The sequence below is a fragment of the Phaethon aethereus genome (assembly GCF_964289735.1).
Source record: "Phaethon aethereus genome assembly, chromosome: 14".
NCBI lineage: Eukaryota > Metazoa > Chordata > Aves > Phaethontiformes > Phaethontidae > Phaethon > Phaethon aethereus.
Window position 1 is genome coordinate 11858605 of NC_138590.1, and position 576716 is coordinate 12435320.

At 42.5% G+C, this 576716-nt stretch overlaps 2 protein-coding genes across 11 annotated transcripts; both read left to right on the top strand.

Annotated features, from left to right (window-relative positions):
- Positions 1-2367: 2367 nt before the first annotated feature.
- RNF145 (ring finger protein 145) lies at positions 2368-37660 on the top strand (the record flags this gene model as incomplete). The annotated part of the gene is made up of 10 exons (XM_082006022.1): positions 2368-2569; positions 14150-14258; positions 19951-20042; positions 24817-25052; positions 28529-28704; positions 31369-31509; positions 32877-33059; positions 34869-35016; positions 35713-36069; positions 37232-37660. The coding sequence occupies exons 1-10, from the start codon at positions 2386-2388 to the stop codon at positions 37658-37660; spliced, it is 2055 nt and encodes a 684-aa protein (XP_081862148.1). The 5' UTR covers positions 2368-2385.
- Positions 37661-55868: 18208 nt separating this feature from the next.
- Positions 55869-334042, top strand: EBF1 (EBF transcription factor 1; the record flags this gene model as incomplete). Of its 10 annotated transcripts, none has more annotated exons than XM_082006218.1 (16): positions 55869-57188; positions 58563-58719; positions 59014-59077; positions 59289-59344; positions 68547-68620; positions 75668-75736; positions 231743-231824; positions 239347-239488; positions 261767-261900; positions 269673-269799; positions 303163-303251; positions 322054-322119; positions 322721-322898; positions 324417-324596; positions 328284-328478; positions 334011-334042. In XM_082006218.1, exons 1-16 carry the CDS (start codon positions 57055-57057, stop codon positions 334040-334042), a joined length of 1779 nt encoding a protein of 592 aa, XP_081862344.1. In that variant the 5' UTR covers positions 55869-57054. The 10 variants fall into 10 exon arrangements, with proteins under 10 accessions (XP_081862344.1, XP_081862345.1, XP_081862346.1 ...); XM_082006219.1 differs by having other exon boundaries at positions 261770-261900; XM_082006220.1 differs by having other exon boundaries at positions 239347-239464.
- Positions 334043-576716: the final 242674 nt, after the last annotated feature.

Here is a 576716-nt window from a genome sequence, read left to right on the forward strand (position 1 = left end):
GAAAGACTGTGGATGTTGTCTGCCTGGACTTTAGTAAAGCCTTTGACAGCGTCTCCCACAGCATTCTCCTAGAGAAACTGGCGGCTCGTGGCTTAGACAGGTTTACTCTTCGCTGGGTAAAGAACTGGCTGGATGGCCGAGCCCAGAGAGTTGTGGTGAACGGCGTTAAATCCGGCTGGCGGCCGGTCACAAGCGGTGTTCCCCAGGGCTCGGTTCTGGGGCCGGTCTTGTTCAATATCTTTATTGATGATCTGGATGAGGGGATCGAGCGCTCCCTCAGTAAGTTTGCAGACAATACCAAGTTGGGTGGGTGTGTTGATCTGCTGGAGTGTAGGAGGGCTCTGCAGAGGGATCTGGACAGGCTGGATCGATGGGCCGAGGTCAACTGTATGAGGTTTAATAAGGCCAAGTGCCAGGTCCTGCACTTGGGTCACAACAACCCCATGCAACGCTACAGGCTTGGGGAGGAGTGGCTGGAGAGCAGCCCGGCGGAAAGGGACCTGGGGGTGCTGGTTGACAGGCGGCTGAACATGAGCTGGCAGTGTGCCCAGGTGGCCAAGAAGGCCACCAGCGTCCTGGCCTGTATCAGAAATAGTGTGGCCAGCAGGAGTAGAGAAGTGATCGTGCCCCTGTACTCGGCACTGGTGAAGCCGCACCTCAAATACTGTGTTCAGTTTTGGGCCCCGCACTACAAGGGGACATTGAGTTGCTGGAGCATGTCCAAAGAAGGGCAACGAAGCTGGTGAGGGGGCTGGAGCACAAGTCTTAACGAGGAGCGGCTGAGGGAACTGGGGTTGTTCAGTCTGCAGAAAAGGAGGCTGAGGGGAGACCTCATTGCTCTCTACAGCTACCTGAAAGGGGATTGTGGCGAGGTGGGTGTTGGTCTCTTCTCCCAACTAACTAGTGATAGGACGAGACGGAATGGCCTCAAGTTGTGACAGGGGAGGTTTAGTTTGGATATCAGGAGAAATTTCTTCACCAAGAGAGTGGTCAAGCATTGGGACAGGCTGCCCAAGGAGGTGGTGGAGTCACCATCAGTGGGAGTATACAAAAAACGTATAGACGTGGCACTTTGGGACATGGTTTAGTGGACATGGTGGAGTTGGGTTGATGGTTGGATTTGATGATGTTAAAGGTCTTTTCCAACCTTAGTGATTCTGTTATTCTGAAATAATTAGGATTGGGAGTGTTTTCTTAAATCTGACCTCATCGGGGGACTGATCGTGCTGCAGGTGATTGGTTTTACTTGTTTGAATGGCTGCTTGTGGATGAAAATTTGCTGGGTCATCCACACCTTGGCCTTGAATACTTCAACTGCACTTCTGTAATACAGTGTATGTAATTGGTGGCTCATAAATACAGGCTGGGGTGAATGCTGTTCCTAGGGTGGGCAGGTGGCATGTGGTAAAACCAGCACGTTTCATTTAGGAACAACTGTCAGTCTCAGCTGAAGGCAGTGCTCTGACAGGATGTGGAAACTGATTCTTTCGCTCTTTAAAATGGTCATCTTGGTGACTAGATCTCTTTTGAGATGCTGTTGTGGACCGGCATTTTTTTTCCTGTTTAAATAAAAAAGAGTCTTCTTCATTGTCTTACGTCATCCGTCTTCTCTGATTGCAAGCTCCAAAAATTACCTTCTCGTACTCTGGAGTGAGGGTATGGTCTTTTGTTTATATGGCTTCTTGAGGTGAATGACATTAAAATGAGCAGAATAGTGGCATTATTGGTCCTAATCTTCAAAACACGGCCTCAAATTCCGTAACTGTATAAATACGTAGAGGTTACTGAATACCGTAAAGGATTTTTTTAAAAGCTTCGTTATTGGAAAATGATTTATTTCAATTTACTTTGAGGAAGTGAATTTAAAATGTTTTAAGAACTCTTTTAGTTGGTGGTTATTTCATTTGAGAGGCATAGAAATAGTGTTAAGCTAAGTGGAGGTAGTGTCTGCATTTTGTTGGTGTTTGCTTTCTAAAGCTTATCGTGTTAATGTTTATGTAGTACCTAGTACATTGTGGTCTTTGGGCTGGGGTATTGGATACTAAATTAGTGCAAATAAGAATGCAGATTTATTTGGTGCACACCCTTTGACCATTTTTACGTCATTAATCACCGCCTGCCCCGCCGCCCCCCCCCCCCCGCCCCAGCAGTATCATGGTGGAAAAATTGGTAGCAAATTGACCTTTATGTAGCAAAAATAGAAGCTCTCCTGTCTGGGTTTGAATTTAACTCAGTTGATTCATTCAGTCGTTTGTGGCTGTGCAGGAAGCCCCATTCATATGATCACAAAGCCTAATAGCTGTTTGTACAGTGAGATTGATCTGATTACTCTTCTCTGTCTTGCGCTATTTACAGTCTACTGCCAATTCACAGAAAGGGAAGAGAATGGCTGCAAAGGAGAAGTTGGAGGCAGTGTTAAATGTGGCGCTAAGGGTCCCAAGCATCATGCTGTTGGATGTCTTGTACAGATGGGATGTCAGCTCATTCTTCCAGCAGATCCAAAGAAGTAGCCTGCACAACAACCCTCTCTTCCAGTACAAGTACTTGGCCCTTAATATGCATTATGTGGGTAAGTGTACATGTATTCAAGAGAAAACACTACTGTAGTAAATACCATTTTGTTCACTACAAGAATTTTAAGAATATGATACCATGATAATATATTGATTACAACAAATAGCATGATAATATATTCATTACAGTTCTGCTTAAGGGACTGTTTATGTTAGCAGTAAAGAAATCCTGTGTAGGGTCTTCTACTGAATTTTGTTATTTAGCCTTGATATGTAAATAGAGTAAGCCTGTTGTCTGGGAAGATGATTGATGCCCTGAAAGAATAGCACAGTGACTTTGGCCTGTGTCTGATGAGAAAAGCTGCTGTGAAATGCTGTGCAGTCAAGTATTTTAGCTTATGTTGTTGGCATTAAACAAGAGACTAGGGAGAAGGTTGCCTAGTTTGGACAGTGGCCACAGCACCAGAAGGTTACCTTTCACTGCTACATGGATATGGCTCTTCAGTTTACAACCTTGTGAACCATATATATGCTCTGAGTGGGTTAGAGCAGGTAACAAGCCCTTGTGTTGCAGATAAATGGACAAAATTACTAATATAGTTCAGGGAGCTGAGGTTTGAACCTTGGTCTGCACGTCTAGCTCTGGAATGCTAGATACCTGTTTTTAGGAGATGAAAGGATCGGTGTTCTGGGACCTGCTCTCCAGGTGAGTATGTGATTCATCTGGTGACTGCACATGGGGTTAATTATGGTTTGGATCCAGGCTGTTGGGGTTCATAGCCAATGATGATCTGCATGAGTACTGTCTACCTTGGAGAGAAACAGCTAGCATATAATTTTCCCACTCTGCAGTGTTTTTTCCTTGTAGATGGCTTTGGAGGATAAAGACATACTGCAGTCAGCTAAGGGAAACACCCTTTATTTAAGTAGTTAGAGGCCTGTGGCTTTTTGAAGTAGCATGTCCAGATTTTTAATCCTGACTGCGGAAGTGTTGGCATGTGATTTTTCTTTTTTAATCTGCTAAATGTCTATTGTCTGGAAATTACTTACTGCCATTAAAAACACATGTGTCTTTATTATGGCTCCACTATGCTTATGCTGGGAGAGCACTGTGCTTTTAGTGCAAAAAGCTGGTGTTACAGTTCTATGCCCTTTTCATATGTTTGTGGGAGAGAGTACTTGTTTGTTGCTGGTGACAGAGGACTGTGGTGGCATGTAACTGCAGCTGGCTTTCTCATGCACTTGTATGCACACAAGTACCTTTTAGGAATTAGGTTATCAGGTCAGTTTCTAATAGGGAACTAACAGTTGTGTAGTAGGCTATCAAGATGTCAGTGGGTAATTTCCAGCTGTGACACAGGCCCGCTTTAGAGACATTTGATAACCTTGTCGTCACTTAAGTACGTTGACATGCACCAATGAAAAGCACTACAGAGAGGTAGGCATTGTTACCAAAGTGTTTCTCACCTGGATGCTACTTTAGTCCTAAACCAGTGGATTCTGACTTTGTGTTCCTCATACAAGTGGTGCTTTTGTGCTGGCGCACAATCAGTCAGCAGTTCTTTACTTTTTGCTTTTGCAATATTGTTTGTACTTTTACTGCTCCAACTGGTAGTTGCTGATCAGGAAAGGCTTCTAAATCATCAGTTGCTTGTTTTAAAAGATATTCAGACAGTTTTTAGTGACAAAACTTTGCTAGTACTTTTCAAATAAAGTTGATTTGTTTCAGTTCCTTGGTTGTGTCAGTGTGAGGCTGGGCTAAATCAATTTGCATGCCTACACAAGATTTTTTATAGATTTAATTGCATCAGTTTACAGTATGACATGACATATCAAAATATATGAATTGGATTTATAAGGAAAACAAAGTACTTTTCCACCAGCTTGGGAAATGAAGATTCTTTGAAGCTATGTGGGGGGAAATTAACTGCCAGTGTGTAACAAATAAGTAACAACTTAGCATGTATATGTTTCAACATGCTAATCTGTTTTATTTAGGGAAAAAATCCACTGTTCGTATTTGCAATTAGGAAACACAGTATCAGCAAATGCTGTGGCAGCTTTGCAATATCAAACAATTGCTGAATTTCTTACATGGGCCATGTAAGACATCGTATCATAGAAGTGCTTCTAGAAGCTTAGGAGATTGGGTGCATTTATCTTGGGCAGGTGCTCAAGGAATGATTAATCGATTAACTCTACCAATCTTGATATAGTGAACCTTTCCCCAGAACTAAGGATCCAAAGTTGGAAATTTGCTCAGAACTGGGGGTTACCAGCAATAGCTTGTCTGTTTAAATGCACTCTTTCTTCCATCCAGTTGACTTAAAGTTTGAAAAGCCAATTGGTTTTGATCAGTTGAAGTGATGTATGTTACAGCGTGTTTCATGTTCCAGGAAGCAGTACTGGGAATGTAATACAAGCCTCTAGGATGCAATTTGTCCTTTGATGCAGCTTTTCCCTTTCATATCTTTTAATGAAACAGCCCTTATCTGCTTTACTGAAGGAAAATACTCAGTCCTGATAACCACTCAACCGCAAGTTCAACTGCATGAAATTTAACTAAATATGCATAAAGCAATGCAAACAGTAAAGATAAAGTTCTGGTTAGACTTGTTGAATGTAAGCAGATTAATTTCATATAGGAAAAATTGCGAAGTAATTGTGTGCATGAACTTTATCTGTCAAATGGCACTGCGGTTACTGTTTTGGCAGGCGTAAAAGCCCTGTGAATGCCCTGCGGTAGTCTTCAGTGTGTGCTTTAGCTCTTGTGTATAAAGTTTGTTTATTTTTTTATATTTGCTTTATTTCATGATACTGTTTTCCTGCATATGAATTATCTTCTAGAATCACAATTAAAACTGTGTTTCACTTCTGAAAACTTTCCTAGGTTTGTCAAGTGTGTTTAAAAAGACAAACATCAAACTTAGTTAAGCAACAGTTCAGGAATGTCTCTGGCTGAGGAAATTTTTATTCTGTGCATGTGGAAACTCATACTTGCTGACCACAGGATCTCCTCAAGCTTAAAACTTGATTCATCATGCCCAGTGTCTTTCTGGAAGTACTTTTGGTACATCTTACAGGACATTTGCCATTTTTGTTTTTAGTTTGCCATATCTACTGGATATTTGTAAAACCAGACAAGAATTGGATATAATGGAGTTGCAACCCAAATGCAAGTGCATGTACTAGTGATATTTAATGAGAATTTATATTAAAAATAGTAAAAATTCTTTTGTCCTCTGAGAGAAGTCACATGGAAGGTTTTGTTCTATAATCTAACTCTTTCATGCCATCTCTTTAAATACAATAAAATATATGTATACTTTTTTTTTTCTTTCGTGAGTATTGAAAAATCCTGAATTATAAGCCTTATTTGCAAATGTGATCTGTGAATGCAAGTACATCCTGTAGTTCTTTCTGGAGTGTTTAGGAGTATCTTGTCAATAAGCAGTACTGTCCCAGACCCTTTCACAAATACTCCAAGTCATCCTATTTTTTTTTTTTTTTTAATAACCCATGCAGACGGTCTGGCTGAAGAGTAGCGTGTGATAAATTTGTGTGCAGTGTGCTGTATTACCCGATACAATTCTTACAGTTGATAGCTGTCTGTTACCAGATATAAGGATCTGGGGGGAAAGAAGCTTAGAGAGCAAATCAGCTTTTTTGTCCACAACTCTTATAGGCATAATGTGGTTTCATTCTTAATGAAAATTGTTTTCTGAAAATTTAAAGTAGCCTGTGATTCAGGAAAGATCTGTGCCAGCTAAAATGGCTTCGTGTCTCAAACCTTTATGTAGGGTACACTAGCACACTCTGCTACTGCCAGACTTCAGTGTTTTCTTCTGTGCTGTAGAGTACCTCTGAGAAGACAGTCACTTCTTTTTTTCCTTCTTCTGATGAAGGAGGTGGAAACAGTTGAAATGACTTAATTTCTTCCTGTGAAGGGCGAAGTAATGCTATTTGTGCTAACTGGTAAATACTTTGTGCTAGATTAGAAGACGAGAGTCATGAGCTTAACCTGTAATCATAGTCAGACTTGGAATTTAAGTACCTGTCCTGATAGAGGCACAGAAATGCACTAAATACATAGTATTTTCTTATCTAAGAATAAAAATAAGAACAGTTTCCTATCTTAAACTGTATTCTTTGTCCTTACAACAAAAAAAAAAAAAATTGGGGGGAAAAATGTAAGGAAACTGTTTAAATACTTGGAATAGGTGGAAGGTGCATCATATTTCACAACCCTGTTTGTAATCACAGTTTCTTCAAGTGTGCAGTTATTACCTTAACCACTTGGTCACATCACTCACAAAGTGTGAACTACTTGTTATGAATTCTGCCTTTAAAAAGGAGACTTGAGGGAAGAGAAAACTTCTGAACTTGCTGCCATCCTATGTATGCTGATTGCTCTGTACTTTGGTCTGCTCACTTTTCTTTAAGCTCTTGTGCATTAATTAGAAGATCTTTATTTCGATTGCTTTTTTTTTTTGTGGTGGTTTTTCTCTTAAGAGGAAAGATGCAGTACTTTACTTTCATATAAACACAGTAAAAAGTGCTATGCAAAGCTTCAATGTGAGAAGAAAGCAGCAGTCGCTTCATTCCAGAAGCAAATTTCCAAAAACTGTGAGAAGATGATGCATGGGTAAATGTGTAAATGCACTTAATGCACACAAAGACAAAGTGCTGCTCAGATTCAACATCTCTGGGTTTGCTGTCCCATGTCTTCTGTCTCCCTCCAGCCAGCAGCATTTAGATAAATGGCTAGTAGAACTATTTTCTGGGTGTTACTATTTTAAACTGTAGCTATTTTTAACCAAATGCAATTTTATGACTTGAACTTGGTCTTTATTTCTTAAAAAAATTACTTGCTATGTCGTCTTATTCTCTTCTTGGATAAAATGCAGTGTATGCTGCAGTTGGTAGACACACAAGAGGGTAGAGAGTATTCCATGCTCAAAATGTAGAATACTGTTTTTTCTCTTTCCAACTCTAGAGACTGCTGGTTCATATTCTGCTTCTGTAGTGTCATAGGCTTTTACTAAGCAGCTTTCTCAGAATATTGATATTTTAGGTAACTTTTGTATATAAAGCTTGTTACCTCTTTTTTGCAACCTCAGTTTGCTTGAAAGGAGACGCTTAAAATTTTGAGGTTCACTTGACTGAGTACCAGTCTTATGACAACACAGCAATTTGTGTTCATAATTTAGAATACATTGTGACTGCGTATATTTTTACAGTTTCGCTTTTATGTTCTTTTCCAGTACTCTTCAGGTTCTCCATTATTGTAATTAGTCCCGGAATCTTCTGATCATTAGGTATGCTGTATTATAGAAACAGCCTCTGAATCATATGGCAGAACTAGAACCAAAAGTCCATTATTTCTTCAGAGAATACTGCAAATCTCTGTAAGGAACTCAGTTCCTGGATTACTTATACTTAGAGTGCCCAATCTGTTACGCATTTAGAAAGTTAAGAAACGGCTGGTGGAACTGGTGGCAGTACCCCAGTAATGAGTAAACTGTTTTGTCAGCATTATTTTCACTGAGGTGTGCAGGTGTTGATAAAAGGATTTCTGATCTCTGTTTGTAGTTGCACTGTGCCATGACTGGGTAAATACCAATTTCCTCGTGTGCAAGTATGTTTAGATGTGTGCTTTCTCAGTTTAGAACTAATATTTCAACATATTTTCTGAGGAGCAAAATATTTACCATGTTAGCTCAAAGTACAAAACTTCTTGGAGTGAGTAACATTTACTTGGTCAGCTCTGGCTGAGTGGGAGGGTGAGGAAGAGGTGTGCATTGGCACTGCCATGCAAAAACATCACTCCCCGAAAGTGCAATACATCTTAAAGCCCACTACGCTTACGCTGCTTTGACCAGGTATTCAGTTAGTGGTGAGACAGGCTGGGTGGAAGCTACCCTTTGTGGTGCTAGTTCTGGTGCCTTGGTGGCTGCTTGAGACTGGTAGGGATTTTGGCATTAAGTGGTCTCTGAATGGCTTGGCTTCTAGGTTGATTTCAGTGGAGTGAATTTTGCATGAGTTGTGTGTTGGAGCCACCTCTGATGCAGGAAAGGTGATGCTGCATGGTGGCAGAGGTTCTGCTGCCTTTTTTAATAGAGCAGATGAGGAACTAGTCCTGCTCTCAGGAGGACAGCGTAGCTATCCCAGTCTATTCAGAAGACCTTGTTTGGCTGAGTTATGCTTTAAAGGATGCTTAATATGAATTGAGGATGTACAAGAGCTTTTTGTCTCTCCTTTTGTTTCTCCTCTTAAAAGTAAGTGGCTGTTAGGGTTCCTTGTGGGCTTGAGCTAGCCTCCAGTGAACAGGCCACAGAATCCTCCTGGTAATTGCTGCATCACGCCTTTAAGTACTCTGAGCTCTAAAGTGTATCTTTTTAAAAATCATCCACTCATAGATAGATGCTTTGGACGTAGACAGTTTATTAAATCTCTGTGTAAATTGTTGTGTAACCAGTCTTGTGACTGGTTATCCTGAGAATTAAACACACTGAAAATAAAGGCACCAGTTGTTGTTGGACTACTTCTGCCTTATCAAATACAGTCTTTCTGAAGTCTGTCCTGTGTTATTTGTACTTATATGTTGTGGCCAGATAGTCTTCTGAATAAACCGGAATGAGGACAGTCAAGGGTTAGGCTGAAATGAAATGACTTAGTAGTGCACTGACGCTACGTTGTGTCAGGAGAGACAGTTTTGGTGGTATTCTGTGGCTCACGACTTGTTGCTTCACAGCAAGTTGCTTTGCAAGTCATTGTAAGATGAACCCTTCACATTCAGAGGGTATGGGGGAGTGGAAAGTTAGGGCCCCCCCGATTAATTTCCTGGTATTCTACTATTGTACTGTTAGCAGTGTTTCCTTGGCAAGCCTCTGCAGAAGCAGTATCCAAGAGATGGTGTGGTTTTATTAAGAAACATTATGAACTCTGTTTCATGTGCAGAGTTCTAATTTTTAGACTAAACCTGCAGGAAACTTTGAGTAATAATGTGAAGTGGACATGAGGGATCTGTAGTCATGCAAATGAGCACTAAAACATTTCATAAAGAGGATGGGTTGCAACTTCGTTCATGGTCCAGAAGCCTCTGTTGTATGCAGCATGTCAATAAAACTCAGACACCTGAGTCGGCAAAGAGGCAATACAGGGTGAGGAGAGAAGCTGGGAAACACCTTGGTGGTACGCAAATAGAGATTGCTGAAAGGCAATCTGTGAGCTGCTGCTTACTGTAACAATGAGCACTGCACAGTGAGAGGTTTTCATCTAGCTGAATCAACAAGTTGTAAATGAGGTCATGAGCTAGTTAATACATGTGTTCTTGTCTAGCAATGTTTAACTTAGCTTTTCTGCTTATTACTGTTTTCACAGTATATTTTTTCCAGTGGGACCTAAATCCGTACTGCCTTCCACGAGAGGCAGGGAAGTTCTCTGCTTCCTTGTGTTCCTGAATAGGTACGGAGTGGTGGGTCTGTGTATTTGTAAGGTTGGCAGAATGGGTCTTCTCTAGTGTTTCTTACAGCTGGAAGCCTAAGGGTGCAATTCTGTTTCTTGGTGGCCTAGCACTAGGGCACTACTACTGTATTCAGGAAAGAGTTTATTCTCTCTTGTCTTTATTTTTTTAAAAATGTGTGTTAGAACGGTTTCTTTACCATGGCAGGAATTGGCCTTCACTGACCCTGATGCTTACACTTAAACAGAAATGTACTTGGTGAGTTAAAAGGGAGGATACAAGAAGTCCCAAAAGTGACAATAGCATGCATGGCCTAAACCAAGGGAGAGGAGCGCTCATTGTAGATGTAGAGCTTGTAGAGCTTTGGATGGAAGTGGATGTTAGTTACTGTGAACCCATGCCAAAAGGCTACCTGGTAAGATGACTGTTTCTCAAACCCTTAAATCCTTGTGTATGGAGAATCTCTCCAAAGGGATGTATGTTCTCAACATCATGTTTTCTTCTGACAGAGGAGGTGCAAATGAAAACAGAATGTAATGATTTAGATGAGAAAGCTGCTGTGAGAAATTTCATTTCCTGGTCCTTTGTTTTGAAGTAGAATCTCGTTTATGCCATACACTAATTACATCATTTGTCTGTCGAGAACAAAGGGAATAGAATATTGCTGCTAGTATGTCTGAATTTGATCTTGTCTTCCTTTTCTTCTGCAATGAGGCACTTGGTAATGAATTATTTGCCTTTTTTTTTTTTTTTTTTTTTTTTGGCAGAGGCTTTGTTGATAAAAATGAGGTTGTTACCATGTTGGGAATAGGGCATCTGCAGCAAAAATGCAAATATTGCAGTATGAAGTGTGTCGAAATATCTCTCTTATCAAGTCACAAGAGGGAATTATAAATAAGAGTGAAAGGGAACTACTTTAAATGTCTCTCACTCCTCCCCTCTTCAAAATCTAACAATTAGAGCAAACAGCTGCTTCAAAGTGAACATTTAAATTCCAGCCCAAACTCATGAGCGGTGGAGTTCATTGCTCAAGCTTCTGCAGTAACCTTGGCTGACTTGTGCTGTTTCCCTGTGCAGTGTTACAAGCATCTGTGTTGTTTGGAAGCCCTCTGTTTGAAAGGCACAAATGTGATAGTATTCTTCTCATCCTTTGATTTGTATTTGGACATTTTTTTCACTCCTTCGATGTATCCTGCTATATTTTAGTTAAATTTCTGATCATGCAGAGAAGAATGAATTTAAATCACTTCTAAAATACTCCTATGTAACATGGCTGTGTTGGAGTGCAGTTACTGCCCTCTAAAATGTCTTCCTTTTACAGAAATTGTCCTAGCACGGCTCAAGTACATCATCATTTGGTCAAGGAGTAGACTTTCATGTGATAGAATAAGGTAAAGATGGCAGAGCTTAAATGCAGATACAATAAACAGGTATTCTTAGACTATTTATAGAGTAATAGAGGAATAAGAGAGTGCATAATGAACTCCATTTAGTTCTCCACCTGAAGGTGAGTCATGGGCTACAGTGAGAAGGAAGAGTTTAGAGAGATTTGACTCAAGTGCTGGTTGTGCCATGTGGGTTGGTCTGCAGAGAGAATTGTCCCTAACTAAGCAATCAAGGGAAGGTGGTGAATACAGCAGAGGCGAGGTATTAAGAATGTCTGCAAATAGCATGAGAGCTGGTGGAGCTGGCTCATGATGCTGTGGTGTGATGCAAGCTAGTTAAATGTCTTCATGGAGATTCTGCTGAAGACCACCTCCTTTTGTCATCCGTGTATCTGGTAGAAGGAAGGTGATGAATAGAGAAGATGAATTCCATAAAATACAAGTGTTTGCTAAGAAAACTGATGATGTAGAACATCTGCTGTGTTGTGTTAACTAGACGCATGTTATTCTGTATAAAACAGTTGCTAAAAGGAAACTGTTTTAGTGCTGGGTTTCAGGCCCCTTTAAAAAGCTCAAATTAAAAATCATTGAATCATAGAATGGTTTGGGTTGGAAGGGACCTTTGGTCACCTAGTCCAACCCCCCTGCTGTGAGCAGGGACATCTTCAACTCAAGCAGGTTGCTCAGAGCCTCATCCAACCTGACCTGGAATGTTTCTAGGGATGGGGCATCCACCACCTCTCTGGGCAACCTGGGCCAGGGTTTCACCACCCTCATTGTAGGAGAATTTCTTCCTTATATCTAGTCTAAATCTACCCTCTTTTAAAAACCGTGACCCCATGTCTTGTCACTACAGGCCCTGCTAAAAAGTCTGTCCCCATCTCTCCTATAGGCACCCTTTAAGGCCTGGCAGGCTGCAGTAAGGTCTCCCCGGAGGCTTCTCTTCTGCAGGCTGAACAACCCCAACTCTCTCAGCCTGTCCTCATAGAAGTGTTTCATCCCTCTGATAACTTCTGTAAATGATCAAATGGATACTGTAAATGATTAAATGGATACTGTACAGAAACTAGTGATGGTGACTAGTGTGATACTTCATTTTAATCAAAGAAACTATGAATTATTTCAACTTTTGAAAAAGCTCATCCTCAGACAAATGTGCAACTTGTCACATCTACTTTATGAAAGTACTGGAAAAAAATTATTTTTAATGTTAAATACGTAAATTGTGTATTTGTGTTTTTAAAAAGGTAAGTACATTGGCTTTGTCTGTCTGTCATCACTCGTATTGCCTGTCGTATCCGAATTGACCTTTGCTTGGCATACTGTGGGTCTGATGCCTTTTCTCTAGGAGCATGTGGTGAGTTACCTTCTTGAAGACCTAACTACTGGTAGAGTTTTACAAAGATGGCTTATTGAAGGTGGCAGATATTAAGTAGCCTTGAAGTACTTCTACGTAAATACTGACTGACTCTGAAATTGTATCTTTTTCAAATATTGGAACATATTGTGTTCCCAAGCTGTTTTATAGTAGCCGGTTGTCCCACTACTTAATGCTTAATCTAAAGTTACATTATTTTCTGAAGTATTTTTAAAAAGCCCAAGGTATAAATTAACTCAGTTAAAAAGGCTGTGCACAGTGTTGCTGAATAGATGGACGAAACTTTAAATGTAATGTGACTAGTATAGCTGTAAGTGTCAGGATGAGTTCTTCTATAATGTTTTGTTCTTAGCTGCAGGGAAGTTGTTAGCTGTTGCTGGGTTTTTTTCCTAAATGGATTTCAGTGCCAGGCACTTAAGCTGACCTTCACAAAGAGCATGAGTGCACTGTGCTGTGATGGAGAGCTCGGAAATAAAGATTAGTAAGGGCACCATGAACTGGGTTTTTGACCTGCAGAGTCTGCCTGGGAAGGAGAGGATGAGCATGTACCACCCAGTTGTGAAGTGGACTTCAAAGTACTGCTTTATTTAAGTACCCTAATGAGAGCAGGTATGAAAAAAAAGATCAGTGTTCTGCTTGTTGGAGAGGCTGCTGAGCAGCCCGTCTATGTTCTTGAAGAGTAAAGCTGTGCCTCCAATGGCTCCTTTTGCACAGTCTTACAGAACGCTAACAAGAAGTGAAGGAACTGCCGGTGTAAATGCCTACAAATCCCAGGCTGTGCCGAGTCTTGTCTTTGATTTATGCAACACAGATAGCTTGAATGTGCTTTAATATTGCCAGTATGCAGAACAGCCTGTGTGTCCCCATCTCAAATTATGGGCATGCAAAGTGTCTTTAAACCATGACGATACAGTGGAAGAATTAAAATGTGTAATGCTAATCAGCATGGAAGGGTGTTCTCTGTGTCCTTTGCTTGAAGAAAATTATTTTTTACATCAATTGACTGAGTTTATTAGATGGATAGGCTTTGTTTCCTGTGACACTGAAACTTGCTTTCACTTGGAAGAGGAGGGAGACCTAGGCCTGTTTTCCCTGTTAGATAAGTTATGTTAGTTAAGTCTTGTTAAAATCCTGTGGATCACATCCACTTCTTGACATATAGATGTAATCTTGCAGAAGCTGATAGACCTATTTGGGGGGGGGGGGGGGTGTGGTGAAGAAAAAGTGGCAGGTTTTTTGTGTGCTTTGTGTTTTGATGAGAGGAAAATGTAGGTACCTGAATTTTAAAAAACAAATGAGGACAGAGGTGGCTAAAGAGATCTGAATAACGTATTAATTCATATTAAGAACTTTGGGATTAGATAGTGGTGTTGTTTTTTTAAATTTCAACCTCTGCTTTTTGCTACAGGTTACATCTTAAGTGTTGTGCTCCTAACTTTACCAAGACAACACCTGGTTCAGCTTTACCTGTACTTTTTGACTGCACTGCTGCTTTATGCTGGGCACCAAATTTCCAGGTAAGAATAAATGGATTAATTTTGTTAGCTTTGGTTTGGGAATTGGAAAAATTACTGATATTTTGTTAATATCTTGTATAAATGGGATAGGTTTGGTTTTATGAGGCCTTTCTTCTGTGCCAGTCACCTAAATTTATCTTGCTGTTCTTTGTCTTGAAAAAGTTTACAGAATTAAATATGCAGTCAGGTAGTTCCAGTATATTTTCATTAGCTTAAAAGAAATTTCGAGCTACATTTCTGTGGAGTGTAATGTCTATTAATCTGAGGAGAGAAAACACCACAAGACTAAATGTGGCCTCTGATGCAGTAATCTGAGTTATTCAGTGGCTCAGCTAACATGCTTTCAACACTGGAGCTTTCTACAAAGCAGACAGGACATTACTTTTAGTTTCCTGGCATCTACGATGAGAGAGAAAATAGAGATATGGAAGGTGATAAAAGTAAAGTAATAGTGGAATTTATTCTTAAATTAATCTTTGTTTACGTAATGTATTTTACAATGAAAACAAAAGAAAAGCAGATTGGATCTAAAACACAGAGCAAGAGGCTGAAGAACTCTTGAGTCAGATGAGACAGAGGTGATCACCTTTGTCTGGCTCCAGCTAAAACTGTTGAAAGCCAATGTGAACTGTCATACCGAGAAGAAGTTTAATTGGAACCAAAAATAGTGCCATCACATTAATGGCTTTACATGGGAAATCTTGAAAATAGGGACGTGAGCCATTTTGGTGCCTATTGATGGGAAACATTTAAAAAAATGTGCTTTTGATTGATTCAAGTGAAGTAATAGGTTTGTTATTTCTGCATCACAATTGTTGCTCTAAAGCATTCGCTGGAATATCTCTTACTCAGTATGTTGCAGTTCAGGGGAGTGTTAATGAAGGTTTTGTGGTGACTTGACATGTCGCTGTTGTGGCTGTCAGAGTTGCAGTTAATGATTTCCTGAATGGATGAGGGTGCAAGAGAGGAATTACGGCCTCTTATTGCCTGGGTAGGAAGGAAAGAGGGTTTTTTATCATCCTCAGGGGAGTCCTGAGTGTTTATAGATACAGTTTGTGGGTGTTTCTTACAGGGTTGAAAGTTTACTTATTAGAAAAAGCAACCTAAAACATTATTTAAGAGCTTGTGTTGGAATAAAAATAAAGCTAGTAACAAATACCCATCAGATACAGGGCTTTGGTCCAGAATGCTTACAGCTAGAGATCTTGATGCAATTCTGGATCTTCAGATTTTTTGAAGAAAGGGAGTGGTATGGATTTTCATTGATACATTAAGGGATAGCACTGTGTTTGATTTTAATACCTTTTTGTTTGCGTTTCTATGTAACGTGAATTGTGACCTCTATGCTCGGTGAGGTTTGAGACTTTACAGGCTTCATTGAAATATGTTAGACAACTATTGCATGCACTGTTTGGCGTATTCATACTAAGCTTTCTCTATTTGCTGCTTCTGAAGTGAATTAATAAAGACTTTAATTAAATCTTGCATCAACTGGCACAAAAATATATATTTAATTAAAAGATACCTTGGATTCAAATAGTCCAGCAGTATTCCCTAGCTATTTTGCAAAGCAAAGGTAGTTGCTAACACTTTACAGTGAGCTTACCCATTCCCTAGATCTAAGATTGACTTGGTTCGGGGGGAGGCAACTGTGCAAGGCGTTCTCAGCAGCAGCCTTTGTCTAATGTGGGGAGTGACACTTGCCTTAGCTTTTCAAAAGAATTTTTGAATCCTGTTAGTTTTCGTATTGAAAATAGTAAAGTGAAACACACAAATGTAATGTTAGTGGAGCTATTCCTTTTATTGCCAAAACTATCCAATTCCAGCTGATGTTTCTATTTAGCAGACTGATCATAGAGTAGTCACATGTGCAAACTGTTCCTGAGTGGGTTTTTTTTGTTAATAATTCTGCTTACAGCTGAAAACTTCCAGTGAATTGCTTGCAGGCACTACCAGTTGGGATGCTATTTAAGACAAATGAAGAGGTCTCATATTGAGGCCAGCTTGGTTAATGGAAATTATAGAACAAGACCAGAATCAGCTGGCACTTGTGACTGCAATGTCCTGGAAATTCTGAGCTGTTGAAAGTCTTCAGCTTTCAGTGCTTTTTTTCCACCCCAGAAATAGCTTGCAGTTCAGCTGCAAGTCTGGGAATAAGAAGATCTGAATTTTATAGTTAAGTTCTGACTTCAGACTTCCAGTTCTATGTGACCTTGACAAGTCACTCAACTTCTTAAGCATGTGTTTCCTCATCTGCAAAACTGAGAATTACCTTAATGTGTAAAGATTGATTAGCTGATGTTTGTGAACACTTGGAGAGTCCAAGAAGATGCTACATTTGTATGTGGCATGTTAACCTGGCAATTTGGGTGGAGATAATACACCATCTGTTTATGGAAAAAGGAAGAGTCAGCTTTCAAAAAATAAAATCTTGCTGTTCCTGACAAGGAAAATGGATGCTGGTTTTATTTTATATGTAGCTGCACAAATGTCTTGCTTAAAAGGATCACATTTCTTTTCCCCATTTCCAGGAATAAAACTTGGGAAAATAAATGATGCAGTTATGCAGAAAAGAAAGGATGCAATTAAACACACTGTTAAGGCTAAAAAATGGAATCTATATCATTATCTTTTCTCATGTTTTGCAGTTTTGTTGAGATTGTATTCCAAGCGTTGAGCCTTGCAGAGCTTAGAATGAGAAAATAGGGGGGAGCAAAAGACTGAACTGTTTCTTACAGATAATCTTAAAATACACTTAATTTTAAGGTTGTCTGTAGATGTTTAAAACCTATGAGTGTGTGTGATGTTGATGGCGCAGATTAATCAGCCAAAGTAAATGTCAGCATTATGAGTCAATTAGGTCAAATAACCACTGTGCCTTATGTCAGTCAATTACAAAGCATATTTTTAATAACAGAAGACCCTTCTGCACTTCCAGTAACAAAAAATGTTCATGTGTGGGGCACTGTATCTGTTTACCTTTTTAGAGCAATATTAGTCATGACTGTCTGAGTATATGTTAACAGGCCAGCAGTTTGATTAAATGAGGCCGGGAATGCATCCACAAAATGAACAGCAGGCAATCTGAGCTAAGCTTTATTCTTATATCCTAATTTTCTAAAGTAATAATGTAGTTTCAGTCATTTCATTAACTAGTAAATAATGATTTTAGCATTCTTGTTTTCTTACATTGCTGCAGTAAAGTGAACAATTCTCAAATATAAAAGCTGCAGCTTAATGCAACTTTAATTAATCAAAATTGAGTGCAGGCACTTGCTCTTCTCAGCATCTTGTATGGCACCGCAGCTGTTCGAGGCATCTTTTGATTGGTGTCTGTGCCAAAAGATCCTTGTGTTTGTACTGATAATAAGAGAATCATTGCTTTGACTTTCCCTATTCAGACATCATCTACAAATACTGTTTAAAAAATTTAGGAGATCTTAAAACATTGCTTTTCCAAGCTGGTAGGCCTAAATCTCAATTAATGAGAGTTACGTAAAGAATTAAGCCAAGTACAGACGTCTGTGCAGATGACTGAATCAGACAATGGCAAGAAATGTAGCTTGAAGGAATTTGGGTCATCTCCAGGCACGTTCCTGGTGTTGCAGAAGGAACTGTAAGTGTGGTTTTGTTGGTATGTTTTAGCAAAGTTGTGTAAGGTCATCTTGGTACAGTTGGTATCAGGGATAATTTTGTAACCTGTTTCCTAACAGATCTAGAAGAAACTTGATGTATTCCCTGCTTTCCTTCTAGCAGTTTAGAAATAGCCAGTGTTTTAACCCTAAATTTGAGGATGGAGCATGATACTGCTAATACAAAAGCCATCTTCAGCATGTGGCAAATGGTGTTATTTTTTTTCTCCCTTTTTAGCTCTAATGGATTATCCTGTTTGTGTTGCTGCTGCTTTCAGAAAGTGCTTTCTGCAGGTTCATATGAAATAAATAAAAAACCCCAAACAAACCCAACTTTGTCCCAGAGATTATATCTGTATGGATGTTGGAAGGTGGAAAAAAGTGTTGTGCTTAGCTATGCCTTGATAACAAGGGGGAAAGTTCTAGCAAGAATCATTTGTCTTGGGCGTCTTTTCAAGCCTCATGTGTTTTTAATTGTGGGTTACAGTCTAAAGAGCCCATTTCAACATACCTTGCATATACTATGACACTTGAAAAGCTGACAACCCTGCCTACTCACTGCAGCTATGAAGAACAGGCTTTGAAGTGTTTGTTTTAGTACTTTTGAGATTTATGTCTTGGATTCCAGAGATTTTTTTGCAAATGAAAATGTCAATACCTTATCTTGGGGTGGCAAGCTAATAGTAATGTGGTATGTTTCCCCATTTCTGGGGAGAAGTGAATGCTTCCAGTAGCACTGAGCTGCATATTTTTCTGCACTGAAATAAAACGAGCAATTCTTGTATTGGTGGTTGTTTCTGGTGCTGTTTGTCTTTGACTGCCTCTGTTCCCAGCAAGCATGGCTTGCCTCACTGATACAAGTAAATACATAATGAGTGAAGTGCCATGCCCCTCAAGTAAACAGACTCTGCTAGCTCCATGCGGGGTCAGACCAAGTGTGTCTGTCTGGCATTCCTGGGACGTGATGCAGCTGGACATGAATGATTGGACAGTGTCAGCCAGACAGGAGCACAGGCTTAGCTGTGCTGCCGGTGGCAGAGTTGGTAGTGTCACAATAAGGGTGCAGTAGCCACCGTCCTGGGACTGGAGAAGGAAGGGTCACAAGGCAAAGCAGAAAAAGGGGCTGGAGATCTGGATGCAAAGGTTCATGAGTATTGCCTGCTGTCTCATGGCAGAGAATTAAGGAGCCGCTGGAATTACTGCTGTGCTGTTCCACCATTGCCTTCTGAAAGTGCAAAATGATTGTGCTTAGCGTGAAGTTCAGGTTTGAGTTATATTGCTTGAAAGCAGAGCTGGTGGATGGTCACCAACAGCAGAAAAATGCCCAGTCTTCTCAGGCTCTTACCTTTTTCTTTGCTTGCCTGAGCCCACTCTCCTAGCCAGCCTTTTCTGAGAGAAATTACAAATATCCTGTCTGATTTCAGACTATCTCACTGTATCTGTCAATAGCAATCTATCAGTTTGAGGGTATCTGGTTGGTCCCCCAACTTTTCCAGGATAGAGTAAACTTGTAAATCATGTTGCATAAAAGGGTTATGAAGCAATTCTGTTTCTGACTCTAGTTCATGAGGGTCGCTTTTTCTTCATACATTTTTAAATTCAGTGCAGAGATTGTTAGGTGCAAAATACTATAAGCATTAAATTGGAAGACCTCCCTGTGAAGCTCTTATATTTTTTTTTTCTGGTATGGAGCTGGTGGGAAAAGATATTATTATTAGGAAAAACACCACTTAATAAGGACACTTAAAAATGGAATGGTGCTTAAGAGGCTTTGTCAATAAGCAGTTTCAGGCCATGCTCTGAAGAACAGCTTGGATGTCCCAAAGGATTTTTACAGCTATGCCAGTAAGTCTAATTGCAGATAATACTTTCCTTGCTTAAGTCATGCCTCAGTTAGATCCTTATATCAGTGAGGCTGCTGTAACAGTAGTGTTAATATTGCTTTTTGTAATTTGGTTGACTGACTGTGACATACACGAAAGTTACATATGTCTAGAATGAGTAAGTTGCTTCTTGTCTGATCAGATGGATCTTAACAGTTTGTGGATTTATTTTTTTAGGGATTATGTGAGGAGCGAGTTGGAATCGGGATATGAAGGGCCAATGTACTTGGAACCTCTCTCTATGAATCGTTTCATGACTGCTTTAGTAGGTAAGTACTTTAAATATTTGTGTTGCAGGACAGAGCTCTGCCTAAATCTTTTCATTGAAACCTATGCATGTTTTACCTCTTGGTTTCAAATTTCTCGTATCACTTTTAAGTAGCTGTGATTCTCATTAATATGCAAGAGGCATGGGAGGCTAGGTGTATCCTGCCTGGCTTTTTCTATGCCACTGATTTATCAATACTCCCGCGCTTGCAGCTTTGAAGTATTTTCTGGGTCTGTCATGCTCTGCCTCTATGTTCTTCTCAGACTCGCAATCTGATTCAGAAGGCCTGGATTGTCTATAATAATCTTTGGGTGGAAAGTACTCTAGAAATCTTACAAAATAACTGGTGAAATAGATGTATGGGAGTTTGCATGGCTACTTTCTTTTAGAGGAGTCCCAGGGATATTTCTAATTAAAGAGTAACAATTCAAAACTACGTTTAAATTGTGTTTGATTAATGACAGAGATTACTTCTCTACGTAAAAATCCCAAATAAATCCTGAAGAATTGTACTTTCTAGACTGCTCCTTTACCCTTTGAACTTCGACTGGAAGAAAGTAAATTCACTGTTAAGGTTGCTATGCCATACCGTATGTTCTTCTGGGAGGATATTGGAATACACACACACCATGTGTATTTTAAAATTAAGCCTGAGACAAGCCTGAAAGAAAAATCTTCCTTAATTCCTTTCACTAAGATCTGTGGTTTTCATCAGATTATTGACAGATTTAGTCAGCCATGTACTGTTGGCAAAACTCAGCTGCTTTCTGTTTACTTGCAGCTGCTACTGGCAGATTTAAATGGGTTTACTTCTTTGCAGTATGTCAGGTCTACCAGAATATATACATCATCTGTTTGCCTGCATCCTTCTTTCAAATGTGGCATTTGTCTTTGCTTTTAATATTTTCTATAGAAATAACATTGATATTTTTCAAAGAAAGGAAATCTTTAGAGATCATTTCTTCTCTCTTCTGAATTTCTAGATATATTTTGCTGTCTTGTGAAATGACGCTGAAGTACAACTAAAGCCTTTAGTGTGTTTTTATGAGAAAATGTTTGTCCTTTGAATCTCTCTCAGGTGCAATGCAGGGTCCCATGATAAAGCAGAATCCCTCAGAGGGCTTCACAAAGCGGCAGGCAGGCCTGGGCAGGAAGATCAGAAGGCATTGTGTCATTCAGTAACATTTAGACGGAAACTGAACTGAGAGTCAAACCCATTATGCTTCATCCAGACCTTAATATGGATTAGAAATAAGTGAGAAAAAGATAGTACTGTTTTTATCCAATACAGTTTTGGGTTGTACTGGATATCAGACTAAGGCATCCCCTAACTGTAATTGTTTTTCAGAAGTAGGTACTTGACTATACTAGCAAATGTATTTGTAGTTAGTATGTTAGCATACTTAATATCCCCATTATTGATTTCCCCTGTTCTTTTAAAGCCAACTTGAAAATGTAATTCTAATTTCGATGGCAAGCGGTTGTCTTTGGGACAGCCTGTGAAAGTGGGCTATGAGGCTTGACAGTGTTTTTTATAAATATGAAACACTTTCTCAAATTTGTTACATACAAAGGTATTTATCCAGTGCGATCTGCCATGTCACAGGAGTGTACTGCACTGAACTGTGTCCTCTTCATAGGAAAACAAATATTCAGGTGCTTGGCTCCTTCTTTTTCTTATGTGTTCTTACGTGTTCTGCCAGAGTGGTGTGCTGCAGCACTGCTGACAAAGGCACGGAGGCAGGTGCATGGGGGAATAATTGTGGTACTAATACAGCTCTGGTTCCTAAAAGTTCTGGTCAGAATTAAGGGGATGATGTACAGTACACCAGCTGGTTCACAAACTTAATCTTTGTTAATGCTTTTATTCATTAGTGCTTTTTGAATGGACTCTCATAGTCCTTTCTTCCCCTGGATCTAATTCAGTCTGATGACTGTTGACTAGGGTTACTAATATGCTGGATGGAAGAAATAGATGTCTTTGAAGACTGGCCCTTGGATGAGTGTGCCACTTTGTGAGCATGTCAGCTGTGAACATTACAAAGCTCCGTGGTTTTGGAAGTGATGCTACCATGAAGACTTGCTTTTTCTTAGTGCACAATAATGGGATTATATATTAACTTTAAGACATCCTGGTTTTGCATAAGTTAGTGACGTAGCCAGGGAATGTGTTAATATTTAAAATTGGAGATGAAATAAAGACGGTTCCCAGCTCTGTGAACAGTGGCTGTACCGCATAGGCTTTCTTGTTGCACATTTTACATTAACTTACTAGCTGGGAGGCTTTGGCAACCTGTCAGCAACGTTTAATGTATTTGTGGAGGTTTTAGGAAGGGAAAAGAATGGGCAGGAACTTAAGGCAATAGATTTCTTCCTTATTGCCTCATTCCCTAGCAGAGGAGCCTGGTGTCCTACAGGAGGATTCCAGCTGTCGGGTTCATTAGCTGTGTCTAGCAGTTTTCAGACCATGTCATTTAAGTTTACAGAGTGCAAACATTCAGCTGGATTTGGAAGTCTTAGCAGATAGCTAGAGTGTTAAAATATTTTTATGATTTGATACGAAGTACAAACTAATTTCTTCTGACTGATCTTGCTATGTTATGTGTGATGACAGACGGTGTACAGCCCCACTTGGGGATAAACAGTGATTTACTGCAGAGGGATATTGTCTGTCCTGTACTAAGGTTCTGCTACCCCAATTTAAAATGGGAAGTACCAGTCAAAGCTGGTAAAAGCTCTACTGGGGACATTTTCAGCCCCTTCCTGAGGGGATTGAGAATTGACAAGGTGCAGACTTCAGGAAGGAGATCGAGGCCTCCGTAGAAAGTGCTCCATGTATTTCCTTTGATGGTATACAGTGCTCCTTCCCGTGATAAGTAACTTTTGATCTGTGTTTACATCAAAAAGGTGGTAGGGTCAGAGTGTTTAACAGGGATTACCAGCGTACTTGACACATCACTGTTGGAGGAAAGCAGGTTTTGCTGTTGCATGAGATTAGACTGGACTCAGAGGTCCTGTTTTGTTATTGGGGAGCTCTGGAAGAGCACTGGATTGTTTAACATTGTGTTGTTGCAGTATTTTATTTCAGATGCCGACAGTCTTACTAAATCCTAAAGAATATATTGGATGCTGGTATTTGTATCCCTTTGTGTGTGAAGCTGGGTTGCCTTAGTTACCATGAGTTGCAGAAATTCTCACAAGCTGACTGTGCCAGGCTCCTGAATATTACAGCACAGCAGTGTGCTGGTGGTATCTTAAATAGGGTTGTAGCAATGTGTATGTGGGCAGAAAACAACAAAGCAGAGGGAGAATGCTTCAGAGCTGGAGTCTGTTGAATTTCTAAAAGGATGAGTAGAGTAACTTTCTCTGAGGCTTATAAGACCCCGTATGCTGGTAGTACCTTGCTGAGAGCAAGGTTGCTTGTTCTGAAAAGACCATCTGCTAATTCAAGAACACATCTATCAGATTGACAATAGGACTTGAAAGAGGACAGTCTGAAGGAGGAAGAACTTTGTATGCTTGAGTAGTAGAGATTAGAGATTGCTTTCAGCTCAGTGGCAGTTATTTGGAAAGCAGACCTCCTTTCCTAGGTAGGGGAAGCTAGGCAGAATGAAAGCAAAACCCTGGTACTGCTATTTCTCCTCTTGCAGCTTCCCTCCCCAGTCCATCCAGAAGGGCTTACAAGGTCAGTAAGCTTATGGGAACACATGGAGTTAGCGCTGGCCTAGAGATGTTAATGGCCTTGATTTTGTTACTCTGTGTTTTGCTAAGGCTAACTCCTGGTTTTGGCAAGAGTTGTGAAATGCAAACATTAATGGAGGTAGCTACAAAGCAGAGCATAAGCACTTGGGTTTAGCACCACGTATTGTGGCTTTCGGATGTAAGCTGACGTAGATGGTGAACAAGGTTCTGCTTTTAAATAATACGCAGTAAACTTCTTCCTTACTGCAAAATGATGAGTGAGAATTGTTCTTATCCAGGCAATGTGCATTTTGCCCCATTCCGTTTCTTCTGAGATAACAGGTACAACGTCCAGCGGCTCTGGTGTTATACTGGAGTGGTCTGCTCTAAAAATACCACCTTCCAAATCTCTCTGGGTGTGTGGGAGAGATGTGCTCATGCTTGTGGCCCTGCCAACTGTTAAAGAGAATTTAGTTGTTAATTATCTGTCACTTGCAAGCTTCAGTGATAATTTTGAGCCAGTGCCTCAGGGCATTATGAAATTATTGAAGTCTCGACTGCTGACCTGGCTGTTCTCCTGTTGCTGTTCATGGCAGTAATTCCTCTTGATAGTGTAAATATTGTTGCTCCAAAAGCCATTTGGGACCTCTGATTACTTTTTTGTGTAGATTGGGATGAAATAGTAGTATAGCTGGGCTTCAGAAAAGCTACTGCTGTGTATACAGCTACTGATGGGATTTAAGTTGAGCTGGGGCTGTTAAGGAAAAAGAGGGATGACTTGTTGGGTTATTCTCTGCATGTTTTATTCCTGGGACATCATATTAATCTGTGTATGATTCTGCATGTGTTTTGGGTTTTCATCTCACTAATCTGTAAGATGAAAGCATGCACTTTGCATAGTTTGAAAATGGTAACTTTCGTGACCCTGCAGAAGATGCAGAGGAGCCTGGTTTCATAACAAATATGTCCTAGTTAGAACTGTCATAATATGCTGGATGTTGATAACTGTGTTATGGAAAGATAACGTATTAAAATACGTTTTTTCCTGAAGGGGATAATCAGCTTGATTATAAAATACTGTGTTGTGTTTTCAGGTCAGCTGGTGGTATGTACGCTCTGCTCCTGCGTCATGAAAACGAAACAGATCTGGCTTTTCTCTGCTCACATGCTCCCTCTGCTGGCACGACTTTGCCTGGTCCCTTTGGAAACCATTGTCGTCATCAACAAGTTTGCCATGATTTTCACTGGTTTGGAAGTTCTCTACTTTCTGGCATCAAATCTTCTGGTGCCGTATAACTTGGCGAAATCGGCATACAGAGAGCTTGTCCAGGTAAGGCAGTGGACGTAACAATTTTCTTTTCTTTGGCCTGAGCCTTTTTTTCAGGAAAGAAATTAAAAAATATTTCATCTGTCTTCTGTGCAACTGTGTGTGTGTGTGTGTGTGAACTCATGCTTTCTTAGCAATCCAAATGTGTTCCTATCCATGGCATCTTCTTTCTTTAATTTATGGTATCTTATAATTTGTATAGTTGCACAGTTAAGACACGAGCCTGAATTATGCTGCTGGCCAGGTGAGCATGTCCACTTTGCTTAGATCTTCCCAAATAATAGAATCATTAAGGTTGGAAAAGGCCTCTAAGATCATCAAGGCTAAAAGACAAGATTGTGGCAGAACGGACATTTATTTACAGCCTCATTAAGCAAGGTAATCCTCATGCATTAATTGTAGTAGCTGTTCATTTCAAGGAATGCCGTCTGTATGAAAAGCATTTGTAACTATAGTAGTGTTAAATTTGGACTAACACTAAAGCTGATTTTGACTGTAACTTGCAGACAGTGATTTGAAAGGTCTGTAGAAATTTTCTTTAGAACAGCAACATTCCTGAGACATCTAACAAAAGAGTTAGCAGAAACAGAGAAGATTCATCTGACATGTATCCATTTTGTTAACGCTTTGACATCTGATATATATTTAGTTGGAAAGGCAGTTTGTTAGTGGTACAGAAACATCACACCTCACATTTTTATATAAAAACAAAATACATGTGCATATGCATCCTTCTATATATTTCAATGTGAAAAAGGTTGATGCTTGCTTGACTTTTGACTGACCTGCTATTTTGGCGCTCGCCACTAGCTGGATTTTTTTTCAGACCAAGCCACTGGTTTTCTGCCTCCTGCTCTTCAGTCCAGAAGCAGTCCGAAAACTAACTTGTCAAGCTCTTTCTTGTCTTCCTTAAAGCTCTTCTTTGCTGTCATATCTGTCATAGACAAACAAAAACTTGGCAGCAGCAGGTGTCTGGTGTGCCAAGGTCTCAGCCTGCCATGTTGATTGTTACTGTCTGGTTATTTATTTTGTGTGTAATTGGGTCTTTGGAGCAGGATTATCCTTCTGTGTTTGTAGAGCACCTAGCATGGTCTGATCTTGTCCATAACTAGCTTGTAGATTTGCTGATTAAAAACTAATTTGGAAGCTAACTGGCAAAGCTTCAGTATCCTTGTTTTCCAGTGAGAATAGAAAAATCATGCTTATGTTCATTTAGAGCGCTAATGTTTGGAGTAAAACAGTTCCATCTCTTTGTACAGCTCGAAGACTTGCAACAGATTGGAACCAGCACTTCCATTTTCCATGTGCATAAATGGATGCAGAGTTTAGCTCTCTGAAATCAAAGTCAGATCGGATTCAGATTTGGGAGTCATGTATCTATTTTTTATTAGACATTTATGTTTAAAACACTTCAACATCGTACGAATGTTTTAATTGCAAATACATTCTGGAGTGAGGAGGAAATAGTTGTTTCTTGCTGATTTTTTTTTTTCTTTTTTTTGGGGGGGAGGATGCGTGTCAGAATTATATTCTGTTACACAAGTCTCCTTGTCTTTAGGATTGCTTGTGTGTTGTGTCATGTCATGTCCTGTCCCATGTCCGTTCCCTCCGGGTCCACCCTCCTACCCCAAGTATTTGAGATATTTGCATGCCAGGCTGTATTACAGTGTTGTAAACAGCGGGAGAAGTATCCCTTGTACATGGCCTTTAGACACTGGTCATACTTTCTCCTGACTATTTATGCACAGGGAATAAAGTTTTTCCTTGGGAATACAGAGAAAATGGCAGAAACTTTGTAACATGGTACTGGATTTATAATAGTGTTGTATGCTGCTTTTCTAAATGCATGTAGTAGAGATTGGGTTGGAATGAAAAGCTGTGTGTGAGTGGTTTTTGCATTGTATTTACAACAGGAGAAATTAGAGGGTTTGTTCTTAAAGAGCTTGCTGATCTTTGCCTATGTTCCTGAAACAGAACAAAAAAACCCATTTGCTTATAGTGTGTTCGTATAACTGGTTGCCACTCCACTACAAATCAAGCTTAGTATGCTTATTCCAGAGGAGGATATTGCTGTTTTGTCTTGAACGTTTTCCTACTTGTATTCCCATGGCTGTAACTTGTGCAGTTGTTAGTTTTCAATGATGCCTTCATCCTGGTGTTTGTGAGTTACTACTGTTTTAGGCTGGATTTAATTGCTGTTTTGGTATCAGTGGCAAAACTTAGTGAATATTGGGATGTTAAACACCAGGAGTGTTTCCTGAATGCAGCACCATAGGGGAGACAGCCCTAGCAGGTGGGCCAAGGCAGCGCTTCGTGTGTGTGTGTTTCAGACTGTGGCTAACTATAATTTAAAAGCAGGTCCAGAACCTTGGCTGCCTACTTGCAGCAGAAGATGCCAGAAATACCTCATGGTTATGGATCGGCATTATGAGCATAGCATGACCCTTTTCCGATGTGGTGGAGAGCTCTGCCAGGAGCTGCACAGGATTGCTTGCATTGGCCCCAGGCCAAGGGAGTCTCCTGAGGGCAGATGCGCTTCCTTCACAAGTCTGTGTGCAAAGCGAAAAGCGGGAGCTTGGCGCCGTGTCCCTGCCAGCAGCGTATTGCCTGCCGATCAGCCGCCGTACGTGCGGCAGCAGGTCCTGTGAACGTAACATCCCTCACGCTTGCCGTGAAAGACTAAGTAGGCAGCTGTTTTGGCGTTTGCTAAAATCTGCTACCCATTGTGGATTGTATGTCCTTGTGGGAAGCAGATGATGAGGAAATAGTAGTTACAAGCGATTTCCTTTTGACCTTTTGTATTAAGTCCAGGTATATGAAGGTCCAGCTTCTTGGAAACGACTGCGTTGTAACTTAGTCTTATCAATACGAAAGAAGTAATTTGAGCTTCAGAAATAACTCTTAAGCACGAATTTCAAAACACTTGGTCAATTAGGAGCAGTCAGAAGTCTGGTACATGTTCTTTTTTGAGATACTTAAATCATACTTAAAATGTTTGAGGTATTAAGTTTTTCCTTAAAAACAGGTCAGCAAAGCAGATTTAGTGTGCTGAAGTGATGTGGCTCATATTTCAATATCTAGTGTGTGTAGTGACTTGGCAGTAGCTACAGAGAAAACAGTGTTGCTGTGACTTAAGCTGGGCAAAAGGGTCCGAGTGGCTTGTGCGTGAACTGGAGGCACGTGTCCTTGCCCCTCTGGCTGTGAGCAGGTTGCAGTCAGCAGCTCCGAGCCAGTTATTCATAGGAAGGGGCATTCAGCTGGTCTGATAGTTTGCTGCAGTCAGGTACTTCTGCTTGCCAAACCTGGGCTCTCTCTTTGTCAAACTGTAGTTTGTTGTACCTCTTCTTTTCCTTTTGGCATTACTAATGCTGTGTGAATTAGCCTTAGCTTCCTTGTGGCTATAGTGTTGACTATGCTTTTGTTATCAGATCACAGGTGCTGTGAACCAGTAACAAACTGCCTTTTTCTGTCTTGCCCAGGTGGTGGAGGTGTATGGTCTCCTGGCTTTGGGGATGTCTCTGTGGAACCAGCTGGTCGTCCCAGTTCTTTTCATGGTGTTTTGGCTTGTCTTATTTGCTCTTCAGATCTATTCCTATTTCAGTACACGGGACCAGCCTGCCTCAAGAGAGAGGCTCCTCTTCCTCTTCTTGACAAGGTAATGAAGTAGTCTGCAAATACTGGTTTTCTATTTTGATTTTCTTCTGAAATGAATGTTTGTGCTCTTTTAGAGACTAAATGTGTTGATTGGCTTTATTGCATTTGGATACGTAACAAATATTTGTCCTTATTGCAGTGACCATGTGCGTAACCCTGTTAAGCTTGTCCTTCAGAGGCACGGATCCCATTCAGAACAGACAGCATTAGCAGAACTGTGGGAGAGTTCGCAAAGAAAGCAAAATATTCCTTTGATGAGGGAATAGCTATAATTAGAGCTTTTGTCCAGAAGATGTTTTCAGTGTACAAATTGGTTTTACATCTGAGATATTTCAGCTGAAGTTCAGTCCAACTGATATTTTATTCATGATTGTGTTGCTTTCTGAGCCCTGTATGTCTTGTTTCATCATTCTGCTGTGGGACACATTCTTGAGTTCATCTAAGCAGCCAAAGTACCCAACTCGCAAAGTAACTTTTGAGCCCAGTGGTTAATTTGGCAGAGGTGTAAAGATCTTAGAGATACCAAATTCTGAAAGGCTTTGTAAAAACTGGTTGTCAGATAAAGGAGAGAGGCCTGTGTTAGTGCTGTTGTTGAGAGAAAGACAGCATTTGAGGGATTCTTCTGGCTGGAAGCTAAGTGCCTTTGCTGGCTGTTTAACTAGAAATCAGAGCATACAAAAGGGAGCAAGAGGGCAAAGAGGGTGTGTTGCAGAAGATGGGTTAGGCAAATTAGTGTAATATTGGGATGGGGAGAAAAGAGGTAATAGTTGTCTAAGCACACAGGTAACACAGGACATACTCTTCAGAGACTGTAGGGCTGTACTGGGTTAGACCAAATACTGATCTAGCCTAGGATCCAGTTTCCAGCAGTGGCAGTAAATGGGTATCTGGAATGAGACCCACCCATAATGCGACAAGCAGGACCCTTCCTAGTACTCCTCCAATCCCAGATCCAACTTCAGATCTCAGGCTGTATTAGCTGGATATGGTTAATATGTATTCAGTAGCCCTCAAAAGATTTATCTTCCATCTATTTGTGCTTTCTGCTCTTGAACCCGTGTATACTTGTGGTGTTTGAAAGGTCCTGAGGCAAGGAGCTTCACAGCTCAACTTGGTCTGTATGAGGAAAAATCCATTTTGATTGTTTGAATCCATATAGTTTCATTCAGTGCCCCTTGATTCATGTATTGGGCAGGGGGGAAGACCAAACAGTTCTGCTCTTTTCTTTAAAATTGAGAGTAGCACAGGTCTATTCTTCCCAAACTAGAAAACTCTTCTTGCATGTTTGCTGTTTTAAAACTGTTCTGAACCTTTCGTTGTTCTTGTTCCTCTCAAAGTCTTTTCCATGGGTACGTAACTGCTGTGATTTTTGAGAAGCCTTGAAGAGTTTAGCTCTTTGGGACAATTCACAAACTTGTGCTTGACACATAAACATAACACTGAAAGCTCCCCAGGCTTCTCTTTGAGCTCTTAAGCTCCTCTGGGACCCTTGCATAGTAGATCATTTGGAAGTAAGTTTAAGAAGGGTACTAAAATTACTCTGACAGAAAGGATTGGGTATCAGGCAGAAAAGCCAGGATTCTTGATTTCTGATAATTTCTTTTGAAGCAAAACTTAGAGTTCCTCAAATATCCTACAGAAATAGCTGCTTTAAATACTGTGTTTCTCACTACCTTGACCAACAGGAACATTTAGAATTTTCAGCCCCGCCTAGCTTGGTAAACCGGCAGAATTTGAAGGCTTACCAGAAACACTGCCAGTAGTGCATGTAAACACATCAACATTTTCTGCTGTGAATGGCTTTCAAAAGAGATTTCCGGTTACAGTAGTCATTAAAAGAGACAAAGCAAATGTCTCTTGGATGAGCTTTGTTTATTTTTAAAGTATATGCTTCCTCAAAACTCTTTTGTTTTGTCAGAGTGCTGGACTGGTTTACTCTTCAGTCGGTTAATAAGCATGGCATGTTTTTGACTACCATAATTTCTCTCACAAAACTACTATCTTGGTGAACAAGTGAAGATTTTTTCTTCTTTTTTTCTTTTTTTCTTAAAATGAATGGGGGTGTCAGTGCATTACTTTGGATTATGCATGTGAGGTCTGAGCCATTTGAAAGACAGGTGTTGCCTACCTGAACCTGATGCAAATGCTGCCAAAAAGCCCCCAGTCTCCTAATAGTATTTATCAGTTTGATGTTTTGTTTGCGCTATTGTGGATCCGAGTGGAAAGTGCTTTAGTGAATCCATCTGCTTTAACTCTGTGTTTCTGGTAGCTGGCTGAAATTTCAGCAAGTAACCTGGGTGCGTTGTGGCTGTCAAATTGACTTCTGGTTACGAAAACCCTACGCAAGCAGGACAGTGCCACCGTGTGGCACAGCGCTGGAGAGGGAGCGGAGAAATTCCATAGCACAGCGCTAGCTGCAGCCTGACCAGCATTAGGGGAGCTGAGATGAAGCTGTGTCTTGGAAAGAAGTATCAGGGTACATCTCATCTCTTTCTTTTTATAGGAGGATTTCATGGAGGTGTAGAACTTTTAATATTTTTCATTAAACCAACCCAATTTTGCTTTAAAACCAGCTTGCACAATTAACAGGGCAAGGGCAGAGCTCATCACATTGCTTTTAATTGATGGACCTTTTCTTTTTGTTTCTTTTCCCCTCTCCTCCCAGTATTGCCGAATGCTGTAGCACTCCATACTCGCTGCTGGGCTTGGTCTTCACAGTGTCTTTTGTTGCTTTGGGAGTTCTGACTCTCTGCAAGTTTTACTTGCAGGGTTACCGAGCATTCATGAATGATCCTGCTATGAACAGGTAAGTGCCTTGTTGTGTCTAGGGTCTAAAAAGAAGCAGACAGAGAAGGGATTTTTACAGAAATATACGGGTTGCATTGCAATTTTTTAACTTGGGAACTTTTGGGTATCCTTGACAAGCTTTCTGTATGCCAGTCTGTGTGTCCATTGGAAGGATTTGAGGTGAAAATACAGCTTGTCACAGACTTCTTGGGAGATGGTTCATTTCTGTAACAAATTTGGGGCTGTTGGAATTTATAATTGCCCAGTTTGATTGTCTTAGTGCTTTCATTTTCATGAATCACTGGAAAATTTTCACATGCTTGGATAATATAAACACTTCATATTTCCATTTCCTCATTTACCCTGTAGTCATGTGTGAAACATTACTAATCTGTGAGGCTTAAAATACAGCATTGTATGGACTGCCTGTAAATTGCTATGGGAAATAGACAAAATACAGAAACTGCCTTTTCTTAACACTTGTCCCAACTTGTCTAATATCAAGTTGGCATCCTAGGTATGACACTACCTTTCTCAGTTATTCCAGCTCTTAACTCTCAGACCATATACAAAAGAATGTTTCACATTTTGGATTCCAAGATGTGAAAGCAAAAATAGTATAAATCGGGGTTGGTTGCCCAGGAGTAGTTTAGGTAAAAGCATCTTCTGGGGAAGCATGCAGTTCTGGGTGATCTGTTCTTTTAACTGCATCAAATACTGGTGCTGAATTGTGGTCCTTGGAGATGCTGAATTCAGTCTGAGGTTCCAAGCCAAAAAGAAGTGGACGGCTGTATTTGGTATAGGTACAGAGAAAATAAACTGAGAAACGGCTAAATTACTGATTTGCCTACACAGGGCACCAGGTAGGGTGTTGAGCCAAGGGTGTTTCCCTGGGGCCAAGGACTGACCGGAGGGTGATGATGGGGAAATAAAACAAGTGGAGAGGGATTTCATGGTGATTTAGGAAAGAGGCTGACTGGTGCCCAAGTGTAGACATAGCAGGGCTGCTTCAGGCTTGTATAGGCACCGCTGAGACTGGTGGGTTCCTTCTCTTAAGGCACAACCTGGGTCCTTAAAATGCTTTGTGCTGGCAGGGACTCTGTCATTGGGAGGTGTCTGCTGGGCTGGATGTAGCCCACATGCTGCTAGTCAGGAGCAGGGTTCTGAAATCTGCTAGTTCCTAATCCCGAACACTTCAGTGTTTCTGAAAACATTCCTCTCTGGTTCAAGCCTTAGCAGGGACATCAGTAAAAGCTGAAACCAGTGACATTTGAAAGGTTGTGGCAGAAACAGACAGCTTATTTCCTGGTGTTTCTAGACGTATTTTTGAAACAACATTGACACACAGAAATGATTGATTTTTCTTTTGATTGTATTGATCTGCAGGGGAATGACTGAAGGAGTCACACTCCTGATCCTGGCTGTGCAGACAGGTTTGATTGAGCTCCAAGTTGTGCATCGGGCGTTCCTGCTCAGTATTATTCTTTTCATTGTGGTGGCATCCATACTTCAGTCCATGCTGGAAATTGCTGATCCCATTGTCTTGGCATTGGGAGCCTCAAGGGACAAGTAAGAGACTGGTTTCCTAAACTGACAGTTACTCAATGCTGTTTTAGGAGGTGATAAAATAGTAATTGATGGCCTGATTTGGATCTTCAGTAGCTTGTAAAGTTACTCTGTCTTTTCTGTATGCGGATTTCTTTTCTAGTCTAAATTCTCTAGTTTTTCCCTCACTATCCTACTCCCTCAAGGGCACACAGTAATACTTTTCACTATGCTGTATGCTGGCAAACGTGTGACTTGGTCACCTGCTCCTGCTCAGGACTGTGTCCATCCAGCCTATGCAAGAGTGTCAGTGCACTGTGGTCTCACTTAAGCAAATCCAGGAGTCTGGTGCCTGTGCTCTGCCCATGCACGCTCCGTCGTGTGGGTTTGCAGAATGGCTTTTCTTAACTTCCTCTGCAACTGGGTTGGTTTCCCTCTAATGCAGTGGTTTGACAGCTATTGAGGATGGGAAGTTTCTAAGAGGAACCTTGTGTTACATATTGTACAACCTATTTTTTTGTGAGGCTGTGATCCCAAAATGATAGGGTTTACTGGCAGAAAATAAGAGGTGGAAGGCTTGTGTTACTGTACCAGATGCTCCAATCATGTGGGATTGTTGCTAAGTTTAATTTGTATTTTGAAGAGCTGTATTGGTATCTGGTGTTCTGGTATTAATCTGTTTGTATCTTTGTTAATTGCTTGTGTGTTTTCCCTTTTTGTAACCTGTAAGAATACAAGAGGAGGTCTGTTTATGTGTAGAGAGTTTGTTTTAGCTTAGAGGCTACTTATAGCCAGTGTGTTCTGCCTGCAGCAATGTTAACTTCAAATATAGTAACAGAGAAAGGGAGTAGAGCCAGGATATGAACATCTGCCCAGCTTAAACAAGCAGTCTGTGGTGATAGCGAGTTTTAACTCTCTTCTGCGAAATCTCCCAGGCAGTTTAAATCAACTAGGATCAGGATAAATTCTGCTTCAGCTCTCCCTTTCTTCCTCACCCACAGACATGGGATTGCAGACCTCACACTAGTGTTCTGATGTTTCTTCAGACTGTATTAAATTAGCCAGCTTCTGCTGCTATTCTGTTCCCCCAATACTTTCACTTTTTCTGTACCTCATTTCCAGAGGCAACTGAGGTTAAAACACAACCTGAGGAGCATGTAGAGGTAGTATAGTAAATTACTGGAGATACTCTGAAAGCCTTCACAAATGGGTGGGTGTAAAAAGATTGATGGTGTGTTTAGGTTGGGGAGGAGATTAGGAAGTAGCAAATGATAGGAGCAGAGTAAGGACTGGCAGAGACGAATGTTCAGGTCTTGCTACATTTCTTCTTTTGTGATCCCTGAGTTGGGGAATATATTTCTAAAGGCAGCAGGGTTAAATCTGGTGCTGAAAGGGAATGCCTTTGCTCTGTGCATATTAGCAAAAAGACATAGAAGAGTTGTAATAAGCATATAACCTGGGAGAACCCTGTTTATATAGAAAAGTGTACAAACTGTTACATGCATACTTAATAATTTTATTTTAATGGAATTTTATCTGAAACATTCAGTCTCTCAAATACATAATTTGTCTAACCACTGACTTGACCCATTATGATAATTATTGTGGGTGAATTTTTGAAAATAGCAAAGGTCAGGCGAGAGGGGACTTTTCATACTGTATGTGTTGTAGGCATGCTGGGAGTGAGACTGTGCCCAGGTAAAACAGAAACTCCTTTCAACAAGTTAAATCCTTGAGCAAACATCTAACGTGCCAACATCCAGCAGTCAGGCTATTCTTATTCTGACACTCAAATCTGACTTAAAAAATAAAAACCTATTGTGTTGTTTGCAGGAGTCTGTGGAAGCACTTCCGAGCAGTCAGCCTCTGTTTATTCTTACTTGTGTTCCCCGCATACATGGCCTACATGATTTGTCAATTTTTCCACATGGATTTCTGGCTGTTGATCATTATCTCCAGCAGTATTCTAACCTCTCTTCAGGTAAGAATGTTAGCCCTGTAGTAACTGTGAAGCCCTGCGTTAATCGTTATTCTAGGGGGGAAATACATGATGAGAAAAGAGCAGGGATGATAGAAGGGCAGTAGTACAAGATATGATATAAAATTTCTTTCTTTATCCTGTATCCGAGGCCAAGGAGCTCCTAGGGGTGGGCTGAGAACATAGGTGAATGGAAGCCTATTTTAAGTTGTAAAGCCAGAAGGCTTTTGAGGGCATAACTATGATAGTAAAAAGTTGTGGGGTTTTTTTTTTCCCCCAGAATACTCATTTATGTATTGTTACTTAGCTATGGCTCTTTGAAAGCAATTTGATCATCAAAACACAGTAGTGTAAATACAGGAAATGTTTTGTACTATGAGTATTTGTTATAACTTGGTTTTTTTGTGATTAAATTTATAAAATCACCCCTCATGGTGCTCAGCACTTTTGTTTAATCAACTCAGCTATGTTCTGGACTGAGGAACGTACACGAGGGGAAGTACTTGGGAACAAGCTTAAATGCTTTGCAAGAAAGAGTGACTTTTTATTTGTCTTGAAGTTCAGCAAGATTTTTACTACTTTGGGTCTTGCTTGCCCTCTGTCTGATTTGTGTGTACAGAGCTCGATGGACAATGCTGAATGACAGAAGCTCCAGTTCAGGGTTAAATGCTGAGCTCATGGTCTTGCACTGTGTTACAGGTGCTTGGGACACTCTTCATTTATGTTTTGTTTATGGTGGAAGAGTTCAGAAAAGAACCAGTAGAAAATATGGATGATGTGATTTATTATGTAAATGGCACGTACCGGCTGCTGGAATTCCTCGTCGCTCTCTGTGTGGTAGCATACGGTGTCTCGGAAACAATCTTTGGTGAATGGACCGTGATGGGTTCTGTGATCATCTTCATTCACTCCTATTACAATGTGTGGTTGCGGGCCCAGCTGGGGTGGAAAAGTTTCCTTCTTCGCAGAGATGCTGTGAATAAGATAAAATCGCTGCCCGTTGCCACGAAAGAGCAGTTGGAGCAACACAATGATATCTGTGCTATCTGCTACCAGGTAAGAATGGAAATGTCAAAAGATTGGCTTGAATTTAACTACCTCTAGACTGTTGAGTTCAGTCTGCAACTAGTAAAGTAAGTTACTTGAGTTATATTTAATCAGTAATATTGTGCTCAATAAGTTACTTGACTTAGCCAGTTTTCTGTTTTGTGCGAATTGATTTGGAGTGCTGTTACCAAGACAGTTTTTATGAATAAAGGAAGAATTTGGATGTGTTTAAATTTTTTTTTTTTTTTTCCCCCTGAGTTACGCAATAAACCGTATCCTTGAGCTTCTTTGAAACCTCTCATGTTTGGGTTGAGCTGGTCTCAATAGTAACAGCAAATGTGCCCTTTCTTCCTTAGTGGAAGATCTTGTTACTGAAAGACAACATGTACTCAGTAGCTGATTCGTTGTTATTCTGTAGAAGCAGCTCAGTCTATACGGACATCACTGCTTCCGCTTCAGGTGCAATGCCATTTTTACGAGAAACTGAATTATCAAAAGATGAAGGGTCTTTCAAAGGAAGCCAGCAGATGTAAGGACCTTAGAAATTAATGGTGAAAGTAATATCTTTATCACACCTCTATCTCCAAAGTCTCTTTCTCTTGGAAACAAATTGTCATTACGTATGACAGTGCAAGAACCACCCTAAGATTAGTAGTGTGCAGTTGGAATGCAATTGGATTGACTCCAAACTTGATACAAATTCTTTGAAGAGTAAAACTACTGGTGCCAGGTTGAATGACAGTGTTTGAAACACCAGACTAGTAGTGTGTAGGTCTCAGCTGACAGCGTTAGGCTGTTACTTCATTTTTGGTTTGCTGCTGTTACATGTTGTATCTGTAAGTGTGCTGTTTTTGACTTGCACAATTGTTTCTTAAGCCAACTAATCCTGTGACTCTCATCCTACGAAAGCTTTTATTCAAGTGTAATAATACCTTATAAACAAAGCTTTCTGCCTAATTTCTAATCCCTGTGTAAACAGCCAGACCTGGCCCGTGTTTGAATTGTGTGTGTATGTGAATGTGGAGGCTTGTTGATATGAAGGAAGGAACATTCTCTTACTTGCCTGTGGACTGCTTCTGTCTCCTCTGTGGCTAGTAGACCATTAGATGTATGGGGTGAGAGGAGAGGAACAGGATTACAAATAATATTTCTTTTTTTTTGTGTCTTTCAGGATATGAAAACTGCTGTAATCACACCATGTAGCCATTTTTTTCATGCGGGTTGTCTTAAGAAATGGCTGTATGTGCAAGAAACCTGCCCTCTGTGCCACTGCCAACTCAAGAGCCCTTCACAGCTACCGGGACTGGGACCAGAGCCAGTTCAACAGCCAAATCCTAGTGCAGTGCAAAATACCAGGCCTGGAGATGCAGCTGAGCCCCCTGGTGCTGAATGTGACAATGGGCCAAATATGAAAGACAGCCCTAGCAAGAGCAATGGACAGGACAGCCTGGAGGCCTCTGCTGAGATGGAGGGGTCTCAAAGCATGGACAGTGACACAAGCCCGTGTGAGGCTAGCCAGGGAGCAGCTTGTGCTGCAGAACTAACTGCAGCCCCAGAGGGGTGCCCCGCTCAAGACCCAAGGGTTTGTGTCCAGCTCTGAGGTGGCAAAGGATGATGCGGGAACAAACACATTTCAGAGATCCAAGTTTGACTCAGAAGAAAACCTGTCCTTCCACAGCTGTGAAAGAAGTTTACCTATTAATGCTGGTCAAAACGTAATCTCCCATGCTGATTTCTGTGGGCTGCTTGGTAGTGGTAACTCCAGTGAGATGTAGTAGAAATGACTCCAGAAGCTCTGTGAACTGTGGGCATAGGAAAGATGTCTGGAAATAAATTGAAGGAGTGTTTTCAAGATGTAAGTGAGGGGTAAGGGAACAAGAGGTCTGTGAGAGGTTATAGACGAATGGACAGAACGCTAGCTTTTGTTCTGGTCAGGAAGAGGGTATCACAGACAGCCATGTCCCAGGGTACCTGAGAGACGTTAAATGCAGTGAGTTGCTAGTCTCTGACTGAGGTGCAGCTTTGGTTGCTGACATACTTTTTATGGCACGTAAGCAAAAATCAAAGATATAACAGCAGTGATAGTACTAGAAGATGGAAGCACTCTTAATACGTCGTGTATGCTTTGGGTGTTCTCGGTGGGGCAATTGCATTTGAATTCATGTAATCTATAGTGACTCTTGACTTTTATGATGGAGTCTTCAATATTTTGATGTATATGAAACTTTTGCTAATAATGGGCACAGTCTGGGCTGCATGAAGTAAGCTAAAGCTCTGATGAACACTGACCTCTGCTACCATGTGCAGGAGCAAAGTGGGATGAGTTTTAGGGCACGGATAGAGGCCTTGCAGTACTGTGCTGTGTAATGTTTAATTCTTGCAGCTGAATTAAAACAGTATTAAACTCTGGCGATATTTGCACTTTGGGAATGAGTACATTATTGTGTATGATCAGACTCCGCAAATGCCACTTTTAAAGCTGTTAATAGGTTTGCACCTTTTTTTTTCTTTGACAAGGACATGTCCATACTTAAATTTTTACATGCATCATGGCTTCAAGTAGAACTAGGGACAGGGGTGGGGAAATAGGTCGGAGTAGGGGGCAGGCAATTTTTTTATGTGAATTTTGATATGAAGAGAAATTAGTCACTTATTTATACGATAGGCTTGACTCAAGTGTTTTTCAAAGTCGGTATTCCTAATGTGAAATGTGATACTATTTTATTTTTAGCAGTCAGTTTGGATGTCGACTGACAGACATAGCTGAATGTCTTAATAAATTACATTTGAAGATTTTTACACCTGGTTATGTGATTCTTGTGCTGAAATTCCATGAGTTAAGTATGTGTTGAGAGGCTTTTCTGCAATAGTACATCTCTGTTCCCCTTGGAGACCAGTGGAACTTCTGATGAACGTCCCTGATTTCCATTTCAATGCTCTGTGTCATGGTGGTACCTCCTGGCCTCCTTTGGTCCTTGCCACCAGATCTCCACCAGTACAAACAGAACAGTAGCAGGACAGAGAGGCACATTTGCAGCTGCGTGCTGTTGCTGAGCCCCAGGCAAAACCCAAACCTATTTCTTTCTTACCTGACAGAGTGGGAATGTCAGTTGGATTATCCATTCTTGGATTCTGTATCTCTGTTTTGTTTTCTTGCATGTTGATCAGAAATTTGGGTTTACCGTGAGCTTCACTGATGATTGCAAAGCTTTTATTAACAGCTGGGTGAGGGTGTGGGGGGGGGGGACTGTAAGAATTTTTTTTTTTAACTCTTCTTAACTCTACTCCTGTTAATCGGTGGTCTGGGTCCTGCTCTTTCATGCCTGCATTTCTGTAGAAGTGAGTCTTTCTCAAAGAGATGTTTTGTATGTGTCCAGGCTTTTAACCTACATAATTTAGACTGTTTCCATTCTAGCCACACTTAAAAGTCTGTGGAGGCAGGAAATGGGAAATTTCTGGGCAGCACTGTTACGGGGTGCTCTTTAGTATTGTGAAACAAAGACTTTCCCTCAATTCATAGAATATGTTCTTGAAGGATACTCTGTTAAACTCTGCTTGCTGTCCCTGGATGCAGAAGGATGACCCCAGAAGTTCCTCTCACCAGTGATGGGAAGTTTTTCCTTTGTGTAAGATCACCTCTCTTCCATGTTGGGGAGCAAGCGGTACCCCAAGTGACTGGGAACAGGAGAGGAGAAGAGCTAGGCTTGGTCAGTCTTGGGAGATGCAGGCTGGAGGGGTTGTGGCTGCTCTACAGATACCTCAGGGTGAATGCAAGGAGGGAGAGGAACTTGTGCTCATCTACAGTATTCACATGAGGGCAGTAGGGCAGAAGGGGATCACGGGGGTCATCAACTCCAGTTCGTCGCTATCCCATACAGTATGTCACATCATCACTTTCATAAATACGGGAAGTGGTGGTATAAAAGCAACAAAAACAATAAGGTTTGCCTTCACTGCTTGTGCCGCCCAGAAGCTGTTTCTCAGCCTGGCTGATCTCTTGGCAATGAACCTTTTAATTTGTACCCTAAATTATTCATAGCTGATTGGTAATGCAAAAGCTAGAGGAAAGGATTATGGATTTACACCAGCGTCGGTAAGAGGTAAGTGTGCCTGGAGACGGCTCATTAAGAGTCAACAGGCCCACGGCAGATTCAACAGATGCACTGTCTGCCAGGACTGCGGGTTGGAAACGTGGATGTGGCACCGGAAAGGAGCCTGAAGGACTAGGAAGGTATGTGCTGTCGTTTAGGAGAAATGGTGCTGCAAGATTCCCACTGGAGTGAACCAAGAGCAACTCTTCTGTGTTGGAGAAGGTGCTCAAAGATGTGGGGGCTCAGGCAATCTTAGCTGCTGAGTTCTGCATCCTGGCAAGAGGGGCATGACGAGATGGAAACAGCTCTGATGCACCTGTTTTGCTGTGAGAAGGATGTTTTCAAGAGGGAGAGGAGAGAAAGGAGGGGAGGCCGCTAGCTTGGAGCGTTCACAGGAAAAGGGCTTTTCTTGAAAGATGGACGTTACCTCATGAGGTGCCAACACCATTGCAAAGACTTGCGTGTAGAGAGCAAGCCGAGGTGGAGTGTGTACATTCCTGCAGGGTTCATGAGTCCGAGGTAACCGGTTACTAAAATCTGTGGGCCTAGAAAGTTCAAAAGGGGAGGGGGGTGTGTGTTCATTTTTGCTTCATTTTTGTGTTTTCCAACTAAAAAACTGACAGAATACCATGTTCTGAAAAACTAGGGACAGCTAGCCTTAGCAGGAACTTAAAAAAGCCTGCAAGGAATGGGAGTGGGTGGGAAAGAAATACTGATAAGCCAAGCAGGGTGTCTTACGGGTCAGGAATTGCTGGGATGAAGTGAGAACTGCTAAAACTCAAGCCAAGTTAGATCTCGCAGAAGAAATAAACCATGTAGCTTGAAGGGAAATAGGAAAAAAGGGGGGAAGGCTGCTATGGGGGAGCAGGGATGTAAGGAATGAAATGAACCTTCTGTCTCAATGCTCTGTAGAGCATTTGGGCGAATGCTCCTGACCTCTGAGCTTTGCCTGGTGCAGAAATCCCTCTTGGACACTGCTTGCTCTGAGTTGATTTTCTCTGCAGCTGTGCATGAGTAAATGGGGGAAGAAAAATGCTTTTCGAGTGTTTATGCTCAGGATATAACTGTAGGCTGAGTCTTGAATTCATTTTCATGTGGACTCCTTCCGATGGTGGTGATTGAAGAACATTTGGACTCAAGAAGATGCTTCCAGCTAGGTGATACAATGGGAACAGCTGGGAATTTTATGGATGGTTGTTTTTTTGTTGGAAATGGGACCACTGATCCCGTGGTGTGATGGTGTGTGTCTAGTCAGTCCTATCAAGTATCCCAGCACTGCTGGTTTATGGGCCCCATTGCTCTGGGCTCAGGGAAATATGTTTACATAAGGTGAGATGACTTCATGAGAAGAGCAGACAAGCCTGTGGGTAGGAATTTGAGTTGAAAGCTTTGGTTTGAGTTGCACTGCTCTCTGCTCCCTTGCCTTTTGGCTATTTTGCAGCAGAAAAATCTATTTCCTTCCTTGTTCATAGTGAAGCACTTCATTTTATGCTATGGCAGAGAGTTCTTGAAAGGCACAAGTCTTCATTCCGAGTCTCCTTCTTTCCTGATCAACTTTAAATTCGGTTGCTAACTTACCTCAGTCCTTTTCCTAAAATAGACCAGAGTTTGGGCTTAAGCTATCTGAATGGTTGAGAACAAACTTGTAACATTTTTCCTAACTGCCAGGGACAGTTAAGGATTTTGATTTCAGTTGATTCAAAATTCAAATTATCTCTAGCAAATAAGATAGAAAATACAAGAAAGCTGATATCAATGTCTTAAAAAAAATCCCCCATGCTTGGGAAGGAGAACTGGCTGTTTGAAGCACGTCACGTTGTTGGGAAGCCAGCTGCTTTCAGAATGAAAGTAACCAAATTAGAGTGAAACTGGTGTTGCTGGATTTTGTTCGGGTCAGGAGAGCAAACGGCAGGAAGCCCGCGTGGTTTGAGGCAGGCAGTACGGCACGGCACGGTAGTTGCTGGGTTGGAAGTTCTCAAGAAGGAACGGCCCGTGGGCACCACTGCTGGTTTACGCTGCCCTGAGGAGGGCTGTGGAGGTGACTAGTGAATTGGTGCTGGCTTTTCTCCTCGCACGTGTTAAATTTGTATGAAGAGACCTTTACATATCTTCCAGCACTACTTTTTGGTCTCTGTAGCGTCTGGAGCTGTTGCATATTAGCTAAGTCTGTGCTGCAAGGATTGCTTACCCTAAGTCTTGCCTGTGACGTCACCCCACAGAAATGTTTGTGGGAAAGATTGACAAATACATTTCCCTAATAATCTCTTTTGCTTTGCTTGCACTTACAAAGGTGTCAGTAAATGGGCCCGTGTGAACCTCATGAGGTTCAACAAGGCCAAGCACAGGGTCCTGCACCGTGGGTCGGGGCAACCCCCAGTATCAGCACAGGCTGGGGGTGAAGGGATGGAGAGCAGCCCCATGGAGAAGGACTTGGGGGTCCTGGTGGGTGAAAAGTGGGACCTGAGCCGGCAATGTGCACTCGCAGCCCGGAAGCCAACGGTGTCCCGGCCCGCACCCAAAGCCGCATGGCCAGCAGGGCGAGGGGGGGGTTCTGCCGCTCTGCCCCGCTCTGGGGAGACCCCCCTGCAGGGCCGCGTCCAGCTCTGGAGCCCTCGGCACAGGAGAGACACGGACCTGCTGGAGCGGGGCCAGAGGAGGCCCCAGCAACGCTCCAGGGCTGGAACAGCTCTGCTGGGAGGACAGGCTGGGAGAGCTGGGGGGGCTCAGCCTGGAGCAGGGAAGGGTCCGGGGAGACCTTAGTGCAGCTGCCAGGGCTGAGAGGGGCTGGTAAGGAAGATGGGGACAGACTTTTTAGCAGGGCCTGTAGCGATAGGACAAGGGGTCATGGTTTATAACTAAAAGAGGGCAGATTCAGACTAGATCTAAGGAAGAAATATTTCAGAAGGAGGGTGGTGAGCCCCTGGCCCAGGTTGCCCAGAGAGGTGGTGGATGCCCCATCCCTGGGAACATCCCAGGTCAGGTTGCACGGGGCTCTGAGCAACCTGCTCTGGTTGAAGATGTCCCTGCTCACAGCAGGGGGTTTGGACTAAATGGACTTTAAGGGTCCCTTCCAACCCAAAGGTTCTATGATTCTGTGATTTTATGATTCTAAATGCAATTTTAAACTCAATTTTTCTTAGTGTTACAATACTGAGTTTAAAAATGAACCGGTCCCCATTTTTGTGATAGGTATGTTCAATCACATTAAAGACCCCAGTTCACTCCCCCGCACCCTGAAGATAATCAGTTTTCTTTCTGATAATGCCCATTTCTTTTAACTACGGCAATTTTACTCATTAGCACCTTGCGGGAGCCCAAGGCTAGAGGTGCGGTGCCTTCTCTCCTTGGAGCAGTTCAGTGCTGCAGCCTGGGAACGCCTAGTGCCAACGTGGGGAGGAATGTGGCCAGGGAAATTCCATCTGTTTTCCTAAAGGCAGTTATGATTCAGCTGATAAACCACTCAGCAAATGTATTCTGTGGCTCTAAGGTATTGATTATTCTCTGGAAAACGAACACTCCCTTTCAGACAAAAAGGTAGCCTGCAAAACTTGGTGAGCTCTCTGCAACTTGGAGTATATTAAACAACGCTAAGAGAGCGTATCTGGCACACGTGTGAACCTAAAGATGACCACAGTGGCTGAAGAGATAGGATGTAAAAGAAAAACAATTCGTATGCATAAGTAACCAACCCAAATTTAAAAAAAAAAGTTTCTATGTGTTACAAGTAATTAGATATGATTTTTCCCAGTGGTTGCCATTTCCTGGAGGTTTATAATCCACATTCTTAAATAAATCTGGTAGCTGAAACTCTCTCAGCTAATACAACAGCCAAAGACCAGACGATCTGCAGAATTTTACAGCAACAAACGTGAAAAGCCTGGGACTGTGATGTGGATAAATGACGATTCTTAGGAAATTAAAATGAAGAACTAACTTAACTGGATCAAAATAATCAATTGAATAGGTATCTGGTGTTTATAAATGAAATTATATACAGTTCCTTAATTGACCGTAGTCTGATTTTTCTTTACATTGATTGTTTGCTTCTAGCTTGGGGAAAAAATGCCAGCTGGAATGCAGAGAGATTAAGTTTTATTTATTTTCCTTGCTAAGAGCCACATTGTGCAATTTTAAAGGAAATGTCCTTGAAAGATGGGTTCCTTTGTAAACTGTTTCAGCCCTTGTTTGTTTTCAGATGGAAATTAATTTCTCAAAGGCCATCTGTGTTAGAAAGTGTGTGTTGATAAGTAAAGAAAGATGAAAAATTGTAACCTGCTAAGATACCTCTTGTTTTCAAGATAAAAATCTTTGCATGCATGTGGTTGGGTTTTGGGTATAGCTGGTCTGGTCACCTTGCTGGAAAAAAGGTTGGTAACGATCCTCATCTGCACAGGTGGTAGGAAACAATCAGTGGGAGAACCTCAGACCCAACTGTTGAATGTTACTAGAATTCCTTATTACGCTCTGATGTGCTTAATTATTAATGTCAAGTACTGTGGAAGAAGCAACCAAGTGCGTCAGCCCCTTGTTGAGCTCGATGGGTGCAGCTGGGGGGCTCTGGTCGGTGCCCGTTCCCGTGCCCAGCTGTAACACACGGCCGTCGGGACCGACCAAAGTGGTTAGAGGCATTTTCACAAAAACTGGTCCCGCGCAGCTATTTCTCACCAGAGTTACAGTTGCATTTAAGATGGCTCTGGTGACTTCCAGGTCCCCACCTTTTTTCTGAAGGTGTGGAGCTGGAGAGCAGCATTAAAGGAAGCTGCAGGGTCACTTTTTCCCTTGGTATGAATGAGGAATATAAGCTGAGTTCTGAAAACTGCCTGACCCCGGAGGCAGGCGCTAGGTCTGGGGTGATGGGCTGCTGGTGGGCTGCTGAAATCTTCTCCCCAGGCTTGTTCTCAACAGCAAACACAAGTCTCACCCTCATGGGGTTTTATTAGCTGGGTCTGTCTGAGCACTGATGGGTCCCGAGTTGTCCCCTCCGGTTTCAGACAGAGGTGGGGTCGTGCCTGCGCTGTGCGTCGAGGGGGGAGCGGGCGGCGTTCGTGCTCCTCGCAGAATGGGTTGGGTTGGAAGGGACCTTTAAAGGTCACCTGGTCCCACCCCCCCGCAGCGAGCAGGGACATCTTCACTAGCGCGCGTTGCTCCTCTGCTGTTGCTCTGTCAGACTGCGGGATCGACCTTTCCCTGGGCGGAAAACCGGCACTAGACCTGTGCCTCGCTCCTCCCGAGGATCCAACCCTCAAAGTCCTGAAGACGTTCGGACCCTTGCAAAAACATCTGGATGAAATTAAGCCCCGTGCTTAGACTTCGCCCCTCAGGGTCCCGTACAGCGGGACTCCAAACCTCCCGAAAGCCCGGACTTGCTTTCCAGAGGGTTCCTTTTTCTCCTTTCTGATTACAGATGAAGAGGATGGAGGCAGGAGGGAAACGGGGCTTGGGGAGAGGAGTGGGAGCCCGGGCGAAGCAGGGGTGGGCGCGGGCAGCCCCCGCGGTGGGGCAGTGCCGCCCCGCAGGCCGGAGGCACCGGGGTGCATGGCACCGGGGGGACCTTTCATTGGGGTTTTGCAATTGCAGGTAGTAACCACGGAGTTTTGGGGGTGGGGACGGGACGGGGGATAATAATAATAATAATAAAAAAATTCTACGTTTGAGTTCACCGACTAAATCCCGAGCGAAGTTGCGCTCCAGCACGTTCTCTGTGAGGCTGATGCTCTGATAATGGTTTGTGTCTGCAAACTTTGCTGGGAAAAATGGGATTTACATTTACAGGGCATCAGAGATCTCCTCTGACACCAGTATTTTTCTTTCAGCTTGAAAGACGGGGGGGTTTTGTCCCCCTTTCTTAAGAACCAGACAGCATAGTCGACTCCGTTCTCAGTGACAGAGCAATTAGGTGCCACGAAATATTCCTTTTTTTTTTTTTTTCTTTTTTTGAGCTTCCCACAGATAAATCTTTATATGATAGAAAAAATTTGATTGGGGTTAGGATTTCTGCTCGATATAACCCAAGGGTGTTCTGAGAATGGCTTGGATTCTGCTGAATCCCACTGGGTGCCAATCAACACCGTCCAGCTTCAATTATGGGTTCAAATATTTTTCCTCTTCCCTTTGCACAGGATTTTTAAGCCGAGATATGCAAACACAGGCCATTGTCAAATACTCCAATGGGAGACTGCTCTCCGCTCCTTGAATACAATATCTTTTGCCTTCTTGCATAAATATTTTAATTGCTAATTTGCTGGTCTCATTTAACACAGATTTGGCATTTATCATTTGAATTTAAACTTGTTAAAACTGACAATTTTCTTGGCTACCTATGTTAATAATTTAAAGGGAAAGCTCATTATTAAATTATTATGGGTAATTATTTTGTAACTAGTGTGGAAATTGTCATTTCTGCAGCCTTTAAAGATCCTAGAAGAAGCTTGTGTGGATCAATACGGATCAAATCCCAGAAAGTGCAAAGATGCACAGGAGCAGAGTCTTCTGTGTAAAACGTTATGTAGCTGGGGAAAAACATTAAAATTAAAATTAAAATATCATTCTCTATACTCGCAACTCCAAAGCCTTGGAGATTGCTGAAGCAAAGTGGTGTAGTTGGAGGGTCATAACAGCCTTTTTAACTCTGGGGTTTGATTAATTCTGAAGCCGTGGCTGGGAAACTGCTGGGATGGGATTTGGGTGACTGCACCTTGCAGAGCTCAACAGGAGTATTGCATGTGATGTTTTCTGCGTGTGTGCTGGCTATTTGTGGAATACAGATGCTGTGGGTCTGCCAGACCCACAGTACAGCACCCCACTGCCTTTCGCACGGCTAGCAGTTGTTTGTCCAGCACTTTCCTAGCACGTCTGAGGCTCCTAGGATAATGAAAAAAATTGTTTTGCCTTAATTTTTAATTTTTCCTCTGGAAAGTATTGAGTTCAAAAAAGCAACAACCCCAAATATTAAAGTATGAGCCCTCGTTCTGGCACAGAGTGAAACTGTTTGCAGAGTCTGTGGCCTCAGAAGACTGCACGGTGCACGAAGCGAGCACCAGCATACGTGGAGCAGGATCAGGGCTGCTGGTAGCACGTCACAGTATTCCTGGGTGGCACTGGTACTTTTCCCTTTGCAAGGCGATGTCAGGTGGTGGTTAATGCTCCAGATTCCTCTGAGGCAGTAAGTTTATTTTCTCTGAGAAAATATACTTAAGTGTAATGAATAAAATTTTCATTTCCAGATATCAAAACCAAATGCAAGCAAGTGAGGCAGATAATTTCTGCGCACCCTGAAAAAAGTGGCTGTCGGATCCGTTTTCATTTGTCAGCGCTCACCCTTGTTGGGGTGGTGTTTGCAGGCTGCGGTTTGGGATCTGTCACTCCAGCACTCCCGTCTAGCACGCGCCGCGCCTGCTGAAATGGCAGGAGGAGGTAGGCTGAGCCCCAGTCCTTCGGGATTTCCAGCGGTGGGGTAAATGCTGCTGATTTCGGTGAGTGGGTGCTGAGCTCTACCGGGCAGAAAAAGTCCCGCTCCCCATAAATGGTGCAGAGGAGCCTTTCCCTGCCCGCAGCACCGGACTGGCCGCCCCGGGTGGGTGTTCGTGCCGCAGTCAGCACCCTCGTGTTTTTGCAGGTACGGTGCCCGCCCCCCGCGCACCAGCCCCCGGCCCCAACCGCCGCCTCCATCGCTTACACAGAAGCACTCGGTAGAAGCGTCTTGCATTTTGGCAGTGACGTAGTCATCATAGACGTAATTCCCTTAAAAAGGATGTTTTGAGGTGCGGGGCTTGTTACCGAGGTGAGTGACGCCAGCATGGCCCCTCCGGCGTCCTCAGCATCCCGGCAGCGGGGTCCGCAGCTGGATTTAGCCCATGGAAAAGCGCGGAGAACAACGAGGTAAAGCCAAACCCCCTCCCCGCTCCCGCCAGATGGCCCTCACGCTTTTTTAATTTTACTCTAAACGGCTGGTAAATGCTCTGCAAGCACTCGGTGAGTTTACAAGGGACGCGAGTCTTTCCCGTCGCTTTATTTTGGGAACGTGCAGCGTGGGCTCCTGGATGGTGCCAGTGCCTGTGAGGGACACCCCCCCCGCCTTTGTCGGTGGTCCCCCCGTTTTCTGGGTCTGTAGGCGAAGGCGAAGCACTGAGGGACTTCAGGAGGGCACAGAGCAGGTCCTGGAAACGTGGCTCATCTGGACCTGGCGGCGTGCGTTCCGGATCGCATCCAGCGCGCGCCTGGCCCCGGCGCTAACTCGGAGGCAGGCTGGGCTCCGAAGGGCAGGCGGCCGTTTCTTACTCAGCCGTCAGCCCTGTCTCTGCCTGTCAGCAGCTGCCACATCCTGCCAGCGATGCTTTACGCTTCTTGAGAGCGAGGGACAGTTTGGAAGGTACTGAATCAGGGAATAACTTCTTTTCCTCTTGATCTCATAAAAAAAAAAAAGACGTTTACTAACTCCTTACCCATTACCTTGCCATTTGAGTTTCAACTTTATGGTGGTGTTACAATATTGAGAAATTCAAATGGAACTTGTGAATTTCTGAGTTTTGGCACTAGTATAAACCAGTTCTTGATCCTGGATTTCCTGATGTTTGCATCTTCCCCACTACACCAGGATCATTTTCCCTTTGAGAACAATACCGGATTTGGCGCTCTCATACTGTGCTGTTACTGCGGTATTTTAGTGCATTAACTAGTAGATTTGTTTATGCGCAGCAAGGTTCTGCCCGGACGTCGGTGCTGTAAGCTTTTCCATCTGCATGCCCCCATCCTGACCTTGATCTACCGGAGGGCTCGCTCACGCTCCAGCCTTGCAGGCTTTTCTATCGGGATTAGCTTTAAGGGGCTCAAGTTGTTGAAGGGTTTTTCTACTGATAAATGGATTGAGACCCATATTTTAATCTCACGTCATCAAACATTCATCGGATACTCTTGGTCGTTACTCACAGAGCCAGGTTTGAACTAGTGACCTGGCAGTAAAAGGTGCCATTAGCCATTTCCTTAAACTGTCAAGTCATTGCATAACACAAATGAAATGCGATGGGATTCCCCCCCCCCCCCCAGGTAAAGGCAGTTGGTTTCTACTTAATTTTTATTTACTAATGACTGCGTTACCAAAACACTCTGCGTTAAGGCCTTCGTGCTCCCACATAAGCCAGAAATACGAAGAAACACGAAGATGTGTTTCCGTGGACGGGGAGGGTGCTGGGGAGTCCCGGGGGCGAATCCCCCGTCACCGCGCCGGGGCAGCACGCGCGCCCCGTGCCAAGGCGCATCCGGGCTGCGGGGGTGTTGTTTCTATAAGCAATAAAAGCGGCGACTGACAGGCGTTCAGGAAAGCTTCTTTGCCTCACGTCACACTGCGCTGTTCTTTTCCCGGCGATTTTGGTATCCGAGTTCTTTCTCTCTTTACAGAATCGTTTGAAGAAATAATGGGGGGGGGGGGGGTAGTGGAAATTACCTCTGGCAGTCATGTTATAATGGCTCTTGTGCTGACAGCCCTCTGGGAACTGTGGCAGCAGCGGGGTAAGTATATATGACATCTTTGTAGTGATAAAGAAACAAATAAATGTTCCCATTAACACTCCATCAGGTCAACAGCTATTCCAGACCAACATGATGTTAGAGAAACCAGTTTGATTCATATCATCTAAGACACACTTCTCTTGCAACATATCTTCTGGAAGGCACATAAAACAGAGGTCCTGCTCTAACCAGGTGGAGTCATTAAAGAATCGGTGAACTTTTTACAAGTTGCTTGAAATACCCTGGCTAGAATCCAGCTTCAGTGCTGTTGCTGTGTCTGTTTAACAGTTCCTTCATTGCACCATGACAATGACTCTGTTTCAGTGCTGGAGGAGGTAATTTCTCCATGCAGTGTTTGTAATGCATTTTTGGGAGGCTTCTGAACGCTTCCTAATCCCTGCAGTGAGATCAGTGGGATGTGAGCCTTACCACAGCAATCTGCTCAGGAAGCATGAGCAGCACTTGTATATCATCCATAATGGATGTGTGTGCATATGGAACACACACAGATGCCTGCTCACACAGGCTGCCCTTTTCCTATGGAAGTCAGTGGGAGCCATGCTTGAGCAAGGACTACGAGGTCTCGTTCCCTGCACAAATGCTGAATAGTGAACAACAACTACCAAAAAAATTCTATTCAGGAGAATGTTTAAGCACACTTTAGCTCTGCTAAGATGCAAACTTTAAAACATAGGTGCAGGCTTTCTAGCTAATACGGGATAACCCAGAGCTACTAATGAATGTGGTGCTTCCTTCCCGTGTAACAGGCACTGTCTGGTTGTCTCTTCACCAGAACTTTTATTACTTTTTCACACAGGTTGAATATTTTTGAGAAAAGGTCCTGAGAAGGGACGTGAGAAGTCCGGGTGGATATCTTTGGTCTGCCTAGAGCCACACAGGTCCTGGACAAAGATAAAACCAAAGAAATCCCCTCTTCTGGATCACGCAAAGCCAGGGACTTGAACTTTGAGTTCCCCGAAGCTCTGGAAGGCACATATAAAAGTGAGTATCTCTTTTTATCTTAAATTTCCAAGCACTTCTATGCTCTCTTTTGGTCAAAGGTATGTCTCCAGCTCAAGGCAAAGTGTCTGAGCCCAGATGATGAACTTAGTTCTGCTTCTGCTGAAATCATAAAGCCTTCTGATGTTAACATGAACCTCAGAGAAAATGGGTTTCAAAGTGATCAGCAGAAAAAAAGCAGCCAAATCCTGAGCAATCAGGCCCTAGACATAGATAACCTGATGCTTGCCAGCCCATCAAGTTATGTGTCTCTCTTGTCACTCTCCTAGTTGAAGGAAGAGTCTTACATTTTGGAGTACACCCTTCAAAAGAGCTTGTGCACCTTTAAAGTCAAAATCCCAAGATGCAAAGTCCTCAGAGTTTACGTAAGTGTTTAAAAGGAGATATAGGTTCCCGAGTCACTTAAATACTTCCAATAATGATCAGTCTTGATTCAGCAAAGTGTATGACAACTTCAGTAGATGTTTAAATCCATTCCATGGAGTATACTTAAACTCCTCGTCTCAGAGGGAGGGAGTGCATGCCTCTGGGTTTCTCCCTTCCCTCTTAAATGCGAGATATGTACTTAGGTCTCCCTGAAGCCAATAGCAGTTGATTATATGTTTGCATGCTTTGCTGAACTGACAATATAAAAATCATAGCAAGATTTTGTGTGATAAAACAACCATAATCCGTCCAGCGGCTGCCAGAATAAACAAATAAATACAAGCTAGCCTTGAATGTATTGCAAGCTTGTGCGAGCACTGTAGGGAATGGAAATGTGCAGCTGTCTATAGCATAGCGCAATTTCCACCGATGTACTGAAGAGACAGATTTCACCCATTCTTATCAGTGAAAGACCAGGGTGTTTGCCCGGGGAAAGACCGTTTGCCCTTTTGGCAGGAGTAGGGCTGCCAGGAGCGTCCCACGAGGTGTGAGGAGTGGGAGGCCCTGGGGACAGAGCCCTCAGGCCCCTGTCGCTGACGGGCCATGGTCCAGCTGCACCTGCAGCCCTCTTTGCCCCGGGGTAGCAGCAACACTCCGGCGGATAATCTCGGCTGGACAAGACCCTGTGCCCTTCCCCACGAACGACGGCGGTACTACAGGCCTGCCAGCTCCCACGAGTGTTTAGGGTGGCCCAGCCAGCCCCCCAGAACCCAGGCGGGTAACTATGCTGTGCTCGGGATTAGAGCTGCAGTCAGAGGTGGGCTGGCGTGTCCCCCGGGAACCCCGCGGGACAGACGGGTGCTGGGATGCGGGGACGGACTGACTGTGGGAGCTACTCTGTGTGTCCCCCCCCCGCACCCCCCTTGGGTGCGCCCCCCCGATGCTGCGTGTCCCCGCGGCCGCGGTGCCGGCGGGAGCGGCTCGCCCGCGCGGCCGCCAGGTGGCGCCCTGGCTACGCGGCGCGGCGGTGCCCGGCACCGCCCCCTCCCCCGCGGCGGCACGGGGGGGGGGCCGCTCCCCCCGCGGCCGGTGAGAGGGGAGGTGGGGGTGCCCCCCCCCGCCCTGTAGCCCCGCCCCCCCCGACGGAGTTCCCGGGGGGGTCCTGCCCCAGGCGGTACCGGGGTGAGCTCGAAGAGGTGCGCCCTGTATCCCCCCGCCCCGTATCCCCCCGCCCCGTCCTTCCGACGACTCTCTGGGAGCGAGTCTGCTCCGCCGGGCTCTCACTGCCTCCCTTCCAGCCCCCTGCCCCGGAGACCCGCACCCTCCCCACACCCCAGGCACCCCGAGGTGCGTCTCCCCTTTCCACGCTGCCCCTTGCAGGCCAGGCGGGCATATGCTTCCCGCAACGCCTCACTGCTTCCGACCCGCAGGGGTTAACCCTGCCTCTGCCCGGCGGGGAGAGCCCCCCATCCCAGCCTGGCCAGGGGCAACCCCAGACGTCCCCTGCACCCAAGGGGCAGGGGAGGCAGGAGGAGGAAAAGTCCTGGATGAAATGCTTCCATCTAGGTCTCCTGCTACTGCTTCATGGCAGCTAGCGTAAAAGTGGGATCTCGTCATCACCGGGCTGTGGACAGACCCTTCTCCCTGGTCCCAGAGGCAGCCAGCCAGGCTCCTTCCTCCCGAGCCAGGCAAGCAGAGCATCATATCCCAATAATCAGCACCCTGACCCTTTTTCTCCTCCTCTTCTCCCCAGGAGCAAACCAGGCAGGAGGAATAAAACACTCCATACTTGGGATAACACTGAAGAGTGTCATCACCTGCCAGGTCAGGCATCAGATTTACCTGTGGATGGAAAGTCTTTGGATCACAAAACAGGAGCCTGTTGGCCATAAGGAAAAATACTCATGAAAAGCATTTTTGCTAGGGACGATACCAGTGCCAAAACCCTCAAGCTCCTTCTACCTCTGTGTCAGCAGAAAGTGTAGGTACGTGCTTGGACCCAGAGCTCTCTGCTTTCAGGCCCACCTCCAGAGGAGAGGTTGCTTTTCCCTTTCCCCCCATGGGCACGGGCCTGCTGTTCGTCCGACGCCTTCTGAGAAGGGCAGGAAGGAGCACGGTCCCTTTGGGGGTGCCTCATCCAGCTGCAAAGGTCAGGGAGGAGGGAGCAGAAGGCTTTTCTCTCAGAAATTCCCATTTCCAACCACTTCTTCCCTCCCTTGGGGTCTAGGCAGAGGGAAGCGGGGCCTGACCGTCCCCCGCTGCGCAGGGAGCCCCGGGGCAGAGGGAGCAGGGACTGGAGGCAGGAGGAGGGAGTTGTCCTGGATAAACTCCAGGTCAGAGGCGAGAGGGGCCTTGGGCCCACTTGGAAACCAGCTTAGGGAAGAGGAGAGGCCTTTCCCCACGCAGGAGACTCCTGTGTTCCAGGACCTCTTGTCTTCAGCCTCACAGGGACTGTGTTTGCCCTCGGCTTCCATGGGCCCCTTGTTCAGAGGCCCCAAATCCAGTTGTTCCCCAAGAGCCCTGCTTTCTCCTACATAGGACGAGCAAGCTAGGGCCAGCCCTTTCCTCCCTGCTTTCTCTTCCACTGGCATCTTCCACGGATCCCAGCACTGCCGCATCCCTGCAATCCGTCACGACGGGGGATGCTGTGACCGTGTCCTGGTCCTGTGTAAGCTGAGCTTGCCTGTGCTGAAAAAGTTGCCGTTTACGGGTTTGCGTTGCTGGGGTAAAATCCACAGCTCAACCGTGCGGCTCTCGCTCGCTTTGGGAGTGACGTGTTTACTCACCCTTGGGAGCAAATCGCAGCCTGCAAGTCTGTGTGTGTTTTATTCTGCATTATATGTTGAGAGCATTTAACTCAGGCTTGCAGGGAAGCCTGACTGCAGTGTGCCCGGGTTTCCCTCTGCAGCAAAACAAAGTGCCGAGTCCCAGCCAGCCCACCAAGGACTCCCCCGTGGCAGGCTGCGGAGCGTCCTCCCGCTCGGTTTGCATGCTGAGGAAAGGACAAACCCAGCTTCCCACATAAATATGCTCCGTCCTCGTAACCGGCGTGACAGCGGTACGCACGCAGGAGCGGCTCTGCTGCGGTCAGTGGAGCGTGGTGGTGTTGGTCCAGAGACCAGACCCAGGCAGGGTGGCGAAAGTGAGTGCTAAAGGCAACTGGGAATTCTTTAAAATAAAAGCCCTGGTAGGCTGTGGTTGGCCTCTGTGGGGTGGATGGAGCGCAGAAGTCTCCTCGCCTGCTGCCTGCTCTCCCCCCCCCAGTCCTGACTTTCTCACTCCCTCCTTGTTTCAGCTCTGCTTTTCTTTCACACTCCTCCTGGCGGGGTCGACCCAGTGTTTAACTCTTTCGTCCTTGCAGCAATTAGTTAGTAACAGCTTTGAGGCTCCCTGTAAGCCCCGGCTGGGGCATCTTCCCTGGCCCTGCAGCAGCCTGTGTTTGGGCCAGAGGTGTGGGTATGTGTGTACGAGGAGGAAAGTAGTGAAGAATTTGTAACTTTTGCTGTTGTGGCTGGCTGTCAGACTGCTGCTGGGATGCTGTTCCCTCCAGCATCCAGGAAAAGGCATGGAAATGGTCCCCTGATCCCCTGAACAGATTTGAAGGGCAAAATCTGCCAACTGCTTGGTCTATTGATTCAAATGCATTATTCCCTGCCCTGGGAAAGGAGCAATCAGTGCAGGTGCAAATAGCTTTTAATTGCAAAATGTATTTCAGTGTGGAGGCATTTAGGCTGGATATGACACAAGTGATACAGCAGCAGCCTGAATAAGACCAATACGCTAGAACACTGCAGGGGCCAAACTAATCTTATGCAATACCTATGGCCTAAATAGTCACGTATGGCCGTATGTCTGTGTTCTTCCCCATATCCCAGAGATATAACACAGCAGGATTATGTGCAGATTCAAATATCACCTGCAGGAAATGTGAACACTTGCTCCCTGTAACGGTTCCTGTGTGAGAACACAGCATAGTTCGATGTGGATGTTTTGTTGGTGGGCTCGCCTAAAGCCAGGGATCGGGCGCCGTTGCTCAGCGGGCTCTGCGCCTGCTTTTGAGACGGAGCTCTAGCCGAGATTCAGCTGTGCGCTCAGACGGCCGCTGCACACGAATTGATGTACAGGTGGGCTGGAAAAGGGTCCTATAGAGTTGTCGGACTGCCTAAGGGTGCCTATGGAGCTGTGTGCCGGTGCCTATACCGCGTTGTACCTGTGCTGCCTGTTCCTTGGAAGGGGCGGACAGCAGCCGCCCGCCCCGCCACTCCCGGGGGCGCGCCGCTCCCGGGACAGCATCTTCCGCACCTCGAGGAGGGATGGAGGGGCGCGGGAGCAGTTCAGGGGCAGACACTTCAGCGCTACCCTCCGCGAAGCGTGGCATCGCCCTGGGGAGGGCGAGTAGCCCGGCTTGCCGGGATGCAGCGGGGTTTGTTTTATTACATGTGCAAACGCCGGGCAAGCCTGTATGTGCGGAGGCGTAACCCACGCAGCCGGTACAGCGAACTCCCGCGGCAAAACCCCGGGGCGCTGGGGAGCAGGTTGCGCGGGGGGAAGGATGGGGCTTGATGCGGGAGCGCGCGGAGAGGTGCGCCCAGCGAGGGCGGGAATCGGGGTTTATTATTATTATTATTTTCCCTAGGAAAAAAAAAAATCAGGCTTTCTCCGTGACCTGTCCTGTTCGGGAATTGCGTGCTTCTGCCGCAAAGCAGCGCACCGCTGCCCGGGAACGGGGCGGCAGCCGGGGCGAGCCGCGGGCGTTCAGCGGGGAAGTTGGCGGGAGCCGGGGCAGGTCCGGCCCCACGCGTGTTTCTAGCGGCGCTCGCCCTGGGAATAATCCCGTTGCGTGAGGCGGCCTCTCCTTCCCGGGCTCGAGCCGGGGGCACCACGGGGCATCCCCGGCTTTGGGCAGTCCGTCCCGGGGGCGGCAGCGCGCTGTGCTCCCCTGGGTACCTGGCGCGGGGCCTCGCTGATGAACAAAGGCGCGATCGCGTTTGGATTAATGCCCCCCTCCCCCCCACCCCCCCGGGGGGGCTTCGGGGCGACGCTCCCCCGGGCCGGCCGGGGCGCCTGGGCGGGGCTATGCTAACGAGGAGGGGCGTGCCCTCGCCCCCGCGGCGGCAACTCGCGGGCGACCATTGGCGGCGGCGCCGCGCGGATGGGAGGGGAGAAAACGGTGACGCGATGTAAATGAGGGGGCGTGGCGGAGGCGGCCCCGCCCCCCGCCCGCCGGGGCTGCGGGGCTCGTGTTCGGCGGCGGGGACAGTCAAAGTGGCTCCCATAGGGAGAGACGGCGAGTCCGCCCCGGCGCTGCGGGAGAGGGAGGGGGCGCGGGCACCGGGAGCCCCAGGGTCTCCCTCCGTCCCTCCGTCCGTGCCGCCGCCGCGGGTGCGCCCCGCTCGCTCCCTTCCCGGCGTGCGCCCGGCCCCGGCAACTGGCTTCCTGCGCGGCTGAAGGAGGGAGGAAAGAGCGCTCCGGCTGGGAGAGGAGAAAGAGGGAGAAAAGAAAGAAAGAAAGAAAAGAGAGAGGGGAAAAAAGGGGGGGGAAACTTGCCTCTCTTGTCACTGGAAAATGACACTTGATGTAGCGGAGCCTGCCGCCGCTCCCGTTCGTCCTATTGTTTCTTAAACTGCCATCTGAGATTTTTTTTTTTTTTTTTTTGCCTGCTGCCATCCGAGGGGTGTCTTCATACAAAAGGGACTTCAAGTACTCCTCCGGCTTGCCAGCGCTGCAACAAGCCCCCAGCACCCCGCCAGCCCCTCCAAGCACCCAAACAAACTGCACACGCAGCAAACAGCAGCAACAAAACCGGGCTCTGATTGCCTTTGGATTTTTTTATTTTTTTTTTTAATGTGCGTGCCTGTGTTTGCTTTCTCTGACTTGCTTTGATTCCAGAGATCAGCTGCAGAGAAAGAGAAAAAGAAAGAGAAAAAAACCCTATATAACACTCCGCCTGGCGATTTTATCACTTTTTTTTTTCTGACTAAAGAAGGAAGATTTGCGCTGTTGTTTCTGATTCATGTTTGGGATTCAGGAAAGCATCCAGCGGAGTGGGAGCAGCATGAAGGAAGAGCCCCTCGGCGCGGGGATGAACGCGGTGCGGACGTGGATGCAGGGAGCCGGCGTCCTGGACGCCAGCACGGCCGCTCAGAGGTAGGCAGGCTCCGCGCCCGCGCCCCGCTCCGCGCCCCGGGGCGCACGCCGCCTGCAGCGCTGCTCCCCGCGGGCAGCGCCTTTCCCCCCGCACCAACAAAAAGCCGGCTCTGGAGCTCTGCTACGAGCAGTGAGTTTCGCGTAGATGTCGCCAGTTAAATATTTACCCCCCTTGTCCCGTAGGAATGATTTTTTTTTATTAAATAATAATAATCATAATGAAGGAAGCGGCGAGTTTCGCTAGGCAGGAATAGGTGGGTTTTAATCTCTCTAGCCCCTTGTGTTCGCGCGGAGGAAGGAGTTTTCAAAACTCTGTTTGCTGCTGATTTAGTCTTAAGATCTTCAAATGACACTTTCCTCCTCCGATAAGCAGCGAGTTGTGCACGGATGTATCCAAAATGTATTTCTCTACCTCGCTTTCTTATCCCCGTCAGGATCAGCAGCCTCCCTTCTTCTCCTCCGATAAGCAGGGAGTTTTGCAAAGCTTTCGCGAGGAGGAATTTAATTCGAAGTCCTTTTGTAAAACCACTGCTACTTATCTTAGATTTTTTTTTTTAAAGACATCCCTTCAAAGGGGAGGTGGATTTGGCGAAGCTGCGCCCAGCCTCGCTTTCTCTCTTATTTCTCCTTCGCCCCATCGTCTTCCCCGCCAAAAAACCAAAAACAAAACCAAAAAAACACCACCACCCTGATGCCGGATTCGCAGCCTGAGCCCTGGAGCCGGCATCAGTTAAGAAGTTTAATGTTGACATCTCCCGGTGTCTCCCACCTCGGCCCGCACCCCTCCCTTTGGAGCCCTCTAAGGAAGGGAAAGTTTCTGCAGGGACAACCCTGAGATATTCCCAGCTGCCTCCTGGGCTGCCGCCGCGGTGTTTACCCACCGCTCCGGCCCGGGGAGGAAAAGGCTGAAGGACTGAAACGGAGGGATAAGGCACCTGGATGCTGGGTGCCAGCTTCGAGCCGAGTTTGAGAAGCGGCGGGACCGTCGCCACTCCGCGGGGCAGCGCGCCGGCGGGGCCGAGCGCGGCTCCCCCGCCGTGCAGGGCCGGCTGCCAGCGGACACGGCCCCCAGGGAGGGGTGGTGGGTGCCGGGGGTCGCGGAGGGGTGTAGGGGGGAGCCTGGGGGTGGCCGTAGGGCGGGCTGAGGTCGGGTCTGTGCCGTGGTCCCGGCTCGGCGGGCTTCAGCACGCCTCTCCCCCGGCCCGGAGGGAAGAGCCCTGGGGCGACTCGGGTTTGGGATGCTCAGCCCCGGGGGAGCCCGGCCGGGTCCCGGCGGGGGAAGGCAGGGGCCCGGGAGCCGCCTGGCGGGGCTTGGGGGGGAGCGTGAGGCCGCGCCGTCGGGGCTGCCGCTAACCCACGTCTGTCTGGTCCCAGCGGAGTGGGTCTGGCCCGGGCTCACTTCGAGAAGCAGCCTCCTTCCAACCTGAGGAAATCCAACTTTTTCCACTTCGTCCTGGCTCTGTACGACCGGCAGGGGCAGCCCGTGGAGATCGAGCGCACCGCCTTCGTGGGCTTCGTGGAGAAGGAGAAGGTGAGTAGCCCGGCGCCCCGCGGGGGCTCGACCGCCTCTCCCGGGCCCTCCCCGCTCTGCTCCCCCGGGGCCGCGGCACCGGCTCGTCCCGGGAGCCTCGCTTTCCCCCGGCCCGGAGGGAAGCCGGGGAGGGGGGGTCTCCTCCGAGCCCTCCCTGTTCCCGAGGCAGGGGAGGGGGCTGAGACCTGCCCCGTCCAGCCCCGGGGGCACCCGGCGTGCGAGTGATGGAGAAGCTTCATATGAATTTTTTTTTCTTCTTTTCCCTCCGGCTTCCCGCGTCCTCTTTGGCTTCAGGAAGCCAACAGCGAAAAGACCAACAACGGGATCCACTACCGCCTGCAGCTGCTCTACAGCAACGGTAAGGGCTGGGAGCCCCCGGTGTCAGCCCCGCCACCCCCCGCCGCCGCCCCGGCTGGAAAGCCCACCGGAGGCCGGGGACCCGCTGCCCCGGCTCCCCTCCGCTCCGCGCATCCCCGCGCTCGGTGTCTGGGCGCAGCCCGGCCCCGGGTGGGACCCCCGGCGGGCCCGAGCCGGCCGGCCCCGCTCCTCACATCTCTGCCTTCTTTCAGGGATCAGGACAGAGCAGGATTTCTACGTCCGACTCATCGACTCCATGACCAAGCAGGTAGGTTGTCGCGGGGAGCCCGCGGAGGAGGAGGGGGGGTGTTTTGGAGGGGGTGGCAGACGTCGGGGCGGCCCCCGGGAGCGCGGCGGGGCGGCCCGCGGAGGCGAAACCCGCCCCCGCCGCGGCGCGGAGCGGCTCAGCCTCGGCGGGGAAGGGGCTGCCGCCGCCTCGCTCCGCGGCCGCGCTCCCCGCTCCGCGCCGCGTCGGGGGCTGCAGGGCCGAACCGCGGGGACCGAGCCCGGCGTCGTCGGGGCTGCGAGAGCGGCAGGGAGGGTCCCCGCGGGACCCTGCCCGTCGCCGGGCTTGGGAGCTCCAAAACACGCAAGGCGACCCCTCCAGCCGTCCTAGTCCGGGCTGGGGCTGGTTTTGCCGCTTAATTAATAAGAATTAATCTCCCAGCCCACCCAGCGCCGTCGGCAGAAGTCGCTGCCCAGGCGCCGTGGCCGCGTTTGTCCTTTCTTCACTCGCGCTGCCGCCGGGGCCGTGGGCTACAGGCGGAGCGATCAAATCGCGGCACATCGGCATCTCGGGATAGCCCCCGAAACGCGGCGAGCTCGGTGTGGGGCTTCGGGGGGGGCTGCAAGGCAGCAGACCTTGTCAGTGGATTAACCCTAATTTTAAGCTTGTTCTTTAGCTTCCTTAACAGAGCGATAACGTGCGTGCCTACCTGTAAAAAATACTTTCCTGTATGAAAACAAATTTTTACAAAGGGACTAGCTGAACAAATCGCTTCTCTTTTTTTTTTTTTAATATTTGTTACTCTAGCTTTTTCTTCTGCTCCTGTCAGAACATTTTTCTCTCATAATGCGTTTCTTTTAGATAGTTTGGATAGCTTTTAAGCCCTTTTATCCTTAAGATATGTTTTTTCCCTCCTAATCTGTTTTACTTGTTAAAGAAAATTCTTAAATTTTATTTAGGGAAAACATTAAGCTTTCTTTTTGCACCGATCGGAAAAGTCAGTCCCTGTATGTTGTCTGTAGGGGAAAAAAACTCTTGGCTTGTACTTAGGTTTCTTTTCTACAGCAAAACATAAAGCTCTAAGGGCTGAGTTTGTTTTAGAAAACTCTCTTTGATGGTCCCAAAACATCTTTTCCTGCTATTGAAGACTGTCTTTCAACAGAAAGGGGAAAAAAAAAAAAACAAGAAAAAAGAAACGTGGATGACTTTTACTAGACAACCCACTATGCATCTGAACTCTGTTAAACTATACACTCCCAGAGCCCGCTCCCTGTAGGAATTAAAACAGCAGCAACATACCCTTCTTCATAACAAATCTTGGAAAGCTTTTGCTGTCATTCCTTGTTTTGCAGGCACAAATTGGTTAGTTTGTGTTAAAAGTAAAAAAATCTTACTGATATACGAGATCTTTTTTTTAGTCCTTTTGGAGCTTATATATTTCGCTGCAAACCGTATGAGAGGGACTATTAATAAATATTATCTTTAAATAGCTTGCCTATCATTACGGAAATGCAAAAGCCTCTGTTCATAATCCTGGTGAAAACAGAGCCCTGAACTCATGTAGAGCAGCGGATTCAAAATAATTTTCTTAACAAAGGCATCTTGCATATGAAGAGTTCATCCTAAGGCACTGTTTGACCTCTTGGTCTCTCATTATTATCAAGTCATCAGAGGGTCTTTGGAGAGAAAGGGGGAAAAAAACCCCGAGATACAGTTTATTTGTAAAACCTACCGTGTAGCTTTAAAGCCCATTCACAATGAAGGAAAAAAAAATCTATCTGATTTCAGGAAGTCTTACAAAAACAAAGTTAGTGCAAATTACAGATTTTGGGGAAAGTGTAATGGAGTTGAGAAGCGAGGATTTAAGAACAAAAGCTCTCTGAACTTAGATTAGAAAACGGGGAGCGAGAGGCTATTTTAGACACAAACATGTTTGCTTACGTATTAATTTAATGAATATAATTTCTTTAGGCACGACTATAATTGCTTATGAAAAATAGGACATTGTCATACCCAAACTGTGGCATGTGCCGCTCTGAATTTTTTCGGGGGCCGGGGGCTAAATTCTCCCTCTTCTTTTTTAATTCTTTCTTTCTTTTTTAAAGCAAAATTACTTCAGAGTTGCGATTGCTTCAGTTACTGAATGCTTATTAGAAGCGAAGTGCAACACATGACAGAAGCTCACCCAAATGTTGAATATATCATTTATATTTTACGACAGTGAATTATATAGAAGATTCTCAAGTAACTTTTGAATCATCGAACTGTAATTAAATATTGCAAAGACTGTCTGAAAATCCTTCAATTTTTAATGAAAGTTAAATATATATTGTCAGTCTACTGGAAGGTGCAGTATTTTAATGTATGACGCTCAGAACAAATTGGATAATGAAATGATTACTTTTAAATGAAACTGTTGCAGAAGCGTACATGTTTCAGCTGGCAAGTATCTTCTCAATACTGACACACACACGTTCACACACTCAATAATTGTGAATTCCCAGACTGAAATTACAGCTATTCTGAGGTTTCTGGTGGCAAATTAAAAGTCCCACAGAAGCAAAGCTTGAATGAGTTCGGTTCCCCAGATCATACAGGAAAGTATCTGTGGCTCTTTTTTTATATTAAGTGTATATATATTTAAAACATGGACGCATCAGATTTAAATGTATTCTCTCTGTCTCCCAGTTATAAATAGCAAGGTTTTGTAAAGCCACGGATTACTAAGTTGGGTAAGATAAAATAAAATCCATTCTGCAAATCAGACCTAGATTTCTGTGTATAGGATCGCTGCTTATAGATTTAGCATAAATGTCCCATTAGCAGCATGCGTTATAGCAGGAGGCAGACAGGCAGGGCTTTGCTATGCTGGATGCTGTGTATGTATTACGTACAAACACAAAATCGACAACTGGTAGATATTCCTGCTCCTACAGAGTTCTTGATCTGAATAAGTCAGGGGTTTGCTTGCGTGGCTGTGCCCAGCTAAGGAACTCGTGGCACGAGTCGTGCCATAGGTGGAACAGGGGGGTCTACGTGTCCCGGTGCGCGCGTGTGCGTTCTCTGTCAGCTGTGATACAGTGTGGGCGGCGGGGCCGGAGAGTGGCGTTACTGAAGTAACCAAGAATTCAGTTGCAGACTACATCCCAGGGCAGCTGTGGGGCGTAGGTATGATCCGTGCATGCGCTGCCCCAAAACATGAGCTCTCGCTGCACGCGCGCTCCTCGGTAGCCGGGGCTGTGGGACTTCTGAATGGGAAACCCCGGCGGGATGGGTCTCAAAGGGCATCACTTCGAGTTATGTTCGGGATATCGTGCTTGGCCTTTGGCGGTGGCCCCAGAGAAGTGTTGGGTAAGATGGGGATTACATGCCTTTGAGGGGTCTCGCTACGTTTCTAAAATGTGCCCCCATCACTGAAAAATTGTGAACACTGCGCACAAATCGTGAACGTTGCGGGGAAGAAGTTCTATTCAGTTAGGGTAACAACATTCGGCGTCAATACTGGCTTAATTAAATTTTCTTTTATGTTATCTTGGCACCTCGTTTTATGTTGGGATCACATTCCTAATGCGTTCAAAACCCCGTAGGATCCCAAACTTTATAGCTGTTTCTTTCCGGAAAGCAGCAGCTCCTACCGCAGAAGGTCTGGCTCTAACAATAATGCATTTTGAAATTGCTTGCAAAATGTGAAATATGCCTGCTCCCATAAACCCGGAGTTTTTAGGCAAGTCTAAGGATTTTAATGTATTTACGGAGAAGAGATGCCTTCTACTTCTTTGGCTGTATTTTCATAAAGTTGAGATATCTCACTATTAGGAAAAATGGAGGAAATAAATCTGAAATACTTGTTCCCCACAAGTTTTTTCTTCAGCCATTCTCATCCATAAGATATAACGCATGCTAATATGGCTCAGGCATCTTAAAATCATAAGTTTTGCACGATGGCTATTGTCTGTTGCTGAGAGTCCTCATGAGTCAAAAATCCTTCCTTCAGACTTAGACTGTTTATATTTTGCTTTTTTTGCAGTCCTTTAACTCTGGATGCAAATGGTTTTTCTGTTGACTTCTCTATCATTCTCTGACGTCTGCAGATATTTGATCAGCTCTCTATTCTGTGCATAGCATGGCCCTTCTCTGGCAGCTACACGCATGGGAAAAAAAAATGTTATCAATAAGTTCAGAGGAGCCTCAGCAGACTCGGAGAAATTTCACACAAACATAAAACAAAACCTAACCCCTGTGACGGGGAAAGTTTACATTGTGCCAGATTTTAGCAGCTTTCTTGTGCCTTTGGTGAGATGTCAGAAGCGCAGGTGATTTTAATTTTCTTGTACAGAGAGGAATGGAGAAGTTTGGAATTTGCATGCATGATCAGGACCTGTGTTTGGGAAAATGTAAACTCATCACAGTGGAAAATGTGTTGTTTGGAGTCTGAGGGTGAAAACAAAGCTGAGGATTTTGGAGAGACTGCCTGAGCCAGATGGCCTGGTGCATTCCCAGTCTGGCAGCCCAACTGCTCCCTCCTGTATAATATACAGCCATTTGTTCTGGGATATTTACGCTAGAGCTGTTTCCATGTGAATGTTTGAAAACCATTAAAAATGAACATATTAGGAGAGATAAATTTATTTAATTTGTGTGAATACGTGGATATGCAGGCTGTGTATCAAAGGCAGAGGGAGAGCGGATAAAATAATTAGATGCTTCTGAATTGTGCGCTGAGAGACGCAGCAAGAACTAACCCTCCTCGCCCTGGGACCCCGCGCTGCGCTGCCGGTCCGGGATAAACCTCGCTGGGATGAGCTGCCTGGCGAAGGGGTAAAAGCTCGGGAAATTAAGAGTTAAGGATTCGAAGCCAAATAAATGTAATTCACAGTATTTTCTGTGTAGATATATAGCGGATACAAGCCTAATCCTCTCTGGGTGAAATTCTGGCCCATCTGAAGTCAATTGCAAAGCTCCTATTGAATTCGGTGGGGCCAGGATTTTATTTTCTCTCTGTGTGTATGGCTGTATACGTCATTCCAAATCATTTTAGTTGTTTTTGAAAAGACCCTCATTTTAAACGAGTTTTTCTTTCTCCTTCATTTCAGTAAAGGAGATAGTTTGTTTTGTGGAACTGATGAGGAATTTGAAAGCGAGTGGATTTAGATGCATGTTGGTGATTTCTCTCCTTCTCTTACTCTCTTAAAATCAAGGCCATGACATAACTGAATAATATAATGACCGTGATCTCATTCCTTCAAGATTGTTTTTCATCCAGTTCAGAAAGCAGGGTTGCTTGATTGGCAAACTGACACCACAAAACGATTCTGCCCTCAGTTGTACCAGCATAAATCTGGATTTATTCAGGAATAGTTCAGGACAAAATCTGGCTCTATATTTTTCCAACTTATTCGTCAGTTCTTTTACTGCTTTATCCTGCCGTCTTTACCGGGGAAGAAGTGGATTACATGAGAACTGCAGTCCTGACTTTTATATTACCCCCCCCTTTTATTTTATTTTTTTTTTTCTTTTATGAACTCTGTCACTGAAAAGTTTAGGCGAATTGTTGGACGCACTTGTTGTCCAGAAACGACTGCGCTGTGCTCAATTTAGTAATTTTTATTTGCTGGCAAGCAGTGAATTGCATTTGATTTAACTTTTTATGCAGCTTTATTTAAATGGAAGCGAGGAAGTCTTATATTTTGACACTAATTTTTCGGGGCCTGATTTTGAAATCCGTTTGTGCATGAGTGATCGTTACTCAGTGGGACTTCTTGTAGAAAGGTTACTTGGGTGAGTAATGGCTTACAAAATGGAAGATGAATTTTGTGGGGAAATATTTAAGTTGTTCAGGAGAAGAAAAGCTATTTTGAAAGGCTTACGAAGTAACACTGAGTTAAAACTACACGAAGGAAACAAAAAGAAAAAACCCAAAGTCTATAATTTTGCATTTCCTTTGCTGGTGTTTTGTTGTGCAACTCTGATGTGTATTTGCAGGCTTATTTTTAGCTCTGCTGTGGTCTAAGTTTATACACTGTAACTTTCACTTTATCTCTCATTAACGTGATCCCTATTCGACAAAATCACGACGACATTAGTGCGACAAGGACTCCTGCCGCAATCACCCCGTTTTAAAGCCCAAGCTTTAAAAAATAATAACAACAATCATAAAATTAAGATATTTTTGTTAAAAAAACCCAGCTTTCCAAATCTTACAGTTTAAAATTTTCACAACAGTAACACTGTAGACCCTTCCTGTAAAAATACTTCTGGCAGCTATAACGATCTGAAACCTTAGCAGTTCCTGTTTCCTTTTTGAAACTAATTGTAGAATTAATGCTTTAGAGCAGCGCAGCTTGCACGTCGGTAGAGTATCTGTAGTGCTCTCGGGCAGCCATTCATGGAAGTAAACAGTTGGCGCTTCACACACCCGTCCGCACCAGTAAATTGGGATGTGGGAATGGGAGTTGGGGATGAGTTGCTCAGAAACGAACTCAGCAATTCTCCCCGCTTCCTAGAATTTCCTAGAAATTCCTGCAGGAATAGGGTACGCAGAAGTATCCGCGCTTAATGCGGAGAAAACGAAATGTGCATGTGTACAACATTGGTAATTAAATGCAAATAAAGTGAAAAGCAAATCCTTAATGTAGAGGAAGGCAGCAGAATGTCATGCACGCAAAGAAGGGATCACTGATGCTAAACACAACAGACAAGGTGATTATGTACCACAGTGTTGACTCTGCCCGTTCATTATGGCTGTTTAGTTGAGTTATTTAAGCGGGTACCTGGAGGTTAAGTAAGCATAGCAGCAGGAAGAGAAGAGAGAGGGGAGGGGAAAAAAAGAAAGTAAATTTTGTGTCCTGGTTTGTCATTTCTAGTGTTTCCTTGGCTTCACTGGCAACAAGCTACTGGGTAAATTTATTTTAAGATTTGGAAGTCTAAGAAGAATGAGCCAAGTCCAGCCGTCGTCTCTCAGGCACCGTTCACCCCGTGTCATGCTGCGATTGTCTAGAGCTGGACGGGGACTGGAGGTGTTTGTCACCACTAAAAGCCTCGGGGGTAGATCTGCTCTTTACCCCCACGCTCCGCACCCTCAGAGGCCGATTGCTCTTTAATTATTGATTAAGTCCAAAAAGTGCCATGAGCAGAAAGGCCCTTGCCTGGCCTGTCCCATTGCCAGGTGGAACCTGATTCGGGGTTTTCTGGAGTCTTTGCGATGTCCCCACTGACCGACCCCATCGCTTGTCAGGGGGTTACTCTCATTCCCTGGTTTTGGCTGGAAGAACCTTCACCCCATCTTCCCCTTTCATGCACGGAAATGAGGATCTTCTGAATTTGTCCCACCTCCTGATGCAACACATGGATGACACTAGTGCCATCTTCCAGTGCTGCAATCCAGCTGTAGCTGTCTTGGGCGCTGATGTGGAAGTACCTGAAGGTGTGGGCGAGCAACCAAGCAGGGATGTGGGTCCCTGGGGGCCAGGGGGGTTTGCCGGTGGCTGTGCTGGAGGGGCTTTGCGCGTGTCCTGCCACAACTTTTGTGTCCCTTTGCTACCAGTGCTGGGTTCACAGGTTTTGTGCCTCGCTGGTGGAACGAGAGGGCAGAAGTCGGGTGAAACTCTGCACCCGTTAGCTGCAACGATGCCGGTGGCTTCTGTTTTATCTTATCAGCAAAAAAACCCCGCCGATTCTCAGGGTTTAGAGGAATGCACATAGCAAAACTGAAATGAAAAAAAAAAAAAAAACCTAACAAAGATAACACAGTCCCATTCATGATATTATTAAATATTTGTATGCATAATATTGCATATTACTATACAATATGCAAAATATTAATATTGCATATTACTATTAAAATTGTGTTAAAAATCAGCTCATGCTTCTTCAGATTTGCGTGTCTTGAGGTCCATGCCCCCTTTGCAGGTACACCACCTCTTACCCTTGGTGGGTTGTATTTGTAAGGACTGGGAAAGCTGTTCTTATGATCTTTCTTCATCATATATTAAGATAACTTTTTTTTTCTCATTTTCTATTTTTTCTCTTATTTCCCACGCTTCCATTTCAAAGTGGTCTCAGTCCGTAAAATGTATTTCATCCATATTGGATACTTTTGGGTTTTATTTTCAAGATCTACTTTATCGTTAGCTTTAGGGATACCCGTATCAGATGTCATTTTATCTGCAGAGTTTGTTCCTCAATTTCTCCTTTTTAAGTCCGTACTTTAGAGGCTGAAAAGGTCACACCGAAGTCAAGGGTAGAGCTGATGCTCAGATGCTCAGGGGTGGTGGCCCCTCCAAGGCTGGGGCTCTAACCGTTGATCCCAGCTCTGGAGCGGCACCCTCAAAGGTTTAGGAACCTCAGTGCTATCAGAAAATGCTGTTGCAAAGGCAACTTGGTTTCGCTCTTGTCTTGCCGCTGAGGGGCTGGTGCCCAGGACCGGGGCGGCTGGAGAACAGAACCCCGTCCAGATCAGGTGGACGCCTCGTGCTGAGCAGGCTGCGAGCGCTCACCTAGTTAGTGCGTAACGCCGGTCCCTCACCGTCGCCGCTGGTCCCGCTGGCGGGAGCGGGCAAACGTAGGCTCTTCTTGAACTGCGAATACACCGTCTTTCCGCAGTTCTGACTTAAAGGATTCTCCCCGTGCTACCTCAGAGTCAAATTTCTCAAGCTGCTTGATCCTCTGTTTGTTTTGGGATCCTCTGCTCTGGCAGGGTCTGCTTCTCACTTACTTATGTCCCTGTGACTCCAGAGTCGCTCTCCGGGGAAAGAGGTGGATCACAAGGTTCAAGGGGAGAATCAGGCCCAGGCGCTTTCTCAGGAGCTACCAGGAAAATGCCTGGGCTGTGCAGCTTTTATAATTAAAAATACATGAGCGCTCTCTTTTCTGTCTTTTTTTTTTTTTTTTTTAATGAATAGGACCCAAAGGATGCCAAGCCTTGCTGTTTTTTTTTTTTTTTTGCTTTTAATGCTATTAGGTTTATATTTTATTCTGAATTGAAAAGAAAATTGTGGTTGTCTTGACTACTAAAAAAACCCATCCTACACTCCACTTGAGAGACTTGCAACGGAAAGGAGGGGATTTAGCAGTACTCGGCTTGTGCTCTTTTCCACTGCAAGTCTCGGAGCGGGTTCGGTGCAGACGCGGTCTCTTTAGCCTGCGACTTGGCTTGCAACGCCGCTGCGCCTGCGGTCACTGCGATGCATTTTTGTTTTCTCCAAACTCAACTCGATGCACAGCTAAAAATGTGTTTTGTTTCTAGGCGATAGTATATGAAGGCCAAGACAAGAACCCAGAAATGTGCCGAGTTCTGCTCACGCATGAAATAATGTGCAGGTAAGAAATACCCCGCTTCCAGTTAATTAGCGATGAGAAGATGAATCTGTCTCTAAAATCTAGGTTGAACCTACAGCTATTTTCGGACTTAAATTTATCTTTCTTGCATTATACAATCCCAAAATAACACAGTTCAGTGTGTGTAATTAGCAGCAAGGTCTCCGTCGTCACACTAGTTTTCAATTATTTATAAAGAGTTATTCTTAACAGAACGCTACTGGTTTTCATTTAGACACCGTAGCCCACAAAAGGTCTCCTCACCGAAATTAACAGTCAATTATAGTCTTCTAGCAATAAACCTCTCTGCCCCCAATTCCCAACAAAACCTCCTTGGTAAAATGACAAAATAGTCTTTTTTTTTTTTTTCCTTCCCCCCCCGCCCCCGGATGCGCATTCAGACTAGAGGTCAGGAAGCCTGTTTTGTCCTGGTTGCTGTTCACACAAGCTCCCCGCTTGGCCAGCGTGGAGCAGGTAACGCTCCTCCATGCAAAATACATCGTCTTGTTGATTTTCTTTAAACTTCCCCGTGCAGATTTGGCTCTGCCCTGAGCTCTCTTCCCCTGAACGTGCCTGCCTGGGGTTGGTCACTTAGATTCAGGGCAGTCAAATATCTTCTCCCCTGAAGACGGTACGTCTGCAGCTGCTTCCTTCTCCTTTCTGGCCGAGTGAAATAGGTGAAGCCTCTTCTACTTCCTTTTTACTGCAGAGAAGGCAGCATCTTCTCGCAGACCCCTCCGACACCCAGGAGAGCTTGACCTTGCCGTCTTGTTAAAGTTAGTGGGTGTTTTTTGCATGTCTGAAAAAATAATTTGTTACATGTTATTCGATGGCAGAAAATAATTCCCTGGTGGAAGACGAAACGTTATTGCATAAGCTCATTGTTACAATCAGTTGTTTTAAGACTGTAAAAATGCCATTGCATGCGTTGTAACTTTTACAAAACACATTTACTAAAAAGGAGTAACTTGAGGGTAAAAACGAGTGCCCACTTCTGAGGGAATAAACTTGGATGAGGGTTTCCTGGTGGGGGAGAGTCTTAGACAAAATATTCAGATGGAAACTTCTCTGTTGGTTAATTTTTTTAAAGGTGGGTTTTTTTTTTTCATTCTCGGAGATCTGCATGTTTTGTCCTCCATGGCAGCTCCTCCCTGATAAAACCCTGCTCGAGGGCTGTGCCCTGTGATGCTGGCAGAGAAGGAGCTGCTCTCCTTGCTTTGCCAGCCTGGGCAAAATCCCACACAGCTCTCCCAAATTCTTCCTTGCAGGGTTTGGGGGATTTTAGTTTTCACGTTGTATTTTTCTAGGCTCTTCCGTTCAGCAGATTTGGCTTCTTCCAAGAGACCAAAGATAACCCCTTACAGCCCGAGAACGATCAGAGCAGACAGGTATCTCCAAGAGGAGCCTGAGCTTCTGCTGCCGTTGGGAGCTGCAGTACTGCTTTGCTGAGGACTCCTGGCCACTTCTCCCTTTCCAAATGGAAACCCAGTCGTGCTGACAACCCTAATTGCCCTAAAATTCATTGGCCCAATTAGCACCACTTTCACACTAGATACCTAGCTAGGAACAATTCATGGAAATATTGGAGGAGGCCCCTGACCTGATAAGGCTGAAGTGCATGTGTTGCTTTTCTCTAAGTAGACCAGTAAAACAGTGGGACTGTTCATGTGAGTAAAATTAAGCACATGCTCAAAGTGCCTGCAGCACCAGGGTCTGAATCTGCTGTTAGTCCTGGGTGATGTACTCTCCTGATTCTTAAACGGCAAGGTTTGGGGGTAGGAATTACTTCTGCCTGCCACTCACTGAGCCATCCATGCAAGAGTAAGAACCATCTACTTTCGTGTGTTAATTTTCTTACAAATACTTGGGAAACATAAAGAGTAATAACATAGAAACATAAAGAAGTAAATTGAAACTTTATATAGAGGCCTGAGTTTTAACCCAAAGACCAAATACCTGCATCAAAGATTTACGGCCATTCAATATACTTTGACTGAGACAAAATTATTTCCGTTCTGGGAATACGGAAAGATGTGCAGTCTTTCCCTTCAGTAAAGCACTTTACACTTTCTTTGTTCTTCAAATTCACCAGATCAGGACCTTTATTCTTCCCCTTGTATTTATTTACTGCTAGTCCTTGCTTTGTGTTTCATAACCATAACGTGGAAGGGTAGCAAAAAAAAGTAATATCTGACCATAGTAGGCAAATGTTGTGTGCCTGACAGGGTGGGGGAGACATATTCAAATTTCTTACAGCTCATATTAGATATTACCCATTTCCTTCTCTGCCTATACATGTGTAAGAGGGTGCTGTTTGTTTACCAGGCTGCTTGACCCTATTGCACAAATCTGTCATCTATTGTGCTGCTAGCACTCTTTTAAATTGCAAATCTGATGCTCTTTAGGGGTCTAGAAGGGGAAAAAAAATCTCTCTCCACACCATTCTGTTTCTCTTGATTTCTTGCCTGTTGTAAGTGGAAGTTGGGATGTGCTGAATTTGCACCAGGGGTGCAAATGCAGCCTCAATTATAAGCATAAAATTAGAGTCTGTTCCCCATTAATCAGCCCAGCTAATTGCTATGCACTACCATTAGCCATATGGTGTGAAAGACAGCTTGCTCTCCCTAAGATGAAATTTCTTCATTTCAGACATGAAATAGTGAGGGCTCTGTATTTTAAAATAGCTTGTTTTAGATATTTAATTTCTAAACAACTTTCAGCAGTGCTTTCTATCACGGCTAACTGCACAATAAAACTTTGCGTTTATGTGACAAAGCTGGGTATTTATAGAATACTACAACTATGGCACGGATAAGACAAAGAATTCAAATGTATAGGAGAGTCCTGGTTGCGGTAGGAAAGCGGGGCTGAGGCTTGCTTCAGGTGGCTCTTTATTTCAAAGGATTTTATTGTGTTGTGTCAAATATAAAAATCTACACTGTTGGCGAAAATGTTAATAGCTGGGGAGAATTCACAGCCTCGGTGGAATTTATTAGCATTGTAGGCAGCGTGGGGAGGGACATCTATAGTTAATATTGCCTCAACAATTTCCATTATGAAACCTTCAGTGGCTTACAGCTTTGCCAAACTTAAACTGTTCTGGCTGAAATGTCCTTTGCAGGGTGTCAGCCTCAGGCTGACTTTCTTTGGAAAGTTTCAGCTAAAATGGTTCAGTGATTTCTGAGAATGAGGTTGGAGTAAAATATGGGTTTTGTCTGTGTAAAATAAAATCTTACAGCTGTTTTGGCGAGAGGCTCCCGTACCTCCACGCTTCGGGGCGAGGAGCCTGTTTGGGGCAGGGGCTGTCCCGGCCGCACCGTCTGCAGGATGAAACCCACCTCGCTGGGAGCTTCTGCAAAATCTCCCACGCGGCCTCGCTAACGACTTGTTAGAGCCTGGCAGCTCAATGATCGGAAAGTCGCATTTGTGCTGGCCACGTGCCATCGCCCCGTAATTTCTCATTGTTCATTGTCCCCGCAGAAAGCCCGAGCACACAGATACACAAAGCAGGGCTCCTCTTGCGAGCCCTGCTCGTGGCCACCACGCCGGGCTGGGGACCGGGGGGTTGGGGGTGCCAGACATCGGGGCGAGGAGGCCACCTCCTGCGGGGCGGGCAGCGCCAGGTGGAGATGCTCCATTGCGGGGAAGGGAAGGGGAGGAGGAAGGTGCGGAGCAAGGCGGCAGGAGAGTGGCAGGTCCCCAGAGGGTTGGGGTGAGGACAAAGGCAGCAACAAAAGCTGGGAGTGGTGGTGGCCAGGGGACGGGGAGGCCTGCGGAGGGGCAGGATGGGATGGCGTGGGGCTTGGGCACGAGCCCTGGGGACGGTGAGGATGACAGGATGGGGGGACACCTGGGGTAGGCAGGAGCTGGAGCGGGTTCTAAGGGCAAGACACTTCATTACTACCAAGGACTACTTGTTTTAAAAACAAACATCCCCCAAGTGAAGCAGTTTTTGCAGGCTTTTTCTGCGGGCCAGCTTGACATTGTGCCCGAGCCGTGGCTCCTTGCCCCACTTGGGAATGGGTGTCACGGAGAGTCAGCGAGGACAAGTCCTTGCCCTCCTGGCTGCAAGAAGCCGGCGCTTGGCACCTCTCCCTGCACTTTCACAGAGCCTTGCTGGGAGCTGGAGGGTCTCTAGGTGACTTGGAGAAGCTCCTGAGAATTTTTAAAGTCCTTTGGGGAAAGGAGAAAGGGTGCCGAATATTTAGGAACCTTTTTCCAAGTGTTAAGTAGGCACTAGAAGCCAAAGCTTTCGAGGCAATTTGAATTAAAAGCGCTTCTCGTGCCACGCACCCCGGTCTCAAACTCAAGGGTTTGCATGGTGTTTTAATTCGTTGCATAGAAAGACTAGGGTAGACGAGGCCTCGGATTCTGCTGTTGGGGGAACAAAACACAAAAGGCAAGCTAAGGTTTAAAAAAATAATTATCTAGAACGTGAAAGAACATTTGGGGCCTCCTTTCATGCCACAGAGCCACCAGACGGTGGGGTGTGCCAGCCAGGCACCTCTTCCACATCGTCCTCAAGTTGCGGTGCAAGGAGGGAGGTCCGCTGCTGTTATTTGGGACTATTGGGGTGCGCTCTGGGGAAGCCCTGTCACCCGATGAGTTAAGGGAGCATTTCCCCCGCGCCCGAAGCCGTGCTGTCCCCGTCGGTCAGCGCCTGACTCCGTCCCGCTGGCGGCGAGAGGCGAGACCGCGGTGTGCCCGTCCCCCTGCGGCCGCCTCTCCCGCTGGGCTCGCACCCCGGGAAGGTGCTGGCCTCCGAGCCTGGTGGCGCGTGGCTGGTGGTATCTGCCCATCTCGGGCTGGGAGCCTGGGAACCTTTGCTCGCCTGAGTAAGTGTGGCAATTTCTGTCCCTCCAGTCTGCTGTGAGAATGTCAGGACTAGCCCTGATTCGCTTCAGTCACAAGAACTGCATTGTCTTAACTTGTGCCAACTCTGTTTCTAATTACATTTTAATCATTTAAAAATGATTAGCAGTTTTTATTGCCTTGTTTGTGGGTAAATTTTCTCACCCCACACATTCTAGCTGCACTCCAATGACAAGTCCTTTTATAGGCAAAAAAGCCCCCTGAACGTCCACATGACTATTTACCTACAGCATATTTTATTCCTTCCTAAATTTTAATACTTTCTGGGTGCCAAGGCTCTTGCATTTTCTGGTGGATCAATTGTGGTATTGTGCTGTAAAATTAAGCAGTTTTTTTTGGCAATCCCAAACAATGTAACTTCCACCGAAATGAAGATACCGCACATGTGTTAACTGTGAAAAGTTTCAGCCCTGAATAGTTGCCTTGAAGCTTTTTGCGGTGAAAAGAATTATGTATTTTCCTCTCTTTGAAAACAAAAAATTTTTTTTGAAACCATGTTTAAACAGGCTGTTTTTGTAAAAGGCCCCCTTTTTTTGTTATCTTTAGTGTGGTTAGTTGCTTTATTGCTAATCTTGGTGGGTAACTGTATATTATTCACTCTATTGTTCAGCAACAAAAGAGAACCTTTGTGATACTCCCAACAGGGCTATTTATATAGCGTGGCACTTCTGAGGGCTTCTTCCTGCCCTGATGTTCTTCCACTTTCTGGAGAAAAGAAAATAGTTCATCCGAGTGGGAGTGAGAGCCGTTGGTCACTCCTGCAGCCACCCAAAGCCGGCTGCTGAGATAAGGGTGATGCACAGGTCCCCGGATGCCGTTTGGAACAAGCTGGTTTCCAAAAAAGTTTCCAAAGATTTGCTTGCACGTGGCTGAGGCTTAACAGAAAGTTTGTTGAATGGAGACATGAGCTCAGGTCTGGCCGGGGAGAGCGAACGGGGTCGGGGTGGTCCTCACTGCCGCTCGCTTGGTGCCACCATGGGATGTGGTCCCTGCAGCCCTCGCCCCACAGGAGCTGCCCAGGCTTCCTCCAGCAGGTCCCTGGGGACCAAGGAGGGTTTGGGAAGACCAGGAGCATCTTGATTTTTTATTTTTTTTTTTTTTTAATTCCTTGGAGCCTTGACTTCAATGGGGGATTTTCTGTTAAGGGATGCCAAAAAACAGGAGCTTTCCTTGCTAGCTGGGTGTTTCCTCCTCGGGGCGGGCAGGTGGGCGAAAGCCTGAGGCTTTGCTCACCTGCTTAGCTGTGACTTGAGCTGGTGGGTTTAGAGGGGCTGCTGGGGAGCACGGCTGCCCTGCGCCGCTCTAGATGCCCCGCGAGGGATTCCCACCCTGAGCAGAAACGTATGCATTGCCTGTGAGCTTACCTGCGATATGTTTACGGCTCCTAACGGACAATAACCCCCGACAAGGAATCATCACAAACAACAATTTAACTTCTCTGCGGAAACAATGAGCCACCTTAGTTCAAAAGAATCCCAGCCTCGAGGTCAGCGATGGAGCAGGGCTTGGGGAGACGGAGCTTATATTTCACACGCCTGCTTTGTACCTGACGCGATGCAGAGCGCTGGCCGCCGGAGCTGTGCTCTGCGCGGCGTTAGCCATCGTTTACGTGCTCAGGAAACTCGGGGAAAGAGGCACGCTCCAGCATAAAAAGCTGCTGCCGGTGGCACTCGCGTTTTAGCTCCCCCATTAACAACGATGTTTCTCGGAGAATAATTGTGCTTTCAGATTTCGGGGGGAGGTTTCCCAGAGGCTGGGATTTCGGCTCCGTGTAGAGGCAGGAATATCTGGTGGACGTGTAGCATAAGCGTTAAGCAAATGTAAAATCCAGGCTCAGTGGGGGAAAAAAGCTGCCTTATTCTGTGTGCAAGCTTATGCGGGACAACGGCTAAACCCTATGGAAAAGAGGCTACAGAGGCAGGTCTCCCTGTTTTGGGTGATCCTTGAATTATTATTTGTGCAAGGGGCAAAACCCCTCTCTTTTTATATTTTCCGTTGCTAACCAGCTGCGCAAGAAGTTAAACATAGTAATTAACCCATATGTGACCCGCTACATCTGACTGATCTCCAGGCAGGGACCGAGCGGTAACTCTAGCCGGCAATTTGAACCTACCATGTTCGTAATGATGATTTTACAGTGTAATGGTCGCACTAAATCCTTTCACTTTTGCTCTGTAGCCGCTGTTGTGACAAGAAAAGCTGTGGCAACAGAAATGAGACTCCATCAGATCCGGTGATAATTGACAGGTAAGGACTGCTATTGTTTCCTTCCATTTTTATTTCCCCCCCCCCATTATAATGAAACACCTGCCCTGTGTTGCTAATGGGGAAGAATTAGGAGTATATACGGATGAAATTTTGTTTTTGATACCGAATTAGTTGTGCTTTGCAATTGTGATTGCCATGGAAGGGCCATATGGAGGGTAACGGAGCGACCTGCTCTTTGGAGGGCTCCGGTTCTTGTAACTGATTCATGTGCATAAAGAGGAGATTTTTCTTTCTGACTTTCTGTGGCTCAATTCACATGCTGTGCCAGGGAAGCTTCAGGAATAAAATAATAATAGTTTGTGATTTATGAAATGTGGTTGGGTGCTTATAAATATTTAACTTTTATTTGAAAAATGTTTGAATCGTTATCACTTTTAGCTACAGTAGTTCTGTTGGATGCAATCCATCTACATTTTAAGGTTTTTATTTATGCATAAAAACAGTTAAAAAATAGATCTGCAAAGTAAGGTTTTTTTCCCTCCTCTTATTTTCTTTGGATGGAATACTATTTTGACTGTATTGTCAGTTGATTAATTCATTTTTGCCTGTCTTAATTATTGTGTTTTTAAACAGATCCATATTGCTAATCTGACATCACCGAGTAAATCATTGTAGTACAATACATCTATTTTAGTTGTTCCGAGCCACGCGTAGTTTCTGTGCTTGCAAATTATGCAAAATGGTAGCCAAATAGTCATTTTTACATTTTAATTGTCCGAACTCATTGTACAAAGCCATGTGCGATAACCAGCTTATGATGCGGCATTATTCTAGAAGAGGTAAAGGGCCATGAAGTACTGAAAGTGTCTGTCATCAGCTGGGGAAAGCAATACCCTTCCTCTAATCCACGAACAGAGGGACCCTGAAGGGAAACTACCCATAGATACAGGGGCGAGAGCGTAGCACAGCGTGCTTTTCCTTGCGTTATTGTCTGAGTTAAAGTTTGCTATATGAAGTTTAAAGTGTCTCCTGTGCCAGTGTGTCCATTTTTATGAAAGGAGGTGAAGAGGGTTTGGTGTGTTGGGTGCCACACGCAGTGGCTCAGGGGTATGGCAGAGCCTTGCCTGGCGTTGTGCTCATCCTGGCTCCCACATTTACAGTTCTTGCTTGAATTTGGGAAGAAAGTGTGTATGTTGGAAGCTTACAGCAGGTGTTTTGATTAGCTACAATAAGTAATCCTGAGAATGTTTAAATCTCACCAGGTATCTCTATTTTAACCAGGCGTATTTTCATCTTCTGTGAGTATTAGGCAGTACCAGGGAATGTGGGGGGGGGAACCCCACAGTGAAATCTGTACAGAGATGTGTTTTATAAGCATGCTGCAGAGTTGAACACTATAAACACGGTGTTAGAGTGGCATTTTGAGCGACATGAAAGCTACAAAATTCACATGAATTTTTCATTGTACTGGAAAGTGAGATGTTAAGATGCTAATGGCGGGTTTACGGAAATATTTTGTTTAACTATCTAGTATGCAAAACTGCTAGTTGCAAATCATTTTAAATTATGAAAGCCAGAGGTGCTGTCTGTTAACATGCCTCCTGCAAAATGAGGAAAACAGTTGCATGAAAAAAACAGATTTAGCTTCCTAATAGCGATCAATTTATCAGTCTTCACGTAAATTGATGCAAAAGGTACCAATTCTGAAGATTATTTTTAAAATGCCAAGCTAAACACAATTTAAAGGTGGTAATACCAACCCTTCCTCACCACCCGTACTGAATCACACTTGGCTTGTGAATGGGTTAAGCTTTCAAGTTCTTCGCTTGGTTTTAAATTGTGACTTTGATACAGAAGGTTGATATGACTGTGGTTTGAATAACATTTGATTTTGACCTGTTCCTGTGGGTTGCAATGGTATAAGAAATTTGACTCAGCAGTACTGTAATTAGCCCTCCCCGTGTTTTTGAAACAGGATTGTGTTACCTGGATTGCATTAGTGTGGCTTCTATTGTTGCCGCTTCGCATCTGTCCCAGTAGGGTACTTAAAACCTTTCCTTGGCCGGGGCTAGTTCAAACAATTTAGGCCAAATAAGTATGTGCTTTATACAGTTAGTGGCTTTAGTGATGTTTCTTGTGACATTTATCCTATTCATTTTTCTTCCCCTTTGGTTTGGAAAGGATGAAGTGATCTATATGGAGCCCTTTTACCTTAAAACGAGTCCTTTAAAATTGTTCTGACATTAAAATGCCTGCACAAGTCAGAACATGTGTTTAGTTGTACGGCATTGTCACTCCTCCATGCACACGATTTTAAACTATTATGTCAATTGATATGCAAAACCATATTTAGCTATTTTTATTTGCATGTGAGCTTACAGAACTCATTTACCATTTGGGCTAAAGCACTCCCACATGCCTCACGCTCTGATAGTCTTGCCTATGGATTTAATCTAAGTCTTGCATCAAATCCTGCGAATCCACAGACTCTGACCTAACATAGAATTTAACGTAGAATCTATCCATGGGATTTCTGACATATGTACTTACATGGAAATGCTATCCTCTTCTTACATGCTGGAATACTATTTTGGATTGATTAATTCTCTTTGATGAGGCTAGAGAAACTTGGGATAGAGAGAGCTCCGTCTTTGTGGTGGTTTAGTGAACTTGGCGAAGAGGCTGTTTGGCAACTTCAAAGTTACATGTGTTGTGTTCTTCGTCAAACCCTAGATATATATGAAAAGTAAATCGTGTATTTTTATTTAATCAAAATGTGGGATTTAAAAAAGTCTGTAGTTGCGTTTGAAACAGGATACGACTTTATCCTTTATAAAATTGCTTTATATTTTTTCTCTATTATAGTATCAGCAGATATAGCAGTGAAAGGGACCTAGAGAAATTTATACTCATACAGCGATCTAAATTTTCTCTGGAGAACAAAATAAATCTATTATGCTTATAGAGCAGTCATTTCAAGGAAGTTTCTTGGAAACCTGCGTGCGTCTGAATCATCTTCTTAGCATAGCCTGTATATTTTATCGCTAATCCAGTTACATGTGTTGAGATGAAGCTCCGATGAACAGGAACTCATTTTAAAAGGGGTATTATTGTCACAGTACAAACGCACAATTCCTCCTACAAGTGCAATGGCAGGGCTGCATTGTAATCACACTTAAAGACAACACAGAGCACTTCCTGTTATTAAATTAAGTTCTAGATTGATTTAACTTTCAAATTGTAACTCGTATTTGAATTTAAAAGGTTTGCAATAAAATTCCTGTGAAGAAATTGAATAAATTGTAGTTTTATTACCACTCTGGATATCCTGGTGTTCTAACCTTTTTCCTTACAGTTATCTTAGTTCAATAAATAAAACCTCATTAGACTATTCCCATTTCAACGAGTTTATTAAATTTTACAGGAGTAATTAGCATAAGCTGTGCTAATTTTTCTGGAAGACTAATGAGAGAGCTTCCTAATTAGGTTTGCTTTGTAAGAATCAGAAAAGACGATAATGACAAAAGTCACATAGGGGAGAAAGTGGGGCTTTATGTTATTCCTTGGTTCAGGAAAGAGGCTCCTCTCTCGGCATTCTGTTCCAAACTTTCAAACCCAGTTTACCATCGTCGGGACCGATATTTAATGGTGTTACCTGTGCCTGCTGGGGCTTCTTTACCTTTTGTGGTTGCACCCAGGAAACAGGAGTCCTATTGCCTGATAACATAGGAATAACCACCGCAATCCCAAATAGAGCGGCAGAAAATCTCGGCACGTAGGAGCTATACCTTGTACCTCCCACGTGCGACGTTGCGCGGGCATGGGGCTGAAAACAGCCCGCTTGGCGGTTGCTGGTCCATCCCAAATTTTGCTTCTTTCCAGTGTACTCGAGCAGGCGGACGGCAGTGACCTGAAATCAGCTACGCTGGGATTTTCCAATACAGATGAGACCTAGTTAAGCAATCTCATGACTGTCTATCTTCCGGACAGATGAACTTTAGTTGTGGTGGAAGTGAACGGGCTTTGTGCTGGAGCTCTCCCCAGCTGAGCCTGTGTGCCCTTAGGTGGCGGGTCAGCCTGAGGATGACTAGGGTCTCTTCCAGCCCGTCTCTAGCAACACGCTGAAGCTCTTCACATGCTGCTTCGGATGCGGTTTCTGAGGAATGAGGCTCCCTCTGGCTTCGAAGCAGCGGCTTGTGCGTTTTCAGTGCAGCCAGAGCTGGCGTCCGCGGAGCAGGGGTGGGGACTCACGGGTTGGAGGCCATCATATTTTTTTATGCTTTATTGTCAGATGACACCAAGGTACCTTTTATATTTTCATGCATGACCTGCTACCAGTCTTTGAAAGGCCCGTTGCTCTCGACACCTGCCGTATGGGATGCTCAGCTGGGCTCTCTGCAGTCCGTCCCCAGCACACCCAGCTGCCGCGGCTACGGAGGGAGCCAGCTCACCTACATATGGTTTTGAAATCTTTCAGCCTTTAACCCCCCAAAATTTATGTTGGTGGGTAGGATCTCACTGTGCAATGACATGAAAAGAGGCGTGAATGACTTCCAATGTCTCCGTTCTACCGCTTTACAAGTTGACGCGTAGTGGATTGTATTTTACGGGCCTGATCATCTTTTCATCCTAAACACCAGGCAGGTGGAAAAATGACACACCGGACTGTATCATGCTCGCTGCACCCTCCCCACGAATACACTTGTTAGGCAGATGTGCCGATTAACGTACTTTGCAGCAGCTTCTCATGCCCAAGGGAGGGTGATGGAGATGCGGGGGGGCTGGCAGAGTGGGCCAGCTTCGGGAGAGGTGCCAGCGAGAGCACGGGGAGGGCATTTTGCTTGGGAGAGAGCTGCCGAGGATTGCTTTGCTGCAGGGGATGGGATCAGGGCCACAGCGGATCCCCAGCCAGACTTACGGGCACACGGGCTTGTCGCGGCACTGGCATCACGGCGAAGCGCGGAAGATGCCAGGCGCTTTGGCAATGTCCCGTGGCGGCAGTCCCAGTTCTTGGTCCCCCCGGCCATATGCAGTACCCGGGCCTGGCTGCGTGGGGTGGCCTGGAAGGTGTCCTGCTCCCCCCCGCCGCGTCGGGGACTGGGCTGCAGGAGGCCGCAGGTCCCACCCGTCCTGGGCCCTCGGGTGGGTTTTGCGCGCAGGAGAGCAGGCACGGCGCGCTCTGACAGATGTGAAGACGCGGGTGAGAAATGCTGCTGGGCCTGAATATTTGGCCGTTCTCTTGAGACTCCTACTGGAATTTGCCCACCTCATTGCTGTGCCCCTTCCAGAGCCAGATGGGCGTTACTGGTCCATCGGGGAGGGAGTACGGGGAGCAGAAACTGGGTGAGAGAGGACTACCCCCAGCACCGCAGAGGGATGTCTCCCAGGCTGTCTTTTAAGGCTGTGCTGCCTAAACACTCTGGGCCTCTAAGCAGGGTGTTCAGATGGGCAGAAGTTGGCCTCGAGCGTTTCATGCGAGCTCCCGGAGCCTGTGAACCCATACATTTCTGAGAGGGGAGGGACCGAAACACACATCCTCGAGGATTTGGTTGTGATTGATGCAGCTGAGAAGCATTACCCAAAACATTTCCCACATGACTTAGGCAACCAAAGGCATTTTGAGCCTTTGTGAGATAAATGGGAGGGTCTGATCAGTAGATGCTTCTCACACAGAGAGTCAGACATGCTCCCCCCTCTACCAGTGCTCCTAATGCATGCGGTGTCAGTCCTCTTTCTGGTGAAGAAATCACTAAAGCTGGGGGTAAATTTGCAAGGGTTCTTGCAAGAATCTCTTGGTTTCAGCCTATTGGGGTTGGCACATATCGCTGCTGCTTCAAAATTAATTTATTTTGCTCTTGGGGTTGAGTGAACTTGGTCAGGGTCAAACCAGCTCCTGCTTATTGTTTGTTTGATTTCAGTCCCCTCCGCCCCCAAGTATAAGGATTTTTGTATAATCTCAAAACTATTATGCAAAAACCTTAATTTGGTCTCAGCTTCACTCAGGAGGTTTGTGATTTTCTCAGCAAACCTGTTCTGAGTTTTCAGTTTGTTATAAAACCCCAAACCAGGCAAGTTTTATGTGGTTTTGGGTTTCACTGCAAACATTTCACACTAACAGTTACTTGCTTCTCTCAGCGATGCCTTTTGAATCTGCAGCTAGTGTTTTGGGCTTTATTTCACTGCGATCTCATGCCTGATTATTACTATTTAATATCATGGTGATATAACGGAGGCTCCTATTGCAAAGAAGGTTCATCGTGCTAGATGCTGTGTAGTCTCTAGGTGGGTAGATGTTCCCATTCCTGAAGAGAAGTGCTTCTCCCGACACAGTTTAAAAACTGAGATTGAGGTTTTTCTATGGAGAATAAAGAACTTGGACTTGCGTTGAATGTCCTAGGGATGAAGGAAACCGAAGACCAGTCTACTGTACTGTTTTTGGCATTTGACTACTATCTTTAGTGCCCACCTACAGCCCTCTGGGGCTTGGCTGGTTGTGCTGTCAGTTCAGAAAAGTGACTTGAGGGCACACATGGGATGTGCTGGACCTGCTGCCCCGAGAGCCCAAGGCCAGCGTGTCCGTGTCCATATAGATCTGCTCTGCCTTGGGGGGATGGCGAGCCTGGGGCAAGCAGCTCTGCACCTACTGCTTTCAGAGTCGCGGCTGCCGGCAGGTCAGTAAAGTGCCTTGGGCTCTTTGTGAAAATCTCGGTCTTGGTCAGAAAGGGTTAACAACTTTAGGAGACTGTGCCGGTTTGTCTAACTCCATCCTGAAGACCCATGGGTCTGCTTGTGCAGAGGAGCACCCTGAGGTCTAACTGAGACCTTGCGGATTGCCCTGCTGCTCCACTCGGACGGCAGGATTTGGGCAGCCCAGGTTAGAGGTGCTTTAAAAAGTTTGGCTGCCTCTGTGCCATGACCTCCTGCAGCATCGGGAAGGCTCCAAGTGTGCTGTGCTGGTCCCAAGAGGAGCCCAGGGCCTGGCAGGGCGATCCATCCCTTTGTTTTTGGTCACAAAACTTCAAATGCGCTATTCATACCTATCGATTTCTTAATATTAACTCCTATTTCAAAGCGTGTCCTACAGCAGGGAGAATGTGCTCAGCACTGTGGGCTCCCTGGTTCCACGCAGCTCAGTGCCAGTTCTTCTCTTTCTCAAGAGTGGTGATTTTTTGGGGGGGGAAAAATACTGGCTTTTTCTCTTATGAATATATATGTACACACAGTTTCTGGTGTGGATAAATTTCCTGTCCCATCTTAACATCTGATTTATTTCCATATTTGTTGTCACAGGGGGAATGCAGACATGAGTAAGAGCAATAGGAAAATGTATTTGCAAAGATCATCCTCAGTTTTAATGCAGATTAGCTAAAATTGTTCTGAACATGAAAAACGTATCTTAGCTCTATCCCAGCGTTTATTGGGTAAAAACATAACCCAAGCCTTATTCTGCAGAAGCTGAGGCGTATGAGTAGTTTTCTTCCTGTGAGTAGTCATAAATGTTTGCATGTTCTAGCCATCGAAATGTGTTCTTGTAAGGAATTGACCACACCTACAGAAAGAACTATGTTAAATTCAAATTCACTTCTGTCTGCTGGAGGTATATAATTTTAATACAACATCTAACTAATAAAGTTAAAAGAGAGTAAGAAACAATTGTAGGCTTCTGTGTAAATCATGACTGTATCTAGAAATGGATTTAATATAGTCCTCGGAGAGCAGCAGGTCTCTGTAGTAGTAGTGGTAAATACTGGTATGAATTTTTCTCTTTCCCTGTAGCATCATGTGGTTGTTTTTTTTTTTCCCCTGTAACAGTTCTGGAAAAGTACAGAAAAGCCATACAAAGTTCCCAGTGTGTCACATAAGCAACTTTGCATAGGTAGTTTGTGATCAGAATATATTACTGTATCAAATGAGTGTTTACTTTTTTTGCTAAGGACAGTATTTCAGAGGATTTTTTTAAAGCAGAACGAATAATTTTCTACCTACTTTTTAAAAATAGTGTTTGGAAATAGGAAATGTGAAAGCAAATTTTCTGGTGCTGTTAATATGCGAGTTAGGTTAAGTTAGTTATTAAAAGGCTTTATTTCAAGTCACTGAAATTATATACCGGACAGTGGTAAGGTGACCCAGATATAGAGCCTTTCAGGGCAATCATTGAAATGCTATGAACAGTACTGTTTTGTCTTTGGTTTCTTGCTGCCTCTAAAGGTGTAGGCAGATGAAGATAACTTTAAAAAGAGCCATTTCTCCAATTACAAGCTTTTGTCCCAGAGCACAGAAAGATTTTTAGACTAACAGCCTTCACTATAACAAAATTACATTCCCTTCATCTGACAAGAAGCTGAGTTTGGCAATAGTTTGGGATTTTTTGTCGGGGTCTAGCAGAAACTGCCTTCTCAACCCCCTGTTTTTCCCTGCAGCCGTGAGCCGGCCAGACCTGAAAGGCGGTGACCCGAGTTTGGGGGGAGAGCAGGGTGGGGAAGGGTGGGTGGGCGCTGGATGGTGTCACACACGGCGAGACCGGAGTGGCCACCAGTACGTCGATCGGGGGACGCGGATTTCCCCTCTGCCGGTGGAGCGCGGGTTCCCCTCGCCCGGGGGGGCGAGGGAGCAGCATCACCGCAGCTGCCCCGCCGCAAACCTCTCCGGTTTGTAACAACGCGGTAGCGTCCAAAATGGCACTCCACAACTATGCCATCTCGCTAACCGGCCGAGGCACAATAGTTCAGTAACGTAATATAAAAAGTAATGGTGTTAGCTAACACATCCTTAATAAGATATTGTCCGCTGCTCTGCCATATGCTACCGAGCAGGCTTTCCCTCTGTGGGGCTTTTGAGTTCTCTCAATAAGATTATTTCAAATACCCTAATCCTGAATCATTGACATGAATACAAAAGCCTAGTGACATCTAATAGATGCCTCTTAGCTTTGCTTTTCCTCTTGTTCCTTTCCTTTTTCTTCTCTTTTTACCTGACAAAAAGCTTACAGACACTTGGGCTCTGTCTCTCAGTACCAGCATGTGGGTCCCCTCATGAAATATAAAGGAGGAAAAAGGGCTGACATAGGGCTGATAAGCCACAGAGCAAAGGACCATAGATTAAAAGTAAATGCCAGTAAATCCTACCCTGTACACTCAGTTGTTCTTTTATTGTTTTCTTTAACTCTTCCAGTGCCACGGCGGGCTGGAGAGAGATGAAAAATGGGGTTAAAAAAAAAAGAAGCAATGCTACAGTGACATAGTGCCGGGGTCCTAAAGGCTTACTGTACACTCAGGTTTTCTCAGCTCTCCTCTCACCTTGACTTTCTAATCAGAGTTGCAAACTGTTTCAGCTAATCACGTCGTTCAATTAGCTGAATGTTTAGGTCTCAAAAAAAAAAGACTGTCCAAGTGACATGATTGTGACCCTGGAAAGGACAAATTTTATAAAAAGTAAGTGTTAGGGAGAATGGATATCCCACTGTGAGCATCTAGCAATAAAAAAAAAGGATCTTCCTCTTGTTAGTGTTTTCTCAGTGACTGTCAGAGACAGAAAATCATATTCTGTTCATCTTCTTCTGGACTTTGCCAAACTGTTCATCTGTCGGCTCCAAAATTTGCCCTTGCAAAAGTTATTGGTACAGGATACAGCTGGTGTCTACAGTGGGTTAAAAGGAAGCTGTTTAAAACATAATAATTTTCCTTCATTTTCTCCATGACTTTGCAGGGAGATTCTCAGGCTTTCCTGACCAGCATACCCATCCGCTTCCACCCAGTTGAGTCAGGTTTTCTTTGTAATCTCCCTGAATATAATCTTTCAGTTGGATTTTTTGGCATCTGCATCACTCCATAACCATTGGCTGACTTCCCAGATGTTAAGTCACTTCGATAAGTGGATGTTAAAAACCACTTTACCTAGTTCAGATTTTGTGGAAGGATGACACAAGAAGAGGAGAAATGTATTCTTTATTCATTAGAAAGTTCTTTCTTTGCTCTGAAAGAAGAAGAAAATTAGCAACACTCAGTGCTATTAAGACCTGATGGTAGCATCTCCTCCAGCCTGCCCCATGTGCCTCCGCATCGCTCGCACAGTCCCGCACGAGCCGGGGTTCAGCTGCAGATGGGAGCACGTCCCGCGGCGCGTCCCGCTCGGGGTGATGCAGGCGGGAGAAGGAAAGGACCTGCACGTGTTTTGTGATAGCTGCCCCACAGCTAGAATCAGGATTTGGCCCTTTTTAAAGACAAATGAGAGAATCCCACTGCATGACAGAGGAGTGCCCTGTGTAATCCTGGACTCTCCTCGGGTCTGGGGCAGAATTTGTTTCTCAGGCTGAGAAAGCAGGTCTGTAAAACTTGGGGTTTTTTCTTATCTCTGGGTCTCGGCTTCCCGTTGGCACCGTGCTCTGATGTTACTGGGCTCCAGCGGTCTCTTGGCTCTGGGCTGCTGGGCTTTGAGCACTGCTAGTGAGGGATGTACAGCGGCGTAGTCAGAGAGCCTCTACCCTAAGGAGCTGTTTAGCCAAGACAATCCCTAGGCTACATCTAACTTTTTTTTTTTTAAGCATAGTAAACCCCATAATAGCTCTGACACTCTGAAAAATGGAATAAACTGTACTGTGGTGTAGGAGGAAAACTTCTCGCTAAACCCCATTATGTGTACAAAAATTGTTGTCTGTTCTATACTGCGTGGCAGAAGAGAGGAACTTTTCTTTTTTCTTCCCTGAAGGATTGCCCCACTGTGACAATGGTAACTTAATTTGTCAAAAATTACAAGAACATTAATACATCATACCCTAACGCATCATTAGTGCATTAATACTTTCGAAGTCATCGGAGTTTTTCTAATAAATGCCTTCAAAGTCATCTGGGCATTCATAAATTTGAGTTTTCAGTATTATAATTGTAATTGAGACACCTATTTTCCCTTATTAATTCTTGGAGTTTGTATGTGGCAGTCAGCCTTGTTGACATTCGCAGCCATCCGCACTTGGAAGAACACCACGCTGTTAGTTAGTATGTGTGTTGTTGTACGGTGGCATGATTTGAAAAAGATAAAAAAAAACCCTAAAAAAAAAAAAAAGGGAGACTGTTCTCGGGGAAACAAAAGAGAATTTTGGGAATGCTTTTTGCCATGGTAACCCAGTTATCGCTCATTAATCTGTCACGTATGAAACAAGTTCCAGACTACAACATACTTAAACAAGGCAGCGTTCCCGGGGGGTTCGCCCCCTCGGCTGCTCTACCTCTTACCTGCAGGCAGCATCGCGGCCGCGCTCGGCGCGGCGCCGGAAGGGTTAATGATTGCAGAAAATCCCATCATGTGCCTGGTTGGCTCTGAAAAAGGGGGACCCCCTCCCCGCTTGGGCCACCTGGGCTGCCTGCCCATGCCACCCCAGAAGCGCGCCCCGGGGAGATGGGGGAGCCGGCCCCGATGGGCGCCGCTGCTCTGGCTTTAGGGGCCGCCTGGGTCTCCAGGAGGAAGGAAGTTTTTTCCTTCGTTTCCAAGATAAGGTGTCATTCATGAGAGCAGCGTGCTGAACTAATCAGGTTAATTGAGAGGCCCTGAATAGCTCTCATTGAGCGGATCCCTCCTTCCTGCTCAAGGCAGATAGTGCAGACCGAGAGATTACAAGTGCTTTAAACTCTTTCTCTCCATCTCTGAATTTCACACCGATTTCAGGATGACGAGGGTCAGAGTAGACGCGTGACACGGGGGTTGTACAATTTAGCTTTGCTGGGAGCAAGGCTTTTTTTTTTTTTTTTTAAATCACCATCATTATGGTTATTTTTTAGTGCAGCCGGAGCCTTCCTTGCACAGAGTGGTGTAAATTACTCCACTGTTTTGGAAAGATGTAGAGGACTAATCCAGTCCCATGACTGGCTCTAGATTGACCTGCTCTTGAGTGTTGTTAATATTAAAATTATTTCAGACCTAACTCGTGGCAGGGCTGCAGGAAACATTAATTTTAAAAAGATGTTTTCAGTGTTTGAAGCAGATAGCAGTTGGTTTTATTGCTTTTATGGTGTCATTTCCCTTTAAACCCTTCTAATCGAAGTGGCTGTACATAATTTTATTCAAGTTTACCAGAATGCAAAAGCATTTCCCCCTGGATGCTCTTGCCAAATTAGGAACATCCAGGCTCCAAACCTCACTGTAATCTTCCTACTCGCCACAGTCTATTACATTTTCTTTGCAAATATTGTAACTATTACAGTGCAGGAGAGAGAATTTTCAGGAAAACACATTCCCCAAAAGTAGTGCCAGTCCCCACCCCTTTTTCAAGCCAAGCCAGTTGCTTCACTTCAAACACGAGCATCCTTGTCCCTGTTGGTCCCTCTCCTCCCCCAACTTCTTTTCCTTGGAAGTTTCAGGAATGACTTTAATTATCTCTACAATCAAATTCTCACTGCCGTCCCTGTGAAAGCGTGTAGTCATGGATTGCTGGGATTATTTTCTTTAGCACTTGGGGATAGAGAAACTGGTTGTTTGGAAATGAGAACCAGCTGGGTTCTCAGAGCTGGCGTTCGGAGGGAGCCGCTTCGCACACCAACCCGGCGCTGAGCGGAGTCGTGAACTCAACCCCCAAATTACTGGCGCTTGGTTTGCCACGTGGGATTATGCAATATCGGGGCTGCTTGTTGTTTATCTCATTAATGTGCATCTTTCAGGGTGGCTGCTGCCACAGCTTGCTTTAACTCCTTACAAAACTTTACCGAGGCCGAGGTCCACCCTGCAGTGCCATTCCCGGGCTTCACCAGCCTAAAACGTAGAAAATAACATTAACCCCCCAATAGGAGATAGATAACTTTATATCGGACGCGTGTTCTGCAGATGACAGGTAAGCAGGTAAAAAGAGATTAGCACAACAAAAGAAAGAGCAGAGATAACTTCTGTTATCTGACATCTTTTGTTGCTCTAGAAGACAAGCTGCAGAAGTGATGTTCTTCCTTTCTTTCCAGCTTGGAGAAGTTAGTTATTTGTCGTCTCTTATTAATCTGTTTTAGTGCCAAATTCAATTTTAAATTAGGACCATACGTCCAGTCAGAAATTATATGACCTATGCTTTTAGCTGAGTATTTTGACATCGGGAAAGGTGCAGAAATCTTCTTCGTTTGGTTACGAGGATGTAAATCTGGAGATATTCCACTGGATTTAAGGCAGCTGCTCCAGATTTCTACCTTTCTGAGAGAGAGAAGTGTTCATTCTTTGGACTGCAAGAATTTGTGTTGATGGCTTATTTACATTTAAAAATAGCTACATAAAATACATATATTATCGATATAATTTCAACTTTAAGGGTTCTCTCACACCCGTGCACACTTGTACGCAGCCTGCGTTTCACTGCAGACTGTTGTTAGAGCGGTTTGCATTTGAAACTGTGACTTTTTAATGTCTGAAATGCAATAGTGACTAAATCAATAGCTCAGGTAAGAAGTCCAGAACAGAAGTCTTCCAGTTCCTTCATCAAAACAAAAAGTTTATGGCAAAGGAAACGATCGATTGCTCAGCTTTGAACAGATACTTTTATATGATTTGATTTCTTTAATGCCTGAAATATAATGACTTTGACTCTATTAATATTCCCTTTAGCCCAACTGAATTATTTTCTGAAACACGAAACCATTTCGCTCTGAACATGCTTAGATCATACCACGACCTAAATACTCTCACGTGTCACGCACACACATTGTTGTAGAGTTTTAGGCTGAAACAAATCTCCTTTAGCCACCCTGACTCTAACATTTGAGAGCTTTTCCACTCCTGCACGTTCGCTTCTGCTGATACATTTATTCAGTGTTTCAATTTATCATCTTATATGTATGTATACACATTCTCACACGCATACCGTGGTTTTGTAGTTTTGTTTTTTTTTTTTAATCTGGATTTTCCTTTTTTTTCCCCCCAACAAATAACTGCTGCATTTCCAGTCACTCAAATTTGGACAGAATTTTACTTCCTGTTTCAAAGGTCAAGGAAAGCTGACCTCCACAGCAGTGTGGAGGCTGCTGAATTATTCATATCATTGACTTTGTGTCAGCTTCCACATTTGTGCAGAGGGATGTTTTATTCATTTATCTCATTTAGGGACCTGCTCTGCACCTGTTTCTACCATTAAGTACCCTGTAATTTGCATTTGATGCTAATTTAGTTTCATATCAGCCTGGTCCCCCCTTGTTAATTTAATTTTCTAAGACCCTTTTCATTACAGTAGAAATGTTTCCCTCTTTAAAGCAAACATCTATACAAGTAATTGTATAAACTGCCTTTTAAATAATATCTTTTAGAAGATTCCATCGTTTAATTCCTTAATTCCTATAATTAGCCATGGTTTGATTAATGTTTCAAAGGGTTAAATTAAAATGCAGAATTACTCAAATGCATACTTGAATAATTTTCTCTCTGCTGATAACAGTTTCTGCATTGCTGCTTTTATTCTACTCGTCATTCTGGATATTACATGTACTAACAAGCACTAATTTTCCTTATGTAGTGATTTTCCTCTGCTAAGCGATAGCTGTTTTTAACGTATAATTGTTGGAAACTCCCTATTGCCAGTGGGATAGTTAATTTTTTTTCTTCTGATCGATTGTAAACAGCTACAGAGAAATGCTGTGACTGAGGAGCTGCTCTACGTTTCTTTCCAGATTGTAAGAAACTTAAAGGGATCCTTTATTTTGCCAACAAACATCGCTGCTGTGTTCGCAAAACCAGCCTGATTAGCGCCGCTACAGAGAATAATTCGGAAATATTTACAACTATCACGGATTTGCTTGTGTAGGTGAAAATTTACATACGGCGTGATCGTACAGGGCAAAACGTGCTGTGATCGTCACCTCCACGCGCATTTCCACACTTTCAGGGCAAGAGTACGGCACCGGGGTAAATAAATGACCAGAGGGGCTATAGCGGAAAATCCGAGTCCCGCCGCTCTCCCGCGGGTTTATTTAGAACCTGGTGGGATAATTGCAGCTGGGGGTGGGCGTCGTGCTCCCACCTCCCCATGTGCCGGGGCTGGGGGACGGACACCCCCTCCCCTCCTTCCCCACCCAAGGGAAAACTGAACGGCGACTCTGGGCTTCCAGAGGCATGAAACCCCCGTTCCTCCGTGGGTGTCGGGGAGGGGGACGGGGGAGCTCGGTGGCAACGCGGGGCTGGGGGCAGCGGGCAGCGGGGTTTCGTTACCCCAGCAAATGGCTCATGTGATTCCTGCCTCTGTTTACAACGGGGGGCGATCAGGACATCTGTCCCAAGGGACCGTCCCCCCAGATCCTTCCATGCCCTCCTAAGGATGGGAGAGGGGTAGAGATTCGGCCTTGGGCTCTGCGTCGATGCCTCAGTGAGGGTCTCCGGTGCCCGGCCGAGGCTCCGAGCCGGTGCCAGCCTGCTGTGGTGCCATGCGTGGCGGGAACGGTGCAAGTCCAGCGTGTAGGGTCAGCTTTGCATTAGCTTTTGTTTGGCCCCACCAGAAGGTGACACTCCTCTTCTTCCAAGCCCCCCTGAAGTCATGACGAGTTTGGGGAGAGAACAGCTGAAATGAGGCTGTTCTGCTCTTCTGCTTTCGGGTGGAGCCTGGGGGGCTCCCGCTGCGAACCGTGCCCAGGGCTGCACCAGGCGCCGGGTTTGGCTGTGGTGGTCCCAAGAGCGTCTCACGTGCCTGAGACTTGAGCTCTGGAGCTGCTAAGAGCACGAGGATATATGGGTCGAAACATTGCGTTGCTGTTAGGATGTTTTGCTTTTACTCTCTTTGGTCTTGTGGGCTCTGCTTGTGCCGGCAGAGCCCCCAAACGCTGGTGTTGGGGGTCCAGAGGGGGTTTGTGTCTGGGCTGTGCTCCTGAGTGCAGCCGGTTCTGGGAGTAACTGGGGGTGGCTGATGGTCGGGCATGAACCCAAGTACCTGCAAACACCACATCTCCAACCTGCCCTCAAATTCAGGTATTCATAATTTCTCCCCCCTTTATTTTATCATATACTCACAATAACGACCTCAGAGCTGGGCATTTCCTGAGTATTAATGACCAGCTGGGGTTAATGGCCCTTGCTTGTGCCTTCAGCCATCAGCTCCTCCCGACTGGTCATTAATTCCCAGGAAAAGCCCTCTGTGGAGGTCATTATTGCTTAATTATCTCCATACACTTTAATGCCAGTTTTGACAATGTACAGTCTCATACTTTGAGTTATAGGTACTTTATAATTCATTAAATAGCTTATCATTAAAACTGCAGATGATCTTGATTATTATTTATTAATGTTTTCCCTTTGATTTTTTTTTTTTTTTTTTTTTAAATCTGATGCTCCCATGCTGTAGTAAGGAGGGGACAAGGTGGATGGAGTATGGCTCTGGTGCTGAATACCGTCGTGCGGTGGCTCTTGCTGTCTGGAGGGATCTCCCTGGCTCTGAGAGGTCCCAAAGGCATCTGCCAGCAGAGCCCAGACCTCAGCTCTGAGCTCAGCTTGCTTAGCCCTCGAGGGCCAGCTCAAAGACTTGAGGAGCAGCGGATTGGCCACCTCCACTGGAGCTCCCTATGCCGGCCCCATGCTGTGGAAGCGCCGGCAGGATCTGGCCCGCAGGTTTTGGCAGTTCTTGCCTCACTTTTCTCCTCACCCTGGACCAGATGCAGGCTCGGGGTTTGCTCTGGGAGCCCTTTATCACCTTGGCGAGTTGTTCATGTGGTGAGCTCCTCTGGGAGTCATGGTTTGTCTCTTTGTCCAGCAGCATCGGGTTGGTGACGTGTTTTAGTGCAGTTAGGTGGTGTGGAAAATAAATGGGACAGGCTTAAGCCAAGTAGAGGCACTTTAATTTGTACTCTTTAATAAGAACGTGCATCTTGTCCTCGTGGGAGAAGCCTATCTTCCTGTCACTCGGGTGTCTGTCACCGTGTTCCTGTCACCGTGTGGCGTGACAGAGCTGCAGCTGCTTCTGGCTTTGCACCTGCAAGAGCGGAGGCTCCGGGCGCTGCCTGCGCGTCCGTGCTGGGAAAGGTCCCGTACACAGTCCAGCCCAGACAGCTCTGCACCGGGCTCCTCACCGAAATCACGACCTGTGGAAATGGCCAGAGGAGCACTGGCATGTTCTGGTGCCCTCACTCAGGTAACGCTGACTCTGGGGGAATTTACTGTCTTATTTACCCCAAATGGCCCAGTCCTGCAACCTCATCTAGTTCTCCCGTTTTTAATTTTTTTTCCCAGACTTTACAAGAGAAATAGCTGGATAACAGAATGCTAAACCCCTGTGTCTGCAGTTCCTCTGAGGGTTTGGTGTGCAGGAGCCCTGCTCAGCACCAAGGTGGGCTGTGACCCTGCTTGAGGGAGCCCTCCCGATGCTGCCCAGTGCTCGGGGGAGATTTGCAGTGGCCCGAGGGCTCCGTTAGCCAGAAACCCCATTAGGATGTTTGCTCCTTGTACTCAGTTATCACTTGTATGCGTCGCTCTCCCCTGACAACATCAAGTTGTTCAGGCAATAATAATAATAATAATAATACACATTTGGAGCTGTTTTCTCCATTACCGGTGTCTCTGTTGGTTTTGTGTTTGCTGGAGGAAAAGTTGTGTGTGGATGTGAAAATACTGGCCCCATTGAGCCGAGCCATCGCCTTCGGAGGAGGCCAAGATTTCACCCACTGTATTTGCTTTTCTACCTCTGGGCTGTGTTTGTTTACAAAACCTTCTTCTGAACTGCTATAAACCGCCCAACCGATCTGCCTCCCAGTCCCAGTCTGCTCTGGCCTTCTCCAAAAACCAGTCCGTTTTGATTAAAATCATAATGTCATTTGAAAGCAGGGAGACAAACAAACCCAAAGCCTTGCGCAAAGTTTGAAAGTAGCATGTTGCTGCAGAGAGAAGGGGGAAAAAAAAAAAGCCAAACACAACCGAAAAAACAAAATCCAGCCTCAACGGGTCTCCTGTGACCACTGTCAGGAAAAGTCCAACGGCTTGAAGCTTGAGAGTTGCATGCAAAAAAAAAAAAAAAAAAAAAAAGAGGGCAAAAGGGAGCAATGTTGTTTATTTATTTATTTAAGAGCCTAAAAGATTTATGGTAAAGCTAATTTAAGAGCGCGCTCTATTCTACATTCCTGCTGCCTGCGAAAGTCAGGGGCGCGCAGAGCGGAGGGAGCGGGTGAGGGTTTCAGAAGGGCAGCAGGGCCGGGAACACGCTGCTGCTTTTCTCCTGGCTCCCGGCCTCAGTGGCGGCATTGTAGGCAGGCCTCCGTCGGGTCTCGGACCGGTGGCTCCTCGCCGCGGGCCCGGCGGCGGGGCCGTGCTCGCCGCTGGGGCGGGTGTCGTTGCCGAGCCCCTCCCGAGCGGAAAAGCGCTGGCTCCGGGCTGTCGCCCGGGAAAGCCGAAGCCGCCGGTGCGGGCGGAGCGGGCCTGGCCGGGCCGGGCCTGGCCGGGCCGGGCCCGGGGGGCGCCCGCTGCCGGCGCGTGGCTCTGGCAGCGCGTGGCGCGGGCAGCGCGCGGCTGCGGGGGCAGGAGGGGGCCGGGCGGCAGCGCTGCGGTTGCGCTGCTCCCCCCGGCCCGGCCCGGCCCGGCCCGGCCCTCACTCGGGGTTTGCTGCGCTTTCTCGTTCTTCTTCATCTCGCTGCCCCCTTTCGCGTTCCCTCTCCGTTCTGTCTCCTTTTCCTCTTTTCTTTTCCTCTTCTTTTTTTTCCTCTTCTTTCTTTTTCTCCTTTTCCTTTTTCTTTTTTCCACTTGTCTTTCTCTTTCTCTTTCTCTTTCTTTCTCTTTCTCTTTCTCTCTTTCTCTTTCTCTTTCTCTTTCTCTTTCTCTTTCTCTTTCTCTTTCTTTCTCTTTCTCTTTCTCTTTCTCTTTCTCTCTTTCTCTTTCTCTTTCTCTTTCTCTTTCTCTTTCTCTTTCTCTCTACTTTTTTCTCCCACTTTTTCTCCTTTCACTTTTTTCTCTTTCACTTTTTGCTTTCATCTTCTCCTCTCCTTTCTCCTCTCCTCTTTTCTCTCTCCTCTCTCCTCTTCTCCCTTGCTAAAAGCCAAAGACAGAATTACAAATGCTGCTTTGGCATTGCGGTTTATGGCATTCTTTGGGGGTGCTTTCTTCTGCACAATGTGTTCTGTATCTTCCCTTTGGATAGTCATCTCTGTGAAAGAGAAAATACTTCTCTGGTAAGAGCGGAGAAGCATGGAAAAATTACGAAGTGTAAGGAACATACAATGCTTCTTCCCTTTCTCAACATCCATATAATTACTGCTAAGCCAAACCAAAAACCCTCAGGCTTAGATATCGCTAGAGTAAAGTTACATTTTGCAAGACAAAACCCAAACTCAGTACTTAAAAAAACTAATTGGTGACCAATTCTGTGTCATAGACTGTAAAAGCAGGCACGGTATTTTGCTAGGGAAAAGCAGAGGCATTCAGGTTCGTTACTGTATGGAATATAAAATTAGCTTTATTTACATTTACATTTCTTTCCTCCTGCTTTGCGGAGAGCAAATTTAGCTATTAAAACTCTTGATATGTTTGTTTTTCAATAAGAACAAATAGCACAAATAAAGAAAACATCGGAGGGGAATAGATGCGATGTACAGTGACGATGTTGCTTTTTTTTAAGTTTTAATTTCAGGGTGGGAGCACTGGAGCTGTGTTGGATGGGAAGTGTATTCATGCAATGAAAGGCCGCATTTGAATGCAGCTTTTTTGTTTACATTTTCAGCAAAACCAAGATGACACAGCTGGGCACGTTCAAAGCGAAATAAAAATAGGAACGAATAAATAAATAGTAGTAAAGAATAGTAGTAAATAGAAAAGAAATCAAGCGAGCGGCGTGCTGAGCCTCGCGGAAGGCGCCCTCCACCTGCCCCAGCGGCGTCGGTCTGGGAACGTGGCACGAGCCGCCGGCCGGGGAGGGAGCGAGGGTGGCCGGGTGGCCGGGGGAAGCCAAGGTACTGGGGCAGGAGCGGAGCTCGGCTCCTCCGCCGCAAGCTCTTCCTCGCGCGCTGCAGCCCCGCGGCTTCGGCCTGCCCAGGTAGCTTTGTGCCACTGAGAGCTATTTGCTTGCATGTTTTGGGGTGTAATGTTTAGTTGAGAAAGGGAAATTTTGGCTGCCTGTGTCAAATGCCATGTGGAAACCTCCTGCCTGCAGGCAGAGGGAGAGGAAGGGGTGGGAAAACCAGGGAGGCTGCTGGGGGGCTGGGAGCCGTAAGAGAAGAGGCTGGGAGACCTGGAAGTGGCAGGCAGACAGAGATAGATAGCAATTAGGATCTAGAAGCAGACTGGGAGATAAGGAGTCGCTGAAGATTTACTGTATGTGTATGGACAGAAAGAAAGAGCGAGTACATTGGGAGCAGAGAGGGAGGTGTGTACGCACAGTAAATCTCCAGTGATGCCGTATCTCTGGCTGCTTCTGCATCCTAATTGCTGTCTCCTTCGCTGTTGTGTTCTGGCCTCCAGCCACTTTCTCTCCATTTCCCTTCCTACCTCCAACGCCACCTTCGCGAGCCAGGATCAGCCCCCGTGTGCTTGCGGCTGGGCAGGGTGCTGCTCTGCCGGTGTGGGCTGGAGCGGTTTTCCTAATCCCGCTGTGATTTATGCTCCGCTTTCCTGGGCCTCCAGTGAACCCAGGGAAGCAGAGAGGAGCTGTAAACGCTGCGTGCTTGCTCCTTGTGCTAGGACTTTGGGGCACAGCCGGGTGTCCTGCATGGCTCGGCTGCCCTGGGGTGTTTTCCCTGGCAGACCCCTTTGCACCAGCTGACTGGGAGCCAGGCAATTACTTATGTAATGGGGGAACTCAAGAGGTGTTTGCGATCGTCACCCTGGGGATGAAGGGCAGCCCCAAGCGCCAGCTCATGCTCTCCGCGACAGCAATGATCTTTGCAGCATCAAGAGCGTTTGGTCACGGCCACCCCTCTTACATTTACTTTTAGGATCCTGTTCTTCACCCAGGAGCAACCTGGAAATGTCTGAGTGTTTGGGAAGATCTTTCCTCTCCTTGTCAACATTCATATCCGCGTAGTTTCACGTGTGATTTTTCTTGGGTCAAATTCTATTTGCTTTAGCAATGTGAGTAGCCCCAAGGACCCTCTCACAAGGAGGATTTACCTCTTTAGGTCAAAAGGATGGTGGTAGCTGCAGTATTGCACTGAACCTTGCGTGGCTTTAACTTTTATGGATTTCGTTTCCCGCCAGACAGGAATAAATGCCTCTTTGAAGTGGAGTATCTTATTCTTTCATGCATCTTAGACATCATCTCCTGATTTGTTCAAACTCATATTAGTATACCAGTAATGCTTAATTAGAATAGTTTTATATCCAGTAAATATTTTCTTAAATGCATAATTGATTGTGTAGGGAAGGAAAAACTGCAGGAATGGAAATCATACATCATTTCATTATTAATGGCAATGTCTAAATAAAATGCAGACCTTGTCATATTTAATGGATGGCTGAGTCCATTCTGCTTTAAAACACAAACTGTTTTTTTTTTAAGGTGCCTGCATAATTTCAGCCAGTTTAGGTGGAATTTAATATTTCCATAACTGTGTTTGAGAGGTTTTAAGTTTGTAGGACCTACACTAGGTTGTCTCAGAGCAAACCAATAAGGAAATGGTCTTGGCATAGAGTTGAAAGTTAATATTCTCTTAAAGAGATTTTTTTCCCAGAATAAATTAATTTAGGCATTTTCTTACAAACTGCATACCACTTAATGAAGGTTTTAGTTGTTACTGTATATAAAATTGAAGCTGGTGGAGCTCTGCAAATTTATACTCGCTGTGGCCACGGTCCAGTGTTACCAAAGGGCAAATTCTGTTTCTTGTCCTTTTATTGGCTTTGAGGGTTGACGAGTGATGCTGAGGCCTGAACGTGATACGTGCGGCACAAGTGAGCCTGCCCTGGCCATGAAGAGCCTGGGATCAGATGAAAGATAGAAGGAAAATGTGGTATAGGAGCAGTCCCTTAACATCAGTGGATTTAAGCATTAGAGGGAGGCAAGCAGGGGATGGGTTATAAGATGAAGACCAGATCTGCTGCTTTCTCAGTCCCTCAGCTTCTGGCTTCGGTGGGAGTGGGGACGCTTGGGGCTGTGCTGTGTTTGCCTCCATGTGAGGGGTTTCCTCTGCATGGCAGTCTGTATTGCAGAGCAAAGCTTGTTCACTGGAGACGTGGTCTCCAATGGACTGAAGTGGGATAAGTGCTCTGTCCCACTGAGCTCCCAGGGAGGAAGGTTTCCTGAGGTGGTTGCATGCTGGAGGCATGACGTATTTTCTCACCCTTCTTGTGCCTTGTCTTATGGACCAGATCCCTCAGGGTGGCATTGGAAGCTCCTTTCAGCAGAGCTTCCAGACTTTGTCTCAACGCCTTGCAAAGCTAGAAAAATTTCTCATATTATCCGCTGTGTGGATGCCAGTAACAACCACATGTTCCCGTGACACGTACAGGTGCCAGACCTGGCACGGGCTAATTTTCTTCTGGCAGGATCACTCGGTCTGTATCACGGCAGTGCCAGGACAGGAATGGATCAGTGTCTGAGTAATGAGAGTGATGCAAACTGTTCTTGCTTGGGACCGCTGCCTGTAGTTCAGGTGACTCCCAGCACCCACGCGCGGTTCCTGACAGCGGTGGTGGGAAGGCTGGAAGAGGAGAGCGGGATGACCGCAGGTGAAATGCAATGGTGGGAAGGAGAATGACTGAACTTGAAGTATCTTGGCAGCCCTGGGCAAACGCTACAGCTGGTGCTTGCATAAGGATGCCAGGGATTTTGTTCCCCAGCGTTTGGCAGAGCTGTTGTGTCTTCCTTGCCCAGCACAGACCACAGTGGCCTTTAGAGCTGAGCTGTGGAGAGCTCCAGCTCTTCTCATCTCTAAATCTTTAAAATATTGCAAATAGTTCATTTGTTTTAAAGCTTTAAACTCAAATCTTTGATGTTGCTTTTAGGAAGTTAAATAATAAAGCACAGTGTTCTCCAAATGACGGCTTTTGTCAGAAAACCTTGCTTTACAATGAAAAGAAGGAAAACATAAATAAATGATACTCAAATATTTATAAAGGCATTCAGCAGATCAAAATGTTTCATTCTGCCTTTATGTTGTTACTTCGTGTCTCCCTGTCTGAGGCTATTTTTTGTTTAAACCATGCGATGCAGAATGTATTTTGCTGCTTATATCATTAATTTGCAGTGTTTTACCGAGTCCTTTCTCACAGGGACATCAATAGGGCATTCGAGGGATATGTATGTGACTGTATGAATGTTATTGCTTTGGCTGTCAGTTTTGGGCCTTGCTGCTACGGATGGTGGGGCTGAGCTCAAAGCGGAGATATGAGGCTGCTCCAATGATAATATTAATTGTCCGCAGGCTGATTGAGCCCTGTCTTTGCGTATTTCTGTTCAGACATTGCACGTGTGAGAGATGCTCCTGCCCCTGACATGTATTACATGCCGCTGCCGCCTCCTGCGCAGGGAATATGGGATTCCCTGCTCCCGCCAGTGGCAAATCCCTGTCTCCAGCTCCCCTCGACCCAAGGGCAGGAATGCGTCCTGATCCCGGTGCTTGTGGGCAGGGAGGTCGGTGGCTTCCTGTCTGCTTTTTCACCCAAAATCCCTCTGGACCGATGGGGCAGTGTGGTAGGGAACACTGCTCGGGACTCAAAGAAGGGGGAGTCTCTAGAGACAGAAATTCCGGGAGCTCGTTAGGAGTCATAGGGGTTTTTTTCCAGATAAATGGTTGGCATCACTTCTGCCAGGATCTGATCTCCTTCAGGACCTCATCGCTCCACATTGCCCATGTACTGTATTGCCATCAGTAAGGTCTGGTCATGGTGTCATTGCCTGAAGGAAAATCCTTTCATTGTGTCAAAAGGATCTTGGCCAGGTCCTTGAAACTCCGTTAGGGTATCAATATGTGCTGCTGAACAGGAGAGGGAAACATTTTGGCATCCTGAGCCTGCACCGGGGTTTGTACGTGCAAGGTGTGCTTTTGGAATAGCACAACAAAGTAATAAACCCAATGCATTTTAACGGGAAAACAAGAGTCATTGTTCACATCTACGATTTGCCTGGCTGGGGGCAGGGACTCAGAAAAGTGTCCTGTGGTTATCTCTGGGGACTTTGAAGAGGTTTTCAGGTGTGGTTCTGAATCCGTACCATTTGTTGCTTCCTGCGACACATGTGAACCCTCTGAAATTTTCTTCTTCTTTAAATACAATTAAGGTTTATTTATTTATTTAAATATTAGCCAAGTTCTGTATTGTAGGTTAGTAAAAAACCCCACAATCAGTACTTGCTATTGAGCAACATTAATTCTGCTGAGACCTAAGCCTGAGTGAGTTGTAGCTTTTGTTCCTGGAAACTCAAGGATTCCTGGGATTCTCACTGGACAATGAGATTATCTATTTTTTTGTGGCTTTGAATTTAACATATTAATTTTCTGCTGCCTGTTGTCCAATCACTCACAGTTCAAATGCAAAAATAGAAGAAATCCTGTTGTACAAAGGGAATTTGAAATGGATTAGAGAACTCTTGACAAACTATGAAACGCGTTAAAGCATAAAGTTGTGTTACATTTGCACTTTGGTATTTTGATTTTCTTTGTGGATGATGTGAAGAGAGAAAATGTAAATTGACCCAACATACTGGCAGCTGGAGAAAGCCATTCTGAACCCGCTTGTGGATCATTGGCAGAAAATGTTGTCCTGAATTTCCAGAGCAACTCATCATCAGGGTGCTGGAATTTCTGGGGTACCCAGCTTTGAGTTTTGTGGGCGAGTCCTGATTTCCAGAGTAGAGATTTCATTCCCACGGTCAATATGTCACAGTTTGGCTTCCAAAGCCACTGAGGCCCCCAAAAGTGCAGGTCTGAGAGCTGAAGCAGCCACAGGCATCTCTGGGAAGCCGCACAGTACGGTGCAAAACTCCTCATGCTGGAGGAACCCCACCAGGACCGCGCCGGGGTGGTATCTGCTCCCCACCGTCGCTGCAGTCGATTAATGGCGGTGGTTGTTTCTTTCCCCCCTGCTGCGCTGTCGCTCACCGGGGAGCGGTGCCGCCGGTGCCTCATCTCCTGCGGCGCTGTGATCTGAGGGTCACGCAGAGAGTCCTCGGCAGCGCGTGTGATTAGGGATGCAGTCGGAGGGACCTGGACAGGAAGGTGTTCCCAGCAGCAATCACGTTGTAATGATGCAAGTAAACCTGTTTCCTGACTTCTTCATTCCGACGGCGCTGTAAGACTGCGGGGCCGCTCCGCAGCGCTTTCCATGTGCTTCCCGGTGTGAACTCGTGATGAGATTTCACCGTGTGCTGCTTTCCGCCCCGGATTTTTCATGGAAAGGGTTGTCCGAGAACTTTCCGTTCGTGAAAATATATGTAAAAAGGATGCTTTGTGCTGTTACGTGACTGTCGTGGGTGCTGTCGTGGAACTTGCAGTGGCCCTGGGCAGAGAGGTCAGGTGGGGAGAAGAAAACTTGGCCGGGCACCGTTATCTGTTCCCTGCCGGCAGCCTCCAGGGTAGAGGCCACCCGTGGGACGATGGAGAGGGGAGGAAGGAGAAAAGGGGGTCACACCGTTGGGTGTGCCCAGGCAGGGCAGCTCGTCCTGCTCGCTCTGAAGGGGGTGACGCTGTGCTGTCCCCATGGGACGTGCCCAACGTCGTGCTCGCAGGAGGACTGTGGGTGGCCTCCGACCTGTGGCATTGCCTGTGAAGGTGAGGACTTGAGGTTGCCGATTTCTATGGCAAGGAGTGTACTTGTTCTATGGTTATCTCGTCCCTGCTCTCAAGCTGCTGCTTTTAGTCGTGGCTCATCAGGCAGCTGGTCCCGTAAGGGCATCTGCCTGCCTGGCACCCCGGGGGCTGCCCTGCAGGTCCGCAAGGCAAGGGGCATCTCTGTGTGTCCGTCTGTCCATCCGTGCAGTGCTGTGGGGCTGTGCAATGGGGTGATTTAACCTGTTGGGCTTTGCAACCACGAGCCACATAAAGCCCCAGAGCCCCATGCTTCCAGCAAGCTCCGTGTGAGCCGGGGACGTGCCCGGCTCCTTCGCGCGGAGGCGGTGGGTGGGCGAGCGTCCATCTGTCCTGGGAGCGTCAGTCCATCCTGGGAGTGGCCCTCCGCCTCCGAAGTGCCCTGGGGCAGCGTTGCGTCCGTGTGTCCTCTCACATTACAGGGCCCTCTCTGTGGCTTCCTTGGCCTATTATAATACAAATAAATAATCATAACAAAAGCCCATGTGCCTCCTTGGGAAAATAACAGTTTTCACATGCAGATACTCAGGAAGTTAAAACTGGCAGCTCTGACTAGTCCTGCTGATTTGTCCACACATTTATTCTGATATGATGTTTAAATGGAATCAGCTTTCTGCGCTGGCACTCGCAAAACGCAGCTTTCCTACCCCCAGTCTCAGCATAAGAGGAGCAGAGATGGGAAACAAGGTCTGTTTCTAAATGAGTGGGAGAAAAATCAGGTATGTGACTCCTCTAATTCAGACAAGGCTGTCTCTTATTGTTTGGCAGTTCGACTATAGCTTCAGTACATGGGAAAAATTTCTCTTCCAATTACACAGCAGTTTTGTGGTGGCTGAGTGCTATAAATGGGAATGCTTTGCAGCCAAAGATATCTCATTCATAAATCCCACTGTTCCACTCTGTAATTTTTCTCTTTTGGATAGATCGGTATTCTGTGGTCATATCAACCACAATCATGCAAGCAAAAATGAGTAGTTAAATATTGTGACAGTCCTATAAGTCTTCTTAAGGCGCTGTGCATAGTACGGTTATTCAAAAGTGTCACTTGGTGCATGGACAGGAATTGACCCTTTACTAATATTTCCAGTAAAAGCTCTTGATTAAAAAAAAATGCTGAAGATATCTGATCTGGTTGGACAATTTATAATTTTTACTCTTAAGAGCCAATATTTTGACATACGTGTGTATAGATACACACAGATCCATTTGTGCTATAAAAATGCAGGTATGGTATATACGCACTCATATGTTATCTTTTGTATTGGGTTTGCGTGGCAAGGTTTTGGTAGTGGGGGGTACAGGGGCGGCTTCTGTGAGAAGCTGCCAGAAGCTTCCCCCGTGCCCGACAGAGCCAGTGCCAGCGGCTCCAGGACGGACCCGCCGCTGGCCAAGGCCGAGCCCGTCAGTGACGGTGGCAGCGCCGCTGGGGAACGGAGTTAAGGGGGAAGGGGGGAACCAACAACTGGGAGAAAGGAGCGAGAATACGTGAGAGAAACAACTGCAGCCCCCAGCCCAGAGCAGGAGGGGCAGGAGGCTCCAGGCACCGGGGCAGAGGGTCCCCGGCAGCCCCCGGGGAAGCCCACGGGGAGGCCGGCTGTGCCCCTGCGGCCATGGAGCTCCACGGGGGAGGGAGAGGAGCCCCGGCTGGAGCAGGTTTGCTGGCAGGACCTGGGACCCCGCGGGGGCCAGGCTGGAGCAGCCTGTTCCTGAAGGACGGCACCCGTGGGGGGCCCAGGCTGGAGCAGCTGGTGAAGAAGTTTGAGAAGTTGGTGTCTGCCATGGGAGGGACCCCAGGCTGGAGCAGGGCAGAGGGTGAGTCCTCCCCCCTGAGGAGGAAGGAGCGGTAGAGACCAGGTGTGATGGACTTACCACAACCTCCATTCCCCGTCCCCCTGCGCCGCTCGAGGGGAGGAGATAGAGAAAATCAGAGGTAAAGTTAAGCCTGGGAAGAAGGGAGGGGTGGGGGGAAGGTGTTTTAAGATTTGGTTTTATTTCTCATTACCCTACTCCGATTTGATTGGTAATAAATTAAATTAATTGCCTCAAGTTGAGTCTGTTTTGCCCATGATGGTAATTGCTGAGTGATCTCCCTGTCCTTACTTTGACCCACGAGCCTTTTGTGCCATTTTCTCTCCCCTGCCCAGCTGAGGAGGGGAGTGACAGAGCGGCTGTGGTGGGCACCTGGTGTCCAGCCAGGGTCAACCCACCACATCCTTATATGCTCCCTTACTTTCTACAGTGTATGTTTATGAATTTAACATGACTCTTCCTCTCTTATTTCTTAGCCCTGGGAACACCTTTAGCCAGCGAGCTAAAAAATGAAATACACATCTGAAGAAAGGCTCCCGTAAAAGAAAGAACTCTGATACCAGTGCTCTGCTCCCGTACCCATTAGCAGTCAGTGCGGCAGCTACTTTACACAGACCCCGTAGGAGAGACCCGGGGCTTTCGGCGCTGCTGTAGACCCTGTGTCACCCGCTTAGCTGGTGTAAATTGGGCAGTTCAGTGGAAATCATGGAGCTGAGCTGATTTACACCAGCTCAGAGGCTGGGACCAGCACCGAACCCTGGGGGGACTGAGCGAAGACTCTTCCTCGCAAGTGCACACGTGCTTGTGCATGTCTTTGAATGCATCCCCACGTGCTGGGAGGATGATGTACGTGTATGCAATTGCATACCTATGCGTGTTTTGTAGACGTCTATTTTTTCGAAGCTGCTTGCTGATCAAAAATGCACAGAATGGTACTTTTGTTTGCAGAACACCCATAATGGATTTTTCCCCCCACTGGTATCTTCTTCTTCCCCCTTTTTTTTTCCCAAACTTAAGCAGAGCTGTCTGTCTAGAAGTATATATTCACACTGAGAGGTCTAGTTATCCCGTAATAAGCACGTGTAACTCCCATTAGTGTCAATGAGAACTCCACATGCATATCAAAGGGGAGAATAGATTCATATGCTGTGAGCAGGATCTGAAATTCAGATTTATAGTTCATGTTGCGTTTAATGGATAAATTCTTTGGCAGAGAGCTAAAAACTCTGAGGTGTTTATAACATTCCAGGTTCCCTTCCTTTTTAGTTAAAAGCAATAGCAGAACAAAAAACGTAACTACCGTTCTGTTGTATTAAAAATGTACATATTTACAGGAGTACTTTTTTCCCCTGCTCTTCTGATTTTTCTGTAATGGCTTTCCTGTTTTTAAAAACTCACAGATAGTGACCTCCAGGGTCTCTGAGGGCTGGACACACTTGTGTGGCCAGAGACCAAACTAAAATGAAAGATTAAAGCAATTCTGAAAGATTTCCTGATAGGCCTCTGCCAGCGCTATTTCAGAAAAAAAGTCCCCTGTCATCTGGCCCTCAGCCATTTCCCTGGCCACCTCTGTGGGTGTAGAGCAGATAGTCATTTCAGAGCTGCGCTCCAGAGTTTTTGTGGAGCTGTTTATTCAATATTTAAGCTTTTCCTTTTTTCCCCTGCCTCTCATTCAGCCACGAGAGCAGGATTTTCAAAAGGGTGGTGTATCCTTGGTTATTGGGCTGCTCTAGTGCCGGATAACGTGCTTTTTGGGACGATGAACGGTGGCCTTTTGTAGAACAGACATGTTTTATCGATGGTTTAGGGCAGGCTTGCTGCTTTGCCTGCCCTGCTTTGCGGGGGTGACATGGGGACCGGCAGGGTAACGCAGAGGCTCTGGCTGGAGGGGGGACACAAACTTGGAGCAGGGCCACCGCGTGTAAGATGCGTCGTAATGCAGCGACGTGGGGTCCTCGGCTGCTTCAAAAGCACCCCACAGCCCTCGCTGGTCCATTAATGCTGTGTCTTATCCCTCCGTCGGCCACTTTTGGGCTGGGTTTTCCTCTTCTGGCATTTCCCTACGCAACCAGCTGCATTTCTCTCTTTTTGCCCACTCTGAAAAAATCCTGGCCCTGGGGCCGTGTGATTCTCAACTGTTTTTGTGTTTACGGGCAGTGGCACCCAGGCTCTGGCGCCGTGGCCGAGGCAGCTCGCCCCCGCAGCGCGGTCGGCAGTCGTCCCGCAGCGGGACAAGGGGTCCCCCAAGCTCCTGCCATGTCCCATCCCCAGGAACGTCTGTGCCGAGGCAGCCACGCCGTTGTGCTTTGCTTAGGTAGCACCCCATGGAGCCAGAGGATTTTAGGTTTTTTGGGCAAACAGCTGAATAAACAGCCATTTTCATGATGTTTAACTGAATCAATTGCAACGAGGTTGCCACTGAGAAGTGGCAGGATGGTTACTGTTGTCTATCAGCTGGGCAGGCAAAGGATTAATCTCTAAATAAACTCTGTTTCAGACCCTTTTCCACTCAGAAATAATCTCCTTCTGCATTACCCAGGATTGGATATTAAGAAACTCAAACAGAGCTAAACCTTTGGAAAGGGTTCCTAGGGTGAATTTTGGGGCAGGGATACGAGGTGAGCAGAGACCGGGGGCTGCCCAGCCCCAGACTGTACCCCAGTTTGCACCTAGGACCAAGAAGAGGCTCACCCCCATACTGGGGTGAGGGGTGGTCCCAGCCTGCAGCCTGCAATATGCTAATAAAGCCCATTCACTGGCTTCGTGTAGGAAACATACGTTTTCTCTACTATTTTAATTAGGTTTTAAGTGGAATCAGTGGCATAAAGTTGTTTAAAAAAATTGCATAACAGAAACTCCAGCTGATCTTTAAAAACTCTTTCGGAGGGAAATGGTGATTATAAATAAGGAGGCAGTTTTATAGCTCAATTACTTTAGTAACTTGATTTAACAGCTTGTTTTTTAAATCTACACCAAACCTAAGATAAAGGATTGGTAGTGTAATATGTAGACTACATTCAGCATGAAAACTGAAAATCCTACATCATACCATTGGAAGAGAAACATAAATGCATGCCGAAGTCTACAGTGGTTTTATTTTAACTAGTATAATATAACAACATGACATGCTGTGAAAAATAAATAACTTTTGATAATGCCTTTTCCAGGAATGAAAGTAATATTGAAAAATGACTGAAGTAATCACTTTTGTATGGGTTCTGAGAGCAAAAGAGACAAAAAGAATAATTCAGAACTCAATGCAGTGTTATATAAAAGCATATAAGGGTTTTATAAAATACGCTGCTCAAGCCTGTGCTGCATATCTGCTTACAGTCAGATGCGGTGAACTTTGAGTGGTCCCTTTTTCAGTGAATAGTCTCACTAAAAGTGATGTACCCTGCTCTGCATGCAGGCTTTATTCAGCCTTGAAGTGACAGAGTATGACCTGTAGACAGAGTACATGAGCTTCTGGACTCTTACTAAATGCCATTTTTGCTTTGATTTTCATTGTTTGGTGGGGAACAGACCAGCTACAGTGGAAATCTAATCTGGTTCCCATTAGCCTCAATGGGAACAACATCATGTCTTCACTTTTTATTTTGGAATTGATTTCTCCCTGAGAAATGTCTCCTTCTGTTATTTGCATACAATTTGCTATTATATTTTTTAGCTCCCAGTTCATAATACAAATGGGATGCAGTACTTGCAAGTCTTGGAGTATTTACCTGTCGTTTAAATCTTTTTAGTATCGGAACAGTAATGGAACCTGATTTGGGAATTTTGGGATCTGAGTCTTCTCTCAACTATGCCAGTGTAAATTGGGAATAAATTTCATAGAACGAGGGAATTGGTTATATGTGATATAGAGAGTATTCGAACAGCTGCAACTCCTGCTTATTTGTATGGATAGTGCTGAGAAAGTAAGCAGACTAGTACTTTGGGTAGGATACCTCACGTAGGAGCCCCTGTGGGGCTGCAGCGCTCATCTCTCCAGTTAAAGGCACCGAAAATAATGTTTTTATTCCTGTGCTTGAGGTTGGGTAAGATGGCAGTTGTTACAGTACTTTTTCTGTGTGCTTCTGCTAGTTTTTTGGAAAAGGAGATGGTGCATCACTTTCAAAGCCTGTCAATGATGTGTATAAAGGGGACCAGAGGCAGCGGGGATATTAAGCAAATGCTTGTTGGGCAAGGAAGATGTTTTTCTTTGCAGGGCTTGCTTTTCCACTTGGAAGTTTGGGCAGAAGGTAACGGAGAACTTTGGTGGCCACAGCTGGACAAGGGCTTTTGGTCCATGGCAGTGCCAAAAGTGTCCCTGCTGAACCCTTTGCATGGTGCAGAGGAAAAGCCTTCGCGTCTTACAGCTAAAATTGTCGTCTTCTGCATTGCCTTCAATATTCGCAAACTCCCACTGGGATCAAACAGGACTTTGGTAGGCAAAGGATACAGGAGTAGTGCCTATAGAGTTAAATGTCCAGAAAAGGCGCTTTATGTGGCTTTATGTTAGTTTTAATTTCCTGGTGGAAAATGCTGTTAATCTCTAGTGTTCTCCCTTACACTGTGTAAAACAGGATATTATACCTATAGCAATATTAACTCACTTTTATTGAGGAGCTTTTATTTTTGGTGCAAAACAGTGACTTGAGCATTGTATAAAGTTGGTAGCCGTGCGCAAAGGCGGGCATGAATAGGAGTGATTCAATGTCTGGGGTACACTTAGGACATTCTTTGCATCCTGTTAATTATGTTAGTTTTGGGATGGACTTGAAAACCCTATGCTGTGGCAAAAACCGGTGTTCTGAAGCTAGAACAAAGGAGTCTGTTAGGTTGGCCTTGCTCAGACCTACAGAGGAGCATTTAAATGAAAGAAGCCTGTCGTTCTTCTCCTTCTGCATTACTGTATGTGTAAAACAGTGTGCAGGCAAGAGGGGGTTAATTCAATAAAATAAATATAAAATACTCACCAGGCTGTTGGACAGAGCTGGAAGGGGTCAGAGGTTGCTGAGCTGCTTCACTAGCACACTAATCGATTTGCTGTCAAGGTAGTGGTGCTGGGGTTTCAAGTAAGAGAAGAATTGAGTGCCGCTCGGGCCCAATTTCCATAATTGCTCACTGCCTTTAGTGTACAACCTTTTATGAAACACAAAAAATATATCAGTGAATTGTATTGATTAGCCATTGGTCTGAATAATTCACTTAGTATTTATTACCTGACCCTCAGAGGTTAAATAAATCCACTATCTAACTTTGGCTTGTGAGAAATATTACTTATTCATTGAAATGTGGACTGATTATTACACAATAGGAGTGTAGCTTTGTTGTTCTTTCTATCTCCTCCTGGAAAACTTAGTCCCTGCTGCATCGTAATGGCAACAAGTTAAAAGAAATATTTATGGATAGTGAAGAGAATTTTCCAAAATAAACACTAGCGCATCCGTACTAGCATAGCTTGGCTTTCTTTTGTGAAGCTTTTTTTTCCTCACCCTGTAGTTCGGGTCACATTTCAGGGTCAAAATTCAAAATCCTCCAAAGTGAACTTTTATGCACGATGGTAAAATATATTCATACGCAAAGTTTTCACTGCAAGCATCAAGTCTGCATAACAGCTTTATTGCTTGTGATGGGATCTAAGTCTGTTTTTATAGCACTATTTTTGGATAGCTCCTGAAGACCATAAATCTTCCTATCATATTAAACACCCTCTGATAATTAAATTCTCAAAGAAAACAGAAACCTTTCCTAACATGAAAAGATAAAATTTAAACCAGTCAACCATGGACAGCTCACTATCATTACAATAAAAATGATTTCACATCACCTTAAAATGTTTTGGACATAATCTGCAGGGCATTTTATGACTTTGTCAAACATTAAGGCAATAATCAATTATTTATCAGAGGATGGTATTTACATATTGCTTTTAGCATAGCTAAACAGTCCTTCTTTTGTTGATGAGCTGATATACCTCAAACACAATGGCGTAGCTCTTAAATTTAATTATATACTCATTTACCATAAGATCTAGTCATCTAGATAAAATTGTTCAGTAGCTTGAAGTATTCCCTCCAAAAAAGATTTCCTAACTTTGTGTAAAGTCTTTCCTCAGTTTCCGGCCTGCATCCTCCAGCATCTCAAAGTATTGTTTTTGAAGTTTGATGGAATTTGTGTTAGGTCAAGAGGAGGAAACTATGTGAAGCTTTTTTTTTTTTTTTTGGCCTTTTTTTTTTTTTAATGAAATGTAAAGGGAAAACCTAATGTGGTCTCAGTGCTACCTTGTGTTTGTTGATAGCTGTGTGTGTCTGTATCCAGGATCTGGGCTTATAGTTAGCAGGAGCTCGAAATCCATGTTCTTGGTGTTATAATACTAAACCTCTTTTCCTGTATCGCATAATGGAAGGAAAAGTCTGTCAGAAAATAATGGGGATATAATATGTACAAGATCCTCTAACATTTACCCAGGTGGCCAACTTCCTGAGTCCTGAGCACGGAGAGATAGCGATAGTACTTAACAGCGTTTCAGACCCTTCAACTCAGAGACCTCGCAGTGTGTCCCGGAGCGTGCCCGGGGTCCCCAGCGCTGGCAAGGGGCAGTGCCGTGGGCTGCGGGGGTACCCGGGCACAGACCCCGACCCGGAGCAAGGCACGGCTGCAGGGGAGGGATAATTTTGCATCCATACGGACCTTCAATTTATAATGTGCCTGCTAAGGTGCCTGTGCGCAATGAACTGCCGGGAAGTCAATTATCTGCCTCACAGGCAGGAGCGGCTGCGAGCGGCACCTCGGTCTTGGGGAGCAGAGAACGGGGTGCTTCATCTTCAGAGGGATGGGTGTCCACGAGGGCTCGTCAGCAACAACTGAGTCCGGCTGGGCTGTTTAATTCAGCGAGGGTTATTCCCTGTGTTAAGACCAGCCGATAACTCGTGGCAGGACCTGAGCCCACGGCCGAGGCTTGGAGAGGGATTTAGCAGCTGGTAGTGCTGACGGGGCTTTCAAAGTGGCTGCTAGAGGCAGGAGTGCCCTGGCAGGCATTCATCCCTCTCTTTACGTGCCTAAATACCTGCACAAACTTGGCCTTTGGCTAAACCTCAGGCACACAAATTCTGCCTGATGTATTTATGCCACTGCTTTACACCTAGTTTGTATTAAAGGGCTTTATTTCTCTAAGGGATGTCCTAATGTGTTTTTCTGCTGTTAACTGCTGTCGTTTTGATGTTGCCCTCCCATTTCAGTAAGAGCAGGATTAAGAAATGCATCTTTCCGTCTCTGATAGGAAAAAACATATTCACTTCTTCCTGCACTACCATCCCTTTGTTCAGGTAAAAACTTCCTCGCTGGCATGTACAAATCAGTAGGGAAATGACTCAAAAAAGTTCATGATGGTATCTCAGGATAATTCTGCTGTGGGTGTTGAAAGAAATACGTTAGCTGCACGGTCTCATTTAGAAGGCTAATTATACAAATAACATTTTAAAGCAAGCTAATGTCATAATAAAGTCCATAATAACAGACAAACAATCTATTAGAAAGAGGATCCTAAACCAGCAGCTCTGCCCTCTGAAGAAAGGAGGTTTACATCTCAAGTGAAGCCCCCAGTTTTGTTCACTCTAGGAACTCTTCTACCCTCGGGCTCATCACTAGCTCCAAAGTGGTGATGTCCTCGTCCTGGCTCAAGGGTCTGTGGTCTGCAAAGTCACCCATGCTCCTCTCAGGTGGGTGTTCTCTACCAAGAATTGTGATATTCTGCCAGTTTATATTAAAACTGCGGCTTCTTTTTGGTTTTGCCTGCCTTCCCTGGAGAAGAAGAAAAAAAAAAAAAAAGAGAGCAAAAATAGAAAGAAAAGCCTCTTGGCAGTCGAGGGTGAGAGAGGCTGGTCCCTGCTCCCAGTTACATTTTAGGAAGCAGTGCAGAGGATCTGACTTTCTGACTTTATTCCAGTGCTGCTCCACTCCTAGAAAAACCAAACAAGCACACAAAACCCCCTCCAGACTGGCTCCCCGCCTCACCGCGAGCCGCTCCTGGGGAGGGAGCATCTCTTTCCAACCGAGCAGAGCGGAGCAGGGGTGAAGGGCTGAGGAGCCCTCCTGCCTTCCCGCGGAGTGCTCCTGCCCTGCCAGCGCCGCACCGAGATACAAGATCCTTTCCATTTCCCTCCTCCCAGGAGGGAATTGATGGGATGAGCTGAGATAGGGAACGCACCGCGCACGCAGGGTGTGCAGCCAGCGACTCCCCACAGCCGCTTCTCCCCGGCGCGGGTCGCCGGGCACCAGCCCGTGGTTTCCCGGGTGGTGTCTTTGGCCTGCGTCAGTCATCAGGCTGCGCGCCGGTGTGGGACGCCAAGGGTAGATGCGGCATTTCGGAGCTTTTGTCCAAGGAAGAGGGAGGGGAATCCGTCTCCTTGCCTCTCTCTTCCCCCTCGTACCCTTTATTGCGTCCTGAAACATACGTTTTCTTTTCCTTTTAGGTTGCATTGTACATAACATTTGCAAAGCTCTGTCGAAACAACTCATATGGAGGGAAAAAGTAATTGTCTTGATATGTGATGATTATCTAGAGCTTAAGCAGCAGCAGCAGAGAGGGGGTTATTTTGTTTGCAATTTAACTAGAAGTGCCCAAGATTTCCCAACTGTTCTATTTTTGCAAATGTAGAAGTTTCATAAAAGGGTCAGATTTAGGCCCTTGTGTGGGAAACAACTGATACTGCCAGCAACAGGGCAAGAGCACTGCTGTGTTGTGGTTTAAATGTCTTATTGCATTCCATGAATTGCTGAACTGTATATAGAATGGATGACTCTAAATCTCTAGGACTTTGTGTGAATTAGTAACCTTATGATTTTGTTTTAACGTTTATATATTATTTTTAACTCTAGATGTTTGTGAATTCTACCCTCCCCCCAGTAAATAGTCATAGTTTATAACACAGGAAATTATTGGGGCGGTTACAAACGACCCTTAGAAATGGAGGCCACTTTTCTTTCTCTTTTTGGAGTCTTATCTTTTTAATATTCTCATCTGGGTGGTTTTGGCCCAAAACTAGACGCAAATGGAGAACAGGGAATTGCCATGAGTGCAGAAAATATACAGATTTCATGTGCAATAATGATGTATCTCCATAGATTTAGTAAAACTAGAGAAGTCACATTCACAGCTGGTTAACATTTTACACTTGAAGTCCTCATAACATTTGTATATGTTTCAACACTTCTTTTTTTCTAACTTAGGACCATCTGTATTTCTCATATGTGACACTGACTGGGAAGCACAAACTTTCACAGAACCAGCAAACGACTAGTTAGCTCTACCAGATGTCTGTCTCTTCCCACTTTATCACTCTAGATGCCATTAAATTGAAATTGGGTGGGGGAAACTCTGGACTTCTGAACTAAGAACCATTCCCCAAAGAAGTTTCAAGTGAAGAATTTAGTTCCCAGGGTCTTTGCTGCACTTAGAATAGCAATAATAAGGATGATGGATTTGCACAGAAGGAAGACTTTTTAAATTTTAAAATAGATAATCGCAGACTAATCTAAGCAGGTATTACATCTGCAAGAAAGGCTGTTAAAACCTATTCTCCTAAATTTCGGTTTGTCCTCCATGTATTTCTTTGCTCAGCTATATAGATCTCATTGTGCTTTTCTTTTCTTTTCCTTTCCGTTTAGCAAAAATTAATTTCTCATGCTTGCAAAGCATAAATGCATGAAGAAAGTGCCTTCTTTCCTGCTGCTCAGGTCCCATTAGGAAAAACCTAGAGAAGTAACTGGTGTTCTCGTTGCATCTCTTCTGAGAAAGCCTACTGCAGTGAATCGTTTTTCCTGTCTTGGCTGCGGCCGAGACATACAGTACTTCAGGTATTTTGCACTGGTATATTGACTCCATCCTTTGCATTTGAAGAATCTTGTCATGGATTTTAGTGCGGAGTCAGCTACGCAGGCTGGGGAAAAAGCTCCAGCAGATCCAGTCATGAGGATAAACAACAGCTTGGTATTGTACAGTGCAGCGTGATGGGTGTCCCCTGAAGTCAGAGACCTAAATTAATTACATTTAATCAACCCATGCTGAACAACTGAGCTAGACACCTCACCCTTATCATGCTATCGCTTTAATGTCCTACTTACACTCAGAGCTGAGGTTCAGGGGACGGATGTGACCATGCCATTCTGGCACTTTGCTGGGAAAATCAAAGATCCCTTCAAATGGAAGATCTGTGGGTATGCCATTAAAAAGTGATACATAATGCTTGAAAAGAATATCACAAAGTTGTTTCAAATCACATTACTGGGAGCTTTCACTAAAGGGAAAATTTACTCCTATTCTAAGGTGTACATTGTCAGTAACTAAAGTTAGCAGGAATCTGATTCCATTTTTTACATTCAGACAGACCTGTAGAGACATATTAAGTAGAAAATCCACAGAAAAGGAGAACCACCTATAGGAAATCTTGCAGGGTTCAGACAAGGGCAGTTTCATGTGACCTCATAGATTGGATATAAAAAGGCTGCTATTAGTTCCATGTCAGTTCTTATAGCGAATGTTGCAGAGTAATGGAGGGTGTTAAGCTGTCAAATACTAGCAAGGGTTAATAAGGTTAAGGAAGAAGTAAAAGCAGGCCAACAATAAAAAAAAAAAACCCACGGATAAATATGCTGTAATAAATAAAGGACGGCATATCAAGGGGGAAACTAAAGTCATAACTTGGGAGCAAAGCAGTTGGAGAAATTCGAAGCAGGATAAAGCCACGTTTCTTTTGTGCTGGTGATATGGCAAACTCCACGCAGTGCGTGACGCTGCATAGCAAAGCTGAATCCCCCCATTTTCCACAGGCATTTGGGGAAAAAAAAATTATGTCGCTGAATCCCCTAAATGTTCTAAATATAAATGGAGGGATGCAAATGAGTGAATAAATGCATACATGGACTAAGTAATTAAGTAAGAGAATCCCAGAAACAGGAACAAAGCACCTGGAGTTAGATGTGAGCCATGTTTTGACATTGTCCTCTGAGATGACTTGGGCTTCAGTGCTTTTTTGTATCTGAATTCCAAAGTAAGTAATATCTGTGATTTTTTAAAAAAAGAAAAGGGTGGAACTTGACGCTCATGACATGTTATTATTTCTAGGAGTTTCTAGCGTTTGTCTTAATTTTGGCCTGTTAGAACATTATTAAGGAAGGAGTTTCAAAGCTTTTTTTCTTCCTTAGGAGTATTCTACCCATTTTATAAGTCAGGCCTGAGTTACATGCACGCTGTCCTTCATCTTTAGGCATGGTTTCTGTGAGCTCAGTTATTCCAAGGAGACCAGTATTGCCTTGTATAACGTTAAGGCTGAAGCAGCATTTGCAGGTGAGAGCTACTGGACTGCAAAAAATGCTTAGCTGTTATCTCAGTGGGCGTTTTGATTTTAGTAAAATTGCTGGCAGGTCTCACAAGCTGCTCTTGGGGTGATCTAGCTTTCTGTCGCAAATGCAGTCAGCAAGTTACCCCTTCTATTGGGATAGTTCATGGATTTGTTTTTTTGTTTATAACCAATGTAAAGAGCTCGAAAGCAGATTATTTTGCCTTTTTAAGTACTGGTCTTTAGTTGTAGCTCTACCTGTCTTATCTGGAAAAACTATTAGTCCGAAGCACCATCTTAAGAATTGTTGACAAAATGTTTTTATTTACAGCCAAGTACCAACCGGGCTAAACTTTGAATGTTTGTATTTGCTTTTGCTTTGCCCCATTCTGTTTGCTCATCAGCATGCCTGTGAAAGCATCCAAATAATTTTTATTTTTCTGAAAACCCTCTGTCAGCCCTCTCGCAGTCACTTGCAGACCACCAGCAGACGAACGTCAGGTTGAGAAACACTAAGAAAAGATGTAATGAGTCTTGAAACGGCTCTTAGGCTGCCGGCTTTGCCAGCAGGCGACGGTTGGATCTCACCTGCCGTGTGCTGGGACCACGAGGCTGCAGACAGGTTGTCCTCCTGGATGGCCACCTCCCTGCCAGGGGTAGGGGCCTTCCAGAGCGATGGGTATTTTTGCAGCTTTGTAGAAAAAGACTGTCCCCGTCCCAAAACACTTTGCGCAAGCCATGTCTTTCCTTTTGCCCAGGGAGATTGGTTCAGTGGAAGAGAGTTTCGGTAAGGAAAGAATGAGGAAAAGATTGTATTTATTTCCTCCGTGGAGGAGCTTCAGGATCTGCCTCATCCCAAGACATCTAATTAACAGCTCAACTGAAAGAGCATTGGAAAACGTTCACATCATTTATCAGTTTGGAGGAGGGAACTGAAAATAAAAAATATGTTTGTTTTCATTTGCTTCCCTTTTCTCCCTCCTCCACCCGTCCTCTCGTCCTCCAGTCCTCCCCTCCTCACCGCGGGAAAGGAAGGACGGCGGAGCAGGGAGAGGCGGTGAGGGCAGCCCTCAGCGCACTGGCTTCCCAAACACAATTACAGGAGTCATTGTTAGTTTTCAGCAGAAAATTGGAACATTTCAGCAAATGGAAAATTTTCTGTTAAGATGTTCTTTTCTATCCAAAACATTCTTTTCCAGAAAACTATTTTGATGAATAAAATTCTAGTTATTTCTGTCCTGGAAAACCTAGCTGGAGGTTCAGATCTGAGCTCCAAGCTGGCCGGTGTCTCCTGGACCTCTTACAAAAGTTACACGTCTCTCCGTGAGCTGCGCTATAGGATGCTTGGAGGGGAGCAGTATGTTTGTTTTTAATGATGCTGCTAGTTTTCGCTATAAATTTAAACAAAGTGGGCGGTATTGGAACCAGCTGCTAGATTTTTTTTGTTTGTTTGTTTTCATGAGAAAAATGGTAACGTACTGCAATAAATTAAACAATGTACATATTTTTACATAGCGCTGCCTCTGAGCATCCAGCTACTAGGAAATTACAGAAGCTGAGGGCAGCATTGGGCCCTGTATTCATTTCACATGCACTGAAGTAAAGCGACAAATGTTTCAGAGTAACTGGATTTCTTTTTAAAGTGACACTTTATTTGTGCTTGAAAAATGTAATGAGCCTTCACTAAGAGATTCTTCTGGCTGTGTTCCTTCTTTAATGACCTGCCCTTACAAAATAAGCTAAGGAAAAAAAATAATAAAAAAAACCAAACGGGGAACAAAACCCAAATCCATTTGGTCAACTTCTCTTTTCATTAAATGGAGAGCAGCAACGCTTTTAGATGGGGAAATAAAATGCAGAGCCTCGTAGGTTCCCATTAATTCCTCAGCCCATCCTTAATTAGCGTTTTACGGCTAATCCTCATCATACATCCTAAAGAGTTTCACTTGAGTTGGTTCCCCACAAGTTTTATTGCATGCGAAATACTCGGGGCGGCGGCGGGGCGGCGGGAACGGCCGTGGCCGCGGTGCGGACGGACAGCTGCTGCTCCTGACTGATTGCTCGCTGGAGCTCACCCCAGCTCGTTACCCCCAGGCCTGACTTTCCTCCATCTGCCTGGTGTCAAACCCGGGAAAGCAGCTGGTCACTCAGCTCATCCTGCGGGAAGTGGCGGGAGCCGGGGAGCGGCGGCACCGCCAGCCGCCAAAGCGTCTTTTGCTGCCGGTCCTGCAGCCTTTAACTGAGCCGCGCGCCGACGCCGTTCAGGAGCTATCGAAGTGGAGCCTTTGAGGAGATTTGCGTTAACAAGTTTTTGAAGAAACGGGGGCTTTGTTGGAAGCGTAATATGCAGCTCAGATGCCTTTTAGCATCGCAATATTCTGCCTCGTGCTGTAACCAACTGAAATAGAGCTGTAAAAAAAAGGCCCTTTTTAAAATGCAGTGGGGCTCTGGTGAGCACCCCCCGGATGGGCTGGTTTGGAAGTTAACTAAAGACACTAATTTTAATGCCCTGAGTGTATAAAATACAAGTGTTTTACAACTAGCAGCAGTAACGGGAGCGGACTAGACCTCTCCCAGTATCCATAATCGAAAAAACACTATCGGGTCCATTAAGGCCGTTTAAAGTTGCAATGCAGTCTAATGGTATTAAACTATTATAGGGATCACACACGTGGCATTAGAAATTAATGCCCACAACTGCGAGCAGCCACTGTGCATGCTTTTTTTTGTCAACACTGCAGTACTTCAAGGATATCTCAATTGTTTGTGATAATTTAGACCTAATGTTGTGTACTTTTTAGTAAAATATTACTAATACTCAGCGGAGGGGCTGGGAATTAGCATTTGATTAAAGCCAGCTTGGAAATAAATGCTGTTTGGTGGCCTCTCTCTATGCCATTCGGCGTAAGTTTATTTTGCATTCAAATAACCCGCGTAGAAGTGATGGGCTTCTCCCAGGTTTCAAATGATTTTCAGTAATTAAACCAAAGAAGAACGACTTGCTCCCGTCCACCCTCTCCCAGCTTTATGAGGACATTTGTCACCTTTCTACCTCTCGCAGGCTGCGCAGCCGGCAGGTATCCGCTGAGTAAGGCTGGCGGTGGTACAGTAGATCTTGCTGCCTTTTAAGCATTGCGGTTCGCTCTCGCGCAGAAATCAATCTGCCGGGGAGCTGTATGCACCGCGGGTGGAAATGAGAGTCTCGATTTCAAGGTACTAAGCAAGAAAGTTGCACGGGGCGGGGGGGTGGTTACCGAGGGAAAACCAGAATTCCTTAGCGTGGCCTTTGAGCTGGGTGATGCTGTGCCCTGAGCATCGGCCCAGGAGGGGAAGCTGTCAGAAACTTTGCTGTCTGTCCATCTACAACATGTAGCAGGTCAGATTTAAAAGGGTGAATGTGAAGAAGAGAGAAAGAGGACAAGTTCAGTTTGTTTTTTTTTTTTCCCCCCATCGTTTGCTGTTCTTTGGCAGCTTGGTTATTTTTCTTGTGCCATTGGATCCCATTCTAATTATTATAATTTTTTGTACGACACACCAAATATTTTTTTAAGCCTGTGACAGAAATGTCAGCATAAAGAAGTAGTACCAGAGCTCTGCCAAACGTATTAAATGATACTCAGTGATCAGAACTTAACAGCAAAGCAATATCTGTGTTGGAGGGAATACCCACAAAACAAGGGAGGAACACAAACATTAATGAGCCTGATATAAAACATTTTTAAAGCATTTTTATAGCTGCTATAGAAACACCTTGGCCTTCACTCTTGCTAATTAGTTGGATTTTTCACATTTTATATTTGAAAATGCAAATCGGATTTCATAAATTATTACTTATTTTTCATTTATATTTACAGTACTGTTACCCAGATACACGCAGGAAGTCTGAGGTATCAATTAGTTATATAACACAAATAAACGTGACATTTATGGTCACAGGACATCTCTTGTTTTAGATATTTGTCTGGCAAATGCTTGGAGGAATTGTGCAAAGATTAATGCTTGTGTAGGAGAATTAGGTAAATATAAATGAATGGGCCCTGATGAGTTTTTAATAAAGTGCATTTTTGGAGCAGTAGAACTGTAATTATTTTGGTCTAAGGAATGCAAGTCCATCTTTAAGTGGTTATGCAGGGCTAAGAATATTGCTCAGATTTTTCTCTTCTTCACCCCACTGGAAACCATCACCACTTACAGCGGGTGCAAGTCCGGGGAGGCCCCACGGACGAGACCAGCGTACGAAATCATGCTGCCAAGAGCCGCGTGTTTAGTCCTGTCTCCTTTACCTTCCAGAAGTGTTGTGCCGATCAATGTACCTTCCGACGGTGTATTCAGTAGTCCAGGAAATACTCCACATTCTTCCAAAACATACTCAGTACCCTTCTCGCAATTTTTCTTTCAATAAATGCCCCATTTGAGTTAGTGAGAGCTGAGCTGAGGAACAGGCTGCAAGGATCAGTAGAAGTAAGCACACACTTAAAAGTAAGTGCGTACAGATTTACCCGCTCGCAATGGATATGCGTTTGGAGACTCTCTGAAAATTGAGTTCTTCTTGGTGTTATTTGATCTGTGGATTTAGTAAACGAGCAAGAGCCTTTTTGCCTTGGTGGTCCAGTGGATTTTCTATTGTACTTCACTGATTCTACTGTACTGTTTTAGTGATAAGCAAGAATCGCCTGTTTTCCTGCATCTGTAGTTCCATGTAAATCCATATTTTTCCACATGCTGGATGCTAAATAGTTTTAGGAAGGCACTTGAATAAATATCTGAAAAATGTGGTTTGTTCATATGTTATCTTGTTAATCAGTTGACTTCCGTAAATGCATGTGTTCTGGACTGCACTCGCTAGAGTTTAAATCAGTTTATTAGCTGAGAAGATGAACAGCTTGTTCAAGTCTCGTCTGTTTAAACCATGTAAGTAAAATACTAAACAGATTTACTTTATCGGTTGCAATGAAAAAGAACAAAAGTTTGGAAAAGGCTTCTTTTCTCTTTTGGAAATTGAGACCGGTATTAGCAGCAAACACGTGCTGGTTCAGTCAGGGAGGGGGACGCCGCGGCGGGCGGCTATCGAAGCGCTGCAGACAATGCTAATGGAACAGCTCCCAGATCTCAGACCCTTTCTCTTGGCTATTTGATACTTGAAATGCCAGCAGCCAGCCAATCTGCAACGGGAAAAAATTACATTTCTGATATGTTACATTGCGTTAAAATGGATTCCGTTGTCACGCCACGTACTGCTGTGTCATTTCACCTACTGACTTTTAACCGGCTGGAACCATGTTGTTTTTAGAGATTGCAACGTGACAAAATCCAACCTGTGTTATTGAAAGAGCAGTCGCGATTTCTCTTTTGGGGTTCTGGAAGCCGGAGGAGGAATTCACTCCTAAGCATTTATGGGACGAGACGTATGGATAAGGAGTAACATTTTTGTGCTGATTACCATCTTTCCTGCCAAGCAAAAGGACGGTGCCTGTGGGAGCGAGGTGGGAAGGCAGCTACACAGACAGAGTCCCGCTCCTGCAAAGTTCAACGATACGGAGCAGGAGGGAGGGATTTTCTGCTGTACAGGGCTGAACAAAACTAGATGTGAGCTGTGAAACTTTTCGCCCCGCGTTCTTGCAGCAGCTTTTCCTGCCGCCCGTGCACAGCCGGCGCGCGTCCGGTGGCTGGGACGGTACCTGGGCAGGTCACGTGCGCCTCAAAACGTGGCGCTTCTCGCTGCCGTGGTGGGTGTTCCGGTGCGACGGGTGGCTGAGCACCCGCCGAGGCAGCTGCCCCGGCTTTACAGGGCTTGAGGAGTGGGCTAAAACAGGGAGAAGAACTTGCTCCCTTTTAATGAGCTCCCAAATGAAGCGTCACTGCATAGAAGTAACAATAAGGCCGTCAGAAATGCTTAGGTAGACAACGACACATTTTAAATCCTCAAAAAAAAAGCAAGAAAAAAAAAAAAAGCAGCCATGTAAATAGACGTTCGGTAACTTCTGCATCACTCAGGTAGGAGAAAATATTTGCAGAACTGGGACTCGGCCTTCTGTGAGCAACGCGCGTGAAATACGGTAATGTTGAACGTAAACACAACAAGAGTTAAAACGGGAACTTTGAGGCACAGGTCAGCGAAAAGTCCGGCGGGACGGTGTGCCCCGTCCGCGGGCCGGCACGTGGCCCCGCGGGCCGGGGTGCTGCCGCACGGGTAATCCTCTCGGGAGCAGACGAGCTGTTCCCTGTGGCAGCGGCCTGGGTTTCAGCTCCAAACTGGGAGAAGGGGCACGGGGACAGTTTTTATTTTGCTGTTTTCTTTTTATGGACATGGCCTCTTTTGCTCTGCGAGTCCTAAAAATGTTGTTTTTTTGGGATGGAATAAGCAAACGTCGTGGCATTTTTTTCTCTGTTTCTCCCCCAATACTTTTGCGTAGAAGGAGGGCGGGAGACAAAATGAAGTAAAATGCAGAAGTTTTCCTTTCCACTTTCTTTGCCAAAATGGAGGCAATGAAATCAGTAGTCCTCTCGGGACTTCTCTCTCTCCCTCGTTCAAGTTTTGGTATTTGTGACATTTGCTCCTCGGATGAGGAAATGCTCCCGAAAAGTCCCGTGCCGAAAACGTCAATAAACAAAGCAATAAAAGAAGGCGGGATTGGTAACAAAAAGGCATTGTTTTTCGGTATGTGGTGAACAACAGGCTGCAGCCTGCACCTCTCAAAATAGACTCCATCCTTCAGGACGAGGCCCCGCACCTCTCGCAGAGGACAAATTAAACAGCGAGGCATTTGCTGCTCCCCAGCCCCACCAAAGCAAACAAGCTCTTGAATTCAGGGCTGTCATCGGCACCGGGAAGGCCCTTGCAGGATCACAAAACAAATCGAGCAGCGGAGGGTTTCCGGGCAGCCAGCTAACAAAAATATACTATCAGAGGATGCAGTCCGCTGAGCCCCGCGTCCGACGCAGCGGTGGGCTGCAAACCTGGGCTTCCGCTGCACCGCTTCGCCCCACATCTGGAGGGGCTGCGGCCATCGGCCTCAGACCGTTTTAGAAATCAGATACTCGGGGTATCAGGAAGTTGATTCGACTTCCACTTCCTTAGCAAAACATGCATTAATATTTAAGGTTTTCTTTTATAAAGCCGTGTTCTGTCTCAAGCACAGGGTGAAATTATGCGCTGGGAAAATTCGCTGGGATGGAGCTGGAGCGTTCAGTGATTTTGGGCCCTTTTAAAAAAGCACAAGCTAATTGAATCCTGCTGGTTTGTTAGTGCTCTTTGACAGCTTTATATAAGTACTAAATAATATTTATAAAAAATAGATATATATGTCTACATGGGCATACATACACCTACAGAAAGAGGAAAAAAAAATCTGTAAAACATTTCCACACTCAGTTAGAAAAGAAATTGTGTTTATTATACTCGGTTCTGCACTGTGTTTAGCATCTTTCTTCAATTAGATGGCCAGATGACACAGATCTTCCTGTTACTTTCAGTAAGCACAAGCTTTACTATCAAGGTTGGACCTTTTGCTTTTCCTTTCTTGAAAGACAATTTCCCTTTAAAAAACAACCCCGTATTTTATTGTAACAGATTAATAGGGTGCCACAAAACTGATAACGCGATCTTAAATGCCGTGTGGAATTCCACTTCTAATCCAAAAGTCTCGTTTTTCATACATTAAAAAATGTTTCTTGGTTATGAAAGTTTCTTTTTTTTTTTTTCCTTTTAAATGCTGCTGGGATAAAAAAACAAACAGAAAAATAGTTCTTTAAGGGCTTTACTGATTCCGTGTGAATAATCTATTTTTTTGAATAAACAGCCTGTATATGTTAATGCTGGTTATTTGAAGTTTCATGGTCAACAGATGTTCAGTGGAATAATATGCCGAGGTTTATATTCAGGCACTGAATGTTCTTTCATGGGAAGTTTACCTTGTGGATCCAGACACGTTGTCTTGTTAGAAACGCTAAATCCTTTTTTCCCCTTTTTAATCAGAAATAAACGTAAATGTGCCCAATATACTCCCATATACCACTATTTAAAACAACAAGCAGAACTTTTTGACAGCGCTCTACCCACGCGCTGCTATCCGCAGATAAAACGCAACAGTCAAACCTCTGTCTCTCCCCCAAAATCGGGCTTCGGCAAATAGCTGAGACTTAAACTCAACAAACTCGCTCTCCGAAGGGCTGACGGTACAAGAGCATTCCAGAGCCGGGAGTCATGTATCGGCGATGGCCCGTTTCCCATCCCCGGTTGCTCCGAGCTGGGAACAATTAACAAGAGGGGCCACCGCTGATCCCCAGCGATGGGCTGACAGATTGGGAGTGAAAGTGATCTCCTGGGTGCTGAGCCCCAGACCGCAACCGCGGGGTCTCTGGCAGAGCCTGCCGGGCCGGGGCATGCTGTGCCGAGGGGCTCCGCTTCGGGTGCTGCCGAGGCGCTGCTGGAAAGGGCGTGCGGGTGCAAGCCCTGGAAACGCACCTCGGAGGTGAAGAGGAGGCGAGAGGGAAAGTGAGAGGAATAGAGGGTTTTGTTCGCGGGAGCAGCTTCCAGGTGGTCTCAAATTAATATTAGCAAAAGGGATTTTGTTGGTATTTAGGACATTTAATTAATAAGCTGCCAGAGAGGGAAAAGAGATTTGAAAGTTGGCGAGGCTTTTTGCAATACAGGCTGGGTTACCGTCCCCCTTTAGCTCATGTTTAGCAACTTTAGTTGTTGCCTGCTCCTCTCGGTGTGAGGAGCCTAGATTGCAAAAGCTTTGTTTTCAACATCCCTCTGTCCGTCTGTCCGTCCTCAGAGGTGCGTACCTTCTCAGCATTTTGCTTTATCTGCCTTGGCTTATATGAATCTGGCGCGTGCTGCAGCAAGGAGGAGCTGGGGCAGGCTTGAAAGAGGCGTGCGGGTGGGTGCACGCCGTGCTGGTGGCGTGGGGCTCCCAGCCCATGCCTGGCTCCCCGCCCCCATCACCAGCAGCCCCTGCAAATCCCCCCTCGAGCATCGCTGCGCAAGGACTGCAACCAGTCGCCGTATCAGCTCCCAGTCCCTCAGCTGGGACCCATCAGCCACAAACAAGGGGCAGTTGGCAGTGCTGAAAATTTATAATTTTCTCCCACGGGAAGAAGCTGACATGCAAACCTACCCACAGAGCCTGGGTTTGCTGCTGCTGCTCTACCTGGATGCTGAAGTGAGCTTTTAATTGGTTTTCCCCAGCCTGTTTTCCAAGTGTAATAACTGATTTCGGGTCCTGAGCAAGTGTGTGTTGTTATTGTTAGGGACATTGCTGTGATTGTCAAAGGAGGCTGAAGGCGTGAGGTGCCCGGGTCCTTTGAAAGTGTCAGCCTAAGCCCATTGTGCTCCCAGGCTGATAAAATTGTGTGTGTGTGTGTGACCCATTATGTGTGTCCCTGCGAGCAGGCTGAATCTTTAATGCAAGGCAGAGGAAGGGGCTTTCTGCAGGTGAGTATAAAAGAATGTTGAGGTTCTTTTAGAGGTGGCATCCTGGAGATAGTTATATGGGAGAAGTCAGACACAGCCTAGGGGTGCGTCTTTATTTTATTTATTTGTTCGTTTGGCCTGGAGCTGGACTTGTATGATTGCAGCTGCTGTAAAACTTACGTAGGGGCCAGTACTGCGAAGTACGATTGAGTGCCTTTCTGTGAATTCTCTGAGCATTCAGAGAACATTTTAATAGACTGAGAAAGCCACCGCTTCTTAGTTTTCTAAAATAACACCTTTCCCTATCATTTTTCTCTTAACCATTTTCTATTAAAACTTTTTGAGAGCAAAGTTAGGGGCACTGAATAATTTCGCTTTAAAAAGATGGGAATAATTTTAACAGAAGTGGTGGTTCTGGCATGGTTTTGTGCATTACAGGATTTACTTTCTCCTTAAACCTGTTGCCTGTGTCCTCACTGCAGAATGTTTCAATGAGTGAATCTTTGCCGGAGGAGGGCAAACAGGTGAGCCATGAGATGGACTCTGAGTTTTGACTCTGGAGGCGTCAGCTAATTCCAGCTCTAGGTTTTCTGCTAGGCTGCAGGTGGCTCTCCCCATGTTTTCCTGAGAAAAACTCAGCATTTCGGATGCCAAGTTCTTATGAAAAGGTGGGGAACTGAAAGTATTGAGAATTGCTGAAGGCTTGAGGTAGCTGTTGTGCCTGAGCACTTGGAAAGCTGTCCTTGCATTTGTTCCTCCATCCAGGGTGACGTCCTGGAGTGAGACAACTCCAGCTGCTTTCCAGAGAAGATGGGTCTCATGGCCACATCCACATCTCCGTCCTGCAGCCCTTTGCACAGGTGCTCAGCAAGTGACTTGTGTCTGAGCCAGTTTTCTCCTTTACAAACCAGGACTGCTGTGGTTAGAAGTTTAAACAAACCCAAAATACTTGATTTCCACCTGTGTTCAGCTTGCATAGGAATGTTACCTTGTAAGTTAGCACGTCCTCAGCATCCTTCTTTAACGAAGTAAGCTTCTTTTTCATTGTTAAAACAGAGATATTTTTTTTTTTTTCATTGAAGTGTATTTTCCTCTTTAAGGTATGAACGTTTCCTTTTATGCTCCTTCTGCTTTTTTTGGTTTATGTACTCCCTCGGGTACCAATGCAATGGCCATTTGGTCATTCAGGAGGAAAAATACATTTAGCAAATGCTTTTCTGACCCATATCTTGCTTTGAGATGTGCCGAAGTTGGATAGTCCTAATACATTCTGCTGTCTTCCTCAGACAAAGCTACCCAAATTTCATAGGTAGGATGTAGGTTTTCTGCGATGCAAAGTTGCAAATTGTATTGCCATCCAGATTATTGATGTTATCGTTGAGGTGTTGTAACTATGGGCATGGAACAGTGCAATCTGTGTATAAGACAATGCAAAATACCCCTTTAAATTATAAATACTCAGCACGAAAAGCTCTGTCATATTTCTTAAAAGCCTGCTGACGAATAGCTTTATGCTGGGAAATGGCTTCCTAGGCATGTTTGGCTGTGTATGTCTTTATATCTGAAAATGGGGGTATTTTATTTTAGCAAAGATTCCCGAGAGATCTGCATGTCTCTCACTCTTTACCCCTATTCTTCCTTGATTTGTGTGATGATGAGTGCAACGTCGCTTTACTGCGTTGGTGGGATCATATTTAGCGGCCTCATTGCTTGGTTCTTATGAATGCCCAGAAACTCTATTGACATTGATCATTTTGGAGCCTGTTATACTCCAAAACCTAAAATACAGTTGATTGATATAAAATTGTATCAGTCCTATGGCATTTGCAGAAGCTTTTCCATGGCACTGGAGTCTGAAGAGCTGTAACTTTGCAGAGATACACAAAGGTTGTAAGAAAACTGCATTCACTGCTCCTTTTTCCTGGTTATTAGAAAGTAAGGAAGAGCCCAACTTGGATGGCTTTTTTGTCATTAATTTTCAATGAGAATGTGATTATGCTTTAATTGATGAGCTCTCCTGTGAAATCTCACGGCGGAGATAAAGCTAACAGGTATCTTCCTGACCTGGGGAAAGAACAGGCTTTCCCTCTGTATAACCACAGTGCTAATGACACTTAACAGAGAACATCATTTCACTTTTTTTTTTTTTAATTCTGCTCCATCACTCACGAAGGACCACACTGTCAGCAAATGTGTACAGCTTCATATATTTTTCAAGATATGCTTGCTAACTGTGTGATATGCCTCATTTTATGCCCCATATTAGGCCCTCTTCCAGTCTGGGTGTTATTTGTTTGCTGGCCCTGGATTATCTTGGAGCAGGCGCTTCTGCGACACTGATTTGGCGATTATTGTTCTTGACATTTTCTCCATGGAAAAAGAAGAAACTTCCTTGTGACTGCATTTTACTGTTCCAGGTGTATGCACCGCACAGCATCTTTACTATTTACTGATGCCCTTTCTGAGGTTAATCTATTGTAAAATTAGATTGTAAAAATGGACACATTTTCCACATCTACATGCCAGCACTGAAGGACTTGTGGAATAATTCAAATACTGTACACTTCCTTTTGCAGAAATCACTGCAAAATTCATTTGTAAGTGACATGTAAACCATGCAAATTAGCATGGATTCTTCCTCAGTGCAATTCATCTTTCAGAGGTTGTTACCCTTCCCAATCTGATTGCCTTAAGAACACAGATTGTCTTCTCTTGATGGTGAAACTGCTTTAATCCCCTTTTCCAAAGGTCAACTAATCTCCAGTCTTAAGTGCAATAGATGCAAATACAGTTCTCTTGCAATGTTCCTTCTAATTTAATTCTCTCCTAAGCTTTCATGTATAAACCTCGTAATGGATCAAGTTTGGAAGGGGTCAAGAGGTTTCTGTTCCAGTAAAATTTAAATTGACATTGCATACTGATAATGGTTTGCTCTACTTTACTATAAACACCAGCTACTACTCTATTGGCATATCATTTTGTGCAACACCACAGTGATTCCAAACAGCAGCAGAACATACTCTTTGTTTTGGTGCAAGAGTTAGTGCCTGCAACCTGTGATACACGAGAAGCAAAAAGGTGTCGTTTTTAACTCATGGTTGTTATGCAGCATCTTTGGCCTACTTGTTTTATTCCATCATCCCTAATTGCATTTATAAAGCAAAAAAATGATGCAAATTGCACACAAATGTAAAATTAATTACCTGCCCATTGCTGAGACCTAAGTGAAGGCCAAAATGTGATTATTTTTTTATTACTTGGAAAAAAGGCTCGGAATTAGCCAGCTGTACCTAGTTGCTTTTTTTTTTTTTTTTCCCCTGGTCTGTGGTGTAGAAACCCCCAATCTTTAAAAGCGAGTGAATAAGCACAGTCCAGCGTCTGAGTGACTGCAGACAGGAGAACGGCAAGCACATTGTGAAATACTGACAACAGCATTTTCGTAGGCGGAAGGTACCCGTGACGTCCTACCGAGCTGGACCACGCTTCCTTGTTAAATTCGAAAAAAGGGCTGGTGTTATCAGCGAGGGACACTTACAGGATTTGATTGATAAATTTACTGCTCTTGTGGATTACCTCGTCCTTTTGTGCAGGACTGGCAGAGTGTCAGGGCTGGGTCTTGACAGACACCAGAACATATGTCCATACTAATTTACGGTGAGGACCGGGGAGCCTGGGCGTTGTTAGACACCAGGCCACCGTGACATGGAGTAGAAGGCCTGGATTTCGTTGGATGGCACTTTTTCCTCCTCGCAGGCAGCTTTTCCTATAACTGCTACGATCTCATGATGTACTAAAAGTGCTGCGTGGTCGTTAACGGGATACGTGGAGGGGCATAGAAATAAAAGATGGGGTTATTGATTAGCTTGCCTTTCAAAACAAAGGGTTGTACAGAGATGAGAGCTTTATGCAAGAAACTTAACATATTTTGTGTTCTAACCTTGTTAGAGTTTCTGGACTGCCTTTTTTCTGCGGTGAAACAGGGAAGGTACGTTGGTGTTGCAGCCGGGCTGCTCTCTAGGAAGCCCTAGCGAGTAGCTTTGAAACAAACCGCCGCGCAGATGCTAGCGCGTGAATTATACTTCGTGTGTGCATTTTTCACCAAGGCAGATAAGGCTGGGAGATAAACAAGGTATTAGACACTTGGGGGGTATTGTAATGTTCAGACTACCCTGGAAGGCGGAGGGGGGCTGCCTGGTGGCCCCGCGCGCCCCGCTCTGCCCTCCCGGCCAGCTCCCTCTGGCTCGGAGCGGGGGGCTGGCTGGGCAAGGACCGCGCAGTTCTGCTCTTTGTTCCCCGGCGGCCTGAGGTGAACGGCTGGGAAACTTCAGTGAGCATCCTTCGTTAGCTTTGCAAGAGGAAATAAAAAAAAAAAAAAAAAAAGAGGGGGGGAAGAGAAAGACGGGACCGATCCAGATGTGCCCTGCCAGCCTGAAATAGCTCGCCACGGGCTTGAAATCCATTTCCCACGATGGTAAGAATTAAAAAGCCACAAAAGCCGACTTGTACATTTGTGCTCTATGAGGATTGCTGATACACAGCAGAGCTGTCATTTTAGGAGGAAATCATCCATCATCTGCCTGCTAGTCCCCAATAATCACCTTCTATTACAGTCAGATTGAATCTTCAATCGGTGGTGTAATGCTCCTTTTTCCACAGTTCTCAGTATCCTGTTCTTCACAGAGGTGTTCAAAATAATTTGCCATTCAATTCTACAAATGTAGCACTTGCAGAGAATATTATTATTGTTAGCATGTTGCTTCTAAAGCAAATCTGTGCCGAAGCATAATTTGCTGAATTAATCATTGGTCACCCATTTACATTCCTCTCCCCATTTTTCCCCCCCACACCCAGTTACAATTTTGTAATCGTCGTCGTCGTTGTTGTTGTGTTTCGTACACTCTGATGCAATGTACAATTTGAAAAAGATGTTGAGCAATGACCCTATTGCTAATGATAAAAGCAATGACCTGATTAGAAAGACTCCATCAAGCAGAAAGCTAAAGGTGCCAGCGCAAGGAAAACTCGCAGAGATAACGTGTATAGTGAAAATGGCAAATGTTAAGACAGAGTTTAGGACGGGGTTTGTGGCATCTCCCTCTCTTCTAATTGTTGGTGTATGGGAATACAGAGAAGACAGTGAGGATGTCCAAGTCGTCTGCTCAGTAATCTTTGAGGTTTTGTCAAGATATCATGGGGAGTATTTTGAGGGTACTGAGGGCCCAACAAAACTTCCCTGTCTTTTAAATACTTTAAACGTATGTGAATTTTCACATCTCTCTCCTCTTCTCCCCAGTGTGAATTAAGATGCAGCCTTGTACTAAATTGAATCTCTGCCTATCTTTCGCGGTGCTTGTGATTGCCTCTGCTTTTCACATGTCATTTTAGTCTTCACCAAATAGATTTCTTTTAGCTTTTCGCACAAAATTGAAGTACTGTATTAAAGCAGAAGCCTTGAGGGCATACCATTGTTTTTTTCCTCTTGGAAAATAAATAATAGTAAAATTTAATTACTGTACCTACTACTTTACTAAGTAAAGTTTTGGTTCCTCTATCCGAAGTCCAATTTCCTACTTTGTGGTTAAAGCTCCAGTATATTTTGAGGGCAGTGTACTGTTACATGCCTGAATTCAGCAAAGGAAAATAGGAAATAATTCACTCTGGCTTGAAAAGGGTGGGGATTTCTTTGTTTCTTTTTATATTTATTCAGGAAAAGCTGACAATCGTCCCACATTAATGAACAACACCATCAATCAAAGTGCTGACAATGAGCGGAAAAGCGAGGTAGATGTCAGACTGACGGCATATTGCTTTTTTCAGCTAGGCCAGGGCTGTTTATAGCACTTTTCACTGGCAAAACTCTGGCTGCAGCTCGACAGGAATAGAAAGCAGAATCAGAAATTGCATGTGGAAAGTTGCTCCTGTGCTTTGTAATTTGCAATTAGCATTGAAATCCAATCGCTCCAGCGTCGTTTTCATGGGTTTGCTTTGCAAGGTGGCAGGGCTTTTCCTATCTCCTGGTGAAGAGACGGTGAACCTTGCTTCAACAGTCAAGAGCCAGCCCAGCCAGGGGCTGCAGCACCTTGTGCATAGAGCAGAGATGAAAACGTAACTTGGACTATAATCCAGTCTCTCCCTGGAGTCCCCTGCTCTGTGAAGGCAGAAAATCCTCCCTGTGGGAACCTTTTTCTTGCCTGCCTTTTCTTTCTGGGCCATTTGCTTGTAGCAGGGAGAAGCTGCCAGGTTCCCTCTGCTGCCTGGGACAGGGTTGCTGGTACCAAGAGGGTTTCTGCCCCGCTTTGCTGCGGGAGAAGGGTGATGGGCCACCCCGCTCATGGAGGACGGAGGGATGTGAATGCGCAAAGCTGTGTGGCTAGATGTCATGGGACCTGGACCGCAATGGAAATAAAAGCTGCGGCACAACAAAAAAAAGGGTATTTTGTCCACTGCCCAACCTGTCAACTCATCTTCATCCTCGCTTGCTCTTTCTAGAAGTCGTGGGTTACCTCCATCACCTCTTAAAATAGCCGCATAAATGTCTCAGGAGTCTCCCTCTTTTATTCAGGATCTGTAGTTTAAAACACACGTATCCATTCCCCCTCTCCTCCCCTCCCAGCTGAACGAATGCCAACTTTTGCTTATACGCTTGGCCTGACGCAGCGCCGCGTAACTCGCCTGTAGTTGCTGGGACCGTGGCGTCCTCCCCAGCAGCAGCGCGGGGCGGTGAATCAAGCACCATTTCTCTACAGCCTTTACAGCAACGACTGTGTTATTGGAAATCGCTTGAGTCATTGCGCCGCTGCACGACCTTGGGCAAGTCATTTCCCCTCTCCGTGCCGCCGTTTCAGCCCTCACCCCGCATCTGTCTGGTCACTATAAGCTGTAAGATCATCAGGGCAGGGCTCTGTCTCTCACAGACATGCACACAAGCATGAACGCGAGATAAAGCAGAGATTTCTGGCTCAAAAAATGGGGGAGGGAGTGGTGAATACAAAACCCAGGAATGTTTTGGTCATTTCTGCTTTGAGAATTTAATAAGAAAACAGTTTTTCCTACTTCTCTGCCGATGTGTGGGAAAACTTTAACTTTAAACTTTTTCATATTTGAAACATCTGAGAGTTTTGAGTTTCCCTTAATTGTCTCTTTCCCACCCTCACTCAGCACAGAGAAAGAGGAGGAAAATGGGGAAAAATGATTAAACTGAAAAATAATGTTGGAGGGCGTCAGAACTTAATGTTTCCTTTTAATGCTTTGGAACTTTCCAAAGACAAGGAAGTCATGAAAGGTTGGGGCAGCAATTAAAAACAAATAAAAAAAAAAAAAGAAAGAATCCCATGCAAGGATTTCATAGAAGGCTCTGAAGCTTCAGGAGCTTTAAATAGGAGATTTTTACAGCTGTTTCCCTTCCAGCGTGTTTTCAGTGGAAGGGCAGAACACAACCTCAGGGTAGGAGGTGCCTCCCATGACCAGAGAGCATCCCGGCAGGGACTGGCTTGGTCCAGGTGGGAGGGTTTTAGCCCGACATGTCTCCGTTACTAAGTACCTCATGGTCTCACGCGTCAGACTCTGATGTCCTCTGCCATGTGCAGGGATCGTCTCGGCCGGCTGATGTCTGGATGAGGGATGGCTGTTTAGGACTATGGCACACAGCAGATTTGTATAAAACCAGAGAGGGCTGGTTCTGTGTTAGGAAGAGCCTCGGAGAGCTCCTGTGGGTCAATGCTGACAATCAGCCTGGCACAATGGCACAACCCCATCTGGCTCTTGGAGGGGATGGGTTTAATCCCCCTCCTCTGCCACAGCCATCCTGCCGGGTCCTGGGCATGTCCCTTGATGCTCCCTGCTGCTCCCCTTGTAACGTGAAGGTGTTGCAGCTTCCCAGGGTGGGGTTAAAGACTGGGGACATTAGGGACGGCTGGGTGTTCAGGCGCTGCAGGAATGCCGACCTGGAAAGGCGCTAGCCAGAAAAGCACACGATCCATCTCAGACAGATAGGAACAACGCAGAGAAGCGAAAGACGCCCAGTAAACTTGAAGTTTAAAGTTGTCCCTTTGCTCCTCTTTTTACTCCTATAAATAATCAGTACTTCTGCAGCCTTCTGCCACTTTCCTGCTTATGCTGCAGTTGTACTCACATTTGGGACAAACCCAGTGCCAGCTAGAAAGGCTCTTTTCTTGGTGCAGCAGCCTCCAACGGCCCACGGCGGAAGGTCGGAATCGGCGCAGGCTGTTTGTGGGAGGGCAGAGGGGACTCTCAGCGGGTTACGGTGTGCAGGGCGCTCTGTGGGACGCATGGTACACCAGCATTCAGGCTCTGGCCGCCTTTTGGCGTCCCTGGAATGCCTTTCCCAGCACACAGCCTCTCCTGGTTGCTTGCACCCGTTTCCAGGGGTGCAGGAAGGGCCATGCTGCAGGAGGATGAAGGGACAAGTAAGGCGCTGGTACAGGGAGAAGCTCATGGTGGGGTGGAAGCGGGTGGAAATACTGACTCTGTTGAGCTTAGGGAAACGGCCGCCCTCACATCTCCTTCATCATCTGAAACAAATGAAAACTGGGCTGATAAAATTCATGATGCTATTCCCAGCTGTTTTGTTTAAAGGAAAGTTTCCTTACGTGCAAAGTAACTGAAAACTAGAGATGTAATTGCCACAAAATGTAACAGTATCTAGCGAAAATTACAGCTACTCGATGAAATATATATTTTCTCAGCATCAGCATAAAAGAAAGAACATTCTCATCCAGAAATGGTATGTAAATAAATAAACTCTAATTGGTTTGACAATGCCCCTTTTCCTGGCAGTGCCAAGAATCCTAGCATTGTAATTACACAGTTCTGGGCAGACATGTGGTTTCCATTAAGAAAGACTTGTGATTGACTGAGTTCATGAGGCATGTCAGAAAAAACACATCAATGTCTTTATAAAATGAAAAAATAGATCCAAATTTACTTCCAACTTCATGAGAAATGTGCATTTGTAAATGCTCTGAACACGGTACAAGAAACAGAAGTAAGGCAAGTCGCTATCGGGCAAATTTGCCAAATTCATGTTAGAGTATAAACTCAGACAACTAAATGCACCTACCTGTATTTTTGTAAGGAGAAATTCTTGCATTTTTGGTGAGCATTTAAAGTTTTCCTAACCCTTTTTTCCCAGTTGTTTCTATTCAGCACTGTAGTAACTGAAAATGTTTCCAAGGAAAATGAAAACGATATTCAAAGTCTACCACATTTTGTTTTACCTACATCACGCAAGAGCACTTAGAGCTAAGACAGAAGCTTTAAGAGCAAAAACTACACACTGTTTTTTTCTGTAAGGAAGGAAAACTGCCTAGTTAGGTAAGGGAAAATTTTATCTAAGAGTATTTTAAACTAAAATTCTAATGACTTGTTTTAATCACTTAAAGTGACTAAAATGTTGGATAGTTTATTTTCTGCCTTAGCATAAATACTTTTAAAATGACAAACATTTTAGGATGCTGCCAAATACTGTCATCTCTTGGCAACCTTAACATTTTATGCTAGATGTATTTTTCTTGACAACAAAACAATTCTGTCTGTTTCTCCTCTTCCCCCTTTTGAACGGCAGCAGTGGCAAATACATGGATTATATCTGTGATGACTTCTATATATAAGTACAGATTTAAAATCTACTGACCTAAAAAAAAAAACTTTTGGGGTCACAGAGTGTGCCCTTTTAGAATTGTGCTAAATAATAAGATTTCTTTCTTGACCCCTCCCAATATAAATTGGAAAAAACCCCCTTAATTCTGTGACAAGAAACATTGCTTTTATGGGTAGGTCACTGCACAGTGAATCCAACTGTCCTGTCTGTGACTCACTGCTCTGCCACAGGCTCCTGGCATGGACGTGGGCAAGTCATTTAATCCGTTTTGTGTCTCCATCTCATTATTGTGAGGTTAAAATCCACTAATCACTGTGAAATGCTTGCACAGCCCAGCGGGAGGATCAGAGAGGTACCTAGAAAGATACACCCAATCTAGCAAAGGATTTAAATTGTGCAGTATGTCTGCAAAGTGTCTTAATACTTTTCAAACTTTTAAAAAATACTTTTAAACGTTGTATGCATTTTAAATGCCTAAGAATGGCATTTCAAAAATGACTTGGCAGCAAAGGCTCTTCTGTTCAGGTAACTCCAGACAATGGTAACAAGGAAAAAATATAGATATGGTGTAAGTTGTTGAAATTGTACTGGAATAGGAGCGGAACCATGCACACTCAAGTTTCTTAAATGATTTAGAAGATCAAGCTGTAGGATGTTTATAAGGTTCATGGGGCAAAATTACTTGTAGGGAACCAAGTGTAAATCTTTTGGCTCAGGAAGAAGAGCACCCTATCGCTTGCAAAGACCTTTGGAAGTTAGTCAGTTTGTCAATGGGCTCCTTTAGCTTATTTCTTGCTCCCTAGAGTTAATTTGGAAGTGTGATTTATTTAGATCATTCTCCGTTGTCACTCCAAAAAGCCTACAGACTGGACAAAAGCGCTTCTCTGACGCCTTTTGACCAGCCAGTCCATGCTATTAAATTTGCTCAGAGTAGAGAACGCTGTCTTGCAGAATTGGCTTTTTCTATGTATTTTAAGGAATAGCGGGAACCACAATCTCAGTTTTTACGTGGGTCCTCAGCAACAAACTTCTCAGGAAGGAGAAACTATGGACTTTCCTCAAAAGATTGCACACCATAAAAATCTGTGTTCACTTGTTGGCTATAACCTTTGTACGCATGCTGTATTGATAAATGCTTTTGTAAGTAAGCTTTTAGGTAAAGTGTTTAGAAAAATGATGGTTTTCAGGGGATGTATGCAAATTTTGGAGATCCACAGTTGAATTTCTGATCCTGATACAGAATTTATAAATCACAGCAATTTGCATAGAATACCTAAATGCATCTGTAGTATATCACATCGACCTAAGAGTCACCGAAGGAGTATCTCTACTCACTTTGTTCCTTGGAACAGACTCCGAGTGTTTTAAAGTGTCTGGTCAACATGAAAGCAGCTTGGAAAAGTCCCCATCTTCACGTCGCCAGATGCGCTCTCTCGAAGGGGAATAACAGCACTGTGAGGGCCTGGAGGAGATGGGGAGGTTTTGAGCACCCACCGATTGCAGAACCAGTCTCTCCATTGCACGTTTTATTAAAAATGCTTTTTATAGAAAGAATATTTTGTTCATACTTTCTCATAGTACAGTTTCATTATGCTGTGCTTTTCTGCTCTGTATATAGTAATAGCATTACTGATCAGCCCTATTAGCAAGGTTTCAAAAGAACAATTGTGTCTCTGTAAAACCTTGGTACAGCAGTTAAAAATAAAACTTCCAGACTGATTACAAAATCAGCACCGTACTGATGGCAAGAGAAATGCTGCCTTCGCTGGAGTGTCTGCCTGTTTACATTTTGCTGTGAGTCTGGTGTCTTGGTTTTGGAGTCGGAAGGACGTAAGGACATTGGACTCTGCTGAGGTAGCCTGCAGTTTTGATGGGTAGTCCGGAAAGCTTAGAGCTACTAAAAAAAAAAAAAAGGAAGAAGCTCAGTTTAACATGAATGGTTTTGAGGTGGAGGGACCGGTTTAATCCTCCGTTTTTCTAGCTTCATTGCCAAACCTTGCCCCTGAGATTTGGTTTCTGGGGCTGATCACAAGCGCATCTAGCAAGTGCCCAGTGCATGAGTGATCCCATGGAAGTTAATGAGAAGTGTGAGAAGAAGGAAAGAGACTTTTTGCTGAAGCTCCCACGCAGGTTGCCTGCTTAGCGCTCTTATCATTTGTTGTTAGATGCTCATGAGACTTTGCAGCTTCTCTTTATCATGCAACTGAGGCATTTTTGGTGAATATAAAGTTTGTGTTTTGGTTAGCTTGCAGAGTGTCAGCAAAGGTAGAGATGAAATCTGTCATATTAGCGTCTGTCTGCTGGGGATGCTGGAGGTGATACAACAAGGTCCCACTTGTTAACAAAGCTATAGCACTACAGTGCCATCAGGCATGCGAGAGTATTTGGGAATCTTCTACCGGTAATTAAGCAGAGCTGTAGGAGCCTCGGTGCCTGCGAAATGTGTGCTTTTGGTTTGGATGTCTAGCTTTGAGCACTTACTTGCTCTGCGCTCAGTAAGTTTGTGACAAACTGGACATGTTGGTGGCAATGGCAGAGACAGAGCCTTTTCCTTCTTCTTGCCTTCTCTGTGGTAACGACCCCGAAGCTCTGCCACGTGGTCAGAGGCAGAGGAACGGGGGATTGCTGGCGTGAAATCTGTGCATGAAATGGGAGAAAACTCATAGCTACTGGCAAGAACCCGGGAATCCTCACTCTTGTTATAAGCTTCACAAGGCGTTGGGGGGACCTGGCCACCTCGGAGTAGCTGCTGTGAGACGCAGCGCATCCCCCGGGAGCTCCTCCACATAAAACCGTGCGGAGCAGTGTCGATCCAGGGTTTCCTCCCCGAAGAGCTGTGGGGGGTGGTTTCTGATGCCAGACAGCTGTGTGGCTGCTGATCCAGCTGCACTGCATTTGGGGAGCGGAAATTCAGGAGTCAGCACCACAGAGGCAGGCTTTTAGTAGCATCAGGTGTTTGGGGCTGAGCTGCTCTCTGCATCTTCCAGCTTCGCTTTACCAGGCAGCTACGCCTTTTCTGCTGAGCCGATGTTGCTAGTCTGTCTGTTCACAGCTCCAGAGATGGTGGCTAAGATGCTGAACGCTCTGTTAGTGAGTAACCTAATGCCAGGTTTACAAAAATACAAGGATCTTAGATACTCTGTAGGAGCCTGCTTTTCCATTGCTTTGAAAGTGAAGTTAAGCGCATAAACTAAAGTTTAGGTATCTAGATACCTTTATGGATCTTGGACTGAAGCAAGTCACTTAGGCGGTTTTGAATATGATATCTATAATATATCGCTTTTCTTCTTGTTTAAATATTTATGGGGAAGACTCAGGATGAGGCAAGGGGGTGATGAGGCTGAAGTGAGAGAGGACATTGGGCTCTCTCTCATGTCACTGTAGATGAGTCATTTCTCCACATTAAGACTAATCTTACAGTGGCTTATGAGCCACAAGAATTTAAAAGGAACGCTTTGAAAATATTTTTAAAGCCTTTAAAGTGCCTGGGCAAGTTCAGGAGGCAGCTTTTTTGCTTGTCTTTTGTTGATGACTATTTGGCAGGGAACTGGACACTAGAGGTTTTCACTTTGTTGGTTGTACCACCAGAAACCCGAATTCCCCCAGTGAGAATACTTGCTGTCCTCTAGAACAGGAGGATTCAGGGAGTTTAAGCTGCAAGAAGGAATTTTTGAGCAGATAAAGCCCCCCAAGTTCAATGGAAAAAATCCCCATATTTGCATGATCTGAGATCTCTCCCCATAGATTAAGTACTTCTCTGTATATGCTTCCTTTGGATTGTCCAGAGAGGTTAACCTTGGTGGGGTTAACACAGTCCTCCCACCCGTGCACTGTGATCCATTTTTCTGAATGGCATGTACCACGCCACATTGAAGGCACATTTAATTATTGTGTGGGTGCAGCGGAGACCACTGAAGACGGGCAGTCTTCAAGCTGCTTAATTGCTTTAGCTTTGTCACATTGCTCCCCATTGCCGCGCAATCGATATCACTCATTGATATTGGAAACAGATACCTGAAGGTATGGCCTCTGAGTGGCTTAGCTTATACTGTAAGATAATTTTAATAGGAATATACAGCCAATTACACTTTCAGGAAGGCTGATAAATGAATGTACCTTTTCAGAAAGCGCATTTATATACACGAAAACTCCTCGTGTTTCCTTTTGGTTGCCCTTTCCCCCCCCCCCCCCCCCAATCTTTCAATTTCCGGGAAAAATAACCAAGTAGGAGACAAAGCTTGTTCAGTGAAAATGCCAATAGAGTGCTTGTTTCATTTAAATACCTGCCCTGAAAAGCAATAATCTTACATTTAGAAAAAATTACAATGGAGGATAGAGAGTAATGAAAATGCAGAGTCTAGGTCTATTTGCCCCTTCTGAAAGCAGGGTTATGGAAAACCTTCTAATGAGGTGAGTATGTTCTAATGCACATTTGATTTTTTTAATACTCAAGCTATTTCTGCAGACTACTTTAAAGTGTTAAATTAAGATGTGATTGTTTTCTGCCTGTTGGACTTCCCCCTGCAGCTCCAGCCACCCCTAACTGCTTAAACTGTCCCATTTAGTGTACTCTGAGCAGCATTTAAAAGTAATAATAGCATGCAATATCCCATCCCCAAAATACATACATATTTTTTACATGTTCAGATGTGATACATGGACTTAAAAGCAAACTAACACGTGTGCCACTGTGGGTCTGCTGTGTGCAGTCTGGGATGTTAGAGAATAGAAATAATACAGTATTTAAAAAGGAAATGGTGGTATATTTGCAGGTAGTACTTGACTTCTATTTTCTAGGTGAATCTGGGGGCATTATGATGCCTCTAATGTATGTGTATTCTAATAGTAATGCATGCTGCAGTGATAATCTCCTGTACCAAAACAAATAACACGTATTAGAATACAGAATTCAAAACTTTTACAGTTGTTAGGTAAAGTGATTTTTGAATTAGTTTTTAATGAGTTCTAGTATTTTAATACAACACAAATTTTCAAGTTAGATATTATTTTTTTGTTGTTTTAGACAATGGGATACAATATTACTTCATGGGATAACATTTAATTAAAATACACTAATTTATGTATTTGTTTATTAGTTTTATCCCTAAAGCAGCAAAAACCTCTGTGTAATTTTTATGAAAAATGTAAATGAGGACTTTGGCATCACTAATAAAGTGGAATTAGCATACATTTAAAAAATGGCTTGTTTCACTTTAATAACATTAATAGCAATAACTTTAAAAGTACCGCTTTGATTGGGAGCACAATGAGTGTGCGCCGAGGCAGCAGAGGGGTCTTTTCGTTCCATGGACAGATTTTGCTGCCGTGGTTTATCATCCCGTTGAGTTTGGTGGGACCCGTGTGAAGTTTGCACAGCGCTTTGTCGCATCCGTGGCTTGTGCCCATGGTGTGATGCCGGCTTACGCGGTCGGTGGTTGGGTGGATGTGCTGGTGGGAATCTGGCTCGTTCAGATGGAAGGCATCTCTGATGCTGGCTTTAGCTGAGGCAGGGTCAGACTGCTCTGGGAATAACCTTCCATTTTCCTAATTTCCTTCTTAGCTTTATTAGGTTTTACCTGACGGGGTCTTGTCAAAAAGAAAAAGTTTCCTCTTATTACTTTCAGCATATGAAGAGTTGCGAGGCGAAAGCCCAGTCGGTCCCGAGACGGACAAAATTTCCATTGAAGTTTATAGGAATTTTGTCTGAGAAAAGATTGTTAAGATCAGGCCTCAAATTTTTATCCTGTGATATAATGCATCACTGCGAGACAAGCAGGGTTGCTGGCAATCTGCTAATGAGGCTGTTTGTGTTTGAGCTTCTTTGTTGTTTTAATCATAAGTATTTTTACAAGACCTTGTAGCTCGCTGCGGGCTCGATCCTTGGTGTCGGGGGGCTGCACCCCCCGGGGCGGCTCCGGCAGGCAGACATCCGCGGCGGTCAGCACGGCTGGGCGCAGCAAGCGGGTCCGGCTGGGTTTCCAGCGACGAGGTCGTGATGTTTTGTGCTTGTTCGGGAGTATTTGTGTGCGTATTTCAGAAAGAAAAAGCATCCTCCTCCCGCCTGCGCTCTCCTGGTTTCTCACCCCTGTCTTTGCCCTAAGGACAACGCACGGCAGCGTGTCCGAGCCACGTTGTGAGTGCGGTGCCGGGCGCCCGTTTCAGCGGCTGAAACCTGGCGCTCTGGCGGTGGGTGGCACAGGGGTTCGGGCAGCGGGAGCACCCGTCCTTCCCGCGCCCCCCCCCCCCCCCCGAGACCCCTCCTCGGTGCCCAGCGCGTGGGGCTCCTTGGCCACCCCGCTTGCGTGGAACGTGAAGGACCGTCTTCGACGCTCCTTGTTTAAACCTCCCACGGGGTTTAGATGCCCGCGGGGGTGCCCATCTCCCCAGCCCCACACCTCCTTCGCCCAGGAAAATACTCCCCAAACACAGCCGGCCCCTTCCCCCTCCGGCCCCCCCCCCCCCCCCCCGCTACTTATTTGGGTTCGCACGTCTTCGCTCCAGTGCGAGCCTGCGCGGGCAGCCTGCACAGTGGCTGCTTGTTAAACCGTCAATAAACATACGGTTTTGGGGAAAAGCGGCGAGTTTTGCACACTGGCCAGCGGGGCGGGGTACGGCTCCGCGTCAGGGAGCCGCGGGACGCTTGGGAAGAGGGGAGCGCCGTCGGCAGCCCCGCGCCGGGCGTCGTGAGGAAGGGGCTGCGGGGGTTCCCGAGCCGGCCGGCAGCGCGGCCGCCGAGGGCTGGCCCAGCCCCCGGCCCGCGCGGGGGCACGCGGGGTCGAGCTTTTGGGCAAAGCTTTCCCTCGCCCTCTCGGGGGAAGCGAAAGTGCCGCTGGCTCGCTCCCCACCCGGGGCGACTTTTGCAGAAAGTCATGGTGCTTGTTGCTGTAGTTGTTGTTCTTTTCTTTCTCCCCCTCAATTTTTTTTTTTGTCAATTATCCATGTCACTGAAATGTTTTAATGAGGAAATCCTGGCCGCGGAAAGGTCGGGAGATGAAAAGCAGAGCTGATTTTAAAAATAACGCCCAGTTTTACTGCGCAGCCAACTCCCAACGCGTTTTGAGATGAAAGGGAAAGAAAAGCTTCGCAGCATTTAAGCAATAAAAGTGCTACAAGGAAAAGCTCTTTCATAGTCTTTGGCTGGCGTGCCGGGGTGGTACGTATGCGGGGGAAAACCAAACAACTTCTTCAAAGCAGAGTAGGAGGTAAAAAGTAATGCACGCAGAATCGGTGCTCACCAGGTACTTGTATATACGTGTGACTTGATGTTACGTGTAGTCATAAGCGGCTGTAGGGCCTGATTCTTCAGGCACGTTATGCAAATGAGGAACTATTTTTTCATCAACAGTTGAGATGATCATAAATTGGACTGATTAAGGACGTGGTTAAACCTGAGCAGGATTTTGTTCACGTGCTTATTCCTGTATTCCTATAGAAGCCTATATTCCATCAATGTAAAACCAAATTACCCTAATGTGACATTAATGTCTATTTGCTACCATCTGAGATCTTTTAAAATAGTATTTAATTTCTTAATATTCTGAGACTTTTTTCCTTAAAAATTTCATGTATCATTGAAAAAAGTCTAGCCTAAGTCACAAATGCATCCTTTTTCTCATGTATATTTGATACCAGGCTCCAGTCTAATCTGATAAAGTGCACTTTGCCTGTGGTGTCTTACAATAAGCTGGCTGCATTAGTGCCGGGAAAAATCAATACCGATTTATAATTTACCATCGCAAAAACCTATCACTTTTTATGACCCTCCATCCTGGCTCATTAATATTACATTAAAACGCACCCCCCCCCACTGCAACAGGGTGAAGTTGTAAGCTTGTCAGGTTTGCAGTCATAAAGCAAGCTTTAATTGGTCTTAGTTTGGGAATTCAGCATTAGATTTTGTTTATTTGTGTGATGATTATTTTTTTAAAGTCTTCCTTACGTTTGGTGGATTTCTAAAATGCATCCTGGTAATGCATCGATTTCTCAGCCAACATCTCCTTTCAGTTTTTTTTTTTTTTTGTCTGCATGAAGACAGAGTTTTCAAATAATGGCTATCCCTCTAAAATTTCAGCAAGTTTAGGTAAATCCCTGGGAGGCATTACTTGGGTGGGATTTGCACCCTTGGTTGGAGGTAATAAAGTATAACAGTTTCTATCCACTGATAACATACTTATTTTTCTGGTTGATTTTTTGTTTGTTTGTTTGCTTTTCATGGGAGTTCTAGAAGACCGTTTTGGGGCAAAATACAGAAATCGCAGAATCACTGTGTGTTGCGTTGCTTATCTCGCTTATAAAATGCCTTTGTTTTCTGAGCTGGCGAGAGCGAAGTGATCAGTTGGACGTTGTTGGCACAATCCTGTGGGGTGCAAACGGCCCAGTGCAGTTTACAGAGCACCAGTATCTCCAGCTGATTTCAGCCTAATAATTTCCTCTCTTCAGTGCGCACAGAGGATGACAAGAACTGGGAAGTGTAGAACCAATGGTGAATTCAATTTTTTTCTTATGTATTTTAGAAACAAAGTTAAAAAAAAAATCAAAACAAACCAAAACAATACTTCACCCCCTGCAAAGAAAATTAAAACAGCTTCATACTCATATGTTTTTAGACTCCAAAACTCCTTATATCTAAATTCTTTCCAGATAATGTCAAAAATAATGATGTCAGTGTTTATATTGGCAACAGAAAGGTGCTCTTTATTTATTTCATACTATTCCCAGAGAGTTTCCAAGGATTTTTTTTTTTTTCTCTTGTTAATATCATGGAGATTCCATCCTAACAAGATGATTTGTTTGCTTTCTTCCTGCATAAAAGGTTAAGGAATAAATAGGTAAACGGCGTGTTAACACAGAAGTTAAAAAACAAAAAAAAAACACCCCAAACCCCGGGAAATTCAGTGTGTTCTCAAGTGTGCAGTAGATCCGCACCATGCAGCAAGTACATGTCGTGATTGGGTTTTTAAAAGACGTTTGCCTCCCCAGTGACTGACAGGGCCTATTGATTTTTTAGGTTTCTGCCGTCATCAGTTTTCAGCCTCACAGCGGCCATATGTCGAGGTCAGGGCGCGCGGGGGCTCGGGCAGGCAGCCTTCGCCACATCCGAAAGTGAAGGGCCGCTGAAAGAAAATCAATCATGTCATAAGTGGGAAGCATCAAAAATTTTCCCCCTGTATGGCCAGGGCCCATCAGGCTGTCTCCGCTCCCCAGCGAAGGTTTTAGGCGTCCGTCAAGCCGGGCCAGGTGAAAAGCGTTGGAAATGCCGGTTAACCCGCGGTACGGCCGAGCGGAGCCTCTGCCTTTGTTTGCCCGGGAATATGACAAGGTTAGCGTTTTCACTTAATTTTTGAGACAAGGGAGCTCCCTCCGCCCACCCCGGTTAACCTGCAGAACGTTCCGCGCTGGCTCGGTTTTTGGCGACCGACGGCGAAACGCGCAGGAGTCAGGCTGTGCCCGGGCGCGCGTGCGTGTGCGCAGACGCGGGCACGCGCAGGTATAAAATTCATCCGTTCACCTGGACGTTTTACTTTCTTCTGGGAAGTTGGCACAACCTGTTCATAAGGTCCCCAAATGTTCTGAAATGCAGCACCGTCACAGGAGCGCAGTTTTTTGAGCAGAATGCGTAAGTTTTCAAGGTTGGAGGTTTTTTTTCTGTTAATGATAAAACGATTTGCTCCTGCCCTGTGCTGATCTGGATGTTGCTTGACTCTTGTTTCAGAATTTCTTCACTGAATTGACAGTAAATATTTCCATTGTTCCGCTAATTGGGGAAAATATATTTCATGCACTCTGTGAAAGTATACTGCTGTGCTGTATGATTTTAATCTTTCTCCTCCTTGTTCCATTTAAAATCCATACAATTAGATTGTGCAATTATGCTAAATAATCGATCTTCTGTATCTTGTTTGCCACTTACATGATGCCTCTTGCAGAGAGGAAAACATATCTGACTATGTCCACTAAATTTGAAATACTGATTTGGTAATACACGGGGATATTTAAGACTCTGTTGGCCATCTTTCAAGCTTTCTGATTGCTGATCATGTGCCCTGAGGACTATTGCAGTAGGCTATGGATAATAGAGTGTGTGTGGATTTATTGTTAAGCAATTAGGCAAAACCAGAAAACAAATTTATCAGTACAAGAACGGGAGCAGAGCCTCTCGGTTTTTTTTTTTTAATTCTAGATGCAGAACAAAGTGCCACTTTCAGTGAAGGTAAATATGCTCATTTACTTTTTTTAAACCAAACTCATATTTTCCTACATTTGAGGCCAACTATGTATCCCATCTCCACGTGTGGGTCTTGTTGACTTAGTCGAATAGAAATATCTCTTCCATGAGTGATGATGCCAATTTAAGGTCCTGAGGGGGCTCTTCCTGCGAGCATGTTTCAGAGGACTGGAGCGGCAGCGTACTGCGGAGCTTGTCCCGTGCGTAGCAGATGATCCCGAGGAGATGACGGGATGGGGTCTGTGAATTAGACTGAAAGCTGTGCTGCAGCTCACCGCTTCAACACTGACTTTCGCCACCTGACCCGAGATGTATACTTCCTAATAAATGTTTTAGCTCTCTACACTTCAGTGATTACACTCTCCATTGAATACAGATAAAAAGACAAAATGTTTCTTTAATCAGCACTGTGATGTGAGACCGTTAAGGTAATAGTGCTTGAAACTATTAGAATCTTGAAGATATTGACTGGCTTGCTTTTGGCATTGCGATTATAATTGTATTTTTAGGCTGTGTTACATGGTTTTATAGTAGCTATTCTAACGCAGAAGGTTTCCCTGTCCAGGGACTTAACTGTAGGGAGATGCATAGGGGAAGAAATTTTGCAGTCCTGAGCTGCAGGTGCAGCTCGCAGATGACCTAATTGGGACTGATATAATTTGGTTTGAGAGTGTGCAAGGAAATCCAGGTCATCCCTCTGGAATCCGCAGTGAATAAACGTGGACAGATTTGAGGGGGGAAAAAAGTGTTTGAAACCTTCCTCAAAGTGTATTTTAAGCTCTTGAAGCTTTATGGGGAAGACCGGCGACAAAAGCTGTCTTCTGTGAGTTTAAGCCGGATAGGCTGCGTCTGGCCAAAGAAGTCTCCCCTCCGCAGGCACGTATCCCCCCGTTCCCTGGGGAGCGAGGGTCTCCAGGTGCAGAGCACTCCAGACTTCACCCACCAGCAACAGTTACCTTGACTCGTAGACAGAGAATTGAAGTCCAGAAGAGACCACGGGTGATGCAGTCTGACCTGCTTAGCACCCCCCAGGGAAACTCACCGCTGCACTATTACATCCAGCCTGTAGTATAGAGCCAAGCTCTCTCTTGGGAGGATAAGCTGGACTCCAGTGACTCCAGCAGGGTCACTTCCACCAGTGTACACCAGTGGTGGCCTCCTCCTCACCAGTGGTAATACACTAACGTGAGAAGAGGATCAGGCACAGAAATTCTTACTACACTGAGTTATGGATATCTAACTCAGAAGATATCATAGCTGGCATAAGAATGTTCAAGAGCTGTCCTGTCTTTATTTCTAAATCTCGTTTAGACATAGATTAAAATGGTTTCAATGTGTTGTGTTAGGCATTTGCATTAGTTTAGTTAAACTAATGCCCTTTGCAGTATCAGCAGGCTTATTGTGAGGTTAGATTTGATGACATATTTACATGATATAGTACAAACCATGTTTGTCAGCTTTTAGTTGGTACTTAATTCCGGCTATTAAGGAAAAAGAAAGTAAGGATGGCTGCTAGCATTTTAGAATTGCTGTAGGTTTGCTTCAGGGGCTGAGCCTCCTCAGCGCTCTGGTCGCAGATGTCGTGCCTAGTGTGGTGTTACTGTCATGGGCACTCGCCATCCGCGGAGCAAGAATTACCCTGGTGTGGATGAGCAGTGGATCTTTGCAAGAGGCAAGCCAGCAGGCTCCTGGACATTTCCATTTCTGACCTCTCTAAGTAGAGCAAAGCTGGTTTTGTCACTGAAAGGCTGCATTGAGTGAGGACTGTTTCTTGGTGTTTCAACTCGAGTCTAATTCACCTGTACCGAAATAGTTGGCTCCTAGCCCCAGGGTATCATTCCAGGCACAATATTTTCTTCCCAAGTGAGAATTAAAGTACTGAGATAAGCAAAATCAAAAGCAATGCCTCAAAGTCATCTGGTAGCACCAACTATGGCTTCTGGAAATCGTAGCGTGTGTGTATGTATGTATGTGTGTGCCTTTGTGCACGCACGTGTAGAACTTGCTATTTGCCGCAGGTTTTTTTTGTGCAGCCACAACTTGTCATTCTTTGAGGGTCTTTATCCCCTCCATAATTTCCTTTTCAGGGTTTCTGAAGGCTGCCTTTGAAGACCAATAGGTTAATGTCTCTGGTATTGTGCTTTGAAGATACGAAGCACCATGGAAGTGCTGTCGTTACGATTGCTCTTTATCAGCCAGAGAATTTTTCGGAAGAGTGTGAACCGGACCGTTCCCACGGACATGGACAGGCTACCGGCGCCTCCGATCCACCTGATGTGGGTCAGAGGTGGCGTCTGATGGTTACGCTCAGGCATGAGCGGGATGCTGGCCATGTTACTTCATTCTGGCTGTTCACGTTTCTCCTCTTACATCATTAGTCCACGGTACGGACCAGCGCGTGGGCTGGGTTTGCCTAGCGGGCACACAGGAGAAGACTTTAAATAGCCTTTGCTATTTAACCTCAAGGTGCTGTTGTGCAAACATTTACAGTATTTACCCAGTGTAGCTGTCAGCTCTGCAGTTCCTGCTCCCCCAAATCATCATTTCATTTCTTTTATTTCCTTCAGAGCTGGCATGCTGCAATGCCGCAGCCTGCGGGAGCAGCGCTTTCCCTTCAGCTGAGAATACTTCCCCCCGTTTCCTGGAAATTCTAGATCTTCTCCTCACTGCATCTGCTACCCGGTCTGTGGCTCTTCTGTGCCTGAGCATCTTAAGTTGTGTGGGCAGTTTCCCATCTTCTCATCTCCCTTCTTGTCTTCCTCTTCCATTTCCTTTCCTTCTTCACTTCTACTTACCTTTTTTCCTCTTCCTCATTTTTGTCTGAAAAACGTCGCTGCTCTATGTGCAATAACATTTTCCAAACTTCATTTCAGGCCTACCAAAGCAATAAATTCTGATAGTTCCATAGAAGCTGTTTAAGGTCTCTTGGGCCAAAAAAAAATTCCTTTTTAACAAAAAAAGTCCCCGAATACAGATTCACCAAATACATTTCAGAACCGTTACGGCCTTCTGGGTAAATAATGTTCATTTTAAAAAATGTCTTTATAACATGTATTTTAAAAGTGTTTTAAATATGTTTTTTTTTTAACAGTAGACCATGATGAGTTCTAAAGAGTTATTATGGTTTATCAGGGAAATCATATACTTTTTTTTAAAAATTGTCTTTTAAATACTCATTCTGGACTTGGTGCAACCATGATGCATTTCTAGATTAAGGGATATTTTCTGCACTATTTCCCCCCAACTAACATAAAAGAAATGAACATTTCTACATGCCTGTCTCTTTCTTAAACAAAATGTGATGGTCTGTCTTAAAAGTTCCAACGATCGGAAACTCCACCCTTAAGGTGCAATATGCTTTTCTAAAATCATCCATTTTAAAGGGCAACTGATGTATATCTCTTTCCAGAGACAGCTTTGTCACATTGTGTGACATTATCTATCTCGCAAGAGCGTGGCACAACAGGTGACGTAATAGGCAACATCTCATTATTTTTGGATTATTTTTGGCATTCATTGAATGGAAGAGGCTGAGCAGAGACTTCTCTGCATTGACAAGTCATTCCTGTATAAGGTAGGGGGGTGAAGAAGGCCTAAAAAGCCACCACAACTTCTCCAGAGTTCAGATGTTCGCCCGGGTGACTCTTCCAGCCAGTTCCTTGGCACATACAGACCGTGTTATTCTTGTACTCTGGAAGTCAGGAAGATTCAGGCGATGACTGGAGAGTGCCTCTCCTCCAGCAGCCTGTGGTGAAGATCAAAGCGGGGGTGGATATGTCATCTGATGGAATCCTGGTTCGCTAGAAAACGTGATTTGAATGCAGATTCTAGGCGTTGCTTTCGTTAGAGTCAGTACGTCAGAGAAGGGACCAGGAGGAGCTGAGGGGACGTGCTCACAGGCAGTGGGGAGAGGAGAAAGCTCCTGCCAAAGACTGTGTGAGATGTCCTCCGTTACACAAACATCTTCAGAGCAGTCACTTCCCTGCCAGTACTCCCCACTCACCCATATAAGCACAACGCATTAGGTTTATACAGGGTTTTCTGGAGGGTCAGACCTGAAGCCTTGTATAACCTTTTTCTTTCCTCCATCAGTTGACTGAGGCCAGGAGGTAACTCAGTCTCTCACCAGCCCTCCTGAATCTGTGTCACATCCTTACTTCAGTAAGGAAACGAAGGGAAAGGATCAAAGGAAGGGTCAGGCTGGAAAAAGTCCTCACAGCGCTGGAGGGAAGGGGTTGTAGCACTTCCAAAATTTGCTGGAATGAAGGGGCATTGCAAAGAAATTGGAGAGAGTGAAGTATTTGTACATGGTCACACCTGGGACACCAGATGAGTATTGAGGCCCTGGTGTGCCAGAGATTGCGCAAGCAGAGAGCAGATGCTGCGGGTGACCTGGCACTGGTGATTGCTGTGTCTTCCAGTGGTGCCATAAAGGGCACTACAAAGTGTAAGATCAAGACACACAAAAAATACAGAAAACCCATAATCCATATAAGAACGACTCATGGGAAAAGCACATTATCTTAGTTTACAAGCAACTATCTGTAAAATGAGATAATTGCCCATTATGTAATAGGTCTGTGCAATAAAGCTAAGGTATGTACATTTGAACAGTTAATGAATGGGCTTATTGCAAACTCAGATGTTGGCAGTATTATAGATAACCTGGTTAAAGGAAAGTTATTCTGTGAAGTAGACTAATTTTTTTCAAGGACATTGGATATTTGTAAAACTACAGCAAATTATTCTTCCCAAATGCAACTGTTAGCAGGGCTGAAAAGAATTGATGGGTTATTAACTAAGGATGCATGCACCAAAACAGTAGAACAGAATACAAAGTGTAATTAAAAATTAGATATGTTTTTGTGATCACTGCTACACTGATTGCAAAACAACAGAAGAATGTCTGACATAAAGTAACAGCAGCATGTATGCATGTTACCCTGAAATAACTGCAGTAAACTTCAAAAGGACCTGTTCATGGCCATTCAGGAATCAAAATGTGATGATGAGGATGATGCAGAATCTGAGCTTTCTATGGAATCAGTAAGGAGTTTCCAAAATAAAGTTCTGTAAAGTTGTAGACATGTCAAACAGTGCAAGGCTGGGAACAATCATCTCATTTTCAGAAAGCTAAACTGAACTGTTGTGCAGCACAGCGAGTAACTTTGAAATAATAGGTTGCTGAGACTGGATTTCCAGGTGAATTGATAGAAGATAATCTAAAGTTCGTGAGCGGCTTATTTCAGTAGCTCCCTTTGACATGTCAGGTCAAGAATGCAGAGCTCAAGCATTGACCTTCATATTGGTCAACTGAAAAAGCAGTACATTTTGCAAGGTCTTTAATCTGGAGAGAAGATGAAATTTCAGAGGGTCCAAAACATCCAAAACAAGCACATGATGCTTTCCTGATGCAGTATGTCTTGAAATACTTCATCACGGTTGCTAGTTTGGGGGCTTGTCAATAGACAACTGCTTTGATGGTAACATCTAATGATTCTTTGGGGATCCTGGTAGACCTGTGGAGCTACGGAGTAGTTGCACTAACTTGAGTATATGACTGCGATCATGTGCGTGTGTAGGCACATAGGAAAACTTGAAGAGAAGATACGGTGTGGTAAAGAACGTTCAAAGGGGACTCTCCTGGTAGGTGGGCATGTAAGGAGAAAGCAACTGGCAAAATTCCTATAGTAACAGCCACAGCGTTTGCTCTGTGGCCCAGCACCCTGACCTCATCTTGGCAGCAACCAATGCCAACGAGACTGAGCAGGATGCTGTTGGGTCTGGCTCTTGACCCACAGAGCACAAACGAAGCCTGATAGCCCGTTATTGGCAGTGGAGGAGCAGAAGCTGGGTACGCCAGCAGATTTCCTCTGCAGAAGGGTGGATTTAATGGTGTCCCCCACTGAACCTCAGAAAACAGAGTTGTGTTGAGTGGGCCTTGTTTCAGCCCATGCCAGCTCTGTTCCCTGGAGCTGCGGGAGTAATTTTGTCTGGTATCAGGGGATGTAAAGGGAGGGGGTGTGACACCTCTGTGGGGTCTTGGGATCTGTAACAGCAGCACTTTTCATGGTACATTTTTGGACCCCAAAATGCCTTCCACCAGGGATGAGCAACCTAGATTTCACTGGCTGAATTCTCCCTTCTCATGAGACCTCTCTCAGGGAGGCAGCAGTCAAACCTCGGAGCTTTTTATGTACCTTACAGAGTTTCCATCGTGCCAACCCATCTGGGAAATGCTCATAAAAGTAACGTCCTAAAACACTGTGCACGTCATAGGCAGTGACCATGGCAGCTGAAATGCAATACAACCACACTCCGAAGGATTTTTTTTTTTATGAGCCACCCCCACCTTTGCAGACTAAATTATCACAATAAAATGTAAGACAAGTAATTAATAATTGTGCCAGTGACCTTGAAAATTAATATTGTTTGTTATTCCTGTAAACAAACTGAGTTTCCCTTCCTTATTATATTTTGTATGGTAATTTGGCATAAACACTCCTTTTCACATAATTTCCCCAGTTGACTTTTGTCTCCTTGGTAATTTCCAGCTTTAATAAAGAAAACCTAATTAAGAAGGAGCTGTTGATTGGTTTGCTAGTGTAATTAACACAGGTGATGCTAATGAGTTTCAATGAAACCAATGGTTTATAGGGAAAAATAAACAGAGTTGTGCTGCATATGGTGTGAGTGATATCTGCACTTTGGGAAGATATTATTGTGATTTTCAAGCCTCATGCGAGTGGTTTGTGCACATGGGTGGGGGAGATAAAATGTTTTATAAGATTCATTAGTGGTGTTAGACCAAGTTGAATAAGCTTCATGTCTCGGGTGTATTAAAAATCAGTTTTTTCTGACCCCATTAATAGCACGTAAAACTTTATCTTCCCGAGGGAAGGAAGAAATGTTAACTTTTTCCTGTTTTGTCTGCGTGAAATCTGGAGTACGACTTAACGCACCGTGCAGCTGGGTCCTGCCTCTGTGGGGCTGAGCAGGTCACCAGCCCCCTGAGAGAGGTGGGGGGTGCGAGGGGGACCCGCACGGCCCCCTCCCTACTCCCTAGACAAAATAGAAAAGCCTGGGGATAAGGCTCTGCGAGGAGCTTTTGCTTTTTGTGATTTCCTTTCACCTCAGGTAGTTCGCTCAGTCGTCCCCCGACTGTGAGAGCAGGATTTTGCCCCGTGTGTTTAAGTCAATGCGAAATATGAAATCTTTGTTAGTGTGGGTCAGTGCAGTGGGATATTCTGAAGTTCTGCTAGCAATACAAACGCTGTAACGTCATGCTGCTACCGCTGTTGTGTGGCAGTTTCTTGAGGAGCCACTTGCTTTTGTGAAAACATTGACAGCATTTTATAGTTGGTCTATATGTCTAAGAGGCATTTGTTGATTCCTAATTTACATAGCTTCTGTTCTGCGAGGCGAAATACTTATGTTTTGTATTTCAAGGGTATGCTCTTTTGTTCATTCTTGTCCTGCCTTTATATCTGTCTTTTATTTGGGTTTTTTTTTCTTTTTTCTTTTCATTTTCATCTCATTTTTCACCATGATGTAGTTAATTCTTTTTTTCAGCTCATGCTACACTTTGTCTTGTCTATTGCTATGTGACAGAAAAGCCAGAGACATTCCATGTCTGGCAGTACACCTCCAGGGACATCTTTTGAACTCTCATAATTTGTATTTATTGCCACCCACTTTGTAAGTTCACAGTTTAATTTGCCAGCAGTGGCAGTGTTAGGCCGACACAGTAAAACAAGATAACGTTAAAATGTCAGAACGAGAGGGGGCATGAATGATGCATTACCCACTGCTAGAACTTGCACTTGTCATGCCTTTCCACCAAAGTGATGTTAACTACCTTTTGAGAGCCTTATCTGACTGGTATTACTCAGAAATAGGATCATTAGTTCACTGCTCTGATTAGAAGGTTGCTATGGTTGATTAACTCTTCTGGAACTGGGATCACGGTGGGAACATAACATGAATCACACTGGATTATGCATCTAGAACTAATTTTATAATTATTTTTTGCATTTATTTATAGTTGTTTACATATATATTTCCTTAATTCACTCGTGCGCTGACAGAACTGAGGGTAGAGGGAAAAAATCGATCGTATTTTAATGGAAACATTCAAGGTAAATTTCAGTCGAGCTGTTTCTTCTTCAGCACAGTGTGTTAATGGTGACCTGTTATGCAAATTACTATAAAATCAGGAAAAACTGCAATTTGATGTGGTTTCTAGAGTTGCACAGATAGTGTTAGTTAAAACCTCAGCAAAGAGTGACAGCCAAAATCAGACTGTCGTGTCAGGCGCAGAAGAACGCGTTGCTCAGCAATTTTGGGGTCGCAGAAAAGCCAGCCAGGGTGAGCGTAAGGGGGTCCCTCTGAGAGGAACGTCGCAGGGACCACCTGATGGTTGGTGCTGGTTTTCCAAAGTGCTTTTAAGGTGCTGCCTTGTGAATGATTTCCTGAATTTGCAAAACGAGCAGAAATCAATGCACTGCAAAAATGTTTTTAAAAAAATAATAATAAAAGAACTTTTCTACGGCAATTTTCCCATAACCAGTGTAGGAATTTATTTCTGAGTGTTGTTCCTTTGGCTTCTTCACTGTAGGGATTCCTTGCCCATTATGACTCCAGATTCCATAATGGACAACTAACATTAGTGTTATACTAAAAAAAAAATAATCCTTGTGATGTGGACATTAGCAAAGGTGCATTAGTAAGAATAATGTCTCTTAGCCCAGCAAGTGCATGTGCACAAGACGGCTCTTTATAATTTTGGTGCTTCCTTCTGCATGCAGACAGTTTTCTGTATCAGCCTGTCTGATGCAGGCAGTTTCAGACTGAGTTCAGGCAGTCCACCTGGAGACCCGACTGAAATACCTAATCCTCTACCGACGTTATGCAAAATGGCTCGGATCCAATCGTCTGTGTAGTCAAGGAGAGCTGGATCAGATCCTGAAAGATGAAGGGCCAAGATGGATACAATTTAATTGACTGAGTAGCATGACTGATTCCTACAGTTACATATCTGAGTAAAACGAGGAGGCTTTGGACAACAATTAGCTGAAAAATGTGGTTTGAAAAATACAATCACACTGTTGACAGTGACTTTGGAGAGTAGATTTTGGCTGCTAAAGAAGAGATTTTGCTTTAATGATAAGAAATAAAGATTCCTTTGTACCAGAAACATGTTTTAATGAAGTTGAGACATCTTGAGGCAGAACTTACACAATCTGTGGCAGGAGGCAACTGTGTGGGCACGTTAGAGATAAGTCCTCATTTTATATCCCTTACTCAGTTTTTCCTCAGACAATGATGAAAGAATTACTCAGACTTTGGTCATGACTTCATGGGGACTGTTCACAAGAGGATGGTCCTCAGAACTGGATCATGGCTCATAGTTAGCTTTTTCGTAGACAAGTATCCACCACTGTCCTGTCCTTGCCGGGTCTAAAAGGCAACCTGTAGAGGAACTGACAGTTGCTGGTTCTTTTCTGGCTACATCAAAATCAACCACAGTGTAAATCAATGTTGCGTGTCTGCAAAGGAGCTGGTGTTCTGCAGGGCTTGTCTTAGTAAGACAAGCTCAAGAGATGGAAAAGGAGATGTAACTTCTACCTGTTGCTAAAACAAGCCCCACGAGTACAAAGCCACAATTAAGGAGTGGCGCAGCACATAAGATTTTTAACTGTCACACTGAGAGTAGGGATGGAGCATGGTCCTGGCACTTCTAGTTTTGAGGGTGGTATTACTGTAGGAGCTTTTCCATGCATTGCGTTTGAATGGGAGTATCTATACCAGCTTTTTTTCATGGAATTGAGCCCATATAATGTAGTTTGGAAGGTTTTTTGTGTTGGAGGCTTTTTTTGTTCCCTCCTTTTTTTTTTTTTTAAATAAATATAATAGGTTTTCTTTGGCTTTAAAAATAGCCAGGCTGCCTTTTGCAAATGGTGAAGTTGGGCATGATCTGAAAAGACCTCTATTTTTATTAATATTAAATGAATTTCTGGATGACAGTCTTCCATTTTGGATGCATTTTAAATAAGTGTTGAGAAAAGGCTGTAAGGGCAGAGCTGATGTGTTAGGCTGACAAGACAGACCTGAAATTTTTCCTGATCATGGCAGAAGGTTTTTCAGGAACCAGAGAATCTCTCTGTCCTTGCAACACAACTATTGCACCTGAATTATCGAGTTGCTCAGCAGCCCCTCTCTGTGAGCTGCCTTCTTTCTGCACTTTGTGCGTTGCCCAAGTATTCTCATGTCTGTGCATTGCCTAAGTATTCTCATGTCTTCTGTCATATGGAAAGAGACAGACAACAAAAAAGAAAGTATCACCAATTTTTGCCTACCTTTTTTTTGCTGTGAGCCAAGGCTTTTGCAGCACCATTAGGATGTAGATTATCATATTTAAAACCTGTGATGACACCATTGTACCCATCTGAATGATTAATCTGCTCATTAAAAGAGTGCCGATGGGCTAGTCTAATTGGAACATGGATCTTCTTAAAGGACGTTGCAGGGTCGGGAATAGGAAATATTACTCATAACATAAAGTAGGGATTAATTATGCTACTAAATACTACTGTGTGAAATTTACATATGGGTCTGGTCATTGGTGAGGGGTTAGGAAAAGTGTAAGCATCCCATTTTTATAACCTTAAAAATGTAGGTGGTACGTTCACGGCAAATCTTAACCCCTTGTTATTTCAAAGGTAAGATCTGCTCAGATGCCATGGGAGGGGCAGGAACGCAGCTTCATATCAGTGAATCACTATTGCTTAAAGTGAAATGCTTTTCAACGCGCGGATCGCAGCAACACCTCTAGTACCAGCAATGGTTTCAAACCATGGATTGCTGTGAAGTGCAGCTCTTCATCTGCACCATCAGAGGCCATGGTGGTGGGGTGCTGGGGGCATGGGGCAGAGTGGGTGCTGCAGGGAGCCCCTCGGATTGCTGTCTGGGATTGCACTGGCCATGTGAGTGCTTTGGCTGCAGTCTTAGCTTGGAAGTGGGACTAATCATTTAATTGCAGGAAATAGGCATCCTTGCTCCAGTCTGTGATGGTAAATTTTGCCTCTTCTTGAGTAGTTCTTGGCAACTGTGTTAGGCAGTAGCATTCAGTTGCATGGACAGCTTTTACTGTGTGTTTCTGTCTCCCCGTGGTTGCTGTTGGGAGGTTGCTCTAGCTACGGGCCGGCAAATGCAGCTGTGGAGCTCTGCTTTTCCTGAGTGATCTTAGGCCAATGTATATTCTTGTTTAGAGTCACCGATCTCGTATGGCAGCGGTAGTCTATGTGCTCTTTCTGAATTAACAAATGTCTTTATCCTATAGCTGCACTGCCAAGGTGACCTTAATACCAGTTTGGGCAGAGATTTAGGAATCAGTGGAGTTTGGATATGCTGCAAATTGGGAAAAGAAGTGGTGAGAGTATCACGGATGAAACACCTGTGACTTCAGCCTTAATATAAAGTCAACCTGAGATATTTTAATGGATTACCTCTCCTCTGAAGTTGTGACATGTTATTTTATTGAGATTTTGCAGGTGAAATGAAACCAGTTCTCCAAAGAAGTCTGTATTTAAGCTGGGATCCTCTTCTACATCCCATATCTCTTAAATCCCTGGGCAGTTCCCTATCCACTAGATCTTTCTCTCTGAATATTAATCAACATTGCAGCCAGTCCTTTGGAAAACAGTTTTTTCCAAGTTGTTATTTCTTAAACCTCACAGGATCACTCTCCTTCTAATATATGAATACATAGTAAGGACTTCTTATGTGTCTGAAAAAGGGAGGCAAACCAATATGGTCTGTTTCCTTGGTGAAAAGCCCCTTGAACTGAACTTAAAGGACTAATTGCCCCAAAGTTAGCTTTGAACCGTATCATCCTAAACATTGACAGAATTTGAGGATCGCCCATTAGAGAAAGCGTGACAGAATTGCCTTTTTTTTTTTCCTAGCCGATTTTAACCATGATATCTTAAAGTCCTTTGAGAGTTAAAGATCCAGCAAACCTTTACTTAGAGAGGAAATTTCAATGGGATTCAAAGGGTTCTGCTTGGTGGCTGGCACGTCATCCATGCATTTGAGGAAGAGTCTGGGTGTGTGAAGGTAAACGTATAAGCATCTCTCTAATTCATTACTCCAGTAGCCGGTCACTGGATAAATATCCAATATATAAGACAATATGATGAAACTCAGGATGACTTTGCCAGTTTTACAGCTGGAGGAAATGAAGCATGGCAGGGCAGGGCTGGAATCACTTGTATGAGGTTACAGATGAATCTGTGGCAGAGCTGTGAGAAGTGAATCTGGCTATCAAGCATCTGTGCGTATTTGGTGAGCTGCCTTCCCTCTCTAGAGCTACATGAGCATTTAAGTGTTTTGTTGGATGGGAGCCTAGATGCTTTTAGGGTTTGTTTTGAGAGCTGTTGTTTGTTTTAAAGCACTTTCTCCCACTAACTTACAGGTCTGTTCTTCAGGTCTGCTATGGAAAGCCCTACCTTATGGAAAGGGGTTCTGTATGTCATAAGAGACTGAAAGACCTTTGGGGTCCACTTTCTGAGGAAAGCTCTTGAGGATGGAGCAAAGGAACGGGTCACTTGTCAATCAGCACAGGCAGCCCGTTTCCTAAAATCGTTCTTGCCCATACCCAGATACTCCAGGGGCTGGTTCTGCCCGAGGACGCCGATCGTGGAGGCAGGGATCCAGCCGGCTCCCCACATGGCCAGGATTCGCTGAGCACGCGTGTGGCGCAGAGCCACCGAAGGCCCTGGCAGCCCGCCAGCGGCTCTGTATACAGCGATTTGCTTGGGGGATGGAGACGGGGAATACCGAGCTGCTTACTGGCCATCAGAGTGGGAGCCGTTAAAAAATATTGGCTCCATAATTGCATTTGGCCTCCCCAGTGGCAGAGGCTGTAATCCCTGTGGAAGCTATTTTCAGGGTTTGATTTTTTTTTTTTCTTTACTAGAAGAGCCATTAGAAGAAAAATATGAGAGTTTTTCTTTAAAAATAGTCTGCTGGGATGTCGTAAGTGATGGTTGGCAAAGTAATCCTTGTATGCCAGGATTCCTCCGTAAAGTAATGAGATCATTTGGATCAGCATGGGAAAATGGGATAATCCACTTCTATAGTAAGTGAAAGCTCTGATACAAAGCATGAGTGAGCTTGTGAAGTATGTCACTGTATGTTTAGCCTCTATGCCTATAATGACCTTGTACTTGCTTCCTAATAGCTGTAAAGAATACAGTAATGCTAAAAACAAGCGTTCCCGAGACATTTGTCAGTGTTTCAGGGAACCCTGATGCTAGATGTCACTGGTTTGTGGCTACTGACAAAGAAACTTTTGAATTTTTTTCTTTTTCTCTGTCTGTCTGCCTTCCTCCCTGTTGTTCAATATTATCTTTTTTTTTAAATTTTAATAATGACTGTGTGAGATAGAGGCTGCATTTATTGATGGGCAATGTTGTTGACAATGTTGTTTACATATTTGGAATGACGCCGCCCCTCAAGCTGCTACAAGCTTATCAAATCACTTTAACTAACTCCCATGCTACCATCAACATTAGTCCAAATCTGTCACAACTGGCAACCTTCAGCGTTTGTTTGAAAAGACGGTTAACAGGTTTGAGTGTTGTCAGAATTGCAAAGCATAAGTAAATAAGGTTATTGCACAGTGTATTGTTAGATGCATTAAATGGATGAATCACATAGGCCATGTAGTAAATTCCTTGAATGTTTTATTGATAATGACACTCCCATGCGCTTTTTGGTTTTCAGGAAAATGGTTTTCAAGTTTTCTCTCCAGTAACTTTCTGAATGGTAGATATGCATGTATATATGGGTAATAGAAATAACTGACGCATTTTTAATTATAAATTAAAATCTCCACTTTTTCAGCACTATGAAGACAAACGTCTCACAGGAGAAAAGAGATTAAAATAGGGATAAAATAAGTTAGGCTAGGCTTAAATAAAAAATAGCGTGTCCTTGGCAAGGACCCAATTTAAAGCAAAAAGTTTAACTCCCATACTGCACTAAACCCAGACAAAATAGCTTCCGTGGCCTTTGTGTGACGTGGAAGGTGAACATAGAGCATCTTCTGTGATATTGCCCTCTTTGGCTTATAAAGTGTATTAAGTTACGTGAATGGAGAAAGTTTTGAAACAGGCCTTAGAGTTTGACATAATATCTCTCAGTTGGAACCGGTGCTTATTACAGTGAATACCTTTTTTCTTTTTTTTTTTTCATGTCCCTAAAAGCGATTGGGTGACTGTTAGCGAAGCCGTGATATTGGCAGTCTGTGCCTTGACCTGGGATCTGATGCTCTTCCCAGGGGTTCTTGCTTAGGAATGCTTACGGCAGCAGTGCTGCTAATCACGAACGAAGAGGCAAAACACCGCTGGCTTTTGTCTCGACGTTAATCAAAAAGTTGTCTGGACGGCTATGTGGACTGCCTTGTCCCAGAATGGTGGGGAAGTCATCTGTCACGGCATTAAAAATGTTGGCAACATGAAGGTGATGTGAACTCTGTGTGATGTAGGCACCATCCCATAGCTGATCTCTGAATTTAAAGGTGTGGCAAAGCAATCGGTGCCACAAATTAGAGTCATCCTATTTGCATAGATTAACGAGGGAAGGTCGTAGCCTGGTGACAGGTCAGGGGTGCCCCCAGGGATTTGAAGAAAAACTTTGATTCTTCCTTTTTTTCCTTTCCATGAAGTAATCATGCTGTTCTATTGTAAAAGGAGCTCTGTTACTTATAAAGGAAAGCTTGTCATTTAAATTCATCCAAGTTAGGACACCACTGAGCACTGTCAGATGTCAATCACAATACAGCAGGGAAATGTTTTTCAACAGATTTCTACCTTCATTTTTCCATAACATAGAGCAGTGGCATAAAGGGGGTCTCTGAATGTACTTCTTAAGGTTAGATTCTATTTCTTTTCATCTGCAAAGGACTGTTTTTGAAGGTATGTAGTAAAGAATCGTGGTCATTTCTGTGACAGGGAGGGAGGAGAGTGAGGTGAATGTTGTTTATAATATCTTTTCCATTTGGAAGATGTTAGTGGAAGGTTTTTTGTGTGTGCTGAAGCCGACATTCTTTCTCACTGGAATTGTTGATTGTGTCTCCTCGGCAGAAGTTGCTTTGAAATATTTTGGCTGGAGACTTAGGGTCTGTTCTTTTCAGCAAACCTCTTTCACCTCTGTGCTGCTGTCCTACATTTTTGTCCAAGCCTTGTGGAGATTGAATGTTCGCCCTACCTGACATCTGCTCAGGAATGAGATTTTGTACTCTGGCCAGTTCTGGCAGAAGCATCAATTTGATGCCCTTGTCATCAGTTTCATAGGGAAGCCGGGGACTGCATGATTTTTAGCACTGAGCTCCAGTGACCTGCCAAGCTTAACTGTTGGGATATGGGGCTGGTGGATTTGGGAGTGCTGGACTAGCAAAGGATTTAGGAGATGGCAGCAGGGCAATTCCCTCTTTTTGTGCTCTTTATTTTCGCATATCCTCAGTAAATTTATTTCGATCTGACTTTTCTCACTACCTGTAGTAATCATACAAAATTACAACATTACTTCCTGAAGAAAAATCTCTCTTTGGGCTGCCACGTGCTCTAAAAATAATCATCACAGTTTGTTAAGCCTGCTGTTCTTGAAGATCCTGGTTTGTCTGATGGCCACTGTGTAGGTCAAGGCTTTTTCTCTTGGAAGTGACATAAGACCACGCTGGCATCTGCCCCTAGGAATGAGAGAGGAGGACTGTGTCCATACGGCTCCCAGTCATGTTAAGCAAAGAACAGATGCTGGACTTGTGAGCAGCTTGGTGGCTGAAGACCAACTACAGGGGAGCTTCTGGCAGCTACTGGGGCTGACTGTGCCAGTAGGCGTCACTACTGTCAGTCAATGGTGATGTCTGCAGGGCACCGTCATTCACTGGTGGGCACTTTTTGCTCCAAGAGTCACTAAGTGAAACACTTTCCTGGTAAGGAGTAAATATAGAGATACACATAAATGTTACCTGCTGTTTAAAATATTATCACAAGCATATGTGTGGGTTTTTTTAAATTAGTGGGTTTTTTGGTTTTTTTTTTTTACCCAGCTGATTCTTTCCAGATCCTGCCTAAGTCCTTTTTTTTGGCCTTAAGTGAACCTATGTGTTTATTTAGATATGGAAGGATTTTAGGCTTGCAAGACTTTGGATCAACCATGCATTGATCTAAACATTTACTGAGTAGCAGGCAGTTGGACACAGAATACCCTGAGAAAATGATGTTTAATCATGCGGAAAACTTTGCCATTTGCATTAGCACAATGATACATAGATAAGTGTGCTTTCAGTTCCTCAAACAAAATAAATGCTGTAACTAAATGCTTTATGAAGTTGAACATCATATTGTATGCCACTTCACTGTAAAGCCATTAGAAAAAAACACTGCGAAAATCCCCTATTATGCAAAAAGGTGCATGCAATATTTCCTGAGTAAAATGAGATACTGTAAGAGGTATAACTTTATGGCTCGTTTTTTTTCTCCATTAGCTTGTTGTTTACAGAAATTAGGTGAAGTACCCAAGCATAAATCTGCTTGTAAATGAAACTGCACTTGGAATCAGCAGTATATGTAAGTTGGTATCTTAAGTTTAAACAGGTGAGTAGTCTCCTTGACTCATGAGCTTAAAGACAGGCATGTCTTAGTAATTGTACTGCACCTTGCTGAATGTGTGTCCAAAATTACAATTTTAGCCCCCTGCTATCCAGTCCCAGGCAATCTGAGCTCTTTCACAACTTTTTGCTGTTGGCTGATAGCTCTTAATCTATTTTATTTCAGGGACCAACTTCTAAAAGGAAAGTTTATGAAAAGATGAAGAATCACATTTGCATACTGTAATGGTAGCTTGGGAATACTGGGAAGAGACTTGTTTTCCCAGAGTATCTTTGTAGGGACAAATTCTGCTCTATGAAGAAAACCTGCTTTGACACTGTCAGAGAAAAGTGTTGTCTCTATTTAAAATAATAGTGTTGAATCAGTGTTAGGAAGAGTAGTACTGAGTCATAAAAACTAATTATCACTGTTCAAAACATTCTCAAATACACTTAAATGGAGGTTTGTTGCATAAACATACAATTAAAGAAAGAATTTGTGATGGATGCAGGAATCGCAGCTCACAGACTTACTGTTTACTGGTGCAGTTAACAGATGGGTAGGCCAACTGATTCACAGATGTGCAGCTTATAAATATAAACTAACGTCTTACTAGTGATGTATATCTGCAAGTGGCAACAAATTACTTTCTCTTTAACTCTTGGCTGTATAGGGGGGTAGATTTTAATAATACAGTAACTGTCAGTAGAGCTGGTGACAAACGATGAACAAAAATACACTGCACTTGCCGAGTCGTAGGGCACACCGCTGCAAAGTACTGGTAGGACTAGTCTTTAACATATTTGTTTTGGGTTTTTTTTTGGTTTTTTTTTTTTTTTTCTTTCCCAGATGATGCCCAAATCTTGTATACTGAAGTACATACCAGATATTTTAACTAATGTATTCCTAGCAGATGCTAACAAGGACCACATCATTTTTTGTCCTCGGGTTCCTTTGAGGGGATGAGAGCAGTGGAACAGTGTGCTGGGTTCACCCGTTGCAACCCAATACAAAGAGGAAGGGAAATGAATCTTTCTATGTTCCAAAATGTCGTTTTTCTCTTACTTAATAAACGCCTGTTCATCTACAAACGAATGCACTGATGAAAATACAAAGGGGGGGGGGCGACTGCATTCCATTGTTATATTTGCTCTTTAAATAATTTAGTTGCAAAAAAATCTGAAGGCTGTTTTAGCAGTAATTAATTATTCATTAATGACATGCTAATTGCATGGTACTTTGAATATTTAACAAAATGCAAAAACAAGCACTGTAGTTCCGTTTTTAATGTAGGAAGAGGTTTTTTTACTATATTACCTCTTTTGTGGAAAAAAATAGACCCTTTTTTCAATGGACTAGGGAAAGTCGTAGTAGTGGCCTACTTTCTATTCACTATCTTCAGTCACTCTTTGTACAGTGGAATATAATGTCCTTATCTAGACTTAACAATTGACAGGGTGGCAATCCCTTGACTTTTGTCCAAATGATTTCTCAACAAAAATGGGTTAATTATCGCTCTCCGTAGCTTTTTTGAATAACAAAAGGCCACGGTTCCTTTTCTTCTTTTCTTTCCTATTTACTGTATGGAAGCCTTTGAAATGCGATAGTTTAATCGGTGACACCTTCTAACCGGGGATTTCTGAGTGCTGGAGCTCTCTGCAATGAGCTCATATTGCTGTGTGTGAACATTACCATGATTAGGAGAGATGACCTTTATTATGCCAAAGCCACCCTGGACTTTAAGGATGAAAATAAAACCTTTCCAAACCTCTCCATGCACTGAAGTAGGTTTGGATTGTTTCACCTCATAAAAGCTAAGCAGTGTGCTAACAATGCCCTTTTAATACACAGACTCACTGAGCTACACTCTCTTGACCAGCTTGTTAAAAATATTGTTAGCTATACCTCGCAACCGTCCTTTGCTGAGCGTGTTTGAGCGAGCCAGATTAGAACTTTTCAAATCTTTCTCTCTGAGAACTAGCTTGGAGATTTTTCTGTTATGCAATAGGCTTTAATAACATGGCTAGCTATTTCCCTTCAAATATTTTGTTTTGTTGTGAGCTCATGGGTGCAAAATGTAAGGCAAATAGTCAACAGAATTTAGAGTCACTGTCCTTGATTTTGCTCTACTCTGTAATTCCTCAGCGGGAAGATAAGTGACACAGGCACTACTCCAATTTGCATACTATAGCCTAGATTTTGTTCTCCTTTCTAATTAGTTGGTAACTCCCATTAACGTTAATAGTACTTACAAATATGCATCAGTGAGAGAATAGATCCCAGTAAATCTGAACATTATTAGGGCCATACAAAACGAGCATCTAGTATACTTCAAGCTCATGCTGAATTTTATAGCTTGGCTGGTTATAAAGGAGTAGAAAGGCATTTAGTGACAAGATGAGGGAAAACCAGAACTACTTAACTAGAAGAAATAGGAATGCTCATGCATCCTGCATGTGATTGTCTTCCCAAATACTCTTTCAATTGAAGTAATGTAATTGTTTCAGAGCTGGCTCAGGTCTTTCTCCCTTTGTTCTGCTGTTTGGAGGATTCTTCTGGCATCTGTAGCAAAACTTGTTGTAACTGCAGACAGGCTGGGCTTAGACTGTGTAGATCTGACTGTGAACTTGCTTTCCTTACTCATGCTGTGGAGAGGAGAGGCCAGACAGGCTCTTCTCTTGGATGTTCCTTTCGCATTTCTGAGATTGAATCTAATGGCAGAGAAGGCCAGAAGTAATGTAATTTATTACTTGGGTATTTTTTATTCAATCTTCTGGGAGAAGCATTTGCCCTGTGCATGCTTGAAAGCATATGGATTAAAAAGTCGGGGAATATATGGCAATGAACTGGGGAGGAAAGTTCAGCTGGGCTTAGGAACTTTGACAGGTACCATTGGTACCACCTTCAGCATCTGCTCTCCAGGTGAGGTAACATGATTCCATGAAACATTAACCTGAGTGCTAAACTTTGCAAGAAGTCTTAGTGATTCCACAGCTACTGATGGCTGGCGTGAAGGACTAGCTACCTTATTTCAGAGCACTCGCAACACGTTAGAGCCCCAAACACTCCTCATTAAATAAAAGTAAGATGCTGCTTTACTTTGAAAATAGCTGAAAATTTACCTAGCTGTGAAGCTCTTTGTGCAAAAGTGGCAGAGGAAGAGCGGTTCACTAGGCTAAGATCTGCTCATTGCAAGACGTGAGCCATTCATGGAGTAAGTGTAATCAGGCTTCTGGGTTCTCCACCTGGGATGGGACATAGATCCATTTGAAGGGACAGACACATTCTGGGGAGTAGTTTCCTGTTTATTTTTTAGAGATACCTACTTTTAGCTGCACAAAACCAGCTTCTATGTTACATTTCTTCACCCTGTGGTTAGTGGTCAAAATGTTATCTAATGCATATAAAACATGTGGAAATTTATGCAGACGAATTAGGGCCACGGTAGAGAAAGCAAGGATGCATTATCCCAGATAAAGTATTCCCAGTCTTCCCTATTGTTATTATTTATTATTTGACACCACCAAAGATACATCCTTTTTATGCTGTTTGGTTACTGTACAATACAGTTAAAAAGATACGATCCCTGCTTGAGATGGAGGATAACAAATTTATTTCAGACATGACAAAGCAAGGAGAGGAAGGGTGTAAGAGGGTGAGAAGATAGAGGTGATCTGATGCCTGTGCATAGCACGAAGGAAGTGTTGTTTTTTTTTTTTTTAAATAAGGAACGTTGTACAGGGTAGAAGTGAGCCTTGCTGGGGATAATGTAGCTGAGGGTAGCAATGGCCTTTAGGGCCAGATGGCCAGACAGGAAGGATGGTTTGTCTTACTGATACGCTGTGGTAGAAGGAGCAGAGAGGTGGACTGATGGCATGCACTGGTTGGTGTCACTGGTATAAAGCACCATAAAGACTACCACAGCCAAACCCAGGCTTTGTGGGAGAGCACAATTCCCTCAGGCCCCGCACTGAGCCCTGACGTTGAGTCATGCCTTGTGCTGGCAGAGTGTCAGAGAGTTATTTTGGGTGTAAATGGAGGTGGTACCCCTTCTTGCCAGGACTGAGTGCGTTGCCACCGAGCACTGCATCTCAGCGAATTGCCCTTGTGTTGCACTTACATTGTGTGTCAGCCCAGTGCAAATTGAGCTATTCTACCACTTCCACCCACTCGCTTCTGGTTTCTGAATGAACTACACTTGCTGCGTAATTTACAGTGATGTGTCGGTCACAGAGCTACTCCCGTCACTCAATAGCACGTTTCTGCCACAGTCTTGAGGGTTTAAGGCCAAGAGATGCTTTGGTTGCATAGGTGCAAAGGAAAAGGGAACTTCTTCAACCTTACCTTGCAAGGACACTTTTGTTGCAAATGTGATTTTTAATACCAAATGGCAATTAAATGCCAGGTTTGGGTTCCTGATTGCAATTAAGTGTTTGTATTGTGAATTAATATTTGATAGATTTCATGGCATTAAATATAATAAATTAAGTGAGGGGAAGGAGCAGGAAATGAGAGGAAAAAAGGTCCTGTTGAAACATATTCAGACATGACATTTCCTGATGTCGATAACCATCAAGGGCTTTGCCTCTCCATCCATAAAGACAAGAATGCCACCTGTCAATCAAAGGGAGCGTCACAACAATAGATCAAGAAAGAATGAAACGAAAAAAGTCTTCTTCCTTTGGAAAAGCATTGGCTGCTTTTTTGCTGCTGATAATATTTATAATGCCCACATGCAAGCACAAGGTATATATAGGTGGTGTGTAGCTTATATTACAATGCTTCATTTCCTCTTAAAATTGTATTCACCCAGTGGGAGAAATTATACAAATAAGGCACTTCAAGCCACTGAAGCACAACCTGTATTTGTAAGAGATATTTTAAAATGCTAGGTTCTTACTTTTGGTGTGCTCAGTCAGAGGGCGCAACTTTTTATCAGTATTGAATATTCAGTTTAAAATAAAATCTACTTTTTGCTAAACCACAAAGCAGCTGTTTGGTTGCAATGTTACCAATCCTTATTTATAAAAGAGTTTCTAGTTCTTATAGTTCAGGACCACCCCCTCCCCCCTTGGAAATCATGTTATTTAATATTGGAAAAGTCTTCTGCAAGCTTTCGCTTTTAACATTCCATGATTTTTAAAGCCACCTCATCATGGACCCGCGCTGTTTGCATACAGCGCATCTGGAGTCTGAGGTATGGGGATTAGTAACACAGCTGCATTAGGTAGATAATCAATAGAACATTCTTTTTTTTTTTCCTTTGTCTTACATACAGTAAGGTTAATGTGAGTGGAAATTGTGGAAGCGGAACATGGTTACAGTGTAAGCAAGCGCAACATAGATCTTAAAGTTTGAAAAAATTAATAACAAAGAATAAAACATGGATTCTGAATACATCATAAAGTATGTTTCACATTTGAAAACTTTTCCTATCAAGAGTAATTTGAATTTCTTCATATTGCCATCCTTTGATATTCCAATTAAATTCTATATCCCTGGCCTATGGACTAGCTTTTCCTAGATGGAGACCAAGTGCAAGAGAGGGCCAAACAGCATCTTGTAGAATAAGCTTCAACTTTGAGTATCAACCCAGTGCTGATACAGCCAAAATAATGTCAGTCGGCGTAACTTTTACAGTTCAGTAAAAATCTCCTTGTAGTTTGTGAATGCAAATGGCATCCTGTCTTCTGCAAGCTGAGAGCACATGACAGGAAGTTGAGAGAAAATAAATGTTGAAAATGAGGGACAGGAAATTAAAACATGAAGCAATTAGATGGGAGCCAGCCATGCCTTTGTCTGGCCTGAGACTAGATTGTGACATTCTTTTGATGGGTGGGTCTGAACTTCCAAAAAGACTCACCATCCATGCCTGGTATCATAGTCTTTTAAGAGATGTGCATTTTTGAGCATATGTCTGACACTGAGAGTGGGGTCATAAGAGTTTCAACAGGAATTGAGGAGTTGTTGGTTCCAGAGGTCCTTGGAAAGGCTGGAACCAACTATGCAAGTTCAGTAATGCTGACTGAAAGCCAAGAATTCCAGTTTGCAAAAATGTGAAGGTTTCCCATTTTACTTTCTTCCTGAAGTAGAAGAAAATTAGCTTTAAATAAGCTCCGCCCCACCCCCCCAAATGAGAAAATAATTTCAAGAACAGATGATTCCTTTATGGTAGCAAACAGCTCTGGTGCACAGATCATCATGGTTCTAGTTTTTGCTGTGCCTAAGATCAAGTATTTGAGTCCAAGTTTTAAATATTTTTCTCACTTTTCTCTTCTCTCTTTCTAATTTACCAATATTTCTTGTCTAATCTTGCTGTCCAGAAGAGAACAGGGTGCTGTAGGTGCACACCCATCAGTGTCATTTGATCATTGCATGCTACCTTTGTACATCTGGCTCTAACTCACTGATCATTTTGTGGCCATATCACATGTTTAATTTGCTGTCCACCAGCAGTACAGTGATTTTATAGCATCTCAGAATTTCCTCTGGAAGTCATCTCATTGACAGTCATTCTGGGTAGGGACATCTGGGTGCACATGTGCATCAACTGCCCATCAGAAAATGTCATGAAACTTAACATATGGGATGTATTTACTGGCTCCGATAAGTGCTGCCATAGAAAGCTTCTAGTTACTGGTATCATGATCTGGAGTTGTGCTTCTCTTACTATCTACTTTTCCATGTCCACCTCAGTGTCATCATTTGGAGTTGTTGCTAATGGAAACCCGGTACTTTTCAGGAGGGTGCAGGGATGAATTGGTACAGAATGAGCACTGAGAATTTATAGTAAGCCTCTTCCCGTGGTTGTCATTGTCTCTTGTATTGCAGTACATGATGTAAGTTCACATTTGAGACTGTTATGTGTCAAATATAAGCTGAGGAAAGAACAGAACCAGAATTCGCAGCCTTTGATTTTTGCCACAGAGGTGGATCCACTCACATAAGCACAGTGATATCCTGGAATTCAGCTACAAATGACTAAACTTACGTGTCTTTGAAGACGTGGTTTGGACACCCCAGTGATGCTGCCTCCAGTGGTGCTTTCCTCTGTGCAGTGACTAAACAGAGCGTCATTTTTCTCAGAGAATCTGAATGTGCCTATAATCACATGGGAAAAAAAAAACCCCAGTGGGGCATTTGCTTGGTCGACATCTCATGTTTGCATTCAGGCTGAAATCCTGCCTCCTCCATGACCCATGGTTACTCTGAGTGTGGGCGAAGAGCTAACCACAGTGAAGGCACCTCTGCGCTCTGCAGGCTGCACAGCAGTGCTGTTCTCCTTTCTCGGCAGGATGGAGGTGGCAGGCAGAGGTGGGGCTGGAAGGGAGCCAGGCGATGGTTCGAGGGCACTTCAGAGGCAATGAAGCTCTCGTGTGTTTGTGGACATCAGGTCCACCTTTGTTCCACCAAGTTTTGTGCCATGTGGGAGAGGGGTTCCTTCTCCAGACTTTACCTTAGAAGTTGAGCACATGACTTTAACCCAACCAGCAAGTTTATGTCACAGGGTTTTAAAAATTCTTTAGTGACTTGGAGATGCCCTGGAAATGTGTCTGTGATACAACACTGTTCTTGTTGTTTTTATCAGCATCATCCTGAAATGGAGCAGCTGAGCACCCATTGTGAACAAGGGCATGGTTCGGACTGGTTAGAGCTGGCACCAAAGGATTTACCTGAAATATTTCATCTTGTCTTCTGTCCAAGAGTCTGGGGCTGTCCCCTTTGTAAAGGTGCTTTACCTTGGACCCCAGGCTCATCAACATCATGTGGCAGGGAGGCCTCACACGTTTGATGTGGAGGTGGAGGAAAGTTGTTAAGAGCCATAAGGCTGCTGATCAGTGCCTTGAGAGACTACTCTTCAAAGTCCTGCTTTGCCGGGATACCTTCTTTTACAGAGTTTCCTTGGTCCTCAGTTTCTTATCAGTAAAATGGGAAGAGTAGCCCTTCCTTACTAGCTGCAGTCTACTAAAATTGGCAGTGGCACTGCTGAAGTTGGATTTCTAGAGAAGTTGGATTTTTGGATGAGAACGTGCCTGTGATTTCAGAAAAAATATAGATCCTGAAGTGGCTAATCTGCAGAAAGAAACTAATGCCTGCTTTAAAAAGGTACAATTTAGGCAACCCAACCTATTGACCTTCTAACTTTAGACTGCCAAGACTGCTTGCTCAGTACATCTGTTTTTCTATGTTTTTGCCTGTAATTATGTTGTCCTTTGCAGTTACGATAGTGGTTTATCCTGCTTTAGAAATGTTATGTTTTGAGGTTAACTTTCCCAGGGGGTATGTTTCTTTCTTTATTTTTTCCCTTTCTTCTTTTTGTCAAAGCAAACAAAACATAAAATCCCACTTGGGAAACAGAGGCCAGGAAGAAACCTATTAGAAAGAGTTAAAGCACCTTGCACTGAGGGGATGCGTCTGTCAATGGGAAATACTGTATAATGTGGTTACTTGAAAATGGCAAATAGTCCTGCATCTTATTGAATGAAAAAGGACAAATGTCACAGAGTCTGATGGAAAAATAAAGATAAGGTTAGGGGTCATGTGACCCAGACGTGTCCCCTGCTGTCCACATGAAGGGCGGCTCTCCCTGCATCTTGCTGCGATTCCTGCTTTTTGCTCTGTGTGGACAAAATGATGATTTATGGCTCCTGCCGTGGGGGTGGGTGGGTGAGTTTGCAGGCAATTTCTAATTCCCTGCTCCTGACTGAATAGCAAAAATTCTTTTCATGTCTTACAAACAAGCTGTGAATGTTGGATGTGCCACTGTAAATATTATTTATAAAAATCACTTTGGGGACTGTTTATTCCTCATTAAAGGTCCAGTCCTATCCCATTGAAATCGATAGGAGTTTCGCCATTGACTCAAAGGAGGAAGGGTGAGACTCTTTTATTTCCAGTATATTCTGATGTGTCACATCGCAGTGCTAGCAAACGCAAGGGGTAATAACTGTGGGAATGAGTGGCTTTGCACTGTAAGACGCAAATCATATTCCTAGGATGAAGCATCGCTCTGCAACGTCATGTCAGGGAATGTTGTGCTCTTTGGGTTGGGTTGTCCAGAGGCTGAACACGGACCGATAGATGCAAATGGACCTGGCCATCTTTGGCACCCTCCAGGGAAGGGCCAAAGGACGAGGTGAATTTGGTGGCTTTACGCCACTCTCCCTCCAGCCAGATGGAAAGCAATACAGGATGGGCCAGGTGTTTAAAATGGGATCTGACTAGAGACCAAAGCTTTGAATTGCAGCTCTAAATTTGAACTGTAAGTAAAGATTTCCAGTACTAGGCCTGCATATGCCATGTTGTATTTCACTTAGCAATTGAGCAGTGTCCAAATGCTATTTATTGGAAACAGTGGACTTTTTCCACTGAAAAATATTTGTGGTGCTTTGGCTTTTCTGAATAATTTGAAGTTTGTTTGGTTTTGCCTCATCTGACTTTTAAAAAATTTTTCTTGGAAACAAACTGAATTTTTAAAAATTAATTTGGTTTAAACTGAAACAAACTATTGCCTCCATTCTTCAGTGAAGAAAAGGGAGACTTTTCCCATAGAGCTCATTTCTCTAGTTTTTTAGTTTCACGTTATTCTAAATAAGGAAAACTTCATAATCTTACAACTGTAGTAGTTTGAAAAGAATGTATTCACTGAAATTGCGAGCTATATTTTTACCAGCCTTAGTATTAACATGTACCTAGTTCCTTATTTTTTAGCATACAAGAGCAGAAAAGTAACATTTTGACCTTCTTAATCATATGAGTGAAATTTTGGGGTTGAAGCGGGTTGCCAGGAAGTACTGTGGTCTATACTATGTTCTAAGTAAAGCTGAATGTCTGCTTCTTTAACCTACTGCAAGGCTTTAGGACAGATGAAGCCCGTTTAAGTCTGCTTATTGCTCCATTACTATGTTGAGACTACTACTTGAGAGTCAGCTGTTCTTTTGAACATAGTTCTGCAAAATGAATTTAAGATTGGTATTTTTTTTTAAAATTCTGAAATGTATTTGTCAAGGAATCGAACAATTTGAGGATTGATCAGACCAGACGTTACTTTGATAGAAATGTTGTCTATTGAACAATGTCTGTCTCTACCAAAGGAAGATTTAGGACCCTTTGTGAATTTTAGCCCCTGCTCAAACCAACTTGTCTAGACATGAGTATATTCATTAATACTGCTTGCAGGATTAGTATTTTTTGTGTGTATATGTGTTTGTAGGAGCCATATCGTACTCACAATACATCTCTAGGTTTTTTTTCTGTGCCAATGTGGGGCCACACAGAATATTTCTACAAGGCCAATTCCTCAGTGAGGGAGAGAAGCAGAGACTCGTAACTACTGCTAGTTCAGACCCCAAGAAGAGTATGTTTCTTCCATCTAGTTCAGTTGGTCTAATAGATTACAACATCTCCTTACCAACTATGCCTTGCCTTACTATATCCTCAGCCTATCATGATCACAGCCCTGTAACTACTCTTGGATTTGCATAATCATAGTATTAATGTAAGTGTATCATAGTATAATAAAGTACAACTACTTTACAGTTATTTTGCAAGCTAGAAGTGATTCATTCAAACTGCTTGATTAGGACTTGCAAAATAGGCTGCAGTTGGAAAATTTTGGGATGCACTTGTGAATGGGTTGGCAGCCAGAAAAGCAGGGCTACAATCATTGTAACTGAGTAGGTTACTCAAAGCTAGCTGTTTCTGAACAAAACTCCACTTACAACTACAGCTCGTGCTACCTTTCCTTTTTAAGGGATAGTTTTAGATGCAAATTTATTTACAGAGGTAGAGGAGATGAAATGTGCGACAGACACACCTGACTAACTCGCATTTTGTCTCTCTAACACTCAAAAGTACAATGCTTATGGTAATGAATTTTATCTATTACAAGGGAAAACAATCACCTTTGATGACATTATAGAATAAACACATTTAACAGCATGCTGAATTGCTGAAGTATCATTTTCAACGACCTCATTAGTGTCACTTAATTAAAACTTCCTGCTCTTGACTTTGATGCTGGTGCAGGCAAAAACACAGAGGGAATTGAACAAACAACAAAAAAGGGAGGGGTATCTTCTAGTGATAAATAGCAGTAGTTGCTAATGAAACCAAATTATGTACCTTTTTCCTGCAACTCCGATAAAATAATATGAAACACACAGCAACTTTGCATCAAACAAATTAATCAGCCGTCAGCAGATTTGCCTGATAATAATCTCCTGCCCTTATTGATAATTTAAGAAAAAAAGTTGGTTTTTTCTGTACACAATCATTAGGTTGGTGATAATTAAAGCTTCAGCTTCAGAAATGCCATAATAACCGTTAATTAGCAGGATGCTATTTTCAACATAATTTGCTAATTAGGGAGGGAGCTTATATAGTGTACGTTCCTAATTACGAAAGGGTCTTGTGCTGTAGACTCATGTGACTGGAGTGTAAATGACACCATTATGGGGGTCTTGGCAAATTTTAATTATTTACTTTTAAAGTATATTTTATTCAGAAATATTTAGACAATTTAAGCATGCAGAGTAACTGCTTTCCCTCAAAATCCTTTTCGCTGCACTGGCACATTTTACCCATCAAATGCAAGATGCCAAGTATTTTGTTGGATAAACTCCACTAATTTCAATAAAATTAAGCTGGCAGAAAACTTAGCTCAATATATTTCCTTCATGTGGTTAGAGGACAGAGGCCAAATATTGCATCGATTGCTGTGTTCTGATGTTCTAATTTCAGGGCAGAAATTGTGTACCTGCTGCTTGAATAGGACAAATTTCACTTTCTCTGTTAGACTCAGTTTTTAGTACAGGACACAAATAATACCCACCATTTCTACCCCATTTAACTAAGGTGCTTGAGTGTCAGTGCCTTTTTTTTTTTCTTTAAAGAAATAAAACGCATTATATTTTCTGAAATAGAACTTGATTAAATATATTCTTTAAAGAGAGAGAAGTGCTAGAATATGAAAAAGGTGCTAAGGTAACAGGTAAAATACAATTTATAGAGATAAATTTTGTAGCAAGCTCTATATGCTGCAGTGTCTCACCGCCTTATAAAGTAAGCTACTTCATAGCCTTAAAATTAAGCATATGTATAGTTTCAGGATCTAGGCTCATAAACGTATTTGATACATGTAATCTGTACCTACAGTTGTAATTATGTATATTTCCAGATCTGTATGCATATATACACATATATATACCTAAAAGCAGACATGTACATAAACCATATACATCTATGCATTTATATTATAAGTGTATACATAATTTTTTAATTTACCTTTACACCAATGCAAAAACAAAATGCCACTGTCACCCACAGATACATATTCTTGCTTCCTGAATTGTAATAGTTGATTTCTTTGAACTGTTTTACCTTGTTTCAAATAAAACTGTATTTCCCTTTCCCTTTAAAAGAAATGAAAACTTAATTCAATAATAAATGAGCTCCAGCTCGGCATAAGAGTCACTTAACTTAAATCTTTTTGTAGAGGTTCCCACTTAAGCAGCTTGAAAGACAGTAAATCACGTTGGGGAGCGGACATCCCAGCTTCACTGCCACGCTGTGGAGCACTGAATTAATGGCCACCTCTTTAGAATGTATGGATGTGCCTCCCAGCTGCCAGGCCTGACAGTGTTATAGCTCAATTAATGTGATTTTGATGTAATTGCAGATAGGGAACATAGCGCCTAAAAATTATATTTTGCCATAAGAATTATATTTTATCATCCAGATGTGGGGATGAATATGTTAAGTAATGGGGCTTCTATCTATTTTTATTTTCTGGTAACTTATTTAACAGAAAATTATGTGGTTTAGTTGCTGCTAGTTGAAACTGCTCAAAGGTCTGCATGGGACACAAAACATTGTTATGGTTGCTTAGCCTGCTCGTGGCTAGTATGTCAACTGATTTTGTTGTCTTATGAAGCAGTGCTCATGAGATGCTGTAGGAATGTCATCTTGGCTTAGAGTAAGCAGGTAGGTGTTGGAGGTGGTTTTGTCCTAGCTGCAAGCATTAGTTACTGTGATTCTGCTGCATTCACTTGTTGACCATGAAAAGTCTTTGCTTCCCTTTGAATCAATAAAAAAGAAGGTAGGGAAGCATTTCAGATTATTTCTTAAAGCATGCATGGCAAAGAGATGGAGAAGGAAGATGCACGAAGGGTTACTGCAATGAGGTTGTATGGGACAAAGCATTTTAGACTGTGAGCCTTCTGGGGTAGAGGTTATCTTTTCTGTGCCCAGACAGGAAGGTTACAGGAAGTTACAGGGATAAGTGACAGTTGATTCCTGGATTGCCCTATTGCTCTGGAGGTAGAGAAAAGGTAAAGTGAATTCATATTCGCAGAAATCTGTATTTTCACACTTATTCATGTATTTTATTTAAAACAACATACATAAGCACATTAATTTGCATTAAGGAGATGGAACAGAGCAAGTACAGAATAAACACAGGAATGGTAAAAGCAGTACCCAAATGGCTAGACCAAGCTGGTGGGCATTATAACAGATTTACAAAAGTAAATGATAATAAAATTCAGGCTTCTCCCTTCAGATGAGCTCTGAGCTGATCAGTAATGCTCCTGCCGCTTGGTTATGAAGGCTGTTTAAGATGCATGTCACCCTTTCTGACCTCAGTAACATAACTACAAAGGTCTTCTTATCCTTTTATTACAAAGTGAAATAACATGGATTTGACTCAGACAGGTATGAAAAATAACGGAAGCTGACCCATTTGGTGTTTACCCCTTTTTAATAGTTTCTGTGCTATTTGACTCATTCACTTGCTGTAATTTCAGTCAGTCTCATTAGCATTGCACTTCAGGGCAGTCCTAGTACTTTGCTTGTCTATCGGCCACCATTTGCTAGTCAGAGTGTGGGCATTTGCACAGCACCTACAATTCGTTGTCAGTAACTGTTGTGACTGTAAATCCCTGTGCTCTGAGCAGCCACTATGGTGTCTCAGTTCCTATAGGCTCCAGGACTTTGATTTCTTGTGATGTCTACAGCAAATACGTTGACAGGGCTGGTTTTTCATCCACTTCAGCAAAGACAAATCCCCTGATATACCCTTGAAACGCAATTTTCAAGGTACTTAACCACCTAGTACTTTCAGAAGGATTCATTTTAGATAGGTTGTCTGTTTATTACAAGTAGAGCCTTATGCAGTGTCTGATATTACACACAACTTTCATGGGAGATGGACCAAGGCTCCACTTTTCCCTGTTTCTTGGTATGCCTCGTTCACATGTCACAGGGGGAGCAGAGGAAAAAAGGATTTTTTTTTTTGGTTAAAAAAAAAAGCACACAAGAGGAAAACGATTGTGAAACCTCAACAGCTGGCAGGGAGTCAAACTGTAAATCCCAAAGCCTCATTTTGTATGTGTACTTTTAAGCTGACTGGATTGCAACTTGACTAGATCCTTTTACTACCTGAACAGGCCACAGTAAATTAATGTGGAGAAATCTTGCCTGCTAATATCTTGACTCCTAGGCAGCTATTAATGGATGGTGCCCAGTTTCCAATGCATTTATTAAGAGATTAACAATAATGTGGCAATATTTTACCTTCTATTAATGCCATTACCTCACGTTATCAGCCTTTGGCCTTGCGCTGTGAGGTCCCCTGAGGCCTCAGGAGCTGAATGCAGTTGAGGAAGCCCGTGAGTCGGCCTGTGCCTACGCGGCCCACGTTTATAGTCTTTTCTTTTGTCCGGAACCACGGAAAGACAGCATAAACACCTCCAACCCTCGCCACTGCGGATGCCTGGCACTGGAGGGATGACAAAAATGTGTTGGTTTTTTTTTTTGTGTGGTTTTTTTTTTCCTCCGGAGACCCGGTGTGCGTGTGCGTGGGGCCGCGGCCCTCGCCTGTGAGCGGCCGGGCGCAGTGCGCGGCGGCGGCCGCCAGGTGGCAGCGCAGTGCGGCCTCGCGCCACGGCTGTCCCATTGGCCGCAGGGACCAGAACCTTCCGCCGGGCCTGGCTGAGGCGCCATGTTGTGGCGGCCCGCTTGCCGGCTGCCAGCCCCTTTCTCTCCGTAGCATCCATGCCTTTTGTTGTTTTTTTTGGTCTGCGTGTCCCCTGTCATCCCGTGTTCCCCCCCTCCACCCTGTTTTTCTGCCGTTTAGTCCCCTGAAAGCAGAAATACTTCAAGCCAGTGGGCCTTTTATGTTTTCAGGGCAGCTGTTGGCCTTCTCGCAAGTCCCTGAGCTCTGTGCAGGAGGCGGCTGCGTCATGGCAGAGCTGTGGGGATGGTGTGTGGTGCTACCATGAAGGGGAAGAGGTATGCAGAAATGCTAGGTGTAGCCCTTGCACACACGAGGCAGGGGCAAAGGAAGATATCTGGCACAGAGAAAAGTGAGGGCAGGGAGCCAGCACACCCCAGTGCGCTGTCACCTGTTTTGGATGGATGTGTTCAAAAGTTAATTCATAAAACTCATCAGTTGGGTAAGCACAGCTGATGCGGATGGGAGGTATCGGGTATAAACCACAACGTGGTGCATTGCTATCTTTGAGTTTCAGGAGCTGGCTGGGTTGTTTTAAAAAAAATCTGGAGAGTTTACACAGCTGCTGTAAAATATGTCAAGGTGTCCTTGGCTGCTATGGGCTGTCCTGGCAAATGGGGATGTGTAACCAGGTAGAGATGTACCCGCCAAGGTGCTGTTGTCACCTGAGAGTTCCCAGCTGGCCAGATCAATGGCTTTTTGGACACGTTTTTGTTGACTGAGCACATGCAGTTGCCATGTTGGCACTGCAAGTTGGATCCAGCATGAGCTCTTTCACTGTGATTTTTACTCACTATTGCACACCAACAACAGTAGAGAGATTTCAGATTATGCTAACATTTTGAGTAAACAAATTGATACTAGTAGTTAGCCATGGTCATAAACCATAAATCATGACAATTTCATGTTTGGTACCCAGGCAGACTGTGTTGTCCTCTTGCTTATCTATTTTTTAAATGTAAAAAAGGTGGTCTGAGGATTTTTGTGATTTCACTTAGTTTAGCTAGGTAAGATACCCCAAAGAGGAAAGCAGTACATGAGGATTAAATTTTACTATTAAGTGTAAGTTTGAGGATTACCTTGTACAGTCATCGCTGTGACAACAGCAACAACAATAAAAAAAAATAATTGTGTAATTGCCATTCCTTTTACCACAGACTTTTAAAAATTCCAGGCTTGCTCAAATCTGGTTGGATCTTCTTCAGCCAGTTCTTTGGAGTGAGAAAAAAGCATGGCATGTTTTAATCCAAGGCTGTTTTGGGACAATTGTAACTCACTGTAAGACACAGTTTCGCATGAGTGCTGTTTAAGCCTAGATTACACACAGTGCTTCCAGTTATGTTGTGGTCTATGTCAGATGAAATATTTCAACTGACAAAAGCCAGAAATGGCCGTCTCAAAAGTTTTCATTTCTTAGCTATTAACAATTTGCATAGGATGACAGGAAAAAAAGAGATACCTATAATGAAAACAAAACTAGGTTGTCTCCAGAGACTTTGATACATTTCATGATTTACTCAGCTGCAGGTTTTCATTTTTTCCCCACCACTTTCCATAGGCACATGCAACCAAACTTCACATTGCTTAACCTTCTGCTCTGATTGGTTGTTGCACCTAGTGAAATATATGTATGTAAATCTCTTCAGAGCTTTAGTAATTTTCATAGCTTCTTCAACCCCATATTGTTTCAAGAGCAATATTTTAGCCTGAGTCTTACATTAAGGGGCATTGAAGCTCCTGTTTGTCATTGATAATATTGGTCCTTATACCTCTTGTGTGGTCTATACTTAGAAGGCCAAACTGGGGGCTATGTGTAGGTTTTCATAATACACTGAAGAGGTGATCCATTTTCTGTAAAAGTGGTTTGAAGGGTTTTGACGGGGAACTGGATAAAAACTTGTTTTTTGGGGGAATTCCAGGAAAGAGTTGATTGTGACCTCTGATGCTCTGTAGTGTCAAGGACAGATGGGAAGATGGTATGAATCAATATATGTCAACTGCACAGATGGTACAGTCATGCCGTGTCCATATCCTGATCTCCTATCCCTTTGAAACAGAAATTAATAATCCCTTCATTATAGGCAATAGCTGCCAACCAGCTGAAAGATCAGACTGTGACTTAGGGTGAAATTCTCTGCAAGGTTTCTTTGCAACAAGGAAGCTGAAATGAATGTTGATTTTTACCAAGTGGGCTTGGGATTGGATTGACCTATCTTTGGGCACAGAAGGACCTGAGTGTAGAAGGGCTGCAGAGCAGGCTGCTGTGAGGAATGTAGGGAACACAGCACCAGCCACAGAGCATCAGTGCAGGGGAAGATTTGGGGCATGGAGGCCTGTGGGGTGAAAGAGCAGCCCCACCTCTGCCCCTGGAGAGATTCTCAGGCCTGAGGACAGTGGCTCTGCCTTGTGCCAAGCTGCTGGAGACATTAGCTGGTTTTCAATGCCCTGTACAAGATGATAGCAACACATGTTTTTTTGGAAATAAAATCTGGGAAACTTGGGAAATTTGTCCAGTAAACAGATCGTCACTGGAAGATGCTGGTGCTGTTCTTGCAATTTTATTGTGCTTTACCAAAAGGCCATGCTTTTGTAGACATGCAGTCACTTGAGAATTGCAGTTAATTACTGTTTATGCCTGCCTGTTTTTAAACCTTGTAATCCTTACAGCTATGGAGAAAACCAGCCAACCAAACCAACCTTAAAAAAAAAAAAAGGGGGGGGGGGAGGGGAAGGTCAAAATTTCTCTTAAGGTTAAAAGAGCAGAGGACCACTAAGACAGCCCAGTTTCTAAAGTTTCAACCAGTCTCCTGACTTGAGTGCAATCCAGCAACGATACCAGTTGTGGGAGTACTGGATGACAGTACCTGTGAAGTAGAAGCCGAATGAATGGGCTGACGTGGCTTCTTGCACACTCAGGGAACTCTTGACATGTAAATTTTCTACGTTGCACTATTCGGTGGGAAGGTACCAGTTTGTCCTTGTCTTTGCTTTTAGCAGCAATCAAGGCCTGATGTTAAAGGCCACACTTTGAAGGAGAATATGCAATGTAATCAGCTACTGCAACCCACCAAAATGAGTATTGGCACGCCTGCACAGGCTTCACTGGTAATGATGAATTCAGTATTCACCACATGGACTAATTAATGCACTATAACATCTCCCAGTGCAATTTGCAAGTCACAGATTGCATTAGGTGATACAAATGACTCATTTGTGAACCTGAAGGATGACCTTTGGCAGGACTAACTTCTGACCTCAGAAATATTAAAGAAAGGTTATTTCACCTTGCCATTGTCTCCAAATGCCAAAATAGCCCAATTAAAAACCTTGACATGGAACCATAGGAGCAGATGCGAGTCCTAAAGGGCATTAATTATTTTCAGTGTCAGCTGGTTGTGTAACTGAGGCCAAATGAGAGTTTGGAAAGCTATTAAGCCCCTGTCTTACATGGGTTGGGTCTAAGGTTTGAATTGAAAATAGTGTGTGGTTTTCATTTGGGTAAGATACGCTGCGTCTAAGGGCAGGTTGTCCCAGTGAGAGACGTGAGCTACCTTTCTATACAATAACTGTTAGATGATCTTTAAAAATGTACCCCTTCAGTAATAATGATCCGTCACAGCTTCAATATTTATGAAATAATTGTTAGTCACCATGCTGCGAGGTCGAAATCCTGTGCATATGTTCAGCATTGTTTCCTTGTGTGCTGTTCTCACCCTCCCTCCCTGGCCACTGATCTTGTTGTGTATGTGCTTTTTTCTAAATGCGGTGACAGATGAAGGTATTGCACCAAAACTAAGTTCCCATATGGCTAATTTCTACATTTGTTTTAACAACACACAGATTTAAAACAAATGAAAACACAAAGACTTGAGTAATCTTGGCGTTCTTTCCAGTGCTCTGTAATTTCTTCCTCCAGGTGGGCTTTTATTGACACATACTGAAATGCCTTGATGTGTCTTAAAAAAGAAACTAGTCAGACCATAATTCACTCAAAGACTTTCATTTGTTTGGGGCAAAGCCTTGTATAACACTCACCCTATTTCAACTCTCCTTTCCCAGTCTCAACAGTTTGAAAATTGTTCATTTTCCTAGCTCAGCAAACAGTGAACAAAAAAAAAAAAAAAAAAAATTTACAGGAGCATGAATAAATTTGTTATTTACATTCATATCCAGAAGGGTTTATGCCACTAAAATCTGCATTGGAGTTACTTTTTTCTTTAATTTTCTATTTCCTTTTGCCATGGTTGTTCCAGCATTAGTCACCAAGAACAAATGTTAATGGTTCTAGGCATAAAATAAGAATAGAGAGGTCCTAGTTGATAGAATGATTACTGATGTCACCCAGAGGAAAAACTTCCAAACCTCAGTTATTTTCTCAACAGATTTTTTTTTTTTTTACCTGCTGGGTGTTGCTCTTTGCTATTATAATTCTGAAGCTCTACCAGAGGAATGTTATATTTATGCCTCTCATTCATGTGACAGAGAATTAAATAGAAGCATTTTTCTGTCCAATGTGTTGGTATGTCCTTCAGTTATGTCTCTGATGTCATTGCTAATTGTTTAGTGGATGGTTCAGTCTTGCCCCACTACAGAACCTAGACCTATATTAAATGAAACTCTCCTATGTTGTGTGAATGAATGAAATAAGAGATTGCACTAGGAACTTTTAGCTGTGCTTTAGCTAAAGTGTTTCCCCATTAAGATGGGTCTTTATTGCTCCTATGAAATCATAAAGAACTCGCTTTCATTATATGTAGTAAAAGATACCGCAAACTCGGAATGGAAGATTTTCCCAATCATTTTGTGTGATTTTGTTTAGGCTAGTATTTACTTGTCCATATTATCCTGGTTCAACCTTCACATATCTAAATGGGTAATGCTATTTGGTCTCCTGCTTTTAGAATGGTAGATTTTAGGGGAAGGGGAAGTATGGTCTTGTGGTCTAGTCACAGGACTTCTTAACTTCACTGTTTGCATTGTATTATTAGTCTTGCTGTAGTCACATGGTGAGTTAGAGGCATCTTACTGCCTCATTTATCCTGTTCCTAAAGTGGGGTAATAATGCTCCCTTAGAGTTCCTAAAAACGGTTGCTGGATTCTTAAAGGACACCCCTTCATAAGAAGATTGGGGCAAATGTTTATGAGAGTTGGAAGAGAGTGAAAAGGGGCATGATGGAGTTGCCCATAGTTGCCACGTGCCATTAAGGAGTGAAGTCAGTGACATAGATGTAACCTTTCTTATGTTTACATGCATGACTGATAATTTAGCGTTTTCTTATGGGGGTTTGCTGTCTTACTGCTTGCAAAGGATGCTTTTCCATAGTCACAGTGAAACCAGCAAGAAAAAAAAAAAAAGGTAGTTTAAAAGGGCAGTGAAGGGAAGGTAGAAACAGAGATACAAAAAAGGACTATAGCTTTGTTGAAATAGGAGTTTGTTCCATGAGCAGTGGAACTAATGAAACTAAACCCTGTTTTTCTACAGATTTGTATTGTTTCCTGTGCTCCTTTATCACAATAACTCCATTCATCATGTCTGCTTGTCACCGTAATGCTCTTTGATCACTGACATAACCTTTATAGCCCTCACTCTAATATTCTCACTGCCTTCCTATGAACTGAAGTTCCCCTGCAAACATCCAGTCCTCTCCTGCCTTCCGTTGTAACTGTCCCTTAACTGTGCTTCTCATCTCCTGTGCCCCCTTCCAGTTGAGCTGTGCAAGGATGCACTTGCTGCTTCCTGGTTGAGTTGTGCTTGTCTTTCCTTCCATGGGAGAACTTGCTTCTTTTTTCTGGTAAAAGGCATGCGTTTTCATGAAAATACCAAAACGTTACTTTTTTGAGGCTTATGTAGAGAATGGACAAGGGGTTAAAACTCTTAGGGGGAGGGACACATGAGCAGACAATGTGATCTCACAGATCCCTGTTTCCTTAGGAAATGAGACTAAAAAAAGAGGCCCGATTCCCTCAGGGGAAGAAGACAGGAAACTGGCCCACTGGCCAATTATGGCATTGTTTTCTTTTGTAATGTGGTTTATTTGCCATACCGATGAGCACTGTACCAAGATCTGAGCACAAAAGTGTTTGAGTATGTCTGATTCTGCTCAGTGCTGTAGTAACTATCTTTTCTTCTTAAAATAGGCTAAAAGGACCACATAGGAATATAGGTCAGGGTGAGTAAAGTGAACTCATTTCTGGCTTTGCAAACTCTAATAATGTCTACCTATAACAACACCTGTGGCTTGGAGCATTTCAGTTCTAAAAAGCCTTTTCTAGATGCTTGTACTTTTGACAAATGTTACCTCCTGTGTTGAAATGTTCTGCAGTAGGCAAGATCCGAACATTATCGGAAAGCTTGATTAAAAAATGAGATATTGTTCTTGAGTATGTGAACGCATGCATTTTACTCAAGAGTTGTGGCCTTCCTGTAGGTAGTGCTGGTGGCTTGATGATTAGAGTGTATGAATCAGAAATTTAGCAGATATTTACTCCCTAGGTTGCAGAAGTGTCTTTCTATGATTTGTTGAAAATCTGTTTTGAGTTCTCAGTGCTGTAATGGTTTAAAAACATACCTTGCTCATGCACACTGGCTTTTGTTATACAATAGCAGGCTTTTACAAACTATCTCCCAGAATCTGTACCTGTGCTTAGACGAAAGGTAGTGTCATTCAATATGCAATTTCACCATTTTCAACTTGTGTTGTTTGCAAAATATAAAAGGCCGGATTGCATTGGATTCCATTTATACTGTGTGGGTGTATCCAGGATGTGCTCTATCAGGATGTTTGGAAAGAGATCATACTCTGAAGTTGCATTCAGAATTGTTCCATGGGCTGTGTGAGGGCGATGTGGAATAGTTGCATACAATAAATGCCATATGCAATATGTAAACTATGACATAGTTCCATAAGAGAGGTGTATGATGCGTATGGAGTCAAGCATGTTTTTAGAAGAACATCTTTGTAAGGAGACAGATTGAAGGCAAAATAAAAAAAATACCCTGATTTTACCCTGTCTGTTTTGTGGCAGGATAGCATATGCAGCTGAACTTCTCATTGAAAAATTAAGCTGAATTGGGGAACTTAATATCCTCAGGCATTGCCATGGATTTGACACTTTACTAAGATTCACCTGTATTATTCACATTTGAGCTCATTAGGTAGATTATCAGAATTGCAGCCTGTGTGTGGTGGTGGGTGTGCTGATTTAAAATGCCATTGTGGGCAACTTTTGCATTGGATTACATCCTCTCTGACCCCTGAAGTTAATGGAATTACAGAGGGAGTGGTGTATCAGCCCAGAGTTTTGGCCTAAAGTCATCTTTCAAATTTGTGGCAGAATGGCATTGATGTCAGTGAACATGTGGGTTAAGGGAAATGGTGGCCTCAGAGTTGGGGTTTTTCTTGGGTGTGTAGTGGCTGTGTTTTTAAAATTGCTTTTCTTATAAAACTGAAACTGATACATTAACATTCTCAAAGTGATACATTAACTTTCTCCTGCTTTCAATTAGCAAAAGCACATTTAAAAAAAATATTGCTGGCCAATTGCATGGTAGATGATAGGAAGAAAAAAGATGGAAAACCAGGTGTAGCGAGTGCTGATTTTTAACCAATGGAAATACAACATAAAATAGTGTCTGTGGTACGTTATATAAACTGTGTTCCACCTGGCTTGCATTGTCCCTTTCTTACATTTATGGTGTGAACATTTTTTCCCTCTCTGGAAGCAGCTGGAAAGTGTAAATTTCAGGTTTAAGTAGGTGTGTGTTGTTGCCTTTTTTTTTTTTTTTCCTTCTTCTTTGAGAGTGAGTAATGACATGACAATATTTTGGAAAGGCTATCATGACCAACTTAGTTATCACCCCACTGCACTGTCCCTTTAAATAAAGCATGCAGAGTTCACTTTCTGAAGTTCATTAGCTTGTGTTATCAATAATTTAGGATAATATTCCAGTGGTGCCTAAGTGCCTGGACCACCTTATTTTCCCTGTCAGCTTTCTCATACCCTAGCAGTCCAGTGAACTTGATAAGTGTCCCATCATCCTGTTAATCAAATTACTTATGAACCAAAATTGACAGTTTTCATTAATTATAAAGGATTATTCTAATTGCAATTCAAATTTATTCATTTAGAACAGACGGCATTCAGTAATATTTCAGGAAATTTGCATATTAAATGGAGAGGGTCGTCCATTAAGTATGGTAATGTATGCATATTTCCTTATTTTTAACTTCTGGGCCATATGCACTGCTGCTACTTCAGCAGGTGAAAAACCAGAACGTGCTTAATTTGTTCAACAAACACAGGGGCCATCACACATCTTTTGGCACTAACCACCATTGTCCTTCTTCCTTTTTATTCCTCCCTCTCTCACTCCCAAAATAACTTGTATCCTTCGAAGAAACTTTTGATAAGCTTGTCTTTAAATAGATAGATAAATTATATATATATTTTTTTTAAATGGTAAGCACAGCTGGTTGGGGTTGATTGAAATGTTTTGCCATCGAAGCTGTGTTCATTAATTTCTTCAAGATGCTGAAGCAGGCATTAAGGATGCCTGCTGGAGTCCTTCCCAGTGTCATGTGGAACAGCGAGGGGGCTAATCGTCAGCCTTGTAACATCAACTGGTTACCCCCCTCGTGCGATATGAACCTTTCCCCTCCAGTGAAAAATGAACCTGTCTGATACAAAAGCACAAACTATGCATGCAATGAGACAGTGTCATTATTCAAACCTATATAAGGCTGTGCTCCCAGATCATTAAGAATCATATCTTCATGATATTAATAAGCATCTACCTTAAATCTATGGCTAAAGTTACATGCAGGTATATTTATATCTGTCCCTTTATTGATGGTATTCTAGATTAGGTATATGAAAACTAGTGCATAGGATACTCACGATTGACTTTCAAACTGTTAAACTGCTCCTGCACCTCATATGAAAACTGTGTTGTCATGCATCACATGATCCAGCCAGCAATAGTTTAGTTAACATACCCAGAAATTATTGCCATCTTGTCTTAATGGTTTTAGTAAAACATCTGTCAACTCACTCATCTTAAACAAAAACCCTGAAAACAAAAAAACTTTTCTTGGAAAAATACATTGCCGATTTAAACTTGTTTTTAAGTAGGTTTCTTTTATTTTTTAGACTGAAATGAAAATCTTTGGTGTTTCTATTTTATTTTTGTTGGACGCATTTGCTCCAGACTGTTTACATATCACATTAAATCATTTTTTAAACTGCCATATTGGTTGAAAGTTACTCTAAATAGCAGTGTGGAAATTACAAGTGTGTTTTTTGAGCAGAAAGTGAAATTTAAATTAATGGAATGTGTTCTGCAAATGTTAATTATCCTGTGTTACCCTTCTTCTGCACTTCTTTTTGGAGTCAGGAAAAGCACCGGGTAGGAGTGCATCTTGAGCATGTGCATACATGCATTTCTAGGACAAAGTTTAAAGCACATGCTCAAATACTTTGCTGTACTGGGATCATGGGCAGGAAATGAAAATAGTATTGAAAAACTATTAACTTTGATTTTCAGCATGAAGTCTGAAACTCACAAGGGGGTATATTGTCGTTGTAAGAGTTCTTTGTTATTGGTGAGGTATCTGACAGAGGTGTTTTCAGGGATAAGGGGGGTTGCTGGATAGAGAGAGACACGGAAAAAATACTGCAACCTATTGGAGAGACTGCAGGTAGCTTGTAACTTACCAGTACAGTGTCTGGACTTGACTCCTTGTTCCTGGAGAAGTTTGGCTATCCTGTAAAGTACTCTTCAGTGCAGACTTGGGGTTCTTTAAACAAACGTTAGATTTTGTCGCCACTTCTGCTGTGCCCAGGACTTTCTATCCTTCATGGAGGAGGCATTTTCAGCTTTGGGAATGAGACTTGCTGAGAGGGGTTGTGCTCTGAAACAAAGTGTCTTGAACTCAGGAGTAGGGTTATTCTTTATGTTGTGTACATGGGCGAGTGCCTCACTGTATGCAAAATCCATATGCCGTATAATTTTTCCTGACTTTTTTGTGGCTATTGTGCACTCCTTGGTAAAGGCCACATGTTCCCTGCATTCAGTCTACCTGTGTGTGGCAAGTTCAACACAGTAGAGTTACAGCATGCATGCAGAGCAACTTCATTGCAGGATCAGCAATTTCAGCATGTTGGTCCTTGTGAACTTAGACCTGCACTTGCACTCTTTATCTGTCCCAGACTCTCTGATTGCAACGTTTACAGTCTTAGCCTTATCCACAGTTCCCTAGGCCAAATGTTCTTTCTGATCAGTTTTGTCAAGCCTTATTTGCCTTTCCTAAATGCACAAAGGAGATGGCATCAGCATTGTGCAACTCTCATCTCTGCTTGAGTTTTGTGCTTGCTGGGTCCTTCTTGGGTGGAAAGTCCAATTTCCTGACTGTACGTGTGTGTGTGTGTAAATACCCAGACCAAAAAAAAAAAAATCTTTAGACTGGTGTGACAAATTCTCTTCAGCAAAAAAACTAAAAAATGTAGTGGATTTCTCCAAAGATCTCAATTATTTTATCTGAAAATTGTTGAAAAACCCTATCCCTGATTAGCATTTGTGAAACTTCAACTGAATAGCCATGGCTGTTGTATAGACAGTTGACTATGCTTTGCAAATAATGGAGCCGTTGAAAATATTCCCCTCCTTTCTGTTTGTATTCTGATTTCACTCTTTGTTATTTGCTAATGTATTCACAATTATTAGAATTTAATTTAATTGAAAATCTGCAGGCTTGGGAAGCATCCATGATCTTAGCATTTGTCCTCTGGCTGCCAGTTTTTTCTCTGCACTTACGAGGCATTTGTAAATTGTAAATTTGTAAATTGTCCCTGGTCTTTACACTTTCCAGCCCAGAAGTGGATTTCCATAAACAAAAAACAAAACCTAAACGTGCAGTTATCTCAGGGCAGTATGGACTTCCATTTTTGTGTTAGTTATATGCATTTTTCTTTTCATCCCCTTCTTCTCTATATGTAGTGTTCTTTTTTTTATTTGGATGGTGTGTATATAAAACTTCTGAAAGTAGTGGAAGGTAAATATCCTGCTACAAGTGTACAAGTGTAGCAGGATAGATGGAATGAGCCAAGAAAATTTGGTATTCGTGTTGCTTCATTTTCTCAGAAAGTAAAAATCTTGTATGACCCACACCTCTGCATTTACGGGTGTGACTTAGGCCAAACTTTCAGAAATTTTTTTAGGTTGTGTAATTTTTTAAAAAGTCAGGAGAATACATAAGATTTGATTATAATGGGAAGGTTTTTTTCATTTAGCTGTATTTCTATAAACCACAATTTGCACCCAAGACCTTCCAGGATTTACATGCTATACCACAAGCTAGCTTAGACTTTTAATTAAAAGAGCAGAGGTTTTTTGAAAGGAATAATGTAAGCCGTTGCTGATGTATACCTTTTACAGAAGCCAGGTTTTTGGCCTCGTAACCAAGGTGACATTTTATTCTACACATCCTATAAAGACCAGAAATACTCTTGATACTCCACTTTTGATGCAGTAGACTTCTGCATTATGTATGTCCCTGTGTGCATCTAGTGAGCAGACCATTCAGAAGAACAGGGGCTGTGTCCATGCTTAGTGGTGCATATAAGTTACGGTATTAGCAGTGTGTCAGGAGAGGTACAAATTATGACAGGGCTTCACAACTGTTCTCGCATGCCAGAGTTTTAGAAGAGCTCAGTAAGATATAAAAATACATGAAGCTGGCGAAAGTGCTTGCCAGTGCCTCATTTTGCCTTAAGAATTAGAGTCTCTCTGATTAATGCCTGAAGAAAACTCTTGCCTGCTCAGTTTTTGGTTTCTATACATTATAAAGAGGGGAATAAAATGAACAGGTCCTGAGAAAGGAAATTTGGATTCTCAAATGAGGAACAGGACCATCTTCGCACTCATACACCCATGCACATGTTATATGCTAAGATCTAAGACCATTTGTTCTAAGAAATATTTAAAGATATGGGAAAATTACCAGGTATTGCTGAGTTTAGTAAGAAAGTACATATTAATAAATTTTTTATTATGAAAAGGAAATCATATTTAAATAAAATACATGGGTTTTAAAAAGTCATATCTGCCTTAGTGATTAAACATATACATCTTTACTCCTCTAATTTCATCAAGGTAGGTCAAGCTCACAGGACTTTTTGAGGCCAGTGGTAAGAAGCAGAGATAGCAAGAGTTTCTCCTTTTGCCTTTGCCTTTCCCTCCCTTCCTGTTCTCCTCCTGCACCTTCCTCTTCCCTTCTCTTAGTTTTCTCTTTTGATTTCTTTTTTATTTCAAATTTATTTTTTGGTTAATTATTGACAAACGGGTTTTGTGCAAAACACATCTGAGCAAAATGAGCATGTGGATAATATTTTGAATCTTTGGTTACTACATTTATGACATAGCAAATTCTGTGTTCCTAATGCAGACCTTGAATCTGCATAGTCTTACGTACTACTCACATCAGTGTGTACGAAAGTGGAGAAAAGATTATAGATATCCACATATATGTATGTGTGCTTCAAATATTTTGTCAAACTAAATCTCTGTCCATGAGATTTGGGTAGGAAAATCCTTGCCTATCTGTGTGGCAATCTGATTATCCCTGAAGCTTATGTGGTTTGTGCCTATTTTTAGCATGAAGCATCACAACTGATTCTATAAGTCATTAAAATTAACCATCCCTTTCTAAAATCTTGGTTTATGGTTTTGTGCTGTTTTGTGGGCAGCGCACTCTCTTGAAACACAGACGTTTGCTGATGAAACGATTTTGTTGGTTAAGTAAGCGTTGTAGAGAATTTAGGTGAAGAAGAGTCATGTGGTGTAAGATGTAGATGGGGTCTCAGGAGAGTACCTTGCTCCGGCATAGATTTCTAATGCGTTTTTGGAGAAGCCGTTTCACACTTCTGAGTTCTGACTCCTAATGCCCTGCTTGTAGGTTATGTATCTCTCCATCCTCCACCCAACTATCTAGATGTTAAGTTCTTTTTGACAAGAATTGTCTGTGTTTGTGTTTTTGCATGACACAGATTTGACTATTGCTTGCAGTGACTGTAGGTTCTTCTGTATCACCCTTAGCAGTAGCAACCCCAACGGAGGCACAACAGCTGAGGTTTGGACCCCTGGTTGTTGCATTAGTGCAACATAGCGGGTGACACATTAGAGGGCACAACTTTTTGGGTACGTTTAACTGTTCAGTGTCATGTATGACAAGGAGCATCATGTTTCACTTTGTCGTTTAGTTTGCTGCTACTGATGAGTTTTCTTTCCTAATGTGGCATAATATTAATGTTTCTGCCTGACAACTTCCAAGCCTGGGGGTCAGAGCTCATGTTTCACCACACGAGACACCCAGCTATAAATCTTTTTAAATAATACAGAAGGCAAGATGGGGTCACTGCAGAAAAAGCCAGCCAGTCTGAACAAAGTGGCATTGATGCATGGAAGAAAGTGTGTACATTTGGTTGGCATTGGATAGGCACCGTTCTGAAGAAGTTTTTCTTATGGAAGGATTATATGCCTGGTTTTCTGCTGAAAAATTCCTAGTCTTAATTCCAGTCTGTTACAAAGTTTATTAAGTCAGCTTGACTATGCCTTTTTATTATTATTTTAGGTGTTCAGAATACTGAAGGCATGGTATAAGATATTCATGCATGTATAATAGCTAGCTACAAGCTGGTAGCAAGCAATTGAAATGCATGAAATAGCTGCATGCTGTTTTGTATAGAAAAATCCAAAGGAAAAATCTGCATCTGTTGCGTTAGTAAATACGGTAGAAGCTAATCCCATACAGTGTCTGTAGATGCAAAACTGTCATAAATGGGATCTTCTGTTTGTGCAGCAGTTTCAGGATTTGAATCACGGATTGATAATAGATCTGCATTTTCTCACTTCACACTACATGTTTTTATACTGCTTCTTACCTTTGCAAGATGGATGTAATATGTACCTGTCCTTAATATAATCTGAGCAGTACTTGGCAGGTTATGCTACATTAGATGGTTGCTTACAGGATCTACACAAGACCGTGGGGACCAAGTGAGGCTTAAAACCACCAATGCACTTTTAAATTTTTTTTTTTTTGGGGGGGGGGGCAGTGGCTTTATGATTGTATATTCTTCTAGTTAAATGGAAATTGTTGGTTCCTCTTGTAATGACAATAAAAATAATAATCTTTTCATAGCATTATTGCCATTATTTCATAACATATTCCATATGTATGGAATGCAATGATGAAAAAACAGAACAACGTTCTTTAATAGAAGCTACTGTATTTGATGCTAAGGGTGTTATGGAGGCTATCTGGCTTTTGTCTTCCTCTGTTAAGGAATGCTGTAATAATTAGAACTAATGGCTGAGTTATGCGAGTTTTTCAGACAAATGGCAATTAAAAATTCCTAGGACAAAACTGGCTTTTTCTCTCCTGTATGCACACACATCGTTGCATTTTAATGCCGCTTCTTTATATGTCCTCTAATTTTCTGCAAGTGACTGGGTGCATGAGTTGATCTCTCCCCCGCAGTGCCACATCTTCCCAGACAATGAAAACGCCCTGCTGTATCACTTCTCTTTGTTGTTCAGAAGACCATCGGCCAGCCTGTGCCTTTTCCTGCTGGGTGCAACAAATCCCAGGTAGCTAGCACCTGTAAAAAATCTTTGTTGAAGAGAAAGAGAAATTCATTGACAGGAGGCAGCATAGGAAGCTTATGAGGCAGCATGATGGTAAGAACATGGTAGCTTGAAGGACAATGCTTGTTTTATAAGAGGAAAATGGGGAAATGGGATGGAGCACAAATATGAGAAAAATCGATAGACTGATAACTAACAGCTTTAGTTAATTGTTACCGTAATGTGTTTTGGCTTGTGGATAAGGAGAGGTGCTATTCTATCATCTTCAAGTGCAGCCAAGGAAAGTGTGACATGCTCATTTTGGAACAAATCAAGCACGGAAAAAGGGCTGTCAAGCTAAAGTGCAGGAGGGGAGAATGGTAGACAGCACTCAGTAATTCTTGTGTGCTTGCTTTGCTGGCCTGGGACCTGAAAGCAACATCACTCAGCTACACAAAGTAGGTACTGTGGATAAAAGGGAATCAAAGCAATATCTTTGTTCTAAAACTCTAAAGCACTTAGATTTATTTTGATGTCTCTCTTCCCATCATTTCTTGCCTCTTTTCTTTCTTTTTAATGGGAGGTGACTGCCTCATCAGGAGCAGGCCCTGAGCTAGGTTGTTGGTAGTTTGGGTCTTGACCCTGTAATATTCTCCTGTGTGGAATGCTGTATGCCCCAACAGCATCTCGGAACAAAACCAGATGGTGAGTCCTAAGCTCGTACATGACAGTGCACTGGACACAGTTTGGATAATGAGGGGATGCAGAGCTCTCGCCTTCACTTTGGGTTTTTGGTCTCTTTCTGGTTGATCTCTTACTTGGAATATCAATCATAATAGTTCCACACGTAAAGTATTTGCATAATCTTTTTCATGGAAAACAACACTTAAAACCTAGGTGTTTATTATTATGATCAGCTCTTGGTCTAACGTATTTCTGAAGATGAAATGAGAAACTCTCTTGAAAGCAGTTCCTTTCCCCCTTACCCCATTTGCTCAAATCAATTAACATTATGACAATGCCATTTTCTGAGTACACACTTAATAACCTCTGGAGAATAGATTAGTCTAATATAATTTACTTACAAAGATCAGTTTTGATAGGATTTTAAGTGCAAACACTCTTGCTTGTAATCAACAATTCGTGCTACTCCGAATTTTTGCATCTTTAACTAAGCATCTATTACATAGGCCACCTGTGGTGATAAGTGAATCTTGTCTGTGAAATTATTTTAAACACTCCTCAATTCACTAAAAATGTATATTTATTCTCTGCATTTGTAAGCTGCACACATCATTCCTCCCTCCCTATACTTCGTTGCTCTGTAATATCAAATTACTTCTAACCCATTTGTGTATGTCTGCTTTAGAAAAAGAGGTACATAACTGGAGGTTGTCTGTTTGTGTTTCCTCTTCTCCATCTCTTTTTTTTTTTTTTCCCCTGCTCCTTTACAGCACTTTATTTCATAGTGCAGGTGGTGATAAACACCAGGCAGGTGTAGAGCTCCTAAGACATATGTTGTAGGTGGGGTAGTGAAGATCTCACTTAGGACTTAATCTGAAATGAAGCATGAAAGAGCTCTCGATGGGTGGAAGTGGTCATTAGAGATGTGACTACTGAAAAGTAAAAACACCAGAGTCTGCAATGGTACAGGCAAATCTGGATTCATGGGTTTTAATACTGTGCTGGTAGGAGAGGAAATTTTTGCCAGAAGGTGCAGTCAGTAATGCTCCTGGGTTTTGCTGTGTTGGTGCTCTGGTAGTATGTGGCATGGCTCTACTTGCTGTTATCCCCAAATAATCTCTCTGATCAGGCTCTGTGCTCACCCTGTGTCCTAACCTTCTGGAGACAGATCTTGTTAGCTGGGCTGACAAGGTGGACCGTTTGCAGCAAGAGCTGTTGTCTGAGCTGAGAATTTTGGGTGGGAAAAGCTGAGTGTTACCAGAATAAAGAAAAGAGGCTAGCAGAAAGTCTCTCTTTGTCACTGAGGACTTGCCACACTGTTATCCCTAACTGCTGAAAGTGCTTGATCCGTACATCCTTTCGGGTCTTGCAGTCCCATCTGTGTTCACACTGATGGTGATGGGTGCATGCTGAAAGATGACAATTCCTGTGTGCAGGCAGCCCTCCAGAAGGCCAGTGTATGTGTGGCAGTGGCCTGGCCTGTTTCAGTACCAAGTAAAAAAAAAGGTTTTATAGTTGTTTAATAAAGCAGGAGACAAATGTTGCCCCTGTGCAAAGAGGCTGAATTACATACTTCATGAACCAAATTAGTATTACAATGCTTTGCTTTGTTCAAGAGGTGATATGCGTTTATGGGTCCATTTTTCAGCAAGATAAATATGACATACGCCAAGACTTCCCTGAAGTAAATATTGTAAATAATAAAAGACTCTGCCAAGGAAAGCTGAGAAATGACTTAATCCTCACCCATTTATACTGTAATGCCAAAATGCTACTGACCAAATTGTAGAACAAACTGCCCATTTAATCAACTCTCCCTGATGTTACAGAGCATGTTGTCTTCATTTTTAATGATATTCAGTATTCTTTCATTTAGTTATTAATCCTTTGACTTTAAACGTGTCTCCAGACTGGACTATTTGATACTGTTGGAGTACTGCTTTATTTGTAGATTTTTTTTTTTTTTTTGACGATTAGCTTTTTGGGTTAAAAACGTGAATTATTTTACCCTTTAAAAGCAACAACCTTTTATTAAAGGAGTTGTTGTACCTTACATATTTTTTTTCCCCCTTATTTTTATTTCTGCTTTGTGAAATCCTTTTCTTCTTTCTCTGGCACCCAGGGCCTGCCAGCCTGGACAGAAATGATTAAAAGACTCTGTAAACATGTAGGATGGGATTTTCAAAAGTGTTCAATATTGGCCTAACTGGGGAGCATTGGCATTGAACAGTTATGTGAATGTTGAGTGCTTTTGAAAATCCCACTCTTAAAGTATCAGTGTTTTAACAGAGAACCTCCTTTGACACGGTTGCTCATCACAGGGCACACTCTGCATGTGTGACATCTTTAGTTACTGACAGTCAAGCCTGTAACAATGAGACGTGGTCTTTGTTGGAACCCCACTGTGGCTTGCTTTTAAAATAGTCTAATAAGGGGATTGGAAAGCTGAATGTGGGGAACTTTAGATGGCAATTTGGGATTTAATCGGGAGAAGGATGATTGCCTTTGGTTTCCAGCCACTAACTTTTGTGGCTTGAGTTAAGCCTTTAGAGGTTGGGGACAGACAGCCAACAGAAGGCAGTCAGTTCCTTTTAGGATTGGAGCATGAGCTCTGACCAGAATAGGAATAATTTGCTTCCCAGGAAGAGTTGTAATTTAAACTATGTCCAGAAAAATCAGGAATACCTCAGAAGACTGTTTGCTCATATGCAGGGGAAATATTCTTATTGGTAAAGAGTTTACCTGATCAAAGAGTTGGGGAATTGAATTTATAATCATATCAAAGTGTTAATATAACCCATATTTTTCAATTAATCAATTCTTTTCTCAGTGACATGAAAACATCTCATCACGCACTTGTACAGCTCTGGAGAGGCCCAGTGCCAGCTGACAAAGAGAACTCAGTTCATGAAGGATGATTTAGTCATAATATAATGGCTCTCAATCTGTGTGTATGCCAGTGAGGACCCCACATGTGAGTGAGAAAAAGATATGCTTGCTCCCAATGTCTGGTGGTATAAATGAACAGAAGTGATATGGAGGTCAGGGGTATTATGATGGTATAAATCATGTATATGAAATGGGCTTAGTCATATATCACAGATCAAGAAAAAAAAAATCAGTCCTTCAGTACCCATAACTGTAAAAATAAAACTGAATTTGGGGATAGGTTATCTAAATGGTTCTATTTCTGGCTTTTGGAAAGGAAAGGCCCTTTGCAATATCAGCATGTGCTGAACTGAGGGCTTAATGCTGCTGTGAGGAGAATGGTATTCTCAGCTTGGCATCTGATTTCTGAGATCCTCTCCAGTGAAGAGTGATTTTTTTTTTTTTTAATTGATTTTTTTTTCTGGAGACTGAAGTAAATGAAAATAAGAACTTATGGTATACCAGCAGAACAAGTAGTCTTAACAGATGCCTAGTGTATGGAAATTTCCCTCTGAATCCTCCTATCTTCTGTTTGTAAACAGGGCTGAACATAGTTCTGCACAAACATTTCGCAGTAGGTGCCCTCTGACAACTTAGCAATTTTCCTAAGCTAATGAATAAATGACTGTTCCACCTGGTATAATTTAAGAATGTAAGTTCTGTTTGTTAATTGTAGATAACAGGCTTGTGCTGGAGAAAACATGATTAAATGCAGTCCTTTTCCTAGAAAGCTTATGACTTAGCTCCCTGTTCCTACGCTGGGTTCCTTATGCTGATGCAGAAGACTTCCAATTTGAAATATCAAATTCCTGATGTCACCAGATCAGGGTCCAGGATCTGCAAGGCAAGGCCAGGTGGAGGACTCAGTGAAAAGAGGGGAATTCTCTTGTCCCCTCAACTTTGTGTTCTTACCTTTCCATAGAAACTTAGTCTGGAGGAGGTGATCTAGGAAAAGTGAAGCAATGCAGTATTTCCGCCTTTCCACTTCAGAAGCCATGCTTTGTGTCCCAATAATGTGGATGAGGGATGCTCCACGCAGTTATATCTCTGAAAAAAGGGCAAACTGCCTGTCGTTGAATTTGTACCTTCAGCATTCTGTATAACAATATTATTTCAATCAGTGCTGGTAGTTGCAATTGGATTTTTTTTATTCATTAAATATCTGTAGCAGCAAGGGTGGTAGGTTCTGTCCTTGTTCTGGATTGATACGTAGGAGAAATCCTGTAAATGCTACACAGATGCAGGTGCTTTTATCTGCAAGGCAGGGATTAGGACCTCACAGTAAACTACAAAATTCCAGTGAATTTTCTATTGGTAGTATTTGCACAAGCGATTTGTTAAATACTGGTCAGATGTGGAGCATTTGCTTGTGTTAAAATATTTCTCTGATGCAGAGTATCTACTTGCGTTACTGAAACAAACCCTATTCAGTGCTTTGTGTTTGGAGGCTGGTATCTCAGGCTTGACAACAAAATACATAGGCTTTGGTTCTTGTTGGCTCGGAGTGCATCAATTGTGTGAGCTGGTTACTGAAAATCAGTACATCTGGATGGCTTCTCATGGGATGCAGTGAGGTGAGCAGATCTCTGTCCCTTGCTACTGGAGAGGGTCATGCACCACTCTCCCAGGGACATCAGTGGAGATCTTTGCAGAGGGGTGGTTCTGGGGAGATGTGTGGGGCAGAGCTGTTCTAAATCAGAAAGCTGAGGTGCAGAATGTGTACTGTACCTACAGTAGCTTGGTTCCATGAATACAGAAATAAGCATGATTTCAGTGGACTTTGATTTGCCTGAATTTCAGTGGAATCAGCTAGAACCCAGGGTATATTGATTTTTCTGAGATCTTTCCTCCAAAGACAGAAACTCTTTCGTTTGCAATAATGACAAAATATTTTTTTTATTACACACACAGATGTACAGAGACATGCTCATTCACGCACAGATTCTTAGAAATACAGGGTGAGATAACTTTTCTACATCATCTTGCTTCTTTCTTTCTCATTGTACCTTGTAGGGAATTTGTAGCGCTGTTTTGTTCCAACACAAAACCCAATAAATTAAACAAGCCCCCCTGAATAGACAGAGACAACATAAAACATCTGTGCACTAGTTTTCTGGAAATCCAAATGTGATCATCAACATAAAATGCTAATAAGTCTCATAGCCATATTTTGGTCATTTTCCTAATTCTGCATCCTTGAGTCTCTTTATAATGAACATCTTTTCTTGTATTTTTTTTTGTAGTGACACATGCCTCCAATCACAGGAGATGTGTTAGCAGAACTCTGAAGGACACACAATGTCTGTAACATTTCTCAGATAATATTGTCATATACTTGGAGCAGCAGACCCATTTTGAAACAGTAATTTGGTCCCTAAAGAGCTCTTTAGCCTCTGCCTTGCCTGCCCACCCTGGCCAAGCTGTCGAAGAGAGCAGCCCAAGATAGATGGTCTGGATTTGTGTAGAGTAATTTAAAGCATCCTGCTTTTTTTTTTTTTCTGCTTCGTTTTCTTTCCTGGTGGAGAATTTACTTGGGAATATACTTTATCTGCAGCATTGCTTGCTTATACAGGCATATACAGCGCCTTGAATTTTTTATTTTGTCTTACTCTTACTAAAACCTTTATTAGAATGCAGACGAACCCTGACCTCAGCTGAGGATTAAGTGAACAGATTCTTTAAGTAATAAATCTAAAGGCATATTACAAGCAAGGAAAAGGGATTTCCCTTGTGTTTTTGGATTTATAAGTGCCAGAGGCTAAACAACTTTACAAGGGCTCTAAGATTGCTCCTTTTTTCTAACCTGGGACATGTTCTAATATTGTGACATAGCGAAGAATTAAGCTGGCTTACTAAATAGAAAACATGTAGAGTAATTGAAAATGCATCATACAGACAGGAATGCTCAATGCAACAATGTCCTGTTACAAAGATTACACTGATTTATAGGGGATGTCTTAACTCCTAATCTCAGGGACACAAGATCGCATCGACCATGTATTCTTTCGTAAGCAGCAAAATAAAAAAGGTGGTTAATAATATATACACTAGAGATTGAAAATGAGGGAGAGGGGGCTGGGGCAGTGTTGACTCTCATGTTAGAAGAATTCAACAGTGCCAGTATTTTCATTAGGTTTTTGTGTTTGTCTCGTTGGGGAAGTGCAGCTATTTTGTGTTTTGTCGCTGAGAGAAGTAACCAAATGGAGCAAGAATGAATTAGGGCTAAATATTGTTTGGTGTAAGCTGTTCTGAAGAGCTCAGAGAGGAAATGGCTGGGGGTGGGGGAGGGAGGAAAGGTCAGATGGACCATAGATGTCAAGCAGAGTGTGGAAACAGCTGGAGCCGAATCATCGTGTCTTGAAATTAAAAGAGAAGATGGTGAAAACAGTTATTTTCTTTTGGCCATCCAAAGGGGAAGACTTCAGGGAGAACAATGGTACTGCTCTGCAGAGCTAACGTCACCAATAGTGACCTCGCCCTAGACAAGTTCAAGGACCTCTTCTCCCCCATTAAACATATTCAAAATAATCACACATACTCCTTCCTGAGCCGTTAATTTTCCCCCAGCTGTTGGTTCCTGCACTGGGTCTCTGATCAGTCTTTTATCTTCTCATTCGGTAACATCTCGTCAAAGATCTGCTGGAAACTGCAGGAACCTTTCCTCTTTGGAGTCAGTCCTCTTCCCTTTCCTTCCTGCTTCTTATTCTCCACTCTACTTTGGGTTGCTTCTTCGAGTTCACATTTTGAGCTGCTTCAGTTTTGCCAAGAGAACATAAATCTGTTATTTCAGTCTTTTCTCCCCCATGTTAAAATTTTCTGCCTGCTGTGTCCACTGTGATTGTGTTTCCCAGGTTGCAGAAAGCCCTCCTTTCACACTAGGGCAAATTTTCCTCAACCTCTGAGTCAAGTAGTAGGGGTTTGGTTCCCAAACTGGTAGGGACAACTCTTATATTGCTAAGTGAGTGGAAAGGGATGCAGAGCTTTTTGCTGGAGTTTGCCAGGAGTTTGAAACAAAAGTTTGTGGAAGTGTGTTGTATCCTAGTTAGCTCAACAGTTAACTCAAAAACCTAAGGAGGGCATCATGACTGACAGTGTTGTTTGTTTTACTGCTTGGCATCTGAAAAGAAGCTTCAGGTTTCATTTTACATAGCTTCAAGACATCTCCTCTGCCTTCCTACTTGTGGTCAGCTTTGCTGCGTCTTCTCCTGGTACAAGCACTTTCTTCCTGTGCCAAAACCCCTGTCGTATCAGGAATGGAAAATTTACAGACAGCATAAAATATATGGAACTTCAATGGCAAAGCAGAGGACAGAAAACATTGTGTGTAATTAATATTTACAAGTATTAATACCCTTGCTATGCTTTCAGTTTTATCTGTGATTTTTTTTTTTTGTTTGGTTTGTTGGGGTTTTTTTTGGTGCACAGATTCCCCTGCCCTTTTCCTACTTTGTTACATCACAGTAAAGCCTGGTGTGAGAGGAAATTAGGAAGATTAATTTCTGAATGTTGACATTATGCAGAGGATTTATTTTGAAGTGAAAGATACTTGGATTGTTGTGTTGTCTGAAGACTGAACAGAGCAGCCATAATGCTACGCTGAATATTTATACACTTTGGAAGAAATTGTAATTTTTGAAGATGCAGGGTAGAAGACACTTGAGTGACACGGTTGGTAACCTGTAGTTTAATGCCTTCAAAAATGTATGGCCCATTCAGGGAAGGTACTGTGGGTTTTGTCCCCATCTTGTGGCTGTCCAGATAAGGCATTTTTAAGTCTTAATCTTTTGAGTCAAGCTGTGCAAGCTTCCACTGAAGAGCCTGTCTCGAAGCCCTGCTGTCAATGGAATTAGTTGTGCATGCTCTCATGTAATCAATACACTCAGCATAAAAAAAGGGGAATAGTAATAAGCAAGAGAATTCAGAAAATAGTAAAGAAACCTGAAGGCTGCAAAGTGGCAGCTGAGACTGCAGAATAAACCAGAGGGAAATTTTGAAATTGTGGAAGCACAGCTGGTAAAGGAACTTTCTACTTGGAAAAGTCACTAGAGCCCCCAAAGCCCCCACAGTCAGAAATATTTCACATCCAAAAGAAGAAACTTTAAGGAGAAAGCAGGGTCCTGTGACAGATGACAAGAAGTTTCTTGACAGAAGACCAAGAGGTTGCTATAAAGTATTGAAAGGCTTCCTTGCCTCTCACAGTCGACAAAAGAAAATCCTGGAGAGATGCCATTGACTGATGTGCTTCTACTATACATACAGTAACAAGAAATAGGAAGGACTTTACAAGTCATGCAAAGACTAGGTGAAGCTTTGGGCAGGTCAGATTGTGTCCCTGAAGTCTAAAAGGTGAAAATGCTGTGAAGTTGCTCATTTATCACAATCCAGAAGAAGGAGCTCCAGGTGACTGCACCCTTCAAGCTCTGAAATCTGCATCAGGGAAATGCTCACAACAGTTTTCATAGGAAAAAAAGGAAAGCTAAGTTGGAGTCAGCAGAAAGAAGCACAGGGACACATTAAAGGACAAATATGAATCTCACTACAAGGCTCTGGAGTAGGCCAAAGACCTGTAACTCAGAGCCAGTACTTGGATGCTGTTCCCCATTTGCTGCAGGTGAGATGTTATCAGTACCAAATTTATGCTTAGACAAATTTAGCATCTGCGTTCTCCTTTGTGCTGCTTTGTGCTTGGCAATGTCTAGGCCCAAGCCACATAGCATCTCTGTGGACATTGTCCCCCCACCTGATGAACTGTAGACTATGAGGTCACTCACGAAGGCATTGTTCATCCCCTTACCTGCCCTGGCTGTGTTATTCAGTGTAAGGCAGCAGCTAGAAGGTAATGAACGGATTTGAGCCTCCATGTGGAGGGATCCAACTCCAACATAATGGTCAAGATTACATACAAAGTAGCAATTAAGAATGGAGATTAGCCAAGAACTTGAAGTTTACAGAGGTGAACTGTAATTAGCTCTTTGTCTAAGAAACTAATTTACAGAGTTGTGCATGAGATAGCTATTGACAACATGGTCAGGAAAAAATAGCTAAAAATTCTTCTTGGTGTAGTAGTAGCTCAAGACAGAATGGAATAACTCATGGTAACCCACAGACATATTTAAACTCATATCTTTATTTGTGATGCAAAACTTGGAGTAAACATGATGCTGTCAAGATGGTGGGGATAAGGGGATCAAATTCAAACAAGTAACCAAGTAAAATCCCTTCCTTGATAAACTCTGGACTCCAGGGGCTATCAAACCACATTTTACAAGAACTCGTTGTCTGTGCACCTGCCCTTCACTCAGCATCTTTCTGTTCATTGGCAATTTTGTAATGGCCATAATCTATATTTTTTAATATTATATTTGGGTTTTTTTGTAAATGTCTAGCAGTTAGAATCAAGTTTGAGAGAAGGGACCACATTTTAAGAAAAGCATTTATTTTATTCTTTTGATTCTTAGAAAATTAAATCTTACAGAAGCAAATTAAAAAATACATAATAAAAAGAATTGTGTGAACAAAACATTTACCAATATGATCCTTCCAACTTCTGCTTTTTCACTTCCTAGCATCCTAATCAGAAGAACACAAAGAAGTGAAGGAAGTAGGTATCTTTGAGGAGAGGGGGCAGGAGGCAGGAAGAGGTATATTCAGGACTGTGGAATGATTCATATATGAGAAGAGAGTGTACAGACCAGGGATCTTTAGGGTGGAGAAGAGTTGAGTGAAGGAAGGTATTATCAGGATATGAAATTATCAAAGGGAATATGGAATGAGTATTCCCAATTCCCAATTCAAGGAGTAAAAATTCCCTGTTAAATGATCAGATAGCAGGTTTAACACAAACAGAGGAAGTACTTTTTCACACAATGCGTAATTAAATTGTGGAACCCATTGCAGCAGGATGTTGTGGAGGTCAAAATTGTAAATAAGTTCAAAGAAAGACAAGTTCAAAGAGGTTAGATCTGACAGAGTCTATTAAATATGAGGGATCAGATACAATCTCTGGGCTTAGAGAGCCCTGAAATTTTCATTGGTGGAAGCTGGGAGAGTGCAGTCGGATATAGTTTTGTGTTCCTATTTTCTCTTTTTACATAGCTAGTATTGACCACTGCTGAGAGAGGTACTTGGCTCAGTGTCTGCCTTTATGGAAGACATTATGTTTGTAGATATTATGCTTTGGAAGACTTCAAGAAAAGCTCTGCTTTTGGAGGGAGTTTGTTCCAGATCTGAAATCCTTTTTGTCTCCTAGACCCTAGAGCACCCAAGGTGCTCTAGCACTAGCTCCCTCCAGAATAATACGATTGAATATGAAAGCAGAAGATTTTAAAATACAGAAATACTAGTTTCTCTCTGTTTGCAGTCTTGTATGATGGTGAGTAACGGATTTGCTTTACAGCTTAAACATTTTCCTGATTTTCCCAAAACCATATGAAATTGAGAAATCAAGTTCCTTTAAAAAGTGGCGTGATGAAATCCTCACAAAAGTCAGAAGTAAAATAGCTATTATTGTGAGAATTTCCGTAATGCCAGTCAGCATTAGAAGCAATACTTTGTATGTATGTTGGAGAACAAATGGGGAGCCAGGGCAGGCTCAAATTACTCTTCCTAAGTCAGCTAATGAAAACTGTTCATTATCTGTGAACTGTTCCCTTGAGGAGATGGGACCCAAACTGCACAGTATGCCAGTTGGGAGTGAATGGGGGTACATAAACAAATATAGATATATGGATAGGTATGTTGTTATTACTTATTTGTGAAGTAGCATATAATGGCTTTAGCAAAAATTGGGACACTAAATACATTTTCTATATGCAGTAGTAACCAGTCCCTATTCTCAGATATCCTCACTGTACATAAGCAAAGTCAGGCAACAGCGGGGAAGAAGAGAACAGAGGCAGGCACAACCGGATAAAGTGATTAGCCCAAACTCATACAATAGATCAGTCGTAAAGCCAAAAAACAAGCCCAGGGTTTCTGGAGCACAGCTGATGGGATCATATGCTGCACAAATCCATTACAGAGAGATGTAGTAGCTTTGTGGTTTGAGCTGTAAGTTCAATGTTCATCCACACCAAAAATATAATGTATGGAGAGTTGAGTGTATTTTAAGAGTTGTTCCTTTATTCTTACAGCAACTGGGAAGGATGGCAACCTGCTCTGAAATAGTAACTGTCAATATATGATGCCTTTTGCAGCTCTCCTTCCTGATCAAATAAATAATTTGTAAGGTTTTGATGACAAAAAGATGTATCCTCTTCTCAGCTATCACCTGCCAGCTCTACTCTGTGCAATCTGATTTAGAGATTTAAGCATAGAAATCGTCCTTTCTGCTGTTTCCCCTGGAAACAGGGAGCCCAGCAGAGAGGTTAATCATTCGGGTTTGCAATTCATAGTTGGCAAAACCCAAAATAATTCCCCATCTTCTGAGTTTTAAAACATACTGCTAAACTAAACTTTCAAAGGCAATGTTGTTGTTTGGTCCCTGATACTGTTTAAAAGTATGTAATTCCAGACAATAGTCACTGCCCAGAAGAGTGTGCATTAAATAGAGTGAAGCTCTCTTTGCTTTGCTTGTTACCGTCATGTATGGAAAAGAGGAGAAATAATCCGTACCTTCCCCTTGGGTTTGTGGTATTTCTGTATAGCAGTAGCTGTGCCCTGACATACCAGCTTCCCAGTATAGGGAATATATCCCAGTATAAGTGAATTCATTGTGGGTGGAGAGTGAGCTGAGAACTGAGGCATCTTGGTCCAGAAATAGGTTGTAGGTATTTGGAGCCCTGGAGGAGAAGAGCACTGAGTAGCCCAGTGCCTCCATATTGTGCGCTGCTGTCGACGTTTGGTTTGTAGTGTGAGTAGATACAGCACCTGTTTGCAGGGGCATGGAAAATCTGGACTGTGCAGTGTTACACTGCACCGACCCAATTCACTGCAGTGCTCTGATCAGAAAGGCGTTAGAGGAAGAAAGGGAGCAAGGGAAGGAGATGGGAAGCCGGGGAGGAAACTGAAGTGGTGGGTGGCAGAGGAGCAAATTCATTGGTTTCACCGAGTTAATGGATCAACTTCTAACCATATGAGCTACAGCTGAAGGTCAGACTACTAATAGGAGGTGAATTGCATGTTCTTCATTGAGAACAACCACCTATACCCTGCACACCATGCAGAGTATATCCTTAAAGTCCAACGCTAACTTTTCTTTCTCTCTCCACTTTTCTGCCACCCTATTGCCGTGTATGCTATACATGGTATGCCAGGGCATGAACTTGCAGTATCCAGGCATGGGGATGAAGTCACAGCTTTAGTTCAACTTCTGTATGCTTTGGCTGTGTGGGATTAAGTAAAGCCAGTCATGAAGTACTGGGTGCTGCATGTTACATTTCCAGCTAGTTTAAAGGGCTCTTAAAAAAATCTTTAAAATGATGATAAAAACAGAGGGTTTAAAGAAGAGAAAAAAAAAGGGGGGGGGGGAGCGCAAATCCTTCCTCTTATGTCCTGACCATTGAGGTCAAAACCCAGTAGGCTGAACTGGAGACATTGTAATTTCCATTTCTATTATTAGGCATCTGAGGGAGCCATGACTATAAGCACATTTCCCTGTGCTTTCAGTAGTGTTCAAATATATTGTAATGTTTCCTGCAGGAAAATAGGGGTAATTGCTGTCACTGTACTCTGGGGGCTAACATTCTCAAAAGATATAACTAGTTACTGCAGAGGGGTTGTACCTGAAATGAATTTGACCCATGATGTATTGCAAAAATACTATATGCATCTTGGGATCTCAGCACTCTGCATGCTTGGAGGTGGGTCAATTAAAAGGCTATAATTTAGGATCTTCATGAAAGTCTTTGGGAATAGGGAAGTCTGAATATGGTAATGAAAATCCATAAGGGTATTTTCACTGTGTGTATGTGTATTTGTGCATTTGTATCTCTAGTCTTTGTATACCTAAAGACATAATATCACATTTGTATGAGATGTCTAAAAGTTAGACAAAAATATGCACATAAATAGTGTGTGCATAAACACATGCACATGCATACAGAATATACACGTGCACACATGCACACCCCGCCCCCCACCCCTCTGTGTTAATGAGCTTTTCCTCTGGAGAGGACAAGTCGAAAGGAGCCAGTCCTTCCAGCCAAAAAAATCAATTGCTTCTTCATGAATTATTGAGATGTTTGCCATCGGTTTCTTTAAAAAAAAAAAAAAAAGTCATTGTTCGATGTTTCCTCCCCAGCACACTCTTTGCTTTTACCATGTGATAGCATGACATGAAGACACAAATTCTTACATATAAGTTTTCATTCTTTTAATGACATGTATATTGCAGTGTTTGAATATCTTTTTCTTCTCTCCAGTATTAGCTGTATTTGTGCACATACATACTTTTCACATATAGCAACTGTCATCCTCCTCCCAGCACTTAGCTAAGGAAGGGATGCTACAAGTAAAAAAAATTAATTTCATAGCAAAAATACTAATATTTCCTCTGCTGCCAAGTGCAGTATTGATGTACTGATGCTCAGAAACTGAATCAAGGCTCTTATGCTGAACTGCAAGACACTGCTAAACAAACGCTTTTGCCTCTTGTGTAAATAGATAGATTAATGATGTTAAGTGAAAGCCAAGCCTGCTGAAATGTTAGCTTCCTTATGGTGCTTTGAATTTCCCTTATTTTTGATAAATGAACCAATCTGGCAATAAAATCCTTGCACAGTAGGTTAATAATGTTATAGCTGTACTGTGAAATAGTAATGTTTGTACTATCTCTTTACAAACAATGATCCTTTGAAGCCTGATGAATCTATTTTCACCAACTTGTCTGTTCACTGGTACACAGAGCTTCCCCTTTGAAAATACAGCTTAGAATATTTAAAACCTGGGAGGCAATAGGCTAAGGAAGAGGGGCAGTGGTTTAAAAGGCAGAAGCCGGGTGAATACTTCTCTTTTCCACTTCACTTTCTTCTCTGTGTCTGCTTTAATAGCTTTGTAAGCGTTTTAAGAAAGGTTTCTTGCTACTTTTTCTAGCCACAGACTACTGCCTGGCTTGTGTGCTGCAACGTTCAGCTATCACTTACAAAGGTAGCTTTTCCCCTCAATCACTTGTGAAGAGAACTGGAAAAGCAGTGGCTGAATGTAATCAGAAACTTTGCTTGCTAAATCAGGTTTTGAAATTGAGCTGTCTTCGGAGGGTGGCTTTCACATGGTGACACTGTTTTTGTTCTTGTACTCTGGGAGGAGCTCGTATTTGCATTTATATGTAGTTTATCATATTTATATATCAACAAGAATATCTGGACACAGTGGACTAATTTCCCAGCAGGAGTTTTTGTTGCAGCTTTACAAGAAACTTCAAATGTGGACACATCTGAATTAAACTAGCTTTGCATACTTGCTACAGGGAGATTTAGGAGGTAGAAAGTGCAGAGGCTGTGAGAACAAGCAGCTCTCACACAAGTTGATGAAGTAAAATGGGGAGTGAGCTGTGCAGGCAGCAGCAGATCCTCTGCCTGGAGAATATTTGTCAATATTCATGTTCAGAATGAGGAGGTCTCAGCACTTCCCTCAGCAAACAGAGGCGTCAGAATCAGAGGTCTAACACTTCTCATTGCACAGGTACACAGACCTCTATTCCATAGTGGCCAGTTTCCATTTATGAGAGAAAGACTGCTAGCAGGGAGGGGATCATAGGAAAGAAATGGGGTGATCGTGGAGCAGGGCAGTGAGGTCCTTTCTTAAACGTCCTAGGCCTGTGTATCTTCTGCTTACAGACCTTTCCCCCATCCTCTCTACTATCTCCTGAAAGATCAGCTTTCTAACGACTTGCATCAGTAAAGGTGGTGTTCCTCAAACAAGGAGTAGAAACAGCACTCTGCAGTTTAGGTGATCAACCATGTAGGCTAAATTCAGCCTTGAACACTCACTGCACCTCTTAGCAGAGACAGGCAGACCTCTAAAGGTGGTCGGTTTGCAAACAAAAACACCAACTTTATTGCAGCAAATAATTCTGTTGTCTCCACTGCTCATAAGAGCATCAGGATGAGAGCAGCAGTGGATTTGGTGCTCTAAGGAACATAATGGACTGGCAGCAATTGGGAGAGGAAAGGAATTGTGGAAAACCAAAATCTCCCATCAAATGGTTAGCAAAGGGCCAATTGTTCTATTTACAAGAGCCCTCCTGCCTGGAGGAGAGGCAAAAAAAAAAAAAAAAAAAGTATCAAGACAAGCATTTCCTCCCTGTAATGATAAGGAGCTGTTGCCTGCAGCGTTCAGACTACACGGTTTCACAGATGTTTAAAAAAAACAACCAGCCAACAGCCTCTCTCTACCTTAACTATAGCAGCAGCACAATTGTCTGTCAGTCTTTGTGCAAAGCAGAGTGGAAATATTGCCCTCCTGTTTCTTTAAGTCCCAGGGACTTAGTAAAATTAACACTAAATGTTTTAAAAGAAACCCTATCAAAAATCACTGATGATTTCAAGTTATTATTGAGCATGGGTGTCTGAGTAGCTTGGGGCAGTGCACATAAACTTGACAAACAGGGTACTTTAGTGCTGCCTGCCCAGATCCACATAATAGGGCAATGAAGCTTTTATTCATTCAAAGAAAGGTTGAGTTTGATTGGCAGGTCAGCCTGCCTGAACACCACAGTCTCTTTTCCCTAACACTTCACTGCTATCAATTACAGTTTTGAATGTGAATTGTTTCTAATGTAAAATAATGCCAACCTCTGCCTCTAACCTCAGGCCAGAAAGCTCTCTTGTGTTTTTTTTTAATTCATATTCACTGACTGCCTGAGGACTCTGTTTCTGCTTTGTATTTTCTCAGTATATCACCGAAGTGCTGCCATCAGAAGCTGGATTCATGCACAGCACATAATTTTCACTGTATTAATGATCTCGTTGGTGAGCAAAATTAAATAGAGTGATACTACCCCCCCCCCCCCCCCCCCCCCGCTTCAGTTGCAATGGTAGTACTGAGGGTTTTTTGTAAACATGCAGGTTCGGAGACATAATTCATAATAAAGTTATAATCCATTACAAGCAAGCATGACTCTGAAATTGCTTGATTTTTATCTGGCAGTTGACTTAAATCTGTTTGCAAAACTTGCCCAGTTGAAGAGAATGCAGATCTTATTTAAATCAGGTGATTTGGTTCAGCTGCCATCTGTTGGCCGGTTCATTATTATGATTCTGCAGTTACAGTAGTTACCTGTCTTCATTTATTTCAGTAAAACAGAAATCACATTTAGTAAATAGTGGGGGTGTTACGTAATGTCTTTTACCCTAGGGAGCTGGTTTTATGTGTATGCATGTATAACTTTAACTCAAAATCTCCTTTCTATGCTGGATGACCATTTATGCTGCAAGATACATTTCCTGTTGTTTTGTGACAAGCCTTAAAAATTAGTTGCTTTGCTGACATAAAAATGCTACCTGTGTTGCATTGCAATAGGTTAGAAAGGCCCTACAGGGTGGCATTTTCGACTGGGCTCACAGAGTGGCACACGTGGGTTTAGGACCCTCTGAACGGTGGAATATTTTGTAGCGACTTGTTTTGCAGTATCAGATGCTGTTTTTTTTTTTTTCTGTTCCTTCATACAGTCCACATCCTGTTAGTGAGGACTTAACTGTGTCCATTTATCCCCTTTCACAAGTGCTTCTATTCCAACTGAATTTCCATTTTGTTATTGTTGACTTGATTTTCATCAACATTTTCCCTCTCTCGTGTTTGTGGCTCGTCTCTCCTGCTCCATTATGGAATCCATATAACACTCTGTGCACTCTGCCTCCAGTGACATCACTTCAGGCTTTCTCCCATCACATCCATTAATATCTTGATAGGGATATACAGGAAAGACCTACCTTTGCTCTTTCATCTCTCTTGAGACAGCCACTCTGCAGAGTAACCTAGAAACAAGCCATCCCTTTTGGATGCAATTGCTTACAAAAATACCAGTTTCAGGATGGAACAGTGCTTTCAATAATAGCTTTTACATTGAATACATTCAAACATGGTTTTAACATATATTTAATTTTATGGTGTGATATTGTACTTGCAGTTTGTGGTGGGAAAAGGTCTCTTTAGAAAAATAAGTGGATGAAAATGTTATACGATACTTTGTATGACATAGTTGAGGACACCTCCTGCTCCTGGTGGTTTTGTGTTTTCCTTGTGGGCTTCTTTCCTGCTATCTGAGATTTCTCCATTAGCTCCAAGGGTAGGGTGGTCTGAGAACTTGAAACAGGAAAACCTGAAGTCTGTGGGTTTTTTTTTTTTTCTGTTATCAAGTTTCACTTGACAGTGGTATGCATCATGGTGGCCAGCAGGATGTCTGAGGAAATTACAGATTTCCCACCATATTGTGTACTTCTATCATGCCTTATATAAGGTGATTTTGATATTCCAGATAAAATTTCACAGCATGTTGTTTTTTATTTTGATTTCAGTTGAAAACAAAATTCAAAACTTCAGGCTTCTAAGTCAAACAAAAATTCTGAATTTTGACCAGTTTGAAGTTCTATTGTAGTCTATTAGCATATTCCTGGTTGGTAATTTTCATACCCACTTTGCAGTTTGGGCAGTGGAGGTAAAGTGGCACATGGTCTGATTTCTGTGTTACACCAGTTTTAGAGCAGAGTAACTCCATATTTTGCATAGGGAATTCCTAATTTACAAGCTCAGGCTAACAGACCACTTTCACAGCGAATACGTTATGTAGTTTTGGTGCAAATAAATGTGTGCCTGGCTCTGGTCCTCAGTGACTGCCTTGTGAGTCTCAGACCTTTGGAGTCTGAATTTGAAGTGTGTGAAAAGGAAGCTATGAAAGATGCCACCTACTCCAACTCCTCCTCCACTTTCCAAACAAACACATGGCACAAACACATTGTAAATAAAGATGACTTCAGACACAGCTCTTTTCATGGGTGAATGAGTTACATTGGGCGTTTTACTGGCAAGCGAGACGTTACTTGGATTCCACATTTGAATACTTGATCTGTTAGCATTGCTGGATACTTTCGTTCCTGTGTATTGATTTAAAGTCTCTACTGCAAACAAGCAGTTAGCTCACTGGAAGGCAGCGTTTGTGGGAGATGCTGATGCACGGCTAGCGGCTGATGGACTCCGGGTTTGCTTTAGTCGGGTACTGCAGCGGCAGGGTTATGTCCTCTCCCGTATGGCTCTGGGACAGTGTTTACGTACCATCTCACTCTGCCTAACAGTCACCAAACTCCATGATTTCTGCTGCAGGCAGAGGCAGTTTGGCAATGCCTGTGCTCTTGTCGCTGTAATAAAGCATTGGCATTATCCAGCAATATGAGGAGGATCAGGTTTACCTTCACTGGAGTATGAAGTGGTTAAGGCTGTAATTCAAGAAAGCAATTGAGCATTTAATGTAAATCCATCATTGTTCTGCATATACTGTAGCATGTGTTGAACTTTGACTTTAATGAGACTTGTCCAAGTGTTTGAAGGTCTATATGAGTTTAAGATCAGCTGATACAGTGAAGACTGTTTAGCTGGACTTTATGCATGGTACAGATAAACACAGGTTTAATATCAGATGAAAGATGCCTGCTAAGAAGAAAGTTTTTGGCAAATCAGTCTTTTGACTTTTGTTTTCATGAAGTCTGTTGCAATTCATTGTGCATACTTCTTTTCTTTTGGAAGGAACACACAATGAATTGAATAATTTAGCTTATAACTTTATGAGGCACCAGTGTTTTTTGAATAGTCAGCAGAATCCATCCTCAGTTGTTTGGAAACTTAAGGGGTTTAGAAAGTTCTTCCTTAGAGATAAATAAGCTGTCAATTCATGATGAAGAAAATCAAACTTGTACTGTTGATTTTGGCTGTGGTATTTGCAAAAGTATGAGAGAAATTTTTGCAGTTGTAGAGTACTCCATGTGTTAGCATTTAGCTTTCCAATGCCACATTGTGCCTCTGATAGCATTTCTAAAAGGTAAACAGAAATGTCAAAATAATGAAAATAAAAGCTTAACAATTCAGATTTTTTTGAGTTAGAAATCAACTCTATATTGCAGATTAATAGAAAGCCAGATCAAGTTCCAAAAGCTGCTTATTTACACCAGTTGCCTGTTTTTTTTCCCCTTCTTCTGAAGGCCTTTTTCAGACCTCACCAGATTTAGATTGTGAAATGTCTAAACAGAGGTTCTAAACAGAAACCTGGGAGGTATAGAAAGTATGCCAAGAGCAAATTAGTTTACTTAGTTCATGACTTTAATACACCCTTGCAATTAGCAGAGTATTTCCTTTGGACTTGTGGTCTCAAGGTATGTGTTTCTGTTCATGATTTTTTTTTTTTAAATCGCTGCATTTAAATGGGAAAAAAACAAACTCCACAGTTCTGCTTTGCTGGATCCATATGTACCAGGACTTTGATCATGTTCGAATTAGTTTGACTCACAATTCAGCATCTCCAAATGCATTGGCAGGTGAGAGAAAAAAGGCTGAGTTAGAAGGTGGTTGCAAACAGCAGAATTAGACTGTAAAACCCACTTGTGAAACCTCTCCTCCAATACATCAGTTTCTCATGGGTGTACACACGGAGGGATGTGTTGTTTTCTGGGTTCTTCTGCTAGAGAAAATGCACCTATTTACTGCGTAAAGTATTATACTCATGGGGATAAAGGATGCTGAAGACACTGATCGCTTTAGAGGCTGCATCTTCCCCTACAGATATCCTAAACCATTCCAGCTCCCAGATGCTTTGTGCCTCCCTACTTCCTTGAACTAACTTCACTTTCTTCTCAGTGCCAAACCTTCTAGAAACAGCTTCAGTTCAAACCAAATCTTCCAGAGCCACCTGTACCACTCTTCCCTCCCTGGAAAACAACTGTAACCCACCTCGTAGCTGCCAAATTGGCACCCACAATTGCAGTATCTTGACCCAGCATGACACAATCCCTCTCCCTCAGATACCAATCCTGCCCACAAACCCCCCACAATGGCAGCTTGACCCTGGCTGACACAATTGCCCCCTGTGTTTGCCAAACCCACAAAATTATAGGGGTCGTGCAGGAAAAGGCAGTGAGATGGGTGAGTTCGTGCTCTCTGTGCTGTCTGTGACACTGTGACCCTATTCATGGGCACATCCTTGCAGCAGGACTCGGCAGCCTGTCTGCAATGCATCGTTTTAAATTGTAGCCTTAAAAGATCTTTTTTTAGATGCAAATGAAAGACCCAATTAGAGTTTAAAAAAACAAAGGGGCAAAAATGTATTAAGATCAGTAAGAAACATCTGATGCTGCTTCCTTAGCCCCATAATTTCTCTGTTTTCAGTCTTAATCTCTATTTTCGCAAGCAAAAACAGTGCGATCAGTTATATTTGCACATGTCAAATCTTCAAGCTATTGAAGATCTGTTTATATTTGGCATAGAAGAGTTATCTGATGGTCACTCAGGTTCCAGCCCAGTTTCTTTTAATAACTGGTGGTGTCTTAACTGTGTATTTTAGTTTTACCAGTCAGAGAATGGGACAAATTATACATCCTCATTTCAAAGAGGTGATCTGTGGACTAATCAGACAGTGTTTATAACACACATGTTCTAAAATGTAAATTAATATAAATAAATGTATGTATATTTATACATAGTATATTTATATATAGTATACCTATAGTGTATATGTGTGCACATACATGTCTTTGTGTCTATGTGCATGATATGCATGTAAAAGAGTTTTGGGTGTTTGGTTTTGTTGGTTGGTTGGTTGGTTTTTGTTTGGTTTTTTTTTTTTTTTGCTAGTGTGTTATTAATTTACTCATGTGCCACTGAGCGCCCTGGCTTGGGAGCAGGATTTGGGGATCTCTGCTCTGGGTTGTATTTCGCTGCAGGCCTGTTGGCTGTGCGCTGGGGCTGGATGCAGCAGTGCTGTGCTCCTTACAGGGAGATTTTCTCTGGGCTTGCTAATACAGGGAAATTTACTGGCATAATTATACCTGTATAATTATGCTGGAGTAGTTATACTGCTGTAGCTCCCATGTGAATGCTCTTGTGCTGCAATAATAGCACCCATATGAGAAGTTATACCAGTATATCTCTACTGGTAAATATCTCTGTGTAGGCAAGTCCTCTTTTAGGGGCAGATTTTGCAGACCAGTGTACGGCACAGCCCTTGCAGGCCCTTATTTTGTACATCATAGTTTGCTTTTGTCAACCGCACCTTGTGCATAGGAAAAAGTTGTTTAAAATTCCTACCAGAATCTTTGGAAAGAAACAAACATTTTTCTCTCACCAGTATAACTTTTTTTTTATACAGTCACTTTATTTTTTTAAATATCTTTTAATATTTAAAAATACAGATGTCACTTCTGACTTTAGTGTTCAGGAAATTTCTTTCTAGATGTACTAAGGATCAGATATAAGCCATGTCTGGAAGCAGTACTTGGCCAACAGCTGAGTGTGTGTGTATGTGTGTGTGTTCATCTATCCATGATTCATTCTGAGGGCTGTTTTAGCCTTCATAAAATATTCATGCTGGTTGTGCATGGTTCTATAATTGCCATCTCAGGCCTTGAATTATTTATAGGTTGTACTGTTCACATAGTCTCATTTACTGATAGAGCAGATAACACTATACAAGAGGATCCCAAACACTCTAATGCCTGTTACTTTGCATTAAGTAGTGGAATTATATTACTGTAGGTGTAAAATGCTGGCCTTTTTCTCCTCTCGCTTTAATATATCATTTTTGTATTTATAATATGCTAATTGTTGAGATGCTGTTAAGCCTCATAATTCCTGCCGAGTTTTGCAGAAATCAAGATGTGGTTGAAATGATTTAGCTCTTGATCCCAAAATGATTGTTCTAAATCCACCCCCCTCCCTTCCCCCAGTTGTAACACCCAGGATAATTTATTGAAGTGATGTATGAGTACACATGCATACCTGAGCTCCTTTGTTTTACACTATTGATCAGTTTGTGTAACAAACATTCAGCAGTCCAGCTAATGCAGACATTCACCAAGTGTATCTTCAAGTTCGTTGTACTCAATTAAACACTGACTATGAATTCATCATGAAAAGTGATCTTATTTCCATCAGATTTCCTATTCATCTTTTCTGTGATTAATTCTGTCAGCCTTTCTGACCTACTTTTGACTTTATTTTTTTACTGCATATGTGGAATTGCATCAGTTTAGCTTGGACACACAATGCACTTTGAGTTTTCTTTGCCTGCGCAGTTTTTGGTTTATCTACTTTCTGAGCCAAATGCTAGTTCTAGGTGGAAAATGCAGCTGAGGTAGACTTTATTTTAATTTTTTGATCCTTCTGCTTTTCTAATTAAAAGAAATAATTACTGGAGTAGAAATTCAGTCACTAGCAGAGCCAGAGTACTAGTCCATGCACTAGAATACCTTCCCTTCTTTTCCCAAACACTTCTGCACGGCTTTCTGAAGTCACTTATTTTCTTCCCTATGAGAAAAGAATACTGGCATTTCCTTAACTGGCTAGAGGGACTAAGTACATAAAGAATATAAATTGTCACTCCGCTGTAATAAGGAAGTGTAAACACATCGGAAAGGCAGGCTGATGAAGTCTGTGCTGGCACTGAAATAGCACAGGATCATGCAAAACACACCCTACCAGGGTTTTCGTAGGGATCCTAGTTCACGCAGGCAGGTGGTAAGGAGAGCTGGTTAAAGCCCTTCATTTCAGTGCAGCTCATTTTGTTGCTCACGCAGGGATTAGGAAGGATGTTCCTCCAGCTGAGTTTCTGCTTGGCTGTTTCCCTCAGGGAGACAGTTCCCAAACACCAGCATCAACCTCTGCTCCAGCTGATGGACTTGGGCAGTTCCTGTCCTCCTGTGCCACCCGGGTATTCCCTAGCAGTGATTTTGCTAGTATAGCTCAGCGAAGGAGGTTCTCACTGTGGGATTCAGGCATGTGCCTCTGTCTCTGGTGGCAGTTGGCTGAGTCTTGTATTGGCAGTGCTTTGCTCCCTTCTTGAATCTCCAGATGTCCGAGTGATCTCTGATGTTTCAGAAGGGAAGAAACAGACAGGTATGCTGCAAGGAGGAAAAGGTGGTGGCTTAGCAGTGATTACGGATGCAGCATCCCTGTTCAGGGGAAGTCTGAGAGCAGCAGGTAGCAGAAGAGGTGAAGATTTAAAATTTAGTCCTCTCAGAGCAAAGTATGGATGAAGGCAGCTCTAGGATGAAGCCAAAAGGAACTGCCAGAAAAAAATAGAGCAAAAAGAAATGTTTCTGCAAAACAAACCATTTTGGTGAACAATAAATTCTTGAGAAAATATGTCTCTGCCTGAGCCCTTATTTTTCTTGATAATAAATCATTATAAAATAAACCTTGCGATGTTCACCATTCTATACAATGGGCTGAATTGAAAAGAGCTGTGTTTTTTTCTGTACGATTTTGTGAGCCTGTGGGTCCCTCAGAGGAGGAAACAATGTTATTGTCATGCAGATTTCTCTTCTTCAAGATTTCAGAGATTCCATGAATCCCTTGCAACAGGGTGATTCTACTTTTTTCCTCTTTTTAAAGCTTTCTCCAGCAGTGCTGGTGTGGTAGCTTTATTGCAGTCTCTACCTTTCTCATGGAGTTTTCTAAGTTTTCAGAGCTAAGTGTGACTGCTGTGGCCTGTGTACATTACTAAGCTTTCCTGTTAGCCACTCAGCTCACTTTTTGCTTTTCTTCCTGCCCATTTAAAGCTTAATGTGTATGTAAGGAAAAAAAAAAAAAAGATGAAGTTTGTTCTTATATATTGTGTATTTTGCAGTAGTACCTTGGAGGCCTTCTATACAAATAATATAGTATTGCCCCACAAAACTTATGACTGAAAGGATTAGAAATGATAAATGAATGACAGGACACTGAGGAGAGTGGGATTAAGAAAAAGGTGATGGGGGTGCCATGCAGATGAGCTGCTCAAACAATTTGGTTTTGGTCAGCAATAATGGTCTCAACTTCTGCTTGCCTAGGTGTTGTCAGAGTTACCTGGAGGGAGGGTTTGCACCATATAATTTCTGATTAGGTGCTTTTATACAATATGGCTTTTAGGGAAAATAACACACTCTTTAGTAGCCAATTACCAAATAAATTTTCTTTAGTGAAATTGTTAAAATTTTTAATATCTTGGGGGTCTTGTTTTTCTTCCTTCCCTATTTTCTCTGGTAAGAGGTCTCTGTATTGCTTGGCTGGAATGTGGTCCTGGGTTTTCAGGGTCTTTATAACCTTTAACATTGTGCAAAAGGCAGGCTGCTGGGACGCCAAGTCATCACTTAGCTTTAATTGGTCAACTAGCCTTTGCTGTTATGCACCGCACGCTGCTGCGCCGTGGCTGACCTCAGACTGTATTCCGAAACAGTTTCCTTCAGCACGGGGTAGTGCCCAATTATGTAGAGTGCAGGAGCAGTGATACTCAAGCCTTTCAAAAAAATTTTACCGTATCTATTCATCCAAAGCTATGAAGTACCAAAAGAAACTGTACACGACCTAGAAAAACAAATTGGTGGGTGTGCTTCTTTCACCGATAGTGACTGTACTGAATAATTTTCTTAGAGACATTTAAAAAAAAAAAAATCTATGAAATTCTACATCGTTTCCCCTTTATATATCAGAAGGCTTTAAAAATATCTAAGATTTTTTTTTATGCCAACAATACATGAGACAATCCTAGATATGTGTGACACCTTTTAGAAAGTGTCTTTGTCTTTATCTTACTTTATCTTACTTTGTCTTACAGTACCTGTGTGCTAGGGAAGTGTCATGATCCCTATTTTAAGGATGGGAAAAGAAGACACAGAGAGATTTAAAGCTAGATTTTTAAAGGTGTTTTGACTTCTAAAGATGCAATAAAATGTGCAGTAGGACTTTCAAGAGGGCTTAATTGCATCTTTAGCAGCCTAAAAGTGACTTGGCAGCTTACAAAGTATGCCAAGTAGAGATATTGAATCTAGGTCTTTTGTGTTCTGGTCTTAATCGTTGGATGGCCCTTCCAGGTTTGATTGATTTTGGAAAATAGGTATGACTTTTTGCTGCACTGTTGTTCAGTATTGCTGCTTCAATAGAACATGGAAGCACTAAGTCATGGCTGCTGACATTAAGTGAAGAGCAAACCTTTGTCAGTGGTTGAAACCTGAAGTGTTTTGAACACTGTTTAAGTATATACATTTCTCAGACAGTATTTATAGAAAGGTTAAAATTTCCCATTCTGTAAGAAGACATCTTTCAAGGGGGTATTTGCGCAACTTAGCCCTGGAGTATGGTGGAAAAGCCCAAATCGGGAAGCTGGCCCCACTCCACAGAGGCTATGGAAAGACAAACTTTTTCCAAAGACAATTTGGAGCACTTGGGCTGGGCTCCTGCCCAGAACTGGCCTCTGGAGAAGCCCATCTCTGTGCTGCCTGGGCGGAAAGCTTGGGAAGGTCTCCCAGCCCCAGCTGGCAGAGGGGATCTTAGTGGTGTCAGCACCACTCTGTGTGTTCTTTGCTGTTTGTTCTTAAGAAGCGAATTTAAATCTCAGTACCTGTGTCCAGTCCCAAATTCCCATGTCACAGTGTTGCTAGAAGTGTGATGCTCCTTCAGAGATGGGCTTGGTTCAGGGGCTTGATCCCCAAGGGGTCACAGGGCAAATGTCTGTGGGGTTTTTGCTAGATCTATACAGGGAACCTATTTGCAGGTCCAGAGGCCTTTCAAGAGTTTTCTGGTTTGAAACCAGGATTAAAAAAACCCAGCTACCCACAACCAGAGTCACTATGCTGTTTGTGAGTCAATGGTCCAAGAAAGAAGGGAAATTTGTGAGTAAAAATGCTATAATTTCCATGTCAACCTTTTAAATGTTTTTCTAACTTTTCTTTTTACTTTAGGTAAAATTTGCAAGCAAGATTTGTATTTTACCAGGAAAGGATGCTTTTTATTTATAACCTATCTGAAGGTGATGTTTTGACACACTCTGAACTTTTTTTTCATACTGGCAGACCCTCAGACATGACTCTTTCCCAGAGAAGTTTCTTTTTTACAGACTGTCATTTCCCAACGGAGACAAAAAAATACTCAGAAAATTCAGAGTCAGATCTATCACTCCCAGACTGGCTGTAGGTTTATCACCAGTGCATTCACATCTCAGTTAAACTTTTCAAATTATTTTGTGTATTCAAATATGTTTCATTTCATAAGGAATCTGTCACTGTAACATAGCATACATCATTGATGTAAAAGAGGACAAAAGGGTAAAACTGGCATTACCATCAGGAAAGCTTTGTTACAGAGCCAAAACTGTGGTCCTGGTCTGTGATTTGGTAAGATTCAGCTTTCCTAGACACTAGGAGCCCAGCTCTCAGAGGTCCTTTCCTTATCTGTGTTCTTCCTCTGCTGCTGACAAACCAGTTGAGCTCTATAAAAGCTACTTCCAGTGACAGCTTCCCTCCTGGCCACAGTGTGCATTTGCAACATGCAGTTTTATTACTGCGTACAGTACTTAATGCAGCCGTATGTAGATCCAGATGTCTTTCATCAATCTTGAACCTGCCACAGCTGTAACCAAAAAAGATGCTGACATTTTCTCTGTTATTTTCCAATGCTTACACTTCTTGCAGGAAAATAGGAAGAATGTTAAAAAGTACTTGTATATCACATGTACATTTTTTCTTCATGTACGGTGTGCCTTTAAGGTCTTAAGTTATGTATTATTCGTACTTCTTTTAAAAAAAACAGTTTTGCTCAAGAAAAAGAAAAGAAACTATTGGTGCCATGCCAGTCATCTGCAGTTTAGCATCACATTTTGCAATACAAGTCTACGGTGTTTCATTTCTGTTTCAGGCTGTGGTTGGCTGTGGAAGCACTAAGCATGAAAATACTAGAGGTGTTCAGACTAATTGTAAATTTGTCTTGGGCCCACCTGTATGTAGTATTGTTCTATAAACTTGCTTGACTTAAACTAGTGCAAGTGAAATTGTAAGATGATACATGCAGTAGATGTGTTTTTGGTAAACTTGCTGAAGAGTTGTATATATGTTCCTATAATACTGTACGGTACCTACTGTGCATATATATGCATGTATGAATAGGTATGATGTAGGTTGATAAAATATAATGACCGTACTGAAAAATATTCTGCATCAAAATGTATGAAATATACCTCTAAAAGCATATGCAGGTGCACATTCTTTGTATTATATACCATTTCCATACACGGTATGTGTGTACATGTGTGCGCACACATGTGCCTGTGTGTATACGTGTATCTCTGTGTTGCTATGGTCCTCAGTGTGTAGCTTATAGTTTGTAGAGAAATCATCTTCCATCATTCGTCACTGCCGAGCTGCAGCAGACCAGGCCAGCACATCATTTGTTAACAGCGACAAAGCCGCACTCATAAACGCCGACATGTTACATTAATTTATAGGCACTGAGTGACTTATTAAATGTGACGTGTGAAATATAACAGGGCCCGGTATGGATGATTAGGTTTTGGGCTTTGAATTGTTGACAAGGCAGGGGTAATGAATTGCGGGACACAAGCTAGTATGTTTCCCCCTCATTAGTCAGTATTAGCTGCATTAATAGTAATAATTGGATATATTCATCATTTAAAATGTTTTAATAAATGTTTGGACAGCACCTGATCTAGACTGTCAAATATTAGACTGGAAGGTTTGTGATGGGAGAAAAATTATGCCGTTCCTTCTGCAGAGATTTATACAGCCTAAGGGGTGCCATTTGCCAATGTCTTTTAAGAAGTAATGGGTGGAGATAGTTTGGAAAAAGACAGTGCAACAAGAGAGAAACCAGTTTCTCACATTTCAGGAAGACATTTCCATTTTATTCTACAGACTTCTTGGGCCTGAGGTCAGGTCTCCAAGATGGGGTCTGAACTGGTTATTTCTGGTCAGATGCCAACCCCAAATTAGAACTTCACAAAAAGTGTGTGTGTTTCCATGTGAATTTGTGTTTCAGCCTTCTACAACTGCAAACTGAATGTTGCCCAGAGCTCAGGAACTTTCCAATTTGGGGTTTTGGCTTGGAGTTATCCGTACTTTGAACTATTAACATATTTAAAATTCCAGAAAATTTTCTGCCTCGACATCTTGAAAGCATGGTTCTCTATGGGATGAAGGCAGAACATTTCTGTGGGTGTTCTGCCAGCTCCACTTTCATTCTTGGTTTCCATATCTCAAATGCATTATTGCCTACAGTTCGATACAAAGATTCCTGTCCTTAGAGAAAAAAAAAAAATAGAAGTTTTGTTTCATCATTTTATTATCTTCAGAAGTGGAATTTAAAAAATAATCTAAAACTGTTACCAAGGAATGTGGGCTGTATTATTCTCTTGCTTTAAGAGACATGTAGGTGAACACTAGAATGCGCCTTATAAATGACTGGAAGGAGATCAAGACGACCATGTCCAGTTGCAAAACAATTATATCAGTTCAAAACTTGTGACATGTGATTTGGCTGTAACCTGTTGTGTAACGAAACCCATTTTTAAAAGCAACCTTCAGGATATACAAAAGCAAGAGCCCATGGAGTTATTGGTACTGCATCACTAGACTGACGATTTTTATTTTAAAAGAAGAGTCCTCCAAGGAAAAGCCTCGCTACTGTGGGAAGCAGTGTTTGGTGACTCAGTAGGAGGTATGCTTGCTTTTAGATACTACTGAAGAGGTGTCACACTAGGGAGTACTGTGTTGCTGGAGGTGATGTCTTTCAGGAGAGACACAAAGTCAAGTGTCTGGCCACCTGTAGTCATAACAAGTCCCAAGGCACTTACTGCAAGGATGAAAGTTTTCTCCTCAGTGTCCTTGCTAGTTCCAGCTAGCTGCTTGTACTGAGCATCAGAAGTCTTTTAGATGAAGGGATCCTCATACTCTCCTAAATACCATGAGCCAAACCTGCCTCTTTATATCCATGAACTTTGTGCAAGAAGATGGTGGAGGACTCGGAAGGTGCCACAGCTAAATCTGGCTGTAAATACGTAACACTGCAGCTTCAGGATGGCAGAAAAGCTTCCCTTCAGGGATGAGAACAGTGCAATAATTTTGCACTTGTCATAGTTATTCTGCACAGTGGAAGAAACCTTTAAGGGTAGAAACTTTGTCATTCAGTTGTAATCAGAATGATTCATGCTTCTGAACTTGGAGTAATGTTATTTCATTTAACAGACACCAAAGTCATGTACAACTTAGTTAAGTGTACATTATCTAAATATTTTCCTCTTAATTTTCAATCAAGTCCTGAGTATTATTTTATCAGGGTTGTCTGTTATTGTTGACAAGTTGATGTGAGAGTATTTTAGCATGTTGTCTAACATGTATATGCTGATAAGTTTGTCATTGGCACTGCACAGTATTTTTTCAAACTCCCTCTTAATTTTTATTTGGAGATTAAGCAGGGCTTTAAAACTTGATATTGTATTCTCAGCAAATGAGGTTCACCAAGCCATTGGGTGTATGGCCCTGTTTTTATTTCCTGTATTAGTTAACTCTGGGTCTGGAGTGTCAACTCATCTCCAAAGATGAGTTTTCTTCATGTTTTCTCTAGATTTGTTTTCATGTTTCCTCTAGATTTAATATCTCTGAGAGCAGACCCTGATTTTATAATCTAGGTTCACATTGTTTAACCAATCATCTTAAAGGATTTCAGTCTTTTCATTAGTGATATATATGTATTAAGAAAGGGTAACGTGTTTCAACATTTAAGTTAATTATTATGTAATTAGGTCTTTAGTGGAACTTTGAAAGAGCTACAGAATTGAGTGAAACAAGAATGATCGATATTCAGTACTCATGTGGAGTTCTGGATGATTTTAAGCTACTGCCTAGTTAGAAAGATTTTGCATGAGATTTGTTAGTTAGGTTTACATTAACGAGGAATTTTTTTTTTTCCAGGGACTTACTGGAGGGGGACAGCTGTAAGTTTTTGCTGATCCTCTTTTACTCTTTGCCAGTTGCTGGCACAATTGTTTTCAAAAGAAGAATAGAACATAAAATAGACTTAAGGAGTAAAAGGTTGTTAAGTGGCAAGCACTTCCTAGTCCATTGAATAAATTGTGACTTTCATGGGTATGATGTAGATGAACAAGAATGTCAACCTTTCTGCCCTGACCGTCTAACAACGTTACTTAACTGCTCATTCTAAACCTTTTTTCCATCGCTGATGCTGTCTTCACTCCTCTACAGTGATACAGAAAAATAATAATTATGCAGTACTTATATAGGATTTTGTAAACCCTCTTGCTCTGTGTTTTGTGGATATGAATCCTGTTGGTCACAGGTATCATCTCTGCATTCAGACAGAAAGGCATCTTGGTGACACAGCCAGACACCCAGAAATACAGGAGAGATCCCTACTCTTGACTATGTTTCAACACCCATGGAAGATGTCTGTAGCTGCTAACAGAGATGACCTTCTTTCCAAAGATGATGATGCACATTGTTCCCTGCTCCTTTGTGTAGCATATCTAACGCTGTGCCTCTGTCCTTGCAATATCTTCGGTCTGTTGAACTCCATGCAAATATGCTGTTTCTCATAATTTCAACCAACAAAGTTGCCAACAGTGGCATGAGCATAATATATTTTATTACAGCCAATTCACGTCCTTACCTTGCTCCAGTTATAACTTGTCACCTACATCCTGATCTTAATTTCACTCCAGCTGTGGGACATTTGGTTTTGTCCTTCAGCTTGGGTACCCTCACTGCATGGTTGGCTTCAAGTGCAGAAGAAAATATTTTTGTTAAATAACCTTTCTGCATGGGTGCAAAAGAGAACTTTGTAGCTATAGGCTATGATGTCTTTTCCACATCTCTCTGACACAGAAGAAGGCATCAGCAAAAGTGTTTTTCCTACATGTTCAAGGCCCATTACTTTAAGGAAAACTCTGAAGTACTTAATCCAAAACTTGTGGATTAAGATTTTATTTGATTCTACACGTCTGCTGCAGAAGTCATTATTTCTAAGGTTATTAAGCTCTTTCAATATCATGTTAAATGTAGTGCACACATGCAGTATTTATTGATGACACCTCCAGCATTACATATAGTGTGATCCTCTTCACCATCACATCAAAAACTTTTTTCCCCTTTCAGTCTTCCCCTTCTGTGGTGACTAACAATGAGTTTTACAGTGTCTGGGGTGCTTGCCCATACACACAAAAAAATTCTGCAGCATTTTATACCTAGAGCCAATTCAGCATCCCCTTCAAACACCCCTGGAATACTTTATCTTGTTGAACCACCACAGGCACAGCTCAAAGTACCTCCGCCTTTCCACAAAACAGCTCTTTGCTTCCTTCCAGCACTCAAAATAGCAACTATACTTCGGATCCTGTCCTCATTGCCAGAGCTTCCCACTACAAAGGAAGTGAGGGCTTTATTCTCTTAAATATTATGAAACAATGGGAACCCCTAGATGGAATGTCCAGCTCATGGGCAGGAGCCGAAGGCAGTGCTTCACTTACTGCCACAGCATTTTGGTGCTTGATTTTTTCTTATATAAATATACATATGCATATATATTAGCATTATTTTCTGTGCAGCTAATTATAGACTCACCCTTACTAGTTTCTTTAAAAGACTCCTTTTCATTGTTTGGTTTTTTTTAATTATTATTTTTTTAAGAGAATCCCCAAAAATGTTATTACAAAAAATAAAATCACATTTCCCAGCAGCATTTCTGTCAGATTGTCCTTCCTCACAAACTCTGATCAGGGTCCCAGTTTAGTCTTAAGTTATTAAAAGCTAACTTTTAATAACTTAAAGTTATTACGTTATAGGTTTTTTTTCTCCCCCACATAAGGTCCTTCACTGCTGTTACTCCACTTGAAACAAGCACTTCATTTTCTTTTTGAAGCATAAGTTGTCATTGGAGGGAATGCAATCAATCTTTCACCATATTGACACTTTCCAAATATTTCTCTGTAGTTACTCAGATGGGTCGGGTGAGGTAAGTTCCACTCATCTTCACAGAAGGACTTTGTGAACAAGAGATTTACAGTCACGTTTCTAAGTTGTCCATCGCTGCTGCAGTTCTGCTGAGGATTTAGTGATGCAAAAGCTGGGACCGGGGTGTCATCCCAACAGTAAATCCCACAGTCTTGCAATGTCTGTCTTGCTGGGGATGATCCTGAGCAGTGGAGCAGCTGCAGCTGAGAGCCCTTGAGTTTGCTCAGCGTCAGCATCTCATGGGCACGCTTCAGCATGTGTGCTAAGTTTCTGTTACATTTCTCTGGGGCTCAAAACTCTTTGGGTTGTATATTTTTAATGATTTTGAGCCATGAATGAATTAAATAATCACTTTATTTCTTATGTGCTTCTGATTCATTATTGGCATACACTACAGGTTATTGTAAGTAAGAGATCTAACAGCATCTTTGTTGTTTCTCTCTCTTCAGGCCATCAGTCCATCCTATAAATCTGGTCAAAAATTATTTTCATGTCAGTCTGAGCAGACCTCCCAGCTTTTTTTAACATTAAGCATCTTCCACTTAAAAGACAAAAAAGAGAAAAAAAAAAAATCTTGAGAATAAAACAGAGCAGGTTCTGAACCAGGTCTCGTGAGGGAACACCATTGTAACATAATGTCTACACCTAGCCTAACCATTCAAGGATACATCTGTTCAGATGGGTTTTGAGTAGCAATCCACCTCTATTGATGGAGAAACTTTTCTTAGTGCTTTAGAGGCTGAGACTCTGGCCAGAAGGTATACCATGGACACATGTCCTTTAAATAGCCTGACCCTCTGGGTTTTGCAGATTAGGATGATAGCACTGGTGCATCAATGTTATTTAAGGATATTATTGGTGTCGGTTATTTGAGGAATCATTAATTGCTGTATGTGCAGGCAGATTGCACACAATTTTACATGCAGGGGATTTATGTGTGCCTGATCCAGGAAAGGTGGGAAATGTGTTTCCCACACATGAAATATTTACCATGTGAATCTTTATAACTTTCTCAGTAAGCTGATGAAAGAAATATGTCATCAGTCCCCTCAGCTCAAGGTGACAGGTTTTAGGGTCCCATGTCTGCTATGAGAAAAACAGCTTTAAATGACTGGATTAACACTGCTTTCTGACATACTACGGCTTTGATACTGCTGATGTTTTTTGGTAACCATGCTAAAGTTACAGGAGTTTACCTTGAGGTAGCAGGCAAGCAAATACTGGTATCATATTACAATAACAGTAATGCTGTTATCTGTCATCACTTACACTGAACAGAGGTTCTTTTAGCAAAAGTATGACTCTGGGAGGGCTGCTAATTCAATGGCATTGTGTGAACTGTAACAGACCACAGAGCTGGTTTATATTTTTTTCCAGTGACTGAATCTAACATCTTCAGCAAAAACTAAAAATAGTTAATCCACTTCTATATCCCAGTATTTGAGGGCTTAAACAGGAGTGAAGTGGGGAAAAGGGTGAAGGGAAAAGTAGTTGAACTGAAACAAATTTATCAAATATTGGTTCTTTTCCTAAATAAGTAAGGATAAATTCTGTTGCTTATGTGACTGTACTCACTTGATAATAAAGTACTGTAATGCTGGAAAGTCTGTCACAATTTCAGCTAAAGCACTGGACCATCAGCTCGTAAAGAATAGTCTGTGATTTGAAGCATGCAGAAAAGGCAGAGCTGGGAGGCTTCTGCACTATGTAAGCTAACAACTGGAGCTCTGCGTGGGGTATGGGTGCGCGCGCACTCCACCCCTTACAGTGCTGTTTGTGTCAATATAACGTAAAGGATGTGTGTATGTTGAGTTATCTTGTATCTAGCTGTCATAAACCAAATACACTGTGTATCCTCTATACCCAGATGGCACAAACTCCTTCCAACTTTTTTTTGTGATAGGAAGGTGGCTGTAGGTAAAATTTAATAAAAAATTTAGATAATGGAGCTGGATAGAAGTAGGGAGATAAAAGAAAATTCAGATTTTCACTATTTTAAGAAAAAAAATATAAAAAAGTCAGACCTGGGGGCAAAATTAAATTACAGAAAGCTGAGCACTCAAACCTGCCTCTGGATATTTTTAATTCTGTTTTGTGATGTTGTTTTTTGGTGGTGTTCTCTTTTTCTTATTAAAAGTCTGGGAGAAGAAACCAAAACAGTCTCTCTGGGATTTTAACTCACTCATGGGAAAAAATGCCACACGCACTTTCCCAAACTACTCTAAATTTCTCTGATGCATTATAATTCGGTATCAGAGAGCTAGAGAAGTCCAAAAGGTGCAAGATGAAAAATTGATATGCTGTGCTTCACTGTGCAGAACACACAGACCTGAGGAGAAGTGACTGGGAACACTTGGTGAAGCGAGCAATGAGTAATTTAAGGCTGTTTTGGGCAGTCCTGCCTTCTGATTTGGTGATTATGTGGATGCCTCCTCAGCTATTTGCTGTGCTGAGCAGAATATTTACTGTATTGATAACAGCAAACCCTGGTAATGCTAGCTCCAGGAGTCAGAGCAAGTTCACAGAAATAACGTAGACTATGCTGTTTCTATTATTATGGCATTGCCTGAAGAATCTCAGTCAATAGACTCTGACTGCTGGAGGCTTATTCTCAGTGTCACATTGCCTTTCTTGGATCTTTTCTGCTGTTCGGGAGGAAGATAGATATTTTCTAGTAAAATAAATAATTTTCCAGGCTTTAGGTTTTGGCTTTTTGTTTTGTTTTGTTTTTAACCCAGTGAACTGTTTAGCATCCCATGAATGCAAAATACAGGTCTGATTCTGCTTCCATTTTAAATCAATGAGAACAGTGAATCCAGGGAAAGCAGATTTGGGATTTTTTTTGTTGTTAATTAGGATGTTTGACAACTCAAGAAAGTTATGTTTAGAAGAGAATTAGATGGCTGTATCTGGTGTTTAATTTCTCGTCTGCAGAATAAATTTCCTGTTGTAAAAATGCCACAAAAGGTAGCTACTACTGTTTATTGACTAAAGAGCCAAGTAAAATCCAGCTGTGAACATGTGGGTAATAGGAGGTTTTCCCCATGCCGATATTTGATTTCCATGCACAACCTCATGTTGGTAAATATTAGTGTAAGTCTCTATTTTTTCTTTTGTGAATAGGGTACCTGACATGACCAGTTACTTGTATGTAAAAAGATCTGTGAGGAAAAAAAAAAAACCTAAACGAAAAATAAAACATTGCAACAATAGACTTGTTAGTAAACGGGAATCTTCATACTTTCAATGCTTAGGAATTTTTTCCCCTCCTTTTTCTGCAGTTATTAGTAGAGCTGGGCTAAGCTCAGATTTTCTATAGTGCAGGAGATTCCATTATTTTGACAATTTTTCTCTGGCAAAGTGGCTCCCTTCAAGTAAAGTTTAAAAATGTTGGAAAACCAAAAAATTCTTTTCCAAGAAACAATAAATGCTTTATTTTAGCTTAATTTTTTAAAAGTTGGGAATTCTCCATTGCAAAATAGGAGTTTTGATTAGAAGAGTCAACTTGAAAGGGAAAAAAAAAAGCTTTGTCCTTCTGAAATTTCTAAAGGGACATTTCTGCATTTTGATTATTTACTTTTCCAAATAAATTTGCATTAAACAATGCATTTTCTCTATATTTTTATTTTAGTGGCAAATTATTAACTAGATCTAGTTACCAGTAGGTGCAGTAGAAGTTACTAATTGAGAAAGAGAAGTGTGTGAAAAGTGCATAGAAAACCCTGAAGAAGCACATGAAACGGCTGAAGTGCATGCACCGTCAGCCTCCTGGTGACCTGTGGCCTCACCCCTATATTGGCTATTGATATGCCAAGTTTTCACCAGAAATAAAATACCCATCAGATACGGTTTGAGACAGCTGTATTTGTAGTATCCCATCCCCAGCATCCTCTTTTGCTGGGAGGACAACCAAAGAAGGGCGATAGGCTGCCAGCAGAGCTGGTTCTGCGATGTACTGAGTATGTGAGTAGTACCTTTGTCCCCATCAGTACTGCTTGTGTATTTAAATTTATGCACATATTTAGTACTCTGCTGAATTGGTATGTCATACAGAATGGACATGCAATCCTTTTATGTGATGGACAGTTGCTAATTATTGCACTGGCCCATGTCTTTTGCTTTTACTAATTTTGCAAACCCACATATACTTACTGCCATGTTTCATCCAGGAGTCTAAAGTTGCCCTCTTCTATCAAATGCATTTATACCTCAGAATAGGTGCGTTTTGTCAATTTTGTTTTCCCTAGCCAGATTTAAGTTGTATAAGCGGCACTCACTTTCTGGATAGCCACTGATCTGGCTGACCTTGGCAGCACGACAGCTGTCATATTTTCACATGGATGAACTGTTCTTGAACAACTTCTCCAATGTATCAGGAACAAACAAGCTTTTCTTCAGCATCAGGAATGCAGCAGGTCTTCTTTCCAACTATTTTTTTCTTCTTCCACAGACATATTTATTGTGGCAATGGCAAGAAAATCCTACTGCTAAGCTTTCGTGTTTGAGTTCCTTTAAATTTCCTTCAGGGGAGTGACAGAAAAACGAACCTAGATCATGTCAGAGCTCGCTTTCTTTAATTTAACTCTTTGTTTATTTTTAATAAACATGGGTATTAATTTGTAGTGGCAAGAAGAGCAGGAGGGCAAAATCCTTTTACATCTTTATTGCTAGTATTTCTATTTGTGTTGTGTATTTTTTTAATTTACATCACTGTGGTAGTTAGCAGTGACAAAGAGCCCGATGCTGCTGGGGAGGGTATTGCACAATCCCAAAGTATTTACAGTGTGATGGACAAGCTGGCCAGCGATGAATTGCAGGGAGTATTATATACAAGGGGAGCGACCTCCAGCTGGTAGTATGCTCACTAGATCCTTCAGCTGAACGAGGGGAGTCAGAGGATGGAAGGAGCAGGAGCGAGGAGGGAGCCGGTGTCAGGAGTCAGAAGTAGCAGCGTGGGAAGGTAGCGTGGACGACCAGAATGCTCAGACTGGGCTGAGGTAAGAGTCCCTCACTAGCAGACAGTAGAGGGTGATCGTGAGAGCACAGTCCTGCTGACACCAAAATCTTTTGGGGAATGCAGCAGTTTTGTTAGGAAAAAAAAAAGCTTCATCTCCAAAAATGAATTTTCTGTCGAGTTGTGAGAAAAGGAGAGAACACTCCCAGAAGAGCCAATAACCCATTTGTTAGAGCTTCTGCCTGGCAGACAAAAGTTTATGTTAATTTGGGCCTGATTCAGACTGGAGGTTTGTATTTAACTGGAGGTTGTATTTCTACATTGGTCCTTGCAGTTACTTAAAGATTTGTAGTAGTACAGTGCCATGGCATGGATTAACTGCTCAGCAGCTTCACTCTGAGTAGTTTTTGCAGCCTACACTGAGCTGCATCTGTAATCTAAAATTAACTGGTTTTCTCCAAAACTGCACTCCTATACCCTCCAACCATGTCTTTGTGGAATAAGGGGTGAAGCACAGAGTCCTTTGATTAATAGCAATGTAAATCATTAAATCCAAGTTCTTTGTAAAAGTTTGCATGTTTCTGGACCTGAGCTGACTTATGTGGAGCTGGCTTGTGTTTCTCTGCTCCATATGCACAAGTGGTTTTCACACCAGGGATGTCAGTAGTCAGGAAGGGAGTCAGAAAATATGTTTTGTTTGAGTTGTGCAAAAAAATAAACCTTCAATGGTAGCAATAAGTATAATTGATGCCTGAGTCTTGTGTGGCAGAAGAGCTGGTGTTCAGCAATCACATAACTTTGGAGAGAGATTTAAAGTTGCAGATTTTATTGACACTCCTGCATTTTGCATATTTTTTACATCTTGGGAATGAATTTCAGACCCCAGTGGTTAGTATTAATGCTATATATCCTCTGTGGTTAGTACTAATGCTATAAAGCCCTGCCAAATGTGGAGAAAGTTAGAACTGAAAAAAAATAACCCACTGTGAAGAAGTTAGATGCAAACAAACAGGGATGGAGGTTTATGCTTACAAAGAGCTCAGCTCTGTTGGCACTTCTCCTGGACCAGTCCTGTCAATCTAAATCTGAAATATTTGCAGAGTGAAGTGTTGCTAATGAGCAAGGCTGGCAGGACCGGACCGAGGTGAAGAAGGCACCTGAACAAGCCGTTTAAAGCAGGAACCGAGAGACCAGGCTGAACACTGTGAATCAAACTGTTCCATTCTACCCTTGTATTAATCTGTTCACATCTGCCTTTCTGCCAAAGCTGGAGGAGACTGTCAGCTGGCGCGTGCCGTGCCAGCTCGGGAGCCGCTCGGCTCTTGCCTAGACGAGCGTGGGACGCTTTTGCATAGCCGGGGGGACTCCAGCTCTGGTGTGTTCAAAACAAAGTGCAGCCTATAGTTTGTTTTGTCTTTCAGTGGAATAAAAATACAGCACTTGGCAGAATGTGTTCTGTATACTGGTGATTTTTTACTTAAAATGCAGTGAGCGAACTTGGCTGTATAAGCTTGGGGTCTTGAAAGTTCCTCTGAAAATACGGTTATTTTTTTAAGTTAATTTTTTTACTGGAGTTGATTTAATTCAGAGGAAGTTTTGTTTTCTTGCTTGCTTGCCTGAGGGTTTTTGGTAGGTTTAAATAGATGAGCTTCATTTCTTCTGCAGCTTATTTTGGTGAAATTTCTGTAGAATTTGGGGGAGATAGCACAGTGCAAATGGAGTTAGAGTTCAAAACTTTGTGTTAGAGCTTGCAGACCCCAAAAGCAAACTCTTGTATTTCATAGTGATTTTCCAAGCCTTTGAGCTGACATGAGCTCAGACTTGGTAAAGGAAGGGAAGGCCCAGTGTTTCTCTGGAGAGCTTCATGAAGAGCTTCCCATCTCCTTTGGGGCCCTTGAGTCAACCCGCCAAACCCCACTGTGCAAAGCCATACGGGGAAGGTGCTTCCCACGCTTGCATGGCTGATGCTACCTTTCAGTGCAGATATTTTTAACTATTCCATGTCCTAGTTCTGCTTGGGGCCAAGGTGTTGCTTCAGGGCTGTGGCAGACCGGGTGGGCAGCTGCTGGGCTCAGCGCTTGGTGAAGCCACCAAAAATCCTCCAGAAAACCTGGGGCAACACCAGCTTCTTCCCAAAGAGTAAGTGGCTCTGAGAGGTTTTGCCACATAAGGGCCTGTCTGAGGCTGTAGGTACCAGTTGACAGGGGTGTCTTTGCCTCCCAACAGATGGCCGGGCTTTTTATTTCAGCAAGCAATCTTGCGTGGAGGGGTGGTCTCCAGATCCTGCCAGCATTTCGCATGACAGGGCCAGCTTAGGGCAAGAGGGATCTGATGTCCGTGCCCTTCATAGCTCATGAGCTAAATGATGAGCTGTTGACAGGAAAGCCATCATCTGAAGTGTAAGATCCTGAACTCCCCCTGCTTTTCATTTTTCTTTGGTGGAATTAATGCCCTATTTGCTTGTCTCTCAAAATCCATTCTGGCACGAGTACAAACCCTCGCCTGGTGGCAAGCAGTTGTCTGGATTCGAGATGCCAAGATTTGCGCTGACAGCTCCTTCTACACAATCTGAGTCAGGCTGTCACAGCTGGCCATTAGAGGCTTAAAAAGACACACACATGTACAACAAATAGCACCAATTTTCCATTATTGAATATCGGAACCTGCTTGATGAGAAAATGTAATGGCTTACACTGCTCTTTATTTTAGTGTAAACAAACACAATGTCTCCAAACCCCCGTTCAAGTGTGGCGGCTGTTTATTTTATGTTGATTGCTTGCTCTTATTTAGGAGCACAGGTCTAGAAGGAACTTCCTGGGTCAGGAGATCCAGTCCTTGATAATCCCAAGCATCACATTTTATAATCCTCCTCATTACCTTAGTTTTCTTTAATGAAAATAGTCCCCTGTAGTTTCAGTTTGTCCTTGCAGCCATTTGCCTAGTATGATTTTCTTGGCATGGAGGAACAAGCACCAAAACTTGTCTTGTTGAAGGGTAGCATCACAGCTAGAGCAGGGCAGAGAATGCTGCCTATCAAAAAGGGGTTTTCTGAAGCTGTTTAGCCTGCAGTTTTGCCTTTCTTGATGGCAGTATGTGCAAATGCTACTGACCTCGCATTCCATTTGCCTGCTAAAAGACGGATGCTTGCAAAAGTTAACTTTCTGATTTAAAGTAAAACAGGATCAAACAATTCGCAGCCCTGCTTTTGTATATGGACATAGGTCACATTAGGTTCTGCTTAGTCAACTGATGGCCATTGCAAGTGTAATGCTGCTCTGTCTGGTTGCACTATGTTTTAAACTTGCTGTAGGATTAAATTTTGCATGGCTGAGCTTTAGTAGACCTTAGTCTGTAGTTTATTTTGGACAAAAGGTTGATAAACTTTGGCTCTCGGGGAGCAAGCCTGGAATCTGAGACCCACTATTATTCATTGACTTGTCTTTATGAGTTTACAGTCCACTGATGCATAACACTGAAGGAAATCTTTTCAGTGAAAAGTTTACTTTTTTCTTTGGCTTTGTAAAATGCAATGTCTTTTCTTAGAGATATATGTCGTGGTCATATAGCTACTTCAGTGAACTGTGTATGGTCAGGAAATAGACTGCACTGAAAATATTTCATTTTTCTGTGAAGTAAATCTTTTCACCAAAGCTTCCCCCCTTCTCCTCTCAGGGTTTTGGTCTCCCATTAACCGTTATTTGAGCATTAATTTTATGCACAAACTGGGTTTAATTGTGGAAGGGAGATTTCAACTGTATGGAAAATTTTCAGTAGTTTTGTATTAAAGCAAAATTTGCACACGACAGTGAATTTGTAAAACAAAACCCCATTTATACGTAAGGGAATTTTCTTGGCTGGCATTTTTCTGTCCTCTTTTTGCTGTGCTGAAATATGTCTCTCTTACTTCCTTGCTGCTATGGATGGCACAGCAAGGCTGGCCATTTAGCGCGATAGAGGGACTGACTCTGCAAACTTTAATGGCTCTGACACAACAGATCTATTAATCTAATGCTTAAACGTTTTGGACGTGTTACACATTTTGCTGGATTGGGGCCCACGCAAGCTCTACTCTGTCTTTGGATGGTCAGTAGGATGATTTGTCTGAATGTCTACTGTAAATAAGGTGCTATTAGACCAAATGTGCAGATGTTACATAGTACTACTACGCACTGTTTATAAGATGTTAATGTCCGTTTCTCTTTCTCTGCAGGTTCTTCTTGAAATTTTTCCTCAAATGTAACCAAAATTGCCTAAAAAATGCAGGAAACCCTCGAGACATGCGTCGATTCCAGGTCAGTCGGACACGCTTCCTCCTTTAAAAATCAGCAGCTGTTAGGGACAGAAGTACTTTGACCCAAACTAACCTAGTAATTCACTGGAAGATGCTAAAAACATAAGGTCACAGAATATTGCCTGAGGGCTTCTTGTCACAGCAGAATTGGCAGGAAGTAGTCGGATTTTCTTGCTCTGGACAAGAGAACTCTTGAAGATAATGTCATCTCTAAGGGAAGTGAAAGCATGAAAAGGAAAAATCAAAATGACCTCACTGTTGTTTTAGGTTGTGGGGCTACCCTGCTCTGAGATATTCCCTTCTGCCTGGAGAACTACTTGCTTTCATGTAAACACTAAGTAATGACCATGTTTATTGGAAGGGGCAGAGGAGGGTATAAGAGCAATTAATAAAATCAGGCTTGTGACTACACTTCAGCAGTTATTCTTCAGCAGTGTTAAAGACTCATAAACATGCATCAATGGGATGAAGGTCCATCCCTGTAGTTAGCACTTGGAAAAAGCTACCATTGGGTGTATCTTTCTTGGGATGTTTTGGGCCGGTATTTCCCTGCTGTTGCACCATGTGGCAGTGGGGCTTGGGAACTGTAGTATCAACACAACTTCAGATCGCCAGGGACTTTTTTTTTATGCTACACCTATGTCCATGACTAATTTTGGGATCAAGTACAGCACTGTCCCTGCTGTAGATAGTCTACACCTGCTTTCCCCAGTGCTGGCCACAGTGGTGTGGTGGCAAAGCTAAGAAAGAGTTGCTTGACCCCCTTTATTGAAGATGTGGTCCTTTGTGCCAATAATGCTTTACCTGAGTGTGTGCTGAACAAAAGTATGGGGTAGAGAGCCAAAGGACCTTCTCTTGTGATGGGAAGAGTGTATATGGCCCAGGGAGAAAACATGATAGAGTCTGTCAGTGGGGATTGGCCTCAGGATTCTGAGGAAGAAATAGGAGATTTGTCCCATAGACTACATGGCTCTCTGGAGGAAGACAACTCCAAAAGATGGCTGCTTTCTGCAGTAGCTCAGGACCTTGTTTGCTTTTTTAACAGCATTGTCACACTTAAATAAAAGTGCTAAATGTTATATAAATGACAATATTATTTACATGCAGAACATGTCTTTTGTTGAACTACTTAATTGCAACAACGCTGGAAGGGAGAAGGGTGTTATTTGCCCCTCTGAGCACAGAGGTGCAGAAGTGAGGAGATGTGGCCACAGGGATTAGATTAATCAGTATAAGAGCTAGCATTAGCATGGCAGAGCCCTTAGCTTTTCACCCCACACTCCTCCCTCCATCACGTTTCTCCTGTGGTTCTAGAGGGCGTTATCACTGAAGGCAAAAGTGGAAAAAGGACTCTCACCAGCACAGGGATTTAGGCCAAGCAGTCATCCTTGGGGCCTGTCAGAGCTGGCTTCACAACATGTACATGCTGTTGGGTTTGTGGTCGTCCAGGCTTGAGGCTGATTTTCATATGGTAATGCCTTTGCGTGTTCTCTCAGAACAGCAATCAGGAGCCTGTGTCGGCGGGTAGGTAGGACATAGGAAAGGTTGTTGATCTCTTGACTTGTAAAGACATTCTGTCATACAAACCCAGCTTCACAGCAGTTGAGCTTTCTGTGTGTAAACAGAGACTGCTTAATTACACAGGTCATGTCAATTAGTGTGACCTTAGCATTTTCAAGAAATTAATCACTTTCAGCCAAGTGAACCACTCATACTATAATACAGGGTGGTATTGAAACTTGCAACATTCTGTTGAGTGCCCAGGCTTATTGTTTTACAATAGCTGCTTTTGTTTCTTCCTCCCCTCTCCCCTGTCCCCTCTCTTCTCTCTCCTCTCCTTTTTTAAATTTTGAATTTGTTGCTCTTTTAGCAATAGACTTCTTAAAATAAACCAGTCAGACTCTACAGAGTCCAGGCTTCATTTATCATTTTTCAGGGTGAAAAAGATAAAGCATACACATAGTATCTCAATGGTACGATGCACCTAGATGCTTGAGACAATGTTGTATAGGAACCAAGTGAAATCTGGGCCCCTGTGAAGTCAGTGGAGGGTTTGCTATATGCTACCTTTGAAATAATGCCAGAGACTTACAAGGTCTCTAACAGTTATGTGTGTGAAACTTCATTCAGACTCACATATAGAAGTGAATTAGGAAGTTTTATCCTGAACTTTGCATGCAAATGTAGTAGTGTGATAAGCCTAATATAAAAGCAGATGTGGGCCTGGAAGGAAATAAATTTCTCTGCATGTCTGAGGTCTCCAGGCATGTGACAACTGGAGTGGTGTTGAGTGTCAGCAAAAGTGTGTGCTGGAGCAATGCTGGCCCTAGCTCTGTTAGTTGTCTCTCTACTAGCAGAAGAGGAGGAATCTGGAGGAGAAATTTCTCAGCGAGAAGAAATCAAGTAATATGCAGGGACTCAAGAAAGTTGAGTGTTCAGCTGTGCTACAGACTCCCTGCTTGTCCTTGAGAAAATCATTTCATCTCTGAAAACAGAGATGAAATGTACACCAATTGCAATGCAATGCGGTTGTGCCCCAATTGCAGAAAACAATTGGTGATACCATATATTGTCACCTTTGTCCAACCTTGCCTTTTTCTTCCAGAAACCTCTTGGAGCAGATACTTAGTCTGGTTTTGCGTTCTTCATCACAATAAGTTGTCAGTTTTGGTGGGGCTGTAGTGCCCCAATTAGTGGTATCGTGGGTGAACTCTGCAGATTTTATTTTTCATCACTAAAAACTCATTCATACAACCTAAACAGTTTTGTATGTTATTGTAATCAATGAAACCCAGGTGCCCTAGTTATCTTGTTGTTCTTGTTTTAGCACAACTGCTTGCAAACTGACACATGTCAAGTTTTAATTTAGAGGAAACTTTTCAGACTGAGTCACTGCATAAAACCCCAAACATTCGTTTATTATGAAAACCTTGAAAGTCACTTAGAAATTGCCATGCTGTTTGATTCTGTTACCACAACCTCCTCCTCAGCCTGGGCTGCTAGTTTGCCTCCATGGGATGCTGCCACTCATGTTTGAATTGAAGCCACTTGTGTCTTATTACAAATTTGCATAAAAGACAGGGATGATGCTTCATGAATCCCAGATAATGGAATTTGGACATGCAAGGCTCCATCCCCAGAGAAGAGAAAGCCAAAAAAAAAAGAAGGCTGAAAAATAGCAGTGAGAGCTGTGGCCCAATTCAACAAGGTAATTAGGCGCCCAGCCTGTCCTTGAGCACGTGAGCAAAATTACTGAATGTACTTATGTGCTTTAAGTTAGGCACTTTTTTAAGTGTCTTGTTAAATCAAGAGTAATTTTTAGTTAAAGAAGTCACACATTGTAGGAAGAGGTCACCAAGTGGTGATGAAAATAAAGACATTGCTCAAGCCATTTCTGCATAGCTTTCAGAAGAGCAGCAAACACCGGAGTTACAGGTTTAACACTAGTGACACACTTCAAACCTGGAAATCATTGTAGTCAGATTTTCTCTGCCTTTGCCACTGGATGTTGGGGACATGGCAAAAATATCAGATCCCTCACCATACATTGGAGAAAATTGAAAGCACAAGGAACATGCTATGTCTTAATCAGCTAGCAAAGCTTAATGGGCTGTGGTTAAAAATGAGGAGTCATACAATACTTAATTTTGATATATTAGGTGAGGTACTATAACAAATAAACAGGCCAAGTGCTAAACGTGGGTAAATAGCTTGATCTCCAGGCTCCTGGTCTCTGAATATTTTTTTTTTTTATAAACTGGGTTCCAAAGTATTCACAAACTGAACTATTTAATGGCAGGCAGAATAATTCACAGAGCTGTGATACATTAATGCAGTTGATAGTGCCAACTTCATTGAAGAAAGTTGTAAAGCAATGTGTTTCTTTCATACCTCTGTCTCCCCTGGTGTTGATACAGGATTTAAATTCAAAATCTATGAAGGGCTAAAGCTAAAGCTCAAAATCATTTTCCATGTTTGCCTGTCCCAAATTAAAACTGTGTTTTGTTGACAAAATTTGGAAAGGTTTGAGATTTGGCAGGCCTGGTTGTCCCTGTGCTTACATTAATGTGTCAGCACCTCATTAATCATTTATTAAACTGTAGTGTGCCTTTCCCTCTTGCTATGGTCTGTGTTTTAGGATGCCTCAGTGCCCATTCCACATATACTTTGGCTCTCCCCCGTAATTTTATGATTTCTCCACAAATTAGTTTTAGCATGTGCTTTAACTTGAACATATCCCAGTCATTTCAAAATCAAAATGAAGAGAGTGTAGTATTTTTTTGGATTAAAAAATATGAGTAGAACTTACAAGTATGTAAGTGCTCCGTAGTGATCCAAGTATGTAACTGTGGCACACAATATTCAAGGTGTATTTTTTCTCTGTTAATAATTGGAGGCATTAATATTTCGTTAGTGCAGTGTATGTTCAGTATTCCTGTATTAATGAGATTTTACATTTAAAGAATTGAGCAGTAAGCGTGTGCTGCTTCTTACAGGTGCACTATGAATAATCATTTTTTTTTTTCAGAGATACACATAAGAGTAACCACTTTTTTTTCTGCATTTCCTGAGACTGGAAACAGTTTCTCTTGGGGATTCCTTTTATAGTTTCTTCTGCTAACGACACCAAAGAACCACACCAATGTGGTCTCTTTGTAGTAAATCAAACTCTCTGTTCAGGAGGTAGGTAGGAAGACACTGTTAAGTAATTCAAAATATGTTGCATCAACAGTTTCTGAAACCTGAGGGGGAGAAAATTAAATGTAGATTTACTCACATAAAACTGACCTCACTAGGATTGTTTCCTTGAGTTCTTCCCTAGAAAGGAGCATGTATAGCGACAGCTACTTATATATTTGATTTCCACAGGTTTGAGACCTACCTTGCTATTATTACTCTTGACATGTTATTCTTCTGGAATCCTATTTCTAGAAATGTTCAAAAGTTTGGGTTTCAGTACAGGATTGGTCAGCTTCAGTGGGAAATCTGTGTGTACCTATATGGTTTTAGGATTGGTGAAAATATTTTATGTTGTAGCCATTGTTATTAATTGTAATAGTGTTAATTTTCATATACATCTAAGCAGACCCATAAAAGAAGATAAGGAGCTGGCATAAAATGGTGGAGCTGTGACAGGCAATGCCAGCTAAGGATTTGGCTCAAAATCCCAGTTGCAAAGCATTTACAATGGTTGCAAGTGCACAAATAATATTGCAAACCCTGGGCCACTTACTATAAGATCATATTTTATTGAAAATATCATAAACTTTATTCTGTCCCTCAGGAATGCAATGTATAAATTACTTTTGAAATCCCTTTTGGAATTTTATATATAGGGCTTGGGTTTTTTCCCCTTAGTTTGATTTCAGAAAAACTTACCTATAGTGTTTGGTGCTTTCTTTTTCCCAAATTTCCATTTGTAAGAGCTCTTGAATCATTTATTCTGTATTTTAATATCTTTCACTTAAAACACAGACAAAAATCTATTGCCTGGAATGCCATTCTGAGGGATGATTTTAGGATCCTTTAGATGTAAACTATTCTCTTTTGTATTCCTCTTTTTAAGACAAAGAATTTGGGATTAGCAATGGGCAGTTTAGCAGCTTTTCTTGCTTTATATTTTTGAGCATTTTAATTGATGGTCAGAAACAGGTAGAAAATTTTTTCTTTAACTTTTTTTTTTAGATCCAATTCAAGTGATGAAATGGAATTGTTTTAAGTGATCCTTTAAGTGTCCCCATTTGACCAACTTTGAGATGCAGCAGCTTCCTGAGAGAGTTGAAGCAATGTTTGCCAATCCTTGTAAAGCATTTCACCTCTTCAGAGGCTAAAGCCTCTCAAAACCAAGAACAATTAAAGTGAGAGCCTTTCAGAGTGACTGGGGAATTCAGAAAAATAAATCAGAAATCCTCTGCCACGGCTCTGGAGGCTTGCCTCATTATAAGAGCAGATCTATTAGCCCCCTTGCCATTGTCTTTCATTTCTCAAGTGAGGTGATTCTAATTAAATTAATCTGCATGTCAATCTATTGGTGATCAATCAAAAGGACTGAGGTCCCGCTTTGCGGCAGTGTGCTTGCGGCTGACAGGGGCTGATAATGGAGGAAGAAATAAACTGTCGAGCAAAGTTAATTAGTCAACATAATAGGTGGATTAAACAGGAGCTGCTGATTGCTGTTTCACATGTCGAAGCATGAGGTGGGAGCTGAAACTGCAATTAACAGACAATTATTATATTTGGTTGTAAGAGGTCGCATGAATAAACATATCTCTGTGGGTTTCAGTTTTTAATCCCTTTCCCTGTTTAATGTAAGGAGAAGTGTAGGTCATTTCTTATTGTTTTAGTTGAAGTTCTTGAAGGCGACGTGTGCTCCTGGCAAACTAGCAGCCAGCTGAAGGCCAAATCTTTGGCTGGGGTAAAACCCTGGGAATGCCATACTTTGTTGGGAAAAGGCTGTGGAAGGGGGTGGCTGAATGAAAGCCAGAGAGGCTATGAGGTCACTTGGAGTGAGTGGGGTGGGAGGAGACCCAGTGTGATGAGCTCGCAGCTCTGCCAGGGGCTTGCCCCATGCATCCCCCCGGTTTCCTCCACTATGGTTCCTGGTTTGGGTGCCCTCAGCCTGAGCAGGGATCTCCCATAGGATGGTGTCTGCTGATCCTCCAAGTTGAGAGGTCTGAACACGTCTGAACACGTCTGTCTACTCTGGACACCCAACACTTACCTGTTTACCCCACTGGGTTGGCTCCTCTCCCATCCCAGGCTGCTCTGGGGAGCAGATGTGTCAGATCTTGCCTCCAGGGTAGTGCTTCTCTGTCTCCCTCCCCCTGCCTCAACCCAAATCCCAAGTGTTGACATTGAGATAAGTTGAGAAATACAAATAATTCTAACGCTGGATGAATAGGGTTGTGTTCTCCAGATCAAGACCCCACTGTCAAATGTGTGTTTACACAAACATACCTATACATACTCACTAAGATAGAGCTCGGGAGAAATTTGGGCAAGTCCAACAACCTGTAGTGACTGTACTGAGGGGAGAGCAGTAGAGAAGGTGGGGGGAAGGACATGCAACAACTTTCATTACAACTTCACAAAATACACTTTTGTTTTCTTTTATTCTGAATCAATTCTAATTTGCAATGTCAACAGCTCTATCTACTTCAGCATGGAGACTGAAGGATAATTTAGGGTGAAACACAGCTGCCCTTGTATATAGGGGAAAAAATACTTAATAAAGATCCTCTTGTTAAAATGATGGTTAACAGTGTGCCGTCTGCCATGCAGCTACAAACTCTGCAATTTGACTTAAAACTGCATCAAAAGCTTTCGATGCCAAAGACCCACTCATCAATAGAGTCTCTTGTTAGATTTGTACAGCATAAGCACCAGTTATTACGCGCAATAGCTATGCAATTTTCTACAGCTCCCAGCTGTTATTTATTTAACTGAGTTTATTACACTCTGTGCTTCTTGAAAAACATACATATATATCCAAATTTTCCTCCATTTTGCTCTTCTGCTTGCAGGTTGTGGTGTCTACAACAGTCAATGTTGATGGCCATGTGTTGGCAGTGTCGGACAATATGTTTGTACACAACAATTCCAAGCACGGGCGGAGAGCTCGAAGACTTGATCCCTCGGAAGGTACGCCTTCTTATCTGGAACATGGTAGGCATATCATTTTCATTGGTTGGCATTGCTACTTTAAATGTGGATTTATTTGGTTTGTGTCTCTGGCTACTGCTTTCAAATTGTCCTGTAACGATTTATACCTTTGGGACTGGACGTTTTAAAAAGACTGGCCTCCAGACCAAAGGGGGAATTTTTCAAGTAGGTCAGCAATAAATCTAGTAAAATGGCAAACCCATAAGCAAACATGGGTGCAGAGTCTGTCCTGTGTGTCAGTGAAGTGTGGTGATTTTTTTTTTTCTTGCTTGCATCTATTCGGCACCCAAAATTGGAGTCTGATCGTTTCCAAATTGCCTTGATTTTTGACTGTGCATCTAAAGGATGTTGTGTATTTTCTGAAGTGCTCAGCACCCAAATTTCAGATTGGACTTCTTCTGTCTATAGAGTGCTGAGCTCTCTAGTAGGAGATCCAGCTGTTCCTTTGAATTGCCCTAAATGAAAGCAGAGCCCTTTTGGAAATCCATCTGCTTACTCAAACCATGGATGAACGTTCTCTTCTGGCTCCAGCTGTGCCAGCTGCGGAAGTTGCCCTTCCCTGCATGCCACAGCTGCTTGTCTCTCCTCCCTGCTGCAGGTTATTCTCCACCATGGACATGCCAGCTAAGATGGTTGTCTGATTGCTCCCTAGTCTCCTTCAGTCCAAAGAAGTCCATTTGAGTTAAATCATTTAAATAAGAACTCTTTTCCAATCTAGTTTATTTTGCTGAAATGATTGAAGGAGAAATGGTGTAAGGCAATTTTTCTGGCTTTTCTGAAAGGACAGTAAACCCCAGCAAGGGTGGGATGGAGGCACGTGGCTAGAAGCAGCCTGGGGGACAGTAATCTTTTCCGTAAGATCAGCTGGTCCTGGAAGAGAACATCTGCTGGTGACTGTAGGTGCTTAAAATGGGAGTTGTTGAGTGCAAATGTACTTTGAAAAAATCTGGATTTGATTAATGTTTTGTTTTGCTCTTTCTCCTCAAAGTTGATGACTACTACTGAAAAACAAAACAAAAACAGAGGGCATTTCACTCCTCTCTCCTTGTTCCAGTTTGGTAGAATAGCTCTTTGTCTTCAAAGCTGTTTGTAATCCTAAATTCAATAGGTGCTTGCTCCCTCTGAGAGATGTGTACCCTCAGCTTCCATTGAAGTAGTTGAGTGTAGAGGGCACCAGTCCTTTATGCTGGTTTATTTCACAAATATTTGCCAAAGTTCTGATGAATAATTAAAAAGATTTTTCCAAAGAGTCTGAAGAAACCAGATAAAATATCTCTGGGAAGGCAAATGCCACTCAGAAAAATGTTAACTAGGTATGTTAAAAGAAATTATTAATACTGAGAAATGGGCAAATGCGTGGGTTTCTACTACTCGGTGAATTCTTGTGGAAAAAGCTTTCTATTCTGTTTATGCTTTCAGGCATCAGTCCTGCAAGCACTTATGCATATATTTAAGATTATGCGCACATATGGTCCTGTTGGGATCAATGAGGCTTCTTGTGTCAGTGAAGTTGAGGGTATTGATAAGTGTTTGCAGAATCGGGTCTCTAGTTCACACTTACTAACCTAAAATTCTTAGCTCAGCAGCGTTTCTCATTATATAAACATAACTTACATCTGTATTTATTTAGCTCTAACTTTTTATGTAGGCTATGAGCCATATTCAGCCATAATTCATGTTATAGAATTTTTTTTTCTTCCTGCCAACAACCTAATTTAATAAACAAACCACTGTCATAATTTTTGCTGAATTTTTGTAAGGAATCTACGAACTCTGTCTTTATTAATTAGCAGAAGGCAGAACATTACAAAAGGAAACTCATGTCTGTTCAACTTCGTAATCTTTCCAGTAAGTCTAGTCTTTAAAAAAAAACACTCCTATTTTTTACTTATATTCCTACTAAAGTAGAGGCCATCTTCCCCCCCCCAGTCTTCTCAGTGCATGCTTTTGGTCAAGGCAATACTTACTTTCTCATACATAAACGTTCTCATTCCCATGCATGGTGTAACAGCAGCTCATTTTACCACAGCTAACATTCCCACTCCTACTACCTGAGGGATTCTGTTAGCAAAAAGAAAAAAAGAAAGATAATGCTATGCTTACATATCTACACAAACCCTAGTTATTGTGTTAACATTAAAAGTCAACATCTGCAAAATATCTCCATGTGTACATTTTGTGGGAAAGGTGATTTTTCTAATCTACTTTCTCAAGCACCTCTCAAGCAACCTCATAAAGCAACCGCTAGTAAATTCTTACTTTTGAATAGCAACCTCCACACTACAAAATTGCAGTCTTCCCAAAGGCTTGGTGGAGCCTTTCTTTTTAACCTAAATCCTTCAATCCAGCGTTCCAGGAATTCTATGCACATTTGAATCCAAGGGACAGGAACAAAGAATAAAACCCCCCAAAATCCAATAACTGTTTTAAATGTTGTTATTAGATGTCTAAAACACTTAACTGAATGAAAAAAAAAAAGGAAAAGTCTCAACTGGGCTTAATGCTATTGAATTTTGGGCAACCACCATGAACCTTAGGCCCACTGGAACAGATGACAGTTTTCTCCAATTAAATTAATTTTTACTTTTAGTTTGAGTCCCAAAGTATATTATTTTTCTTCAGTTTTTGGAATTTTTATTGTGGATAATTACTTCAAGTATGAGTAGCAAAGACAGTTTGTTTGCTTTTACTCTTTCCAGCTTTTTTGCCTCCCTCAGGAGGAGGACAGATTGATCTGAACAGTATCTGTAAACGGTGAAATGGGAAGCTAACGTAGGCACCCATAGTTTGTCTCTGGTTTATTGCTCTAGTGAACCTTCTGATCATAGGTTTTTAATGCTGGGATCTAACTATAATATGCCCTTGACCAAATATATTCCTGTGTACTTTTATTTAGTATTCCCTGACTGTGTGAGGACTGGGGAAAGGGGAGATGGGATGTAGCAAGAAGGTGTGGTTTGCTGGTTGCCTAGTTTAGTTGGACAATATCCAGCTTATTTTTCCTTGCAAAGTTGCTGTTCTTAAACATGGAGTTGCAGTTTATGTGACACCTAAAAGAGACTTTTGGGTGCCAAAAAACTGGAAAGAAAGCTTTAACTCCCAAGCCACTCAGGAGCCTGGTGTCTCCACATTCAGGTTTTTTTACCATTTCATTAGTAGGTAGCGTGGATTATTTTTGGGACATCCAACACGTGTTTATTTATATCTTGCTTGTCAGACAGTAAAATGAAAGTTCCTTTTCACAGCACATCTCCCTGAATATAACTAGGAACCTAGATCATGGTTTTGTATCCACACACTGTCCTCCTTGAAACCAGTGGGTTAAGAAGCTCGTATTTCAAATCAAAAGTAATAGCTGGCAGAGGCCAATTGTTTCATACATCTCTGTGTGGTATAAATAGGGTAAACCACAGTAATCTGTGGTTTTCAATAATTATCACTTTTTCATTCACAAATAGTTGGATCCTCACTTGTTTTATATTTATGGTAAACCAGAAAGCTGGTGTGGTTGACCTTTCTAAATTGTACATATATAGTAAGATGTATAGTGAAGAGCCAATAGGTCCCAACCAGAAGAATACATTTCAGCTTGCAGTTCATCCCAGGATGTCAATTTTAAAAGCAAAATCTTTCCAAAGCAATTTAAGTGACTAGCTTGTGGAAGCGGGGAATTCTGACAGGGTTTGCAACAACCCTTTTCAAGTTTATCAGCATGAAGTCCACCACTGCAGATGTCTGCAAAGTTTCCAGTTAAAACTCTCATATTGCTGCAAAATAAAAATTCTTTTTTTCCCCCAAATCTTTGAATGGCTTTACAAGAATGTAAAGCCAATTGCAGCATCAGTTTCTCTATTATTTTTCCTCACTGGCAGAATGCAATGCCCTCGAAAAATGATAGTCCCTGAGACCCTGTCAGTTTGCATGCTCTAACACTTTATTATCTAATGATCTAATATGCAACAAGGCAAAGAGGGGGTGCTTATCACCCTGACAGGATGCCTAAGAGAAGTGACTAAATTACTTTATCTACCATTAGCGCTAGCTGCCACAGTGAACTCACTGTGAGTATTTATGCAAATATTCCTGAATATATTCAAGTGGCCTTGTCAAGAAGACGACTGACAAGCAGCTTAAATGTGCGGGTTTTTAAAGGGGCAGTTTTATTTCTTTTTCTTTTCCTTCCTCCTCCTCCTCCTCCATAGGAGAGCACTGAAGAATTAGGTGATGATGGGGTTTGCTGGCAATTTGGTTCTGAGTCAGCTCAACAGCAGCAAAAGATGAAGGATGAGGATAGAAGTAGGGACAAATTATAAGACATGATGTCAGAATTTGCAGATGGAAGCAGAGACAACCATGATTTCTAAAGCAATGTCCTGCCATTATTTTAATATGAAATATACATAAATCAGGTCATTATCTAGCAAAACCATTATCAGTGGCTGCTTTATACTGGAAATGATAGTGCATGGCTGGATTATTCGATCACCTGAGACAGTCAAGCTTTTACAATGTTCTTTTAGTTCATGATATTAATGAGTGATTCGGACCATTTGCTGTCTGCAGGTGCAAAACCTCCTAGAGTAAATGAAGAGTAGTAGTTGCCTCAGCGGGTTACGTCAGGTAGATCCTCTCATCTGCAGCAGGGCATTTAAAGAGCTTTTCTTGCCAATTCTGCCCATCCTGGGCAGTCTGAGAGTCCACAGTCACCACAGTAGGCACATTCATGGATTTTCCACTAAATCTTCAGATTTGAAAGCAAAAATGATTGCTAGGATGTGTCTTAGTTGATTAGGTGTTTTCTATTTAGGTTAATGAAAATGGAAAGCTTTTCCCCACCTAATAAACTATTTGGGGAGAATAATCTTTAAAATATAGCTTTGAGACTGACTGCTTTTAAGTATCATTGTTATCTAGTCTGACTGTAATAGAGTTGGCGAGAATGCTCATTGTATACCTTGAATTTAGCTGCATGTGCAGCGCACACCAGTTGATGATTCCTGAAAGATGCTCAGAAATCTGACTTACTGACCTGGTTCTTGTACTGTAAGTGGCTTTGCTGTAACAGTAACCACTACATTTTTGGCGCTGTGGACAGTCATGCAAAGGATGCCCATATGAGTGCCATTTAAACCATTTCAGCCCTGAATTCCTTGATGTTGCATGTGTTCATGCTAGTTGATGAAATTGTTAATACAAGACAGAATACTGACTGAAGTGAAAAATATTAGCAAGTTGAGAAAGGTTAATCTTCAAAACTTGATACATTTTACCCTTAGATGGTATAGGTTTAGATTGTTAATCAAAGTTAGGGACTACTGCATTCACAAACTGGCCAGGTTTGAACAAAGAAACTTCACTGTTTGACTTGTTTAATCTGTGGATGGAAGCACCTGTTATATCTTAGTGCTTCACTTAAGAATATTTTCATGATTATGTGAAAAGTATAAACACACAAGCTTTTTCTGCACCATATCATTCCATATAGAGAAATGCAGTGGGCTTGATTTATTATTTAGAAGGGAAATATTGAAAAAAAATATTAGGATTCTACCACTCTACTTGAGGGGATCTTGTATGTCATTTTGAGTTATGTCTGCTTTCTAATTTATTTTCTACGAGGAAAGAATACCTAGGGTTGTTGGACATCTCTATGCATATACACAAGGGAGAAAAATGTGACTTTCAGAACATTGCACAACATGGATAGTAATAACAGTAAGTGAGCCTTGATATACTGAAGGATTGCAAAACTTCAAGCTGGAAATAATTTTCTTTACTTTTGCCAAGTTGTCTTTTTCATATCTGTTCCTTCATAAATGCAGTGACTCATAAATTCAGGCAATTTTTTACATAATGGTTTGTTATGTGTTCTTGGAGCTTGACCTCACCGAGCATATAATATTAACCTCTTTGCTGTCCTGTGGACTTACTGTATGTTTCTAATATAAGTGAGCACACCAGGGCTGGATTAGTCCAGTGTGTATACTCAGATGGAGCTAGAGCATTTGTCCCTCTGAAGACACAAAACACAGCCAAAAAATAAGGTGCTTTACCTGAGAGAATTTGTAGATAAAGACTCCAATATGATCTCAACAAGATTTTAACTCTGGGGACCATTGAAGTAAGTTGCCAAAACTTCAGGTTCTCCGCAGGTTGCAAATGTTAAGTCAGGACGTGGTATCTTCCAAAAAATTTTGTGGCAGGGCGGGGAGCAGTTAAGGGTTCGAGTAATTCCTCACCCAGGAATTGCTGGGTGAGGTTTCTCTCATGGGCGCTGTGCAGGATGTCAGGCTGTGTGACTGAAATTGTCCTTTCAGGAGTAAAAACTTGTGATCCATCAGGTTAGCAAAACACAGCAGAGCTCAGATTCATACAACTCCGATTTAGGTAGTCAAAACTAAACTATGCCCCACTGAATTATGCTGATGTCATTTTTTAATGTTCACCAGAGCAGAGTAGCTGTCTGCAGGCCTGGACCCCTGCTTCCTTTTTGGATATTACTGAGAATTTCACAAGAAGTGGGTGGGTGGGTAGGTGGAGCTGCCCTTCTCACAGCTACTCACATCGAACAGAAAGCAGAAAATCTTCTGTTTCTATTTGTCTGGATCATAAATCAGACATTAAGGAGAGGTATGCAAAAGCTTAGAATATCTGGCTGCAGCAATTTTGATCTTTCAAAATTTATTTTTAGTGTGAGGCTAAATGAAAACAAGATTTAAACAATTTTCTGGGAGGTGGGTTTTTAATGGTTGATTTGGGTGAGGAGATTTCAGAATTCTCAGTTCTGCCGTTAGGCTGTAGGTATTTCATGAAGTTGGCGGTTTGAGTTTGTGATTTTTTTCATTATTGAAACTTTATTTCGTAACATATATGTACTAACACTGCTGTCACCATGTTGCAGGGGACTTAAAAGATACCATTTGAAGTATACTAGTCTTTAATAAAAAGGATTGCTGTTACATAATGCCTATGGAAATACCTCCTGAAAAGTCAAGTTTGGATACTCCAATTACCACAGTTAGAAAGGATTCCTCCTTGACAGTCACTTATCAGGGATCTGGTGTCACATCTAATTGAAAAAGGAAAAAATGCTACAATGGAAGTGGAAGACACCTTGATTTAAAAAAGATAAGGTGTGGTGATTTCTACCCATGAGCAGCTGCCCTTTATGTTTTTCAAATGAATGGAAAATGAAACAGCCCTTCCCCCAGAATATCTAAATGATGTCAAGCTGAGATATGTTGTTACCGTCTATTGTTATGAGGATGCCATGAATTCGTGGAAAAATAGTACCTGGATGAAGATAGAGTGCATTTTGTGGATTTCGCAGAGGAGCTTTCAAAATTGCCAAAAGAAGAAAACATGGGGAAGACTGTCATTAAAATTTGATACAGATTTGTGTGAAAAAAACCTGTTTTGTTACAGCAAACAGATAAGGGAAAAAAGTTCAGATGGAAATTCTCCAACCACCAAGAGCTGACTCTTATTTGGAGTTACACCAACCACCTTCTGAAGGTTTGAGCTTTCTCTCCAGACCTCAGAGGAATCGGAGTACAGTTATGCAAGTAGGAAAACCTTAGCTACACTGTTTGGCAGAAACTTCACAGCTACCAGTACAGGAGAACATTCAGTAGCACTCAAAAAGGCAATGAATATTCATAGATAATGAGCACTCATTGCCTTTCAATTTGCTTTGCTGGCCACCATGTCGCTAATACAATGGCATCATAGGGGAGAAGAATGACATTAGGATTAGAGAAATATTTGAGAGATACTGCACCGTATGGCAGTGAAATTTTGCCAGACGTTGTTCTTCCGACATTCAAAAATGTGCACACCAGCAAATGACAAAACATTATATTATTGTAATATGATTAATATTATTTATGAACAAATTCCTCTAACTTAGCTTTTTTATTATAGGATACCTTTATTGTTGTGTTGGGAAAAGATGTTTTTTCACTCCAGTCCCCTGCTGATTTGGGCAGAGTACAAAAGAAAAGGATTTTGTGAATTGTGGTTTGTAAATGAAGGCCAAGAACTAGTGATTTTTTGACAACTCATCTGGATGTCGTCAAAGGTCATTATTATCAAAGAATGGTGTTCACAGCAGTTTGCAGGTATCTGGACATTTCCAAATGTTTCATGTTAGGCACCCCGGTATTTAAATACCCCAAAGCAATCAGTGATTATGAAAGGTCTCCGTTCCCATGGAACTTATGTCCAAAACTGTGAATCAGCTGAGTGCTACCAATATCAGGATTAAAGTTTAGGTGAAAAATTTTCACCAAATTGTCATTTAGAATATTCTGATTAGAAAAATTCATAAATAATGAACTCAGTATTTTTTGCATCTCAGGCTGCACATCCTCTCATTGAACTGGGAGAAGACCAGTGTGAGCATTCAAGTCTCTCTGTTACTGCCCATTGCAGGGTGCCTGCCAAGTGTTTCCCCAGCAAAATGAGTATTTGACAAAGATCCTCCACATCCGAGGAAATGAGTTAATAGCATAAACCAGGAAACTGATGCAGAAAATGGAACCCACCAGGGCGGGATGTTTGGAGTGGATATTCTAAGCTGGGTTGCCATCTGAAAATTATTAATGTTAGTAGTAAAGAACAAAAATAAACTACTAATAATTAATATTGGAATGGAGACAGGCTTTGTGTTTGGCCCAAATCCAGAATACAAGATTTTCAGGAGTGCATGGTATTGCAAAAAGTGTGCTTTCATTAAAGCCAGTAGTACAACTTCTTAAAGTGTTTTTTAAAATCTTAACCCAAACTGTTTGGTGAGCATAACCAGAAAGCTTTTAGTATCACAATTAGTCCTTTCTGCTTCCCACCTTCATTCCATGAATTTATAGTTCTCTCTCTGACAAAACAAATCTTTAGTGTGAAAGTCACTGTAATATAAGCAGTGCTGGTTTATGACCTCATTGAGTGAAACGAATAGGTTTAGGAAGTTTATTAAAAAGATAAAGAATAAAGCTTTATGAAAAATTTGTCTGAAATTTAGCAGCTTAAAATGTATTATTTCTCAAAAGTAAGTCAAAACATTTTGATCTGCAAGTTAAGGTACAACGGCCACTGTGAGATGCATAACAAAATACTGTCCTTCATGAAGTAGGTGGTTAGGACTTTCTGAACTTCTGATCCATTTTTGTGAGCCAAGTGGTCACTCAAAAGTGTAGGTATCCCAAAGCAATGTTTTTGGAAATTCTTGGACCTAAAGCCAAACTCTGAAATCACTAAGGTGCCTAAAGTTGCAGGTAGGTGTTCAGTGGAATTTTTAAAACTCTGGCTACAGAATTTCTAGGCCTGTCTGCGAGGTACTTTGAAAATTCCATTAGGTGCTTACTGGAGCCACTGGATAGCTGGGTGCTTCCAAAGATCTGGTCCCAAATGCTGCAGGAACCTATGTGCTTTTTACTGTGAAGTGCATGTTAGCAATGGGAGTATAAAGAAATTAAAAATTAATTATGTTTGGTTAATACCATATCATTCTGGTTTTGTAGCAACTCTCTCAGAAGTTTTATATCTATCCCATGAAAAAGCAAAGCGCGTTTCCCGCAGAGGTCCCTTCTGGGTTGTGAAATGGCAGCAGACATGCTAGATCTCCCCTGCTGTCAGAGACTGAACAGCTCGCCTTGCTGTTCGCTGAAAACCGGGGCTTGCATATGGAATTCATAGGTTTGGTGTTACCTGATCCATGCTGAGAGGGAAGGCCAGCACTCGGAGGTAAATTGCAGGCCTGACCGCAACGCTGCTCATCTTTCCAGCTGCAGCTTTAGTTTGTGGGTTGGGGTTTGAGGTCACAGAGCTTTGCTGCAGTACGTTCAGGTGAGAGCATTGCTCAACTTCCTGGGCTCTTTGAGGAGATGAAGAGAGGGAGAAAAATGTTTCTGACCACGTTTGCTTCTCTGAGGCACTGGAAGGTACAGCAACTCTGATTAGGGGCCCTTTGGGGAAAATTATCCCCTTCCAGGGATTGTGACCTTGAAGGTGATGGTGAGTGCTGCCTCCTCATTCAGCCCTGAGTCTGAGCAGAGGGTGCCTGCTGGAAAGCCCACAGTCAGGTGTCTGTTCAATATCAGCTGCCAGATATTTTTATGGGGTTGCTTCTGGCTGCTTCCTACCTATGACATTGTCTTGCCGAGGTCCCCTGGTACTTTCGGGAGCCAGCGCGAGCTCCTGGGTCTCCAGGTTTCCAGAGGTGTCTGCCCATCTCTGCTCATTGTATAGCAGAAAGAGGATCCTAATTTAGGCAGACTGACTTACCCAGCCAGAGCTGGAGTCTGACTTTTTACATGCTGCAATGCCTTAGGTAGGTGGTCTGAATAAGGCCCTAAATAAATAAATAAAAACATAGCATGACTTTATCAGACACATTGAAAGAAAAACTTCTCTAAGCGTTTGTAGGCTTGAGTCCAAAGTATTCACTCCTCAGATTTTCAGCGTGCTGGTTTTATGTGGTGTCATTGCTGGACAGATACTATGAACTATAAATATATTTTTATGCTTGTGTTTTTGCAAGTAAAGCCTAAATGGCTGGGAGGGGGTGTTTGACCCTGCATTCAGAGCAGCACAAAGAACAGAGGAGGAAATAGCCTGAAAGACACTGCGCAGGAGAGACAAGGGGGTCTCAGTCTTTGCAACGCAGTCAGGGCTTCTGCTTGAAATGCAATTCAGGTTACGTTGCCTCCATTGCTGTCCTGCTGCCATCACAAACATGGGCTGAGTATTGCATTCCTGAATCAAACCTTAATACTACTACTACTACTACTACTAAAAAATATGCTTTTCTTATCCACCCTTCCCATCCCAGGTAGTCATTAGTTTGTAGTGTATTTCTGGCCAGGAAAGCGATTTAGTTAAACCTTCTGATCACTGGGATGCTTTTCTTACGGAAGAGCCAGATTGCCTACCTTTTCCCTTGGCCCAGGGCCTGGAAACCCGAGGCCGTCCACCGGACCTTGCTCTCTCCGTTGGCAGCTCTGCGTAACCTGTCACAGAGACAGTCGGAGCACAGTTTTTGCACATGATGAATATGGATCTTTGCTGCATCTGGCAGGCTGCAACAATGAATGCAGAAGACTGTCATTAATAGATAATAAAAGCAGAAAGCAACATTAATGGGAATAAGCTTTTCTTTTACTGGGACTGATTATTACTTTTTTGTTCTTGGCCTGTGACTAGATTGAGACGCAAATAACAGCTACCAATGCTGTGTGCACACATGTGTTTTGTTGTTGGCTGGTTTTTAATCTAGAATATTTAACCATGATATCTTCAAAGTGCGATTGTGTCATACATTCTCATACAACAACAGATTTCAAAGATGAAGAGCCTTGCTGCTTTACGTTTAGTCATGCCTTCATCTATAAATTTATGGCAGTATTATGAATTGAACAAGTCCCAGAGCAACAACAAAAATGCTTTTTTGTTTGAATTTAGATATTGCATACTTTGTTCTTCAAATGAATAATAAAACCAGTATGTTTCTTTAGTGGTAAACTTGAGGCTAACTTCATCTCACGTTACTAATCAAGTACTCAAGAATATGTGTGTGCACATATACATATGTGTGTGCGTGTGTGGTAAACAGGCGCTTTCAGTCATGGTACTAGACATAGGCTGAATATTCGTATTCCAATAGCGATAGGCAAACCTCTGAGAACAGATGGAGCAGAGTTCAGCACAAAGGTTTAATCCTATCAAGATGATTCCTGTATGGCCATCTGGATAATCCGGCGCACAAATTCAGTGCCTGTTAAAAATACAACGTAGGCCAAGATTAGCGTCACAGATTTTCCACTAGACTTGTTCATATTTGACTTTATGATTCTCAGACTCCAGAAAATTGCATTAGAAAGCAGCCTGTGATTTGTGAGAGAAATCAGACGAGGAATAAGAACTCTTAGGGTACTTGAATTTCCCTTGAAGAAATGGGATTACAGGCACTCCCTGTCCCTGCCACAACTGCTTTGTGTTTCTACGCGGCTTGTTCTGTTTCTGAAAGACAATTACTGCGAGCTCTCTGTTGTGGGCAGACCTTCTCAATTCTGCTGAACAAAGAGACTTCAGCTAAAAATTAATTTTAGTTGGAGCTCTTGTTTTTATCAGGATGAAATAAATTCTTTGTTTGCTGTAGAACCCATCTCAGGTGAACTTCTGATTGTTGTGTTGTATAATATAGTGGGGTTTTTAACTGATTTTGAGGGGATTGAATTCTGTTTTTTTTTTCTTTGTGATAGTGAAAGATTCCATTAATGTTTAACTGATACTAATATTTAGTTTGGGGGAGTGAGAATTTTGATTTAGATTGAACTCTATGTTTCATCTGGAATAGTTCCTGTGTATCATTGACTAAGCCTTGCCAGTGTGGCCATAATGTACCAGTATATATCTGAACATCAAGACTTGCTGCTGTTGTGCTCAGAATGCTGAGCTTTTTACACCTTGCAGGAATGGGATGCTGTGGCTCGGAAGCTTTTATTTATTCCTATGTTCTGACTCTAGAGATATTTGCTGTGAGAGATCTACAGTTTTGTTAAGGTACTGATGGGAAAAAAGAGAAAATGAGACCAGGGTGATGGTGAAACAAAACATGAATTTAGAAATAGCACCCACCTGCCCTTCTGTTAGGTTGGGATTCAGCAAAGCAGGATTAACATGAGGCAGATGATTGGTTCCATCCTATAAAATGCTTTGCTGGTTCAGGACCTTAGTTAGCAGCACTGAAGACCTGTCAGTTCAATCAAGTAGGTTTTGGGGTATGCAGTGATATTTGTTTTGACAAACTTTTAGGGTTGATTTATATTACACGTTTTGGGCTTGCATTTGCGGGGTTGCCATCATCCTGACCCAGAAATTGCATCAGTGCAACTATTTTTAAACTTTAGTGCACTTAAACAGATGCAGTCTCCTTTCTTATTGTTTTTAAAATAGTCATATTGGCTTAGCTGGGCTCTGTAACTTCATCAGCAGAACTTAAATCAGTAAGAAGCCATGGAAACTAAAATGGGAGAGGCATATAGGACTTTTTCACTGGTTTTGTAACAAAGCTTTTAAAGTCCACGTTCAGATAAAATGGTACAATCCCGTACATGTATCGCACCTTAGTCCCCCGTGTGCTATTGTCTTTGGCTTCCCATCTTTCAGGAACACTGTTCCTGTGCCTTTGCAAGTGACCCCACGGGATGGAGGAAGGAGTGAAGAAATTGTAGTGCAATAATTTGGGGGTTCATAGTATTGCTTGGGGTCAAAATATGCCTGTGCATCCCTGAGGGAGGAGAGCGTGCTGCAGCAGTCACTGGTTTGGTGCTTGGGTCTGAACAAGCTTGTCCCCAGTTGTGGAGCTGGAAGCGCTGCTGATATTTGCTGGGGCCTATGCGATATTCTTGGATGCGCTGTTTCTTCTCCTGATCCAGTGTGTCTCTATCCCCTGTGCAACCGAGGTGCTCAAGATAACAGAGACCGCATCAGTGCTGGAGCTGAGTAATTGCATTGGTTTAGGCAGAGTGCTACGTTTGGCTGAGGCCACCCGCAACAGTTTCTTCATGGCTGACTCAAATGGAAAATCTTCCAGCTTTGGGGCAAAAATAATGAATGCAAAAATTATAGCCTAAAATCTACTTGAAATTTCCTTGAAATAAAAAAATCAGAACAGTGCCTCAAAAAATTTCACAATAAAGTTAGGCTTCTTGAAATACATGTATATTTATATAGAGAGAGTGCATATAAATTTTTTCAATAAAAATAATGTAAGTGTTATTTTTTTTTATATATATATATTCCTGTTTTGGCTAAACTTATATATTGAATTTAATGAAACTTTTAAGTGCTTTTGCAACATTGCATTTTTCTTGGGGAATTTGTTATTTGCCAAGCAAACATGATGGAGCTCTCTTCTGGAGGTCAAGTTTTACCAACTTGCTGTGAGATGCGAAGGACTCCTACTGTTTTATTAATTTTTGGAAAGCAGGAGGTACCTCCTAAAGTAAAAAAAAAACCAAAAAAGCAAAAAAAACCCCCCAGAACTTCTGTGATGTGAAAGGGTTTAAAAGAGTGAATGAAAATGCATTTCTTGCAATCAAAGAGAGATAGATAAATTATTATTTTTATGGAAATGTTTTATGTAAAATACACAGCAGATTTTTTGTAACATATCTCTCATTATTCAAGATTGCCTCCTTTTTCCATGCAATCATTTTTCAGGCAGTGATCAACAACTGAGAGCTTTGGAAATCATTAAAGAAAGAGAAACACAGAGGACTCCATGAAATGTAACTTTGCTAGCTGAGGCATCAGCAAGGATAAAAGGGAAACACAGGCTTAAGTATTGATTGTAGGTGGAATATTATCCCAGGTAATTTACATTTTCAATTCCCATTAATGGCAACTGAGCATCTGAAATGTTACACAGAAAATCACAGCCAATACCTTTAATTTCACCACTTGAAAACAGAAACAAAGGCAACCTTCCCTCCCTTCCCCCAACCTGGAGGGATTGCACCGTGTGTATATTTTTGGTTTGGTGATTTCATCCAGTGCAGACGTCATGAAGCACCGGGAGGAGGCTGCCGTTTTTGGCAGGGTGTTGTAATCTTTAAAGCTTGCAAATGGTAAGTCCCAAATATCAAGATGCTGTAAAGCAGGGAGCTGGGAAGGGGGAGCAGGGCATCACATCCTGGTGCCTGTGTTGCATAAAGCTGCGTGAGTTATCTCCTCAAGAGGGAAACCTCTGTTACCCTGTTTCCTGCGCAGCAGCTGCTTATTGTCAGGAGAGAATAGGAGAGAGAGCAGGCTGCGGTATGAAAAAGGAAAGCAGGAAGATCATCACTTTACTAAGATAAACAGCAAATGCATTGTTTAGCTTAAGAGTGAAGATTTAATGCTCCAGTAAAATATGTAAAAACCCTGCCACATTCCCTTTCCCTGAAGTGTCTATGACTAACCCTTTGGGCTGGTCCTGTGGACTTTTCCCATCCAGGCTGCCTTGGTAAACTTCAGTTGCTTTCAGTTGCTTCTGCTTCATACAGCTCCGGCAATGCCTCCACACACTGGGCTGGAAGGGTACTGTTGCATGGGCACACAAACTTTTTAGGGTTCACCCTTTCAGCACGCTCAAAATCGGTGAGCAGGTGATGACAACTCCTGCTTCTCAGGAATATTATTTTTGAAAACAAAAAACAAACCCACCACAAAACAGCCCAGCTCACCCCATGTGTGCTGCCCCCCGCCCCCCTCCTTGGTTCATTCTCTCAAACTGTCAAATTTTGGAAAAACTATAATTTTCAGTTCTGGACACCCCCCCCCCCCCCCCCCCGCCTGATAAAATCAATCTGTTAAAGTGCTTAATGCGGAAAATCCACTATAAACAATGATGAATGAAATAACCCTTCCTCTCGTATAACACCTATGTACATCTATAATTAGCAAAGGGAAGAGATAAGTTTTTCTCCCCTTTTAAGGACAAGCATACCTTAAACTAAAAATGTTATTCAAAAAGGCTTTGAGCATCCCAACAAGTGCTGTACACCTTTGGCTCCCAAGTGCTGTGGGAAAGGAATTTAGACTCAGACCATTCCTGGGAGCTGCCTTGCTCAGAGTTACAAACCCTACATGATTTCAATAGCTATGAGATACCTGAGGGAAGATCTACACCAGATGATATAAAAATGCTGTAGAAATTCCAGAATTAGCCTTGAGTCACTGCTACATTTGACTCTCTGCAACACTGAACAGACATAGCAGCTCAGTTCCTGAATGGGCATTAGTGTGTCAGCTCTGCTGCTGCTAGTTCTTGTGTCAGGTTGGATGAGCTCTGCACTGCACAGGGTAGTCTACATGTAACCTAAGTGTTTTTTGAAATGGGAAACCCCAGTTCCGTATACATTACATAGCTCTTGGCAGCTTTGCACAGAGCACTGCCCAACTATCTTAAAAAATCTAGTTCCTTACTCTGGAACTTCTTCGGCTGGGTCCTTAAGCACTCAAGTGGTTTGTTGAATCACAACTTCAATAAGTCATGGTTTTGAATACTTAAAACTGATTTGTCTTGATATTCTGAAAATCAGCAGTTTGGTGAAAGCATTTAACAGGTTGCAGGATCAGACCGATAAACTGTGGGTTAATCTGTAGCTCATTTATGTATTTAGCCTGGAATTAGGTTTTAGCCAAGAAAAAAGGAAAATGAGGTTAAACTCCAGATATTTTCAGTACCTCCTCTAAGACGACATAAATTCTCTGTGCCTCTGAATTCCCAGTTTTAACTGCCTTTATGCAACTCTCCTTGCGTGTCACAATACTCTTAAAGAGAAAATAAAGAAAAAGAAAAGCACATATCCCATCATTTAAACTCCTGTTGTGATGCAGCAACTGTTGTCAGAGCCTCATCTATGGAATAATGGAGGATGAAACCACACTTCATGATAAAAACTGCAGGCGAGGTCATTCTTACAGTCACCAGCACAAACTGGATATTAATCATAGAGCACATACATTTCAGAAGCTAAATAAGAGCAGTCCAAGAGTCCTGCTGGTAGCTGTGCATCCAGCTAATTCACCTCAGTGAACATTTAACTTCTAAGCTCAATTAACCCTTATTTCAAGGCCACCCATAAACTTTGTGGTAAATAATTTTTTTTTTTTCCTCCAGCCTCTGTTTTCTATCAATGGAATAGATCATTTCTGTTGGAGGATGAAGTGCTATGTCTGTTTATAAATGCAGGTCCCTAATTAAGGCTATGTGATGTCCAGTGTGTGTTTGTGAGGGGCTTGAATCAGTAACTCATTGGTTTGTAAATTCAGGTGTTTGATGCTCCTGAGGGTATCTGCTATTTCTTCTGCTACTTGAGGCAGATAGAGATGCTCAGGAGGCAGATGGGGGAGAGGGATTTCCTAGTGCAATTGTCTGCACACAAAGTTAGTTGTTAAACATGTACAAGAAGCTACGAGGAGACGTTATTGCTGTTGTTTTGTTATTATTATTGTTATTAATATTATTAGTACCATTGTTATTCTCCCTTCCAAGCATTGTTCAGAGGCAAATTGGAAATGTGGTAATTAAGCCCTGACTGGTGGTGCAATACTAGTGTCCTGAGCCAAAGTTCAACGCCCTGAAATGAAATTTAAACCAATTAATCTGTTAGATTTTTATCACTTGTCCGTGTTTTCTCAGCAATTCCCTCAGCACGCGGCCTTTGATCAACTCTCATACAAAAGCTAAAATATGTGCCTGCTGCTAGCAAGATGGGGCTGACATTAACATGGCACTCATAAAACAATCAGAGCAGTGAAGCCCTCAAACAGACAGGGCATAGTAATATTTAATAAAAGTGCACACATAATCTTCAGAATTAGCATTTTGTGCCTTGCAGTACCTTTGGGAGAAGAGCTTTTATTTGTGGAGTGATCATTATTATAACAAAGAAGAGCTACCTAATAATTTCCACTTTAACTCTGCAATATGCCACGAGCATTTCTGAACCATTATGCTAAACTGTGACGGGGTAATCATTTTATTGTCACAGTTTGAAGGAAGAAAAATCCCCTGTATATCAGTAGCTAGGGGAGCACGGGAATACAGGAACACACTGACACACACAGAGCACACAACAGAAAACTTCCTTTTTGCTACCCGTGTGCTGAAGTCGCCTTTGTATGGAAGGTGATAAGATTTTAACACTGTATGTTCTGAGAAAAGATGAAGATGTCAAAAGAACATTGTTTCCCTTGAAAGTCGTTAAAGTTTTTGTTCATAAATCCTTAAAATTTATCAATAGAGACATTAGCTTTGAAGTCAGTGGCAAAATTCCCACGGGCTTCAATAAGTTCGCGATTGCAGCGCCTCCCTCTAACATCTATGTCTGTTAACTCAAACCACAGGAGCAGCACAGTGAAACATGTCCGATGTTAATACTGATTTGCCTTGATACTATGCAAAGAAGGAGAGCAGCTCATTAAGACTCATAACCATTAGGCCATTTCAGCAGGTGGAGGATGTGGCCACATCACCTTCAGCAAGGAGCTGCAAGGTCCGTGCCTGCAGTTGGAGGGGTAGTATTTAGTTTTTCATCAGTCCAACGACTGTTCTGAAAACGTGCAGCCAATGTAACACGCTCACACCAGAGAGTCTTAAAATCTTATCTGATAGTTAGGCTACCAGCTCTTGTGCTTCTGGTTGTAGCTGGCTGCCAGCTGTTCATTAAAAAAAAAGTTTACGTGAGTAAGACTGTGTAATTATTCTTTTTTATTATAATTCTTCTCTGGACTTAAAGTCCATTCATGTTATCAATCATGTACACTTCATTGCCTTTATTAGAAGTAGTCTAAATTCCTTCACCGCATTTTTTTATCAGCAAAGTTTCAGACTTCAACCCAAATCTCTTTTTCTACAGAAAAACGCAAATTTTATGTAACTTTTTAAATATTTGTTTTGAAAACACCATTTTAGAAATGATGCTTTAGTGTTACAGAAGAGCATCTGAAGTGATAATATTTTGAAACAAAATATTTTGTTTTTCTTGGAAATATTAGAAAGTGTTATAGTTAATTCCAGATAGATATTCTGGAACTTTGCATTCTACAAAAAAAATGTTCTGTATTTTGGTTTCTCTTGTGACCAAAACAAAATGTAGAAAAATCAAGGTCTCCAATGAAAAGATTATTCTGCCTAGTTCTGTTTTTCTAGGGTTGCACAGAAGTAAACACCTTCCAGACAGTGCTTTGAAACTTGCCAAATGATTAACAGAAGAAATATGAAGAGCTGAGGGCCTGAGCTGGCCAGACATTTGTACCAGGGGCATAAATAGAGCTGAGGTCATTGCCTCGCCCCCCTCCCAACATTACCTGTGGTGACGCCGGCAAATGGGACATGATTCTTCCATCCTCCTTCCTGGTGCTCCAAGGAAAGGGCCTGGGAAGGGCAAAGTTTTAGTAAGACCAGTGTCCCAAACGACACTGGCTGTTGCAAATATGTCATTGTATAAACATGTTTTGTGCCTTCAAAAACAGGTAGCAGTCTGGATGCCTCCCTCAGCACGTCTCCTCAGGCTTCCTCAGGACACAGCCCTTCAGCGCAGCTTCCCTCGCGGGGCAGCACCTTCGTGCAGCCCTTCCAGTCTTTACAGACACTTGCATTTTAAGATAAGAGAGGCTGTGTGGGGAAAGTTGGGAAGTCTCATGGGTTTTTGTGACAGGTCCCAAGGGAAAATAATGCCCTGAAATCTTTCGGGAGTGCACAGCGCTCTCGCTGCTTCTCAGGTAGTGCCTGCAAAGGGTACCAACCTGCCCTGCTTATTAAACCACCAAGCCCTGACTTTTCCTTCTCTGAGGAGATGCCCTGGGCTATTGCCAGCAGTTTCGGTGAGGCACTGATTCAAGCACAATTGCTACATGTTTAAAAAAATTACACGTGCGAGTGGTCCCATTGACTTTGCGGGCAAGAGTGTCCCAGTGAACAACCTGCAGCCCCAATGCAGCACAAGGACCTGAGGGTCTGCTCAAAGTTCCTCTGGCTGCTCTGGGACTTGGCATGTATTTGATATTAAGCACATACATGTATAAAGTATCAGAATCAAATAAATGAGGCAGCACAGAAAGTGTAGCACCTTGCACTTCTGAGTGCAATGTAGGTACCACAAAGAACATCACAGGATAAATAGCAAGACCTCTTGCGAGGACCTCTAACTGCAGAACAGTTATCTTGCATTCATTTTGAAGATGAATTGAATCTATAATTTTGAAGCCCGCATATGTTTTCTGTTAATGGCTTATGGTCTCAAACAGTTTTTATTCACTGGTATTTAGGAAAAAAATGTTGCTTGTAGTCTGTAAGAAAAGTAGCTCATTCTCTGACACATGGGAAACTGATTATCTTCGAGTTTTATTGTGGGGTGTGTGTCCACAATCAACTGTAAAGGGTGTAATTTGGAAGTGATTTTAATTTTTATTTATGAAAAAGTTGATTCTGTGAAAGGGCTAGATGGCATTTTGAAAAGTTGCTTTCACTGTAAATCCATTGCTGTGAGCTCAGCTGAAAGGAAAGCATTTGGTTTTGGACTTTGCAATGTTTTTTATGCACGGTTTTATGCAAGTAACTTGAATCCAAATTAAACATATTGAAGTTACTTCTGTGTGTGTGCTACATTTTCGTGATGGTAATGTTAGGATGTTTCTTTTGTTAGCTCATGTAAAAGTTAATGGCTGTGCTCTGCCAAGTTTGGAGTAGGGTAATGATTTTTTTCTGCCTGTGTGTGTTTTTCACTGGAGCTGGCATCCCCATCAGCTTAAGTAGTGGAAAAGTTTTGTGTCTGACACTTACGACCTTTTGTAGGTAGGGATGGGGTCTGTTTGCTCCCCATGCGTATGTTCCATCACTGGTGGTGCAAGTCTGTAGCAATGCCCACAGAAACGCTCACTGCTAAGGGTGACTCAACGGCTCCCTTTCCAGCTCCCTCCTGCTTCCCAGCTCCACGTCCACCCGCCTGGCCCCGGGGGCTGGGAGGAAGGAGCTTCTCACCAGCCACACCGACTCATGCAATTAGCTCCAACAGACCAGAACTTCACTAAATAATCATAAAGATGCACAGGGTCTCTTTAGCGCTTTATGTCTGGAGCATTTTAAAGTAAGCTTCTGTGAATGAATTAATTTACTGTCTTTACAATTAGAAGAATGTAGGGCAGGGGCTGTGCCACTACACAGCCACACTAAGTAATTCATGGGTTCAAGGGTGTTGTCCTGGATGGTGCTAACATGTGGGTGGCTTTTACACCCTTATTTTCCTAGTAAATCCTTACCTGAAGTGCATGACTACTGTGCCTTGAGTCATTAAATGCTCAAAGTTACAAACGAAATTAACAACTCAACCAGCCTTTCAACCAAGTAGCAATTCACAGCCAAATGCCAACAACCCTAAAAAAAGAGGTATATATGCATATATGCAGCTAACGAGCTGTTAGCTGCTGATTGACACCTGATTCACATTGCAGAAAAGGTGTGGGCAATAGCAGCCCTTCATGTTTTTTCAGTGGAGCCAGCCTCCTCTCTGCTGAGGACTAGGTTCTTATCTAAAGGAAAGAGTCTTTCTTTTCAACATTGAGGTTGACTGGTGGAGTTTTGCTGCTCCTTAAGGAATCTATTTTTTGTAGCAAATGAAATTGTTGAGGTACCCACTTTACTCAAAGTGTTATCTAATGGTATGGTGTCATATTTTCATGTCATGCTGTATTAGCAAGAAGAAGTTGGTGTCATTTGGGATGGGGTTGCTTTTTATCATCAACCTGTATAAGGCTCCACAGCTGAGAATTAGCCAGAGCTGTTTGTCTTATTCACATTATTTTTACGGTTAATGTTATTCCTGTTGCTTCCACACAGTTAAATTCTGATGTACTTCAGTACTGCAGGGAAGGAGAATCACTATGTGGATGTTTATATTGCCCTTGCCCACCAGTTGAGCATGCTTCTGCTTAGATAGTCATAAACTTGAAGATCTTACACCAAGATTTGAGCTTATTACTTTGAGCAGTGCTTGAGTTTTCAACATCCTCTCAGGAGGCACTTAGTGCATACGATGCCAAGAAAGTGGCTAGTGGAAGTGGGGATAGACTCTATGAATATGGCAGACTGCATTGCACACACTTTTAAATTCTCCAGTAGATGCAATGTAACTGGAATGACTGGATAGCAGGGTTGTAAGTTTTGGGTTTGTGTTTGGTGTTTTTTTTTTTTGTAGTAGCCAAAGCATTAACCAGGGCAGGGTGGTTTAATACTAGAACAACCTGGATCTGATTATAGAATAATTAAAGAAATGCTGAGGGTTACATCCTTTTTTACTTAGCCAATATTTTCCATAATATTTATAGGAGTTTCCTTGTTGAATTTAGGTTATGAGGGATAATAAAGCAAGCTCACTGGAGATTGTTTTATTAACTCGGGTACTGCGCATTTCTTATAGAATAAAGATAGGGATTTGTCCTCATTTCCAACTGGTCTCTGCCCATCATGCTGTGATTTTTTTGTTAATGTAGTCTTTAAAAAGTTAATTTTTTAAATGCAGATAACAAAACCAAACAGAAATTAATTGAGAAAAAATGCTTCCAAAGATATAGTTTGAGGTCATGCACATGTACTAGAAAGAATGTGATTGCTGAAATCTTTGTGTTAGTAAGGGGGGAAAAATGAAAGTTCCTTTTATTTTATTTTTCTCAAGCCTTCTATCATTAAAATCTGGTTCTAACAGCAGAATACTTCTCTTTTTCATGTGTGTTGAAAAGCAGCTACACCATGTATCAAAGCCATCAGTCCAAGTGAAGGATGGACTACAGGAGGTGCCACTGTCATCATCATAGGAGACAATTTCTTTGATGGGTTACAGGTCATATTCGGCACCATGCTGGTTTGGAGTGAGGTAGGTGTTGTCTGAACGGTAATGTCTAATAGCTTTGTCTAGCTTATAGCTAGCCTGTCCTTTTTCTATGCCACATGCTAAATCAGCATCAAATGTTGAGATGTGAATCCTTTCCTCATTCAGTTTTATGAAAATAATTAGTCAAATTTACCTGTGGCAGAAATCCATTATAGCCAGGGGATTTGCATCTCCTCTCACTGGCCCAGAATTTAGCTCAGTGCCTTTTATTCCAAGAAAAGGGAAGGATAAATGCCTGTGTGAATAATTCTGCATTTAGCACTACAATCGCTAAGGGCCCACAGGAAACAAATGTTTAGGTGATCCTGCTTTCCAGGGAAACTGGCTATGTGTAGCTGCAGCTCAATGAGGTGGAGGTTGCAGAAATTCAGCGCTTCCGAATAGCATATCCTTAAAGTGTAGATGCTCACTGTAAGTACCGTCTGCATAATAGCAACCAAATACACCGTATTGTATCCACAGTGGAAAATCCAGACTTGTCATAGCTAGCGGGGGCTTCTGCAGTTTCACAGTAACCCTTTTTTTGGTTTTTGTCAATTTTGCTGTTGCTGTTCCTCCCAGTTTCTTAAATCCTCTCTTCTCCTGGCACATACATTGAAATTATCCCGGAGTCTGATATTCCCCAAAAGCTGGTGGAAAGTTAAAACCCAGGCAGCATCACCCAAACGGCCACTTCCAGTGCGCAGGGCCATAGAAGTCGGGCAGAGTTCCCACTGGCTTCACTGGCATGGGAAGGCAGGTCCAAGGAAAGGTTTATGTTTTGCATTTATGACTTTTCAAAAGCGTTTCTGAGGTTTTATAAGAAATTGTTATTTTCATGGTTTTAATACTGAAATAGACATGCTAACAGACAAACCAGCATCTCCAAAATAGCTATACAGTGCTTACCCAGTGACGTAAGGAAATTCTGATACTTTGCTTTATATCCTGTAAATATTAAATCAACTTTATAGCTTAATTCACATCCAGCACATTCCCCCTACTGATTCCATTGCACATATGGCAGCATTTTTTCCATATGAAGAGTATCCTCTAACGTCCTTCATGGGCTTCACTATTCTCTCTCGCTCATCCTTCCACTTGAGGACAAGTATGGATGAAAGGGCATTCCAGAAAAGGAGATATATTAAATGAGCCCTATTCTGAAGCCCTTATGTGATCATGAAAGTGCCCCCTGGGTCCAGTGTAAGCATTTTGTGTTAGGATTGAAGCCATTATGGCTACAGACATCTAACGGGGAAAGGTGAAGAGGCTGGGAGGAAAGTGCTCTGATTTTGGTAGTGCAGAATTGGATCTTTCATTATAAAACTTGATTCTGGTTATTAGTGGAAGCCATTAATTGGCAATTTCTAATCTCAGGAGAGTGAGTGCTGGTCAAAACATTGTTGCTGATGGTTGCAAGGCCTTGTCATAAACTGAATAATGTTAGAGGGATCCAGACCCAAGTCAGTCTGCTTGTCGTGAATGCTGTAACGGGCTGCAAGTTGGCTTTGAGTGAAAACTGTTTCACTGTCTCTTCCTTACGGAATTGCTTCTCAGTTTCATAACCTATGGGAGCAATAGAAAATCCTATAGGGGAAAACAGATGATTTCTAAAAGAAGCAGACAGACATGATAAATAAGTGCAGAAATGCATGAGCTGCCTGAGTGATCCCGAAATCATAGTGATATATAGCAATTTAAATTACACATGCTAGCCACATATGAAGTACCAAATAAGTTCTTTCTTTCCCTTCCCATTTCTAAAAATGTCTAATGCATTTTCAGTACTCAGGAAGAATATTTTTGTTTTACTTTAATAGAGTGTAGAATTGAACTGTCGATCTTCAAACCTGGAGCAGGTTCATCCTGAGTTGCCAGTCAGGCCCAGTTTTGAGCAAACCTGGCCAGGTTATTTTGCCATTGAATTCAAGAAGAATTTCTAAGTTTGTCCTGTTGTTTCATTGATCCAAAGAAAACATGATTTTAACTGGGCTGTAGAAAATCCAAACCAAAACCAGATAGGCAGAAACTAGAACAAAAGAGTGAGTCTTGCAGAGCATTTTCACATGGATTTTTTTCTAGCTTCACTTTCAGTTGTAATTGCAGGTGATTTGGGGGATGAAGTCTAATATTTAAATTAAGCATCATTTTGCCACAGACTTTGCATGGGACCTTGGGCAAATCACATAATCTGCTTAAAGTTCAATTCCCTTTCTCTAACATAGTAATAAGATTAGTCACTTTCTTTGGAGAGGTGCTGTAAGGATAATTATCATAAAGGTCCTATATTACTCAGATTTTATTATAGCAAAATCCATGTAAGTACCTGAGATGCATAGATATTTAAAATATAAATCCTACCACAGTTCAGAAGCAAAGTTAAAACAAAACAAAAAACCAAAAACAAACAAACAAACAAAAAATTGTTCATTTTAAGGGTGAATTTGTTGCTGTCAAACAGCATATGTTATAAATAGTTTGAAATGTAAATAATATATTTTTAATTTATTTTACATGTATTCAAGTTTTGTAATTGAAATATTTATATGCTTGAAATGGAGTTGACTGTGTTAAAAAAGGAGGTTTAAAATGGTTTCTGAAACACATATTTATTATTTAAACATATATTTTAGCTGTAAACACTCTAACATAATTACAACCTTTCTCAGCCAGGGAGAACTAAATAAAAACTTAATTTGTCACATTAATTTTGTGCAGAAATGCAGACACCCTAAGCCAGTAGGTTCAATTAATCCTTAACTCCCATATTACTGTATAAAACTGACTTTTAAAGCCCTTGATATTTTTAGAATACAGCAAAATGGGCCATCTAATGCCTTTTTTTCAAGGGACTTTCAAACCGACAAACAAACGGCATTGGTATATCGTGTGCACATGCTGAATCTGGACAGACAACTCCCAGCAAATAGTCTGTTTGCCAGATAGACTCTGCCTTTCTGTTTGTCCAGTCCACAAACAGACGGAGTTGTTATTTGCAGGTTTCTACCCAGCATTTTGGGTCTGTATTTGCAAATATTCAAAATCTGAGCTGCTGATAAAAATCCTCTGTTGTTTCTCTCTGTTATTGGGGGGCTGAAAGTCCAAGAGTCAAGTTTCAGGGCAAATATATGATTGTGAAGACAAAATTAGTTTCTTATAAATATTCCACAATATTTGCTTAAAATGAACTATTTCTTCAAACATTTTCCTGCCAAGAACATTCCTCCAGCTGTACAGAGTCAGCTGGAAACAACTTCTTTTTCTTTTATATTAAGAAAAGATGAAGCACTGAAACATCAGTTCTTTTACCTTTGTACAGCACAAAAACAGAGGATGATTTTTTGGTTTGGCATTTTTGTTTTGTTGGCTTTTGGGGTTTTTTTTTTTGGTTTTTTTAATGCTGCTGAATCTGTGACATCTGTGACAGTTTTTTATTTTGCTTTTTATGTTTATTATTGATTTTGGAAGTCTCTGTTTTTGAGTGCTTATTTTGGAGGTCTGATTCATTTTTAAAAAATGAGTAGGCACCCTCTTTTTGAAAACCAAGGCTTATTAAGCATCTGGATGCCCAGAATTGAGGCATGCAAAGTCACTGGTCATTTTTAAAAATATAGGTATCTTAAGGGTCCTGTTCTCACTGAAAGCTGTCATTACCTTCAGTTGGTAGGATTTTTCTTCATTCCTGTCCTAATGGTCCTCTTCAATGGAGTCCAAGTTAAATTTATGACTGATTGTCACCATTTCTCTAACCACAAACCAGAACTCAAGCATGCAAAAATAAACTAGTGACTCAGATTAATGACATCTCCTTATAAAATGTCACTTTTAAAAAAAGAAAGTAACCTGGCACTCCGAAGAGTGTGAAATAATGCTGTATCACACAAGAATGTCTAGAATATATTAGCAAACCACAGAAAGAGGCTTGTTGTACACACTCAAACCAAATGTGTTTTGGATTTTGAAGGACACGCACCTCCCTCCATTCTGAAGGTCTCTCACTCAGGTTTTAATGCAATCCACAGCATGTCCCAACTGACATGTAAGAGTTTATATCAAACAGCTAGTGCAGCTGCCAAGTATCAGACCAAATCACTTGAAAATCCCTTGGGAGATAGGATCCAGTTACTAGTTTTATGTCCAGCTCCAGATCTCAATTATCCAAATGCTGGAATGGAAAAGCTGGATCTGGGATTTTGGCTGGGGGGTTCTTCTCCAAATCACAGCCTTGCTCAAGATTTACATTTAAAAATATGTTCAGAAATGTACATAACTCATATTCACTAATTCTTAGTTCCTAGCATGTGATTGCTATGGTTGTTATGATGTCTGTTAATGCACTAAGAGTTCCCATCTGACGTTAGAACATAGAAGTGGCCATATGAGGTCAGACATGGGGGTTCATCTGGCTTGGTATCTTGTGTTTGGCGCTGGGTGATGACAGATGTCTGTAAAAACAACAAAGTGAGCATGTAGTGATGCTTCCCCAGAACACTCTACCAGCCTCCAACAGTTTGGGGCTCAGAGGCTTCTACAAGTGGTGTCTTTACTTTTCATATATTGTGATGCTAATAGCTCACTTTTTCCAGATGCTTTACGTACAAATGTAAGACAGACTGTGCTTTGAAGAAAGTACAAGCTATGTCAGTGTGAGAGGAGAAAACATGCTAGGAAAAGGTGGAGTGGATTCCCAAGATCAGGCCACAGGTTGACAGTGTAGACAGGAAAATATCCCATAATCTTGGAGTTATTGAAGTCGGGGGCAGATTTGCTTTTGCTGTGGGTGGGCCTGGAGTACCCAGAGCTGTGCAGCACCCATTGGGTCGCTCAGGTTGCAAAACGGAGTTAGGGCAATTCAGAGAGGTGGTCCCGGTCCATAATGCAGATCCTGGCAGCACTAGGGAATCGGAATTCGAGATCAAAGGTGAGATTCAGAGGGCAGGTTTTGAAGTGCAGCGACACTGTCCCTTAAAGACCATTTCTTGATATGACAGCAGTATAGGGGACTACTGGTATGTAACCAAGCTAGCCAGTTCCTTTCTGTGTGCATGAGAACTGAAGGCTGACCCAGAACAAAGGTCCTTCTAGCTCAGCACTATATCCCTGACAGTGGTCAGTGGCAAATGCTAGGGAGAAAAAGCAAAAGGAAAAGGCACATGTGTTCTCCTGGTATACCTCCCAAGCTTTAGCTCTACAGAAGAGAGGAGTAAAATATATCCTAAGTATCCTAAACCATAGGACTTCAGACATAATGTTCACCCTTTGGGAATGTGTGGGCGACATTATTGTATATTTGTGGTTTTAAACACAGTTAAACTTATTTACTTCAGAGCACAAAGGAAAACCAAACTGTTTGTGGAGAACAAACCAGGAAACTTGCTTAACTCTCCCCAGCTCTCTGTAACAATGGACCATAAATAGGTCAGACATTTCTTGGGAACCAGGGAAGATGAGTATTGGAAAATGCCACAAATTATGTTTAAGGAACATTAAAGTGGTGACAGACCAGTAAATGCTGGGAAATTCAAAGATACAACCAGAAGCTGCCTGTATAGCTTGTGCCAGAATGGGCGTGGGTAGTGCAAGGCACATGCTGATGTAGTAAGACTAGCATGTTAACCTTTGCTATTAAAATCCTTGGCTGTTTTTACAAGTATTTTTCCCCTAAAAATGTCATGAAACTTTTTGCATCTTGCCAATTCACCCAGTTAACTAGAACCACTTGAGGATGGGATTTATCTCAGCTAGGTTTGGCTGCCTACAGTTAACGCATCTAGTCTAAACTTGTCATCTCGGAAACTTGTCATCTCGGTTCATTGGAGAAAGGTAGATGCTTCCAGAGAGAAGCTCATCCCAACATGAGAGGTGTCTAAAGCACTGTAAATAAATTGCTATTTGGCAGTGCTTTCTGCCTCTGCTGACTATTGAGGGTGTGTAGAGAATTGGCGTAGACTTTTAGGCTTTGGTCAGCCCAACTGTAAAACAACTCAATTTAAAAAAAAAAAGCAACCCTTGAAGTTTGGTGGTTTTGTTTGTTTGTTTGTTTATCCAGTTGATAGAGTGAGTAATTTAGAAAGAAGGCACATTTCTTTGAAAAATAAATAAGTTTCTAAATCACATGATTTCAAAGCAGAGCCTGAAAACATGTTCTTTAGAGCTCACAAACAAGAAGGCATCAATTCCTAAATTGATAATTTCTAAAATTACATGAGACTTATGACTTCTGTGGATCTGAATAACTTTTGGAGCATTTGATACTGGTACTTTTGGTTTTAACCTTCACCTTGACAATATTAATTTTCTTATTTTAAATATAGAGATCTTCCTACTGCGTATGCCATTTCCCTCAGTAACACAGATGGCTCTCAGACAGGCATTACTCTCCTGTGCTTTTTCGGTCCTGTGCCCTAAACAAAGAACTAGTTAAAAGTCTGATACTACAATTTTGAAATATTTGGTTCCTAGTAAAAATAAGAATAAAATTAGCTTTTTATTTAAAAAAAAACTCAGAGAACAAAACTCTGTTGAAATGTATTCTCTACTCCAGGACATGATTCAACCATGAGCAGCTGACTGTCTGTATAGGGTGCCCATGGCTTTGCTCACTGTCAAGGCTGGTTATAGTCCTGGTCTTGTTTGCCTCTCTACAAGTGTGTTAATGTGCCACAGTCAGTTAGAGAAGGGTTATCTGTGTGCTAGAGTTGTACCTTGGTTGCTGAACACAATCATGTCACCTTTTCTATGTACCTCTTTTTACTATTCTTGTCTAAGGGAGGATAACGAGTGAGAAGAGGACATATCAGTGATGGGGAGGACAATGCTGTAGTTTCCGAGTGCAGCAGAGATTTGAGTTAACCTGACATATATTAGTGAACTCCTAGATGGCTCTAATATTTATTTCAGGGACTACGTTTTAAGTAGTCCAGAATCCTGAAAGAGCAAAAATGGTCTAGAGCCTGGAAAGTGCAGACTGTCCCACCCCAATCTTTTGTGTTAAGAAGATCAGGATCTCCAGCCCCATTAGCAAAAAAGTTAAGTTTGTCTACTTCTTACTCTGTAAACCCACATCTGCAGGAGCCCTCTCAGATGTGTGTCAGTCATCGCAGTGAAGGCAGACTGGAAGTGATGGTTAGATGGTTATATTTGGTGTATCTCTCGTGACTGCTCTGATCATTTGGAAGGAAAGATCTAGCATCCTTCACAAGCCAAACTTTGCATTTCTGCAGTAATCAGTTATACATCCACAAACTGAATAGAAAATTAGAACAGCAGGATATGGTGCTTTTGCAGTGTATAGATGTCAGCTGGGGACCAGTACATTTAAAAGCCTGCCCGGGCTTGGGCTGTGCAGTGAGTCTCAGCCTGGGCTTGCACTGTACTGTGTTCACACATGTAACTGCGTATCATTTATCAATCAGATTTGTTGGACACTGTCATGACCCCAGTGTTCACCTGAGCAAACATAGGCATCCTGCTGCTGTAAGCTAAAGTTATTGCATTAAGCCTGGGCTAACGCTTGGGCGAGGAAGCAAGTGCCTGCCATGTATGAAAACAGAAATAATGTTGTTACGGCTGAGGAGGAGAATGCTTGTAAATATTGTAGTCACTGGCTTTTGTGTGGGTTACATTAAGATTGTATTCAAACACTGACAGGTTAATTACATGTTTCAAAGCTTGTTTACTGTGATCTGAGAGGAAAGTGTTATTAAAGAAGTGTTCAGCATCTAACAGTGCTTTTTTTCCCTTTCTTCTCCCTTCTCAATGTTTCACTCTAGCTGATTACTCCTCATGCCATCCGCGTACAGACGCCTCCCCGACATATCCCAGGGGTTGTAGAAGTCACATTGTCCTACAAGTCTAAGCAGTTTTGCAAGGGAACGCCTGGAAGATTCATTTACACAGGTAAGCATGCTTTAGTACTGTGTATAATATGGAGAAATAGGGCAGGCAATATATCATACTTGCTAGGGCTTCTGCTTTCGTCATTAAAAGCTGTACTGTATTTTATTATTTTGTCTGAGCACATCATTGAAGATACCAATTTAAGGTTGGATTTCAGAAATGGATGACTGTAGAGATGAATCTGAAAACATACCAGTGTGTGATTTTTGCTTGCTTGTTTGTCCTCTCAATGGGACATCTCTTTACCCAGGAGGTGGGGAGGAAGGAGAGAAATAGATACTCCGGTACTTAAACAAACAGAGGAAGAGTGCAAGCATAAAGAGCCAGACATACTAATGCACTTCATGAACCTGCCTTCCAGGAAGTGTCTTTCCAAATATCTCCATCTCATGTTGTCCGGCAAGTGTTGCAGGTGTTCAAAGCAGCAGCCTGTTTGCCTTCCCATCTCACCATAACATATTTGCCTCTGACTTCCAGGGAGGCTAAGCAGCTTTCACCCCAGCTGATGCTGCAGACATAGTGACTTGCAGTGTGTTTCGGGGTGGCGTCCCACACTGAGACCACTAAGTCGGGTGGTTTGGCCTGAAGAATTATAAACAAAAAAAGTGCTAGGACATTGCAGGTGCTGTCAGTGTTAGGTGGCTCTCAGTAATGAAAAGAATGGCCAGGGAAATAAATCAAGTAGCAGCCTAACTTTTAAAAGAAGTGTGTCATCGATTCCTTGGAAAGTAGGCATACTACAAGATTTAATGGCTTGGTCCAGGTTTTGATGTGCTTGTCCCTTTATGCGCTTGTTGTTTGACATATGCAGACAGGACTACTGTAACCGTTTGCCTGAACTGTGATTCATCACAATCCAGTGCCGATTTCCCCATTTCCCCATTCTTGATTGCCCCTGAAACTTTAAGAATAAGATATATCATTAATACTTGTGGCAATGAGGCATTCTGAGTTACGCTGCGCCCATACATTGATTGCTCCAACTGTGAATGTACACACAGGAACATGACGCAGAGGAGAGACTTCCGTACTCCAGCTGGGTAGCAAAGCTCTCATTTGGCTTTTCTTAACACTGAGCAAGTTGAACAAAGGTGCCTTATAAAGCTTAGTTGTCTTTTTCAAATACCCTCTCCCCCAGTTAGGATTATGCATTGAGTTTCTTTAAACTGGGTCTTGAAGTGTTCATGTATCCCCTTGCTGCCTGAGCAGCAGACGCTTGTGGAGGCTGTGTGTATTTACTGTGAGCATTATGATTTCAACAATGTGTGGGAAATTCATATATTGGACAATAACACACCATATCAAAAAAAGTTATTTAGGGTTTGAATGTGTTGGAACAAAAGAAAAAGCAAAGGGTCAAATTGCCAGCTGGTGCAAATTGCCAGTGTATAGCACATGAAAGCGTCAGCCAGAGCTCTGGACAGTTTGACCAGGAATCCTCCCTTCTCACTTTCTTACTCACTGTGAGTTGTGCTGTCCTGCTTGTTAAGCCACCGGGGTGGCTGCATCTTGGTCTGGTGAAACTGCAAGTATGCATGCAGAAGAAGAAGGAGAGGAAACCTGCCCCCTTTGACTTTGCAAATAAGTTTTTGGAGACTTTGTTTTGCAATTTAAATGTAAAAATGGATTGGACCCATTTTGGTTTTGCCTTTCAGATCATCTTTATTTAGCTTTTCCAGTAAAAAGGAGGGCAGCAGTTTAGCCTGTCTGCCCAGAAGCAGATGGCTGAATGTGGAAATAAGGTGTCCCAGTAGGGAGAGTGTTTCCATATATGCATTTTCAGGTTAGTGTTTAAAACACATTATTTTTCATTCAATAAATTAAAATTATGAAATACTAAACAACAATGATAAAATCAAAGGTGATCCAATCCATGGACAGTTCTCTTACTTATGCAGCTTTTATGGAGCTATGGTAGGTACAGAAAAGCTATTGTGACTGAAATCGTGCCTCACACAATTTGCATTTTCCTTTTAGAGGCAGCCCGAACTTAAATGTGGCTTTTTAAAAAGGACTAAATGAAACTAAAATAAAAACAATTAATGCATCTTGACCTTCAGAAGTGCCTTCCAGCCCTTTAAACAAAATGCAGGTTCAGTACACGCCTGCCGATTAGTTTTAGTTAATTGAAAATTATAGGATTGACCCAAGAGGAAAATTTTGTTTGCACTCCAATCACTTTTACAAATTAAGGAAAATTACCACAATTTTGTTTAGCTAAGGTTTCACACTGAGTTCACGAAATTAGCTCAGCCATCCCAACAAAGTCAGCACTTTGTTAGTGAGCACTAGAAAAAACCTAATAGTCTATGGTGTGTACAAACGAAGCATAGAAAAAGCTATGATGCTTTAGAGAACTAGGCCAAGTGTTTTTAATTAGGATTATTGGTTCATTGTAAGTTTTGAAGAACAATCAAACTAGCAGATTAGCTGTTTCTTTTAAAGCTAGAATTTCTTGCCATTCATTTTTCCCATGAGAACTTGTTTTAACTCCCACATAGCACTATTTTTTTTTTTTTTTTTTAACAAGGCCTGCAGGAAATGGACCAATTGGAAGTTGGGATACAGTAACATTCCCCAGCATCACTCCAGCTGATGGGAGTTTTTCACAATGTTCTTCAGTGAACTCAGTGTTCTGGAACATATTACAAAACCACAGAGGCCAAATGTTTTCTCAGAGGAGTTTGGCCTCTGTTTTTGGCCGAAAACATTTCAGCATCACTTGCTGCTTATTTACCCTGCTATTAAGAACAAGAAAAGGGGAGAGGAGAAAAAGGAAAAAAAATAATAAAAGAGAGTGTGTGTGTGTGAGAGAAAAAGACCTGGGGTTTGTGGGCGGTGCAGGAGTTGATCAAGCGTAGTTTCCTTTCTGGTGAGAATGTCCCTGCTCGTTAAAGGTCCCATTTTGTGGTCAGGTCTCATTTAGAAGAAATTATTTTTAATCAGTGTTCAACAAAATATCCCCTCAAGCCACCTGGCTGTAAACTGTTTTTTTCTTACTGTTAAGTACTTAAGTTCTCAGAAGAAAATACCTAGTGACCCATTAATTTTAGCCTTTTTTTCCCCTTTAATTGCAAATAACTTTAGTAATATGATCTCTAAGTAGTCCATGTGCTATCTAGGAATCAAGGTCACATATATACAGAGAAATCCTGGCTTTTGTAAGTATTTTTGAAAGAAATAAACCAGTGTCAACCCTGTGCTTACAGGAAAAAATAAGTTTTTTATTTTCCATCTGCAAAGCAAGCCATTAGCATGCACTTATAGAGCAATTATTTTTTAAATTTTAAGCTTTGACATTCCTGAAAGAACATTATTAGAAATACAGAAGCCTGAACACATCTTGCATGTGTGTTCATTTTGGAATAATATTAAAAGTCCATATTACACACAAAAATACCCAAACATGCTTGTCAGTATTTCCCTGTGGCACCCCTCATCTGTAAGTGTCTTCTGGTATTGAAGAACACTGGATGAATTAAGCTTCATGTCGCAACTTAGGAGTCAGGTAGGTATCACTACCGTTATTTTAGGACTGGAGAAATTGAGATAAAAGAAGAAGTCATTAGGGATACAAATCTGTAGGGAGTTTGCCAAGGTGACTCAGGGCATATATGGTTGAGTTAAATACGGGATGAGAATTGGCACAAATTTGTGATACTTGGACAGGCCTTTGAGGTATTTGTTTTGTTTTGTTTTACTTTAAAAAATGGATGCATCATGGACAGCATGATTTTCACAGATGAATTTTGCTATGGGTCATGTACTAAACCATGAGATTTGAGTGGGACTGCATGAATATAAGTGAAAGGAGAATTTGTCTCACTAACTATTGGAAAGGACATATGGAAGATCCATAACAATACATTATGCTGTGTCTTCTACCACCTGCTCAGTTTAAGGTTTTGTGCTTTATTTTTTCCTCCAACCTACAGCAAAGGACTACATAGGGGCCAGAAGTATATATCTTTGTCACTAAGTTTATGTATATAACATGGGGTTAATTCAGATTCTTAGCTGAGCAGTACCCCAAATGCTGTTCCTTTTTTTGAAAATTGGTTAGGTGGTTGGATACAGGTTGGAATTTAGAGATCATTTTCATTTGCATTAGTTTTGCAGGAAGGCTGTGGGTTAAACCATTTGTGTCCTGACAGGGTACCTAGAGAAACAGGCAAGTTGCTCCACAGTTCATTTGGGTTTTGTTATAGGCTATAGGATATGGCATGTCTCTAGAAGTGCTACTAACAGGAGTGGTGGATGTAGGGTCAGCATAAACGCACAGGGCTTGCTGTGCAGTGCGAATAACCCAGGTGCTGAGCACTGATCCTCCAGGATAGTTGTGATGAAGGCTGAGTAGGTCAGAGTGGAGCACTGCGGAGAGTGGCCAGTGTTTGCATTACGCTTTTGGGCTGCTGTGTGTAGAGTGACGTAGAAATGCTAGCACCGTGAAGGTCAGCATACTCGCAGAATTTCTGGGAAACAGCCTCCTTCTCTGAAATGTCATAGGGCTTCTCAGACAGCTTTTCACTCCCCTAGTTGCTACAAAGAAGAAATAGCTCGTGGGAAAATTACTGCTCCATCCTCATTTCACCTGTTACCTTTGAGTCTGCGTACAAACAGGAAGAGCCTTGCAGATCACAGATGATTTGGGTAACATTTTCAAAATCCTCGGTTTCAGGTGGCTTCATTTTTAGGTTTTTATCTTTAAATGGTTTAATTTAGAGATGCACAGGGGTAGTTGTCTTCTGAGAATCATTCTCTTTTCATTTCTTAAGTCAAATACCTCCAAGAGTAAGACCAAAAACCTACCTGTCAGCATTTCAAATTTCAGTCCATGGTCCTAGAAGCAAATGTTTAAGTCAGGCACACAGGTCTGGTCAGAATTGGAACCACTTAAAAGGTGATCTCTAGTCCCTAAAGTTTCTGGCCTGGTAAACTTCAGTGATTCCCTTGCTAGGAAAATTTTCCACTTTCAAGAAGGCAGAAATAACTATGCAAAGTTCAAAAGATCCATAATCAATGAAGCAATCAGGTTTCAGAATGGAGAGTTCTGGAGTTTGTAGACTTAAGAAAAGTGGTGATAAGAGACAGACTGGCTGTCAAGAGGTTCCTGTAGCCCCACTGGAGCCTTTCTTGGTGCCTGCGGGCTAGAGTTTGACCCTTACACCAGCTAACCTTGGCCATAGCTGTGTATCTCTTGGTTCCTGAGAAATGTTAGAACCTAGTGGCAGTTATTCTCAACGTCAGTAATACACAACCTCATTAGTTTCACAATGCCTCATTCATGTGTGTTTATTATTAAATCATGAGCACTTAAATAGCTGAATAGTATAAATGAGGAGAGAAGGCCACCATCACCAGAACAATAAAAATAAAATAAAAAATCCAAACATCTCTGATGCTGTCTTGGGTTTTATCCTGATGTGTTTGTAAAATTCTTCACCCTCAAAGATATGATGATCATTAATCTGAAATGAAATATAGAGCACATCACTTCTGCAAAAGAGTGACCAGCTACGGGGTCTGGTAGTTAGCAAATGAATGCCATTTGTTTTTAACAGCAGTTTTTATCTTCCTTTCACTAGTAAATATTAATAGCAGTGCTAGAATAAAAAGTATCAGTCACTGAGTGCTACAGAAGAACAGAACAAAATTCCTCAATACAAAGAAATGTATAAAGTTTAAAATAAGAGCTGGTGTTTGTTCTTAAAAGCAGGAGGGACCTGTGCTGCAGGTTACCCTGTGCTTTGGAGGCTCAATATAAAGTCTGTTCCTGATCTCAGAGAGACTCTGCAGAGGACAGAGGAGAGATGGTAAATCCTAACTATAGCACAATCAAGTAAGGAAGAATTAAATTCAATCCTTTGTAAAGGTAGACTTGTACTGGCGAATTTAATTAATGTCTCTGGAAACAAGAAAAAAACCCCTCATAACAGCTATCTGAAAAAAGTCCTAATGCAGGGTTCGCTGGGTTGCCCCTTCATCTCATTGTGCCAAGTGTTTGTTCCCAACTGTACCTTGCCGTGGGGACACTGGAGGCATCAGGTGGTGTGTGGAGCTCCAAGATAGACCTGTCTTTGGGCTGATGAGTTAGGCTGAAGAAGTTAAGCTGTACACGTGGCTTTCTGCTGCCATAGGAGTTTGCCATAGTCATTGAAGAACTGGATCCTCATGGCACCACTGCTGGTTGGGGATGCTTGCAGGTGAAATATGGATGGGAAAACAAGGGAGCCTCTCCCTCCAAGCACCTGCATCAGTGATGTGATCTTGGGTGTTACCTGCCTTTGAAAAGGAGAGTTGCCCTCAGGAAATCTCTATTTGAGTTTAAGCTTGAACTTGGCCCTGTCACAGTTCCAGTCCATTAACTTAGTTGCTCTGCTGAGTCAGTGCTAACACCTGGTCTCTCTGGCCTGTCTAGAAATTTTTAGGGTGGAAAAAAAAAATGGTTGCAATTGTTTTGGAACAAGCTTTCCTAGATGAAATAACTTTAGTCTTCATTATTTAGTGGTGGGTGTGTGGATGAATGTTGTTACAAAAGTGTTTGTTTTAAGTTTGTTAGGACGTGCCGAGTGGAGTGAAGTATGGACAGTTATCAGGCTTGAATATTAGGGGTGTTGGTTTGGTTTTCCTTCAGGAAAGAAAGCTGGGAGGGATCCTAATTGATTGTAGGGAAAAGGGTGTTACCAGGCAGTGAGGATGCGGTGGAGGTGGACTGGAAAATTTCTTTTGTATGCTAATAGGAACACAGAACCCTCATATCTTTGGTATTTCTTAAACACTGGAAGCACCATAACACACTGCAAAAAACAATCACTAAAAGTGTGCAGTGTACCTGTAGGACAGCTGTAAAATGAAAACAATTACAGCAACTGTCAGAATAAAGCTGGCTGTGAAGGAAACATATTATTTTGCATATTTTACGTATACACTTTCCAAGAAATATGACCTTTATTTTCTAGTTAGAGGGAAGTGCAATCAGAGTCTACGCAGCAAAAGGTAGCTGGATCATTAAAAAGAATATTTTCTCTGATATTAGAAGTCTAAATGGGCACTAGTCCTTATTCACAACCTTGGCTGTTTCTCTGTGCCCTGAGTTAATAAGTGATAAGGCCAAAAGAGAAATAAATCACTGAAGTCCCTGTCCAAAGAAAACATATTGACTACAGCCAAGCAAATAACAGCCCATAACCAATGGTCCCATTCATCATTCATGTAATAGGGATATAAAGTATTCTCTACCTATCAAACCATAGAGTAGGAAAAAGCCTGATAAGTCCCCAATCTAAGCTATGTGATTTGATTATTAAAGGACATGAACTGTTTGTCACATACCTTTAATCTTTAAGATGTGTTGCCATTTCTAAACTATAAATTTGTGGTAAAGGATTAGAAAGCTATTAACGATAAAGGTATAAACTAGACTTTATAAGGATTCCTGCAATCGTCATGCAACCCTGTAGACCCTTGGAACCTTAACCTATTGAATATGATATAACATAGTTATCTGACCTTCAAAGCCAATAAACCATTTTTTGCTTTCCAAATTCCAGACTTACTCCATGATAAATTAACCCTCTGGGTTCACAAAATAAGCCTTGTAAATTCTTTTCTTTATCCCCGCCCTAGAACCTTTAAATTTTCATGCCCTTGCTTCAAAACTCTCTTATTCCAGACTGAAATGTTAATCTTTTTTTTTATTCTCCTTTTAGCTCATGTCAGTTGATAAGATATTATTCCCTCTTTTAAAAAAATTGCCAATAAAACAGAGAGCTGAGATGAATTTCTAAAAAGCCTGAATTGTGCTCTGTTTCTACAGGGGGCTTCACTGTCTTGTTTCTTAATGTATGAGTATTCAGATTAGAAAAATGCCTCAGAAATGGACAGTTTATAGTAGCAGCAGTGGCTGCACTGCTTAGCTTAATGCATTTTGATCCTGTACCCTGAGAAGAGGGACAAGGCACTCTCTTTTTGCTGGTCCAGAAAACCAACTTCTCAGCTCCTTGTTGCCGCTGAAATATTTCATAGCTGGGAATTCTGGCTGCCTTGTGGATATATATGTACCTAACTCATCCTTCCTGTGCTTCTCATGGGGTGCAGCAGGATTTGATTTCTGCCTGGAACCATGTGCAGGATTTACTGTGTGTTGCTGAAAAATGGCCAAGCTGTGGGCTAGACTGTCAGAGGTGCCCGTGCGCGCAGCACGCTGGCTCTGGCGAGGAAGTCAGAACGTGAATTTAGTGCACGGCTGCCTGAGGCATGCTCTTGCACAGGACTACCTGCAAAATAGCCTCCTTAAGATGTGCTTAATCCTTTGAGGTGCTTATTAGTGAGGGTTCATTTTCCCTAGGCATTTTGCTACAGAAGTAAGCGCTGTACAGCTGGCTCAGACCAGCAGCGTGGTGTGCAGCCATCGTTCCCCGGAGGCAGGACTTGGGCAGCCTCGCTTGCTTCGAGCTTGTGCTAGCATCCCTACACAGCCAGCAGTGCTTATCTAGCCTGGTTAAAGCTCGCTGACAGCAGTGACTACAGAGTAGACATGCCCCAATATAGCCCATGTCTACAGATTCAGGCTTTTTTGTTAATATATAGATAAAAGGGAAATCTTGTACTTGCAGCCTTTCATCTCAGTGGATGCAAGAGCAATTTATTGCATGGAGTGTGAAGTTCTTTGTACTTTTCTGCTATCTTGCAAGAACTCACCCAGACTAGTCTGCTTAGTTATGAAGATATAAAGTGCGTAAGTGATGTGGTCTGCCGTGGTGTCTGGATAGAGATGCTGGAAACAGTTTAGTTCCAGAATCACTAGGCTCAATCCTGGTGCCTTCTCAGGTCTGCCCAAAACAGTGCAGAGTTGCCTCCTGATGCAGGTTGCAGTGTCCATTGTTACTTTTTTTGAGGGCAGTTTGTGTATTTCGTTATAGAACACATTGCAGTCTGCAGCACAGATGTGCCTTTGTAGGCTGGAGAGATGCTGTATTGCTGGCACCACAGGAGCAAACAGAGGGAAAGACAAGAAACTCGGAAAGGAAGCGAATTGTAACTATGGTGTTTTAAATGATCTGAGACATTTGGCAATAGTCCACATTTACTTCGTGATAATGGCCAAGTAATGGCTTGGAGAAAGTAGAACTTCCTTGAAGATTCAATCCACACAAGAGTTTCAACAATCTCAACAAGCTTCCCTAGGACCTTCTGGCAGATCTGTATCATCACCCAGGTGCTGATGTTGCTAAGGAACAACACGGTGGTGTTAATACTATAATCCCTACTGCATTTATTTAAAGTTTCTCCAATTCCCCACTCCTCCCAAAAATATCTCAATTGTTTGAGGTATGTATATAACTATATAACCTTCCCTGAAAGGTCTTTTGCCATAGGGTCTTGCCATTGGTCTGTTGTGAGCTCTGCAGTTAATTACAGAAGTATAAACCCATTGTTACTTAATTCTGCCAAGCCAAGCATATGCAGATCCTTTATTCCACAAGGTAGAACAGAAATTATTTAGTATATCACTACAAAAACATGTTAACATGATGTAAATTAGACTGTGGTTTTGCAGCATGTCAGCTATTCTGCATGAACTTCTTTCATACCCACACCAAACTCAGACTACCAAGAACCAGATAGTTCATGGCAGTTTACACCTGGGGGAGATGTGTGAACCATCCGTTCAAGTATCACAATGTAGAGCCTGGATTTGACAGATACCCTTGTAGACCCACAGTCTTGCACAGTTTTCCCTAATTTGCATGGCCATATCCACTGTTACTTCATCTTTCAGTGTTGTCTTTAATTTCCCTCCCCTCCCTTCCCTCACAAATGTGATTTTTTCATCCTTTTTCCTGTTGCCATAAATTGTGGTTAACCTCTTTGCATGAAGAGTTGCAGACTTGAACTGCTGTTGCATAGCACCAGGTGTTAGCATTGGTGGTTAACAAGAGGAAACCCCATTCCCAGCAGACAAAGGGTTAATTAAAAAAAAAACCCAACAAAAAGCAATAAACCAGAGAGAGAAACCCCACACAATCAACTAAGAATGGTATTTTTTAAGTCCCCATGGGACAGAAAATGCACATGGAAATTAAGATGTTTTAACAGTCGTCTAGCAAAAATACATGTTTGTTAAAATCGAAAGTGGTGCCAAACTCTCCATTTTAAATCTGTGAAAATTACAGAGCAAAACCTGTGATGTCTATGAACAATTGTGAAACTTGCTGTCACTTTTTAGTACTGCAGCACCTTCCCAAGTGGGCTTTATCCCTTTTCAACATGATGAGGTCCTCTTTCACCTTGTCTGCATAAGGGAATAGAAATCTAGTGAGCCTGAGTGACCCTCCCTTTGGAGCTCTGGGGCATGATACCCAGACTGTCCCAGACATCGTCTTAGAAGTGGGTGAATCTCCATCAGGAAACTCTCCTCTCTGTCCTCTGTCTGCAGATGGGCTCTAAACAAGTGCTCAAATATGCACTTGGATGGCTGAAGCTGGGTGGGAATTACCCATTACACCCTCAGGGACCCCACATGCTAGGTGCTGTGTAGGAGAGTAACTATTGTCCCAAGCATTGCAGTCCCACGATAATTTCTGAAATACGTGTGCTTATTGTCCCTGTTTTGGTGTGTGTTTGTTGATTTTCTTTTTAATTTTCTCCTAACTTATATCCTATTCCTAGTGTTCAGTAGGGTACTAATACTTAGCAGTCTACAACTCATCAAATAAAAATACATAGTTTGTATGCTCAGGCAGTTCTAGCAGTAAGCTTGTATTTGTAAAAATGAAATGCAAGATTTTATTACAAGAAGTAACCATGAGTTCATGTTGAAAGGTCACTTCTGCAAGGGAAATATTTTTTCCAAATGTAAATCTCTGACTAGTTTCACCACTCCAAAAAAAGTTCTCCCCAAAGTTCGCAAGCATGTTGTGCACAGCTACTAGAAATAGTCGTTACATTGTTGTTCCTAAAAATAGGTCTTCAAGTGTCCATCGTACTGAAAACCAATAATATTTTCTCTACAAGTTTTTAATTTTGAGGTATTTTTGGTTCCTTTAAATCTTTCATTGAAACGTGCATGTCATTTATTTAAAAGGAAGAGGGTGAAACATGCCTTGCCTGTTTGCCTTAGATTGTATTTTCTCTGGGTATTTTTGTCAGCTCAGGCTCTGTTATTGATAGAGGGGCTCTCAGGGCAGTGCATGAGTCTGGCAGGTCAGGGACAGGAACAAAAACCTGCACTAAGTATCTTCTGTTCTGGAATGAAGAATTTAGTTCATATTTCCCAAAGACAAGGCCAGTCTGCACATAGTTTCTTCACCAAAACTGTTCATCCTTGCACCGCTTGCAAGTTCTGTTAAAACAACAAATGAACCTTCTTTAAATTGGGGCCTAAGGGAAAGGATGGAAATGACCCCCTCCCCTCTCCAATTTCCCCCATTAGACTTTTTTTCACAGATGTTCATGCTGATTAGAACTGGGAAATAAGGGTATTTCTGTGTACTATGAATATTCATTTTTTTGGCAATGAATTTCCTTCGGTTTCCCTGTAGTGTTTTGCTCCCTGTGAGTGTTTGAACAAGTCAGTTAGCTGAGACAGTCCGTTTTAAGGAAAACTCAGTGTGTTCTGCAGAAAGTGAACTTTCCATAGCAAATATGTCTTTGACTGAACAAAAGGTTGTAAATCTTACTGTTGGGTTGTTAAGAAACATGACTAGAAGCCGGCACAGGTAAGGTGGTGCCCTCTCTGAACATATGCTGTAAGTAGAGAATTTAAACCAAAAATTTGTATCAATCTACTCTTTAGTGATATATCTATAAGGGTAAGGTTAATCAGAAAAACTATTGGACAAATATTTTTAGCTAATAAGTTAATTGGAGAAAATATCTCTTTGGACAGTTACTGAGAGGGAATGGTTTGTTATGAATTATTTGCCCCACAGTAGTACTGATACCTAGATCCAAAGAAGCTGCTGGACTTGCTCTTTGAGGAGTCTGTGATGCTATGCCTAATTAGACCAAATAGATATGAGCAGAAATCCATAAAATTTATAGCAGAGAATCCCATGGATTTTTTTTTTTCCTTTTAGAATTTTTAAATTGTTATAAAATGGAGATTACTGTTTCTCCTACTGTTCAATCTTGTAATTCTGCAGTAAATGTGAGGATAGAAATTGTAGCCAGTGTGTAGGGAATAGCTAGGATCCTGCACTCTGGTCCATGAGTAGCTGGGCCAGGCAGACTGCACGCAGGAATTGGGCAGAGTTCCTCTGACTTCAGTGGGAATCTGCATTATTCTCTTGAATTACAACATTGCAGTCCTTGAGATCACCCACAATTGTCATTATTTTCTGCGTAGCACCTTAATACTTACCCAGCGTGTTCTGTGGAATAATGTACACAATTTTACACCAACTATGTAATTAACTCACTTTGCTACTCCCCTCTCCAGGGAAACTCCTGCTTCTATTAATGCTATTAGGAAGGTCCTATGCATAGAACAAAGAAAGTGGTGCAGCAGATGAGTTAACATGATTTGATTTGCAGATGCTTTAAACACTTAGCAGGAGACAGCTACGAAAGCTAATTAAATCACTCTAAGGTGCACAGGATTATCTGCTTTGTAAGAAACAATTTCAGTGAATTATGGTCGCCCTTTAGCTGAGGGAAAGTAAAAAGCATATTTGTTTGGAATTAAATTTCCCACGCAAAGTGCCCATCAGACCTCTCTTTCCCTGTACTTCTAAAATATTCTTCTTTTGTAGCTAATATTTTCTAGGAATATGAATTTTCATTTAGTAACAGTGGTGCTGCTTCCAACTTCCTTGTGTAAAAATTTTCCTACTTAGCTATTGATTAGGATCTGCCTTTAAGCAGCGTCTTGAGTAAAAAATCGTGTTGGTACATTCACTACCTCTCAGATACTGCATCTTATTTAGTGTACCGGAATTCCCAGTTTAAAGTAATCACAAAATTTATGGAGAAACGGATAAAAAAGGTTGTAAAATATCGATTTGGGGAAAATAATAACACAACTCATCTATAATAAGAAGAAAAATGAAGCAATAATTCAGGTGTATTGAACGGCTTGCTGCTGGAAGTATTGATCCAGTGCTTTAGTGTGCAACATCGCACCTAACATTGCAATGGAAGAACAGCACTGCATTCCCCTGCTCGTTATTTCACAGACACTGTTGCCTTGTTACACAGGTCCCACAGAGCCGGGGCTGCCAGCAGGGAAAGAGAGGAACCCCCGAAATAACCACAAACCTGTAATATCTTCATGTCACAGTATCCCACTGTAACAACATGCAGACGTTGTGCTCGCATGCTCCTCTTAACGACAATACTGTAGTTTGGATTTCCTTGAGTTTTTTTTGCTCTTGCTCTCTTTTCTGTATCACACGTATTGCCTGCTTTCTGTATAAATGGTACCTCTGTGCTGTCTCTTGTGATAGCATGTAATCAGAAATGGTGTAATTGAGGAAACGTGCTTCCCTTAAATATTGACTTTCAAGGTCCATGTATAAAAATTCCTAATCTTATTGCGGTTTTTCCTTACTGTAGCAATAAGCAAACATTGAAAAAAGGACAGCAAAGGTCAGTAGAATTTTAAAATAAGCGCCCCGACATTTCCACAGCATTAAACTCCATCATGCAACATTGCATTTCTGTTTATCTGCTGACATCTGCAAAGGTATCACACTTGAGTGTTTGGCATAAATAATTTAGCAGCAAGAATTTTATAATGAGTACAGATAAGTTTTACCTATGTAAAAAAAAAAAAAAATTAAGAAGTAAGAAACCATGTAAGGTAAAAAAATAGTGAACCTCTGTAACAGGGCAACATTTTAGCACTTGTGAAGACAAACGTGCATCTTGCTCTGTGAGGAAGCTGCTTTATACGTGCCTGCAAACTTACTGCATCCCCCATGATCATCATCTAGAAATATGAGCCAGACCAGATGAGCAAGTTCTGAACAGATCAGGCCTCCTCCAAATTTCAGCTAACATAGATCTGCAAGATTTGCACTGGATCCTCAACATTGTTGGGCTTGCAAGGTTTGTCCTTTTTTCCCTTTAACCCATATGGTGTGGGGAGAGAGTGGAACAGAGACTTCTGATCAAGGACTGGGAGGAAGGGAGGAAAAAATGAAAGGAGGAAACTAATCTATGGCCAATGCAGAGGCCAAAGAAAATTGCTTTCTCTAAATTGCAAGGCCCTGCAGTAAGACTCTTGAACCCTTGATGCCGAAGCGAGCACAGGTTGCGATGGTCGTAGCATCTCACCATGCGCTGCTTTCCCAGGCGAAAGTTCTCCCTCCATTGGTGTGTGTTTTCCCTGGGCGAGGAGGGCTGAGGAGTGTGCTCTGGCCGCAGCCCTGGGAGGTTTAAGATTCCTTTCATTTGCATGCTTGCAGGTCTACACTGGCTCAGGAAGCAGAAAATGTGCAATTGTGTTTGTAACCTAAATAACATTTCTAGTTTAGAAACCCTGGGGGAAAAATCATTGTCAAGCTGGCAGGCTGAGATGGCATGATGATAAATGACTGAGGTGTGTGTTCTGACTCTGCGGGGACTCGTGGGGTGAAGAAAACCCTCTTCTCTAGCACTCTTTGCATCTACAGTCAGGAAGGGACAATTGCAATCTGAAGACATACTCTAGCCTCCAGGAAGAGGTAGGACCATGCCTTTCTATTCACCGAAAGAATAGTTTTCTTGTGGGTCAAGTTGTTTGTGGTGTAGCATCTTTTAAAGGCAGTGGCAGTGCTTGCGTTTTTTTTCTGCCTTTGGTGATTACAGTCATAGGACAGGAAAAAAATGTGTTATGGCTAACACAGGAAACAACTATGGCATGGGGTGTCAATAGGGCTGTCAGGCAGTTTCATCGGTTCACACGTGTGTTTTTAGAAAACAGTTTGACTTACACTGTTATTGGCCAAAGAAAGTTTTCTTACAAAACAAAATTCCTAGGGATTTGTGTAATAAAGGCTAAAGCTGCATGAAATTCATCACAGATATTTTCTCAAATTTGTGCACTAATTCTCTAATAACTTTTATCCCTCTAGATTTCACAAATTTGGTAATTTGAGTTCTTTATGGAAGGGTGTTTTTTTTTCCAAAGTACTACTTAGAGTGCCAGAATTTTTTTAATGGAAATTGATTTTTTCACATATGGTCGCATAATGAAAATTTCTTTTGCACTAGAATTCATTAAAAATGTGTCTCTTGTTTATTTGCTACTTCTTTTCAGAAGCTCTGCACACTTTTGAACATTTTAAAGAAAACTGATAAAGGCTCCATGTTTACATATATTACTAGTTAATTTTCACTGTTATTTTCATTAAAAACATTGTAAATCAATTGGCATTCTTTAATTTTCAAGAACATCCTTACTTAGAAGCAGTTAAATAACTTGGTGAAAGTCAAGGAAACTCTTTAGGTTACTTAAGTGCTCTATTAAATTAGGAATCTAATTGTCAACCTTTGCAAAGTTTCATGGGATTATTCTAAGAATTACAGTACCTGCAGTCCTCACGGTATGTCTTGACTGCCTGACTACAAGCATTTAGTGGACTTTCCATCTTGTATTTTGATTTCCACCATCCCACTTCATAGCCATGCTGACCGATAGGCTTCGTTGGACTTGAGTCATCTCGCTATACATCCTGAGCTAAGCCCACTCACTTCTCTGCTGGCAGCACTGGTGGGATGCCCTCTTAACGTTTGCTTTATGCTGCTCTTACCTACTCCAGGGCATCTTCCATCTCCTTGAAATTCTCTGTTGGACCATTGTTGCTGAAGGAAAGCCAGGTAGCCTTTAATATGATTTAAGATCCTAATATGTGTGTTGTAATTATAGGTGTAGATACGGGTATAGTAGGTAAAGCCACACACTGATTTGAATCCCACATGCCTCTTGGGCAAAATAAATATTGGCTCTGTCTTCTGTTGGCTTTCATTTCTACTCTTGTTAGTTCCATGTAAGTATTTATCCAAGCCTTTTTAATATGATCTGAATAGGGCTACTTTGCACGCCACGTTGACAATTGCTGGTACCTTCTGAGAGAGCAAGATGGTTATGTACACAGCATTTTCTTATTAGAAGATTTCCTGTAACACGTGTATGCAGCTTGATTTCTTTTAAGCTCTAGTCTAGTAAAACAGAAGGGAAAAAGACTAGAGCAATTGTATTACGTTATTAAATTGCTCAGAGCTTATTTAGATAAAGAATTACTTGGTGCTTTTCTTAGTACATTGTACAGTTGCTTTTTTTCCACAGTCATCTTTTTTGCATTTTGTACTTTGTTATTCTGATGATGCTGAAAGACAAAGAAAAAAACTCCTCTCCATAATTCACTCCGAAGAACGTACCATCTCTTTCTATTTTCTTGTTAAAACCAAATTGTGTGCAATTTGCAGGAAATTGAAACCACATTTTTCACTTAACTTTCAAAAATTAAAATTTATGAGGAAAAAGAAGCAATAAAGCAGTTACAATCTGGTCATCTATAATTATCTCTGTGGTTGGAGTAGTTCCACATTTAAAGAACATGACACCAAAAGTTTATCAAGCTTGTGTCACTATCAAAAATTTCACTTCTCTCTTATTATTTCAGACCACAAGAACTGCTGAAACCAGTATTATGCACTTGGAAATTATCTTGGTGAAAAAGGAATTGGGTGATCTATAAAAACAAAGCTTTCCTTCTAACTGAGAAACACAGAACATTTATCTTCCTTACTCATTCATTTTAGAATATCAGTGTTAAAATAAATTTGTGCTCTTTAAGCTGACTTAACGGAATTTGTTGCAAAAAAAGCTTAATTTTCCTCTAGATCTATTTCTATGTATGTGTTTCACATTATTCTTTTTCTTTTGCTGTTGTGTTTCCCCTCTACTGCATTGCTTGCTCTCCGAGAACAATGGAAATGACAGTCCAGCGCCAGAAATCTCGACTGCTCCAGCTCTAGAATGTTAGTGGCACTTGCTTTAGTTTTCTCATTTTGCCTTTTTTGTCTCTGAATTAAAATCAAGCCAAATGATGGATGCCCATTACAATCAATTGTTTCAGACAAGCCACCGAAAGTATTGTAGGATTCATTTACATTTAATCAAATTACACTTTATTTGCAATTCAGGGAAATGAGAACTCTGCAGTAAATCAAATATTTCCTCTCCAAGGGCCCCATTCAGCAGAAAATATCCAGTGTCTTCCAAGCTGGTGCCTCAATGTATGTAGCAAATCTTCCAGCGGGAGGAGAGCTTGTGCCAACAAACCATCTATTACAGTGTCCTTTCAACATTTTTCAGGGTGGTGGACACCTAAATATTTTCCAGTACAAATGCAGACCCTTGAACAATGAATAGTGCAGTGACTTTAAGCCTGCTGACAACGGACTTGCATCTCTCTTAGCTCCCTTTCATGGACCACCAAGAAACGGTTGCAGGACTTCTGAGGTCCTGGAAGTTTGTACACCACAGGCTGAAAAATACTGATCTTTCCTTTGTGGATCCCGTTATTTTAATGGGAAATTAATGACAGTCACTAAATGTAATTTTTGTCTGGGATGTTACATGTCTCCAAAAGATTTCATAATGGCTGTGAATAAATTGAGAGTGCAAATACATTAAAAACCTTCAAATATTATAAATTCTACTTGAAGGCAATAGTACAGTGTTGGGTTGATGCTGATTTTTACTTATTAGTGCTGTAAGGAAAAGTTAGAAAACTGTATTTCCTTTGGAATGGGAGGTAATCTTTGACTCATAGCTCCTTTCCTATGCAATTTACTACTGAAAAATTGTGCCCAACAGGCGACTCTTTTACCCTTGCCCATCACAGCACAGAGTAACGAATTTTGAATCTTGTCCCTTGTGGTTGTTCCCATATATAGTCAGCTAAATCTTGAATAATAGCAGGATCTCAGTGTCACCTGATGCTGTTAGTGACCACCTATCAGACACTGCAAACTGCACACTACTGGTGAGAAGTAGCTTGCCATCCAATTGCAGAAAACCTGTTTTTTAGTCTCAGACTTCTTATGTGATTCTGACTCTATTACTTACAGTCAGAATTTTAATTGTATTTAGGGTCCTGAAAGTTCATTTAGGTGCCTGCTGGGATTTTAAAATAGTCATAGGTACCTAAATTTTATGTCTTTGTGGCTGTTTGTTCCCCATCTTTAAAATGGAGTTATAATGCAGGACTACTATAAGTTGCAGGGAGTGTATGATGCCAAATAACATGGAAAGAGCTGTCATACTGAAGGCAAAAAACCACTGCACAGGTATCTGGCAAAGATGGTTACTTCACTCTTGCTATTGGAAATATATCTTCATTGCTGGGGAAACACCCTGAAACTTAAGGGCCCCACAGTCATAATACGATTGAAATACAGAGCTTTTAATGCTTAAAAAAATTTTTGACCAAATCATGTAATGTGTTCTTTAATCCAGGGGGATTGAGGATCCTAACCAATAATAATGATTTCCATGCTTAGCAGTTAAATGTAATAAAAATCAATACTGAGTACTTTTTCAAGAGTACTTGAAACTGAGTTCTGCCATCTGATACATCAAAATTTGGTTAGTGTCCATCATACATGATTAGCTGAAGTAAGCTTGGTGCTGCCTGTAGAATAATATGGTATTTCACAGTATAACAAGCTTTAAGACAGAGTTGGATTAGTCCCATCTCTCCCTTTCCAATAATTTAATTTCTGAATATTTGAATGTTGAAAAAAAAAAAGTATTTCTTTCTAGTTTTGTTCTACAGGAGATGATGTATTTAGTTTCCTTTTATATGTGTTTCAGTACATGTTTTATTTTATACTTGTGATAAACTACTGAAAGAGTAATTTTTGAATGGGGCTCTCTGTCATGCTGCTGATGTGGGCAAATTGCAGAAGGAAAGGGAACGAAGGGGAATAACAGGTCTGGGTCATCTTGAGTAGAGCAGGAGAATCCTGTGGGAATGTTTTGCCTCTTTTCTCTTGCTCATTCACTTTTGTTTTGTGCAACAAGCAAAGTTTCCCTTTGCTATTTAGAGGGAGCATCTGTCAGTTTGCAAGTCCTAGACTTAAATATTATTGCTGTGTCTTTCCCAGCTTTGGCTATGATGAGCTAGGAGGCATCTGCTCCAGCAGTAATCTACCACTCGCCAGAGGAAACCACTTGGCCAGAGGAAGGATTGTCCCCTTTCTGAGCCTCCGTACACACGGATGTACAGCATACGCAAAATTACCTGCTAGGGGATGCAGATAACACATTTTCAGCCACACAACCACTTATGCACACACACATATGTACACATAACATTTTTATATGGCTTCATTTAAAAGAAGATTGGTAGGTCTTTGTTAAGTAACGGTGTAAAAATAGCACTTTTTTGAGACAATCAGTTACGCCAGCACATTTTTATAACACAGTACTTTGTCAGTGTCCATTTTTTACTCAATCAGCTACACCTTAGATTTATTTTTAATAATTACTTTTGCCACTGAATGCGTACCATCCGCTCAGTTAGGGAAGTGACCACACAGAATGTAAAAATCAATGCCAACAAAGTGAGTAAACTCCACTGGTGCCATCTCCTTTCTTGAGAGATATCTAAGGTGTGGTCCGTGCCCCCCGGCTGTCCCCAGCCTCTGCAAGTACGGGCACTGCCAGCCCAGCGACATACAAGGGCTGCCAGGCATCAGCACAGTCTTTTCAGTGCAAAACCAAGAGCGATTTTCTCTGATGCCCGGGACATCGGACGTTTTTGCAAGTCTTTCCCTGCATGGAGCCAGTTCCTGGTAGCCTTTGAGCCTGCTTTGCACAGTAGCTAAATGCATTCGGGCCAAAAGACAAGTAGCTCCCCTTTTAAGTGTGCAGTGCTGAGAGGTGGTGCAGGAGGCTGCTCCTTCCCAGCCCTGTCCCTGTCTCCTCCTTGGTGAGCTGAGGTGTCCTTACAGCCAGGGGTTAGATACCAAGATGATGGGCTTGGCATGCACAGGGATCGTGGGGGAAGAAAAAGCTTCCCATATACACGAGTTGCATATGAACAGCACAGGAGAGCAGAAAGCAGAGGTGCCCCAGGCCGGTTGTGATGGAGCTGGTTTGGAGCAGGAGCAGCAGCATCAGGGCATTGCTCTGCGCAGACTAATTAACTCTGGCAGCCCGGTGCTTAATACTTCACGCACTCAGGGCCTTAGTGAGTTTGTCTGTTTAGGCACGTTCTTGCGTACTGCTGATGGACCCAGAAGTATATTTATATATATTGCTTACTGCCTGGAAAGCTACAGATCAGTTACCGATAAGCATGCCACTTCCAGCAAGATTAATGTTAAATTCCTCCTTTTAGACTGGCAATTTGCAAATTGCTAAATTAGATTTTAACATTCGAATACTCTTTTTTTCATGTCATACTCGCAGCATCTTTGTTTTTATCACCTGATGATACTGTTTGTGTCAGTATTGAACTTTGAGGCATATTAATATGATACACGTATTTTGGTGACAATTTTTTATAATGACAACAGTCCTCATAAAATGTACTAGAAACAAATTTGTACAGAATAATATAATCCATTACAGTGGGGTTTGGGTTTTGTTTTGAATTGGATGGAAGGAAGGTATTTGTTTTATACAAGAGAAAATGGGCAATACCATGCTACTCTGAAGGTACTTTATTGATAACTTCAGAGCTGGGATCTGAATATTCCTATAGGCTGACAATTATACCTAGAAAATTAGGACATAAACAAGCACAAATGCATTATTATAAACCTGTGATAATTTCTGGTTATCTGTGGTAACTTTATATCTTCTACTCTATTTTCTGATCATCTTGCAGTCTTCAATCTGTTTATTCTACCTCTGCCTTGAATTAGGGAAATGATAATATTTCTGTTTTAGGAAAAATTAATCCAATAATATTTAAAATATTTTTTTAAATCCTATTAAAAGGAAAATGGCTAATTTTGGTGAGCCCTATCTGAGTGCAGAAAAAATTCAGCTACTTCAGAACAGTGTTAGTCAGTTGGCGGACGAGTGTGGATAAGCGCAGGGAGGTCGTTGCTGCCTGAGGGTGCCAACAACCTGCAGAGGTATTTTGCTGCGCATCCCAAAATCAGCAGTGACCACTGAAGAACCAAAGGTCTGTTCACTCCTGCTGTAAATGAAACATTGGGAATTTTTCATAACAGGACAGTGAGCTTCAGTCTGGTTCCTCACTTCTTCACCTTTTACAGGTTTTTTTAAGCATTCAACTCTATAGCCGAATGGTTGCACCTGGGATATTTAATTTCCATACCTATCTTCACTGGTTTACCAAGTATGTTCTAGATGGTAAACTGTGATGGTGGGAGAGAGGCAAGATGTGAAGGGAGTGATATAGGCAATTATTTTTACTTCCTCTTCTCTTATGCCTGTGAGGCTCCAGATTCCGGATTAGTGATCTCTCTGTAGGCATGTTTGGAAGCTACTTCACTCGTATTTGGGGGCAGAGCTGCAGCATTTTCTGATTTCTCCGTAATTGACTTGCAAGGTGATCTAGCCCTGACAATTTAGCAAAGGCCTTTTCAGCCCCAGAGCACTCATTTTGTCATGAGTGTAAGCCCTTGACAGTGCTTGCTCATTGCCTCTAGCATCTCCCCTCCTTTGCTGAACCTCAGATCCTCTCGAAGCGCAGTGGTGGGAGGAGACCTGCCAGCCGAGCTGCTGTGCAAATGGAGCAGAAATGGTTTGCGAATTGGAAGATGGTTAACTGATCTGTGCATTCAATTAAGATGAGTTTCTCAGTTAACAGGCACCCTGGGAAGAAATGAGTTACTTTCATTTCTGGGATTATGAGCACTTAATGAAGAAGACCTATCAGAATTCTGCCTGTGTTGTATGAGATAACCCTAAAATGCAGCACAGATTTCAACTTACTCGTCTAGAAAAAACTTGCGAGGTGAGAGGGAGAAATTGATGTTTGTATGAGTTCTCTTGCAGACAGGCTCACGGGGCTGAACGTGAAGTGGCATTGTATGCACAGCTGGATTTTACTTTATGCTTTTCTTGAGGTCTCTCACTTTGCTTATGACTTGCCTATTTAAAAATAGAATTCAAAATGTAATTTAAATAATATTTGCCATATTCTTTCTGTAAGGCTTAAAATGTGAGCAGAACATCCAAAAAAGATGGATGTATCTGAGTAGAGGCAGAGGCTTGGCTATCTGATGTATATACGCAAAATATAAACTAAGCTTCAGCAAGTGAGGTTTCCAGCCAGTATGAATATAGTTTCAGAAAAATTGACAGAACGGTTCTGCTTTATACTGGTTAAGGATCTTGGAAAAAGTGCATTTCAGATGAGTTTATCCTGGGCCTAAATGACTAAGCACGTTCAGGAGAAGGAAGGAAAACATAAACATTTCACACCAGGTTTGCACTGACACTGCTGACAAATGGAAGGGATGTTTGTGGGGATGATACTCTGGTTTTGGGACTTCCCTCTGTATTGCAACTTCCATAAAGAAGAGGTTGTATCACTGTGTCTTGTGAACTGTTATAGCTAAGCTGAGCCAGCAGCCCACTGTGTCTTAGAGACCAGCTGCCTGGAGAAGCACGGCCGCTTTCTCCAAAAGTGCCGATTGGGTCAGGGGCTGGAGTTTCTTACCCCCCTCTTATGTTTGCAGAGATTGAGAAACTATATATAATTGTAAGCAAAAGTGATGAGGTGATATATCAGACGGAAGAGAAAAGGCAGGAAGGACTGCTTTCACTGTGGACATTGCTCATTTGCCATATTTTTGCTAGGTAAGAGTGCTTACGCAAGTAAGCTAGCAGGGCATGACGCATTCAGAAAAACACCATGGGGCTGAGCCCGCTGCTGCCAGAGCAAATAGCCTGTGTTGAAGGAATCCCTCTACTAAACATCATGTTCTCACTTGCAGTCCAAGTTATTCACGAAGGGGCTGGGCTGGCTTTTTGCCAGTGGAGCAGAAATACCTGTAAATGAGGAGGACTTCTGGGGGCTGCTTGGGGTCCATGAAAAACAGAGTCCCTCTCCTGAGAAAGGCTGCTGGAAGAGAGGAGCAGACTTGGAAGCACTGACAAAGATGAGTCTCTTCCAAAGTCTGAAGGGGTGAGCTGGTTGGGAAGACCCATTTTGAGTTTGGTTTCAAAAGACTGCTGCCAGGCAAAAAACTATGGTGGATTTGGTAGGTTTAGGTGCTGCACTGAGTACAAGACATGCGAGCAGGCGAGGACCTCATGCACGCTCCGTGTGTGTGCATGCATACCCACCAAGTGTGGGAAGGAGGTGCTGAGAGGGGGCTGCAGCTGGAGTGAACCAGTCACCCTTCCTTGGATGCAGATAGGCAGCTGAGCCCTGTGGGGAAATGGGTGTTAATCCACTTAGTCTGAGGAGGAAAATTAAGTCAGGTTCTCTGTTTACTTGGTGAGATCTTTTCTTGAGTACAGTCAGTGCAGTGAAGAATAACTTGGAAGTTTTCTTTGTCCCTTCTGGTAGGAATAAGTAAAGGTATTTTGCTTCCAGTACTGTATTGGTCAGGATCATTGCAGTCGCTTCAGAGGGAGGGGAAAAATAAATTAGAATTATTGTTATGAGCCTACTGTACCTTGGCCATTGGTAGAAGGGTCATGCCGTATTACTCCTTGCTTGTTTACTGACCTCCCCAGCAAACTCACCTTGGTTAATTAATTAGTTTCAGTTAAATTACTTTCAGATATGGATTATTTTCTTTTTACCACCACACAGTACCCCATTTCATTAAATTAAATCAAGCACGTAGTCTATCACCTTTCTGCCAAAAAAAAGAAAAAAGGAAAAGAAAAGTCATTGATATGGTGTTCTGTCATTTATAAATTACCTAGGGAAGCAGCTGAGGAGATGTTTAGTTTGGTCCTGAGGTACGGCTTGTTGGTGCATGTAAAGCAAAAGCAATACTGCATCTTTAAACAGGCTTGAATAAGGTTTCTTTAACTATTGAGCCTAACTCTGAGGTCTCCCCTGCTGTGAGCCATAAGTTGCTTGTAGGCTTGTTCTAGAGAGTAATAAGTATTGTTTAGCAATTGTGTTGTTGAAATTCAGCTCCACTATGTCTGACAGTATTTATCTAAAATACTTTCCCTGGTGCGTGCTCAAGTTCCAGTAAACCGTGTCTTATTGTGCGACCTTTTCATTTTCCAGTGAAAAGGGATCAGCTCGTCAGATAAAAGCTACAAGCTGGAGTACAGGAAAAATGCGTGCTCAGAAAATCCGAGCATGATTGAAAACAAGATGTGTTAAATCAATGCAGTTTATCGCCTGCCTATTCCTGGCAATTGCTGTTCTAAGCTCATTCTGAGCACATACTAGATGATAAAAGTATAGTGTCACAGTGCTCACTGGGATGTGAGGGCAGGGAAACATGTTTATCAGACAGGCTGGTATGATATTTTTTTACCCTTGATAACAGTTATTGTCAAAATTTTTGCAAAAAAAACCCTGAACAATTATAGAAGCAGGTGATATAACTGCTGCTAAAATCAGAGCCTACTGAGAGCTCTCAAATTATACATTTTTATTTAAATGTAACAAACTAGCAAACAACAAACCATACTGTTTTAATTTTAAACAATTTGCTGCATCATCGAGAATATAGCCAAAATGCTCCTTTTGCTTTTAAGTGAGTAACCTTATCACAATTTCAGGTAGGCAAATCAAAGCTAATGTTTGAAAATAAAGATGTTTGGAAACTATTGTTTTCTCAAGGGATTCAAGCTTAGTTATGGAGAGGGATTAAAGACGTAAATTAAACCTCACAGGAGGTCAGTCCCTTCCCAGAACATCACACCTATAATGTTCATTACAGCTGTGCACAATTCATCTCATTTTTATGATTCAGCTCTACTTGTATTTCTCCGTGAATCTCAGTTGCAGAGATTTTGGATGTGATACCTGGTGTTTTTCCAATTTTCTCTCTTGAAGATTCTTTTTGCTCTGACCATAGTGCAGACTTGCAGATCAAAAGTCTATAATTTCAAGAAACAGCCAAATTTAGGCTAAGATGCTTTCTAATAGGAAAGGCTTTGGCATTCAGACAAGACACTGAGTTTTTCATTTATGCATCCCCTGGTAATAATTTTTTTTTTAGATAATCTGAAAAGAAGATGCGAAATAGCAGGGTTAAAAGCACGAGAAGAGAGGGGATTATTCAACAGAAAATATTTCTGCATACCAACATGTTACAAAAATAGTTTTCAATGCTGTCTACGCCAAAGGAGTTTGTGAAGGGTGACAAAAAGAAACAACTTCCTATATGTTATACAAAATTATCTGTGTGAAAATTTTAAAGATATCTGCACCTACATTGTAGCATCTGAGAAGTTCATGCAAAGGAAAATTGCTGAAAATATGCATAGAAAAAATGAAAGGAAAGGTTACATCAGGTGACATTTTAGCACTTCCTACATTCTTACGGTACACCTCTGCATCTGTTTCTGAGCAGACAGTTAAAAAATAAATGCAGTGTCTTTATTTTTAAAATATTTTTAAATAGTCCTAAATATAGATCTTATAGCTAAACTTAGGCACCCATTATTTTAATCTTGACTTGTATGCATTGTTATGCAGTGTGTACAGATGTATTTATTTATTTAAATGAAGGGGTAATCCACTGAGAGCTAGCCATTTTCAGTAAATTTTTTTCTGCATGCTCATGTGCATTACCAGAACGTGTCTGACAAATAGGAAAATATTCACATGTAAATGCTGTCCTTTCCCTTTTTATAATGACTGCCAAAGATGCATCAATTAACCTAGATGACTAGATGAAATAACCAGCATGCATTAATTTCTTTCTGTCCCTCTGTATACATATCCCCAGTGAATTCTACCAACCTGTTCTGAAATTGGTATGTTTAAATTCCAGTGCCTGGAACTGGACTCTGTTTCAGAGTCCCTTAAGACCAGATCTTCCCCATTAGACAAGAGGTCAGCACAGTCAGAGGAAGAAGAAACTGTGAAGCTCACAAATTGATTGACTTTTTTTTTCAAGCCAGATTGCAGGTTGCTAAGAGTGAACATTCAGAGTTAATGTATTTTGAGAAACCAACACATGATTCTTGCTAGGCAGATCTAGTAATTTCATTCCTTAACTTTCATAAAAAAAATTGGGCTCAAGACATGCATTCCTTGCATCTTCAGCACCCCCACTGGCTGCAGAGACTGGGCTAGGCGGGAAGAGAATAGCTCCTCTTGTTCTTAGTTGCTGGAGAAAAATTGTTATCAGGAAGAAAATATCACGCTGTCTGTCATGTTTGTAATAACACTGATGAACACAGTGGAGCTGCCTCAAACGCTGGCCTATTGCATCCTTAGTTCAGTAAAGAGCAGTCACTAGGGAAACTCAAGAGCTCTAGGTGTTAGATTTACGATTTGACTCAGCTCTGCATTTTTCTTATTGCTTGGCACATGCATGTGGTGTCTGTTTGGGCATTACATGGCAATAAATTACAGGAATTACATTTTGGATATCCCTGTCTCTTTCTATTTCTAATTAAAAAAATGACATCATGTCACAGTTTTGTTTTAAAAATGGAAATTCAATGCACAGGAGTATGTTTAAGTGAGGGAGTACTGAGACCAGAAAAGGAAGGAAATTCTGAGTTAGCACTGGAAGGGCCGTTCTAGTTCAAACCTTTCTGTGCAGGCTCTCACTGTCCCACCCGCTTCCGTTTTCCATTGCTTGTGGGAATAAACACTCCAGGGAAAGTCAGTGGAAAGGAAACTTTATAAAAAGCAAGCCAAATTCACAACAACAACAACAAATAGCTCAAATGCTTGCATGTTTTCATTTAACGGTCTTTAATTAGCAAAGGAATAGTCTTTGCAGGGAGATTTGCAAAACAGACTTTTTTTAATTTGATGATGTGGGTTTGAAGTGGGTTTTTTGCCGTCTTTGTAGAGCAGGCATAAAGAGGCCACTATGCATAAGAGTTGTTGTGTAGGGTTTGCTTACAGCATGCCATGTCAAGATGTTACTTCATAATATCATCCATTGTTAATATTGCCGTACTGCAGGGCCTTAGCAAGGCTTTTTGGCATCCGGAATCTAATATTAATATGGTCTGTTCTGTCCTATCCCTATCTCCAAGAGTCAAGGTTTTATCTTGTTAGAGTCAGGGGCTTCTAGCAGACATCACACAGAGCTAGTCAGAAACCACAGGCTGTTAGTGAAGGCAAATAACCTGGATCAGCTCTGTGGCAGCATCTTGCCTCGATGAGAGGCAGGAGCTCCTGCTTTCCATCGCCTCATAGAGCCCGTGCTCGGTAAGAGTGTGGAGTCAGAAGCCACAACGCTTCGTGTGACTACTCTCAGTTGTTGCTGCTTGCACCCCATACTGCTATTTCTCGGCAGTGTGGAAATACAGACAGAAGGACAGATTAAAAAGGAAGGGAGACTATTATGGAGGTGGGCATCTGAGCTGATGGAGGAAGAGGCAAATGTCCAGGACAAAAGAAGTCCTTAGCTATAAAGTGCCTTTGAAGATGCTAAGGTTGCAGGGCTCTTGTTGAAGAGTTTGCCTTCTTAGCTGCCCTTGATTTTATTCAAAATATTCATTCTCTGTTGCTTCAAATGTTCTGACCTGGTTTAATCTGGGCAGAGAGAGACATGTTAAATGTGTTCCTGGTCTGGCATTCATTGCTGTGACAGTGCTGCAGCATTTATGCATTGATTTCTTCATCTCTTTTGTGGCTATGAGGTGTTGAGACGGGTAACTTTGTGTGTCTTGGCCACAGAGTCAACTTCTATTTATATTTTAGTGAAGTTTCTCTCATCAGACAGGAAAAACCTCAAAACAACTACGTTGTAGACCCCAAAGCTCCATCTCTTTGACGTTATAGTTCAGGAGTTGTCACTAGGTGTCTAATTTTGTTGTAGAGCCAAATTTAATGCAAAAGGATTTGTGAAGAAACAAAGGTAGAGTCTGAGGAATCTCTTTGCTTTCCACTGTTGTAGCCACAACCTCCTGGACATAATCTGAAGCCCTGTGCTTCTGCAGGTCATTCTTACCTTCTTCAAACTCTCCCCCACCAAGATGCCTCTGCCTTCCAGGAAAACCAGCAACTCTCTGGTGTACCACAGGAGCAAGCACTGTGGGATGTTTAATTCCCTTGTGCAGCCTTTCCTTGGGTGTTTCACTTAAAACAATCAAGACCAGATTTCTCACCTGGGATAGGGATGGTCAGAGCTGTGGACCTGAGGCCAATTTGTTTGTAGCCTTCAGCCTTTTTTCATTTTTGTTATTTGAGCCCTTAGTGTCCCTTCCCTCTCCTTGCAGCCTTTTCCACTGGAAAAGCATATGGGAAGTTCATAGGTCTAAGTGCTGCTTTCTCATTGGTTTTGGGTCAAACAGAATGAAAAAGAAACAAGGGCTGAAAAATAAAAGGAATAAATGAAACCATGAATGCATGGGAAACAAATTAACTGGATATGTTTTACATTCTGAAATATTTCCATAATGCTGCTATGTAGTGTGTGTTTATTTTTCTTTGAATAATAATGTTAAAATGTGTCTAATTCAATTACTCTCTGCATTCATTGAATGAGTTTTCCTTGGTGAAGGGTTCTCCTACACTACCCCAAGCTACGAATTCCATATGATATTTGAACAGGTCCTTTTAATTGCTGATATTAAGTGTCGATCATTCTGCTGTAAGTTGGCAATGTGGCCAGAGAAACAAATTCCTCTCTCAGATACATTAGACAGTCATTCAATTAACGACCAAAGCTTTATTGACACAGTAGGAATTCATTATGTGAAATATTAAAAAAAGCCCTCCACTGACTAGTTAAAAAAAAAGAGAAAGAGACTTTTAAAGATGTTGGATTATCTACACATAGTTATTAAAATTATTTGTGCAGAATTTGAAATTATAGTTAGGGTGGAAACATTTTTCTCAGAGGCATAAGCAACATTTCTGTTGAAAAATAAGTTGGACTTTGAAAAGATGAATATAATGTACGCATCCTTATTTCCATAGACATTGTGCATTTTCTTGATTAAAAGCCTTAGATTTTATGAGTTATGGCTTTAGACTTGCTGCATAAAGAGCTTCATGGCTTATTCTGTTAGAGTCTAATTTGAAAGAAAGTTCTTCCTCAAGGGTTTACGAAGTAATTCATAAAATGGTAAGAATAATAAATATTGTGCCTTAACTCATACACTAGGATAGATAGATAGATTTTGTACACCTGGGTGTAATTTTAGTTAATTCACACAAGAGACAGGCTGAAAGTTTATTGTTTGGAAGGAGAAAAATGGCTTAAATCTTGTATTTGCAAAAATGATTATATTAGCTTAAATGAAAATGCTACTCTATTAATGGCTTCAATAAGCTTTGCATTTGGAAAAGTATTTTAATAAAAAGTTGCCTGAAGTTTACTGCGACTTAAAATATGTAAGTGAGGGAAAAGTACTTACTTTGATTTATATGTCTTTTGGAGGTGTAATTATTGGCTTTTTACTCACCTATGTAAAACAATGTACTTTTGTAAATGGATTTCTGGCCACTTTACTCCTTTTTTTTTCACATAAAAAGTAAGCACTGTCAATCAAAGAATTTTAAGGTTTATTTCCTCTTTAGAAATGATTGATAGCCTTTTAGATTTACAAGTTGACAAGTTAAAGGGTTCTATTGGTATAATTATGTACTAAATTCACAGTCTTTCAATTTAAATGTCCTTTTAAAACCGCAAGATTATCATACCTGTATTTTGAAAAGTGGGCCAGTCAGTTTGGGTTGGTATACAAATTGCTTCCATTAGCCTTGGGACCTATTTGAATTTAATACAGTTTTTTAAAGTTAGTAGTACTTTCAATAGTACTTTTAAAATTTAGGGTAATGCGAATGCATTTTAAGTACAGTATGTGTTAGCTTGTTTTTAATGTATGGATGTCAAGAACACAAATAGAGAGTTTGTATTCCTGATTGATTTTTTCCAATCGTGGGGAAAAAAAGAGTTCTTTGAATTAGAGCACTGGGAAATGCGTTATTGTGAATGGATTTCAAAGGCAGAGACTGTGCTCACACATACTGGGGACAGAGGCAAAACCTTGCATGAACTGTGGAATCATAGAATCATTTAGGTTGGAAAAGACTTTTAAGACCATCAAGCCCAGAAGCTGGTATCTAACCTTGCACGTTAGCTGCCACAAAGGGTGGCCGAAGCACTGGCTCTTCTACCATGCTTGGAGATGAGAACATCACCTTTTCTTTGGAGTTTTGCCAGCTACTGACACAGGAACTAGTGTGGCCTTAACGCTGAAGGTGGGGTTAAATTTTTAAGCAGGGCTCTTTCTTTGAGATAGAACTAATTACATGTGACTTGGATTATAAATGAACTGAGGAATGGAGGGCTGATATCATCCAATCTGTGGTTAGATGTTCAGGCAGCAAAAGACTTCTTTTTTTCATTTTATCTGAGATAGAAAGGGTTGAAGAGTTATAGACTAATGAGTGATATTTGACAACTACAGTTTAGGACCCAGTCCTGCAAATCGCTGTGTACAGCATCTCCTCACTGCTAAAGTACAGCTGAAGCTATTTGAGACAAAAAGTTTTCAGTATCTCTCAGAGGATGCTTGATGCCTTGTGAGATTGGACCATAAAATTAACTTTTTTTTTTTGGTCATTTAGTTCAGAAAATACTCACAGGAAATACTCTGTGGATTTCAAATGTGTTGAATGTGTGGGAAGATATGAGAAAATGACTGCTATCTCTGGGGGGATTTCAGAACTGGCCTTCATTTATAATATAGCAGAATTTAGTAACTACTTTCCCAAAGGAAGTAAAGGGAAAATGGCCATAAACTAGACTGAATTAGAGAAGAAACACATTTGACAGAACCACGCTAAAATCTTCTAACACATTTGCAAAAGAAATGTAAATTAGAACTGTAGGGTTTTTTTAATCTTCTTGGAGAACAGCTACTTTTTATAATAAACATAAATAACAGTAAATTAACTTATTGTAAAATTTGAAGGTCTAACCTAAACGGTTCCACGATAAGAAGCCATGTAAGGATACTCAAAGGTAATGAAACCGGGGATTTACAAACATAGGTACTGTGATATTTTCTGCAAAACTACACAACAGAGTGGACAGCATGTGGTCAGGGTGTGAAATGAAACACGTGGAAAAAAGGCCCAACCATCCAAAAACCAAAAACAGCACAAGCAGGGGAGAAGCCTTATTCTCCCTTCCATTCAATGACCTGGATATAAATAAAAGATGAAATTCAGATATTCCTGATAAAGGGAAATGCATGAAAAAAACAGAGGAGACTAGAAGGATGCCATGATCTTTGGGGACATAAAAAAATTCTGACAATAGCCCAGAAAGTAAAATCCTGAAAGATTTCTAGTCTGGTGTTACCATAATACTGTAACAGTAATTTCAGGATATGCTCAGAAGATTCCTTTCTGATATTAGAGAAATGTTGAGATTCTGCTTGACTGTGACCAGCCAGTCCCCGTCAGCTACACACTGCTCTTTCGCTGCTGTTGGGTAGGTGTGGATTCCCCTACGCCACCTTCCTTCTGCCTCAATTTGTAGTAGCATCACTGGGCCTGCTTATGGACTTGGGATGTACTGAAGGTCCGGGAGGATATAAAAATCTGACCCTTTGGTTGCCAGTAGGACCATCTGCTGTAGAAATGTGGTTTGAAAATAATAATTGAAATGGAACAATTTCAATTGTTTCAATCAAGTTTCTTTAAAAACTAGACTGTTTTGCGGGACTGTTGATGGAACACAAAGTAATTAAAAACAAGCTAGGGCTTAGGTATTACTTTCATGATAAGAATGTGGTTTGGCTAAACAACTTTAACATTAGGAGTATGAAAAATATTCCTTTCACTTAAAAGGTGGAAGTATAGACAAATTGTGCCACATTGATCAGACTGATGGAGTTGTGTAACTTGCTGTGGGACAAGCATCATTGAGCCATATGAGAGTGCTTACAAAAGGGAGATATAGTTTGATGCTAAATCTCTTTGCATGGATTAAATGGCACCATTCTGTCCATATAATAAAGTTCATAATAAAATCATCATAAAGTAAGGTGCAAGATATATTCATAATTTAGTAGTCAGATCTTGTGCAAGAAATATTTTTTTTGTTAATAATCTAAGACTAAATAAGAAAAACTTTAAAGTGACTCTCCCCCATTAGATTTCCTTCCCACCAAAAAAAAGTGAAAAAGTAAAAAAATCCATATTAGATTTTTTTTTTTCATTCAACTCAAAAAAATTGCAAACAAATTGCTGTGGAAAATTTCATCATCTCTATTGGCACGGGAGAGTCAAGATGCGCTGTTGTTTAGAGGTGCTTGAGAATGCTTGACTGTTGTTCCAGTTCGCCAAAACACTTAGGAAATTTTAAGCACATGTTGAAGTCTCACTAACATCTGAGTTTCAAAGTGATCATATGACTGGAAATATAGCTACAAGGTCATTCAATGCCATCCCCTGTAATTATAAGCAATCATATAAAAAACATAATATGCTCAAATTTGCTTTGCTGAAAGCAAATGGGTTTAAGTATGTGCTTACAGATAAGCATGTGCTTAAATGCTTGGCACAATCAGAGCTGCGATTAATGGAGGCAGACTGGAATTTTCATGAAGATTAAAGTGTTCCACTTCCACCATTTTACTCCTCCATGTTACTGGACAAGGACTGAGGAAAGATGAAGTAAAACCACAGATGATTGGGGTTTTTTCGTTTAATTCATTAAGTCTTTTGGATCAGTTTAGTGCAAATTGGAGCCTGAGCTAGGCTGCTGAAGTCAACGGTGATGAGTAAAAAATAAAGCCTCTGCCAAGACAAATGCCTGTAGTTCACAACAAAATTATATGTGATTATTGCACATGGAGCATATTAAATGTATAATAGAATCTGGAACAAGAGAGACTCCTTAATAGTTATTTCTTTTGTCTTCCAATCATAAAGGACCTTTCTCGTAATATGAAAGCAGGGAAAATACCCAACTTGAAACATGGGGTGTGAAGTATTTATCAAATTAGTTTCATCACGGCTTTCAGAGATAATAATCGCTTCCTGTTTGGAAGATGTATGCAACACCCCCCAAATCTTCTAGAAACCTGGTTTTAGGAACTCGAGTGGGAAGGTCTGCATTGCTGTTTGAAGCAGAGCCTCAGTACCAACCTCAAACAGTGTTTGCACCAAGACTTCATAGTCTGATTTCAGTAAAAGGGGATTTTGCTGTGATCCTTCCTTGGTCTTAAGGTGCATTGCCAATTCTTACAGTGCAACGGAGCCTGCTTGCTATGCCTTTGTCACATCACGATGTTTGTTGTTGTTTCAGCTCTGAACGAACCCACCATTGACTATGGTTTCCAAAGGTTACAGAAGGTTATCCCCCGGCACCCTGGTGACCCCGAACGCTTGCCAAAGGTCAGCCAAAGTTTATTGTTTTATTAAATATGGCAAAGCTGGTTACTGCATGTTTTTTTCTGAAAGCGCAAGACACTGTAAATGTAATGGTCTCTGTTTGGTACCCAACCTAGATAAGCTCTAACAGACATGAGCAATGAAGCCCAATCAGCAATTTTCATTGTAGGCTAATGAGACTCCTGTGACTTTCTGAGTCACAGCTAACTCAAACAGCTCCTGCCTTTCTTAAAAGCAAATCTTACTCTGTGTTCTGAAATACTTAACAAAAGGCACATTTTTGGTTGGTATTTTCGAACCTGAGCAGCTTATCATAGAAGAATGACGCTTCTTGGTTTTGGTATCACTGTAGTACTTGCCATTATAATTTTGATAACTTCACCATTGATAAAATCAAGTTATTTGCATCTTCAGGGAACGTGTGTCCACTGCTGTTGTACCATGTATTGGTTTAAGATAATAATTACTGTATACTGCTTTTTCAGGATTGCTGAAATAATTAGAGCAATGCATAGTGAAGTGATTTGGTGTTCATTCCCATCAAAATTAGGGAGAGTTTTTTTGTTAATTTCTGTCAAGTAAAAGCTGAGGAAGAAACAGAATAGTTCATATGGGCTTCTAGTACTTCTGTCTTGTACTGTGAAAATGCTGTCTGGGTCTGCACTCACATCTGTTCTTGCTACTTTGCCATACAGTACTTTCTCTGGCAAGAATTTGAGGTGAGTTTTGTGATATACTGGAGAAAGAGATGGGGTATTTGAAAAAGTGTTGCTCTTTGCCACGGGAACACTGACCAATAGTGTGCATGGGCTGGAGTAACTCTATGTGACCAGCTGCCACCATGTGTTGTATCTGCTCTAGCATCATGGCTGTTAGTGAGTTGGACAGTCAAGTAAGCTAGGTGGGTTTATTTGAAGAACGTCGCCTTTTACTTACGGAACAGGAGATGTGAATTTGCAGATCTGAGACATAGAACAAGTCGGGCTTTGATGCTTCAGACCAGATCCCTCAAATGATGTATGTCCAGTATAGCCTTTGTAACTGGGTAAATCTTGTGACCTTTCTTCTGTAGCTTCCTGAGCTGTAAGTAGGCTTTCATCAGGGATTGTTGTGGGCTTTGATTAGTTAAATTTCTAAAGTATTTCAAGAGCACCACAACTGACTTTGTTTTATTTCTTGATAGAAATTAAATTCAGTATGTGATTTTTTTTTTACAGACTTACAAAGTCTTTTATCTTTGCTTAGGAAGGCTGTAGACTCTGGTTTCGGGGTCGATTTTGTGTTGTCCTTCCCTCTTACCACTAGAGAAACATGCTGTCCTGGAGAGTTACATTTTACATTGGCTCTGTTCACCCTCTACAAGCTGTCCTTTTCTCTGACTTCTGGACAGATCTGCAGCAGGACACAGCTTTCATAGGTTGTCAAATTTCTCTCCAGAGGTGCAACCCTTTCCAAAGAAAGAGAGCATCCTTCTGCAGGGGCTCTTTCATCTGTATCGTGCCTCTGCTGCCAAATATGTACATGGAGAATAATTGTTTCTAAGAAAATAAGAGACCAGGTTTCATTACACACCAGGCTTTTGCAAGGCCAAAAGAAACGCTGCAAAATTTCCCTGAACCCAGTATTCCAGCTGACTTGTAGATGGCTGTGGCTTTCCTGTAAATGTGGAAATTCAATTAAAATAGGACTGAGCAATTCCAAATGGGGCTATGCAGCTGCAGCCTGTAGTGCATCACCAACTTCCACGAGTATTGGGCTCCCTTTCTGACACGCATGGCACTGAGGCAGTCCCCAGTAATGCTTTTTACCAGTGCTGGTACAGGTATGCAGCCATCAGGCTGAGCATCTCTCCTTTTTCCCATTTAGACTGAGAGTGATAGCACACTGTTAACCACACGTTCCTGTTATCTAGTGTCATGAGAAAAAAGCTCCATCTAGCTCCATATCATGACTCCAACGTTTAGCAGGTACTTATGGATAGGATATGAGAATGAGGGTTAGTACCGCGTCATCCGTCCCCTCATATACCCTCCTGGCGTAATGTGTTTGTTCTGAGTATATTTTCAAGCTAGTTTTTCAAATCTTTAAATCAAGGGCAATTGTATCTATGTATACAGAGATATGATGTGATGGCCCAAAAAATAAAAGTTACTGCTTAGGGACTGAACAAACTCAGTGAAGAACCTAGTATCACTAGGCAAGTTAGATGGAAACAGGGTGAAGAGGACCTTTTTTTTGTCTTTGGGTAATTCCTTCTGTGCAAGCTTGAAGGTTGGACCTCAAGTTCAAGACTCATTAATATGCCACACACAGAGGCTGAATGCAGCAGGGGTTGGCACATGTCAACTTCTGTATTTGAGGCACTGATGGTTCAATTCCCAGCATTGCTTGCTGGCTCTGGGATCGCAATCAAGGATGCAGTGAGTCTCTGTGCTGGGTGAGCACTGCACAGCGCTCTTCCCCATGTCATTAAACCAGGAAGGGCTTTGGCAGTATTCCACTATAGACAATTCTCAGTGGCTACTTAGAAGAGAGTTAGAAGCCATATGGCTTCCACAGTGGAACCACGGGCAGAGAGGGCAAATGTGTGAGAGAGACAGAGAGCAAGACAGCAGAGAGGAGAACAGTGCTCAAAGCCTTCAATATCCTTTCCTCCATTTTCCCCATTCTCCTGACAGTGCGTCATCACTTTCTGTTCATTAAAAAGCTTGTACTTATGCATTAAATAAATAAAACAGACCACATTTCTATAATTACTGCTAGAGTTTGTGGCCATTGAAACATTACTGATGAATTAGAGATCTTTCAAGAAACAGAAATAGTTATAATGTTTGTGTTCATAAGGGCATGCTGTCCTTCCCATGGACCAACATGAGCATTCTGCTGCGTGGCTTATCCCTGCAGTCAAGGAGAATTACTGAGGCCATCAAGTGAGTGTTAGCACATGCTCTGCCCTCCAGAGCTGAGGACTTAACAGCCATATCTGTGTCAACAGGCATTTCTAAAACTGCTGAGGCTATTTGAGAAGTTTGATCTCCACTAGTTTAGAATGAGTATTTTCAGAAGTGCTCAGTGTTCATGCTTGGGATGAATTTTCTTAAACATTCCAGGTATCTGCTGGAAGTATACAAAGAAAAAAGTCAGATTTCAAAGGGTTTTTTGTGTCTCCTAGTGCTTCAGTAGCCAAATTGCAGTGGAAAATGCCCTCCCATAGTGAGGAGAACGGGAATACCTGGGAACTAGGGTCTTTGGACTGCTAGATTGACAGTTGATGTAGGGGTGTATTTAAAGTAGAAATCCAATATGTAGTTTCTATAGAAAAAGGAGCGTGAGCTGATGTTGGCAACTGGGCTATGGAGCCAGCTATGGGTCAGAGTCCTGTTCCCTTCTTGTAGAGTCAGGGAAAGCAGCCAGTGTAGGGTTGTCACTAGCAGATGTGCATGTCTGTACACACACACACAAGCACATGCACCAAGAGGAGAGACAGGCAGTACAGAGGTGGTGGGATTAGCACCCAAAGCGTGGAGTGAGATCAGGTACCAGGAGTGTACTGGGCAGTGTAGTCTTTCCTTTCTAATACAGACAGGAGGCAGATCAGAGGAAAGAAGAGATCTCTGAGGAGAAGTAAAAAGAAATATCATGATGCTAATGTTAAGAAATTGTATGTTGTCCTGTAGGAGCAGTTTGTAGAAAGCCTGCCTCTGGAGCTGGGGAATAAGCCTGCATGTGTATATGCAATTTCCCTGTCTCATGTGTTTGCATATGTGCACACAAATACACACGTGTTGTTGGTTCTTGCATGCATAACTGCAGTGGAAATCACTAAAGAGTCCAGATCACAACAACATGTTGAGTATATTGAGGTTCATTTATGTAACCACCCTGCAATCCTTAAAATAAGTCTCTGGCAGATACGTTACAATTCTGCAATTTTGTTAAAACTCCACAGCTATAGCTGTAAAACAGTTTCAACTGTGAGCTAGATTTGAAACACATCCATCCTAAATGATTTAATAACAATGATTCCTCTTTATATGCAATTTCCTAGAATTTATTTGCCATTTTCACCACTCTTACAACTCATCACTTGTATTTAAATTACGTGCAAGACTGTTCAGTCTGTGTTTGAGAAACAAGTCATCACATCGGCCCCCTTCATGATCTGACATCCTCTCCCTCCCAATCTGTTGCTTAAACGCTCTCTCTAGGAGACCCCTTATCCCTCCTGAAAGGGACCTTTACTTCTGGTTTCTCTTCATGTAGATGAAAGTGGAGCCTCTCTCTGTAGCACGCAGGGGCCTCCCTGCTGAGCAGAGAGCACACATAACCAGGCTCCCCCTTCCCTCCAGCTCCTTTTCTCTGGTCTCTCATTAGACCCCCCAAGAGAGATCCCACCTCCTCGTTTAGGACACTAATGGAAGACAGGTGGTTATTAGGAACCAATGGCTGGCAAAAGCAGTTGTCTTTTGCCATTTGAAATCCCACAGATCTGCCCTTTATCCGTTGTGACATGGGTGTTGTTTATATTGCAAATAAAAGTTGCCTCTAAATTTGGGTGGGTTGGCCCAGGCTCGCTAGCAGAGATTAAAACAGCAATAAAGACAAGGCAGCTCAGGTTTGCTGATTCAGACAGACTCAATGGAAATTCCAGAATGGGTCTCCATCTGCTAACTTAAGATACTGTATTTTAACCTAAGTTAGTCATTTTGAGCTAAGAAAACACATATTTTGGTGGTGGTTTTGTTTTTGTTTTTTTTCCCACCCCATGTGAACAGGAAAATTGTTAGAAAACTTACCAAGTATAGGCTAGAAAGGGGAGCATGTGAAGATGAGCTGTTGAAGTTCATCTGTATAGCCAAGAGGGCATGAGATGTGCTTGGCAGTTTCAACGCTGTACTGTAACATTTATAGGAGTGTGAGACCAGAGTTAAGGTTGGTATTGAACCCTTAACAGTTGATGTTTTTTCATTTCCTAACAATTTGGGCATTGTTTGTTTTTTTGGGTTTGATTTTCAATTTATCCTATTGAAAATATTCAGGGAAAGAGTTTCAAGGCTTTTGAGAAGACACAACCAAGATGCCTGAGGCTACTATGAAAGTATCACCCTTATGGGGTTGTGCATGTCAAAGGCATGTCTGGGACTATGCAAAGAGTCTGAAATGAGAGAGAGCTGAGACAGAGCCACATTGCTCGCTGAAGGGCAGAGCCACATACAAATGGCTGGCAAGGAGCCCTTTCCTTTCTGAAGGTCAACAGTGTGCATACACATTTCAGTGAGTTTTCTTTATAAGTGGGTCAGCATTTACTCAGCAAATGATTAGAGCAGATGGTGTAATTTAGAATCTATGACAAAACTTTTAATAGATCAGGGCTAACATGATGACAGGGAGCTCTACGCTTTTCTCCATTCCTGATTTCTGCTTTGCCTTGGGGTAGAAATCATGCCTGGCATTGGATTTTCTAGTCTGCACATTCCCTCTGAGCTACTCGAACCACTTGTTTGAGCATCCTGTAAGAGGGATCCCCGCATTTCTCTATTCCTGTATCCTTATTATTATTGTTTTTAAATACAACAATTCACTGAGGGTGGCAGGAAGATACCAAACAGGTAAACACGGTCCCTTCGAGAAGCAGAGCTTTTGAAGGAAAAAGCCACAGTTTGAAGAAAGTAACAAAGGCTGCATTTGTGTATTTTGCTCTGTGGAGCTGAAAATATCTAGTAAATTGATCCCGTGGGAGTAATAAATACACATTACTTTATCTTGTACTTCATGTCCTATACCCCTGAGCCTTGATAGAACAACACCACTTAATAGACTTAAAAAAAGAGTAATTACAGTCATTGGTTGTGTGATATTTCAGCCCTTCCAGCCCTGCCTGACCTTCTAATTTAGCTCACCGTGTCTAACTAATGCATTTATATTCATCTTTTATGAAGCATGTGTAGTACAAAATTGACTTTGCAGCCTTTAGCAAGCTGTCTTACTAGGTTTAGGATCTGGTTAGTACAGCGTACTGTATGGCATATGTACCTTTACAGCAGAATCTTGCATGCGTATGGTTCTGATCAACTATTACTTTTTATCCTTTTGGAAATAAAATATATTTATTCCATTTCATCCTCCCCTCCCCTCTTTAAAGCTTTTATTCGTTGCGGCATTATTTACAGCTAAACATGCAGGCAGAAAGATGCAAGCATTTTTAGAATGATTACCACTAATGTTTCTACTTGTCAGAAATGCTTAAATTTTCCTGCACTTTGTCTAAAAACTTAGCACTTTTACCTTTTAAGAATTACAAATTTATAAGATCTTACCAAGCTGATTTACAAACACAGCTGACAGTTTCTGATGAATGATGTTGCAAAACGTACAATATGTTTCTCTGTCATCTCTGTGCATGTATATATTAAGAAGAAGATTAAGGAGAGAACCCCCCTCTGAAAGAAACCCTTGAGTTAGAGAGCGCACGCACAAATCTCTCTCCTGCGCTTCCTCATAACTTCCTGCTCACTTCACTCATCCAGTAGAGCACAATTGTTCTCTGTGCATTTTCTCCCACCATATGGTATCCTCATTACCATACACTAAGGGTCCATATGGGGAACTTGTGAAGTGAACTGTATTCATTTTAACTGCCAGATGAGCAGCCTTTTGCTTTGCAAGCTTAGCTTAAGTCATCTGCTGTCTTTATGTTGTTATGGCAACACAGCACCAATAAAAAATTCTAATCTACTGTAAGTGTCTGGGATCACAGTATTTTAAATGCTTGCTGTAACTGTCCTGTAAGTGAAGATGCTTGTTCTTTACGTGTGACAGAGGGTTATTGGCAACTCCAGCAGGTGGCAGTAAAGAAATTGTTTCTTTTTTTTTTAACATTTTCTTAAAAAAAAAATTCTTTTCCTTTTTCCCCACCTCACCCCCACCCCAAAAAGTCATATAATTACACAACATGGTCAGTCCTCTACATTTCCTAGGATTTCTGACACTGAGGTTGGAATTGCAGGTGATGCTCTTAAGTTGCAACTCAAATACTAAAGGTAGTAAAGTATGAAATTGTGGTGGCAGCTCATGCACTTTGCTGACAGAGATCCAGGCACAGGTACCACCTCACCGGGATTCTGAGGCCTCCATAGCCACACAGCTAGTTCAGTTTTGGAGCTCTTTTTCAGCTATGTATCCAAACTCCCGATTCAAACACAAAGCTAATTAAGAATATCTTATAGTAATGGAAGTAGGCAGTAACATCCTTAAATATAAATCATTTCCACCTCCGCAGGCCACATGATATGTTGCATCTCTGTCTGTCTGTATTGAAAGTGAATGTTTGTAGTCTCAGTTCATCAGTTCACATTAGCCTCATGCTGAATATTTAAACACAGAACAATTTGAACACACCATGAAGAGAGACAGTGACTGCACTTTCACTTGGAACAGCAAGAGCTCATCTAATAATAATTTAGTAAATCAGCCATTTAGTGGCCCAGTTGTACACTGTATTGTGCCAAATAATATTCACTTCAACTGTATGCTGGTGAAATTGAAATTCAGACTCCAGTCACATGGCACTTTTTGCTCAATGGAGAGATGAAATGGAAAATCACCTTCCCAATAGACTGTTTGAATGTAGTGATTTATCAGAAATATAGCAGAGTGACAATATAAACAGGATTTGGTTGTACGTGGTACAATCTATTCTAATTAGGCTTTTATTATTGTAGTTTCATCTGCACAGATTATTTGATAATTCAGGATTTGCATTTACATCTTCAGCTTATTTTATATATAGGCAGAGAGCAGATACGTGTAGTTACCGTGTAATTACAGTCCTTTAAGGGCCAGTCCTGTGGGAACTGTGGTGAGACCTTTATTGCCGCATTGCGAGCCCTGGCTCACAGGGAACACCATGCCCTTAGGAGCAACGGGGAAACGCAGCTGCTGCCTTTGCTCCTCATGAAGCGCCATGTATGTTACTTCACAGCATGAAAGCAATATCACATTAATTTCTTTTCCCTGTTTAAGGCTATCAGGATTTGTAGGGAGCGATAATATCTTATATTAGACTACACAACTGGACAAAACCAGATGAGCTTTTGGGTGCACAAGCCTTGCTTCCTGCATGCTGAGTGTATCTTTTCTCACCTGGATCAGTGCGTCTAATAAAAGTTATTACCTCACCCTACAAAACTTGCCTTGGTTGTAACCATAGACCATTGTGACTTCAGCCAAACAGCAACACTTTAAGGCTGTCTTTGATGAAGATGGGGGAGAGAGAATATTTTCCTAGAAAGTATGTTGTGAAGTTTAATTTGTTCCCATTAAAGTGGTGCTTTGAGATCTTTGAATGCAGGGCATTGCAGAAGTGTGAAGTAATGTCTATAATCTCACCTACAGTTTCCATTTCTAGCCTAGTTTTAGGTGTTATGCAGTGGTTTACGTGGTGATGTAAAATATGATTGCCATGTATTTCTCACAACACAGTCCAATTGAGTAGCAGAAAAAGCATCCTCCTAACCGTCATGATGCCATTTAGCAGAGAGTGCTGGAAGCAATAGGATGCCTGTTGTCGTAATTCTTCTAAGAAATACAGAGCTTCACAATCTATACTCAACTGCTGACACTAGAAAACTCAAACATTTTGGTAAAATGAATCAAGCAGTAATGTTTCTTTTATGAGATCTCCTCACGGGAAGGGAAGGTTTGGCACCATTTGGAGATCAGGCTCAGCGATCCATCATAGCAAAGTCAGCTGTCCTGGCACGTCTCATAGGTCACTCGATCGAACCAGTGGCTCTTACAACTATATTATTGCCTATGGAACAGTAATTGAGGCACCATGGTTAAAAATTACCTGGTCTAATAGGCAGTGAACAATTTGCACTCAATACAATTATAAGCCAAATCATTCATTTCATAACACTTGGACTAATTTATTTGTTGACCTTTTAATATCCATAGCTCTTCAGTAGTATTAACTGCAACTCAGACAAAATCTCTTGTTCATTTTACTTTCATTGATTTTTTTTCCATTGAGGCAATAACAGTTGTTTGAGTACAACCTTTTCTTTCTGTTGTAAAAGTCAATCATGTAACTTATGTTGATATAACTCAACGGGACTGAAATGTCCTCTAAGTACCATAGCATACAATCTCGTGCTACTTATATAAACGCAGATATGCATTTTAAAGAATGTTTTGGAAGATATTTGTGACTATAGATGACAAATTATATGCTTGCTGAGAAGAGAATGAAAACAAAACACAGAAGCATTTTTTTAAAGCAGTGCCACATACACATAACGTATTTTTTGTTCATATATTATGGGGGATCTAAGATACAGAAATTTTGGAATTTTTCTCTGTTAATTTTGTTCTTTAGGATGTGCTAAGTGTCTTTACTAATAATGCTATATTCATAATTTCATCTGGATGTATCATCTTGTCTCTTGAAGTCCTAACATTTTACAGAATAGAGGTGCTTAATTTTTCCAGATGTGAGTTTCTGACAAATTACACACATGTAGAAGTATTTTTTTAGTAATAGGAAAGAAATAATACTAATGTTTTGATAATATGAATTTTCTTTCATTTTTTCAGCTTTTAACTAGCATGAGAGCTAAGAGTTTTTGATGATCAAAAAAGTTACTGAAATATTGATGTATTTTGAAAAATCAGTGGCGAGTTTTGAAGCACTTCCACAAAATATATTGGTGTAGTGACAATGGTAATCTTTTCACTCATCACTGAAAAAGGAGCCCTAGATTGTGTAAAATGGTGTACCTGTGTTTACATCGTGGAGGTGTGCACAGAAAGATACTGTTAACTCTGTAAAATGTTGGATAAATTTAATTTCTTAAATACATGGTTGTTGTTCAACATTTATACTTGCTTTGGATAATTTCAGCTGAATTTTTAAGGCTGTAAATTAAAAATAATAGTATCAGGAACAAATATCTTTTGTTTCTGATAAGCAAGTTGAAAATTTTTTATAATATATGCTAGGAGGCACTTCATTGAAGCAGTCTTTCTGAGCCAAAGCCTCTTTGTACAATAAAATACTGTAAGTCCTTTGAACACATAGTTATAAAATATAATTGTTACACATTTGGCATTTTATGCTTCCCTAGAAATTACCACTTGGTATCTACACCTAATCTATGGTCTGTCTTTTCATTTCAATTGGGTCTGAAGTGGTCCTTCGTTGTAATGAGAGTGCCCCTTTCAAGAGACTTCTTTTAATTATACCGATGATAAAATGTAAGTGAAAGTAGTCATTTGTAGGGGTTATGACTGAGCAGTGTTTTAACTGTAATACTAAAACCTACCAACGTTATTCCAGTCTCTATTTCAACATTTTTATGCACTCACTCTCCACAGAACATAGTGGAATATCATTGTAGGTCAGAATTTCAATGCGTCTTATTTTTCAGTCTTCCTCCTGCTATTAAAAGTAACCTGAACTCTCCATTTCTAAGTATTAACACTTCCTGCCTGAAGTGTACAAGCCAGAAAAGTGACGGTTTCACAGATCTTAATGATATGCTGGGGTTTTGTTTTGGTTTGGTTTGTTGGGTTTTTTCCCCTCCTTCATTAAAAGCAAATGCGGGTGAGTCTTTTATTGCTTATAGGTGAACACTTGTTTTTTACAGAAAATAGCTAGTTTGGCATACTTAGATATTTATATGGGTAAATGCATTAATAAAGAACAACTCTGAAAATTCAATGGACAAAACAGGTATGTACAGTTTACACTTTAATTGCTAGATAGTTCTGCTGATTTAACTCAGCAGACATCCTTGCCTTGCAATACCAAACATAATTACATATCTCTATAGATTTAAATGCAGTCAAGTGAATTACGCCACCCAATACATTCTAGATTTGATGTAATGGGAGAACAATTTAAAAGTGCTACAACTTGACCTGTGTTTGGAATGTCTTTGTGTATACAAATGATAGAAAATAGATATCAGCCTGTTTATTTGCCAAGTAAAATGTTTTTCACTCTTACAAATATATAATTGGATATCTATATTGTGCCACACACAAAATCACAGTGCACATTTAAGCTTTTTTTAATCTCCCGTATTCCAGGGAATTTTTCTAATGGGCACAATAATATGATCTGCAGAATAAAGCTTCTAAAACAGCCTGTGCAGTAACTTTGAACAACCGTCTCAGAATTTAGTGTCTCTGTTCATTTTTCCAATTTTTTTTTTAAGTTTACTTAAGTCCAGACGCTTCAAATAATTCAAAACATTCTTTGTCTTCCATAAAGGGACTTTGACAACTTTCCAGAAATATATGGTTATAAAATGGTCAGGAGAAGACTTTGAGTAATAACTCTTTTTTTTTTTTTTTCTTTTAACTTGCAACTCTCATCTGCAGCTGTTTTCAAGAAATAGGAATGTTAATACTATGAAAAGCAGAGGAAGAACTACCAGAAAATCTTACATATGCAAAACCAAAAAAAAGCCCCAAACCTAAAATCTCATTAATATCAATAATGAACATCTGCTTCAAAGTACTGTAGATGCTGGTACAAATTGTTTGGGGCAAATTTTCCTAAAGAAATACCTGAGGTTCCTATCTGAGATTGCTTCGTGTCTCTCTGTATGTTTTGCCTAGGAGCTGAAGGTAGCTGTGGCACATAAAGAAAATTTAGACTGCAAAATGTGCCTTTAGGTCATTGTGGCAAACGTTTGAGGTCAGGTAGAAGAAAAGACTGTAACGTTGACATTTGTTTGTTCATATTTTCATGGATAAATCAGGAATAATCTTTTTGTTATCTAGATAGATGGGAATAGTATGAGCCACTGCAAACGGGTGGGATGGAGGGATTTCTGTAAAGGGAGTTGGTGAAGAATTTTTTATTAGCCATTGAATTGAGTTTATGTGGACTTATCCGTTCATGATCTAGTTTGTATCTCTTTTATTTTGTCTTCACTGGATCTGACAGACTGATCATAGTATGAAAGATGGGATTGCATAACTAAAGAAAATTTGGTGCAGAAGAACTGGGCTCTACATGCTGGGATAAATACTGCAGCCTTTTGTACAGCATGAAAAATGTGTCTCCTTTCGTGATCTTGCTATGTTTCAAGCTGAGGGATCTCTCCTTAGATCCTCACAGTGTGAGCTTGCAAGAAAACCTGTGGGAAATGCTGTAGAAGATGCCAGAGAATTACCATAGCATCGATTTCTTAATGACAGTGTTAGCGAGTCCCAAATATGACTGACATCTACCAGCTACCAGTTGATGCGTTGTAAGATGTGAATGTAAGAGTAATAATATAAGAGTACAGTATAGTAATATCTACCAGCCCAATGCTTTCTGCATTGGCCTCATGAGTTAAAATTTGACGACTCTGAAGGGTTCCTGCAGGTAGCTATAAATGCGTTTTTCTGGTAAACTTAGGGGTCTGGGGCAAGACACACTGTAAACATGGTTAGGAGAATCAAAGTTCTACAGCTATCTGAGGGACATAGACGTGAGTCATGTAATCACTTCTGGACAAAGTCCCTAAAAGAGGTGATTAAAGCACTGGCAGAGTGATTTTAGTTCTGCAATATCTGCTTTCACATACTCACTCTTCTCCCTTTGACTTAGAGTCCTAACATTAGCAGAGAACTCCAGAGCTTTTAGCAACAAAACCATGCAAATTACTTGCCAGATGCTTCAGCGGGTGATAATATGGTGGGAGCATCCAGACTCTCAAATGTCAGTTTATTCAAAGAGTTGTTCCAATGCAACTATATTAATGCTAGTTCATTCCATGCTACTGTGTATCTAGATGAAGTATACATCTGTACCAGCTACTAATTCTGTTGCCATTGTTATGTGTCCATCATTTATGGAAATGAAGCCCAGTGGAATGAGTGGTATGGAATAAAAAAGGAGGCTGATACCTTTTTTTAGTATCAAAGTACACCATATAGACAGGAGGATAATAGGGGCAAGATGGGAGATGTGCAAGGACAGACTTACGGGTGATCATCATAATTTTGTTCCTTCTTTTGTCAGCAGTATTTGCAATGGAGACTGTTTGAATAGGGTGTGTTTTCCCTATTGTTATGCATTTATCAACTTTGTGGTTAAGAGGTGTTTTAATCATTGATTCTCAATGTTTATGGCTAGATGCCTGCTTGCATTTGCACTTCAGTGTTTGTTCTTTCTGCTGCCTCTTACAGGCGTTCTATATTTTATTTATAAGGTTGGCTCATTGTGGAGCAGGTGGTAAGGTCATGCATGACTGTTTTTAGTGCTGTAGATTTAGGCTGTGATTTTCAGTTTGGGTGGAGGCTGATGAGACTACAATGGCTTGGAAAAGCTAAAGTTCTAGCTTCCACTGTAGACTTATTTTCTGGAAATTGCCATTGAAATTCAATGACAGGAATTCAGTGCACTTCCATCCTATAGGCAGTGGTAAGCAGAAGCTTTTTTTTAACCCCTCAAGTGAAGTATGTTTTCTTTCTCTCTTATTTTACCTTCCTGTCTTTATAATATCTATATGGTGTTTACTTCTTCAGTATGACTCAATTATAATATACAGAAATAATTCAGTTGTTTTTTTGCTATAGGAGTTTTCATCTTTGTGTGAGTACAAATATCTTTTTAGTGAAATGGCCCTGTTACTTTATACTTCCCATTAGGTTGGCATAGTTCCCTCAGTTTTACAGTAAATGGAGGATCTTTAAATTTTGAATGGCTTTTATGAGTCTTTATAAAACTATAATTGCTGAAAATGATACAATAAGGCAGTGTTCAGTCTAGATGTGGAGGGATGGGAGGTTCTAGACAGGCTAGATGGCTGGCATTTTAGATCTGTGGCATCCTTCTAAATGGCTCTCTACCAAAATGTTGGTTTTGCCTTGACACTTGAAAGGCGTGTTCACAATATTATCTTTATATTTTAAAATGCAGTGCATACACAGATTTTAAGTATAAGTTTAAAACTTAGTTCTAACACATATCCTTAACTAGCATATTTATGGTTTCACCCATTGAAAAACAAAGGAAAAATTTGAGCACAAATTATTGTAGTTTTGACTTGAAATTTCAGAATGTGTCCTTTCCAAGGTGAAGGGGGAACTGGAGTCTGATGTTCAGTATTGAGACTCTGCAGAGGAGTTTTTTTTTCTTGCAAGTAGCCATGAGAGTAGGAAGTTAGAAGGCAGAGCCAGGAGGTCAGACATAAGAGTCAAGGAAGTATGAATGACATCATCATCCCTAAGTACCCTCTCAGAAGATGAACGAGCTCTCTCTTGTATTACAATGCTAAAGAGCATTAGAAGGTGATATGATATCTAGACAACACATAAGATAAATGCCTCAGAGTATGCTAGAACAGCTTCCCCCTCACGCCCTCCACAAGTACATAAATCCTTTGGTGGTCTCAATAATACAATATGTGGCTGATGAGTATTACATATTGTGGTCAGCTGCTTCTTGACAAAATTAATTTAGATTTAACAAGTACCTTGAACATTATCTAATCTAGTTACTTAAGCTGAATAACTCCGTGTAACTCTAGTCTTTAGCTGACTAGACTCACAGCCCTTTTAGGACACCGTGGTTTTTTTTTCACTAGTTGCTGAATAAAAAGTAAGCAGATGTCAGCAGAAGAAGTATCCCCTCTTTTTTAAAACTGGAACAAAATGTGTTTATCATGATAAAACTTGAGACAAAATGTTTTTGTCATGGTAAAGCTTTAAATGCAAGTTTCATGATCTTAATTAATTTCTTCTAGTGGGGATACATGCCACAAACAAAACATGCAAAGTTGCTGTAACATTGGTTCAAGCTACATTCTGTCAGAAGTGGATTCAGTCTGAATGTCAAGTCTCTGTGCTTCAAAAGCACAGTCATTCCAGTATGATTTATATAATCTTTCCTACAGTAATTTTGGAATATGCAGTTTCAGCAGACTTCACTACCCAGACTCCTCTTTTGCTTATGTAAACACCCCTTAGTATTTTCAGGAGGAAAATTTGATTAAAATATTTAATTGCATTCCAGTTTCAAAAATTAAAAAAGTAAAAATCCTTCAGTAGAAAATCAGCTTCAGTTTGGCATAAAAATGGACTCTGGATCTGTGGTGTGTATCTGCATGGAGGGCATCATATGTAATCACTAAAGTAATCTTTCCTCTTTTCAGTATTTGCTCAATCGTTATTTTTATAGAAACAAAATTATGCTCATTTTAAATAAAATATGGGACAAGAAGACCCTCGATTTAGCTCTAACTAAATGCTGCAAGGTCCTTTATTCTAAACCAAAAGCTGTCGGACTTTTAGCATTTATAGAAGAGTAGCTCTTTCTTGACAAATGCCCCCATAAATTAGATATTAGCTTTAGTTAAACTCTGTCTCTCTCAGGAAATATTTCCACTTACATATTTGATTGGAAGGACCTTACCTGATGCCCACTTACTGCTGTGAAAATCTAGGCTTCTGAAATGAAGGCAAAGAGGAATTTCTGTGAACAAAAGAATATCTGGAATAAGTGACCTTGAGCTTATGCAGAGATTTCTTTTTATAGAATGTGAGTTTCACTCACTTCTTGATATGTCCGTCTGCTGCTCTGTCCACCTATCTATCTGTTTATCTGTCACCATTGCGGTGGTAACAGGCAGTATTGGATTTCAAAAGGCATAGATCTTTTATATTAGCTGTCCTTTTTTATAATACCTTTTACAAATTTAATCAATGCATTTTAATATACAATATAGTTTAAGTGCAACATACAATAAATATTCGAGCTTCATCTTAAACATGCTCTAGCCTTTAAATTGTTAAAACTGCAGTGCCCTTTCAATCTACTTACATAATGTCATAAAATATACATTTCAAGGTAAATGAAGTCAGCTACTTCAATTTAGTCTCTCAAACTGGTAGTAAATGAGAGGTTAACACTATGGTGCCAAACCCATTATTGAGTAAATTTAGCACCTTGGACAGCTCTGTAAAATCTTTATTGCTTTCCTGACCTGCTCGTCATGTTCCGTCTATGTGTTCAGTGGCTCTCAGCTCTGATTGAAAGGCAATATATTAGATCCCGAACACAAACATGCTTGGGGGCTGCTTCACTGTGAGCGTAATGACATGGAGGTGAGAACAATTTTCTGGTCACCGCAATCCAAGCACCTTGCAAGGTCTGTTGCTCTAACTTATAGAGGACTTTTGGGGCTCCTTTGTATGTGGGGTCCTAACAGTAGCTTCTATGGTAATTTAAGCAGAGGTGCAAAGCGTTTAAGGTGCATTCAGAAAACAAGAAGTTAATATCTTGAGCATGCCTTTAGTAGCATTTTATTGTGTATTTTTAAAGCTAGTTTGTGTCTATAAGAACTACCGTCAGTTCTGGAATAGAAGATACCACTATTTGACAAGGGAGTTTTTGGGTAACATCTACTTTGTATGATCTGAAAATGTCATAAACAAGATATGCTTTTATTGTGTGAAAATATTGTTAGAGAAAGTATGAAACTCAAATTTACAGACTCTGAAAATGTTGGGAAAAATATAACCGGCTAGGAAAGTTGAATGCTCCTTGTCAAGCATATTTCAGTAAACCCTCATGACAATTATTTTTATTTACATGCAATATGATATGTCATCAGAGAACTTCCAATGTTTAAGAACTGGAATATATTTGATATTAGGTAGAGCGCCTGTAAGATTCCATGTAATTACCTCATTTTTTAACATAGTCTTCGATCTCTTTTTAGATGCATTCTAAGGTTTTTAGCTCAGCATTACATAAATAACTATGATTAATCAGGTCGAGCAGAAATGACTATTTAAACTTTATTTTTTTTAGTAATTTGGCATAATGACAGTTTAGGTTAACAATACTCAAAAGCAGTTTGTGGGGTCTGTATCACATTCTAATTTTGCATCAGTGAAATAGGTAGTGCAAACAATTTCTACTGAAGTGAAATAAATCCTAGTTTGCAAAGTCAAACACCTGTGCAGTAATTTTCCAGCTGAAATCATGGATTGAAAAACATAACATTTTTCAGTAACATCTCTTGTTCTTCTCTAGTTTGTATCTTCAATGTGAGGCAGAAAGGGCAACTCAGTGTTCTGGTGATTCTGGTAAAGCAATAACGAATGATTGTACCTGGATGTTGTTTGTAGTCTATCTGTCCATGATTACACTGCTAACTGCTGTGGTCAAGCTACACAAAAACAAAACAAAACAACAACCATAATAGAAAGGCAAAAAAAAAAAAACCAACCAAAAAACCCAGAAAAAGGCTGTAGTGACTTAACTCCTCAGAATCTGTTTCAAATGTGAAAAATGTGGTTTAGTGATTTAAAAATACATCAATTATATATTACATCTCACTTCATGTGTGGAAAATAATTTAAATGTGTGTTCTGAGAGAGGGGTGTGTGCAGCAGAAGGCAAGCCTAAATGTTTACTGGGAGTACAAAAATCCTCCATCTCATTTTTGAATTTAGGACATTATATATGTCATAAGTAGTTACTGCAGTATGACAACTATTTTATCTTATATTATAGAGAATTTAAAATTGAAAAAAATGCTAATATGCATCTAAAAGCTTGTCATTTGAAGAGTTGTTCAAGGATTTTTGAAGAGGTTATGGTGACAGCAAAATGAATGCAATTATATCTCTATTTTCTGATCAGAGTCTACAGTATATGAAAATTGAGCATTATTGTTTCTTTTTGGTATAAAATATGGCTATTGTGTAAAATATTAAAGATAAAAAGTTTAACTTTGTAGAAAATTGCAAAATCCTTAGAACTGGTACTATTTTTGTAAGCTACATGCGGAAATATACCATGGTGAATAGACTTGTGTTAGTATATTAGAGCAATACTTAGGGCCTCAGAATTACAAAAATACATTGTTCTCCTGAAAGGACAGTCTCAGCTGGTTTTGATCAGGCAATTGGAAATCTTCTAGAAAAAAAAGGTCTTCTGGGTTAATTCTGCAAGGCATTTTTACATTTTCTATCAGGATTGTTCATAGAGACTTTTCCACACTGTAAAATGTAAGAACATGGGAAATGCTATTATTACTTGAATGCCAGTTTAAAATATTCTAAGAAATATTAAGTGAAAAGGAACAAATAGGAAAATGAAGAAAAAAAAAAAATTGCCCAAAATGGAGAACTAAATCCCACACTGTTTTAAATTCTGCTGTCCCTGCAGGGAATTCTTCCAGGAAACATTGCACAGTACCGAGCCACTCTCTCACACCGCATGTGTTTTCCTCTTGTACATCATCTTATGTACATGGATCCTACCCTGACCCATCATATGAGAATACAAACCAAAGAAGTCGAAAGGTTACATTACCAGTAGCATAGGACTGATTGGGCATCTTTTGAACGTGGCCTGCTGGGTAAGGTCACAATTCCTGCAATGTGCAATTAAGAATAAAATAAACACATTGAAGGGATTCATAACATGCTCTGAATGACATTGATTGCAGTAATCTAGTAAATGACCTCAGGATTGTATTCTGCAATAAACCAATGAGTGGTTTATAGTGCAGATGGTGGAGACAATTGAGTGATGTATTTTATTTTGCAGCACCAATGATTCTCACCTTTTGACTTGATTAAGCCTGTGTGTGAATAGGATGAACTAGTGATTTAACACCATTCAGTGGTTGCTGAGAGTTGTTACAATTAAGGTGTACCTGGTGGGAGGAAAAAACCCACAAAACACAGTGCAACTAATAGAAGAATATAAAAGCGTCTAATATTTGTTTTCCCCCACAAGGAGTTTATTAAACTCAGAGGAATGCATCTGTTTTTGTATTGACAGGAAGTAATACTTAAGAGAGCTGCTGATTTAGTAGAAGCACTCTATGGTATGCCACATAATAACCAGGTAAATGCATTCTACTTCAGCACTTCTAAAACATGGCTATTTCATAGATGTATAGATGGTTCAGGGGCTAAAGGTATATGATACTACAATGTGAGACAAGAATAAATATAGAGGACAATGTCATATCTGGAATGGGGGTTAGTTTGCTTGTTTTCTTTTTTAAAGGGTGTGAATTTAGTGCTTGTAAAAGCGACATGTTATTAACCCTGAAGGCATTTGCCCACATTCACCAGATACTATATAATATGGGCAATAATATGCATTATGTCTTTCCACCGGTGATTTTTCAATCTTACCCTAAAGATAGCTTTAGGGTGGAGTAAATCCAGGCTCCAGCCTGATTCTGCCAGTTGGTCTTGTTATACAGGAGCGTGGCCGCTGGGATTAAAACTTCCAACTCTCTTACCACAGATGTCAGGATTTATCATGAAGGCAAGCAGATCTTATAAGCATCAGCTCTCAGCCAGCCAACTGGTTTAGAAAGAAAAGCATCTAGTTTTTGTCTTTGGACAGCGAATTGTCTCATTTTAGTGTGTAAAAAAAGGTTTGTCAGAGTCACATTCATAACTCTTCTATTCTTTTTTCCCTTCATATCCTCTAGGAAATAATCCTGAAAAGAGCAGCAGACATCGCAGAAGCACTCTACAGTGTCCCCCGCAACCACAACCAGCTCCCCGCCCTTGCTAACACGTCAGTCCATGCAGGAATGATGGGAGTGAATTCCTTTAGTGGTCAACTAGCTGTCAATGTTTCCGAAGCCTCACAAGCCACCAATCAGGGTCAGGAGAAGACTCGTCTTCCTCTCTCTATGAACCTTTTCTATTAAAAGTCAGGGGAAACACACAGAGTGATGGTCCAGAACTGAAGGCTAGGACAGACACCATCCCACACGCATGCACAACCTTTGAATGGCACAATCCTGTCATGAGATGGAGCTTACTTTAGTGACTTTTGCCCCAGTTCAGGAAAAGTACTTCTACATATACCTAAATAGCTTTTCCTTCTGCTCAGAATAACACTTGTATTTGTGTTTAAATCCCACTAATTTTAAAGGGATTTTTTATTAACTTGAGCATGTACTTAATGTTAAATACTTGCTTATATGTTTTCCTGAGCATGGATGATCTCTCAGTCTGGGCCCTACATAACATTTCTTTATAACACAAAAGTATCCCTTGAATATTTGTCGGTTTGGTCTGGCTTGATTTGGTTTTGCAAGAGACATAATATTGGCACTGATTTTTTTTCAGAGTTTGAGATTTTCCTAAATTTTGAAAGTAGGAAAAAATAAATATTTACAAAGACATATTCAGAGCTTCTTTCATTTTTACAAGAAAGTATTTTTCACTTTGTGTAAAATCACTATTGTTTTAATTCCTACAGTTAAAAATAAATAAAAAAAAAGATTAAGAACATTTTTATAAAAACCCTTTGCATTTACCCTGCTCCTTTGCTCAGCTCTATTTATTATCCAACTTAAAAATCCACCTGAATGAGAAAGTAATAGAATGAGGTTGTTTTCTAGAAGGGCAGAAAAAATTATTTTGCATTACACTGAAAAAACAGAAATTATTTTTAGATTAAAACATTTGATGGATGTACTGTGTGGTAGGAAGGAAAGTTGCCATTTTGGTGCTTCTAGAAGGAAATCCTCCTTTTTGGATATTTGAATATGAGTTTCCCCAAATATAATTTCCAGAATTAGGTAGAAATTAAAATTTTAACTTGCCGCCAAATTTGATAGTCATTTTTCTACCAATATAATGATCAGACCAGGGCAAAAAGACTAAGGATATCTCACTACTTTGAGAAGTATACTCTACATTTTCTAAAGTGTGCAGTGAGCATCTAATTTGAGATGCATTAAATGAGAGCGACATCAGAAGAGAGTTAATAAAAATCACATGCTTTTAACATACCTTAAGTCAGTATGTACTCCTCACTTCGAAAATGTAGGTCATGTTTACTCCATTTCCTACAAACAGCTCTTTTAGAGTGAGTGTTCCTATAATACCCAATGGTAATCTTTGCTTGAGGGTAATCTTTGCTTTGAGCAGTAAAGGCTGTAGCTGCCCTCCTCCTCCTTTTTGCTCCCATCGGCAATGACCCAGGCAGTGAGGGTTCACAATTTGGATTACCTGGTGGTAGTGGTGGTCAGTCCTAGCCCTCCCCGTGCACACCATGGCTGGGCTAGGCTGCTGGCTTGGTAGCCCAGAGTTACTTGCTTGTAGCTGTTTGTGTAAGAAACTATTCTCAGGCTAATACCAATTTCTAAATGTATTCCCTCCCCACAAAAGGTTTTACTCGCAACTCAAGCAGCGTGTCACCTCATGGCTATGTGCCAAGCACCACCCCTCAGCAGACAAATTATAACTCTGTCACAACAAGCATGAATGGCTATGGGAATGCTGGAATGTCAAATTTAGGCGGTTCTCCAACCTTCCTGAATGGATCTGCTGCCAATTCTCCCTATGCCAGTGAGTATTATATGCCTTCTCTGTATTTTGCACATTTTCATTAGAAGGACATGGTGACTTTTCTGTGATACTCAATATTTAGTTTCTATTTTGAGCACATGAAACAGAGCTTGGTCATTTCTCTCCTCTCCAAGGCACTAATCTTTGAAGCACTTTGAAGACGTTAGTGTTGCCAGCAATGCTCTTCTGTGTTTATTATTATTATTACTACTATTACTACTACTACTATTATTACAGAGTCTCATAAGAGCTTAAAAAGAATAATGTCTCTCATGATTTGGGATGGGTTCATAACTTACCTTATACTCTGTAAATAAGAAATGCTGTCCTCAACATTGCTAGAAATCTGGGGTGGCATAAGTCACTTAATGTCCACTGGAGTGGATCAAAAGCCAGTTATCAGCACACAACTTTTTGTTGCAGTGGGTGTGAAAAGAGGCTAAGGATATCTGCTACAGGACAAATAGTTTTTTCCAACTGTAAGATAAGAAGGGCAGAAAAGTTTACTGTAGTACTGGCAAAGACTGACATTTCCATATGCTGCGTGATGGTGTTTCTGAGACCTCTGAACAAATAAAGTCATAACCTTTATAGAAATTATGAATTACTAATCTTGGGCCTAATCTTGATTGCTTATACTCCATTTGCTTTGTAAGTTGGTATTATATTGACCTCACTGAGAGCTTAGTATTAGTCAGTAAAATGTGGCAGTGGCTCTTGGAGTTTGTGTTTTAGTGTCTGTACAGTGAATGCCACAAAGATGTAAGTCATACAAATCATATATTCCATGGCATAAGGAGCTTACGGTCTACAGTCCCAGTTATGGAAATATTTATGTGTAGGACTAACTTTCTGCATTTTGATATTAAAGGTTTAGTAACCTGTTTAAATATAAATACGTTTCTATCGATAAAGGCCTATGAACCTCTTCTGCAGCCACTCACACAGCTCAATAGCCGCTATTCACATGAGAAAATTAAATGAATAGGACCTGCCCGATTCCTCTGACATTACTCATGTGGCATAAAAGATTCCACTGACATCCACAGAAAGCTGCTAGCAGAATCAGGCCAGAAGGTCTTGTCATATAAATAGGTTTATAGGCTGAGACCCTAGCATGGAGAGGACAAACAGACTGCTGAACATATCAAGGTTTATGCAACAAATCTTAAGTTTAATAGTATAACATCAGTAATAAATTATTTTGAATTGCATTGCTAGAGTTCAGAATTAAAAAGGAGGTAGTAGCTCTGATTTAAAAAATTACCTCTAAGGTTTCTTAGCTGCCGCAAATTTAGAAGAAAATATTTACCCACATAACTAGTACTTATAACCTGGGAATTGCTAACCAGTTATTACTTTTGTGCTTTAATAATAATGTAACAAGTAGTGTTAGAAAGTACCTTACTTATTAAGTTGAATTTACTGTCATAGAATCAGTGCACTCTGAATTCATAACGTAACATGATTGATGAGACATCTCTTTTTGGAAGCAGATGCCAGTAATGCATTTAAAATACTCTAGCAGTGTATTATTTCATATTTATGAACGAAGCCACTTTAGAATAGCACTGCACTTCCCAGCCCTGGTTCTCTATTCCAGGTTATATTTTGGGAGGTTTTCTTGGTAGATCTGTCATTCTGCTAATGCCTAATCCATTGAATCAGAAAATGCTTCAATCATGACCTGAAAATTAAAAGGTGGCATTCTTAATTAAATCAATAAACTAATTGCTGTATAGTAGCAATTCAATTTAGGTGCTTTGATTGCTCTCCCTTAGCAAGTACTTCCAGACATAGAGTGACTTCAGACTAAGATTGTATCTGTCAGACTGTGAAACTTTGAACATATAATTTCCATTAATTGATTTCCTCAGTGTTAACAAATATGATATCAGATTCTCAAATAAGAACTTAAGTAGGGTGATTTTTATCTATATAAATGCAAATAAAATAATAATTCAAAGCCCAGATGATAAGAATTTTACTCTATAATGTGTAATTATTCATAGCCCCCTCCTGTATATAAGCAGTTTCTAAACAGAATGAAGAATGAAAGTATGGTATCTTACCATTGGTCCTTACCTTTTTTTTGGACAAAGAGGGGAAACTGGCAATGCTGTCTGAATATAGAAGTAGTTGGCTTTATTTTCATGAAAACAAATTCACTTAAAACCTCAATGATAGATACATGAACAAAGATATTTATCCCACTACACAGCAAAATAGAGTTTTAAGGATACATGTATTTAAACCCCAAACCTTCCATGTGGCAGGTTTGCATTTTGGCCAATCAGTTCAGTCCCTGAAAAAAGGACAGTCTTATATCTACACTTATTTAGAAAAACTGAAGACTCTCATTTTATTCGATCATGTAGTTAAAACCAGATCTTCATCTGATGTAAACCAGAATGGCTTCATTGCTTAGCTCTTCCTGCTGAGATTCCAGTTGTTGGCTCTGAGTGAGAATGTTGTATTGACTGTATTCAGACAGTGGTCATAGATCCTCTGGGAGAATTATTTGTCTTGACCATTATAAAACAGACTTTAATTTTCAAAATACTCTATCTTGGGTGAGATTTGAAATGCCAGCTCCATTCCTGTGCATAAATAAAATGGTCACGTGAGAAATATGACTGTTTTTCATGTCACTGAGAATTCCTGGGAAGTCCCCACAGTGGAAACTTTCTCAAAGCTGATGGGTACAGGGAAGCTGGAGACTGACTTGGTACTAGTAGTTACAACACAGAAAGCATCTGTGGCCATTGTGAGAAAGACTTTGTGGTTTCTCCCATTGGGAGATAAAAGAAGAGCATGGTTTCTGTCAGTTATCCACACTTTTTTTTTGTGCAACAGACACTGAAAACACTAGCACCAGGAGACCAAAAGAGTAAAAAAACTGTCAGAGCGGCCATCTCATCTCTTGATTCATGCTGCATAGCCTCCATGTGTGTATATATGTGTGTGTGTATATATATATGTATATTCACAGCTTTCAGAATAACATTTTTTAAACCCTAGTTCTTGCAAGGTTTGAGAGAGGAGAGAAACCCAACCATTTTTGCTGACTGTTGACAGGAAAGTTGACTGGATCACCACTAAGACCTCCCTACCTTCTGCAAATTTCCCTTAAACCCTATAGATCTTTCTGCAGCCATATTGCTACATGGAAAGCATGGCTTAAAATGCTGGTTTTGCAGGCTGGTTAAAAACTCAAACCTTTCCAAGTTAAAAATTCCATATCCAGGTTTTTACTTTCACCACTCTGCTCGCCCGTCAATTTTGTAACCCCTGAATTACCTACACAGACTGGATTCTCTCTTATCCTACACAAAAACATTACAAGTTTGGACCAGGGCAGTGGCTAATGCAAATCACTAGAAAAGTTTGAAACAGGATGGCAGGACAGGGTTGTTGTAAGAATAAAGAGTTGCAGTAACAGAGAGTTAAGGGAGTGTTTAAGAGCTCCTCGATTTACTGGTCCTGAACACCTGCAAAACAAAACAAAACGAGTTGCCTGTAGTGATTGGTCACACTTTGTGAAGAACCAGAAACCTAACTGCAGTAAAGGCCTTGGCCATTTGAAATTAGGTCCACTGCATCTAAGAAGCAGAATTCTCTTGTTTCTGTAGTCTGCTGATTATCTAATACTAAGGAATGCCTTTTGGGGGGTCTTTTTTCCTCTAGTTGTGCCATCAAGTCCGACAATGGCCTCCTCCACTAGCCTCCCCTCAAACTGTAGCAGTTCCTCTGGGATTTTCTCCTTCTCACCAGCCAACATGGTCTCAGCGGTGAAACAGAAGAGTGCTTTTGCGCCTGTTGTGAGACCGCAAACTTCTCCTCCTCCCACCTGCACCAGCACCAATGGCAATAGCCTGCAAGGTAGGTGAAACCAAGTCTGAAGCATAGATGGCTGCTCTCAAAACCGTGAGTTCCCGGCGCCTTGTAAGGCTCTAAGCAACACTGAGTTGTCAAGGGGGATAGAAGACAATGGGGGATCCCTGGTGGTCTCTGTCCTAAAGTTTCCTGCTGTAAAGAGTAACTGAACTCTGCCACCAGCCCACCTAGTACCGTGCAGGTGTTTGGCAACCACCCTATCTCTAACTCGACTAATACTGCTGAATTGAGAGGCTGTGTCTTTTAAAGCACAGACCTACTGTTATGATAAAAACAAGTAATATTTCAGCTTACTAATACCATCCTTTTTCTTTCTTTCCTCTCTTATTCCCTGTTGTCGTCCTTTATCAGACCAGTCTTTTGTGGACTCTAGCAAGTACTCCACTGCAGGGTCTCTCCAGGGGCTGGCCTTCTCCTGAAGTACGTCACTCAATCTTCCCTTCCTTTTTTTCCTTTGTCATAGTACACTTGTGCAGAAATCCTACTGAGAGCAAATAGACCATTACAGATACTGGCACAAACCTTTGCCTTTCATAAATAGAAGACACATTACAAACTAACAGCAGCATTTTCCAGTTTAACTCATACCAGGGCAAACATTAGTTTCCACTGATTACTGTGCCAATTAATTCCATAAACGGCGCGGGGCCTTTTTGAAAGCCTCTTCAACTGCTGGTATCAGGGGGCTGCTCCTTTTCTGCATCCCTTCCCCTCTCATTACCAAGTATTCCAGCGTTAGTACCTAAATACGTTTTGAGGCGTTGATGCAAGCCGAGGGAGTGACAGACAAAAGCTTGTCAAACTGAAGATGCTGCAAAGACCAGCGCTGCCCATTTCATTGTTTGGTTCAGCCTGTTTTACAACACTGTGCCTAAACCTTCCTGTGTAATTACCTCACTACGCATTAGTGTGCTGAGAGAGACATTTTCATGCTCGCTTAGACTGAGGAGTTTCCAGCCAGCTGCCTCCAACTGTGCCAGAGGTGGGAAGGATTTTGCAGTATGCGTTGTGCTTCCCCCAGACTTGAGGTCTGTTTTCCTTTGCACATGCCAGTGCAAATTATCCAAAGAGCATCGAGCAGGGAATAAAATCCATCATTTTTAAGGCCGTGTTCAGAAGGAGCTGTGCAGAGCCTGGGGAGGATAGTTCCACAGACTCCACATGTCACTCTATGGCCTCTGGAAAGAGAAATGCTGGGCTTGAGGGCATAATGCTGATAGCACCATTAACAGCCAAAAAAATCTATATGCAGGCAGAGTGGAAGGAATTCATTCATAAAAGCTCGGATCTGTTGTGACTGAAGGAAAGCGCTGTCCTCAGTGCATTTTACACTGGTGAATTGGGAGGAGGAATCCTTGCAGATCTACACACATGCACACAGAAATTATGAAAATGCAAGGAACGTATAAGCAGAACTTGGGTACCTTCGGTCAGGACTTTGTTATAAATACAGACAGTGTCAGGGATAAAACACAACGAAATTGTCAGAGGAGCTGTATTGTTTTGCGTGTTTTAAAAATTTGTCACTGCCTACATGCTACAAATTTTAAAAGCAACAGCTAAAAATGTTTCATGTCCAAATTAAAAAAAAATAAAAAAGGAGCTAAGAGTTGACTCCTAGGAGCTTTTGAACATGTTAATGTTTTTTCTTCTCTTCACCTTGTCCCAACTTGCTGTTGCAGGTGAAGAGAAAAGGCAAATAACAGGAGAAAGCTTTTTCATGCACTGTTTTTTCTTTCACAAGACACAGAATTCCCAGAGTCCAATACTCAGCTATGAAAAGCAATTATGCAATGAGCTGAGAGCCCTGGACACATGATAATGATTGCCTCCTCATTATGTCTCATCCAGATCTGTAATGCCCAGAAACCACACAGATCTGAGTGTTTCCCCTAATTTTTATTTAGCAATTCAGTTTTTATAATAGGAATGACACACCAAGGGATGGTTCATTTCTAGGCCATCACTGAACTTCTTACTGACTTAAAGACACACAGCCTTTAGTCCCATGCCTTCTGACACCACCTGAGGCTTGTAATAATCACTCAGAAATGCACTGCCTGTTGTTCCTTATTGCTTAAATAAACAACCACGTATAAGGAGGCTGTCTTATCTCTCTTGGGCTTCTGGATACATCAGAAAGCAATCAAGCTTTCCTTATGTAGCTCAGATATCAGCAAAACTCACTAAAACAACAGCTAGGCTTATCTGTTGTTCTCTTTGCCATGCAATTTTGTAAAACTCAAAATACATTATTTCTGTAATTTGCTAGCAGCAAATACAAATTAGTATATGATAGAAGAAATAATGCCCATTGGTGGGAGTTTTTCTACTCTCTGCCCTCCCTTTTTGGAGCTGGTGTGATCTCATACCTACACAGTTTCCCACTGATATCTCTGTTTTCAGGATCAATAACATGCTACAGCTGAGAGAATTTGCATGACTAGATGTAGCACTTACGGGATAAAAGTAGAGTGATATAAATGAAGACTGGGAAAGAATGGAAATATCAAAGCTTTTAGGCAGAAAAGAGATCATTTTGCCATTTGCCTTGTAATTTAATTCAGAATTTCAGAGCTCTTCAAAAAACAATAGTGCTTTGAAAAAAAAAGAGCCAAGATCTGCACCCGTACCATTTGTTTCCAATGGCAAAAGGTGCATGGCCGATATGTAACTACAGGGAAATATCTGAGCCATGAAGGGAGGAGCTGCAATTATGTCACCTTTGTTTGGGCTTTTACCCAGGATAGACAGCTGTGCTGTCCCGAGAGGGAGACAATTCTTGACCACTTTTTGGTGAAATTGATTTGGGTTTGATGAATCTTTTATCTTGAGGTTTTTTTTGTTGGAATAATATTTTGACATTTTCTGAATTATAGGTAATTTTTCTAAAGCAAAACAACATCTTGTTTTAAAGTTTCACTAAATTTAGGATTTAGAAAGGGCTGAAAAGGACAAAAAATCTTGAAGTAGTATGCACATAGGATTAATTATCCATCTGACTCTGCTTATTTGCACTCATCACATATAGGAAGACTCTACCCATTCCCATCTGCTCAACCCCTTGCTTATCTGAGCAGTAAAGGAGGGAGCACTGTTGTCAATATTGCTTTTCTCTGCACTGTAATGTACAGCACTGACGTCCAAGCACTGCAGTCCCACCCCTATATTCTGCTAAACAACTGCCATCCAGAAATCTCCAAGTGTCTTACTAATAGGGATAAAAATTGTTATCCTCAGGTAAGAAACAGAAACAAATCAAATTGCTTGTTGTAATACAATGAGCTAGAAGGAGAACTGGGAGAAAACCCATGTCTCGGATCCATGCCCACGTGAGTCTTTCATATATTCAGATGGGGAAGATGGCATTCTCACCCTTAGCTGCAGGTGGCTGCCTTGTAGGGCTACCACAGCAGAATTACAGCCTGGTTGACTGTATCCATCGCTGTCAATACCTATTTTATTGACACTGTAGAGGTCCATACCCTGGCCCACATGTAAGGATCCCAAGAGCAGCATAGGGAGCAACCACAACAGTGAGAGCATTGCTTGGCTTGGGTTTCCTTCATTTTCAGTCACATGTATCAAGGGGACAGCCCAACTGTGAGCATTCAGAACTTTTTATTTGAGACACTGCTGAAATGAAACCCTTTGAGAATTTTTTAAACAAAGCTGCTGTTGTTTCACCCAGTGTTGATTAAACTGGAAAGGATTCTAAAAAAAAAAAAGGCAATATCGAATTCATCCTATGATTTGAGATGAAGGAGACAGTATAGCTATGGCGATAATATGAAAATGCATCCTCAGAGTATCTCCATGGTGGAGCCAAAAAAGCCCATGACAGGAAATACCTCAGCAAGGAGTATCTAAGACACAGTGGTGTCCTCCATGTTACTCACTTGAGTGTCTTCCTGTAGGGCTTAAAGCAACTTAATTCACATCTCTATCCCTTTTATCCTCAATCTTAGCTCCTTGGAGAGCCCTTACGTGGAGCAGAAACAATCAGTACAGTGATTCCACATAAAACCATTGCTGAATGTTAAGTTCCAAGAATTGAAATGCTGCTGTATAGTTGCAACATGTCACTTCTGAGGATGGCCTGTTGCAAACATGTGGATATGTTTTGCATTCTCGTCACCTTCTCTCATTTTATTTCATTTAATCAGTGCAGTTTACTCGAGCTGTTCTCCCCTTGCTGATTAGACTTGTAATTCTTGCACATATGGTGGTGTTTGTGGAGAAAACATTTCCCTCCTCTCCCTCTCCAACCCCAAATCTGTGAGTCTTTTACTTTGGCTCTATTCTTATCAAATAACTGCAGCTGTAATTAAAGCACAATGAATCAGCACCAGTCACAGGGTTGAGTTCTTCCTTAAGAAATTACATGTCCAGATGTCTCAGATGGCAGGCGGTTCTAGCATTTAAATAATGTGCCCATGAAGTGCCGCAAACCTGAAGGCGAAGCTGGTTTCTACCTTTTGTCAAATGACCGTACAACTGCTATTTTAAAGATGCATTGTCATTACAGTTTTCATCATAAACTTGCATGACTACCGCCTGTAATGAAGTGCTTGCTCACAGTATATCACTTGTACACTTGGTATGTCTGATCTGCATAGAGTCCCTGGTAAATAGAGGGAGACCAAGCTGGAGTCCAAGCTAGGTAGAAGACTGTACATGTTGACTTTTAATGAATGTTTCCTCTTTCAGAGACGTGGTAGTTTCATAGAAAATGAGGTTAGGAAGCATAATAAAGAAATACTGATGATTCAACTTAGCCAACAAAAGAGCAGACTTTCTAAATTAACATTAACATACAACTCAATGTAGTTGGTGATGTCTGCTACAAGTATAATAAAACCATGAGATGCCAGTTTGCTAAACCACCAGTTAAGGACATATTTCAATTTGAAAATTGGATTTGAGAGTTTCAGTCCTTTTCCGAGCACCTGGAAATACATACCCAGGTATGTCCCAGGGTTGAACACTGAACTTATAAGAGAAAACTGGCATAGGAGAATAAAACGCTGTTAGCGTGCCTAATGAACGAACATCCTACCGGGTCTGTGATATCGGTGGCCGATGGGACTCCAGGCATTTTCTCATATGTGGAGCAAGTATCTGCTTTGTTTTTAAAAGAGTAATAGAATGTGTGGCAATGGGTCAGGTTTAAGGCTCCTGAGCATTTTGAGATTTTTAAACTAAAATCAGAAAATTAAGTTGGGTTCTGATTCTGATATCAGGGGAAGTGCACTTCTTCTGCAAGAAATCACCAATTTCAGCAGAGTCACTTGCAGTTTAAACCATTTTCCAATCAGAATGAGGCTTCCTGTGATTACTGTGTATGTAGTTGTCTCTACTGCATAATACTTATATATTAATTTAATTCACGGTACAGCTGAGTATGTTGCTAGTAAATGTTTAAAAGCTCTGAGGATTTTAAAGTTGCTTGATAATGCACAAAAGTAACTTCCCTCCCCCCTTTCTCTCCCCCCTTCTCCCCTTTCCTTCTGACAGCTATATCTGGCATGATTGTTCCCCCCATGTGAAAGAATTGCCTTGAAGAATTTTATTAATGAAGAGGTTGAATTCTGCTTCAGAGAAAATCTGATACAAGTCCCAGAGTGGAACTTTTTACTCAGGCCTTTTTAAAAATAAAAAAGAAATAAAGAAGAATCTTACAATAACTGCGGATTTTTAAACAAACAAGAAAAAAAAAATCACCATCCTTGCAAATACTGAAATTAACAATCCACAACTGCAAGGTGTTGATTCAAGTTGTCCATCCCAAATACCTGGGAGATATATTTATTGTATGTTGATAAAAAATCCACTTTTTGTTTTGTGGGGGTGGGGCTTGCTTTTATTTCCTTCTGTTTTTTATGTTTTTTTAAGGCTTGATTTAACTCAACACCATTTGTCTTTTATAAATCATACAATTACACAAGGGACACTAGAGATGGAACTCCACATTTTTAATTTATGATTTTTTTTTTTAAAGCTGTGTAAAGAAAAATGAAGTGTTGTCATTTACATACAAGTCTGTTTGGGACAGAATAGAAGTGCCAGTTAGTTTTTCGTAGAAGAATTATGGCCATTTAATTAAGGGTCGGCTCATGCAGGTTGCTTATCCAGTGGTGACTTGCTAATATGCATTTTTAATGTTCTAATGAAATAAATATCACTCCCTAGAAAGCTGATATTTTTGGATGACGAGGGCGGGATGAGGAGTGGGATTAGTAACCTCTGTTTTTAATATGAGGCTAAATAATTGTGTAAATAATGCACCAAGAAAAGTTGGTGAAAGGGAAGGTAAGGATGCAAATAACAAACATATTTCCTCTTGAAATGAAAATCCAGTGCCTCTAAATACAACGCAAAAAGCGCAGAATTAGGTGTGCGTGGCTCTCTCTTTAGCTTATATATCAGACTTTCCAAATGAGTGGCCTTCTTGAAGTTCAGTGTCACCAGAGCTGTCCATAAAATGCCATTTGGATTTTGCGTAGCCATCTAACGCCACAGACCGCGGCCGTCACGCGTGGGGTGTTTTCAACCCCTCTTCCCTGGACCGGCGGGGTGTTACGGGGCAGAATGAGAACAGCCTCACCTGTGGGTCTGCACCCTCACCATCTAAAAGCACACTTCTTCGTCAGCCTCCCACTAGGATTGTTCCTGTGTCAGTCGACCCTCTCAGTTTGTATCATAATATATTAAGCAACAGGGAACTGCTTTTGAGTAGTAAATGGAAACACGAGTTGGGGGGCGGGGGGTGGCTCTTAGGAAGGTTTCAAATCAAAACCATAGCTTCTGTTTGACAAAAATTTTGCTATCATTATCTGGGAAGTGTTCTTAAAAACTATTAGTCAAAGAGGCAGCAAAGCTCTGAAGATGCATTACCTGATATTTTTTCTTTGCTGTTGTGTTTTGTATGTAGTTATAAATACTGTAGATTTTTTGTGATTTTTTGCCAAAGTTGTTGTTCTATTTATACATTTTAATGTCTTAAGACAGTTTTTCAGTATCACAAAAAAAGAATTTTACTGCATATTTTGCAAAAAGAGCTCACTACCTTTAGCTTGCACATACTTGCAAAATTAATTAAAGAAAAAAAAAGCTTTTTGTTTCTGTTTTTTGTTTGTTTGTTTTAAAGGGGGATTTTGTAAAATATCCATATAAATAATGTATTTATCTTTGGAATTTGTACATTGCTTTTTTTCCCCTACCAAGTTTATTTTATTGTGTATGTTTGCTATGTGAAAAGTGCTGATTCGTTTCGTCATTCACCGTTGTATTAGCTGTTTAAATGTGATTTTAAAACATTTCATTTATAGGGGTTTTTTTAGTATTGTTTAAAACCATGCTTCCATTTTTTTTAATTTCCACCCAAAAGCCATTGTCTATTTTTGTATTATTTGTAAGTTAAGAAGTTTTTTCCAATATATGGCAAAAAGTAGCATATTATTCTTGTAGCATTTAGTTAATGTAGATTTAAAAAAAAAAATGTATCCTTTGCTTTTGAGGCTTAACAAAAACTAATGCTGTTTTACTCTATTAATATGCATGGGATTTCTCCTCTTTGGAGTGACGCATTTTTGTGCATTAAATATGGGGAGAAACTTCATAGAACTCAATGAAAATACTTTCTTTCTTAAGTCTGCTTGTATATTTCTCTGTCTTTCACATAAATATAAACCAGCAGATTGGATGCCTTAACAATGCAAATCATATTCATTTCACTTGTACATTGTACTGTGCACCAGAACTGTCAGTCATCACTAACATTCTAAGAAAAAAAAAAAAAAGGAATTGAAAAGCACAAAAGAACTGTTTTGTTACCTTAAAACAATATAACTTTTTTCTAGTCGAGCAAGAAATCATTTACAACGATGCTGCAACTGTGCATGCTTCCTGTATGAATTTTGCAATGGTTTTCACTAGAACGTCACAGTGTGATCTTTGGGGGGAAGGGAAGAAAACAGGAATTTTTTTTTTCATGGTGAGAAAATAAAAGAAGAGAAAACTGGAAAATGTGAGAGACATCAATTTATTGCTTCTCTGTATTCCAAGCGATTATTCTAATTCACATAGTAAGCAACAGCACGACAATGTAATCAAATTTAAAGCCATATTTTGTCCAGTGACACCATCAATTACTCTTGTAGAGCTCCACTCAAAATCGTAGCGATTTTGACACCAGTGTTAGCCATCGATGTTTGTAGTCTTCTACGCCAGTGTCCAAAGATCCTTTGACAATGTGCAGAATTTTGTTTTGTTGCAGCTATTTATAGTGATCTGATGAATGGGAATTTATAAAAATCTCCCCCGCACCACCCTTATCTTTTACAAAGTAAAAGATGCAGCTGTTTACAGAATATGGCTTTAAGTGGAAACATTCAGATTTCAGTTTTAATAAGGTGAAGCTTCACAATGACTGGATTGCATAAAGTATGCCTATTTCCTCACAGTTGTACTAGGATGCAGCTAAAATGAAGTCATCTCTGAAACTACTAACCTTTCACCTTCTTATCTAAATCTTTTTGAATAGACACACACACTGTACAGTTCTATTGTTAGAGAAACTAACTACTGTAGAGATTGTTATAATTTTTTTGCAGAAATTCAAGCTGTAAAAACTTTTCAACTTTCACAATATTTAATTAAAGTTACTTCCTGTCTGTGAATAAGCTCCTAGTTGTGTGTTTATTCTTCTGCTCCTGTTAGCTAGTAGATGAGAAAAAATAACATATAGAAGCCAGAGGCTACTGAATTGTCTGTCTGAAATTAAGGAGAAGCAGAAATTCATGGAATTACACAGGGAAACATGGCAAATGCTGATGCACTGAAACTCCTCTTCCTCTGTCACTAATGAATTTCAAAGGATCCTCATTCATAATGCTGAATGTTATTCTTATTATTTCCATTGCTTTACTCTATTGATTGCCTGAAGGGCCAATGTATTTTTCTAGCAGATTTCAGGAGCATATCTAGCTTTAGGAACCCAGCTGCAAAGAGCTGTCTCTCTAAACACAGTGATCATGAAGTACAAGACAAAGGCATATTAGATCCAGTGCCAGAGACCCAGGGAAATGTAAATTTTCAGCTTGGTATTATTTAAGTCAATGGCAACACTTCCAGGACCAGGTCTTAAGTGACCTGCTCAAGGCCAGCTCCAAGAACTGCATCAAACTGTGTTGAGCTGTAACTAGTTCCTTGACTTGACCATGAAGAAGACTTCTGTAACGTGATTCCACTCTGCTACCCTTCCTAAATGACAAATCCATCAGCTGCTAAATCAGTTCTAGGCGTTTCATTTTGTTCTGTACTCCTCTGGCAGGAGAGGACCATAAGGAGCTTTTAACTCTGGCATGTGGAAGGTTGACATAATGGCACTTAACTGGGCCTGCAGCGTGGCTGTCATACAGAAGACCTGTATGGGGACAATCAAAAACCTCTAAACACCACACCTAATGCAAGGGTCAAGCATTTCCAAGGTAGGAATAGGGCCGTTGGGGTTGCAGTTTAAATTAAATGAAAATTTCCTTTAAAAAAATAAATTTGCTAAAAACATAAGCAGCTGGAAGTGGCTTCTTGTGATGTAAAGTGTTGGATATCTTTTAAATTTTAGCAGAACCACTCCAGTGGTTGTTAGAGAAAAGAGCTGTTGGCAAAGTCAGACCCCAAATGTGTTTACTCTGTCAGCACAAGAGATCTGTTTCTTCTGTCTGAGATAATTCTCCTGGTTCTCTTTCAAATGGTGTGAATATTGGCAGCTCTCACTGCAGCCGAGGGCTCTGTAAGTGCTCGGCTCACTAGAAAGATGTTGGGTCACATGTAGCTGAAAAGCAGTTTTAAAGATTAAATTCAGGATGTAATATTAGGCAACCTGTTCTAGGTGCAGCAGAACCAGAGCTCTGTTTCAGCCTTTTGGGTCCAATGAGAATGTTGTTGTCTAAAATTTAATTTCAGCCACATTAAAAAAAAGGGGGTGTGTGTGTGAGGGAGGTAAGATGGCACGTTCAGACGGATGCTGAAGAGTCTGCTAGTCAGCCCCAGTGATGTTCATCCGACAATCCTGACGGGGATCCCCTGGGTGACAGTACTGCAATAGATGATGAATTGCTGCTTTGATGCCAGAAGAAAACCCTCCGAAGTCCAAACCACGGAGGAGCAGTTGCAGGGTGCACATTGGGCTATAGCTGCAGTGAGGCGTGTATCCCATGATGGGCCATGTGCTTAAAGGGAGAGGAGTGTCTTCTGTCATCGCACGGAGAACGTGTAGGCATGGGGGCTTCGGGTGCGGTGTGTAATGGCACGGCTTACTGCTGCCCTCTAAACTGGTGGCTGCTTTGATTTTTCAGCAACTATAGTAGTCATTTAGACTGAATGTTTGTGTCTGGCAGTGGGATTGGTTATATTTTTGTATGGATATGCCTCTAATTTTTCGTTTAGTTTAAAGAAACCTCAGCAAAATGCGCTGCCTTCACTGTTCGTTTCCTGGCCTTGTCTGTGTGTCTGCGTATTCCCTTTAGAGTCCGTCTCTAAAGGCTCTTGCCACGGCTGCTTCGTGTAATCATTTACATAACTCTGCCTAGCATCACGGCCCGTGTATCTTCTGCCATTTCATGGGTTCGCTGAAGACACATTTCATGTTATACACCTGATGTCCTCAGCTCCCTCCTGCTTATTGCCCCGTGTTCTCCAATCCTCTTGTAAATACGCACATTGTGCTGCTCTGCTAAAGATGGGTTGGAGGCCTCGTGTAGAGTCCCTGGCCCCCAACTCAACTTGACTCTTTCAGTTTCATGAGACAGAAGTTTTTGGAAGAGCTTTAGCAAATGCCACATTGCCCAAGCTTTTTCGGAAAAACATGCACTGCATCTTACTTTCTTTGCCCTCATCACCCTTTTTTGGAGGCTGTCACTGAAGCCCATTCCTCCGGTGCGTAGAAAACATTATACACTTTTGTCCTGCACCAGCGCTGTGCTTTTGAGTATCTTCTTACCTGCGTTAGCTCTGCACTTAAATATACAACAAACAAATGTTGCTGCTACAGTCTTTGCTTTGCTGTGCTAAGCAAGCCAAGCTCTCCTAGTGTTGTATTTAGAAGAGTTGCCCTCCCTTTGGAGGGAATGGATGGAGAATGGATGGGGAATCCCGGTGGCTTTTTTTTCCCACTTCCATTTCACTCCGTACTTCTCTTGCTTGGGTCTGGGTGAGTATCTCAGACAGAGAGGTGGGGAGTCCATGAGGACTGTCCATCTCATCATCTCAGAGCTGTGACTGTTTACTTGCTTAGCTCCATCCACAGCAACATTACAGAAGCATCACTTTCTACTTGTGTCTGTCTTTCCCCCTTCACAAACACACTTCATTAACCATCATACTAGTAGAAATGTGCAAAACCTACCAGTGAACATTCAAAGCCCGCTCCATACAATAAGGCCACATCTTGGCAATGCTGTGAAGCAGCCTGACATAGAGCTTTTGATTGATTGCCGCCTCCTTGCCCACCCACTGGTTGCACTCCTTCATGTCATTGCCAACTCCCTGCTTGCCCCACCACCATTATCTCAATGGGGTGCTGCCTGATTTGGGCCTCATTTGATCCCTCTGGTTCCTCTGTTTCCCAGAAGGAGCTGGCTCTGGCATCCCTTTTCCCCAGCACCTAATGCTGATATTTCAGTAGGGAAGGTCAGGTCAATACTTTAGATAAATAAGTAATAGTTCCAGCTCCATAACCCTGTTCTCTCTCCCTCTCTTTGGTGCCCTTGAGGGTACAACTAGACCAGAGCTTATGGCACTGCTCCAACATGATTGGCAGGTCATGTGAAAGAGCCCACAGCTTAGAAAACTTTAATATAGTCATTCCAGGACATGAATGCCAATGACTACCCAAGTCACAGCCGAACAGCAGGGACTGCAATTCTAGGTGAGTTTTTTGTGTAGGCCTACAACAGGAACAGCAAATACAATGGTCTAACATACCTTTTTCACCTTATTTTCAATGAATGACCCAAACTTCATCACTAATGTGGATGCACATTCAAAGAGCTCACCTAAAAAAAATTATTTAGATGATCACCTAACCCTTTCTTGAAACATGTAGCAAACTGTGTCCTACATGTTCCAGTCCATCCAAACTCTTGTATGAGAGATTAAATTGCTCAATTCCTTCTTTGTTTAAGTATATGAATCCCTAATTTCCCCACATTTACTCATGTCAGATTGTATCTTATACTGTAAGTCCTCCCAAGAGTTTCAGTGGGTTTGCAGCTGGTGTACAAGAGAGACTCGCCATGTTGTGGTGGTTCACTGCAGTCTGGCAGCACTTGACCATCTGTATGAGAGGGGCAAGGACCAATTATGTCTGTAGCTACGTACAAGTGTGCTCTGAAGGCGCACAGGTTATCTGGTTAAGAATAGCCTCAAGATAAATTTGCCAGTGAGGATGCCTCAGTGACTCCCTGTAGGAAGGTGACAGCTCAGATCAACCCTTAGCCCAGGAGGCACAAAAATGCAGACGTGTGTGCGCATCTGTGTGTGCTGAGGTGGGAAAGTGTCTGAGAGCCATGATAAGCTCTGTGAATCAAACCCCAGGATGAACCCTGCCATAAAAGTTCACTTTTGTGCAGTCCTTAGGGAAAAGGGGAGCACAAACATTGCACAGAGGCTCATCTGGAAGGTTGTTGTGCTGTGGATTTCATCTCCGCTCCCTCCCAGACCCACACTGTCCCCCCCAGCTTTGCAAGGGTGCTGCTCACTGCCCCGCTGACTCTTTGCCCGCTGCCCCTGCCACAAAGGGCTCTGCCTTCAGCCTCATTTCCATGGAGCGTTACTCACATTGCTCACCGTCAGCCTGCCCCAGGCACTGCCTCGCTCCCCCGCCTCGCCACCATTAACTTTGCCTTCAACCTCTGCTGCATCATTGCCTTCTCCTGAGGGTTCCCTATTTATATAGAGGGGAAAATGCAGTTGCTGGGACTGGAAATATTTTGTTACCTTTTTCTACTTAAGTGCAAGGCATTTTTATCTGTGCTCTCTGGAGACTTATGCTACAGTGGGACTGATTTTATCCACTTACTCAATGCACTTTAGTTCAATAATGATTACAGAACTTCTACATAATATATTAGGCATAGCTGATTTCCCAGGGTTTGTAGCCCTCTATCTCCCTAAGCATTTAAAAAGGAATCTCTCTGTGATAGGTATGTTATGAATGATACACTCCTCAGCAGTCATGATGTAAAAATAATAGCAGCAGTGGGCCAGGAAGGAAGAAGAGGCAAGCATTCAGCTGGAAAATGCCAAAGCCCATGGATAATACAACCCAACAGCAATGACCTGCTCTGTTCACTTTATCATGGCTCCTTAGCCCACCAGTGGTGTTTGCAATCTACAGAGTTTGGGCAACCCCGGCCAGATTCCCAAACCCTCCCTCCACCACCTTACCAAACCGAGGGTTCTGGCAACTCTGCCCCCATTGTAGGATTGGGTCTCTCTTTCTTGCTCACTCTTTTAATTTTTTAAATGCAAGCTGAGCTCTTCAGCTTGCTCAACTGTGGGTTTAGCAGCCGTGAGCAGGCCTGCCACAGCCGGCATGCCCACCCCTGAGGTGCTTGATGTGATTGCAGAAAGCCTGCACAACGTTTATTTTCTTCAGCAGTAAGAGGAGTAGCAATGTTTGTTGGTCATGGTCTCCTTCACACCTGAGGTTAGACTATGTGCCCCCGACACAAGAAACCTGGTCCTAAGCTTTCCTCAGCCTGAGAGGCTTTCTATGCATGTTTCCCCAACCACAGACACTGCAAGGCTTCTCCATCCTCTGCTATCCCAGACGCTGGTGACCCTCTGCCCATGCTGTTCTCCGTCCGCCCTCCCTGGCCCGGCTGCTCAGCACCCTGATGGCAGAGGGCTTCCAACGCCTGTCCATAAAGCCTAAGACTCTCGTTCAAAGCCCATTCATTTGCCCCAGGGCGTTTTCCACGCTGGACTGACCACCTTGAACCAAGTACCTTGCTCATCTTATTGTCATCAGCCTCCTCAGTTGGTGGTGACGGTGCTCTTTTTCCTTCTTTAAACATAAAAGCCCCATTTTACTCAATTTCCCAATAATACCTTAATTGCAGTAACACCTTTTGGCAACAAATTTCGCAGGTTCATTGCCGTTACCCCTTTATTTACTCCTCGTGCAACGGGGTGCGTGGCTGCTGCAAGCCTTGTTGCCCGATGCGAGGGGCCGGGGCCGCTGCTGCCCTCAGCGGAGCAGCGCGGGGCGGCTCCCGCCGCGGCTCCCGCTCCGCCGCGGTCTCCCGACCGACGTCGGGAAACAGCACGGCGAAAGTTGCTACCAGCCGACAGCTGTTTCAACAGTTTTAATCACAGGGCGAGCTGTAAGATAAATAAATAAATAAAGCCCATGAAGTGACAAAACAAATGGCCCGGTACCGCGGGCGGATTTGAAGCTTCTGGCTGCCTTCGTGGGAGGGCAGCCTGCAAGCTCTCACTCGCCCTCCCTCCCCCAAAATAATTAATTTATCACTTAGCAGTGCCGTGGCTCTCCGGAAGGTGCTTGGAGACGGCGTTTGAAGGTGAACTCCGGCCCTCCGGAGGGGCCCGTGGGGAGAGAGGCAGCCGCGTGCCGGAGCCTGCAGGTGAACCGGCTGGATCGCAGGGAGTTGCTATCAACCTGCTCGAGCTACCATGAGCCAGCACGCGCTATTTCGTTCCGCCCTCACAAATCACTGTTATGCCCTTTCTGCTTTAAACACTATGGATCAGCTATAACAACACTTGATATTTATTTTATTTCAGCTATCACTCTGATTTGTCAGGTGTATTTTTTATGCACAGCAGGTGTACCCTAATGGGGTTAGGGAATAAACAGAAAATTGATGGGCTTACACACCCATTAGCTAATGGATTACTAAGCAAAAGGGACTCTGTTTAACCCCACTGCACTTAGCCCACTGTTAGGAGGAATGTTAAAGACGATAAGCTAACACTCAGATGTCTCTTCGTGGGCCCAGGGGAAGAGAGCTCAAACTTTAATGCATCGCTTTTGGTAGGCGGGTGAATGAATGTGGCTATCATTATGCAATCACGCATCTCTGGAACTATTTATCAGCTGCACAACGTGCCCCACGAACCCCGCGTGCTCCTGACCCACCTCGCTGCCAGCCTGTCACCGTGGTGTACAGAAAGGGTTAAGGAGGATGAAATCCCCCCCAGACAGAGGGGCTTCCCACACCCCTTTTGCACAGCGCGCGCAGCAAAGGCAGCGCTGCCGCTTCGACTTCGTGTCCCCGCACCCCGGTACTACACACCGCGTACGTTAGCAACATGGTTTTTGTGCAAAGGCGTTGTGTCAACACCAGCTTTAATCAGTTATTTCAAGATAAATGTGCCTCGTTAGCGTCAGAACAATGCAATTACTTCCTCTCCTCCCCTCTCTCCAAATCCTGGGGTTTTATTGGCCTATTAATGGTTTGATTTGTTGTGGGTAGAAACAAGAAGGATTCCAACTCATTGATCATATTATCCTACAGATATCCAGCAGAATAAATAAATGGGATAATAAAACCCAAACCATTCACACAAAGGTTACGTTTTCTAAATCCTTTAGTGCTCTGCATCATAGTTTATGTTCCCTTTCAACCACAAATACAGAGTTCAGTGCAGTACATGACAGTTGAAAAAGGTCTGTAATGTTAAAGGTTATATCTGCAATCTTTTGCCATCTTTCTCACATGGAAACAAGTCACACTGATCCTCACAGTCCGCAGGTGCAATAAAGAACAACTCTCTGACACAGGTGTATAACCCAAAGCCAATTCAAAAGGAGCCTGCTGTAAATATCAACCTGGCCCAGGCACACGCATGCTTGCCTTGAAGCGCTGGAAGAGTTCTGCTGACTTCAGTGGGATGGCTCATGTGTTTGAAGAGAAACAGGTACACGTGTGCGGGAGAGGTGAAGGTTGGAGAAAATAAAAAGCCAAAGGAGAATATAATTTTGTGTGGCTTTTCTTTAAGCAGTGACACAAAACCCCACAGCCAGGGAGAAGCTAAGGCCCTTTTAGTTTCCTTTGTGCCTGCCTGTTCCTGGGGTGCTTTCAGGTCCCCTTTACGTTTCGCTCTGGAGGCCTGGCCGGGTTGCAGGGCTGCTCAAACAGTGCTCTGAGGGACATGGGGTCCCTGTGACAGAGAGGGATGATATGGCACTGATCTCTCTGGGCTTTGCCTTATTGCTGGTCTCTTTGTGGAGCTGGGGAAAAGGAAAGTGCTTCAAGCACTTGACAGACCAGCAGCTGAACGTTTCAGTCGGCTGGAGAGCGATGCCATAGAAAATACCACGGATACAGTGGCAAAGACAGAAGATGCTGGGACTTGACTGGGATCAAAATGGTAGCCCAGGTCCCTCCCTACTCTGCAGAGCAGTGGTCAAGCAGAAATCTACTGATGCCCGCTGGAAGTACAACTGCTCTCTTAACAACTCAAAACGAAGCTCCGAAAGTATGGTGTGGTTCAAGTGATGCATGGATACAGCTTGAGCTCTAGGTTGTAGACTCTGTGTGGGAAATTATTTAATTTATGCTGGAATTCATCAGCATCAGTCTGAAAGGCTGGAGCAGCATAGCAACAAGCTTGTTAATTACTAAGCAATTATTTAACTCGACTTTTAGACCAAGGGGATACCCAAAATATCCGCATCTGTTTCATTTTGATTTCTTATTGTTCCTTCCACGCTGTAGCTGAGGTTATTTTACAGCAGCTGTCAGTCATAGCGGTAACAACTTCCACAGCAGCAGCTTCCATTTGGCAAGCTCACAATACAGAAAGTGTTGTGGTGGAGCGGAAGGGGTTTCTTTCTCTTTCTTAATATCATCTTCCCCCAGGATAGACCATCTTGCCCTCTCCAGCAGAACACGCTTGGATCGCGCTGCGGAGTTTCTGACTGCTGCTTTTAAAAAGGTATATCTGTTTGTTTCTATCAACACATTTCAGCTCCTCTGGCATGCTGTCTTTGCAGCTCTGATAGAGACACTTCACATGTAATAGGGTCACACAGCGATCCTCACGTTCGATTCCATTCCTATCACCATGTTAAATTGAAACAATGTGTGTGCGTCAGATTTCGGCAGTGCAGGGAAGCTGTAGCATCTACAAGTTCTGTGATGCAATGAAACTAATGATTTGGATTTTATTTTCTTATGGTACCACATTCAGCTGGTGAACTCTTGAAAATGTACCTTACCTCGTTTTCCCTCTGTCTCTTTACCTCTCAGGAGCTTTCACCAACAGATCTACTTTCATGCTGGGGGAAAAAAAAAAAGTAATTCTATCAGTAATTTATGGAAATTAGAAAACTGATTAGCATAAAGCTTCTACTTGTGATAGTGGGGTTACAAAAGTGGGTTGATAGGTAAAAATGATCTCCTTAGTGATAATTAACTTTGATCTCTTAAATAACTGTTAACTTTCATAAAGAAGGAGAGTACAAATGACATTCGCATCATGGCAACTGTAAAAAGGCAGAACATAACTTTCATTGGAGATTACATGATAAGCTCTGTTCTCAGGGAAAATATACTCATTTCAAAGCAAAATGACATGAATTGTCAAGGACTGTTGGGTTTGTTCTTATATCCTGCGCTAACCTGAGTGCACTGAGATGAGACTCACATATGCTTGTGTGAGCAGCTCTGCACACCCACGTAAATGATACGTGTTTATCTACAAGGAAATGACAATGCATGCTCTGCTTAGCACTTCTATGAGACCATTCATCCAAGGACTTCCAAGTACTTTATAAACATTAATTCATTCTGACTATGTGACTGTGAGGTAAGTAAATATTAGTCTCATTGCAATATTATTGGGAACGGAGAGACCCAGCAGCTAAGAGACTTACTCAAGGTCAGCAGATTACAGCTCAAATGCCTAGCTTCTAGTTCTGTGTGCAGGCATGGCCTCCTGGCGAAGCACGTGTCTTTGGACATTGGAGGTTCACCATGCACTCCTCAAACTTCGCTGAGTACTGTTTTGAAAATTTTGCCATCAATATTTATTTCTGAATAATTTCATAGTGCCTATTTAGGGTCGGATAGTCTTGCCCCCTCATTTTACAAATGGGAAACTGAGGCAAAGTGGAAAAAAGTCCGAAGTACTCGCTAAATGTGAGCATCCACTTTGAGAAATCAAGGGCCCGGCAGTTTTAACCAGAACCCCCCTCCAGGCGCAGTTCCTAGTTTAAGCCAGAATATATGCATTGTGTCTTGGTTTTTATGAACTCAGTAGAAACCGAGTGTAACTGAAGCTGTAAAATCCCACTTGAACTTAAGATGCAAGAAAGCAGATTTTTTTTAAGCCCAGTATACCAGACATTAGATGTGAGTCCTCTCATAATGGATCTCAGAAAGGTTTACACAGGTTGCTGGGATTGAGATAAAGTCAGCGTAAACCAGAAGTTACATATCAAGAAATGCACACACACTCACACACAAGGAGGCTAGATAATTACAAGTAGCACCATTAAAAGAATATCTTAATAAATACATCCTTAAAGCTGTGCAGCCTCTGAATATTTCAAATCGTGGAAATCATCTTAGAACATTTCTTTCACCTTTAAAGCTCCTGGCACACTGCATTGTAGCAAAGAAACCATTGCAACATCTCAATATCTTTCTTCACCAGCTCCTCCAGATACAGAGCATGCTGGCCGCTCTGAATCATTTTATCCTGTCATCTCTCTTCCTTTGATGTGCATGAAGTTCAAGGGAAATGGCAGTCTCCTAATTTCTATTTCCACCCAATGTCATGGGAGAGAGGAAGGAAAAAAAAAAATCACTTTTTTTAATGCAGCTTTTAAAATAGAAAAGCAAAAAAAAATTTTTTACAGCACTTAATAGGCCTCCCTTGCAATTTAAAAACTGATTTTCAGGAGCTCATATATTCAAATCTCCAAAGTCTATTTGAAGGCACATCTGAAGGTGCACCCTGCAACCTGTGTGTAGCAAACTCTTTTGAATCTTGTCCTTGAAACAAAAATTAGTGCCCCATGGGAGCTCAGCAGTGTAGACAACCACTAACTGCAGAATGACTGAAAGCAGAGCTGAGAGTCCTTGCAGCTGGGAGGGAGAAGGGGATGAGAGAGCGAGGGGAGATGAGAAAAGCCTTCAGGAGCCATTTGGGAGACAGTCACTGGGAAGAAGAAAGAAAGACATGCACTAAAAACAACAGAAACACAGGTGGAAATGGCCTACTGGGAAATCAGGCTGTCAACAAACAAAAGCCGAAGGCCAGAAAGCAGTTTCAGTAGCAGCCCTTGCTAACAGGGCTTCAGTGTTCAGTAAATAAATTAGCAGCAGCTTTGACTGTTTGGAAATTAGTAGTGACATGATGAAAGAAGCAAATGACTTGCTTTTATCTGGAGTGGAAGCACTAAACTTCCAAAGAAATCCTTGCCTGTACTAGGAGAAGCAGAGATGCTTATATCAGCTTAGACTTGAACAACAATAATATCAGAAAAGTTTCATTTCATTTACCAGAGGCTCAGAACTTCATTTGTAACTGAGACCAGTGTCCCTCTGGGCTGCTTTTGACAGCACCTCTCCTTTGAATAGTTTATCACTTAAGAGGTAAAAATAACATGGGTTAGGTAGATAAACAGACAGACAGATAAATACGTAGATGTTTGAAAGAAGAAGTAGATTTGGGACATTAGATCAACTCTTCAGTTATTGCAAACTGGGAAAACTCCTTTGGGAGAAACTCCAGTGATTTACCTCTGTTGAGAATCAGATCCTGTTTAATTAAATGGGAACTAAGTGAGGGGCTGAATAGTAAACACTTCAGCACGTGCTTAAACATTCAGCATGTGCCAAAGTCCTGTTGATTCTGTTGAGATATCATTTGCTTAAGCACTGCTCCCCACTAAGGGTTCCTACTGAATCAGGGCCTCATTACTGGAGCTGAATATTTATTGTCAGAGGTATTAAGGGGCTCTTTCCCCACATCCTCATCACTTAGAACGGTAGCTGGATAAGGAGGAACATCACAGCCTCCAAAGTGAGCAAATATTTACGCAAGCGGTGCTGAGCCCGCTTGATATCGCAACAGGTCCGCGAGGCAACCTTGCATTCGCAGTGGAAAGCAGGGATGTCTCGGATGGTCCTTTGATCTGGTGGGTCCGTTCCACTGTCCCAATGTGTGTGGGTCCGCATAAAACTTGAAATATGAACTTTGTCCCTAGCACGGGCAGCCCTGGGCTGTGTCCACGTTGCCTTTGTCAAATGGCAACACTCCACGCTCTATCTGTTGCCCATCAGTTTGGGAGCTGGAAGTGGTATGTGATAACGCCACGAAATGCCAAATCCAAAGGATCACAGATGTGCCAAATTGTTTGGGTATTGAATCTGCCCTTCAAGGCAGTGCTAATTTTGTCTCCCCCAAAATACCTGGCTGTTCCGAGATTCAGCTGTCAACTAGCAGCCTCCTCCCGGTTCTCCGGGCAGACTCTGAGTGCTTTCAGCTGAGCAGTGTCGCAACTTCTCACTCACACGCCAATGCCAGTGAGACGGGATCTCCTTCCACTGTGCCTAGCTTGTACCATTAGTTCTTACCACCATGAGAGGTAAATTAGCTAGCATGCTTCTGGACAAAATGGCCAGTAAATAGTGGCATCCCTCAGGGGACAGTACTGGGACCAATACTGCTTAATGTCTTCATCGAGGACCTGATGATGGGATGGCCTGTAGCAACAGGACAAGGGTTAATGGTTTTAAACTAAAAGAGGGCAGATTTAGACTAGGTATGAAGAAGACATTTTTCACAAGGAGGGTGGTGAAACCCTGGCCCAGGTTGCCCAGAGAGGTGGTAGATGTCCCGTCCCCGGCAACATTCCAGGTCGGGTTGGACTGGGCTCTGAGCAACCTGCTCTAGTTGAAGATGTCCCTGGTCATTGCAGGGGGAGTGGCTAGATGGCTTTAAAAGGTCCCTTCCAACCCTAAGATTCTATGATTCTATGATTCTATGGAGTGCACTCTCTGCAAGTTTAGTAGATGACACCAAATAACAGGGGGAGCAGTCAATGTGTCAGATGACAGGGCTACCCTTCAGAGGGATCTGGACAGACTGGAGAAATGGGTTGGCAGAAACCTCATGAAGTTCAGCAAAACCAAATGCAAAGTCTTGATATCTGGGATGAAGTTGCCTTATGCAAAAACACAGACTGCAGGCTGACTCTCTAGGAAGCAGCAAAGCAAGCCAACAGCATCCTGGGCTGTATTATCAAGAGAGCAGCCAGCAGGTCTAGGGGTGTGCTCCTCTCTGTTTGGCACTTGTGAGATCACATCTGTAATGCTGTGTCCAGTGTGGGCTTCCCAGTTACAACAGAGCCATGGACATGCTGGAAGAAATCCCAGAGAGGCCACAAGTTTGGTTGAGTGCCGGAGCTGAGAAATTGAGGGAGCTGGACTTCCTCAGCCTGGAGTAGGTAAGATGAAGGGGAGACTGTATGGCTGCATGCAACTGCCTGATGCAGGGAAGATAGAATCAGATGCCTCTTGGTAGTGCACAGCAATAAGACAGGAGGCAATGGACACAAGCTAGAACAATGGAAGCAATATCGAATACAAGGAAGGGTGTTTGTTTTAGCCATGAAAGTGATCAAATACAGGAGCAGGTTGCCCAGAGAGCTTGTGTAATCCCCGCCACTGGAGGTGCTCAAGACTTGACTGGACACAGCCCTGAGCAACCTGATCTAATAGAACCTGCTTTGAGCAGAGGCCTGGACCAGGTGACCTCCATGGTCCCTTCCAACTTAAATTATCCCATGATTCTATGGAAAAGAAACCTGACAGAAATGGTGAAGGTTATGTGGAACCACGTAATAGCTGGTACAGGTCTGTGAAAGGAAGCTCAGGCCCAAAACTGAGAATTTAATTAATTAAGGCAGACATAACATAGTTGGGGTTTTAGTAAATTGTTAGTTTAGCGCTACACACAAACTCAATAGGAAAGCTGGAGTTGCATAGCCTGCATAATAATACAATAAAGTAGACAAAAATCTATCCAAGAGCCAGGAACCAACAAGTTATCATCAATGGTTTTATGTCAAAAGAGAGAGAAGTATCAATTGGTCTCCCACAGGGATTGATACCGGTGCCGGTATTAATCGATATACTCATTAACAGCCCGGAGAAGAATGTAAATTCAACAATCACTGGGTCTGGAGAAGACTCAAAAGAAAGGTGGGGACATAGCAAAGGAGGTAGGTGGCATATAAGAAATAGAACTGTAGTCAAAGGATGTGTAGTTTTCACCAGATGAATGAGCAACATTTAATATTTTATATATTCAGGGAAGAATTTTACAGAAGATAAATCTAAAATATGGTGGGGATAGTGCCTAAAACTACCCCTTCTAAAAAAACCCAGGTTACCCAACTGCTAATTTCTCACACCATTGCAAAAGAATGAGGCAGTGGATGAGTTTTGATCCATTGAGAGTCCTGCAAGACAATGTGTTAAATTGCCACATAACTAGTGTCAGGTGTCAGGGCTTGGTGTCAGGTGTGAAATAGTGTAGCCACATGTCACAAGATATTTTGATTAAGAAAGAAGATTAGGAAAGAGTCACTAAAATTCTGCAAAGACTGGATTCAAACCTAGCCTATGTGCTTCACACTGACTTGATTAAAGGGATTAAAATATTTAAGCATGTGGCAGATGAAAACTGCACTAATGATGGTAACGGGACAAGATTTGATTTCCTGTGGTTGGGTATGGAAGGTGATACATGTAATGCTTTTTTCCCCCCAAGTTTTCCTACATCTTCTTCAATCTTAGTCCTGGGATTTTGATGTGTGCATATATATATATATATGCACATATATATAAGTTTGCTCAAAGATCATGTTGCTTGGTGAAGGTGTGAGCTGACCCACAGATATTAAGCCCAAACAAATTGCCATATTCATCTAAAACGTCTTCTGTATCACACAGGTCAGAGCATTTCCCCGCACGGGTATCTCAATTTTTGGTTTTAGGAGAATATAGTAAAAATTGATTCTGGATTTCAAGCCCTCATCTATTGGAGAGTGCATGACATCCCTTGCCCAAATATTGATATTCTCAACCTGAATTGGCTGTTGTATCCTGCTTGCATCAGAGATATTCTTCCTCACATAGCTACCCAGTGGTACCATTTAACTTTATATTGCATTATAACTATCATTTTTATAAAATATGCTTATAAACTAGGAACTTATATTACTCCCATTTAAACCCATGAAAACTCCCATGGACATTAATGCAAGCAGGAGTTGATATTTATTCATCGAAAGCTAGAACCGTGTGATGGAAAATAAGAAATCTCTTAAGCCACAGTTCTTAAGGGTATGTTGCATGGTGTTTACTGTTCAACACCTCAGAGCCTCAGAGCCATATTAGTTGTATGAATGGGATAAGATTACTTGGGCAATTTTCCTCTACATTAGAAACAAATCGCAGCTAAACCTCTCCTGGCTCCATACATTTTAAATTCCTATTTTCTCTCACTAGAACAGAAAAATAAATACATAGATAGCTGACCAAACTTAGAAAGTGTTCAAAGCAATCAAGTGCAAATTCCCTCCTGTTAAAATGTGAACAAAACAGAAAACCTTTGACTGAGAGGTAACTTCAGAGATAAGTAGTTAGATAGATGCTATAGACAACAAGACACAAACAAATTAAATCTATTCCACTGAAACAGTGATATAATTTCCCTCCAGAGACTATCTAAGACTGACAAAATAAACAAAGAAATAACATGTTTCTTAGCTTGTGAAATGTGACAGTCAATGGCAGATAGCAAAACAAAACTAAGCAGCACTAGAAGTTCTTAGCACAAACACGCTGTTCAGAGACAATGCAGCTCTATTTCTCTTTGACTTCAACCTCCTAATAACCGTGCTCCTTCACACCTCCCTCCTCCGAGGTTTTTCATCCTCTTTCCAGCATGGTCCTCCTGCTTAAGAAACAGGCTACATGTTTATTTTAGGGACAGACTGATGGTGGAAATTAGCACATCTGGGAAGGAGAGAGTGGTTAGTCTAGGACTGTAATGACACCTCTGAAGGCTCTTTGCCCAACAAAGTGTGCAGGGACATGCTTCAGTTTGGCTTTGATGCTAGATAAGACCTTGCTAAATGCTGAGTACGTACTGCAGAGCTTTGAAGGCACAGGGTTGGACATCAGTGTTCATTTTAAAGAGTTATGGATCTGAGACCAAAGAAGGGAGCCTTGGTCCACAACCTGCTTGCTGAATTTTCAGGCTTTTCACAGTGACAGAAACCTTTTTAAGCTTTCAGGTCAGTTCTGAGACTTCTGTATCAGGAATTGTGCTATCTAGCATAACGTAATGACTTCGCAAGTCCTAAAGTATCCTCCAAAACAGAGAGTAAGAGAAACTTCAGGCACTACTGAGATGGCCATACTATAAAAGCAAGCTCTAAAGATAGAAGCAAAAGCATGAGCATGCCCAAATGCAGTACGGCGCTAATTTTCATGTTACTCATAGCAATCATTTTTCCATGAACAATCTGTGTATGTCACTTCCAAATATCTCATTTATTCCCCATCCTTCACATGCACATAATAATCCTTTCACTTTATTTTAGTTGATAGTTTGCCTTTAAAATGTCAGGTCTTTCCCCCTCTAAGTTGCAAATTGCTTTTGTACCTAAAAGTTTATAACGTTTATAACCAGAAATATCTTAGCTCAGAGCTGCATAGGGGCTGATGTTGGAAAATGGATCCTTTCACCCCAGCAGACAGCCAGAAACCAGTCCAGGTCTCCAACTGCCATCTCCTACTTACTGAAGGTGGGGCTCATCTCCAGAAGTCTAACTTTAAACGTCTGATTTAAGCAACTTCATTGCTAGCCGCTTTGCAAGCAGCAGCTCCAAAGGGCAGCTCACCTGGCTCACGTTCCCCAATACCTTTATTTCAGCCTAAATGACTTGCCAAGGTCCCACAGGAGGCTCTTATCAAGCAAGGCTATCATCTCCTGACTCATAGCACTGGACCATCTCTCCTCTCACTACTGCTTGAAAAGTCTAGCGGGGAATCTGGTCTCTGAACAGCCAAATCTACAAAGTCGCCTGTTACTTTTAAGAAGGCATTTTGGACATAAAAAGAAATACAGAACATGAAATATGAAGCAATGTAGAAACCACCACGCTCATGGAAGGAAGGTGAGAGTGAAGCCAGCAGGTTCACAGCCTGCTTCTGAACAGCATTTTGTGGGTGAGTGGTGGTCCAAGCTGTTTAAAGGGCCAAAGATGGGCTGTGGAGCAGTGTGAAAGATGTTGCATGTTTTCAATCAAAAGTTTTATGATAAAGCTGCATGGTGGTCTCTGGGAAATTATGAGGTTTGAAAGTGATGCAGCTTTCTCAAAGTTCTGGGGCCGTGGCAGCGCAGGCCAGCTTTTCCATCAAAGAACACTCTCTTTTCACGGCTCTCAAGAGAGTGACTCCTATCAGCCTGCCTTCGCTTGCAAAAACAATAATGAAAAACACACAACGTGAAGCAGAACGGTCACTCAGTAAATCACATGTTGGACCGATTTTTCAAGGGTGCTGAGTCCAAGCAGCTTCCACAGGCTTTAGCGGAACAATTTGGGCTTGCAGCGTCCTGGGACGCCCCGGCATACAGGGCTGTTTCTTCTGCCACTAAACATCCACTGTGCGTTTTAGCTGGATTTCCTGAGTGCGTTCTGCAGCCGGTCTCTTTCCATGTTAAATAATAATTCTGAATTACATAACGCCACATTCCTTTCCACCCCTCGTCTGATAACAATAACAAGCTCTGTATCTTAGAGACTTGCACATTTATGTTGGCACTACTGGAAATACTAACGCGAACTGAATCTCTTCCGTGTTCTCAAAGACTAACAAACACCATTCATTTCCTACATATTAGTTTCAACCTAACAAGCGTTTTGTTGAGCCCCAAAGAATATTTCATTTATTTAGATACCGCTGGTTGCTCGCTTACGAGTGGCAACTCATTCAGTAAGAAACAGACTGTTATAGCTCAGTATTTTTTAAAAGAGGGAGAAAAAAACTCAAACAGCAACTTGGAAACGGTATTAATACCCAAAAGACAGCATGTCGTTATAAGCGGATCTATTGCTGTGAATAACGGAGAAGGTTTAATCACACAATGGTACAGATACGCTTAGAACAAATATTTAACGGCGTGTTTTGCAAAGCTGAAGCGTGTTCTAACCCCCACATCCAATGATTTGTGCTCAGTGCCGTCGCGGCGCAGGGCGTATATTGCATCTGTGTGCCAGGAGCGACCGCGCGCAAGGGTTACCGCAGAACACATGAGACTTGTGCGGTAAGGTGGGCAGAGTTATTCCCTGATGGAAGCAGACAAGGGGCCGTTTGTCTGGATGGCCACAACCCCACCGCATCACAAAAGAGCGTGTCCACCCCTCCCCACTTCTCAGCCTGCCCACATGCTCACCTTTTGGGTCAGGTATGCAGAGCTCACGCCAAGAGGATGGCGTGAAGCCAGCGGTGATATGCTAGCGGCAGGCATGCTGCCCTGCTGGAAGAAATGCTCAGCCAAGTTGGAGGGGAGAGTCCAGAGAGAGGAGAAAAAGAGGCGTTTTCTGCACTTTCTCTGCTCCAGCAACTCCTGTGCCAGATGTATTGGTCACGGGCCAGTCAGCTGCATTTAGCTGATGGGACCGAGCAGCCAGAGGGAAGCTGCTGGGAGTATGGGGCTGCCAGCACCGCAAAGATGAGGAGTATTATAGGCTCCGAAGGCCCGTTAGCCCCCCAGTAAATACGTCTGGTGTTTACCCCTTCCCTCTCCTACATCTTGAGTTTCCCCTTACTGGAGGCTTGGGTACTCAGCTATAATAACAGCATGATGGGCTTCTAGAAAATATGTACATTATCCACGGAGGTCTTATTACAATGGCACTTAACGACCCATAAGATTTAGTAAACACACAAACTCATTTTGTCTGAAAAAATGGAACTGGAAATTGGACTCAAATGGAAACCTCAATGGGAAATTTATTTATGAGTGAGGAAAGCATGGGTGCAAAGAGTGGAGCTGGGCTAGCATACAACTGGGAACAGAGAGTGATCACAAAGGAAAAGAGAGAATTAAAAACATAATTGAGAAAAATAGAAGTTAAAAAAAACAGTGAGAGAGCCTATCCTATTTTCTGCAAGGTCTACGTTTTGAAAGGATGGGCATTACTATTGCTAACACAAGGAATAGGTTTCCCCTGAGCTAGAAAAACATTTGGATTTTTTTTTTTTCCTTTTTATTAATCATCGGTGGTGTGGGGAGGGGGAAACCCCCTGAGTATTCAATGACAGGAAAAAAAAATGGTTTGTGAAGTCAGACTCGGTTTGCGTACCTAAAAAGCAATATGATTGATTTGCAAAAACCTCTAGCTTCACAAAGTTCTTCCATCTCTAATGAGAACTAACAGCATTTTTGTCCAGCTTCCCTGCAAAATATTGTTCTAGTGCTGAATCCATCAACAAAAATGGCTAAGCATTAGCTTTCTTAATGGCCTCCGGTTTCGCTTGCCAGCAACTGCAGATGGAGTGGGCTAAGCAGGGCTGGGTCTGAAGCGTCCTGGCCTGTTACAGATCTCAGCTGCATTTTGCTGCGTTAGAAGTAAGATCGAATAGTGGCTTTTTAGTATATCCCGAATACTATTCTTTTTAAAATCACAGGGTGTTTCTAGCTCTGGTAGAGCACAAGTGCCTAATCCTTGCACAATTTACAATTATCGCGCAGGTGAATTCTGTGATGAAGAATAATAAACAAAGGAAGGAAAAGGTAAAGGAGGAGGCTATGGTAAGAGAACTTCATTCAGTACTGACAGCAGAAGTTGTGGATTTTTTTTTAGTCTTTTTATCTGTCTGTCTTTGGAGCGTGCGGTTACAAAACATCCTCCCCTCTACCTGCCTGCAAGAAAATACAACCTTCCTCCTCCCTCTCCGACTGCTAGTGTACCTACACAGCACGCAAGGTGTTCTCAGCACGAAAGGCATGGTTAGTCCCAGTGAGTGACCTAAACAGGCTGCCATGTCTGTGTTTACTATGATCTGTGATGCACCTTGTTGGTCATCGGACTACTTGTCTGCACACTCCTCCACCCCTTCCAAGGGAGGTGTGATACGACGATACTACTCTCACAACCAAGCTTCCAGATGAGTTTGTTATTTCCTAAGTTCCAACCTCGGCAGGAGCAGCTAGAAGTAGTCTGATAACAGAACCCTGTTTTCATGAGGTTTTTCTGCTCTACTTTGAAAACCCCTGAGATTAAGACACTTTCGATCAAGTTTGAAGAAGAAGCCAAAGCCTGGGGACTGTTCTGAATTTATGTGAACTGCTGGGACCTTGTGAAATCTGCACGTTCAGTCACAGCCCCAATAATTTTCTGTTTAACTGTGGGCTAAATAAACTTGACTTCCCCTCACCATTTTTTTCCAAAACTATATCATGTTCTGCCGGGGACTGCTGGGCAGCTGAGACTGGCAGAATGAGTTTTACCTGAGAGCAAGAAACAGTAATTCTAACTTCTACTTCCAGTAAACACAGAGATTAGTAAATATCTCTCAAGAACTGATATCTAAGTGTCCTTCTTTCACCTTTATCAGTGAGGTTTCGGACCAAGAAATCATAATAACAACCTCCATAGAATTTATTATCTACTTATTATGAGACAAAGATGCTTTATGGAAAAAACTCTTTTCACACACTCAACAACTTCAGGATTACAAAACAAAAGAGGAGGGAGAGAAATATGTTTGAAATGTCGGTTATAGCTTGTTCATTGTAACAGCATTCCTTTTAGAAGGCACTCAGGTTTCGCAGACTGCATGAGGCTGCTCAGATATTTTTGCACGTCTTGAAGAACTTTACGCTGATGATGTAGTCACGAAAAGCCACCTTTCAACAGTGAAACGCCCCAGAAAGCAATGGGCTTGTAAGGAAGTGAGCGTGGAATTATGCTAAAGACACATGACATACAGCAGTTGGCACTGTGTCTGTGTTACACAAATAAAAGACAGAGCGGTACAAGATAATAGTTCCCAGTAATGACAGAACTGAACTTCATGCCAGCGTAGCTCCTATTGCATTCATGGGAAACTTAAATAGAACACATCTTAGAAACTTTTGTAGTGCCAGAGAGGATTTAAGAATTTGCAACGTGTTTGGTACGGCTAGTACTGCGGTATGGTGTAAAAAATTCAGCATCACTCATTCGGAATGAGCTTCCAAGCGATGAGTACTGTGTCTTCTGCAAATGGATGCTGTTAAATTAAACGTCATAGCAGTGACACTAATAGCACCATTGTGCATTTGACATGAGCTTTTGAACTCATCTAACACCAAACAATTAATCAGAGAGAAGAATACATACATATTTCCACATTTCTGCTACTAAAATATGCAGATATATTTGTTGCTTGCCATACTAAGTCAGAAAGTGAAGTACGTTTTCGACTCTCAGCAGAACAACATCCTTAACAAAAAGCAGTGTGGAAGTTTGAAAATGCATATAAAAGAGTTGACAATTGTCATAAGAAAGCAAAAATCCAAGAAACAATTTACTGGGAATCAAAGATAACTTTATTATAATATCACTGACATCTCCTGCACTAAACTTGTTTCTCTAGCAGTTATGGCATACCAAATTTAATACGATAATATTACTTTCATTATTAGCTGACTACTAGGGTAGGAAACATTCAAGTCTTGACAACATATTGTGGGACACACCTCAACAACAAAATATTGCATTTTGATATTATATGTATCATATAAAATGTATGGATCATTTGAATGTCACATATGCTTGACTTTCATTTTTTTTAAGCAAGTCAAATACCTCAAGAATTTTTAAGAGGTTATGACGAATGTACTTTTATACCTGTCGTCTATGGAAATCCACACTGGTAAAAATAGCATCTGTTCTAGGGAAAGACAACCACATGCTCACAACCTTTGGAACAGATCTATATAGTAATAGGAGGTAAAACTTGTTCATTCATTGTCTGAAGTGTTCCTTCTCAGCCCCCAATTGTTAAATATCGAACTAAAGGAGTTCCTGAAACATTGATAAGAAGCTGAAAATCATTCCCTAATTTACAGTGAATTGTGCTAAAATCCACACTGATAGACAGTGTGCTGTGGATCTTCATAGTTGCTGAGATGTATGCCTAGTGGTTGGTACCTATCAAAAGGGAAATTAGAATAAATGAATATTTAAATATTTAAATTTTCCATGATATGTTTGAAGTGCATTTTCAAAGCATTATCATCAGATTTGAGAAAGCAGTACTCAATTGGTTACAAACTCCTTGCTGAAGAGTTTCACAAGCCTCCCTTCTCCCCACCTTCTACTCATTAGCAATCAGAACGGCTTTTACACGCAGTAGTGTAATTGTAACCACACAGGGGCTGCACTGGCTGCTTCTCTCTAAGTTTCTAAGCATCCCCTTTGGCTGACCTTTGGTCGCCAGTAAAGCATGGTGGAAAGGAGACAAAGGGAATCAGTCCCGAGTTGTAGAGAAGAAAGGGGATATTGAACAAGCTGCATTGCTTTCTCCAGAGGGCTACATGTCAGATATGTGCAAGAGCCCACGCTCTCTTTAATAAGGATATATTTTTTGTAGCGTTAACTGAATTTATCTGTGGCACAAACGTGCGTGTGTGTGTCTCGTATCTATATGTTTTTGTGCGAGTGTTTTCCATATGTACCTATACATATGTGTTCGTATCTCAGTTTAACAGGGAGTGTACATTGAATTAAAAGCCCCTGCATAACCACGCATGAGAGGTTCTGTTCTGTGAAGAAAAATTAAACAAGGTGTCCTCATGAGCTGGCAACCTGAGCGTGGCAGAATCTAAACATCCACCTATGTCTAACAGTTTCTTAATATCATGATAAACTAGATTAGCTGCCACAAAGTCCCCTTAGGCTCCATTAAAAAAAAAAAAAAAAGAAAAAATAGAGAATAATCATCAGTAAAGAGAAGAAATCAAATTTTACACTGAATACTTTTCGCTGCTTGTGTTACAAAATTATTATTATTTTCCTTCTTAGTTACTCCTATTCATCAGGGTGATGTGTGCAGATTGTGAGAATGCCAAACATTCTCTGAAAACTGTCGAGTAAGCAAAAAAAGAGCTGCTCTTTAAACCCTTCACAGTTTATAGCCACATTTACATAACATTAAATAAGTCAACAAAGGCATCATTAGCTCCCATTAAAATATGAGCGAAGAAATTTAAACGAACAAGACAAGCTAATTGGTAAGTAATGTTGTGTATCAAAAATTATGACTATAAGATTCCAAAGTTAATGAGAAGCCCTACAATTGTGTTTACTAAATGTTTAAAAATTAAGTTAAAGGTGAACATGGAGAGCCAGAAAAGGTTTCTCGCTGTCAGTTGGGCTAACTGAGAATTCTGAAGGTTACTGCTGCTCCTTCACAGAGTTTGAGAGTCTCCGGAGTCACCAGCCCGTCCTTTGATCCCTGTCCATCAGACAGGTAAAGTCTCTCCTTGCTCAACAGCTGAATTTCCCATCGAAGCAGCGGTGATGTGAGCTGTGATGCCAAATAGAAAGATCAGGTACAAGCCTTTTGCGAGTCAGCTCCTGCAGGTGTATAAAACTGGGCTAAACCACCAGTCCAGCCGGCCTTGCCTGCCTGTTGAATTTGCTCAGGTGTTTCACAGGGAGCCAGCAAAAGCGACTGTTAAATCTGCGGTTAAACCCAAACCTATTTCTGCTGCCGGAGCTGGGGCTGGACCCGGCCGAGCCAGCTCTGCCGTCGCCACGTCCAGCACGTGGTGAACGGGTCCTTTCCTGCTGCTTTTGTCCGTACCCGTGGAGCAGCCGGGACTCCTCTGCCCTTTTCTGGCTGCAGACCACTAGCGGCTCATCCTTACTGACCACAGCTGCCTTTCTCCAGTCTTTCATCCGCGAAGCTCCACCAGTTTACTGACTACAAGTTGAAAGCCACTACCCACTTTGCTTTTATCTTCATCCCTACCAAAATCCTCTTCAGCTGCTGCATTTCAGCTGTGTTCTACTCCCCTCCAAAAGATAGAAACCACTGAGTGGAGATATAATCCTGCAGTGCCATTGATGAGCACAATTATAGTGCGGCATTACGCTGTCCCTCTTGCTAATTGGTCATTCGTTTGCCATTGTGCATGAAATCGCAGGTGTTATTGCCTTCACGATGCTGAGCTGAATTTGCCACATAGCACCAATTCCCTTCTGCTTCATTTCTCAGTGTGTGTTTAAAAGGGGAGGACAGGGCTATCTCATGTTCTATCTCATATGCCCAGATGTGTGGAAATGGGTTTCAGTAACACCATGCAATTAGATCGGTATCGTATTCTCAGGCACACAGAGCTGTTTCAAATGCACCCATTGATCTTCTCCTACAGGGAAGTTTTGGAGATACTGTCTGAAAGAGTCTAGAAATATATATTTTTTTAAATCCAATAGTAACTGCAATAGTAATTATATTGTTTTAAGTGGATGTGCTTGCATATTTGGCAGTGAGGGAAGTTTTGAAAGAAATAAGAACCTCATCGTGTTGGAATTCAACTAATTGTTTTACCACAGCTGAGTGCAACCTTACAAAAACTTGTGAGACAAAGCCGACATTCACTCGTTCTGGACAGCAGCTTGCTACAAACCAGCTTTAACCAAATTCTATGACTGCTGCGAGCACATGAACAAGTGAAACCCCTGAATTCACGTGACAGAATTTCTGGTTCACTGAAAGACAGAAATGTCTTGCAGATATCTCGTGTTAGTTCATAGATTTACAGCGACAGAGTTTTCTCTGCCATCTTGAAATCTCTCTTGATTTATTGCCCTTTCCACTAGTTTACATTCATCCAATCAAGGAACAAAAACAAAACAAGGGACATCGGTAAAAAATCAGGTACCAAGCATTATATATGCATCAAGGATGTGTACAGGAAAAATTGTTCACAAGCAGTATGTCATCCTGAATCAGGAAAGTACTTCAGTAGGAGATTAACTCAAAGCATGTGCTCATTTACCACAGTGGGACTCAAGTACATGCTCAAATTCAGCACTTTTTTGTGTGTTCCCCTGAGTAGGGATAATTTCCTGATATAGGAAATACATGCTGATTTTTCTCCCTTAGGATAATTGAAAAACATTTATGTAAATTCCAGTTTGTTTCAGATATGGGGGAAAAAAGCAAGCTGAAATGCAGCTAACTGTTTTCTCTCACCGGTTCACCAGAAAATCTGCCCCATTCCATGACCAGAAAAAGCTTTTCCTTCATGCTCTATTATGAGCAACCTAATGCAATTTCCAAGTTGGCTCTGCTTCGAGCAGGGGAGAGGGGGGCTGGACCAGAGACCTCCAGATATCTCTTCCAACCTTAGCGATTCCTTGATTTTGCTCTGTGTTGGATACCCTACGCAGGATGATGACTTACGTCACAACTAAACTGATTTCAGAAAAGCATGGTAAAGAGTAAGATGATAAATATATTAACACATAAATAAATACAGCTTTGTTTGGATGAGAACTGGATACGGGATGGCATAACAAAGAGGAGGGAAAGTAACTTTTACATTACCCAGCTGCTCTTACAATAATATACGGAAACTCTGTGAATCATTTCATGGTTTATTAAATGAAATTTTGTTTGCAACTGGTGAGTTAGGAAAATAAACGTCCATGTTTGTTTTCATTTTACTTTTCCTTGGTTTGTCCAGATCTTCACAGCCTTGTATGCCAGCATTGTCCTCTGGGGCTCATTAAAAAGCCCAGTGTTTGCTACTCTGATTGTCCAGAGAAATCAGCAACAGATTGCCATTAACCCCATGAGGCCGAGAGCTAGAAATTCTTGATGCATTCCCTGTTGTGGGCAATAAGATCCACTGTAGCTATTGGAGCCAAAGGGTTAATTTTATCTCTCCTATAGCTGCTGTCAGACCTCCAGTAAAACAGTGTGTGACCACTACGGGGTACTGACCACTTAATACAGCAATACCAGCCAAGATTGGCTTAAGACTGAGAGAGATGAAGGGGCAGAAAAATACTGCTTTTTCTAAAGCACATTGTATTACCGGTGTTTACTTACAATTCTCTCCTGGGTCAAATGCTTATTCTTAGTAAAATGGTCTTGCTTCTTATAGACTCAGCTCCACAGGCGAAAGTAAGTTATAACCTCGTCTGAAGATGATATCCTTCTATTTGTTCACATTAAGTTGTGAACTGCTGCAGATGGCGTTAACAGAGACTACCAAGGATATTTGTTAACCTAAGATATGTTCCCACTTCATTATTGCTGCTGTTAATTCAAGTTTAAAAAAAAAAAAAGGAATAAAACATTTGTATTCTTTACCCAAAGCACACAGAAATATCGTGTCAGCATGCAACTACCACAGTCCTGGCACACAGCTGATGGGACTCTGAGCTGTGGGGTTGCGTGTTTCTCCCAGGGAGCCGTCGTTTCTGTATCCAGTATTGACTTCTGAGGTGTTGGTAGCAGTGGAAGTCACATAGCACTGTACAGGTACAAAGCAGGCTGTGGGAAGGGTGCTATGGGCTGTCAAGTCCATGCTGAAAATGGCTGGGATGCTGCCATCAGGATCCAGCTTTACTCTCCTTTGCACTTGCCATGCAAAATCCTTGGTAATGACCCTGATAGCCCCGAGGACCCAGTGGCTGATTTTAGATACCAAATTGCCCTGGAGTTTGTCAAAACCCCTCTTTTGGGACAGTCATTAACACGGACCTCCATCTGACCCTCAGGGACTACTGTGTCGGTACTGAGGCAAGGGCTGGGCAAACAACCCTCCGGCCCAACACGGCACAAACCAGGGCTCAGCGCTGGGCTGTGCTGGCTCCGTCTGTGCCAACCCGGTGGCCAGCTCTGCCCTTTTGTCCTTCTGCCCTTTGCCCACCTCTGGACCTGGCATGTATTAACAATGGCCAGCCTCCCAGGTCCTGTGAAATCGCAATCCTTTATGGGCTTCGTAGTGCTTTGAGACCTGTACCTGGGAAGTGCTGCAGAAATGTAAAGCATCCCTATGGATGACCTTATCACTGGGAAAGGAATCTTAAATCCAATCCATTTGTGTGACTCCTGGAGAGCCACTGTTGCATTATTCATGACAGTCTCCTCTTCTTCAGAAGGCTAATATTACTTCCCTCCCTCCCTCCACCCCCATACAGCATTCATAATATGAATTTTATATTCGGAACTAAACCACACAGTCCTTTGTAGTGGTCAGTAATAGGATTCCTACCCATACTTAGCAGAGTCCACATCAGAGAGAGCACAATCAGCCACCCCAGGAGAAGAGTTCCCAAGATCTCCTCTTACAAGGCATTGTAAAAGTTATAAATAGATTACTCTCTCTCCCTTTGTACCTTCTGGCCCTTTTACTACACCAAGGGAACATATTTGTCACTAGGACACACAATACGCACTTAGATGTTTGACATCTCTGCCCTCATCAGATGGGCCATACAGAATTTTTTGACAAGATAGAAAATCTGAAATGTTTGGGATGCGGTTACAAGTTTGAGAGCGGTTAAAAGAATGTTAAGAAGAATTAGCCATGGCAGCTTACTTGGTAGTTTGTTATGGCTCCCATTTTCTAATACATCATATTCTTTTATTCCCCTAATTACTTTTTTTGTGTGAAAGACAATTCCCAGGGAACGAACACTTCATTTCTTTGAACCACTGCCAACAATATGCACCACAATTGCTGAAAGCAAAAGAGAGGATCTGGCATATCTATTAGAGCTTTGCAAAGACATACTTTTTTTTTCTTTTTAACCTTGGTTTTCCCTTAATATCAGCATTGAATAAATGAATTGCATTTCCTATTCCCCCCCTCGTCCCTTTCCTCACAACTTCTATTTCTGTTTTCAAGTTGTTGTTTTTCCTTTTTTTTTTAAAAAAGTCAAGCCTTGATGGGCAATTATTACATCTCATGCGTCTTCTGTTTCAGTCTTCTATTAAAAAATAGCAGCTAAGAAAACCAGTCTAAATTAACAATCTACTTTGCAGAAAGTGATTTTAAAGGCATTAGTACAGCACTCCTTCCACCTCACACTCCATCCGCAGTGTCCTTCTATACATCCTTTTAGCGCAAGCTGTATTAGCTCACCTTGAGATGAATGAAACCCTTTACTCAAAGGCAAATCACACCCAAATCTTCACTGATCTTGAACATTTATCTTCCACCTTCCTATCTATAGCAGTGATACAAACCAGCATGCCCACTTTCAAAACATAGATGTTTATGACCTTTAACTCTGGCTCCTCATTAATAAGAAAGACACTTCCACCAGCAAGAATGGTAACGAGCGCTAACAAAGTACTTTTTAAAAATACACAGCTTCCAGAAGGGATGCTGAACTTCTTGGTTTGACTTTCATGCCCATTTCTACCTACTGGGGACATAGATATCCCCAGATGTTCCTGGTGGAAAATGGACAGCATCTGCAGACATCAGGGATTCTTCATTTCCCTGTGAAAATGCCTGGGATTCTGGGTGTTGAAGTGGATGATATGTGACCTTGATCCAAACTGATGAGTCCTATCTGTTCATTGAGCACAACCAGAAAAGGCAATCCTAATCCTTTCCTAGGATTAGAGAGTTTCCAGGAGCTGTTTTTACTGAAAATGAGGGAAGTGAGCTGCCTGTTGATCACATATGGCTTACTATTCATTTAACAAATACTCATTTTTCCAAGCAAAATACAACCTGCAGTCCTGCAAGAATTTTGCTCATGGAAGTCCCACTGGGCAAGGTCTTTAGGAAAGGAAACAAATGAATAACATTCAAGTAAAGGACCGTGCTCCATTAGGAGGAAACTATTCCAGCTGAAATCTTACCCAGGAGCTTGGGGGGTTGCTGTGTGGGAACTCTCATTACAATCTCAAACCAGCAACTACCGGGGAAAATGGAAGCTACTGTTTACTCAGAATGAGGGAGATCTTTGTGCCCAAGTCATGTACTGAAAAAACTACTTAGCTGTTAGTTGATCTTACAGCATCCTGATGCTCTAGAAGATGGGGGTGGGGGGAGGGAGCAGACAAGCTTTTTTGTAGTTCAGTATTGGTTCAACACAGTGGTAAGCAAAGAAGTCATCATATCGTATATTCCTGGCTAATTCAGATATCTAACTTACGTACTTTGAATAAACAACCTGGAGACACATTTGTTACTATATTTACTTCGTAAGTAACTTTGCCATCTAACTTTGGTCTCTGCCTGCCTGAAGTAGCTTAGTATGAATATATACCCGTAGACCGTGTTTTCCATGCAACTAAATACACTTGGGTAGATGTCAGTAATCGTGTTTTACAATGTTCAGAAATGAAAGTCTCAAAATCTCTGTATTTCTTTCTTTTCCTCTGTCTTATAGCCTTAATGAGAGCCAAATATTGAAAGTCTGGCACTCAATTTACAATGCAAATTAACTAGCATGCTAATGACTTGATTTGTGCACACAAATACTATTTGTGTATTCACATTCTATTGTTTGAGCATGCAAATGATGCGCACACCAATTCAGTAGCTGGATGGAGACTTCCTGGAAAATGAAGTCCTTAAATTCAACTGCTGTTGGCACAAATAGCAGAACAAAGGAACACAGACAACAATCTCTATGACTTGATGAGTCTAAAGTGATACAAATGACTCTTTTCAGTTATGTTTCAACAGATTGCGCTGCTCTCGCTTCCTTGATGCTGGGAACCAGATCCAACATCACCCTCAAAATAGCCCATCGTTCTCTGCAGATTTGTGCATTTGCTATTTTCGGATCCTGAGGATATTTTGAAAAAGACAGAACTGCTGGCACCAATTCAGTCACTCCTTCAACGCCACAACATATATGCTGTGTATCTCTTTCACAGCAAACGTAAGTACAGGAGAGGTGTGTCAAAGCATTGGAGAAATCCCAGATTCTACAGCGCGATCCCTGCCAATCCCATCCAGGGTGATATTGAGCAGTCCAGTGGTTGCAATATATTATGCCAGCTGGACAGAATCCCTTCTTGGTCTTCTGCCAGCTGAGACATGGCAGAAACTGGTTGCTCCTCCCCACAGACACTATTAATCTGAGGTCCAGAGTCAATAATGTCTCTGTAGGGTGGGGAATGTTGTCCTCATACACCCATCCCCTGCTCCCAGGTGAAGTCTCAGCAACTTCTTGTTAGCCAGAGTCCAGCTCCTCTTCGGTTCGGTGGGCAGTTTAAAAAGCCCTGGGATCACATCTACAGACAGGCCTTTAGTTGTTAATTAGCAGGGGAAGAGGTCTAATAGGATACCAGCCTGGTGCTGTAGAGAACAGCACCTTGGAAATATTGGGGGCTTGCAAAAATTAAAAGCAGGAAACCAACAAGGATGAGAAGTTTCTCAGCAGAGAGCAAAAAATGTCACCTTAGACTCCTTGAGTTAGTATTTTATTTCTAGATTGAGTCGTATGTCTTTAATTCAAGTAGTGAAATATTTTACTCATCTTTTCATATGGATGAATTAAATTATTTTTGGCAAAAGATGTAAAATATGTTGGATAGCTTTGCACTGTTTTAACATATGTTACTGCAATAATTCAGGCATTATGAAAAATGTTGTTAATACTATGGCATTGTCCTACTTAGTACCAATTTAGTAAATTGTTCCAGAAATAGATTTTTTTTTTTTTCAGGAAAAGTCTTTAAATATGATGCCAAAAATTTGCATCTTCCATGGGATTCAGTCTTCAAGGAAATATATACCCATCTGAAATTGCCCAAGGACATTCTAAGTCCATTGTTCGCCCATGTAAAATGTTTCCTTTTTATTAGCATGGGTTTTTTGCCTTATCCTTCTTCATGAGAGAGAGAAAAGAAAAAAAATGATACAGGGCTCATTTCGAAATGCATGAAAGTTGGATACTCCCAAAATTCCAACAAGATTACAGAGAAATCTCATCTGGTAAATATTACATTCTGTTTTTGTCTTTGCTTAAGCTTTTACACAACTTGACAGCTTGTGGTATTGTGCCACATTTCAAAGTTAAGGTTTACAAACTTCTGGCTTGGGTTCAACATTCCTCTCCATATGGACAACAATGTCTCCAGCGTACATTGTTTGCCTGTACAGACTGAGGTAAAAAATAAGAGTTTTGCTAGAGAATTATGGAAACCTCAACAAGCGAGCCCATTTTTATGATTCATTGACAACAGCCTTGGTTTTAGTGCGTCTTCATAAAAAATAGCTTTGTGCTCTTATGTGGACATTAACATTGGATGGGAAAATTTTCTCATCCCTTAAGATAGTCACAGTTTTAGAAAAAAAGTTATATCTTGAATTGAGATGAAAGTCTAATATGACAATTTCTGTGAGTGGGAGACACATTTCAGGCCAAGTGAAACATTTTGTCTCACATAGTTTAAAATGTTTAATTTAATTATTACTATTTTTGTAGGCATTGAGTGACTTTTTTGTTTCAAAAAGTCAGAAAGAAATATTTTTTAATTTGGAAAATATTGAGAGAGAGCATTTTGATAATTTAGAACATTTAAAAAAACTATCTAATGATGAAAACTTTGTTAAACTAAGCAAACTCTTTCCAGCAAGAAAATAGCAGTTTCAAAAAGTCCACATTCCTGACAATGCAATTGTAACAATTTCGTCAACATTTTTTGAATGTAGACGTAATATGAAAGCACACTAATTGAAATGTATTTATTTTCCATAAATTGGTGTCCCTCATGCTTTGGGTCAATAAATGGATTTTTCCTACTGCATCACTGAAATAATAGCTAAAATTCAATACATACCTAGGCCATTTGTACAACTCTACACAGCTCTGGAATTTATGTGCCCCACTATCTTCATTACCAGGATTTGGTGAGCTTAAGCGATGTTGTCTCCTTTTTTGTCAAGGGTAACCGAGGCACACAAATATGGGTCATACAAGAAGCTTCTGACTGAGCAGAACATAATGGCTGGGTTTCCAGATATCACCAGTGATGGTGGTGTAGAAAGGAGGACTCTCGGGTTGCTTTCATCGATGAGAGCTCAGTGATGAGAAGGCTAGCTCGGTATTTGCCTTTTCTTTTCTAATTTGAAATGAAACTCCCAAAATTTCAAAATTGAAAATGTGGAAGGACATAGAGCATCCCAGCCTGAAGGACTGCTGCAGGGTGACAAAACCCCATGGACCAGAACACTAAGGCAGTCTCCCTGGTGGGGTGCTGTAGGGTTGAGGACCTTGGAAATCTCTCTAGCTGAGCTGACAGTTAACCAGGAGATTGGTGAAACCAGTCAGTCTACATGAAATTGTGATATAACCTTTTTTAATTGGAATTTTTCAACACAACCTTTCTTCTCCAAGGGACGGTACCAGATTACCAGCTGTGGAGTGCAGCTCTCCAAACATTTAACCACCATCCTGGCTTATAGGACAGCAATAGGTGTTGGATGAAAAGAAAATCTGGGGAGGAGATTGTTAAGTGGATAGAAAACAAGATTTGGGTTTCAGCTTCTCTGGCTTGGGAAATCTCTAGACTGCAGACTTCTGGAAAATATCACTGTATACACACCCTGTTTCTTCAATTACACATTTCTTTAAAGAATGGAGCTTGGATTAACAAGGAACTGAGACCTGAAAGTTCCAGGTTTTATTCTTGTGCCTGATACAAGTGCACTGTATGATCATTACAAAATTCCTTAACCTCTCAGAGCCTGTTTGTCATCCTCTAGAATGGGATATTTTGACTTTAAACTTCAGAGGATTAACCTTTGTAAAATAATTTTACAGGCTTGGATAAAATTTGACATTAAAAAAAAGCAAAAATAAAAAATGCTTCCTTGCAAATTCAGCAGCATGCCTGCGCTGTCTGGGCACACAGATAGGGGTTGGGACAAGAGTTATATGTACTGTGGAAATAGTAATTCTTTATTCATTTTAAAAGGTCAACACAGCTTGCCAGCATATCACTGCTGCAGCTGTTGCAGAGCTTGTTATGGCATTAGGCTGACTCGGAATGATTTCCTTCCAAAGCATTCTGGCACGGAGCACAACCCAACTCATACCCGAAGCGAGGAAACCATTACTGATGGCGCTGATGACAAGAAAGCACGCAGGATGGCCAAGCCAGGGATCCGCGTGGATTGGAAGCTGAAGAATGGAGGGGGGTGAGGAGGAGGCATGAACCCCTCCTGCCGCTGACCTGGCAGTACTTTCTTTCCACCGCAGAACTAACACACAATAGGCTAGAACACCTGCTACCAATTTGGGTGCGTGCAAGCGCTACCCATGCGAAATCTTTTGAGCTGTTCTGAGCTAAGAATTTTGTTTTCTGATGGGAATGATCACAACAACTTACGTGCTGTGCAGCCTTTGGCACAGCGCAGTGCTGGGGCTTGGGCTGCTGATAGACAGGGAGCTATTCTTTCTTTCTTCCTCTTTTCTTTCTTTCTTTTTTTTTTTTTTTTTTGATCTATGGGTGGAACCCCCATAATTGTCAGAGGGAATTTCATACACCCTCTGATGACAGACTGAATCCTTGTAAGAATGTATCATTAAAACAAAAACACAAAAAAATTTGGGCTTCTAGCATTTCAAATGAGACTAAAAAGAAACCTCCCTAGAAGGTCTTTCTGAGGCATTGTTTTAGTGACATTACTCTGTCTCCCTCTCTCAAGAGTGAGGAAAGGATATCTTCTCCGAAGGAGATTCTTTCTGCAGCCAAAACAACCCACGTGTTGTCCCAGAGAGGCCATCCTGAATGGTCCATTGTTCAAGCTCTCCCCATGTGCAGATCTCCTATCTGGAAAAGCATCTGCAGCTTCAGACAGCACCTCTGTGGGTGATACCTCTTCTCTCTCAGTTCTGACTTTTCCAATGGAATATGCAAACTGCACACTGCAGTCCTGGCACTATCTTAAAATCTGAGATTTTTAAGGGAGGAAGGGACCGTTGTGATTACCCAAGCTGCTATCTAGCCTGATGTCGTGCATCCCATGGTTTGCTGTCAGCAATCCGGGCGTCTGAACCAGGAAGCCAGGGGCTGAGTGAAAGCATGTCTTGGAAAGCCTCTATGGGCAGGACTAACCCCACATAATCTAAATTCAGCATTCTAGAAGTTAATCTAGTCTAAATTACTCATTAAATCTCTTCCAGCAATCCGTGGAGAAACTCAGGACAGATTGGCTGGAGTGACTCTGAAGGTGGCTTTCTTACTGCTAAACTTTGTGGGAAACTGGACAACTAGCTTAGTATAAAGATAAATTTTTAAATGGCTAAAATGAGACCAGAGTCTCCCGCATCTCATGGGAGCAGGTTCCAGCAGTGGGCCACCCTCACTGACAATATTTCGTATCTGATATGCATGCCAAAATTCCCTCTGCTGGGGTTTGCAGCATACCTTGTGCGAAAAATTAAGGTAATCTCTGGTGTCAGAAAAAAGGAATTACACGACTACCATTTAAAACTCCAGTAAGTGAAAAGGATCCATGGTTTAAGCCCAGATTAGCTGGCCTTATAGCTTCACTTGGATCTTCATCTTTGCTATACAAACACTTCCATTTTTGCTCCTTTTTTATCTTGACAGAAGAGCATGTTGATATATAAGAGCAAACTCCAATAGCCTCCCCATTGCAATGAGTGACATAAACCAGCAACCTCAGCAGACATTAGGCAGACCCACAGGCAGAGTGAATTGGAAGCAAATCTTTCTACAACAACTGTAATTGCACGTAAGAGCCAGATAAACAATACGTAGCACACCTATTTACGTATGTTGCAACTCATCATTGGTAGGTTGGCTATGACAGATCACATCATCACATAGGTTATTTTTAACAAAAATTTCCTTTCAGCCATGGAAAACTCTGAGCCCATGCAAATGCTCCTAAACAGCTATATAGGATTACATGTATACATATGCATGGATGTGCACATGGTAGATGTGTTTCAGAGGAGAGAGGGCCAGTTATTCATGGCTATTCTTTGGGTGCCATATCTACTACAGATTTGAGAGGAGCACTACATTTTTAAGTGCCTGTTCACAGAATTCCCTTAACTGGGAAGCCTTTAATGCAAATATTGTAACACACGACGACAACAGGAGCTCCTCTCAAATTCTCTCAATAGAGAATTGATTTTATTTTTTCTATGATGATCTACACAACTGAAGTACATAATATTAAGTCAACCTCTCTGATGGGAAGTAGGTTGCCTCTATCACCACCAGAGCCCATGAGCCAGTGGGATGAGCGGTAGAGATTGGCTCAGTGCCGGTGAAAGTTGGGAGGGGATGGTTGGTAAATTCACAGCAGACCCTTAAAGCACGGTCAAGCCTGCTGGCAGATGAGCAAAGGAAGCTGCACCCAGCCATGAACACGTTGTCCCTGCAATGGAAAGCTTCACTCTGTGCCCTTGAACCAACTGCTTTCTCCACTCTACAGGGGCACTGTCATTTACCGAAAGACTTGTCTGTTTGCCATGAGTGTCAGGTGCCTGAGGGATGGTCTGTTTGCACTAGATATCGAGAGGCTGCCCTTCATAAAAATGAACAAATACTTTCTAACCTACAGAGAGGGAGATTCACAGGAGATTCCACCAAGCAATTTGTCTGTGAGGACTGAGACACACTCAGGGTAGATTCTTTCATAATGAGGAGCAGTTTTCAGAGAAAATGTAAAAAAAAATACCTGCAATGCAGTTGCAGGTAGCTACTTTTTCCTGGAGTGTGGGGGCACAAAGCAGGTGTGATATCTTAGGATTACATTGGAATTAAAGGCCTGGGTTTGCCGTGATTCCTCCCACACATGGTACCTTACTCTGCTAGTGTCAACTTGGAAAGCAGTCTGCCCCTCAGCCAGAGCTGGGGAACCAGACTCGCCAGCGAGTACAGGCTAAAAAACCAGAGCATTGCAACCTGGTTGCTTCCCAAATGACACATTCTGCTCTTAAAAATGTTCTTTGCTTAAAGCATTGTGCAGCACCCTGACTGCGTCTATGCTAGTGTTTCAGCTTGGTGCAGCAGTGCAGCTCTGAAGTGAATCCTTTGCTCCCCATCCACCATGCATTGCTTGCAATCACAGGGTGGTTCCTCCACACACGAATGGGATCTCTTTTGGAGGAATCTACATGAGATGCTCCAGTCCAGGCGTGCTCCAGCCAAGTGTGCTCCAACTTCTTGTGGAACATGAAGTCCAAATCAGTGCCTGGTCCTTCACACCTCTTCAAACCACATGTGGTGTGAGGATGCCCAATCCAGTCTAAATCTAATCCAGATTAAAACCCCTCACTCTCACAGAGTGGACATGTAGGGGTGTCATCATCAGCTACTTTGACCTACTCATCTCTCCAATTGTCCAGAATTAATTATTAATATAGAAAGAATGTACACTTGCCCCAACACGGGTATAGGGAAAGACTGGTCACTCCCTTTCCCTGATGAATTGCACTTCTGACTGACTCTTAGATGATTCTAGTCAAATTAAGGGCGTGTGTGTTGTGGTTTTTTTTTTTTAAATATTTGCTTTAGAAAATAGGTAAGAATCCTGATTTGAAGTTATGCCCTTTGCCAGCTTTGCGCTACCTAATCTGCTAATTGTCCACATCAAAAGCAAATCAGTTCCACTCACTGTGGCCAGCTGAGCAGTTTAGACCAGTGCTTAACAAATAAATGACAGGGGAAGTGGAACCAAAACGTGGTAACATCCAGTCTCCACCACCCCCTTTCTTCTTTGTCCTCTGTAAGTGAGGAAGTGTGAAGGGATACATAGTTTGGAGATGCTCATTTTGATGACCAAGGTTTGCCTAGGCATGGCAGTGCCTCTTTCCTCACCCTCTGGTGCACCTTTTAAAATCTAGCAAACACCCAGAAGTAGAAGGCAAAGGCAAGACCTGTTCAGTAGGAGTCCAGAATTGGCATCTCCCAGCACCTAAGTGCCAGCTGCCAGATAGTTTTGTTTTCATTAGGTTGACAGCTACACATGGGTGTGTGCCAACTTTTGTTCATTATATTTCATATTTTATAGCTTTGGTTTAGGTTTGGAAAGCTGTCGGCATTTGGAACGACAGCAGCCCCTGCCCCTGAGGGACAGTCAAGGCTCTTTTTTTTTTTTTCCCCCCCACCTTCGCTTTTTAACTTCTCTCTCTTCTGTGACAGCTGCACTTTCTACTGGTGCTTGTTGGCTGCGCTCCTCTCTGCCCCCCGGGGCTCCACTCCTCTCTTGCGGCTCTGTGTTTAAGTCACGTCGTGAGCAATGTTTAGCTCCGCTGCAAGAACTCCATGGCAAACAAACCGAACTCAAACAGATTGGAAAAGCAGTGTTTTGATAACACTCCACACATGACATTGCAGCCCCAACGAGCTGTCCTTCAGACCGACCTGCCAGCTGACCCATGAGGCAGATTGGGATCAATCCAGTGAGGTCATTAGCCACCACGATGGGGCAGCGCCAAAGGAAATACATGAGTTTCAGCAACTTGGCCAACTGTGTCATTCAAAGCTGCGGTGGGGCCATCTCACAGAAGGGTCAGCTATCTGCCAGACACTGCCGGCACTGGTAGGCTGCGACGCGTTTGCAAAGGAATGAAGGGTCCTTACGTTACCTGGGAATTTCTTTCAGCCAGGGAATCCCTTAGTGGTGATTGATTTTGTTATTTGACTGTGTAAACGTGCCCAGTGGAGCTCAGGACCATGACCATAAGTTTCTAAGTGTCAGACATCAATTTGAAGAGAGACATTAGCTTGCAGGTTTTGTTTGCATCTGTATTTTAACTGTCAACTTCTTATTTTTGACTAACAAACAATTTGTAAACTAACGTTAACTTTGCTGTTCATAAGGACTTTCCAAAGGATAAATCTTATTCTTCACCAACAATCTGTTCAGGAATACTTTGCTCTAAATTTCATATCTGAGGATCAAACTTCTTGCAAAATTATTAGAGAAAAAATCTTGGACTAGTGGTATTATTTTGTTTGTATTTTTCAGGGAAGATCATAACTTTTGATCATGCATTTAGAAATTAGATGACCCTTCCTACCACGGTCTGTGAAACTTTCTGTATTCTTCAAATGTATTTCACCATTACCTGAATAAAATGAGGGGGGGAAGAAAAGAAAACAATTGTAAAAGCAGCAGAGAATAAATAATGAAAACTTTTCCAGCCAGCTCAAACTGGATTCCCCATTTACTGCCGAGGAGGATCGCTGTCCTGGAGCATGCACTGAAGAAGTCTGCAGCTGTCAGGCTGGATCCTCAAATTCAGCATGTTTGATGTTCTTTCAAACAAAAGCATTTTTGTGACCGTGAGTGAGGAGACTGCAAACGTGGAGAGAGAAATCAACAGCATCCACTCGCTGCAACCCTTATTTGTTGGTCAGATATGCAGAATCACATTACCATGGTTTGTGAACTAGAAATCTGACAAGAGCAATTTGACTCTTGTATTTACATTTCTAGCAGTTTCATCTTGTCATTTGTGGTTTTCTTCAAATTAGAAAACAATTAAATGAAGACTCTGGCAAAGAAGTGGAGCCAGATGTAACAGTTTCTCTTTACTCTTTGTTAATAGCAGCAGCAGCAATGTAATTTAATTCTGTCGGCTCTTCAGCTGCTCAGCAGAAGATATGTGAAGGAAGTAGAAGAGATATGTGAAGGAAGAAAAAGATCATTCTCCTAGACTATCGGATGCTGACCCAACATCCTATCTGCCAAAAAAAGAAGAGGAAAGCCCTTGAGCCATGACTCGGCTGGGACTCTGGGAGCATCACTCAAACCACTCTGACCTGACATACCCACCAGAGCTGCTCGGACACCATTTGGAGAGGGAAAAGTCATGAGATTACATTATCCCAAAAGTGAGTGAATAAAGCTCCCTTTGTTGCATAAATAAGCTACATATACCAGAAAATTGTATGGCCAAAAAGGGAATTCTTTTACATTAGTGAAATGTTCATTCACAGACAACATTAATGCCATTACTCGGTCAGATCTCATCTTTGAGAAACTCTATTTTGATTGCCAAAGATATTTATTTTCACATAAGCCTCAGCCATCTGACCTCTCCGTGCTGGGCACAGAAAATGGTAATGGATCATTTTCTACCTGCTATAGGAGAAACTTTGCCCTCCACCTGTAGCAGAGCTGCTTGACCACGAATCTCTGAGGTGATGTGACAGAGCTTTCCTTGGGACAGAGCTCCCAGAGCAAGGGAGCAGACACCCGGGTAAGTACTGTGAGAGCTTCTCAGCCTGGAACCAGTCCTCCTTTTCCCATATCACTGTGGACAAGTGAGAGAGACAGAGCACCAGAAAAATACTTAGGCACCTGACCCTTGATTTCTCTGAGAGCTTTGTGGGTTTCCCTGATGTGTCATCTGCAAAATAGGAATAACAGCACTACCCAGAAGAGTGATGACAGCACGTACATCAAATATTGCCAGGCTGTATTTCATACTATGCCAATGATAGAGTGAAATATCTTTACCACTACGTAAATAACCAAACTGATCATTCTTCCTGATACTCTGCAAAAAAATAATAGCCTGTTGTAGCATTTGAGAGAGAGGAGGCAGTTTCCTGATATCAGAGATTTAAATCCTGCAAATCCAACTGAGAATTACTCTGAAAGGAAAGCGGGTTAAAAAATTATCGTTACTCTGCCATACCACAGCCTCCTGCTCCCATGAGAGCACTGCCATGCAAACTGCTGAGTCTGCATTTGTCACACTTGGGTGTCAGCAACCCCTGGGGTGGGGATGGGTGTGAGATGTAGGGACTGAAAGCAAGAAAAAAGCAGTATCTTAGAACAGTAGACAAAAAGTAAAACAATTACAGAGGTTAAAAAATAATTCCATTAACAAAGCCCCACTGAAGAGCAATGTCCGAGATGCCTGTATGTAGTAGGATGTTCTTCTATATTCTATAACTATAAATTTCCACAAATGACTGACATAAGACAGAGCAACTCTCTACAGGACTTGCCTTTTTTCCTCACTGTACAAAGGGGCAGCACCATTTAGTCATCTCATGAGGACAGAAATCAGGTGCCTATTTGCTGGAATAAATGGGGTTACAGGCTCTGAAGCTACGTTTTAACACTGCCAAGGTTCCCAGCCTTATGAAGCTGCTTTCTGCAAGGTCTGTACTGTCACCTTTCCCCCAGCCACAGGAGGCTGGATGCATGTGCCAATGGGAATGGCTGTCCGTATTTTAAAAGTGGGTTCTAAGAATTAATCTTTAATAAAGTTTGGCACTCGAGCTCCAGAAGTTAAGATCAAAGGGCCGTCTAAACACTACCCTCAGGTGTACAGGCACTTCCCTCATTGAAGTTGCCAAAGAATTTGGCCCACAGTATGTTACTCTTCCTATACTAATTAATTTTACAGACTAATTAGTATGCCACATTACAGGATTGAACTAAATGCTCCACTTTCATTTGGTTTGTGTTTTCTGGGAAAAGAATTTGCTTGAAAGAGTCATATTCTAAATGGTTCTTATTAACAACGTGAACAAAAAGACCCAAACCTTGCAGCATTCGTGTTGACCTTAAATGATTGACTATAAACTCTTCTTTTATTGGGATTCCCTTTCCTCTCTACAGAAGTGCTGAACTTCTTTTAGTCTCACACACCAGTGCCAGCTGCCTAGAAACATTTTTAATTAGTGTATATTTTTGCGCTGGAGGAAAGAACACGGGTTGCGCTGATCACTCTCTTAAAGATTATAATCCTAGCAGCAAAACAAGTTGCTTGTCTAGATAAGGATCAATGAAAATGCTGTACATGGAGACTGAGACTGCAGCCTCAAAGCTAGCAACCTGGGCTGCACAATTTGTGGTAATACTATATTTTTACAGCAACAGAAGCAATAAAGTCACAGCTTAAAGCCTCTGCTCCAACCTCCTGTTGTTCCTGCTTCAGTCAGATGCTGCTGAAGCAGAAAGGTTACGTTCCTACGGCTCTGATTCGATGATGGTTGGCCCTGGTAGATTTTTTTTGGCATACTGAACTTCAGCAATTGCATTATTTATCCCTGGGACTCACACCAAACTGGAACCAGTAGGCCAGGTAAGCTCACTGGTGTTCTAGTTTCAGCAATGCTGTGCTGCAGTTATTTGTTGAAACGGAAAGGAAAGCATTTCTCGGAAACTAAGCCAGGCATAAAAATAAGCAAGACCCCTTTCTCAGTCCCCTCCCCAAACAGCTATAACAGGTTTTATAGGAAACATACGATTGCTTACCACATTAAACTCACAAGAATATGACTGCTAAATTGTTGGGGGGTTTTCCCTCTCTATATATTTTGTGCAAAACAATTCTGGTATTAGAGAGAAGTAAGTTTTTTTCACTATCCCGAACAGATCCAAGAGAGCACAGTCCAGATAACGTGCACTTGAAATGACCTTATTATCCACATCAGGAAAGCGTCTACATAACTTTTCATGGAACTGCTAGAAATTAAGCATCAGAAAAAGGAATACAACATCAACTACTGGTTTGGATTAGACTCTTCTCACCTACATACTATATTGGATTATACAGTTCCTTAGTGCTAAAGGTACAAGTAATAAAATAGAGTTCAGGTGACACTTCTGGTTTACTTTTTGTATGACCAGCTACAAACAAATACATGCAAGGGACTTTAGGAAAACTTTGCTTATAAGATGAAATAAATTATCCCTCTGGGTTTTTTTTTTATGTCTTTGCATTCAAAACCCCAGTAGAGTTTATCCATTAGTGGATGAGAAATTAGAAGAAAAACCTTACATTTTAATGTGAAGCGTGTGCTTGGAAATACTTGGAAACTCAGCACTTACAATTCACAGCAATAATGCACTGAGGAATATTCCTTCTTAAAACCAAGACCCCAGTTAAGTGTTTTCAAGAACAACATCATTGTCTCCATGAAGATAACCGAGTCCTCATTATTTACAATCCCTGAAATAGTCAAGATTGCTGGTATGGGGGCGAGCAGGATGAGGTTGTTATTTGCTTGAGATTTTATTTTCAAGAAGGCAAAGCACTTTTTCTAAAAAGAGATTATAAAGGACACTTTCTGGTACATGGTTTGTTTTTTTTTTGCTAGGGTTTTTTTATTGTTACATTTTTTTAAATTGTGTTCGGAAGCCAACTACAAACTTCTCTTACTTCATAGCTTTGTCACTCGTTTGCTTCCAGAGGAAAATATTGTAGGGCTGTTCATATGGGCAAGTTTATGCTTCGATTACCAGTAAGTTTCCAGGAACCCCGGTTTTGCTTGCGCTAGAGAAGGAAGTAATTCCTGTTACTTATCACTGTAGTAATTTCTGCCTTGAGCTTGCGATTTGTTATGTCCTAGAGGGAGTTAAGAAACAAAACTGCTTTGGTGCAGGGTCATTTAAGCCAGTGGAAGTAAAGGTGCTCACTTACCTCTCGTCCTTCAGTGGGAGATATAGTAGCTGGAAGCAGGAGATGACAAGGGAAGATGGGACAGGGCTGCCTTTACCATCAGAAGAGAAGAACGTTGGTGCAAGACCTAGAAGAGTCTCGCCTGCTAACACTGCCAGAAGGACCACAGAGAGAATGAAAACACAAGAGAGACCTGAGAGCACTGAACAAATCAGGAGAATCTGGGCTAAGGGCCAACGAGAAGGAGGATCACCTGGTGGGGAGGGCCACACCTGCAGCATTGAACTAATAGGCTCAGGGAAAACACAGAAAAAAAACCAAGGGGGGTAAAAAAACTTACACACACACACCCCCCACGATGTAGTAGCAATAAGACAAAAAGGAACTCCTAAAATTCTACTGTTTCTTTTTCTGTCCTATTTTAATTTGGTAAGAAATTCCTAAGTCCAAAATTCCTGCAGTGCTGCCAAACTTCACCATGTTACTGAGAGCCTGGCAAACTTCTGTTTCCTAAGAGCTTCAGTTCTTTGACTTAAGTAACTTTGTAATGATTTAGGTTTCATTCATTTTTGTTTCTTTTTTTTTGTTTGTTTTTTAAAAGAAGTGCAGGGTGTTTCACAGTATCACCGTGCTTGAGAACGGTTTAAAAATGCATGTGCTGAAGGCCTGGAACTGGTAAGCAAAACCAAAGAAATTGAATGTTTTTAGAAATAATAAACCTGTGAGCATTAATCAAGCCTCATGGGTTTTTAGACTGGGTTAACAACCAATTTGTGTAGATTGCTGATACTATAGATCATCACAGGGCAGTCACATATGATGTTGAGGATTTGATAAGAAAACTCTACTACACTGTCCAGCTGGTGCTCTTTACACTCCCCTTTTTTTATTCTTCTGTCAAGACTTTTTCACCAGCATAGAGAAGCAGTAATAACTATATTATCCCCATTATCAGCCTACCCCAGCCCTCCCTTACTTCAGATGATGGAAAACAGCGTATACAATACAGTAATTTCTTGCTCTAGCGATGGAATAACATCAGTACGAAGGGTAAGAAAGCCAAGCCTGATATGCCAACCTCCACCTTCCAAGGCAGGGCTGGAAGAGAGCAACAGAGACAAATTAAGGAAGGACTGGGGAAAAGTCTGATCTCACAGGATCAGCTGGAAATGCTAAGAACTCAAAATGAGTCTTTTGCAGAGCTGTTTTGCCTAACTGCTAAGAACTGCAGATCTTGTCTGTTGACTGAATAATTTTCTTCCAACCTTTGTTACCCCTCACACCCCTCCACTCTAAGGTCTCATCCCTTCTTCCAGCATCCCTCTGCTGCTCTTCCTGCTCACCAGCCCTCCTTTAAAACCTGCTTCAGAGGGATGCTTGACACTAAAACTAAAGACTTTTCCAGATGACCTGGCCTTTGAGAAAATCAACTACAACAAATGAAAAAACACAGAGCCCTTTCAGTTTTGACAACCAAACTTAAAGAATGTGAAGCCCTGAAAGACAAAAAGTATCAGAAGGTCTCTGCAGCCGTTGGTAAATACCTATTATCTTACCAGCTGGAGGGCAGCCCCCATGCCACATCTTCCCCTTTCCATCACTGTTGCATAATACAACTTCATTTCATTCCTGAAAGAAGTTTCTTTACCAAGAGGAAAGGCAAAAAGAATATGTTTTGTCACCTCTATGCTAAACCTATTGTCTCCTTCCTAAAAGCAATCATCTTTAGATATTAAAATGGCATGATCTGGGTATTGCATAGCATTTCTTCTAATCTGCCTGCATTGCCAATTCAGTTCACAGATTGCATTCATTCTCCTTTGAAAAGCTTACATTGTCGAGTCAGAACTTTCCTAAGAAATAGCATTTGCTCCCATCACCCTTGTGGTAGTGAGGCAAGGACAAAGTCAAGAACAGAGGAGGGATTGTGCTCTGTAAGGGAGACAGGAGAGTCAGAGGCTGGAGCTGGTTATGACATCTTCTGGAACAACTCTTTTTTCTTCCAGTCATGAAATAATAAGAGCAAGAAAGGCATAGAGCACAAGTGGCACTTAAACACAACGATAGATAGTGCACTCTTCACCATAAAATGAGAACAAACAAGCCAGATCTTTTCCCAGCTCATGACCCAATCTCTTTGGTCCTGGTCTGAACTCTGCTTTTCAGACCTATCTCTGAAAGGGGCCAACCCCCAAATTCCAGCCCCAAATGCAAGAATTTTGGGGCATTCCATGTTCTTATGCAACCTGAAGCTTGTGAGTCAGTACAAAACATCAGCCCGCTTTACGGGCCAGGAAAGCATCCCTGGAACTGGCTCCTCCACTCCCCAATTCCTGCAGCACCAAGAACACTGTGAAAGCCTGAGATGTCTGTCTGTCTGTATCCAGTCAGCCAGCTGAGCTTTTTACATTGTGCAGAATCAGCGAGCCCGCTTACCAAATCCTTTTTGTTGGGTCCTTTATTTTGGATGCACAGTGTAAAAAACCACAACATTGTACACAACCTCTCCTTCCAAATCTCCCCTGAGGCAGGTGACCCCTTCCACACGGCTTTATTTTTGTCTGCAGTTCGACAAACAACATTTCCCTTACGAGACAGGCGGACGCCCCAGCTCCAGGTCTGCAGTACAGCTCTGCGAGGGAAGCACGGAGCACGGGCGATGGCACCGGGGTGCTCGAAGGAAGCAATTCAGAGACATCATTCTCTATCGATGCAGGCTACCACCACCGACGTAAAAGATGTCGTGTTGCATGGATCACCCATCTAAGCCTAGAGAAGGTGTTAATAAAGACAGGTTTTTAATTTTGCACACAGTAAGATCATACAGGGCTCACAAAGCAGCAGAAATGTACCTGTAACTCTTACGTGTATTTCCAGACAAATGATGCAGCTTTCTTTATGACATCAATTTATTTTTCATGTTGCAATTACGTAAAAACAGCAATAACATGGGAAGAGAGATGATGTGACGGATCCTAGTGCTGAATTATTCATTGCCCTTCAGCTGCTGACTTCACATCAGACAGCTCCCAATGCACCTCGCATAAATCACAGTGGATCTCTTTTGCCACAGCCACTCCAAGATCCTATCGGGTGCTTTGTCACCTAAATACCAAAAAAAGTACCTAAATACCACAGGAAAATGGTCTTCTTTCAAGGAGGGGATGTGCATATGTTGATTGGAAGGGAGGTCTGTGTCCTGCAGTCATTGATGCTTGGTGAAGAGGAAGAGTAATGTAATGCATTGGAAAAGATGCGTCAGATGCATAGGCTTTATATAGAAAATAAGTTATTTTATATGCATATGTATATATGTCTGGTGTTATAGTAAGGAATATATGCATATAATTCGGTATACCTAATGTTCAATATCTGGTAAGCTGTATTACCTCACAGAACTGTCTCATAAAGACAGCAATATTATAAGACTTTTGGGGAAAACAGAGAAATTAATTTCATCACCTCCGTTTTGCATTTATTTATTTGTTTGTTTGTTTGTTTGCTATATTCACATCCTAGAGCTTGGGCTTGATCAGATGAACTTCATTTCCACTTTGGGTCAAAGGGATCATAAGGGGTTTGCCACGTCACAGAACAAAAATTTCCTGCGAAGGAACATGCTAACTTTAATGAACATTCAAGTGAAATTTGGTGCGTGCCACACACTATACTGGTTTCCAGACCAGTGAAGGGTTAAGCAGCATGTTTCATTCCTACTTTCCAGGCCCTTGGGCTGCTTAATCACTGCTGACTGTGAACTCTTCAGGGATTTGGATTTTTCTACTCTGCCTGCACAGGGTCTCTTGCAGTGGGACCCCTTCTCACTTGCTTCGTAAGCGCTATCACCTACACTGTGGTGAATAGTAAAACCATCATTCTTAAGATATTTCCATCTTTCAGTAGGCAATCTCTTCACCAATAACTTTTTTAAGGATGGTTTGGCAGGCCCCTATTTTATTTTGCTGCAAACGAACAAATGGATAAATCTCCTTCTCCCTCAAGCTACTTCTGAGACTTCCACAGATCAAAAGGGTTTCAGGAACATGCCCAAATTATTGTGGCAAAACAAATGGTGGTACCTCAGCTGAGCTATGGCAACAGTCAATATACGAGCTCCTAGCCCTTACAACAGTAACAGGGTGGAACAACTTCCCCGAGCCTGGCATGAAAGGTGTCGAGGCAGAGTTGATACACAGGCAGTTACAGTAGCTCAGCTGAGATGCAATAACATATTAAGTCACATTTAAAGTCTCCAAGGCTTAGGATCCTCTTTTAATTCATGTACTACCTTATGTTGTAGCCTAGAGAGCTGCCTACAGCAAAGATCGTCTTTGAAGCACATGAGCAATTTGGTTCTGTATGTTGCACTATAGCATTCCTGTCCGCCTGCTCCAGTGGCTCTCTCTTTTGACGTAACATTTGCTTCTCTGAAGCTTTGTATTGGAATTTATTCATATTAGTATTTGTTTGTAATATGGCAGCTCCATTTTGTCAGCCCTAAAGAAGTATAGACTAAAAAGAGGATCCCTGCATGGGAGAATTTAGTTACGCTCCTGTTTACTTTAATTTGACTGCCTGGGCCAGGAGCAGGATGATGTAGAAACAACAGGATACCAAAGAACAAGAGGAAAAGCAACGAATCCTCAATAGGAGCTTTTCTGTCACAGACTAACTTTAGTTTTCAGGAGAGTCTGGGATGAGCACAGCTAACAAGGTCTGTTTTACCATAATATTTGATATATTTTATGATTTCATAGCTTATCTATGACCATAGCAAGTGATATCTCATTAATATATATGAAAAATATATGCAACATCAACATTAAGTCAAGTGCCAACATTAGCACATCTTTTCTCTTTGTTTCTTTTTTTTTAGTGAATAGTAGAAACTGAGATTCAGAGCAAATAAGGGACTTGGGAAAAAGAGAGGCTAGAACAAACCTAGAATTAGGTTCCAGGTCTCTCAAGTCCCAACCCAAGGCATAAACTAAGCGGGAACGTTCATGTGCATAAGCATTTGCAGGATCAGGGCCTGCAACTGTAATCCAACTTGGATGTAATCCAGCTTGGATGAAATTTAATTTACTCATGAGATCTCAGTTAAAAAATGCTGGTTTCGTGAAAATATAACATTACTATTGATTTTTTTTAAGCTGTAAATTGGGCAAATACAGACGTAAATGCAAACCACAAAATACTTGAACAGATGCACAAAGGACATCCAGTCACCAGACCAAAATCATTGGAAACTTGCTTCCCCCCACCCCTTCTTTCTTTCTTTCTTTTTCTGTATTTTGTTAACATTTAGAAAAGAAGAAAATACGTATTTCTGACCTTTTTGTTAAAAATATCACAAGATTCATTAAGAGAAGTATTTGGAAACCTCAAAACTCTTCTCTAGTTCCATGAATACCTGAAATCTAATGCCTCTGATTAAGCAGAAAAGGGATGAACTGTTATGTGAAGCTGACAACAATAATTGTGAGCTGAAGAATGGCACGTTCATTGCAAGTAGCTGGTAATGATTTCATGCAAAGGATTAGAGAGCTGGAGGGGGGGAGCTGAGCTGAAGTTTGTTTACAGACAAAGAGAGCCTGTGGAGGGGTGCTGGGAGCTCCCAGAAATTGCGGAGCTCCTGAAGACAATAGGAGAGATGGATTTTCTGCTCTTGTAAGGCAACATCCTAAGGCAAACGCTTCAAACCTGGCTGTCTACCATCAAAGACCTAAATACTAATTCCAAAGTGTCAGCTACTCCCACAGATGGCATGGGGATTTTTGGCTACTCAGAAGCACTAGCTGCAGAAAGGTCCCCTCCCTCTCATTACAAAATTGCAGCCAAAATGAAATAAAAATGATTTTCATTAAAATGTTCCTGCATAGATTTTATCTTTCTTGCTCAACCAAACTACAAAAACTCCAAAATGATGGTTTCAAAAACAGAAAGCTGTTCCATTTCTTCTAACAAAACAAAATTTTCTCCAAAAAGCATAACCATTACTTCTGGGAAATTCTGATTAACTGAACAGTTATTTTTCCATTAAAAAAGAGTTTTAATTTAAAATATTTAACCATTCCTAAAATGTACGCTTCTACAAATCAATTGTATTACAGCCAGGAACCAAAATATTAATTTGGAGATCTAACCTACCTATTCAGGCTTAGAAAATAAGCTGGCTTTGTTTCTTAAAATAATTAAACTATATTTCCATTTTTAAATATTAAAAGACAGCATATTTTAGTGATACAGATAGTAAAATGATACAGCTACTGTCAGCTTGAATGGATTATACTGAAAGAATGCCATCTGCTAAAATCAAAATGTTTCCCTGAATGACTGAAAGGTATAGGTCAATAAATACATGGATGGTATTGATGTTGTTCTCCAACATCAATGTGTGCTGAAGGTTCCTCTTTGAACCAAGCGTGTTTTTATTCCTTAATCAACTTTTATTTTTCAAACTTTCAAGAAAAAGACAGGAGAACTCTAATGATACCCCTTAAAACAAAGCAAGAAGAGTGCCGCGGACCACAGACAGACCCAGGTTAAAAGAGGCTGTCAAGCACCGTCGAGACATCTGCTTCTTTCTCCAGTGCTACGTGAGGCGCGTTACATGGGGAACACGACCGGCTGCACAATTTACAAATTGCTCCGATCGCTTTAGCCTCTTAATATCACTAAATCTCCTTCTCCCTTCCCCCCTCCTTTCCCTGCACTATATTTATATCTGGGAGGCTGCGTTCAAGCATTTGGCGATGATGTTTCCTGTGGAAACCTTTGAATTATTTCAACAATTTCACAGCATGTTGCTTTTCTCTTCTGTTCCTTGCTGCCTTGTTCTGGTGATTGGTACTAACAGTAATAGGAAAAATGGTAAAGAAAACAATGCCAAGACCGGCTCTGCCAGAGGAATCCTAACGCAGCACAAAGATCTGATTTCAATTAGATCTGCTCAAGGGAAAGAAACACTGCAGCGGGGAACCGATCCTCCGCTGAAGTCAGCCTCGTGGGGCTGGGGCTCCTGCCCGCGCAGGCAGAGGCTGGGCAGCGGGATGTGCCCCGCAGACCCCCCGCACCCCCCCGCACCGAAACCCTACTTTTCCCATCTTGTAAACAGCAGCAGATTGTTTGCTGGAGTCCACTTCACAGGAATGCTGCCAACAAACCATGCTGTGTCTAAACTCTTTTAACATGTTTAATTTGGATTCCAGAAGACAAGCATGCTCACACATAGATTTGGTAAAATATCTGAAGAAATCCCAAACTGCTATGTATAAAGATAATTAATTGTGACCCCCGATACTTACCCAAAGAAATAGTTTTTGTGGTTGGGTTTTTTTTTCCCCCTCTGAATAGAGACTATGAATTCCTGGTTCCTTTTAAATTTTTAATATTGCACTTTTTAAAACTTTCAAACTATTGATTCTTCTGCTGTAAACCCAGAGTCTCCTATGAAAGGTAATGAAGTGAGAGGCAGAATTAAGAATGCCCAGATGTGTTGTAGCACATAAGAACAGTTTACAAGGCAAATGCGAAACTGCCAGCAGACTAGCGACGGGTTAGCTGTCTATATAAATATATTGTGCAGGAAACATATCGCCAAGCCCGGCTTCTGGACTTTGGTCTGGGGCATGTAGGCTCAGCTTCTACTGCCTGTGCTGAGAAAATGAGAATATACTGTTTTTATGGTGGTTCAGAGCAGTTTACACTGTTCCTCAGCATGGAAGGTATGGTTGTTTTTCGAGTCAGGGGTATATATGAAGGGCTCCTAATTACACGGAGTGGCTGGCCTGGACCTGATGCAGGGAAGGAAGGAAGCATTTCTGTCCAGCCTGTTGTTAATCCTGCCTCTTCCTCCACTCTTTGCAGCCCAGCACCTGCCCCTTCCCTCTGTCCCTCTCTTCACACACCTTTCCTCCCTCCTTACTCCTGTTTTGGGTAAACGGGCCACAGGGCGGATGAATTCGGATGCTTGCAAAAATCTGCTACTAAATGTAATTCTTACTTTCCAAGTTTTTCTGCTAACTTCACAAAGCAACTTCTTGTATAAGTACAATTTTCCCTAGGTTATGTTTGAAAGATCAGGCACTCTTTCACACATGCTATTAGGTTGCAACAGAAATAGTCTGAAATATATGCAACAGAAATATACACATTCCCAGCTTTCCTTTAAATTAAATTTCCTATCCTATTCCTCATGTGGGTACGGTCATTTTTAATTTAAATTCGTTAGAAATAGACATTAATTTTAAGGAGATTTCATAAATCCCATGCCAATGTTATAAAGCAAGCACGTAAATATGTCAGTTTGCAGAAAGCCAGGCTTTAAAACAAAAAATGAAAGAGCATAACACTGCTGACATTCCCATCTAACGCTGAAATTTCTGTCCAAAGCTGCTTTCTATCTCAGTGGCAAGGAACCATTCCTGAGCAACGGAGATGAACAGATACGCGGCAGCTCCGCGCTGGGCTCGGCGGGAGGAGCGCGCCCGCCGCGGCGCGTCGCTCGGCAGCTGCCCCGCCAAGCCGCGGGGGGGTGCAGCCTCCGCGCCCCGCACGGGCCGGGCAGCGGCTGCGGCTAGCATCGCCCACCGGGCAACCGACCCCAAACAAGTTCTCCCTCCTTGCAGACCTTTGCAGCTCCGCATCACTTGCCGCCGCAGCGAGGAGGACAGCGGAGAGAACGAGGGGGCCGCTGTGTCCTTCTCACTGGGGATGTGGGGCTGTTCGGTGGAGCGTCCCCTCCACAGTTTTGCCCAGCCGTGATTTAGACATTCAAGACAACAGGGATCTGTCTCTCCCCCACGGAGGAACTTTCCACAGGCTCCCGGACCCCAGAGCGCTCTCCTCCGGGAGGCTGTGTAACGCCGTGGGGCGAAGCGGGGCTGTAACGCACCCGGGCCGCCCCGCCAGCCCCTGTCGCCCGGAGGGGAGGGGTGGGAGCACCCTGCTATGGAAAGCGACCTTCAATTCGAGGCGTTGCTTTGCTACTGCAGGAAAAAGTTCTCTGTAGGTTGGTCTGAGCACCTCTGATGCTCGTACCCTGCCTGCACAGGCAGGGCGCGGGGTGGGCAGCCCAGGGGAGTGCAGCACAGTAGCTGCGGTGGGGACGCGTGCGCCCAAACCTGCCCCAGGCTTCCCGATACTCCGCGGCGGCGCAGCCCCAGGCAGGCCCCGCGTGGAGACGGCGGGGAGAAGCGGTACCCTAACATTTCTCCTTTAAAACTTCTGAAAAGCTGAGCTTGTACAGAAAGAGCCCTTCTGCCGTCCAGTTTTGGTTCCCTTATTTACAGAGCAACATTTATTTCTATTGCCCTCCTGCCTGTTGCTATTTATAATATAGGGAAATGTTTTTCACACAAAATGCCAGGGAAAAGTTTTCCTGGGCTGCTGAGCCCATCGCACAAGGGCTGCTTTGTGTCCCTTGCTCAGGGCTTGCCATTTGGGGAAGCTGTAGCTCTGCAAGAAACAAACAAAAAAAAATTACAGGAGAATGTGCTTAACATTTAGTTGCAGTCTTTGAAAGTCTTTACGAGAAGCTGAGTATTTGGAGCCGATAACCCAGCCATGCATAGACTCGGCTGTGATTTCTTTCAACATATTACTCTAATTTTCTCCTTTCCTATTGATCTGCAGGGTACCACCTCTTCAAGCCCCAGACAAATTGATCCTCTGAGTAACATCTGTGCACACTATTAATCTTTTTCACACATTTGATGTTCCACATTACTGGACACAGGACACACACTATGACTCAAGTGTTAATCAACTAATACCTGAAAATTAGGCTTGTGTCTACTGTATAAACATTGACAGACTATCCATCACCTGCCTGAGGGAATAAATGAATTTTGCCTTTGTTGCATGCACGGTAGCGCTCTGTGGCCTGGAATATTTACTGGGCTTGGAGGACATCATGCAGCAAGGCCAATGTGCAGCCACAGGCGAGGAGGAGGGCTGCGGACCCCCACTTACCCCAGCAGACCAAGCCGCTTCCAATTACAGCAACAGGCTTTTCTCAGTATATTCTGGAGAAAAAAAGGGGGTGGAAATCCATTGGCCAGATGGGCTAGATGCCCCGGGCTACTGTCCAACTTGGGTCCCAGAAGGAAAATGGAAATACTCAAAACTGCCACACGCACCATACCCGATTTTACAGCACATCAGCTGAGTGCTGGATGTTTGCCTCTGGGGCAAAAGGTCCTGAACTTGCACCACTATCAAACCCTATTTCAGTGCTTCCTGACAGGTAATGAGGTACTGTTTGCAATGCAAAATCATGGACATGGCTCTGTCTTTCTTTTTTTTTTTTTGGTCTTTCCCCCTCCCTGTAACCGTCGAAACAGATGGTTGTTTCTTCCTACGAGTTGGTAGAGCATTCTGATTGCAACGTCTGATTGTGATCGTTGCCGACTCTGACACCCTCCTGGCAGGCTCCTCTCTTCTGTTGCGTCAACTTTCATTTAACAAAAAAGAAAGGGGGAGAGGAGGACAGGCACGGCTGAAAAGCGGTGGGTTTGGGTCCCTGCTCGGGCCGGGCCAGGCTGTGGCAGAAGCAGAGCAAATCAATGGCCCCACCCTCAGCACATGAAAGCGGCCAGAAAGATTCTGACTGAGTTTAATAAAAGGCGGTCAAAGCTTAGCTGCAGCATTGTTTCTGGGTAGGACAAAACTGCTTGAATCATCTTTGTTCCAATTTTTGTTTTTTTAAGTGGCTTTCTTGGAAGAGGAAATTTATCCAGGGAGGGTCTCTTGTGACAACTTCCTGAAAGCATCTAAAAAATCTGGAAAATTAAATATATGAGGTTATTTGGCAACTAAAAAAATGAAACATTGTATCTACAAAAATTAAGCTGTTGGCTTTTTGATGGATGCCTGAAAGCTCCGGGAGAAAAATTCCAATGAAAAAACAACCTTTGCTAGTAACAAAAATAATTTCCTCCTCACCAGGAGAGATTAATTCACTTACATTCCCCTCTCAGGCTGGAATTCCTCATGCTCCATCTTTTTCTAATAGTAATTTTTTTTTTTTTTTTTTGGCAAAGCAGAAAAGGTCCACACTGGATGAGGGTTGGTGGAAGAGCATGTCAGAGCAGACTGGACTCCTTAGGTGAGACTCAATCACTACAGCTGCTAACAGGGTGAAAGAGAAACATCTCCAATTCAGGTCTTCGACGGGGCTAAGTCACTCGAGCTGCTAATCTCCCTCCTGACTTTGCAGGAACCACAGCATAACTATGTCCTTAATACAGGTAGCTCAGGCAAAGCACTAAAGGTGGGATGAGTGGTTTTCTGTACTTGCTGGCTTAGGACTGCATCTCCCCATGCCAGTGGTCCACTTCTTGAGCTTTGTCTCTTCACTTCTGCACGTTAGCTCAGTCTCCACTGATGCCTCCAATGAATATGGGAATACAAATAATGACAAAATAAAAACATCTCAGCAGTAGGGAAAGAATAACAGCAATATTAAAAAGCCTAAAAAAAACGCAACTGCAAAGAAAACTAGATACTTTCCCATATATATTTATACAGACACGAGCACTCATACAAGATTGAATATTCCATCTAAAATGGCTCCATGAAGACACTAAGAGTGTTACAAAATAAGCTCTTAGAACTCCACACAGTTCACACTGCAGATCAGCCAAAGATGGACATGAGGGATGTAAAGGACACAAGCATTTAATCTAGGTATTGCTCATGCAATTACTCCATGCGAAAGCACATGTAGCTCATATATTTCAGCAAAGCCTAATTTTTCCACGAATGATGTCTCAAGCTCCAAACCCACTGAATCTAAAAGCTCTGCAGGTCCCTAACCCTGTCATCTGCTACCTGGCAGATAATCCTGTTGTTTGCTACCTATCTGCAATGCCCTGGGTCAGACGTATCTGCACCTGAGTGCTTTGGGCGGTCTCCTGGGAGAGGGGCCACGTGGATTTGAACCACTCAAAAAGCACACTGAACTGTTATTCCCCCAAACCCAGGGAATGCTGTCAACTTTAGGGGCTGGTATGGGAGGATAATAGCTCCATCCCCCTGTTTTTTAAAAAAGAAAACATTTGGCCGATGAGAAGTTTCTGCATGAGTAGGCAAAGGTGATATACCAAGGTCCAGAGAGGTGCTTGGGTGGTGGGAATCAGGAATCAGCCCTGTGCATAGTGATTTTCATTAGCAAAGGATAGCCAATGAAGCCGGTTAAAACTAGCTATCAGAATTCCCTCCCTCACACCAAGTATTAACAGGAGGGACCTAACTCTCCCCAGCATGAGCCGGGGAGCCGACACACATCTCCAGGCTGCTGGACTCCACCGCAGAAACCAAGCATAGAAAAACTAGATGACACGAATTTAATGTCTGTGTCCCTTATTGGCCCTCGTGCCCACAGTGCGCTGATCTGCGTCAGGGTGAGGGGCTGATTATACACGAAACAGAAAATCATTATTTAAAATCTACTTAATTGCCTGTACCTACTCTCCGTGGATCCCAGAGAAGAGATCCCGGTATCAGCTGATGTGGGAGGTGAACCATGAAAAAAACAGGTTTCGCTCAAAGTAATGCCATTAAGGCCTGAAATGACTGGGTGAAACATGAGTAAGGGAAATCATCGCAGAAACACAGCAGCTGGGCTCCATGACATCACTTGCAGGAATCAAAGGAAATGAGCTTATAAGTTATGCATAAAAAACCTTTTTTTGTTTGTCTGCTTATAAAGTTACGGTTTGCTTTCTGAATGAAAAAAAAAAGCTTTGAAAAATTTGGTCCTGATGTTTTGCTTTTTTAGGTAAATCGTTTTGCATTTATTGAAGCTGACAAGAAAATAAAATGCCTGAAATCCTTTCTGTTTGCTGTGCATGAAGACGAATTATTGCAGAAGCAATAGTGCCACGTGCTTCCAAGAAAAATACAGCAGCGCACAATCTAAAAAGTTATGAAAAAAAAAAAGAAAGATACAGTGGTTAACATCTATATTATCGTTGTTGTCATTTGTTTGCATGTTTTGACCTTATTGGATAGCTTATCAGTAACTAGTTTTTCACAGACATCATGTTTATTGTCAAGGGATATCAAATAAATGGCAAATAACTGCCTTTAGAGTTCAAAGAGCAAAAAAATAACACAAGCCAGGATATTTACTGCAGAGGCTTCTGCCTCATGTTTAGCTCACTTGCTCGTGTCTTACTCCAAGATGTGCTTGAATCTTTAAGCCACAGCTCAGAAGACAAATCAGAAATCATGGAAGCATTGCAGACAGACAGACCAGCTTCTAGTTCCTTCGTGCTCAGTAGCATAGGTATGTTTGTTAGGAGCTTTTCTCAAGGTAATGCACTTAATTATTTAACAAAAAATAATTTACTAAATAAGGCCATTCCTTACGTTGCTCCAGTTACTGCTGGAGGGGTAAACAAACATTTTTGATGGATTCCTTTTTTCATGAAAACAAAAAAGAAAATCTGTGAAGTCAGAGAGCTGGGATGGGATTCATCCAGCTGGAGCCATCACCTGGGCTCCCCCTTCATCATGAAGAAGAGAACATCATCTCTTGAATCAACCTGTTGTAACCAAAAGTCCATCTTAGAAAGGTGACGTGATCACCTTCAGGTGGGGTGGGTTCCCTCTGGGTTATACACAGCCTAGACAACTGCAGTAGACTTTCTTTAGCATAGGCTACAATAAATTACTTTTACCTTCAGTGCCTCTGTAACACAGCTCATTTGCGCCCACGGTGATCCTTGCTCCTGGCCGTATCCCCGATTTCACTCCGGATGGACAGCGCGTCCCCGCATTTCTTCCTGGCACGCCCAGACTCGTGTCCCCGTGTCTGTCACCCCAGTTTGGTTCCTGCCTCACACTGTGCCACCCTTATTCCAGTTTACAAGGCTGTAGCCTCAAACACGTTATCATAAAAAAGTGTCCACTGTAAAGATTTCCTCATAAAAAACCCAACTCTGTTCACAAATAAATTAAGAATGTGCTTAAATCCCAGTGAAAGCAATGGAACATAAGCATGTGCTGAAAACCTTTCCTGCACAGGGGCCTATTGCCTCCCTCTTCCTAAAACCTATTTCGGTTGAGCTCGTATTTCTTGTTGGCAAGAACTTAAAAACTAAAAGAAGGAAAAAAACTTTCCTATAGAAGTTGAACTTAATAGACCACTCTAGCATCCTTAATTGCCATATTTTTGTGTATTGATGCAAATACTTATTAACTGACATTTTTAAGGAAAAGTTTATATTTCATATCAAAAATACATAGCAAAATGAGGTTGCATGGTTGTACAACATAATGTTTTGCAAAGTTAATCAACCTAGATAGCTGGAATGTGGGAGAAGGTTTTGTTTCCAAATGGAGAATGATTACAATATACTGGGGGTTGTTGTCTTGCCAACTTCCTTTTAATCAACTCTTTTTTTGTGTGGAATGAAGGCCATGAAACATCTTAAAACTGCAAGCAACCTCTTCACTCAAAAAAGAACAAGGCAGGTTTTTTTTTTTTTTAAGTGGGTGAAGGAATCCACTGATGTAATAAATTTATCCACGTATTCCAAGTATAACTTGGAGCCAGTCTTGTTATAAACTCCTTAAGATCAAGGTTCATCATAAAACTGGGCCCTACCTTTATTTTCGTAATACTAGCGGTTGCCACTAGAATTCCTGAACCCCTTCTTCACGCCATCTGGAATGCATACACGAGCAAGTTTATGATGAAAAATATACTGTGCACTAGAGCTGGGATTTTTTAGGGTAAAAGCAACTACAAAGCCAGTAATGTGCAAGGATCGTACATTTATTTTATTACAAGAACCAATGTGTTCTTTTCCTTTTGGTCTTACCAAGCTGAAGACAGATCATAGAAGCAAGCTTTGCAAATGAATACTACGGTATACGTTCAGATTTGTTCTGTGCTCTCTGGAAATGAAAAGGACACACCTAATATCTTTACCTACTCAGTCCTGTCACTGTTTGTTTAATTCGTGATGTAGAACTTCAGTCGCTGTTATGTCCAAGCTTAGTCTCTGGCAGGTTTTATGCCACGTGTTACCCTGACACCTCAGCATTCCAAACTTCCATTACAGTTATATTGGGACAACAGGTAGCAACATTCGCTTTGGTGACTTTCCCAGTGGCAGCATAGTTGAAAAGGGCTGGCTCTGGTCACCTTAAGAGTTTGCCCATGATTGCCACAGGACGACTGCTAATTAAAGTGCATTTCCATACTATGTGTTGTTTCATTCTGGGTGGGGTTTTTGGGGGGGTGTTTTGGTTTGTTGCATTTAGCAAGAATAGCATGAGATACCTTCTTTCTTCAACTTTTTCATGTTTTCAGCCTGAGTGTACTAACTTGCTAAGAACAAAAACAGTAAAATAAAATCCTAAGTTTCAGATTAGGGTTCTGATTCAGGAAAGTCCTTAATCACGTGCTTGACTGAAAGACCACGTGTAATTTTTAGCAAAGCCAGTGCCCAGACATCATGTGTTGTTCTGCACCTTGAATGAATTGAAGTCAAGGTGAATTAAGCACGTGTTTTAAATCAGGTATGTGCTTAAGCACTTTCTTGAATAATGATGGAGTTAAGCATGTGCTGAAGTCCTGAGTTGGGGCTGTTAAGGGCCACTTTTCCCTCCTTCAGCTAAGAAAGGAGATCATCTAGCCACAAACGAGTCTTTCCAGTGGAGGCATCTCCTTTATAAGTTCTTAGTCCAGCGCACAAGTATCAGCTTTCTGATTTAGTGAAATAGCGGAGGGTCACTCTCAGTCTGCAGGGCCAGATCCCACGAAGAAAGGCTCTTTGTAACAGCACAAGAAGGCTACGAGTTTCACAAATATAAGCACTCAAATGATAAGAGCACCAGATATTCGGCTGCCTGTGCACCCTTCCTTCCCTCCCCAGCACAGCCTATCTCTGTTTTCTGAGGCTCATTCAAGGAGGTCACCAACACCGTGGTCCAGCAACGGGGAGGTGAAACAAGTGACGCCATTAACAAACGTGTGTGCGCACACAGGGAATCCGCTCGTTCCTTTGCTCTTCCCTCGTCACTGGGTAGCACAGATTGCCTTTCTGTCTTGCTCCCTTACTCAGGTTCTCTGCTATGAATCTGCCATAAACATTGCATAAATGTGAATCATGTGACAAAGTGAATTCTAAAAATGCTTTGGACACCGTCAGGCCAGGCAGTCCCCGACGTCCCCCGAAGGGGCTGGCACGTTCGCAGCTGTGAAGCTCCCTGCAGCTCTCCCATCTCCACTAGTCACTGGCTCCTATTGAAACCAGCCCAGCTCCTGGCTGCTCCGCACAGGAAATCTTTCCCAACAGCAGTCCTATTTTCAACAGTAACTGCCAAAGCCGAGCCAAGGCCATGCACAAAAAGCCTAGTTTACCAGATGAATTCCCACAAAACACAAGTGACGCTATTCAGGATCTCATAAGCGGTAGGTCAGGGAATAAGGTGTTAGGACTCCTAAAGTTTAGCAGGAGGGAGCTGCTTGTCCCCTGGCCACAGGCTGCCTGCAGTACTGCAGGGCTAATTGCTGCGCATTCCTCAGCCATGATGTCACTGGATCATGATGCTAACTCTTTCCCTCCTATGGATGGAAGAAACTTGTGGTGTATCTCCGAGGCACCCAAAAATACATGTGCTGACCCTTTAAAAAAAAAAATCTTTCACCATATACCTAGCAGAGCCAAACTAAATGAAGCTGAGGTCTCTGTCCAGCATTTGGAAGCCAGTTAAAATAGGAAATCAGTGTTTCTCTAAATACACAGAGTATATTACCTTAGTCATAAAATTGGGGACTTTCAAATCTAATTTGTTCAGCACTAGCGCTGTTGAAGGCTGGGAAGTGTTCCAGAGGAAATCACCTCCACGCAAACAGAGATTAGCAGCTCCCCATTGCAGACATATGGAAATGATTGCCTATAATCTCCGGTAATTGTGGCTGTATTACATTCAAATCCTGTTTTCAATTTTCTTAAACTTCTAGACTGATTGTGTTATTAAATCATGCTGGCTGATGTGTTTAATAAGGACCTATTAAATGTTTATAAAATTAGGGAAATAAATACGGGCTTTTAGTCAGATTGTGTGATGGATCTGGTAACCTATTGTTAAAAGTACTGCTGGTAAAAACGTGTCTAAAAAAAATAGACTTAAAGACTCCCTTTAAAATAAGAAACCCAATATTCGATACAGCCTATTCCCAAAATGATATTCACAGATGTTTAGAGAGCAAAGAGGAGCCCAATTAGAAAGATCTCACTGAGCTGTGGGCAGAAGCACTTCCTCGGCAGGGTGACAGGTCCCAGTTCGGCCAGTGCCGGCGGGGCACAGCATCGGCCCACGAGTGGCCGCGGCGGGCCAGGGTGGCTGCGTGGGCACCTGCGTGGCTCCAGCACCAGCTCTCGGCGCCCAGCACTGCAGCGGGCGGGCAAATGCCTCCCGTGGCCCTGCTCTTCCTTCGCTACCCGCAGGCGGTCACCTTACGCAATGAAAGAGCTCCAAGGGACCACGAACAGAAAATTTGGCAAGGCAAGAATAATTTTTTTTGTAAATTCAGGGATGTGTGTCTGACACAGAAGAGAGGTCTAAAGGATCGCTCCGTGCCTCCTCCTCCTCCTTCCCACCGCCCTTCTGCTGCTGTCCCCTTTCCCACGCAGTGCTACCCACAGCCAGAGACAAAGCCTTTGTCCCACAGTCAGTAACCCTGACAGCTCCATGCGTGCCCGATGTTGCTTTTTGGAGGTAACCTTCAGTTTTTAAGAGCTAGCTCACTGATTTCTTCCTTCTCGACTCCCTTTTGCAATAGCGTTCACCTGGCTGTGAACGTACATGCATCTAACTTGTTTTAGCCACGGTACACATGCTAAAGCAATTTTGTCCTCTGTCTTAAGGGCAAACATGAACCTGTTTTCTCCAGCAAATTAATCTTTTATTTTATTCTTTTTTGAGGGAGGGGGGTGAAGAGTAAGGGGGATTATAAATTAATTAATTGTTGAGTTTTTCAGCATAAAAATGCACCGCATCATTATCTTTGCATAAACACACCATCTTTTAAAAAATATAACTAGCCCATAACATCGTAGTTACAGAATATTATCAAGTAATGAGGAACTTGCATGGTTCACATTAGAGACTTTGAAAGGTTTGAAGAGAATTGGATATAAGGTTAATATTTGGCAGAGCCTTGTAAATAGGCTGATTGTTATTTTATATTGGCTGAAGTATAAAAATCTGTGTTGCGTGCCAGCAAAAGCTGAGTGGTGTGGCCAGGTAGTTACATGGCTCTGTTGTTAGCCTGTTTCATGTAGGAATGTTCTTGCTCTCAGTAGGTTATTTTTTGTGTGTCTGCTTATACTCAGCTAAAATAGAGCAAGGACCCAGCACGGCAATTATTTTTACTAAATTTTGTTGGTCTGCCCTCAGGGGACCTTCTCCCAGTTTAATTGTTGGAGGGATTGTTGCCTTCTGGGATTTTATTTCAAAATGTTCTTGTTAGAATTTGCTTTCTTAACAGAGTAAGGGCTTTTATTTTTTAAAATTTAATTCCTTTTTTAATGCACATAAAAATGCATAAAATGGTGTATCCTGAAATTAATAGAGGTGTTTCTTGATGCATAGATTTCTAAATTATTTGTCTAAAGATATACGTAGAATTGATTATATTAAAGGGGTATAAATCTCCTGCCCCCCTCCCCCATGCAGGAGGTTTGGAAGCGAATTCAAGCAACCCAACTGCATTTTAAGTTAAGACAAACATGGGAGAGATCATTTGTCTCTAGCTGTACATGAAATAGCTTATAATAGTTGCAGCTGAGTACATGAAGTATATGTTAGAACCCCTTTGATATAAATCCCAGCATCAGCCTACAAAGATACTGCATTTATGCATCTGACAGGATTCACCCATAAATAATAATAGGAGAAAAATCCAAATTTATAAGCTGCTATTTCTGGATTTATTTTTAATATGACTGAATATTCGTCCCACTTCTACAGCAGGCACTACGTTAAGCAGAGCGCGGGCAATCTGGTTGAAATCAACAGAAAGAAGATAAATGCTGAAATGTCCCCTCATTCAGCCACAACCAGTCAGAGACGTGGGACAAGCTCCACGTGAGGACAAATATCATCCTGCCACACAATTCAAAGCAACCGGGGAGTCACAGTATTTTGCTATTTTTCGATTAGTGGCAGTATTCGTTGATTTGGGGGAAGATCTCCCCTTTCCCAAACGTATGGTTCTTCCCTCATTGTCCTAAATTATCTTTACAGGCTACGAAACCTTTGTGAGCTAAATCTCAGCTCATGTGAGTCGGCATCCTCCGCTGAAATCAGCAGAGCGGTGCTGGGGTCTTGATCGCAGCCTCTCTGTGACAGCCTACCTGCTAATTTCTTTTAAAGAAAAGAGTGGATGAGGTCAGACTTGATTCCCCTGCTTCCTCCTCTTCTGCTATTTTTTGCAGTTAACCCGGCCTCTGTAATTAATCTGATAGTCACTGCCTCCTTCATCCCCCCCTCTCTTCTCTTCACCCTTGGCGAGGTTTGGAAGGAAAGCGAGCTAAACACAAGCATGCAGGTAGCTAAGTTCACCCTGTATGTCAAAACACTTTTTTCCACCCAAAATAAAAACAGTGTGTAGACTGAAACTCTGAAAGGTAAATAAGACCCTTGAGCCTCTAAAAGTAAACTTATCAATTAGAGCATTTGAAAAGCCTGGATGTTCGTTGTCAGACCTAATGTTAACAGTTTAGCCCACATACTGAGCTCAATCATTAATTAATCGCGAAGCAGAATTGGAGCCATCAGCCCAGATCTTTAAAATCCTCCACCTCAGAACGGAAAGCACAAACATCTGCCCTGCTGCTCCACGCTTCGCAAGCCCTCGCAGCGTTACCGGGTCGTACGCTTGCAGTGAGTTTGGGAGGCCTCAGATGAGAGTCCACATCACAGAGCCACCACACATAATGCAACATAATTTTTCCCAATTAGTTGTCTCTCTTCAGGAAAAGCCCGAGGCGGATGCAGTAGACACATCCCTGGAGAGGGAGGTCCGTCTAGGTAGGCTCGAGATCACTGGCGGATCAGTGAGACTCTGTGTGTGTGTGTATGTGTGTATAAAAAGCAGGAATGGGGAGAGCTCACAATACAGCCAGCCTTCGATATTCCCGGCTCTTACACATGAAAAAAACATCATGCTATGTTTTTTTCACATCCTATGCAGGACAAACAAAACTCAAATAGCTGCAGTTTAAAAATTTCTTCTTATTTGACAGGAAAAGTAGAAAAGAAACAGAGGAGGTAAAGTTAAAAAAACCAAACCAAACCAAACCCAAAACACCCCAAAAACCCCAGCTCCCCCCCCCAAATAGGAAAAAAACTCATTTCGGCACTTTCACAAGCTCTTCATTGTTGTTAGTGTCAGAGCATACTCTAAGGTTGGGTTTAGGGTTTGAGCTGTTTTTATAACATGGAAATGGAGCCAGCCTGACTGAGGAGGGCAGGAGGCTGGTGGCAGCCCGTGTTGGAGCAGCACCCTCAGCATGGGCACCCTCACCCCATCACACACGCCTGCACCCAAGACAAACTGCTCCTCATCCTGTCCCAGGTCTCATGTCCGTAAGAAAAGGGTGGAACTGATCCACGCGGGTGGGCCACCCCATGGTATTGTTGCTCCAAGCAGTGAACATCCGCATGGTTCTTTGAACATAAAAACGCCACTTGACCATCGTTCAATCAAACTCGCTTTCTGTTCTTCATAGACCATTTCTATTATTTCCCCCATATTTCTCAGTTGCCAAAACTGCAAAGGAGACTCTCATCACACCAAGACCAGCAAAGTGAATGGCAACATTTCCACTCAATTTGGCCAACTGGATCATTAGTCTGGGACTGGAAAAGTCTTCTCTTGGCTTGGTGCTGCAGTGCTACCCCCTGCCTACCCTCACACCAGGCTCATATCAGACAAACTAGAGGAGTGGGGAGAAGGAGAGAACATGTGAAACAAGATAATTCATGGAGATCACAGCTATTAGATACTGGCCCAGGTCCTCTGCTATGGTGGCCTCACTGATTTCAGAGAGCTTGCTCTTGTGTTGAGGATGAAGACTGCAGGGTGGAGAGAACTGGCGCATGACATGGTGATGGGCTCGAATGGTACTCGATGAAGCTGCCATTTGCCCAGGTCCTGGGAGATCACAAGGCACCCTCAAACAAGGTGTCCCTGAGAACAAAAATCTGGTGTCTATTCCTAAGTAAAAGCCTGGCAGTTCACACAGAAGGAACAACAAAATAGAAAGAAAAACAAAACAGTCCCCTGGCAGGAAAAGTTTCGAAAGCAGGGTTGTTTTCAGACTGACAGCACATGCACAGAGAGAAAAATCCGGGTTTCAAATATATATACTGGGTAGAATCAAGGCTGGGGACAAGATGGGGGTATGTGTGTGTGTGAGTGTGGGAAGCAGTCGTATTTGGCATGGATGTCTTAAAAAATTGCTCAGGCTGTTCAGGGACGGTATGCAGCACTTTATTGCTTTGGCTCAGCTGTTCTATTGCACAAGTGACAGCTAAAGGCTCTGAAAAAGAGGGGAAGAATGGAAAAGTGAAAGGTGGGGAAGCTTCAAGTTTTATGTCAGAGCAATGTCAGGCTGAAGAAGAGAGAGAGATGATGTAATAGGTGGGGGAGAGAGGGAGAAAGGAGGTTAATGGGGAATTGTAAAATTTCAAATGCAGTATTTTATTACAGTATTGAAACTGAAGCTTACAGTTTAACAATAGGACTGGCATAGAATAGCTTAGTGGTGTGAGCCAGCAGTGCCAGGGCAATTTATGATTATTTTTTTGCTTTTTTAATATTGCAGAAGGAAAGCTTCAGTCTTGTTTGGGTTGACAAGCCTCAAGCCTGGTAAACTCGAGTATGCTTGGAAATGCTAGCCATTGGAAATACGCCTGGGTTTACTGCTCCTCCAGGGGAGGGAACCAGGACTGTCGGGTATTTTATGGAGTCTGTTGTTTCCTTCAGATGCAGAAGAGGGAGAGCGGCAGAGAAAGCAGGAGCAGAGCTACCTGTTGTCACCCATCAACTTCTCGGGAAGAGAGTCCCACTGGAGGTGGCTCTCTGAGAGCAGGGAGTCTTCTCCAGGCTGCCCCTAGCCCATCTTCAAATGACAGAGATGCTGCCAAAAAAGCCTTGTGAGCCTAGACAGGGTGGAGCTGGGCTCTTTATGAATCTGTTTGTGGCCCAGAGCATTGTACAATAATAAGCAGCTTGTGTGGTCGCGGGAGGCTTTTCCCAGTCTCAGACCCAGGGATTGAAGTTATTTCCTGTGCCGATGGTCAGCGCTGCATCTGTAATCATGTCAGTCCCATTTATGCCCACGGACCTCAGTGATGCTGGATGCCAAGGGGACTCTGTAGGTAGGACTGCACGGCAGGAAGAAATGCTGCACAGGGAGGGCTGGCAGGGAACTGCAGAGGGGTTGAAAAAGCCCTTTTTCAGTAGTACGGGAAGCAGGTCAGTGGGTTGTGAAGTGGACTTGAAAACAGGCTCAGAGCATTCCTGCTTGCACACAGTATTGCATGAGGTTATTTTTTCAGTGGGAAGATTGTTTGCCAACACTTCTGTGACCTGGTCAATCGTAAGAAGGCAAAGCAGGAGCTTTCTCTCTCCTTTCCCTGCTCTTGCAGAGGAGACACAATCCTGAGGTTAAATTCCAGCCGGCTTCCCCATCCCCAGTGCAACCAACTCATCAGAGGAACTCATCGGCTCCCGAGCACAACCAGCCAGCCAGAAAACTCCTTAGCTGCTTAGCTGCCTCTGCTGCCTCCCGCTTTGATCTGTTTATCACTTCAAATATAGACAAATAAATGAAAACGTAAGCTCCATGCCAACATGACAACTGTTTCTGGAAGGAACGAGGGGGCTTTTGGCACAGTGGGGCAGCAGACAAATGCCCCGAGCTAATGTGCTTAGTGAAGAGAAGGTAAAATACAGTCAGAGGGGATGTGTGGGACCTGGGTCACCTTACAGAGGTGGCAGAAGGAGGTCCCCTGAGCCTCTGGCACAGGGACATCTGTGAACTGTGTGTTTGGAGAGGCAGATACAGTTTGTAAGGGCTGGCAGGGGGATATCGCTGTGAAAGGTCCTGCCCACTTGCCACAGACCTGGACATGAACACAGCATTTCCCAGGTGCTCACTGGAAATGTACATTCTTTAAGTTTTTAAATTTTATTTGTGCACAACCAGCTGCTACCTTTCTAATGTACCTGTGCATACGCAAGAAGAGAACGTGGCTCTGCGTTCCCTTCCCCTCGCAGGAGATGCCGGAGCCTTTCGTCAGTGAGGGGGTGAAAGGCTGTACTTCATGCTCTGAACCAAAGATCTAGCTCCTTCCCCCTCCATGCAAGGGCCGCATCCTGCCCTGAGGAAAGAGGCTCCTTTGGACTGCTTTGATTCAAGAGCAGTGCCACGTGGAGGGACACGCATGAGACACAACCCCTCCCGACCCCCGGCCCCACTGCACCTCGCACCCGAGGCGGGGTCCCAGGGCTCCAGGTGAGGCGGCTGTTTCGCAGCAGCCCCGAAGCCCCAGGACCCCTCCGGTGCTGCGGGCAGTGCTGTCCCCTCCCCGCCGCCGGCGGCAGCGAGAGGTGACGTTCTGCAGAGCAGCTTGCCGTTCTCCAGTTTCCCTTAGTGACCAAACTACATATGTTCAGAAAACTGAATTTATGTCGGCAGCTCATTGTTCCCAGCCAGAAGATTCAGTCTGATTTGTATATAGCTCTGCATAAATTCCTCGTTAACCTTTACAACCATCTGGAGCGAGAGTCGCTCCCCGTATCACGGCGGACCGCAGCAATGGCAACAAGCGTAACCGAAACTGCCGGGCTTTACGAGGCTGTGCCAGGCACCTCGTCTAGAGCTGGAAGAAGAGGGTGAAAGGAAAAACCACCTCCGCAGGGTCCCCGGCCAGCACCCACCGCCGCGCTCACCCCACCCAGCCCAGTCCGGAGGGAAGCATGGCCCCAGGCAAAACTCATGGTGGAGCCTTCCCCAGAGGGAAGGGGCTGTTATTGTTCGTCTCCCTCCGTAGCACAAACCCTCTACCTTCTGTCGCTCTGTTTAAGAACAGGCAGACGGTTAATGCGAGGCTGCCGAGCTCCGACGGCAGCCGCGCGCTTAATGCTTCAATTTCCACATTTTATTTTATATGTAATTTAAAGCCCATGGTGCCTTAATTGTAAAATAGGCCTTATTAAAATAATAGCTCGAGAAGCAGTGGGGTACCCTGCGCGGTGGAATGAAGCTTTCTATCTTAACTGCTGTTTACAAGGATTTAAAAGGGAGATACAACCAAATAGAGCTGTAGAGATGTTTCCAATGTGAGCGATGGACCAAAGACCACTGGATAATTAAGCCTCTTTCCTTTCCTTCCCCTCACCCCACCATGCTATTGCTCACTCTCTTTAGATATCCAGAGCGCACTCTTCGCTGCGTTTATGATTGATGATGCAGTACGGATAGTTCGGTACCGGTAAGCAGCATGGGGTTTTGATTAATGATGTCGGTGGCACTCCCAGAAGACCAATGGCAAATAATATTGTTATCAGAAAACAACTAACATGACTGGGAAAGCAGCAGGGTCCTACAAGTTTGGAGAACTCTTTCTTGTCTAAAATCACCCTTCTTCTGTCCAAACCCTACTTTCTGGAGACAGCCCCTGGGAGATGAAGGGCACGATCACAAAACTCTAAATTGCCTTGAAACTCCCTAATTCTTGGCCCATGCAAGGGACAGCCATAGTCCCAGTGTAAGTTAGGTGTCCCTCAGGGCTGCTTCGATCTACTTCATGCCTCAGGTCTCCCAGGTAATGAATGACCAGGCTGTGATCAACCACTTTGTCACACCTGATCTTCTTGGAGGGTGGAGGTTGGGAGCAGGCTGGCCCAGCAGCCCTGGGCAGGGACGTTTGCTCTGCCCTGGGTACCTCAACCTGCCTGAACGGCACGCTACGCCGCTGGAGGAGCAGAGGGGCCATAGGGTATCTTGCAACATCATGCTCACCAGCATATAAACTGAAATGATACTTTCACTTTAGCCTCATCTTTCATGTGCTCCAGACACACTAGGCTTAGGGAGGTTGTTTTTTTCTTCCGCTCCACTATCTGTGTTGTACCCGCTTCCTCTCGAGTCTGTAAGGCTTGGCAGAGTTTTGTTGCCCGCTCAAAGGGCATGTGCATTCTTCCCGTCAGACTTCAGTCAGACGTTTCTTCCCTCTTTGACTGAAGGATGAAACAGGAGGCACAGTGCCCGGAGGTTTGCATGCTGTGGCTTCTGAAGCCTGCCTTGCTGCCAGCACGAGCACTCAGTGCTCACGCTGTAGAGCTGGGTGACTGCGCTTCTCCTGCGTTCACAGCAGCCCTACTGACAGTTCTCCTGGTGATGAAAAGGCCTTAAAAACAAACCAAAACAAAACAAAAACCAGCCGCAGCTCTGTGGACATACTTCAGCAACATCAGCACATTGATCCTATGGAGGTGCTGTTGCTGCCTGGGCTTGAAGGCTCCTGGACTTTTGGGCATCTTCACCACTATGGACCTCCCTATGCTGCCAGTGAAGTGCAGATCCACCCACTAGTGGGGTCAGGCTGCCCAGGATCCATGCCATAAGCACATCTGCATGCTTGTCCCCTGCCCCTCCACCAGCCCAGCGACATTGCCTGCAGCACCCTGACACCTATTGCAAGGGAGCATGGATGTCTCTCACACTGGAGCTGCTGGTGGGCAACATCCCAAAGAGCACAAACCAGGCTGGGCTGGTGTCCCTGCTCTGAACATGCACCATTGCTGGCATTGTCCAGGACCCTCTGCTTTCAAAGCCCTGAAGAAGACGGCAGGGGCTCCCATACAGCCTGGGATGCTCATGGGGAGCTGCGCACCCCAGAAAAAGTGGGAGCAAGACCAGACCCAACGCTGCCAAGAAAAGACCCATCTGGGGCACCACGCACTGCCAGAAGCTGTAACCAGGCACAGGCACCTCGATTACAGCTGCTTGCCACGTGGTTTGCGGATGGAGCTTGCGTGCCGGAGGTCTCGGTGCAGATCTAGGGATGGAGGTGGCAGCGAGCGGCACGCGTAGCCACATGGCATCTGCCTGGCAGGCTGTGATTTTGGGTGCTGGTAGCACATGTGGATTCACAGCCGCCCCCTCCACCTGCACGCTGCCCACAAAACCAGTTCCCCAAGGGCCACTTCCAACTTTCCAAACCCATCAGCAGATTCACACAGCTGTTATTTAAAAATAAAATAAAATAAAGTAAAAAATAATTTTAAAAGACCCCACAAGAGAAATATGTCTTTTTTTTTCATCCTCTAACAGTAACATTTCCCCTTCCAGCATTCATACTGGCCATGGTCCTGTGGCTGGATTATTTAGTCTGACTCCTGAAGCAGGAACAGACTTACAATTCAAATTCTCATGAAACGGCAGGGCTAGAAACTTTATCAAACTTTATGTTATTGGAAAGAAGAGATTCCCAGAAAGGATCTGAGCTAACTGCCCTTAAAGCTGTGATATTTTTACTGTACAGAGAAGCTTCTTTATGCTTTCAGATGCGTTTAAAACACATTAGTGCTTTTCTTCATCATTTGCACCCTGACAGAGAGCTAAGACCCAACAACTTTCAAGAAGGGATTTTAAAAACAGCCTGAATATTTTTTAAAATATAAAAAAAATTAAAAATGTTTTTAAAAGTTAAAACATTTCTGAAGGGTGTTCTTCAATCTAACATTGGATGTATATGAAGTACGTGCTCCAAAAGAGGAGCAAAGCCTCATCCTCTGCTGGGGGGTTGCAGATCAGACATGCTGGGGTCTGCAATGAAGGTTACTAACGAGGTAGTCCAGACCCCCACCATTTCTAACCAGCAGCCACCTACAGCAAGGAGGAGTTGAAGGGCCTGAAGGCAGAAACCTGTGGTACAGGGGACGTTTATCAGTGATAAATCACTTTCCCCCCCACCAACGCACTCTGGAGGCTGGTACAAAACTCTTACTGCACTCCCCGCCTGGAAGAGCCTGGCAGCCAGCTCCGGTGACCAAATGATCAGGGTCGACTGACAAGACGTTTAGCATCAGAAGCCAACAAATGCATACCTACATGATATTTACTCTATGTTTATTTACATACTTATACATTGATATATAATATATCTCCAGGCAAGGGACTTTGTAAAATTTTGAGAAAATCAGTTTTTTTCTTAGAATATAACATGTCACTTATAGAAAGTGAAACATTTTCCAAATATATTTGACCTTATTAAAAAGACCTATTTTAGTGAATGTTTCAGGTTTTTTTATTAATATTTTTATCATGCTTATATCCCAATTCACTAATGAACCCTGAATTTGATTAGGCTATTCTTAAAAGGTAAAATATGGGAAAAATATAACTGAAACAGCAAATTAGTCCATTCTGAGCTCTGCAAATTGATAGCAGATTCTCATTTTTAACATCTTCCATAAAATGGCTGTTTTGGGGGAAGAGAGGAGAAGAATGATTTTTCTTTGACCTGCTCTGGCCAAGTTTTACTGTAAAACAATATAGCATCACTATAATGTACCTGGGATCCAAAATAAATGTGTCTGTCTTGCAATATCTCTGCAGGAATTATCAGTAATACTGTATGTTCCAGTTTCAGATGGTTCTAATCAATCTTTTAGTATCTTACATGTCTGCCTATTAAGCTAGAGATGATCACTTGGACTCTGAACTCTCTCTTTCTTTGTAAAATCATCTTGAGTAATATTAAATCACGTTGTTGGAGCCCTAGAATTTCTGGGTTTCATCAACATTTGCCCTCATCTTTCACATGGCAAAGTTAAGGAAATATCTGGTAACGTTTTAATTCCACGTTATTCAATGTGGCTTGTATAGGTGTGGTGCAATAGAGTCCTACACAGGAAAGGCTGATTTGAAGTCCTGGCAGAGCGATTAGCTGATTCCCAAAAGATACGAATATAAATTTCTCCTAGGCACATCTGCCCTGTCTGCTTTTAATTTTGAAACACCAGCTTTAATTTAGAAACTGTACTGTAAGCTCTCCCTTTTGTGAATAAGAATGACATAATTTGCTGAGCAAAGACCCAGAGCCAAGCTTTTTTGTCCTAAGTAATCAATGAGTAGTAACCAACAGACAAATGTTCCTTCACTAATTCTCCTCTGCCTTCGCAGGTTATTGCATCGCGGGGATCACGTCTTAACGGAGAGGCTGGGCTGTGCAGCCCTCCCCTCATTTCCAGAGCCGCAGAGATCACCTCCTCTCACATTCTTGATCAGCTTCCCTGTGGCAACAGCAGCAGCGGATCACATGGAAAAGTAATATTAGGAAAGTATTTAACGTATTTATAGCTGTCTTTTAATGACATTTACCAGCTGGAAAGGAGGAGGCCTGCCAGCACCGAGTGATCAATCAGCTTTGAGGAACTCCAGCAAGTGCTCTCGAGACCACCAGCAAGCCTTCCTCCAGCCCTGGCTCCATCATCTCCCGTTAGGCTGCAGATCCTTGGGGCAAATCAGGCTGACAGAGTGTGTTTGTCTGGCCCTTATCACAGTGGGACCTTGAATTTAGCCCAGGGCTGAGGCTGCTGCAGCATACAAATAAATAGTGCTAATTCTTAGATCACAGTTTAGAAATTTCTGTTCTACATCAGCCAGGCAATCTGTGAGCATGGGACTCATTATGAACACCCCATATAATAAATTTAGTGTGCCAATCAGTTTTTCCAGAGGACAAGAAGAGAGACTACTGAAGTCTGTGCTTGGCCACTGTTTGCAGCAGACCTTCAGATCTCTCCTTAGAACCAAATGCCATCAGACAGAAGTTCTGGCTGTTGAAGGAGGAGTTACCTGCACTTGGAAAATTGCACAGATCAACCCATATGGAAAAGATCATGATTGAAAGGTCCAAGTAAAGCAATTTTCTGCTTCCCAAAAGATGTGGATATAAATAGAACAGTGCTTGAAAATGAGCAGGCAGAAATGAAATACAAACGCAAACACAGAGCAAGTCTTCTAAAGCAAATAAAGGTTTTACTATATTTGTCCCCAAACGGAGCGTACCAGACCATCAGGCAATGCAAATTCTTTCTCTACTCTGCTGCCCCAGCTCTCATGACATGTAAGTGAAGGCTGGACACAATCACTTTGTGCAGTAAGGTTGAGCCATTATTCTGCCTAAGTTCAGGTAGACTTAAAGAGTAGTAATTGAGTAGAAGTGCATGCTCCCATGACCACATTATCCCCGGGAAGTCGTGTCCCACTGCCGCAATCCTGAGCATGCATGTACTCTCCTGAAGAGTGTCCCTCGGGAGACATTCCAAAGTTGTTCTCTGAGCATCATGCCAACCTTTTGTTTTAACATCAAGGGGTCTTCAGCCATCTTATCCGCTACGCTAATTGCTCTGACAAGCTGTGGAAATACACGTAATTTAATGTGTAAACCTATAAAATAATAATTTGCTGTCTGTGCATTTGGTGCTGTGAATCTGTTGAAATTTCGTGTGGGGAAAAAGCTCCGCTGGGCTTGAAGGAATGACTTTTTAATTTCCACCTTTTTCTCTGAAAGGGAATTTTACAGCTACTGTAGGAGTTCAAGTTCTCAGACTTCAAGGGTCCATCGTTATTTTCTATCCTGCTCCCTCCCTGTATAGATTGTATCTAAAATATTTTGGGTATTGTTTGTATTTGTTATGATTTGAAGTTTCAAGTTTAATTTCTTTCTTTTGATCACTAAGTTGAAATTCAGATATGGAATAAAGAGTTGCAAATGCTCACCATTTACAAGACAGGTAATGGCAGTGAGAAGGCAGGAGGCTGGAGATTACTTCTCTGCACTAATGTAATTTAAGCAACAGAACTTAAAAATCCCATCTTCCTGTAGTCGCATAGCCTTGAATGGAGACAACAGGAAACCAACAGAAACCTGTAATGCCAAAAGCTGCAAGATGAAACACCCAAGAAATAAGTCCCCTGCAAAAGAAATCCCAACAAAATACCTGTAGATAGTAGAAGAGGTTGAAAGCTGCTAAAAAAACAAACCCCAAAATTGTAATGGTTTTGGAAAAAAAAATTTCTCAAATGTGAAGGGTTTGTTTCCTCTTTTTAAAAAAAATTGCTTTTCAGCTAATTGAGAAACTAAAAACCCAAGTGGGGAAAAGTGGGGATTTTAGCCACTTTTTTTTCAGCTTTGGTGTTACATTGAAATGAAATATATGGCTAAATTAAAAAAAAAAAAAAAGAAAAAGAAAAAAAGAAATCCTCAAAACCCAACTAGAAAAATTGATTTGATCAAAGTCCACTTCAACACCTATTCTGGAAGTAGATGCACATACCCTTAGGAAAGGTACTGCACTGTCATTTTCTTTCAAGAAACTGGCAGTGCAGTACAGTTGCTGCCTTCTCAGAAATCGTTACCTGATTTTCCGAGCCCTCATTAGGATTCTTTTGCAGAATACTTGGACAATGCCTGTAGCTAAAATGAAGGTAAAGTGTCTTTTCCTAGATGGTGGCGTTCATATGTCAAATAATAGTTTTACAACAGGGTTATAGGTTTTGTGCAAAAGGGGTTGCAGAAACAAAACAACAAGGCTGAATGCAAAGCTTAATGCCATCCCACCGTGTCCAGGGAGAAGACCTGGTGGTGGGATTTGTTAATAAATAATTCTTGCTCAAAATTACAAATAGCAAATGACGCTTCAGCTTTAGAATTCAGCACACATTACAGAGAAAAAAAGAGGCTCCTGGACAGAGTGAATGTCATCACAGGTTTTGGGATCAGGTGTTTCCCTTCTTTAATTCAGACTAATGAACTTTCAGAAACACTGATGCACCTCCACCACTGGTGTTCTGCTTCTTCGGTTCAAACTTCTGTAAAGAAATCTGTAATCGGAGCGGTTAGCTAACAAACTACTTCAGGACGTAAGGAGTCCTAGAAAAATAACAAGATTAATTTCTCTGAACTGCTGAAGCAACTCCAGAGGAAGCTTAAATGATGAATATGGAGAAAGGACGATACTGGTAATGAGAGCGTCTACAACGGCATTATGCAAGGACTGTCATTTTCCCTGTGTTTGTACAATGCCTACAATCAGGGGACCTGACCCAGCTGACTTACTCTAGAAATTACTGCAATCCAAATAACAAATAAAAATAATGGGATTAAATCTGAATATGTGATATAAGCCATCATGCCGCAGGGCATATCCAACCTACCAGCTGCCCGAGGGGGAGGTAGGGAGGAAGACTTTTTCCCCATAGTCAGGTCATCCCGCGGCTGCTCTCCCTGAGGTTTCTTGGATCCTTCTCTGAAATGTCTTGTCTTGTACTCTTCACTGTGAGAGACAGGATACTGAACCAGACGGACAAGCAATCTGATCCACCATGGCAATTCCTATGATCCCATAGAGATGCTATGAATAATTCAGATTTGCTGCAAAAAATCCCCCATGCTTCATGCAAGTTAACTGGTGTCTCCAAGAGAAAAAAGATCATATAACCTCTTTATAACTGTGTCATCATCACTATTTACATGTGTATTTGACAGTTTATGGGTGCCTCCTCACACAGGCTGTTAAAATGAGACATAGTTAAAATTACAATTTATCTTTAACAGGTTTAGATGTCACAGAGAGCCCAGTCACAGAAAGCCTTAACCAGACTCTTTGGTGGGTCAGCAATAAGAGAGAACCCCGGCTTTTAGTGAATTTGCATGAAATGTTAATTATTCCAGCCTCATTCCTGCTTGGAAGATGTCCTCATCCTTGCAAAACACACACTTAGGATTACACAAGGCTGCAGCGTCAACAGGAAGAATCAAGAAGGGAAGCACTGGGGAGGGAATCCTCTTCAATTTGGGGTTTTCTCTCTGGGACTTCAGTTTGGTCTGAGTGAAGCCTTCTAGAAGCATCTCTCACTCGTGAGCTGTACCTGAGAAATGGCTGGCTCTCTGGAGACTGGTGGCCTGTCCACACTAGGCAATGGAGACCCGTGTCACTGGAGCCCCATAAGTGTTAGGTTATCCCAGAGCACCTTCTGACATAGCCCACAGCTGCACAAGTGGCACAACCAGGCTCACATGGGGCTGTATCCAAGTGAGCAAGCTCTCCTGCTTGGCTAAGGTACACTTTACTCTCCTTCCAGCCCCGGGATGGCTCTCATGCAAGCTGCTCTGGGACTTCTGCTATATATTTATCCCACCTATTTTGGGGATAAATATGTGAATATACACCACTGGCCTGTCTCCCGAGGGGGTATAGATATGTCGGAGTGACAAGAAGGAGTAATGGCTTGGCACTTGGAGTTTCAAGATGTAGCCTCTGCTTCTAGCCTTACTACTGACTGTTTGCATAGCTATGGACAAATCACATCTGCTCTCTGCACCTGGGTTTCCGCTCTCCCCATCTTCTGTTAGTCTGTGAAGCTTCTGAGGACATGGACCTCCTGCTTCTGCAGGTTCATACAAAAGTGGGATGAATACTGCCTTATTCTCAGGTGTTTTCTGTTGCAATCCAAACAACTAATCAGAAACTGTTCAAATATCTGTAGACATCTCCCTGGGCCTGTCACACCTTCAGAGAGGCTGCAGTGAAGTTCGCTAAACAGTGAGTCAAATTTTTATTCCCCTCAATTCTGTGAAGGGAGTCTTTGCTGTAGTCCAAATATCATGGGTCTCCTATGGTCTTCTCAGCTCTAGACCACACAAGCGCCTTACAGAAAGGAAAATATGACAGCTTACAGAGTTATGCCTAAGCACTTCAGTACTCCTAAGAAGCCAAACCATTTGGAGTTTGTAATTGGCTTAACCTGATAATGGTGTTAGGAGTCTCCTCATGTCAGAGCTATTCTCACAGTCCCCTCTTCCCTTTTCCTTTCATAGTCACGGAGAGAGACGGGTGGGGGAACTGCTCAGTGCCTCTCACGTTCCTCTCTGACCTGTTGCATGATGGTTGCTCACATCTTCAAGATCTTACTAAAATACCCACCAAAGTACTGGGGGAATGTTTTAACTCCAAAGTGCTTCTGAGACATAAAAGCTTGAGACAATTTAAAAAGTCATTCTGAAGCTCGGAGTGTCTACTGAAAGGGAAGAATGGTGCTGGAGCATTTCTGAAAGTATGTCTCGAGGTCACACATCTGAGCTAGTTTTGGAGAACTGCGTGTAGAGGAAGGTCCAACAGGGAAATTCCAGTCTCCAAAGTAGAAAGTAGTGAATACAGTCAAGACTTAACTTCAGGACTTCAGCAAGGACCAGGTTAAGTACCTCTTGAAAAGCAATAAATAAAGTATAAGAATTAGCTGTAGGAAAATGCACAGGAAAATATAGGAGAAAGAAAAACATTAAGTGCTTCATGGCCTTGAGGAATGGACACCTGCAAAGAAAGAATCTGGTCCATATTTAAGGATACCTTGTAAAGACAAATATTTGCCTACAATATACACATTTATATGCAGACACAGGATTATGTGCACATACAGACTTTATTTCTTTACTTGTAAGGAGTTGAAATTTGATGTAAAGTCAGAATGTCGATGAAGAGAATAAGAAAACCTTGTAAAGGCAGTTAATGGAAAATGTCTATGTTGGAATAATGTAATTGGTCCCTGCAGAGTATTACAGGTTAGGGCAAAATGTTAGATAGTGGCAAAGGAGAAGGAACAAATACACGGCAATTTTCCCCTTTTTCTTGAGAACAGCAAGTCTCAGCCCAGGCAGAAGCAGGGGAGGCTGATGCAAGGAGTTCTTGCCTCTTCTTGCAAGCAGGGACAAAACTAAGTCAGAGATTTTAAAGGACTGCTTACTTTCCTCCTGCATTCATGTGGGGATCTCATTGCAGGTCAATGGGAATTGCACAGCAGCTTCCGGGGTGCCGCAGAGGCTCAGACTGTGACCTTATGTCTTTGAGGATGTACTGTAAAATAACAGTTCTCACTCTCTATGCCAGCCCCTTCAGAGCATTTCTTTCAGTATATTACATCACCAATCGTTATCTCAATTCGGCCGTTGGATATTTATTGACATTTTCCTTCTTCAAGCTTGAAGGATCTGGATTTCTTCCACTGAAGTTTAGATATTGTCACTGACTTCAGATGAATCAGGATCAAGTCACCTACCTAAACTTCCCAAATAAATGTGCACTCACAAACTACAAGAGGAAAAATATACCTTAGGGGAGTGTAGGTCCTCAGAAGAAATGGAGGATGGCTTACATTCAGAGATGACCTCAGTGAGTTTGTGTCTGCCCGGGTATGCAACACGTCAGTAGCATATATTCAAGACAGATGAAGAGCTTAGGAAGTATAGAAACATGGATTCAGATGTGTCAGCTAGTATGCATAAAAACAGCTGCTTAAAAATAATGTTTAGGGTTTGCCTTTATGCAAGGACAGGAAAGGAATTCAGTGTCAAAGTTGCCTGAACATTTATCCACATGTGGTGTTTTACTCCAAAGCACACTGCTCTGATCCTTAATTCTTATGATGTCTTCTTGAACTGCAAAACTATCCATACAGATATCTCCACATGACCTACCGAAAACGAATGGATTTGCTGAGCTAATGACCTCGCCGTTTGGGTTAGTCTGCATATAACATCCAAAAAAACCCGCAGGACAAATCCAACAGGCAAACTGAAACCCTAGCGTGAAAAATACTGGTGTTATTTTTAATATTACACAGTCCTTCCAGCCACACAATACTGATGACTTGATCTGAAGTGATACAAGTTAGTCAAACACAACCCTCGATAACCATCACACCAATCTGTGCAATCCAGGGAGTGCAATTTAGACAGTTGCCACTGCCTGGACTACAAGCTCTTCGGGGATGCACCTTCTGCTGGGGCTTGTGAGAGACTGAACATACTGTCAGCAGTTAAATAATATATCCGTATCATCATCATATAAAAAACACAGCCAAAAATCTGTTCACACAGAGATCGTTGCTTTAATTGTCACTTGGATGCTCCTAACCACTTTCTCTCCAGATGAGAATAAAGCTGAACCTTCCTCACAGCTCTGTGCCTCTGTTTCCCTCCCTTGCTTTGAATGTGCTCAGCAGAGGGGAGACTGGCTCTGATGGTTGGTGCGTCCAAGAGTGGGCCTTTCTCGGGTAAAATCATGTTAAATCCATCAATAAACCAGTTCGAGCTGAAAACACAGTTAAGGGACAGGGACTTTTTGGAAGCTAAAGCAGACTTCTGAAGGTTAGCTACAGTGCAGCTGCTAGAAAGCAATGTGAATACAACAGAAAATAGACTGAGGGGCCACTCATTCTGAGTGCATTCAAAATTGACCCGTAGGAATGGAAACTGGTCTCAGCTGGGCTGTTAAATTTCTAGCTAAGAAAAAAAAATCATATATATATTTATTGTAGATCATGTCAAGACTGTAAGTTACAGGTGTTTTGATCTTTCTACTTTCATAAGTTAGTTCAATATTTAGCGTGTGCTGGTAGCATTTTTTTCCTAAGTCAATGGACTAAAAATCAACTATTTTCTGTGTAACAACACAGGCTGGAATGGAAGAGCCTGCTGCAGTATTCCAGGCTAGACACCTACTTCTGTCTCTTTCCCTGTTTCTTGCTTAAGAAAACAGTAAAAAGAAAGGAAGAGTGGAAAAAGGAACTACATGAAAGAAAAAAAGTAGATAAGTGGAGAAGGAAATCTTAATAAGGTTCTTTTTTCTTTTCCTATTTTTTTGGAGACCGCTGTATTAAATTAAAGTCATACATAGGTTTCAAAGAAAATCATATGTCGGTGGAATGGTGAGCCCACCTGACAACGCATGCTAACAGAATTGTAAATGTAAAGGGTAATGCTTGTCACTTCCTGACAGCTCTAAATGGCCTTTTAGTTCAGTACGCAGAGCTGTCATAAAAAAACGTAAAAATGCATATGCAGACAGCTGAAACTGCAATGCACATCATTATCTGCAAATGGTATAAGTATCCTGAACAAAGGGCCTTCTAGTTTAAGGACAAGCATAAGACATTTTTCTGCCTCTAGCCTTAAAACAAAGTGCTGTCAAGAAAACAAGATTCTCAGTGCCAGAACTGAGGATTTTCTGTCAATCAGCAAGGTGCTACATTTGTACATATTTTTCTGACCCCAAATATGAGAAGAGCATTCTTAACAGATGTGTATTTAACTTCTGGCAGATACATCTGTTTCTTCTGGGTTTTTTATTTTTTATATCTTTTTTTTTTTCTCCCCCTCAAACACACTGCAGAGCAGAACAGTTTTGTTGTATACTTACTTAGTTCTTCCTATCCTGGCTTTTCCTCCTTACTTGTTTAAACTATCCATGTGGTGGCTTCACCATTACTCTGCCAAGATGTTGGGGAGCTTTAGGGACTAGTGTTAACCTGCTATGGGAAACATGCAAAAAAGGTGAACTCCAATCTCTTTGATGCTCATGGCTGCTGTGCCAGTCTATTTGGTTGTGGTTTAAAAATGTTCAAAGTTACAAGCTCATTTCCAGTGCAGTTTGAAAACACACATAAAAGTAATGAGAGCTTAGCAAAGACATTAACATACCCAAGTGGCGTTAGGAATAAACCTGTCCCCTGCACAGCTCCGCAAAGCGTTAGTGAACGTAGGAACCATGGCGAGCAGTGTGTGCGCAGTGGCCGCTCGACTCTGATTCGGGCAATCCCCAGCACTCCTGAATTACCATGAGCACCGACATGTCCGCTCACAACGTCTCTCCAGATACAGGCTGGGGGACCGCAGGCTACCTGGTGTGATTTAAGGAGCAGAAAGAAAAGGAACCTAGGGTCCATGGTGAACGCTCTGCTCTGAGAGCAGACTGGCATGAACAATAACTTCCACCCCAAGCATTAGGGTTCACCTCACGAATGCATAAAAGAGCAGTAAGACAGCAGTTGGGTTTCCTTCCTTTTTTCTTCCCAAGCTTCCAATACAAATCTCATCTGCACTGGCCCCACTCACAAGTATCCACCGCACCACACAGACCCATGACAGACCTTCAGTAGCAGCTCAACCATCCCTTCCCAGCAAATAACCTGCACAAATATTCATTCACCCACACAATCAATAGACCAAGGGTGGAACATGGGTAAACAGCAAGTACTTGAACCCCAATTTTCCTAGTTGCTGGACATCCAAAGATGATGGATCTCTCTAAACTCTCACCCTGGCCTGACTTTCAGAGACACTCCCATACAGATACCTCCATGCTCATTAAATTGCATAACCCCCCCTTTCCTGTGGATTAGTGTCTCCTCCAGATTTTCAACATTTACTTGCACTGTTTTTCATGCTGCTCTCCCAGTCCTGGGTTCAGGCAGCACTTTAGGATCTGTGTTTGCAGCAAACAATGACTATTCTGGCCCTGAACACAACTTACGGTACAGAACCTGGTGTGCACAACAGATCTTTGATATATTTTCTCAGTATCTTGAATTATCCACCAAATGGCTCATTCCAATGCTCTCTGCTTGCAGCATGAAGTATGGGAATATGAATCAAAGATATTTGGGATTTCAGAACTTCTGAGATCATGGAGGCAAAATATTTCAGTCCACAAGAAAAGTAAGGGAATAAATGTCACATATAAAAATTCTCTATTCATCTCATGGCTTATATTTACAAAGTGCTGTGTTTGAATCTGTAAATTTTCCACTGTGAAATTGCCCTGAACAGTTGCTTAATGGCATCTTAATTTTCCTTTAATTAATCACCTTTAAAATTTCTAGCTGTTTCTCCATTAAAATCCACATTTATCACATGTATAATCTTCATTCCTTTCTTCCAAAATTGACCAAAGAAACCATCAAAGTATAAGGCGGCAATCCTAAAAATTCATTTCTCTTGTATCTGCAGTAAGGCGATATGGGAATACACAGTCATCTTGGAAAAATATAGGTTTTGTCTGAGATTTTAAAAGATTATCTAGTAATTCTGGCTGTCTCTCCCTTCCTGGTGCTGTTTGAGACATCTGAGGACATCTAAATTTGAAGTTTGGTTCCTGTCTCAATAAACTGATTCTAACCCAAGCTCAAGAAAAATAACATCTTAATGCTCACTCAACAATCTTGCTTCCGAAGCTGCTTCTACAGCCGCCTAAATAACTGAAAACAACTCTGCAGTACGTCCTCCCCAGAGTCAAAGCTTGCACATGTGCTTAAAAAAAAAAAAAAAGAAAAAGCTTTGCAGACTATGTGTAAAAGCCCCATCTGGTGATGCCTGACATAACAGTATGTTTCCACCTAATTACAGTACACTTTAAAAACACACTGTGCATTATTGACACAAAAACAAGTGGATATATGTCTGTCTGCTAATAAATTATGCTGGACAGAAGAAAAACATTTCCAACCCTAATGGAGTGAGTTGATGAACCAGACTTCCTATAGGAGTATGAGAGGAAGGAGAAATGAACAGCCAAAGTAATTTTAGGATGGAGATTGGTACATTTGAGAGACATGCACAACATGCCAGTTTGGAGACCAAAGTGACCTGCACCACTGCAAAACAAGTATAGACTAGGCAAAGGCATCATTGCTTTCCTTGCACGCATGGCCTTAATGACATGTGTCCTTCCTGATACAACGGATGCTTCATCTAGCAATTCTTTTTTGAGCGTGGCTTTTGTATTGCCATGTTTAAAAGTGACACTGTCAAATGCAGCAGCAAGAATCCAGGACTAATACCTAGAGCTCAGCTACATCAGCCAAAATACAACAGTATTTTAACCACAGTGATATCGAGCTGGATTTGAACACGCACCTTACAGACAAAAGCTTCTATATCCCATTACCATGACCTGTGCCAGCCAGGCCTCCCTCTCAATCTGTTCCGTTTAAATTTACAAGGAAGGAAATAACAAGAAAGAAGGACATTCTTTTATTACATTTTTTCAAATAAAATGTCTGTGCTTTCTCTGGATGGTTCCAGCCCGATTTATACAAGGTGAATTTGACCTTCAAGAGGCAGAACATCTGGGAATGACAATTAAAGCCATCTGCACCCAAGGCAAGCAGGTTGCTCGCTATCCACTCCATTCTGTCGCCTTCAGAACAGAGAGGAGGGGGGTAATCTCAAGACAGCCATCCCTTTTTTATTGACTGTCTCCTGTGCTTTTAGAGATGTGAAAATACACAGAGCCTGACTGAACTCTTACCCAGGGAGGCTCACGGAGCATGGCATGAAAACTCCAGCAGTGCTCTTGAAGATTTGTGCTTCAGGTTCTGTGGGGATGGTATTACCTGGACCCAGATTTATTCATATTTAATCTAGCCTCTCTACTTCTCACCAGTCTTGACTTGGCCTGTCTGAATTTAGGCTCTCGCATCTCCTTTATGCGGCTGAGTGGCTTGTGCATTTTTTCACTGACTGAGTCCAACAGGAGTCAAAGCAAAGGTTGTCAAACCCTCTGTTCCTGGAGGTTCTGATTTAAGCTCCAGCTCTATTTAGGGAGGCTGAAGATGTTGAAGATATTTTGAAACACTGGTAAAAATCCAAACCACCTGACTCTGTAGGATGTCAGGGCAACTGGATGCTCCCTAGAGCTTGCAAATCTTCAAATGTTTGCTGCAATAGGGTAAACTTCTAACGCCCTAAAACTCAGTTTTGAGGTGGTGGTGTTGTTGTTTAAACCAAATACTGTTAAGGCCTGTCATGCTGATTCCCACCGTCCCAGTTTTAACTCGTACTCCTCCGTTTGCCTGTACCATTTGATTTCTCATTTCATGCTTTGCTGGTGAGTTCTTTAGGACAGGAGGATTTTGCTAGCAGAGCAGGATTTTGGTGTCTGGCCTGAGATGCTAATGCAATGCATGTGACAGAGAAGGCACGTAAGGCACTACCTGTGTCTTGTAGATATTTGAACAGAAGGATCATATTCACTTTTGGACGGGGAGTATAGTGTTAATGACTCATTTGGATAGCCAGACCTGGTTGGAATTTTGAAAGCAAAGGAAAAATAAAAAGCCAGAGGATGGGAAAAGACCCAACTAATCCACAACTGGAATTTTTTTCTGTAGTAGTTGGAGTGTTATTATTTTCGTTTTCTCTTTGTATAATTTTTTTCAGCCTACTTAAGAGCTCCCTGTGTGCCACCTATCGGTCCCACCCATGCTCAGTTCTTCTTCACACAAAAACAGTGGCGGAAGAGTTGTGCAAGGCCAGAAAACAGGGGGTGAGAGGCCAGAGGTGATGTATGGCAAAGCTGTCCAGAAAACAGGGAAAGGAAGTGTATTTTTTCTAGGCAGGTCAAGCCAACTGCAGCCCAAAAGGCAGTCACACCCCCTGTTTCAAACTACGGGTGTGACTCAGATAAACCAGCAATATGAAATTACAGCAGCAGAAAGATATTTTAGAAAATATTCCACGCCATGGATGACATAGTCAAGTATTATGCCTTTGGAGATTTAACCCTGCTTTCTTTGAGTGAGAAACCAGACGCTTGGAGGATTAACCAAAATCATATTGACAGGTCTAGGTTCCACAACAATTCCCCTTGTATATGCCCCACAAACACCTTTCTTTCCAGTGTCAGTCATACATTCATTTCCCACCACAATAATTCTTTGTTAAGATGCCATTCCCATAATAGAAAGAGAAAAAAAAATGAGTGACACCTCAAACAATATTTGATAGTCTAACAACAATTTCTAACTTCAAAGACTATCTACATAAAAGTTGAAGACTTTTGCTACAAAACCAAACCATTGGGAAATCATTTTCCATCTGACATCAATTCCCCAGCTACTAGAATGAAGGCTTTAACTAAAAGTATAACTTTTACTAGAGGTTCTTTAACATTTTAATCTATGCTATGAGAAAGTATGTACATAGTCAGGTTATACTGTGTCAGAATTCAAGAATGGGGTGTGAGAGAGATAACCCCACAAATCAAAGAGAGGGATGGCCTTCATGGCCAGCTGATAAGCATTCAGATACATGACTGAGTTACTGTGGTTTAACACTTTTATTGGAAAAGTGTTATTTATTTATATATGTTTTATATATATGTTATTTTTACTTATAGGAATATTTGACTGATTAACCCTAACTCTTTATGAACACAAAAACACAAGAGGTACAACCAAGAACATTCCCAACCCCCAAAATTATTGTCCTGAAGGAAGGGAATGAATTTTTCAGAGCTGAATCATTACAGCAAATCACTCCTAATGTACTGAACCACTGGAGGAATCAATGGATGTGGGTCTACAAATCATGTATTCAAGACTCAGTGCTGGCAAGCAAAGATCTGTAAGGCTTGATGATGGGTCATTTTCCCTTCCCAGAAACGCTGGCTAAACCCCACAAAGTCTTCTGTAACAGTCCTTTTTTTAAACCTTGCTTTTATTTCTATCTGAAGAGGAGATTGCATATCTAAGACATCAAGTTGTGACCTTGCGGTGAATTAAATGGGTGAGCATGTTAAAAGGCTTGTAAATGTATCTGGATTTTTTTTTCTCACCATCTGTTTCATACTTGATATCTTGATAGATAGTTCAGCTTATTACCCACCACTAACGTCATCTCTCTGCTGAAGCTTTGTTATTTGAAATATGGGGTCTCTCCTTTGTGTAGTAGTGACTAAGTACATTGGAACCCACTTAAATTTGTTTTAAATGCATTAAATTGGTAACATGCAGTGTTGCTGCATACCAGTTTCTAAGTTACATAGTAAAAGTTTAAATGATTAAACCAATTTAATGTATGAACCAGGCACTCCGTATGGCTGAGAACAGTCAGGTTTTCCAGTGAAATGTTTGCCTGGTAGTTAGCATTGTGCAGAGGTATGCAGATGCTTTTGCCAGGAGAAAGTGAAATAATTGATGCAGCTGAAAATGACCTTGATCTTAAAGTCATTACCTCATTCCTTGAAATATCTGAAAATACAACGACAGAAGCAAGGGCCTGAGTGACTACTGTGACTTTTACTTTGTCCTGAGTATCAGTGTGACATGGGTACATGCCAACAATAAATCATTTTCCTGGAACACACGACAGTAAGAAGTTGGGGTCATGTTTTCAAGCTGGCTTTTCTTTTTTCTTTGTTTTTGGTGTCTGTTGGTTCTGTGTCTCTGCAGACTTTACATGACGTCCTCCTGTCTGCCTACATCTATTTTATAGATTAATGGTACCTGTAACTACTCAGCTGAAAGGTAAAATAATGGCAAGGGTGATGAAACCACATGCTCCATGACATAGGAGGGTGACTCATGGGGTCAGGAATGAATTCCTGCCTTTCACCACTGGCAGAGCCTTGTATTGTTACCAAAGCACTATGCATGGCAAAGCAGTGACAACACACACCTGGAGATGCACAGAAATCCAAAAGGTCCACCAGGTATGCTTCCCAGGGAGAAGGGTAGATTTCCCCAAGCTGCCACAGGACTGGCTATACCCCACCACAGCAGGTCTCTGGGGCGCTTCACGCCAACCGATCAAGAGTCCAGCAGAGGCAAATAAAAACTTTAATCACCAGATTTTCATCTTGGTTGCCAAGGTCAACTTTACCTATTGGAGATGCACTGAAGTGAGGGGCTGGCAGGATCAGACTCCCTCCTACAGCTCCCCATAGGAGCAGGGCCACCATTTCTAATGGGGCAAGCCAATTTTTGCAACCTCTGGTCTCTGAGATACAAAGAAAGGCAACTTGTGCCTTATTGGTGTTACAAAACAACAGTTTCCCACTCAAAGTGCGGGATCATGGTCATGCCTACAAATCATGTTAGTTAAAGGACTTTCTACCTTTTCTCTTTAAACAGGAGCATGCACAGAGGAGCTGGGAATACTCTGGCCCAAAGAAGAAAGGGAAGGCATTTTAAACGTAGTGAACTAAAAGTTGCACAACAAACATAATTGCAACCAAACACCACCTGCCAAGTGTTAAGAGACCTGATTCATGCACCAAAATGTCACACCAAGTGGTTTTGATGCAGCCAGCTGTCACGGGCAAAGCACTCTACATCTAATGATGACAGGTTACGGGAGGAGCTCGTGGCTCGGGAGAAACCTGAGAATCACACTGATGATTTTACCTTTGAGAGGAGCTTCTTCAGAACCAGTGCAAGAACCAGAGCTCAAGTCAGGCTACGACTTGTGCAATAAACACACATGCTGTGGTCTTAAGGAGTTGAAACTGGATGTTCTGGTGGTTTCGGTGGAATTTCACCACCTGCAAGACAGCCCACGGCTCTGGGAGGCAACGTGTTATCGGCACCTAATAGTTTTGTCTTTTCATCTCTGACCTTTTCATGTCTTCCCTTTCTGTGATCTGTCAGGGCTAATGCTGAGAAGGAAGGTATGTGCAACAGCAGAGATGCAAAGTTTTCAGAGCTGTCATTCTCCACTGACACAGAAATGTATTTTCTTAAATTTAACAGTTAAATACACATCAAGGTGTTACAAACGCTTCCTTGTGTTACAAAAGATGGTTAAATGTTGGCAGGATACCTATAGCCTGTACACGCCATGCAGTCAAACTTGATTTCTCATAAACCCTGCCTGGATTCATTTTCGTTTAATTTTATGTAAACAGCATCTCTAACAGTGGCAGCAGGACCTCACTGAAGAACCAGAGGTTCTGTTTCCCAAACCAAACATAGTCCAGATCTTTCAGCTCAAACTGAGGTTTTAGCACAGATCTGGATTTACTCACAGAGTTCAATTTGGAATCCAATTTTATAATCAATTCTTCATTGTTTAAATCAATGTTGCTGATATAATGCATCAGAGAACCTATCCCCTTGATGGAGGATTTTTAAAAGCCGTATTTTATGGCTATGTCATCACCAGGCATTTGTGGATTTAAAACGTTTGTGAAATAGGATTTTCTGGTAAAATCTTGTGTGGTCCATTAAACATACAATACACAGCAGAGGAAATACTTGATTATGCTTACACACTTTTCTTTCTTTCTGGTAATATTCCAAATGAATGCAGCTTCACCACATGGTTATCTGTTCCTAAGATGGCTTCTGAAATTTGTAATTTTACTGTTCTGCCTCGCAGTTAACAAGTTACCTACAACTACATTAACTTAGAGCTGGCCCCTGCAGATATTTTGTATTTGCCCATGATATTACCATTAAAGCAAATTTCCCAGGAATTCCATTCAAAGGCCTTAAACATAGTGCATACATGTATGCTTTTGCAGCACTCCCATATGTATATTTTGTTTGCTTGTGTGCTGTATACAAAGCACATGTGGAATCTGTAAACATCACAAACAGGATCATTAACTGAAAAATTAATCATGGTCATGCGAATCATGTGAACTTGCACTATTAGTTCTACTAGAACTCAGCACAGTGTCTACAAAATTTAATACTTTTCTTCAAATCTCAGTATGGGAATCCAACTGTTCTTAGCTGGCAGCACCGAACATGTCATTTTTCTAAGGATATATATAAAATGAGGATGTCCGAAGTACATGTATAAAGTGATATATACATTCTTGTACTCCATGACGCATTACAAGGCACAGCTCCTTAGCATTAACCATTGTACAAAAAAAAAAAATTCTACAGGGCATCAACTGCAATATATACAACTTAATATAAAAAAACACCCTTTAAGAAATTCACTAAACAATAACAGTAACACTCCACACACAGAAATACCTCCATTTTCATGGATTGAGTCTCCTGTATTTTTCTTCCCAAGCTGACCTAGCCATTGCCTTATGGATTTGCCACACAATTTGTTAGCAAAGTAACTTTTCTTAAAAAGGGATATTTTGCATGCATTTGAATGAAAGTTCAGATTTTTTTACCTGCCTGATGTATTGAACAACACAGCAGGACAGTGTCATGAAAGTTGGGAATGAAAACAAAGAGTTGGGTCGTCTAATGTTATTCCTCCAGGCACCAAGGATGCCCCTCTTTGAAGTGCACAGTAAATCCACCAGCCAACCCATAATTACTGCCTCATCACAAAATTCAGATCTCCAGGATCAAAAAGACCAGAAGCTTAGCACAACATAGGAAGGGAGCAGGGGACAGCCCAAGTACTACCAATGTAAAGGAGATATTCTACACAGAACACTAGCTTGTACTGCCATTTTAACAAACTCAAAGGTATTCAACATTATCTAGTCTTAAATATATATCACACTATCTTCAGACATCATATTCCATTCAAAGAACTGTGATAGAACATTTTAAAAAAACCACCTTTTCTTAACATCCATCATAGGGAGACATACAGTAGCTCCTGAAGCACACAGAGGAAAGCGTGCAGCAATTTAGAACAAGAAACAAGTACCAATAATGTAGTCTCTGGAAATTATAGGCATGAAAGAAAGAAAACAAGATTCCAACTTTCAAAGTAAAATTCATTCTAATACAATTACAGTTGAAAATCACTGAGATAAATGGGAAAATACTAACAAGCATTCTCAGAATTCAAAATGAAAATTTGACTTTAAAATAGTGTTCTTGGTTGCTTTTCCTTACAGTTTTCCCCATAAAATGACAAATATAATAAAACACAATCTCCTACCCACACCAAAATAATGTTTGGCTGAGCTCTATTTTTGGTTCAAATATTCCTCTGTTGAGACAGCTTGCTCATGTCCTCATCAGAGTCTTGGAACCGTTTTCTGGATTTACTACACATTCACTGTGTCACCATCAGTAAATCACATACTCTGTACACCACAAATTAACATCTGTAAAATTGGGAAAGTCATTCCTATTTTAAAAAGTTGTTGTGAAGCTCAGTTAGTTAAACCACTAATTATTTTGTTTAAAGTTATTGGAATTAAAGATGTTTACAGCTACATATGACTTTTGTAATCAGTAGTAGGTCTCAGCTACACGGATAAGTAATGATCTACAGCAGTTTAGTCCAAATCTGAGCTAAGCAAAGTGAATGTAGCAGAGAGAAAGTTCTAGCAGATTCCCATGGGAATGGAAAAAAAATTTTTGCATTCAGAAGAAAGGAAATCCAAATCCTCATTTGCCCTTACTCCATAATAAACCCCACCCAGGTTCTACATCTTCCAAAGCACACCCTGCCCATATCATGCAACCATCTAGTAAAAGATTATGTCGTAACTCTGACAATGCAGAGACAGACAAAAGTTTAAAATTATTATTGGAATTACCTGGATTTACTGACACATATGGGTTTAAATCCCCAGGGGATGGTTTGTATTGGTAACAGAGAAGATACGGAAGGTAAAACAGAGGCAATTACTCAATACTTCATGATAAGCTGAGCTAGAATTGCCTGAAGCACCCATGTTTGCCTGACATAACTCATAGGCCAATGCTTGGGTTAAACAGATACACACATACTTTCTTCTGCTCTTATTGGAAAATTCTGCTTTCCTGCAGACGCAGGGAAGGAAGCAGTCACTGGCCACCCCTGAGCATCAGTGCTGCTGATGCAGAGAGCCCTCAAGCATGAAGTCGCGTTGTCCCCTGCGCACGCGCTCAGTCTCATCAACAGTGGGGAATCCATCCAGAATCTGCCTGTTACCTCCAAGCAAGTTCAGTTTCCTGATGTGAACAGAAAGTCAAGCAGGAGAAGTCATTAGATACTTAACTTAGCTCAAAGAGACTTGTCTCTCTAGGTTGCCACTATGATTAACAAATAGGCATAAACTCATCTGTGGGCAATTTAGAGCAGGGATCTCACTGAGGTGCCCTGAATTATCTTCTCAGAGAGCTCATTCTTCTCCACCATTTGTAGGGAGAGCAGTCTCCTGACAGGTACCATAACCTGGGATCCTCTTCAGAAAAAAAACAAACCCAACAAAAACCAAACAAACCAAACCTGCTTAATTTTCATGCTGATGGCCCTTGGGTATGTGTGGTTGAGGGGCAGCCTTGTGATGACTGCAGAGTCCTTACCAAGCCCAGCTGAGTCATAATCTTCAAGGAGGAAAAAAGGCTTTTTCCCTTTTGTGTCCAAACATGTGCAGGGCCCGGCATCTCTGCAGGCTCACAATAGAAGACCTATCTTATTCATGTTGCACAAGATCTGGAACCTGACACTTCTCTTGGGCACTCAGTCCTAAACAGCAGGATTTGTCTCTGACACTCTCCTTTCAAAACAAGTGTCAGCAGGTGACGAACTTTGTATTCTCTCACTCCTGCAACTTCAGAGCCTGGATCTCTGTTTCTCCAGAATTTATGAATAGTAAATGTCAAGCCCTTTGTTTTTTTCAGACCTGTAGTTCTGGTGTCAGAAAATAAAGGAAAGATGAACAATACTCTTCTTTCCTCCGTCCTTTATTTTGCAAGTTCTTACACTGAAGAAATAGAGCAGTATTGCTTGGTGTACAGTAAGCACAAATAATAATATGCAGCCAGGAAGACTTCAGCGTATCATTGTGGCATCCTCCTGGCCTTGCCCACTGAGCTGTGTGCATTGGTGCACCTGACAATTACACGTGTGATAGTGTAACTGCACACCTTGCGGGGCTTGATTGGATTAGGTAACTATTGTTAACTTTTACTGAGATTTTAGTGTTTTGGTTAATTAGTTCCACCTCATGAGGCAAAGGTCTCATAATTACACTTTGCAGGATGTTCATTAGCTGAGCAGATTGCTTTCTCAGTTCAGGGCATCTCTCGCAAGGTCTCCGTGGTCACTGTATAAGGATTATGGCAACGGAAGGGATGATGAAAGTCATACTTAGTACTGTAAGCCTGCCCTTTCAGTGAGCTAGGAGTTCAGGTGGGTCTAACATGACTGGACAAAGCTGAGATTTAGAACAATCTTGGCTAAAGCAAAGCAAATTATTTAGCGTGAACTGTTTAGCCCTTGTGCCTGTTTCTGAGTTGCTCACATCTCGTTCTGTGGATTGACTCTGATAACAATTTTATGCAAACATATTTCAACTAGAACGGCATGTGAACTGTTTACTTTGACTCTGCCTTTGTCGGCTCTGCCTTTGATTACTCTTTACACAGCCCCAGTTCAAGAGCACTGAACTCCAAATACACACCTACTGTTCAGTTATTTCAAAGTCTAGAGAAAACCCCGACCTGTTCATCACAGGCTTTCAACAGAACATAAGCACATCCTTGAAGGCTTGACTGATTCTGGATCACCTCATTATTGAGGTTGTACAGTACGGGGTTTTCCTTCCCTGCTGAATTACTCACAGGTGAATGACGGCATGCGAGGACCCAGCATGCCAGAGCAGCATCTCACCTCCCTTTGGGGACCCCGGGCTCTACCCTCCTGCAGACCGGCCGGGACAAAGGCCAACCCAAAACATCAACCCTCTTCTCTCTTCATGCAACAGGCTCTCCTGTTCCCCCATCAGCTGTGAAGCAAACACAAAACCACCTCATTTGTACGGAAGCTTGTTTGAAGAACAAAAAACGAACAGAAATATGATCAGATCACTCATTCTTTTGAACCAATGCTTCTACTAGCACATCTACTGCTGCTCTAAGCAGCTGCCATAGAGTCATTTTGTAAGCAATTTCTTTTTAAACTAGGATGTTGAAGAACCTCATAACTGATGACAGCCAGCATAGCTTGTATGTTTTCCTGGAGACAGACACCACTATCCATAGACTGGGGCATCATGATGGTAGAAACAGTATCCCTTTTCCAAGGTCTCCTTAATATTGCCTCCTAATAAAGAGTGATTTCTCAGGAAGTGCTGTACCTATTACCCACATGTTAATACCAGCTTAGGTTTCATTATGACTAATGCCATTATAGAGAATTCCAAATGAATTATTCATGATTGGCTCTTTCTTTTAATGCCTTTGGCATGTGGCATGTTTTCCACATTGCCTGCAAAATGTCTGTGGTAGGAAAATGCTCATAGGTGTCCCTGGCAGCTGGAGGCTGAAAATGTGACTGTTTTGCTTTGTATCCAATGATGGAAGCTTAACATTTATTTTCAGGAAGGAAAGTCTTTTGCTTCCCACAATTGGTCTCCTTGAAGTCAATATAAAATAGACTGGATGGAGGCTGATACACCTATCTTGGTTCTTCAAGTGAGATACGTGGTCTTACTTTAAAAGAAAAGCAAATACCATCTTCATTACTCTGCATCACAACTGCTGCCAAAGAAAATGTCTCATGTTCCCTAAAAACTAAGAAAAATTTAAAAATATCCAGTACTCCTTAAAGTGGCTTCATTTCTCTGGACCTCAGACTGAAATTTCTAAAGCTGGGGAAAGGATCACATATTTCCTCATCTCTTTCTTCAGCCTATGGTTAGCTTTTCTAAGTAAGGAAACCCCTTCGGAGACAGATGTACTGCTGAAGTAAATGGGACCTGAATTTACTTGGGACCTGAAGGACTCCATGCCACAGCACAGCCACCGGCACAGAGGTAATGAGTAATTTAGCCAGGCTGTCACCATGTCCTCCTGTTCTTAGCACAGCACAGCTCCACATTTTTCCACTTGTGGTTCACAACACTACTGTTGGAGTCTTTTCCCAAGAAAGTAGACATTTTCCAACCCAATATAAAACATTCTCCAGTTTTCTCTCCCCCAAAGCTTAAAGGAACCAGCAGAGCCCCAGGTACTTGGCAGTTGGAGACTCACAGATCTCCTACATGCCTAAAAGAAGGTTTATTTTTTTTTTTTAGACTATCCACACCTGAAAAAAATTATCTTTGTGTCTAGCCTAAATGAAAAACCCTGTGCTTGAGGATGTGCCACCTTGTGCTCCCCAGGGGACATAGGCACATACAAGAAAGGTTGGACCAGGTCATGCCAAAGGCCCATCCCACATAATATCCTGTCTTTGGAAATGGCCAGTAATGGGCATTTAGGAGAAAGCGTATAAGAAGTGATGCAAGTGTGAAATTCTCCATATCTTCTCCATTTCAAACAATTTGTGGTTTAAGGACTTCCTGAGCTGTAGCCTACATCTGCATCATCTCATTTAATAGCCCTTTAGAGACCTTTGCTTCCATTCACTTGCTTAGTTGCTTCTTGAACTTTAAATACCTAAAACATCCTGTGGCAGTGAGTTCCACAATTTAATTATGCATTGTGTGAAAAAGTAGATTTTGTTTGTTTACAGCCTGTTGTGCAATCATTTCATTTGGTACTGTTTAGTGTTATGAGAAATAGCTAATAACCATTCCCAACAATCATTTCTCCATATCACTGCTTATTTTAGACTGGCAATGGACAGACGACACTGGAAAGTACTGAAATTCTAAATTACAAACAAATGTGCAAAGGTTTGCAAGAAAGATCAGACTTAGGGGAAGGAAAATTATTTTGCATATATGGTAAACATATAAATGAACTATTAATATTTTCATGCATGTTTCTTAAAGCTGCATAAATGTGAGAAAATACTATTCACTCATCATAACTTTTGCTGTGACCGTATCTTAGGAACACGGAAAAAAGTTGCTCCTGTCTTCAATACTATTTTCAGTGAAACAAACGTCCTTATAGTACAAAGACATTCATATTGTACAAGTAGTAACATGTGAAATCATGTTAATTAAAGTTAAAGTGAAGTTTCCTTCCTAACAGTTAAAGTATTTTTAGTTGCTTTTCCAACCAACCACCATACTGAAGTATTCATACTATTCCCTTGCTGTAAGTATCGGGGCAATGTTATCTAAATAAAAAAGCAACAGTGAAAAAGTTTTTAAGAGAGACCCACTGTATGATTACTAGCTGTTGGTACTCGATGTAAAATATCTAACTTACAAAAGCACTTTGGCATGTTTTTGGACAAGCCTTATCAATAGCTGTAATGAGAAATGACTAACAAAGGACTTTCTGTACAAACAGCAAATGAGATGCTTGCAGACAGAAGGGAATTTATTCTGAAGGAAAAAGAATGAAGCCTAGTGTTCTCATTCACTGGCCCTTCACCTAAAGTTGTTTTATTGTTGTTAGCGTGTGTCTTAAGTACCATGAAGAACAGCATATGCTATTACAAGGATGTCTTATTTCATCTGACTTTTGTAACCCATAACCAAGCAGCATTGTCATTATCAGATGGCAAAAGTAAACTAGCGACAAAATCCCAGCATTCATTTTTTTAAATAGTCTCTAGAAAAACCTACTGGTGACATAAGTCAAAGCTGGAGACATAATATTGTCAGGACATGTTTAGTTTCCAAAACAGTAACTGTAGTAAATGAATACACAGGTGTAAATAATTTCATCACTTAAGTGTAATTTATAAATGCAGAAATCTGTTTTGGGCTTTTTGAAAAGTTTGCTTTAGACAAGGTTAGAAAAAGAAGTTAAGACTGATGTCAGAACTGGAGCAGCGATCACTGGGGAGCGACAGCTTGTTTGTCGGGAAGTAACGAGATTGAACTCAACTCATTGCTGAAGGGCTGCTCATGAGAGGCATGAGTCTGCCCGGAGGCTGGGCAGTCCCGTTATAGCCCCTTCCCACACCACAGCAAAGGGCCTCTGAAAATCCAGCTCACATATTGCGAAAGCACAGGAGAAAGAATAAATTGAGCATTTTGATTCAGAGTGGATTAAGGCCCACTGAAAGATTCCCATGAATGTCACCTGGCCCTAAGGATCTCCTTTATCATAGTGGCACAGCTGAAGCTCCTGCACTGGCCTTCAAAGGTATCTGTGCACTCAATATCCCATACTGGGCCCAGTCTTGCTCCCTCCCCACTGACACTGGAAGATACCTCCTCCACCATGTGGAATATTTAGTCTAGAGGACATCATGCGATCTGCCATCTCTCAGCAACTAAACAATTTTGGTGGTCTGCACAGAGGGAGTTGTAGGAAGTAATGAATGGTACTGTCACATTATCAAGCTGCTTCTTGCTTTCATTTCTGTGGGAAAAAGAAATAAACAAGAACCAGCAAAGACCCTGCTAAATCCACGCTCAAAGAGAGATGTGAAACCAATTAGTAAGCTAGCCCAGTACCCATAGAGTTGCTGTCTACACCATGAAATGTTATAAACCAAAACAAAATACAAAAGAAAAAAAAAATCAAATCAATAAAGAACAGTTCATGCCAAACAATAAAGCCTGCAGGTGCTTGCAAGGTGCAAATTCAATATGAATAGCAGCACTTTTAGAAAACCAGCTATGACTGAGATGAAACAGAGCAGAACAGAAATTCAGAAGCAAGTAAGGATGCGTTTTCAAAATATGTCAGGATTTATTCTGTTCCTAAAAGAACCAGACAGCTAGTCCACCCTGTTGGCAGGTGCATGATAGTAGGTGATTCCTTGCAACAACCTCTATAACTATTCTCATTATATTATTCTCCAGATGGGGATAGCGGTAAAGTGAGCAGGGGCAGAGGACAGAGATGGAGAGCCCCTTTGCCCAGCTTGCAATGTAACTCAGCATGCAAAAACGAAGGGCCACTCAAACAGAATTACTTGAGTGGGGATGACATACGGCATTGGTTCAAGTGTCTCTGTAGACACCAGCTTCTGCAACGCATCTTTGGGAATTATGGGTACCTCATTTTGGGAAGGGGGAAGATGATGGCAGGCTTTGTTGCATCTCAGCAATGACTCTGAATCGAGTAGGAAATGAGGTGATCATTTGGGGGGTCATGAGGGTCAAGGATGAAAGGTGCATTTCTCAAAGAGTATATGATTTGGAGCTCAAATTATCGCTGTTTTCTAAATAACCACACCCTCCTCTTCCCCTAAAATTCAATTTTCTGCAAAATAAGTTTTTAAGGAAAAAGTAAAAGCAGCTTTACTTAATTACAGCATTTAATTTGTTTCAATCAATTTCCAATTAGATCACACAAAATACTAAGAAATTTAAGAGAAAATTTGTTTCAGATTAATAAACAGTTTTTCCTTTTTTGTGTCAATATGTCAATTTTAACACTGTTGGAATTCCTCCACCCTGTTTTCTCCCAAAACCAAAGTCTTCCAGAAGATGCAGCAGCACTGAGACATGCAGAAACCAACAGCTGGTGGAATATGGTTTCTTCAACATTTCTCTAGCCAACTCTCGTCATCCATGGCAGGATGAGTTGGTCACATCTGCTGACCTCTTAAAACTGTGGCTGCTGTGAGTAATTCTGGTTTTTCCCACGCAGTGAATAATGCCTACGAAGTGTCACAATTCCAAAGACTGTTGTTACCACCTACCAACCTTGGAGGGAGAAGAAGTATAGAATAAGGCTGTTCTGTGTTTTCAAATAATGGAAAAAAACAGTTACGCTAAATAGCAAAAAAATCCCCATCTTCCACACTGACCCTGCAGAGCAGAGCCTGTGCTGCATGTTCCTGAGTTCTGGGATCCCTGGAGACCAGAAAATTCATCCTTATTTATTTATTTAAATTAAAAATCCTAGCCATAACCTCAGAAGTGTATGTTTATTATCAGCTCCAATGCACTTGTCACAGCTTTGGCTGGAAGGGAAGCCAGGGGAGGATTTAAAAATAATAATAATCATCCAAGAAATTTCTCCATTTCAAATGTCATTGTTTTTTGTTCCTAATTAGAATACAGTTTGCCTTTCAGATTCCAAAGCTTTTGGATTAGTGGTTTTAAGCATGATGTCATTTTCCTGTCTATATGACCACAGCATAGCCTTACTTTGAGTGTTTGGTAACAACAGAAAAATAACTGTGGAAACCTATATGCAATTCTGCAGGATCTGAATTAGTACCACACCATTACCAGTCACAGATCAGGAGCAGACAGGCAGGACCTCTACAAGGGGACGTGTCTATTCACTCTGATTCTTTCCAGAAAGCGAGGCTTTGCCAAAACAACTCAGCAAATCCTACTCAGAGACTTATGCAGTTACCTGTTTCAACTACCCATGTTTTATGTGCGTATGTAAAATGAAGATAGTTTGTCTTTTAAAACAAAACAGGCAGAAAAAGAATTAGTGGACCAGATTTATTCCACTTACAACTATATTATATTATTCCAGAGCCAAATTTCATCCATATGTGAATTGCAACCCTTCAGTGACATAATATATGAGCAATTTCTGGTTTGCTATCTCCCTTTCTCCCCTAAATGCACTTCTGTTCCCCTTGCAGAGCAAAGAGGATCGCTGGTATTTGTATTAGAATTAGCATTGCTAAAGTTTTCAGTGCCTTAACTATCTGACTCAAATTATTTAAGGACAGCTCTCATCCCTCACCTTCACTTTCACCTTAAAGCACAGGAGAAGAGGGTGAACACCAAACTGGGATGAGAAGACAACGGATGACATGATAGTAAAAAGGTAATTTGGCTACAACAAGCCAGCAGCTGATCAACCCTCTTGTAAACTGCATGTGGATAACGTGAGTTTGGGTTTTCCAAGGGTTTGAGTGGTTTTGTATCTCTCATTATTAATGGATTTGCTGCTTGTGTCAGCAGCTGGCTTGGCAGCACTGGGTTTGTAGATGCTTGGTTTTCTTATGGAGAGATTTCAGTGAATCTGTCAGGCTGCCTTGTGCTTTTGGATCACCCACAGTCACGTGTGCTCAATAAAAATCCACCCTTGGTTGCCCCTGTTGATCCTGAGCAGAAGGCTTTGGAGCATAAAGGTCTTCTCTTGCATGTTCAGGGCTGCACTGAAAAAGCCACCTGGGGAGGGGTCCTGTGACACTGCAGCCTGCTGGGGTAGTCACAAGGCATCTGCCCTCAGCTCCACCCAAGGCAGCACCCAATGGACACCAGGTGAGACAACAGGCAGGCTAGGCCACCAGAAACATGAAACCGCCCCATCCCTGTCTCCCCAGAAGCCAAGGCACACATGCGCACGGCATGTGTAACAGTTCAGTTAGCATTTGATGAGCATCCCAAAAAGCCATCTTGCCGACCCTCCCTTGAGTCTCTATGCCAAACCCATTCATACTGGAGTGATAATAGTTGACAGGAATCAGTTTAGTTTGGCTGAAAAGGAAGCATCTTAAGGAAAAAATATGGTTTCAGAGGCCCACCCAAAAATGCAAAGGCTGGACTCTGTCTGAGAGCAGAACTTGGCCTCCTGTCTCCACTCCCACAAAAAATGCTTGTAAATGTTATGCTCTTTGGGCTGTATTTTTTTTCCCTTGCATTAAAATCTGAGTGAATTTAGTGCTTATAAAACCAAGGGGCTGATAGCAACTGGCTAGAACCAGATGTTAGGAAGACTGGAGCATATCGTACAAACAGGTCGTGCACATATAACGATTCAGAAGTATGTAGCTGCATTACTTATGCTCAGTCAGGTTACTGAGCAGACTGATTTCTGAGGCAACACGAAAACATTATGCCCAAACCTCACGGCTTGGGAAGAAAGGGAAGGAGGGGAAGGTAGAGATGTCTGTAGGTATCCACACCTATAGATTGTGAGAGAAGAAATATATTCCCTCTCCCCACCCTTTGCAGCTCTGTTTTTCCCTGCTGTCCCAGCCAGCAGTGCGTGGCGAGCACAGTGGGACAGACGCAGTGCTTGGTTGTGTCGGTAACTGAGCAAGTTGCTCAGCCTTTGGACATGAACGAGTGTCCCAGTGTGGGGGACGAGATGACCTGCCGGGACGTCCAGTCCCATATTCTCCTGGTGTGGTGGCTAAAGCAGTCCATATGGCTTTACCATTCAGATTGCACACAGATCCTAACGCTTTGAGGAGGACTTGTACCAGAAATATGTGCCTGAAGAGCCAGCATCCCTTTCAACAAGGCACGGAAGGCAACTGGTACAATCTGCCAGTAAGTCCTATGGAAAGACAGGCCTATGTAGCTCAAATTCCTTCAGGAATTTGCAGTGTTAGTTTTAATGGCTTGAAGGGGTTTTTTCTTTGAACAAAAACTGGATCAGTTTTATTGACTTAGAGTGAAATGTTTCCGTTTATAGCTGTTGCTCCTTGAGATTTCTGTTAAAAGATTTAAACAACCTTAAAGTCTCCTCCTCTGATCCCACATCCCCAGGTCCATTCGGTGCATCCCCAGTTGGCTTTACTCAAACACCAAGGTCTCCCAAAGTTCAATTTTGGCCTTTCAGGCTCCCCCTAACACCACCACCTTCCTTGCTGCACAAGTTTCCAGAGCATTTAGCTACCAGCAGGGACTTGTACAGTGTTGGTGCTAATGAAGCCCTTCCTGAGCCTTTTTCCACCACACAGCCTGCCTAGCTGGCAGCCAGTATCTATTGACCATCAAGAAACAACATAAAACTCAACACAGCCACAGCTCAGCTTCTTGTTTGAATCAATTTTTTTTTATATCCCATTTCACAGACCTCAAGACTAGAAAGGAGCCATCACATCCCTCCCTCAAGTTTTTGCACCCCACAGGGCCTTGCACCCCACCCCATGGCATGCCACCAGCAGTACTATGTCCACAACCAGTGGGTTGCGACTGCAACAGGAGACTCAGTGCCAGCAACAATTTCAGCTCCACTCAGGGCAGGGATTCAACGCGTGAGACCTCCTTAGGAGCTCCTACCCCATGAACTATACTGCATGTTACATTCCTAACGACATCAAGCCTGGTAACTTCATCCAGGAGACAATTCCTCCCCAGCTAGATCCAGCAATCACTGCAGTCTGTGCAGGACCTCAGAGTTTCTGCTCCCACTATAAAGCAGTAGCAGCACACCCTTCCCGAGTGCCATCCCACCCTCCCTCAGGTCCATATTTAGGACACCATCATAGTCTTCATCTTTCTTTTCAGACCATGACCACATGCCACGAGGACTTCTGCTGCTTCACGAGACTTTTACACACATACCACTCACCTTATTTATCTGCTTTGTCTAAATAGTGGAAAGTCTGAGATCCATGAGCTTCTCTAGTCATCTTTGCAGCATGAACTGGGATCATAGTTTGTGATCATTAGGAAGAACTGGGGATGAGAGGAAGTTGGAAGTTAACAGTAATATTGGTGACTCTGGTGGTGGGTGCAATTTTAATCCAGTGACTCAAACTTGGCCAGCAGAAAAGTTGCAATGTATTAAACTGTGAAGAGTTTACAAGAGCTGAACATCTAAGATACAGCTCTGAGAAATTACTCCTTAAAACAGGCAAGCAAGAGCATCTCGGACAGAACTGGGAGAATATTATTTTCACAGGAAACACTCCGTGGGTGTGTTATAAACTCTGTTCTTTGGCCTGTCACCACATTATTTCTGCACTTCTTGTATTTCTCTCTCTTTTCTCATACTCAGGCACTGCCCCCTGATACAGCAGAAGCACATTTACATCTAAAATTACAGTAGTGGTCCATTATGCTTTTTAAGGTAGTAAAAAGGCTGCAGTTTGTCACAGCTGCCTAGAGCCCTGAATGCCTACAACTGGCAGAGCCATGATCCCTTTTTCTCTCCCCCCTGCCCAGGCTGAATCCGTGCATGTGTGCACACAGATTAAAGCTATGTACAAACAGCTCTTAATGTGCTCTCTGAAAAAAAAAAAAAAAAGAAGAAGAAAAAAAATGGTGCTGCAGTGAGGCAAGAGGTCAGAGCATTCCTAAGCACTTATTTCAGAACAGCTCTGCTTCGGCTGCTGCTTCCTGGCTTCCCACAGTGGCCACACCAGCTTTCCTATCTCACGGGGCAGGGGGAGCGTGGTGAGTCATCTCACCAGGGCTCTTTCCAGAGGTGAAAAGTCTCAACATGTCCAGCAGAAAACTTGCAAAGAGATGGGAGAGGAGTGGCAGACCCTTGTGGTAGAACCAACTGTTACAAGGCTGAGCTCAGAAGCCCAGGAGGACCAAGTCCTGTGTTGCTCCAAGCCAGCCCTTTACCTTACGGACCTCCCAAATCCAGCATGTAGACACACCACCCCCTTACCTCTTCTGCAGCTTCCCCAGCAAAAGAGGAATTTAGTGACAATAGAGGTGGATAATTCTCAGGCATCTCTCAACATTTACGCTACATCTAGGCAGAAACAAAGCTTCATAACCAAAGAAACAACCTACAAGTAGCACATCTCAACTACCATCTCCCTTCTGCTCCTCCCAAAACCTTTATTAGCTCAGGTCACTCAGGTGCACAGCTCTCAGCCTCGTTGGGTCCTTGTTAAAAAAAATGAGGAGGTCCAGCCCAGGCCCTACTTCAATGTCAGGACTACACAGATATGGGACATCTTCAGCAATGGGGAGGTTCATCCAGGGTGTTACTGGGTTGTTTCCATCTCATCAGATAAATCACAAAGGGAAGGAGTCTGGAGGCAAACTCTTTATATGACACAAAGGTCCCATAGGTGTTTGGAAGTTCCTTCTGTTTTACACTGGGGTCATACCTTTCCCCTTCAGAAAGAGTTGAAGGAGGCTCAGGTTATGATCTGAATAGGTTTCCACAACTAAGATGTTAGAATTCCTCTTTCAAAATTGGCTGGAAAAAGGCAGATCTCAGACTGCTCACTCAGTGGGGTTGGGTTCAGCTGGTGGGACACATGCCAGAGAGCAAATTAGTTTCTGTAAGGTCTTTCCAACCTCAGGTACAGCTCCTCTTCTGCAGATGAGGCATTCACGTTGGCCTTAAAAAGCAGGCAGGGAATTGCATGGGTTGGGGAAGCTCCAATCTACTCACTGCAAATGCTGGGCTGTGAGGTCTGCTTTTAGGCTTGAATTTCAGTGTGATGTGGTATTAAACCATCTACATCAGTCTAATTAACACCTTCTACATTACAAGGGAAGACAAAGCAGTTTTATGTTATTAACTCAAGCTAAGTGGGTTACATTAGAGCCTGGGTAGACAAAGCTAAGGGTGGCACTGCTGGTGTGGGCACAGTTTAAAAGAGTTTTCACTGATTCTAAGCTACCTCAGTTGAATTAACAACACTGAACAAAACACCTTTTTTTTTTTTTCCCATGGAAGAATTGAGGGTATCATCTAATGGCCAATAACATGAAATCACAGTCAGCTGCTGGGCATGGGGTAGCTGATCACACCATAGCTGCAAGGAAAAATAAATAACGAGCAAGCTCTTCAGAGCAGAGGGGGTTTCCTCTCTCTGTTAGGCCTGCACAAACCTTAAGATGGAAGTCAACTCTCATCTGAGGCCTTTGGGTGCTTGTATAGTATAAATATTTACTAATAACATAGAGAGCGCGAGAGCAGGAGAACAGTCATTTTTCTCAGTGGCTTAGGGTTAAGTACAGGGCAATGGCATCTTAAATCCAGATGTTCTCCTTTTGGGATTTGCCCACGAGGCATATTCTCATGAGATTTCTCTGGCGTTTTGATTTGGATAGTAGCAAGCACTTTTAGCCCAATGATATCATGAGCAGATGACTCAAAATGCTCAAGGATTTTCTTTGTAAATTCCAGCAGTTTATTTTATGACTAATGCAGGGAAGAAAGTTTTGCAGATTTCATCTTCTCATCCTTCTGTGCTTCTATTTTCAGTTGGTTTTAAAGGATACTGAACTTGGCCTGCTAGCAGAACATTTATTTAAATTTATATATCCTATATAAATAAAAATATTGCATGCACATGAGTGTGTGTGGGAGCTGTTCCCAAAGAACTGGTGGAACGACTCATCCTGATGAAGAAACAGAGACAATGAAGTGTTGGGAGCTTCCCCTTTGGCAGAGTAAGACAAAATAAATATAGGATGCCCCTTCCCATTGCAATTGTAGCAGAGCACAATATTTAATGCCATTTTATCACCTGTGCTTGAAAAGAATGGTTCGATAGTTATGATTCTTGCATCTTTGGCCAAAAGAGTAGAAGTGCCCAGATCCTTTATATAAAAAGCCCTGAATGCGACAGGAGAGGGTGGAAGCACACATGAAGATGCACACCATTTACCAGCCATGAGTGCATGAGTGAGGAGCATATTTAAAGACCAAGCAGAAGCTAGGCACCAGCACCGGAGCGAATAAACACAGGAAATTCATTGGAGGTGAAACTGGGCTGTCTTGGCCAGTGCAGTCTCACAACATCATCAATTCAAGGCTTGCACAGGGGTGATTTTTCTCTCCGTCCAATTCACTAAGGAGTTGCACGCTACTTTGGTGGATTTTCTGCACAATTACAGATTATTGCCATGGTAACAGATGCATCACATGACAACTTTGTTACCTCAGAGACAAGAAACAGCTGCTTAAAGAAACAGGCATCCTTCAGGAATGGGGATATTTATTTTCTTTTTTCCTGTTGGCCTCATATTGTTTTAGGAGTCCTCACTGATTTTCTCATGGCTGCAGCTTCCATCATTTTGATGTTAAAAATGTTTCAGTGCATCAACTGAAAGTTATTTTCTCCCACGTCATATTTTTCCCTCTTACTAAGAAATGCAGCATATGTTTGAAGAAAAAAAAAATAGAGTTCCTGTAATTTTGGGAGAAGCGAAATGGCTTTTTTCCTCCCTTGTCAGCATCTCTCTTTAGTGTTGCCATTTTGTTTTTATTAAGTTAAAGAGTACTGAAACATTGCTAATGATATTATTTGAGAGAAATCCCAGATCCCCTGAAGTCAATGCTACTTTGCCATCGGTTTGAGGGAGGCCAGAAGTTCTCTCTCGGGCCATATTCTGCAGAGACCCAAGTCCCTCCTTGCTGCAGGTACCTCTGGAGCACCAGCTACATGTTAGTTAGTTTAACTGGCCAGGGAAAATCAACAGATGACATACTCTTGTGTAGCTCGGTAATTATTCTTTACATTTATGAAAAAAAAAGTTCAGAGATGTCATTTTCAGCTACCTGAATTTCTAGGCAATTTTAAATTAAGAAACCTCTTTTAAAAAGCTTCACAAAATAAGCTAGCCAGTTTGGATTTTTAATTCCAGCTGCCAATTTCTTTTAAGTTTTCAGTGCATAAGGTATAATAAAACGCTCAAATTTTTTGCCCCTGTTTTACAACCTGTTCTCCCACTATATGGTATCTTCCGTTCACCTCTGGGGAGCCTGACAGAGCCCACTTGCAACCTGCACGCCGATGGCGCCAACCACTCTCCCCAGCCCAGCACATCCCCAGCACCCATCCTGTTCAACCCACCCTGCGCAGGAGACCCCCGCCTGCCTCAGTCACCCCGCTCCCCTGAGCCGGCAGCCTTGATTAAGGACCTCCTGGCTTCCGGGCTGGTGCTCAGACAGCCAGACCACTTCAGCCCACAGTCAACATCTGATTAATTAAAGGCTTATAATTAACCTTCATGGCTGGAATTTCCCAAAGACCTTCATGGGCGGAGGTGCACAGGTCCCATGGACTTGAATGGGAAGCTGGAACCAAACCGCTTTTGTCCCTCACTAGAATCCCCCTGCGCACCAGCAAAGTAAAACATTTCCCTTTCCCAGGTTTGGACATCTTTTCCCAGCCTCGCAGAGCTGTCAAGTCCTCAGAGAGAGCTGGAAAATAAATCACGCGCAGAGAACACTGCGGTGTCCTTCTGCTACCACCACTGCTGCTCATGCTCTGGGCTTGAACGACCAGCACTCCAGCCGGCACCGAGCTCTGCATCACCCGGCAGAGCTACTCCAGATTCACCCCAGCGTAAAGCAGAGCAAGAGTCTGGCCCACGGTTTTCATGCAAATAGCCTCAGTAATGAGGACTAAGGAAGAGAAATACATCAGACATGTGAGAGAAACCCAGATGTTTTTTTCTTTAACCATTTTTTCTGTTTCTTTCAGGAGTCAGATTTTTCCCCCCGAAATGTTAACTGGGAAGCCACCTCTGCAGAGGACATTTTTGTTAATGAGGCCACTGCCTTAATGTGATTTTCTCCAGTTAAATATTTCTGGTAAATGAAATTCTGTTGTGCAGCTTAATTTAGCACTGTTATTTTTTTGTTGTTGTTGTTTTTATTTGACCACATGGAGCTCAGTGACTTGTAACCCAGTCCCTCAGCCTATTTTTAAATTTCATGCAGACCTTTTTCAGTCATTTATTTGGGTTTTTTTTAGAAGCATGAGAATGGAAGGACCAAACAATGTTGCTTTATCATTGAGAGCTTTTGTTTCACAGGCACACAAGATCACAAGTGCAATGAGTTAGTTTGGCTCTCAGCCCAGGCTCTGGTGAAGAGGAAATCACAATTTATTAGTGAAGACTCCTAATCTTGTAATTTTCTGTTCATGTTAGCGCTCTATGGAAGATGTTGCACACTTATCTTATGGTTCACATCTTGGTCCAAATTATACAGAGGACACCGGACAAATTTGGACAGCCCATTTACAAGCTGGTCACAATCCTGAACGGCTGGCAAGCACAGGACTTCGGGGCCTCGCCCTGACCCCCTTCTTTCCCTGATTTGCCCCTCTCCTCTGGCTTAACTGTGGTAGCACTACTGGTGGCAGCAGGGTGAGAAACCCTTGGTTGAGGCAGTAGTGATGAAAGGCTGCAAGACAGAGCGCAGGGATCCCTTCGACACCTGCACTCCCGATGCTAGGGATCAAGTTGTATTAAATTGGCTTTGAAAAACTCAGCGAGATCTCACCTGGGTGCCACTCTGGGTATTTTCTAGGTCATCCCAACCCCATGTACTTGTTGAGCTGAACAAATGTTTTTGTTTCCACTTGGTGACAAAGAAACAGGGGGTGTGGTGAGGAGAGACACAGATGCTCTTAGTGCCTTAGCAAAGTAAAAGCAGAAAATCAGCCAATTGAAATGCCCCAAACTTAAACAGGGCATTGGGCAGAATTAACAGACTAGACCTCTAAGCCATCAGAAATTCCCAGTTGAATAAAAGATTGATTTCAAAGACTCAAATATACCTCAAGGCCAGCATTTCCAAAGAAGACAGGAGCTGATTGGAGCTGAAGCATTCCTCTTGTTCAGTGCATTTGAGTGAGCACTTTAAGTCTCCAAAGATTGAACTATAAAGAGAAATTAGTTTATTAATAATTCACAGGCTCCAAGAAGGAAAAATGTCAAAAGCATATGCTCACGAACAAAGCTGATTTTATTTTCCCTGTTTAGAATTGAGCAACATGTAGAAAAGTGGAGGGTGTCGAGCTCAAAAATTTAATTCAGGGCTTTTTCTCTTCCTTCCCTTTAACCCAAGCAAGCATATATTCTGACTTCCTCATGAGAGCTGAAAGTTCTTCAAATCCCAAAAGGTTTGTGTGAAACATTAAAAGCACACTATCATCTTCAGCTCTTTAATAGTTTAGGACATTTTCATGGCATAGTTATTATCCAATAGCTCTTAATTGCAGCTTGTACATTTCAAGACAACACATTCACAGACTGGAATAACAGAGATTTTTAAACTCCCCATCCAGGAACATGGTTAAGCACATGCTTATTGCTAAGCACATGAGGTACCTCACTAAGTCTGACACTGCCTTGCCCCTCTTCACCAGGCATATGAAATCTGTAATATTTATATGCTTAAAATCAATCATGCTATTGCTCCTGCACTTAGGCATTATGAGTCTATGATTCTCCCTTATAATTTTGGTAATTACTTGATTATAGGACACTACTTAAATACAGGAATTGGAGAATATGTTTATTAAAATTCACTAAGACAGACAATAAGGAGGTCATGAATTTAAGATAAAATGTCTTCCATTGCCCAATGGAGAAATTACAATCAGAGTAGGATTGTCTTCACAATTGTCATGTCCCTGTTATCAGTCAAATATTGGTTCTTTTTGTAAAGGTCCTTGTTTCCCTCTGCTGGAGAGCTGAATGCAAAAAGGTAGAATAAAAAAAAAAGAATTTAAAAAATAAATGCATTGACTCAGAATTTATTTTGAAGCTTCCATTTGTCACTGGAAAAAAAGGAAATTGAAAAATTTTTAAAACAAAATCTTTCTTGCAAAGATTTTCATGGGAAATATTTACATCCTTCACATAGGCTCTAAGGAGCACGTCACACCATCAGTTTTCGACCCTCACTTGTTTAACTCAAAGTGCTTTTTCACACAGAATCACACAGAATCACTAGGTTGGAAAGGACCTTCAAGATCATCAAGTCCAACCATTAATCCAGCGCCACCATGTCCCCTAAACCATGTCCTGAAGTGCCACATCCACACGTTTTTTGAACACATCCAGAGATGGCGACTCCACCACCTCCCTGGGCAGCCTGTTCCAATGCCTGACCACTCTCTCAGTGAAGAAATTTTTCCTAATATCCAATCTAAACCTCCCCTGGCGCAACTTGAGGCCATTTCCACTTGTCCTATCACTAGTTACTTGGGAGAAGAGACCAACACCCTCGTCGCCACAACCCCCTTTCAGGTAGTTGTAGAGAGCAATAAGGTCTCCTCTCAGCCTCCTCTTCTTCAGACTAAACAACCCCAGTTCCCTCAGCCGCTCCTCATAAGACTTGTGCTCCAGACCCCTCACCAGCTTCGTTGCCCTTCTCTGGACACGCTCCAGCACCTCAACATCCTTCTTGTAGTGAGGGGCCCAAAACTGAGCACAGGATTCAAGGTGCGGCCTCACCAGTGCCGAGTACAGGGGCACGATCACTTCCCTACTCCTGCTGGCCACACTGTTCCTGATACAGTCCAGGATGCTGTTGGCCTTCTTGGCCACCTGGGCACACTGCCGGCTCATGTTCATTTTTGCAGCCCTCTGTAAGGTCGGTAGCTCTCACATCATCACTGGACTACTGAAATTACATGTGAAAAAGGCCATAAGGTTCCTGCACCCTTCCACCAGTGCAGGTAAGTTTGTAGCAGTAAAGACCATACATGGGCCATAAAGTAAGAACCATAGAGAAACCCAACATGAAAGCAGGAGGATGCCTATTAGCTTCCCTGGTATTTCCCAAGCTGATATGAAAGATGTAGGCACAGAAGACATCTGCCAGCTGCTCCAGGCTCCTGGGGAAGACAATTGCACAGCTAAAGAAAGCTCTTTCCTTCTCTTCATCTCACTGTTGCAGATTGGACCATTATGGGATATAATGAGCCTCAGTTTTACACATGATTAGGCCTGGAAAGTTTGATTCAAATAACACACTTGCAAATCAAGAGTGTAATTAAATTTAGGATGTGGCTGTTGGGGAATCTTCTCTGGTTAAGCAGCAGTAGGCGATGGTAGGTCTGCAAATGTGGGTCCTGATCCTGACTGCCAGCCCCTGTCCTGTCTACAGGGCTGTACAGTCTCCTGTTACAGCATGGGTTGGGGAAGAGATCCCCAGGTAGAAGAAACAGCAATTTGTGGCATCTAATCTGGGTAGCTGAGAGATAGCACCTCTTCCTCATAAGAGAAATAAAGTTTGAAAATTTCAAAGCCACTCTAGCTTTTAACAGTGTCTTTGCCAGCTGCCTGGTCCTTGCAGGAGGGTGTCAGGGAGCAATGTCAGCAGGGAGGAGGGTTCTGCATCGCTGATGAACTGTCTGAAGAAGGCAGGTTACTCCCAAATGCGTGCTCTGTGGGGGAAAGCTAGGGCTTCTCCCTGTGCTTTTCCAGAGGTATTTTATCCCCAAAAGGGCTAAGCAATTAGCTACTACTACTGGGCTTTTTTTCCCTAATCTCAAGAAAGAGAAAAGTCTTATACCATGACCCAATCTCAGCAAGGAACAACCAGATTATGAGTTAGAATTACATTATTAATGTGTCAGTCCCATTTGTTTCTTGGTTTCCATTATATTGAATCACAATATTACTGCTTTTGGAAGGAATCTGATGATAAAGAAAGCCTCCTCCCAACAACCGATGAGAACGATAATAGTGAAAGAAGAGGCCAACCATCATCATCCTAAAGAAAATCCACCAACACCAGGGCCCTGAAGCAGCTGTGATTCCCATGGGACTCTGCTCTGACTCAGAACGTAGACTGCAGCTGATGCTCATCCTCCTGGATCACACTCACAGCCAACAAACTGTTGCTTTCTGAATTTAATACTTTTAACTATGTGAATTTTTTCCCCCAAAGATAAAGATTTATTTCACCTCTGAATGAACCAAAGTGGAACTTCTTCCAGAGCGGCACTAGAAGAATGTAAAAAGCTTAAATTCTTTACGAGATTACTCTCCTTTTTTTCTTTCCCTTTGCAAGGAAAGCATGGCCAGGAGACAGTGATTGTTGTCCTTTCCGCAGGTTCCTCACAAGACACAGAGTTCATGGTGCACAAAGAACAAAACAAAGCAGGTTTTAGTTGCTCTTGGCTGCTCAGAGTTGTTTCCTAATATTCTGCATCACTCAAGCAAAGGATTAGCCTTTTGTTGCTGTGATAGGTGAAATGCAAAAGATGGAGGTTCAAATTCTAGAGTTACTATTTCATCCTCTCCCAGGCCAATTTCCTCTTGGCTCCAGCTGGAGTCCTTGAAATCCAGGGAAGTTTTGCCTGCCTATGAAGTGAGTAATGATTCCAGGAATCAACATTTGGAGATAATACCAAATTGAATATCTTTGCTAAATTAACTTTCCTCCAAAGGTCATCTCTGCAACACTCAAGCACACGATGTGTTATATTCAGAATGAGCCAGTCTCTATCTGCTTATCATAAAGCCAATATATGAATTACTGTTCATTTTTCCACAAGGCACATATCATTTGAGGCTATTAGGCAGTTCTTGTCCATACCTCCACTGGACAGATGTGCTCCTTGGGAGCGGTTGTCCAGGGTTTGGCAGTAATAACCCAGCGCAGGCAGCAAAATCAATCCCAACAAGTTTCAGAGGGACCCTTCCAAAGCTCCCCAGCATGTGACAGAGGGCTGCTAATGAGAGGGAGAGATCATATTCATTGCATGAGTGACAGGTGAAAGGGAAGATTAACGTTAGCATACACCTGCTCTTTGGTGCCCCAATTAAGACCTCCTACTGTCAGCAGTAACATAAGATGCAAATCAGCCAATGCCCTTCCCCCAGGAAGGCTGGGGCAGGATTTGGAATAAACTACAATGAGGAAAGAAATGCAAAAGCTTGATTGAATGTCCTCCTTACTCTGCAAATCATTTGCTTGCTTACTGGTTTTCTCTCTTTCCTGCCTTTTCCTTGCCACCCTTCACCTCTTTCTTCTCATCTAGGGAGGGAAAATGACCTGTTTCAGCAAGGGATGCCTGCCCTGGGGACAATCCTGGGGACAGACTGGAAAGCTGTGATTTGAACTGACAATATTTATCCCTGCTTTAAATTCATTTGAACCAACCTTGCTCGAGCCACTGGCAATAGACAGAGGAAATGGGTGAAAATATCATTGAAGGAGATATGTAGAACAGAGAAGGAGGGGGCTGTTCATAAGCTTATCCTGCACTGGGTCTAGGGAACTGCTTCTGAGGCAATATTTTAATGCAGCATTGGCAATCGGTGCTGGAATATTGCAAATCCATGAGTAGCTCTTGTGAGTGCTTTTCCAATATGTCCATACTATCCCTTTTTGTCTCCTCCTACTGTCCAATATTAATCAAATATTGCTTATCTGATAGAATTCCAGCTGCCAAGGTATTGAAGACTGCTGCTCAAAAGTAATTGTCCTTTCAGCTTTCTTGGAGTTGTCATGTGACGGGAGAAGCCCAGAAAATGCAAATTCATTCCAAAGGAAAAAATAAAAAAAATTTGAACAAATTTGCATCCTTCTCTCTGTGAAAAAAAATGGTTATAGGAGGTTTGAAAATGGCTTTTTTAATAGGTTAAAATTCAAACCAACAATGAAATTTTGGGTAGGTTTGCAGAGACCAGTTCTCCAGGACCCCTGCTTCCCTTTCTCCTGCCCAACCCAATGGGCAGAGGTGACCGCGCTGTGTGGCAGGCAGGCAGACAGCCAGGGCACTTGGCCTTTCCTTCCTCCTCCCAGCTCTGCTGGCTGTTGGAAAACATGCATCAACTTGTTTTTCTCTCTTCAGGCAGAAAATAAAATTGGCAAAAATCTTCCCAGCAGGAAGCCAGGAAGCCCTGCTTGAATTTTCCCAAAGGGAGGGGGCAACTCAGCAAAGTCAGAATTTTCCTGCAGAAAATTTCAATTTGCGTAAAGACAAATTTTTATTAGAACAATTTCTTGATCGGAAACATCTCGAAAACCCATTCCAGAGCTTTACTGGCAGAGAAATGAACTCCTGCATTTCACATCCTTGGACTCTTTTCTCTAACAGTCAGCTTTTGACCATGCAATTAAAAATACCTCAAATCCTTTAGTTTGTTGGCCTATTGCACTTTCTATCTGGGCTGACTTAGCCCAGATCACCCGAAACAACTACGTACAATAGTCCTTAGAGCTCTAGAAACACTGATGCATAGGAAGGGAATAAAATTCACAGGATACTCTCTAGTTCATCTATCTAGTCTTGCAATCTTTTGACAACATCCATAGATGGGAGTTAAGTAGAAAGCAATAGTTCTGTGGCTCAGTTTCTCAAATTCCTACTTATACTGAAATTAGAGCTATGAAATCTAGTTGTGTTATGAGAATAAATTCCTCAGTGGCACTAAAAAGCCCTCAGATATTAATGCTGAGTGCTTGCAGGGGTACATAGAAAGATGGATGGTGTGTATCCTTTGGCCCCTGGAAACCGTTTAAGTCCCATTGATCTGTAAACCTCTCTGATCTACTAGCTCTACTCTCCAAAGCTGTTTGCATCCAGTTTTCTTCTCTGCCTCCACATTCAGTGAGGTTTGGATTGGCAAATTTAAGGAAAGGGTCAAAAAGATGTTTTGGAGAAAATCTCCCAGAAAGAGAGGACACCCCACAGACCTGGTTCAGGGCAGGGGATCGGTGAGGACCCAGGCTGGGTCGCTGCTGGTGGTCACCATGGCTGGCTCTCCCCAGCCTTCTCTTCCAACTCCCTGCTGCTCTCAGCCATGGACTCAGGCAAGTACCAACAGATATCAGGCACAAACTGCAGGTAACAGCACAGCAAACATACGTTAGGAATTTTTCCTGCCTCCAGGTGCTTCATCGTCCTTTTCTGGCCCCTCTCACTTCGCTGTAGCTGCTCCCTAGCTTGGCTCTGTCAAAAAGAGCCGAATTAACCTCAACGCTTTTTTTAGTAGGTTTTCCTAAATCGGATCATTCTGAGAGCGTTGAATGACGAGGAGCTGGGGCACAGTGTCCGCAGCCAGCCTGGCTTCCAGCCTGACCCGCTGCTTCACCCCAGCTCCCACTGGAGGGTTATGGACTCCCATGAAGATGTACTGGGGGAAAGAGGAGAGTGTGTTGTGCCTGGCTTTGGATGAGACTGGGATGGACAGGAAATTTGTGCAGAGTTGTTATGCAGAGACATGTAAGAAAAAAATAACCTGCATTTATGTATTAAAGGATGTTAATTTGCTCAGAGTAATTTTCCATAGATTTTATTGATTGACTTCAGGCTTTGAGGGTTTAACTGCCGTGTCAGTTTGCCCACTTTAATTTAGCATGTGGATGACTTATAACAACAAGCTTGTTTATCACTTGAAACCCTTCCTAATTAATGATAGACAAAAGAGGTATAGGGAAAACACTTTGGGTGAGCACATTCCCTTCCCTTCTACTTCATCCTGGAAAAGCTCTTAAAACTTGCTAGCTTCAGTAAATTATTTGAAAAACTGTTAAATACATAGGCGTAACAGCAGCGGCAACTGTGCAAAGCTCATGTATCTCCCTGAACTGGAATACTTGCTGGAATCTTGTTGAACAATGAGGATTGTTCCAGATTTAGAACAAGAAGAATAAATATCACTATGAAAGGTTTTCATCAGTGTCTTCAGCCTCATCATTTTCTACTGCTGTGATTCAGCTATTAAAGTGTACACATCCTAGGGAGGAAGTCAAATTTTTACAAAAGGGAAAAAGAAGGATCAAACTTGGCTGAGATCAAACAGGGATACAATCGTTCTGCCGCTGGCTTAGCTTACAGTGCTGGGCAATACATCGGACACCTCCCTGTTTCATTTGTCCATCTGTAAACTGTTAAAACAATTCTCACCCCAGCATCCAGGAGAAATCAATCATCAAGACTAAACTGAACTAAACAGCAGTTAAGTTCTTGGATGGAAGACATAATAGAAACACAAATATTTTTACTTGAAGTGTTATACTGCCCTCAGTGTAGACTCTACTGGCGGTGAAGTTAAACAATGCACATTCTCTTTGCTTTCAGGACAGACTGAGCTTTCAAACTTTTTTCAGAGGATTATATAGTAATAACATTGTCTTTATCTTGAGCCCCTTGTGAGGTTGCACCCAGTAATATGCATTGCAAAACCCCGAAGTTTTTAACTCTGAGACACAACCCTGACTACTCTCTAGCAGCTGCCTTGCAAGCAGACCCCCAAGCACCTTTATCGTGAGCCACCTTAGAGAGATCCTCGCAATTAATGGACCTTGTCCCGCCCCTTTACTTGCATACAGCAGCAGTATTGCCAATTCTAAGCACTTGACATCATGGAGTCAAGCCTCTAAAGCAGTCATGACAATGCTTCAGAGACAACTTGGAGGTCTTTAAAGAAGGAATTCTAAAGGAATAAAAGATTTCTGCAATTCTAGGAATTCTCTTTCCCATTTCTTTTTTGGAACAAGCTTCTACTTTATACTGGAAATGAACTAAAATATTCCACAGTTTATTTTCAACAAATAATACAGAGACTAGTTTAGGGTGCAGCTAGAATTCGAGCTGCAAGCTACAATAATGATGGCACTGCCTAACTTTCCATCAAAGACCTAGAGGCTAAACAGATGGGGAAACTGAAGTCCTGCCAGAAGTCACCCCACTGCCCAGTGCCCCCACTTCTCCTGTCTCCCAGTGCAGTGCTCTAGTCACTTGGCTGCACTGCCTTCCCAGACAAAAACCTGAAGAACCCATATCTGCATACTAAGGGATACTTTCCTTTCCTGTGCACCTTCAACTACACAACTTGCATTAATCCAACAACATGATTGCTGTGTGACCCAAGCACAAAGCAAAGGAGCAATGTATATGGCAGCTTCCAATATCTTGCCAGGCACTGTTGTTCAGAAATTTTCTTCCAAACCCTTAGGTCTGGACATTGCTCAGTGGTGGCCTTGGCATGCAGAAATGACAGCACGTCATTTATCTGTTAGCTCTGTGCCCGCCTCAGCTTTGCATGTGCCAAAGTTGCTTGTGGAGCTCCCATTGGTCCTGATGATGCTTTCAATTTAGCAAATGTTTATGTGACTCTTGGTTGGAAAAGGATGGAAAGAAGTCCAGGCACATCACTCTAAATAGATCTGTGGGTAACACTTTAGCTACACATTGAACTTAGATTTAGTAGCATCGTTATTGCATGTAATGTTTATTTTATTAGGTTTATTTTATTAGTGTGCCCACAGCAGAATGTAAGCCTTGTCTTTGTCAACTCAAAAGGAACCCCACAAGAGGCTCTGAGTAGAAAAATATGGTGCACTTCATTTTTTCCTTTGGAAAAGCCAAGCAGATGCTGATGAGTGGATGGTCACAATAAGTGTGTGTTTTGAATACAGTGCTAAGCTCTGAAGCTCAGCTGAGTTAACTTGGTGGGAAGTTGGGTTTAATTTGATCCTGTCTCTGAGTGTTCATAAAATGATGCAATTCAGCTTTAACCAGATGAGCAGTATCATCAAAATACATTATTTAAATCCCACCCCCTCAGCCATGTGGCCAAATTGGAAGAAGTGCCACTTAAGTATCTCCTTCCAGGCCAGGAAAAGATCAGTCACACTTTAAATTAAGTGTCTCAAGTAAGGATTTAATTTAGACTTAATAAGACAGCGATTGTACGTTAAATACCATCGGGTTATTAAAACCATATTCATTGAGGTTTTACAGCTATGTCAGGACAATATGCCATAAATGGAAAAACTGCTAACAAGGCACAGTTATTGATTCTGACAACATGTGCTAGATAGGATGCATTTGTATGTTCAATAAAAATAAGATAAACATAGAAGAAACGCCCACAAGCATGTTTTCCAGAGTCTCCATGGACTCCTTCACCAAAGAGTTGGAGCAGTCAGAAACAAGAGTGAAGTTATCCTCTCCGTTTCCTTAAGAATGAGATTTATTTGTCCTATTGTTGGAGAAACTGAGGCACAGAGATTAATTCAAAGGCATTTCCTTACGCTTTGCTAAAAATCTTTTGGGAGAGCAGAGATTTAAAATTACCCTTACGTTTCTCCTCCTGTGCCTTAACCACAGGATAAACGTGGTAGAGAAAAGACAGGGTGGGTCTGAACGAGGAGGCTGCTGATCCTGTCTAGCCAAGGACACAAACGTACCCAGACATGAAAGAGGACATTCAGTGGGGTCTGCCAGGGCAGTCCTCTGCTGAAGAGGGAGTGCCAGGTCTGGGCAGACCCACGGCACCTTTGTGTTTGGGATGAGCGAAGCACAGTAGATCCTGGAGGTATTAGGGTTTGTGCTTAGCTGGCTGGCAATACCTCTGCCTGCACAATAATGGGAACAATATTGCATTTGCATATACTCATTTACACACAAATGCACATATCTGTGTGTGAATGTGTATATATAATACATATATATGTATAAGAGGACTTTAAGGAGGGACTTTCCCACTGGAGCAAAACTTGGAAAATGAGAATGTTTATACAAAAAAACATTTCCTTTGCCAACAAGTTTCTGTATTCCCCTTACTGTTATTAGAGACATTTGTGTTTAAATCAGAGCTCCCAGCCCTGCCTCTCCTTCCATCTGAGCCTACACAGATTGCATAATCCTCTGTTTGTGGCATCATCATGCGTTGCTATAGAGATAGGGGAAACGTCTCTGATGATGATGATGTCAGATCGCTCAGCCAGGTAACTCCAATATCAAGACAGAGGAGGAAAGGGTCCGTAAACAGAAGTAAAGCACCATCTCCAGTAGTCAGTAAAGAGGAGAGGTAATATTATTTATAGACCTTTAAAGGTAAACAGATGTCAGCTCCAAATGAGCATGCCTTGGAAGCTGTCTCTAGTGTGGAAGTCCCCAGCTCTGCTCTGACTTTCAAAGGCTTTGCTTCATCAACGTGACTTCTTCAATTGGTCTTTTATTCAATGGGCTCTATAAATTTGGGAGTAGTTATCTCGCTACTATGGCTAGTAATCATAGCTACTGTCATGGGAACGTGGCAACCCTATGAATACTTTGTCTGTCTCATCTTGTGGCTAGGTCTGGGGATGGTCTAAGAGTGAAAACCCAGATCCACTACTCATAAGTAATATGTATCGCTCCTATTCAGGACTGCAGACAGGGTTCAGTCCTGGCTGCTCTGCGGTTCTGCTAGAGAACAACACCCAAAATCTCCATGATAGGGAGCTCACAGGGGTGGCAGGGAGATAGAGGCATGGTTGTGATGGCATCCTCCCTCCTGAGTCCATACAGAGTTGCCAGAATTGCAGTTTTCCTTAGAAATGAAAATACTTTTGGGTCTTGGAGGTGGAGCACCCTATTTGTCAGGCTTGCTTCAAAGCACACTCTCACTATCTGCGCTGGAAATCCCCAAGGCTGCACAATGAGGCCATCCCAGACCGCATTTGAGAGACTCCTGTCCAAACTCCCAGGGGAAGCTCAACATCTGAAGGCAAGTTTGGCTCTCAGCTCCCATGGTCCTTGCTCTGGGTCTGGGCATCAGGGGGACCAGTCCAGCACCTTGGGCCAGATCCTGCAACCCATTTGTGGGAGAAGATGCAGAGCCTGAGCCACCACCACTAAGGGAAGGCAGGATGTGTGGTTGGGTGGATGGCTGTGGAGGCCAAGGGACTGGCATAGCTCTGTCTGAACCACACCGTGCACAGCCGTCTGTAGGTACCATGGTGTGAGGAGGGCTTCAGGCTGGCAAGGGTGGCTGTCTTCATATGAGCCTCCACCAGCTAGATCACAAAATAATTCAAGCCCTCTTCCTGGCATGGTGTTTCAGGAGAACAGCAGCCAACCTGGCAGACATGTGGGTGGGCTGATGGCTACCAGCACTAACAGACACACATGAAGCTGTCACAGACTCACCCGCCCCGAGCAGGTCCCACTACCACCACCTCTCTGATTTGGGATCTCAGGCTTCTGCCCTGCTCTCCTAACTTAGGAGCTACTTTGATCTGCAAGTATCAATCCTCGTGAAGCATCTTGGTTCGCACACTTTATATTTTATCTCGCATTTCTGCCTACATCCAAGTTTTCCTCCTACTCTTTCGCCACAATCAAAACACTGGTTTACATGACAGTTGAAGGAAGCTGATCTGAAAGACAATTATATTTTACAATTTCTCTAACTAGGAAAAACTAATGGCTTGGTTTCTTTCCGCCCCAGACTGTTTAATTACCGGGGTATCGTGGAATGCCTGCATTGTAATAAAACTCCAATGTGTATCCAGGTACCAGGGGATTTATTAACTTGCACTCAACACTGGCAATCAGCAGCCAGGGTCAGATGTGCCTGGTGATGATGACATCATCATTTTTGGCAGCTCTCTCCAACGAGTGTTGAGTGAGGTAATGTCCCCAAAATTAAAACTGACAGCAGGATTAATAATGATAGATTCTTTGAGCCTTTTCTTTGTGCTTTAAATTGGTGTTCTATTTCTTCCATCAGGGGTTGCCAAAAGATCATCATAACATTCACCCGGCATTTCAGCACATCACCAGAAAGAGTGATAGGGGACACCAGCGAGTGTTACTGGGTGAGCAGGTTACTTCAGAATGGTTTTGTCACGTGCAGGCACTGACTGTACTTTCTACTGGACGTGGGCAGGTCTCATGGCACCAGACCGATTGCCATCCTCACAGACATGACAACCTTCAGCTCAGGGTGTACAACTGGAAATAACTCACAGGGATGTGGTTGTCAGCAGCTGAGTGAGATAGTGCATTTTCCTTGGAGATTTACATCGATTTCAGTTGGAGGAAGGCTGCATCGGAGTATGTACTGCTCCAGCCTTTTAAGGTATCTCCAGTTGTACACCACAACATACCTGCTGGTCAGGATCATTAAGCCCAGAAAACCTTGCCCAGCACAGCCATGGATATCTACAGATTTTGAGTAAGGTTGTGTTTTTTTTTTTAATTTTGGGACAGTTGGCAGGTAGTTTAGCCTATTTGGCCCAGGGGGTTTAGCTTATTTGTTTTTGAAGTTTTGCAAGGGAAAGAGAAAGGAAGAGAACCCCAGGCTGTGGCTGACACCCTGTGATCAAGCTCCCTCAGCCCAAGACCTCAGCAGCCACAAACCAATGCCATGAGTGTAAGAGCATACGCTTCAGCCAAACCTAACCCCGTGCAAATGGGCCTGCTGACACCAGGACATGAACCAGCATCTTTTTAAACATCTGAACCTGGGCCTCTTTTCATCTCCTGATATTTCTCTATGCTGTTTTTCCCTGTTTTGCTCCTTTCCCCCTCACCTCCAATCTCCACTGAAACCAACGCCACCAAACAATAAAGCCTGAATGCAAGCCTAAGGTTTGAAGTCAAATTTCTTACATGAGTTTGCCAAACTGGCCATAAGGAGACCTGAAAGATTAGCAAAGGCAAGTACCTTGTTTTTTCCTGTCAATTGTATTCTGTCACAGCAGCAGATGGAGATGGCCATAGCATGGTCTATTGACAAATTAAATCCTCTGGTGGTTGTTAGGCACTAAAATGAAGAAATAGAAAATACTGAAGCTGTTTGGATCTCAAATAGCTTATATTAAATAGTACTTACTACCACTAATAGTCACCTAGCTCAGATAAAATCCATCTCACCAATGCATTACTGTGCCTGAGCACAAGCTATAGACCGAGCACTTTTGTGCACTTAAAATGCTGTAAAAGCATTTTAGTATATTGTCTTTGTGCGTAGGTGGATGGCACAGTGCACCGAGCAGTCCCTTCTGAGCACTCTCATGAAAAGGCAGACCCTTGTAGGCCCTGCAGTCCTTGAGTTGTCCCCACCTCTTGCTCCACATTCAAGAGCAGAGACATACTGCCTCTATATTGCTAAGTCAAAATGAAGACATGGAAATCTGAAATAATGATGGAAGAAATGAGCAAAGTTTTGGTCATTGTTTAATTCGCTAAGAGAACAACCCCACCTAAGATTCCTTCTGCCAACTCTGACAAAGTGGCCAAAGATAAAGACAAATATGCCTCAGAGATGGAGCACAGCTGTTAAACTAACAGTGAAGGGGGAAAAAGCGCACAATAATTTAATTAGTTGCTGTGCCCTTTCCATGTTTCTCCTTCCAATGCTATTGGTGAGAGAAACAGTTTGAGATTTTAATTTTTCCTATACAGATGTTGCCCTTAAAAAGTCTACTAATAACCTTGTAGAACTCCATTTATCTAATGATGATAAAGTGCTTGAGTTAATTAAACCTCACAACATTTCTGAAAGTGTCAAACTAAACAGCGCAGCAGCCTCATCGCAAAACGTAGCACTTCCAAAAATGTGTTTGTGGGTTTTGCACAGCCACTCCCCCCGCTACCCCCATTCGTATCAGTTGCAAAGGAACCTCAGGGGAAGATTATATACAAATTGACAGAGAAAATGTGTTGGAACTGTTTCTACTGAAAGGTTTGTTAGGTTGTTGTTCTGCTGTTGTTGGGGTTTTTTCAGCAAAAAACCCACCCAGTTACCAAAGCTAAAATGTTTTGCAAAAAATTCTGAGATTTCAACAGAAAGGCTTCTGAAGTTCAGAGTGGACTAACTTGTCACTCTCAACAAAAGAAGGGGAGAATGTGCAATCAGTCCAGACCCTGGTCTTGAGGTCTGAGTTTTATATTGCAAAAAACTTGGAAAGATTACTTTTCATGTCAGCACAAAAACATCTCAAAATTGCAAAATGTGGTCACCAGACACAGCGGTAGTTTTACATCTAGTTCTATCATCAGGCAAGTTTGTGTCTGCTTTGTATTTCCCTTTCAGGTAGTGGAGTTGATAGTACAAGTAATAACGGCAATAATGCCTCCAGTCAATACCTACCCTTAACAACCCCTTCACACGGCCATGCACATGTAACATGGCACTGCTCTTGTATACGCTTTTTGAATCTACTTCATTAAGAAATAATCATGAGATCTGCTATTAATTCTCTGTTATACTCCTCATCTTTTTACTCTGAACTCTGAGTAGGAAAGTCAAGAAGGGTTTCACCTGCGATGAGACAGTTTAACAAGGCTGCAGTGGTTCGGGCACTGCCTCACTGCACGGTGCTGGTCCTGAGGACCCCAGAGAGGTTTGCAGTAGGCAGATCAGCCCATGGTTTTGCCCTTGGCTCATGCAGGCTCTCATTTAGCAGATTCCTCAGGCCTGTGCTTAACTTCAGTCTGGGGTCTCATGCTCTTCCTCTGGGAAATGCATTTCATGGGGCAACCTCCATGCAGAGGACCATGCACTTGGGAGCTAATGGTGTGCAGACACCCATGCTGAACTGAAGCCATGCTGTCTCCTGGGTGTGCCCAGGTACCGGTCACTGTTATGGGCTGCAAAGCTGCGACATCCCCAGTTACAATACTACAGTCAGATTGACAGTAATATATACAGAGAAGTGTCAGACATATACAAAGTCTTCCTTGTCTCACTTTTGAGGAAAATGTAATTAAAGGACAATGTTATATTAGGGGAAAGAGGACATTACATTCACTTCCATGTTTGCTGAGAATCCAGACACTCTCTGCCAAACTTCTGCCCCTGCATGGAGTTTGACTGCTAGATTTAAAAACACAGCAAGCAAGAGCTCATCTAGGATAAAGAGGCTGATATAGCGCTATTTACAGGAGTATCAATATTGGCAGCCAGGATTCATACAACCTACCTAGGAAGATAACAAAGATGCAAGACCTATCTTCACATCGGGTACCAGCTTCACTCTTACTAACATTGTGGATCCTGTGGTGGTTTCCTTCACTCCAAAAACCACTAATTTAATGTACAGTACAGTCATTCTATGTGGGGGAAAGAGAAATTCTTTCTTCCTTCCTGTTGGAAAACTCTTTGGCAGTAACGCTTGGATTGTTTTCTTTGTAAATTATATTCATGCTGTTTTCAAGATGTTTTCCTGACTTTATTGAAATTTGACCAATTTAACGAGTAATGTAGAACTTGTTTCCATGTTAAAAAACTCTCAGAGCTGCTTGGGAATAATTATTAGAACTTCCATGTGTGCAAAGCCAGTCACTTTTGCAAATAGCAAAAAAAAAACCCCCACAGTCCATAACAGAAGGATGTTGCTCTAACAATAGGCAAAGTAGTGCAAAACCCAAGGCCACCAACCTTTGGAGACCGGGGGCTGCACTGGCTCTGTGCCAGAAGTGTAACACTCACACCTGGTTCTTGTGCCAAGTTCCATTTTTTAAAAGATTTTATCGCAGATAAGGGACCAATACAAAGCCCTGAAATCAATGGAGAGGCTCATATGGAGTCTAACAGAATGTGAAACAGGCTCCAAAGACCTGATCTCTTGCACAGCAGTTACGCATGCTCCTAACTCCTTCCACTCCCCTTGAGCCAGTGCTCTGAGGGTAAAGAGGCTGCGGTTTGCTGTAAGCCCTACCTGCTGCAGCTATACGTGACAGGTAGAGCCGCTGCGCAGTCTCAGCATGACCCGCGTGGCAGCTGCGTCCAGCCCAGAAAGCCGGTAGGTACCTCCCTAAACACCTTCAGTTTTGTTAAGGATGGATGTTAAACCCCAGCGTGCACCGAAAGGGTTGATAGGTCTGGTGCCCACAGTCACAGGCAGCTCCGTGCTCCACAGTGTTCATCTGCCTCTTTTTTTTTTTCTCCCTTTGAGACTGAAAGTGTAGGGATTCCCTTTTGATGGACAACTGCCAAGATTCACCCCCGAAGCTGAGGGATTTGCTACCAGCAGCTATACGTTACTTTAATAATGCATTTTAGACGGCCATTTTTTGAAACGACAGCCCTAATATTGTCCAGCACAAACCAGCAACTGCAGTAACCTCCTGAAACGCTCACACGAGCAACGCTTGGTAGCAACATGTGTTGCGTGCAGCTGCACCAGCAGCATTAAAAACCCCAGCTAACTTTTTCCCATCGTGTCCTATTTTATGCGGTCGGCCACGCCTTCGTACCCCAAAACCCCTCTGAGCTCAGCCCCATGCAGAACTGTACGAGAGCAGCAATGCCAGGGAGATGTCCGCACCGCAGACCCTTGTCAGGGTGGTGGGAGACGTACCCGTAGTTATTCAAGCCGAAAGCCAAAGGCCACCCTCACTTGGATGCACAGAGAGTGCTGTGCACGTGTAGTTTACAGAACTGGAATACAGAAGCTGACATTTTTAGGACTTTCATCATCTTCCCAGTAAGCAGCGCTGCCACGCGGCAGAGGCCAGCTCTGCGCCCGCGGCAGGTACGTGGAGGGCAGGGGTGCCATGTTGGGTCGCAGCCGGCGCGCAAAGGCACTTCTGCCAATCCTTCGGGGACTCTCTCGAACTTTGATGCCAGCTTACACAACGAACACGCACCAACTCGTAAGAGACACGAAAATCTTACAGATTTCTTTAGCTGTAGGTTTGGCTCCTTATTCTCCCTGGTGGCTAGAAACAGGTTTGTGGGGGGACGCGCTCGCATACGCCCTGTTCTCCTCCCCACACCCGTTAGCCTCCGAGGCCAGCTTTGCAAGCGGCTGCCTTTGAGGTCCTGCTTTCTCCACAGGGTTCCCCGTAACCCTTGCAGTCCTCACTGCAGTTACAAGAAAAACACAACTGGAGGTTTAGGCGACTGGAATAAAAGGCCAGACATCTAAACCAACAGCTAAACAGGTGCATTGGTGAACTCAGGGAAACTCCCTGCTTTTAGCTGCGTCCGTACTGCTAGCTGGCTCAGCGGCGCTGAACAAATCCCTCGTAAAACTTGCGCTTCCTCAGCGTCAGCAACACCTCCCGCCGCGGCGGGCTGTGCCACGCGGCAGCGGGTGAGCCGCGCAGGGTGCCAGGCTGCCGCAAGCCCGAGCGAGGCAACGAGACAAGGCGGGGCTGTTGCAGCTGGGGCGGGACCCAACATGGCGGAGCGGCAGCTCTGCTCCCTGCGGAGCCCAGTGGCTTCCTCCTTCCAGAGGCTGAGATGCGTAAAGCGCCTTCCCCCTGCCTTCTTTTTTTGACACCCAACACCAGAATAGCTGCATCTGCCCGGCTGTTACTAATTCGGGACACATTTAAGGTTATATTCCTTAAACACCTTTCAGTCAAAAGGATGAGAAGCCTCTACAACCATTACTCATGCGAGTGGCTCACCCTTGCAGGACGGGTGTTCAGGGAGATCTGGTCCTCCAGGGATGAGCGGGGTTGCTTTTCAGTGCATCATGAAGAGGTGAGGAAGGTGGAGCTGATGCTTCCTTTTCCCAGCAAACAGGGCCTGAGTTTTGCAAGATGCAAGTCTTGCATTTGAAGGTGGCACACACCCGTCCACTGCCAGAGGAACTCGGCTGCTTTGCCACCTTTGAAATCTGCCTGCCTTAATGCCAGGCAGATGTTGGCAATGCCTTCAGCTCATCCACCCAAGCACAGTGTCCGCCTCTTAGAGCAGGCAGCGACATATCTTCTCCACGTATGAGGCCCAAGGACAGCATTTAGGAAGCCATTGCACCTTTGCAGCTCTCAGCCCATGGGTTGACCTTAAAGCCTGAGCACAAGAGTAGGAATAGATATCGAAGACAGCTTAAAATGAAAAGGTCCTCCATCAAAAGGAAACCAGCAGCTGAATGTGCAGCATACCCTTAAGAACATATCAAGTAGCAAAAAACTAAAGCTATTTTCTTTTTAAGATTAAAGTGACACACCATATAGTGTGTTTATTAAAATACAGCGCTGTTTAAGTATAAATGGCATTTATACATAAAAAGAAGGTGATTTATTTACCCTCCTTCGCCCCAGGGGCACAGGACAGTGCATGGTTTGGAGAACTTTGCCTGGTGCTCGCCTGTGCTTCTGGCTGGTGAAACCAAAGTGTGTCTGTGACACCTTTAGGCAGGTCACATCACAGCTGAGTCACAGTTTGTAAAGTAAAACACAACCATGAAAACAGATATTTAAAGTTATAGTGAACATCCCACCAGCTGTAACTAAGAAGTGTCTCTTCTGCATTGGAAAAGAAATGATAAAAAATAAAGCCATTGGTACCTCTGATTTTTTTTTTTTTCATGTAGCAAGCTGGGCTCTAACATTCCATAGCATCTCCTCTTTGCTAAGGTTGCTGCCTGTTGAGAAACAGCCTGGCACACATTGCAAGGACAGGAGTTATGCAAGGGACTAGAATGGTCTGAACACCTGAGGAAAGACAGGCTAGGTCACACCTGAGGGGATTTTAAATCTCAACATATCATGGTGATCACAAGTTAATAAAAAGCAAGGTAGCCTCTCCCCAACATATGCAGGTGGGAATGGGCATGCAAAGGATGGATCCCGAACCCGCAATAGCAACGTTTAATTTAAAATAAGGGAGCTGATAGCTGCATCTCTGCAGCAAGGCTGGAGGAGAGGCAAATCCTCGGCTCAGGGCGGCTGCGAGCCCGGCACGGATGCCAGCCCCTCTGTGCATCTCTGTGGCTCCCATCTTGGGGAGCCACCCAGCCCTGGTTAAATTTGCCCCTGATGCTATTCCTGGGTGTGGGAGGGTTTCCCCTCCTGTTTGTGAAGCCCCTTGGCCACCTGCAAGCCTTTTGCAGTGAAGAATGCTAAAAGTATGTGAGATATATATAGTATTGACTTTACAAGCTGCATGACAGGTTACTTAAGTCACCTGATATTGTTTTGCTACCTACCGGGCATTTCAAAGGTAGCTGTCTCACAAAATCTGACTTTTTACAGGTTCAGGAGTTTTTAATCTCTACGAGCATTCTGGTAAACAGAAGGGTTAAATTTTCATTGCCAGGAACACTTATGGAAACGCTGAGGAAGTCAGAGCCAGGACCAAAGGCAGATTTCAGAGGAATTTTATAAAATACCAGCTACAAACGTTACAAAGTTCACCAGCACTTGCTGTCAAACGCAAGCTGCTTTTGGGTAAGGCAGAATCTTGCACATAAACCATTTGCAGCTGTAAAAAGCAATCTTGCTTGCTCCGGAAACTATTCTTCTTTCCAAAAAACCAAAATTACTTACAAACATTATCATCAGAACTGAATGAAAAGGAAATAAAGTGCCTGCAAGGAAGAGAAATTAATTTTTGCAAAATTAGTTCCATTTGTGCAAATATTTACAATCAAGCTTAATATTACACACACACTCCTACTCAAAGGTGATGAATGTACTCAACCATATATTGTTATGCATTTGCCTTCAGCGTCTGAAACATTAGTGATAGTTGGCACGAGAAAAGTCCTGATGCTTATAAGCTTTTGGAACTGCTGATAACCTGATAAACAAAAATGTTAAGGCAACTTCAGGAGCTAATCAAAACCCTGGCAGGTTGGAGAAATGTCAATATTTACAGCAAGCAGCCTTTCATCAGTTAATCACTTTTAACCTTCATAAACTAAGATACTATAGAGGACTTCAGGTTAATGTATGAACCCTCTATTCAATTAAGGTATTACAAAGGCAGTTACAAACTAGTAAGGCGTCATGAAATGAAGTACAATTGAATTTATCAGGGGAGAAGCAGGCCAAATAGGGAACAGAGCACGCCAGTTACAGTGTTTTAAAGGAAGAAGTGCTCTGTGTAATTCTAAAGAAACAGAGTCAGCATTAGTTCCAAATATTTTATTTCACACATAAAGCACAGTACCCATATCCATACTAATAAAGAACAGACTTATGCCAACTCTGGTGCATGCTTTTGTTATTGCATTATAGTTCATGAGAATTATAGTGCATAATTAAATAGAAAAAACTTGAACCTGGAATTATAAAACCATCACCACAAACCAACAATTCCACTTGATATGTATTAAGTCATTATTTTTTCTTTTTCTTCTTTTTTTTTGAAGGAAAGAAAAAGGGAATCAAGGAGGAGGAAAAGGTGGGGGGGAAGAGAGAGAAAGAGAGAAAGAGAATATTTTTTTTTCTTTGTAAATCATTAAAAATGCATGAAGGTTTAAAGCATGCCAGAAACAGCCTGTGCATTCATTTAGGAGACTATGCACGAGAAAACCCACTGCATTAAAAGCAAAAAAAGAAAGGTATTTTCTAAAAATCAGTATGGCAAGGAAGGCAAACAAGCCATGGAGGAGACTGGTGGGGTGGAAATGCTGCAGGCAGGGAGGGGCTCCTTGTTCCCATCCCCTTTCCTGATGGAAAGCATCGGGGGCCTTGAGCACTGCAACATTCGTGATGCTCCAGCAGAGCTTTCTAAGTTTTATCTTCCAGAGGAGCTGATCACAATAACAAACATATGGATTATTATTCTTGCTGTTGAGTTCAGCTTCTGCCATAGAGAAACCTCCTGGTATGAATGACTAATTTATTGAGCTACAGATGTGAGCCCTCCTTCTCATGAGGAAGGCAGTATGATATAAGAGTTAGACAACAGGGCTGGGGAGTCAGCAATTGCTGGTTAAATGCCTCTTTGACACTTCCTACCTCCTGAAGGCACTTCTGCTCAGTGCTTTCCTGCCCTGTGAGAGGGAGTGCTCTATAAATGATGTCCCACTATGAGAATCCTGGGTTTTATATAAGTATAGTTTATTGTTACGAAACACCAGACATCACACATCATCAGGGGACAATTTTCACCCTGTACACAGCCGTGCTCCTGTGGGACAGGGTATCTGACCTTGATGTGTCATGCCGTAACTAGAGAGAGACGTCAGGAGAGAAATGGCTTTTATTGTGTGGAGCTGGTTTGTTTGTTTTTTTGAAGTTTCCTGCGTCATCCTCTTTAAATTTTTAGAGTGAATTTATTGCTCTTGAAATCCATATCCCAGGGGCCTGGGCCTGCTCAGCGCAGAAGAGAGTACATGGGAAGCAGTGCCGCAGCTTTCCCCTCCCGTGTCTCAGTTCTGACTTGCGGTAAATGCTTGGAGATTATATTTTTTTTTTAATTTAACTCCATCTCTCTTGGCACTGCAATGCCAGGAGATGCCAATCCTGATGCTTTTCCTTTATACTGTGGACACAGCCAGCCTGCGAGCAGCACTCCCTAGCTGTGAGGCACCGAATAGCCAATAATGGCTGACCATCACTGGCACCCACAGCCCTACTCACCATTAAACATCGCAGAGGGAAAGCTCTGTGCAGGAGACTCAGCTCTCCGTCCCTGGTCCCTGTCTCCTTGGAGGTCTCCAGCGGCCTGATGTGCTGCTCCATCCTGGTCCATGCTTGAGGCGCCTGGTCTATTGGTGATGCCACCACTCGCACTCTTAGATTCGAGGTAAAATATGAGAAGGAATAGAAACACCAGACTCCACGACTTAACTAACACAAGGTTTGATGTCATCTGCGACAGGGAGACAAAATATTCCGCCCATGCCTGCTGCAGGGCTCCTGCTGCTGGTCTGTGAGGCATCCCTGGGAGTGGGCACCAGAGCCCGAGCTGCACAGGCCACAAGTGGGATCCAGTTGGGGGACCACCATAGCCTGGGGCTTTTGCAGGGCTGAAATGTCACAAGCCAGTCGAAAGGGCAATCCCCTGCTCTTCTGGTCTGAGTTACTGCTGTGCCATTCGCTGCTCCCGACCAGGCGTTGCACAATGCCAGCCCTGTTGTATCCCTCCTAATGATGCCATTTCCCACCATAGGCAGGAGGCAGTCGGGTTTCACCTAATCAGCAATTTTCGAGCTTTTGATTCCCACTCCTCCCCACCCCCTCTTTTTGTCAATATTCATTTTAAATGCTTGAAGTCAGGGTTCCTTTTTAGCTGACTGTGCTTTCTCTGCCTCACCCCTTCAGGTGGATAGCTGACAAGTGACCACTTCATGCACAAGGGAACTTTAAATGAATCCCAAAAGAAAGTATTTGTGTAAGAATGAAAGGGCATCCCAGGCTTCTGCTGAGTAATGGATGTGATAATAATTGTAGGGAAAAAAGATCTAAACAGTTGGGTGTTGGTTTTTTTCTTTCTGCAGCCAGGCTCCTGATCAAAAGATGTAAAAATCCTGACAGTTGCTAGAGCAAGAGCTGCGCTTTGATTCTGGGGCACGCAGGAAGGACAGTTGCCAACCTGCGAATCAAGAAACTGGCTATTGCTCCTTTGAACTGTATCAAAAGCTCATCACATTTACTTCTTCCAATTAACAAGTGAATTTATTATGAGTGTAAATGAAGGGCTGGTAGCCAAGATTAGGAACAGATAGGAAGGGAGGCACTTCGTTAGTTAGAGCCACAGTAATGCACAGCGTTCAGCCACGCTGCTGCCACCAACCCCATCCTCTCCCCGCTGTGCGCTCTTGGACCCAGAGAAACCACCGCTAACCCAGCCCTGGGCCGCTTTTCCCCAGGGACAGCCCCTTGTTCCTTACAGCCCGTCAGCTTTGACGTGCAGAACAATAAAACTGCAATCAAATGCCTTCCTCCTGTGCGCGGAGGCTGGGGATCAGGTTCCCCCTTGTATCTCTTACCTTCCACCTACCACTTTGAAAGGTTTGTTCCTGAATTGTACCTGGATATCTCAGAGTGGAATTTCATTCTTCTGAGACTTTTAAAAGGAGACCGAGTAAAGAATTAGCATGAGACAAGGAGCACACCGAGCAGCCTGCAGCTCACAGAGCTTTCTGTCCCTATTGTCAGCACTGCATGTGCTGCCCAGAGAAGATGATGCTCTCCAGAACGTGGGAATTACCCTGAGAAGCAGTGGACTGCATCTGCCTGCTTTTCACTCCTCAGAGAATGAGAGCAGTCTTCCTTCTTAGCACAACGTAGGTAAAGACATACGAGCTGAGAGTGACCAAAAACGTATGTCTTGGCAAAGGGTGAAAAACAATACAGGAAGCACATTGACATTTTTCAGTACATTTGCTCCATGTGGGCTGAAAAACATACGTGAAAGCGCAGATCAAACAGAGCCCATTCCTCAGGTCTGAGGGACCTTTGTGCAGGACTGAATTCTGCTGGGTTTTGTGCTGTTTTGCTTGCTAAAGGAAATCCTAGAAGCAGAATGAATGCATCCAGGAGTTACATTAATATGTTTTGATCTGGGTTCCAATACAGCTGATCAACATATATCCTTTAACAAGTTACTCAGATTCAGAGCATACTCTAAGTCAAATTCTCCAAGCTTCTGCTGCATCCTGGCATGTATACCGACCCTCGTGCTACTCAGGGTGTAGCAAACACCAAAGATGCTAGCATGCACTCACGAAGCCCATGTAAAATGTCTGGCAAGGCATCATTACCCTGTACCAGAGCAAAGATGCCGTTTCCAGGATGCTATTAAAGGAATAAGCAGTGCCCTACACTTTGTCCGTGCTTTCTGAATGAGATGTCCTGGCTGCTTAGCTGAGGAGACTGTCAACATGACTGATCACCCCTCACTGCCTCAGGAAAGGACTTTTGTTTATATTTCAGGTAGACAGTTTTACTGCATTATATATGATCCTTGCAATTGTTACCACTCTCTGCTTCTGCCCTAAATATAGTGTGAATGTTCCTTGCCCTTACCCTGGTGTCATTTCCATCCTTCATGCCCCCACTCCTGGTCTCTTACACCGGTTCCAGAAGCGACAAATCAGTACATCATCACTGCTCTTCATCACTGCTCTTCAGGGCTCGGCAGCGAGGCAGCGGCGTGCGCCTGGGACATGCCTCTCTGTTCACAAGCATGCCGGGGGATGCTGTGTCTCGGAGCTGAACAGAAACTCTGATCCCGTGCAGTTCCTCTGAAATCTTCCCATAAATATACAAGGCTTATGCTGACAAGCTTGCATTAGATTTATACCCCCAGGACAGAGCAGTCACTTGTTCAGTCATAGAGAATGTCCCCAAGTCCCTTGCAGATTTAGTGGTGGGTAACCTGGTAACAGGACAGAGCTTTGATTTCAGTGCCTATCGGATTTCACTACCTTCCTGGGGATTTTGGGGAGGGAGCAGAGAAAGGAGAGGGAGGAGATTACAGGACCACGTTGAGAGAGAAACCCTTGCTTACTTGCTTCTGTGGAGATCCCAATCAGCAGCACCAAGGATCTGGGCTTTACCAGTGACTACAATCACACAGTGTCTCTCTGTACTTACTCTCCCTTGCTGTGCTCCTGTCAAACCAGTCTGCTCTGCAGGTCAGGAAAAGCTGCATCCACTAATTCCAGCCTTAAGTTCAGCTTGTGCTTCTGAAAATGAAGTGGGGTAAATCCACATCACTCTCCAGCGCTAGAGTAAAGCAGTGAGGAACTTAGCAAGCAAACTGTGGTGCATCTCAGTGTGACAGGCTGAGAAAAACAGCACGTTCTTCCATCTCACTGTTTTCTTTGTGTTTCTGAGAGTGCCACAGACAGCCGCTGGAATTTTCAAACAAAACTCACATCTTGTGCAGGTCCAACTCAGAAGGCATCCTGAGAGGAAGAACAGTGTGCCACTGTGATGGAATTGATTTTAGATCCAAAGGATGCCTCAGAGGAAAGAAAAAAGAAGGCGCAGCAGGTCAGCCCTGCTGCAACACAACAGATCTCCATTTCCATTTCCTGCCCAGCCACGTGCCCCGTGGTCCCTCACGGCGGCACTGCTCAGGTTCGAAACTGCTTTTCACCTGGGCAGGTTTATATGAGGTCAGTGCCTCTCCCAAGACCAGATGTGGAAACAAGATCCAATTTTCCAAGACTTGCATGCACTGTGAAAGAATGAGCTCATGGCATCATCCAGTTGTCTACACGTTTATGGCTTTCTTCTGCAATTACTCCATGGTGAAATGCAGTAAATTCTGAGATGGAAGGCAAAGAAGAACTGTCATTAGGAAAAATAGCCATAGATCACTGAAGTACAGTTTATCCACCTGAAATTACAGGTTTCTGGGAGGGCAGGAGTTAGAACCTAGGTAGGACAAAGAAGTTAACACCCTTCCTTTACTTGCTGAACGTAGACAAGAATTTCACCATGCATTCACCATGAATCTGTTGCATTTCCAATACAGCAGATCCAATAAGAACATGTGCCTAAAATACCCTTGGTTCAATAGAAATTACTTCAGCACTTGAGTTTTCCTTTGGACATCTCCTACACCATGCACTGGTCTGGGTTAACTGGGACTGAGCGAAGGATCCACTGAAGTTACAGCCCAAGTAAACTGGAAGTAGACAAGGAAAACACTGACCATGATGAATTCAATGGCAAAGAAGGAAAGTGCAAATGCTGGCAAGTCATTTCCTCTCTGTAACTGAGGTTCTCTGCAGAGACACAGTAAATACAGGATGATCCAATACCTTACGGATTTCAAATTTCCGATGGCATTAGTGCATCTGAGATGCTCTCAGATCATTTGCAGAAACAGTCCAGTCTAGTCCAGATCTGGAAAGAAACTTCTTTCTTCAGGGGAGAGGATAGCTGTTTCGTACATAACTCATTAGCCACTCTGCTGAATTGCCAATTACTAATTGTTTTGATCGGTGGCTCTTCAGTAACGTCCATCTCCCAGGCTTGCTCAGGACCAGTCATTCCTTCCCACTTGCCACTGATAGATTCTCAGGCAGCAACCTCTGTTGCTCTTTCCTCTTTTAGAGATGTTGATCTGACAGCAATCATTTTACTTAACTTTTTCAGCTACCCTGCTGGCTAGATTTCTCCTTTCATTATTAACCTAAAACCAAAATAAAAAAATTTAAAAAAAACCAAACCCACCCTTTTGACTGTGTGTCAAAAATAGCAAGCAGAATTTTTTTAACAAATGACCCATAATGGCACATCAGTGACTGTGCTCTGTAAAAGATAAGGAGAATCCTGGCTGCAGCTTAGAAATGCAAGCATGCTGGTGAGGGAGCAATTTCCAGCCTACTTCACAGTACCATGAAATACAAGGTCATACTTTCTTTAAGCTAGAGTAACAGCAAAGTATTTCTATTTTTCCCCATTTCTTCAGGGTAATTAGCTTCACTTTTCCTTCAGTACCCACCCAGACATCTTCACTGAATATACCCAGAGAAGCAACAGCAAATAAAAAATGTGATTCTCAAATACAGCAGTAGGATTTACTGTCTAATAATAGTTTAAACTTTTGAAAATAACTTGATCAAGTCTCATTGACACTCTTTTGAAATAGCAAACCATCTCTTGCATGAAAATTTATTCACCAGAGTGTAGTTAATAGCCAGCTACGAGAGACCATTTTTACCACTGAAATTGCAGCTAATTCATCATATCTCAAGGGTTTGTGGTTTTTGGTTTTTTTTACTAGTAACGTTCATTCCATCAATACACTGCAGCAATTCTTCGTAAAAGACAGTCCTGATAAAGCAGAACAGAGCCAAGGCTTGGAGAGGTAAAGTGAGAACATGGACTCTGTGGGCCCAAAGCAAGACAGGAAAGCTGAATAACGCACAGTGCCAAGGCACTTAAACCCCCCTGAAGAAGTAGCTGCAGAGTTCCCCCTGCTTTAGCTGCAGCTCATTAGCTTCCAAACCTCTGCAAACTTCTCCGGAAAAGCAGGCGAACTCCGGTGTCAAGATCACAGCTATAATTGCAGCTTTTCGCTGAACAGGGGCTGCTCAGGCTTATCCAGCAGCAAACAGAAATTAGACGAAGCAGCAAGTCCTGTAGGCTCCTCTGTTGTCAGCACACATCCTGGGCGCCATCAAGGCAAGCACTACGGGCAATCCAGAAATAATAGGGCAAACTTACAGTAGGTTTTATTTGTCAGTGTCTCCTTTTTATAAACATTTTCTCTAAAGAATGTTAAGCACGTGGGGCACAGAAACGTGCAATAAATGATCTTTTTACTGAATGATGCCAGTGCACTTCTTATGCTAAAATCAAATCAGAGTTTTAGACTCTGGAAAAATATTAGGATTTATTGCACAACCCTTAAAAAAAAGAACCTTAGGACCAGGAAAAGAAAAAGAATTCTGTATTCAGTTGTATTTACTTACTTTGCACAATTCTTGCACCATACGATTAAAAAATGAAAACAATTCATGTTGATTCAAAGTTTAAAAACATCATCTTCACCATTGGCATGTGATGGTGGAAAGCAGGGAGAAGTCTGCACTTTTATGTTGGCTGCCTTGAGCATCTCAACATACACAGGTTTTGTCAGAAGTCTCTGGACCACTCATTAATATTTGCTTGCTTGACTAACTTCTCCTACACTAATCACACCCACTGCCGTACTAACTGGGTGAACAGAAAACAGGTAAAAACAGGAAAAAGTGAGCCAGACCCCTAAGACTCATGCTCCAAGACCCCAGCTCAGCAATGCAGCTCCAAGTCTCCATGCGTGCCTACTCGGTGATGCTCTTCAGCACCTGCCGAAGTGTCCCGCTGAATCGGATCAGAAATTCAGGGGAGGGAATGAATATTGAAATGCTAAAATCTTCAACAATTCTGGAATCTGCTGGGAAAAACCTATGGGATAGGACCAATAAAAAATAAACCAGGGCAAGAGAATTATTAATCTCTCCAAAGCGCAGTAAGGGCTCTCCTGCTGGAACTGCACCCTCTGGAGGATGCATCCCACAGATCGGCAGCCACGTTCCGCTCGCATATTTATGTGTGTGTGTTTTATCACATGCTAACATGGGACTTTCTTTGATTTGTATATGGGATAAAAAAATGAAGTTTCCATCAAACTTACGGAAAACCTTAATGGTGATTTAATGCAGTGAAATCTGGCTTGCCACAAGACTGTGACAGGACTGTATTTTTTTCTGCCAAGGTTAGGTGCTCTCTGGTGCAGCAGCATTCTTTTTGCTTTTTTTTTTTTTGAACGAAGAAGAATGTATTAAACATTTTTGAAGCTGTGGAGTCTTGTCTGGACTCTGAACATTGTTAAAGGCGCAGGGCAGGCAGCATGTGGTAGGAGAGGGCAGGGAGGGAGAGGAGCTCCAGCCCAGAGCAGCCGGACGTGGCTGGAGCTCTTGGTCTGTCTGAGAGCGACGTCACAGCCACGTCTGGCGGGTTTGCGAAACACACGTCAGCAGGTTGGCCTCCGGTTTGTGTTCATGAATAAATTTCATTTTGCAAAAGCAACAAAAAAAAAAAAAAAAAAAAGAAACCAGCAACACCCCTGGCTGCATAGGGTAAAGCTACTCAGCTTGCAGCCCATGTGCTTAATAACACCACCTAAGGCCATGCTGTGAACACGCCGTCTAGGGAGCCTTTTTGCTCATTTTTTTTCTCTCTGCCGCATTTTGTCTTGCTTAATAATAAAATAACAATAATTGCTAGCGTGGCGATGAACCACTTTCTCTGGGAACAGCCCTGAAAAAGCAGCAAGCAACCTGGCAAGGTGCTACCGCACAAAAAGCAAAAGGAATTCCCATCCCCTTGTGCCCTCTTTTGAGCAATTGATATCCCCAACACTTTGCATTTTACCTCGCCGTAAGAAATGTCCCTGCCTGGGGAGAAAGAAACCGAGAGGCTGTGGCTCAGCCTCGGAGTATGCGACTGACATATATAATCTAGATTGGCTTTCCCAGGCAGACCTTTGATTGAGGAGGAAGAAGAGCAGCTGGTCAAAGTAATCTGCTCGGAGCAATTTGCATAATTTTCTCCCCCGTTTCCTCCGGCATTGTGAGCGTGTCTGGAGAGGAACACAAGCAGCAGATGCTGCGTCGCTCTGTCACAGGGTATAGCAAAGTGGAGAACGTGGGTCAGAATTCATCTGCTAAATATCCCCAACAGGTTAAACAGTTCTGGAGAGCTTCAGTCACAGATCTTCTGTTGAAAAGCTTTTTTTTTTTTTTCCTCTTTTTCCCTTCACTGAGTAGAAATGATTCCATTTCTCCAGCAATTGCATGTTTCCTTTCACACTTGTGTGCTATTCAGAAAGATACTCTTTGTGTTTCTTTACGGAGCTGGCTTCCAGGACCAAGTATTTCTTTCCCCTGCTTGGATGAAGAACCCATTACAAATGGGTTATTTGAGAGCAGAAAGCCAGGCTTCTGGATTAAAAATGAATGCACGTTTAATATTAAACACAACATTTTTAATCGTGGCAAGAAATGCTTATGAGTTCCCTGTTGGATCTGGGACACTGGTGGAAGCTACAAATCTAGCAGCTGGCCCACCTGCTTCCAAAACAGTTGCCTAAAATTGGGCATCTGAATCGTGGTCCTGCTGAGATGAAGGAATCTCTGTAAGCAAAGGACTGCTTATTTACCCTGACTGGAGCCCAAACCCCACACTATGCTCCTGTGACTTTCGAGTCTGGCTCCTTGCCATGCCACCTGGGCTACAGGACCATCCACCTACAAGAGATGTACGTGTAAATGCTCCGTCCGCTGCTCAAGTGCAGGATCTGAGCACTAAACAAGCATTTAATTTTAAATCCTTTGGGGGAAAAGAGAATTCTTTAAGTCATCAAAAGCTACTTTTCTCTCACATTTCTTCCCAAGTTACTGGAGGCAATTAATACTGATTTCCTTTAAAACGGCTCTAGGAGCCTAGTGCAGTGGATGCCACTACCTGTTCTAGGTGCCCAGCAGTCCCACCCCAGAGGACACCGTCTGCAGGAGAGCACATGAACCACCCCAGGGGCTCTGCCCTCTGCCTTGGGCTGTCCCACCCGCGGTGCCAAGGTCTGCCTTGGGCAGGGTTGTGGTGAACTTATCCTGTGGCCACCTGAGCCTCCGGTAGCCGATGGAGGCCAAACGACCACAGCCAGCAGAGCCCCTTGCTGATTTAAAATAGGCAAGCTCATCAGTGGAGGCTGTTAATTTTGCCTTGCGAACTCCACAGTAATCAAGTTTAAAAATCAATTAGGAAAAAAAGCATAAACACATAGATATTGTTCACAACCTTCCCTCCCGGGAAGCAGCTCCCCCCCACCAAAAAGCAGCCACCCTGACTGAGGACGGGAACCCTCCAGCAAAGGTGGAGAGGAGGCAGGACCTCCTTCCAACAACAGTAGAAATGGAAATAGATTATAAAAGGTAACCATGAGCACAGACAAGAGTGCCTACAACAGGTTAAGACAGCTACCGTACAGCGTCCAAGGCCCAGGCGACAGTGAGGAATCTGGTTCACCTACTGTTTAGCGCTACCAGACATCAGCTCCCTCCACAACCATCTGGGAAGCCACCATCCCAGCAGGGATGACTCGTGCTGTGCTGTGCAGTCCCACCCGGCTGCTACCAGGCTGTTATCCAGCCTGATGTTAGATGCCAGTGTGGGGGCCAACATCTATTTTAGGCTTCACAGTAAGCCATGATTGTACGGTGGTGAAACCAAATGAAAGCACCCGGCTGTGAACGGCGATGGCCAAACTCATTGTTTCTCCACCACAGGTCAGAAACTATTCCATTTCTACAAAAAATAGGAGAGGGGTTTTTTCTCCTGTCTTACATGCTTCCCCTCACTTTCCAGGCAAGGCTATTTTTTCTGGACACAGGCTGCACTGCCTGTGCCCATCCCAGCCCACCTCCTGGGTCATGGACAGTGCTGGAGAAATGCCAAAACGCCAAGAATCAGCCTCAACTTCTCAGGAGCTTTCTGAGTAAAGCAGTAAGTCTATCTAAGAAATTTTCATATGGACAGACCTAGCTTCTGAATATTTCAAAGTTCAGGACAGTTTATTATTGTTCTAATTCATTTCCCAAAATACACACAAGCTTGTACTCCACATATTACAGAACAAGCCCACAGTCTGACTGAACCAGCCATCCGCAGAGTGCGGCGGGAGCCAGCATTTCCCAGTATTGCTACCCATATCTGAACCCGGCTGGAACCGGAACATCCAAGAGTAGAAACATTACCCCGTTTGTCTATCCCTACTATGGCATTTTATTTTTTGGAGTGTCTGAAATCTGCTGGAGCAGGGTGGATTGTGCAAGGCCTGATCTTAAAAGCACCTCATTAATAAGTGTGTTGCGGAAGAGAGTTTGTTTTTTTTTTCCTCCCTCAACGTCATCAACATTTTTTGTGGGATTTCAAAAATATGGTCCCTCCCCCCTCAACTCTCTTTCCCCTATGGATTTGGCTCAGGGCTTTTTAGAGTTTTTTCAGGCTTTTTTAAATAAAAAGCTGGAAACAAATCAAAGTAAAATCTCAGGGACTTCCCACCTCAGTATCTGCCCGTATTCCAGTGATCAAATCCCTCCCAGGTATGGCTTTTTAAATCCATCCTTGATGCATTAGTTGGATGTTCACACTCCATAATTGCTCCACATCTGACATGACACCACCGGTGCCCAGCAATGCCAAACTGAGAAGCTTCTTGAAGGACACCGGCACGCACCAGGGATGTCCCTCCATTCTCCATAGGCAGCTGGCAACTCCCCGAGGGTTTCTGCTCAGAAGAGCAGCACAGAGGAAATCCTTCAACCTGGCTATGTGCTCTAAACAGAGTTCAGATGGGAAGAAAAAAGCCAAGACCAAGATTTCCACCATATTCCCTCTCCACTACCTGGTGGCAAGAGAAATGAACCTTCTAACAGCAAAAGGAGAAGGCTGGAAGCCTCATGTTACCGATTTGGGACAGAAGCATCTTCAGCCACAGGAAAAACATGGACTCTTGTGGGAAAGAAGGAGAAATAGAAAGGACGAAAGTTTTCTTTAGACATCTTTTTCCTTAGTGCCCCTCCGACTCCTGCCCCTCTGAGCTGAGCCTAGCAAAGCCAGCTGCCAAACCATGGTTTCAGCCCTTGCTTTCCCTCTTGGAAGGTGAGTACTTCAGCTCAAGCCTTGGCTGGTGAAGCAGAACCACCCGGCCCCACAGCCCCACGCAGGAGACGTGATTAATTTTTGCACAAGGAGTGATTTGTTGGCATGACAGCTATAAACAACTGACTCCATTAATTAACATGATATGGGAGCGTCTGCGTTGTTACTCAGTTTTACATCCAGTAGCATCTACTCTGCCCTTGCTCATCTGGAGACTATCCCAGAAATAACCAAAATACTTTAAAAACCCTGGATTATGTATATTAAAAGAGCCTTCCTTTAACTCTGTGTTAACGTGCCCTGTGAGGCTTTTCCTTCCTGAGGCAGCTAATTACAGAAACCCAAAGAGTTAATTTATGCTGTAAAAGCCCCTTTCATTGTTCTGTTAGCACGTCTGGTAAAATCACAGTTTTCATTTAGTAATCCAACATGTCCCGTACCCTCTCCCGCATCTCCTATTACTATTAGTGTCAGCCTTGTACTAACCCTCCATTTCTTTCTTTCTTTCTTTTTTTTTGTGTGGAAACTAACTACCTTTCAGTCACTGAAATGCTAATTTCAGAGACAGGCAGTAGGCAGCTAGAAGATAATGTTACATGTTTCCATCCTCCCATGGGGGAAAAACCTGGAGGAATCACAACATCTGAGATGCTTTTGCATTTTGGATAGGAAGACAAAGGGAAAACAGTTTGTGTATATACTACATAGACACAAACACATTTGGAGACTGGGTCTTAGAGATTAAAAATGTAATTGATATTAGGTGTCTTTTCTCCTTACAGGGCAGGCAATGGAGAGATCTGAGCTTTATATTTTCAGAAAGAAACACAAATGGCAACACCCTGTTTAAAATCAATATCTTGATGGATATTTTTCTTCTCAGGAATACATACTGAGGAAATGGCAGTATTCCGCACAGAAGTACAGAATATTTGTCATATTTTCTTGCCATGTCACTTTTTCTGCACTTTTTCATTAAGCCCTGTTCATGAAGGAACAATTGCCTTATTGTCACTCTGAACGTCCCAGGAGCAATGCAACAAAACCAAACAAAGAGGCAGGAGCGGGAAGACAGAAAAAGTGGAACAACTTTTCCAGTGTGAATCATTAGTTCTTAAGGGGAACCTTGCGGCATGGTGGCTTGGTCTGCTGAAATCCTGTCCCTGCTCTTCCCTTTCAGTGTGTGTGGGCTCACTCCGTTGTGTCCTCTCTCCACTTGGGGTATCTGGGGTCAGGTCAGTCTCTCTGCTCAGAAAACAAAAAACAAAAACCCTGAAGTCATAAAATCCCTGATGTGGCTTTCGGGAGAACTCACAAATTTCCTGCTATCTCCTGTTTAGCAGGCATTAGTGGTGTTGGGTTGACAGTTGGACTTGAAGATCTTAAAGGTCTTTTCCAACCTTAATGATTCTGTGATCTCTACCTGACAAAAAAGATTGGTCCAGGGCACCTCAAAGAAGATGGCTTTGTTTCAGTTTTGGTTTTAATGCAGCACTGCTATTTTTCAGCAGTTCTGACTTGGTCTGGAGGGACACAATCCATGTGATTCCTGATGGCCAGCACAGACCAGGCTCTGGCAATTGGAAGTACCAGAAAAGGGCAGGTTGCAGCTCAGGCCTTGGCACACTAGAACAGCAGGACAAAAAGAAAATTCTTCCAGATGGACACAAGCAGCCAGCTACCACAGGGGACCTCTACTCTACGCTCTTCCTACATAGGCTGTGGGGATGTGTATTTAATCGTTCAACAGGAGCTCATCTAAACATCTTCTGTCCCAGCTCGACAAAAGAAGGAACACACCAAGTGAAGGTAACTACCAAGGAGCTCAAGATAAGCATTCAGAATCTATTTTTCCAGTATCTACCCAATAGACAACATCCTATTTTCCACAATTAGAAATGGATCTTGGCTGTAAATCCAAACTCAGATACCATAAGACCTATCATTAGTAGTGGGGGAGAAGGGCATGATGTTGGATTTAAATCCCCAAATTAAAACTGGCACAAACTGGATCCAAAAAAGGAGAAGAACATCCAAAGGAATTGACTACAGCAAGAGTTTGGTCATTAGATGAAATCTCAGGGCAATGAATTCCCCCAACATTTCACAGCACACTAGAATTAGTAATAGAAAGCTGCTGGCATGGGGGAAAAAAAAAAAGTTATATCTGGACCACTTGCATGGAGCCAATAGCAACTAATTCTTCATGGAATAGGATAACTGGGTTTAGACTCTTAAAGCTGTTACTCGTCAGTTCAGATTCTTTCCTGCTCTCCAGGACTCAGCTCAGTCCTCCCATGGCTGCCTGGTGTGTTATGAAATCAATCATATTAATGAAGTAATTCTATCAGTTCTGAACTCATAATGTTTGAGTATCCACATCTTGGCTTCACTGATATCATTACAAGCAATTGCATGAACTTAACTTCAAATGTTACCTATCTCCAGCTGAGGCACAGGGACCACCACATCAAAACTTGAAGTCCATTGCAAACACTATACTGGGGAGCTTAAACTTCTCCTCAGAGAGACAATAAGGACCCTGAGAACATTATCTTGCCTTATGCCCACCTCCACACCAGATGTGTTTTTCCCTGGGATAAGGAGATTGGGCTGACCGTAACACCAAGACGTTATATCTGTGCCTTCAAAGTGGTGGTTTGGATGCAGTTCACTCAGTGTTTTTGTATCAGGCTCTCAGTTAGATTCTACACATATATTTAAGTGAATTAGTATATAGTCCTTTTATTTTCTTTCTATTTTTCCATTCCAAAGAACACTCATTGTTATTGGGTTTTTAAGCTGAGGCTCAAGGATCACATTTGATTGCATAGGACAAACCATTTTAAGTGGTAAAGCTTAAGGATGGAAAAAATGAAAATTATGTAATTTAATAATGAACCGCAACAATGGAGCACAATCTTCCTGCGTATTATTGACAATGATCATCTCCGGCTGCCAGCACTGCTGGCTGTGAGGATTCAAGATTTTCCCCACGCCAATGCAGACCTCACTCCTATTTCCAAGCTTTCCAAGTGCAAACAGAACACAGGCTGCTTTGCATTACAGGGAGGCTTGCCCATTAGTTTTCTATGAAAGAATTGCACAGATTTTTACAACCTGGTGTGTGCATACAGGCATGCAGCATCTTCCCTGAAACATTTTGTTGACCTCTGCTCAAAGCACTCGGACAAAGACAGGGATCTGGCTGCACAGAGGGCACCTTGTACACCTTGACACAATCCTTGTGTTTCAGATGTAGCGGAGAAGGGTCTTTGCTCAGCACATACTGCAGCAAAGCGTTTCTGTTGGGTTGGGCATTTCTAAAGCCAGCAGAAAGCCCCTTGCAGTGAAACCCCATCGCCCCTCTCCACATCGCATTCCGCTGGGCAAATCCAGCCCCTTGCCTTTCGTTTCCAACTTACTCTGTTTCTTGTTCCCTGAATTTGCATTTTGAAGTTTCTGGACTTGAACAAAGCCAAAATCTCAGTTGAAATCTCACTCCACTCTGGCAGCCTCTGCCGTACTCCTTGTCCGTACTAGGTGGAACCATATGTGGTGTGTGTGGTTTCAAGCCTGCTATCAGCCAGGTTTCACATGCAAGCCTTTCAACATAGTTAAGCTCACAGTTGTAACAAGCCTATGAATTTTACCTGAACTGCTGTCAATATTTTGAGGTCTCTGTTGCATTGGTGGGGAGTTTGCTGTCCAGCAGACTATTCCCTTTGATTAGTACAGGAGGGTGGCATGCTAAACTGATGCTACGCTGCCCATAGTTAGCTGGGCAATGGTTAGGTCCTTATGAATAGGGAAGATCAAAATTTTGAGATTAGTTAGGGAAAGGTTTCCAAGGTATATCTAGGATAATAAAGATAAAGCTGTTCATGACATGATGAGGACTTTTATACTGAAGGCAAGCTGCCATATATCTCATTGCTTATGCAGTAAGGTCAGCTCCTCACTTCCAGATGATCAAGATAGTCTCAGGTGGAGGACAGGAAGACCATATAAAAGGATACAAGAAAATCAATTCTAATAAAATAAGCTATGGCCCAAACCTCCATCAGAAATTCCAGTAAAACTCAAAAAACCCTGCAAGAAAACAATCTGGAGATTCAAGCAAATCAGATTGCCTAAACTATAGATTCACTTCCTTCTTGTAAAACATCTGTGGAGGCTTCTCACATCCTGGCCCTTCCACCCACTCCCACATTCCAGCACCCAAAAAGTAAAAATGAGATCTGCTCTTAGGCTGGCTAGCACAAATGCTTGAGTGCCAGGTATGTGCAGCTGTATGCCTAATTGCTAATCCATCTGCAAGACTCGGCACGGGCCACTTTTGTTTGAGCTTCAAGTAGGGATGGGAAAATGGGTTGGAATAAATAATGCGAAAGCCCTTGGCCTTTTGCCTCTTTTGAAAGCTGTATTGGAAACAAAAGTTCCTTCCAGGTTCTCAAATGCTCAGTTAATGCCACCCATTTGCTTATTATGCTGCTCCATTTTCAGATCCCATATGGGAGAGCGGGCCCTAAAACACTGGGAGAGCAGCTTTTCTCCCAGTGCCCTCCCAGGCTGGCTGGAAGCAGAGGGAGCTTGCAGGAAGCCAGTTCTGTGGAAACATTAAGCCAAAGTTTTTGCATCAGAAAGGTTCGGTGTGTACAGGTGATTCAGCATTGGAGAATGTCAGGGAACAAGGTGTTTAATCTGGAGCTAAACTCTATGCATCTGAAGGACTGGGTGCACCGAGAGTGGATAACCAGAGTAGATTCAACATAATACACAAAAGAAATTCAAAGTTCAGCTAAAAAGCCCTGTTTCCCTCTCACTGTTTTATATTTTCTTGTTTCTTGTTCTGGCTTTGCCTCATCTTCTTCTCTCAGTGGGCCATGGGTGTTACCAAGCAACATGGTAATACTTGGCCCAAGTCCTAAACCATGGATTTTTGTAAACATCAGTGAATAAAATTATTTAACATCCTGTCTGAACATTGTCTTAAACCTCTGGGTACACGCTAGGGAATGCCAGCCCCATACAATTTACATGTAAAAAAGAAAAAGGTTCCTTTCTGAGTTAATTTTAAGTCATATTTCTTGCCAGAACATCTCAAAATCAAGACTTTTCAAAACCATTTTGCAGAAAGTGAGATATGGCATTGGAGAACAGGCTGCCCAGGGAGGTGGTGGAGTCGCCATCTCTGGAAGTGTTCAAAAAACGTGTGGATGTGGCACTTCAGGACATGGTTTAGGGGACATGGTGGTGCTGGATTAATGGTTGGACTTGATGATCTTGAAGGTCCTTTCCAACCTAGTGATTCTGTGATTCTGTGATAGTCAGAGATACCTAACCAGTGCCTGACTGAGGGTGAGGCACCCACTTGAGCAACTGGAATCCAAGTTTCCAGATTGCTTGAGTTGGAAAGGGTCCTCGAACCAGGGTTTTTGCCTCCTAGGGTGAGTCCCTAACTGGTGGGATACTAATAAACCATCACATCTCACACGCCGGGACTGAGAGTCAACCAACCGGTTCCCACCTCTGCAGCAATATTTCCCACACTGGGGCAGTCCCTCACCCTATTCCTAAACCGGCTGCGTGAGCCTTGTGCCCTGTCTGTCTAGGAGGCCCTCAAAAAACGCTGTATCTTCCTGAGGACTTGCTGCCCCCCAAGCTGCCACCCCACATCCCAGATGCCCAGCCTGAGACATGTCCCCTCACTGGTTTCCAAATCAAAGCACGGGATGGTTCCTCCTGCAGAAGAAACCTGGGAGGTCTGATCCCAACGTCTGGCTGCGTTGAGTGAGTTTGTTTCCCAATCTCCCCTCACCGCTTAATTGCACATGGCAGCCGGGAATGGTCCCCGATGAAAACGTGAATGGAGGGGGCACAGTCCTCCCCTCCCGCACCCCGTGCCCAGCTCCTGGCGAGAAAACAGCTATTTCCAGCTCTCTGCTCAGGCTGCTCTCCAGAGAGCTCTTCCCTCCTTCCCAGAAGCTCTCCCACCTCTCCTCCAGAGCTGCCTTCCCTCCCTCCCAGAAAAAGACATCTCCAGGAAGAAACGGATTCCTCACAAGGTGCTTAGCAGGGTGAGCCGTCTCCCCTCAAATCCCGGGATTTGCGATTTGTGCTGCTTCGGGGCTGTGGGAGGGCACTGGGCTCACTCTCCCTTTCCATTGACTCAGCCTTCTCATAGCAGGGATTATCCTCATCTATCAAAGGGAAAGCTGCGGAGCAGACGTCCGCCTATTCTTCCTGAGCACTGAGCCTGACAGCCGGCTTTTCAGCCCCGCTCCCATTACCAGCTGCCCTACAATGAGGGAGCTAAACTCCACACAAGGCCCACATGGAGCTCCAGAAGGAGCTGGGGGGCTGAAGGGTGCGGGAGGGGAGAGGGGGAAGCCGGGTTGAGTGGAGCAAGGGAGAGAAACAACTCATGCAGATGAGGGAGAGTTAATCCTATTTAGCACATGTATATTTTCAATGAGTGTGTGTGGTGGGGAAAGGCGGGGGGGAGAATCCCCCACTGCAGGCAGGCGGAGGCAGACAAAAAGGTCATTCATGTGTGGCTCACAGAATTAAGAAGGTACCACAATCTGCTGCTGGTTGGGCTCCAAATGCTTCTTCATATTCAAATCAAAGCCCCTTCCCCCACCCAACCTGCAAAACTTCCCGGCTTCCTTGTCCTTGCCTCTCTGTGCAAATACCTGCTTGAGTTTGACTTTCCATCCCTGCTGGTGGCACTGGGGGGGTGAGCAGTATCAGCATTTCAGGGCCAACTCAGCAGCAGATCGCAAGCCTCAACATTTCAGCCTGATTTAAGATCCAGGCTTCAGAAGTGTAACACTGGCATGGTCCATCACATGTCCCAAGCGTTATTCCAGATATGGCTCAGGACCACCCTTTTCAAGGCTCTGGGCCCACTGCTGAGAAGAGCACTTAAAATGCTGAGCCCTTCAGAAATTTCACCTACGGTGTCCAGAGCTGACATACCAGCCTGAGAGCTCAGGAACATTTTGGTGGAATGGTTTGACCCTGGACCATCATTAGCTGTGGCTTTGCAATACGACTTCGAATTTGCAAAGATCCTCTTCGTCCAAATTTTAACCCAAGCGCAAGGCACCAAGTGACTTTCTACACCTTCCCCTGCAAAGTCGCTGCTTCCCTGAGCACCGAAGAAAAGGAATCCAAAACTCAGGGTTCTTTTAAATAACAGAGTGGGCCAGAAAGTCCAAGGCTGGAGTAAGTCATTTGAAATGCATAAGAAATCTCAGGCTTGAACCTACAGGCTGTCCCTTTAGAGCAAAAGCGAAATGTATTTTGGACAAACCACTTGACTGCTAATGAACCACAAACACAAACATTGCTCCTTAATCTGCATTCAGCGCCAGAGGAGACCCGCATTCCCGCTAACGAGTGCTGCCAGCCACCCTTGTCCAGGGAGAACTCCCCAGGCGCCCAGAAGAAACCAGCAATTCCTGCGGGGCCCCTGCGCTGGCTAACGCCACGCTTTGGATGGCTGCTTGTGCTGTGTTGCACAGCTCTCGCTCCCGCCCCGTAATCTCCTTGCCTTCTCCACAGGCATCGGGCATAGAGGAGCTCTCTCCTCCCCTACGGTACATGCTCATAGATTTTAATCCAATTAAACCGTTCTCTCTCCTTGACAGATTCTCTTTTTTCTTCATTTGCTTTCAATAAAGCAGCATCATTTGCTTGGGAGCATTCCAGGGTTGCAACAACAGGCCCTTCGCTTACATGTGTCACTTACAAGTGGAAAACTGCAAACGAAGCGCAAGGTTTATTTTAGGAGGAGGGTGGAAATGGCCTCTTTTTTTTTTTTTTAATGCTTTTAAAACCTTATTAAGCAAATTAAATTTCAAGAGATGTCTCATTCTTATTCTGGGAAGTCCCTTCCTCATCCCTTTCTTGTACCAAATCGGTATGTCAGCACAGGCGTGCCCATTGCCTGGCTCCTGCAGACCCATCAGGCATTGATTTTGACACTTAACAGAATTAGAAATGCCAGCCATCCAAACCTCGATGGCTTTTCACAGGGAACGAGCACTAACCTCCATTAGGAGGCTTCCTTTTATCACATAGATCCTCTTATAATTCAATTTGCAGTGAAATTCTCCCTTGTCTCCCCAAACCCTGCCAGCTGCCAGCCCCATCCCACTACCGCCAACACCTATTCCTCAGTCAAATAAGACCTATATCCAATCCTTTCCACAATTTAAAAAAAAAATCATCACTTATACCAGCTTCCCTCTGCTGGAAAGAAGCCACAGTCAATAGGTGAATCAGGTCTGCACCTTGTACCCCTGAGTTAATATACGTTGAAAAGAGGGTGAGCCTAAGTCCTCCGTAAGTATCCCTTGTGCCAACCTAATAAACCTAAAGTCATAATGGAGAACCCCTACGTTCCTTGCAAAAATGCACCTGAAACATGAAGATAGCAGTGAAAAACTCAAATTTTGTTGGTCTGCAAATCCTCCAGCCCTCAAGCAAATAACTATCTACAGAAACAAAGTAAGGAAAATACAACTCTAAGATAAGTAGAATTGCTCTTAATGTGAGGCAGTGCACTACCTGGGTTTGATCCAAAAATTAGTCAAGTTCTTCATTTAACTCCAGGAGGTGGTTGGATTAGGTCCCACTTGGCTGATATGCTGGGGGCAGGAACGTGCGATTCTGTATCTTTCTCCTCCTTTTAAATGCTCTCAGGCTCTTACGGTATTTTACAAATCATTCAAGGACTTGATGGGTTAGCAGGAAATTTCCTTTGTGCTGCTGTGCCAGAGATGAGGAACAGATCTGGTAGGCAGCTCTTCTCCATTTTACGGTATCAGAGATCCCCATTCAGCTACAGTAGGGGAACGTATGCACAGGATTAAAAATTATCCATGATTACAATTTAGAGTCTTATAAACCACTCAGCACCTGGAGCCCTAGCAAGGCGATATTTAAAGATTAATAAAATAAGCATTTGAAAATCCACTTTCCCTTTGGTTATTTGCCAGGATCACAGTCCAGAGCATAGCATTTTCCGTGCAAGGACTGGTAAGCTGATTAACAGCTAAAGCAGAGCACATTTCTGTGCGTCCTTCAGCATGTACAGTACATATCATATCATCAGCATGAACAGGGGGAAGCCCATCCTGAACCTATATCTTAATAACCGGAAAGTCAGTCTAGAGACTGTATTTTAATAAATAGTTATTGAAGGAAAGACTTCTGTTCAGGTATTTGGCCAAAGCAACTGTCCATCAATTTGGGATTAGTTCAATTGAAATTTAAGGATTTATTTGTCTGATGACGACTGGACTTTCATTAAATACAGGTTTTCATTCTGAATATGTTTTTAAGCTTTGATCCCCAAGACTGAGCATATGTTTTCAACTCCATCCACCCAAGTAGTCTCTTTTGGTATGGTGTTCAGGGTCTGGTTCAAAATTCATTAAAATTAGTGTCTGTCTTCCCACTGGCCTCAATGGGCTACAGACTGCATCCCAGTTCAGGAGATGTCTTCATTTAAGTTTGACACCAAAGCCTACTGAAGTGAATTAAGCAATTCCCATTGACACCAATGATCTCCGAACCATGCTCTTTTATCTCCAGCTTTATCTTAAAAGCATCTGAAGAAAATTAAATCAAAAACAAGGCACGGTAGCAAGGTGCATTTACCTTAGCAGGGTAAATGGCATTTAAACTGTAAAGGACACTAACCTCTTAACCTGTACATGTTTGGGTAATGTTCCTGGAAATTAAACACTTTTCTTCCTCCCATAGTGTATTTTTCTCTTCCACAGTCTATACCACCGTTTCCACTGGAATGGGATTTGGCGTTCGGTGAGATTTACCCATATAATTTCTCAAAGTACAGACAATTGTTGCAAATAATGCTACTCATTAACAGTAAACGTTTTCGCTGTCTCCAGGTCTATAAACCTCTAAACATTACAAAGAGTTCCTCCTTAGTTCCTCCCATGAGAGATTAGAGATGGGACTTTTGTGGACCCAACTAGTGAAAGTAGGAAAGATTTTCTTCTCCCTCTTCGTTTGCGTAGCTGTGTGTTGAACGGACATGTGGGAAGGGAGGGGCACTCTGACCTCAACAGTTAAATTCTTTACCATGTAGTTTCCCTTAGGCTCGATATCAGAGAGTTCCCCTGGAAGAAATTCATTGAGGAGACTATTTTGAACAACTTGCATTCAGAATTACTATTTTTTATATGATTCTTCCAAATACTAAAACAATAAATACAAAGCTCAGGAGTTCCCTGACTTACAGGTTTAGTTTTAAAGTGTTATTTGTACCAGTGGCACGAGAGGAAGGAACACACAAGATATAAATAACAGAGTCCGTAGAGGACAGAGTAGGGCGTGTTGCTCCAACAGGAGGGTTTATCCACATGTCGGTCACTTAAATGTCCCAGAGAAAGGGAAAGTGTTCTTCTCCTTCACCCCGTTCCTCTCTAAGTTTACAGGCCAGATCCTCTTCCCACTTTCCCCCTGCCAACCCTCATCACCTCCATTGGCTTTCTAGGAGGGACTCGAGATTAATGCCGATGTAGCAGAGCGGATTTAAGAATTACTTTATTTCAGTGGAAAGGTCTTGCTGTTACTTTAAAATATGTCCTTCTCTTTTTGTCTGACATCGCAATTAATCAAGTCTCCCACCCACTCAGACCCTGTCTTCAGAGTTTCTCTGTCCCTCACTTTCTTTTATAAATGAGACTTTAGACTCTGCCAGAATTTATGGAGGGAAGTAACATGGATTCAGCCAGGACCTCAAAAATCAGGTCCAGATACCCTCAGAGCACATCTCTTCGTCACCCCAGTCACAAGGCAGAGCAGCGGCCGGTCCCTTCCCTAAGCGTACATCTGCTCCTGCACCCGTTTGGCCCAGAGGGTCGGGCGCTGCCCAAGAGGAAGCAGACGTATTTAACGTGGCAGGTATGAGGAATCTCAGGGCTCCAATTAGCATAATTAACTTAGAGAGTCTAACAAAGGGCACCGTGCAACTTGATGCCTCCCAGCAAATCAGCCTCACGAGCTCTCCCCAGCTCCCAAATCTGAGGCCTCAAGGCAACCCAGGAGGACCCGGCTGGTTTTGGGGAGGGGGCCGGAACAAGGAGAGAGAGGGAGCAGCAATCTCGAAGTTTTGCTCATGGTGAAAGTACTTTCCGTGAGCAGAATTAATTTAGCCCTTTGTTTTTAACATTACTGTATTTGGCTCAGAGTTTTGGACTCGGTCTCTCTCATACCGTCCAATAGTCAGCGGCACTATCCAGGAGCCCAAGTCAAAACCTGGGCGCAGAGTTAATCATTCCCAGCTGCGGAACTGTATTCGGGCCCCAGGTCTGGTTCAGATTCGTCACCGAACGGTCCTCTACAAGCATGAAGTCACCACTAGATATTATGAGCCGAGTCATGTATGCACAAGGTCGATCATGGAGAGAAATAGGGGTTTTTTTGTTTGTTTGTTTTACACATGTGTTAGGAAAAGGAAATCACTGAAGAACAATGTAAATGTTATACCTTCTAACTGCAGTCTTGAAAAAAATAGGCCTGGTTATTTGTTTTTTTGGCAAAACATGTCTCCTTTTCCTTTGTCAGTAGGTGCAAGTTGATTTCTGGAGCCAAAAACACCTCTTTTTGGCTAAATACCTGTTTCTTTTTTCTTTTAGTAGCACACCCTGGAGGAGCGTAACTGAACTGACATAAATTATATGCAGAGGAACTGAGAGTTTAATGAATAGAAGACTCGTGGAATTCACTTGATGTTGGCACATTAACACACTTTTTCCTGTGCACTGAAAGTCAGTTCTGTAGTTTTCCCACATAAAGAGGGAAGGAAAAAAGAAAATAAAAAAATAGAAAGAGAGAAAGAAAACTTTTAAGACTCAGACGTTAGGGTTATATAAGCAATTTGATCATTGGGTTCAGTCCCTGTGAAATGACATTTGAATGAACCAAGACCAGGCACAGCAGGACGATGTCAAGGTAGGCGGCAGAAGACTTCACATGCCTGCCTTGGTGTATGTTTGTAAATGCTTGTAAGCAAATAATTTTGTGATAGCTTTAACTGGAAATAAAAACCCCAAGTACCAACAACCCGGCGCTCTCAATCGTCTTTCAAATAACAAACTCCAAACTGCCAATTTTGGGTTTGAGTAAGTGAAGAATATAACAGGCACCAAGAGAGTAGTATCTATGCCCTTAGTAATAGCATACGTTGCTGCATTCCCCCTGGTTGTTTAAATACTGCACACTGGTGACTGGAAGTCTTTTTTAAAACAGAACCTGGGTGCATAAATAAATGTGTGCTGACTTGTGCTGATGCTGTTCCAGCATTATAGGAAACACATTTGTTTATCAGGTTTGATTAAGCTTACATGATCCAAGTTCTGCCAGAGTCAGGAGTGCATTGTACACATCATTTGATAAGACAGAAGGATGAGTTATGTAAACACCTAGCAACATGTGAAGGAGATTTAGTCTAATTGTTTATGTGCCTTTGTGGGAAGATTATAATCATGTTGTTTCATTAAACAAAACAGTTGTACAAGTTCTATAAGACAAATTGCCTTTTGCTCTATTCACTTGCAAAGGTCATCCTGTTGCCACTGATTAGCACCAGACAGCCAGTCATACTCTGGCAAAAGGCGAGTTCATTCATAACAGGAATGCAGAGTCTTTCTCAGAATAGGTTTCCCAGTGACTGACTTGGCAAAGACACAACATAGAAAACACTCCTGCCCAGCATCAAACGCTCACCTTCTGACAGCTCCAGAGGACATCTATCCTTCACAACGGTGCTGAGCACCATCGGCTCAAGCCTTTGGCAGCATCAGAGCCACAAGTAAATATGCAGAGGTGAAACGCAGGTAAATCCTTTCCAGATATTGCTAACCAATGGCATAACCACCCTCATTGTTAACTAATCCCCAAAAGGACTGTCAAAGTTTGAGAAAACATGGCGGCAGAGGAAGCTGAAGTTCTCCTCTAGGTCTGCCCTAGCGTTGGAGAAACCTCTTCCCAATTCCTCCTCCTACAACACCATCTCACTTCATTATAGGCAGCCCAAGGAGCTGTCGTGGACTATCTTAACACACACACACCCCACTCCCCAGAGCTTGGTTACTATCTTGCTTTGTGTCTTTGATAGGCATGTAGGAAACAAATGAGAAGGAGAAGATGTCTGAAGAGCCCATTAACATTGTTAGGTTAGATGCGTTGACAATAAATCGATTCTTTCTGACATGACTGTCGCAGTAATGAAGGTACATTTCTGGATAACTCTTCTTAATGTAAGATAAGCTATGGATGGCCCACGTCTTTCTGACATATGTCCAGCATATCAAACGGTGGCATAAAAAAAGGTTGTTTTGTTGATATGCTAATCAGAGATAAAGTTTAAGATTAATGATGATGGGTGGTTTTGTCTGTCTTATTTTTTTGAGGGATAGAGGTCCTCCTGGGGATGGCAGAGTTAGTGCCCTACCTCTGAAAAAGAAAATGAACACCCAACAAGTTCAATATTAAAAGGTCCCTCTTTCCTCTAGAGATGAAAAGAGGCAGTCAAAGGAAAAACATGCCTAAACTTGAATGTCACACTACATTTCTTCACTGTTTCTGAAGTTCTGGCATTCGAAGGGATCCTTTAAGGCTCTTTTCTTTGATATATAAAAGAAATTTCTAGTACAGTGAAGAAATTTATATAAGGGTCATAGTGGCAAGAGGAGAGAAACCAAATAAAATTAGCAAGTACCAGGGGAAGGCTGTGGCTGCCTCACACGGTAAGAGGGGTAAGCTGTGTCCTGCTGATGAACTGATCTTGCTGCCGACAGCCTGGGAAAGGATGGACAGAAATAGGAAGGTCTTCTTTTCCTCCTCTTAAATACACATGGACGTGTCACCCCTCAGTTGCATTCTACTCTGGCATCCTATTTGCTCTAGAAAACAGGGCACAGCCCAGGGCTGTCCCAGCTGATGGGATCTAGACCAGCTCTGAGGCCACCAGCATGGCCCTGCTGAGGGCAAGAGCAGCACCAGCACCGGCCCTGGGACCACTGCACACCTTTCTTTGGCTGGCTGTAAGGCTGCAGAGAGCAATGCCTGTAGGTGTCCCTTGGCAATGGGGCCCTAGTTTGCTGGCGCTGGTGTAGCTTTACATCATTTAAAGCTGATGTAACACTAATATCCAGTACAGCACAAGCTTCAGCTTATCTCGTTTCTTAGGTGGTGTATTCAATTTACATTTGGTGAGACCTCAGATCTATGGAGAAGGGGCATTATTACCTTGAATCACCTTGAAGACAGGCACAACTGCATTGTTAGGATCAATAACAAAACCCTTAGTAGTAATAAAAAACTTATTTTTTTCTGTTTCAGAGTATTGTTTCAGCTATGGAGAGAATTATCTTTTAATTACTTTGAGAATAAAGAAAGAAACAAACAATTAACTGCCTTCAATTTACTTAGCTAAGTGATGAAGTCATGCAAAACATATTTGGACTGGAGATAGGTAAAAGCCAAAACCTTGAAGATTAACACTTCTAAATTTTGGGATAAGTTCAGACTCAAATCCCAAGGTCTGAATTAGCCACCGGTGTTTTGGTTTTGCATCTAACCTAAAATGGGAAAAGGATCAACAGCTCATTAGAGCAACTATTTTTGTGATGCTTTTGCAAATTGAGATAATGGAGCAAGATGTTTACTGCTCTGCAGCCAAAATCTACAGAAACAAAGTTTGCAAGATTTCAGCTTTAAAGCCCAAGCCTAGTCCAAAACTTGACTCCCAACAAGCATCAATCTTTTTTAACCAAACACCATGAAATCCTTCTGGAAATTCAATTTGCTGTTGAAAAGGCTGCATTTTGAACCTTTTGACTCTTAACACTTATGTTTCTAAGCTAACTTGATAGCACTAGAACTGATTTAAACAAATAGAGAGACTGTTAAAAAATACCATTGTCTTTCTTCCAAAACTTTACACTTTGAAATATTTTGGCTAATTATTTTAAGCTTTTTATTTTTTGCTTCTTTTTTCTTTTTCACTTTTTTCTTTTTGCTACTGAGTGTGATAGAATCACTGATACTTTCCCAATTTTTTCCCCTCCATATTTAATATCTTTTTTTTCCAGTTTTCTTTCTTCTGTTTTTCAGTTTGCATACAGTTGAAGACTTGTGAAAAGAAAAAAAAAAAACAAAACAACACAAACCCCACAACTTTAACTTTTAGGGAGAATTAAAAATGAGGGAGGTATAAAGGGAACCATTCCAGAAAGATACGGGTGTTGTTGCATTCTCTGGTTGCTTTGTCTAAGTGGGGCATGTGGGAACGGAAAGGAAAGAAGTATCTGAAGTGCCAGTATAGAAACTATTACAGTTTTGAAATTGTTGTTTTTAACCTAAAATACCCACTGGATACCCAATTTGTTGTGTGTTGCCAGATTCAGGAAAGATATCCTTTTCCAATTAAAAGCATTCCAAACTTTGGCTAAAACATTTTGGTTTTGATCTCTTTACTAGGACATCCGGTCAATGCAAGCCCACCTTGACAGTCTCCTAAAATACTTTCCATTTCTGTTAACCCCTTCCCCCATGAACAACCTGCCAAGCCACACGGCAGCAGCAGCTTTCACATGCTTCCAGGGCAGCAATCGCTGTTTCGTCCTGCAGTACCTCACCCTTGAACGTGGCTACTTTCCATTCAGCTTTAAGACTGAATTCAAGCCAGTCTTAAATTTAAGTCATTCAATACAACTATAACTAATTAAGCAATCAAGTAAATAAAGAAATAGTAGTCCAGAAAACCTTTGCTAAGGAGTTAAGCATTCTGCTAACGGTAACAAGCCTCTAAAGCCATTCAGCAAGATGCTTTTCTTACCTCTCAAAACAGCCCATCGTGTAGGGTGGAATGGCAGGAAGGGATTGGGTTTAAGGAAGTTATAAAAGTTATAAAATGGCAGGATTGGGTTTAAGGAAGTTATAAAAGGGGTTGCCTGCAACCAGCTTGCATCATTCTGCATCGTTAGCAATAATAGGCAGCTGCGGTTCTTCCTTCCCTTGTGGCCATGCCAGCTCCTGAGCTGGCCCTTTGTGTCTCCTTTCTTACTGCTGACCCAGTGAGGACTCTAGGTTTCCTCTTCTGCCCATGGTCTTTTTTTTTTCTAATGTTGTTAGGTGTACTGTGGGAATAGCTTTCTGATTTTGAAACTGCAACAGGCTTGCTCTGGCTGCCTTTCTGCCTGGTATCAGGAATGCAGTTTCAAAAATACAGTGGTGAATTCTCAAGCAGTCACATGCTGAGCAAAACAGATCCAGCTTCTAAGCGTGCCCAGCAATAGGACCACCAGGATGATCTGCAAAGGCAGTCTTTCTGCATAGGTGGGAATAAACCCGAATTTAATAGCAAACTGCAGCCTAGGGCCATAGTGACATCTCTAAAATCTCAGACATTATTCTCACTAGAATCCAGCCTCAGATCATAGAAGTAGGTTAATATTAGCCTGTTCAAACAGATTTTCGGTCAAGATCTCACTCAGAAACACCTGGAAGGAAAAGCCAAATTAAAAATGTACTTTTATTCCTTAGGTTTTTTCTATTTCAACCTAGGCCTGAAGCCATAAGGACAGGTTCTGACCCAAGTGCTCCAAATTCAGGAACAGGGTGGATGGTTTCCACCCCACATTGAAACCCAGTCCCTCTTTCTCCCCACCTTCCCAGAGAGCTGAAGTTTCTCCGTGGATCCACCTCTCCACCTGAGCTTGCAGATGACACTGCTGGTCTTTGAGATGAAGAACTAGGATTCCAAACTGATTTACAAAGCCAGCACTGAGTAGATGAGGAAAATGAAATCACAGCTGCCTGACCTGCTTATACACTAAAAGTACTTGGGGGGGAAAAAAAAAATCAATTAATCAATTTGTTTATGGAGGCAACTTAGCAACAGGGAGCACAGGGAACTGATTGGTGGGTCTGTTAATGAGCAAGTTGAATTGCAGATAGTTGCATCAACTGATTTCAAGTTTTGGGGTATCGATTTTTGTTAAGAAGATTCATTTCCACTGACCCTCCTCCCAGAGAAAGAATCGCTGTTCCTTTATGTTGAGGTAGTAACACGCTGCGATTAAGAATTACCACGTTACCATTTCAAGGAGATTTTGGTATACTCAGGTTATGGTTTAGCCCGGGCTAAACAGAACAGCTGCTGGTCTGCTACTTCCACATTTTGTGAAGGTACTTTGGGAGGCAGTGGTCATGACATCTTAAAAGGCAAATATATTTAAAATTAACTGTAATATTTGCAAAGTACATGTTTTGTGTAAAATAGTAGGTTATGTTCAAAATCTGTGCAAAACAAAGGGAGAATTGCTAGAACCTTTTAGATGTTAAAAGCATGATAATACTTATGGTAAATAAATATATAAATATGAATACTACCTGGCAGTTTCTATAGTTATATTTAATATCTAAAATCATATTTTTAGAGGGACGTTTAAAGTCCATGACGTATATGAGTTTATAGTATGTACAATAATTGGACATTAAAAGTGATAGTGGACATTACAGTCCACAACCTCTCAATGGGCAGAGGTTAGCCTCAGGGAAACCTGTGCATCCAAACACCCACACCCTGGGAACTCCTGGCTGTCAGTGTCACCACCGCTCCTGTCCCTGCTCCGTAAACCGCAGCCATCATTTCCTTCCCTCCGCCACGCCAGCGCCGATGCTGACATCTCACTTCCATTCACCTTGTCAAGGTGCGCGCCGTATCGAAACGGTACCCTCAGAGCCGTCGCTTCGGACAGGGCTGCAGGTAGCACTTGCAGGGATGCTGGACATTGCAACGTCCTGGGAACATGCTCCGGGTGCCCCAACAGAGACAAGTGCCTGCAGAGAACCCAAAGCAAGTGCTGGGCATGCAACTTGCCCATGTAAAGAGACCCCGTGCAAGCCTTACACCTCATGTAAACCATACATTAGCCTCCAGACTTAAAAAGTGCTGAGGCTTAATAAAGGCTCTTTTACCTCAGCTGGAGGAGTGCCAGAGAGAGGAGAGTCGTCCTTCGCCCCCAAGCACTGCTGCCGAGGGCAGCTCGAAGGGACCAACAGCATCGTTAGGAGGCTCCAACCAATCTAGAAGATGACAGGAGCTGTTTGGTTTCTTTCTCTGCTCCCAAAACCTGGTGCATGATGCACACATTTCATTTCTTCTTCTGGCCGAAGTAAGTTGCCCATGGTTATCAATTGTCTTGGTGATTTCTTTGGAAATTTTGCCTCATTTATGCTCATGACCTCGTAACCTCCTGATACCTTTACTTACATCAGGACTTCTTCCACAGTAGTGCTGTTGTCAATCTCCTGAGACCAAAAGGGCAAAGGGAAAGGAACTACAGGCACTTACATTTGAGATGCAAAAAATATGGTTTTGAAAAAATTATAAACAAATGAGAATATGAATGCTGGGAGTGCAGGATCGCCCAGCGCTGAGTTTCTGCAGAGGCCCTTTTATTTACTGAACATTTATGTGTATATGAATATTCAGCCCTTGATAGAGCAAAGAGCTGGTTTTGATACTAGCAGCAAAAATATTTGCTGTAAATGTCATGACACGCCTTGTCCATAATATGATTTTTTCCAGATGGTTATTTTTTTCAAATTACTGAATGGAAAAATATGTCTTAAGACAAGTACACATAAAAATAATTCTTTTTCCTATTATTGCTTTTTTTTTTTCTTTCTACATTTGTAAATGTGCTGCTGCCTGCCATGGGATGATATGCTGGAAGAGCACATACATCCTGACATCTGATTAATCGTGCAAAGCAGCGGATGCATAATTCTTAACTGACAGGGTAGCTGACCAGGAGCCATATTATTACACGAAATGCAAAGGTGCACAATATTCACACCCTCTTCAAGGTGGTTTCTAACAAGAAAACATTACACGGAGTGAGCGGTGGGCTTACATTCAAGCTGGCTTTAACTCCAAGTAAACCCATACCTCTTTTGTTAGCTGGGACATGAACCTGCTTCTGGATCCAAAATGATCTCAGCTGGCAGTCCCACCCAAATCAGCATTTAGATGATTGTCTTGCTCCTGCTCTTAATTTATTAAATTTGGTGTCCATGAGTTTGTACCAGATGTGGGGCACCTCTTCTGTAAAACAACATCCAGCCCTGCAGTATGTTTGTTTCCCATGGAGAAGTGGATGTCTGTTGAGCTCTGCTCCAGTCTGGAGCTTGGAAAGCAGCTTCTCCAAGACAAGATTGTGCTGGGGCCAAGAAGGACAGACTCCTGCAGAACAGTGGCACGAGTTTGGGAAGATTCCTCATGACGAGCATCATACCATGCTTTCCACTTGCTAAGGCCTTTTCTTATTCACATTCCTGAGAAGTACAGTGACCTGCCAAGCCGGTGGGGTGAAAGAACGGGATTTTAGTGATGGAGTACAGTAAAGAGTCTCATGCAGTAGATGAAAGAAAGAAAGGGAGTAACATAGCTGTGGGCTGTTTAGAGGAGGATGAGGGCCAGATCCGGACCATGAGGTTTCCCCTCCTGTTCTGCAGGCATCCAGCTTTTCCCTTTCTCCATGAGGGCCCAATAGCTTTTTGTTTAGCAGCCCCCACCAGCAGGCAGAAGGCACACTTCCCGTTGCTTTCCTGCCCAGCACACTGCCTAGCAGGACAAGAGGTGTGGGCCCCACGAATGAAAAAGCTGCTGCAGGTACAGTCTGTGCTTATGTATTAATACCATGTGTTGCGCCGAATGACACCCTTCCCCAGCCAGGAGTGGGGGCGGTGGCTGAAGAGATCAGTTAACACGAGCTGGAGATTGACTTTCTAGCTCATGGCCCAAATTTGAATCTTATGGTTCAATTCTGGCAAGGTCCTGAGCAACTTCGGCTTGGGCAAGAGTTGAGAGCACTTGGCATTTTGTAGAATAGAGCCCTTAATGCAAACCAGTGAGTGAAGTATGAGCCTAGCAATTTCTTTTCTGTAAAAAAAGAAATTTGGAAAGGGGATAGAAGGGCAAAGTTCAGAGTGGTTTCAGATTCCCACAATAACAACGAAGCCCAGCTCTTTCCCAAACACTTGCACATTTCCTTAGAAACAGGTGACAGACATCTGCAAGGCTGAGTTCAGCGCTGGAACGGCCCAGCCTCCCTTCCTTGGTTGTGGGTGTTCTGCTCTTACAAGAGTGAGAGAGATTCAGCTTAAATATTTCCAGACAATGCTGCAATTTATTTTAAGTGTAATAGGGGTCATTCTTCACTGAAAGAATATAATAATTGTTCTGTGTGAAAGCAGAAGAAATGTGGGGAAGCAGTAGATAGCAAGACTTACACCCACCCAATACACAGCTAAACAGCTTTCTCATGTCTCTCCATCCTGGGTATCACACCCAAGCCAGTGATCCCAGTGCCAGCCACAGAGTAACACAGGATCCTTTCCTTGTGATATTCCATATTCACTAGGGGGATGGCTTTCAAGGAGTCAGATGCTCTTCCTGATGGTGAACAAATTATAGGTCTCATCAGCCACATTAGAAAAGAAAAATGTGAAGAACAAAAGTGGTTAAAATGACCAACCAACAGCAATACAAACATCCTGCCTTGCCGAGGCTCAGCTCAAATAACCACCATGTTACACCTCCCCAGTTTTCTTCTGGGGATCCTAAATGACCTTGCACAGTTCCATGTCTGGTGGGGTAACATTCATCAGCCTGGTTTGTTCCTTCTAAGTGGGCAGACTAGGGAAGGGAAGAAGATCAGGGAGTAGAAGAGTAGAGTCCACCCTGCACAAACCACTCATCATCACCATCCCCGCAAGACAGGGAAAGCATCAGCCGTCCTCAAGGAAACAGAGGCTTCTCCCACCCGTGGAGAAAAGAGGGAGATTCACCCATTGCTCACTTCATCTTTCAGTTCCTATCTTTTCCCAGTGTAAAACACGGTCAATAATACCTCCTTTGCAATGTGCAAAGCAAGACACTGAATGTAGGAAGGCGGCATTACTGCAGAGAAGAGCTAGGCAAGCGCCGTTGAAGTACTCCCTCTTCACCTTGAACTCTAGATCTGAAACTTGGTCTTTAAATCTTGACCAACACCAAAGAAAATAAAACTCATTTCAAATCAAGTGGCCGAAAAGCCAAGACTCAATCACAATACCTGCCTTCTAATGAACAAGCTCTTCTGTCTATGAATCTGATACACATTCAACTGTTTCTAGTGCTTTATACGGGAAACATTTCAGTTGGAAAGCATCATCACTTAGAAAAATAAAAATACCGTAGATGGTTTTAAGCTCTATATCTGTGGAAATCTCATTAGGTAGTTTTAGATGTGCTGGCATCTGGAAAAAATCATCCCTCTAAACAGAAAAATATGTCATAAATGTCATAATGGGGTGTTGGAGAAGCACATGAAATTAGTTTGGTTCTTCAACTCAGCATCTCTGGCCAGAATTGTTAAAAAGAAAATACTTACATAAAGCATTAAACAGGTTTTGTCAGGGTTTGGCTGTATGGACCAGCATGGAGTCTAAAGAGCATATATGAATATCTGATTGAAAGATGTAAAGCTCTGGAGAGCTACTATAGGTTGGAGCCAACTCAAACATTCATAGAAGGTGAGTACAAGCACAGTGAACCCCGCAGTCTGGACGGGCTCCTTCAGCAACAGGCAGGCGCTTTGCTCTGACCAATGAACTGTTCAAAGCCTCTAAGGGACATCATTGCTCTGACCTTATTCATTGGATGTTTGCATTAGGCATCACTGAAGATCCCAGACCAGCATCACCTTTGAAGAAGTCCACTTAGGAGCCAACAATCAGCTGCTGAAGAACCTCAGCCTCCCTTGAGGTGGACAGAGGTGGAAAACACTGATGAGCTTGGTAGGTTGGTACTGTCTTCAGTCTCTCAAGAACATCCATGGGGATCTTCTCCACTGGGCACCACATTATCATGCCTAGTGTTGCTCTGCACTGAGCAAGGAGGTGCTGCGCAGAAGGCAAGTGAGGAGCACGCAGAGCTTAGGGTGTCCCTGACCACAGGGACAGCATAGGAGGGCTGCAGACACCTGCACATACCGCACTTATCTCCAGCTTCTGGGCTAGCTGCTGGTATCCTGCACTCATTTTAGGCTCTGTCCAAGTCAAAACCCTCTTTCTAGGCTCAGTCCAAGTCAAGCACAGTCACTGTGCTAAATCTGTGGTGGGAATAAGCACTAGGCTTCCTTCTGCCAGGTGCCGTGTCCGCAGCACCATCACTGCAGAAGCTAGAAGCTCAGCTAGGTATTTTTCAGTGCCCTCCAAAGGTCCCTCACCTTGAGCTGACTTACAGACAGGCTGAGCAAATGCCCTTGGAAGATCCTGAGACTGTTCCAAACAACTTTAGTGTTTTTAGGTATGGGGAGCAGCTGGTACTTTTTCAGGGATGACTACCGCAACCAAAAGCTGTTTTCTGAGGGGAGATAACTCAACTTCTAGGATGCACAAGCTGCAGTGATCAGTCAGTGCTGATTGCTGCTTTGTTATTGCAGACTATCTACTCATCAAAGTTAATGTAAGTATTAAATACAGCCCCCCAGGCCTTCACAAGGCGCACATCAAGAAAGTACAAAGCAACTGGAGATACAGTTTCCTTGGGTAGTATGTAAAACGCAAGCCATGATCACAACTGGTCATTAAAAATCCAGTGGCAATCTCTGCAATAGAACGTTCAATCCATTGTCCCAAATCTAATCATTACACTCTGCCCTCTGCCCATTTAGCATCCTTCTAGTGTTTCAATTGAGGATAGTATTGCAGTGCATTTCCTGACCTGAATAGTTTAACGGATCATAATTGTCTCATGGTTACTTCATGCTCCCGCAGTCGGTTTGTATCCATCTGTTTTCTTTATTCTTACATGCAAACTGTAAGGTCTTTGGGGCCAATGACTGCTGCTGAGCTCTGTGTTAATACAGCACCGAGCACAGGGGGTCCTGATTTTTAGGTTCAGCAGCAGAACAACCCATAATTAATAAATGGCGACTTGTCTGTTCAAAGCAGAAAAGCAGCACAGCAATCTGTCAGGGTATAGAGGAGGAGGTGTGACCTCTCCCATCAGGCCTATGTCCCTTGGGATTCTCCTGATCATCCTCATTTTCTTTGGAAAAGTTATGGTGCCGATCAGTTTTTTGTGCATTCAGTTTCACTCCAGCCCAGGAACAGATGGTGGCACAAAAGAGGAGTGACTTAAAATCACTTTGTCCTGTTCTCCCCCTCCACCTGCTCCTAATCACAAGCCATCCATACATTTAAATACCAAACAAGAGGAAGGAAAGAGCTTGTGTGCAACAAAAATACCAAACAATGTTTGCATTAGAAAAAAAACAACTTAGACATGCCTTTCAGCCCCTAGCAGCAGTCCCCATGGAAAATAATGTTAAAATAAACAAAAAGCAACAATTCCATTCTGACTGATGATTTTATAATATGGTTGGTGCCGTTAAATGCAACCAGCCGTCCCTCCCACACTCCTGCTATACACCCAGAACTGTCCCCCTATTTCAAGGGTGTCTCTTCACCCGCTGACATGTGCACGTGAATCCTCTTTCTTAATGATCTTTAAGCATTATTAAGAACAAAAGAAATCCTAATCATGATATAAGCCTATTAAAGGACAACAATGATAAATCATTAATAATGATGCAGAATGGTCAGAAATGTGCATTTAGCACTTCCACTTCTGCATGTAGAAAGAAGCAGACTGATGTATTTTTATTAAATGAGGATGATGAAGCATTCTGCAGTCTATTAGCAACCAAAGAAGATGTTAAACAGTACTTATCAGGAAGTTACCTCAATATGTATACTTAGAAAACATGAAGCTCAAGTCCTATAAGACCTGGCCAAGGTGTTCTCTGGCTTTGTAGTGCTATTTTGTAACAAAGCTCAAAACCAACTGAATTTCCAAAGAGTGGTACATGATTTCTGCATCTTCACACCTCAACTTCACCCCATCTTGTACAGTTCTGCTGTGCACTCTTGGACAGGTCTAGAAGTTGGCTGGAAGATCCTCATGTCACTACTGAAAAAAAAAAAATGGTACCTGTGAGGTTGTCTCTCAAATTCAGCAGGTACTAAAATCAGTTGTAGCCACAGAGGCTACATCTACAGTGCGAGGGGTGGCTACAGCCATCACATGTGCCACATCCACATTAGCTCTGTGCTAGCTCAGGCAAGCGCTAGGATGAGCAGCCACATGGCAGCAACTCTCTGCAATCCTATGGAAAAAACCCTATGGAAAAAACCCTATGGCAGATCATCTGGAGTTACCTGGAGCTACAGAGACCAACAGCTACCACAGATGACTGGTCCTGGTTCTCAGGAGTCTGCAAGCTGCAGGGAAAAGCTGCAGATACAGAGCTGAGCCCTGTCTTGCTTAAGCAGGACTTTCTAGCAAGTTATCCTTGTGAAGATATGCTAGTATTGACTATGCCCACCACACTCCATCTGCCACCCAGATATCTCCACGTTTTGGGCTGGGATTTAACAGGTTAGAAATTATATCTGCATGTGTCATACCCGAAAGTGCTTGCATACCGCAGTGATGACGTTTCCTTCTGTGAGTGATGTTTGGGCAAGGTGTCTGCAGAGGACCAGGAAGGGGGAAGTATTGTTCATCTTTTAGAGTTCACCTGTAGTCATCTCTCCAGGCACCATGGACCCAGGGAGGCAAACCAGAGCCCATCCTACTTGTTATTCGGACAGACTCAAGCTGGCATTGAAAATGGGAAGCTCCATGTTTATTGGAAGCTGCTTTTGTCTCTTGGGAATGGGCCAGCTGAAGCCCAGTTCTCCCCACTGAGCCCAGAGAAAGTGAACCGGGAAGACCAGCACTAATGTTCCCATTACACCTTCCAGACTGGGTCAGGCTAGAGGGATGTGGGTGTGAATCACTTTGCTGAAGCCAGTGCATTACTCCTGATTTTCTTGAGGTCAGGATTTGACCATCCATGTGGGATGTCTTTAATTATGAGGCTGAAGAAATCCTCTCCCACCCTCTGCAAGGCAAAGTACCTGTTTTACTGAACTGGACAGCAGCCGGGCACGAAGGAGGCTGAACGCAGGCGCAGCGCTGGCGGGGGCTGAGCCAATGCGCAGTGCCTCAGCTGTCCCTTGGCAAAGCACTTGTGGTCCCAGGCTCTGCTTCCCACCATGAGTGGGGCAAAGAGTGGCTGCAACCTTCTTTGGACTTCCCTTCATGGAGAAAAGCCTGAACAAATAGCTAAATGCAGGAAAAAAAGTGCTGGAGAGCAGTCTTTGAGTCCCTTGTTCAAGAATTTCTGTGCCAACACTCTTAAATGCATTTGGGGTTCTACATTTCTCAGCCCCAGAAGAAATTAGGCTCTACCTGCCTTCGGTGATCTCAGCCTCCTGCTACTACCTGGCTTTTATGGAGCCCTAAGCTAGCCCAGGTAGCCTGGGAAAAGGGATGGTCCTGCCACTGCCCGGTGAAATGAGATGCTGCTATGAATCATGTGAGTGGCTGGTAAGAAGAAAGACTGTCCCAAGCCTTCAGGTTTGTAAGGCCAGCTCTGCCTTGGGCACATCCATGTTCCCACTCCTCTCCCATAACTCTTCACAGGAGCTGGTAACTCCCTCAGCCCCACCCTGGGGTTCTGGGTTCCTGCATCCGGTGATGGGAGCTGCATTCAGCCACCTGGAAATGGGCTTTTTTTTTTTTTTTTTGTCAAAACACCACTTTCCAGCTCAAACAGAGCAGCAAAAATGAGAGACTCCCCTTGCTCCACCCTGATCCTGCCCAGGGAGCCCAATAACCACCATTGCTCCAAGGAAGATCATTTACTTAACACCCAGTCTTTAACCTGCCCCACGTTTGCCATCCATGTGCAATGCTCCTCAACCATGTCTCTCCTCTGTGCGCTGTTGATGTCCCAGATCTCTCTGGAGAGGCTTCACGCAGGGTTGTTGGGATGCCTGAAACAAGAAACTGCCACGGTGTTGCATTTGTGCTGTTCAGGGGAAAATTGCCTTCATCGGGGACGCTTTGATTCCTAAGCTGGGATGTAAGGAGTTGTAAATCAGCATAGTCCCACTGCTTCTAGCAGACTTACAGGATTTGTGTCAGTACAGGAATTTGCCACTTCGTTACAGAGCTCCTTTAGCAACAACCCACCCTGAATGAGGCCCCGTGCCCCGCCAGGAGAGGCAGCAATTTTCTCTTCGCCATGGTAAACAGCAAACTCACAGATATCCTTTTAATCGGCTGTAAGTGCACAGGAAGGCTCTGTGCAGATAGGTGTGTGTTAACAAGGAGCACACTCATATCACGCTGCTAAGTATTTTTGGGTGGCCGGTCAAGCATAGCTGCCTTTCAAACTGCCTCGGAAGGAGAAATATTAATAAACTCCCTGCAGCATGCAGATTTGATTGAATTTCTCATGGATCATAGCTCGCCTGCAGCAGGGTGGCATACCTGTCAAGCTAAGACATTGTTCCATAATTGTTCCTGATGCATTGTGTGCTAATTACCATTGCTGAAAATAATCTCCAAAGATTATGGCAGGCATCATAAATAACAAGCCAGCGGTTCGACACTGCATTATGACAAGGCCTCAATCGCTCTTATCTTTTACTGGAGTGGAGCCTATGCATTAGCTTTACTAATGAATCTTTTTCATTTGTACAAGTGATGTTTCCATTTGACAATGACAGGAACATAAAGTGGAGGTTAATTTACTCTGTTCCGAGAGGTTCATTATTTAACCTGACGTTGAGGACAAAACAATGTAGCCTAATAGACGGCAAATAGAAATTAGTTGTGATGAATTTTGCCATTTAACACTCTTGCGCTCTGAGGCAGCACGCAGAGCAAGAGGATGAGTTTGTTTCACTGGCAAAACCACTTTATTTCCACTGTTCGGGGGGGGGGGGAAGATTCCCCAACTCCCAGAATCCCCTGTACCTTGTAAAACACGATGGATTTACACGGACATAAAAACTGCTGGTAACTAATGGCCCAACGTTGTCATTGTGTCAATTTTTATCAGATTAGTTGGCATTAACACTGTATCACCGATTGCCTTACAAGCCAAGCTGCTGTGAATGGAATTGGATTCAGGTAGCTATTAGAATTGCCAATTTAAACACCCGGGGCTTATCTCAGCTTTAAGCCATTGACAAAAAGGTTTGGTCACTTCCCCGACGTTTTCTGACATGTGTGCGCTGAGCAAGTGATGCAGCATCCGGTCGCTGGCTGCACTCATCCCTCTAGGCCTTCAAAATGTATCTATTCAACATTAATTTAACATCATCCAATGTGGTTTGAATCAAGCAAATATTTCCCTTGTTTATTGCACGCGCTCATTGTGCTGGTTCAAGGAGGTTTATTAATAGTTTGCAATAAATTTGCTAAACAATTTGCAATAAATTATGCAGTCATATTTATAGCGGTGACACATTTCAGAGGACAAAAGTTGACCTTTCCCATGCCTCAAAGAGAGAAGGAGCAGGGTGTATCCATTACAACCCAGCCTTTCGTAGGCTCATATCCTGATTCCTTCAGCTCACAGAGAAGATAAAATGTATCTGCTCAAAAGCTGGTTGGATTTGTTTACAAACAATGGGACATATTCTCTGGGACCCTGTGAACGCTGCCGGGCTGGAGTCCGACGTGCCACAGGAACTGAAGCCTGCAGGGTCTATTCAGAGGGGCTTGCAGGGCAATGAGCCCTTTGGATTTGGGCTTTTGCTTGTTTTGTTTTGGGAGGGTTTTTTTGTTTGGGTTTTTTCTTTTCATTCATAGCTTGACAAAAAGCAACATCTTGAGAGGAAACACTCCGATTTCAACAGCACTGCCTTTTCCAACGACAACAAAAACGTTCCTTTAATTACTTCCAAATCACATCTAATATTTAGTCGGGGAGAGATGTGGCGATGCGTCTGGAGGTGCCTCCGGTTCTACCCTGACCCAGCTCACCGCCGTGGCTCGCAGCTGCCAGCCGGCTCGCCGGCTCCGCCACCCACACCCCGTCACTTGTGGCCACTAGGGAAAGGCCAGTTGCCCTTCCAGCGATGGCACTTGCAAGTGAAAACTGCAGCTCCTCGCTGCTCCGGCGCGGAGCCGAGATGGCGTCTCTGGAGGTGGCACGCAGCAAACCTTCTCTCTGCCCTCAGCTGCGGGGTTTATGTCCATCTGTCCTGCGACCATCTTCCTCCACCCGCCCCATTCATGTCCAGCTGGAAATACAGAGTGGAAAGAAAAAATAATCCTCCATATTTTTCCAGACATTAGGGCTGCTCTAGCTAACTGTGTCCTGACAAAGAGCATCACGGGATCCTCAGCGACCACATGTGGTCAGGAAACTGTTTTCAGATTTCCGAGAGGCAGCTTCTCCTGCCATGCCGGGATAATGTTCTCATGGGTGACTCAGAGCACGGGGGCTGCCTCCCTGCCACCTACCACCCTGAAAATGGAGAAAAGCCCATAAAAAGTGCTGGTGAGGTAATGGTCTCACTTCTCGGAGCGAGGGAGTAAGGTGGTGAGAAAGAGAGAGCATCGTTCTAGGAACGACCGGGCAGCAGTTTGACTATGCCTCTTTTTTACTGCATATTATTACAGCATTACATTCATAGTCAAGGGTCAGCTGCCATTTCCTGGGGTTTATAACTTGCCTGTTTTAATTAACATCAGGCTGAAACTTGGTAGGGAGGCGGGGTCAGCCCAGATGTTAATGTTATTCCAAAAGTGCCTTATATCAACGGTGTTATTTAAAACATGTTAAACAGGGAACATTTAGGGATGTGCTGTTTCCAGGCTTGTATTTTAGACAAATAATAAAGGCAGGGCTTCATTCTGGAAAAAAGCAATTTGGCATAGGCCCTGTGCCCCTGTGAGCAGGCTTACACCCAGAGACAGGAAGAATCCGTTCTCTGCCGTCTGCGGGTCTCCTCCGGCCCGGATCACCCTGGCAGAGGGAACAAGCACCCCAGCTGCCCTGCCCAGGCTGGGGTTGGGTCTCAGCAGGGCTGATACCCGCTCAGACGCAGTGCTTTACGAACTCAGCCGCACCCTTTCACTCAGCAGAAGTGCTATCCCGCCCTAGGACCCCTGCCCCGCAGAAGGAGAGCCCTCACCTGGGTTCTCCACTGTTCCCTGCCCTCTGTTATCCTGCGTAATGAGGAATGGTCTGTTGAGACTTAGCTAGGCAGACAGGCAATAATGCTTTAAAGAGTGGCCTTTACAATTTCCAGGCTGGTTCTGCTGGTATTGAAAGTGCACTAGCAGCTCTAGTGCAGTTACAGCTACAGCAAAGTGGTCACTACCACTCGTGCAGTATTTGCATGTTTGCAAATTGTGGAGGTGGTCTGATTTACACACGCGAAGTTACTGTGCTTGTGGCATTGACATCGTGAATGGAGGCACTTGGGCTCGGCAGCACCTTTGTAGAAACCCCTCATATAGTTAACAATTCAACTGGCTACCGTCTAAAGAAGCTGCTGTCTTCACTATTCTAGCCGCAGATGACTGCAGTGTTGACGTCCTTTCTGGTGAGTTGAAGAGTGGCAGGGACTCTCTACCTTAACTCCGAATGCCAGCACTCTTGTGCACATAGACTGTTTCCTGTTGTTTTAACCCAGATTTCTGGGTTTCCCAAGTCTGTGTTTCTTTCTATAGCTTCACCTCAGCCAGGCTGACATATAAGCTCTCTGTCTCTCCATGCACTGGCCTGCAAACTCACAAGCTCCTGTAGCTTTAGGAGCAATTTCAGCCTACTCACTAAAACAGTCATCCCCAAAATCAGCACAACTGCTTAACCAGCCTCCACCACTGGATCATGTCTCACTTGCTCATCCACTGAGTACCTACCTTTGAGCCAGGACCTGGTGCTCTCTTCATGTAACAGGCAGGGAGCTGAAGTATCAAGAGGACAGGGGACTTGCCCAAGGGGATACTGGGAATCTGTGGCAGGGGTGGAAACTCAACACAAGTCTTACAAGTTCTCGGGCTCTGAACAATTGGCCATCTGTCCCCAAGATATGGCTTCTTCCTAAGGACAAATACAGATATTCTGCTTTTGGCTGTAGCGGGGGCTTGGAGAAAACAGCACGCAAAATAGCTCTAACTTGCACGGTTGTCACAACAAAGAAGAAAATCAGATCTTTAGCCAGTGGGGACTATTCCCAAAGGACATAGAAATGATAACTAAGAGAAGCAAATCTATTTCCGGTTGGCTTAAAATTATTCTAGAAAGGGTCATCTCTCTGTTAGAAAAAGGTTAGAAATCCATACATCAAAGACGACCAAAAAGCACTCGTTAGCTGCCAGTTACATTACGCTTTGAGCTAAGGACTGGCCCAGCCCGGCCCCAGCCTCCTTCCTCTTCTGTATAAATTAATAGAGAAGTGTCATATCATCACTCTTGCTACATTTGAACACTCAGACTAAGTGTTTAGGGATGTAGCTGGTACAATAGCATTTCCCTTCATGGTAAAGTGACCAAAACTGCCCCAGGCAAAAAGTGACATTTTTCCAATGCTAACGGAGAGAAATGTTAACAAGCTAATTTTGCCTGTTTTGCTTTAATTTTGATTAGGGACTCACTAGCTACAAGTAAATATCTCAGTCTGTTCGAGTCGAAAGTGTGCTGTTTGCTTTGTCTTCACTCATTAGCGAACAGCAGGAGCAAATATAGTGGGTAAGTTGATTACAGCTCTTGGCTCCTTCCACAGGCAAGCAGTGAATTCCTCAGGACCACAATCTACCTAGGCGTTATATCCCCCAGTCACCCACACAGCAGTCACACGTCCCAGGATCATGGCTAGAGCATCTTACTGTTGGGTTTTGGGTTTTTTTTGGGTGTGGGTGGGTGTTATTTTGTGGTTTCTTTTTCATGTGGAAATCTGATAACTTCACCAGCTCTTTCCTGGATGCCTTTTATTGTGTTTATCTTCAGAAACATCAACATTTGATCATGTGTTGAGAAGCTGCATGTTGCTCTGTAAATGCAGAAATTATTTTCAGGTGTATTTTGTGGGTATTTTTTCCCTGACAACCTTAAGATGCCTCTGTAGCAAATACCTAGGTATAGGTATTTATGGAGTCCTCCTCATTTTGTTTCTTGGAAACACAAAAGTCCCTTCTGCTCTCACCAACATTGGTGAGAATGAGCCAGTGGTGTTGAAAGGAACGGAATGGCTGTACCACAGCACATCGGAGATGAGGGCATGGAGGAAGAGGGCATCACTCTGACTCCAGTCCTGCTCCCAGACCCTACCGTTAGTGGACATTGTTGAATGCATCAGCTCTAGAAAGACCATATTTTCCTTTTGCCTTTAGTACATTTTCCAAAAAGCCACAGTTCCCGTGCAGAGGGAAAATGTAGAAGGGCAATAGCTGTTTCTGTAAGCCGGAAGCAAAGAAGCTGGGAACCAAGGAGCATGAGTAGCATGGGTGTCACACACTATCTAAAAAGGCCTGAGAGCATGGTAGTTTACTGTTCATGGAGGTGAAAAAACGGCAAGTAGAAGGAAGAAAACTAAACACATGGAGACATCTGCTGTAAAGAGTCACTGCAGAAATAGCTTTGCATTAAAGTGGGAGGCGCATCAGCCCCCTGTGCCGCACGCCAGGAGGTGTGCAAGAAACAGGAGGAGGAAAAACAGGGAAAGATCAGGGGTCAGACCAAGACATGCAAGAGCCTCTGTCTCTCTCCTGGGCCCACTTGCTTATGCATAGTGACCAATGCCTGGGAACATTCACACCTCTTGACATTCTAGTCCTGTCTAGGCAAATGTTGTCAAGACCCTAACTGGGAGACCTGCAGCACTTGCTCCAGGAGCAAGCAGCTCCCTTGGGATTGTCAAAAAGGACTTGGGGCACTCTTATGGCTTTTCACTGCAGTTGCAATCAGCTCTTGCCTGCTTGGGAGGATAGAGCAAGGAAATCCATCAGCAGATGGATGCACAAGGTAGATGTTTCCACACAAAGGGACACCAAAGTCCCTGTGGCCATCTCTTACCTTAGGAAGCATGGCATAACTCTCTGGAACACGTGGGTGTTAGTGGAACCACATTGGAGCTATGGGTTACATTTGGCATCATCCCTTGGGCAAAGATTAACTAATAACCAGAGTACTATAAGAAGAGGTAGGCTTGGACAGGCTTCCCCATCCCAACAGCAGCCCCCACAAACCTGTGGCCTTAAATAGTCTCACCAGTGACATCTGTTTCGACCCTTTCCTCTCTCATTTTCACTCTCAGAATCTGAGATGCATCTCAACATGTCACAAACCTGCACCCCTTTAGAGGAGAAGACTGTGGGTTTTCAGAGACCAAGAAAGCTTTGACTTTTTTGTTTAACGTCAAGGGTTATTTTCTAGCAGGCAAAAGTTATAAGCAGTTCCCAAATCCGGGGATGCAGATTCAATAAAGGCAGACAAAAGATTTGAGGTTACGTTCTTCAGAGGGGAGCCTCTTTTGTTTGTTTGTTTTGTTTTTACTCAAAAGGCATTTTTAATTTGTTCCTCAGTTAGCTGTTTCCAAATATATTGGTCTTTGCCATCTTCCTCCTTTCCTGCCTCTCTCTGGTTCTGATTTTCACAGCCATTAGTAAACACACCACCAGTGGGATCTCCTCTCTAGGATTTATGTTTATAGTTAAAAATCGATTTCATCTCAGAAAAGAGGATAAAGGGAAAAAGTGCACAAGAAAAGGAGAAAAAGATGATAAAAATAATAAGTAAGAAAGAGAGAAATCACACGGATGTTTGGATGAGACTGAACAGTCTCCTCAATTTATGGGGAGAGCCCTGCTGCCAAACACTGGCTTTGAGTTGGTGTTCAAAAATATATTGTTCTCAATTTATTAATTAAAATATAGAGAAGACGAAAAAATTTAAGACCCGTATTAGACTGACTATTAGAACTATATTCCAAGATGACAAAAACTGTGTATGAATGAAATTGTTGATGTTTTCCAGAAGCAACGGTTGCTCACACGAACTGCTGGGAAGTCCTGTAATTGTCAGGTGAAATTCAACTCCAAATGGCCAGAGCTCTGTATGGGCAGCCTGGCACGCGTTTAAACGTGGCTTCTAGCAGCTTAGCTCGCATTAGCATTTCCCAGGCACACGCTAAATGGACACTAACTTATTTAGCTCGAGAAAGTTTAACTAGTCGAGCAGTTCAGGTGAAGCGGCCGAGGTGCGGCAGGCGGCTGGGGGCCGGGGGGGAGGCACGGCTGCGTTGCAGCCTTGCCACCGCCGCAGATGTGCCAGCTGGATCACCCGTGGGACTGCGTCCTGGTGAAGCCATTTAAGTAGCCTTTACCAAATTAGCTCGTTTAGGCAGAAACGGGGCGAAGGATCGCCCATACAAACAGCTGAATGTCGCTTAGGGAAGCCGCCAGATCTGGAAAGGAGTCACAACAGGAGGTGGCAACATCCTCAGCCAGCAGAACCGCAGCCAAGAGGGACTGCGTGATAACAGCCTTCTGCCCGGGGGCAGGAAGGGCTTGTCCTTGCCCAAATTCTTCATTTTCATCAATATAAGTGAACGCTGAAAAACTGTAAACTTTCCATCCAGTCATTCTCTATTTATTGCATCAGGAGGGAATAAACCTCATACATTTTCTACATTAGATCTACCCTGAGCTGCGCAGGATTTATTTTATTTAGACCACACATTGTGTGGTGTATTTATAAAGTAGAGACCTCTGAAATACATTTCTGCTTGGGAAGGTCTCGGCTGAGCCGTATACTGAACAATCATACACTTTAGCAAGCTGGCGAATGTCAGAGAAATGCAGGATTCACAGAAGAGGCTGGTCAATACGATGGATAATTGGTAGGAAAGCTGGGTGTAGGGCAGAGCGGGCAGGAGCCTGGACCCACTGCTAAGCTCCGAGCTCTCCTGCAAATCGCAGGAGAGCCTTTTCCCAGCAGCCTCCTGCTCGCCATGAGTCACTGCTGAGGCTCCACATTGAGTTATCGCCATTTAGAGTGGCATTTCCTTTCAGACTGCGCAAAGCAAAGGAGCCATATTAGTAAATTTATTGAGTATTTCATTAGATCAATATGGAGTATGATTTAGGAGCCTCTGCCCAGGCTCTTTAAATCTATTTAATCAAACCAATTAATAAAAAAAAAATCTAGAAAGTTGAAACATATCCTGTAAGGTGCATCGTAAATATACTCCCTTACTTATGCTTTTGATCTCAGCCAGGTAATTAACGGCTTTGGTTAAGTTCAAGTCATTCCCTCATGCCTGCTCGTGGTCATAAAGCCCTAGGGCTATGCATAGCTCATGGATTTATTATGGTTTTTTCCAGCTGCAAAAGCTTCTTTAGCTCTGTTTCCATTTTTTTTCCTTCCTTCTCTTAACTACACCATTGCAAACTTCTGTGGCTCTCCATCCTAGCGAGAACAGCAGTGGCTGTCATGCTTTGCGCGATAACTCAATGGAAAACAGGGCCCTTTTGTCTTCTAGCTTGTAGGGTACCATAAATACAACAGAAACCTGGCTATCCCAACTGCTTTGCCAGAGCCGCAACCTGACCATTGCACAAGCCAGACTAAAGCTCCTCCACCAGCTACACTTCAGGAGAGGTGAGACAAACCCAGCAGGACACTGACCTGCTACAAGTGAAGGGATGGGAATATATTCCTCTGTGGAGTAAAAAGGCTCTTAATTCTTCAGCTGGAAAACTCTCAGCCATTTCAACAAGCATGGAGGAAGCTCGATGGAGAAAAAAAAATACTGTGTCCATCACAGGGGGGGATGCATAGTACGCTGGAGAGAGAGAGAGAGGGAGAGAGTGAACACATTTCTTCCCAGAGTCTTTAAAGTCAAGATAGCAGCTTTATCTTGCTTTACAATCAAGGAAATCCGGGCTCTGGGGGAGAGAGACAGGGGACAGATGAATGGGTTTCCTCTAAGCACATGTAATATATATCAGTGTCTGAAGAACATTGGTCATAACTCTTGGACAGTGCCCCAGAACAAAATAAATAATGAGGAGTGCCGGGCTTACCAGCTGCTTGGAGCAGGAGAGCTGAGCCTGAACACGCTGCAGACAAGGAGCTTCTCTCTCCCTGCTACTCACAGTAAGCATCCAGTTTTACCTCAACAGCTATGGGAGGTGGGGGAAGAAACCCCACACAAACGTAAAAACCACCAACTCACTTTTTCAACACAATTTCAACACTATCTTCCCAAATGAGAATCAGGTTAATTTTCCATAGTTATATGAACATCACAGGAGCTATGCTGAGGTATTCCAGGTGATGAATAGGACTATATAAAATGCCAAAGGTCTTTCATCTGTTTGGGATCAGATTTCTTCAGTAAAATAATTTAAGACAAATATGGAGCACTGTGGGAGACTTGAAAGGTTGCATTTCTCACTGTGTGCTTTATACCACTACTCTTAATTCCCAAATAAAATCAGGAACTTATGGAGCTACTAAGAGGCTCCCACAAAGACCTTCTGAGCTAGACAGAGAAGCCAGAAACAGAAGCGAGTAGATGTTCTCTGTGACAGATGGGACAGTGCCCTGACTGTGGTCTACAAGTCACACTCAGGTTTCTCAATACCCAGTTCAGCCTTGTCACAGCTTGCACCTTCCAGAAATACTCTGCCACCATCTGTGGGCGAGGATTACAGTAAACCTCCTGGTTTTACCACAAGAACCCTGGAGGAGAACATCCGTTTTCTATACATCACACCTCAAAACACTTGCTGCAACCTGAGACCTCTTGGGAAATGCTAGCAGGCACAAGAGCTGGGGTGGTTTCCCTACGGCAAGAGGGGACAACAGTTGGTGTGATAGGAATAAAACTGGTAACGCAGCAGTGAGAGGAAGATGTCTACTGGTTCCCCAGCTCTACTAAAAGCTTCAGAATGACTGCATAGGTGGTAGTCCACAAATGGATCAAAGCCTCTAGCATAAACCCTAAAGAAGGGCACAGACCACTGCCTTGCCTTGGCTTTCAGTTGGGCTTTCCATTGCATGAGCAGCTGTGTGGCAATGAAAGGAGCGGAGGGGATCATCCCTTCCTGAAGAGCATTTGCAAGCACAAAAGCCTGGTCACAAATCCTTTGAAGACAGCAAGAGTCCTTCCATCAACTTCAGCCAGCCTTGGATTCAGCCCAGGGCTCACAGCTGAATGACTCACTGGTGAGGTTTTTTCCCCACAACAAAGACAGAAAGAAGATGCTGGTCTCAGAGCAGGTTGGGGTCCATGCTGATGAGACCCCTCTATTTTTTTTTTTTTTTTTTTTGAAGAAACAATGGGCCAGGCAGATTCTATTTACTCTAATATCTACTCAGCTCTCCTGGGATCAGAGCAAAAGCATTATCAACTGTGCCTTGTTGCCAGAGGGTTTATAAACTTGTCAGGCCCCAGAATGGGGCTCTTCTCCACTCTAAAACCCCCTCCCTTCCCAGGGTCTGGGGTGATGATGTTCACTGGGCTTTTGATGAGTTGCCACCACTGTGGTCCCATTCGCACCCACACCATGGACAGTTGCTGGGGGTGGAGAGTAGCGGGGTGGGGTGGAGCGGGTGAAGGGACTTCTGAAAGCAGGAAAACAAATCCATAGCTAGTAAATTATATATAGCTCTTATCCCACAATTAGTTTGTAATTCTGAAGGACTGCAGACAGTCAGACTCCTGTGTAATAATCCCTGAGATCAGATTCACATTGAATTGAAGGACTTTGAAGAAAGATACGCAACAAAATTAGGCCAGGATCTATACCAGTTTAGACTAGTAAAAGATCTGTCCCTATAAGGTTTTTAGGAAAAATGTGAGGCCCTTTCTTCAGTTAGTTTGTTATTTGCACAAGTTCTTTTCCCTTTTGAATGTTTTATCTACCTCAAACCAAGATTCTTCTTTATCACTAATTCAGTGTTGGTCACAATAGGGTTACTCCTGCTTTACACCATTGCAAGACACTGTCAGAAAACAGACATCACTGTGGGTGAAAAGTTACATATTTCCAGTTTGGATAATTGAAAATAGACATTGAGAACAATGTGTGTTTTATATATCACATCATATATACAAAATTGCAAAATGGGTGGTACTTGAATTTATCCATTCATCATAAATATTGATTACTTGCGTAGTAAGTGATAAATCAAAATGCAGTAATCACTAAATCAAAGATTTATACGAGTAAAGAGCAGCAAAGCAATTAATCAATTCCCTGTACAGCCAATGATTAATTAGGTTCCAGTCTAAAAGTATAGAGGCTGGTTTACAATTAAGACTATTACAGAGAGGCTTTCCATATTTTTTTTTTCCCTAAACATCCTGTTCTTGAAAAGGAGATAAGTTGACCCCAAACAAACAACGCTCTGAGAAGGATCAGATGATACAGTTGTGTGTTTACATTCAAGGCTCTCAGGTCCTTGAAGCACAGATCACAGGAGAAGGAAGCAGCAGCATGTTGCTAAAATCTCATAATCAGACCCTTCACTCTGCCTGGGCTTGCTCTGTTCCACAGCTCGGTATGGACACTCACCCCAGCGCATGGGATTTGGGAGCTAAAGCCATCAGAGACCCTTTGGGGGCAGCGTGGACCCTGGTGGCTGCCTCTAACCAGCATCTGTTGAAGAACTACCAGAAGCCAACATGGATCCAGGTTACTTCTGACACCTCGAATACGGCAGAGTTTGCAAGTGCCACCAGCCCTTGTGGCAAGCAGCCCCAGCCCCTCAGAGGGGCTCTGGTCACCTTCCTGCATACGCCAGCATCGTACAGGCTGGAAGCTGGAAGCATCACAAAGTGCCAGAGACCTTCCCACTGCAGAGGAAAGTGTGTCCTGCTGGGCCCTGGGGAGTACCAGCTGCAGCATCCCAGCGGGGACAGGGACTAGGACAGCACCCAGGGCAAGCCACGGGCTGCTCTACACATCCCTTACGCAGAGTCACAGTGAGCAGATACCAACAGGGTCACCATCACTCCCCATCTAAATCATAGGGGAAACTTTTGGCGCGTCCCACCTCTATGCTTCGACACGACCTGTGTCCGATTCAGTTTTGAATCAGCAGCACTGCTCCAGTCTGTTGAACTGGAAGGACTGGGGCTGACATGGGATCAGCCGTGTAGCTCAGCAGAGGTAGCACAAGACAAATATTTGTTCCCAAATTCTCCTACCAGCAAGAGCTCCTTCTTATGCCAGCCAGCTGTTTGGCATAAGTGGTTTCCTGCTTTTCCTCACTGTAATGCCTTAGCCAGGCGCGTTCTTGTGCCCAGGAGAGCAGCATCGGCACCATGCCATGGCTATTTCACCCCCCTCCCTTCTTCCAGGGAGCTGGAGAACAGGCCTGAGAGCAGCCAGCAGCTGGAGAAGAGCAATAGGACATGCTACTCTGGCTCAAGGTGCACCTTTAGTTCAGAAGGATGAAGCCCCAGTTCATGCAAAATGCACTTTTTTTGGCTTGCTGCAGGGTCACTACAACATAAATTCAGTGGCTGCTGCTGGCAGCAACCATTACACATCTGCATGACAGATGTCTCAAGCCGTATCTGTGCGGCTGCTGATACGCAGGTGAGCAAGAGTCAGACCTGAAAGCGAAGCTATCGAGGACAGAAAAATGCCTCATACCAGAGAAACAATTTTTCTTTCTGTTTTTTCGCCCCAGTATTTTTTAGGGTGCTGACTTTACCCCCCTTCTCTAGGGGAGGGGATGATAGGGATGCAGATAAATAGGTGTCTCCAAGCCCTGCGTACTTCGGCTGAGGGGCACTAGCTGGAGCCTCCTTCACGCTGGCACTGCAAATTACTCTGGGTAAGTCTTTTCATACGATGAGTGTATTGAAAATGCAGGTCAGGAGTCTGCAACCCCACCTGCGCACTCTTCTGAGGCTCTCCACACATACAGCTAAGCCAGGTGAGAGCTCTGGGCCTGTGTGCAGCAGTAGTGAAAAGTTCCCAGGTAATTAGCTTGCTCATCCAAAAAATGCAGTTAAGGGTTAGCCAGACAGCTCCAGATAAAAAAAAAAAATCCAATTTTTTTTTAGGAAGAAGTCCAATCATTTTATTTGACATTTTGAAAATGAAATGTTACAGCTCCATATTTCAACAGGAAAGTTTAGAGAGCAAATTTGCTCAAACTTGGGCTTTTTATATAGAGAGGTATACATTTTTTTCAAACAGAACAAAACAACATGTTTTGCATAATTCAAAGTGATAGTTTTCAGAAGAGATGGCAGTGGTGAGAGCTCTTTCAGAAGAAAACTTGCTTTGTGTTCTCTTAAAATGGTGAACAAGCTGAAAAATTAATTATTCACACATCTCTCAAGCACAAACTGCACAGGCAGAGGTATGTCAGAAATCTCTCCTAATCAGCAATGGATTTTTGATCTTGCTTCACCTCTGCGTATAATAACTGGCCAAGGCACGAGAGCATCATGTGGCTAATGGCAGGTGCTTCGCACAGAGGTAGCATTGAAGCATCCTTTCTGCATAGCATTGCCTGCAAATGCTCTTTTTGACCTCGTTTCGCCTCAACACCTGCATTACGCACTCTGAATGTGGCTGCCTACCTTCCTCTCGAGCCTCTTGTCTCTACGTATTTGTGTTAAGCATAGGACACACGGACAAAATAACCAGAGCATTGCCAAAGCTGCAGCCCAACCCTGTGTGTTCTGAAAACAGCAGAGAAAAAGGACACTTTTTTGGTGGGGAGAGAGGGAGAGGAAAGGGGGAGCTGGGATAAGGAATCAGCTAATTAGCCTCATCTACATTTCAGCTACATGGTTCACGGGTACTAAATCATTCCTGACATATTTAGGTTGCCATTTATTACCAAAATTATTCAACGTGAATTTTGCCATTTAGGACGTGTTAAGAAAAATACTTATGCCTTCAGAGTGACTCCAGCTCTGATCCCTTCTGACATAACAGCACCAGTGGGCCGCAGTTTAAGTGCACCCGCGCCTGCCCGCAGTAGCGACCTGGGCACACAGCTGGGTGCACAGCTGTAATGGACAGGGGTGCAGGGCTGAGCTCCGACCGAGAGACTGGCGTGCTCAGGAGTGACTTCTTAGTCAAAAGAACCCCACATCTCCACCATCCCCTACAATGCCACAAATTAATATCTCCTGTTATGATAATCTCAGCGTTCAGGTCAGTGTTCCTGAGATGTATGGGCAATTTGGCATGCAGAAAAACTTAAAACTTACATCCTTGAAACAGTATAATCACAGCGGAAAGAGTTGTATACCAAAGGATACACACAAATATGCATATACACAAGCTTCACATGACAGTTAAACTGCCTCATGTTTTTAGTTCACTCTTCATTGTTCATTGATTGGTTGTCCACATCATTTTGAGCCACAGTTCTTCCCCCCCAGAAAAAAACCACAAAACCAGACATTAACTCAAACCCTTACCATGTCGCTGAGGGACTTACGGGCCACTCAGAAGACAAGACCTCCTGGAGAGCAGGCAGATTTGGGAAGGTGAGTGTGTAAGTCACTTCCCTGCAGCCTGTCACCCTCTTGCTCCAGCTCAGCTCAGCTCAGCTCAACTCAGCTCCTAACTCTGCATTTCGAATCCCAGCCCTGTGAAAGCCTCCCATCCTTTCAGGTGAAACCGGATTATCACACCCCCGCTCCACCCCAAGCCTTAACGCTTATGGATACCGGTGTCACACGTGCAGGGAGACTTCAGGGGGTTTATGTGAGCCAGCCTTGGCAACAGCACAGCTCTGCACCGTACGCCCATGAGGTTGTACCTCTGCCCCGACCGCCGCTAGCCTGGCAGCCGTGCCTCTGACCGCCCGTACCACCAGCTTCTCTCTTTTCTGCTGTGCTCTCATTGCTCTGCTAACGGAGAAATGAGATTTATCACGCTGCGTGTAAGTCTGTGTGTTTACGTCTGTAGGTCCCCATTTAATAACTTTAAGATGCAATGGCTAATTTCAAAGAAAAATTGAGAGAGCAACTGAGGTCTCAGAGATATGAAGTTCATGCAGGTTTTATGAAAATAGATTCCTGGATAGAGGAAACTGGTCTTATTAATGTTTCCCACAGAGAAAATGCTAATAAACTTACACTTTATTAGACATTAGAGAGCCAATGTAAAAAAGAAATGCTGGAATCCCAGCTCATCAGTCCTGCTGCTCATGGAAGAAATTTTATAATCAGGATTTAGTTTGCTCTGGGCCACCGCAGCCAAAGATAACTCTAAAAAATTAAGAGTTGCCTGTAAATTCTCTTATAACTTAGTAAACAAAGCCCACTCTACATTTGAGGTGAAATTCCCCACATTAGTGACAGGCTGAAGATGAATTTTAATGATATATTACTAGCTGTCCAGTTCCTCTGCCACTGAAAATCGGCACGAGTCCACAGGCGTGAATAAAGCAAAGCTGATTTTCACTACTTTACTCCTTATTATTGTTGGGAATATATTCATTCCTGCATCTCTGAGTTCAAAGAGGAAAACAAAAATAGACTTTTTCATTAAAAAAAGTCAAAGTGGGAGGGGTTTGTTGGCAAAATGTTTCCAGTGAATGGGTCTTGATTTTGCAACTGGCTTCCAACTGAGTCCAAGGCAGTCTGAATTTGACTTTCAGGCTATCTGCTGAGCTGTTTTTCCAGGCATTTGAAACAGATGAGACATAACAGCAGTTTTTTCCCTTAGCCGGGGCCAGTTTCCTATCAGAGGTGCAAATTCAGATTTATCTACTACAAGAAGCTTAATAAAAAACACCCTTTTCCCCCTCCCCCAGTCATTGGTTATCATAAACAAATCCCTGAGCAGCAGCTAAAAAGAAGATATTTTGAGGTTAAAAGCAGCCTTTAAAAGAAAATGATGTTGTACATCATCCCAAAATTTAATATGACTTTATGCACAATAGTAATGTGCCTGGTAATGCAAAGATTTTTCTAAAGTAGCTTAATAACAATCCAATATTCTCTTCCTTAAAAAATGAAAATGTATGTCAAAAAGGGATCTAATGTAGCTGCATCTTGTATCCATTGATGGAGAGAGCTGATTTACATAGATAGCATTTAACATACTATCATCATTATCCTATCAGTCTTCTGTCTAATCTGGAAGCCTTGAGACAGAGTTCTCAATGTTCTCTGAGGTAAAAAAAATACCAACCAAAAGGATGGTAAAGAGGGAGAAAAAAATCAGCGAGGGACAGATGAATATCAAATCAGATGAGGTAAAAATGGGATTTTTTTTTTTGAGCCAGCATAGTATGAGCTTAAAATGCTGAAAAGTGAATAAAACAAATAATGTTTAAGACTGTAGCATAGGGTACCACAATGATGAGGAATAAAAGAGAGAATTATGTTAATGGTTGAGTCTGCGTGTGCATGTGGAGACTGCTCATACATTGCTTGTGATGGCCTGAAGGATACAGATAGACAGTGTGGGTCTCTGAAATCCAGATGGTATATAATATTAGTTTCCTTTCCCTCTTACCCCCTTTTGCATGAATCTAATGCTTGTGGAGGATGTAAGCGACTGAAGGAGGCCTTCCACTGTGAGCAGGATGAGGTCATATGAAAACCTAGAGGAAACACAGAGAGGGTGAGACTGTCCCCACTGAAGTCAGTGAGGTTTTGCGCTTCTCTCTTTTTGGACAAAGTTTTCATTAAATTGCTCATCTTCAGCACAAGCGTGTGGCTATGGCAACACCTCGTACCCCTTGCTCTCCTCTCCCATGTTCATCACCTTTCTTTAAACTCAGCAAACCCACCAGCCCTGGTGTCTGTCTCTGCGGCGTGCAGTGCTGCCCCACAGCCAGCCCCACAGCAGGTCTGCAAGTCCTGCTGCTGCAAGTGCCACACACGCTTCCCACTGCCACCACAGGAGTGTGGTTTTGAGGACAGAAGAGAGGAAATGGCACTTCATTTGTCCAAAACCTTTTATTTTGAAAAAAAGGCAGCTAAGCAGGCAGCAGCTCAGAAAGGCATGTGAGGAGATCAGGACAGGGCTCAGGTCAGCAGGTCAGGGCATCAAAAAGCGCAGAAGAGAGCTGGCAGCCAAGAAACTATGCGGGCTCCCACGTGAGGTGACCTTACGGCCCTGCTGCATGCTGCACCTTTAAACTCTTATTGAGTGGGTTTAACTGCAGCCACGCAAGCAAGGCCAGTGCTCAGCCCTGATGTTGGGCCACATCCAGAAGCCACCCGGACTTCGCCCTCCTCCTTACGGCCCCCTGCACCCCGGTTATGGGGTGGTACCCCCCTTCCATGCACCACCCAGCACGCAGGGCAGGGGCGCATTTGGCACAGAGGCATAGGGGCTGCAGCAGCCCATCAGCGTCCCACACAGGCAATGTTCCTGCTCCGGGTCCATGGTGGAGCCATGGCTGTGCAGACCTTTCTCCATCCCTTCCCGCACTGAACCTGACGGGGTACATGACTGCTACTGACCCATAGCATAAGAGAACATTTGTTTCCCTTATAGTCTTATAGGGACTGTTGTAGCCTAACCACTGGGTCATCCCACCTCTCCTGCTAGTCCTTTGGCTCAGGCCCACTTCTCTGCCTGTTTGACAGATTTGTTCCGTCAGTCCAAACTAAACAACTTTCATGATGTAAGGATGTGGTTGCCCTCTTTGTCTGAGAAGGCATGGCAGGAATTCCCCCAACGGAAGAGCACCAGGCGCTGATCCAAATCTGCCTCGAGTGGGTGGAGTTCAGCAGATTTCAGTGTCGTTTGGGTCAGGTCCTTCAAGAGAAGAGGGAGAAAATGTAATACCTTTCGCAGAAAGCAAGCATTTACCTCTGCCTGCATCCCATTCACCATACAGGTCTCTCCCAGGACCACGAGCTAAGGGAGGGCGATACACAAAATCCCAACTGATGGCCGCTACCCAGACTGAGCACAGGGAGTTGGAGGGCACTAAAGGAAATGGAGCATCCCTCTGGTGCTGTCTGTGCCACACATGTCCCCATGTCATGCAGCTGCTCAGCCCTCCATTAATTCTGCATCTGCCCCTGCATAGAAGCAAGTATGATGCAATATAAGGCCTGGTCTAGTCACTGCACCTAATTAGAAGGAAGAATAGAGCAAATTTTACCCTTACATGGACATGGAGTGCCAAAGCCCTGCTGCTACTGGCGGAGTTCCCCTGTGGTTGCAACTATAGGGCGCCCAGCAGGGATTTAATCCTGTTGTAAGTAGCATTATCTTGAGCTCAGATATTTGTTCTGGGCTTCACAGGGCTAGCAGTAGGGATCAGTCCTGCCCCCAAAACCTAGTGGCTTTCAAGGTGGGATGTGATCATTTTATTACAGGGATTATGTGTCATTGTTTGTTTGCAACCACAAAGCACCGGACTCAGTGACTCAGGAGGTGCCTTCCAGTCTATTGCTGCTGTGTTGCTAATTGAGAGAAAAACTGCTAGTTCCCTTGTCCTCAACATTTATCATACACAAATCCCTTGGAGATCTTGCAGAAGGTTTCTGTGGGAGCCCAAGGGTCCTGGGGCATGAAAACTCTTTCTGAATTTCTAGCTCGTATTTACTTGTCTCAGTTTCCTATTTTTTTCAGAAGTGGACAAAAAACTGTGACCTTAAAAGAGCAAGTTGCAAGACTATTTTTCACAAACACACCTCTCTTCACTGGCTTGATATTGTTCTTTTCAAGCACATGCAGTCTGATCAACAGAGCTCACAGCAGTGCAGGAGACCGGAGACAAAATGTCAGGCATCCAGACTAGCAAGAGCCGCTCTCCCCACACATAATCTAGACCCAGGCTTGAAAAACATGTCCTAGAAAATAAGTTGCACAAAGTGAGTTGCTTGGAGCAGGTGGGAGAAATAAAAAATGAGATGCAGAAACTGCAGCAAACCTTTTCCAACCAAACATGGGGTTAAATGGGCTTAATGAAACTCTAAAGAGGAAAGTTTTGTTGAGAAATAGATGTATGCATATGACCACCTTTTGGATGAGTAGGTACTGCTTGGTCTGAAGAGGCTTTGCCTGAGTTATTTATCTCCACTGTGACAGAAAAAACAGTTGCTGGGCACCATCCCACTCGTGCCAGCCAGGTTCACATGGTTTAGAAGCAAGACTAGGATTTCAGCACATAAATTTCAGCCCAGGGAGGCAAAGATCAGATCGTCTCACCCCAAAAACAGGAGAGAAGGGGAAAGACTTTTCTTTAAAGGAGTTCATTTGGAAGAGATAAAAACCAACCCTTTTTCTTAAATATGATAACTGATAATGCCGTGCTCCTAGAGACAGACACCTAAGCAGATGCAAAGGACTCACTAAAGACAAGCATTAGTGTTTGTAAGATAAAGCCTTTATTGATACTTAAAGTTCCATCAGTTTAACTAAATGTATTTTTAAAACTCATTTAGTGAAAACATGCAAAACCCTTGGGCAGACACTCTAAAATTGTTTTAATGGTTTTCAATTGAATTGGCTTCATGATTCCTTACTAAATTAAACTGTGCTAACTTTAAATTGTTCTGCAAGTAGCCATGCAGTACTATGCACAAGATTAACTAAACCAAGTTTTAAACCCAATTTCAGTCAAACCATCTTACATGTAAGTGTGGAAAAAGCTTTAAATACAGGAAGATCGTTAAATATAGGATGGTGACATGGCACCTGGCTAAACACAATAAACACACTGAACCTTGTCCGCTGAGACTCAGAGTCAGAAACACTTCCAAAAACAAATATATTTGCTTTCTTAATTATTCTGTACAATTTTAAAGTACTCAGTTGACTACTGATAAATGATTTTCTAGAGTAAATATCTGCAGCTCTCACATTCATTGGAATCTGCTGCGTTTGACAATCCAGGAGACTTAACAAGAACTTTTAAACTTTTTTTTTTTTTTCGATCCACCATGACTTTCTGAGAGGGAAAGCAAAGAGGTGACATTAAAATGGCAGCACCCAGAGACAGCAATGACAGCTCCACAGGCTATGATACTGAAAGAGTGACAAGTATTTCTAAAGGCTGCTTTGACAACTCATACCAGAGTTTTCCTTTAAGTTACAATCATTTTTCTGAAGCAGTAAAATTGGTGCCTGAAGGATCTGAAAATGAAGAAATAAAGTTGTGTAAAGTTGGCAGTATCTTACAGTGCTCATCGAGCGTCAGTTACATATATAATGCCCTGTCTTACACCTGCCAAACTCACCTCAAGACCCTATTGCTGTGCCATGGTACAGTAACTTATTAATAAAGTTACTGCTTTGCTTCTGGCAAATCCAAGGCAGCAAAGAGGGAGCAAGTGTGGGAGGATGTCCTGGGCTGCCACACCGGTACCTGTCCTGCTCCCTTCTGATCCCTTTCGGTCACCCCCAGGCCTTCTTAGGACCTTCCCAAGAACTGATAATGAGACCGTCTGCTACCTTTTCTGCTCAAGACAATCCTGGTTACTAAGAGGGATTACTGGATTAGTGTCATCGTCATCTGCAGTTTGAGGTTTGCTCCTTGGTCTTTGCAGAGCCGCAGTGACAAGGCACCATGGTCGTTCTGCTGGATGCTGCAGGGAAAAACAAGACAGTCCCTTTCACAGAGAGTCCCTTTTTGCCCAGCACTGAAGAGAAGAGACACAGGCAAGTCATGAAGGTTAGCTCTGCCCACTGTTAGTGTGAGTTATATAAAATTAGCTTTAACAGCTGAGCTGTTTAAGATCAGTGAGATCCAGATTCAGCAAAGGTGTAGGAGATGTTGAGATGTAGCTGCACCTTTCTGGGGCTGCAGTGAGTTACCTTCCCAATGCAGCAAGAGGCCAGTAGTGCAATTGCCTGGGTCACATACCTGTCCCTGCTATGGCCGGAGTGGAAAACAGTTACGTGCCGCACTCTCCATTCAGGGTTTAGCCTGAAGGTTCAGCCTAACCCTTGAAATTTGTTTTCAGCTGCCTAGAGAAATGATTGCTTGCCTGAATAATTCTGTTGCTGTCAGCTTTATCAGCTGGAGATCAGATTATTATTGTTTTGTTTAGAGGGTAGCAAGTCATTCTATGCAAAGGTGGGAATCATCTGTGACCTGCAAAAGCTGGCAGCTGGACAAATGCCAAGGCGTCAGGGAACTTTAATCTTGCCCAGCTGCAGAGCCTGATGCACTTGACTTACACACTGGCATCACCCTGTTTGGTGCCTTCCACCAAAAGGCCAACATCCTTTAATTTTGTCTCTTCCCTGGATTGGGGAAATTCCTTCTTTTCCAGGCCAATCAACAGAAGCTCACTGAGATTTATGGCTTTGATGAGTGAAATTTTCAGCCTTGAATCTACAGACTGCCTCTTTAAATACATTATAGAGATTATCAGCAATGTATCAAGGTGTCTTTGCAGGATGGTATAAACTTCTACTGCACTACTTATTGCCATAAACCATACTTCCAAGTTTTTATTTATATGCGCATTAGCTCAATATGATTGGATCTGTAGCCAGCCCTGGGGACTGGAGTAATTTATATATATCAATAAAGGTCTCCAGCCAGCCACTGGGTGCTCTAAGGGGAACAGTAGTTCCATTTAAAACATTAGGAACTGGAGAAATTGAAAATAACTCTCTATTTAGAGGCCAAGAAGTAAGACAGCAGGCAACAGAGGTCCCAGCACAGCAAGGCTATACTAAAGAGATTGTTAAAATGTCATTTCACTTACATATAAGCCCCAGAAAAAAAAATTAACTCTTTCTCTCCCATACTCACTGCAAATAACACTTGAAAAGAAAACATATTCTTCAAACCTAAAGTGTTTTAAATAATCCCAGAGGATATGACCATAAAATTTTGAGTGACACATTCAAAGAATTTAGGGGAGTTTACTTGCTAAATTAGTTCTAAAAAAGACAGAAAATCTCATTACCTTTGCATTTGTTAACGTTAGAGCTGAAATGTAAAAGCAGCAAAAAATCCCTCAGTGGCTGGATTTTACTAGGCACAAAAAGCCTACAGGAAGAAGTGTCATCTTGTCTACCTAAAGTAACCAAACCCAAAACTATTAAATTTTAACGTTAAAGTGTCTTTTACTGCTCTTTTGCTTTAACAAGCAAGGAAAGCATTGCACAAGCATCTAGCGTAGATCTGCTGAGGTTTACCTGCCTCCACTGCTCCTAAGTTTCCCATGGTTCATTGATACACTTGGCTGGTAGTCTAGGTTTTAACAGTGTTTATAAAGTAAAAATTTCATCTTACAGTGAACTTTAATGACCTGTAACTCAAACCCAGCTTGATCGACTTAGTATAATTTTTTCAAAAACTCTCTTTAACTTTCTGCAAAAGATAACTAGCAGGTCTGAAGGAGGATAGGGCAAAAATGTTCTAAACAGGAAAAAAGCATATGAAGCTACACAAGAAAAACAGGCAGGAGAGGCTTGCTGTAGTCTGAACTATGCAGCCACACTATTCACACGTCAGGACAAAAAAGCATGTGGGGTTGCTACAGAGAAGCACCTACATAAAAGAGGGTCTTTCCCTGCCACGCTGCTCTGGATTTTCTTCACTTTGAACTAGAAAAGCGATAAGAAAATGCAAACTCCTTCTAGCCATCCCAGCCCCTCTTCTCTCTCCGCTTTGCAGGAGTGAAATGCCAATGTTTCATTTTGCATTTTCAAAATTGACAATTTTTCCGAGGGTCTGAAACACCAGTATATAGGGCCTTCCTCCTGCAAAGACAGCCAATTGGGTTTGCTTTCTCTGTTATTAGCTTAACCTGGGGAAAAAAAACGGAAAAACAAGACCAAACCACCAGTGTGGTGCTAAACTGGGGAGCAGTCATTTCTAAGCAAACATAGAGTGGCTGATGTGACATCGCAGAGCAAGCGAGCCTTCCCCTCTCCCATCACACCCCCACACCCCAAGAGGGAGAAAAAAAATTGCTTAATGCATAACAATGCCATTGTGTGCGGGAGAATTCCTGCCTCGAAGGAAGCGTCCCCACCAGAGTCCCCGCGTGCGCCTTGCAGTGCTTTGAATGCTCCTGCTGTCCTTGTGCCGCAGCCAAACGAAATCCATTTCTATTCAAAACTCAGATACTGCCCTGCTGTTCCAGGTTCTCTTTTTTAAAGGTTTGTTTCTTATACAGTGTATTTATTTGCAGTGGATTCATTTATGCTTCATAAGGCTTTACTTTTCCAAGGATATTACTTTCTGCTCTGGGGAGATAGTGTGGGCTGGTAGATAGAGCCATTGGGTAGAGGCTTATGGAGACCTGAAGCGTGGTTTGGAGCAGGTCATGCCCTGCAGCCTCTCTTCCTGTCTCTTCAGCAAAACCACCCACCCTTCTGGTTTCATGCATGGTTTCATTGTTCCCACTGAAGGAGTGGTTCCTAATTAATGTCATGAAAGTGCCCTATTTAATCCCTCCAACGAGTGGGCCTGAGTTGATACCTAGGTCTTGTGCTAGACCTTGTGTCCTGAAGAAAATTCATCCTAGGATATGGAAGTGGGAGGAAAGCATGACATGTTGTAGAGGAAGGATAAATGTCAGGAAGAGATGTTAGTGTGACATGGCAAAGGTGAAGGAAAAGTGCACGAAGAAGTATCACAGCATGGTAGCTGATGAACGTGCAAAATTTGCATCATCTACTGATAGTAATCAGATCTCTCAGATAAGAGACACTGGGCTAATGCTTGTGCGGGAAGTGTTACCACACTGGCCTCAGTGGCCACTGCCTTCCATGGACTGCCCACAGAAACAGGACAGTCCCCATTCAGCCAGGACTGTGCCCAAGTCCTGGCCAAACAAGCAGGTCATGGACAAGGTCCAAACTGGGGGTCCTGAAAATGTTTCTGTGCATTCTGCATGGCATCAATGGTCCTTCCTAGTTGTTGATAATTATGGGGGGTTTTTCTGAATAAGTGTACTAGTGCCTCCATATTCTCACTTTTCTTGGAACTGCAGGCACACCACACTGCAATGGCTGTGTTATTCTAACATTATTAAATGTGCACTCTTCTTTTATTAGGCTTTTTAATAACATTTAAGTTGCACTCCTGGGAATTTTTGCAGAAAGGGAATGTTGGCCAGCCTAATTTGTACATGAAAATACCCCATAGGCCAAGGAAACAAGATTCAGATGAATTTCACGTACGGTATGACTATGAATACAACAAGTGCTGAAGGAGCTTTGGGGTGTAAAACCATTCAGCTCGGAATGTTTGACTCCCATGTGTTGTGCTCCCTAGGCTGTATCTTGTTTGTGCACATTACTGCTTACATTTCATATGTATTTTCCCTTCTTCAGTAAATGCACCCAAATCTTCTCATTCCATATCTAAAAAGTACTTTGTTACACCCCACCATGGGGCAGTGGAGAACTTACTGCCCTTCTAGGAGACCCTGCTCTGTACGTCAATCCTAAATCATTTAATTCCCAGGCTGTCAGAAACACAAAGCCCTTAGGGATGTCCTGAGTGAGTTGTCCAAGTGCATTCCCGGCCAGGAAATTCGTGGGTGTACAGTGATGCTAGAAGAGAAGGCAGATGCTTGTGTCAGGCATTGTGAGGACAGGCTCTCCTCTCAGGGAAATCACCAGCTTAGGCATGAATGGGATGAAAGCTCTGGAGAAGAGCAGACTGCCAATGCCAGCTAATGGCTCTGAACACAATTCTGTCCGTTTTGCTCTAGCTGATGCTGTTAAGGAGCTTTTATCTATAATCAACTGTTTGTCATCTTCCTTGCTACTTCATTATCCCTTTTTAAAAAGCATTTGCAATAATTTTAGAATAGTAAACAAAGTCACTTTAAAAGGGAGAAAACTGTGCATAACCCTTTTCCTTTCCCTGGGAAAATCCTAACTTTGACTTAAATGTTTTAATTCATCTCTCTCTTGGATAGCTAGTGCATGAAGATCCTGACAGAATGGGCTGCAGGCATTCACAGGAACAGCACTGCATTTCCTTGCTTACAGCTGCCTTCACTGCTGCAAGGTTATTGTTTTCCTGTAATACCACACAGTTTGAAAAGTTGAGCTGTTAAAAGTGTTAGAACTGAAAATGCACAGCATCAGATTCAGAATTAAAGTGTCTGGAGATATGTTCCTGTAACAAGGCAGGAGTCTAAATAATAGCGTTTGGCTTTTGGTTTTGCCAAAAGAACCTGACTTACCTTAGGTGAGTCATTGAATATGTCTGTGATAATTATTCTTTCTTTCTTCTTTGTTTCTTTAGAATCAGACAAATAACCTCTTGTCCCGATCACTATTCAGCTATTTTCAAAACAAATGCCTGTGTCTTTATCAGGAAAATTGTTCAGATAACTGCTTACTGATGGGAAAACTTCTTTGATGTTTGGGGAGCACTTTTCTCTACACCCAGTCACTAGCACGCAGGAACTCAGATCTGCCTTCAGAGCTTGCGGAACTCCCAAAATGCAGATTGTTAATGGCAAAAGCACAAAGAAAAGATGGGAGAGATTGGGTGACAGAGGTTCAGTGGTACAGTCCATTTCCAGGGCTGCAGTACTGCGTGGGAAGCCTGACTCAGCAGTGGGAAGCAAGTTGTATGGTCACATCTCTCTAAAGCTTGCAGGTTACTCTGCGGTTTCTTTCACATAAAGTTCATGGGAACATTTTGTTCAGTTTCATGACACAAGTTCTGGTTTTTCACTTCTCACGTTTCGTTTTGGGCATGAAATGATGAACAGACCCAGAACCTCAAAGTGAAACTCATTGCAAGCCACGACATTTCCTTGGTCTTTGTTTTAAATCCAGGAAAATCCACAAAATGCTTGCACTTTCTATGAAAAACCATCAGCTGGCTTAAGGAAAGATCCTAATCAAACCTTCCCCTGATTTCAGTGGGGAATACCTGATTTATGCCAGAGTAAGCAAAGAAGATTCATAGTAACAGTGCCCAGGAACTATGCAGTGAACCTGTCCTGGCTTTATTGTTGATAACAAAAAGAAGTGAAACTAAATGAGTCAGATCAAGACAGCCCTAAAATGGGGTCACTTTCAGGTTTCACAATGGACATTTTGCACAACTTCAGTCACAGTCCATTTTCTCTTGAGCAGTTTATCTGCATCTCCACAAACCGTACTGGGTGCGGGAATATCCACTGGGATATGGAAGTCCAAACTCAGTGGAGATGTGCACTGGGGACCCAAATATCAGGCTTGACTTGTGCATGTTCTTTCAGTCTTTCACTTTCTAAACCCACATGCTGGCACTGGAAACACATGGACCACAGATCTGAAGTGTGTATTTGTTGTGCTGTATGGCATACTGGCAATACAAAAGATATGGTCCTCCAGCACACCTCCGGGATGCATGGGGAGAGGCAAGACAGCGGTTCTCCTGGAGAGCAGTGGTGGAGATGGTTTTATCACCACTTGGGAAGTGGTTGCAGTGTCTGACAATAGTGCTGATATATGAAACACATGTGAAGACAGTAGAGTACACATGTGGCCTGGTTTGCACATTGCCTTGTCATTTTCTCTTTCCTGGAAAACAAATGCAAGGAAGATGATAGACTTTTCAGAGGCTGGAAAATTATTTTGGTATTTTGCAATTCTGTTTTAGCTTGTGGCGAGGCTGTCACAGCATGGCTCGGCGAGTATGTTTGTATCAAACGTAGCATACTCCTAAATAACCCTGATCTCAGACACTGACGCTAGTTGCATTAGTCCTAATCTTTCTATATATAGTGACTTATTGAAAAGGTCTTACTTCAAAACCGCTGCTGCTGCAAAATCACTGTTGCTGAGTAATATGACCCATGATATTTTATATTTACTAGAGCAGATCTATCTCATCCCTGCTCCATTTGATACTGCAACAAGAGATATGTGTAATGAGTTAGTCACTGTGACTCACATAACCTCAGTCCCTATAAAGCAGCTGTGTTTCATGCTTTCTGTCTTCTTTTTTTTCATAAAAAGAAAAAGAAACAGTTCTAAGTGATTCAAGAGTAAAAGGAGGAGATGGTAGTAATCAGTTCCACCTAATGATTGATCAGTTTGCGAGGAATGCTGATCAACTCCAGATGTTGCATTCCAGCCTCAAAATGTGATCATCAATTCAGAACTCCCATCTGGTTTGTCTGACACCAACGACACAAGAAGTTTTCCAAGAAACTCTAAAAAAAAAATGCGGTGGTTGTGAGAATATCTCCGCTCAGACCAGTATATTTGCCAGTAGGATGTGGTAGAGTTCCCTTTCGTGAGTCTAGCTTCTTTTGGTGTCCCTGAGTGACTGGTCTATTGATGGTATCTGACAGAAAACCACCCACTTTTGGAGATATCCTTTCCTAACACCCTAACTTTCAAGGCCAAGGATTTCTGAATGCTGCTGCCTCTAGCTGTGCTGGAGGAGAACTGTGGGTGACGCTCTACTGTTAATATTTTAACTCCCCCTCCAAAATAAGAAGATAATTCAGTTCAGCCGTCCTGCCCATTTGCCAGATTTCACAGGAAGCAATGGCTGCCAGCAACTCATCAGTGTTTTGCATTTGCAAACTTTCTTTTTTTTTTTGGCTTCCTTACTTCTCAGAGCTCTGCTTCCCTTATTTACCCACCTACCCTGTCCATTCCATAAAGCAACCATGCCTCTGGATAGTACGGTGCCAAATTCAACCTCATTTACTGATTCACCGTTCCCACTGACTTTAACGGCACCAATGGATCGGCCTAGCTCTGACCCAAGCATCCGTTCAGAAGTGGTCATTCCCGTGCTGCAGTGAGTTCCCCAAGGAGGGCACTTGCCAGCAGATTTGTTCTATTCCTGAACCACATGCGGTCAACACTGAGGTGAAACTCCCCTGCAAGTGAAGAGGCAGAAGGAGGCCAACCGCCCTCACAGAGCCGTGAGGAACAGAGGAGGAAGGCAGCCAGCGGAAACACTGTGCACACGCAGTGGTTATGCCCTCACTGGGTCTGTGTGTGCCCCTGCAAAGCAGATCTTTTACCTAGAGTTCATAACCATTAAATGGCAGCTTGTCCTACCACGGGGCGGGGTGGCCGCCACCAGGTAATCGATGTTCAGGCTCCGCTGTACCCTCGCAGACAGCGAGCACTCCCACACCATCGTGCTCGTAGCAGGGATGGGGAAGCCGGAGGACGCACAAGTAAAATGCAAACCCTGCAGGAGGCTCAGCCGCTGCCCTTGCGGTGAGGGGACTCCTTGCAGTGCAGCCCCAGCCCTGTAGTGGAGAGTGGGGCTGGGAGGGTCCGGGGCATCCCACAGGAGCATCCTGGGGCCGGGCAGAGCGCGGCAGGCGCAGTCCCCGCTGCCCTCGCGCTCGCACAAAGAAACCTACAGTAACCGGCCTGGTCTAACCAGCCCGGCTACTGCACAACCAAGGTAATTATCTAGGGGGACTTCAGCTGCCCACTGGAAAAACAGAAGCCGGGCTGGGAAACCAGTTGCATCATGAATGATAATGGTGCTGACAGTTTTAAAAGCACTTGGGGACTTTTTAAAACACAGCTAACCCGTCTGAGAGAACCTTTCACAGGGCAGGAGCCACAGCCGTGCAGGCGGGAAGAGCCCAGAGCGCTCTGGGGAAACAAAGAGCTGCCGCCATGTTGGGCCCTCTGCCTTTCCAGATTTACCTCTCCCTGTGAAAATGCTGTAGTACGATGCTGCCCAACGGAGCAGGCACACTTTCAAGGCAGGGAAGCCCAGAAAACGCAGTGCTCCTCACTAAGGTATGGCCGTCTGGTGGGGACTCCCCTCGCTTGTTAAGAACATCTTGTCTGTATCTAAGGGCATCTATACAGCAAGGCAGCGGTGACGGCCTGGAGACTGCGGGCGCTCACCCGTATTGGGTGGGTGGTTAAGGTGCCCCTACACGCTTAAACACATTTCCTTGCTAAATTCCCTGCGGTACATTAATTTTTACTGATTGCTAATGGCTGCCTGGCTGTCTCTAAGGCAACTGGTCCAGTTATTATTAATTTCCAGGGTAGGAGAACAATAGACATCCATTTATCAGTGAGGTACAAAACAACAACCAGTTGTTGTTGTGTTGTTGTTGTTGCAAACATTTTTTTAACTATAGAAGTCCCACACTGATTGCGCTTTGAGTCATTTCTTCCTGTAAAAAGTCGTAATGGAGAAAACTTGGGGCAAGAATAAGTGAAATTGAAGCAGAGCTCAGGAGAAATTTCATTCTCCTTCACCAAATGAATATGAAGTGAATGCAATTTTTCAGCTGTCACTGACCTAATCTGGACCCTCTCCTTACCCCCAAAAAATTCCCTAGGAAACTTCATTTGCCGTAATATGATTTTTCTGGAAGAATCTGTGAAAAAAAAAATCAGAAGAAAAAGTTTAAATAGAGCATTCATGAGCTGCTTTTTACTTGGCGCAGGAACAGGGGCAAGCAGAATAGATGGCTTTATGTCAGTGCCATAACCATTTCTGTTCAGTCCACAGGCCAGTGGGGAGAAAAAGTGACCCAAGCAAAAGTTAGCATGGCCTTAAATCTTTTGTGACATGCACTGTCTGAGAGGGAATCCTAAAATACATAAGCCTAGCTGGCTTTAAATGCATTTCCTTGTACATGTTATAATGGAAATCTTCTGGGTTTTGCATACCCTTGATTTGACATATTTTGGGGGACAAAGTCTCCATTGGCATAACTGTTTTGTGGTACTGGACTTACTCACAAAGACAATTCAGTCTGGTGTATTAAAGGCACGGTTAGGAGAACATAATCGCATGATAGATTAAATTACCTAGTAATGCCATTTCTTGCCTCAGAATTGAGATCTAAAGGAACAATTTGCAATGGAAGTAGATGGATTGAACAATTTTTGGTGTCACAAAATTCATTGGTTGTGTAGGTTTATTTAAGACTATTTAACTATACATAATTTGCATGCTTGTTTTAATAACTACACTTATTGTGTTGTGTCAGCTGACATACACAGATTAGTATATAGTGTGCAATATTATACAGAGCAGTAATATTTTAGGATAGCCAGTCTTTGCCAGGCTACAGCATTTAACAGTCTCTGAGTAGTGTCTCAGTTTCCTATTTACACATAATTTTGTAAACTTGCAGAGGTTTCATTATTGCAAGGTGGGTACAGGAAATACTGGGTGAGTAAACGTAAAATTGTGATAGTAGCAGAGTGGGCTTTTTTATTTTCAGATGTTTTTAAGGTATGGGGTGTTTTTTCCTTTCTTTTTTTCAAATTGTGACGTTACAGAATGCAACTGCTAGTTTACAGGCAATGGGAGTGGTTAGTTGCCACTGCTGATGCCCACTTGAAAACATAGTTCTGCCTGAAATACATGCACTCTCACGTTTTTATTATGTGTCAAAATTAAGGTAGAAATTGAGAAAACTTTCCAAATTGTTTTATAGCCTTCATTGTTTTAACTAGAGATAGTCACATTTCTTAAAAACTCGAAATTCCAATTTCTCATGTATGAGAAAATTTTTATTTCTAAACCTCTTTCCATTTTTTTCAGACTATCAATTTCCTTTTCCCTCCATGTTTCCTGTGCTTTGTACTTCTGTGTATTTACTGTAAAATGGAGTTTCTTTGTAAAATGCTTTGAAGAGGAAGAATTAAATATGTTATATGGGAAACCACTATCATTAACATTGATTTACTAGAGCATTTTGAGAATGCTGAGGTTGAATTTACGTATTTAACTGCAGTCTCAGCATTATTCACAAAGTTCTTCAATGTACATAACTTTGAGCTGAGAGTTGATGACTTGCGTAAGTTCTGTACCAAGAAGACACCTAGGTGAGAGTTACAGATATGAGAGAGTTTTAAATTATGGTGTATTTTAAGTTTCTTTTTAACAAAGTTAATAATGCCACAGTGAATATATTAGCAATTTCTATTTGAAATCAATTGAACCATTTGCATGACGCCAGTGCAAGGTTCAGTCAAGACCCTTCTATAGCTGAGTGCACGTTTTATCACCAGTGAGATAATCAGGGAATTCTGGTAGATAAAAAGTGCTAATGGATAAAAAGTAATACTACTCACTATACCTGCTATGAATCAGTTAGTGGTGGCTGAACCCAACAGTATAGAAATCTAACCTAGAGCTATATGTTTTCTTGCGTTCATCCGCAAGCGTAAATACTCAAAAGTTACTCAAAGCCTATTGTAAATTGTCTATTTGATTGTATCACTCAATTTTTGCACTACGGCAACTGAATAAGTAGTCAGCCATGCGGGAATGAGAAATGATACTGTACAATTTATTAAACTAACATACCACAGCACAATTTTGAAGTTTCAGTATTTGCTACAAATTTTCAATGAGCTGTTCATAAAGGTAAACTACTTCACCATACAATTTAATCTCTACTGTTCTATAAAGAATATACTTTAATAAACTAGCATGCATGTTGCAGATAATCCAGAATGATGACAGAACATCCAGCAGGGCTCCTTAGGTAATTATTATAATATCCATATCCCGCAGTGTGTTACTGTCTGCTATGCTGGGGTTCATCTTTTTAGTATCTAGGGGATGGGAGGATGAAAACTACTCATCCCTACTAATATCTCATGCCAAGGGTCTGGAAATTTTGATCAATTTAAAAATGACCAAGCAGCCAACATGGGCAGTTCTGGGGGTCCAGGGTGTTTTCCAGGGTTTCTGACAAATGAGCTCTTCCCTGTCCCACGAATTACCTCTTCTTCTGATTCCAGTAGTGGAGGCATCCTCTTACCTTCCACCAAACTCATCATCTTCTGAGGAAGCAGCCCCCTGCAACTTCCAAAGCTGATCTCTCTCCCATGCTTAAAAATAAACTTTTCAGTCTGAAGTCCCATGGGAAATACTTTGTTAGGAAAGGAAGGGAGTGAAAGAAGTTAAATCATTCACACTATTAGCTCAAGTGGCTACCGCAGCTCGTCCAGTAAATGCCAACCCAGCCAAAGCTCAGTCATTTTCTCTCACACTCATTGTGTGCAGTGAAACGAGAGTGTCTGCAGATTTATTAGCTTGTATATAACACAGAATTGATGAAAACATCCTCTAGGCAACTTCATCTACTTCTCACTTGCCATGTTCCCATGACAGTGACAACTTCTTGTGTTACAGCTGACCTGTCAGCCTCAGCTACTCCCTGTTCATTGGGGGCTGTCTGTCACTGGATGTATATGAAATGGGAGGCGAGCAGAATAAACAGGCAGTTATACGCACATTCCTCCCAAACAGCCTATTTAAAGCTGGCAAAACTGACAGTGGCGAGATTATTGTTGAATCTTCACATAGATGCATCCAATATATGTCTGTTCTAACAGATGAACGATATTGCTGCAAACGTTTTCACCTAGCTATAAATAATCAAATTTCTTAAGCTGGCAGTCCAAAAATAGCAGCTCTGGGCGTTTTCTGCTTTTGCAAATCAGTGGTGAAAGGGGCATTCATTAGATCCTCTTTCCCAGGTAGAAAGGTGACCAGCACAAATCATGAATCGGGCAAGGAGTGCATGCTCCATTGTTACTGCAGATGTGTCAATCCCTGGAAACAAAAGAATCGACACCCATCTAGGAACAAGCTCTCCGTTAGTTAGCAATTCAGAATGACTTCCAAAAGCAATCCCTTAGTCTCCAATGATATCTGTCTGACAACTACTTAATCTCGGCAAGAGCTGTGTTAAACCAGCCTGTCATCATTGCTACCTCTCAGGTGTAGCTTGAAAAGGCAGCGAGAAAGAGAGATCTATGAGTTTCAATCACTTAGAAGAAATTATAACTTTTTAGAAGCCTGTATGCAGATAGCATTTACCATATTGAATGGAAGATGACAGTTACTATATAGACAGAGTGGTACAATGCAAAATGCCAGCTTCCAGGTGATTCTATCCCATCCTCGAGGCTGTCGGGAGCTATCAAATTAATGTTGAAATAATTGTCACTTGTGAATACCTGCCAGGGTAACCAAGTTGGGTATTTAAAAAAAAAAAATCCCAATTGATCAGCCTCACAAAATGTTCTGAATACTTAAAGAAAAAAGTTTTACTGAGGTGTGATGCTGTTACATATTCATTTCAGCAGAAGGATTTTTTTTAAGAACAGAAGCAAAAATGAAAGTATTTAAGTTTCTTCACTGAAGCAATGTTAATATTATCACCGATTCTTTGATTATTTAAAATTCAGATACTTTTATAATAAAAGAAGCAAATAAAACTTAGCTAATGCTTGAACCTCTTGCTACTAGAGTCATTTGCAATAAAACTTGATGCCCTTCTTCCTCTCAGTCTCATTGCTATAAGAATTCCCACTTTGTTGAAGTTCCCTTTCATCTCTGCACATCCTTACAGGGGGTTTATTGGGGTTAATAGTTTTTCTAGGTCCTATTGCAGCAAACTGTTAAATGTTCTTGGTGTCTAACTTAATGAAGAGCAGGGATAGATCCACTGTATCACTCCAGTCCCACTCTCGTTAACATTTTATCATAAATGACAGCATGGGAAACTGTATTCTCTATTCATGCAACACATGCAGCACCAGCAACAGCATTGCATATTTTCTCTATATTGACTTACCAATGTACCTACAGGAAAGAAGAAATTAATATAGTCTCTGTGCTGTATCAGAGCACTCCCAGCTCCCACTGAAACCACGCTCGGTACCTGGCAGGTTTGGATCTTTGAGATTTCTTCTAAACCTCTTTAAGGTACCAGGTTTCAGTATTCACCAAGCACACCTTATTACTCCGTACATACCAAATGATTGCACCTTCCTCCTTCAGACATGCCGCTCACCCTTCCACTCTTTGCCTTCATCATTTTGCAGAGGGCTAAATGCAGTGCACCCTGAATCAACTGTATTTGAAAGCTGCAGAGAGTGCTGCATTCAGCAGACAACTTCTTAGGAGGCAGTTCATGTGTGCACGGCGTTGTACCAGTGCTCTGTGACCTGCGCTAGCCATCACATGAATGCCAGGAACAGCCTAAGGTCCCAATACACAACTACCAGCCTTCAGTCATCTGGTCCCTGACTACTTGAGGAAGCACAGTACCCTCAGTGATAAAGTAGCAAGATGTTCAGTCTGATTTTCGTTGAGAGCAATCAAGTTTGCTTTCCTCATGGAAGGCAAATATGGTCTTGTGCTCCTTGCAAGTCCATTGGTCTTCTTACTTCTATATTTGACCTTAAGGCTGGCCAGACATGTCATGTCTTGTGAGCCATCAGTTGGGGAAGTCAAATCACTGGATACCACCATGTAGAGCCCACGTGCTAAATCACAACACAGGTTGAGGCTGTCAAACCATACAAATGATCTTGGAGCCTCACAGTCCTCTGATAAAGGTTCCTCTGTCTCTCTTTACTTCCTACAAACTACACATCTAAATTCTGTCTTCTAAGCTGATAAACTGAATTCTCTGTCAAGAGCTCCTGTGCTTCAACTGATAGGAGGTCTACTGAAATTAATTTTCAGCCACTGAATATTTACATTAAATTAACTATCTCTTCTCTCTCATAATATATCACGTTAACAAGTACCTAAAGATATTTTTTTCTTTTCTGATATGCTAAACAACTCTTATAAGTTGGGCTACATTCTGTTTGTGTATATATGAGCATGGACAGAGAAAAGAATATCTGCCAGCAGGGATTTATGTAGGAAATTTATATGAAGTATATCAGTATGTACACACCCATGCATTTACATGGTTAATACATGTTGCATTTAGTCATTATATACACATGCACATTTCTATTTCTGTTTATGTGCAGTTAACAGCCTGACAGTGATGTGCAGCAAAGAAAATAAAGGGCACATTCCACATTTTCAATTTCAGGCTATATATCTCCAAATTTTGGAGTGACCTTTGCCAAGAGAAGGGCCCATGCTTAGGAACTTTTCCTTTGGAAGCCCTACCCCACAAACTGCCTAACACTGTCATGACAAAGGCAGCAGCTGTTTTCCCAGGCCTTTGCTGAATTATTCCAGCAGATTAAAATATACGTGTATATATTTATGCCGACAAGAAGGAGGGAAAGTGCAACTTCTAGTCAATGCCTAAATTTCCTGCCTCCAAAGCCCAGCTGGAGAGCAGGAGTTATAACAGAAAACAGCAGCACAATTAGCTGGAGTTCTGTAGCTGTCTGCAGCAGGCTGCTTGCTCCTGTCTCTCTATAGGTGGTCTCCCAGTTCATCAGTTCATAAATAAGTAATTTGAAATGTGTTCCTGGGGGAAATTTTCCTCCTTCTCTCCTGAACAGACTGTACTCATCAGTTTTCCTGTTCTCCAGGTACCTGGCGTTCTCATTTATAATGGCCAGAGGAACTATGCTGTTCTAATTCTTGCTTCATTACATTTCCTAATGCTTGTTTTCAGCAGCTTCACAACTCCACATTTCTTTATATATTGATAAAAAAAACTCTTTGCATATATTATTTATTGGCACTTTCATGTTAGCTTTACTGCTGATTTAAATGGAATATTTTTACATACAAAGTAAGACTGTGAAGTTGGTTTCAGGTCTGAGGTTTAGATATTTTGATTTAAATTAGGGGGGGGGGGGGAACAATCAGCAAGAGAAATCATTGTCACTAGCCATTTCCCTCCCCTCCTCATCACACAATATCCAGACAGATAGTTAGCACATACCAATGCTTTAGTAGAAAGGAACATTTTGTACTTTAGAGAAAAACACAGAGGCCAGATCAAAAGCTTATGGAGCCAGTTCATAAAGGTCTTTAGGTAGTCAAGGATGCAGCAGGATGTACAAACAACTCGGCAAGTAAGTGCTTAATCTGAAATGAACAGCAAAGGAAATCAGGCACCAAATTCACTTAACTCTTTGTAAATACCTATAAGTGCTTATTGGTAAGTGTCCATGTATGTTCTCTATGAAAAACTAGGTCCATTGGCATGTAAGAAAAAAGCATGGTTGAAGGGATAACAATGTTAATACAAGTGCTTCTGTAAGACAAAGCAATCTGAACCCAGAAAATGTAGTAGCAAACAGCCAAGTTTTGTTGAGTAAACTAATTATGTAACAATAATGACCCTCATCACCACTCCGAGTGGATAAGCAATAGCTCGCAGGGGTCATATCCCATCCTACGTGAAGATGTGCTAATGCCTGCTGTGACCACACACAGCCTTGCTGAAGCCCACAACACTCAGGAGGGTTCAAGGAAGAGCCGGTCATGATATTGTCAGTGCAAAATGAGGTGTATGGATGTCAACACTGGCACAGAAGCCAAAATGTTTCCTGGCAATACATTTCTGGGGGTTTCTGAGCTCCAAGTCACCTTCAGAGTAGTGAGACCAAGACTTCAAGACTTGGATGCCCACAATAGGCAGAGATTTGACTTGCTGACCTGGGAGGGCTCTTCTCCTCCATGTTCCAATGAAACGAACCCCCTGACATTTAATAGCTGCCAACGAATGCCTCAACAAAACTCAGTTATGCGCATGTGACTTTAACTGGTCTGTTTTTCGTTCTTCTGTAGAACAAAAGGAAAATGTTGCAACCTCAAAAGCCCCTGTGAGATGGAATTGCTTCTCCCTGGAAAGTCCAGATTAGGTACCAACAGACCCTGAAGTGGAATTAAGGATGCAAGCCAAGAGTGTGTCTCTATATTGCCTGGAATAATCAAAGACATCCATTGACTGCAATGGATGATCGATCAGGCTTTGCTTTTTGCCATATTACACTAATCAACGGCTCTAATCTATTACACGGAACAGTTCACCAAATGACAGATGTAGAAGCATCTATCTTTTCCCTTAAGAAATTACCCTGAAAACACCTAATGAAGAAGCACTTATTATTGCTTCTAGCTAGGGCCAAATGTTGCTCTTAATTAAATCAGTAGAAATTCAGGATCGTGCCATTGAGCTCAGTAACTGGCTTGCGAATGCCAGTGATAATTTTGATTTTCCTATATTTCAGAAGCAGCTGGAAACTTTTACTTAAAAGATTTATTTTATATAAGGGAACACTTAGCTTACCATTTTCTTTTACTTCTTTGAAATGTCTATATAAATTAGATATATTACTGGTTCATGTGTTGGTTACTGGTCAGTTTATTTTTAAAGCAATATGAAAAATATTCTAACTTTTAAAAATAGAAGGGCTGCTGTGTAAACTGAGCTGAGCAACCCTAAATAGCAAGTCAGTATTTTTCTTTGCTGAAAGATATCAACATCTAGTTAGGCAAGCTGAATTCAAGTCTAGTCCTTTTTCTGCTCTGTTAGACAAAAATCGTGTCACAATCAATGTAGGTAGCATTGTCAAGCTCAAGTCTTCAGGCACCATGAATCAGGTCCTCAAATCTAATGAGCTTTGCTTAAAAAAAGATAATTAAAAATACTTAGAATCATTTTCTGCTTTTATTTAAGGCTGCACAAGGATAACCAGAGTTATCCCCCCTGCCAGCATATTTTCTGCTTTGCCACAAAAGCAGGTATTTATGCGATGCCTGGAGCTGGAGCTTTAAGAAACATATTAACTACTTTGACATCCACGGTCATGGATTATACAAAAATAATAATAAAAAGAAAAAAAAAGCCACACCAAGAATTGATGGCAATTGTTATTTTCCAACAGTTTATTAGAATTATTCAGTGAGAGGTGAAGGGGGAATACTTTGTAAACCTTCTGAAAAAACATTGTAATTAAAATAATCTTCTTTTCATCTGGGGTTTTCTTTGGTGGAAAGGGAATTTTGTCACCCAACTGATGCGAAATTTCTGTGGTAGCCTTAATTATTTGCTGGTTACCTGCATAGCTTAGCAGTCACAACTGGGGCTAGATTTTTCAAAAGAGCTCTCTTCCCATTTTAGTTCTTACAGTGAAGCGTATGCTATTGGATTCTGCCTAAACTTTTGAAAAAATATTATTCTTAATGGGTACAGAAAAAAAAAGAAAGTTGTTGTTTCTTCTAAAGGCTGAACTAGCAAAGAAAACAAACTTAGAGAAAAGGCTGGAAAGAAACGTTTTTAGCAGACTACTTGCAAAATGAAATCAAAACATATTTCAGAGCCTTTCCTTGAAAGGAATGGGGTGGGAGGAGGACGGGGAGCAGGAGGCAGACAGGCTCCAGCAAAGCACGGAGCTTTTTCTTCCGCGACAGGCAGGACTCTCTGGGAGTGCAGGTCTCTGCAGCACTTCTCACTTGGGCAACTTATTTTCAAGTTTCAGTAGTTCCCAAATGACAGCAGCAGAACGCATGCACGTGGGGGCGTTGGCAGCGAGAAAGGGAGAGGGGCAGAGGGAGCAGTGCACCCGACAAATCTTGCAGATAACTGTTGCAGAGTGCAGGGGGAATTGGCTGTAGCATCCCTCCTGGCGACGGTCACACGGGTGGCCCTGTTCTCCTGCCAGCAGCAGCCACATTGCCACCGTGCTGTGTGGCTCGGTGTGTGCTGCTCCTCTCCCTCTGTAACATTCCAGGCAGGGAAGACACCGAACATGTTACTTTGCTCCAGGAGTGCCTTATCTAAAGTCCTCCTCATAAGAGGAAATTAGTCTATTTGCATTTTCCTACTGAAGCATGGAGGAATATTTCTCGTTATATTACACTGTAATGCTTAGGTTTGCCCCAGGCCTGCTTGTAGGCTAGAAGAGCTCTGAAAACACCTGTATCCTTCCCACTTAAACGCACGCTTCAGACAAATCTTTTTGGAGGCTTTCAGAAGAGATAGACTAATATTTTTCCATGCTCACATGTATTTTTTCCTATGAGATTGCCAAAGAGAAATTAACCGCTTGATTTCCACATATTCCCCTTCCTTGGATCACTCTTTTATCTGTAAAAGCTTCCCTCTAGGTTAGGCTTTGGCTGAGTGGCTTTCTCCATGGGAAAAAGAAAAAAAACCACAAACCTTTGGAAATGTACCATAACTCAAACATCTGTCATATACCTGAACGAAAGATTCAAGGGGACATTTCTATTGGGAAAGATTTGGCACGTTCTTATCAGAAAATTCAAAATCCATTAAGCCATCCCTCTCCTATGGATTTGTTTTCTCTATTGAAAACATCCTGAAAATTTATTACAGCAAGGAAAGCTACCACTTCAAAAATGGTTCAAGGCAGCTTCCCTTTGTGTGAGGCTGTTCCCTGCTGCAAAGGCTAGAGCAATTGTTGGGACTGGATCCAGATTTTTACTGGTGTCAAGGCAAGGACCCTTACATGAGTTCGTGTGCATCTGTCCCAGGCTGGGTGGAGAAGCTTTTCTCTCTACAACTAATTGCATGCACAAAAAATTCTGCCTGGGTGGGAGTAAACCTGGCAGAAACACTTGAAAGGACCTGAGCTTAAAGATCAGTGACTGCATTAGTAAGCGGTGCCTATGGAAAAAGCTGGGTGCTCTCCCCACACCGCAGGAAACAGAGTTCCCCTGCTCCGATGGACACACTGCCTCTCCCTGCGCCTGGGAGGCTCCCCTTCTCCTCCGTGACTCAGTTTCCCCATCTTGTAAAACTGGGAGGCTAACCCTCTACCAAAGACATATCGTGAGGGCTCCTTAAGCAGCGTCGGTCAAGTACTGTAGACTACGGTGAATAGTATTGTTTACACTTGGACTTAATTACATGGTGCATGTACATGATTGTGCATATGCACATGTGGTTACCTTGGTGACAGCTTTATTCTGATATGAAGTCACCATAAGAAAACACCGTAGGGGATTGGCAGGAATAAGGCCAAGAGACAAATTAGTTCCCATCAGTATCAGCTAGCAAGAGCCTGATGCCAAGTTATGTAACAGGGGGCAAAAAGTCAATGTTCTTTCCCTGTGGTTTTTTGGTAGAACGCAAATGTCCCTAAGTCTTCCCTCTCCCAACATATTTTAAAGCAGTTTCATTAAGGATAGAGTGAGGATTTTTCCAAAGCATTCAGTAATTTCCCACTCTCTCTCCGAAACGATGATTTCATGTGTAACTGGCAGGAGATGAAATTTCGACAGATTAAAACCCTCTCTCTCCTCTGCGCGCGCATACACACGCATTCTTTCAGTCCCCAGATAGAAACTGTAATTCCCCTATATAAAAATGGGGGGAAAACATTTTTTTCCTCCTTTTCAAATGTATAACATAGTTGTGAAGGCTAATTATAAAATAATGTTTATACCTTGGAGACCAAGACAGGAGGTTACGAAAATGCTTTAAAAGTCCCAGTGCTGCAATAGAAGAATTTCATTAACTGAAACAAAGCAGAGCTGGTGAAAGTTTGAAAAACAAAGTATGCAAAACATTAAAAAAACAAAGTCAAATCTATTTACTGGTCTGGTACATATCAAACTTTCAAGGTTCACAGTGATTCCTTCACATTCCTAAGTGAAAAATGCAATTAAAAGGTTCATTTTTGTTCCTAAAAACTTGGCTTTGAAATGCACAATGGGTTTTTTCCTTTCAAGCCTGGAGGAAGTGCGGTGCTGACTGGTTCCCAAAGAGGTTTAGATGATGGTATCCCACCCAGCACCCCACAGGATAAGGCTCTGTGTAACCCAGGCTGTTCAGAGTCTCTGCAGCAGTAACTCCTCCAGGAGACAATCTGCTAACGTAGGCTCGGGGTACAGGCGCTGCAGAGCCAATCCTATCCCCTGCATATAACAAGTTTGCCCTGCGCGATTGTCCGACAGACTCGGTGATGAGGAGATGAACCCTGACAGATGTAGTCTTTATCACGGAGTAAAATAGGCTCACAGCAGTGTCCCGCCAACATGAATGTCACATTTTATGAATTGCCATATTGCATGCTGCAGTGAGCACTGCCTGCCTGGGCTTCAGGCAGGCAGGCACTAACAACCCATCTCTCCCCCTTTACAGCCTCAGCTCACTGCCTACATCCTCCAAAAGTACCAAATAAAAGCAACCAGCAGCATCTGCTTCTTTGCAAACTCATCACCCTTAAGGTTCAGAAATAATATGAATAGAATACAAACAAAACAGAGGGGTTTAGCTTGCCAGGACACCTAACAAGGGTAACCCAGACCTGAGCAGAGGAAGCAGGGGCCCCGACCCATGGTATCATGAACCACAAAATAGAAAAGGGGGATGCGTTCCCCTCCCTGGGTCCCCACCCACAGCAGCACCTGGGGTCAGCAGGAAGCCCAAGATGGGCAGGGTCCCACCTTGGTCCTCAAAAGGACCATACTCCTAGCGTGACCTCTGCCAGCCACAAAGGGCTGAAATGCCACTCCAGTTACAGAAAATGAAGATTGACTGGAGGCAATCAGTTGTGCTGACTCAGCTCAGATGGGCATTGGTCTATCGTGTGTATAACATCCATATGCAAGAGCAAGACACTGGGGAGGGCAACGGCAACATTAGTGAGGAGGACTGGTGCTAACCCACCCTCTTCATCCTTTTAGAGCCTTCTTTGGTGAGAAAACTCATCATGAAAGTCAGTGTCTAACTCCGTCAAGCCAAAGCTCTAAACATAGTAAGAGCAGAGGCTAAATCAAGCAGGGAAGAGGGGTTTTGTTAAGGTTAATTCAAAAGAGGCAAGCATCATTGTGCTGTCAAATGAGGCAAAAATCTCAGCAGGGTGGAAGGCCTGGGTTTGTGTACATTTTCACACAAACAATTCAGATGTGTTATGTTTGAAGTGGAAATAATAGTCTGGGAAAGATTTGAAAAATTAGCACTGTCTATATACCTTAAAGCCTGAAAGAAGGAATTCAGCTTGCGGTCTCTTCGTGTGGGAGCCATCAGTTTGTCCTGTGTCCACAGTGTCACCCTCCTGCACAGACAGGCACCCAGCATCGGCGTGGCTCATACCGCTGCACCGCAGATGGTACAAAATCCCTCTGCCCAGCGCTATGCAAACATCCCGCTGGCTCCTCACAGCCCAGGCTTGAGCGCTTGCTCTCACTGAGACATCCAGGCCTATGGCGTGGTCAATATTAATAGCTGCTCTGGTTGGGAAGTGTCCACGATGTAGGCAAGGGAATGGCCCCTAGAAGTGCCTGGTGCATACCTGGTAGGCTAGATGGAGAGCTATAAAACACATACCTGCAAAAAGCATTGGAATTTGGGGGTTTTTTTCCTCTTTTTTTAATTGTCATTTCTGGAAATGAACTTTTCCACATGAGCATCAGCACTTCTTGAGTTCAGCAGAACTGCCAGGTTATGAAACACGGTAAGATCCTGACCTCTGGGGCACCTGGGGAGCTCTTCCTTTCCCTCCCTTACGGCTGCACATCCCCACTGGTCCCTGCATCCCCTGGAAGGATCATTCATGGTAAGGGAGTGCTGGGCTTTAGGAGACCTGACACTGCCATTCATTTTGAGGGGTCTGCCCCTTGCAGGTAAACCTTGAGCTTTGCTGGGACTTCTTTTGCCTCTTAAATTACCCTTCCTGCCTCAAACTGAGGAAGCCCAATGGTTGGGATCACCAGACTCAAACATCCACAGTTTTTGTAGTGGAAAAGTGGTGCTTAATGCCTCACACTGTCACCGTCTTCCTACTTGCCCGCGAATCTCTCAGTTCCCCATCTGTAAAATAGGAAAAAGAGCACTTTCTTAACTCACAGGGGAGCTATGAAGGTGAAAAGCACTGAAGACCGCATGGCATTCAGATGTGTTGCAGCTGGAATATCGCAGATAGTTACGGCATGGTACTATAAATGTAATGATATATTTGTGTATACACACACACACTTTTAAAAGTGTTCAAGAGCATAAATCTGGTTTGAAATCCTGCCCTTGCCTTTAAGGTCTCTGACTACTGATTCCACCTAAAAATAAACATTAGTAAAAGATGTCAGATCCCAAGCCAAGCCAGTGTAAAAGTATTTAACTTCTTGCATATCAGAGAATTCGTTTTATTTTGGCTCACAAAGGACAGTCTTTTTGACAAATGTATCAAACCGCTTCCGTCTGCTAATCACAAGGGGCAGGATGACCCATTAAAGGACTAAGATGTACATCCATGTGACAAGCGCAGTCGTTTAATGAAACACAACTAGCAAAGCTTCAAAATCTCTACCATAAAAGTGGCTCTGATTTTTTTTATTGAGACTTCAATGGGACAAAATCACATTCTTAATTCTAAGTATAGTCCCACTAATGCTAAAAGTTTTGCACAAAGAAAGCAGGTTGCATGTTTTCAAAGGCACATTATTTTTTGTACATTTTTTTCTCATAACCAAACAGGATTTCGCAGAGTTTGATGAATATTTATTTGAAATTTTCTTTTTTAATGAGGAAATTGAAAATTCGTTAAGGAAAGATCTTTCCTGAATTTCAATTGATCCAACTCTCAAAGCTGAAGACAAGGGCTTTGCAAAGACCAAGCCCAAATTTTTAAGAAAACATAAGCTCACACAAAGCTTCTAACACCTTGTGCTTTTAACACCTGAGGAAAAACTCTGGAGATAATAAAATGTAAAGCAAATTGAAAAAATGTTGTTAGTAGCAGAACTTTCCCATTCTTACCAAAAGAACTATTAAATTCTTCAGGATTTTTATACTTTTGTCTGGTACTGTTTGGGTCTATTTGTATTTTATTGAGGCCACTTGACTGTTCCCAAGCTTATAGAGTTTTGCTCTCTATTTCTGAAGAGAGTATATAGACTCTGGGAATGGCACTATCAGAGAGACTCACAATCAGGCACTTTATTTAAAATTAAGAGAAGATATTGTGCAAATTTGAGCATCTTGTTGTGGGCTCTGTGTCACGCTAAGGAGGAGAATTCTGTTCTTCAGCAAACTTGCTTCCTGAGCAAACTTGGTTTTCCTCATTTTTTAAGCAGGCCTGGGAGATTTACTCCTGAGCTAACAGCAGTTTTACATCCAGGCAACTTCATTAAAACCTTTGGAGCTACTCCTAATTATTCAGCCTGGATTTCACGAGTGGACAATCTGCCCCTCAGTTGCCTTTTTTAGATATATTTGTTTATCTGCCTTGTATTTTTTCTTCAGTTCTAGAAAATGGAATAGCAAAGAGACATAAGAGAATTGTCCTTTGAAGAACATGGGTCTGGAGTTATAGCTCCTCAGAGGGCTTGCATTTGAGTCCTATAAAACTTGTCATAGGCTCACAGGCTACTGGAAACGTTATTTACAGGCATGAATAACATGAACAACAGAATCCACCAAGTGTGAGTTACTCCGAGCCCTTTCTCTCTTTCACCTTAAAAAATAGTTGAAGGAGAAACAAGAATGACAGCGAACAGGATAAAAATTAGGATGAAATAGAAGATCATGTAAGAAAAATCTTTCTGCTTCAGTGTGAAAATGGCATTCATTCAGACCAGATCGGGAGCTCAGCGCCTATCGATTCAAGAGAAGAGGGCAGCTCCTCTTGTGAGGAAAATGAGACATTTTCCTTGCAGATGTCTACAGTTTCTTCTGCACAGAGCTGAGCAGCTTCTATCACTCTGAGATAGGGGGGTCCCTCTTATAGCAACCTGCTCTGTAACTAACTTGCAAGTCCCCTTGCTAATTAAAAGCTTTTGTTTCCGATCCACCCACTGAGCTGCTCCCAGGCTGGCATGAGTGCGAGAGACAATTTGATTTCATTGTGGAGGAAGCACATTTACAGAGTTGGGCTTTGTTTGCTTGGATAAAAGTCACCAGAGGAAGAGAGGATGGATGATTGACAGCTGTCAGCGACAGGTTTGGCACACATTAGCACTCCCCTCCTGCTCCCCACCCCCAATCACACCCACACAGCCAGGAGTGGGAATCTGTGGAGGTTTCACTGCCCCAAAAGACCAGGTTTGGGTTGTGTGTCACATCCAATCCAGATTACAACACAGCCAGGGCTTGATTCAACCCCATGGTTGATTATTTGCTGATATTTCCTATTTCGTTTAAACCAACATACTGATTGTATCAGCCATAAAGCTTTATGGATGTTGGTTTATCCCCCCCTTCAAATGGACTGTTCTCCTTTCTGTCATAAAGTTAATTTTATAGTCTTTGTTCATTTTCCTAATCTGCAAATTACATCCTCCTGTACTCTGATTACTTACTATTGGAAAAACAGACCTTCTGTATTTCCCCTCTGCTTCCACTTTGAATATTCTTTGCATTATCTTGATGACCTTAATCTCTTTTTTTCCCCCCACTGGCCTTTCAACGAAAAGGCAAACGCACCAGCAACACTAAGTGTGTCAGCCAGAAAAAACAATCTCAGCTCCTGCTCTATGCTCACTCCACCAGACTTCTTTCTCTTTTTTCTTTTTTTCTTTTTTTTTCCTCCCCTCCTCCTCCAACAGCAAAGACTGTGGGAAGAAATGGAACTGTGGCAGGGACAATTTGGCATCCTTGTAGAAATCCTTAATTTCCTGTTGGGGAGGAAGGCAGTTTAATATATTGGGAAACAAGGTATTAATATGCCAGAAACTGGACACTGAACAACACTGCAACAAACACGTCATTTTCTATTTAAAGATATCTTCATTTTGTAAGAAGCCCATCGATGCATGTGCTTGTGTTTCTACTTAAAATGGCCACAACCCAGCAGTAGTACCTGCAGCACTAGGAACAGGAGGTGTCTCATGGGAATTCATGCCTGGGCACCTCTGAAGTCCTACTTGAACCTCAAAAATAAGGCACACACAGGATTCAGATTGCTCCATGTCCTCATGCTACTTCTGTTCACTGGATGAGCATCCCTAAAACACATCCTAAACTCTGAGTAAATGTGAGACCATGCTGGCAAGCTTGAAGAAGGAAGCTGTGAGGAGAGAAACTGATAGATGGGCTGTTGCTATACACAAGGCAAAAATGGTACATGTGAGGGAATGAGAGCTCTGCCAGGGCACTTGAGCACAAAAGAGTGGTCCCATCCCCAAACTCCAGTTCTTCCTCAATGTGGGATATTATCTACTTGTGGTTTTCAAACTTATTCTCATTGCACATCCCTAAAAGTATGGCAGGACAGGGTTGCATGTGATCTGACTGGCTGTAGACTTGTTTTTCTTGATTTCCTTTTTGCAAATGCCTTTGAACATTCCTATGAACACCATGGGAATCAACAAACCATGGTTTGAACATCACAGTACAACATCATCCTCTCTATTGTACATGGCTACCCTTTATAGGTTACAAAGTGGGGAAAATGATCTGCATGCCTTACTGGTCAAAACAGTGCACCCTGATCACAGTCCACTCTGGATGGAGCATCCCTGAGTATCTCCTGTGAAGCTCCAAATATTGTAATAAACATTTTCCTTTGATGGAGACACTCACATCCTCTCTGTTCAGACTACTGGGGTGTTAACTGGGATGCCTAACCACAGGCTCTATCCAGAGGGACCTCCTGGGAAGCTGCCAGCCCAGGCCTTAGCAGCACAAAGGGCACAGCAGCACCCATCAGCCTGGCCAGAAGCACCCCGGCCCCTCCTCTGCTCCCAGCTCAGCCTCACCTCCCCTGGGCTCATCTCTTTCCTCCTCTAATTCCCTCTGTACTCTCTTCCTTACTTCTGCTCTGTCCTGCTGCCATACTTCTGCCCCCCAACCCGGGTTTCTTTTTATTTTAGATCCTTCTCTGTAGTCCTGTCTCTGCTTCTCTCCCTCTCTTCTTTCCGACTCTTGTCTGTCTCTCTCCTTCCTGCCTTCTCTCCCCTTTGCTGGTGTAATATGGTGGGAGCTGCCGTTCACAGTCCTAATTTCCGATGCGGGAAATGCCCTCACTTCTCACTTGCAAACAGCAGCTCCAGCCGGAAAAATAAGATACCAATTAATTCTAGCAGCCAACTTTTTGCTTAAAAACCTTGTATTATTTCACGTTAAAGACCAGCAGTCTCTGACTGCAAACTGCCCAGTGCCAGGAACATATTTATAGAAGGACCTATGGAAGAAAGGGTTCGGGGCTTTTTTCCCCCTAGTAAACACAGGGATACGGGGATTGTTTCATTTCAAATGCATGTGCAAATTCTCCAGGGCGCAGCTCGAGGCCAGAGCAGGAATGGGTCTTTATTTGTAAGCTGTTAGTCTTGGCAAGTCTGCAAAATGTTTTCCCCCAAATGTATTTTACACTCATAATTACTGCGTGGTGGGTTTCTATCAAATCCCTATAACTTCAGATGTGTGACACAATCTATTAAAACCTGTCCGTAACTCCGGGGCACGTCTGGGGGCAGGGGGTGCCGGGGGCGGCTGTGGGGAGCGGGGCTGCTCCCCGGCGGCTGGCGGGGCCTTTCCCGGGCTGCCAGCGCCACCTAGCCGGGCCGGGCCTGCTGCGGCCCGGGCAGCGGCTGCCCGCAAACCTCCTCGCACCCAAAAGGCGGCTTTTTGACCTTCCTGCCTGCGCTCACGGCCAGCAAATCTCCCAAACCGGGGCCGCTCCGGAAGGCTGAAGCCGCGGTCACCCGTCCGTCGCCCAGCTTCGTCCCCGCGGCGCTGCCACCGCAATCCCCCGTGCCAGGCGGGCCCGGCCCCGTGTCGCCTCGCAGCCCGTTTTCCAGCGGTGGCTCAGCTCCAGCGTTTGTGGCCCCAGCGGAGATACTTCGTTTGCAGGGGCAGGGACAGATTTTATGTTTCTTTTTCTTTTTTTGTTGTTGGTGCTGCCTCCCTGAGCGGTTGTAGGCACGCAGGAGCCACGGGATGGACCAGGGCTGTGGGGCCATCCGGTTCAGTACCTTGTTGTGACAAATGCCCAGGGAAGGGCAAGCGACGTCAGAGTAGGCATTTGTTAGAAAGGAAGAAAACCTGTTGCCTTTGCACAACATTTTGCTCGGCTGTCATCGTCCGGCAGACAAGCTGTGCCCTCTACGGGAATAAGGCGACAAAGTGACTTGCAAATCAGTTAAACCACGAGCTGAGCCATCCCCCACTGAGGCCAGCGAGGTGGTTGTTCGTTGAGTCGGTGGGTGTTGGATTGGGCCCAGTGTGAACTCAACTGTTTCATAATCCTTTTGCAGGCAAATACTGAAGAGGACAATGTGGGAGGGAGAATTTCATGGAAAGAAAACTCAGGTCTCCCCAGGCTGCAGAGCCTGCTAAGCTTGGGGAAGAGCCACAAAAGCCCTGTTATGTACTCCAAATACTATGCTATTTCAAAAAGACTTTCTTCAGAAATTACAGCTACATTTAAAGGAACAAACAACCATGAAACAATTGTGCAGTTAGTACTACCCCTTTCAAACTCTGGCCCTTCTCTCAGCCACTCCTGCTAAGATGAGACGTGGTACCTCAGAGGTGGTACATAAGCATTGTAGTGAGAAGGCTATGGAAGTGCCTTTGACAGATGTGTACGTTTGCCCACTGCCTTTCTTTCCTCATGACTATAAGGTCTTAATATAGTAGTAGAGGAAGTTAACTGGCCTGACCTCTGCTGCTCCAGGGAGCATTTATCAGGGGTGCCATTTCCAAGATGGATATTAGCCACCAAACACAGTTGAGTCTAACATGCTTTCTTGCACTGTTCCTCACCCTGAATGAAGGAGTCTGGGGCAAAGTTGATGTGGCCAGCACCCATTTCCAAGGGTGTTAACACAATACCGAGGTGGAAGTGAAGGGTTACCTACCTTGTGACTGAGTATCTGCTCTGCCTGCCTCCACTATAAACCAGGTAATGCAACCAGTACACTTCACAGTCTGAAGAGTCAAATAGGACATTTCATCATTGCTTGTCACATGAGAGACGCACCCCATCTCATATACCTCACTGAAGACAGCTGAAGCTCATGCTAACCTTTGCACACAGTCAGAAGCCCTGGAGGAAAAGACCTTTCCAAAGTCCATCTTGACCCTTGGAAACTAAAGCTTTTGTAGCAGACTGAAAATTCACGTTTGCACAACCCCCCCCCCCTTCCCTTCTTGAAGAGCTCCATTGTCTGCAGGACAAAGTCCTCTGCTGAAAGAGTGGCTCTGAAGTTCTCACCATCAGCTTTGGAAATAAAACACACTCACTGTTTCTTTCCTGACTGAGATGCCTGCTGACCTCTTCTCTCACGTAACATAAAACTTTCACACTTCGACTTCTCTGGGTTTCTTAAAGTAACACTTGGAAACACAAACCAGTCAACACCTCGGGGAGCCAGGGCACTTGGCTGAGGCACTGCACTGCTGTTGTTAAGCCAGAACTCCACAACAGGAGCCAAATGACCGGGCAATGGAGGCTCAGGATGAATGCAGATAAGGGCTTCTTGCCAGGCAATAGAACCCATGGATCAGTGGTGCTGGCCATTGCTGCTTCTCCCAGACACCTTCCAGGTCACTGTAGTCAGGCTTTTCACCTCTTCTGCGCCTCTGATTCCAGTCCAACATTTGCCTGTCCCTCTCCTCAGCCTTCTTCTCAAGAGAAGCCTGAAATGCTCCAGTAACACCACTGGTAGAGCTGCATCTGACATTTGCTGAGCAGAGAGAATACAACAGGAGAAGCACCACTGTCATAGAATTGGACCTGTCGTGACAAATTCCTTTGTGGTATGGAAATTGCCATCCACGTTTAATTCTGGGGGAAACAGGAATGAAAACATCAATTGCTCTGGATTTCTGCTTCCCAGCATTTTCTGGGATACTTCACATACACTATGTTCCTAGTGTTTAAAAGCATGATAAAGCCATACGCTCAGTGGGAAGAGATCACTTTGCACTTCATACAGCGAGTGGTTGTTCATGAGGGGCAGCTGGGGATGCTCCAGCTCTCCTGGGTTGGTGTGGTGCTTTGTGGATCACACACTGCAGCTCCTGGAATGGTGGCCAGGTCAGGGAGCTGCCATCATCACACACACTCACAGTGTGCACACCAGGAGCTGAATATTGATTCCCAACAAGTATTGCATCACCAGACTCAATTTTGCTTTACCCGTTGTCCTATGAAGCCTGAATAGTAGCTCAAATCCCAGAATGCCCTTATCATCATTTCTTACTGCAGTGAAAGTGCAGTTTTGTTCTAAAAAGGAACTCTAGAAATGGTATTATTGGGTTCCACATTTACTGTATCTTAGTGACTTCCCAGAAAATTGTCTTAGCTTGCACACAAAGGATTGCCTTTTTACTTGCAAATTAAACCTGAGATCTGAAAGTGACTTTGGGTTCTTTCCATCACCACCAGGAATAAAGACTGTGCAACTGCAGCTTTGCTAATTGTTCTGTCAATTACTGCAAATTAATTTGCTCCTATTTATTTATCACTGTGCTATCAAGACTGCACTCAGAGCTATGCCATACACCAATAAAGACAACCTTTGCTGTGGGAACCTTGCAGCTTTATTTTGGTTTACTCAGGAACTACTCTATCTGCTGAACCTGCAAGGAAGTCAAAGGAGGTCAGGGCCTAATCCAGCACCCACTGGACTGGCATGAATCAGAGTCAGATCTGCCCTCTGACAGCTTAGGCTCTGATTGCAAAAAAACAAAAAATATTAAGAAAATGTTAGTTTTTATGAAGATTTTTTCTTGCTGTGGTCCCATCATTTTAAATGGGCAGAAAACAGAATTATAAGCAACCTCCCTTAGCCAAATGAGCTTCTTCCTTTTACTATAATTATGCAAGCACTGTTAGGTGAAGTCAGGTGAACAGTATATAAACCCAGTTAATATAATAATGACACATGTGATTGTGTGCAATGTGGCACGCAATTCTACACTAAACAGGAGCATTAGTGGTCACTGCACATGATAACTCACTGTGACACCTCTTATTTTCCACTGTGTAGAAAGAAAGAAAACAGAATAATATACTTCTCCATGGCTCCTTGTATTTTACAAAAAGCTTGTCATTAAAGAAGTGTAATTTTCTATTCCATTCTTGACAGACGGTTCTTTTGCATAAAATATTCTCCTGCTCCCTGCCCCTTACTCCCTAGAGCTCAGCTCCCAAAAGACATTAGTCCCCTTTAGAACAGCCTCCACAGGAACAAGTCGCTCCGATTCACCTAAAATTCAGGGGTATCGAGTCTGACAGCTCCACACACTGAACTCCTGGCCTAAAATGCCCTTTACTTTTTAGATAACCAAGAACTAAACTCTTCATTGATAAATTCTAGTCGTTTGCATATTAGGAAACAATCAGAATCTGTCAAGTAAAATATCAATATTGATTTCTTTCCACTGTAATATATGCATTTCTGTATAAATGAATCCGATATAAAATGTATAAACCCTCACAAATAAACATTTTATTATGTATAACTATAATACTGAAGATTTCATCCTCTTGCAGTGAAGAACTGCTTCATAGAAAATATCTAGTCTTTTATGTTTTTATAGTGGTTGAAAAATTTTGCACAAAATGCTCTCAATAAAAAATCACCTTTTCTTCCTGAAACAAAATTTTTCATTAAAAATTGTTAACTTAATTAACATAATTCATTTTCCTTGGCATTCCCTGTGTCTGTTTCTGCTGATACTGTTATTAAAGATTTGATCAGAATGATGTTTGAAATTATTTTAAAATTTGTTTTCCAAATCCCATCTTTTCCTCCTGGAAAGTCCTATAAAAAAAGGAAGAGAAACTTGAAAAAGGATTCTGGAAAAGGGCTGGGGTTTTTTTGGAATATGTTGCAGAAAAATATTTTTTAAAGAGTTGGAGTGTAAAATAATTATAAATCTAGTACTGGAAAACAGATGACATACACCTTTTTATACTGTTTTCTTAAAATGGTTTCTTTAGTTTTCACCAGCTCTCTGCATTTTTGTATCTGGGGAAGGCATGATTTGTTAGAACTTTTTGGATCATCTATCATTTCATATGCTATTACATTTTACAATACCAAGGCTTAGCCAGATTATTGCTGCTGAGAAAACACTAACATATTCATACAATACATGTGTTTATTTTAGTGCACATTATAGGTGTGCACATAGAAGAACATTCCATGGGAAATGTGTTCCTATAATATATAACTATATAATCTACTATATAAAGTAATGCTTACTCATAGATAATTGTATATAGGAACGATATACAAGGCAAAAACCTTCATCTCTGTGCAATTTTGTTAGCGAAGGCTTTGCAAATGAAAGTTCAATATAGCCACCCTGGCTGAAGCACAGCACATGTCTGAACTGCACAATTCTTATCTCACTGGTGGCTCTTGCAAGGAAGATATGAAAGTCTCATTCTTTCATAAGAGAGCTGCGTGGAATTGAGGATTGTGTGGTTCTGGGGAGACTTACTGTATAATATCAGAAATTGCTAGACATTTGAAGACAGAAATGTCTTTCTCCTTTGAGTATTGCATCCTAAGTGCCAGCCAGAAATGATTTATACATGCTCATCCTTATTATGGACTACACATAATAAGGGCATGATAGAAATCGTATCTGCATAGATTCAGGCAGTTCCAAGAGATCTGCTGCCAGTTTTGTTTGACAAGACACTCAATCAAGTGAAAAGGTTCAAAATATTTCAGAAGGGACCTTCTGCATTTTTAAGACCCAATATTTGTATCCACATAACAGAAATCCTAAATGAGAGTAACATTAGTCAATATTCACCCTAAGTTGCATTTTGCAAAGAGGAAAATATTTTGAGCCTGGCTGCCAGCATTTTAAAATCAACATTTTATTCATTTCATCATTTCAGTAAGATCCAACACATTCTTGTTTCTTTTTTTCATCCTTGGAAGAATGTAAAATAGGATAATAAATACTGTGCTGGAAAAAGAATCTCAGAACACGTTTTACATATATTTTTATTAATTGGGTAGAGGGCGTTCCATTTTACTACTTAATGCCTCTACAGCTCTCTTCAAATCCTACCTGATCGTTGAAATGCGAGTCATTTTCCAAAGAAGCAGATGCGTAAAGAAAAACAGAGCACTTGAGAGAATTTTATACAGAGAGAAATTAGAGTGATGGGAATTGACATTCCTTGCAGTGCATCAGATTTTCCATGGAATGATCCACTGCTCCCATTGAGGCCCAGTTTGTCCAAACTTGAGCAATCCCATTACAGTCAATAAAACTACTCACACAAGTAAAGCTTCACAGGGCTTGCTTCTGATGGGCAAGGAAGGAGGGCAGGTCTTGTCCTAAAAAAGACAAAAGTGACTCAGCTCTCATAGAGTTAAACCTGTCCCCCACCTCCCTGCATCTTGAAAATCCATGGACACAAAACTCATTACGTTGCTCCTGGAGAAGGTCTTTTTCTAAGACAATGTTGTGCAGTACAAACTGAGTCATGTGTAGGCCAAGAGGCTGTGCCATAGCAAAGCACCGAGAAGTAAAACATTCACTCTTCCAGCACTTACTGCACTGACAGCTTGATAAAATGGTTCAAGGCATAATGTTCAAACAGAGGGAGAAAAAAATTAAAAATGTAATAATAAAGTTAAATGTAACTGTTTTAAAGTATAATTCTTTGGAGAGCTCAGCTTTATGTTGGGCCGGCATTTGAAGCAGCACTAGTCATTATTAACGGGAAGCACAGATAGAGGAGATTTAAATCACTAAAGTAATAAAATCTGAATGAGGGCTAGCACCTTGAAAGGCTCTTGGAGAGAAGATTGCATACAAATGCAATTAAAACGATGCTTATAAAATACTAAGATGTTAATTGGGTTTAGTCCCAGAAGCCCCAGCAGTACAGTATGTCAGAAGTTAGCTGGTTTGAAGTTTAAAAAGAGTGGTTTAATTTGTACACCTTGTCCTAATTACGAAGCTTTCTGCAGCCTGTGTATCGGCATGGTTTATTGTAGCTTAGAGCTTTGTAAAACAAACACACACCAGTTAATTGGGTTATTGCAATGGAAAATTGGGCTGCAGAACTGAAACCTTCCTCGCTAGTGTTTTTTTACAGCTTGTAATGAACGCTCCAGCAATGTCAGGATAGACTGATTTGTAAGGTGTGCAGTTTACAACTTGGTTATAACGCTGGTCCGAAAAATAGGTGATACAGTGAAAACAAAGACTAGCACGATATAATGTTGCTGAGCTGGTGGGTTGAAGCCCCAGCTGGCTTATTTATATCTTGCAATCCCCCCAAATACTCCAGCAGGTCTGAACTCTACATTCCCACATTCAAGAAAGGACCATAATAAGGCAGGGAGAGAATACCATGGTTGTTCGAGGAGCCCATGGAGGCTGTGAGCACCTGCTGGGGGTCTTGTAAGGTCGTGTGTTTTTTCTCATAATCAGTAAATAAATACTTAGAATAAGAACAGAGTAATACAAAGAAAGGGGCAGAATGAGAGACATTACTATTCAAGTGCTGCTCAGGAACACTCTCCTTGGTGTTCATTTGTGCCATTCAGCTGATACTCATTTCTTTGTACGAAGGAACACTTTCCAAAAGAAAATCTAGCCTCTCCCTTCCTGTCTTCCTTCAGTCCAGACTTCATGGCATTAGGAGTCTCAGAACACACTCTGACGAAGTCCTTATCCAGGTCATGAAACCTTCCATATGTAGTTTGCTGTTATTTATTGTTAAACTGGCACCCCTCAAACTTGTACTATAGCAAATCAATGGTTGCTTTGCTGAGGTCAGTGGATCCATCCTAATGGAAAGCAGATACCAGGAGAGGAGACTGAGACCCCTGACATCAGCTCAGAGACAGTGCTACCCTAACCTTCCTTTCCCTGCTCCGGCTGTGCCATTCGAGGCCAGGTACCAGGAAAACAGCTTGGAAACTTTATGAACCCTCAAAATGCTGCAGAGGATGGTGTGACAAATTGACATGACTCTGATTTAGGTCCTTGATGTGAGAACACAAAGGGAATTTCTGCTTTGCCTCCCTGAGGATCTTTGCTGGTCACTTTGGGACAGGCTTCTACTGAAAATGAGCTGCTCAGGGTCATATGGGTTTGGACCTGCCCTGCTGCAGGTCAGATCTATGTCTGTTCAGAGAAGCATGGGAGCATGCATGCGAGGGAAAGCTGGTGATACACTGGGAAAGTGGAAGATCTATTTTTCTGCATGTTTCTCAGAAGACTGACTGCTTCCGGACCCCAGGCAGTGACTGCAACAGAGCCATGCCCAAAGTCTCTAGCTAAAATGCATGAATGGTGCAGTGAGGATCTAGAGACACTGGTCATCGAGGCACAAGTCAGGGCATAACAGAAATAATATAATGTGTGATCAGTCCTACAGTCAGCAGACTACAGGACAGAGGAAAGAGTGTCCCTTTGTACATCATTATCTGATTTGTATGTATTATTTACGTCATTATGGGCACAGTTGGCTACTTAGGCACTAAGAGACTACTTTAATTAGTCTTCAGGTAGCAAATAAGTTGCTGAGAGGAAGGAATGGACATGCAATCCGAAATGCTAACTTGTTGCAGTCCAGGTGACATGATTAGCTTCAATAGATCATATACAATGGGTCTAACCTTCCACAGTCTTGACATACATCAGGTAACTCAAAAATGTATAGTGGCACGTACCTATGCAGATAAAGTTCTTGCCACATATAGGAAATTGATACTGGTTTTGTATCATTACCACTGGCTATATCTGATGGGAAATGCATGCTAAGAAAATCAGTGTGATCACTGGTAATCCCGGGTTTTCAGGTTGCCCCTTCCCACCTTCCCCAGTAAACAGCCCGTCCATGCAGCTATCACCTCCCTTTAAAGGTTTGCAAAGCATTTTCCAGTCTTAAGTAGCTGCCACCCCAATTGCTGCATTTACATGCTACTTAAGATACATCAGGGTATAATCTCACCTCATTGAGGAGGGGATTTACATACATAGCTCCCATTAGCATTTATAGGCAATACGCATATAACTCACAGCCCAACACAGAATGAAAATATAATTATCATAACCATTGCCACATTGCATGAGGCTTGGGCCATTCTGAGGCATAGGTCTAATTAGCTCTAAGCTGCAGAAGATTTGAGTGTAGTAGTTTCTTTTTGACTTACTGCTCAGTGCTTGGTCTGAATATTCAAATGTATTGTTTCTTTTTAAAGTAGCTCCTTCATGGCTCACTGTGTCATGTCAGAACTCCCTTATCTCAGTGACTTTTTGTAAAGGTCCCTGTAGGCACATTAAGATACATTTTTAGCCTGCTCTGTTGATCTCTCTTTTCTTGCTTCATTGTTTATAAATGCAAAAGACCAGTGCTGCACTGGTAACACTTATTTTTTATTCACCAGGATTTGCCAGCAGTGAAGTTATGTAACACTAGAAGGAGACTTACATGCACTATTTCTAAATAAATGCAATTTGTGTGTGCTGAATTCACTTCAAATATTTGTGATATTTGCAAAAATGGCAACTCAAGTCCTTATCACATAGGTCTGCCAGCTTTCATTTGTGTGCAATGCTCCTGGAAGTTGGGAACAGTCACTCTTGGCTTCCCATGCAGGCAAAGAAGAGAGAGAAGCACTGCCAGGAGACAATTAAGATTTTAGGTGGACTGAATGAAGCTCGAGAGGATCTTATTTCTCTTTATTGAGATAAGAAATTCATCCCACCTTATCTTAGGAACCTAGTTGATGTATCTAGAATCCCCTTTATGAAGTGTTGGTTTTAGGATGCTAGATCCATAAAAATCCTGAGGTAAAAGGTCGTGTCTGTAGGAGCACATATCACAGAGTAATTTCTTGTAAGGGATCTCTGAGACACAAGTGCCTGTAAACTTGTTTTTTATGGGAGGCCAAGTCTCAAGGTCCTTCTTTAGTTTTACTCTCCTCTGCAGAACGAAAGGTTTGCTTGGATACAGGATGAATAAGAAATAATGAGCAAGATCTTCAAGGTTTGGTCCTTCCTCTACTAAGAGCCACCACGCAATTCCCAGTGGCTGCCTGTATTCACTAGCTTAGCTCAAGTGGGCTGCACATTATGCAGAGTGTTCCCAATACCACTTGAACTCTGAAGTGCATCTCCAACTGCAAATACATCTGCTGTCTGAAGAGCCTACAAACAAGCTTAACTCCTGGGCTTGATGTGGGGGATCTTTGCTACTCCTAAAGGTGCATCTACACATTACAGCCAAGTTGATCAACGGAAAGCCCCTGCCAAGACATAACCCACTTCAGCCTCTATCTACAGCCACATGTCTCTGCCTCTCCCATCCTTGATGGACGTATTCATCACACAGTCACTGGGCAGCTCAGGCATCTGGTTGACTTGCAAAATAAATTAATATTTTTCTGCTGGATCAGACACTGAGAATTGACTCATCCCATAAGGACACAATTTCCAGTCCTGTTCCAAAGGGGAATTTCTGTATATGGCAGGAGTCAGTCTCCTTTTTGGGTGCAGCTCTTCATGCAGCTCTGTGCAACATGATACCTCACTCTTAGGTTGTGAGGTCTGGGGCAAAAAAAAAAGTAGCAGGGAGGTGAAAAGGGGAGATGACCTGCATGTGCATGCAATATTAATCATCACATTGATTGAGGGTTTCATGGGAGATACAAGTGGATGAAGAATTATTAAATTAATAGAATGGTACCAGGAATTGTTTAGGTGTTACACACCTTAACTCTATTCCATTCCACTGTTTAAGCATTCAGAAAGTCCATCTCTGTGGTAGTTCGAGAAGTTTTGAGCAAAACACTAAGCAATGTGTGGATTGCTTATAATTTTGCATCACTTTTTGACATCTGACCCCAAATACTGTTGAATTCTATTTCTACTTCCACGCAAAGTCCTTCACTGAGAGTTCTCCTCTTGGGCAACTGCAGCATCAAAAGGGAGACGGTACAACTACATTCACTTTATTTATAGTCACCCTGAGGGTATGTAAGATTTGGGGAAATGGGATCCAGTTAAGACAGTGGGAAATGATGAAAACACTATTCTAAGCATACTGTTGTCCAAACATGGAACATGATTATTTTACTAAAAAACAGGAATGCCAAACAACAGTTCTCATTGTAGAACCTAAGAAAATGAAAGATGCCCCATGATCTATTCCTAAACTCAGCCCTCCAAGGACCAGCCAAGTCACTGCCCACAGCTTCATCCACCAGCAACCCGGCTGAATGCCTGTGCCCTTGTTGAGGAAAAGCCTAGGAAATCTCCTCTTATATGTAGCATCTGTGACGGTGAAGAGCCAGAGACTGAAAAAATAGGTCTGACCAGTGCTGGGATTTTTTCATTCGTCAATGTGCAGCAACACGTTTTGCTTCTTCCATCGCCCTGTTTTTGCATGGAGTCGTGTGGAAAGGCACATCAAATCTGCATTTAGAAATGAACTAGGTCCTAGAACTTTCATCTCTTGGGCATTCAGTCATTCCATGAAAAACAGAGAACTTGCAACAAAAATAATCTTAATTTTTTCACAAAATTTTGTGTTTTGACCAAAAAGTCAACAGTTGGAGGGAATGTGGTGAGGGAGGGTTGAATGGAATATTTTCAGCTAGCAGTTTCCTGCGCTGCCCCCTTCTTATAAATACATTGACAATTTGGAAACTGAAACCATCCATCAAGTCACTGGGCTGCCTTTCTACTGAGGTTGCCTTCCAAAAAAGGGTACTGCTGGCCACTCTCCAGTCCTGCTTCTCTCTCAGTTTGAATATCACCCTCAGGCCTGTTGTCCAACATGCAAGAGGCATGCTCCTAGGGTCAGGACCCATCTCTGAAGAGAAAGGAAACACATCGGCATCTCCCTTTCCTTGCTGGGAGTGTTGGCAAACACCATTGCGTCAGCGATATAACTCGCTAGTCTGAACTCATAGAGCAATTCCTCTGCCATGGCACCACTGCCATTTCAATCAACATTTGACTCCTTCAGAAAGATGTTGCAAGCCTGCTTTGTTCCACTCACTGTTCTGGAAGCAGGAGATAAGTGACACACTCCAACATGCCGAGGGCTTTGGGAAAGTCATCTTGCTGGAGGAACTGTAGGGGAAGTCTCCCTGGGAATAGCAGCTCATATTTAATGTCCCCTAGATCATGTCAATGTAAGTCTGGAGAGAACAGGTCTTTCATTTTTCTTCCTCAGTAAGCTACCATATGTACCTCATCCCCCACTTAAGCTAAGAGATTGATGGCTAAATTGCTTAACCCTGGTGTTTTTAATTAATTAGGTCTACTTCATAGAAGGTTTAATACAGTAGTTTAATTTAGACTTTGCTCAGTGCATGATATAAAATCCAGATTTATTACTATTTTTTATCAGTCTTTATTTTTATATGATTCAGTCGCTCATATAAAAAGACTGCTGTATGTTATAGACTTTAAAAACTGATTCCCTGTAGGTATTGTAAAGTATAGGGTCTATTATATGACAGTAGTGTGTTTATAGCTAAGTTTTGGTGCATTGTTCAGGAATCCCTTCAAAGATGACATATAGACATTTTATTCTGTAAAATAGCAAGGGAAAGTACCTTTTTTTTAAAATATCATCTTACAGTGCTTTTACATAATACTGAAATGTATGGGATAACCACTGCTTTAAGAAACTCAATACTAAAAAGAAAATTAACTTTGAATCTTGACAGAATAAAAAAGGCACAACGTTTGTAAAAGACCTGCAGAGCTGTAATCTGGTGGAATCCACTGCTACTCTTGGTTAATGAGCAATTTGTTAGTTAACAGATGTTGTTATTAACATGAGAGGTACCTGGTTTATAACAGCAATACTTAATCATGGTGTGGGGTGGCAGAATCATTTATAAGAGCCAATGCAGTGGCATAGTGGCAACCGTAAGTGCTGCCATGTGGGAACACAAGGTGAAGGGTCACATCTCTATTCTGGTACATGCGTTTGTGCTCTGTTTTGGGGGATTCTGGTTGCATTTTGCAAAATGCCAGCAAAAGTGACTTTAGAAGAAATGCAAGCAAAGACTGCATGGAGACCATTTTAGTCAGGGAATCAGTTATATTCTCTTGATTTTAATCAGATATATTCTATTGTGTAAATCTGGTCCCATGAACGTAAAAAGTATAAAAGATCTCAATGTACTGAGATGACCCAGGAATGGAGGTCATGACGTTACCTAGCCAACAGACAAACTGACAGGTCCCTGTTTCTATGATATGACACTGCGAGAGACTTCCAGAAAGTCTGGGGATGTTTCTGTTTTATGGAGCACTCAGTTTCCAGAGCCCAGTTTTTCAGGTGGCTGGTTTTTTGCTCAGTCGCACAGCTCTGGCACAGGTTTAACTCCCAGTATTTCAGCTATTAAAGGTATTGCAAGGTAAGCACCTAAAATTTTTATTCTCTTCCTTGAATTTTGGCCCAAGGAGACTAGGCAGTTTGCTTCTTTTCTGAGGAAATTACACCAGCATATTGCTTTACCTTATTTTCCCAGAGTGCTAAAGAAATACAAGGGCACTTATGACTCTTACGAGGGAAACAGAGGGAAATAGAGGAGAACAAAAACTAGAGGAACTCTCACAATGTCCCTCCTGCCCAGGTCAAAGCATGATAACATGAAGTTTCTCAGGGCACATGACAAGGAAAACCAAGTAAATTAAAACAGCAAAGCAAGAACCTTCTAAATATGAACCTGACTTTCTAGATGAAGATTTAGGTCTGGGAAGTTTTTTTTTTTAGGCTAAGTTTAAACCCTTTAAGGTGCATAGCCACTCCGAAACACAAGCGGTGACCATACTTCGTAAGAAAATAATATCTTGACACTGTGCCTGTAAGCCTAAATATAAAATGCTACCTAGGAAGACCCCAGAAAAGGAAATTGGGATACTTCGTATCACCAGATTTAACATCATGGAAGTAGCAAATAGGAAGGAAAGATTCAAACTCCCTAGCTGCCCTTTGCTTCCAGTTTACCAGACATTTCTTCCTTCCTCGAAGTATTATCTGTCTGACCTGAGGAGACCTTCAGCCAGATAACCTTCAGCCTTGAGTCAGTCCTCTCAGTCATTGCACAGGCTGTGCTAAAAGCAATGGCAGCTTAATGCAGGTTATTGATAAGCTGAAGACATCAGAGCTCCTGGTATCATCGGTAAAGCACCCAGCAGCACTTCAGCAGCAGCTGCACAAGAGACAAGGTCCTGGAGAGGAGCAACTGCTCGGTATAACCCTCCTAGATTCCTCAAAGGAAAATTATGTAGCTGCCCAATGGTCAGTCTTTCCACCAAAGGCAGTAGATGCTGAGGATGTGAAAGAGCTCCAGATCTTCAAGTTAGCAGCCCAAGAGTATCCCTGTGCAAAGCAAGAACAGTGGGGATAGAAGTGCAGGTTTTATTTACAACTCTTTCCTAGATAGTGTCAACTTAAAGCAAGAGCCCATAGTATTTCTCATGGACATGCATGCAGGGCAGTTGACAATAAAGGCACAATAATATGGGGTTCCAAAAAAACGCTCTATTGAAGGAGGAACAAGTGCATGTTAAAAGGTAAGCTTGCAGCTTAGATTAAAGTCAGCATATTGACTCAGCTTTACAGATTCACAGTCCAAAATGAATTCCACACAATAACTAAGCAGTTGCCTTCCAAAGGTGTTAAGCCTATTTGCATATTGTTTGTTTTGGAATGGCAAATAAAACAGCTTCAGATGATGTCAAACAGTGCTTAGGCCCATACAGAGGGAGACAGCTGCTCAGATAAATACTCAAACCCCAAACCATGTTCTGTTTTATAAGTCATCAAAAGCTCTTTGAAAACGCACTCGATATGTAGCTGGAGCTAATGCGACTTCCTCAGAAGTAGGCAGTAAGCTTGCCCACCAGTCTGAGCTTGTGCTATTACTTCTTTTCTCCTAGGAAAATCATAGCACCTTCTCATATCTTTCTGAATAGTACTCTCCATATGACACTGCGGTCCGTGAGATCAGATGCCATCACTGTTTCTTGCAGCATAAAAGTGGTAGATATCATAAGCTTGTACAACCTAAGCTACCTGAAGGCACTTGCCATCATTTTCCTTAAGACAATTGCTATTGCCAGCCAAGTTCTTCATACAGTTTCTTCTCTATATATTTATTCTTTCCTCTGTTTCTCCCTTTGATCTGTGATTAAAACTCCTTAGACTTGAAGTGTGCCTTTAGCCTTTAGTTTTCAGACAAATATATACTGCACTTTGGGTATAATACACAAAAAGCACCATGTAGGCTCTGAAGAGAGAATCATTCCTGTGTTTGTGGGATAAGAGATGGCTCCAGTCCTTATCCATGTTACGCTGGTGTCAGTTGGGAGTAATTCCATAAAAGCCAAGGAAATCCTCAGAGCTAAGAGCTGAAGTTGCTCTGTGGTCCCACATTCAGCCCCAGTGACCGTACACAAGACGAAGTGGTTAAGAAACTGCTACTAACTCTATGTGCCAAGCAAAACACAGGAGGTGCTTTAGGGCATAACAGCACTTTTTAAATCCTGAGTGCTGGTTTAAAACCAGCCACTGGCAGAAATAGTAACTCAGAGGGACATGTCCTGCTGTCCCATTTATCTTTGCTGTGAATCAGAAAAAGGGAGGTAGGGCAAGGAGCAAGTTGCTGAATGGGTGTTGTGTTTCAGACAGTCAGACAGGGCAGAGCCAGGCTAATGTACCAACTATAGCAATATTCTCCTGGGCACAGAAGAAGGAAAAGCTGCCAAGAGATATTTGAGAAGAAATACATGTGGGTGGGCTTCCTGCAAATGCTTGGTTCCAACACACCAGCCTGAATCCTTCATAGGAAGGCAAAGCTACAATTCTGTGCATAACATACACAATTTTGATCCTAGAGTGCTCCATGTTGCCAGTTAGGAGAGGGTTGGTTAATGGAACTTCGTACAGATTCATGTCTCTGCCTTCGCTTCAGGGGGCTTGAACAAATGCTTCAAAAAAAACAGAAGCTGCAAGGAGGAAAAAATAAAAGGAAAAGACCTGTGCATCCTTTGTCCAAAGTGGTCTCTGTGCTATCACTTATCCAAAGTGTGGTCCAGAACTGGTAGGATTCCTCAGAGTTACTGAAAACCAACACAGTTACTTCCTTCTGAAATGTTGATGAGGAGTTAAAACTTTCAGAGAAGTTGAAAATTAAGGCAGATTGTTTGATGGCAATAATGATTTCTTCAATGCAATGTGATCATTTGCTTTTTATAAAGAGGAAAGAAGGGATAACATGGCCAACACCAATCAAACCCTTTACAATGGCCAAAAGAGATGGAGCTGAGGCCTTCAAGTACTACAAAGAAGCCAAGTAGGGTAAGGAGAAAGATGACAAGAAGTTGGATACAAGTGCAAAATTATTTCCTTTCCATTCAACATAATAATAGACCTACAGCTGACCTTGAAACTTCCAAAAGGTGCCCTTGTATTGAGGCCTGGAAACAGTAGAAACAGCAGAGGGCTTCTGATCTCTAGGAACTTCACTCACTCACTGAACTTTTGAGCTGTCATTTCCAATAAACTTGGCTGCAGATGAACCAGAACTTTTTTTTTTTTTAAAGGAAAACTATTCATAGTTTGAAAAAAGAATTGCAGGGATTTTTTCCCTTTGTCGTTCCATTTGACGTCCAAAAAACCTACAATATCCTTGTGGAGTAGAAAGCGAAATAGATGGAAGAGGAAAAGCAGTAAGAATAATGTTACAATGAAACCACAAGCAACAGAAGAGGAAATGTTAAAGACCCCAAACCCAAAGAGAAAAATCAAGCTAAGAGCACGTCTTTAAAGCAAGTGAGACCCAAATGTGCTTAGGGAAATTAAGCGATTCCCTATACGAGCTACTTTGTCATTTTAAAATGGGTTGATAATGATTAGCAACCAGCATATTAAAAGAATATCTCTTTCTGCTATCAAAAGTTTTAACCTGTCTATACCAGACTTGACTCCTAAACCTAAGCAGTTCAGGAAGGTGACCTGAGATGACAGCAGAGGATGACACACTATTGACTACAGTGAAGAAGTAGGAGGAATGGTTGTGCCTATCAATTATTGAACAGAGAGAAAAGAAGGACCTAGTGAATAACTAATAAATGGAAGCCTCCATCTCTGTGCTCCATGCAGGCTTTGGTAGCCTAGATTTATAAGAAGAGGAGCCTTATTATAGATAAAATTTAGTGAAAAAATGATCAAATGGTTTCTCTTTAATTAAATAGTCATTAAAAACTTGTTTGCTGACACTCTGATGTAAAGCAATGTAATCTTTGGGGTTCCCCAAAGGGGAATGTTCCCCTCACCATCCAGAATGGGAAACACAGAGTCAGGTGGTAATTACACTGAGGAATAAATCCCTAAGTCACTAAAAAACTCCACAAAATGCTCAGTGGCACTGCTAATGCAGACAGTTAAGAAAATCTTGGCTGATGAATGGGAAGAGAAACAATACAGCAATAAATTCCTATGTCTACTCTGCAGTCAATAGATTTGTCTTGTACTATATTCAAGCTGGGTGTTTTTCACCTTGTACAGAGAATCAATGCAAAATTTAGGCTACATTTAAGTTTGCATAAGCCAAAGCTTTCCAAAGCTTTCTGAGTGCTTCCTAACCGTTCCCATGAGTTCCATACATGGCTTTTCATTTTCTAGCAGAGAAGGATTGCCATTTTTAACTTGTTCCAATCCTGCTCCCACTTCCTGTCATTCTGTGCCTGCTCTGCATCTTGTATATTGACCTTTCTGATGTAGCAGAGATTTACAAGCAGAACTACCTTGCTGAGGCCCTTTAGGTCCCAGAAATAGAAAGAACCTTGCCAGAGGTAGATGCATGCATGAAATGAGATAGCATATTCTACATCTGATAAAGCTTCCTTGGCTTAGCTGTCTGAAAATCATTACCTGTGTCTATTTCTGTAATGCATATCGATCAAAACAGTGCATGCTTCTTAGTGGCTCTCAAAAAACAAAGTTTTAGCCAGATATGATATGAACTGACATGTCTACCAAAACGGTGATGTGCTACAACAAAGCCAAGGAAAAAACCCTCCTAAAATAGAATAAACAACAAATGGCACTATTTTCTTTAACTCCTAGAACTACTTTTAGGCGTAGAATTTACCTAATGACCCTTATAACAAGGAAGTGAAAAAAAGACTTCAAGGCTTCCTTACAATGGGAGTAAGTCAGAACAAATCCACCAACTCCAGTGGCATTACCTCAGCCTTACACTGCTGCATCCAGAACTCCCTTAGCATCAGTGGAGCTGCAGCAGGTTTCCTTTGCTGCCTTAGATCCAGATCCCACCATAAATCTCAGGTTTCATTTAGCTGCGAAGGAGGAAGTTTTATTTTTCAAGTCTACCATGAGTTGGCAGTGGTAGTTTTTGCAAAAGGCTGTTGATGTTTATATCCATCTTAGATCCACTAAAAACAATGGCTTTAGCATGGGAAGGACCAGATCTGTTGCTAATTTGTTTTATGGGAGGCCTTTTAGCAGAGAATTTTGATCCAGAACTCAATACAATTAGAAAAAGAAGAACAAGTGAAGTCAGGACACTTGAGATCAGAGGTTTTGCCTCGGACGCATGCTTGGTTACCAGTAACATGGAGAGTCACTTTTGGCATTACAAGTTTGAACGCAAAAGTTACCATCAACCTGCAAGGTGCTGAGTGCTTCCAGCTCCTTTTACACTAGGTGGGGAGATGGCAGCTTGCAGGATCAGGCCCTGTGGGTGCCAGGGAAGACCGATAGCCCCTTCCAGCTCCTGCACAAGGAGGAGAGATCCTCAGTCACGCCAGAAACCCTATCAAAGACTGAGCACAGGCAGGCTGGTGTTAAGTCATTGGCGTACGGATGCCTCACTGAACAGTTGGGGTTTTAATAGGCTATATATTGCCCTAGCATTTGGTATTCGTAGATAATAATCGAGATTAGGTTTACTTAATGTATTTGCTATTTAGGCAGATGATCCATGTTAAGCCATAGGCATTCAGTGGCAAACATCATTAGTTCAAATTGTATGAGAGAAAGGCCCAGGAAGAGGAGTCACAATCTGGCCTCTATCATAAACAGCTGTGTTTCTAAATCACCATTTTCAGGTTGTTTCCTGTAGTTGTTGGTATATACTGTATACTGAAAATTAGGCCTCAAAAACACTTATTAAAAATTTATACAGCTTATGACAGGCTCTTTCAGAAACATAACCCTTAACTAATTCATGTTCACTTACCCTGCAGTTTTCTATTTATAATACTTTACAATTTCTGTGTATTTGTATTATAAATTATTCAATGGCATCAAGGTTTTTATTTTGATGAGAGAATTTTTGATGAATTTGACAGAGTAATTACTTCAAATCCTGTTCTGGATCGCTATGAAAATATTTAATTTTATTTACTCCAATAAATAATTAAAATGTGAGAGTAGCAAGCATACTCACAGTGCCTTATAGCCTATGACTTCTGTTTGCTTCTCCCTAATTAAAATAGCAATGCTTATGTGTGTACTGATTTAAAAAAATAATAAATTACCAGTTGGGGAGGGACATCTAAAGGAGGAGGAAAAAGACTCTTGTAGCAACAAGCGCAGTCTTAAATATGGGGGGAAAAAGTATTCTGAAGGAATAGGAAGTTATTGATTCCCCAATGCTGTCAGATAGAGGGACTCAGGATAGGGTCTCAACACGGTACATGTTACTCAAATGAAGACTATTCCTTTTGTCAATTGAAATTTTAAGAAAGGGCAGCCTTTTAGATGCTCCCTTCTGATGCAGCAATATTTTAAGCACATGCTTAACTTGAGCAGTTCCACTTACTTACTTCAAGAACATTCATGCTCAGATTTAAATTAAAGTATTGAAGTACTATTCTGGCAGCAGCCTAAATCTTCTGCTAAATCAAATATTAAAATGACAGTGTCTTTTAACTCTGTGTGATTTAATCCAAAACAAATACTCTTTGCCCCATTGAGGAAAGAGGTTGCAATGGTCACTGGTGTGTTGGCTGCAGTCCTCTATCTCCTCCAAAGAATTTGCATAGAATCAAATCTATTTCTAAATCTCATATGTAATTATATTGCTTTCAGATCAGAGGGCTCAAAGACAGAAAAACTGTATGTATAGAAAACAAAGAAAGAAAGAAAAGTCCAAACCCTCAGAACCTCTTAATTATTTTACAGGTCACAAACAGGCACATAGTAAAAGTTTTTAATTACATTGAAGCCATCAAGCATGCAAGTGCATAGTCATTATCATATAATAACAGGTTAATTACCTCATTAGTTGGCTTTTTTTTACGTTAAAATTCACTCATTATTGCCAGGTACAACGGTGATCTGGTTACCCACAGGCTGGTAATTGAGAAAAACTGACTTTTCTTGACAAAATTACTATTTGTATTTCACAGGATTGGAGTAAAGGGGGGACGGGACATTGGTCAAACAGCTGCAAGGAAAAGTAGAAATATTTTGCTTTTCTCTAAACCATTTGCATGGCTAACAGAGGTAAGTTACAGCTGATCCCGGTTGGCAGTGAAGGACGGAGGTTTTTGGTGCTTTAGTTGCAGGTAAGAAATCGGTAACAGTCGGCAAACCGTGGCTGAAAATCAGGGCCATCTGTCGGCAGTTTGCCAGACGATACGCAAACTGAACGGGTGATATTTCAGCCCAATTCCCCCTGGACAGGTGTTCATATCTCCCCCAAAACACTAACAAACAGCTTTGAAACAAATTGGCACTCTGTGTGGCAGCATCAGTGGAGAGGATGTAATCTGAATATTCATAGGGCTGGTGAACTAAACAGCAAAGACTTTGGGAGCTACTACTACCCCCAGTTACTCTGTAACCTCAACGGGCTCTATCTGTGCAACTGAGACACGAATTGCACCCCTCCTTCATCCCCAGGTGACTTCCAGTGACACAAATAGTTTGCAGGCTAAGCACCACAGGAGATTTTAACCCCAAGCACAGGACCTGACACGCTGCAAAGGGCTCTGGATGTGGTGCCGCAGCACGGGAACTCACTCCCAGCTCCCGTATAGCTCAGCTGCTCTCTCTGTCCCTCAAAGCCATTGTGCACACACACACAGAGACACATATGCACAAAAACATGCACACCCACACACTCTGCGATTTCATCGTGAGCTCTGATGTGACGGAAAGTTACGGCCGGTAATAAATCGTTGCTGCTGGTATCAGGTTGGATTGCATGTCGGTGGGTTAATCCAATAGCGGACCCTAACAACAAGACTTTCGGTTTGCTGCAAAAGCAATTTCTGTGCAATGTGCCATATTTCTACGGCAGTGCCTCAAGTCACAACGAGTAACACGTTCTGTCACAGGCTGTTGTAAACACTCGGGCTGCTCAGCATGTACCGTGCACGATTCGTCTGAGCGGAGACCTAAAATCTTACACCTGACTGTTTCACTCACTATCAGGACTAAATAAAGCTTCAATGGCAGCAGCAAGCAGGGAGCACAAACCAGTTGTGACTGGTGCTCAGAGCTGAACGCTTAGGAGCAGAAGACATGGGGGTTTGGGTTTTTTTGCTTTTTGTGGAGATAGTGGAAGCAGCAGCGTTAAGGGAGGGTCTAGCTCACGGAAGAAGAATGCAATACAATGCGCCTTTTCTGTAACATTTTACTTGCACTTATTCGAAGACATAAGTTTATAGAACAGCAGCCTCTGTGACATGTAAAACAATGTTTGGCATCTGTTTTTCCCTTCATCTTTCCCCCTTCCTTTTTTTTTTTTATTTCTAGTGTGTGCAGCTAACACTGAAGATTTTATTTTTCCTTTTTAATGGAGCGATTGTTATTGACTACCTGGTGCCTGTATTCACAGTGTAGGAAAATAACCCAATAAAATCTACTGAACCTAAAAATAAAGAACCCAAAACAACAACAGGAGCTCTCTGTATCATGTGCACCTGGAGGAAAGGAGTGCTGTAATTCGTGCAGTCTACTGCACATTAGGAAATACAATACCGTAGTGGGCCTGTCTATACCCCACTAAACGAGGGACCTGGGGCAAACTGCCTGCTTGTTCCACCACTGTTCTGGACTATCTTATGCAAGGGATGCAGTGTATGAATGGTTGAGCTTATTCACAGATTTTCAAGTGCCCCGGCTCCCATTAGCTTTTAAAGGCTTTGACAGCCCTTTCCAAAGGGCCCCTGTCTTTGTCTAACTCTCTGACAACGTGAGAAACAAGTTCCAGCACCAAAGCCATATTAAAAGCCTGGACCAACTTGCAGGAAGACCAGTGAATTAGCTGGGGCTTGAAGATTTGCTTTGAAAGCGTAAGAAGTTTATGAAGCTTGAAAATCACAAGGTTTAAGAAATGGTTTTCAGTATCAAGCCCTGCACAGTGTGTTCCAAAACCTGTACCGATAAAACTCTGCCTGCAATGGGCCCAAGAACTAATTTACATTTGCAATTGCTTAGTACTGCATTTAAGCATCTTCTCTCCTTTGCCACTATATTATTACTATTTACAAATCATCAAATATTGACTGCAAAGGAAGCAGGTGTACAGGTTCTTCTATTTCAACCCAAGGCCCTTGGAGTTCCTCCTTTGAGAATGAGGACATTAACTACACCAGGACACAAATGGTGCTGGAGTTTTACCACGAAAAACAGTAAAGCAAATTTTAAATTGTGTAAAAAAGGGGAAGAAAAAATCCTTCCCTCAGAAACTTCTTGGTGGGAGGTAATATCAGTCATGCCACAAGGACAGGAGGAGCAAGCACATTTTATTGGAAAATAAAGGTGTGAGTAAATCTACTATGATGAATATAAAATGCCTCTTTCAGATTTAATTAGGAGTCACCTTTTTAGGTGACCAGGAGTGAAACTTCTCTTTTAAGGGCACCGCTTTGTACCTGACTTTTCACACAGCAAAGCATATGGAAAAAAAGCAGGAAGTGGGGATTAAGGTACATTTTAACGGGCTGCATGTTCAGCCAGATGGCCTATTCCCTGCTCTTCAAGATCTGTATGCTTTTTTCCTCTTCCAGAGTTATTTTGATTGAAATTCTTACCCCAAATAAAAAAAGTCTCCATTTTATGCTATTTTAATGCACATTTCTCAGTCCACCTCACACACTTCCCCATGCATAGGTTTTTTAAACAGAAACCATGGCGTAAAGGTAAGCAAGAGTCTTTCTGGCTTTGAGGACAACACCACCTCAAGACTTAAGAGTCTCTTTCAGTGAGCACCCCATGCCTTTCTCTCCTAATCTGACCAGCAGCAGCAATAGCATCATGATGCTGTTATATCCATGCTGACAGCAGCAAAGGAGGGCAGCAAGGGGCCAGAGCTGATAAAGTGCAGCACAAGTCTCTGACTCACCAGCCATGGAGTTCCCAGAAAGTTTGAAACAGGGTACAAATCTGGAGGAATTTTTTCTACCAGCTCCCTCACAGAATCACAGAATCACAGAATCACTAGGTTGGAAAGGACCTTTAAGATCATCAAGTCCAACCATTAATCCAGAACCACCATGTCCCCTAAACCATGTCCTGAAGCGCCACATCCACACGTTTTTTGAACACTTCCAGGGATGGCGACTCCACCACCTCCCTGGGCAGCCTGTTCCAATGCCTGACCACCCTCTCAGTGAAGAAATTTTTCCTAATATCCAATCTAAACCTCCCCTGGCGCAACTTGAGGCCATTTCCTCTTGTCCTATCACTAGTTACTTGGGAGAAGAGACCAACACCCTCATCGCCACAACCCCCTTTCAGGTAGTTGTAGAGAGCGATAAGGTCTCCCCTTCACTTTGCAGTTGAAGCTGCCTATCTGTTCCTCATTAACAGCCACCAATGCTGCAGAGCTGTCCCAAAAGGTTCTGCACACTCGACAAGTTGGGCACAAACATGGGTTCCCATGGCCAAACCATCACTGATGGCACCATTGACCATAAAGATGAGATAAAAGAATCATTGTTTATTGAAAAGGGAGGAAGATAATGGCAATTAAACAATCTGTTTGGATGCTATTAAGAAAGTGCAGCTAGAGAAGAACCATAGTTCAGAGGGTTGTTATGTCAAGGTACTTAAAAACTGTCCACCATTCCTTTTTCAAGCCAAGAACTAAATGTTGAATAAGTCGTCCTCAGAACTGAATTAACCACAGCAAAACTAATTGTCAGCAGAGAAGGTTTCTCTCAGGAAGAGAAAAAAAAAGCACACATTTGGTGGTGCAGTTTGGAGAGTCTTCTAATGAGTCACCTGGTCAACATGTGCACCACGATGGCAATGATTAGGCATTGGTAGTTGGAAACGGTAGTTGGACAGTTTTCAGCAGCCAGGTGAATTGGTCCAGTTTCACTGAAGCATTAAACAGACAGGTACCCAGGTCACCAGAAAGCAAGGGCTAGAGGTGCCAATCTTCCTGACACACTGCACTGAAGCTGCTCTGGACCCATTGAACAGATGGAGAGAAGCAGACAGAGGAACTGAACATCTCTGTAGTGCCCAGGGGCAGTACTCCAGGAACAGCACTCCAGGAACAGCAAAGAACAAAATAGAGAAATAATACCCACATCCAGTAATGTATATATCACAGCTATTGTTATATATACCTATGCCTATGTATAGACACACACACACATATATACATAAAAAAAAATATAAAGCAAGCAAGCAATCCCATTTTAAGAGAAATACACTATTTTTATGGCATACAGAAAACAGTAATGATGATTACACTTCCTCAGTGGAAGCTTTCATGAATACAATGTAAATTGCATGACACAAATGCAGGAATAAGGCTTCAAAATTCTGACACATAGCTACTGGAGAAATTTGGATGAGACATTGAGGAGGGATTAGTGGGGAACTTCCTGTGGTGGGAGCTGGATAGTATGTAATGAGCAAAATTCATTATCTTAAACTTTTGGCTATGATGTGTAATTGTTAACCTCTGCCGTTAGTTCAAGGCTCCTTTCAGTAAAATATATGGGTTGCCATCAAAGCTGATTTGGATTAGGAGGCAAGCATGTGCCCTCACTTTTAGGTTATATTAATACACCAAAATCAATAACATGCCATAGCTTTCAGAAGTAGTAATAAAACACCCTAAAATATTCCCAGAATACTTCTATAAATTATTTGTTCAACATACTTATGTTAAAAAGGTTGTCAGTTACAGTGCTCTGAAAGACTCTAAAATTACAAGTCATCGTATTTGTATTTGATAAACCCCCTGCTGTTTTGGGTCAGAGAGGGCTCCAGAATGGGGGGGAAAAATCATTATTTTGCCTAATAAATAAATTACTTGCCTATATTTCATGTATCACTAAAGCCTGCCAGTATTGAGGGCTTAAATAATAAATAGCAAATAGCTTCATTCATTTATTAATAATAATGCATCTTTTCTTCCTCTTACCATATTTGCGGGCAATGGATTGAATGGTAGTCAGGTGGAAGGACAAATAGTTGGGCCACTGGGAACATTTAAAATTTTCCAGTTTAAGGCAAACATGTCAGCACTGACAGCCCTTTTAGCTTTGTCCGCATGGTGTGGTGGTGCCTGGGCTGTGTACTGTCAGTGGTAGGAACCTTTGGGCTTCAAAACTGTAAAACCCCCGGGAAACCTGATTAGCTAATGGAGTTTGTACGCGTGGGTGTTTCTCAAATGAAAACCCATTCTCAATTAGTCATCACGATACCTGTTCAACCCTGTTCAATAAAGCATGGAGGTACCTCACTGCCCTTGGCAGGTTTAATGTTCATAACACCTCTGGCAGGGCAGCCCAGTCCCTGGCTGTTAAGGTGGCAAACAAAGACATTGGGCAGAAAAGGTGGCAATGAGTAGGGGGCTGATCCAGATACATGTCTCTCTTACCTTCAACTAACCAAAAAGATATGTTTTATTTGTGACTATTCTTAACATAAACTGCTCATTCCCTTTCTGACATAATCCACATCTACATCAATCTGACTATTTTTAACAGTCATTCCCCTTCATGGCTCTTTGATTTAAAGAAAAATAAAACGTGAGCAGTTTAACAGAGGTGCAGGTTTCTCAAGCTCTGAAACCTCCAAATATCCTCCTCCCAGAAGCAGGATATTGCAGCTGACTGCCAGTGCAATCAGTGGCATGAATATGTACATGAGTCCTAGAGACCAAAGTTCTTAACGTCACCAGCAGCCCATCCTGTAGGCAGTGGGATAAATGGATTAGCACGGATTTCAACATCATGCCTTAATCCAGCATCTTCCATAAAGATGAACACATGTACACAAGACGACTACATCCACCACCACCTTTCCTCCAGAAGAAAAAAGAGAGCTGGAACCTCTGTATTCAAGTAGGCTATCATCATGCCTGGTGATGGAGAATGAATTCTTTTCTTCATCTAAACACCCAGTGGGAGCAGACGGGATGTAAGCAGCCTCATATTAACCAGAAAGTCACCTTTGCTCCTTACCTGGAGGCCTAATCTTTTTAAAGGATTGGGAAGAAAGCACTTTGCATTCTTATTGTGCCTTGATCAACCCATACCCCTTTCTGACAAAATAAAAAGCCAAGAAGAGAGAAACATGCATCATGTCCTACCACAGATATCAGACATGCATCAGACCGTGCTGAAATGTGGAAGCTCACAGCCTTGGATAGGAGGCAGTGCCAGCAGTTCAGCTTGTCACTATTAAGAAGAGCAAGTATGGTGGCACTCAGTCGGTGCAGACTCTTCAAGAGCATGCCCTGCTACCCTCCAAAGGAATTTAATCACGCAGCCGGCTACAGGAACTTCACTTCCAACTACCTACAGAGTGCAGGTTTGTGTTTAAAGCAGACTATTTCTTACAGCCTTACCCACTGTGAAGTGCAGTTATGTTTTTCTACAAGATTTAGCTACAGGGCAAAAGACTTCAAGCATCTAAAAATACAGATGAGAGATCCAGCATGATACTGCTGACCCAGTCTAATAGGACCCTTGATAGCCAGATGAGTTGGGTCACATCCTACCTCTTGTTTCCTTACACCCAGAGTGCCACTGGCTCTTTTCTGACCTAGGTAAATTGCTTCTTTTCTTCTGGCTATTCCTTAAGCTACTCTAGGCACCAAGCAAAGGAAGTAAACACATGGCAAAGACACAATAGGCAGAACGGACTTGATCTTTGTTTAAAGCACGGGGTCAGCTCCTTGCTGTGAGCAGATTTTCCTCTTTGGAAACAGGTTCATGTTTATGTTTTAAGTTCCAGCAACATGCTCTGGATTTTCAACATGTGCAGCACATCTGCTCCAGCCCAGATTTATGAACAAATCTGCATATAATTGTGCTGGGCTAGGGTGTTGTTGTTGTTGTATTCTCCCCCCACACCCACCCTTTAAATAAAATGGCTTTGTCCAGGGCTGTGTAAACCCCTGATTCCAAGCCATATAATTTTATGGACAGGGAAAAAAAAAGTTCTTTTGTATTGCACCTGAGCTCATTAAAACCCCCAAATTCCATAATTTTACACTACCATGTGCTGCATATCGTATTTAGTACCTAGCAGAGTAATTGCTTACAGTCCTTAGAGTGAGTGCACATAAGGTGGAGAAATGATGGAACAGGTGGGATAGGCACCCTGTGCTTGGTAATCGCAGGTTTACACCCCTGCACAGCTGACGTAGAGCTGTGTGGATGAACGGTTCAAAAGCCTGGATTATGGTCTTTTGTTAGCCCTGTAGTGGGTGCCAAGTCCCAGACATCAGCTTCCAGTGAACACAATGGCTTCCGTAATGGGCCAGATAAAACAAATAAGCATGTGGGATACAGACTGGGAAAAGGTAGAAGCCAAGGATAAGGAGGTCAAGGTGAAAGATCTGAGATGCCAGAGGAACCGACAACTTAAGTTAACCAGACATCCCAAGAGAAAATAACCCTGAAAAATTCAAGAGAAAGTGAGCAGCCCAAGAACTCTTCTGTGGCAACATTCAAGGTTTCCTAACTTAGTCTGGAACAAAACCAAAACCTTATGTGTATCCTCACAAAGGGAATGATGTCAAAACAGCTGTTTCTAAATCAAAAAGGGTTTGCACAGTCCCCATCTCTGTGAGCAAAGACTCAGTGAAGCTACTTTTGCCACCATGCCTTGAATGCACAAAGATCTTCTGGGGTGGGAACAGGAGATGAAGGTGCAAGCAGATTTATAGTGCAGTCACACATGCTCTATTTTGGGTGACTGTACTCTTTGGAAACTAAATTCCCCTCACTTGACATTAAGCGCTTGCTCAAGTGCTGAATGGGATCCAGTTGCAAAGGTCTCTGTGTTCAGTGCTCCTAAGGGGCACATCCTAGAGATGTTTGTCTCAGTCCATGGACTACCCAGCCTAATGTCTCAGGATAGATTTAAGTCTCCAGCCCATAAGAGATAAAGTTTTTTAAAACTATCCATGCGTGGCTTGCTCAAGGATACCTAAGAACATTGTAGCAGAGCGACACATTTCAGCTATGGCTCCCAAGTCCCATCCATGCGCCCCAATTGCTAGACTTGTATGAGAGCCGCTGATAACCTCTGAGTGATTTCCTTGTGCCTGGAACAGTAAGTGTGCTCTGTTTGAGATTCTCCAATGTTTTATCTGAAGCCTTTCAGATAGTTAAGATTAGGAAGCCAGAAAAGAGACAGAGACACTGTGTTCACAAAAAACTGTGAACAGTGGGTGACTGAAACAGGCATATGCCAATATACACTTACATAGACAGTGTGTCCATACAGGTTTTGCTTACTAGCCTGGTTTCCCAAGGAAGCAAAAAAAGCCAAAACAAAAATCTCTTGAAATCATTGAAACCAACAAGTGGGTTTTGCAATGGTCAGAGAAGACTAATATTTTGGTAACAGCAAAGCAGAAACGCACAAAAATTACACATAGCTGCTCTCAGCCTTAAATGGTGGGAAAGGTGGAAGGCTCTAACCTCGACATTAGGAAACTTTTGACATTTAGAGTTTCAGAAGTCTCTTAGCAAGGAACAACTTGTTTCCTTTTTTTTTTTACTGTAGTCCCTCCTCATTTAAAACATATAATGAATGTGAACAGGCATCAGTCTGTAAATACTGGTTTTAAGTTCACTAGAGCTTTGTTGAGATATTCCTCCTAGGTAACAAGTCTGTGGCTCATTAGTCTCTCATTAGCAAGATAGGAATAAAGATGCAAAAGAAAAAAAAAAACCTTTCTCCAAAGATATTGTTGCAGTCTAATTGCCTGCAAGGAATTCTTAATAATGTTTACTAATGCCTTTTCAGCATTGCCAATTTTATAATGTTCCAGATGTGACGTTGCTGTTCCCTGCTGTGATATTACTAAGTCTGGTAAGGCACCTACAGTACTAAGTTTGGAAAGATTTTAGCCCCATCTTATGTCACTGACACGAAACAACATCCGTTGGGTCTTTCCAGTACCACATTTGTACCTTTGAAAAAAACTGATCAGAAAAACCCTGTCTGATCCACTGTTTATACACAACTAAGTAAATTCAATCACAACACGCACTGGCTGGAGCCAACAGCCTTACAACGGACATTAGCAGCATTATCAGTTACTCAAAGTTCAGCAACATTTGCTTTCCTTTTCTTGATTTTTAATATATTGGTTTAGACTTTGTGACATTAATTGGTTCCTTATTTGTAGAGAAATATCATTTGTTTGGCATATGATTTTATATTGTAAGCAGCATTTGGAATATAAAACAAGCAGATGTTAGCAAGGATCTGAAAGCAATGCTCACAGTACCAACATTGTGTTATACTCTTGCTCTACGGCCAAGCTAAGGGAACAAAGCAGGCAGCAAACATGCAGATTTTGAAACAATAGAGCTCTTAACCTAAATTACTCTGAAGTTTCTTTGTGTTCTGGGAACAAGTGGGCTCTCCACCTGAGTCAGATTTGTATGCCATTGGGAATACATAAACAAACATATTTTTGGCCAATTTTACTAGGGGAAAAAAGCTTGTGAGATCATCACATCTCTGTCATTCCTCCCATCTAACAACTGTGTACCTGCTGGCCAACTTCAGTCAAACTGGAAATGGAGTGGAAATCTCCATGACATGAAATTCCTGGAAAGAATTGGGTAGAGGAGAGAGCCAGTATTAGTGCTCCCAGGAAGAAAAATTTTGTGGTATGAGCACTGTGTTCATATTAGAGAAGGAAGCTTCATATTGGAAAGAAATAGCAAGAACAGCCTGACCACAGGCAAAGCCTCTCTTGGACACGGAATCCAGCCATGACACAAAATGCATGAGATAGCATGCTTTCTTGTTGCTGTTCTCCGTGGACCAAGTTGGGTTTTTAATTTTTTTTTCTGTTTTTCCACATGGTCTGGGTTCCTTATCTTCTCTGTTTTCATGATCTGGAATGCCTGAGTTCTTCAGTGTCATGTTAGACATAACCTGCATGGCCACCGTTGCACATATGTCCCCGTAGCATGAGCATTTCCGCATCTTCCAGCTAAGCAAATGGTCTGACTGCTACTGCAGCCCTCCCCACAGAGGTAATGGTCCTTCAGATTTGGCTACACATGTTGGCACTCTCCAACCTGGCTCTGTCAAAACAATCCAGATGAGCTACGCTTTTCATAATAGTGTGGAGAAGGAATAGTCAGGATCATTTCACCAGAAGTGGGTGAGGGAGAAAATGCACAGCTATACCCGCAGATTTAAGGCAGATGGCTTCAGGGCAGTGACCAGCACCTGTGTAGCAGACTCAGCTCTAGCTGAAATGGTAAATTATAACCATATCCTAATGCACAATCTCAGGACCAAAGAAAGGGCTGATTTTGTACAGTGAGGGAGAGAGGAGTCATCGTATCATAGTCCTACGATACCAAAACGTAAATGATCAGCAAGAACAACCTGCTCTCTGAGTAGCTGTCCAACCTGTTCATTCAGAAAGCTTATGCAAAAAAACATACAGGGTTAT